Consider the following 539,438-nt stretch of genomic DNA (forward strand, 5'->3'; position numbering starts at 1 on the left):
GGCAGTTGGCGCTATACTGTGTGGGGAACATCTTGTTTAGTATGTATAAGTTAGGAAAGGAGCCGGTTTGCAGTCTACGCCATACTGTGGCCTCCTCCTTGGTTAATGCTTTATGCGGTGGGGGATATTGGATTCTTAGCCCCTTGTATAGGTTTAGTAATTCCGAATAGCTGTCCCCACAAGCGACCTGAGACTCCTCCGGGGTTAACGACGTTCCTGCTCGGCTGGTCATTCCTCGAGCTAGGATGTCTGCCCCTTCATTGCCCCTGATCCCCGCGTGACTTGGTATCCAGACTAAACTTTGCCGTTCCTCGGGGAGCGGGGCTCCACCGCGGATTTTGAGCGCCGTACTGCTAATTCTGCCTCGGATATAGTTCCGGCACGCTTCTTGCGAATCTGTTAAAATGTTAAGGGATTTCCCTGTTTTATATCCTTCTCTAGCTGCCAGGGCAAGAAAATTGCGCAGTAGCTGTCTCATCTCTGTGGACACCAGAACCGCACCATAGGGAAAGAGAACGAGATGGGAGTGAAATGACAGAAAGAAAGAGGTGCCGCAGTGGAGGGCTCCACAATAATTTCGCACACCTGGGGACCTTCGTGCACTAAAATCGAACAGCACACAGGAGTCTGCGAAAAGCACAGAAGAAAAGACACTTTATTCAGAACTATCGCAACTGGCATCGCACGCTTTTTCGACCTGAAGAAAGATTAGTCCATGAGCAGTAGACATTCCTGCCGCGGCATAGACTTCGCCGAATGCAAACACTAATAGATATGTGCAGACGTGGATAAGGTCCCTTGGAGAATTGTCTTGCGACCTGCCAGCAGCGAGTCTACTCTAGATTAAAGGAAATACGACCGGTGAAATTCAGAGAGCGCTCTACGCCCTATAGTCCTGCCTCCACCTTTACGCCGAGTTAAAGCACTGCCTCTTCAAATGCTCCATGCGCCACAAGGCGTTGCATGAGGTCAGGTCTCCAGGCTGACCGCCTAGCGTTAATAGGTAGCTTGGCGCTTAACCTGACGCCGAGAAGGAAATGGCATTCTTCCCATCTCGCGTTCATTAAAACAGCCAAACAGTCCAATCGAAAACGTTTATTATGCGTTAATAACCGGCAATAATTCGCGGCCGAATAGGACGTCTGCACCACCTGAACATCGTCGTCGCCTTTGGCGCCCAACCCCACGGGTTGTGGTGGTCACAGACGTATTCGCGCGTCTGTGTGTCCTCTGCTCGATGAGCCTCGTCGGGCCAACGCAGCGCCAACGTTATTTGGAACCGGAGCAGAGAAGCGGAATGCACTGAGGACCCGAAGTTGAGCTCCTGTCAGTGAAGAACAGGAGCGGGCGACGAAGGCCATCACCCTTGGCGACGCAGCCTCGCACGGCTGCTAAGGGCCTTAGCACCGAGCGCTCCTGCTCCGTAGACGCGGCCCCCGAATGCTGGCTCATTGACGATGTAGCCCTCATGGAAGCGGACAAGCCGGGCAACCACTTCCGGTAACTCCGCTGGAAAAGCATCTGCAGAGGAAATGGCTGGCCGTTGCATGAAGCTCTGGTGTAAGCTGTCGACAGCTCCGGCCAGGCCTCCACGTCACCCTGCCTCCGCTCCTGCGGTTCCCTTAGGTCCGTCGGTGGCTGCGGCGAGTGGTGGCCCTTCTGGCTACGGCTGCACTGGCTCGTGTTGGCAGAGGGGTGCAGACAGGAGGCCATCGCGATGAGATCGACACAAATTTTGTCGCCTGCAGGAAAGACAAAATATTCCGTTATGCTGAACGCCCTTACTCAGGGCGTGGAGCCTGAAATGTATTTCACCGTGCTGTGGCGTCACAGAGCTCATAAGTGGAGGTTGTGCTGCTCCTTCGTTTAACTCTTTCATGTTCGTGCAGTGTTTTATAACAGCTCTAAATTCAGCGTCAGTTACCTGCGTCTTTGAATAAATCAAAGGTCATTGCCTCTATATAAAAGCAGGCACAGCGGAGAAGCATGCATGCTGTTTCATTGAGGACATTGCATAGCATGGCTGGTCGGACGCACATCGGTCGACATCCTTGAGCGTATAATAATAATAAAATAATAATAATAATAATAATAATAATAATAATAATAATAATAATAATAATAATAATAATAATAATAATAATAATAATAATAATAATAATAATAATCACTGGTTTTGGGGAAAAGGAAATGGCGCAGTATCTGTCTCATATCTCGTTGGACACCTGAAGTGCCGTAAGGGAAGGGTTAAAGGAGTGAAAGAAGAAAGGATGCGTATATGAAACAAATCGGAGATTTCTGCAACTACTCTGATTTTTACCAAACATACGCCTCCCCCTCCCTCCTTAGCAACAAACCCCCGGGTAGCCGCTCACTTACACTTGGCAGCTTCGGGCACTGTTAAGCACGCCAAATAAGGGACGCGACTAACATGCTACATACGCTTTGGTTTAGAAGGGTCACGTCAGCAAATTAGTGCATCGAGTAACTATAGAATAAGGAGACGCCAAACGGCACAAACAGCAGTAAAGAATGCACTGTGCGTTCCTAGACGCGCTCACTATATGCACCGCTTGTTCGAGAAAACACGAATGTTAATCCCTACCGTTTCACATAGACGTATACTTGCATACCACGTTGAGCCTTCCTAAGGCGCATATATTGTCTACGAGAACTTGGATGCAAATGATAAAGAAGGCCACCGCTGAAAATGCTGTTCGGAACCAAACCGCGTCCCAAAGGACTGGCCTCTCGAACGCTTACTATTTAAATGCATTCGCTAGAATGTAGCATTAAATGAAAAGCGGCTGTGTTCAACAGTGAAACGCCAACGCAGCAGAGACGTACAACGGCAGCCAGACTTGAGCTGCCAGCAGCGTCTGAGTGGGACGCGAGCGTCTCTGCTTCCGCAGGGCCCAGCAAATCATTTGGCCAAGTATTTAACCTTCAAGGAGCGCGATCGTACGGAAAGCTCAACAACGAAAGACCAAGATTACAAACAAGTAGGCTGATTTAAAACTCGCTTTACAGAAGAGACCGAGAACTTGTATGGCTGAGTGCGACCGTTATAAATTCCATCTTAGGCCTACCGGAACCATGGAGTCAGCCTCCCCTTATAGCTATTTTTAAGTGAAAATAGTGGACAACGGAACTGAGCTCCCGGAAATTTTTGCAGGAGGGACGACGCAAAAGAAAGTGCACACAAAAAATGAAAGCAAACGCCACTTACTCAGAAAGATGTTCCACACAGCAGACTGTAGTACACTGCCAGCAAGGGAAGCAGCTGTCGTTGTGGCACGATCTTGCAGTGGAATGAAAGAAGCACGCGCCGTAAATGCTGTTGTTGCCAGCATGGATATCTAACATGCGTTTGTGTCTCACCTCCTTCAGACCACTGGGAAATCTTTCCTTTTTTTTTTTTTGAAACGGGCGTGAAATTTCAGGGGCTGAATTTCTACCATGAAGAGACAGAAATGTGTTTTTCTGCTTATTTTCCTGTACGGCCGGTCTGAATCTTTTCCCCAGCAAGGAAAAAAAATACCACTCAAGAGAACAGTTGGCGTCAAGGCTGTTTAAAAAAGAGACATTGCCGGGTTCCTCTGCTAAATTTCTGCCTTCACAGATCTGGCCTGGCGGTTCTCCCATTGTGCCCTTTTTGTGCCGAAAATGAGACAATAGATTACGTCCTGCTGTAGGGGGCGCCTTTTGCAAATTCCGTTTCACCAGCTGGCTTTGCCTGTGTCCTCTGCGGTTGTTCTTTCCATTGGCGCTTCTCTGCTTGGACGAAGCGACAGAGTGTGAGCTCTGCAGTGCAAAATTTCGTTCAGGAAACGCAGCGATTCTCATTCTAATTTTTTTCCCACACTCAGCCAGTACGAAATTAAAATTTTACAAGCATTGTATACTATTATCCGCATTAAGCCATTGTCCCATCTTCGATTTCCAAGTTAAGCGGATCCCTGTCTTTGCGTCTTCCAATCTGTCAGCCTATCTACTATTACGCATTTTCCCATCAAAACGGTCCTGTTTGCAGCAATTAACCGCTAGTGCCTTGGCCACTCCACCGTAGTGGGTGTGTGCCAGTTTTATTTCAGGCCAACAATTGGTACCAACCAATTCAATGTTGAAGTTTGCGTTCCCTGCCTGGGTCGGAAGTGCGGCTTGATGATGATGATGGTGAAAAAACAGGATATTTGCAGAGCTGGATAAGGGCCACCTAAGGATTGTCTTGCGTCCTGGCCGCCATGACTTTTTTCTAGATTAAAGAGGACGACCGGTGATCTTTGGAGAGCGCTCCGAGCCCTACAGTCCTGCCTCCACTATTACGCCGCGTTAAAGCACTGCCTCTTCTAATTCTCCATGCACCACATGCCATTGGACGAGGTCAGGTCAACTGGCTTTCCACTCAGCGTTAAGGGGTAGCTCGTAGCGTAATCTGACGCCAAGAAATAAATGGCATTCTTCCTCTCTCTTGTTCATTAACAGAACCACAAAGTCCAATCTAAAACGTTTATTATGCGTTAAAGGACCAGCAATGGTTTGCGGTTCAATCGAACGTATGCACCACCTGAGCGTCGACATCGCCTTCGGCGCTCGCACCACGCGGTGTGCTGGTCACTGGTGGATGTGCGTCCGTGTGTCCTCTGCTGCATGAGCCGCATCGGGTCCTTGCAGCACCAACGTTCACTAGAACCGGCGCCCTAGAGCTATTCCGAATGAGTCGTAGCTGTAGAGGACGGAGGAGCAGGCGACGAAGGCCATCACCCTTGGCGATGGAGCCTCGCACGGTTGTTACGGGGCCTTAACACCAAGAGCTCCTGCTCCGTAGACACGGCCCCCGGAAGCTGGCTCATCGACGATGTAGCCCTCATGGAAACGGACAAGCCGGACAACCACTTCCGGCAACTCCGCAGGAAGGACATCCGCCGGGGAAATGGCTGGCCGTTGCACGAAGCTCTGGTGTAAGCTGTAGACAGCTCCGGCCAGGCCTCCATCGTCACTCTGCCTCCGCACGTGCGGTTCCCTTTGGTCCGTGTGTGGCAGCTGCGACTCGTGGCCCTTCTGGCTACGTCTGCAGTGGCTCGTGGTGGCAAAGGGGTGCTGGCAGGAGGCCATCGCGATGAATCGACACAAATTCTGCCGCCTGCAGGAAAGACAACATATTCCGTTATGCTGAACGCCCTTACTCAGGGCGTGGAGCCTGAAATGTATTTCACCGTGAGTTGGCATGAAAACGCTCCCATCTCGAGGCTGTCCCCCTTAGACCGCGTTGCAGGGTTCATTTTTACGCAGTGTTTCATAACTGCTGCAAATTCATCGTCAGCCTACGGCACCCTATAAATCAAAGGACTCTGCTTTTATAGAAGCAAAGAACAGCAAGCACAACGAAGAAGCATATATTCTGTTTCAGTGCGGATGAATAAATAGCGTAGCCGAACAGGACGCACGTCTGATATCATTGGCCATATATGCGAAATAAATTCACAGCAATTCAAAGTCACAAGGCCCCTGTGGGGGGATGAAATTAGAGAGAGATATGCAGCTACGGTCATGTTTACCGAACCTGCCCCGCCTCCAGAACAATGAACGCCCGGGCAGCCGCCCATTTCGAAACCGTAAAGCCTCTTCCGCATACTCGGAAGCGTCGGGTAAAAAATAAGCCGAAAAAGATTATTTCGGAAGGGCCACGTCAGCAATTTAGTGCAAACTTTTGCTGGAATCCAGGGACCATAGAGCAAGGAGACGCCAAACGGCACGAAAACAGTTCAGAACGATGTGTTCCAAGAGACACTCGCCATATATGCCGCCGCCTGTTCGCTAGAAGCCCGAATGTGAACTTAAACGTCATCTGTTCAGAAAACTACACACATGTCAAAATGAGCCTTCCTAACGCGCATATATTCTCTACGAGACCTTGGATGCAAATGCTAAAGAAGACCACCGCTGAAAATGCTCCTCTGAACCAAGTGGTGCACCGTCGGACACACTTCACGAACACTTACTCTACACAGGCGTCTGAAAGAATGGACAGGAATGGAGAATCGGCTATGTTCGAGTGAAAAGCACACGCAGCAGAGACGGAAGACAGCAGCCTGACTAAGACGCCAGCAGCGCCCGTGCGGGACGCGAGCGTCCCTGCTTCTGCATTCCAGCCAAGCATTTTGACAAGTATTCAATTTGCTAGAGGCGCGAAACATACAGAACGCGCAGTAATGAAAGACCATCATTAGAAACTACTAACCTGATTTGAAACTCACTTTACAGAAGAGATAGCCAGTTGTATGACTGAGTGTGATTTCTATGAATTCCATCCTAGGCCTTAAGTAACCGTCATGTCAACCTCCCGTTAGAGCTATCTGTTAGTGAAAAATGTTGACGATTGCAATGATGTCCCGGAAATTTTTGCCGAAGGGACGATGCTAAAGGGACCACACACACAAAATGGAAGCAAACGCCACTCACTCAGAAAGATGTCGTTCCACTCAGAAGACTGCACACTGCCAACACGGGAAGCAGCTGTCGTTGCGGCACGATATTCCAGTGGAATGAAGGGGACACGCGCCGTCAGTGCTAATGTTGCCAGCATGGATATCTACATAACGGGCATTTATTTTTCGCTTATTTGTATTATGACATCATCGTCCTCCATTCGCACCCTCACTCTCATTTTACTTCCCTTTGCCTCTCCCCAGTGTGGAGTAGCATGCCAGGGCCACCTTACTGCACGACGACCTCTCCACCTTTCTTTTCAGTAAATTACTTTCTCTCCCCCCTCTCTTTCTCTCTTTCGCTTCCTTCAGATAACTGCAGAATAATGCCTTTTTCTTAGCGGGTTTGTTGGTCGGTTATTGAGGAAAAGAAATGGCGCAGTATCTGTGTCACATAATAATAATAATAATAATTGGTTTTTTTGGGGAGGAAAGGAAATGGCGCAGTATCTGTCTCATATATCGTTGAACACCTGAACCGCGCCGTAAGGGAGGGGATAAAGGAGGGAGTGAAAGAAGAAAGGAAGAGATAGGTGCCGTAGTGGAGGGCTCCGGAATAATTTCGACCACCTGGGGATCTTTAACGTGCACTGACATCGCACAGCACACGGGCGCCTTAGCGTTTTTCCTCCATAAAAACGCAGCCGCCGCGGTCGGGTTCGAACCCGGGAACTCCGGATCAGCAGTCGTGGTGACTCCTGAAATAAAGGAGGGACTGAGAGAAGAAAGGAAGAAATAAAACATTTTGCTGGGCGAGTTGGTTCATATTGCTCGAGGGGATGCTTGTAGCGCGACAAAAAAACACAAGAGACAGAGACGAACGGGACAAGCGCCAAAGAAGAAGGGCCCACTGTACTAGAAATGAAGTTCAATAAAACATTTTGCTGGGCGAGTTGGTTCATATTGCTCGAGGGGATGCTTGTAGCGCGACAAAAAAACACAAGAGACAGAGACGAGACGTCCCGTTCGTCTCTGTCTCTTGTGTTTTTTTGTCGCGCTACAAGCATCCCCTCGAGAAAGGAAGAAAAGTGCTGTAGTGGAGGGCTCCGGAAAAATTTGAATATTCAAAATTGGTTTTTGAGCAAAATAAATGGCGCAGTAACTTCCTCACATACCTCTGAGGACACCAGAACCGTGGCCTAAGGGAATTTATAAAGGAGGGACTGAGAGAAGGGAAGAAAGAGGGTACGTAGTGTAGGGCTACAGAATAATTACTCTATTAAATCAATAAATCCATCAGTCAATCCATCAATCAATCAATCCTTAGCGTTATCGCTTTAAAATCCCTTCTCTTACGGCGCGGTTCAGGTGTCCCCCGCGATGCGTCATTTTTCGCTCGCGGCCAATGACGTCGCAGCCGACGACACCGGCTTTTCTGTGACACGAGTTAAAATTAAGTGGCACGTCCGATCAGGCGGCCCTGCTTTAACTACCTGCTCCGTACTGAGCTATATTGCGTCCTATATTATGGGGCACACAAACTTATTCACTTTCTCTTTTAAACAAACTTGTCGCCAACTGATGTCCTCAGGCTTAATGGCGCATAAGCAACTGTTTTCAGGGGTGGGCCTATTTTTATTTCTTGCTGGGAAAAAGACGATGACCTGTGGAACAGGGAATAAGCAAAACTCCGCAAAGTCGGCGCCCAGGTGGGCCGAATGGTTCGCCGCGTTTCCAACAAGCGAGGAGGGTTACTAAGTAAGGATGTGGGGCGGCTCGCCCATGCCTTCGTAACTAGTCGAGTACTGTACTCGACTCTTTACCCCCGCTTACAGAAACATGACGAAGATTGCTTGGAGGCTGTACTCCTCAAAATCTTCAAGAGAGCCCTCGACCTCCCGATCTCCACTTCCAACGCGCGACTGCTCCCGTCGGGGGTGGTGAACACCTATCGGGAACTTCAGGAGGCGCATCTAGTTAATCGATGCACGCGTCTCACCCAGACCGTGTCCGGTCGCCGCCTCTCGGACCGGTTACATTTCAAACATGACCATCATACGATGGAACGGGTTCGAGTCCCCGAACTGTGGAGACGCGCCATCTACGCTCGACCCCTTACGACTAAAAAGAACAAGGAAGACCATAATGACAGGTGCCAGGAACGGGCGGACACCTTGCACCGCCGCTATGGCTCAAGATATTAAACTTATTTTCGCAATATGGCGGAGTTCGTAGCTTAAAGCGCTCTGGCACGGGTCGGCCCGGTATTGCAATGCCTCCGGATTTGTCCCGGGGCATATTTGGGCGGGCCTTTTCTTTCTCTCTTTCCTTTCCTATCCTTTAACTCTTACTTTCAGTACGCGGCAGCGAGCGTGGCTCGGCTTGAGCCAGTAGGCAGGCCCATGAACTTTTCTTTCTTCATATCATCAACAGCAGCAGCAGCGTGAATAGCACACTGCTTGTGACGTAGTGCACGTCATGCACACGCGCCTAGCCGGACAGAAGCAGCCCCCATTTCTGTTATCTAACCGCTTGCCTATATAACCGCTCGCCTTCTTCAATAAAGCGTCATTCATGCACCATGCTTCGTCGTGTCCACATGGTGTCAGAAGTGGCCGGTTAGCGATAGCGCAACGCAACCGGGCAACGTAACCGACGGCAGAAGCACGGCAATCCGGGAGGCCCGGGTAATTTCATCGGACCAGAGCCATGACAGACGCCGAGCAGCACCGCGCCCAGCCTGCCGCCCCCGTCACTTCGCTGCTGCCACCACCGAAGGCCCTGGATACAACGGGAGATGTCTGGCATAGCTGGGAAGCATGGAAGCAAGAGTTCGAGCTCTTCTCAACTGCAACCTACCTGGACCAACAACCGAAAGAGGTACAGGTAGCCACTTTTCTCATCAGTATTGGAGGAGACGCACGCAAAACGTACAGCACTTTCGTATTTGATGCTGGAGAGGATAAAAGCGACATTGCTGTACTGAAGCGAAAGTTTGAAGCGTTCTACAAACCAGCACTAAACCTAGCTTATCACGAGTTTCGATTTGGAAAGCGTGACCAGAAGGAAGACGAACATTTTAACGATTGGTTAACGGAGCTGCGTGTACTAGCAAAAAGCTGTGAATTCGGTGAGCTGGAAGAACGCATGCTAAGAAGCAGAATCATTCTGGGAATGAGAGACAAGAAGCTTCAAGAAACGCTTCTTTCTGAAAATGCTTCCTTGGCCAAAACTGCTGAAATGTGTCGAGCTCGGGAACACGGCAAAGAGCAAAGTGAAGAAATACACTCCATCAAGAACTGTCAAGTGGAGGTCAATGCGGTCCTCCAAATGAAAAGTCGCTGTAACAAATGTGCTCGTGTTCACAACAGTGAAACATGCCCTGCAAAGGGACGCACGTGCTTAAGATGTGGCAAAAGAAATCATTTTGCAGCTTCGTGCAAAACGAAGAGCGCTAACCTCTGCGTGAAAGAGCAAAAAGTGGCGTCACTGGAAGCGAATTCAGACGGACAGGCAGATAGTTTCTGGTTGCAAACTTTATCGCCAAGCAGCAAGAAAGACGACCGCTGGACTGCAATCGTGAAAATAGAAGAAACGCCCGTTGCCTGCAAGCTTGATACAGGAGCCAATTGCTCGGTCATATCACGCAGCCAGCTGCAGAAGATAACTCAAAAGCAACCCGAAAACTGCGCTGTCGTGCTGAACACATTTTTTGGCTTTCAGAAAAAAGCAACGAAACGTAGTCACCTTCATGTGACCAGACCCGAGGGAACACTTGAAACGACATTCTTCGTAATGGAAGACGACATACCCGTGACTCTTAGCGGCTCAGTTGCCGAGCAGCTAGGCTTGATTCGCCGAATTGCTTCACTGGAGCACCAAGAGCTGTACGACGTAGTCAAGCCGTATGAAGACGTCTTCTCCGGATTAGGCGAGCTCAAGGGTGTAGTCTACCACTTGAAGCTCAAGTCAGGTTCCCAAGGAGTGGTCAAAGCAGCACGCCGGATTCCGTTCGCACTCCTGATTTGAACAAAGCGCTGCTGAGGGAACATTATCCTATGCCAACGCTAGAAGACATTGCACCGTCTCTGTGTGGAGCACAATACTTTTCGACTTTGGATGCCACTACGGGATTTTGGCAGATAAAACTGGATGAGGGAAGCTCCAGAATTTGCACAATGAGCACTCCGTACGGTCGTTACAGGTTCCTACGTATGCCTTTCGGCATTTCTTCGGCTCCCGAAATATTTCAGCGCGCCATGCACAAAGTACTAGAAGGTCTCACTGGCACAGCAGTCGTAATGGACGACATTCTAGTCTGGGGTCGCACTAAAGAAGAGCATGACGCAAATCTTGTCAATGTGCTGACAAGATGTCAGGAGCACAACTTGAAATTGAACAAAACAAAGTGTAACTTCTAGCAGGAATCCGTCAAGTACCTCGGCCACGTGTTGACGCGCGACGGGTTGAGCCTGGATCCAGGGAGACTGGAAGATATTTTCCACGTGCAGGCCCCTTGCAACCGGAAAGAGCTACAGACATTCTTGGGTATGGTGAACTTCGTTTCCCGCTTCATTCCTAATATGTCAAACGCTCACAGCATCGCTCTGAGAACTTTTAAAAAAGAATGCTGCATGGGTTTGGGAAGACAGACATCAAAAAAGCTTTGAAGCACTGCGCGAAGCACTAGCAACGGCTCCCATATTGGCATATTACCAGAAGGGCAAACCAATCACCCTATCTGTAGACGCCAGCCAAAACGGAATTGGTGCTGTGATAATGCAGGATGGACACCCCTTAGCTTACTCATCTCGCTCGCTGACAGAAGCACAGCAAAGGTACGCGCAGATAGAGAAAGAGATGCTAGCAATCGTCCACGGCTGTGAAAAATTCAAGGACTACATTTTCGGGCAGCCAGAAGTCATTGTGGAATCTGATCACAAGCCGCTCGAAATGATTTTCAAGAAGCCATTATGCCAGTGCCCTCTCCGCCTGCAGCGTATGCGTCTAAACCTACAAAAATACCACATAAATGTCAAGTATACTCCGGGAAAACAACTGTTCATCGTTGACGCGTTATCACGTTTTCCTAATAAAGCACAGCTCGTAGAACATTGCGCGCATTTTCACGTTAACACTATCGCTTGTCTTCAAGCTTCAGACAGGCGCCTGGAGCAAGTTCTGCGGGAGACGGACCGTGACCCAAGCATGGTGAAACTTCGCCAGTATGCAAGCACAGCGTGGCCCATTGACAAGGCTGACGTCACTACCGAGCTACGCAGCTACTGGAGCTTCCGCGACGAGCTGCATACTGAATCCGGCCTTGTGTTCCGGAGCAATCGCCTTATCATTCCTGCCAGACTGCGCAGTGAGGTACTGGCTTCTCTTCATTCTGCGCACACAGGAGCAGAAAAAATGAAGGCACGCGCCCGAACCGTTGTCTTCTGGCCAAGTATAAACAGCGATATTGAGGAAGTCGCTCAACGCTGTCAAACATGCCAAAAGTACAAATCAAGAAATGCGCGACTACCGCTGTTAAGTCACGAGATACCAACTCTGCCCTGGGAGTCAGTAGGAGCTGATATTTGTCATCACAACGGTGCCGAGTACTTAGTCGTTGTTGACTTCTACTCTTTCTTTTTTGAAATCAGGCTTGTGCAAGCGCCGTCAGCCAACAAGGTTATTGCAGCATGCAATGACATCTTCGCAACACATGGCTTCCCAAGGCGACTTTGCACAGACAACGGACACCCTTCAGTAGCCAACAGTTCAAGGATTACGCCGATAAGATTGGCCTGCAACACGTCCGGTCTAGTCCGTACTATCCCCGCTCGAATGGAATGGCAGAAAGCAGTACAGGAAGCTAAGAAGCTGTTAAGGCGGTTCCGTTTCGGCAGCACTGAGTTTTGTGCCGCATTGCTTGAGTGTCGAAATTCACCTCGGGACTCTTCTCTGAAGTCCCCCTGTGCAGAGGCTCATGGGCCGACAGACAAGAACGCTGCTTCCTGTACCAACCAGCCACCTACAGCCACAAACAGTGCCACCCAAGACCATGCGACGAAGGCTAGAAGACATCAGGAGCAAGCAACGCTGCTTCTACAACAGAGGTACACGGCCTCTTCCAGAGCTTCGCACTGGCTCGACCGCAACTATGTACAATGTGCCCTCAAGATCATGGTTCCCTGTCACGGTCGTACAGCGGGCTGAGACTCCTCGTGCCTACATCGTCAAAACGGAAGAGGGTCAACAGTTTCAGCGCACAAGAGAACACCTCAATCCGGCTCCTCCTCCCTCATCTCCAGACCACAAGACTCCCGCGCCGCTGCCAGCTGTGGGAGTCCCAGACACTACAGGGACATCCGAATCTACACAACTCCGCAGGAGTGAACGGAAGCGCCAACCACCACGAAGATACCCGGCGCCTGAGTTCTGAAACTCTACTTGATTCGACGATTAAAAAAAAAGAGAGAGAGAGGGGAGATGTGACGTAGTGCAAGTCATGCACACGCGCCTAGCCGGACAGAAGCAGCCCCCATTTCTGTTATCTAACCGCTTGCCTATATAACCGCTCGCCTTCTTCAATAAAGCGTCATTCATGCACCATGCTTCGTCGTGTCCACACTGCTGGAGTCATACACGAGGCAAAACAGGTGGACGGCCTATCGTTCGGAGCGCTCAGCTCAACTCATCCGGAGGAGGTACCGATCGCCCTCGCAGCTTCCCATCCCGACTCTAAATTCATCCTCACAGACTCTCGCGGAGCCTGTCGTAACTTCGAGTTCGGTTGGATCACTCCACTTGCTCACCAAGTTCAACACAGTACTCAGGACTGTGATCCAACTCATTGCACAATTATATGGGTCCCGGGCCACAATGGCATGTCAGGTAACGCAGCCGCCCGCGCACTCACATACCGGGCACCAGGTGTTCCTTGGGAGGATCTTAACCCAGATCACAGCCCTCATCTTTCGTTTAAAGATATTACTGAGCGCTATCTTGCCGAACACCGGCGCTACCCGGTTCATATGAAGGGACTGGGTAAAGCTGGCGAACGAACTCTCCTTAGGCTCTTTACATATACCCTGCTGTACCCGGCGGTTCTCCAGCACTTTGACTCTGTTGACGGCTGCTCCTCATTTTGTGGGGAGGTGGCCGACACCTTTCACATGGTTAAGGCATGCAGGCAAAATCCTTTTCGAACCCGACCGCGGCAGCTGCGTTTTTATAGAGGAAAAACGCTAAGGCGCCCGTGTGCTGTGCCATGTCAGTGCACGTTAAAGATCCCCAGGTGGGCGAAAATATTCCGGAGCCCTCCACTACGGCACCTCTTCCTTTCTGCTTTCACTCCCTCCTATATCCCTACCCTTACGGCGCGGTTCAAGTGTCCAACGATATATGGCACAGATACTGCGCCATTTCCTTTCCCTCAAAACCAATTATTATTATTATTATCCCCTCCATCACCCCTTCCCCTATCCGAGAGGACTGAGAGGCGGCTCCGCTTAGCCGGAGTACCAGGGTTCGAACCCGCCCGTGGCGGCCCCGTTTCGATGGAGGTGGAACAGAAAAAGGCGCCCGTGCTCTGTGCAATGTCAACGCACGTTAAAGATCCCCAGGTGGTCGATATTATTCCGGAGCCCTTCACTACGTAAGCTCTTTCTTCCTTTCTCTAAGTCCCTCCTTTATCCCTTCCCTTACGGCGCGGTTCTGATGTCCGCAGAGCTATGTGAGACAGTTACTGGGCCATTTCCTTTCCATAAAAATCAATTCTTAATATTCCAATTTTTCCGGAGCCCTCCACTACGGCTCTTCTTTCTTTCTTCTCTCAGTCCGTCCTTTATTTCGTCCCTTAAGGCGCGGATCAGGGGTCAGCCAAGATGTGACACTGATGCTGCACCATTTCTTTTCCTCAATAACCGACCAACCAACCCGCTAATAAAAATTAATAATAATTGGTTTTTAGGGAAAGTAAATGGCGCAGTATCTGTCTCATATATCGTTGGACGCCTGAACTGCTCCGTAAGGGAAGATATAAAGGAGAGAGTGAAAGAAGAAAGGAAGAAGAGGTGCCATAGTGGAGGGCTCTGGAATAATTTCGACCACCTGGGGATCTTTAACATGCACTGACCGCACAGCACACGGGCCGCCTTAGCGTTTTTCCTTCATAAAAACGCAGCCGCTGCGGTCGGGTTCGTACCCGGGAACTCCGGATCAGTAGTCCAGCGCCCTAACCACTGAGCCACCGCGGCGGGTCAAAACCTACCCGCTGATATGCTTGGGTATCGGGACCGATGTCTTCACCGCATGACGATGAACTCTGCAGACGACGGAGGGAAGCCTTCAGGAGGGTTGGTAAAATTGAAGGTTTATTTACATATTTACAAGAGAAGCCGGGAGACCAAAAGTCAGAGATGAAGTGCTACATATTTACAACAGAAGCAGGGTGACCCAAAAGTCAGATATGAAGTGCCGTTAAACCAGCCAAATCGCGGCTTAAATACAGTGGATATTCCCTAGGCACCTAGCTAGGGGAACCGGTGGCTGGTCAAGCGTCCAATGGGCAGACACCCTCTTCATAGTCTCTTCCCTAACCCCGTGACCGCTCCGCCCCCACAAACACGTGCACAGGCGATAAGGAATCCTGGCGCCTTGAGGTCCTGGAATTGTTTCCGACCGGTTGAGCAAATGCATAAGGTCGTTGGCTTATCAGGCGGTGACCCCCTCCGTGAAAGAGAGGCGTCCTAGAATGTGGTTTCCGACGGGTTGATCATGTGCATAAGGTCGTTGGCTTAGCAGGCTGTGATGCCCTCCGTGGGAAAGAGGCGTCCTGACGGCCCCGGCAATCCAGAGGGTAAGATGAATCAGCCGTGTCCGCCCGCACTTTGTCTGGCCGCACGTGCAAGCGAGCGAGGCGGGTCCGGCGCCTTTGTTCGCGTCTTTCTGCCGGTCCACGTGAGGGCGCAGTTCGGGAGCAATGCCGCATTCCATACTCCGGACGAAGGGATGAGAGGCCTTTCGTCACAGCTCACCGTCGCCAGGAGCCGTTCCTAATCCTCTTCTCAGGACGACAGCACCTTTGGGTCAAACATAGTTCGATGGCGCCTGCCGGGCTCGTCTGTTCCCGCTGTCGGGGCCTCGGATCACAACAATCCGTCCGCCGCCAAGAAGACGCCACGAAGTGGTTGCAGCTGGTCGGTGCACCACGAATGGGCGTCAGAGTCCCAGTCGGCCTCGTAGTAGTCAGTCCACTTGACCTGCACAGCTGGCAAGGGTCCTTAACGGAGCATTAGCGATCCGGTCTGAGCTCAGCCCCTACCTCCGGCTAGGCAGCAGGCGACCAGCCTCAGAACATTGCCAGGTCTTTAATACAGAGCAATATGGCTGCAAATTTTGGATGACTTAACCCTCGCCAACAGCTCACGCCCGGAAGTCTGCTGAACCAAAACTAGTTCCTCTTTGTTTTTCCTTTTTTTTTTGCAAAAGACATGCGTCTGAAATTTGGTAAAAAACTTTTTTTTTCGGCAATGAGGTAGGTACGGAGAAGCAAGAGAAAAAAATACAAAACAAAAACAAAAAATGATACGGTAGCTTTTCTCGAGCATTAGGGCATTTTACGCCAGATTATGCAGGAAAGCTACGACTGAGACCGTCGGCATTCCCGTTTTCCCGCCCTTTTCGGTAGCGGTAGCCCGACTGAGTCACTGGTAGAGGACCGACTACGTCCCCCACCAAACGACGGAAGGGTTCGCTAATCACGGGCACTAGCTTCATCGGAGCCTTCCTTAAATCCCCTGGCTTTCCGACACGCTGACAGGTGTCGCAGGACTTTACAAACTGCTTGACATCCCTGACGCAGCCAGGCCAATAAAACTCCTGTAGAAGCCTAGCATTAGTTTTCTTCACTCCAAGGTGGCAAGACCAACCCCCACCATGGCACAATTTAAGGATGCCTGCGCGGTATTGCTGCGGCACCACGAGCTGATCGAACTGGACCCCCTTTGAGTCCTTGTACTCGGCATTGCATCTGTTCCTGCCGCGAGCCTCTCCGCTCGTCTCAGAAGCATCGCCTCCTGGGTTTGCCCCTGCCCGACCCGTCGTGGGAGAGCCTTCGTTCTTCCTACGATTTACTTCAGCTGCAATCTCGCGAGCCTTCGCACGAGTGAGCGCCTGGACGGTTTGATCGCCGAAACTACGACCCCCTTCTTGGAGCATCTGCTCCGACCGATTTGAAAAGAGGTACGGAAATTTTTCCGGCAGATTCGGTGATACCGCTGCCTCCGTTTCCAGAACGCCAAACGGGCCCTCTATTCTAACTCGTGCGATCGGCAAGCACGCGCTATTCTCTTCGGCCACCTGCCTAATCCCTGCACATTCCCCAGTAAAATCAGCTGCGTTCACGTACGTGGGGTGGATTACGTCCATGGTGGCCGCGGAGCCCCTCAGAACCCGGTACGGTTTTCCATTAACCTGCATGTCTCATGTATGGCTCTAGCAGGCGCATGTTCTCAACGCCCGCCTCCACCAAGGAGAGAACGATTTCCTGCTTCCTGCAAGCGTGGGCGAAGTGACCGGGCTCGTGACAACGGAAACACACTGGTTTCTTTCTGGCTTCAAAAGCCTTATCCCTCTCTTTTTCGATCGCCCCCTTTGTGGGGTTGCTTGATTCTGCTTTGTGGCCCTCGTTCCGCTCCCAGTTGCGGCTTGCTGCCCCTCCTGTCTGGATCCGTGAAAATTTTTTTTCTACTTTGGGGCTTACGGGGGCACGCGCACCCTCTGCTACGCGCTTGGCATAGAACTCTTCGGCCAGCTCTGCTGCGCTTTCTAGGGTTTTATTTCCCGGCCTGTCCTGCACCCACACGCGCATTTCTTCCCTCAAAGAGCCAAAAAACTGCTCCAGGCAGATCACCTCTATTACATTAACGTGAGTTCCATAAGCCTGTTCTCCCTTTAGCCATTCCTTCAGGTCTGCCTTAAGGTTATACGCAAAATCCGGAAATGACTGATTAGGCTGTTTTCTGGCTTCCCTGAAGCGGCGCCGAAAGGCCTCTGCGGACAGGCGATACTTTTTTAGGAGTGCTGCCTTTACTTTAGTATAGTCTGCCGCCTCTACTTTTGCCAGACGAGCGAGTACTTGGGTCGCCTCACATGGAAGAATGGTCAGAAGTTTCTGCGGCCAAGACTCGGTCGGGAACTGGCAACTTTCGCATGCCCGCTCAAAGTTCACGAGAAAGAGCCCTATGTCCTCTCCAAGTTTGTACGGTTGCAAGAGGTCCTTTATTTTTATTTTTGATGCTGCCTGGCTTGCCACTGTGTTCGGCACCTCTAGCCTAGTGCTTTCTGCCTGTGTAGCCTTGGCTATCTGTAAATCGAGCCGTTTTTTCTCGATCTCTGTTTCATGCTCTTCGCGCTTCCTCTCGTGCTCTTCGCGCTTCCTTTCGTGCTCCCTTTCCTGCTCTTCGAGCTTTCTTTCGTGCCATTCGCGCTTCCTTTTTTCTTCATCCTCTCGCTTCTTTTGTTCCCTTTCCTTCTCCAACTCCTCCTTAATTAGCTCCCAACATTCTGCTATCTCCTCCTCGTCCGCACCGGAATCCTCAATTGCCCTAATCAATTCAGGTTTTCTACGGATCAAGCCACAATCAATGCCCAATTCCCCGCATACGAGAACTAGGTCTGGTTTGCGCAGCTTCTTCCAGTCCATGACTATTTAAGCAACGGCAAGTCTCTACTCACGTGGTCAGAGGAGCCCCGGCTGCCTCTTATACCAACCTTCGATTACCTAGGCTAACAATCCTCCAAAGTTGTAAAACCTGGCAATGCTCCAAGAGAAAGACCGCGCACTTACCATACCAGAGTCAGGACCAGGCGCAGACCATCCCACCGCTGCCAACCAGATGATATGCTTTGGTATCGGGACCGAGGTCTTCACCGCATGACGATGAACTCTGCAGACGACGGAGAGAAGCCTTCAGGAGGGTTGGTAAACTTGAAGGTTTATTTACATATTTACAAGAGAAGCAGGGAGACCAATAGTCAGAGATGAAGTGCTACATATTTACAACAGAAGCAGGGAGACCCAAAAGTCAGAGGTGAAGTGCTACATATTTACAGCAGAAGCAGGAAGACCCAAAAGTCAGATATGAAGTGCCGTGAAACCAGCCAAATCGCGGCTTAAATACAGTGGATATTCCCTAGGCACCTAGCTAGGGAAACCGGCGGCTGATCAAGCGTCCAATGGGCAGACACCCTCTTCATAGTCTCTTCACTAACCCCGTGACCGCTCCGCCCCCACAAACACGTGCACAGGCGATAAGGAATCCTGGCGCCTTGAGGTCCTGGAATTGTTTCCGACCGGTTGAGCAGGTGCATAGGGTCGTTGGCTTAGCAGGCGGTGACCCCCTCCGTGGGAAAGAGGCGTCCTGGAATGTGGTTTCCGACGGGTTGATCATGTGCATAAGGTCGTTGGCTTAGCAGGCGGTGATGCCCTCCGCGGGAAAGAGGCGTCCTGACGGCCCCGGGCATTCCAGAGGGTAAGATGAATCAGCCGTGTCCACCCCCCGCTTTGTCTGGCCGCACGTGCAAGCGAGCGAGGCGGGTCCGGCGCTTTGTTCGCGTCTTTCTGCCGGTCCACGTGAGGGCGCAGTTCGGGAGCAATGCCGCATTCCATACTCCGGACGAAGGAATGAGAGGCCTTTCGTCACAGCTCACCGTCGCCAGGAGCCGTTCCTAATCCTCTTCTCAGGACGACAGCACCTTTGGGGTCAAACATAGTTCGATGGCGCCTGCCGGGCTCGTCTGTTCCCGCTATCGGGACCTCCGATCACAACACCGCTAAGAAATAAAATTTTATGGTCCAGTTATCTGAAGGAAGCGAAAAAGAGAGAGAGAGAAAGTAATTTAAAGAAAGGAAAGGTGGAGAGGTCGTCGTGCAGTAAGGTGACCCTGGCCTGCTCCTCCACACTGAGGAAGAGGGAAAGGGAAGTAAAAGGAGAGTGAGGGTGCGAATGGAGGTGGTGGTGGTGGTAGTGGTTTCTTTATTAAAGTAATAGTAAAAAGGAAGGAAAAGATTTTTGCTAGACGCGGCATCTGCCATTGATACTGAAGCACCTGAGCTGGGGCAGCGGAAATAATGGATAACAGGCAGAATGGAGGAATGTAATGAAAGAGGTGAGGGGACAGTCAGAGAGGATAGGGGGATAAGTAGTATATACAAACTATTTACACAATAAGAAATGTGTCCAGGCTGTGCGCGGGATTAGATCATGTTGGAGGAATTAAAACACACGCGCCAAAGCATTGTGTTGGCTACAACTGGAGTGGGGCATCCAGTTATTAATCGTTCAAGGTAGAACTCGCGGAGTATTCGGTCATTGCATGTAACTACCTGACGGACAACGGACGGGACGTCCCAGCCCGTGTGTTCGAGCAATGCACACAGGCTCACCAAGGTTCGCTCACGAGTGCGCGCACTGCCCTGCGGCCACAATAGCGTCTTGAGGGAGTGTGGTAGTATGCCCAGCGTCCTATAGACCGCAAGCATATCGCGACGAGCATCGGCGAACGCGGCACAGTGAAGGAGCAGGTGTTCTAGTGTTTCCACTGCACAGCATCCGTCACACATATCACTCGTCGCGATTCCGTGACGCCCCCGTCGGTCCCCGGGCCACACGCAGCCAATGCGCGCGCGGAGGATCATTACACGTTGCGACCGTGTAAGTGCGCGACAGCCAGTGATACTGTCGATGCGCTCACCTCGTGCGATGCGTGGGTCGGGGTGCTCCTTTCGGAGATTGTCGTGGATGGCCGCACGCACGTCCTCCAGCGCAAGGGGCAGATCACTGGCAGGTAGTTGATGTGCAGCGGTCGCGAGGTCGTCAGTTTCTTCGTTGCCGGCGATGCCGCAGTGACCAGGCACCCACTGTGCACGCGCGGCACATCCTCTCGGCGCGAGGCACTAGATGCGCGAGCGAATTTCCCGCAATACTGGGGTACCGCTGCCGTTAGGTTGAAGGCGGCTGAGGGAGGCGCGGGAGTCGCACAGCAGAGCACTCCTGGGCGGCGGAGGGCCGAGGGTGAGCAGCAGGTCCAGCCCGAGCCAGATCCCCATCAACTCCGCCGTGGCGGAGGAGCCGAGGAAGGTTGCGTGTGGCTGGCTGTGCAGTCGCAGCGTGGGGATGGTAGCCGCCGCTGCAAGGGAGCAGCTGTCGCGGGCCACTGAGCCTCGGTGTACACAAGGAGATGGTCCTGGAGCTCCTCGTGTATGATGGCTCTGGCCAGCTGCGGCACAGCACAGAGGAGTGTGCTCTGCTTTCCCGCGATGCCGACCATCTGCCGCTGTACCTCCGAGGCAGCAGGCTAGGCGCGCAGGAGCCATAAGGGGATGGGCCTTGAGTCAATTGCTCATACTTGAGCACTACCGCCCCCATTCGTGAGCGCGAGTGCGAGTGCATGCGCTGCAGCAACGAGCCGCCGTCCGGTGCGTGGTGAAGCCGGTCGATGTGATTCAGTGCCCTGCGCGTTGCTTGGAGCTCAAGTGGCCCCGCTCCTGACTCGGCCAACGTTGCGGCGCGCTGCGAGTTTTTGGGCAGGCCTATATAGACACACGGGCAGGGACTTGCGGTGCTGGAGCTCGAGTTTCTTCCAGTACGGCTTGTGCACCGTGACAAGCGGCAGCGCATAGAGCACCGCCCCCAATGCTTCGGCATTGTATAGACGCAGCGCGGCTTGCTGGGAGATGCCCTGGCCTCGAGCGGTAAGTTTGTGCACGGTGGCGGTGATCCTCTTCATCTGCAGATAGGCCTTGGTGGCCGCAAGGAGGAAGGAAAGGCGCCAGTCGATGTCCAGGCCTAGGTACCGCACCGATTTACGCCAAGACATCGGAGTCCCGTCAATTGACAGTGGCGCAAGGTTCGCGCGCGAGCGCGAAACGCAGGCCATGGCCACCGATTTGTCCGCGCTCAGCGACAGACCAAGGCCGCGTAAGCTGGCATCGATTGCGGTCAGAGCTCCCTGATGGCACCGCCGCACGCGGAGCGCCGCGCCCGGTGGTCTCCGGCACCACAGAGCTATGTCGTCTGCATACATGGACATATACACATGGTGTCGGCCGCTCGTGGGAAGGGAGGCCGGCACCACCGACATGGCCACATTAAACATAAATGGTGATAAGACACGCCCATGTCCACCGGGCGAGGCTTGGAGAGCTTACCCCCTACTGGTACGCGCATGGTGCGCCCACTCAGGAAGCCGTGAACGTATCGCAAAAGGCGCCCGCTCACACCGGGCCCCTCAAGCACCGCGAGAATAGGCGTGCGCTGAACGTTATCGAAAGCGCCCGAGACGTCCAGTAGCAGCAGCAGCACAGCCTGGCATGCTCCACTGCTGTAACAACGTCCGATATAGAATCAGCCGTGCACCGCATCCCACGGAAACCCGTCTGCCTCTCGTCAAACAAATCAGCCTCCTCAGCCCGCTCGTTCAGACTCTGAACGCCATATGCTCCATGAGCTTATCTGCCACCGATGTTAATGCCACTGGCCGATATCCGCTCATGTCCGTAAGTGGGCGCCCTGTCTTTCGGCTAGGACAAACAATCGCTGTTCGCCAATCCTCCGGTAGCTCCCCGCGTTCCCACACCAGGTAGATCTGCTGCAGGAGGATCTGTAGTAGCTGTGCATCCAGGTTTCGCAGCATCTGGTATGTCATCCCGTCCGGTCCGGGCGCCGAGCGGCGGCGGCAACGCTGCAGCGCATTGTTCAGTTCCGCAGCGGTGATCGGCGCATCACATGAACCTTCCGAGGCGACGGATGAGGGACTGGCGTCGCTTCTGCATGGGGCTCTCCGGAGCAGCTATGTTAGCTGCGTTTTGCGGGGCTGGGAGGCACGAACCGGTCGGCAAACCACTCTGCCAGCTCTTCAAAGCTGAACCCGCTGGAGATTGCGAGGGCGGACAGCGGTTGACGGTTTTCCTGTGGTTCTGTGATGCGCCGCAGGGTGTCAAACAGCTTTCGCGAGATGACATCTTCCTCCATCCTTTGGCATAGTAAAGCCCACTGTCGGCGGTATAGCTCGTTGGCGTGGCGACACCCTGCCGCGTCCAGACGCTTGTAGACAGTCCAGTCGGCGGCTATGTCAAGGTACGAACACACCAGCGGAAAAAACGCGCGGCAGGCCGCTGGCGGCACAGTTCGCGGCGCGAAAGTAACGGCCACACCGGCGGCGAAGGGTGCGCGGGAAAGCGCCGCCGTGGGAAGCTCTTTTCATGCCAAACCCGTCGAAGTCCCTGCTTCCAAAGGAGCGCGCGCGGCTCCACTACAGTGCTCTAGAAACTCTGTTCTAGACCACAGTAGCTCCGCTGCTGCCGCTGGAATGCAACTTTGGTGCGCCAAAAGGTGGAAGCAAAGACGCTCCCCACGTGAACAAGCTGGGCGCTCCTGATTGGTCTCCCCGCTCAGCGGCGCGCGGAAAGCCGCTGAAAATGGCTCCTCGACCCATCCTCCGCGCGGCAGATCAACCCATTGCCGCGGCATGGTTCGCGGCAGGCAGCTTGCCGCCGGCGGCGTGCCGCGCGCGTTTTGCCACTGGTGTGTTCATACCTTCAGTCCGTCGAGCCCGTCGCTCTGCGCGATCTCTCTTCTAGCGCAGATTGAGCAGCTTCATATGAGGTGTGGGCTGCCCTGCCCTTACATCTGCTCGTTGGGTGGCTGCGAGAGCGCTTCGGACTAGACTTGAAATGAAATCTGCGCCAGTGGCCGCCGCCTCGTCGACCGCCCGCCTAAACGCCCTCCAGTTGGAAATGGAGTAGGCACGTTTGGGGCGCGCTTCCAATGCAATGGGTTCGATTAGGATGGAGTAATGATCCGAGTGCCAGAGGGATGGTGATAGGTGCCATGTCGCCTCGATGCCTCTGGATGCGAAGGCAACGTCGATGCAGAGCCGGTTGTTCCGGTTGCCACCGCGGCGGGTTAACATACCTCTTGATCTTGACATCAACCATTAATATAACCCTGACAGGGTGGGCGCGATTGCGTATCCAGTGTGCGGAACGCAACGTTACAGACGAAAAGGAAATAATAATAATAACAATTGGTTTTCCGGGAAAGGAAATGTCGCAGTATGTCATATCTCGGCGGACACCTGAACCGCGCCATTAGGAAATGGATAAAGGAGGGTCTGTAAGAAGAGAGGAATAAAGAGGTGCTGTAGTGGAGGGCTGCGAGAATATTTTCTACCACCCGGGGATCTTTAACGTGCACTGACATCGCACAGCACACATGCGCATTAGCGTTTCGCCTCCATCGAAACGCAGCCCCCGCGGTCGGGTTCGAACCCGGGAACTCCAGATCAGTATACGAGCGCCCTAACCACTGAGACACCGCGGCAGGTAACCGTTACAGACGCCAAGTTTAGCAATAGCTGAACCGCAGCTAATTTTGTAGCGGGTGCTACCATAGGGAGCTACACTAGGCTATAATATATATATATATATATATATATATATATATATATATATATATATATATATATATATATATATATATATATATATATATATATATATATATATATATATATATATATATAATTGTTTTTGGGGGGAAAGGAAATGGCGCAGTATCTGTCTCATATATCGTTGGACACCTGAACCGCGCCGTTAAGGGAAGGAATAAAGGAGGGATTGAAAGAAGAAAGGAATAGGTGCCGTAGTGGAGGGCTCCGGAGTAATTTCGACCACCTGGGGATCTTTAACGTGCACTGACATCGCGCAGCACAGGGGCGGCTTAGAGTTTTTCCTCCATAAAAACGCAGCCGCCGCGGTCGGGTTCGAACCCGGGAACTCCGGATGTAGAGCATTTTGCGGCACAGTCAGGACGCCAGTTGTGCGCATGCGCCTTTACCATGGTACATGTGGGAGACCAGTTGTGCGCATGCGCCGTTACCATCGCAACCGGGGAGGAGGAGTGAGTGCGCCGCGCCTTTCCTCAAAATGAATAATAATAATAATTGTTTTTTTTTTGGGGGGGGGGAAAGGAAATGGCGCAGTATCTGTCTCATATATCCTACTTTCAATTTTCAGTTTTCTCTCTCTTTGCCACCCGCCGCGGTGGCTCAGTGGTTAGGGCGCTAGACTACTGATCAGGAGTTCCCGGGTTCGAACCCGACCGCGGCGGCTGCGTTTTTATGGAGGAAAAACGCTAAGGCGCCCATGTGCTGTGCGATGTCAGTGCACGTTAAAAATCGCCAGGTCGTAGAAATTATTCCGGAGCCCTCCACTACGGCACCTCATTCTTCCTTTCTTTCACTCCCTCCTTTATCCCTTCCCTTACGGCGCGGTTCAGGTGTCCAACGATATGTGAGACAGATACTGCGCCCTTTCGTTTCCACAAAAACCAATTATTATTATTATTATTATTATTATTATTATTATTATTATTATTATTATTATTATTATTATTATTATTATTGTTCTTTCCCTCCCTCCTTTATCCCTTCGTTTACGGCGTGGTTCGGGTGTCCACCGAGATATGTGAGACGGTTACTGTGCTTTGCGCGCTCGCGGCATCATCTGGCATGACGTCACATCGCGCGGCTCGCAGCCGCCGCCGTTTGGTATGATGTCACACCGCGTTCATCACCCGAAACGCGCGTCGTCGCATGCGCAGCATTACGTATAAAAGGCGGAGATGTAATCGGCGGCTGTATTGCAACGCTTGATATGGATGCACAGAAGGAGAGTCCAGCCACTGCTAAACGGCGGTATAGACAAGAGAACATTAATAATAATAATAATTGTTTTTTGGGGGAAAGGAAATGGTGCAGTATCTGTCTCATATATCTTTGGACACCTGAACCGCGCAGTAAGGGAAGGGATATAGGAGGGAGTGAAAGAAGAAAGGAAGAATAGGTGCCGTAGTGGAGGGCTCCGGAATAATTTCGACCACCTGGGGATCTTTAACGTGCACTGACATCGCACAGCACACGGGCGCCTTAGCGTTTTTCCTCCATAAAAACGCAGCCGCCGCGGTCGGGTTCGAACCCGGGAACTCCGGATCAGTTGTCGAGCACCCTAACCACTGAGCCACCGCGGCGAACTCTTCCGATCCTGAGGTTGTAGCCTGGCAGTTGGCTACTCAAAAAAGAGAAAATGGGCGTCACAGGGCGAAGAGAGCAGCGGAGACGCCCAAACAGACAGGAACACCTTGCCAAACGAAGACGCCAAACTGCCAAGCGTAATAGACGGCGCATAGCCGTCGTAGATGGAGCCTATGGAAGGCGTCAGTCAACGTATATTTTCGCTTGTTCCCGTAACAAAAATCGCATCCATTGAATTGATAAAAATTAACAAGAATTTTTCAAGAAAGGGAAGGGTGAAGTAATTATAACGTTTCGGTGGACACCAGAAACGCGCCGTAAGAGAAAGGAGTATGGTAGGTTTGAAAGGAGAGAGAGGGAGAGAAAGGTGTCACAGTGGAGGGTTGCTGAATAATTTTGACCACCTGGTGATCGTGCACTAACAACGCACATCACACGGGCGTCTTTGCGTTTCGCCTTCATCAAAACACGGCCGCCGAGCCGCCGAGGCCGGGATCGAACCTGGAAATCTGGCTCGGTAGCCGAGCTACAAGAATAATAATTGGTTTTTGGGGAAAGGAAATGGCGCAGTATCTGTCTCGTATATCTTTGGACACCTGAACCGCACTGTAAGAGGTCTACGGCACCTATTCTTCCTTTCTTCTTTCACTCCCTCCTTTATCCCTTCCCTTACGGTGCGGTTCAGGTGTCCAAAGATACATCAGACAGATACTGCGCCATTTCCTTTCCCCAAAAACCAATTATTATTATCCTTGTAGCTCGGCTACGGAGCCAACAAGCCGCGGCGGCGTTTAATAAGAAATATTCGGCATTGGGTGGTTGGGCAGCTAGAAAAAGCGCATTATGCAGAACTGTCGCAACTGGCACGACATGGTTTTACGCCCTGAAGGGAAGATCAGTGCATGAGCACTAATGTTGTTGCCGTGCAGTAAACTTCGTCGATTACAAAGTCTAGCAGATATTTGCAGGCGTCGATAAGGACCACTGGAGCATTGCCACCTGGCAGCCGCAAATTGTGTGACCACTGGCATCTTTCGAGGGCGCTTTGAGCCCTACAGTCCTTTCTCCACCATTACGCCTTTAATACACTGCCTCTTCAAATGCAGTGGTTCTGATATGTAGCAGTCTCTTCTTGCTACATATCAGTGTTTTGAAGTTTCTTTTAAAGTTAATGCAACAGTTCAAACTGCCATAGGAAACCAGTATGGAACGCTTTTGAAGGTAGCAATAACGTTAATTGCAGGAAAATAACTTAAGACTGTCGTTGTGAGCCTAGAGTCCTGCCTCCACCATTACGCAGAGTTAAAACATTGCCTCTTCAAATGCCCCGTGCACCGCATGGCTTTGGATGCGGTCAGGTCTACTGGCTGACCAACGAAAACCAAGCGTTAAAAGGTATCTCGGCGCCTAATGTCATGCCGAGAAGGAAATGACATTCTTCCTCTCTCGTGTTTGATAAATAAGCCACAAAGTCCAATCTAAAGCGTTTATTATGCGTTAAGTACCAGCAATAGCTTGAGGTCCACTAGGACGTAAGAATCACCTCAGCTTCGTAATCGTCATCGTCGTATCACCGCTAAGGGTGCGGTGGTCACAGACGTATACGCGCGTCCGTGTGTCCTCTGCTCCATTCGGCTCGTCGGGTCCCCGCAGCGTCGAAGTTTGCTGGGACCTGACGCACTGTGGAGGACGGAGTCTTGTGAGACGAGCGGAAACATCAGACACCGGGGCGTTCAGGTGCCGACATCCAGGAAGAGGAACAACGACAAAGGCCATCGCCCTTGGCGCTAGAGCCTCGCATGGTTGCTACGGGGCCTTTCAACCGAGCGCTCCTGCTCCGTACACGCTTCCCCCAGGATGGTAATCGACGGTACAGACTCCATGGAAGCGGGGAAGCCGTCCTTCCACTATAACACTTCCGGTAAAGGAGATCCGCAGGGGAAATGGCTGGCCGTTGCACGGTGCTCTGGTTTAACCTGTCGACAGCTGCGGCCAAGCCTCCATCGTCACTCTGCCTCCGCACGTGCGGTTCCCTACGGTCCGTCGGTGGCTGCTCCGACTGGTGGCCCTTGTGGCTACGTCTGCACTGGCTGGTGGTGGCAGAGGGGCGCTGGCAGGAAGCCATCGCGATTCGATCAGCACAAACTTTGTCTCCTGCAGGAAAAACGACATATTCTGTTATGACGAACGCCTCGATGCAGGGCGCGGAACCTGTAATGTATTTAGGCGTGCGGTGGCGTGGCAACGCTCACAACTGGAGGTGGTGCCCCGTAGAGAGCGTTGCAGGGTTCATTCTCACGCAGTGTCACATAACTGCTGCAAATTCAGCCTAAGTTCCTCCATCAAACAGATGCGTATGGTACGGTATAAATAAAAGGACACTGGTTCTTAAAAACAGCAAGCACAACGCGGAAGCATATAAACTGTTTCGACGAGAACGCATTGCATAGCTGGTCAGGACGCACATCGATCGGCGTCCCTGGGCATATGAAAGAAATTGGTGATTTTTGGAAGTACTCTGATTTTTACCAAGCTTACCTTCCCCTGTTCCCCGCATAGCAACAAAGGCCTGTGTAGCCGTCCACTTCGTAACATAAAAACTAATTCCCTTAAAGTCTGAATCGTTCAGCGCAACTAAGCACGTCTAATATTGGACGCGACTGACGTGCTACATACGCTTTGGTTTAGAGGAGTCACGTCAGCAAATTAGTTCATCGAGTCACTGTAGAGCAAGGAGACGGCAAACGACACAAACAGCACTAAAGGATGAGTGGTGCGTTCCAAGAGGAACTCACTATATGCACTGCTTCATCGCCAAAACACGAATGTTAAGCCTGTCCGTTTCACATAGATGTATACTTACGTTCCACGTTGAGCCTTCCTAACGCGCATATATTGTCTACGAGAACTTCGATGCAAATGATAAAGAAGGCCACCGCTGAAAATGCTGTCCGGAACCATACAGCGTCCCAACAGACGGGCCTCGCGAACGCTTACTGTTTTAAGGTGTTCGCTGGAATGCAGCATCAGAGGAAAAGCAGCTGTGTCCAAGAGTGCAACGCCAACGCAGCAGAGACGTGCAACGGCAACCAGACTTGAGCCGCCAGCAGCATCTGTGCCGGACGAGAGCGTCTCTCCTTCTGCAGCGGCCCTGCCAAGCATTTGGCAAAGTATTTAAACTGAAAGGAGCATGATCATACGGAAAGCTCAATAACTAAAGACCAATATTACAAAGAACTAGCCCATTCTGAAGCCCTCTCAGCAGAAGAAAAGGCCAGCTTGTTCACCTAACACCGATCGTTATAAATTCTCTCCTAAGCCTAAGTTAACTATCACGTCAACCTCTCCTTAGAGCTGTCTGATAGTGAAAATAGAAGACAACAGAACTGAAGTCCCGGAACTTTTTGCCAAAGGGGTGATGCAAAAGAAAGCGCATGCACAAAAGGAAATCAAACGACACTTACTCAGAAATATGTCGTTCCGATTCAGCAGACTGTAGTAGTCTTCCAGCACGGGAAGCAGCTGTCGTTGTGGCACGATTTTGCAGTGGAATGAAAGAAGCACGCGCAGTCAATGCTAATGTTGCCAGCATGTATATCTAACATGCGTTTATTTTTCGGTTCCTTCCGATCATTGCGAAATGTTTCCTTTTTTTAAAAACGGGCGTGAAATTTCGAGGCTGAATTTCTACCAAGAAGAGACACGAATGTGTTTTCCTGCTAATTTTTCTGTACGGCTGTTCTCAAACTTTTTCTCAGCAAGGAAAAAAAAACGATCACCCATGAAAACAGTTGTCGTCAAGGTTTAAAAAAGTCATTGCCGGGTTACTCTGCTAAATTTCTGCCTTCACAGATCTGGCCTTGCGGTTTTCCCATTGAGCCCCTTTTGTTCCGAACCTGTGACAATAGATTACTTCTTGCTGTACGAGGCGCCCTTTGCAAATTCCGTTTCAGCAGCTGGGTTTGCCTGTTCCCTCTGCGGTTGTTCTTTCCATTGGCGCATCTTTGCTTGGGCGAAGCGACATTAGTGTGATCTCTGCTGTGCAAAATTTCGTTCAGGAAACGCAGCGATTATGATGCTCATTTTTTTCCCGCGCACAGTCAGTACGAAATTAAAACATCACACGCATTGTATACTATTATGTGCATTAAGCAACTGTCCCTTCTTCGATTTCCAAGTTAACAGCACCCCTGTACCCGCCGCGGTGACTCTGTGGTTAAGGCGCTCGGCTACTGATCCGGAGTTCCCGGGTTCGAACCCGACCGCGGCGGCTGCGTTTTTATGGAGGAAAAACGCTAAGGCGCCCGTGTGCTGTGCGATGTCAGTGCACGTTAAAGATCCCCAGGTGGTTGAAATTATTCCGGAGCCCTCCACTACGGCACCCCTTTCTTCCTTTCTTCTTTCACTCCCTCCCTTATCCCTTCCCTTACGTCGCGGTTCAGGTGTCCAACGATATATGAGACAGATACTGCGCCATTTCCTTTCCCCAAAAAACCAATTATTATCACTAACAGCACCCCTGTCATTGCATCTTCCAATCTGTCTGCCTATATTTTATTACACATTTTCCCATAAAAAAACGTTCCTGTTTGCAGCAATTAACCTCTAGTGCCTTGGCCACTCCCTGTAGTGGGTATGTGGCAGTTTTATTTGAGGCCAACAATTGGTACCAACCAGTTCAATGTTGAAGTTTGCGTTCCCTGCCTGGGTCGGAAGTGCGGCTTGATGATGATGATGGTGAAAAAACAGGATATTTGCAGAGCTGGATAAGGGCCACCTTAGGATTGTCTTGCGTGCTGGCCGCCACGACTTTTTTCTAGATTAAATAGAGACGACCGGTGATCTTTGAAGAGCGCTCCGAGCCCTACAGTCCTGCCCTCACTACTACGCCGCGTTAAATCACTGCCTCTTCTAATGCTCCATGCACCACATGCCATTGGATGAGGTCAGGTCAACAGGCTTTCCACACAGCGTTAAGGGGTAGCTCGTAGCGTAATCTGACGCCGAGAAGTATATGGCATTCTTCCTCTCTCGTGTTCAATAAAACAGCCACAAAGTTCAATCTAAAGCGTTTATTATGCGTTAAAGTACCAGCAATAATTTGCGGTCCACTAGGACGTATGCACCACCCGAGCGTCGCCATCGCCATTGGCGCCCCACCCCACGGGGTCTGCTGATCACTGGTGGACGTGCGTCCGTGTGTCCTCTGCTCGAAGAGCCGCGTCGGGTCCCAGCAGCACCAACGTTTGCTGGAACCGGCACCCTACGATTATTCCCTATGCGTCGTAGCTGCGAGGACCGGGTCTTGAGAGCCAAGAGGAAACCTCAGACACCGGGGCGTCGAGGTCCCGACAGCGAGGCACAGGAGCGGGCGACGCAGGCCATCACCCTTGGCGCTGGAGCCACGTATGTTGCTACGGGGCCTTAGCACCGAACGCTCCTGCTCCGTAGACGCTTCCCCAGGATGCTGGCTCATCGACGATGTAGCCTCCATGGAAACAAAGAAGTCACCGCACTCAGCACTATACTTCCGGTAACTCCGGACATCCGCAGAGGAGAAGGCTGGCCGGTGCAGGAAGCTCTGGTGTAAACTATCAACAGCTCCGGCCAGGCCTCCACCGTCACTCGGCCTCCGCACGTGCGGTTCCCTTCGGTCCGTCTGTGGCTGCTGCGACTGGCGGCCCTTGTGGCTACGTCTGCACTGGCTCGTGGTGACATAGGGGTTCTGGCAGGAGGCCATCGTGATGCGATCAACACAAACTCTGCCACCTGCAGGAAAGGAAAATTTTCTGTTATGCCGAACGCCCCGGTATAGGGCGCAGAGATTGCAATGTATTTCACCATTCAGTGGCAGGACAACGCACACAGCTGGAGGTGGCACCCCATAGACATCAGTGCAGGGTTGATTCTCACGTAGTGTTCCATCACTGCTGTAAATTGAGCGTCAGGTCTTGATTCATACAAATGCGTATACGCCTCCATATAAATCAAAGCAGAGTGCTTCTAAAAAATGGCAAGCACAACGCGGAAGCATAGATGCTGTTTCGATGAGAACGCATAGCATAGCTGGTAAGGACGCACATCTGTCGACATCCTTGGGCATGTGAAAGAAATTGGAGATTTCTGCAACTACTCTGATTTTTACCAAAATTACCTTTTCCCCCTCCCCCTCCCATCATAGCAACAAACGCCCGAGTAGCCGCAAACTTTGAAGAGTCTAGCGCAATTAAGCACGCCTAATAATGGAAGCGACTAACGTGCTACATACGCTTTTGTTTGGAAGTGTCACGTCAGCAAATCAGTGCATCGAGTGGCTGTAGCCAATGAGACGCCAAAGGGCAATGACAACAGTAAAGAATGAACGGTGCTTTCCAAGCTCGCTACATACCGCCGCTTGTTCGCGATAAACACAAATCTTAAACGTCACCGTTTCACGAAAATGGATTCTTACATGCCACATTCGGCCTTCCTAATGCGCATCCAATGTCTACGAAAACTTGAATGCAAATGATAAATACGACGACACCGCTGAAAATGCTGTCCGGAACCAAACAGCGTCCCGTCGGACAAGCATCACTTAAAGTTTGTTGACCTTTGCTGGGAAGGCGTTTGAAAGCATGCAGCATCAGAGGAAAAGCGGCTGTGTTCAAGTTTTAAACGCTAACGCAGCAGAGACGTGCAATGGCAGTCAGACTTAGCCGCCAGCAGAGTTGGTGCCGGACGCGAGCGTCTCTGCTTCTGCAGCGGCCAAGCTAAGCATTTGGACAAGTATTTAAATTGCTAGGACCGCGAAAAGTAAAGACGCCGATTAAAGAAAGACCACGATTACAAAGAACTAGCCCATTCTGAAACCATCCCTGCAGAAGGAAGCGCTAGCCTGTTCAGCTGACACCGATCTTTATGAATTCCAACTTAGGACTAAGTTAATGCGTCAACCTCCCCTTAAACCTGTCTGCTAGTGAAAATAGTGTACAACTGCAGTGAGGACGCGGAACTTTTTGCAGGAGGGACGATGCAACAGAGAGCATACATAAAAAATGAAAATAAACTTTACTTACTCAGAAAGGTGTCGATCCACTCGGGAGACAGTAGTACACCGCCAGCACGGGAACCATCACTCGTCGTGGCACGATCCTCGAGTGGAATGAAAGAAGCACGCACCGTCAACGCTGTATATGATGTTGCCAGCATTGATATCTAACACCAGTTTTGGTTGGTTGGTTTTTAGGGAAAGGAAATGGCGCAGTATCTGTCTCCTCTGTCGGCGGAACCGCGCCGTAAGGGGAGCGATAAACGAAGAAATGAAAGAAGAAAGAGGTGGGGGGCCGTGGTGGAGGCCTCCGGAATAATTTCGACCACCTGGGGATCTTTAAAGTGCACTCACATCGCACTGCACACGGGCGCCTTAGCGTTTCGCCTCCATCGAAACGCAGCCGCCGCGGTCGAGTTCGAACCCGGGAACTCCGGATCAGTAGCCGAGCGCGCTAACCACTGAGCCACCGCGGCGGGTCAATTTTTCGCTTCCTTCAGATCACTGCGGAATAAAGTTTTTTTTTTTCTAACGGGCGCGAAGTTTTTGGGCCTGAAATTTTACCAAGAAGAGAGACAAATGTGTTTTCCCGCTTATTCTCCTTTACGGCCGGCCTTAATATTTTCCCAGCAAGGAAAAGAAAATGACCACCTACGAAAACAGCTGGCGCCAAGGTTGTTTAAAAAAGAAAGTGATTTATTTAGTGTTGGATTTTGCGTGAACCATAATATAGCACTTAAAAATTACGATGTTGTGCTTAAGGGAAGGGATAAAGGAGGGATTGAAAGAAGAAAGAGGCGGCCGCAGTGGAGGGCTCCGGAATAATTTCGACCACCTGGGGATCTTTAACATGCACTAATATATGTCACAGCACGCGGGTGCCTGTTGCGCAGCAAAGAAAGGCTTTACCTTATTCGGTATTAACTTGTGGCCGTCTGTATTTCCGCTTCCTTCCGCAATAAAAATACATATCTGGAATTCTGTAACAGGAAAAATGATTCCTCAGGAATGAATGAATGAAAGCTTATTATTGATTCTCTTAGGGGGGTGGTAGCGGTGGAGGACGAAGTCTTCATCTTGAAGCTTGGGTCATCCTTGGCCGTGGCTGGGCCCCTATTCCAGGGCTCCACTGAGTCGGGCCACCTCGCTTGCGTGCGCTACTAGGGCCCTTTGGACCCCGAGCTCGCAGCTGGTGAGCCGGCTCTCCCATTGCTCCGCACATGATGTTTTGTGTTTGTGGAATGCATGATTTCTTTCGCACTCCCACGTGATATGGTGTAATGTCGGTCGTGCTCCGCACCAAGGGCAGTTGGCGCTATACTGTGTGGGGAACATCTTGTTTAGTATGTCTAAGTTAGGAAAGGAGCCGGTTTGCAGTCTACGCCATACTGTGGCCTCCTCCTTGGTTAATGCTTTATGCGGTGGGGGATATTGGATTCTTAGCCCCTTGTATAGGTTTAGTAATTCCGAATAGCTGTCCCCACAAGCGACCTGAGACTCCTCCGGGGTTACCGACGTTCCTGCTCGGCTGGTCATTCCTCGTGCTAGGTTGTCTGCCCCTTCATTGCCCCTGATCCCCGCGTGACTTGGTATCCAGATTAAACTTTGCCGTTCCTCGGGGAGCGGGGCTCCACCGCGGCTTTTGAGCGCCGTACTGCTAATTCTGCCTCGGATATAGTTCCGGCACGCTTCTTGCGAATCTGTTAAAATGTTAAGGGATTTCCCTGTTTTATATCCTTCTCTAGCTGCCAGGGCAAGAAAATTGCGCAGTAGCTGTCTCATCTCTGTGGACACCAGAACCGCACCATAGAGAAAGGGAACAAGATGGGAGTGAAATGACAGAGAGAAAGAGGTTCCGCAGTGGAGGGCTCCACAATAATTTCGCACACCTGGGGACCTTCGTGCACTAAAATCGAACAGCACACAGGACTCTGCGAAAAGCACAGAAGAAAAAATACTTTATTCAGAACTATCGCAACTGGCATCGCACGCTTTTTCGACCTGAAGAAAGATTAGTCCATGAGCAGTAGACATTCCTGCCGCGGCATAGACTTCGCCAAATGCAAACACTAATAGATACGTGCAGACGTGGATAAGGTCCCTTGGAGAATTGTCTTGCGACCTGCCAGTAACGAGTCTACTCTAGATTAAAGGAAATACGACCGGTGAAATTCAGAGAGCGCTCCACGCCCTATAGTCCTGCCTCCACCTTTACGCCGAGTTAAAACACTGCCTCTTCAAATGCTAAATGCGCCACAAGGCGTTGCATGAGGTCAGGTCTCCAGGCTGACCGCCTAGCGTTAATAGGTAGCTTGGCGCTTAACCTGACGCCGAGAAGGAAATGGCATTCTTCCCCTCTCGTATTCATTAAAACAGCCAAACAGTCCAATCGAAAACGTTTATTATGCGTTAATAACCGGCAATAATTCGCGGTCGAATAGGACGTCTCCACCACCTGAACATCGTCGTCGCCTTTGGCGCCCAACCCCACGGGTTGTGGTGGTCACAGACGTATTCGCGCGTCCGTGTGTCCTCTGCTCGATGAGCCTCGTCGGGTCCCCGCAGCGCCGACGTTATTTGGAACCCGAGCAGAGAAGCGGAATGCACGGAGGACGGGCAGTTGAGCTCCCGTCAGCGAAGAACAGGAGCGGGCGACGAAGGCCATCACCCTTGGCGATGGAGCCTCGCACGGCTGCTAAGGGCCTTAGCACCGAGCGCTCCTGCTCCGTAGAAGCGGCCCCCGAATGCTGGCTCATTGACGATGCAGCCCTCATGGAAGCGGACAAGCTGGGCAACCAATTCCGGTAACTCCGCTGGAAAAGCATCTGCAGGGGAAATGGCTGGCCGTTGCATGAAGCTCTGGTGTAAGCTGTCGACAGCTCCGGCCAGGCCTCCACGTCACTCTGCCTCCGCTCCTGCGGTTCCCTTAGGACCGTGTGTGGCTGCGGCGACTGGTGGCCCTTCTGGCTACGGCTGCACTGGCTCATGGTGGCATATGGGTGCAGACAGGAGGCCATCGCGATGAGATCGACACAAATTTTGTCGCCTGCAGGAAAGACAAAATATTCCGTTATGCTGAACGCCCTTACTCAGGGCGTGGAGCCTGAAATGTATTTCACCGTGCGGTGGCGTCACAACGCTCACAAGTGGAGGTTGTGCTGCTCCTTCGTTTAACTCTTTCTTGATCGTGCAGTGTTTTATAACAGCTCTAAATTCAGCGTCAGTTACCTGCGTCTTTAAATAAATCAAAGGTCATTGCCTCTATACAAAAGCACGCACAGCGGAGAAGCATGCATGCTGTTTCATTGAGGACATTGCATAGCATAGCTGGTCGGACGCACATCGGTCGACATCCTTGAGCGTATAATAATAATAATAATAATAATAATAATAATAATAATAATAATAATAATAATAATAATAATAATAATAATAATAATAATAATAATAATAATAATAACAATAATAACTGGTTATGGGGAAAAGGAAATGGCGCAGTAGCGCCGTAAGGGAAGGGTTAAAGGAGTGAAAGAAGAAAGGATGCGTATATGAAACAAATTGGAGATTTCTGCAACTACTCTGATTTTTACCAAACATACGCCTCCCCCTCCCTCCTTAGCAACAAACCCCCGGGTAGCCGCTCACTTGGCAGCTTCGGGCACTGTTAAGCACGCCAAATAAGGGACGCGACTAACATGCTACATACGCTTTGGTTTAGAAGGGTCACGTCAGCAAATTAGTGCATCGAGTGACTATAGAATAAGGAGACGCCAAACGGCACAAACAGCAGTAAAGAATGCACTGTGCGTTCCTAGACGCGCTCACTATATGCACTGCTTGTTCGCGAAAACACGAATGTTAATCCTTACCGTTTCACATAGATGTATATTTGCATACCACGTTGAGCCTTCCTAAGGCGCATATATTGTCTACGAGGACTTGGATGCAAATGATAAAGAAGGCCACCGCTGAAAATGCTGTTCGGAACCAAACCGCGTCCCAAAGGACTGGCCTCGCGAACGCTTACTATTTAAAGGCGTTCGCTAGAATGTAGCATTAAATGAAAAGCGGCTGTGTTCAAGAGTGAAACGCCAACGCAGCAGAGACGTACAGCGGCAACCAGACTTGAGCTGCCAGCAGCGTCTGAGCGGGACGCGAGCGTCTCTGCTTCCGCCGGGGCCCAGCAAATCATTTGGCGAAGTATTTAAACTTCAAGGAGCGCGATCGTACGGAAAGCTCAACAACGAAAGACCAAGATTACAAACAAGTAGGCTGATTTAAAACTCGCTTTACAGAAGAGACAGACAACTTGTATGGCTGAGTGCGACCGTTATAAATTCCATCTTAGGCCTACCGGAACCATGGAGTCAGCCTCCCCTTATAGCTATTTTTTAGTGAAAATAGTGGACAACGCAACTGAGCTCCCGGAAATTTTTGCCGGAGGGACGACGCAAAAGAAAGCGCACACAAAAAATGAAAGCAAACGCCACTTACTCAGAAAGATGTTCCACTCAGCAGACTGTAGTACACTGCCAGCAAGGGAAGCAGCTGTCGTGGCACGATCTTGCAGTGGAATGAAAGAAGCACGCGCCGTAAATCCTGTTGTTGCCAGCATGGATATCTAACATGCGTTTGTGTCTCACTTCCTTCAGATCACGGCGAAATCTTTCCCTTTTTTTTTTTTGGAAACCGGCGTGAAATTTCAGGGGCTGAATTTCTACCAACAAGAGACAGATATGTGTTTTTCTGCTTATTTTCCTGTACGGCCGGTCTGAATCTTCCCCAGCAAGGAAAAAAAATACCACTCATGAGAACAGTTGGCGTCAAGGCTGTTTAAAAAAGAGACATTGCCGGGTTCCTCTGCTAAATTTGTCTTCACAGATCTGGCCTGGCGGTTCTCCCATTGTGCCCTTTTTGTGCCGAAAATGAGACAATAGATTACTTCCTGCTGTAGGAGGCGCCTTTTTCAAATTCAGTTTCACCAGCTGGGTTTGCCTGTGTCCTCTGCGGTTGTTCTTTCGATTGGCGCTTCTCTGCTTGGACGAAGCAACAGAGTGTGAGCTCTGCAGTGCGAAATTTCGTTCAAGAAACGCAGCGATTCTCATTCGAATTTTTTCCCACACTCAGCCAGTGCGAAATTAAAATTTTACAATCACTGTATACTATTATGCGCATTAAGCTATTGTCCCGTCTTCAATTTCCAATTTAAGAGGACCCCTGTCTTTGCGTCTTCCAATCTGTCAGCCTATCTACTATTACACATTTTCCCATCAAAACGGTCCTGTTTGCAGCAATTAACCGCCAGTGTCTTGGCCACTCCCCCGTAGTGGGTATGTGCCAGTTTTATTTGAGGCCAACAATTGGTACGAACCAATTCAGTGTTGAAGTTTGCGTTCCCTGCCTGGATAGGAAGTGCGGCTTGATGATTATGAAAAAAAAAACTGGATATTTTCTGGGCTGGATAAGGACCACTGGAGGTTTGTCTTGCGACCTGGCAGCCGCGAGTCTTGTCTAGATTAGAGAGAGGACGGGTTGTCTTTGGAGAGCGCTCTGAGCCCTACAGTCCTGCCCCCACCATAACCCGGCGCTAAAACACTGCCTCTACAAATGCTCCTTGCACCACATGGCGTTGGATGAGGTCAGGTCAACTGCCTTTCCACCCAGAGTTAAGGGGTAGCTCGTATTGTAATCTAACGCCGAGAAGTATATGGCATTCTTCCTCTCTCTTCTTCAGTAACAGAACCACAAAGTTCAATCTAAAACGTTTATTATGCGTTAAAGAACCAGCAATGATTTGCGGTTCAATAAAACGTATGCACCACCTGAGCGTCGACATCGCCTTCGGCGCTCGCACCACGCGATGTGCTGGTCACTGATGGATGTGCGTCCGTGTGTCCTCTGCTGCATGAGCCGCATCGGGTCCTTGCAGCACCAACGTTCACTAGAACCAGCGCCCTAGAGTTATTCCGAATGAGTCGTAGCTGTAGAGAACGGAGGAGCGGGCGACGAAGGCCATCACCCTTGGCGATGGAGCCTCGCATGCACGGTTGTTACGGGGCCTTAACACCGAGAGCTCCTGCTCCGTAGACGTGGCCCCCGGATGCTGGTTCATCGACGATGTAGCCCTCATGGAAACGGACAAGCCGGACAACCACTTCCGGAAACTCCGCAGGAAGGGCATCCGCCGGGGAAATGGCTGGCCGTTGCACGAAGCTCTGGTGTAAGCTGTAGACAGCTCCGCCCAGGCCTCCATCGTCACTCTGCCTCCGCACGTGCGGTTCCCTTTGGTACGTGTGTGGCAGCTGCGACTGGTGGCCCTTCTGGCTACGTCTGCAGTGGCTCGTGGTGGCAGAGGGGTGCTGGCAGGAGGCCATCGCGATGAATTGACACAAATTCTGCCGCCTGCAGGAAAGACAACATATTCCGTTATGCTGAACGCCCTTACTCAGGGCGTGGAGCCTGAAATGTACTTCACCGTGAGTTGGCATGAAAACGCTCCCATCTCGAGGCTGTCCCCCTTAGACAGCGCTGCAGGGTTCATTTTCACGCAGTGTTTCATAACTGCTGCAAATTCATCGTCAGCATACGGCACCCTATAAATCAAAGGACTCTGCTTCTATAGAAGCAAAGAACAGCAAGCACAACAGAGAAGCATATATTCTGTTTCAGTGCGGATGAATAAATAGCGTAGCCGAACAGGACGCACGTTCGATATCATTGGCCATATATACGAAATAAATTCACAGAAATTCAAAGTCACAAGGCCCCTGTGGGGGGATGAAATTAGAGAGAGATATGCAGCTACGGTCATGTTTACCGAACCTGCCCTGCCTCCAAAACAATGAACGCCCGGGCAGCCGCCCATTTCGTAACCGTAAAGCCTCTTCCGTATACTCGGAAGCGTCAGGTAAAAAATAAGCCGAAAAAGATTATTTCGGAAGGGCCACGTCAGCAATTTAGTGCAAACTTTTGCTGGAATCCAGGGACCATAGAGCAAGGAGACGCCAAACGGCACGAAAACAGTTCAGAACGATGTGTTCCAAGAGACACTCGCCATATATGCCGCCGCCTGTTCGCTAGAAGCCCGAATGTGAACTTAAACGTCATCTGTTCACAAAACTACACACATGTCTAGATGAGCCTTCCTAACGCGCATGTATTGTCTACGAGACCTTGGATGCAAATTCTTAAGAAGACCACCGCTGAAAATGCTCCTCTGAACCAAGTGGTGCACCGTCGGACACACTTCACAAACACTTACTCTACACAGGCGTCTGAAAGAATGGACAGGAATGGAGAATCGGCTATGTTCGAGTGAAAAGCCAACGCAGCAGAGACGGAAGAGAGCAGCCTAAGACGCCAGCAGCGCCCGTGCTGGACGCGAGCGTCCCTGCTTCTGCATTCCAGCCAAGCATTTTGACAAGTATTCAATTTGCTAGAGGCGCGAAACATACAGAACGCGCAGTAATGAAAGACCATCATTAGAAACTACTAACCTGATTTGAAAGTCACTTTACAGAAGAGATAGCCAGTTGTATGACTGAGTGTGACTTCTATGAATTCCATCATAGGCCTAAAGTAACCGTCATGTCAACCTCCCCTTAGAGCTATCTGTTAGTGAAAAATGTTGACAATTGAAATGATGTCCCGGAAATTTTTGCCGAAGGGACGATGCTAAAGGGACCACACACACACAAAATGGAAGCAAACGCCACTCACTCAGAAAGATGTTCCACTCAGAAGACTGCACACTGCCAACACGGGAAGCAGCTGTCGTTGCGGCACGATATTCCAGTGGAATGAGGGGGACACGCGCCGTCAGTGCTAATGTTGCCAGCATGGATATCTACATAACGGGCATTTATTTTTCGCTTATTTGTATTATGACATCATCGTCCTCCATTCGCACCCTCACTCTCATTTTACTTCTCTTTGCCTCTCCCCAGTGTGGAGTAGCATGCCAGGGTCACCTTACTGCAGGACGACCTCTGCACCTTTCCTTTGAATAAATTACTTTCTCTCTCTCTCTCTCTCTTTCGCTTCCTTCAGATAACTGCAGAATAATGCTTTTTTCTTAGCGGGTTTGTTGGTCGGTTATTGAGGAAAAGAAATGGCGCAGTATCTGTGTCACATCTCTGGTGACTCCTGAAATAAAGGAGGGACTGAGAGAAGAAAGGAAGAAAAGTGCTGTAGTGGAGGGCTCCGGAAAAATTTGAATATTCAAAATTGGTTTTTGAGCAAAATAAATGGCGCAGTAACTTCCTCACATACCTCTGAGGACACCAGAACCGTGGCCTAAGGGAATGTATAAAGGAGCTAGGGACTGAGAGAAGGGAAGAATGAGGGTACGTAGTGTAGGGCTCCAGAATAATTACTCTATTAATCAATAAATCCATCAGTCAATTCATCAATCAATCAATCAATCCTTAGCGTTATCGCTTTAAAATCCCTTCTCTTACGGCGCGGTTCAGGTGTCCCCCGCGATGCGTCATTTTTCGCTCGCGGCCAATGACGCCGCAGCCGACGACACCGGCTTTTCTGTGACACGAGTTAAAATTAAGCCGCACGTCTGATCAGGCGGCCCTGCTTTAACTACCTGCTCCGAACTGAGCTATAATGCGTCCTATATTGTGGGGCACACAAACTTATTCACTCTCTTTTTAAACAACCTTGTCGCCAACTGATGTCCTCAGGCTTAATGGCGCATAAGCAACTGTTTTCAGGGGTGGGCCTATTTTTATTCCTTGCTGGGAAAAAGACGAGGACCTGTGGGACAGGGAATAAGCAAAACTCCGCAAAGTCGGCGCCCAGGTGGGCCGAATGGTTCGCCGCGTTTCCAACAAGCGAGGAGGGTTTCTAAGTAAGGATGTGGGGCGGCTCGCCCATCCCTTCGTAACTAGTCGAGTACTGTACTCGACTCCTTACCTCCGCTTACAGAAACATGACGAAGATTGCTTGGAGGCTATACTCCTCAAAATCTTCAAGAGAGCCCTCGACCTCCCGATCTCCACGTCCAACGCGCGACTGCTCCCGTCGGGGGTGGTGAACACCTATCGGGAACTTCGCGAGGCGCATCTAGTTAATCGATGCACGCGTCTCACCCAGACCGTGTCCGGTCGCCGCCTCTCGGACCGGTTACATTTCAAACATGACCATCATACGATGGTACGGGTTCGAGTCCCCGAACTGTGGAGACGCGCCATCTACGCTCGACCCCTTACGACTTAAAAGAACAAGGAAGACCATAATGACAGGTGCCAGGAACGGGCGGACACCTTGCACCGCCGCTATGGCTCAAGATATTAAACTTATTTTCGCAATATGGCGGAGTTCGTAGCTTGAAGCGCTCTGGCACGGGTCGGCCCGGTATTGCAATGCCTCCGGATTTGGCCCGGGGCATATTTGGGCGGGCCTTTTCTTTCTCTCTTTCCTTTCCTATCCTTTAACTCTTACTTTCAGTACGCGGCAGCGAGCGTGGCTCGGCTTGAGCCAGTAGGTAGGCCCATGAACTTTACCTTTCTTTCTTCATATCATCAACAGCAGCAGCAGCGGGAATAGCACACTGCTGGAGTCATACACGAGGCAAAACAGGTGGAGGGCCTATCGTTCGGAGCGCCCAGCTCAACTCATCCGGAGGAGGTACCGATCGCCCTCGCAGCTTCCCATCCCGACTCTAAATTCATCCTCACAGACTCTCGCGGAGCCTGTCGTAACTTCGAGTTCGGTTGGATCACTCCACTTGCTCACCAAGTTCAACACAGTACTCGGGACTGTGATCCAACTCATTGCACAATTATATGGGTCCCGGGCCACCATGGCATGTCAGGTAACGAAGCCGCCCGCGCAATCACATACCGGGCACCAGGTGTTCCTTGGGAGGATCTTAACCCAGATCACAGCCCTCATCTTTCGTTTAAAGATATTACTGAGCGCTATCTTGCCGAACACCGGCGCAACCTGGTTCATATGAAGGGACTGGGTAAAGCTGGCGAACGAACTCTCCTTAGGCTCTTTACATATACCCTGCTGTACCCGGCGGTTCTCCAGCACTTTGACTCTGTTGACGGCTGCTAATCATTTTCCGGGGAGGTGGCCGACACCTTTCACATGGTTAGGGCATGCAGGCAAAATCCTTTTCGAACCCGACCGCGGCGGCTGCGTTTTCATGGAGGAAAAACGCTAAGGCGCCCGTGTTCTGTGCGATGTCAGTGTACGTTAATAATAATAATAATTGTTTTTTTGGGGGAAAGGAAATGGCGCAGTATCTGTCTCATATATCGTTGGACACCTGAACCGCGCCGTAAGGGAAGGGATAAGAGAGGGAGTGAAAGAAGAAAGGAAGAATTAGGTGCCGTAGTGGAGGGCTCCGGAATAATTTCGACCACCTGGGGATCTTTAACGTGCGCTGACATCGCACAGCACGCGGGCGCCTTAGCGTTTTTGCTCCATAAAACGCAGCCGCCTCAGTGCACGTTAAAGATCCCCAGGTGGTCGAAATTATTCCGGAGCCCTCCACTACGGCACCTTATTTTCCTTTCTTTCACTCTCTCCTTTATCCCTTCCCTTACGGCGCGGTTCAGGTGTCCAACAATATATGAGACAGATACTGCGCCATTTCCTTTCCCCAAAAACCAATTATTATTATTATTATTTCTTTGCCGTATTCCGCATTCCGGAGCCCTTCACTACGGCACCTCTTTTTCCTTTCTTCTTTCACTGCCTCCTTTATCCTTTCCCTTACGGCGCCGTTCACGTGTCCAACGATATATGAGACAGATACTGCGCCCTTTCCTTTCCACAAAAACATATTATTATTATTATTATTATTATTATTATTATTATTATTATTATTATTATTATTATTATTATTATTATTATTATTATTATATTTATTCTTTCCCTCCCTCCTTTATGCCTTCGTTTACGGCGTGGTTCGGGTGTCCACCGAGATATGTGAGACGGTTACTGTGCTTTGTGCGCTCGCGGCTCCATCTGGCATGGCGTCACACCGCGCGGCTCGCAGCCGCCACCGTTTGGTATTATGTCACACCGCGTTCATCACCCGAAATGCGCGTCGTCGCATGCGCAGCATTACGTATAAAAGGCGGAGATGTAATCGGTGGCTGTATTGCAACGCTTGATATGAATGCACTGAAGGAGAGTCCAGCCGCTGCTAAACGGCGGTATAGACAAGAGAACATTAACTCTTCCGATCCTGAGGTTGTCGCCTGGCAGTGGGTTACTCAACAAATAGAAAATGGGCGTCAGAAGGCGAAGAGAGCAGCGGAGACGCCCGAACAGACAGGAACACCTTGCCGAACGGAGACGCCAAACTGCCAAGCGTAATAGACGCCGCATAGCAGCCGAGATGGAGCCTTTGGAAGGCATCAGTCAACGTATATTTTCCGTAACAAAAATCGCATCCCTTGAATTGATAAAAATTAAAAGGGATTTTTCGAGAAAGGGAAGGGTGAAGTAATTATTTCGTTTCGGTGGACACCAGAAACGCGCCGTAAGGGAAAGGAGTATGGTGGGTTTGAAAGGAGAGAGAGGGAGAGAAAGGTGCCACAGTGGAGGGTTGCTGAATAATTTTGACCACCTGGTGATCGTGCACTAACAACGCACATCACACGGGCGTCTTTGCGTTTCGCCTTCATCGAAACACGGCCGCCGAGCCGCCGAGGCCGGGTTCGAACCTGGAACTCTGGCTCGGGAGCCGAGCTACAAGCCGCGACGGCGTTTAATAATATTCCGTAGTGGGTGGTTGGGCAGCTAGAAAAAGCGCATTATGCAGAACTGTCGCAACTGGCACGACATGGTATTTCGCCCTGAAGGAAAGATCAGTGCATGAGCAATAATGTTGTTGCCGTGTAGTAATCTTCGTCGATTACAAAGACTAGCAGATATTTGCAGGCGTCGATAAGGACCACTGGAGCATTGTCTTGCGACCTGGCAGCCGCAAATCGTGTGACCACTGACATCTTTCGAGGGCGCTTTGAGCCCTACAGTCCTTCCTCCACCATTACGCCGTTAAAACACTGCCTCTTCAAATGCAGTGGTTCTGATATGTAGCAGTCTCTTCTTGCTACACATCAGTGTTTTCAAGTTTCTTTTAAAGTGAATGCAACAGTTCAAACTGCCATATGAAACCAGTATGGAACGCTTTTGAAGGTAGCAATAACGTTAATAGCAGAAAAATAACTTGACTGCCGTTGTGAGCCTACAGTCCTGCCTCCACCATTACGCAGAGTAAAGCATTGCCTCTTCAATTGCCCCGTGCACCGCATGGCTTTGGATGCGGTCAGGTCTACTGGCTGACCACCGAACACCAAGCGTTAAAAAGTATCTCGGCGCCTAATGACATGCCGAGAAGGAAATGGCATTCTTCCTCTCTCGTGTTTGATAAATAAGCCACAAAGTCCAATCTAAAGCGTTTATTAAGCGTTAAGTACCAGCAATAGCTTGAGGTCCACTAGGACGTAAGGACCACCTCCGCTTCGTAATCGTCATCGGCGTGTCACCGCTAAGGATGCGGTGGTCACAGACGTATACGCGCGTCCGTGTGTCCTCTGCTCCATGCGCCTCGTCGGGTCCCCGCAGCGTCGATGTTTGCTGGGACCTGACGCACTGTGGAGGACGGAGTCTTGTGAGACGATCGGAAACATCAGACACCGGGGCGTTCAGGTGCCGACATCCAGGAAGAGGAACAACGACAAAGGCCATCACCCTTGGCGCTAGAGCCTCGCATGGTTGCTACGGGGCCTTTCAACCGAGCGCTCCTGCTCCGTACACGCTTCCCCCAGGATGGTATTCGACGATATAGCCTCCATGGAAGTGGGGAAGCCGTGCTTCCACTATAACACTTCCGGTAAAGGAGATCCGCAGGGGAAATGGCTGGCCGTTGCACGGAGCTCTGGTTTAAACTGTCGACAGCTCCGGCCAGGCCTCCATCGTCACTCTGCCTCCGCACGTGCGGTTCCCTACGGTCCGTCGGTGGCTGCTGCGACCGGTGGCCCTTGTGGCTACTTCTGCACTGGCTGGTGGTGGCAGAGGGGCGCTGGGAGGAGGCCATCGCGATGCGATCAGCACAAACTTTGTCTCCTGCAGGAAAAACGACATATTCTGTTATGACGAACGCCTCGATGCAGGGCGCGGAACCTGTAATGTATTTAGGCGTGCGGTGGCGTGGCAACGCTCACAACTGGAGGTGGTGCCCCGTAGAGAGCGTTGCAGGGTTCATTCTCACGCAGTGTCACATAACTGCTGCAAATTCAGCCTAAGTTCCTCCATCAAACAGATGCGTATGGTACGGTATAAATAAAAGGACACTGGTTCTTAAAAACAGCAAGCACAACGCGGAAGCATATAAACTGTTTCGACGAGAACGCATTGCATAGCTGGTCAGGACGCACATCGATCGGCGTCCCTGGGCATATGAAAGAAATTGGTGATTTTTGGAAGTACTCTGATTTTTACCAAGCTTACCTTCCCCTGTTCCCCGCATAGCAACAAAGGCCTGTGTAGCCGTCCACTTCGTAACATAAAAACTAATTCCCTTATAGTCTGAATCGTCCAGCGCAACTAAGCACGTCTAATATTGGACGCGACTGACATGCTACATACGCTTTGGTTTAGAAGAGTCACGTCAGCAAATTAGTGCATCGAGTCACTGTAGAGCAAGGAGACGCCAAACGGCACAAACAGCAGTAAAGAATGAACGGTGCGTTCCAAGACTCGCTCACTACATTCACCGCTTGTTCGCGAAAACACGAATGTTAAGCCTCACCGTTTCATGTAGATGTATACTTACATGCCACGCTGAGCCTTCCTAACGCGCATATATTGTCTACGAGAACTTTGATGCAAATGATAAAGAAGGCCACCGCTGAAAGTGCTGTTCGGAACCACACAGCATCCCAACAGACGGGCCTCGCGAACGCTTACTGTTTTAAGGCGTTCGCTGGAATGCAGCATCAGAGGAAAAGCAGCTGTGTTCAAGAGTGCAACGCCAACGCAGCAGAGACGTGCAACGGCAACCAGACTTAAGCCGCCAGCAGCGTCTGTGCCGGACGAGAGCGTCTCTCCTTCCGCAGCGACCCAGCCAAGCATTTGGCAAAGTATTTAAACTGAAAGGAGCGTGATCATACGGAATGCTCAATAACTAAAGACCAATATTACAAAGAACTCGCCCATTCTGAAGCCCTCTGAGCAGAAGAAAAGACCAGCTTGTTCACCTGACTTCGATCGTTATAAATTCTTGCCGGAGGGGTGATGCAAAAGAAAGCGCATACACAAAAGGAAATCAAACGACACTTACTCAGAAATATGTCGTTCCAATTCAGCAGACTGTAGTAGTCTTCCAGCACGGGAAGCAGCTGTCGTTCTGGCACGATTTTGCAGTGTAATGAAAGAAGCTCGCGCAGTCGATGCTAATGTTGCCAGCATGGATATCTAACATGCGTTTATTTTTCGGTTCCTTCCGATCACTGCAAAATGTTTCCTTTTTTTAAAACGGGCGTGAAATTTCTGAGTCTAAATTTCTACCAAGAAGAGACACGAATGTCTTTTCCTGCTAATTTTCTGTACGGCTGTTCTCAAACTTTTTCTCAGCAAGGAAAAAAAACCGATCACCCATGAAAACAGCTGGCGTCAATGTTGTTTAAAAAAGTCATTGCCGGGTTACTCTACTAAATTTCTGTCTTCACAGATCAGGCCGGGCGGTTTTCCCATTGAGCCCCTTTTGTGCCAAACCTGAGACAATAGATTACTTCCCGCTGTACGAGGCGCCCTTTGCGAATTCGGTTTCACGAGCTGGGTTTGACTATGCCCTCTGCGGTTGTTCTTTCCATCGGCGCTTCTTTGCTTGGAAGAAGCGACAGGAGTGTAATCTCTGCTGTGCGAAATTCCGTTCAGGAAACGCAATGATTCTCACGCAGTGATTCTCAACGCGGAAGCATACATGCTGTTTCGATGAGAACGCATAGCATAGCTGGTCAGGACGCACATCGGTCGACATCCTTGAGCATGTGAAAGAAACTGGCGAATTCTGCAACTATAATTTTTACCAAACTTATCCGTCCCCGCTCCCACCATAGCAACAAACGCCCGGGTAGCCGCTCACTTCGTAGCCGCTCACGTTGAGGCGTACGGCGCAATTAAGCACGCCTAATAAGGGAAGCGACTAACGTGCTACATACACTTTCGTTTGGAAGAGTCACGTCAGCAAATCAGTGCATCGAGTGGCTATAGACCAATGATATGCCAAACGGCAATAACAGCGGTAAAGAATGAACGGTGCGTTCCAAGCTCGCTACATGCCACCGCTTGTTCGCGATAAACACAAATCTTAGTCACATTTTCACGTAGATGTATACTTACATGCCACGTTCGGCCTTCCTTATGCGCATCCACTTTCTACGAAAACTTGGATGCAAATGATAAAGACGACGACACCGCTGAAAATGCTGTTTAGAACCAAACAGCGTCCCGTCGGACAGGCATCGCTTACTGTTTGCTGACGTTTGCTGGGTAGGCGTTTGAAAGCATGCAGCATCAGAGGAAAAACGGCTGTGTTCAAGTGTGAAACGCCAACGCAGCAGAGACGTGCAACGGCAGTCAGACTTAGCCGACAGCAGCGTCTGTGCCGGACGCGAGCGTCTCTGCTTCTGCAGCGGCCGAGCTAAGCATTTGGACAAGTATTTAAATTGCTAGGACCTCGAAACGTAAAGACGCGCAATGATATAAGACCACGATTACAAAGAACTAGCCCATTCTGAAACTCTCTCTGCAGAAGGAAAGGCCAGCTTATTCAGCTGACTCCGATCTTTATGAATACCATCTTAGGACTAAGTTAACGCGTCAACCTCCCCTTAGAGCTGTCTGTTAGTGAAAATAGTGCACAACCGTAGTGAGGTCCCGGGAATTCTTGCCAGAGGGACGATGGCACAGAAATCGGACACAAAAAAATGAAAACAAACACCACTTACTCAGAAAGATGTAGATCCACTCGGGAGACTGTAGTACACCGCCAGCACGGGAACCATCAGTCGTCGTGGCACGATCCTCGAGTGGAATGAAAGAAGCACGCACCGTCAACGCTGTATATGATGTTGCCAGCATTGATATCTAACACCAGTTTTGGTTGGTTTGTTTTTAGGGAAAGGAAACGGCGCAGTATCTGTCTCACATATCGGCAGACACGTGAACCGCGCCGTAAAGGAAGGGATGAATGAGGAAATGAAAGAAGAAAGAGGTGGGGGCCGTGGTGGAGGGCTCCGGAGTAATTTCAACCGCCTGGGGATCTTTAACATGCACTCACATCGCACTGCACACGGGCGCCTTAGCGTTTCGCCTCCATCAAAACGCAGCCGCCGCGGTCGAGTTCGAACCCAGGAGCTCCGGATCAGTAGCCGAGTGCCCTAACTAACTGATCCATCGCGGCGGGTCAATTTTTCGCTTGCCTCAGATCCCTACGGAATAAAGTTTTTTTTTTAAAGGGCGCGAAATTTCGCGGGCTGAATTTCTACCAAGAGAGAGAAATGTGTTTCCTGGTTATTTTCCTGTACGGCCGGTCTTAATCGTTTCCCAGCAAGCAAAAGAAAATGGCCGCGTATGAAAACAGCTGGCGGCAGGGTTGTTTAAAAAATAAAGTTATTTATTTAGTGTTGGAGTTTGCGTGCATAATAATATAGCACGCAAAAATTACAAGATTGTGCTTAAGGGAAGGGATAAAGGAGGGAGTGAAAGAAGAGGCGGCCCCAGTGGAGGGCTCCGGAATAATTTCGACAACCTGGGGATCTTTAACGTGCACTAAGATATATCACAGCATGCGGGTGCCCGTTGCTTAATTTTTACATTCTTGATTTATTTATCACACCACTTCCCTCGAGGCCACTAATGAGCCAAGAAAGGCTTTCACCTTATCGGGTATTATCTTGTGCCCGTCTGTTTTATAGCTTCCTTCCGCAACAAAAAAAAAATACATATCTGGAACCCTTTAAAATGAAAAATGCTTCTTCAGGAAAGAAAATGGCGCAGTAACTGTCTCATCTCTGTGGACACCAGTAGTAGTAGTAGTAGTAGAAAACATTTATTCCAAAAAGGTAGGATAGAGAGGCGAAAATACAGATTTTGGGTGGAGTCCTTATTTCAGGACCCCAATGTCCACCGCAGTTGCTCTTGCTTGGGATATCAGCTTTAGCTGCGTCGCCAAGTCAGAGCTGAGCAGGGCAGACTCCCACTGTTCCTCGGAGTGATGTTTGTCTAGTTCGGGGGGCTTGGGACCGGAGCAGCCCCATATTACATGATATGTTGTTGGAATTCCGCCACACCAGGGGCAGATGCTGTCATATCTGTCGGGGAAGATTATGTGGTACTTTTGTAGGTTATGAAAGGTGTTCGTCTGTAGTTGTCGCCATTCCCTCGCCTCTGCCGCCGTTAGCTTACGGTATGGTGGGGGATAGACTTGTCTTTGTGTTCGGAGAAGGAGGAGGCGCTCGCCGTACGTAGAGGGGAGAGCGGTGAGGTCTGGGAGGTGAGTCGCTCGGTTAGTATATCCTCGAGCTAGACCGCGGCCTCGTTTCCCTCGAGCCCCTCGTGCCCAGGAGTCCAAGTGATTTGGTGCTTGCATGTGGAATTTTGAACTTGTGGGGTAGTCAGAATGGGAGCGACGGAGTGTGGAAGTCTGCCAGAGAGGAAGAGGCGACACGCGGACTGGGAGTCGGTAATAATTTTTAAGTCATTTCCCGTAGCATCGCCGTGCTGGATTGCGAGGGCAATTGCAGCAGTTTCTGCTACTGTGGAAGAGCAGTTTCAAAGAGAGGCGCTGGCGATTTCCTTGAAATTGGTGTCCAAGACGACCGCCACCGCTTTTGTTGAATCGGGGTACATGACTGAGTCGACGTATACAGCATTTTGTGCTTGTCGATGTGTGCGGCGCAGATAGTCCACTCGCGCCTTTCGTCGTCACTTTTGTGAGTCCGCACCATAGAACCATAGAACCGCACCATAGGGAAAGGGAAGAAGATGGGAGTGAAATGAGAGAGAGATAGAGGTGCCGCAGTGGAGGGTTCCGCAATAATTTCGACCACCTGGGGATCTTCGTGCACTAAAATCGAACAGTACACAGGAGTCTGCGAAAAGCACAGGAGAAAAAGCGCTTTATGCAGAACTATCGCAACTGGCATCGATCGCTTTTTCGTCCTGTAGATAGATAAGTGCAGAAGCAGTGAACGTTCCTGCCATGGCATAGACCGTCGAATGCGAACACTAATGGATATGTGCAGACGTGGATAAGGCCCATTGGAGAATTGTCTTGCGACCTGCCAGCCGCAAGTCTGATCTAGATTAAAGAAAAGACGACCGGTGATGTTCAGAGAGCGCTCTGCGCCCTATAGTCCTGCCTCCACCATTACGCCCAGTTAAAACACTTCCTCTTCAAATTCTCCATGCACCACATGGATTTGGATGGGGTCAGATCTCCTGACTGACCACCTAGCGTTAATAGGTAGCTTGGGGGCTAATCTGACGCCGAGAAGTAAATGGCATTCTTCCTCTCTCGTGTTCATTAAAAGAGCCACACAGTCCAATCGAAAACGTTTATTATGCGTTAATCAGCGGCAATAATTCGCCGTCCACTAGGACGTCTGCACCACCTGAGCATCGTCATCGCCTTTAGCGCCCAACCCCACGGGTTGTGGTGGTCACAGACGTATTCGCGCGTCCGTGTGTCCTCTGCTCGATGAGCCTCGTCGGGTCCCCGCAGCGCCGACGTTATTTGGAACCCGAGCAGAGAAGCTGAATGCACGGAGGACGGGCAGTTGAGCTCCCGTCAGCGAAGAACAGGAGCGGGCGACGAAGGCCATCACCCTTGGCGATGGAGCCTCGCACGGTTGTTACGGGGCCTTAGCACCGAGCGCTCCTGCTCCGTATACGCGGCCCCCGAATGCTGGCTCATTGACGACGTAGCCCTCATGGAAGCGGACAAGCCGGGCAACCACTTCCGGTAACTCCGCTGGAAGGATATCCGCAGGGGAAATAGCTGGCCGTTGCAATAAGCTCTGGTGTAAGCTGTCGACAGCTCCGGCCAGACTTCCATCGTCACTCTGCCTCCACTCCTGCGGTTCCCTTAGGTCCGTGTGTGGCTGCGGCGACTGGTGGCCATTCTGGATGCGGCTGCACTGTCTCATGGTGGCATAGGGGTGCAGACAGGAGGCCATCGCGATGAGATCGACACAAATTCTGCCGCCTGCAGGAAAGACAAAATATTCCGTTATGCTGAACGCCCTTACTCAGGGCGTGGAGCCTGCAATGTATTTCACCGTGCGGTGGCGTCACAACACTCACAAGTGGAGGTTGTGCTGCTCCTTCGTTTAACTCTTTCATGGTCGTGCAGTGTTTTATAACAGCTGTAAATTCAGCGTCAGTTACCTGCGTCTTTGAATAAATCAAAGGTCATTGCCTCTATACAAAAGCAGGCACAGGGGAGAAGCATGCATGCTGTTTCATTGAGGACATTGCATAGTAAAGCTGGTCGGACGCACGTCGGTCGACATCCTTGAGCGTGTAATAATAATAATAATAATAATAATAATAATAATAATAATAATAATAATAATAATAATAATAATAATAATAATAATAATAATAATAATAACTGGGTTTTGGGGAAATGAAATGACGCAGTATCTGTCTCATATCTCGTTGGACACCTGAAGCGCCGTAAGGGAAGGGATAAAGGAGTGAAAGAAGAAAGGAAGCGTATATGAAACAAATTGGAGATTTCTGCAGCTACTCTGATTTTTACCAAACATACGCCTCCCCCTCCCTCCTTCGAAACAAACCCTCGGGTAGCCGCTCACTTATACTTGGCAGCTTCGGGCACTGTTACGCACGCCAAATAAGGGACGCCACTAACATGCTACATACGCTTTGGTTTAGAAGGGTCACGTCAGCAAATTAGTGCATCGAGTGACTGTAGAATAAGGAGACGCCAAACGGCACAAACAGCAGTAAAGAATGAATGGCGCGTTCCTAGAGGCGCTCACTATATGCACCGCTTGTTCGCGAAAACACGAATGTTAATCCTAATAATAATAATTTTTGGTTTTTGGGGGGAAAGGAAATGGCGCAGTATCTGTCTCATATATCGTTGGACACCTGAACCGCGCCGTAAGGAAAAGGTAAAGGAGGGAGTGAAAGAAGAAAGGAAGAGAGAGGTGCCGTAGTGGAGGGCTCCGGAATAATTTCGACCACCTGAGGATCTCTAACGTGCACTGACATCGCACAGCACACGGGCGCCTTAGCGTTTTTCCTCCATAAAAACGCAGCAGCCGCGGTCGGGTTCGAACCCGGGAATTCCGGATCAGTAGTCCAGCGCCCTAACCACTGAGCCACCGCGGCGGGGCTGTTACTCACCGTTTCACATACATGTATACTTGCATACCACGTTGAGCCTTCCTAAGGCGCATATATTGTCTACGAGAACTTGGATGCAAATGATAAAGAAGGCCACCGCTGAAAATGCTGTTCGGAACCATACAGCGTCCCAAAGGACTGGCCTCGCGAACGCTTACTATTTAAATGCATTCGCTAGAATGTAGCATTAAATGAAAAGCGGCTGTGTTCAAGAGTGAAACGCCAACGCAGCAGAGACGTACAGCGGCAGCCAGACTTGAGCTGCCAGCAGCGTCTGAGTGGGACGCGAGCGTCTCTGCTTCCGCAGGGGCCCAGCCAAGCATTTGGCAAAGTATTTAAAATTCAAGGAGCGCGATCGTACGGAAAGCTCAACAACGAAAGACCAAGATTACAAACAAGTAGGCTGATTTAAAACTCGCTTTACAGAAGAGACAGACAACTTGTATGGCTGAGTGCGTCCATTATGAATTACATCTTAGGCCTACCGGAACCATGGAGTCAACCTCCATTTATAGCTATTTTTTAATGAAAATAATGGAGAGCGGAACTGAGCTCCCGGAAATTTTTGCCGGAGGGACGACGCAAAAGAAACCGCACACAAAAAATAAAAGCAAACGCCACTTACTCAGAAAGATGTTCCACACAGCAGACTGTAGTACACTGCCAGCAAGGGAAGCAGCTGTCGTTGTGGCACGATCTTGCAGTGGAATGAAAGAAGCACGCGCCGTAAATGCTGTTGTTGCCAGCATGGATATCTAACATGCGTTTGTTCCTCACTTCCTTCAGATCACCGCGCAATCTTTCCTTTTTTTTAAACGGGTGTGAAATTTCAGGAGCTGAATTTCTACCAAGAGACAGAAATGTGTTTTTCTGATTATTTTCCTGTACGGCCGGTCTGAATCTTTTCCCCAGCAAGGAAAAAAAGTACCACCCATAAAAACAGTTGGCGTCAAGGACGTTTAAAAAAGATTGCCGGGTTCCTCTGCTAAATTCCTGCTTTCACAGATCTAGCCTGGCGGTTCTCCCATTGTGCCCTTTTTGTGCCGAAAATGAGACAATAGATTACTTCCTGCTGTAGGAGGCGCCTTTTGCAAATTCTGTTTCACCAGCTGGGTTTGCCTGTGTCATCTGCGGTTTTTCTTTGGATTGGCGCTTCTCTGCTTGGACGAAGCGACAGAGTGTGAGCTCTGCAGTGCAAAATTTCGTTCAAGAAACGCAGCGAATCTCATTCTAACTTTTTTCGCACACTCAGCCAGTACGAAATTAAAATTTTACAAGCATTGTATACTATTATGCGCATTAAGCCATTGTCCCGTCTTCGATTTCCAATTTACAGGACCCCTGTCTTTGCGTCTTCCAATCTGTCAGCCTATTTACTATTACACATTTTCCCACCAAAACAGTCCTGTTTGCAGCAATTAACCGCCAGTGTCTTGGCCACTCCCCCCTAGTGGGCATGTGCCAGTTTTGTTTGAGGCCAACAATTGGTACCAACCAATTCAGTGTTGAAGTTTGCGTTCCCTGCCTGGATACGAAGTGCGGCTTGATGATGATGAAAAAAACTGGATATTTTCAGTGCTGAATAAGGACCACTGGAGGTTTGTCTTGCGACCTGGCAGCCGCGAGTCTTGTCTAGATTAGAGAGAGGACGGGTGGTCTTTGGAGAGCGCTCCGAGCCCTACAGTCCTGCCCCCACCATAACCCGGCGCTAAAACACTGCCTCTACAAATGCTCCATGCACCACATGGCGTTGGATGAGGTCAGGTCTACAGCCTTTCCACCCAGAGTTAAGGGGTAGCTCGTATTGTAATCTAACGCCGAGAAGTATATGGCATTCTTCCTCTCTCTTCTTCAGTAACAGAGCCACAAAGTTCAATCTAAGACGTTTATTATGCGTTAAAGGACCAGCAATGATTTGCGGTTCAATAGAATGTATGCACCACCTGAGCGTCGACATCGCCTTCGGCGCTCGCACCACGCGGTGTGCTGGTCACTGGTGGATGTGCGTCCGTGTGTCCTCTGCTGCATGAGGCGCATAGGGTCCTTGCAGCACCAACGTTCACTAGAACCGGCGCCCTAGAGCTATTCCGAATGAGTCGTAGCTGTAGAGGACGGAGGAGCGGGCGACAAAGGCCATCACCCTTGGCCATGGAGCCTCGCACGGTTGTTACGGGGCCTTAACACCCAGAGCTCCTGCTCCGTAGACTCGTCCCCCGGATGATGGCTCATCGACGATGTAGCCCTCATGGAAGCGGACAAGCCGGGCAACAACTTCCGGTAACTCCGCTGGAAGGACATCCGCAGGGGAAATGGCTGGACGTTGCCCAAGGCTCTGGTGTAAGCTGTCGACAGCTCCGGCCAGGCCTCGATCGTCACTCTGCCTCTGCACGTGCGGTTCCCTTTGGTCCGTGTTTGGCTGCTGCGAATGGTGGCCCTTCTGGCTACGTATGCACTGGCTTGTGGTGGCAGAGGGCTGAGCCACCGCGGCGGGTGTTCCTCAAAATGCCACTTTCAATTTTCAGTTTTTCTCTTTCTTTGCCACCCGCCGCGGTGGCTCAGTGGTTAGGGCGCTCGACTACTGATCAGGAGTTCCCGGGTTCGAACCCGACCGCGGCGGCTGCGTTTTTATGGAGGAAAAACGCTAAGACGCCCGTGTGCTGTGCGATGTCAGTGCACGTTAAAGATCCCCAGGTGGTCGAAATTATTCCGGAGCCCTTCACTACGGCACCTCATTTTTCCTTTCTTTCACTCCCTCCTTTATCCCTTCAATTACGGCGCGGTTCAGGTGTCCAACGATATATGAGACAGATACTGCGCCATTTCCTTTCTCCAAAAACCAATTATTATTATTATTTCTTTGCCGTATTCCGTATTCCGGATCCCTTCACAACCCCCCCCCCCCCCCCCCGCGGTGGCTCAGTGGTTAGGGCGCTCGACTACTGATCCGGAGTTCCCGGGTTCGAACCCGACCGCGGCGGCTGCGTTTTTATGGAGGAAAAACGCTAAGGCGCCCGTGTGCTGCGCGATGTCAATGCACATTAAAGATCCCCAGGTGGTCGAAATTATTCCGGAGCCCTCCACTACGGCACCTATTCTTCCTTTCTTCTTTCACTCCCTCCTTTATCCCTTCCCTTACTGCGCGGTTCAGGTGTCCAACGATATATGAGACAGATACTGCGTCATTTCCTTTCCCCAAAAAACCAATTATTATTATTAGCCTTTCACTACGGCACCTCTTTTTTCCTTTCTTCTTTCACTGCCTCCTTTACCTTTCCCTTACGGCGCCGTTCACGTGTCCAACGATATATGAGACAGATACTGCGCCCTTTCCTTTCCACAAAACATATTATTATTATTATTATTATTATTATTATTATTATTATTATTATTATTATTATTAATATTATTATTATTATTATTGTTGTTGTTGTTGTTGTTGTTGTTGTTGTTGTTGTTGTTGTTGTTGTTGTTGTTGTTGTTGTTGTTGTTGTTGTTGTTCTTCTTCTTCTTCTTCTTCTTTCTTCCCTGCCTCCTTTATCCCTTCGTTTACGGCGTTATTCGGGTGTCCACCGAGATATGTGAGACGGTTACTGTGCTTTGCGCGCTCGCGGCGCCATCTCGCATGTCGTCACACCGCGCGGCTCGCAGCCGCCGCCGTTTGGTATGATGTCACACCGCGTTCATCACCCGAAACGCGCGTCGTCGCATGCGCCGCATTACGTATAAAAGGCGGAGATGTAATCGGCGGCTGTATTGCAACGCTTGATATGGATGCACAGAAGGAGAGTCCAGCCGCTGCTAAACGGCGGTATAGACAAGAGAACATTAACTCTTCCGATCCTGAGGTTGTCTCCTGGCAGTTGGCTACTCAACAAAGAGAAAATGGGCGTCAGAAGGCGAAGGGAGCAGCGGAGACGACCGAACAGACAGGAACACCTTGCCAAACGAAGACGCCAAACTGCCAAGCGTAATAGACGGCGCATAGCAGCCGAGATGGAGCCTATGGAAGGCATCAGTCAACGTATATTTTCGCTTGTTTCCGTAACAAAAACCGCATCCGTTGAATTGATAAAAATTAAAACGTTTATTTTCGCTTGTTTCCGTAACAAAATCGCATCCCTTGATTTGAAAAAAATTAAAAAGGATTTTTCGAGAAAGGGAAGGGTGAAGTAATTATCTCGTTTCGGTGGACACCAGAAACGCGCCGTAAGGGAAAGGAGTATGGTAGGTTTGAAAGGAGAGAGAGGGAGAGAAAGGTGCCACAGTGGAGGGTTGCTGAATAATTTTGACCACCTGGTGATCGTGCACTAACAACGCACATCACACGGGCGTCTTTGCGTTTCGCCTTCATCGAAACACGGCCGCCGAGCCGCCGAGGCCGGGTTCGAAGCTGGAACTCTGGCTCGGCAGCCGAGCTACAAGCCGCGGCGGCGTTTAATAAGTAATATTCGTCAGTGGGTGGTTGGGCAGCTAGAAAAAGCGCATTATGCAGAACTGTCGCAACTGGCACGACATGGATTTTCGCCCTGAAGGAAAGATCAGTGCATGAGCACTATTGTAGTTGCCGTGCAGTAATCTTCGTCGATTACAAAGACTAGCAGATATTTGCAGGCGTCGATAAGGACCACTGTAGCATTGTCTTGCGACCTGGCAGCCGCAAATCGTGTGACCACTGACATCTTTGTAGGGCACTTTGAGCCCTACAGTCCATCCTCCACCATTACGCCGTTAAAACACTGCCTCTTCAAATGCAGTGGTTCTTCTGATATGTAGTAGTCTCTTCTTGCTACATATTAGTGTTTTCAAGTTTCTTTTAAAGTGAATGCAACACTTCAAACTGCCATACGAAACCAGTATGGAACGCTTTTGAAGGTAGCAATAACGTTAATAGCAGAAAAATAACTTAAGACTGCCGTTGTGAGCCTACAGTCCTGCCTCCACCATTACGCAGAGTTAAAACATTGCCTCTTCAAATGCCCCGTGCACCGCATGGCTTTGGATGCGGTCAGGTCTACTGGCTGACCACCGAACACCAAGCGTTAAAAGGTATCTCGGCGCCTTATCTCACGCCGAGAAGGAAATGGCATTTTTCCTCTCTCTTGTTTGATGAATAAGCCACAAAGTCCAATCTAAAGCGTTTATTATGCGTTAAGTACCAGCAATAGCTTGAGGTCCACTAGGACGTAAGGACCACCTCAGCTTCGTAATCGTCATCGGCGTATCACCGCTAAGGGTGCGGTGGTCACAGACGTATACGCGCGTCCGTGTGTCCCCTGCTCCATTCGCCTCGTCGGGTCCCCGCAGCGTCGATGTTTGCTGGGACCTGACGCAGTGTGGAGGACGGAGTCTTGTGAGACGAGCGGAAACATCAGACACCGGGGCGTTCAGGTGCCGACATCCAAAAAGAGGAACAACGACAAAGGCCATCACCCTTGGCGCTAGAGCCTCGCATGGTTGCTACGGGGCCTTTCAACCGAGCGCTCCTGCTCCGTACACGCTTCCCCCAGGATGGTAATCGACGATATAGCCTCCATGGAAGTGGGGAAGCCGTGCTTCCACTATAACACTTCCGGTAAAGGAGATCCGCAGGGGAAATGGCTGGCCGTTGCACGGTGCTCTGGTTTAACCTGTCGACAGCTCCGGCCAAGCCTCCATCGTCACTCTGCCTCCGCACGTGCGGTTCCCTACGGTCCGTCGGTGGCTGCTGCGACTGGTGGCCCTTGTGGCTACGTCTGCACTGGCTGGTGGTGGCAGAGGGGCGCTGGGAGGAGGCCATCGCGATGCGATCAGCACAAACTTTGTCTCCTGCAGGAAAAACGACATATGCTGTTATGACGAACGCCTGGATGCAGGGCGCGGAACCTGAAATGTATTTAGCCGTGCGGTGGCGTGGCAACGCTCACAACTGGAGGTGGTGCCCCGTAGAGAGCGTTGCAGGGTTCATTCTCACGCAGTGTCACATAACTGCTGCAAATTCAGCCTAAGTTCCTCCATCAAACAGATGCGTATGGTACGGTATAAATAAAAGGACACTTGTTCTTAAAAACAGCAAGCACAACTCGGAAGCATATAAACTGTTTCGACGAGAACGCATTTCATAGCTGGTCAGGACGCACATCAATCGACATCCTTGGGCATATGAAAGAAATTGGTGATTTTTGGAAGTACCCTGATTTTTACCAAACTTACCTTCCCCTGTTCCCCGCATAGCAACAAAGGCCTGTATAGCCGTCCACTTCGTAACATAAAAACTAATTCCCTTATAGTCTGAATCGTCCAGCGCAACTAAGCACGTCTAATATTGGACGCGACTGACGTGCTACATACGCTTTGGTTTAGAAGAGTCACGTCAGCAAATCAGTGCATCGAGTCACTGTAGAGCAAGGAGACGCCAAACGGCAGAAACAGCAGTAAAGAATGAACGGTGCGTTCCAAGACTCGCTCACTACATTCACCGCTTGTTCGCGAAAACACGAATGTTAATCCTCACCGTTTCAGGTAGATGTATACTTACATGCCACGCTGAGCCTTCCTAACGCGCATATATTGTCTACGAGAACTTTGATGCAAATGATAAAGAAGGCCACCGCTGAAAGTGCTGTTCGGATCCACACAGCATCCCAACAGACGGGCCTCGCGAACGCTTACTGTTTTAAGGCGTTCGCTGGAATGCAGCATCAGAGGAAAAGCAGCTGTGTTCAAGAGTGCAACGCCAACGCAGCAGAGACGTGCAACGGCAACCAGACTTGAGCCGCTAGCAGCGTCTGTGCCGGACGAGAGCGTCTCTCCTTCCGCAGCGGCCCAGCCAAGCATTTGGCAAAGTATTTAAACTGAAAGGAGCATGATCATACGGAAAGCTCAATAACTAAAGACCAATATTACAAAGAACTCGCCCATTCTGAAGCCCTCTGAGCAGAAGAAAAGGCCAGCTTGTTCACCTGACACCGATCGTTATAAATTCTTGCCGGAGGGGTGATGCAAAAGAAAGCGCATACACAAAAGGAAATCAAACGCCACTTACTCAGAGAGATGTCGTTCCAATTCCGCAGACTGTAGTACTCTTTAAGCACGGGAAGCAGCTGTCGCTGTGGCACGATTTTGCAGTGGAATGAAAGAAGCTCGCGCAGTCGATGCTAATGTTGCCAGCATGGATATCTAACATGCGTTTATTTTTCGTTTCCTTCCGATCACTGCGAAATGTTTCCTTTTTTTAAAACAGCCGTGAAATTTCCGAGGCTGAATTCCTACCAAGAAGAGACACTAATGTGTTTTCCTGCTAATTTTCTGTACGGCTGTTCTCAAACTTTTTCTCAGCAAGGAAAAAAAAAAACGATCACCCATGAATGCAGTTGGCGTCAAGGTTGTTCAAAAAAGTCATTGCCGGGTTACTCAACTAAATTTCTGCCTTCACAGATCAGGCCTGGCGGTTTTCCCATTGAGCCCCTTTTGTGCCAAACCTGAGACAATAGATTACTTCCCGCTGTACGAGGCGCCCTTTGCGAATTCCGTTTCACCAGCTGGGTTTGCCTATGCCCTCTGCGGTTGTTCTTTCCATCGGCGCTTCTTTGCTTGGAAGAAGCGACAGGAGTGTAATCTCTGCTGTGCGAAATTCCGTTCAGGAAACGCAGTGATTCTCACTCTAATTTTTTTTCCGCACTCAGTCAGTACGAAATTAAAACATTACACGCATTGTGTACTATTATGCGCATTAAGCCATTGTCAATTCTTCGATTTCCAAGTTAACAGGACCCCTGTCTTTGCGTCTTCCAATCTGTCAGCCTATATTTTATTGCACATTTTCCCATCAAAACGTTCCTGTTTGCAGCAATTAACCGCTAGTGCCTTGGCCACTCCCCCGTAGTGGGTATGTGGCAGTTTTATTTGAGGCCAACAATTGGTACCAACGAATTCAATGTTGAAGTTTGCGTTCCCTGCCTGGGTCAGAACTGCGGCTTGATGATGATGAAACAAAGCTGGATGTTTTCAGAGCTGGATAAGGCCCACTGGAGGATTGTCTTGCGACATGGCAGCCGCGAGTCTTGTCTAGATTTAAGAGAGACGACCGGTGGTCTTTGGAGAGCGCTCCAAGCCCTACAGTCCTGCTCCCACCATTACCCCGCGTTAAAGCACTGCCTCTTCAAATGCTCCATGCACCACATGCCGTTGGATGAGGTCAGGTCAACTGGCTTTCCACCCAGCGTTAAGGGGTAGCTCGGTAATCTGACGCCGAGAACTATATGGCATTCTTCCTCTCTCGTGTTCAATAAAACAGCCACAAAGTTCAATCTAAAGCGTTTATTATGCGTGACAGGACCAGCAATAATTTGCGGTCCACTAGGACGTACGCATCACCCGAGCGTCGCCATCGCCTTTGGCGCCCAACCCCACGGGGTTTGCTGATCACTGGTGGACGTGCGTCCGTGTGTCCTCTGCTCGAAGAGCCGCGTCGGGTCCCAGCAGCACCAACGTTCGCTGGAACCGGCACCCTACAGCTATTCCCTATGCGTTGAAGCTGTGAGCCAAGAGGAAACCTCAGACACCGGGGCGTCGAGGTCCCGACAGCGAGGCACAGGAGCTGGCGACACAGGCCATCACCCTTGGTGCTGTAGCCTCGTAAACTTGCTACGGGGCCTTAGCACCGAGCGCTCCTGCTCCGTAGACGCTTCCCCAGGATGCTGGCTCATTGACGATGTAGCTTCCATGGACGCGAAGAAGTCGGCCCACTCAGCACAATACTTCCGGTAACTCCGGAGATCCGCAGAAGAAAAGGCTGGCCGGTGCAGGAAGCACTGCTGCAAACTGTCGACAGCTCCGGCCAGGCCTCCATCGTCACTGTGGCTCCGCTCGTGCGGTTCCCTTTCGTCCGTCTCTGGTTGCTGCGAATGGTGGCCTTTGTGGCTACGGCTGCACTGGCTGGTGGCTGCAAAGGGGTTCTGGCAGGAGGCCATCGTGATGCGATGAACACAAACTCTGTCACCTGCAGGAAAAGAAAATTTTCCGTTATGACGAACGCCCCGGTATAGGGCGCGGAGGATGAAATGTATTTCACCATGCGGTGGCAGGACAACGCTTACAACTGGAGGTGGCGCCCCGTTGACAGCGTTGCAGGGTTGATTCTCACGCAGTGTTAAATAACTGCTGTAAATTCAGCGTCAGTATAAATCAAAGGACACTGCTTCTAAAAAATGGCAAGCACAACGCGGAAGCATACATGCTCGCCGTGCTGGATTGCGAGGGCAATTGCAGCAGTTTCTGCTACTGTGGAAGAGCAGTTTCAAAGGGAGGCGCTGGCGATTTCCTTGAAATTGGTGTCCAAGACGACCGCCACCGCTTTTGTTGAATCGGGGTACATGACTGAGTCGACGTATACAGCATTTTGTGCTTGTCGATGTGTGCGGCGCAGATAGTCCACTCGCGCCTTTCGTCGTCCCTTTTGTGAGTCCGCACCATAGAACCATAGAACCGCACCATAGGGAAAGGGAAGAAGATGGGAGTGAAATGAGAGAGAGATAGAGGTGCCGTAGTGGAGGGCTCCGCAATAATTTCGACCACCTGGGGATCTTCGTGCACTAAAATCGAACAGTACACAGGAGTCTGCGAAAAGCACAGGAGAAAAAGCGCTTTATGCAGAACTATCGCAACTGGCATCGATCGCTTTTTCGTCCTGTAGATAAGTGCATGAGCAGTGAACGTTCCTGCCATGGCATAGACCGTCGAATGCGGACACTAATGGATATGTGCAGACGTGGATAAGGCCCATTGGAGAATTGTCTTGTGACCTGCCAGCCGCAAGTCTGATCTAGATTAAAGAAAAGACGACCGGTGATATTCAGAGAGCGCTCTGCGGCCTATAGTCCTGCCTCCACCATTACGCCCAGTTAAAACACTTCTTCTTCAAATTCTCCATGCACCACATGGATTTGGATGGGGTCAGATCTCCTGACTGACCACCTAGCGTTAATAGGTAGCTTGGGGGCTAATCTGACGCCGAGAAGTAAATGGCATTCTTCCTCTCTCGTGTTCATTAATAGAGCCACACAGTCCAATCGAAAACGTTGATTATGCGTTAATCAGCGGCAATAATTCGCCGTCCACTAGGACATCTGCACCACCTGAGCATCGTTATCGCCTTTGGCGCCCAACCCCACGGGTTGTGGTGGTCACAGACGTATTCGCGCGTCCGTGTGTCCTCTGCTCGATGAGCCTCGTCGGGTCCCCGCAGCGCCGACGTTATTTGGAACCCGAGCAGAGAAGCTGAATGCACGGAGGACGGGCAGTTGAGCTCCCGTCAGTGAAGAACAGGAGCGGGCGACGAAGGCCATCACCCTTGGCGATGGAGCCTCGCACGGTTGTTACGGGGCCTTAACACCGAGCGCTCCTGCTCCGTAGACGCGGCCCCCGAATGCTGGCGTATTGACGATGTAGACCTTATGGAAGCGGACAAGCCGGGCCACCGCTTCCGGTAACTCCGCTGGAAGGACATCCGCAGGGGAAATGGCTGGCCGTTGCATGAAGCCCTGGTGTAAGCTGTCGACTGCTCCGGCCAGGCCTCCATCGTCACTCTGCCTCCGCTCCTGCGGTTGCCTTAGGACCGCGTGTGGCTGCTGCGACCGGTGGCCCTTCTGGCTACGTCTGCACTGGCTGGTGGTGGCAGAGGGGTGCAGACAGGAGGCCATCGTGATGATGTCGAAACCAATTCTGTCGCCTGCAGGAAAGACAAAATATTCCGCTATGCTGAACGCAATTACTCAGGGCGCGGAGCCTGAAATTTATTCCACCGTGCGGTGGCGTGACAACACTCACAACTCAAGATTGTGCTCCTCTTTTGCTGAAGTGTTTCATGTTCACGCAGTGTTTTTATAACAGCTGTAAATTCAGCGTCAGTTACATGCGTCATTGTATAAATCCATGGACATTGCGTCTAAACAACAAGCACAGCGGAAAAATATGCATGCTGTTTTATTGAAAACATTGCACAGCATAGCTGGTCAGGACGCACATCGGTCGACATCCTTGCGCGTATATGAAATAAATTTGAGATTTCTGCAACTACTCTGATTTTTACCAAACTTACCCCTCCCCCCTCCCTCCTTAGCAACAAACGCTTGGGTAGCCGCTCACTTTGTAGCCGCTCACTTATACTTGGCAGCTTCGGGCGCAGTTAAGCACGCCAAATAGGGGACGCCACTAACGTGCTACATACGCTTTGCTTTAGAAGGGTCACGTCAGAAAATTAGTGCATCGAGCGACTATAGAGCAAGGAGACGCCAGACGGCACGAACAGCAATAAGAGAAAAAACGCAGCGTTCCTAGAGACTCTGGCAACATTCCAACGCTTGTTCGCTGGAAAAACGAATCATAAATGCCACCATTTCACGTAGCTATACCTGCATGCCACGTTGATCCTTCCTAACGCGCATATATTGTCTACGAGTACTTGGACGCAAATGCCAAAGAAGACCACAGCTGAAAATGCTGTTCTGAACCATACAGCGTCCCAGCAGACAGTCCTCGCGAACGCTTACTATCTTAAGGCGTTCGAAAGAATGCACCATCAGATTACAAGCGGCTATGTTCAAGAGTGAAACGCCAAGGCAGCAGAGACGTGCCTACAACGGCAGCCAGACTTAAGCCGCCAGCAGCGTTTGTGTGGTACGCGAGCGTCTCTGCTTCCGCAGAAGCTCGGCTAAGCATTTGGCCAATTTAAATTGCAAGAATTGCGAGCGTAAAGAAAGCCCAATAATGAAAGACCATGATTATAAACTAGCCCGATTTGAAACGCTCTTTACAGAAGAAACAGCCAGCTATTTCGCCTCAGTGCGAGCTTAATGAAATCCACCTAGGCCTGATCGCGGCAACCTCCCCTTAGAGCTGTCGGTTAGAGAAAATAGTGGACAGTAGAACTGAGGCCCCGGTAATTTCTTCCGGTGTAGCGGTGTTAAAGTGAGCGCTCACACACAAAAAAATAAAACGCCACTTACTCAGAAGATATTGTTCCACTCAGGAGAATGTAGCACACTTCCAGCACGGGATGCAGCTGTCGTTGTGGCACTATCTTCCAGTGGAATGAAAGAAGAACACGCCGTCAGTGCTAATGTTGCCAGCATGGATATCGAATTAGCGCTTACTTTTTGCTTCCTTCAGATCACTACTGAATAATACTTCTTTTTTAAAACGGGTGCAAAATTTCTGATGCTCAATTTCTGCAATGGGGCATAAATATGTTTTCCTGCTTAATTTTTTGTCCGAGCGGCGTTCATCGTTCTCCAGGAAAAAAAAAAGAAAACAACAACCCATGAACCGGTTGGCGCAAAGAAAATTTAAAGAAAGGAACTGTGCGCCAAGGGATATGTCCTAAAATCAGTGTGCGATTATCTGCATAATTTCATCATTGCGTCAGGGAGACGTTAGTTATAATTCACCTTTTTTAGCACAAAATTTAACCTCGACTTCTTAAATGAGTCGATGTTTCACAATAGTTTGTACAAGACACCCTGGCGAATCCCCCACAGTGAATATGTGCGTGCCACTCCGACAGAAGACAGCAATAATTTTGTGAAGTAAAAAACAACAACAGCTGTTTTTAAATTAGTCTTAGAGTTGGGCGTCCCGATAGCGCAGTTTTAAGGAGCAACTTGGAGTACGGCCGCTTGGATCGGCGGTGCGGCTTATTTTTTTTAAACCTCCTTTGCTGGTGCTGTATTTGCAGACTGACGAGGTTTTTTGGAAACCTCACTGGGAGCTGGGTTAAGTAAAAATAATAACGTAACGCTCCACTCCGCAAAAAAAAAAAGGCGTTCGAATTCACTATCTAAACTCAAATCGCTCCCTGCATATAGGCGCCGCTGACTGGCGATTTCCCCTCCGCATTTCTCCAACCACTGCCGCCCGTATCGAACGAGTGGCGACCGGCCGTACGTCCGATCTAGGCAGCCGTGCTTCAACCTTCTCCTTCAAGCCGCACGCATGCAATATTACATGGTGCGCAAAATTAAGCAGTATAGTATTACAGGGGCCGGTCGGATGCGATTCCTGGTCCAGTGCTGAGGCTATATATACTCATCCTATTTGCATATTTTTGTGTGAGTGCATCGATTCGCACAAAACCCCGAATATACAACACACACAACCGCCACCAAAACCGCCCCCTCTTGGGAGAGCTATAGCTCGTACTGCTAGCATATCACTTTATTAAGGCCAGCACTAAGGCCCAGTGAAGAAGAGCGCTTGCACCGCCAGGGCCCGCTGATGATCTGCCGAGCCTGAGTAAAGCCAAGCACTCCAGTAAGGAGGGGGAGGGTAATACAAATAAGGAGAGGTAATCGCAGTGTTATATGAGGGCAGAATGAGCTCTGTGTCTACGCCGATCTCTGGACAGTTGGGACAGGGAGCTGTGTCAAGCCATCCGAAGTTGTAGAGCATTAGTGGAGTTAGGACAGTGTTTGAACATTGCTAAGGAAGTGCGCTTGTTCAGTGTTCAGGGACGGGTGAGGTTAGGGTAAAATTGTGCAACCTTTCCTGGTGTTCTTGTAGTGTTCAGATATTTGCTCTTTGTACGCTGCGGTGTCTTCCACTCACGTTGGATTTCGTCAGGGGATCGAAGGCGCTTTGATGTTGATTTCGCGGGCCCGTTGGTAAACCAACTCATTTCCCTCGATCGCAGCATGACCAGGCATCCAACGCAGGGTGACCTTAATGTTCGGATTGCTGTGTTAGGATTCTACAAGAATGTCTTGTAGGTTGGTTTTCTGTAGTCTGCGCTGTATATTGCAGATGACTTTGCTGGAGTCTGAAGCTTAGAATACTCCAATTAGTATGTCCATAACAGAACCTTACAATATTCGACAGCTGCCTCACAATTATAAAGCGCACTTCATTAGTTTTCTATGGCAGCCTTAACTACTCTGTCCGAGCGCAGTATAAACTAATTTTTGCTAGGCATTGGAAGGTTGGATCATTCCCATCAGTATGTTAGTAAAAATATCTAACAGTATTGCACCGTTGCCTAGCAATCAACGATGGCGTCCTAGAAAGCTGGACGTCCAAGCTGGTGTCCAAGAAAGCTGCTTATTAAAGAACCGATTTGCTTTAAATGTCACAAATTCCATTAAAGCCATTTACACTTCATTCACAGACACAAGCAAAAATATGCTCTTTTTTGCTGTGCCGCTCATGTGGACATGAGGTGTGATTTATTGATCTCAAACAACGTGACCCTGGTTTTAGCAGTCCAGTTCATCAGGGCTAATTTTCGTAGTTACGTACTCGTATAGTCAGGTTCACCTGAAATGCCGCACAGTGCCATTTCGCCTTAAGGCCAGAACTTGGTTTTCCTGTAGAACAGCTGATGCTTCACTTATACTTTTGAAAAGCCTCAGTATAAAGAACACTCAGACAGCACAGTTCTGGCTCAGCAGGTCACATGTGTTTGGCCCAAACAAACAAACTTCAGGATGGCCGGAAACCAGTGATGGTAGCCTCGACCACAATTTGTAGACGCACTGATTCGCAGGGCTTGCTTGCTATTTCATCTGCTTTCACGCTTCACACCACTGTCGTTGATAATTTTGGCAACTCAGTCACTTGGGCGTCCCATTGCCTTGACAGTTGGGCTTCACCTCTCTGCGCTGATGTGCACATAACAATTTTGTACGTCTTGCCAATCTAAACAGATGAAATACCGTTAGCACGACAAGACGGTATTTTTTGTTGTCATTTCCTGCCTAAACGCCAGCTGTGTGCAGGCTTAAGGCAGAGTTAGGCGGCCACGTCTGTCGAACCCCGCTCTCTGGCTGCCGTTTCTGACGATGAATCCGTCCGAGTTGGCACAAATCCTCTTTGAACCCGTCCTGACAAAGAAGAATTTGCGCGGATCGGAGCTCAGCGCAATCTTGACGAGCGGAGTGGTCACGGATACACTTCCTGCTGTTGGCGAGGTCCAGATGACGCGCCTGCCTGAATCGCGGGACACTTGGACGTCACCCCAAGGAGTCTGCTTGATGCGGACGCCGCCCAAATTCCAGATCTCGTCCCCATTTCGAGTGGTTCTGCGCCTCGCCTGGCTGACAATCTCGAAGCACTCGTTGAAAGAATCCATGTCCGGTTCCACTTCGATGTTGAGCATACTCAACGGCAAATCATACCCCAGGTCGTGGAACCTCTCTGTCGTCGACTTGGTCCCAGAAGCGTCCACAAGGTACACGAGCCCATGGTTGAGAGCCGTGAATGTAATGCCGCGGCTGGAGATCTTGCCGAGGCGGTTGCCCGTAGACATGTGCACGTCGCTGCCTTCTTGGAGCACACGACCGCACGGGTGGCACGCGCAGCATCGGGTGCCCGAGCTGCTGAAGGCTGCGGTGCAGTGCATGGCAAAGTTTACGACCCGTACCGCCCGGTCAACCGAGATGTCGACGCGTACGTTTTGCCTCAGGAAAACGGACACCGTGCCGTAGCTTGACACCATGGGACCATAGTAAGGGCCCTGCAGGCCTTCCCACGGGTTCTGCTCGAGTGCCACGTCCCCGCGGCCCTCGGTCCTCAACCCGTGCGGCGGCCAGTCGTCGGGGTCGTCGTCGGCGTACAGCCCTCCAAAGCCCTCATCATCTCTTTCGTACCCATAGGCTCCTCGAGGTGGTGGGGGCTGTGGCAACATGGCGTACCTCATATCCTGGAAGAACTCCGAGTCGTAATCATAATAGCCGGTTCCTTCAAGCGGCTCAAAATCGCTTCTGTCGTCAGGCTCGACCGAAGGTTCGCGGTCCAATTCTTCGCCCTCTTCAGTGCCACCGTGCAGGCCGAATGGAAAGATCAGGTCCTGAAAGCCTGGCGGAGGTGGAGGAACGTAGAAGAAGGGCGGCACTATGGCCGGCCATGGCACGAGGCCGGCGTCGGTGGGGGGCTCGATCTCCTCGTGGTCATTTTGTTCGCCGTCCCCTCGGCCGTCTCTGCGCAGTGCCCCTTGCTCCGCGCGTTGCTGCGGCGCCTGCTGCTGCTGCTGCTGCTGCTGCTGCTGGCGTTGTCTGCCAGGCCCAACGGTGGCAGTGTGGCGCTGGCGAGTCGCCATTGCAGTGCAGTCACCACACGTCCCCGTCGCCTGTCGCAGAGACAAATGATTTCATTGAAGGGATAATTAAGCTGAACTAGGAGCAACTGAGAAATCGCTGGAATTGCACTTACACTGAGTGATTACGCATCTTGCAAGTTGCCTAATTGGTGACGAAAGTTGGTGACAGTCTTTATTTCTAGGATTTTTGTTTCTTGCGGATGGCTTTTTGAGGATTTCGACGCTTTTCAAGCACGGCCAATGAGTAGCAGCAAAATGCATGCTAAATTGAAGCATGAAGCCAAATGTGCACCTTAGGCCAAGCAGCTTCGGGCTCGCGCGCGTGGTACTGCTGCTCGAAAGCGGCAGTGAAAGCAGTGTAGTGTGCTTCAATAACGTATGTTGCTGGGCTAGTTGGTTTTGCATTTTTAAAAAGGACAGGCGTCTCCTCCTTTTTTTTTGTGCGTGTACTTGTAGCGCCATGTCTTTTTCAGAAAAGCAGTATAGGGTGATTGTGGGTCATTCCATGCCAAACGTCCCCGGCGTTGCGCTCGACCATCTCCAATTTGTTCAAAAATATTCATAGAAACTTATCGTAATGTGTGTAATGGAAGCCTGAAATATTTTTGCCGAAAAAAATTTATTCGTGAGGTGAGGACAGTTTGAATATTTAGAAAAGGCGAGAAACCAGGCACTGCTCAATAATTAATAAGTTCAAATTTTAGAAAGCAGTTCAAAAATTTTTATATTCACATTTGCAGAGATTCTGTCTTTGGATATAATTCAGAGCATGCAGCTCTACCCGGCATAAATATTTTTTTAAAAATAAAAATTATGAAAATGTATCATTTTTGACGTTTTTTTGTTTTATATATCAACTTGCTCTTGGAAATTTTGAAATAGCCGTTTTTTTCCTCTATATGTCTAGTACCTATAATAAATCTTACAGGTGATGAAACTACGTACACAGAAGTAAAAAATACTAAAGTTGCAAAAAGTGCATTCTGAGCCAAAAACACTCGTTAATTTCACCCCGAGCTGGTCCAAGTAAAAATGCAAACAATAGCGGGTTACGTATAATGGTTTATTGTCTTTCATTTCTGGAATTTCTATCAAGAAAATTTTTGTTTAAAGCGAGAAAAGAATTTCTGAATTTGAGCTCTCGGGCCGCAAGTTGCGTCGTCTCTTAACGCTTCCTATTACCGTTAAACATGCCCTTTGATAAGGTTATATGCAAGTGCTTCGAATTGCAGCCTCATAAAGCTGGCGTTGTCGTCTCCATTCATCAATCCAAACCCACACAAATTAAACGCCAGGTGTCTAACCCATGTCATTAAACGAAAATAGCACTTCCGCGTGGCACATCGCGTAAAGAGGGTCAACAAATACCCAGTCTTGCCAACCGAAAGGCAGCCAGCGCCGAAGAGCGTGAAATACGCTGTTTTGCGACCAACTGTGGGTTGTTACTGCGTAGTGCGACCAGCAATCATGGGTAACTTCTTCTGAAGGTGCCTCACGAATAATTTTCGTAGCATGGGCTCGCTTTGTAACTTACAATCTCTCTTAGGTAAACACGTCATAAATGTCACTGCCTGTCCATCCGGGGCCTATATGTTAGGGGTCGCTATTCCACTTTTTTACAGCCTAATTTAGGCGTTCCATTCCTTTGGAAAGTGTCTGAGGTCATCAGCTATGGTACATTGAACCCCCCCCCCCCCCCCAAAAAAAAAAGAAAAAATAACGTATCACCTTTTGGAAAGGAATGACCTGATGTGTCTATCCCAGCAAGTGCTACTTCGATAGTTAGGCGCATGATAGCTTGTCACATGGGCGCGTTTCATTGCGTTTAAGTTCGTACAGATCGAACTTGGCAAATGTCGAGCTCTATGCTGCTACGTGATCACTTCCAAACGAGCTTGACATCGATCCCGTCCAACTCGAGCTCTCTTCACAAATCGCGCTGGAGATTTTCCGATGCGATCGGAGCCATCCGCCGACTCTTTTGAGCCGAGAGAGGACGTAAGTTAAGTGCATTAAAACCGCTCTTCTGTCCATAATGAAGTTTAAAGTGCTAAACGAGACAAGCACAGAAGAGAGAACATGAGTCACATATGAGTGTCTTTCTTATGTGCGAGTCCTCATTGGGCTCTAAGCTTCCTGACACTTCCCAACCAACAAGCACACCAAAACGCACTTGTGCTTTTTGCTAAGAACTGGGAATCAGCAATGATCTTGTGAGTATAGAGATTTTATACAGCAAACGAGGTTAGCGAACGCGCAGTAGAGGCTGCGGAGTTCGGCTTTCTAGAGTACGCAAGCGTTCTTCTATTGTTGCACTAAGCGCAAGCATTCGCTGCCTGCAGTGTGCACAAGCCAAGTCGTTCACATTCGAAAACTACAGCAGAGTCCTTCAGACGAATTCAGCTATACGACTGTTGCTAGTGTAAACTCAACCACAACTTGGAGCGTATACAAGGAAAGGAGGTCCGAACACACTCTCTCTCTTTTTGGAAACAAAGTTCGTCTCACCTCGAGCCCTTCCCGAAAACAGCTTATGGTTACGTGTCTGACCCCATCAGAAAGGTATTGAGTTGACCCATATGGCACCAGGGCCTTGCTTCGACTGTGCTCGAGTGATTCCAAAAGATCGGATTTGACGTTTATGTGAAGCGACCCGTTACATGCGCATCAGACTCGAACGCTTAAGACTTGAGATGTGTGCAGTAACGTGTCGAGATGGCATGGTCTACGCGCCTCCTCTATGGCTGGCTTCTGGCACAAGTAACGTCACAGCAGCCGCCACGCATAAGTGGTTTTGTGACACTGACTTCGGGTGCACGGATTCGAGACAAAATTCGAAAACAAAAGCGCTTCTCTCTTTCCGGAAAAGACAACGTGGTGATGAATAACTGAAGGGCGAAAAAAACATCAGAATGTGAAGCGAAATGCAAGTTCTGTCGTTCGAACTCAACGTGCCGCCGCCGTCCGTAGCTGCGGAGTCATACGTCACATATGGTAACTCAGGGCACAGGGGAACATCTGTGCCCTCCAAACACGCCCACTATTACCTGAGGGAGCGCTCATTGAGTGACGCCTGGCAGGATATCAGCGAGTCGACTCGCACATAAAAGAGCAGTGAGTATCATGTTCCTGTCTGGACAAATATGCAATGCTACTGATAAAAATAAGCGATGAATGCAGCAATCTTTCCGGGAGCGTTCAAGCATAACCCGTAGCACACACTGCAGGCCTAACTGGAATCAGCGTCACGTTCATGATACCCATGACGTAATGAAAGGCGAAAATATCGGCACCCCGCTAAGCACGGCCTCGGAAATGATTCCCTGGTAAGCGATGACAAAGCAAACGCGACTCATAAGAGGCCCACTTACTCGGCAAAGCAGGGGTCCGCGGAGAAGCCTGAACAGGCAGCAATGGAGCGAGCTATGCTTCTAGCAGGAGCTTCCCGCGTGCCGATACAAGTTCACGCGCCATCGTTTCTCGGGCTCGGAAATGATCGTGCCTAATATGATGTCACTGATGTCAATCGTATAGCTCAACGATGTTTCTTAATAGGGTGCTCAATTTTGCGAATCACTAGCTTTACCAAGCGCCGAGAAAGTTGAAGCAAAAAAAAAAACACTTTTCTTCTGACACATTTTTTTTTGTTTTGCTTGTGGAGATTATGGGTAAAGAAAACGAAAAAGACAGAGCATGGGAGGAATGGAGGAAGGAATGAACAGGAAAATTTGTTGCTCTCGGCAGCTTGAAGTATCACTGACGAGGCTACGCTGCCGCATCCCCCCTCTAAATTTCTATTTACACAAGTCGGGTTTGGCGCTCTCTCCCCTTTGTGCATTTTGCCGTGAGCCAGAATCTATTGAACATTTTTGGCTGTATTGTCGCCGATTCAACTCACTGAGAAAAAGGTTGCTGGAGGAGCCCTTGCAGCATCTTGGCCTTAGTTTGAGCAGCCCGCTCTTGCTATCATTTGGCGCCACCACATTTGGGTTCAGCCACAGATCTGTTTGCACCGCTGTTCAAAATTTCCTGATAGAATCTCACCGACTGCCTTGCTAAGTGTTTCAACCTTTTCTTTTCTATCAATTATTACATTTTGACTAAATCATTAATATTTAATCACTCTCTTTATTATTATTCTTAAAATTTTAAAATCAAAACACTCATCCCTTTTTTGTTCATGACGAAAAATTCATCGGTGTTATGCTCCCACGTGCTTTTCCTTTTTGTTAACTGCGTTCAGGTGAATAGCCACCCGATTCTTGGCCGATCCCCCAGTGTGGGTATGTGCCATGTTTTGATAGGCTAACAACAACAACAACAACAGTCCAAGACCCCAGTGTCTCTGGTCGACGCCGTGGAGATAGCGATGAGCGCCTCCTGGTCTTATAGGGTGGCGCTGGTAAGCCGTTCCTTCCTTGTGGTGTGGGTTCTACGATACGACGTACTACGTCAACCAGGAGCTGTGAAAAAAGCCATTTACTACCCGAGATAACTAGCCCTAGTCTAGAGCAGTGGGAGGCCATCCTGGCTGACTCCGACCCGAGCACACAGCTTTTGCTGGTGACGAAGGCTAAGGCGGCGGCGTAGTCCAACGGGATCCTGGAATAGGAAAGACCGACCACTGAAGCTCTAAGCCTATCTCTCCCCCAACCCCTACGTATTACCTCTTCTCTTTCGAACTAAATGTTTTCACTACTACTACTCCCACTCCTCCAAAGCCGCACTGGACGGCTTTACGGGCGGCTCTTAGACATGCGCTTCTTATTAGAATAGAATTCACTCTCAGTCAAAAGTACGAACATTGGCTTCAATGAAATGCGAGATCACACGCTTGCTGATGAGTTTTCGGTGCTCAGGCGGCGTTGCGGGCTGGAAAAAATGCCCCGACCGTGAATCCCATTGCACCCTAACTTTTCCTTTCTGACGCTGTATTCCAGAATCACACTTGGTCCTGTTTGCGTTTTCCGCAACTCCCTCATCAAGGTACAAAAAACTACGACAACGCCCAGCTGACACAACGAGCAGTAAGTTCCGCATTGCATAGTGCGACGACAGGCAGTCGAGAAGGAAGACATTCGGAGTCCGACTCGACAGACAGAAACTGCAGACAGAAACTGACTGACAGAAACTGACTGACAGAAACAAGTCGCGGAATGTCTCGATGACTGTCGCTTTCGGCCGCCTTAATTGTAGAGGTGGTGACGAAGAACTTTCTAAATAATGCGCCTGTAACACCTACGGCAATCTCGAACATCGCAGGAGCGGATGCTCACAGCTACAATCATTCGAGATTAATATGGTCTTCTCTCGCGTGACCACAGAACACGAAAAAACATGCATTGCTTCGCAGCAGTATAACTTATTTGTTTAAATCATGGTGTGGCCTAGTTGGTTATACATCATGAAAATTTAAGGCAGTGTGGAAATTCGAGGGCAGCGAAGACAAGCACGCATAAACAACGCGAATGACACTGTTAGTTTATTAGCGCAACATGATATCGTTTAACAAGAGCTAGGATCATCACTTTTTCCCATGAACCCACTGATAACAGAGTTACCTTTGGTATGGCACCCTCAACAAGGTAGTTTTTCATTTGCAGTACAAATTCTTTATTTGCCATAATAAGCTTTTTTGATCGTATCGCACTATACTGCGGAAGAGCCAGTATTTATTTTTTTTATTTTTAAATGTTTGGTGCTAAGGTAGCGAGATTTAAATGTTGATTTCGACGCTTGAATTCTTTGCACCTGGCAGAGTAAAGAGGATCTGCTTTCATGATTTTCCTTCCGTATGGCAGCTTCATCGACAACAACCAGGTGGACACTAAGCGTTAATTGCAATCTGCCAATACGCATAAGTATTAGAAAAATCATGAATAGCCTAACCATGTTGTAGGCTAACTACACTTACCTTCGCGTTTATAGTGAAGTTCTGCCGCGCTGTCACGTGTAAAGGGGGTCGAGGGCCTCTCAAGCTGCACTGTAGCAGCTTTTATCTCGGCCTCCTCCATTATTTAAAATGGAAATCAAAAAACGAAAGAAAAAAAGAAAGAAAGAAAGAAAAAGTTCTGGAAGCTTAATCCTCACGCGTAGCAGTGGCGCCGTTATTCACGCGTTTCAAAGTGCGCGAGTAACCGGCATCTGTTCTGGAGGCTGAAACAACGTCTTCTTTCGGCCTATCTAGTGTGAAAAAAACGAAAAAAACGTCGACATCGAGTGCTTAGTCTTCGATGAAAGCTTGCTGCAACATGGAATATACAAAATTCCGCAAGTGCGCTTTCTCACATAACTATATTGGCAAAAACTAGATGGCCGACTTGTCTGTAAAAAACTGGGGGGTTACAGAGCAAGCGCTAAGGGTATGGATATACTGCAAGAAACGTATTTTGGAAGAACTTTGGAAGAACCAAACAAAAACTTGCCCTACTTGCTTTGTTTCAGCTGGAAATGCATGGTCGGCCATCTTGTCTAGGTATACCGGTGTGCGGGAAAGCGCACTTGCGAAATTTTGAATATTCCATGTTGCATGCAGCACAGAATCTACATTTTCTCACCTTCAGGTTCTAACAGGTTATTCAAAGTCTGACAGCAGCAAATACTCAGCAGAATGCTTTGCCGAAGTGCATTGTAATCGGCGTTAAAGCTTCGCGTTCTCAGGATGAAATCTTTATTAAATATAGTCTGCATGATCGGTTAGTAGCGATAAAAGTTCTGCCTTCTTTTTTTTCTTTTTTACAAAATCAAAGTAACCGGGTTAAGTGCAGAAGCCACAGTTATTGAGAGCCGTTCCTCTACAGCAGCAGAGGAGTCCCGATGAAGCAAACACTTTGTCCTGTATGCTCAGCTGCGGGTAACGGCATGGGTCCGCTCCGACCAGCGCCCCGCGCACCAGAAGCCTAGCTCACTGTTTTCCTTCCCGTTACAGCTCTACTTGGAGAAAGCTTCGCAGTCCAGGAGACACAAGTCAGTGGGCAGGTTCATTGCAATGTCCCGTTTTCGACCGGCCCGTTCTCTTTCCTCGCCACTTTCGTCGGAAGCGAGTCTTCGAGTTTCCGCCTCCAAAGGCGAGAGAAGAGGCAGTTGGTACACGCATAGTGTTCTTTGCCCCGACAGGCGCAAACTTCCTTCGACTACGCCAACAGTGCGTGCCTGCCCCCTGCGGGAAGGAAGCAGAGGTTCCCCATACTCGGTGGTGCGCGCGTACACATCTGTGCAGCCGTTTCCTTGCGCGGGCTCTGCGCGGCTTTCTGCTGCGGCACCTTTGGCTGCCGTGCGTGTAGGAGGAAGAAGAAGCGCTACCTGCCGGCGGAGACGCTTGAGGAAGAAACGCCTTGTGGGTCGCAATAATGGAAGAATGCGGCTTCTGGACCATGACGTGCAGCGGCGCGGCAGCGGCGGCGGCAAGCATTGCACGCGACGGTTGAGCTAGCACTGCCGCGGCGTCATGAAGCAGTATACGGGCCGCTTGCTAAGCTTGATGAATCGACCCAAAAAAATAGCTTGAAGATTAATGCTGATAAAACTAAAGCAGTTTTGTATCATACTAGGAACAAAAACATAGACACACAAAACACAATTACACTACGGTCAACTCCTGTAGAGATTGTGTCTAGTTTTAAAACTCTGGGTGTCATTTTTCAAAACACAATGTCATGGGATGCCCACATAGATTATATTACAAAAAAACTATCACAAATAGTAGGCATTGTTTCGCGAAATCGCCATGTATTCCCTCGCCACATTCTGATGCTGATTTATAATGGTCTTTTCTCCCCTAGACTTAATTATTGTCACTTGGTGTGGGCATCGACTACTAAATCTAATATAGACAGAGTGCTCATTCTCCAAAAAAAGTTTTTAAGAGCTGTCGAAAACGTACCAATGCACTACCACACACATGAATTATTTAAAAAATACAATGTAATTTCAGTAACAAAATCCTATGACTACCGGCTTTGCAAGTTGTTCAAACAAGAAACTAAATGTAACAATTGTACTACTAAGAACATAGCTCAGCTAGAAAATAATGTAGATTCATACCAGACGCGTCATTTTGAACCATGGAAGGTTAACACAAGTAGAACTACATGCGGTCTACAAATGCTGCAAAACAAGTTACCCCGATTACTAAACAGTTTGCAAGCTAAAAATATCCAACTCGACAATATAACTTTCAAAGCACTGCGCGATCTTTTCAAAACGAAGTAAAACGAGATTTTGTGTCTATAATATTTCCCCATCAATGTATTAAAAATGTGAGCACGTGTTACACTGAAATGTGGTAACAGTATATATGTTTTAGCGTTTTTCTTGTAATATGTTGTATTTTTCACTTTTGTGATGTTGTGATAAAATATGCTGTGTATAAACTTTTTTTTACGACATTCCGCTAACTGCCAATGAAAGGGGGCCTGCGGCCCTGTCAAGCTGGCTTCTGGCAGCTTTTTCTGCAGGCTTCCTGCATCATGTAATGTTATGTGAATAAACTTCTTCTTCTTCTTCTTACGAGCGCCAAGAATGCAGCTTCAGTGCATGGTTTACGCCCTCTTTTGCGGGATTTGGACCCCCCCTGAACACTGAGCATTTTCCTCTTGATATAAGTTGCCCGGTGTTCGCACCTTGTCTTTGCATTCTAATCTTATTCTTTTTAGATATTAATACAGTTGTTTCACTCATACTACTACTGCTACTACTACTACCACCACCACTAGCACGGCCACGGCCCATTGCCACCATTGTTACTATTGTTACCACATCTACTTTACTTCATCTGTAGCTATGCCTCTAAAACTATAAATACTACTACTACTACCACTACTACTACTACTACTACCACTACTACTACTACTACTACTACTACTACTACTACTACTACTACTACTACTACTACTACTACTACTATTAATGCTCTATTACCACTACAACAGCTACTACTACTACTACTGCTCATACTACCACTGCCACCACCACCACTACTACTACTACGGCTACTACACTAGTCGCAAGCCTTAAACGCTAAACTAGAAAGCGCTGTTTAAATGGCAAATCGAGCAAGCAGCGAAAAGATGACTTGCTCTCGCGCTGTATTGCCAGCCGGTCGAGTTGCACGGCACCTGGCTCACGATGTTTCAGGCTATACAATATCGCCCCAGGAGCTTGATATGCATGCCAGGTTCTTGTCACTTCGCGCGCATGTGGACAACCACATGTGCGCCTGCACATTTTGTAACAATTCACACTCCCAGGCAGTTTTCGCGATTTGTGTTTTATCCTCCCCATTCATTCTCACCCCCCTTCTTATGTTGTTACTTTTGCTTCCTTCGGTTTCCCTTCGGATTTCGCAACTTCAGCCTTGCTTCAACTTGCTTTCTTCGTACAGATGGGGGAATATAATTTATATAAGTATAGAATTGCATGGTTCCGGGATTGTTTGTTCTATTGCATTTGTGTGTACGCGATGGGGGCGGGTGGGGTGGGGGGAGGCGCCCTGAACGATTAGACGCTGACAGCGAAGAGAGCACAAAAGGACATGGTACTGATTACAAAATTAATGAAGCTGTAAGACAGTTGTGACGTCATAAATGTTGTAAGTCAGCCGCGTGTCCTGTCCCGCTCCACAGGCTGTCCGTGCCTAATCGATAAAGATCCCCTGCCCACCCCACCTCCGAATGAAATTATTTCTAAATCTCAGCATTTTTAAGTGGCGTTCTTCGATTGGCGGGCTTCAAAGCGTGACGTATACTCGCGTCCCATCGATGCGGTGAGCAAGGGCGTCGAAGCACGATGAGCGCGCTCAGCTGCCACAGCAGCTGCATCGCCTTCTAGGCCGAACGCGAAAGGCGAAGCGAAATAAATATAACTAGCCGGCATTCCTCTCAGCGGATCAAGTTCTGTAGGTGCGCGCGTGCATTCCTGCAACGACACCGCGCTTTTACACGCTCTCATTCTCACCGTCCTGCCCGCGGCGGTGGACCTTTTTCTGGAAGGCGGATGGGATGAAATGATGGGTTGGCAGGAGCTCGCTGTCTTCCGTTTCCGACCGCTTCTGCGCAGGGCAGTTTCAAACTCGACTGCGTGTACACGCCAGCGCACGATTCTGTATATACTGCTGGAGGGAGAACAGGACGGCACAGGCGAGTTAGTGTGAGCCAGCAAATGTGGAAGCCAAATCAGACGGCCTACTTGCGAGTGTGTCTGGCAAATCCCGTCAGAGAAGCACTCTGCTTAGAAACGGAGCGGTCCGCTCCACGAAGTGGCAGGACTTGGTACAGCAGAAATGGGTATGGTACATCAAGATGAGTTAAAAGAGACAAAGTTAGTTTTAGTCAGTCACTTAGTTAGTTGTTATTTATTTATTTAGTTAGTTAGTTAGCTAGCTTGTTAGTTAGTTAGTTAGTCAGTTCGTTAGTTAGTTAGTTAGTTAGTTAGTTAGTTAGTTAGTTAGTTAGTTAGTTAGTTAGTTAGTTAGTTAGTTAGTTAGTTAGTTAGTTAGTTAGTTAGTTAGTTAGTTAGTTAGTTAGTTAGTTAGTTAGTTAGTTAGTTAGTTAGTTAGTTAGTTAGTTAGTTAGTTAGTTAGTTAGTTAGTTAGTTAGTTAGTTAGTTAGTTAGTTAGTTAGTTAGTTGCTCGTCGAGTTAGGTGTCGATCATTGTTGCTCGATGAGAGTCAAGTCCTTGCAGTCTCAATCCGACTCACATCGTTTCTTGCGAAGGCTGCTACTCGTTCCGCCCCCTTCTGCAGCGAGCTTAAAACCACCAGCCAAATCTATTTACGAACGCATCCGCCGATGGCAGCGAAGATAGGCAAGGGGAAACATTCTTTTTTCTTCTTTCCCGCGGGATTTCTCTGCTCGGGGTTTACCCAACAATGAAAAATTTGCGCGAATTTCACGATAGCCACTAACACAGACTAGGAAGTTACGAAGTTTTAACTAGATACTACGCACTGCGCTGCTGCATCGTCGCTACTGTAATGTACGGTTTAGATTCTAAGGTTGGGGCATGTATCCTTTGGGTGAAGTATACCCATTCTTCGGGTGAATGTCGTCATGATTCTTCTGACATATCAGTCTACGTGTTGACCCACACCGACCCACACCTTTTTGGTTTGGTGTGGGTCAACATAGTGCTCAAGTCCCTAGTTAGCCCAAAAAGGCTAGTTTGCAGTTTAGTTGGAACCCGTGCTAAACACGTCAACGTCCTGTTCTTTCCACACCTCTAAAGCTGCTTCGCGCAATCGAGACTGCTGGCACAGCAGGCATTATTTCAGCGCTGTCCTCGCCTGTAGGCCAAGAACATTGCCCAGGCCACCAAGGTCCGTCGACGTGACGTCATCCTTGGCCGCGCCCCCGGCCGCCACCGGTCGGAAAGTACGCGGCCAACGTCTCGCTCTGGCGGCCGTGAACTAACGGTCTGTCCGCGTTACCCAGAAGCAGGCCTTAGTTTTCCCGTCACGTCCTGCATGGCGTGCGTTCGCGGTGGAATAAGGGCCGGCCGAGAGAGAGCCCCGAACCTTGCACGTAGGCACCTGTACCTCCCCGCAAGCGGCAAGTACAGGTGCGAGCAATACGAAATAAAATAAGAAAAGGAAACGAGCAGCAATATGAAAAGAGAACGCAAGGGAGAGAATATGAAGAGGGAAGGGCGACGATGTCTGCCTTCAATTTTAAAGGAGCGCAGACACCAAGTTTCGGTTGCGTGTTTTCCTTGTAATTATGCGTAAGACATTAATATCCACATGGTTCACCTGGTAGTGTCCGCCTAGGACCGCTAAATAATTTACAATTGAATTTCTTCTCGCAGTTCCGAAACCGGAACCAGTGAGAAAAAAATACAATTACAAAATATTTAGCGGTCATAGGCGAATACTATACTGTGCGACGGTCGTGTAGAGTAATGGCTTTCGCAATTACAAAGAATAAAACACGCAACAAAAATTAAGTATCTGTACTCTATTAAGAGCATGCAGCAACGATTATATGAACAGCACTTCCAACTGCGCTTGTGTGTTGTTTTTTCGTTCCCCCGTGTGTGTCCCCTTTTGTTGCGCGCAGTATTTCACCGTATACTTCCAACTTCCTTAACGGCGGTATGAACGTCACGGCTGTATACAGGTACCCCGGTGGCACTTTCTGAAGCTGATAACCTGCAAGAGCGGCGGGGAGTGCCTCCGATATTTGGAACAGCCACAAGCATGCGCATCTAGAGCCGCATCTTACCTAGATACTCTAGGTGACGTTGTTCTCACTCACTTTGTGCTACACATGAGCCTGAGTCATAATGTCGCCTGCAAACTCGTGTATCTTTATTGGCGTCAGGCGAGGCGTGATCGAATTACGCTTACTGTTTCTTTTTTTAAAAATCATGTCAAACTTCACCAACCTCTTTCCCGCCAACAGGGCGGGGAAAAGAGAGCTCTGCAGAGCCGCGATATGTTCTGCTCTGGTCGCAATCAAGCGGACTTAACCCATTGGCTTCCGCGCCGTCCGCGGCGTTTCCTGCCTGGTATACCGCGCGGAAATAGCGACGCGCGGCCGCTCTTTAAAAAAAAAGCGATAAATTCCGCTGCACACCTCGTAGAAATACAAAATTTACTTTATTCTGTTCGGAAGGGCTTGCTGCATCATCCTGCCTAATGTGACTTGCGTGTATGGAAAGCTTTGAAGCACACAGGCATGTGCAGTGCAACTTCACATTTTTCACATTCCCACTGGCTCTCCGACTTTTTCCCGTGTGTCTTGCAGACTAAGCATAGCCTTGATGGATTCTGCTTGATTTTTTTTTTGTGGGATATGACGAGGAAACTGAGCCCACTCGGAAGCCTGCGTAGCCGCGACAGGCGGTTTACGTCGGCCATGGTACTGGGGCAAAACGGCCGCTTCGAGAATCTCCTCTGCGAGGTTCACTTTCCAGTCTGTGTAGTGAAGCCCCTTGCCTGATGCTTTGGCAGATAAGACGTAGCTGTTATAAACGGCGATGTCCATAATATAAAAGAAGATTTTCTTGTAGCCTTTGGCGTATCTTCGCCTAATTGGAAAGGAAGCCAGTTGTTGGTCCTCGCGATCCACTCCGCCCATGCCTCGGTTGTAATCGATTACAACTTGCGGCTTCAGAACTGACAGGCCATCCTTGCGACCCTTTTTTCCGGTATCAGTGAGATCAGTTGAACTGTGGCAGGTTGACAGCATTGTGACCTGCTTTTTGTCCTGTCAAGTGAGGGTCATGATGCCTCGCGCAAAGAGGGACTTGCATTCGCCTTTTTTCAGCTTCGCCTTGAAATCCTTCGGCATGTTATTTTGGTTAAGGCGGACTGTGCCGGCAGCATTCGAACCAGCTTCCTTTAGGTGGCGAAATAGCAATGGCGAAGAATACCAGTTGTCCATAAACACTGTGTGGCCATTGGGCAGACGTTCTTCTAGAAGGTCGATTACAACCGCCTCACTGCACAACAATCCAGCGGTAACTGGAGTCTTCTCACTTTTTCCTGGAAACGGCTAGAATGACATGATGCATTTTTGCTTGTTTCGATACTCATCATGGGATTTAAACAAGTAACAGCAATTTTCTCTTATTCTACAAAACGCCCCGTCATTCACTCACTGCGTCTCAGTGACATAATGAGAGAGAGGCAGCCGCTGTGGCCGTACGGGACTGCGAAGCTTTATTGATGGACAGCTCGTTCATTACCAGCGAACTATACATGACACCTGCCAACCGCCCTGCCAAGCGACATCGAGTGAACAGCTGGTGATCCCTGCGCCAAACGCCTAGAGCCCAATTCTCGATCGTCGCACCACTCTGGAATACCGGTTACTCAAGCTAATCGCCCATGACGTTGCGCAGCCGGTTATGAATACGGCCAGGACGGCGCCAGTGTAAGTATACGTCCCTGACTTTCTACATTACGTCATTGACACACCATGGGCATTTCATGTGCAAGGATAATCCCCGCTGAGCCGGTGCCACCTAATGGTAAAGTAAAATACTCAACCACATAGATTGTTGTAAGTACGCCATATCTCTGCTCATATAACCATCGTCCAGTTTTAGCAGCATAGCGGTTAGTTTGCAATAGTCAGCGGCTTCTGAAAAGTGCCGAGACCTCCGATTTTATCCGCGGGCTAAAAAATAAATGGCAGACAAAAAAAAGGCTCATTATACGGCGAACGTCGCGTCGCACGGGGTTTTCCTTTTGCGCCATCTTACTGTTTATATTTCCGCGTAACGCCGTCGTGTCTGCATGAGATCGACACGTAACGAGCACGCCACGAGGAGCCCTTTATATATATATATATATATATGTATGTGTGTGTGTGTGTGTGTGTGTGTGTGTGTGTGTGTGTGTGTGTGTGTGTGTGTGTGTGTGTGTGTGTGTGTGTGTGTGTGTGTGTGTGTGTGTGTGTGTGTGTGTGTGTGTGTGTGTGTGTGTGTGTGTGTGTGTGTGTGTGTGTGTGTGTGTGTGTGTGTGTGTGTGTGTGTGTGTGTGTGTGTCTACATCAAGTAAAAACGCTTTTTGAGCAGGAGGTTTATCAAGTCCAAAGGTCCCCACAGTCTGCCCCTTCCGTCTTGGTAGTTAGTTGTCTGCGAACTTTTTGTTTCTGCTGTCATTTCAGGCGTATGCAAAGTCGCATACCGTTTCTTTCTTCCCCCTATGGACAAGTTCTTTTGTGACTCTCAAGGCTTCAAAACAGAGAGAACAAAGACGAAAGAAAAGGCACATAAACAAAAAGAATAAAGTGCAGAAAACCGAGTCTGGATAATACTCTACTTTTTTTTTTTCCTTCCCGGGAACGTCTGAGTCGAGTCTGGAGACTCCAATTTTCCTCCGCACCACTCTCCCATGCTGTCACCGCACAAAGCGAAAGAGCGACCTCTTTTCCTCGACGAGTGGCCGATTGCGGTGACGCCATCCAAAGAGCGAGGCCATGTTCTCGCCGAGTCGGGATATCGCGTGCATAAATGCTTTTCACAATAACGACTTCCCTTCCCTCTCTTTTATTTTATCTTTTAATCTCGGACGTTTCCTGCATGGGCGATGCAAGACAAAAATAAGGCTCGGCGTTCTCTCCCTTTGCTTTCTTTTTCTGTTTCCCCCCCTTCTTTTAGTCACGCGGTTGTTATTCACGAAGATCCAAATAGAATGACCCGCCCGCGAAACACGCCTCCTGTGTGCGTACGGGACGCGGAAATTCCCCTCACAGCAGCGGCAAGTCGGCACGGGCCGCTGGTGCTGCTGCGACAGTTGCGGAAAGAACTTCACCCAGGTTTTTCTTTGGGGCACACTTAGCTGACTTGCCTTTTCTTCGTTCCTTTTTTTTTTTTCCTCTTTCTTCTGGCTTTCATTTTTCTTCTTGGAGGGCTGTGTCTGTAGCACAGCGGTGTAAGCCAATGAAGATATGTAAAACTACAAACAAGTACGAATGTCTTAACACGATACGCAATGCATGCCGTCCAAAAACGATGCACTGTAATGGAGTGGCGCGATGGTTACAGGCATAACAGACATATGACCTTGATGTTACTCATTCCGCATCGTCTTACTTAAGCTTACCGAACCACAGTGAATCTTAATGGCTGCGACATTTCTCCCAGGCAGCCGTTTGACGTCATCGCAGTCATATATACGAAGGCTGTACGTAACGTAAATGGAAAACCAATGGCGGGTAAGGCATTTACCTTCCTGACCAAGCCGCTGCATTTTTTCTCTCATTTTATGCAGCGTAGCAGCCAGCCGTGCAAGCGTGGGTGTAGACAGCCCACAACAGTGTCATTGCACAATCAATGAATGAAAAACTTATTACTCAGTAGTGGTCTTGGCGAGCTTGGTGGGTTGAGCCCGTAGTACAGGGCCTCTGCGGCTGCTGCGGCGATCAGTTTGGCTTGATCTTCCAGGTGCTCTCTAGGAAGCGCTGCCTTCCATTGCTCCGTTGTGGCGTTTGGGTTTGGTGTGAGGGACTGACGCTATGTGTTGGCAGCCGCATGTTATGTGATAACGGGTTGGTCGATCCCCACACCAAGAGCAAATGTCCCGGTAGCGGGTGGGATGAATTTGTGTAAAACAGATTGACGAGATGTCCTGCTGTTTATATCGACTTTCATGCCTTTTTTTTTTACCGATAAAAAAGAAGGAAAAAAAAACAGTGGAATGTTGTTCACTGTGATTCGGATAAGTAAATAAAGTGGCGTTACAGAAACAGTGGCCGTGCTTGTAACTCGCAGGAGAACTTCAACACACTCTATTAACGGCACCACGAACACAGTCCAGCCCGAAATTAGATTTTCTTCCACAAGAACAAGCTACTTAGAGGCTCAGATGTCCTTCTTGATTCTTTCTACGCGGACACATTATTTCATGGCTGATATGAATGGCGTTGAATATGTTTTGTTTGCTTAGAAATAATGAGAAGTTAAAACTCTTCTCGCGTGTGGTAAATTCGCGCACATAAAGGATAAATCTCCATCTATGCCTCAAAATTAAAAAGGGGAATTGTTCATGATGACAGTCATGAGATTATTGTCATTATATCGCATATGTTATCTCAAATCAAATTTTATTGAATTTCATGCCATGCAAAGAGTTCAAAATCACTACCTTTCATCTGCTGGGCATTCACTGTTCTTGCTTAGAACAGGAAGGGACGATCTAAACGATCTAACGCATGTTTACCGCTTGTTTGAATGCCGTCTCCTGCGAAACATGCTCCAAAGCGCACGAATGGAGGAATCGGAAATCCAGAGTATCCATTATTCTTCAAGCTAGTGTTTGGCAGTATCGTAGATGAACCAACAGAACAAAATGTCCGCACGAGTTGCTGCGAAGATCAGACTTCTATAAACCTTACTGCAACTCCTAAAGCACCAGCCCAAAGCAGTCTAAGGTGTGAATAAATATTTTAATATTGTGTCGTTTTTCCGGTTTCAACGGTAATTTGCTCGTAACAGAAGGAAAAAACAACAAGAAAAGGTACCTTCCTACTTCATGTCGCTATTTCGCATTTCGTGTGATTTAATGTCGAAGGCGTTCCAAGAACTTCGAACGCTCACCGAATCTGAAAATCTTGGAAAATGTTCAAGGTCTCCTATACGTAAAATGGGCATTTGCGTCATTCACTAAAATAAATCGCCTTATATCATATGGCGCTAACCTTTGGTCAGGAAAACCAGACCTCGGAAGGGCAGGAAGTCAGAGCAGGAAAAATAATAATTGCGTGACCATGAATCCATTCAAGCTAGCGTTTGCGTAGCTCTCCCGCACTTACTCCCGTGAGCCGAGAGGAAGCGTGTACGTATTAGAGGAAATACCTGCCAATTAACTGCGCGCACGTGTTACACAAACATATGCAGCGTCCAAGAAGTGCTAGTTTTCAGAACTACAGGACGATGCTTCGTGATGTTCAGATGAATGCGATGTGCAGAGCAGAACCGCATTTTATATTAAAAAAATACATGCGCCTTTTTTGGGCTGCACTTAAAGCGCACGATATAATTTGTTGGCTTAAGTATGGTTTTTGTTGCCGTTGGTGCTCAAACTACTTATTATTGTCAGTGTTCATGGAAACGATCACTGGATATTGAGGCAAGCATGTCTCATCGTCATCGATCCCGTCTTGTATAAAGACATCAACTTGCTTGATGAGTTGTTTTTTTTTTACATGTTAACTTGAATCAATTGCGTGTGACTAGCAGGAAGACGTAGAAGCATGTAAATAGCGAACTGAATTTGCCTTAATTCAAACCGAAATCAAATGAACAATTGACAGGGTTACCAAGAACGAATCAAAACCAAAGCACATGCTGCGCGTGGATATCGTGCCTTCAGTGTCGGTGGCCAACACGCACTTACGTGCTTACATAAGGTGCTGGAATCTGGAGGGAATGGACAAGCAATCGCTGCCTCAAAAAGTCGATGAGGACTCAGATTTGGTACGCTTGCAGCGCCGGAGCTGTACAAGATCACCTCGTAATGACATCACCAGTTTCCGCCGTGACGCTTTCACTTAAAGTGTGTGCTGCTGAAGTGCGCTCTCGTATTGAACAGCTATGCAGGACACGAAGCGATGCAAAGGACACCGTAAGGTGTTGTAGTCTTCAGACTAATTTAGACCACGCTATAATGTCCACAATATTTTATCCCAGAACACCGTCATCTGAGCATTTTACCCCATAGAAATGAGACCACTACGGGAGGGAATCGCGTATGCGAACCTTGTTATGAAAAACAAGATATTATGTGAGTTCGAATAAATTCATTACAAAACAAGGCGCTACAAACAGGCGAGCTAAAAATGAACGGACAAGAAGGAAGCACTCGTCCACGTTCGCCCCTTTATTTTTTGCGAGCGCACTGCTTTACGCTGCAGTGGCTGTATTCTATAAGCTGTCCATTTTCCATTGTCCATTTCGCGTCCATTTGGTCCTCTGTCATTGGTCACTCAGATATACCCACAGCTTTCAAGCGCCCGTGGGAAACGACCCGGCCATTGGGCGATAGGCTACCAGACCTCACCATTGGCTGTGTACCTCACAGCGGGCGACCGGACCTGACCACTGGCTGTCATTGGCTGCGATCCCCCCAATGGCCGGGTCGCTTCTCCCAGACCCTTGAAAGCCGCGAGTATATCTGAGTGACCAATGCCACAGGTTCAAACAGACGATAAATGGGCAATTGAAAATGCGCGGCTTATAAAATACGGCCCCAGTTCCATACTCAGCCTGAGGTAGAACGTCTTAACCATATGACCAGGAACGTTTTAACTCTACATGACCGGTATAACGGGAGTAATATTTGCGTTCTGGTTCATGGCAGTGTGCTATTAACTTCCCAATTCATTTGTATTGCACATCGTTAATCGCAAAATAGTTAAAGAGGACAATGCTCACCCATCACCGATATCTTCCTAAAGCAAACTGTTTTTTTTTTCCCCCACTTGAAGTGCTTCTCTCGCCTACCTACCACCCACGTAGGAATTAGCGCATATACTTAGTCGTTTATTTGACGTATTGGCTGACGCGGCATCAGTCCGACGACCGTTAACGGACGCACCCACTGACCCGAGCCTTACTCCTTTTCACCAAGCAAATGGATTATCACTCATGGAGACGTTGAGAGAACGAGGGATCACGGTGCCATCACTCCACAGACACAGTGAAAGGGCAACAAGAAGAGACGGCCGTACAGGACTTCGTGGCGAAGGCCGGAGAGATGGAAGCAACAAACGCCGCGAACTTTATTTGTCTTCAGCAGTTTTGGAGTGAGCTTCATCGAGGACATGCGGAGCACTGAGCTGCGCAGCTCGGTGAGCTCCTGTATATTCCTATCGCAGTTGCGCATCAGCCACAGAGAGCCGCTCGAGGCCCAGCTTGTCCTCAGATACGATCATTGGGCGACACACAATAGTAGAGAGGCTCAATTTCCTCGCGGGCAGAAACTGCGCTCGCCATTCAGGCTCGTTTGGCGCTGGCACGGAAAGCAATTTCGCTTGGTCGTACAGGGTCTAGAGGAGTGGCCGTGAGCTGGAAATGAGTCACGGTTCGATGGCGCGTACGTTCGAATGAGATTTGCGGCCTGGTTGCACAGCGTTGATCATCGACATAAACTATACTGTCGCTCTGTTTAAGTGCGCAGCTTCCGACAAACCTGTTCTGGGGCCGCAAGAGTGCCGTTACGTCAGATGTTGCAACAGATTTGCTGATTTTGCTGTGGATTGCAATAACGACGTCGGCGTTTTACTGCAGGGTGGTGCAGACAAGTTGTTTAATACGAGCTGTTACCAAGCGTTAAGCGCATTCTCCGGCACGCATTACAAAGAAATCGTGAATGTAAATCATACTGGCATTTTGTTGAAACACTACATTAATCTCCGTTAGACCCGCTATAGGTATCTGAACAAATAAAAAGAGCATCTTACAAACCCTCCAAAGACGAATTAAACTCCATGCGCATCCTCATTTGCTTGATCCTGAGTTCTACTACAGTAGAGAGAGAGAGAGTGTGTGTGCGTGCGTGTGTGTGTGGTGGGGGGGGGGGGGGGTTGAATGGGTTGTTTGCAGTCAGGACGACATTGGGAAGGACATGTCGACACCTCGCAGTAAGGAACGCACCATTTATTGATTGTCAAAGGGTAGAATTTACTTTTTCCTCGCGTAATGAACGCACCCCCTCTTTAGGCGCTCAGTGTGCGGGTAATGATATAGAATACTAGCAGGCATCCAATTTCGGGCGCTGAAGCGAGTATGCAGTGCTATAAAGCGCCATCTGTCCAATGTTAAGACTGATATACCTCTCTCCGCATGGGCCATGGGACGAACAAGCAGTAACAATGTTCTGCAATGTGTCCGAGAACCGGTTAATAGAACCACGTCTGTTCGCAAAATGTTTCTTTTCGATCTGCCATATTAAGAATTTTAGCAGCTTGTGAGTTGGGTATACAGTGAACTGGTACACTCTAGTTGCTGTGCTGTGCTGTCATGCTGTGAGGTTTGCGAAAGTGAACTATAAGTTGGGCTCTCTTTAAACAGCATAATATGCTGCTGCGCGAGTTATAGGGAAGTTCAAGATAAATATTCTTGATTGTGCTTTCAACCATCGAAGTCATGCTATTTGAATAGTGCTCTTCTTGTTTTATTTACACGGTGGGTCGTACCGAATGAAGTTATTCCATCAGTCCACGTTTTCTCCCGTTTTACACCGCTTCAATTTTTTTAACCTTTTACCCCGTGCAATTACCCCCCCCCCCCCGCCCCCAAATGTTCATATTTAGGGAATAAAGTGCGTCCAATATGCGAGTAAGTACAGTATTTCAGGTCATACGCCAGTGGCAGTGCACTTCACAACAAAACCACACATTTACTGAGGTTACAGGGTATGTATTTACATCATCAATTTGGCATGGAGACCTGTGCTGGTAAACACTTCAAACTGTGCTTACGTGTGTTCCAATTTTATTGTATATTGGATTCTTACCGACCACTTATAGGAACACTTATGTTGAGGGCGTCAATGCACTAGTGGATTTAGGTGGTTAGAGCGAGCGGGTGGGTCCGGAGGAAGTGCACCCATTTCTCAGCGGGCAAAAAGTGACGAGAGGAGACGGAAAGGCGTGAAAGCGCTGAAATTCTGATTTTGACTACAGGTAACTCGTGAAGCTTCTAACAAGCACATTAAAAAATTATTAAGTATATACCGGAACTTTATTGCGAAACTCTTTCAAAGCGATTTTAATATCTATGCGGACATCCAAATCGCCGGAGCCGAAATAAAAGATAAATAGTTAAGGAGGATGCTAAAGCGCGCGGATATTTAACTCTCTGACACCATCCACAAGATTCTGGCTCGCCTCAGGGTTGCAACGCGACTTTACATATATTAGGGTGGCCTATCCTAGAAAAAGTTTGTTTAGTTTATGGGGGTTTAACGTCCCAAGGCGACTCAGGCTATAAGGGACGCCGTAGTGAAGGGCTTCGGAAATTTCGATCATCTGGGGTTCTTTAACGTGTACTGACATCGGAAAGTACACGGGCCTCTAGAATTTCGCCTCCATCGAAATTCAAACGCCGTGGCCGGGATCGAACCCGAGTATTTCGGGTCAGCTGCTCTTAGAATTTCGTCCGCTTCCTTCTTACTATGAACCAATAGGCCAACCCGCACAACTCAGTATACGCTTCTGAGATTCTGACTCTAAAGCTGCATTGCAGTCAGAATCTCGGAAGCATATAGCGAGCTGGGTAGGCAGCTTATGGATTGGCACTGGTTCATAGTACGTATGCTGCGGACGAAACACTGAGAACAGATAGGTGCCGAATAAGGGAGAAGGGAACGAAACGCAGCGTAAACGACAGAAGACAGTAGAGAGAAGAGTTTTATTGAAAATTATTTCAACAGTTACTCATCAGATTTATTTTGCGAATATTCCTAGGCTCATTCAATATTTTTATATTCTATCACTGTTATTAAAACTTTCTCTGAGCGCAGCAGTGCAGCGTCACTGCCCCAACATGTGGCTGGCCCGGCGGGTGAGCCGGGCAAGAGCGGCGGCAAAAGTCAATGGGCTCCTGGAATGAGCCAAGATCTATTTTGCTCAATAAACGTTTTCCAACCAACCAACCCATTACAACCAACTGATGTTCCGTCAATCATGGCTTCTCGAAGTTCTGTTTTCCTTTTCTTCATTTCACATCTCGAAGACCAGTTTTCCGTACTGTTTTTTAGAAGGTTTAGAAACTAGAAATGATGTGCTACTAGTGTCGTGCAACTCGGAGTGGTCGCAGCTGATATATTTCGTAACTTCGCATTGTGAAATTCGGGAAAACGGTTAGTAGCCTCTGCATATAGCGTATGAGCACTATTTAAACTAAGTTATATGCCACGAAATATTACTTATGCAATCGTATTTAATAAAAAACCAACGCTGCTCAAGCCCATAGAGCCTTCACCTCAACCCGTTAACGTATAATTTCCCAAAAGCCTGCTTGTAAATTTCCGCTCTATCGTGTTTAGAGCATTTACCTTCTTCCCACACTTGTCTAGGTTTGAGGTTCGAAACCTTATTAGCCGGCGGTTACAACAAACGGGTGATGTCGGTCCTCCCACAGTCCCGTAGGTTATTGAAAACAGGCTTCTTAACCCAGTTTACGGCCACAAGATCAGTGATCGAGTTCACAAAACTTCTCTGACACATTCGAGATAGACGCATGCGTGGTTTTACACTGAACGAGCGCTGGCTGCTTGGGGCGCAGCCCAACGACAGGATAGCCTAGTCATGGCAGCCAAAGGGAACGACATTACTACGCCGGCCACCCTCAAACTTTAATTACGTAGGAGGTTTATTTTGTAATTGAAATTGGCTTTTGAGGAAAGGAAATGACGCAGTAACTGTCACACATATCCCGGTGGACACCCAAACTGCGCCGTATGGAAAGGGATAAAGGAGGGAGGGAAAGAAGAAAGGAACAAAGAGATACCGTAGTGGTGGTCTCCGGAATAATTTCGACCACCTGGGGATCTTTAACGTGCATTGACATCTTACAGCACACGGGCGCCTTTTGCGCATCGTCTCCATCGAAACGCGGCCGCCGCGGCCGGGTTCGAACCCGGGTACTCCGGATCAGTAGCCGAGCGCAATAACCCATGAGCCACCGAGGCGGGGTTTTTTTCCGGGAAGATTTTCAACGGAATTAATAGATTTTTGACGCATGCCTTCATTGTGGCGAGTTTATGTGTAAACGATAAGCCTGACACTGTTTCCAATGCTTGTTTGTTTTGCTTGTTGATGCTCATTTTTCTACTTGCAGCTTGGTGCAAAGCAGAATGCTGCTGAAGGTGCGCCAAGTCAGAATTTCGAAGAATACTGCACAAGTTTCTCGAAGATATGACCGTTTCAGTTGTCCTGATCTGTATGCTGCCGTTGTCACATTCTACACAATCTTTTTCCGCCATAAAGCAATATGCATGTTCTGGAGGTGCTGGCAACAAAGGTTATCTTCGAATAAATTAATAAATGTACTGGTGATCGCGCTTCGCACTTTACATTTTCACGTAAGGGGATTATTGCTCATGTCCATTTTTTGCCGATATCGTACCAGAATATCACAGCGGATCGTGAATAGTTATGCGTGGTGCAATCTAATAGTGAAGGTGTCTATCCTGGGGATGACACCGATTAGCTCTTGCGCTGTCTTTCGTAAGCACTCCTATCAAAGTTAGCAAAGAGGCGAAATTTCGTCGAGCGGCGCAAAGAGGTAAAACCGTTTACAAGCTGGATGATGGGAGAATTCATTTGGGGTTGCACCGGATGGAAAAATCTAAAGAAGCGTATGTGCTCTGCGTATCCGCTTCGTTTCGAGTGCGGCCAAAGGCAAGTGCTTCTACGAAACTAAAGAAATATTTTGCGGACACTTGACATTTATTTTGTCACATGCTAGTTCACAACTGTAGGCCTGATGCATGGACTATTTCTGTCGTTTGATAGCTGCTAAATTACTCTTCTGCGGCGCTGAGTTTAATGCACTATGTTTTGCAGCATTGATTGTAAAACATTTTATTCGCCGGGAAGAGCTTGGCAAGAGGTCGCGTTAAGTGGTCGAGAGTACATAGCCCTCGACGACTTTGTCAGCCCACTCCACCGCCAAAACTTGCGTTCTGGGGTCAGAGCTAGCCAGCACGGTCTCCCACCGCTCGAGAGAAGGAGCTGTAACTAGATCACCCGGAGGTGGCTCTATTTTGCAGTCCCACAGGATGTGATCGTAGGTAGCACGTTGGCCACAGTGTTTGCAGTTTGGATTGTAAAGATCTGGATAAATGTGCGCGAGGAGTGATGGGGTGCGTATCGATCTCGTCTGTAGACGACGCCACGTAACCTCTTGTTCTTTAGTAAGTCTTTTGTCTGGAGGGGGGAAAATTCTCCTCTCTAGTTTAAAATGATTGGTGAGATCATGATATGTGATCATTGAGTCCTTCGTGAAATTCAGGGAGCCAGACTCATCCACTGCCATTTGTTTGCAGCATGTGTGCGATCAAGTCGGTCGTTCGAAGGGCCCGCCAATTCCCTCCATGACCTCGACTGTGCCGCCATCGATTGCCACGAGGACAAGGCTTTAAGCGCGCACTAATAAAACCACGAAATAGCTGTTATGATAAGAAATTTGAACTAAATTAAATTTATATAGCATATATGCACGTATTATGCTGCTAACAATGCCAAATTGTGTTGAAAATTTTGTTGAAAAATTGTGTTGAAAAACACGGGAGCCAGCAGTCTCGGAGCACACATTTTTTTAAGGAGGTAAAAAAAAATATGAAGTGGTTATATTTCTTTGGGCGTAAGATGCACTTTTGCTAATAAAGACTAAATTATATGCCATACGACAACAAAAACGCCAAAAACGCAAAAAAAAGATTATGAACAATTATTTTCAAGACTGGTGTCGCCATCTAACGTTTGATGCGAAAAGCTCTTTCAATCTAGCGCGCCCAATGAATGTGGTTTGTCAACGGTTCTCGGTCTTTCCTCATTGCGATTGAGTGGAAGCAGTAAATTCTTCGACCGCAGCGGTGCCCAAGCGGTTGAGCATCCACCTCGCAATCGGGAGGTGCGGGGTTCGATCCTCAGTGCCGCTGGGTACCACGGTGCCGCCCCGGTGATACAATGGGTACAAACTTTTCCCTGGTCTGGTGCTCGGCTTAATTAAGGCGAAATGCTTGGGAAATGGGTCTTTGCACCCCACCTTGAGAATTCGAAAATACTTTGTGCCATGGCGCTCTTTGGCCATAGATGCCCTTGCGCCATAGAAATCCATCATCACCATCGTCATCATGTAGATTCTTCGTTGGCTTGTCTTGATTACATTAATAGAGGATGTGCCTTTGGTGCCCGCAAAGAGAACAGACGGGCCGGTGGAGGCCGCGCTGCGCAGCTCGGACTCGAGGGTTCAACTCCGAGTCACGCTGCGGGCCGAAGAGGTCGTCGAACGACGTCGTCGGTCGGCCACCTGGCGTCCGGCGGGAGGGAAACACCTGCTCCAGCACGCGCATAAAACCTCTTCTTAAATAAAGTTCTCCTTCCCCTCGCGGTACCCGCAGTGCGGTTGATAAAGTTATTTGCATTTCGTGGCCTCGTGGACCAGCTAATATAAGCGCTTCACTCAAGGGCGTAACATGGATACCATAATGAAAATAACCGCTCAGTTTTGTGATGGTGCGAAAATGTGTGTAAAGTAAATTTCGAGGTCTGAATTCAATATTTGAAAGTTTATATTCCCGCTGTCTCTTTCTTGCAACCTAACCTAACCTTGCAAAAGGCAATCATATTACATGTCGCATAATCAACTAATCGCAGTTCAGATTCAAAATAACCGTAAGAAAAAAACTCGATTCACAAACTGTTCCATTTGTTTGCACTAATCCTATGCCACACGTACGTAGTAATGCTGCTCTCACGTGATCTGACCAGAAAGCTGCGAGCTTGATCGCCAAGAATGTAAAAATGCTTTCAAGTACATGATATGAAATCGCGCATCAACATTAGCATGTCGTAAGCCACACCCATGCAGAAGAAAATTGTGCTTGTCAGACTGTTATAACACTAAACTCGCACTATGCGAAAGCTCGGAAGGGGGGTGGGGGGCGGGGGCAGTTGCCATGCTGTAGGTGACGCAGATTTATAATTAACTGTGATGAAATCAGGAAAGTATTACATCATCCAAGCTTGGTATTGAAAAAACAAGACTGCTGTATGCTATCTCTACGTAAAACTCCAGCACGAATAAGTGAGTAGTTTAACTGAGAGAAGCCTACTATGGTGCGTGTTTAGCATTGAAACAGTCTATAGTGCCATGTTCAAATCTGGGTTGAACACAAGGTTTTTTACAACTAACTGACCTGAGTAACTCTCATAAAATTTTGTTTTTAAACCAACACATGATACATACAGATTAAATGAGTTTTGGTGGAATATATAGAGTGGTGAGCATTAATTTCAGTCAGGCACTTCTGTGTTATTATGCTGTGAATGTTGTTTGGAAACATCAAAGGGATACATATGGCATGTGTTGACATCGTCTTTGCTTTCCTTCTTAGACTCACTGTTGTTATGTGTTGCAGGGAAGTTAATTGCACTCTGGCCTTTGAGAATTTTCCAGTTCTTTTGCTATAAGGTGCTCAGCAAAAGCAAATTGAAGCTGCTGAATATAAAAGTATTCCACAATGACTTTGTGTCGAAATCTTCCGAAATGAAAAGGGACTGCTGAAACATAGTCGACTTTAGATAATTCAGTTTTGAAGAGGCCTGAAAACTTCCTCGAATTAGAGCGAGTCTTTCGAAGGGACCTGATCTTGACAAAGCCAAATCATCAGTTTGAGTGAACTGGCTGTTTAAATTATAATCAAGCATGAATTAATGAGAATCCACTGTAAGTGGTGTATCTTTAATTCATTGTGAATTGTTGCATGTGCTATTATTTGTGATCAGCCTTTCTGCACTTAAGATGAAAACAGAAGGAGTGCAAAAGCTTGTTTTGCTTAATTAACATAGGTGTCTCATTTCATAGTGTGAAAACATTAACAACTATGTGTTAATGTAGCAACAATCAGAAATATCTCAGGAATACACATATGTAATCACAAGAATAATATTTTTTGTGCTACACGTGGCTGAGTACACTACCACTCATACAAATTTCACTTGGTTCAGCGAGAGCCTCACCTGTGCAGATTAGTGCAAAACCAATGGCACAGTTCTTATCAGCCTCAGGTTTTCATCCTAACAAGAAAAAATGATCTTTTAAGCATTGAAAGGCCCTTTGTGGTTTATCACCAATGCAAGTGCTTTTATTTTCATTGAATACTGCACTCTTCATGAGATCCTGCCAAAAGCACAATAGTTTCAACTAGCTGACTGACTACCGACCGACCAACCAGCCGACTGACTGACTGAGTGAGCGAGCGAGTGAGTGAGTGAGTGAGATTTCTCATCAGAGCAAGAGGAGACTGTGTCTAACTCACAGCAGAGGCACTATTCTTCAGTTTATTGTAGAAGGCTTCCAGTAAAAATCTGCCTTGCTTCGTTGCTATCATTGGTGCAGGGATCTAAGCTTCCTTAGTACTATGAAGAGTAGGCTGACTGACTGACTGACTGACCGACCGACCGACCGACCGACCGACCGACCGACCGACCGACCGACCGACCGACCGACCGACCGACCGACCGAGTGAGTGAGTGAGTGAGTGAGTGAGTGAGATTTCTCATCAGAGCAAGAGGAGACTGTGTCTAACTCACAGCAGAGGCACTATTCTTCAGTTTATTGTAGAAGGCTTCCAGTAAAAATCTGCCTTGCTTCGTTGCTATCATTGGTGCAGGGATCTAAGCTTCCTTAGTACTATGAAGAGTAGATCGAACTGTCATGTGGCTGTGGCAGTGTGATATGAGATTCACATTTCTGTTTGTGTTTAATTTTTTTGGCATGCTGTCTCATGTTGTTGTTCAGTACTTGGCTGGTATGCTTTATGCTGTTCACATAAAAAGGAAATTTCTTAGCTCACCTGTTCAGCACAATGCACATACAGCAGGTAGTGATTCTTGCGGCAAGCTTAAATGAGTGTTATAACCTTGATATGTGGGGAGAGTTGGGCAAGCCAGTTTGTAGATGAGAAGGCACTTAAGACAGGCCTGTTGACTAGTTAGTTTCCGCAGATTGTGGCTGAGGATGTGAGTGTGTGCCACCATGTACTTCAAGGCATGTCCATTATCATCTCTGTCATGCTGTTAGGCATTTCATACTTAACCTCTTTGAAAACAAAGGACTGTAGGCACTGCAAATAGAATGGAATGAAAATTATCCTGCCTTAAGCAATGTATGCCAGATTGATTACTGATACTAGCCTTTGTTAACTTCACATTCACGTGATCTTTGAACCAAAGACTTATGACAGAATGTCAAATTTTATTGCTTAAAGTTTTATACTGATAACATGCACGCACATAATTCGTGTAATCCAAACTGAATGGAGACTGAAAATTTGTTTGGATGGTCGCCATCATCATCAGCCTGACTACACCCATTAGAGGGCAAAAGCCTTTCCCATGTCTCTCCAATTAACCCTGTCCTTTGCCAGCTGTGGCCACTGTATCCCCTCAAACTTCTTTATCCCATCCGCCCACCTATCCTGCTGCCGCCCCCTGCTGCGTTTGCCTTCTCTTGGAATCCACTCACTTACCCTCAAGGACCAGTGGTTATCTTGCCTCCGTATTACATGCACTGCCCAAGTCCATTTCTTCCTCTTGATTTCGACTAGGATGTCATTAACCCGCGTTTGTTCCCTCACCCACTCTGCCCACTTCCTATCATTTTTCTTTCCATGGCTTGCTGCATTGTCCTTAGCTTAAGCTGAACCCTTATTTTTAGCCTCCAAATTTCTGCCCGATAGGTGAGTACCGGGAAGGTACAGCTAGCCGTTGTATACTTTTCTCTTGCGGGATATTGGTAAATTGCCATCCGTGATCTGAGAGAAGATGCTATATGAGCTCCACCCCATTCTTATTCTTCTAGTTATTTCCCTCTCATGATCCGGATCAGTGGTCACCAGCTGCCCTAAGTAGACGTAGTCCCTTTACCACTTCCGGCACCTGGCTACCAATTGTGAACTGCTGTTTCCTTGCTAGACTGTTGAACATTACTTTTGTTTTCGGCATGCCAATTTTCAGACCTACCGTTCTGCTCTGCTTTTCTAACTTATTGATCATGCTTTACAGTTCATCTCTTAGGTGATCGAGCGACTCCGCAAGGCAATGTCATCAGTGAATCGCAGATTATTTAGGTATTCTCTATTAACTTGTACCCGCAACTGTTCCCAATTCAGGCCTCGGAATACCTCCTGTAAACAGGCCGTGAATAGCATTGGTGAGATCGTGTCTACCTGACTGACGCCCTTCCTTATTGGAATTCTATTGCTGACTTTATGGAGGGCTATGGTAGTTGTGCAGTTCTTATAGATATCGTCCAGTATTTTCACATAAGGCTCTTCTGCACCCTGATTCCATAATTCCTGCATGACTGCTGAGGTTTCTACTGAGTCAAATGCTTTCTCATAATCAATGAAGGCTATATATAGGGGTTGTTTATATATTCTGCGCATTTCTCTATCACCTGATTGATAGTGTGAATATGCTCTGTTGTGGAATATCCTTTACGAAAGCCTGCCTGATCATGAAAATTGAATTAAGGGGAGCCTTTTCTGTTAACATGATGTTGACAGATCTAGAGCATCAAAAACCTAAGGTTAAAATTAAGCAAGTTTACATTAATGAGATTCTCCTACAAAGGTCAGAATCACTACATTGCTATGGCTCATTGAGTGTTGAGCAATACTGTAAGACACCTGCACGTCTGGACAATGTTTAAACATGACTGCTGCTCGAGAACACACTTGATCTGAGATATAAGAAGGTCACACGAGATGGGGGTCACATATCCCTATTTTATAAAATGTCATTTGCTGAAGTTCATAAAAATGTGCTGAAGATATGCTTCTAACACACATCTCACAGTGCATTGCTATTACTGCATATGTGATTAATGCTTCACAGAGGCAAGGAATCATTACAAGTAGAAGACAAACTAAATGAGTACATGTGAAATGTGCTGTAAGCATTCCACAGGAAAGGAAAAAAACAATGCACATGTTCTCCACATTTTCGTTGCCATGCATATCCATCAAAAGGTTCCTTTTTTTTTTTTTGAACTGTCACTTTTGCTAATAACTGCATTTTTCAGATTTGGCAACTATAGGTGAAGTGCATACACTGTTCTTTCTTTGATCTAGCTGTTACTGCATTCATAAACAGCTGGTGCATGGTAGCACACAGTTCCACTTTTTTCCCTCTAATGTTGCCTCCCTTGAACCTAAGAAGGTAGCTTCCAGCATGAACCAGCCTGCCCAGCAATAAGATGTAAAGTGCTACCAGACAACAGAAGATCCATAGTTACAACTTCCTACTCTCCAAAAGTTACCTGGCTGGTTGCGACACATGATTGCTGAAGATGTGCTGGTTATACTGAGGTGTGAAACACTGCATGCAAAATGAAAACTTATTAAATGTCTATTTTAAAATTTTGCTGGACTAACTTTGCATCATTACACGTACTGCATACTCTAGTATTAGTAGTGTTAGTAGTAGTGTAGTAGTAGTAGTCGACACATTAACCTGGAAAGATGAATTTCAGCAGTGTCATTGGCACTAGCAGTTATGATGCTGTGCTCTTTATTGTCATGCACAAAAAACAAGTGCCTTGATGTACAGGGCACATTGTACTCAAGTTGCATGTTACACTATACTGCTTAACTCTGCGTGTACTGGAACTAAAACAGACCAGCATATTGCATGTCAAGTAGTCCTTTGAACACGAATGTTGACTGCGATTTCTTAATGGCTACAAAAAATGTAGACTCTTTTCTCAAAATGCAGATGATGTTGCATTAAACTGTTAACACTAGTTGAAATATGCAGTTAAAATCTATTACAAAATGAGGTGAAGGTAAAGTGATGACAAGTCCACAGTCACCCTTTTCAGATTCCAGTGCTATAAGCTGAATGAAAGTGTTTTCAATAATAAATACTGCACTGACACTGCATTTACTTGTCATCACAAGCCATTTTATCTTACTACTTCTGTTCCATGCACCTATTGTGTGGGAAACCTTGATGTGCACTTCTCTAAATGTCAACTTGGGATGAAAAGTCTGGTGCTTTTCTTGATAGGAAAGTTTACCCGTTGTGAACCCAGGCACAGATTTTCTCTAGGTGGCTGAGCTTATCATGCAAGTGTGCCTTTGTGTTTTCTACAAAGAATGAACATTCGTAACGATGGATTGACTGCAGACAATGCAAGACGGGGGAAGTTGGAAAGCACTATGAGGAGCTTTTGCCCCACAATAGAATCTGAGAGGTTGATGGTGTTGTGGTGGAGTTTTAACTTAGACCCTGGTTTAGTTACAGTGCCTAGATATAGGTTAACACCTATTTGAGCACTTAAGGTTAAATTTAACAGAAACCTCTAACCTTGGAAAATCTGTTGTGCTTCCGAAATTGTCTTCGAATTATCACCCGAGCAATCTGTAACAACTCATGTGGGGTTTAACTTCCTGAAGGCTTTGAGAAGTGCCACAACTAGTAGAGGTTTGTAGATTTATTTCAACCACCTGTGCTTCTTCAATATGCACCGGCGCATGCATCAAGTAGCCATTTTTGCATTTTGCCGCCACCAAATGGGATCGCCATGGTCGGTATTTGATGCCACGGCCTCGTGCTCAGCGACAAGATGATTTAGCCACTGTGCCACCGCACAGCTTCAACCAACATGTGCCAGTTGTCTCAGTGAGCAGGAGAGAAGCTCTTCACCATAAGAAGCCTTGTGGGCCACTAATGCCTTATTGCGAGCTTTTCAATACTTAAAGAGATGCCGTCAGCTTTGCAGCCTTGCCTTTCACTAAGTCTGCAGGCATGAGCTTCAAGAGTCGTAAATTGAGGTGGCTTCCATTGCTAGCAGTTGTGCAGCATGCCCGTTACATGTGAGGAATGGTGTTTTAAACGACAGAGCTTTATATTCATGTCAGCAGTGGAACTCTTCGTTGACTCCATAGGTGACAATCTATGAAGGCAACTGCCCCAAAATTTGGACGCTAGCACCTTGTTGCACCACATGCAGCAGCGAGCACAGAACTGCTCAAAGCACTCTTGAAGAAGAGTTGCAAGGCACTGCCATTATCTGCAGTGAGAGCCCACAGGCAACATATTAATCTGCTTGGCAGTCAGACTTTAAGGCATAATTCATTCTAAAGGTTGCACATTAACATGATTGTGACAGATTTTTCAGACATTTATGTGCCAGCTGCAATAAAGTGAGCACTTCAAAATTAGCAGAAGACCAAGCAAAGAATAAGAATGTTCTGTACAGTCTGCGATAATGACAATACCTACTTTTCTTTATTTTTCTTGTCCAACATGTGCACGGCAAAAAAAGACAAAGAGGGCTCATTGCTCTCGCACAGCATTCTATCATTTGGTTCATTTAAAGTTAAAATTGCAGCATATGCAAAAAAGTACTTTTATGAAATGCTTAATATTACATGCAAGCACTGAAATGACTTGAAAGTTCTGTATATGCAGCACATATGCCTGTTTGCAGCCCTTGATGATGTAAATAAACTGCAGGATTTGTCCAGATATGAAATATGTTATCGATTTTCGCTGGTGATTATGCAAAACCAAATTATGTCGCCTACATGTAAATCAAGTAAACTTCATACTTATGTGCAACATAGTGAATGCAGTGAAAATGCTTGTCTTGCTTCTATGGGAAGTATAGTCGTGCCCTCTTATAATGGACAATATGGTTCCTGAGCAAAACAATGCACAAAGCGAGCCATCCATATTAATGAATCATGAAGAATAAATGCAAAAACTCTTAAGCAAAAATACTTTACGATTAAGGTATGGATCCGTGCATACCGGCCATCAGTTAAGTGGAAATTACACTTTCCTTAGGAGCTCCAAGTGCATTATCCTACTTGTCATTATCTTTTGATAATGTGGTGGAGTGTGGAGCACGTCGTGGCCCACGAGACGCATGATGGCGGCTCATATGGCCTGATGGCGGATCTTCTGCTATGATTTTCCACACCCCGTGCAGTGCTAGAACATATCTGTACTGAGTCATCCCTCAGAGTAGCACAAGCTGCAGAGAGCATATTTTTGACAGCCTTTATGCAATACGACAGAGCGTAATGCGCGTCATCCGGTCATGTTAGCAGTATAAAGCGTGAAACCACAAAATGAATAGGCTCTTACTCAGGCATTTGGCCTTCGCAGTGCCTCTCACTGATGTCCTGCACTCAAAAAGACAAGAAACGAAATGTCTGGTCAGGGCAGACGAGGTTTGTTGTCATGACTGTCCATATTAACTCAACAAAAATAATTGGGTCCAAGCAGGCTCTGTGCATTTCTACCCTGTCCGTTGTCCGGACAGCAAGTTTCCATAGTAACGAGGCGGAAATGCATTAAAAAAGTTTGGTCCCCAGGAAAATAGTTCATAATTCAAATCCTCCATATTAATTTGGGTCATATTAATGAGGAACGACAGTAAATGTTTTAGTTGCTAGCAACCTCCAGTGCCAAAATATTATTTGGTACAATAAATGTTAACCTTATTTCCTGCTGTTCTAGAGTTTGCCTTGTCACCAGAACATTGTGAGCATGCTTTATCATAGCCCAACATTTTTTTTGGCCAGAGGTCATGCTGGATCTTCAGTAAGCAACTGAGCACATCATTACCACAAAGCCTCTAGCTCTCAAAGAATATAGTGTATGAAACTAAATATGAACAAATATGCAGGCATAACAATGCTCCTTGCAGAAGTCTTTTTGCTGCTCTGGCAAGATTGCATCACACAACTATCAACCTCTGATAAACATACCGTTAAAGTAATGGACAGCAGTCACACACCCACCAAGTCCTTCTTTGTTACCTCAACCTGCCTTGTACACATATATTGCGACACACTGCCTATTTTTTAAATGCATGATGTCTAAGTCCAGTACCGCTTGAAATACAGGACCCAGTTTAGTGTTTTCACCCCGGTGTGACCCCCCAACCAACCTCATGATCGTGTTCAATCACTACTTGGAACCTTTGCCCTTTTTAACGCGTCATGCTGGCTCAGTGGCTTTGGCATTTAGCTGCTGATCGCTTAGTCGCGCTTTTGATCCCAGCCATGGTGGCCTCATTCAGTGGAGGAGAAATACAGAAATTCCCATGTGCCATGCAATGTCAGCATAAGTTAAAGAACTTCAGGTGGTTCAAAATAACCTGGAGCCCTCCCGTATGGTGTCCCTCATTGGGTGCTAAACACCATAATTTGCATTTTTTTTTTAATTTTCCCTTTCCTGAAGCTTTTCATAAGCATTACAAAAAGCCAAGGCATGCCGGATAAGATCAATAAACAATCTGTAGTTTCGCGAGCACACAATCTGCAACATTACCGGTGAAAAGAAATGTTTCTCAAGGCTTACTTTAATTGCACTTCGCCGCCTGGAATTTTTATGCCTCCCAGCAAGCAGCAGTATCCGAGATTTGTAAATTTCCTTTGACAACAAGAATAATAAAACTTCTCCCTCAGTATGCACTGGAAAAAGTTGGAACACTGATTTTCATGTTTAGAATGCAGCCCTGAGCACCAGTTTCTTGTTGAATTTATTTTTGTGCCAACCCATCCTGTTCAGGGATGTGATGACTGGTGGCATGCATCAGCTATCTTGCTTCACTTCCTGCTGGCAAGAAAATATGCTTAAGTGTGCAGTCAATAAGGAAAGAAAAAGTTGCACTGTGCCATCTGGCTGTGGTGAATAAATCTGCAGCAGTTACGCATTTAAAGGTGCTGTGAGGACAACTCCAACTTTTGTTCTTAGTAAAAATTGACTCCATGGCTCCATCTGGCCATGTTCATGCATGTGCGACTACAAAAGCGCATTTGTTGCCAAGAAAATTGTGTTTTAAAATTTTCCCACCACTCAGTTCAAAACGGTGCTTTCAAGACCGAGTACCCCATGGCCACCATATGGAAGTGAATGGCTGTATAGACTAGCCTCAGGGATCCGTGTAAAAATGTCTTGATGCACCACAGTTCTTTCGAAAAATGAATGATGACAATAACTGTATTGCATTTTTTAGCTTTTCTAGCTTATATTCAGTAAAAGTAGTGTCTTGTTGATGATTATGGATTTTTATGGCGCAAAGGCATCTAAGGCCAAAGAGCGCCATGACACAAGGTATTTTTCTTTTTCTCAAGGTGGGGTCAAAGACCCGTTTTCCAAGCATTTCGCCGTAAATTAGCCGAGCACCAGACCAGGGGAAAGCTTGTACCCATTGTATCACCGGTGGGTACCCGGCGGCACTGGGGATCGAACCCCGCACCTCCCGCATGCGAGGCGGATGCTCAACCACTTGGCCACCGCTGCGGTAAAGTAGTGTCTTGTGTCATTAGAACACCACAATAGGTAGATATCGGCTAACTTCCTTTCGGCCAGAGTCTCCCTTTAAGGTGCAACATGCGAGACTTCTTCAATGTACCACTCCCTGCACCTACTCCTAGCCCCCCCTGGACCACATGGGGCAAAGTACTCTCTTCAGAGTGCTACAGCTGATTACACATACCTAACCACGAGCCAACTGAGTGCTGCAGTTGTGGGCAAAAGACTGCACAAATTTAGATGACAAGAATGAGTGCATAAAATTCTGTGCAGGAGTATCTATCCATAGAACTTAGCAGATAAGAAATGCGTCATTGCAGCTGTTGAAGACATACCTTCCCGTAAAGGGGCGCCAAGGACAAAGTGAAGCTGGCCTGTACTGAGCTTTTATACACTACAAAAGGCCAAAAATTGAAATATAGATATTGCCGCCCCTGGTTTTTTTCATAGGACAACTATGGTGACGTCAAGACCAATTTTTGTACATAGGTCCCCGAAGTTAGGAAACACTGTCATTCAATTCCAAATGACGATCACAGAGTCCCTTTCAGTCTTGACTTCAGGAGTTTTAACACAGTGCTGGGAAAAGCTTTCCATTTTAAATTGAAATTTCATAGCAATAAATGTTTTGTTTTTTTGACACGATAGCATTAAGGGTCCCGCTCTGCAAAAAATCAGGCACCGTCGGCGTCGAGCGCGAAAAATCCCCGGATAAGCAACCTAGGCCACATGACTTTGTGGCATCATCACAATCTGCCCATCAGATTGTGAGCAAGCTGACCAGCGTGGCAGGTAACAGTTAAATTAATGATTGGTCGCGAGATGTTGCTTAGCAAGAGCAACATGGGTCGCACAATCTTTACCGGTGGCAGCACCTGCCATCGCAGGGCAGTGGCGCATCGCTTAACCGCTAGCACCACTGTGGTGTGAAGAGTCCCACAGATCTATAAATGTAAAGTCGTGAATGACCAATTCTGCACCTATGTGCATCACCCCAGTAACACTATCGCATCATGCCCTCAAAGGGGCTATGAAAGGGGCCCTAATAAAATTGCGGTATGCCTGGGACGTTAAAGGGCGCCACTTCACTAATATTGCCCAGCAAGAATTTTTTTCATGCAATTTGTAGATGCTCAGTAATCTGTAGTCAAAATTTCAATTTCAGCATCTTCACGCCTTTCCCTTTCCTCTCGTCAGCCTACTGTTGGGAGCGGAGCTTCCCGACCCACCGGAGCTACGTGCCTTACTGGCCGCGGCAATCCTAGCTGCCCGTCTGAAAGAATTTAACCAACAGCCATCTCTGAACTGGTATACGCAGGTGCGAGCATTAAAAAGTCACCGAAAAGAGCTCGCTAACTTCCGCATGTGACTGTGGGTCCTCTGTTACGTGTAGAAGTGTATTACTTGGCTCAGGTGTTCATGACAACACAATCCAGTGATTGAACAAGTTGATGTGCTCTCTTTAGAGGGTGTCTCAAAGCCCCTTTAAGGCGGAGCTGAAGTGTCCCCCCTCCGATTATTTTGCTGCCAAACAAACATGGCCAGAAAGGTCCATACAATAGATTCTTGTCAAGAACAAAAGTTATATGTAGTCATCTACAGTGTAGTCGTCTTTCGGGTTTGACAGCTTTTCAGCCATTTTGGTAATGAACTGAAAAGTTGAAGGCATCTCAGCAGACAAGGGAATGGAAAGAGGTATTCATTATGACATATATGGCTTTCGTCATGCAACACAATTCTGACTACCCCACGACACTTACCCCCATAATCTATGCCAAGGGTCGATATCCGCAACAGCGGCAGAGGCTGTGGCAGTCCATTTGTAGTAAAATGTAAATGCACATTGTCTGCACTCATTTCTTCGTGCTGAAGATAGACTGGAACATGCTGCCCTTTGGCACATTAAATGCCACTATGACACGTTCCAACAGCTTCATGTGAGCTCCTGTGTTGATGAATGAGAACCACAGTGAGAATGCGCTTGTTGCCACCAGCTCTGGCTTGCACCGGGAAGCCATGCAAGGTTAACCCCCCACAGCGCTCATGATGTCATGTATGCATGGCTCTGAGGACACTTCATGTAGCCAAGACATGAATGAGGAGCAGCAGTTTTGGAAAAGGTTGGTTCAGTTTTTTTATTATGTTTGTGTGCAATGGAAGATTTATATGATGATAATTTTCAAACTTTATAAACAGATTAAAAACACATCTGCAATCAATCCTGTACAAGCTGTGATTAGCAACTTTGTGAAGCAGTATGAAGGCATAGAAATTTAAGTAAAACTTATAATTGTTGAGAAACAGATAACAATGCAAGTAATCAAATAAAGTAATGCAGTATTGCAGTAGTACCGCCAGCCCAAAATTACTCCAACAACAAAAGCAAAGGCCTGTTTCGATAATATATCCACAGAAGTGCTGCACTGAAGACAAAGAAAGGCAGCGCAGTAGGCCACAAAACGAACAACTAGATGTGATTTTACAAAATGTGTATGGCAGTGGCAATGTCACAGGTGACAATGCTAGGAAAGAAGACAGTTTCATCCCATTTCATTCACTGATAAACCTCTCATGATAAAGTTGTCCCTTTTCTCACCAAGTCCCAGCACACACAAATGGAGATAAGACTATTATTGAAGCGCAAACCCAAAAGGAGCAGGTCATTCGTACAGAGCTATTACTGAAGTTCAAATCCAAAAGGATCAGTTCCTTCGTACAGAAGAACCTTTGAAGCTGTTCTGCTTTTCTGCAAAAGTGTTCTTAGTTCCTCCCTTCCAAACTCCTTATACAACTCCTGCTTCTCTGATGCAACAGTAGCCACCACTTCAGCAACATCCGCGGCTAGACCAGACTTTTCCAGTGTTTCCATGACGAGAAACGTTAGCTGCGGAATGCACAGCCTGCGTAGTGCTGACATCTGACGGCCTCGTGGTGATGAGGCATCACTGGTGGCAGTCTTCCTTTGATCTGCCATCCAGCCACCATCAATGAAGAGTAGAACGTCAAAAACATCTCTCTTCACCTCTCGAGCCAGATTTGACACCATCTGCTTCCATTGTTCCAGCTCCACTGTGTAGCCTTTCAGCTGGTGCTGGTGGGCCACCTTTTCTGGGAAACGAGCATCCGGTGCAAGTTCTTCAGGAGGTGTGGGCTTCCTCCGGTGGAACTGGTTGAACCACTCTTGGAAACTCATATGCACGTTCAGGAGAGTTTCAAAGCAAAGGAACTCTCGCACTGCATTCTCATCCTCAGCTGAAAGCTCTCCATCATGCCCTGCGGAACGACGCCAATGATCTACTGCTACCTTTACAGAGTCACTGGGCAGTTTGCGGTATGTCTCACGAGCGGCACCAATCTTGCCTAAGCACACAAAACCACGCATGAGTGCGTTAGCTTGTTTGATGGCCTCGCCCCTTGTAGATGTGTCGAAGAGGAGCCACTCCAGTGATGCTACCTTTTCTCGATCTTCGGCCGTGGTTTCCAAAGAAGGCACAGTTGGAGCAGCATGAAGCTCTACGGGTTCGCCTCCGGAAACACGCACCTGCTCAACCAAAGTTCGAGTTATGACGGCAACATCAAGTCCCGCTGACCGAGCGAGTTGCAGGCACAGCTCTTGCTCTTCAGGGTCCTTAGTTTGCAGGCCACGCAAAAGGCGCGTGTACCTGCTGACCTGGTCAGCCGGGGGGAGCGCAGCTGCGTAAGTGGCAACCAGAGGAACATGACCCTCTTCAATGAGCAGGTCGACATAGGCTCGAAGAATGGCATTACCTGCCTCTGCACTGGTATGGCAGCCAACCTGCCGCAAGAGGAGCACCACATGAGCCAAAAATCGCATGGTTTGCAGTGGCGGCTGTGTGGCATAACCAGCTGTCCACTGGTGCATCTCTTCAACCATGGAGATGGCATCATCCAGCACTACACACCGCTGTAAGATGTGCGTTATGGCGAGGCCGCGGTAAGCTTCCGTGCTTGCTGAAGCTTGCAGCTCCCCGAAGACAGCCTCGAAGGAGCCTCGGTTGCTGGGGTATCCCGTGGGCAGAGGCTCGAGGCTTCTGGCTTGCTGCGTAGCCGTGCGAAGCTCCTGCTCTACGCACACATCCACCAGACCGCGCATGCGCGCCCACAGCTGATCCTCCCAGGTGTTGCAGACGGGCAGTACAGCCTGGACATTGCCGCTCAAAGCACCGAGGACGGCGCGCTCGTAAGCCGGGCACGCGGGGTTCGAAGCGGCGTCCCAGCAGTTCCGCTTCCAGAGGTCCCTGTAGAGGTTGCCTTCCGCTGGCAAAGTGGAAGCGGCATTGGCGCCGCCAGCGAGGTTCGGGTCGTGGTGGGGCCGCCACCCTTCGAGCGCGGCGGCCAGCCAGTGGTGGCCGTTGTCGGCCGCCAGCTTCTGCGCCTGCTGCAGCTGGCCAGCCCGCACGTGGAAGAAGACACTGCGGAAGAGGCGGCCCTCGTCGTCCTTGTCCAGGTCGTGGATCGCTTGGCGCAGCCGCGACGACGCGTCCGGATCCAACTCGCGCACGTAAGACGACGGTGCGTTATCGGCGGAACGCGACTGCAAGTGGTGCAGCGTATTTTCCCAGGCACAGCCACCGTCAGAGAAGTATTGGAGCCGCTCGCGGTCGCCCGTGCCGTACTGCTGCGCTGCGCAGCTCTCCAGCCAGTCGACCACCAGCTGCGCTTGGCGCGCAAACGCGTCCCTCGCCATGAGCGCGTCCACGAGCTCCCTGTCGCTGGATTCGCGCGTGCCGTCAAGCATATCGTCGTCGCGTTCGTCGCTCTCTGCCATCTTCAGCCGGTCGCGAAGGAGCACTTCAGTTAGCTTCCATGTGTTGCGTTCTTCAGTGAGCAAGGTTAGGCAAGACATTGCCTCATTCCAGACGGGTTCACCTTTGCGAGCGGCCATTCGCTCCGTCACTTTTCTCACCTTGGCCAAGTATTTGTCACAGATAGACTCGTACTTCTCCAGCAGAGTGAGAACTTCCTGACTGCCTCTGTAAGCACGGTAAGCCTCCATGAACTCCGAATAGATCTCAACCATAACCACGACCGCCGGATGCTCCGTTGCGAGCGCCGAAGCACTGAACGCGGTCATGTCGGCGGCTTCGAAGTTCGCGCTGACATTGCCAGGCCGGGAGAGCCGACCGCTTGGCGTTGTAAAGTCTGAAAAGGAGCCTCCCGTAACAGCGCCAGCATTCCTACTCATCTGCGAGATCGTGCCGCTGTAAGCGGACGCAGGGGTGGCGAATTCTTGGCGTTGCTGCGAAAACGATGCACTTCTACTGCTGAAGCGACTTCGCGACTGTTTGTCAGCTACCGGCGTGGCGAGGTTGCTCAGGGAGTACACAGACGAGGCAACTTCACGTCGATCCATTTTCGGCTGCTTCTCGGGTCGTCAAGTTTGCGCTACACAAATTTCAGAAACGCGAGACATAACCGCACATTCATATTTGAACCCAAGAACTACCGCCGCATTTCTAGGGTTAGCTCAAAAACCGCGTAAAGGATCACATGCTTTGTGTAACGCAGCAAGCGCCCCCACAAGCACGGCAAAAAATGCAAGGCTTTTTCGGCTTTAAAAAAATAAAAACTGATACAAAAATATAACATTCTTTTTAAGAGTAGGAGCAGATGAGATAAATTGTGTTTAATACTGCAAGTCTTCAGCAGAAAACATTTTGGATGAATATATAGTTCCGCCAGGAGCCGACAGTGTCGCCGGCATCGCCTGCGCCTTTTTTCGTCTTCGTCTGCTTTTAACGTTTCGTTGCTAGCCGCCGCAGTCGGTGGTTCGTTACGTGTTCTCCGTGTGCATCATGTGAAGTTCGCTTCGTCGTGTTTCGCCTACTACAAATGCCAGCGCAGCGGTGGGAGCCGTCTTCTGCTATATTGTGATACCCAAAAAATCCAGGTAAATGCATTTCGTCATATTCTCCTCTTTTTCTTCTGCAGCCTGTCACGCCGCTACCTCCGGCTGGCGGCCTCATTGATCCACTTGCTCTTGCAGCACTGCGCATAAGATCTGAAGCCTCCACTGGTTCCGTTTGCTCTGTACTTTGTTGTTGGGAGATGCGCTTTGCTCCCTCGATGCAGCGGTAAACGGACAGAACCTTTGGTTTCACCTCTGCATAGCGTTTCCCATCCAGCAGCGAAGCGATGGAGTCCCTTTACGTTCGCGCTACTGTGTTACGTAGTGGTCAACTAGCATCTTTCCGCATCCCTCTGACGTTGAGTAACCTGCCATGATGTCTCGCAAAACTTTCATGTTTATTCTTTGTCGGAGTTCGAGGGCTTTTTTTTCTTTAATATATATACAACGACAAGTAGTGTACTGTGCGAGAACGATAGCAAAATGCAGCGATTTGAGGTCGTATGCGCTACGGGCTTTCTGCGCGGGCTCACTTTGCGACAGCGATGGGAGGTCGCGCGCTCCGCAGGTTTCATTTAACCCGTTCAGAGCAGCTGCAGGTTTTCATTACACGGCGAGCCCAGCTGTTCTTTGTTTGTATGGGCTGGAACGCGTCTTCCTACGTTTGCACTGCTCTTCGCATCGATATAAAGAAGCGGCTTTCCCCTTTTCTGTGAACAAAAGCTAATTTTGCCTGAACCTTGCTGCCTCGATAAATATTCAATTATATACGCTATCTTATTGCATTGTTATCGCATTGTTGAAAATTGAAGGCTTTGAGTGAGAACGTTATCGGGCCCAACCATGTGCGGCTTGGGTTGTTTCTGAGCTCTGATGGTTTCTGCCAGATCCTAGCGCTTTTAACGACTTGGTACTGCTTAAAATACACTCTTGTGGAGCACGTCGGCTTTTGTGATAATATCCATACCTCGGCATTTCAGTAAGCCTTCTTGCCTCCCCGCACGCACACACATGTCCTTTTGTTTTTGCGCATGTTTTGTTGTGCACATGTTTTTTGTCCTTTGACTAATGTATGTATTCGTTTCGAACTTGGAGACACTGCACTGTCTGAGTGTGATATGTTCCATATAATTACTATCGGCGTTGCGGAAGAACAGGCTGTGATTGCGGACACCTCTTTCCTTATCTCACTTATCACAGGGCAAAATCTGGTGCATTTCTGTACCGCCGGATCTCCTTTCGAACGTCGCATGCTCGCGCACTTTCTCTTCGTCGTTGCTTCCTCCTCGCGAAACTTTTCCATGTCGCGTAGCGCACCACTACAGTGTTCGTCTCGTTTATTATGGTGTCCTTCCTTCTTTACAATGATAGCGCCGCTCCCGTTCATTCACTTTGTTTCTACGCATATTAATATGGTCTCGGTGTCAAAAACAAAGATGGGGGTGGGGCTGCAAAATTATGCCGCGAATGCGGCCATGTTTTACCAAGTTATTTACTATTCACAAGCCTTCATTGCATTTCACCAGTGATGACGAAAGCAAAGCAACGGGTTGCAGGATGAGTGCACCGAGCGACTCACGTAATTCGAGCTAACTTCCGGTTTGTTGCAACTGTCGCCTTGGTCCCGTCAACATCCGACGCATGAAAAAAGCTCCCCCAACAGAATACTCCAGCCACTTATCGTGTCGGGCAGTTTAGAAGCAGCGCTACATTTTTCTTCATCTTCCCGTTTATAAGCTCAATGACTGGTTTTCTCAGAACGGACCGGAATTCCTAATACTTACTTAATTCCGTGAATTTTTTTTTTAAACTCTGATTGCTGCGCGGAGTAGGAGAGCTGATTCGTTGAAGTTATTTAGGTACCTCGTGTGTTTTTGTAAGACCAGGAGTCTGGAAGAGGTGCTGAAAATTCAAAGCGATGGTGTGCGACAGTACCGTCTTAGGACGTGGAGCGATGCACATAGAAAACTTCCGCTAGTTGACCGGATTTTCTGACTGCGCGTGGCGTCCCACTATGTGTCCAAGTGGCTGCTATTTGATACCACCGAAAACACTCGTAGCAATAGTAGCATTTATTGGCCGCAGCAATAGTAGCATTTATTGGCCGCAGCAATAGTAGCATTTATTGCCCCACTGGCTGAAAGGTGCACTTTCACGCAGTTTAGGTTGGCCTTGTCCTTCCGTAGACGACTTCGGAAGTCCAGTTACCGTGAAGTCAGGCCCGAATTAACCAACCTATAGACGCGACCAGCAAGGCTCACTGCCGCTTCCCGACCGTGCTGCGTCTTCTGCTGGCTGGTCCTGGCTACTGCAAAGATTGGGCGAAACAAAAATGACAGAAGCGGCTCAAGTTATGTATGTACTCCTCCGTCTCGCTACTTGTGCACAGTGCAGTTGAAGCAACGAGTCATTCCACGGCCAGCCTCCTTGCACAAATGTGCCCTTCTTACGCGCACGCTGGGCAATTGCTAGTGGCTTTCACTCCGCTGAGAACTGCTGGTGATAAATTAATAATAGCAGTATGTTAAGTGGCTGTAAAAGAATGAAGACCAAAGAGGGCACGGGCCTGGGATTGCTCGCTGCCACGTGCAGATCATCTTCTACAGCGTAACTCGTCCACTGCAAGACAGAGGCCTCTCCGATTGCCGCCGAGTTAATCCTTTCCTGAGCCAGCTGCAACCACTTTAGCCCCCCCCCCCCCCCCACACACACACACACACACAAACTTCCAATCTCATCCGCCCACTTGACCGTCAGCCGCCTCCTGCTGCACTTGCCTTCTCTTTGAATCCCCTCCGTTACGCTAAGAAACCATCGGTTATCTCTTGCCTTGGCATGTCATGCTCTGTCCACGCCCAACCCTTCTTGATTTGATTAACTCTAGTTCGTTCCCTGACCCGCTGTGCTTTCTTCTTGTATCTTAACGTTACACCTCTATCATTTTCATTTCCGTAGCTCGCTGCGCTGTCCTCAATTTAATTTCAAGCCTAAATTTCATTCGCCTTCAAGTTTCTGCTCCACATGTCATTGCTGCCAGATGCAACTATTATACTCTTACCTCTTGTGGGGTATTGATAAGCTATCCATGACCTGAGAATACCTGCAAGATGCACTCCATCCTAGTTTAGTTATCCGAGCCTGTTTCACTTTCGTAATTCGAATCTGTCCACCTGGTAGATGTATTTCCTTACCATTTCCACTGCTTTGCTGCATGTTTCCTTCTCAGAATGTGCATGCAAAGAGTGGAGTAAAAAGTCAAGAACAAAAAAAAGCTTAAAAACAGACGCGCGACGGAGCTCAGGTTATAGGACGGCCCCCACTCGTGCTTGTCTCCACCCACACTTTTGTTTTCTTTTTATTGCGTTAGCATCAAGCGCCTCGCTGGCCAACGAGCTGTCTTATCTGGGGATGAAGCCTCGGAGCACAACACTAAAATAATACACTTTACAGACTCGAGAACCTGTGGCGGCGCGTACAGATTCGCTTTGTTGGGCACTGCATTAGACCACCACGCCATCTCCGCGATGCGACTCGGGCGCGGTATATACCTCTTGACTATCGCCGTAGCCGAACATCCCGCGTGCTAAACTCAAAGCCTCTCGCGTTGTGCTTTGCACGTCGTCGTCTTCATCAACTTACATCAGTACGCGCTGGATCCAAAGTCCGAAGCACATGTGAACAATGAAGTGCTTGCGCACCGAATTCGCATTGGGACTAAGTACCTCGATAGAAACCGTCTGGTCTGGGGGTTAGCGGAAGAGCCGCCTGCCGCAGTTGGCAAAATAGAGACGGAAGTCTCCCCTTTGGTCTCGTAGAGAAGAGGTGGGAGAGGCAAAAGTCTCAGATATAGCGATACGCCCGGATATAACGAAATACCTGAATATAACGAAAGTCTTTGATGTGTTCCTCATTTCTACTTAAGCGAGGTGAAAGGACGCATGCTTTCGCATTTCCTCCTCATCAATAAAACTGATCACCCTAAATTTAACCCCGGCAGCACAATCACCAAGATTAACGTAGGTACACAAAGTTAAGCAAAGTGAATAAATATGCTAGCGCACCTACATCGCATCTATCTTAACGAACTAAGCCGGGGGGGGGTCTTTTTTTATTGGTTTCGAATGTCAGTTTTTTTTTTCTTATACGACCGTGTTTCGCCCAGTAGAATAGTGCATCACAACATTAACGGGAGTGATGTTCGAGGTGTGTTCAAAATATCTTGCCTGCTGGTCTGTAACTTATTTATTAACTGATAAAAGTGAGAGATATTGCAATCATAGGAAAGTTTGATGTTCCCGCGTTTGGTGGATGTTTTCATTTAGCGGATGACACCACTGGTATCGAAGCAATCACAACCAAAATTGCGGCCTACATGGGTTGCGGTTAAAACAAGGCTTCGTAATCAAATTTCTGACGGCAGAAGATGTTCCACCTATCGGTATCCACTGTGTCGAATGAGTGGAGCGTGGTGCAACTGTCCACTAAGTACGCTACGTGCAGACACCGAAGAATTTGCGTGCACGTCTGCGTAGATGGTTTATGGTTTATGGGAGCCTAACGTCCCAAAGTGAGTCGGGCTATGAGGGACGCCGTAGTGAATGGCTCCGGAAATTTCGACCCGCTGGGGTTCTTTAACGTGAATTAACATTGGCATCGTACAGTACACGGGCCTCTAGAATTTCGCAGGTCATCCGCTAAAAAAATGTGATCATTGAACATGAAAATGCTTGGCAATGCACAAGTCGGGAAACGACCGCTCCGGAGCGTTCGAGAGGCATGCAGTTTCGGATCTTCCGCCTCATCAACCTATATGTAGTCCAGACCAAGCGCCATGTGACTTATGGCTCATCCCGAAGCAAAAGGATCATCTAGAGGACATGCGCTTTGCGCCTGACGAAGAGGTCGCCAATGCAGTGCGTAGTTGGTGTCGTCAGCAACCGGCCCAATTCTTCTTTGACGGCAAGCAAACATCTATGGCGGAAGTGCATCAACGTCGGTGGGGACTCTGACGAAAATTGAATTACTCCTCAAAAGCAGACGCTTCAAACTTTCCATTGCAACATCATTAATTTTTATCAATTCATAAATACTTACAGACCGGGAGGCAAAATATATTGAACACACACCGTATGTGCATGTTATTTTTTTTAATTGTTTTTTTGCGGAAAGGAAATGGCGCAGTATCTGTCTCATATATCGTTGGACACCTGAACCGCGCCGTAAGGGAAGGGATGAATGCCGTATCAGAATTTGACGTGTTAGCGTCTGAGAACTGCTTCGTACTTCCTTCGGACGGGCTTTTCGTTTGTTGCCGTTTGTATACACTTCATGGTGTGCTTGAGCGTACGTGCTTATGCTATAGACCTTTTCATAAACAGGCCTAACAACATGCACACTCTGTCATGCGTTGGCAGCCGACATTCACGAAGTTAATCTGTCCCGCAAATATTCGCAGTTATTTTGCTGGACGCGAACTTACGGGCCCAGGCCAGTTCCTGACCGTGACTGTCGCTTTTCTTTTAAGTGCACGGTTTGGGCATAGGCGAAATGTGATTGCAGTCGGACCGCCGGGACGACCAGCGGGCCCTTATCCGCCAAGCTGCGAAAGTCTTCCGGGCGCTTAATTTGCACCCTGAAATGAAGTCTATATACTCTGTTTCTCCCAACATATCGTCTAAGAACCCGTCTGCGTTCGCAGCTCGCTCTGTTCTGCACCATCTGCTGCGGCGGACATTTAGGTTCTGGTTATTGCTTCATTTGAGACGTAAAAAGAAACGTTAAGTTCGGCTCTGCTGTTTCTGTTCCGTGCATTGATACCACTAACACTCTGGTGCACGCGTGTCGCAGCTCTAAGCTACACCAGACATTCGCGGCTTATCCTGAAGCATCCTTGCAGGTCCAGGGTAGCCCGTCTCCTTCACGGAATAATATAAAAAAAAGTGTGACTAATCCTTTTACACTGTATTGCTCGACTATGACTCGATCCAACAACGCCGTCTCGCTGTGGCGGCTTTGCGCGCAACGTCTTGCCTTCGCGGGCTTGCTCTCTGCGAGTGACTCACTTCTGACCGCCGCATCAGCGCCGATCGCCTTGAAGCGCAATTTTCAGCGCTCGCGTGACTCGCGCGCCCGCGCTCTTTTGTCGTGTCTCCGCTGTGCTTGGTTCTTCCAGCGGGGCCGTGCAGCCGCGAGTGTGCGCTTAAACATAACGGCGGGCTGCGGTGCTCCTCTGGGGGAAAAAAGATATAGAAATGATGCACGGTTCCTTCACAGGCGAGCGTTATGCGATATGACATAACGCCTTCACAGTTCACGCGGCGGCCGCCTGATGACGCGGGAAAGGAGCACAGTTGGGTTTCTTAGGGACAGGGGCGGCCCTTTCTCTTTCGTGAAAAATGGTGGCGTGCGCTTCCTCGCGCTACTCGGTCGGTTTGTTTTCCCTCTTCAGCCCGCTTCAGCGGGGACGTTTACGATGGCTGCGCTGTGGCCAGCGTGCACTCGGGACGTTGCGCGCGCTTAGTCGGCCGCGGAATGAAGGATCCCGCGTTGTTGTAGTGGCCGTCTTCGAACACACGTAAGGTTTGGAAGAGATAAAAATAAAGAAGACAGCAAGAAACGAGTGGCTGTGGGCAGTGGGCGCGCTTTCGCGCGGACGTGGCTGATCTCGTTGCTGCCGTGTGGGTCCGCGTAAGAAAGCTTGCGTGCTCGATGCGACCAGCCGCTGCTGAACGGGCCGCGGTGTGTGCGTGGCCGGTCGGTGCACGGACGAGTGCGCCGCCGTCAAAGCCGTTCTCTTGTGGGCCAAGCCTCGTTTGCTGCTGTCCTTAGAGGAGGGGAGTTTTGTTGATCCTGCCGCCCTTCGCGCGCCACGGCATTCTTCGGCGTCCTATATAGAGGTGTATAAATCGCTGCGTTGTCTAGCCTCGCATCAGAGACGGTTGACTAGTCTAGCGTGTAGTAAGTCGGCAGCATTTTTGTTCACCATCCTTCCAGGCGCAAACGAGTGTGTGGCTGGGCGAAGTTATCTATGTGGGCGTCGCCGTCCGTTATGCAGCCACGTTTGATTCGGAATCGTGTTTATTTTTAACGCGGTGACCTGACGTTGCGCACGTGATATTGGCGTGGCATGACATTTTTGCATGCAGAAGGAGAGAGGGAACACGGTGCCTGGGAACGGGCAACGCAAGTGCCTACATTATGGCTCCGTACACGACGTCGACGCTACTGTTCGAACGGAAATGCTTAGTGCTCCCAATAAAACATACACGAGCAAATGTATAGGTCCACGCGGCAATGTGTGTCGCCTGTGCAGATCTGCCCTATTCGTTTGAGGTAATTGCACTGACTCTGTCCCGACATCACAGAAGGGAGAGGAGCTTCTTTTAAAGGCGCTACTGTTCAAACGGTTGGACGAGGTGGCATCGCAGAGCGCACCCAATTTGCTGAAAGCTATTTAATTGACTCCAAAAGGCAAGCAGACAGTACACCCGCGGCGGCCAGTTAGCCGTTAACTTCGTTGGCTCGCAGACATGAACAGGATAGCTTTCAGTGGCCCCTCGCTTACATGCCCGATTAGAAAGTACGCTGAAAATGAAAAGAAAAAAAAAAATAAAACGAGGAAGACTGGGGAAAAGTTTGAGGCTGCTGCGCATCTTGATGCTACTCTCGGGCGCCGTGGCGTGGGGCGTAAAGACAAGAAGAAACGAAAGTAGATCACTTGGTCGCGTCGAGATATGTGGCAGCCGCAGTGGCGCCGGCGCAGACTCGAGGCGACATCGAAGTCGGGCGACGAGCACTTTTAGCGACTCCCGGGGCAGCTCAGCCTCGCAGTGGATAAGCTTTCGTTGGTGGCGCGGGGTGAACGACCTTTCTTTTTTCTACTTTCTCCCACTCCGCAACGGCTGCTGCGTACTACACGTCGGGTTGTCATCGCCGTCTTTTTGCTCGCGCGGTTGAAAATAGGGGGGGGGGGGGGGGGGGGGAGGGGGAGGACCAGCAAGGCTCGAGGCCCGCGTGTGTGGGCACGGTGGCGGCGGCGGCGGCCCTTGTGTGCATACCTATAATGAGAAGGACGCCGGGCCGAAAGCTGCCGCGGGTTGAGAAGGGAGAGGGAGCTTCCGTTTCGGTGCAGCCTCATTTGTACACGCTCCATCTTCTCGCTTTGGGAATTCGCCCAAACTTCTCTCCGCCCCCCCCCCCCCCTCTTCTTCACCCATTTGGCAACTCTCTTGCGTGTAATAATACCTTTCTTGAATGCTGCGCTTATTTTCTAGCGACAGCCGACTTTCTTTCTGACGTCTGTCTGGGAGTCTTTTTGTGTGTGTTGTCACCGCAAACGTAACCACGTGATGCAGGTGTGCCTTTCCCGTGCCTGCATTTTTCGCAGTACCTTTTTGTCTTGTTTTTATGGGTTTGTAAGGGCCCTGTCACACTAGCCCGACACGCCGCCGACGCCGACCCGACAAAGACACCAAAGATCGGCCAACCCTGTCGGCCGACCTTGTCTGTGGCAGACCAAGCTGTCACACTAGGCCGACAACGACACCAACTCGTCCGACGACCAGATGTCTTCGTAGTGTGACATGCTCTGACGCCCGCGACGCCGACAAAACCGGTCTGCCGACCGTGTCGTCGCGAGATCGGTCGCTGAGCAAAAACATTCACGAGACACGAACACGATTTCGCTATAGTACTGTTTGTTTATGTTCATAACAAGCTCTGGGATAGATGATGTCCAAAAAGGTATCATTACTGAGGATCGTTGGCCAATGCCAAGGTGCTGGTTGAAGTGATAACTACGATACAAGCAAATTTCATCCTATAGCCGCCTGCTGCTGCTGCTGCTGCTTCGTGCGGCTCGCCTGACGTCTGCTAGATCCGCTGCTGAAGCCGTCGCGGAAATCGAGCATAACTTTATTTTATTATCGGACAGGTTGGTGTGACTAGAGGAGTTCCTTTATTACTGCGCTGGCTAGTTCCAAAGCTCCCTGAGCTGCGGCATCGATGCGAAACCAGCTAGGCTTAGCTACGAGTACGGCAGCCGGGAAGCAGCGCAGTTCGTCGCCCTGGCGCTCCCGCAGGCGTCGTCGTTGCCGAAAGCGCGGCTGTTGCGCAGGCATGGTGTCGTTGCTCGAATATGGCATGCGGCCTTTCTGATAGCATGGCTGTTTCGTTTTTTTTTTTCTTGTGCGAACGTGAAGTAAACCGAGCCTGCTCGCCGGCAGGCCAGCATGGATCCCGTCCGCCGCCGTTATAAAAATCAGCTTAAGATTGTTTTTGACGTAAGCAATAAACGCTGAGACTGGAAAATGTGACAAATGTATCATTTCTGAGGATCGTTGATCAACACCGAGTTGCTGGTAAAAGCAACAACTTTGATAAGAGCAAAATTTCTCGCCAGAATCGCACCGCAAGCTGCCGCTGGCCCGCCGTTGTGGTCCGGCTCGCCTGTCGCCCGCAGCGGTCCGCTAGCTCCGCAGCCGAAGGTGTCGCGGAAATTGACCATAATTTTAGTTCATGATGCGATTATACTGTTAACAGCCAAGCGATATTAAGAAATATAGCGCAGGCTACTTGCGAAGCGGCGTCCGCTGCGCCAGGCAGCAGCACAGTTCGTCGCCTGGCGGGACCGCGGGCGGTGCCGTTGCCGAAAGCTCGCTACTAGCGCAAGCATGCTTTGTCGCTGCTCGTGTATAGCAGGCGGTCTTTCTGATAATATGGCTATTTTGTCTTTGCTGGTGAGAACTTCAACACCAAGCCAAGCAGTAATCGGACCGCTGCGGGTGGCAAAGCGTACACATTGAGCTCGAGTGCTTGAGTCGAGCGGCGCAACGATGCTTGCTGCTCCGTGTGTCCCTGCTTGCAGTGGGGCTGCAATGCGCAAGCAGCGACCGGTGCATCGCGCCGGCCGAGTTTTCGCACATGGGTCGCCGGCTTTACTTCTGTCGCGAGTGTAACACTGCGGAGTGCTTCTTATCAGCACCACTGAAGGAGGGAAATTGCTCTGTTCTCCATGGCGTCGTGGGTATGGCAGTAGCTTCGCATTCCAGAGGTTCCGAGATCGAATCCGACTGGCCGGAATTTTTTCTTTTTATTATTTTAGCCTTAAATAATCTCTCCCGTCCTGTTTACCCGCGAGCGACTGGATTTTTTTTTTTTCGAGCCATGCCTTTCTGACCCAGAAATAAGTGCCACTCAGTACTGGGCTGCACTCAATCTATATGTTCATAATCACGATTGTTAAAGAGTGCTTTACTATGGTGGGATTTATTTAAAAGAGTTAGAAATGAAGCGTCCCGGCCCATGAATTTCGCATAGCAGGAAATGACAAAAGAGTGAGAACGAGAAAGGGCCAAGTCGGCGGGAGGTCTCGCACGCTGTCTCGCTAGTGTGACATGGGAGTTGGCGGACCATCGGCCAACTGCCGTCTTGTGGGAGACATGGCGCCGACGCCGACAGTCGGCCGACTGTTTTCGTCGGCGCAGTGTGACATAGAGCCAGACATCACGACGACATGGTTTTGGCAGACCGAGTCGGCCGACTGTTGGCCTAGTGTGACAGGCCCATAAGCGCACCATCCAGCTTACCGTTCGCCCTGTGGAAAAACGTAAAACTGCGCGACCTTTCTTTCCTCGCCACGTTGTCCTTGTTATTTGAGCGACGAGCCCAGTGAGGCTGTAGTAGTCAGAACGAGTGAATGGATTAGCTAAGTCGCTTTGTGAGCGGCGCTGCGCCGACTCTTCCAAAACGAACGAAATGCGATACTCGGTAGTCTGCCTGAAGCAAGAGCTAACTCGCAACGACAAGCGTGCGCAACTGGTACTGCGGCCTGCGATCTTTTCAGCTTGTCAGTTTCTACCGGGAACCGAATATAAAGCGCAGGATTTCGTAACGTCGAGTGACAGCGAAGCTTCTTTTCGTTACGAAACGAGTGTAGAGATCTACTTATCCCGCGCTAACCGCAGTATCGCATATTGAGTATCGCGTCGCATGGCTCGTTTTGAAACGCTGGATTGTGTGCTGGTTACGTAAAAACTGCGAGCTCCGTATAGGTGCCGTTGAGCTGCACAGCATACTTCGGAGATAACTGATCACATCTCAACTCGGTTGTGCAGAGGGCACAACTCCCTGCGTTGCGCTTACGCAAACAAGAGAGCAGTGGCCTTGGAGCCTGCACCTCTGCCCCCTATCAACCGCGCGATCAACGTGCTGCTGCAACGGATACACTCGGTTGAACGTCCTCGCGCTCTACTAGTCTGATCCTAACAAGTCTCGATCGAGGGAGTGTGCGTTTGTGTCCCCGATGCTCGGGGCGTAACTGTTTGATCTCTTCGATCTCTTTCTTTGACTCGGGTTGAACAAACCACGGCCGCTCTTCTCTCTGCTGCCATACACCATCGGCATGGGCCTGACCCCGATTCGCACACCACGTTGCTGCTTGCTCCGCCGTCTCGTCCCTGCCCTCTGTCGTGAAACTGCCGGGAGGCTTGACAACGGCTGCGTCTTTCCTCTTCCTCCCCCCCCCCCTTCTCCTGTCTTTCTTTTCCACGTGCGTCGCTCGGAGGCTGCACCATCGACCTGCTGCTCGCTGGCTTGCTTGTCCGCCCGCTGCTGCGGCTTCCCGTTGCCCCCGAGCCGCTGCTTCTGCGGCCGCTTGTCTCGCACAGGCTCGGCCTCGCTGTCGCGCGTGTTCTTCTTCTACGCGCGCATGTTCGCGTTGCATGCCGGCTACTTTCTCTGTTTACTTGGCCGCGCTGCTCCTCCCGCTGCTGGGGCGGCGGCCGCCATCTTGGCGGAGCCGGCGCCGATCGATCTGACGGAATGGCGCCCCGAGTCGGTGTCAGCTGAGCAGCGCGCCGGCGTAGCTCCGAGCGTTTTGGCCGATGCGGAACAGCAGCTTCCTTCCTGGGAACACTGCCTCCCTCCCCCTCCTCCTTTTTTCCTCTTCGCGTGGCTCTGACCGTGCCCTTTGGGTAGAGTCCCGGTGGCCCCTGTCCGCGGCGCTAGCGGCAGGGCTGCTGCTGACGGCTTTCCATGGAAGCGCCCGGCTTTTATTTCGTCTCTCCCCGCAGCTCCATCCGGAGGTGGGATGAGGAGCCGTCCCATCTGTCTGCCGCGGACAGATGAGGGCGTTTGGGCTGCGAGTTGCGCGCATGCAGTGAGGAAAGAGAGGGAGGCTTTGGCGAGTTAAGGCTGTCAGGTCGTCTTATCTTTCGAGCGTGCCGTCTCTTTGGCAGCGAGACGCATTCTTATTGGTGTGAGGGGTAGGCTACAACCTTGCATGCTTTCACGCGCAGTCCTCGTGCATACTCGTTTGCTCGCTGAAAATTGATTCGTGGCCCAACAGTGAAGAACGAAAAAGAAGGAAGGTATGTTTTTTTTCCCCCTTTTAATGCGTGGGGATAATTTGTTCTGCAGCTTTCAATGTCAGACGCCGTCGTGTCGTTCTTGGGAACCGTTAGCGTTAATATATATATATATATATATATATATATATATATATATATATATATATATATATATATATATATATATATATATATATATAGTGAGCGAAAAGTTAGACAATGAATAAATGGACCCCTGTACTAAGCCTCGCTGGATATGATCGCACGGCTTATGGGAATTTTGATGCCTTAGTTTAGCGCATGCCGCTCCAGGCACCGTTTGTGGAAAGTTCAGAAATGGCACAGAATAATAATTGGTTTTGGGGGAGGGTTTTAATTTTTTTCCCTGCACGCTGAAACTGCGCGTCTGTATGTATATGCACCACAGTAGTTTCTGTTGATGGGTGCGGCCATCTTTGAAAAGCGCTAGACTGTGAATATATACTTATACTACATGTGGAGCTGTCAAGGGTAAGGAAATGAGGTGCTCGTTAATGGCATACGTATAAAGGAAGCTAACAGTTATCGAAACCAAAGAATGCGCGGGGAATTTTTTTTTATTTATGCTGTTCACCAATGTGGAATTAATAGTAATTATTTCATGGCTGAAAGATAATTAAAAAATTTGGAGGACGCTTAAGCTTCGTCTTTTGAAGTGAGACGCGACAGCGTGTTGAAGCGTTGCCAAGGGGTGCGCGGAGCGCCATCGCCCGTTCGGCGCGTCGCGTGGCCCGTTGGACAATTTAAGGAAAGGACGGCTGTCTCACATATCTCGGTGGACACCCGAACCGAACCGGGCCGTAAGGGGAAAAAAATGAAATGAAAATTGGTTTGAAGGAAAGGAAATGACGCCTGTCTCACAATTCTCGCTGGACACCCGTACCGCGCCGTAAGGGATGCAAAATCCCTTCCCTTGCTGCGTGGTTCAGGTGTCCGTACCGCGCCGTAAGGGATGCAAAATCCCTTCCCTTGCTGCGCGGTTCAGGTGTCCACCTAGATGCGTCATTTTTCGCTCACGGCCAACGCCGCCGACGCCGACGACACGGACTTTTCTGCGATACGAGCTCGGCTACTGATACGAAGTTCCTGGGTTCGAACCTGACGGCGGCGGCTGCGTTTTTATGGAGGCAAAACGCTAAGGCGCCCGTGTGCTGTGCGATGTCTGTGCACATTAAAGAACCCCAGGGAGTCGAATTTTTTCCGGCGCCCTCCACTACGGCACCTCTTTTTTCTTTCACTCCCTCCTTTATCCCTTCCCTTACGGCGTGGTTCAGGTGTCCAACAATATATGAGACAGATACTGCGCAATTTCCTTTTCCCCCAAACCAATTATTATTATTATTATTATTACGAGCTCCTCAACGATGTCGCGTTAAAAGAGGATAACAACCACATGCCGCTGGTGGGATCCGAACCCACGACCTCTGAATTTTTCGGCAGCGACTGTTTATAGTGTTCTGCTTTTAGGGGCATTTATGTCGCGTGTAGCCCAACCTTAAGAGTGCTCACCAGCACCACCCTTGTCCGTAGCGGTGAGCGTAGTATGTCCTGCATTACCGCGAGTATCGCGTAGAACGTGATCGAAAGGGGAGGGCGGGAGCTGTGCGAGAACACTGCGAGAACACTCTCAAAGTTAGGTTACACGCAACATAAATACCCCCGAAAGCAGAATATTGGACCTAGCTCTATTGGTAAAGCACTGTACGCGAAATTCGGAGGTCGTGGATTCGGATCCCACTGGCGGCATGTCGTTGATTTTCCTCTACTCTCAAATCAGTTGTCTTTCAGCCATGAAATAATCGCGCTTATTTATTAAGTCCCCAGTGATGAACTCCACAAATAAAAAAAAAATATTGCCCTATGCATTATTTCGTTTCGATGTCTGCTGGCTTCCTTTATGCATGTACACATAGATATGCTTATTGCTGACTTTTTTCGCACTAACTCGACGCGGTCGACCGCGACCCAGTCCATTTGGTATACGAGGATATCGTGAGCTCATAATAGATATGCCGATCGGTGCTCCATACCCCGTTGATTCTTGAACACCAAGAACACGCGTCTTGTCGTGAGAGCTGCTTTCGCGTGTGCAATGTGTATGCTTGTGTGTCGATTCGTGTTCCTACGGATTTCGTTGTATGCTTGCTTTCTCGCACGCTTAACGTTACAGTTCTGTGCATAGTCGTTTCGGTTGGCTGGCCCTGCTCTTCTCCGCGGTCGTTTCTATTTCCAGCAACGATTTGAGACTTTGCCAAGGGATGGACTTCGTATATAGTCTTTTTTTTTTATACCGGGGCAGAAAGGGGTGGGGGTGGGGGGTGCTTAACAGATGCGCGCTAGGAGTATGGTTTGAGATGGACGAGAGTACGAAAGTTTCCTGGCTAGGACTTGGCTGTCTCAGATTTTCTTTTTTTTTTCGTTTTGAGTGCCCGTGTATATACACTGTAGTGGCGGTCTTGCTTTCCTATCCCACGCAGCCTCTGCTGCCCTGCTTTGCTTCTCTCTGAGCAGGAGGAAGAGGCGCGACTCAAGTGTTCGTAGAGGTTCACGCTTGCCTGGGCTTCCGCAACACCTTTCCTTTTGGTTCCTGTCGCCTTCTGTTCTTCCAATGCTGTTTATTTCCAGGTGCTCTGGCTTTTCCATTTGCCGTTGCCCTGCCGCTGGCGTTAAACGCGGTGGCGTGGATAACATGCTTTCGCTCCTAGCTGCAGCAGTGGGCTACGTGCATATATACTCTCTCGAAAGCGTGCATCGCGTCCGTATTGAGGTCGCGATGAGGCTTTGCCGTTTCCTTTAACAGGGGATCGGTGAACATTAGATTCTTTATTCTTCGCCGCAACGATCCTTAACCTCCTCTCGCTCCAGCGCTGTATACCGTTGTTGCGAATGGAGTCACGTAAAGTGTGGAGAGTTTTTTTTTTTTTTTTATGCCTCTGGCGTGTCTTTCTGAGATGATGACCAGCCTTGCTGGGAATTTTGTTAGGCAGAGTGCTGACGAGAAAAAAAAAATTAATAGCGACATTTCATGAAGTGGAGTGGGTAACGGGTTAGAATGTTTTCTTCAGCACAGAACAGCAGTGGAAAGCGATCGTTGAGTTATACTAGCGGGGTTGTCACTGCGGGATTTTGAGGCATTTATTTGCAGCGTGTAATCACCTTCTGGGCGCAGCTCTGCCGGCTATTTCACGCAAGTCAAAACGCTTGCATGCACACGTATACCAGGGGTGGGTAACAGCTGTCGAAGTGAACTCAACCCGTCCATCTGGGCTGGTTCATTCGCGCCTTCATTATACAGCCTGACTGCTGCCAACGAATCGCGCTTCTTGGGCGCGTCAGCTCGTTGCCTGGCTATAGTGTCCGTCCTCTCATCAGGCTGCCGTTTCGTCGCGGTCTGCTGACCTGCGCGTGCGTGCATTTGTTGCCGTAGAGGTTCGTTCGCGGTCGCCGTGCTCAGACGTATATATGAGTGCGCGCGCACGGCAACGTCCTCCGTAGGAGCCATTCGTGATCGTCCGCGCACGCACACACCCAGCACGCACGTGGCTCCGGGCCTCTCCTCCTGGCTGTGCATTCGACCCTGCAGCGATTCTGCCGACTGCATGCGTCCGCGCAGTCGTGACCCAGGCGAGGACAGCTGTCGCACGACCAGCGATGCAGCGAATGACGCGGCCTGCTATAGGTATATCCCCTGGCCGCATCGTGAGGTCCGTTCTTTAATTTAGAAGCGCACTCACGGGCGGCGCCACTGTCCGTACCGCCCGGCGGCGACGACCGCAATGTGGGCTGCGTCGCGCGTGTTGAGTTTTTTAACGGGCAGACGCCTGTCTTCTCCTTTGACCACTGCTCTCTCGGGCCCCCTGAACGGAGGTATAGCAGCGGTCACGCTGCGCCCAGGAGTGACAGGCTGTCGACAGCAGGTCCGCCACGTAGAATCTTGAGGGGCGTGCGTTGCTGCAGGGAACGAAAGCTCGGTGCCTTGAATGCGGCCTTGTGTGAGGCTCCGTGACTTACTCGAGCGCGGAGGTTACGCAGCGCGCGCGGTGTTTTATTATTATTATTATTATTATTATTATTATTATTATTATTATTATTATTATTATTATTATTATTATTATTATTATTATTATTATTATTATTATTTATGCTCAACCAGCGGCCAGTTTCATGCGAGTGTTTTGCTACAGTTGTTTCCAGTTGTGAAACACTTGGTACAGCTTATAAGTCGGACCTCGTTATAACGAAATCGTTCATAACGAAATAAGGGATATAACGAGGGAATGACGATTCTCCTTGGGAAATCGGTGAAGACGGGCTATTACGAAGCCTTCGGCTATAACGTAGTAATCGCCGGACGCCTTCAACCTCGTCATAGGAAGGTTCAACTGTACCAGCTTTTCTCTTTCTTTTTTTTTCGCGTTAGCCTTCGTCGGTTGTTCTCCTGTAGACTCGTCGACCGAGTGCGTGCTTCCGCTTTGTTGCCTTGAGAACTGCGAGAAAAAAACAGTGAAAGGTGATTTTGCAGCTGTATGTTACCCTTGAGGCCTGCTATCCCCGGCAAGGGATGTTTGACGACTGCGCACCCGCCGCACGTATATGCCTTGAAATCGCACGCTTCCACGCATCTGCATCCTGCCCGTAAAAAAAAAAAAAATGGTAAGGAAGCGTTGACTGCTTGGAGCGTTAGTTGCGAGAAGGCTGTTATGCAGACGCGGCGTGGTCACCTCCAGCAACAGGAAATCGTAAAGTTGGCTGCAGGTGCGCAACCTTCGTGCGACGGCAGGTTAGCAACAAACGCGGTGATGCGCGTTGCAAGAATTCCGGACGTGTACGGATCACACAAGCGCCTCATGTGGTCCCCGTGATGGTCGCGCGGAAACACTCGCGTTTTTACGTTTTTATTTTTGCGTTCAGTTTTTCATATTGTTCGTTCGTGCCCCTCTGAGAGGTGGTAAACCGGCCTGTGCTCACGTATAATTATTGAACGCTGCTCTTTGAAAGGTTCATTCTATTTAACATTCGTCTTGGTTGCCGCGTGCACCGTCTGTCAGAAGCTGCAAACGCGCTTATACATATGCCGCGTTTACATGAATACGACAGTGGCATATCGTATTTCCTGGCGTACCTCGCGGAGCAGACACGCCACTGTTTGCACATCAAGTCGTCGGGACGGTTACCCCTCGCCCAGTGCACGCGACGGAGAGTCCAGCTACCCCCATCTTGAACGCAGTCTGCTTTGTTATCTGGCTGAGTGTGTAGTGTGTAGGTAAAGCCAGCGCAGGGAGGAGGAGAGGCGTCTTCAAACGTGTTTCCGTTCACCGCGAAAGGTCGACTTGCTCTTCTGGATCTACCCGTGCCTGGCGAATTAGCTCGACGCTTTTATTCTCCCCGTTTACATGAGTTCGACGCGCTATAAAGTCGATACGACGCGCTCCTGTCGCATGCATGTAAACGCTGCTATAGTCTGCCTGCATTTTACGGCCCCGTTCCGTAGCCTTCCCCGTCTGCCTTATAAGGCGAACGTGGCACTGCCCTCTCCCGCAGGGTCGCGGTACATGCTCGGCGCTTAAATCGTACACGTGTTCTAGGTACACGTCGGTGTGTCGTTGCACTCTATACATGCGTGTGCTTATACCTCGCCCTCCTTAAGCGGCTGTTGTGTCCGCGCTGACTGGAGCGTGTCGTAGCAACACCACCTAGATGTCGTAGCCGAAAGGAGTCGGGGACACGGAGTGCTTGGCGCGGAACCAGTTTGGTCCTCTTCGTTTCCGCGCTTCGTTGTCGGCCGTCACGCTCTTGCGGCGTCGACGACGACGCTGCGGCGTCTGTAATTTTACGAGAGCGCTCAGGGCGCGTGTACACTGTCATGACGCGCGCCGCGAGCGTTTTTTACCGTGTATTTTGGGCTCGTCGTTCGCTTGCGTGGCTTGCGTGGATAATGGGTGTTATCCTCGGAGAATACTGTTTTGCCGCTGTAGCGTCGGTTGGGAGAGCTGCCCCAGATCAGCTGCTGGCGCCAGTGCTTAGCGCGGGAGCCGCGTATTCTGTCTCCTGACAACCGCTTTCTTTTTCTTGCTGATTTGCTTGCTTAGCGCGAGGTACATTATAATATGCTGAGGCTATTATTATTGCGCCAGCGGTGCTTATACGTTCAGTTCCGCAGGTCAACGCCACTTCCATTTTGAATGTGCGGAAGTCGTATTATTTTATCAGCGCAAGTCAAGTCTCTCTGTCCATCGCTTGATGTTGGGGATCAGTATTACATAACAAGTGAAGCCTTCATTTTGTCTGCGGACCCGATCGTGTTATAGCTTTTCTTTCGAAGCACGTCCGGTGGTGCAACTTTGAAGTGGAAACAATAATGTTATTCTTTTTTTTTTGGTTGCCTATTTTGACTGCTAACTTACAAACTACGAGACTAGAAGTTAAGCATTTTTCATTAGTGGTGGTGTTCGGCGTCTTGGATTTTCCAGTTTTGAGTGATTCGTGCGCAGTCTCTCGTAGTCTCTTTTGCATGTTATCCTTGCTTGGCCTGAAGTATGTGGACAAGGCTTGGAAGGTTTATAAAGAGCTTTACATTTGCTCACTACATGTATTGCTAGTGCGTTGGATCGCTATCTGTTAGGTGTGCTAACAAGTCTCCCTTTGTGGCTGCCCGCGAATTGGACTTCAGAAGTTTCGTAAGCTCTGACCCTCAAGGTGACGTCATCATATCGGACTCGCAGGCTTCCTTTCTTGTTTATTGTTTTTCTCGCACTCTAGTGGTATTAATAAAGAGTGAAATTGGACACGCGTTAATCACTCGTATTGTTTCACGTGCTTGTGTGAACAGACGAGGGAGAGGGCAGCGCGCCACGGATTCGGTTTAGCCGGTGACGCAAAGGCCAACGACGACGCAAGAAATGACGCACCACTTTAGTATAACGAGCGCCATGTCGCCCGCGTGAGCCGCGTGAACCAGAAGAGTTCGTCGTTTCCGGCATGCGGCCTTATGTTTTGTTTTCGTTGCATAGCGCGGCGCCTCTCGCGTTCCCCGGCATGAAGCCTGTGTTTCGTTTCGCTGCAGCCGCCTTAGTTTTATTCTTTGTACATTTAGATTTTTTTCTCTCTTAGCGCAGAAACAAGTTTAATAGATCGCACTCGGCTAAAGGCGACCCGCTGGGCGTCCTGCGCGAATGGCTCCGTGACGCCTCCTCCCGTAGGAGCAATAACGGCTCTGCCGACCCGGAAAAGACACAGCTGCAGCGCCCTTTGGGACTGCGCAATTACCCGCGTGTGTGTGTGCGGCGGGCTGCCGGCGCAGCGGTGGGAGGCTCTGTTGTACGTGTGGCATTGTGCTTGGCGAGGCATTGTTCCGCGCGTCCGTGCGTGAAAAGGAAGCTCAGCTCTCCGTGATTCACGTCACCCGGTCGTGTGACTCCGCACCCCGCTGCTCTTTTATTTTGTTTGTTTCTTCCTGAGTGGCTCGTGTATGTACTATATGCGCCACCCTGTGCCTGGTCTCCTCCCCTGTGCAGTGGCGTGAAGATGAACGCGTACGTTTAGATTGGCCGGGCGAGGACTGTGGACCAAGTGGGGTGTGTTTACACGTGTGTACTGCGCTGCCGTTTAATTGAAGTTCTCGCGGAGCTGAGAACGGTGAAGGGCAGTTGGATGCGCTGTACAGTGGAACCTAGTTGTAAGGAAACGGACTATAAGGGAATAATGGATATAGCGAAAAAATGACTATTCCCTTCCGTAGCTCGGTCAACATCGGCTATAAGTTATAACGAAGTAATCGCCGGGCCCCTCCAACTTCGTTATAACGAGGTTCAACATTATACCTTCCTGCACTGTGTCCTGTCCGCGCCTGCTACAACGGGTGGGGCGATGAGTTAATCGGCCTTACGGTTTGCCCGAACTTTTTCGATCCTGCTCGCGTCTCTGCCTGCTAGTCAGCTCGGCTTGTCTCTCGAGCGTATTTATTCGTCCGTTTTGTCGGAGAGCCTTTGTGTACCGGTTCTGTCCGTGCGTATTTTTCATTTTTCTTTATACCTATACTTCGCTTTCGTAGCTGGGGTAAGCTTAATAAGCTGAAGAATAAAAGTTAATTTCTACGCGTGCATACTGTGTGTAAAAAATCCGAACAGGACGTCGCGAATGCTTGCGCATTCGCATCGGCATTGTTCGGAAGAGTATCCAGTAAGTTTTTCTCTCTGAGCCGTAACTTTGTCGTATCGATTTGAATAATAATAATAATAATAATAATAATAATAATAATAATAATAATAATAATAATAATAATAATAATTGAATTTGGGGAAAAGGAAATCGCGCAGTATCATTCTCATATATCATTGGAAACCTGAACCGTTCCGTAAGGGAAGGGATAAAGAAGAGACTGAGAGAAGAAAGGAAGAAAGAGGTGCCGTAGTGGAGGGCTCCGGAATAATTTCGACCACCTGGGGATCTTTAACGTGCACTGACACCGCACAGCACACGATCGATTTAAGTATCGGTTTGAAAGATGTGACTTTCGAATGAAAGTCAAGAGTGGCCTTTTTCTCCACGACGGCACGCAGAGAGGCTAGCGCGCCGGTGACAGAAGTGCGTAAAGGCGATATGCTCCTGCGAAAGAGGTGATGCCAGACTTACATTTGAATGCGGGAGCCTTCAATTCCATAACTTGTTTGCCCTAGGAGAAAAATACAGAAGGCAGAACTTGTTGAACACTTCTCGAACTCTGACTGAATGCACTGACACGCCCGAGCACGTGCTTTTATTTATTTTCGCCTTTTCCGTGTCGGGGTTTGTTGTTAATTATCAGGGCATGATTGAAATAAAAACAAAAAAAAAACATCCGCACGTGTGGGCGGTTTTGCGGAGTGCTTCGTCTCAGTTCCTGTTGCCCGGAATAGCGTCCTCGTTCGTGGAAACGGCAGCGTGAGGAGCCTCGAGACAGTTCCGACCGCAGAAATTGTTTTCGTTTTGTGTTGGGCGTTTGAAAGACTCCGTTTCCTTCAACGCTCCAATTTCCTCCGGAAATTGAAGCCGTTTGCAACAAATCTGTGCGCTGGGGTTACTTTTGCATAGTGCATTTAAGACTTATAAGTTGACCTCGTGCCCTTTAGGTCCCTTAAAGTATATTTAACGCAAGGAAGATATCTATCATTCAGGACAAGTAGGCTACTTTCTCTCTCTCACACACTTTCCTGAAGGACCAGCCACGTGACGAAGCGACGGGAAAATGATGTGTAATCTGTAGCTTCAGCCGTGCACGATTTCATTTGACCGCAGCGCAAGTGCCTGTCTAAATATCAGCATTTCATCTTATGCTTCGGCTCGCATCGGAAAGATTTCAAGTTAATTCGAAGTTTCCACGTTGCGTTTCTGCTTTCCTAGTCATGGTCATCTAAAAGCATCCACATTTGTTTACTGTGTATATTAAGATTTATGCTTCTTATATGACCGTGCACAGTGTAATTTTGAAAGCAGCAGCTCATAGGCTTAGGCAGTTTTAAAGATACGTTAAATTGTCGCAAACTGCCGCCATCTGGCGTGGGAAAATTACTGTAATGTTGTTGGAAGCCGATATCAAATGCACTTCGTCGACGTGGTCAACGTGCATTTTACTTTTCGAAGTACTAATTAGCTTCTCATTTACCGAATCCCTAGTGGCCGACGCGGCTACAGCAACGCGGTCACATATTTGCCGTCTCCGCTCGTCCGCATGCTGCATTCGAGTCGCGTGCTGTGGGCGCATCCGAATAGATGGCCGTATTCAAATCAGCCCGGTTCGCGATGCGCTTTTGATGCTCGTTCCGCGAGGCAGCAAGAGCAGAAAGAGGGCCGGGTGAAGGCGGGGGGTCGTCGCTGGCGCGCCGCGCTAAAATTACGCCTTCCTCTCACGGCGCGCGTCCTCGGTCGCCTTCACTCCACAACCACCGTCTCCTCTCCTTGTCCTTCTCCTCCCTCCTCCTCCTCCTCCTCCTGCAGGAGACATGAGAGCCAGCCCGTGCCTTTTTTTTTTTTTTTCCTGCACGTTGCTCTGGTCTTGCATCGTGTGATGTGCGTTACTGCGGCGCCGTCAGAGCCGCGAAATGGGTCCTGACTGCGACCCCCCTGCCCGTTTCTGCCGAGGGCCAATGTCTCATCTCCCGTGGGCTATTATCGCACGGCCAGCTGATAGGCTGTTGTGAGAACGGGGCTGAAACTGGGCTAGCTGGATCGTTACTGCGCTTATAGTGCTAGGTCAAACATGGGTGCCATTGAAGGGAAATAACGTCGCTCGGTGTCATACACGTGGAGTGTATATTTAGTCCATCAGAAGCGCAAGTGACACTGCGGTTCTGCGTTGCGCGACGTTTTGTTTTTGTCAGCTGATGTTATTGTATTTCGTTTTTCGTCATTACGGCATGCTGACTATCCGGATTGCGAGGGTGCGGAATATATCTGTAGTGCGAAGCCGCCGTAGTTATTCTGCTCGGCTGCTGACCCGAAAGATTCGATTTCGGTCGTGGTGGTCTCATCTCGATGGAGGCGAAATTCTAGAGGCCGGTGTACTGTGTGATGTCAGCGCAGGTTAAAGAACCCCCATGGAGGTGGTCGAAATTGTCGGGATCGAGCTCTCCACTATGCGGTATCCCTCATAGCCCGAGTCGCTTTGCTAAACCCCATGTACAACGCTGAAAAGAATGTATCTAGTGCGCGCTGATCCACCTGGATGACGGCCGTCAATGTGGGGTCGTTCATATAATAACCCCTTGCACTGAAAAGACCAAGTAAAGGAGAATTTTCATACAGGTACGCCTAGTCTCTATTCGGTACTTCCATTCGAATCTTAATAGATTAGACAGTGGTGCCCACGCAGTTCCCATGGACCTATATAGGACCCATGTGGGCAATTTTCGTATACGCGCCGGAAGGAAAGCTTGTGTGCCTTATCCCTTCTGTTTATGATGCAGCGACTTCGCTCACCTTGTCTCACCTTGCCGAAAGCGAGATGGCGGGTGGGCAGCCATGGATCCGCTGTGTCGAATGTTTTAGTTGTTAGATTTATTTGAACGCTGGCTGGCAAAGGATTGCAGTTGGACAACGTAAGGTGACATTCGATGGGAACTGTTTGGCTGACAGCTCGATTAAATAAACGAGAAACTGGCTCAATTAGCTGCATTTGCGCGTGCATGGGCCAGCCCTCGTGAGCAAAACTTCGCTGCGTGAAAAACCGTAGAGTGACTCCCAATATCACTTCCTTCACGTACGTTCGCCATGTGCGCTTCGCTTGATATTTATTTTGGACTGCAGTCGCATTTAGTCGTTGCTTGCGCCGGTGAAGAGCTGCATCACCCGGAGAAATAACGTCAAGTGCTTGTGAGACTGACTTTTTTTTTTCTATGGGCCGCTTGGTGCCTCAGTGTTTATGGTGCTCAGCTGCTGACCCGAAATACGCGGGTTCGAACCCGGCCGTGGCTGTCGAATTTCGATGGAGGCGAAGTTCTAGAGGCCCGTGTACTGTGCGATGTCAGTGCACTTAAAGAACCCCGGGTGGTCGAAATTTCCGGAGCCCTTCACTATGGCGTCCCTCATAGCCTGAGTCGTTTTGGGACGTTAAACCGCCACAAACCATTTCTTTTTGCAAACCACCCGTGTCTCTCTAACGCTCGGCTGCTGAGCCAAGTACGCGGGTTCGATCGCCGCCGCCGTCGCGGCGGATGAAGTCCAGAGGATCTAAATTAATCTACGGCGTAGTTCATAGCCCTTAGTTCTGCTCTGACACGAAAAATATGCGTCAAATGCTTCTTTTTGTAGTTTCGTGCTTCAACGAATCGAAAACAAGTTTTTTCTTGCCCAATGCTTCACTTGCGAGCGTAGCATTGGATGAGTTTTGTTATCGGGTGCCCAAGTGGCTATGAATGAATGAGAATGAACACGCTTCGTGTGACTGTGCAGTATGCGTTGCAATGCCCTGTCCACGTTGCGCTGCTTTGGTGTGGTCCCCGTCAGTTTGAATATACATAATTAAAAATGATGTTCGCGCCAGACGCCGAAGGTGCTACGGCTCATGGATCTACGAGAGAAGCAAACGGTCGTGGAAACCAAGAAAAGCATAAGGGAATGGTAATTGTTTTTATCAAAGTGTTGATCACAGGGAAAAATTAATTTCTTAGTCATGCTATAGCTAGGGCAATTTTACAGCGAGTAGAACAGACAGTAGTCTCGGGATAGACTATGCATCATACAGATAGTTCATTGGAAAATAGCAGCGTGGACAGCCGCCACAGCTCACTTGGTAGAGTACTGAACGCGACATGCTTAGGACTCGATATGCTCAGTACAAGTCGTCGGTTGGCGTTCAACAGGCGCCACGGGGTTGTCTTTTACTTTCTGTAAAATTATCTGCTACCTGAACTGATTCCTCTAACCAGCATGTCTACGAAAGTAACGCTTTCCTATGAGTTCCTTGCTTGCTGTGACTGTTAGCTTCTTTCGTATGCATATACCAAAGCGCCCCTCCATATATTCATATATCCTTGTATGTTCAGTGATTTACGGTGCTGGCATCCTTGGTGGTCACCGAATAGGCTCCTGTGTGATCGTCACGCCGTGTTGCTAATAATATAAGGACGGAGCTTCACATTCTCACCAGGCATCGCGTGCTGGTCCTTGCCAGGGCTACACGCGCCTTGTGCCACTGCATTTCGGCTTCTCCGCATTTCAGTGGAGCCGTCTCGCGCTTCTCCCCAAGCGCGATCAAGCGGGAACCGGGGCTGACGCGCGTGGGCTGCGCAGAGCAGCGCGTCGCATCGATCAGCAGCAGGGCGTGAATCGCCTGCCGGGCTCAGCTGATTCACGCCTGCGCGTCCGCCGACGGCCTTGATGCTCACGCCTGACGGCGGGTCGTGGCCTTGTCGCCGGCGGGATATGGGAGGGCGCGTCGGTCGCCTCGCCTTGTTCGGTGACCATCGGGGCTTGTATCGACAACATTCCGCTGTAAGTAACTTGTGACCTGGCGGATTGAGTTGGGACCAGCTGTGGGGTTCTGGCTGTTTCTGGACCCTGCATGGTATCTCGCATTTCAGATTGTCGGCGTGTGTATGCCGGTGTTGTGCCTTTACGAAGGAGGCCAGAAAAGGGTCATTGAGTAAAAAGCTTTATACGCCACACCCGCGAAATGTTGGGGGCAGTTGCTGTGTAGGGATGCCTTGTCAGCGATTGTGATTGCTGATCGTCTGCTGCCTGTTTTTCCTTCATCCTCTTCATTTAAGCTCGGCTGCTGGCCCGAAAGACGCGGGTTCGATCCCGGCCGCGGGGGTGAAATTTCGACGGAGGCGAAATTCTAGAGGTCCGTGTGCTGTGCGATGTCAGTGCACGTTAAAGAACCCCAGGTGGTCGAAATGATCCGGAGCCCTTCACTACGGCGTCTCTCATAGCCTGCGTCGCTTTGGGACGTTAAACCCCCATAAACCAACGTCCACCTGCATGAGGCACACACTGTAGCCTGTCTTCATCCGTCGATGTATTTACATGAGCCGATATGCGCAAGGATTTTCGTCATTGAAGAGGTCGGCGTCACTGATGCTATTCGGTAAACGAAAATAACAAGGGTATCCACAAGTCACATTAACAGTGGAATGCAATCACATTTGATTTCACATTTGTCGCAGCTTTTGTTGCAACTTCTGCGTGTGTTTGCGTCTATTTCCTTGCAATTGTCGGTCCATTAACCGCCATATTCGGACCGCTAGCTACAGCAGCAGGTATCCGCTATGCTGTGACGACATTTGCATTGTATAACTTTTTTGTGATTTTTTATTTCGATTATTAATCTAGGCTGTTGGTCAGAAACTAGGTTGCTTACAACCCGGTGGGCGGGTTGTGGTGACATAACAAGGTCACGTGAACTCTCTGGACCAATCGGTGAATTTCGTGACAACGGACATCGGCGGGATTTTCATGTGACAACTGCAATGTAATGATATCGCATTAACAATATGAAAGGGGGTGGGGGGTGGAACGTGTTTTTGTCTCTTTCTAGTAATTATTGGTTCGTGGCTAATAATAACCATGCGGTAGCTGACGCGGGTGTTCAGGGTGCTTTACCTGATCCCCCCCCCCCCCCTTTCCGCGGTGACCTTTCGGAGGAGAACGCTGCTTTGCGCTAGTAGTGTATGCAAGCAGGTCCTTTGGAAACGAGAGCCAGGAAGGGTCACGTGCAACCCGGTTATGCCCGCATGCGCATGCGTGCGTGTGCCGACGAACTATGACGTTGCGCCGTCACCGCTGAACGAGAGATGAATGGCAAAGGAACGTGGACCGCGCAATCTGTTGTAAACCCGTGTCTCGCACGCATTCAGGCCACGGTCAGCCTTATCTCGTCCGCGCGTCGTGTTTCGCCCCTTTGTCGTCGGCCCTGCGATTCTTCGATGCGTGGCCGCCGTAAACATCGCGCATTGCACCGTGACTGTTTTGTTGTTCATTTGTCGAGGATGTAAAGAGGCTCCTAAACTGCCGTCGCACCTACCCATGGAGACTGACTGCGTGAAGTGCCGTGAGCGCTCGACCTGCACGCCATCAGGCCGTCTGCGATTCGGAGCCTGCGCAGCGTCCCACGCTTGATGTGCGATTAAATCGACACGTGGAATGGAAACATCTTTTCGGCGTGCCCGTAGGCAGGAAAAGTGAGGACAGCTTAATAAGGAAACGCTCTTCGTACCAGGAGTAAGTTATATGGTTTGGAAAGTGGACCGCTTTCTCTCTCTCACTCCATCAATAGGCGATGAGCCTCTGTGGATCAGCCCTGCGACAATGCACGCGTGTCTGTCGTGTGGTGAAAAGGGAACGTGACACCTTTAGCGAATATCGCTGCCACCTTTTGCCATTGCGTTCCATAGCCTTCCAACTCAGTTTGCAGAATCCTGTATGGAATGCGTATACGTGGTCGGCATCATCGCCTGTTTTCATGGTTCACCTTGGGCATCTCGCAAATCTTGACGTCTCTTAAGTGTCGCTTTGTACCCCTTGCGTGCGTTGTCGCGGCGAGGGTCGCCTGTTACCCATTATCCACGGGTAAAACTTCCTCGTCGCATTCTCTTTCACAAGTGGTCTTTTAAGGCATTTGGTTTCGCTGCGCATTATGGAGTCCTCATTGCGTGATCGGCGGTTAGTTACAGAGGTGGACGTCTTGAACTTCTACGGTATTTTGCCAACTTCAGCGAAGTATACTGCGTGCGCTTTTAACGGCTCATCGAGTGCCTCTTTGCGATCTTCGGGCACTGCCTTCAGTATATCGTATCCCCATAGTAGGCGCTTCGGAGAGCAAACTTAATTCTAACCTCTGTCAAGCGGCAGGGTAACCAGTGGGTAATTCTGCCTGGGTTGCTTGACGGCGGTCCCTCTCGCTCTGCTTGTAAGTTCATCCTATATAGTGAGCCAATCAAGCTGCGCTCTGCAAATGTATTCGCACTCGTCTATACAAGCATCGAAACAGAGAGTTCTAAGAGACAGTCGTTGTCCATTCTAAAACCAGTACGCATGCTCGGCGCGGAGCGCGAAAGCGAGGCACTTTGCCAAGAAGGCGCGAAAGGCCACAAAGTCATCCTGCAAGCCAGGTGCCGCCCTCATGTTTCGTTCTTTCTGTGGCTTTCTCCCTGCAGCATTTGGCTATGCCGTGTACGCAGAAGAGGAAGCGATAAAAATGGGTTATAAACATGTCGATGCATGCTCTAAGGCGACGTGACGAGACGCTCATCATAGCCCATCGCACTCGGAGCCGCGTGCCCCGGCATATGCGTCGGTGCTGAATTATGGTCTCGTGCAGGTGGACCACACAGCTGTCGCCTTCTAGTCCGTTGCCATGCACGGCACTGATCTCGCTCAAAGGCGGCTTTCAACGACACCCTCCGTTCGAGGCTGTGTGCAAGAATGGACACATTTAACAAAGTTCAATACGTGGGTTCGCTCACTGTGTGTATGCATGCATGCATGCATGCATTGCTGGAAAGCACGGTTCCCGGCGCGGTGTTCCTCAAGCCATTTTACCTATATGCGTGAGGTAACAGGCTGTGGGTCGGCGTGTCGTATTAGTTTTCGTAACGGAGCAGCTATGCCTGCGTGCCGTCTTCGTGCCCCACATCTACTACTTGCCTCCATATGTGTATTTGTCTAGTACGTGCTCGAGTGCATAAATGCGGGCGTCGTTCGGTTCATCGGCGAAAGGGCATCGAAGATCGTGAACCGAGAGGAAAGTATCCGCAGCACTCGATCAAAATTTGTTCCATAAACTCCGTGTGTGCGCTAGATGTAGGTCGCGCCCCGAGCCGATATACACGCCGGCCCGCTGTGTGCGCGCGCTAAATGAAAGAAAAATCTGTTTTCTGCGTGAAGATTGAACGTAAAGAAACTCGAGGGAAGAGTGGTGGATAAAAAAAATGAAAGATAAAGGGTTCATCGCCCGGCTCCCCCTTGCCTCACCCCGATTCGCGGCGTGGAAAGCGTAGCAGGAGGGCCCCGTTAAGGTCCTATTGGCTGCACTGTGTCTTGAAGACGTGCGCGCACTGCGTTGTAAAAACAGTGGCGTGCGCTCATGTAGGGTATACACGCAGCCCTGTCACGTCCATCGGCGACGTAACGGGACCGCGCGCATCAGATCGCCGAAGCTCCCCGCCGCGTTCGCCCCCTTTCTTCATTTTGCCCTTTCGCTGAACTCGGCGACGCCGCGTTTGGAGGTCGGGCTGTGTGTTCGTTGTTTTTTTTGTTTTTTTTTTCCCAGCAGCTGCGGAGAAACGTGAGGTCAGCCTCGCCGCTGTTCGGCGACGTGCATATATGCGCGCATCGGCGGGAGAGGGGCGTATGACGTTTCTGTCTTACGCTTTATTATTACGCCTACGCGAACGCCTGACGTCCTGTGGAGAGGCTGTTTTGAAGGCTTATGCCCATGTTAGCCGCCTTCCTTGTGCGGGCTCGCGTAACGGGACCATCGTGCTGCTGCTGTCTTGCAAATAATCAGGAGCATGTCACGGGCGTGTTTTCAGGCCGCGTATACTCGCTGGCTGTCAAGCGAGGCATCACGACAGCGTTGCTAACTGCGTAGCTGTGCGCTGCCCCTGGTGGTGGGAGGGGCTGATTTAAAATTATGGCGTAGGTCGTATTGCTTATTGGACGGTCTGTGCTATGCTGAGACGTGTCTAATATCAGAGCGGGGACTACGTACTCCTGAGAGAGTGCGTACGACCGTGAATGTGCATAATGAACGTCGTGGGTGTCAATTAAAACGATCTGCCGTACTCCGAGCGCTGATCCTATAGGAAGACGTCCTCCTAGCTGTACGAGCACCGGTGTCCGATGCTCTGCTGCTACTCGGTAAGCACGCTCTTAATTTACTAGGCGTATAAATAGCCAGTAGGCGTATTCGTGGCTGCAAACGCACAGTCTCCTCAGTCAGGGTGCGTGTGATCGTGAATGTATGTTGGAAGAGCACCACCGCTATAGTTTTGGGCTGCACGAAACGATATAGATGCAACACTTGACCTTGCGACGGAGAAGCGAGGAAGGTTTTTTTTTTTGTGTGTGTGGAGGAGATATTATTACTGCGAAAACAAATTAGATGACTCATCGATGCGAAAACCCGGCATCGCCCAAAAGGTGGCGGTGTTACAACACTTGCGATTGGTCGAAGCGGTGTAACGTCATCAAAGGCTGGAAAATACGAAATGCTAATGAGTAATTGTCAGTACCTGTACTTACAACTCCACCATGTATCTACAAAGGAATAGAATAGAATTGGAAGAGAACTGCAATGATTTCGTATTACTCGCACGTAAGTTCCTTAATGTCCCCCCCCCCTTTTTTTTTGCATGTGTTGTCTAACTCGCCAATAAGAGGACAGGTGTGGACCGTCGCGAGGGACACATAAAGGATTCCGTCATTTTAATAGTTTCCTAATTCTGCGTATAAGATTTAACGAAATCGTACGTAAGCGTCGACGGCGGCCGAGACTGCAAAGCGCGGCTGCGCGCACATAGCAACAGTGGCTCGGCAGCACCCTTCTGTGTGCTGCGCCATGCATAAAGGTCAGCGGTTCAAGAGCGCGATCCGCTATGTTGCACTCAATTCAGCTGTGCGCGCTGCGTGCCGTCCGCACTGTGTGCTTGCTCTTTTTTGCTGCTGGAACAAAACCGGCGCAGTTCGGCTACAGTAAACGGTCGCCTTCGGTGCCTTTTATCCTCGTGCTTTTCTAGTGGATGCGCAAGGAGCAAGACTTTTTTGTTCTACGTGTGTGAAACATTATGCTCTTTATTTAACCCATTTGTTGCGCGGCGGGACCCTTGACACGCGAACGCCACGTCACTTTCCGGCGGGGAAATTTCATTTCCCGTCCTCTCCGTTCTCGCTATCTCGTCTTTTGTGTTTGCTCTTTTGCGACCCACGACAGTTGAGTGTCCACGCTTACGCGGTTCATACCCGCAGAGGCGGCAGAGACCCATTGTGTATGCGCGAATGAGCGAATTGATGCCGTCGTGACCGCGGTATGCAGCGGCGTATATATACGCCCGTCGCATTAGCGCTTTCGCCCGGCGATATTCATCTGGCGTTATATAAGCGCTGCCGGGAGGGAGGGGCAAGCTTTAACCCTTTCGCGCATAAGTGTACACACTTCGGCGGCGCCGCCTTGTCTCTTTTTTGCTGTTCGCAATGCGGCGCTTTCGAACGGAACGTAACGGAGCAGCGCATAGGCCGACATCAGCGGCGGCGAATAATGGGTCATTGTGTTGGCCAGAGCGTGCACCTTGGGGCACTCTCGCCGGCCTTGGCTTCTTGCCGCGCTGATGGATGGCGTCCGCCTGACGCGCGGCCGTGCCCTCTGCCGCACCTGCGGTGGCTTTCTTTTCTTTTTTGAGCGGTGGCCGAAATCGCTTTCGACAACTCTCACGTGGCCTGCCTTCGCTACCTGCACAGCTTCTGAGGTATAGAAGCACTTCCGCTGCAGCACCCTTGGAAGGCAGGAGGACACACTTTCGCTGGCTGCTGCCGCGCCGCAGTTGCGACGTGCGGTGTGCGACACATGCGCACTGAGGGCAGAATGCATCTGCGCCGCGGTGTGCGGCGGGGTGTGACCGAGCACTGCGGGAGGCGCTGCATGCGTGCTTCTGGGAACGGAGGGGCCGCTAGTTGCTACGCTCGCTCACAGCGTGCAGCCCCTCCCCAGTTCTTTCGCGGATGTCGTTGAAAGCTCCGCGGTGTGTACGCGTTTTGAAAGTGGCATACGGACGCAGCCGCTGCGTTGCGGCACTACACGATTTAACTGCCGATATTGTGTGTTGGGCCCCATCTATATATATATAAAAAAAAGCAGTATGTTGGGTTTCCAGTAGCGCCCCGCTGGTGTTGCTGCTATGCTCGAGCGCTGACTGATTTTGATGTGACAGCAGCAATGTATCGAATGGAGCAAAGAAAGGAAGCACTCCTGTTACCTTACGACTTGAACGAAAGATTGCAAGAGTGCTTTGAAGCAACGTCGCCCCGTGCTAAGCGATCGTCATTACGCATAGCTCGGTTTCATTCCTCATTGAAGTGCAGTAAGAGATTTGAGTTAATTTTATGGGACTCGTTTTTTTTCTGTTTGCGACTTAACTGCAATGGTTACATTTAGGAGCGACTCAGTCGTGGGTGTAGTGGTATATTTCTGGACTAGCCTGGAGAAGAGTCAGAAGTTTGGGTCGGTTGAACGCGTTCATCACCAGCGTCAGCGTATCTATGTCTATTGCAGGAAAAACCTCATTCCATCAAACTTCCTAGTTTCATCTGCCCACCTGATTATGTGCTTCCTCCTGCTACGTTTGCGTTCTGTTCGAACCTATTCCGTGAGATATACCATCGGTTATCTTGGCTTCGCATATCTCGTGTTATAGCGTTACATCATCGGTATTTCATTTTCTGTAAAACAAATGATGAAAATTAGTTTCTGGTCTAGTTCAGCAGGGAGCTATACTTGCTCACTGGGTCGAGACGCGGAGACTAAACTGCGTCGTTGTGTAATCATACCGTGTTGCCAGTCGCTTTTTTTTTTCTTTTGCGCTTGCAGAATCGTCTGCGTGTGGAAAACCGTTTCAGATGTTACGTTTGCCTTTCTCGAAACTCAAGTAAATTCTTGGAAGTAAATTCTTTCACATATAAATTGATACCGGCTATTGGTGCGCTTCCGATCATGCTGCGCGCCACATAAACGCGCTTTTAGCAAGTGAAACAAAGTTCAGGACGCAGACAGGCACACAGGACGACGCGTCCTTCCGCTGGTTTTATTCGTTCGAAATATGTACACCAACTCGCCCAGCTGTCCACTCTACTGAAGCGTGGTTTGAGGATCGCACGCTTGTGTTGCTGGCACGAGTTTGGGAGTTGCGCAGACGTCACGTGCGTTGGAGCGACCATACAGCTGCCCCGTATCGCCCTTTATCTCTCCTCACACCCTTATCGCCCAACGACTGCCAGCATACAGGTGCGGGCGCCTTGCCCGTCGGCGCCTCTCCCGTCGTGTCGCAATCGTGGTTATCGGCCGGAACGACCGATATTTCTCGCCCGATAGTTTGTGTCTGCATGCGCGTTTCACGCGACATCCCCGTATATCCGCGGTCTTGCTATCCGTCATGCTGGGAAAAACTCAGGTGAGTTGCTTACTTATGCTGCAATGTATACAGCCTTTGTCAGAAGCAGAGCACAAGGGGTTTGCTTCAGTGTCATGTAGGGGGGCTCCTCTAGGATTCATAGAAATCCTATACTATATCAGAGGGGGCAGGACGAAAAACCTTACCTTCAAGTGATTTGCAATGCTGGGGATGCATTACGAGCCTACACGGTGCGGCTTGTGCTTCCTCTGAAGCACACATTCGCATTTCACAACATAATCTTGCTTTAAATTGTGATAGATAGGTCCTGTTATCTTTTTTTTTACCCTTGTTGATCTTAACGAACCTCTTGATTGCTTGTCGTGCATTTTGGATGATCCCGGCAACTTCCATGGTTGATGCAAAAATGCTCCTATAGCAACCTTGGCTGACACAACAGTACGCCATTCAGCAGATTTATTGGAAACATGCACTCTTACTATAAAAGTGCCTGGAACTTCTGCACCAGTTTTCGGGAAGTGGAAAGAGCGAAGGCATACATTCGGGCGCTGTGCAAATTATTATATTCTTGGTCACCTGCTGCGACCCTTCTCTGCGCCGTGCATGTTACCACTGCATATAATTGGGGCACCCTACAAGTCTGTGAACTGAGGTGCCGCCTCGCGAGGGAGTAATATTTCCTACAGTTAAAAGCGCAACGAAAACTATAGCGATTGTAGTGGTGTGGGCTGTATTTTGGATTCAGACCGCGTCACAGCTTGTAGCTGTGTACTGAAGTCCGCACTATGGTACAAGCCACGATGTGTATACGGAAATGAAATTAATGCGCTTCGTGCTGCACAGCTTGTGTTAGTCGAGCTTTCGTGTTGCTTTTTGTGGAGGATTGCTTTGTATACCGTTTTAGCCGGCGTGCATATATTTTCGATACTCGTGCCTAAGAAGTTTTGTTTTGATGAGTACTTTGTTTCAATCTATGGGGAGCATTTAGTCGCGATCTTTTTCTGCTCAGTCTGTTAAACACGGCTGTATTTTGCTGTTGGATGTGACGTTAAGAGTGCCTTCAGTCGGTTCATGGATTTTAGTCGGAACAGTGATGACTTCCATGGATTTTCAGTGTTAAGCATTCATGGCACTGCACTAAGTTGGTTGCAGAAGGGTTCCGTACTTGTTGGACCGCGCTGTACAGCTAAAGAAAGCGGTCTGACCACCAGTCGCACTTCTTCCAGCTCTTGCAGTTCCTTCAACCACTTTAGCACGAATTTAGAGACTGTATGCAGCTCTTCGATCTATGTCGCATTCTGCTGTCCCATTCTATATAGCGAGGTGAGAAAACGAGCTTGCAACACACTTTGTCCGTTTCATAATCGCCCGATGTCACCTACGTTGCAGTGAGTAGGTGGTGGCAACGAAAGAGCCGACGAGTGTTCTGGAAAGAAAAAAGAGACAAGGTAAATATTCCTCGCAGAGATTGCTTGGAGCTGATTGCGAGAGAAACGGCGGGCCACTTGGCATATTGCAGTCAACAGTAAACTCCACCAGGTAAATCCGATTCTCGGCGAATGGAAATCATGTCAACACAAACGCTTTAAGTTGCCTTGTGCCGCCTGCGCATCGGACATATGCGTACTTGTCTCATATTGTCCTCATGAAACAAGGAACTCCTCTTTGTCAGCTATGTACCGAAGTGGTCACAGTAGACCACGTTTATATTCAGGCACAGCACTGAAGAAACTGAGAAAAAGGCATTTCGCAGTTGATGAAGCTCACTGGTCACTCATCATGGTAAATAAATAAAAAATGACGTTTCAGGAGTGCTATGGCTCCCTTGTTCACGCTGGCACAACCGGCTGGACGCATCCATGTTTTGCAGCACTTGTCCGGTAGTCTCAGGGCCTCAGTGTGAAGGGATCCGTAGCGCTCCCGAAGCCTCATTTCTTTTTTGACCATGGTCAGTGACCAGTGAACTTAGTCAGCCATAACTCCAGACAAGACTGTACGCCGTCAAACCATCGACTGGATTTCACAGTACTTCACAGCGAACACATTTCTTTCCACCCCGACTTAGTTTTAGGAGAGAATGCAATCGTAATCTGGTCAGCAGAACAGTATTTTTTAAACTCCGTGCTTGGCGCATGATAGCCTTAGTTGCTTATGCGCCATAAAAGCCCTACCTCTAAGAGACACACTTTGTGGACCTGATATCGTCCTTCGGTAACGCAGCGTATAGACAAAGGAGCGTTATATATGCGTCGACGGCTGGGCGACGCCTTGTCGCTTTCCTGTTCATCCCTGGCTGACTCGCGAGGCGTCGGCGACGCGCGCCGTGATCCGCAAATGGAAATCGAACCAACGAAAAGCATGACCGGCTCCACGTTAGGCTTATCCGATCCACGGTGCCCAGGCAGCGAGCCCCGCTGAGACGCCGAGCGCGGTCGTTTGTCTTGCTTCGTCGCGCCGCGGGTTAGCGGTCTATGTACCGTGGACCGCTGCGAGCAGGAAGGCCCTTTCTTTTTCCGTGTTCACTCAGGGTTTTGTCGGCTCGGCGCGCTGCAGCGATGCGCGCTTCTTCGCAGTTGTCTTGCAGCTGGCGCCCCCTGCGTCGAATGTGCCGATGCGCTTCACTGGCGCTGCAGTGCGGTGATCCCCGCGCCAGCCTCTGTCCCCTTTTAGCGCCTCGCTTTAAAGAAAGCTCTTTATTACCGACACCTCTTGCCAGGAACGGCTGGTCGGCGCTGGCGGTTAACTGCGCCGCTGTCGCTGGAGGACACGCGAAGGCATTAGCCACCTGCAGTGCGCCTTATGGTTGTTTGATTCGTGTAGCGGGTGCCCGGCGAGTTATTCAACGGCTTACTGATCGACGCGTGTCTTGTGGTATAGTTCTAGGCGCTGACTCTCTTGTTAGGGCCATATGCAGCGGCGAATTAAGGGGATTCTCCCTAATTGTGATCGATTTCGCTTGAGAGAGTTGTCGTCCACATGATTGCAGTCATACGACTGTACAGGGGCAGGCTGCATGGCTTTCTCACGGCCACTCGCTTCGCCTGTATGGCCTTCTAGGCTCACAAGTATATGTACTCGGCGCTTTACAGCTCAGCGGTTGAGACGAAGTCTGTGCCTACCGTCTCTATTTCACTGCTTCAAATGCGAACCCTGCAGAGCTAAGTGCGCGCTGCTGGAGGCACGCTGACCAAGAATCGCACCCCTGGTGCATAGAGGGACCCGCGAAGACGCTGCCGCTCCAGTCGAAACTCGTTTCGTATAGCTATTTCCACTCGTGTGCCAGTGTACCACATGTGTGTGGATGTGGCGCCACCGAGTGCGCGCGAGGCACTGGCACCGTCGCCTGTCTCGGCCGACAGGGCTGTCTAGCTGCGACGGGGGTGGGGGGCAGCTGCTGCTGCTGCTGCCGCCGGTGTCACTGCAGCCCGAAACACGAGGAGCGACGACGACGGAACGCGTATGCATTACGAGACAGACGTGCGCGCCCTTCTACGCCCGTCGTCAGTGCGCTTGTCTCGCGGCCTTTGTGCACGCGGCGCGGGTTCTCTTTGCGTTTATTTCTTTGTTGTTTGCGTGATCGCTGTTCAGCGACGGCGTTCACCGCTCGTTGGTGCACAGGTCGGCGCCTGCCTCGTCCTTGCTGACAGCACCGATGACCGCAGAGAGACAGCCGTGAGACTCGAGTGCCTGTCTCTGAGGCGTCTTCCCGCCTGGGTGTGTGCGCCTACCTGTTGGCTTGCAGCGGTCAACAAGTGCGGACCCCTTTGCATAAGGACAGAAAGTCGAAAACATCAACTGCCTTCGCGCAACAGTCCGTGTCAGTTATCTTCTACGACTTTATTTTAGGGTTCAAGGAACGGTTACTAATCAGATACTATCAACCAGAAAATGTAGGAAGGGCCGAGTTTTACTAACTTGAAAAAAAAAATTGAAAATTGGTTTTGGGGGAAGGAAATGGCGCAGTATGTCTCACATATCGGCCGACACCTGAACCGCGTCGTGAGGGAAGGGATAAAGGAGGGAGTGAAAGAAGAAAGGGAGAACGAAGTACCGAAGTGGAGGACTCCGAAATAAATTCGACCACCTGGGGATCTTTAACGTGCACACACATTGCACAACACACGGGCGCCTTAGCGTTTCGCCTTTATCAAAACGCAGCCGCCGCGGTCGAGAACTCCGGATCAGTATAGCCGAGCGCCTTAACCACTGAGCCACCGAGGCGGGTACTAACTTGGTTGAAGAAAGAAAAGCGTCGGGTGGCTGGAGGGAGGGCGAGGTTCCGCTTGGATGACGACGTCTAGCTCTCTGCAGCGAAGGATTTGACGGCCGTGACACGAGGAATCCGCAGAGGCAGGCTTTATATAGGTTTTGGACCAATTTTGGATCATATTAAGAAAGCGGACGGGTAGCTCTTAAGCCGGTCGGCTTCGATTATTTCCGGCCGCAATATGTGGGCGGGCGAAGCTTCGTGCAATTAACCGCCCGCGGGTGCTTTATTTTCCGGAGTATGGGAACAGAGGTTGAAGAGAAAACGAATGGCAGCTTATTTTTAGCGACGACTTGTCTAGTGCCGTCGTATAATCAGAGCCCCATTTAAGAATCTGCGTACATAAAGGAAGGGGTGCTTTGGGGACTCTGTTTGAAAACAAGAGCGACGTAATTAATTCTGCTCGCTGCCTGCTTTCCCATGCTGGCGGCGCCTCGCGTCGTCGGCTTGTTCTCGCTCATGTCTTGCAGATTTTCTCCGAAGTCTGTGCAAAAAAACGAGAGAAGAAAACAGATGAGGAGAAGGGAAGAATGAAGAGGAAGGGAAAAAATGCAAATAGACCGGCTCCTCTGCTCCCCAGCCCCATTTGCATGCTACTCACCTTTGTAGGTAGTGTCGTATAGGCCGCAGCTGGTTCGTTGGGCCATTCTACTCTACGCTTTCGGGGTTATCGCATATATGAGAGAGACCAAGCAAAATCTTCTCTCCTGCTCGCCGTATGGCAAGGAAACGCGCGTTGGAGCTCCGTGGGCTCATCACCCTTTGTTTCATAACGGGCGAGCCAGCTCTCGTCGGCCCCTTCGTGGCGCGGGCGTAAAGAGCAAGATGCGCTTGCGGGGCTGCCGTGGCGTATATCCCCCCCCCCCCCCCTCCGCTTTTTTTTTTTTTTTCTCAATGGTCCATTGCGTCCTCTCGTACGTACGCTTGAGGCTGGTACCTCTCCACGCGTGCTTTGCGGGTTATGTGCACGGTTTGCTATAGTGGGGGTATTTGCATATTGGTTTGGCATGTGCTGCGCTTTGCTCCAATCTGCCATTGTCTGGTGCCCTTATGGCGTCTGGGCACGGGGCGCATAGATGCGTGTGTGGCCAACCCGTTTGCATCGTTTGGGCATGCAGCCGCTCGATGATACAAAGCTGGAGATTGATGGGAATAGTCTGATGATGGTAAATACTTCCCGAACGAGCTCGCGAGGCTGTTTGCTGTGGAAAGCGTTCTTTTTTATTATTTGTTTGCGTCTTGCGCTGGAAGTCACAGACGGTGTGCAAAGAGGACGACACAGTTGTATACCAGTGACGAAAACCCTCAGGCCGGTCTCGTCGCTATAAAAACTGCCGCCTGCTGCACGGGTGCACCTTTCTCCTCAACTGATAAAGTTGATCGTATGCGTGTTTTCAGGAATGTCGTGGCTGCTGTCGGAGAATGTCGTGCGTTGGTTCATTGACTTCTCCGTAGCCTCGCGTATAAGATAAGCGCTTTATCGCCATCTTGTGGAACGCCGTACAGGGAAGGGGGGGGGGGGGGAGAGAAAGGTGAGAACACTTAAGTATACAGGGTCGCCCTTGTGTCCGTAGCACACGGTTCCTGAGATTAACAGCCTCGTTTACTCGTCTCAGCGAATAGGGCCCGGAGAACCGAAGAACTACGGATAAAAGTGAGTTGAGCCGCTTCGGCTTGTTACCGGCGCAGATAATTCGTGGCGCTTCGTCGTAACCCATTTTCTCTTGTCTGTCGAGGAGATAGATGCACACGCGAAAAGCGCTGAATATAGGTTCCTCCGTTGTAAACACTTCAGCAGGAAGCCCGATCGAGTCTTGTTCACTCGCTGAGTACTCGTGGTCTTTGACGGTAGGTTGTTCGGAGTTTTCCGCTTTCCTCTGCAGGCCGCATTCTGCGAACTCTGTATTTGTACGCCTCATTTTTTGTTATCCGTCCAACCGCAGCAGTGACCTACTTTGAAACTTTCCTCAGCTTTTTCGCCACAATTTGAAAGAAAGGCGTGAAGGTTAAACGGAATGAAAGCGAAAGGCGGTTAACCGCGCTCGCGGCCTGAGTACGCTCTATTTAGCTCCAGCGCTGCGAAGGCGAGCGGTAGCGTTGGCTAGTCGCTCGCGATCATTCTTTTTTTCTCCGTCTTTCGCTCTTGATAAGCGCGGCATTATATTTAGCTACGAGATTGCAGTTCGCGGTAGAGACCCGCCCTTAAAGCAAATAGGCGTGTGTCTGGGTGAAGCGCGTGACCAGTTTTTTTTTTGTCTTTTTTTTCTTGCACGCACACGGAGACTGTGCTGTGTGTACTTTTCGTCGTTGCTAGCTGTATATGCCAGCCGTTGAGGATGAGTGCACGCTCGACCTCGGTGGCGTGCGTATCAGCGGACCAGCCGAGTGAAGCAGTGGTCGTCGTGATCTGTCGATCGACGGCATCTGTATCACCCGTAGACGGCTCATGATGGCAGAGAGAGAGAGAAAAACAAAAACACTCGCTGCTGACTGGAGGCACCACGGCCGGAGAAGGGAGAAAATGCCGATCGCTGGAGGACGGCTGTCGGACGGCCCTGCCGAGAGAAAGGGAGCCGCCGCCGGCCTGTGTGACCTGGTTCCAGTCCTTACCGCCGCGCGACTGTGTGTGTGTATGCGTGTGTCTTTATAGTTGAGCAGAAGCAAGTAGCTGCTTTGTGCAGTGAGCGACCACGCTCTGCCTCTCTCCCCCTCTTTCAGACTCTCTCTTAGTAAGCGAGAGAGAGAGAGAGTAGGCTGAGTTGATGTGCAAGGGCTCTCTCTCTCTTTCTCCTCCTCCCCCGCTCTCCGGAGAGGGTCCTCCCCCAGAAAGCAAGGGGAGGAAGACGCCGCGCGATAGATATAGCCTTCTGATACACGTGCGCGAGCGGCGGCGATCGTTGGCTGGCGCTAGCGCGGGGCACTCGCACAACACTCTCGGCCCAACCGTCGGCCGGCGCCGTCCTTTGTTGGAATTCCTTTCTCCGTCGGCGCAGCCGTCTTCGCGTCATTATTGTTCCGCTGCCGTGCGCATCGAACTGCTGCCGTTGCTGATCTTCGCGGCCCGTGCCGACGTCGTTGTGCATCGACCGTGATCGGGGCCGCCGGCGTGCCTGTGCTTTCGCAGTGTGCGTTTTCTTTTCTTCTCTTTCTCCTCCGTGTTCGTTCGATTCCCGAATGTTTGTGGAGTGTAGCGCTGGGCCTCTGCGTGTGCGCGATATGCCCGACCGTGACGTCTCGTCGTGACGCATTGGCCAGCCTGCTGGCAGTGCCGGAGAAGTGGGCGACGGCAGCGCGCACTCGTCGTCATCCAACGATTGCGCAGGTGAGGTTGGCTGAGGTGTGGACGCGGAAAACATGCCACCGGTGTAGCGCGGAAGCGATTTTAGTTGCCGCCGAGGGATGTCGCCTTTGCAGTGAGCAGAGTTATTTCGATGCCGGCCTGGTTAGCATTCGCGATGCTGCCCAGCACGCCGGTCCTGAGTAGATTTCGTGGTTCGCAAAATTTGCAACACTAAACCAATTTAAGCTGAGGGTGCGTTCAAAGAACATTGGAGTGCCCGTGTTGAAGGAACTTAGGTACCTGTCTGCACGCGTGTAGAAGGCTACTTACGGCATAACCTTCTTTCTGGTCGCCCTGTATCTACATCACCTGTAATTTGCAGCAGTCAAAGTGGCCTCCTTAGCTGTGTGTTATTTGCGCATGCTTCTTGATCTGCGCAGCAATGCCAGGGCGTCGGTGTGCAAGTTACGTGTAGGTTGTCACGACTAGCTGCTAGCTACCATCTTGGCGGATCGCTGCAGGCCAGTATGTCGAACCCGGATATGTTTCTGCTTTTGTGCATTGTGTTATTTCGCGTCACGTGATCCAGGGTAGTCTTCATTCCCGTACCTGAACGTTTGGAGCATCTTCGACGACGGAACTTGCCTCTCCCTGCAGCTGTCAGTGTGTGCGCCTTGTGCAGCCAGTATTCGAATGCACTGAGAGGCTGCAGAATGCAGGGCCCCATATCCGTGGCAAACAAACGTCACAGCGCCAATACGACCCTCCATCGTCGCAGCGCACGCATGTATACGGTGTCTTCCCTTAACGCCGCGTGTGGAACGAAGAGGTGTACGCGTGAAAAGTGGGCATCGCCCTTTGTGCGAGGAGCCTTGACGCGTTTGTCACGTTTTCGGAGCTGCTGAGCACACACGTAACTTCTTCCGTTAAACGCGCACCAACTCCGCCCCGTCACGATATTCGTGACCCGCTGCCGTAATGCCTGCAGCCATAGTAGCTTCCCCGCCATGTGTCCTGTCTCTTCTACGTTCAGAGTTGTCGGTGCCACAGGACGGTGCGCGACGAAGACATCTTTCGTTCGCCGTTTTTCCCACCCCCGTTCATTGTTCTGTTGCGTTCCATTTTCCTTTCGTCCGCGGACTTGACGACGTGATGACTCTGACCCACCCTTCCTCCCCGCTGTTCCCAGCGCAAGTGTGACGGCATCCCGCTGGTATTCGCTCATCGGCGCTCAGTACTTCGCTCGAATCGTTCTGCGTGATGCACGCGGTGGGGTGACACGGTCCGTATCCGCGAAGATACGGACTTCGTACGCGGACTGCAGGAAGCGAGCAATGCCGCGTGGAGGCCTTGCTCGGCCGGCGGCAGCGCTTGGAGGTCCCTTCGCGTTGAGTTTCATCCCTGTGCGCATGTGTAGCCACTTGGTTCGCGTGCGGGCGACGAGGGGCGGCTCGATTTGTGGGTCGCACAGGTCTGACTGGTTTCGCTTCTGGGATGTGCGGGCCTTTAACTATACACTACCTCGTCTGTCGCTTTAGTATACTGCTGTGCGCGTTTGCCGTTATCCTGTTTGCCGAAGGTGTCCCACTTAGCACGGGCCGCGCCTTATATGTAGGACGGGCCGCTTACGGCGATCAAAACGTACGTAGTATATGTAGCACGCCTACAGCGGTGTCTCTGCGTTTCCCGCTAAAAGTAGATGATTCGCTCTTTCAGTGGCAGGTTTCTTCACGGTTCTGCGATATTCTCGCTAAATATCGCGGCCCAAAGTTAGTCAAGCTGTTATAAGTCAGCTAATTTTCCCTCGCCGCTTTCATGTCCGATGTTAACTAAAGGCATATATAGTCATTCTGAGTTTCCCGTGCGCAAAAAACTACGCCGTCCGTCCACAGGTGGTTGCGTGAGCGGGGCTGCTTGCAGAAAGCGAGCCGTCGGAACCAGTTGGGGTCAGTCACTGTGCGCTTTGCTTCTGCTGCTGCAGTGCCCGCTGTCCAGGCGAAGACTGACGGCCGCGAAGGACTGCAGCCTGCCACGCCCCCCTCCCTTGTCCACTCCTTGCGCGCGTGCTCGGCTTTTCCAATGGCTCGCGCCCCCTTTCTTGCCCACCGTGACCTCGTGCCCCGCGACTGACGGCGGCCTGTCGTGCGGCGCCGAACTCTTTGCTGCCCGTGCATGCGTCGCCGGTGACCACCGTGCCCGATTGATTGGCACGCAGCGCTGGTGCTGCCGTTGCGAGGCGAATGCATGCCTTGTTCGGGCGGTGGTGTGCATGCGGTTCGCTTTCACTGTTATCGTGATCTCTTTCTTTCTTTCTTGCGCCTGTGAAACCTGTAATTCGCTTCTGCGAACCGCTCGCCGGCGTGTCTATATACTTCTCGGAGCTGTCGCGTTCGAAAATTGGGATCACTTTCTTTTTTCTCGCAAGGGTTGTTGGTCGCGTGTACTGTAACACGACGCGGAAGAAAAGAAAATAAGGAAATCGGATTTTTTTTTCCCGCCCGTGAGCTGCACACTTTGCTTGACCTTTTTCCCCATATTCGGTTTCTAAATATCTTCTGCAATTTTCCTTAAATTTACGATCCTCAAAGTTTCAAGCTGCAACGATTTTGTGCTGTTCCAGTTACTAGCAAGCCAAATCGGAAGAGCTAATCTGCGCTGAACAAAAATAATAGCACTCACTCGCGTCTCGGTTATCCCGCCTTCCGGGGTTATCCTTTCATTTCTGTCTGTTTTGTTATGGCCGGCCGCAGCGTCACTTCACGCGTAGCGTTTCTTTGATTTTTTGTTCGTCGGTATTCCGCGGCGAATACAGACTCAGAAATCCACTTGCCCGTACCTCTCAGGCGTCTCAGTCGCCGCACGTCGAAACGATTGGACTTGAGTGAAAGAGGGGGGGGGGGGGGGGGGGGGGTTGCAGAGAAGGGGTAGTACGTACTCGAGTGCACTCCATTACAAGGTCTCCGCGCTTGGCGTGATAAACGCACTCCATTTAAGTTTGCCCAGCTCGGCGCGCTGCTGCAGCGCCGCGGAACCGACGAGGCAGGGTAAAACGCAGTCCTCTTCATCTGGACCAAATAAAATAGGGGAAAGCGCGAATCAATAGGTGGATGCGCTGCTTTTTTTTTTTCCTCCCCCGGCTTTTGACTGGCATCTGGATGAACATTTGTCCGGTGCTGTAGGATGACTGTACGAAATCCAAGCTTTCTTGTTGTTGTGTGTTTATAGTTTTTTACCCCCCCCCCCCCCCCCCCTCTCTCGTCTCGTGCTGCAAATTTGTTTCAGCGCTGTATATATAGCAAGTCTGGCAATAGCGCAGTCAGCGCGCGCTGTTCCCAGACAGCCTCAAATTCGTGTAGTGGAGGTACATGCTCTATAGTACAAATGGATTTCATATGACGTCACGGCCGCCATCTTTGGGTACTGATGCTCGCTTCCACAGTGTCCGCGGCAATCAGTTGGCGATGCGCGGATTAGCAATACGCTCAGGGTTTCGCTGCGCTTTCTGGTCCCAAAGATGGCAGCGTCTGTGACGTCGGTGCAAACTGTGTATACCGACCAATCACGACGTCCTACGAGGCGATAAGGCCTCGGCCAATATCCAAGCTGATCTTGCGCCTATACGGACGCCTGCGGAACTCTCTGCGAATCTGGAAACCGGCACGATTTCCGGTCGCTTGGTCTGACGTTTGTTTCAGCATTAGCGTGGTTTTGCTACGCGCCTTCTCAGCGCGTCGTTGTGTCCTTGGCTTTAACCGCGGTACGCTCGGACACCACTCCCGTCTCGTCTCCGTGAATCTCGACCTTGCGTCAGGTGCGCTGCACGCAGACAGGACGGTTCCAGCCAGGCTCATTGTGTTCCAGGAGCGCTCGCTTTTCAAGGTCTATAGCCATGACGATTCTCGGGGAAAAAAAAAACGAGGCATGCTGGGCACGGACCAGTCTGCCTCCAGCTCCGCATTGTTTTCTACCAAGTGCTTGCTCGTTTTATGGGTTCCCTTTTCTTTTCGGAAAGCGAGCGCGGCATCGGACCAAAAGAGAGACCGGCTGTCCCCCGCGCAGCGCAAGTTCAAGGAGGACCTTTGTTTCGGCGCGCCCATCCTGGTTCCCCGTGTTTTCCCACCTGCCTTTCTCTCTCTCTCTCTGTTATCAAATGGCGCCACAAGTGCCCCGTCGGCTTTTCTTCCGGTTGAGCCGGGCTGCAGCGGAATGAATGAGCGCGTCACTTTGCCTGGCCGGCTACTGCGCCTTGCGGCCTCTCGTCTCCTGCTCTTCTTCCAAAGCCCGGTGGATGACAGCGCTTCCGCTGCTGCCGGCGGAGAGGAGGTCGTGAGAACCACTTTAAATGCGGGGACTCGCGCCGGTGTACCGTATACGCTGCTCGCACGGACGGGCTCTCCTCCGCGTAACCGCGCGCGGTGGGAGAAAACGACGCCGCGGCTACCGCCCGCCGAAAAGACTCTGCTGTCTTTGTGGGCGAGAAGGTGCGCAGCAGCGAGGGACGGGCACGATTGCACCAGTGAAGAGGGGGTTCAACTAACCAGATGTAATTCATTGTTAGCTCTTGGTAGTTAGGTAGAAGCAGCTAGTGCACTCAATCAGTACATTGTTTATTTATGGTGGGGACGGCGCCGGCGATATATATGCGCGTCCCTGCCTTTCTGCGCAAGATTCACGCTTTGCTTATTGATTGTAATTACGTATTTGCATCGTTTTCGAGCACATTTAGGGATCTTTGAGACACGTACCGAGCAAGTTGGGTGCAGTGTATTGTGTAATGGTGACGTCTTTGTCGAAAAACTTTTTTTTTATAGGTCTCACAGTGAACTTTGTTCTCTCATATGCAGTACGCCGGAGATGTGCTCCTTCTTTCACTCTTCCCTGACGCTCGAGATTTCTGAAGCCTGCACACGACCACCGTAGAAAAGCGCCTTCATATTGTGTGCGGCCGTTTTTATTTCTGTTTATCGCAGCACTGCACTCTAGAAATGCAATAGTAACTTTATTTAGAGATATCATACATAATGTAGAAACAGCCGAAACACAAGGCCTCGAAATTAAGTCCTGCTGGGTACTCATAGCCACATAGGGATCAGCGGAAACTAGAGAGCTGATACATCTACCGCAGCAGCCCGTAATTCAAGAATGCAACAAGTAAATATAACACATAAAGATGTCATGGAATTTGTACAGGGAAGACTGAAAGCAGAATGGCAAGCGTAGTGGGATAGCGAAGTAACAAACGACGCCTAGTGAAGCCGATCATTGAGGCATGGAAATCGCGTGGTCACCAAGAATGCTTCATCGAACTAATTTTATGTCGGCTGCGCATCGGACACACATCTGACACATAACTTCATTCTCATGAAACAAGAACCAAGATATGAAGGAAGTGGAGACGAGCTCACAATAAACCCCATCTTACTGTCATGTACAAAACTCGAGAAGTTATAAAGTAAAACTTTACTCAGTTTTGCACCGAACGAATCCCTTTTCACCCCAGCTTGGTCCTTGGAGAAAAGGCATTTGTCGAAATCTCCGGTGTTTATTGCTTCTCTTAAAAAAAAGCAGGGTTCGAAAATAAGTTATAATATCTTAAAAAGCTTTTCGCACCTCCCGCAAGCAGAAATATTCAACCTTGCGTTTGGCGCATGATTGCCTTAGTTGCCTGTATGTGCCATAAAACAACGCAGCTGCGGCACGCGGTCATATATAAGAGCAGCGTTTGACGTCGAAACGTGCTGACCTTCGACCTCCACCGACCGGGGTCGGAGTTCATTCCGCCCAGAGCGCTTGCTTCATGATGCAAGAAGTCACGGCGGCCGTACACGTGCTCCATACCTGACCTCGCGCCGCCACTTCGTTCTTGCTCTACAGAGAACGAGTAATGTTCTCGAAAGCGAAACTATAATTTACCCCAAAATCAGACCCGTTTTTTTTTTAATGAAAATTCTGAAACTCGTTGCGGAAGTCGCCTTGAGCCGAACCGGTAAATTTCTTCGGCTGCTGTGAATTGTGCACTCACCCGCGCAGATCTGCTTGAAGTGAGCAAATTTGCGGCCGTTTAGCCGAAGCGGAAACCACGCTGTGGGATTCGGTTGGCGACATCACTCATGCGTCCTAATGAGCGCGCGGTCAGCGCGATGCGCTTTCTGGCTTCCGCCGCGCCGTTCCCGGGAAGCGCAAGTGTGGAAAGTGCGCTGAACTGTGCGCGCATGCTGTGTCCCTGTTGCCGGAAGTTTATTAATACGGCGACCGGGGGCGTCGGCTCGAACGGGCGCGGCTTTCGCTCTCTGAAAAAAACCGTGGCACGGACCGCAGCTTCATTTGCGGCTTCGTGCCAGCTGAGCCGGCTGTTTGTAAGCCCAGCTGGCGGTGAAGTTTGGGCGAATTAGGCTTCGCGCGGCCGCGTTAGCAAGTCTGTGATGTCTGTGTGGGGCTTATTTTTCAAGTGGCGTTGCTGCGCGGTTATAGTGTGATGTAAGGCGATTTCTGCACAACCTGATTAACTCTCTTAATACGCAACTTTTTTTTAATTGTCAGTATTATTAACCGCCGGGGTGGCTCAGTGGTTATGGTGCTAGGCTGCTGACCCGGAATACGCGGGTTCGATCCCGGCCTCATTTCGCATTTCGATGAAGGCGAAATGCTAGAGGCCGTGTACTGTGCGATGTCAGTGCACGTTAATAATAATTGGTTTTTAAGGAAAGGAAATGGCGCAGTATCTGTCTCATATATCGTCGGACACCTGAACCGCGCCGTAAGGGAAGGGATAAAGGAGGGAGTGAAAGAAGAAAGGAAGAAGAGGTGCCGTAGTGAAGGGCTCCGGAATAATTTCGACCACCTGGGGATCTTTAACGTGCACTGACATCGCACAGCACACGGGCGCCTTAGCATTTTTCCTCCATAAAAACGCAGCCGCCGCGGTCGGGTTCGAACCCGGGAACTCCGGATCAGTAGTAGAGCGCCCTAACCACTGAGCCACCGCGGCCCACCCCAGGCGGTCGAGATTTTCCGGAGCCCTCCACTATGGCGTCCCTCATAGCGGGAGTCGCTTTGGGACGTTAAACCCCCTTAAAAAACAAACAAAACACAAACCAATCCTCCAGTATTAGTTTTAAACTACGGTGACATTTACTTAACCGCAACTGTCGAATGCGGTTGCCTCCTCTCCGTAGCCAGCTGTGCCGGAAATTCCGCTTACTTAGACTGATAACATAAAGTTCACTACCTTTAAGACGCTTCGATTTTTTTTCTTTTACATTTTTTCTTCTAAGGCACTAAGGGATCTCAGATATCGCCTACCGAATTTTGCTTGTTTTTCCCCTGGGAAGATTTTTTTTTTTCCCCATTTAACTGGTTGCTTACTGTTGGCATACGTCGCGTCTAGAAACAGCAATTCGCATTTCAAATGAAGCGAAGCAGTTTCGTTACTGCGGCACCGAGTTTCCTGGACGAGCACGTTCCTGCTCGCTTCGTTTTGACGTCACCATCGATTTCCCCTGGCGCCCGCTCTGTCTGCCTTCCAATCGCACGAGAATTCCCAAATGCGCAGAGTTTTCGATATATATCGCGCCGCATGCGACAAGAAAGGGAAAGACGCATCGATTCCGGGAGACGGCGATTCGAAGCGGCGCATGGCGAATTCCCGTGAAATTCGATATGTGCAGAGCACAGCCGCGTTCGCCTGTCTTCCTCGTGTGTCATCTGTCCCCCCCCCCCCCCCCCCCCCTTCTTTTTTATGTCCCTTCTCACAGGAACATGCGCTCGAGAACTCGATACCCTGGCAAAGATATTGCCGCATTCTAGCGCGTCCGTCATTTCTTCGTTACTGTATACCTCTCGCATACCCCGTTCTGTTTGAGCAGGATACGTCGGAGTAAACATCTCGCTTGGTGCGAATTCCGTGTAGTGCCGCGCCGAAGGACAAAGTGTCAAGCTTTTAAAGGGAAAGTTCGAGCGCCTATACTCCATTATGTTTGGGAGCTGCTCTTTGTTCCTTATGTTTGCCCGCGGACTTAAGATGGATGGCCCTTTGGAGGGTTTGCTGCGTTGTTGAGTGGTCGGTGTGTTTGCACAATGCGCCATTCTCTTGCGTGCGTGCGTGCGTGCGTGCGTGCGAGAGAGCTTAGAATTCTTTTTTGTCTTTTTTTTTTCGCGCGATGGAGCGCTGCCAGTTTGGATTCTAGTTTCGCGTTTCCAGACGCCCAATTTGTTCAAAGCTGATGCTTGTTTGCGCAGTGTCGCTGACGCAACTGTAGCCACGCGATTTTTCATAGGCCGCTCGTTGTTTAGTTTGGTTTGGATGTTTTGTTCTTGGTACACGTGCGCTTCGATACTTTCCAGCCAGCTTGTTACATTACATGTTACATTGTTCTCCTAAATATTTAATTTCTAACCTATGGCAGTCTGCGGAAAACTGTGAACAAATTGTTGGCACCATATATATGTAGAGGAGTGATTTTGCGTTTTTCTTGCATTGCGGTTTCTGCAGGGCGGAAATTTTGTAGTTGCGAAGGAGAAAAAAAAAAGGAGACGGGGGTAGGTACAATAGGGAAGCCATTGTAACCTCTCACTTTGTTCGGAAATTTTTCTCTTGGTACGAAACATATTGCCTTAGTCAGTATAGCTGCGTAAAGTTTTTAAGTTCGATTTGTTGTGTGAATTCCGCTTCATCACTACGATCGCGACTTACTTCGAGCCTCTAATTATGCGGTCTATTCCTTACAAAGCGTCCTTCTGTGGCAGCAGACGTGTCGGGAGTTCAAAATTCCGTATTTTACATCCTTCTCCCCCTTTACCATTTTTTTTGTTTCGCAGAAACAAGGCGTCCGCATAAACTGCTTCAACGGATTCGCAGCCCGTGTATTGCGAAATCATTGCGTTGTGGATGGAGTGCTCCCTTTTATCATTCTGCAACTTTCTGACAGTTTTCACGTACCTGCATGCGGCGGTTACAGTTACTGTCAATTAGCCATGTCACATTTATCTTCTATATGCCTTTGTTTCGTCCTGGTAGAAGACTCATCTGTCACTCACAATGAGAAGTGTAAGGGCATTATTACTAATCAACCGAAATCTTAAGCTGCCGCGCACCCGCTCAAAGGAGTTGTACAGGTGACGTTTGTCGATATATACTAAATAAACGCGAGAGTAATTAGTGGTTGTTGCGTGTGGTGTGCATTGAAGATCGCCTTGGTACACATCGAGTGATCCTAGTATATCCGTTTCGATTGCGCGGATAGTGCGAGGAATGCGGACAATTTCAAGCCCCTGTACACAACCGACAGAATGCGCTGCCAACAGAAATTTCGTTGCAGGGATGGTCGTCATATCAGCGGTTGTGTTGCTTCTTCGGTGGCTCTCTCGGCGGCGGCAATACTTCGTTTTCTTATTGGCTTAGGCGATTCTCTAATGCATTTGAGGAAAATCCAAATTTTTCGGCATGGGAGACGGATAAGGATGATTGCTGTTCAGCGCACGCGGCGCGGTCATTGACCCGCATCGCGCCGCACTCTTGCTGCTCACTGCAGGGCATTCGTGTATAGAACCGAGATGGACGGACTCGCCATCGCTGCTTCATCGAGAGATAGGCTGCGGAGCAAATACTGGCGGAGGCCTATTTTTCGATGACATTGATTGAGGCTCCCCTGCGCGCTGAGCGGGCGACTATAAATGCCGCACTCGGCGCGATGCAAGACGGTAAACGAGGGGGGTGGTCTGATCGAACCTTGTGCCTCCGCCTTACTCTGCAGGTGCACAGACTTTGATTTGACGTGAGCGTCGTTGTCTCGGGGAAGGTGCTTTTTTTTCTTTGTAAGTTTCGTTTTTGCTGCGTGTTGACGTCATCATCATGGGCGCGGCAGCAGTAGTAAGAGGCACGTGCTTGTCCCAGTGATGTTTTAATTAGCCCTTCCTTAATTGCGCCAGACACGGGTGTGATATGTCCCTACGAATTTCCTGCCCTCATCGCTCCACCTGATTATTTGCGGACGTCGGTCATGTAGGTGCGTTGCCCTTCGCTACCTTAGTATACGCCGCTGCAATTTTCTCGCTCCGGTTGGTAGTTTTCTGCCCATTACATGTGTTGTCAAAGTTCCTTCTTTTTCTAATTGTCCTCTTCTGTTTACTCCGTCTGGTCTATGCTTCCCTCTTTCTTTATCGTGAATTTTACCTATCATTCTATTGCTTGCTGTGTTTTCCTCAGTCTCTCGTCAACGTCCAAGTTTTTCAAGTGGGTGCTGGCTGAATACATTGAATACATACACTTCCTCTTTATGGGACGTGGGCAAGGTCTTTATCCTGATCATAACTTTCAAATGTGTGTAAACGTTCTCATTCTCCTGACAATTTCTCTTCATCAACTGAAATAAACAAGGGTGTGCTGGTCACTGCTTAGCTTAAACTTTTGCTAGGCCTTCGACACTTTTGAACATTACCTTTGTTTTTAATTAAGTCTGCGTACTGGTTTAATTTGCCTACTTGTGTGTCCAGTTAGTCGCTGTGGTTCATGTCCCAACACACTAGCGTTGCTACTATGGACGATTTACATTCGTTGTAATCAGCGCTCCGGTCCTACATTCAATCTCGAGACGTTTTAAATTTTTTTTTTGCATTCACTGATTCGTGAGGAGTTGTCTTGTAGTTGTTTCTCGTTTGTTTTTTTTTAATGATCGATACCTCAAGAAAAGCTCGTTCCACCAAATGCTCTTGTTCAGTGTACTAAATTGTACTGGAATATTTTTTTACCGCACTATCGGTGTTTTTGCACTGTATCTTGCCTTCCAAATTTTGGTGTTATTTTGTGGCTTTTTTTTAATTGTCATAGTTCTGTATTACAAGCAATTAACCACCAGTTCTTATATAATGCCCTCCGGGGCTCTTAGGGTATGTAAATAGAAATAAAATGAAAAAGACAGCGAGCAAAGCGCTCTTGCTTTTGTGGTGAAATGCTGATTTCCGGGTGCACACGACTGGGCCAGCAAAACGAAATGCTTCTGCACGAGAGCGATAAGCGTGCGAAAATGCGCATTGTTTCGTTTTGCAAGTATCCCAACGGGATGTCTTACATTAGCCGTTATTCAAGGATGCCTTCGGGTGTCGTGTGCGTCGGAGACTGTGCTCCCATCTTAACCGGTTCATGCCATCTTCTTGCGTTCAGGCATCCACTCTCAGAGAAACTTGTCGTCTTCATTGTGGCTCGTAGGCCGCGTGAGCATTCACCCGCCCGTGCTTGTCGGTTTCGCAACACCCGTCTAACCCCCCCCCCCCCCCCCCCCCCCCCCCTAACCCGGATCTATCCCGCTCGCATGCACTTGCTTCGTGGTGTAGCGGCCGTGGGAACGCTCGAGCGTGCATGGCTTGGGTCCATCCGGTCGGCTCAACTCGCTAGCACACCGGTGCTTTGGTGAAATTGAGCCACCGTGGCGTAATGAGCGAGCACTTCGCACGTGGGCACGTTGCTTTCGAGATAGAGAAGCGGCTTCATTGTTTCCGCTCGAATGCGGCGCTATTCAGAGAGGGCTGCTGCCAGGGCCTGTAGACGAACTGCTAAGTGCTGCATAACCTGCACTCAGCGCAAACCGTCGGGGTGAGAGCCGCCATTTGCAATAAAGGCGGTGTAATGTACTACTGGTAAGCATCACTGTGCTCGGCATGCGCGCTACTATATAACTGACGTGGCCGTCTTTCCTGTGCCTTATAAGTGTCGTCCGTACACCGTGGTCCCTGTGTTGTGGGGATATATTTGACCGCCGTGGTTACTCTTGCGCTTTCGTTATTAGCAATCTAATAGGCGGTACTCTTTCGCGTTCAGTTGTAGACGCACACTGTAGAGCGGATTCGTCCCCGTGTGATGCGTGTTGAGCCTGCATCTTTATTCTATATATACCGTATCAAAACCAATGGCGTGCATCCGGATCGCCTCTTCGCTCTTCTGTCGTGGCTTCTGCCGTGAACCTCTTGTATGTGACCATGCTCTACTAGACATCTCACCTTTTCCAACAAATAACTACTTCATCTTCCTCATTATACGGGTGATCCTATAAGTGATCCACGCGATGACTGAAGTGCACGTATGCGGGGTGTTCTTGCATGACGTATATGCGCCCTCATTCCGTCGGAAATGCCTCCTGTTATAGTCGAACTATGCTCCGTACAGTGCGCGCATTTAGTCGGTGCCCGCGCTATTCCGTTTATGATCAACTTTTTTTATTAATTTCTTCTCTTCCTTCGTTTCTTTTGCCGCACATTTGAGCAGTGCACGTGCGTCGGTGCCGTTCTGCACTGCATTCGCTGCTTCAACGGGTTACGTGTACGCTTATTCCCCCCGGCGAGTTTGCAAGAAAAGCCGCATCCTCCTGCAGCGTGCTCTCAACTCCGTAATAAGCTTTCGTGACTTCGTTCTAGACGTCTCGGCCGGTTGCGCGATCCGGTTATAGCGGGCCAAGCGCGCGGGCGCCGGATGGGATTCCTCGCGTGTATGTATACGCGGGAGGGCGAACATATAGGATGCGTTGTACTCGCTACACGCGGTCAAGCGGGCGCTGGCTGCGCACGCTCGTACTGCGAAAAATGCGGGCCAGGAAGGAACTGGCCGCAATCAGGTCTCGCGCGCGCGTGTTTTCTTCCTCTTGCTCGGGAGTGCCGAGAAGCACGAACGTCGCTGCAGGTGTGCGGCGGCAGCAGAACACATGGGGTGAGGCTGTATAGTGGCGGGCGGCCGTGCGCACGAGCGATATAAATGAAACGAGAACGGCGTCTAGCCCTTTGCCTATGTTTTCTCTTTTACCTGCTTTCGAGAAGACGCGTATATACGACTGCTGTTTGCCCGGAAATGAGCTGCGGCAGCCGCGAGTCCCAGCTGTGGGGGAGCAGGAATCGAGTTGGCGGTGCTTTTCCGGACACGAATTGGTTAGGGATCCCCGCACGCTTTCTCGCAGCGCGCGGTTGATTCAGTCCTGCCGCTGTGGTGTACGCGTGACGAGGCGGTTAGTTATGCGGCCTGCCCGGAGGGAACATGCATGCTGGACCCGCCGTGACACGGTCCCTCTTGATAGTGAGGTGAGACGGGATAATTACGATGCCCCAGTGATCCGTGATGCAGGGTAGCTGCATTGCTACGAGCGAAGACGCTCCTTAGTTACCGCATGGAAGTATATGCATGCAGGAATTGTTAGTAATTCGTTCTTTTGCGAACATGTCAGAACAGTTTGTTACGAAGGGTAATTTGTTGACTTTGGTCCTGATTAGCAAAATTGTATGCGTACGATTGTTTCTACCTTACCCCTTACTATAGAAGTGTGTCCGGGTGTCGGAGTTAACTAGCGACCTCGAGCCTATATGGCACCAGAACGCCGTGGCACGTGCCGCGACTTGGCTCCGCAGGGCCATGTATACCGTGCTTGGTTCGCTGTTTTCCTGCGATGAGATGGATGAGGCATTCCATATGCTTGTAGCCACGTACTGGGTCGCGCGGCTGCGTCGCGATCAACGCAGGGGGAGGGATCTTACAAGGCCAAGTGGTGGCCGCTGGCAATGCGCGCAAAGTGGGGCAGCAGCAGCAGCCTGACGAAGGCCGGTCCGGTCATTAGAGCAGTGCCGTTGTGGATGGCGCGCTTGCACCTGCATTCGGCTAAGGTCAAGACGGAAGAGGCCATATAATGCATGACCACATAATATTACCGACGTCCCGATGGCACGCGCAACGCTCGCGGGCGTCCTTGTTCCAGCGGTCCCTGTTCATGGGTCGGTAATGCATGCCTCTTACGCACATTGTGTTCATTCTCGTGGATTACATTTTCTGACGTATTATAGCGGCCGGCAGTAACGGAGTCTAGCCCCGGAACAGTCTAATCTGTTTTTGCGGGTAGACGCCCTGCAGTGGCCCGGGAGGTTTATAGTTTTCCCTTTGGAAGGACCTGCACACGCGAACGATAATGCAAAAGCGTAGACACTTGGAATCCTCCGCTGGACGCAGAAAACTCGAAAGAAGGAATCTGAGTGAGTGAGCGAGCTAATTTGTTCACGACCGAGCTTTATTGAACAATACCCTTCAGTGCAGGCCATCGCTTGGAGCGTACGTATACCCGTCTGAGCCACTGAAAGTATACTAAGAAGTACTCTACAAGGAGATGGAAAAGAAGGAAAGGCGAATCGCCCAGAGGGGATGTGAAAGATCGGGAGTTAAGGATATTGATCTCTGCGGCGGAAGGGGGAAGGCGGGTGGGGGTGGAGGCGTTAGCGGCCAGAGTGAAATTCCGTCCTGGATCTAATTTCGCCCCCATTGAAATGAAAATGCGCACCTTACGAAACGCGTAACTAAACCGCGTAAAAGGAACTGTTTTTGACAGCTCAGGCTCGTCCCATTACTTCGGGCCTCGAGGACCTAGCCGAAGGGCAATAACATCGTGTACGGTGAGCTTTTACAGGAGATACAAATTGAGGCGGTTGTAGCTTGGCAGCCAACGGCGCAGGGAATATTGGAAACGAGATAACGAGGTGCCCAACAAAAGGCTAAGATTGCCGCACCCTTCTTGACGGCCCGAAGAGGAAAACACGCGAACGAAATAAGAATATAGGTTGCGAGAGATAAGCTTGAGAGAGCCGCTCAACTTTCCGAGTATAGGGGGAAGTTATATATCGAAGAGCGCCTGCGGGCGTCAAAGGAACGCGGGCAGTGGCAGCGTGGATTTAATAGGATCACGGAGAACAGGTGCCGGTAAAAGAAACTGGGTTTATATAAATGCGTTAAAGAAAGAAAAGGGGAAAGAGTGAGGACAAGGGGGGATGTCGAGCGTCGTCCAGCAGTCGCTCGACTCCGAGGCTGCTCGAGATCGAAAATGTGCCGCGCAGAAAAACTGGGATCGACGCGAATTCGTTGCGGGCATGAGTATTGGAAACGGCGCGGTGACACAAAAGATGCGGAAAACGACGGACTTCAAGCATGAGAGAGGTTGCGTGGCATTTCTTCGTGTTCGCGCGATGTCGTCGGCGAGGCTTTTGAAGTATAGTTTGACTGGTGTTTCGTATACGGTAAGAGATGTGACGAACTGAAAGAAGCGTGCACGCGGAAGTCGGGCTTTGAACGACTGCGGTTTTGTATGCGGAAGAAAAAAAAAATGTTCTCAAGAAGCAGCCCCTGACGAAATTCCACTGCGTGACGAAATCTCGCACTAAGGTCGGAAATACAGAAGGAAGCAGAATGACTCAATTTTGTAAACCGCTAAGACTTTTCTGTCATCCACATATACGCTGTGCTCCTAATTAAGGAAAGCGGGCAGCAGGAGGAGTAGATCGAGGAAGGCCATGCCGAGAATTCGACTCGCGACGGAGGTCCTCAAACGCTGACGAGAGCTGCAAATGTACGAGGTAATGCTGTGAATGCTGGAGGCCCGCGAAGGCCATATACTGGAGAGACACCGCGCAGGTAGTTGAATGCGAGCTTCCGGCACATAAAAAAGGTTACGAGAAAATGCAGCTTGTTTTGCTTTAAGTGGATATGGGCTGAAAGCAAAACATGTTGCGTTATGCAGTAATCTGAAAAATGTATGCGAAATGCATGCTTTGCATTTTTCATTGCTTTGCATGGAAATGCTTATGTTTTTGCGCGTAAGGTATATATATTCGCACAGGGTGGGCTGCCTGACACGATGGAACGGTAATGAGTGACCGAGAACCTGCAACGGAAAGACGGGTATGATATGACAAAGGACGAAGATGCTGTTGTGTAAGCTTCGCTAAAGACTTGCGCGCCTATAATGTACCATTCAACCCATGCTGATGCTTGTAAACAACACAGGCTGAGAATACAAAGGCTGCGTGTGAATTGGTAAATGGCAAAGATGGGCAGTATTTTAGCGCATGGAGCAGTTCAAGTGGGCGAACTGGTTGTCTTAATGCCTTATGAACACCAACACCGACAGTGTAGGCTGCTGCCTTGGCCATCAGCGTGACAAGGAGGGCAGATGTTTTGGGCCACTCCACACCCGGAGTCGTCGGCGGTTTTAAGAGCGGCAGAGAAGTCTCATCGCACGAGCGCGCGTTGTGCGTGTGAACGCTGCAGGTGAACAACCCGTCCGGGAGGAAGTCGGCGGTTGGCTGCGGATGCGCCATATAGCCACAAGCGGTGCAGATGGCGTGCGCGGGTCCTTTCACCGGGCCCGCCCGGCTATGCGTGCCGTGACGACCCTGCTCGTCGTCTATTACGCGGACCCCCTCGCCGCCGCTCCAAGTGCCGCGCGCATATCAACGTCGTCGCTCCATTCTTTCGCGCCGCCTCTCCGGAAGAGCGGACGCAATATGTATATGTATACGTATATGTATACGTGCACCGGCGTTTCCTGCGAGTCGGCGGTGTCAGTCCGTCGCCTGTCCTCTGGAACGCGGCTCATAAGAGCTAAGGAGTTCGGACGGTCGTCCGTTGGGCAGGATGGCGCGCTGAGAAGCTTTTAGGACATTATCCCTTGCTTCGCTGTTTGTTTTTGAGACTTTGAAGACAGTATGCTTTATTGGACCAAATTCTAATTGGCCCTGAAGGTCTAAACGTCGCGGAGCGTCCAGCTCGGCGATCGGACTATATAAGTTATTATGCGACGAATACGTGGCCAGCGGCACTGCTTATGTGGGCAGGCACGTACCTTCATCCTGTTGTTTCTTTCTGTATATCTTTTTTTTTCTTGTGCTGTCGTCGTTTCACTTTCACAAGGGGATAAAAGTAAAATGAATGTCGCAAGGGAACGCAGTAACTGGCCTCATCTCTCGAACTCTTTGTGCTTGGAATGCGCGAGTTTGTTAACGTTCCGTAGGAAGGAGCTGTTCTCAGAGGTTAACAGCAAAATTAGAGAAGGGAGAACGGCTTCCGTTTGCGAAATAGACTCGCGGAGAAGTTTAGACGAAGCTTCAAGTTCGCAGTGATAAGAGAGAAGGCGTGAACGTTGCCTGCGGTCAACCGAGACGGTGCATGCATGTTTTGAGTGCAAAGAGGAATAGCCACTCTCAAATTCTTGCAGGTGACTACAGCGACGTGGCATTTCTCAAAAAAATGATACCTTATCGCTTTCTCTCGAGTGGTTCTCTTGCAGGTGATGCGCACTGCTCACCGCCGTGCGATTTCAAGCGCCGCTGTAATGCGCTGGCGTTTTATATGCTAGCTTACATGTTAAGATTTCGTAACACGTATTAATGTTCGTATTACAGGTGCGCGCAGCCTCTTCCACTGTTTTTCGCGGTGGCTGAGTGTCAGTATCATTAGGCTGCTGAGCGCGAGTCTGCGCAGACCCTCGCCATGTCTCATATATTTTTGGCGCGTAAAAAAAAAGACGCTAACTATTAGCCATTAACCTGTGTAGAAAATGCACGCTTTTCTCAGCTGCAGCTGTCACTTCTCGGGAAAAAGGTGGAGCTCGACGGCACGCACTGCCGTCAAATGCAAGACGAGAAGGAAGGAAGGAAAAGAAAAAAAACACGGAAAAAGGAACCCGCAGGCTGTGTGGCAGCTTAGGCGCGGCATTTAGGACCTGCTTCCGCGACATGACTGCTTGCGACACTAACAGCAGCAGCAACAACAACAACGGCTAAGGCGACCTCTCCTGGGCTAGACCGAGGCCATTTACACTTTGCTTATTTAAGTGGGCAGCAGCGGGTATTTTTTCGCGATTACTTGCGACCCGACCTGCCTGCTCGCGCGCGGGGGCTGCGAATGTAAGAACGGCGCTAGTGCCCTTGCGTGCGAACGCCGCGTTGGCCCGGTGATTCCGCCTCCCGGTGAGTTAAAGGTCCCCTCGGCGGCGGCAGTCTCCCGCGTGCGCGAGACAACGGGACAAGGTCGCCTTCCGGCCACTCCTCTGCTTCCGTCACGACGAGGCGTCAAAATGGACGGCGGACTGCCGTATGGGTGCGCCAGACGTGCAACTGTGGTGCAATCTTTATCCGACTTCCCGCCCTGTTATTGCGCGAGTTAAGGTCATTCGTTGCTGTGTAGTTTAAACGCTGTGACCACGACGTTAGCGTGTCGTTACGGATGGACAAAAGCCTACAAGTTTGTACACTCTGACGTGTGGGCTGACTTGGCGTGTACTGTATAGGTTGCCAGTTATAGGTCATGACTGCTGGCGGAAAAGTCAGGTTCGCGAAGCTCAGCTGCGCTCAGGGCCCCGACTAAACGGGATTGGCGAGGTGATGGTCTTCTCCGTGTGACCTCTCTTCGTGGAACTGGTTGACCGCACACGCTCTCTCTCTCCCGTTTAGCGCAGACTTTGTTTCTTTTTTTTTTTTGTCCGGCGCGTGCAACTGTGCACGCAAAACTGCGTGCATATTTGTGATGATGGAGTGCCTTAATGTATGCAACGTCCTTTGTTTGCGACCGAATCGCCCAGTGCATTCTTTGGTGATTGTACGATGGTCGGTCGACCGACGAAGCCTTACCAAACCTCTCCGGTGTGGTATGTTCTAGCAAGGTTATCGGTAATCACGCCAGCTTTGTTTTGAATACCCGTCTCGTGGCACAACTTTCTCCGTGGAACTAGCAGTACTGATCTAGCTCCCGCGCTGACAGTGCGAGGCTGTACTTAAACCGACACCTGTGGCTCCTACGTCACTACCCCCCAGTGCCATCCACAATTACCCCGAACCTCCGATTTGGCTGTCTACGATGACTCCCAAACGGCCTTCGCCATATCCAAGATGGAGTAATAAAATATCTCGAAGGTGCCCTATTACCTTTCTGTTCAGCCATCACTTAAGGTCAGTGGGTCCCTGTCCAGTTACGGATTGTCGGAAGCTTTGGGGTATGTATACGCACTGAAAGCAACATACGGTGCCAGCTCTGTCACGGAGTCAGGAGAAGGCGAAAAACATGTTCGCTTTCTTTTTCTTTCTCTCGCCGACTTCGATTTCATCGCGACCTTTCTAGTAGAAGGGTAGCGGATCGGGCTAGTTGGTGCAGATTTGACATTTTCAGAAGCGCTAAAACACCGAGGACGCAGAGGGAACAGACAGGGAAGTAGCGCTCGTCCCTGTCTGTTCCCTCTGCGTCCTCGGTGTTTTAGCGCTTCTGAAAATGTCAATTCTAGTAGAAGTGCTTTCGGCAAGCGTATGTCTCTCTTTGCTACGTGACTGCTATTCCGGGATCTGAGAGACTCGTCAGAGGAGGCCGCTCCGCTCGAATTCGAGCACCAGACGGCCTGGTCCGCGTCCTGTAGCGGCCTTTATTTCCGGAACAAGTTAGAGCTCTCTTTTTTCCGTGGCTACAATATATAACCCGTTCCTCGCAGAAATTTCGTTCGTTGGGCCACTTCATCGGGTTGCCCCTGGCTTCCTCCCCAAACGCTGCCAAATTGCGTCACCGTCAGTCCCGCAGCTAGGAAGCGAAAGAAGTCGCTCAGTCAGCACGGTCGGAAGGCGCCAAGCGAGAGTGGCTCCTCTTCCTTCGCTGGGGTGCGTCGAAGAGGTTGGAGGGGGGCGCGCCAAATCGATGGTGGCTCCCCGTACCCGTGGCCCGGCCGGCGCTTCCATTCGCGTTTTGCCCTTTCTCGGGGTCCCCCTCTTTTGTGTCGGCGCGGTCGTTCGTGCCGGTCGTTCTTCCGACTTGCGGGTCCCCCCCCCACCCCACCCACTCCGCCTCAACGCCGTGTGCACGGCCGCCGTGAACGCTGCTGCTACGTTGTTGTGCGTCTTTCTTTTCCTTCTCGGGGTCGGCCTGCTCTGGCACGGGAGAAAGGACGGAAAAAAAAGGGGTGAACAATGAAGGATGTCGCTTTCACTGTCCATTTCTTTTTTTCTATTTTCGAAAAGAGGGAGGAGAGGCTCTCCGTGTTTCAGTTCCTGTTTGCTGCCGTTGTTCCCTTCAATGCTGCCGTTTTGTTCCCTTCCACCACGCCCTTCGTCACCCATTGAGTGTAGTAAAAGGCGCACATTCTTTCGGTTCGCTGCCTGCCTCCTTTATCGGCTCTCTTCGGAACGATGCACGTGCGCTCTAGCGCAGTAGTACGTCGTTGTTGTAGTAGCTGTAGGTACCTGTGCCCAGAGTGGGAGGAGCCGCTGAACGAGGTTCCAAGTGGCTTTTCGCGGGAAGCCCCACACAGTACGAAGGACGGAGGAACGCGGCAAACAGTCGACGGTGGTTCAGGCGCGAACAGCGCAACGCGTGGGTTTTCGCCCTAGTGCGCGGCTGCGCATAGTCGATTACGGTTGGTGGGTGCGAAGGTGTGATGCGCACCGTTATCGGGTTCATCGCATCTTTGAGCGCATTTACGTCTCCCCATGACTTGCGCAGGTTGGCGCATTTATTAACCCGCCGTTGCAGCTGCGAGGGTGGGCTCGTCATTGAAAAAGGACACAACGCCATTCTTCCACTTTCCATGCCGCGTATGCTTCTGCGCGAATTCCAGATTAGCGCTCTTTCTTGTTTGCTGTGTGGACAGTAGTATTTTCCTTCAAGGATTACTGATATACTCGGATACGACTCGTGAACGAAGTCGACAAGTGCCCCTGAAAGCAGGCCCTATAAACAATGGCACCGACGAGTTCTCACGACGTCGCGGTTAATCCCTTTGCTCCTAGTAGCGTGACATCGCTGGGGGTTGGCAGGTGCTAGGCGCACTCAACCATGGATTAACGGATTAACCACGACGTCATGACCGTCGGTCGACGCCATTGGCTAGGCGGCCTCCTTCAAAGAGGTGTTTGCCGCCTCGTTCTTGAGTTGTGTTGGTGCCCGCTTCCCGTCAATGCTTTGTGTGGCTGACCATCTTTTTATTTTCTTTGCGATTTGAGAGCAGCCTTCTCGCATTGCAATCGACCGTATCGTCCAGGTGTTTCCCCTTCTCCCACTGTTGATGGGCGCCCGCCCGAATCACCCCTGGCATCTGAGCCCCGCGCAGCCGCGTACAACCCTTTCTTTCTTCGTGCCTGCCGCTGCTTTGTTTTTCTGCTTGCACTAAGCGCTTCTACGGTGTCGTGGGAGGATCATGCATGACTGAGTTATTAGCCTCCGGTTTCGCGTTGAACGACCCGGTGCAGCATTGAATAGTGCCTATAAAACTGCAGGAAACGAGGGACCTCGCTGGCTGCACTGCAGAGCGTTGTTTCATGTCGCGAGATTGCTCTCGGTGCGGCCGTAAAGTTGTACTGCCTCAAAAAAGGAAAAGAGTAAAGAAATGGCATTTTTCTGGGCCAGTTGGTATGAATCCATGATTTAGGCCAGCATGAACTTTGGGACACAAACGAAGAGAGACACGTGGAACACGGAACACACTGCTGTGGAAATATATACAGTGGTAAAGGTGGAGAGAAGGATGGAGAGAAGGCAAAGGGCATGGCGAAAGAAGGCCGCACCAAAAGCAAATGTAACAACAGTCCTTAGAACAGATGACGAAACAGCCGTTACCGGGAAAGCGAAATCACTGAGCCCCCTCACAATCTTAGGCCGCTTTGCATAACTGTGCGCACGTGATGGGAACCAAAGCATGATCGAGAATCAGTCCGAAGAGTAGTCACAGGATAAGATCTGGGCCACATCAACGACAGTGAAAGAGCAAAAGCCGCGTCATAAAAACAAAACACGAAACAACTGAAAGAATATATGAATGAAAACACGCCAAGAAATCACGCCAAAACAAAGCTAGAGGTTTAACATGAAGATGGACATGAGGCTGCGAAATCATGAAAAGCTCCTTCGCCTTCAGGTGAGACGAGAGGTGAATAAAAACCAAAAAATGCCAACACTAACACGGCTAAAACAGGGCTAAAAACCTAAAGTTAAATTAAAACCAAAATGCCAACAATAACAGGACTAGAACAGGGCTAAAAACCTAAAACATGATGTGGGAGATAAAACCAACAAAAAGCACAAACACGGTGCCGAACAGGACGGGCGTATAATTTGGCCGGTTCATGGGACAGGGCAAACATCATGGAGGAACGTTTTTTATTTGGTTGAAAGAGCAATTGACGGGGTGCTTACGCTCATATTACTCATATTCTGCACTGTTCGCCGTGAGCTAGAAGAAAGTGGGATCTAAAGATTCGAGCGCTTTGGAGTGACCTCACCCGGCTGGACACCGTGCGCAGCTAAACTCGAAATCAAGAGTACACCCACTCAGTCGACGCATGCGCTCACACGCCAACGCGTAATTGCGTGACGTCTGAGGCACTTCGCCAACACGCCCAAGCTTCCGATGTCCTCAGCTCAAGCGAAACAGCTATGGAACTACGATAACCAAAAAAAAAAAAAGAGTGGGTCGGTCCTGCATGCAATCACTGTATAGCCACGCACTGGAAGCGGTCGCGAGAGTAATCCAGCAGTTGAGATAACGAGTTATTTACGGGGTAGTATTCGGGTTAGCCCGTGAAAAGGCACTACAACGAGAAAATAGCTGGGAAGGCTGTATGCGGCCTTGTATAGCCTTTGTATAGCCTATAGCTCCCGTGTTCGCCATAAATGACAATTTGGATTCGTTGGACTTGGTTCCCCCATATTTCCGGGCTCCGGCGTTCACCGGTGAACCACGACTTTTGCACCTCCTATGCTGCACGCGTTTCTCTTTTTTTTTTTCTGTTTTCGTTGCAGAAGCGTAACGCGTCACGCCTCGTTTGTCCGTCCATACATTTTGTGGCGACATTGGCGGGACGCCGGTGTAACCTCTGTCACGACCGCGAAAGCGCGCTAACGTCGTGAGAGCCCGTTGGTCGGAACTGGGACCCCGCCGTGAAGCGTATATATCAGCAGCGACTCTGGCGCCTGGGAACACGTGTTCTGGCTGCGGTTCCGACTCCGCATCACGCGCTTCCCAGACACAGCTGTCGGCGCCGCAACGAGCTCAGTTGGTCCGCTCGCAATTGTACAATGCTTTATTTATATGGCGTGCGTGATTTTCATCCCCGCGGAAACTAATATGTAACGAGCGGCGAGCGTGCGTGCTGCCGCATCGAGACGACCGGCACATAGTGCATATACATCCGTGCGCGGCGAGGCGGTACGGCGCCCGCCGAACCTGTGTGCGGCGGCCGGCGCCGCGCCGGGCCGCCAGAATCGATGGCTCCACACACGTCGTGCAGCGGCTGATTCATGCGACGTGCGCTTCCCCGGTAGCAGCAGCCGCAACGGTCGTTCCTCGTACGCCCCGAGGGCGACGCCGCTGTTCCGTGCTGCTGCGGACCGCGTTCCCAGAACGGCCGGCTTGGAGAAAAATGCTGTCGCCGCGGGCGTGTGTCACAAGCTGCGCGCGGCTATGCTGAGCTGTGCTATTCCCCTCGACCGGCCTTTGGACGCCGCGGCGCAGCCTGTTTGATCAAAGCTGCGCTTCTTTCGTTTTCTTTTTTTTTTTCCCCGCGCACTAAAAAGCTGGCGTGTTGAGAAAGCGATCTGTATTGGCCTGTGCGCGCTGCGCACCACAAGCGGTGTCCGACCGTAGATGCTGGTGCAGACACTACGAGTTGTAGACCGCTGATCTCGGTGTATATCGCTCCGAAGCAATACAGCTTAAATCTGCGGTAAAGCTCCGCCCACATTTAGCACTGCCTCACAGATTTCCTCCACGACAAAAGTGTATAGTCCTTTGTTAAAACTTTTCTTTTTACCTAAACAAGAGCCTGATAACAAGAAAATAATTATAAGCTTTAGAATTGTTATTCTCGACTTGTTTAATATAGTCAAACATTAAAAAGCTGATTTTGTTCACTGTCTTTAATGGCCAGAGGAGTAATACAGGATGGCGCGCGGACCGTCGTCCAGTGTCGCCAACTGCTGTTTTTTTTTAAATGTTTTTTCAAAGCTGGATCCTACTGTAGAAGCAGCCGCTGCGTTCAAGACCAACGTTTGCGCTAACGCATAGCCGCGTGGACCTTTGCAAGCTATAGTTTCGCTTTTCATAACCTGGCGCGCTGTTTGAGCATGTGACGCACAGGCGCAACATGAAAAGACCGCTGGGTTCGCGTTGAAGAACCGCAATTCTCCTTGCTCTGTCGAAACTGAAAAAGTGTTATCGGGGTCACGCGCCTTCTGGGAAACTATGTAGTTAAAAGAAAGGAAAAAGTACGAACCTCACTCGTATACTTACGGAGTAATCGTTGGTCGAATGCAGTGATTGTGTTCCCTTCCGTATGATTCGAAGCTGCCCAGACACGAGCTCGTTCGCTGCGCTCGCGCTCGCACGGAATGCTAAGCTCGTGTATGCCTGACTGCAATTGGTGTTACATCTCGTCACTTTCACTCTGCTCGACCGTTAATTAGCGGCCGCTCACTTATATTTTGCTGCGTATCCGCGCGCGAGAACATCCCTGTTGCGCGCTGCGTGGCAACCGTGCTTCACGGATGGTGGCGCAAACGGTTTCCTCTCCACCATCTGCTGCGATTAGCATGCGGCGGTTATTATCCACCGGGTACAGTAAAAGCGTGCTTCGGCGCGTTGCCTAACGAGACTTCGAGCGTATCCGTGGACCGAGCGCTCGACGCGGTGTACCTTGAATCGCGCCGCCTTAGTCACGGCGGACGAGCGGATGGTGCGTTCGCGCGTGTTGCCGCAGTTCCATCGCGTGAATTTGTGTAGTTTCGCATGTCTGTAGAGAAAGAAAAAAAGAACGGAGAGAGAGAGAGAGAAAGAAAATGCGCGCCCAGGGTCGAAGCGAGCGATGGCACAACCCGTTTTCCGCAATCGCACTGGTTCCATCGCATCATCGAAGCGAGCGAGCGAGCGACTGCGTCTCGCGCGCCCCGACATATAAGCATTTGCGTCAGCCGAAAGCTTGGTGGGTGGGCGCTCTCGCGAAGGATCTGCGCTTCTCACATTGCGTTTCTCTGAGCCGCGCGGATACAATCCGCATACACACGCAAAGCGCTGCCCCGCGGGCGACTGCGCGTAAGCACGTGCTTCCTGCATACGAGACGAAACAAAGCGCGCGGCGCGGCACCGTCTCGGCGCCGTGCTTCCTGGTCGCGGAGCAGCAGCACCAAGCGCTATTACCGCGATGATCGACCCGCATTTCGTGCGCGTGCATTCTTCCCGCGCGTCCTGCCTCGATCGCTTCTTCATCCGTGCGGAACAGTGTGATTTGTGCCCCTATGCACTGCACGGGGATCGGGGCTGGTGTGGCTCCGCCGTTTTTTTTTTCCTTCCCTCTCGCTTAGGTGCTGCGGGTCATTTTCGTTTTTTTTTTTGTGACGCTTCCCTTTTCCTTTCTTTGCATTTTCTTCGTCGATATGTCATATTTGTTGACGCTCATACACGCTTTGAAGCGGGGCACTCGGGCTTTGCGAACGGTTCTCTATATATGATTCCGGTCCGGCCGGATAGCTTTGTTGTTTGCTGCAATCAATCGATGCGTGGAGAAGTAGTCGAGGATGAGTGGACTCCGGGTGCACCTCAGTGGCCTCATTCGGCTAAAGCTCTGAACAGCCGCTTACCGAACGCAGCGGGGCGTGGAATTCCCGCGTGACGTATGTGGTGCTAGGCACCAGAGCGCTGCGGCACTTCGGACTACTCTTGAAATGTTGTGTGCCATCCTCGCGCCTAAAGCGAACGCTTCAATTCTGCGAGGGCGCTTCCCCCGTCGCTATATAGCATATAGCGGCGACGACTCGAACTGCCTGTGTGAGCCGCGCAGCTCCACGATCTGTTCCGCGGAGGAGGAGGCGGCGTGAAGACGGGAAGAACGCAATTTGTTGCGTCTTACACGCTTGTTACGTGTTGCGTCTATATAGATCGTGTGTTGCGTAGAGAAAGACATGCATATGAAGGAAGCCACCATTCGCCGTTCGCTTCCTTCGTATGCCTGTCATAACGAGCCCCTCATTCCTCTTCCCGTGTCCGCTTAATATCTGTTTGAGAAAGGCGGTTGTTTATACGCGAGTGCACCAGTCCATGGCGTTTGCTAGCGTAAATATTAACCACCTCCAGTTTCGCTAGGTAAGCCGTGAGCTAGATCGCCGAAGCGTGTTCCGTACACATTGCACGCATGGCCCAGTGGGCTGTTATGTGGGTCCAACCCAGTTATGCTGTGGACCGGTGTCGCAACTCACCGCACAACACCTGCGCACTGCAGACCTGCAGGCTGTTCGCCCTGCGGATATAAAAACGCACACGTCTGCCAACATTCGCTACTGCTGCACGAGGCCCAAAGTTTTCTTGCGTAAATTGGCTCATCGGTAGATAGTTCGCATGACGCGGACATCCTTTCTTCGGTATACGCTCACAAGACGGGGAGATTTATATACGTGCCTATTGTTAGCGCTGGAGAGACGCGGCCTTTTCGTTCTGGGCATTTCTTTTTTATTTCGTTTTTCAGCCTTCTGTAACGTATGTCCCGTTTGTGCAGGACATATGTTCTGGTTGGTCGGTTACAAAAGGAAAGAAAAGAAAAGAAAAATGAGCAAAGAGAGAAAAAATTTGCATTGCATCTATAGCTCTTAGAAACGGAGCCTATTTTGTTTTCCTTTTTTTTTTCGGTTTGCTTCCAGCTCGCTCTTAACAACTGCACCCTTTGTTCGGTCCGAGCAGGGAGCCAGCCAAGCGAAACGTTCTGCCGGCCGGCTATAGCCCGCCCGCGTCTCGAAAACGAGCCCGTGCGTGCATGGATCCCGAGATCCACGGCGCCGATAGACGCATGTACCCGCGAGCGGCGCTCATTTTCTGATGGTTTGGCGGGCAAGGGCAGGCCGTGCACCCCGTCTTCTCTGTTTTACCTCGCCGATCGTATCGGCCGGATCCGGCCGCACACTTGGCGGGCCGCGCCCGCGCGGAGACAACGCAACCGACGACGTCGCCCGAGGGCGCATATATCAACGCTTGTTTTTCAGTGTCCGGAAAAGGTGTGCCAGCCGTAGATTCCCCCCCCCCCCCCCCCCCTTTCCGTTCCTCGAAGTGCCGGCAGCGCGAGCTCGTTCGGCATGGAGATCACGTAGGCGGCTAATCCGACTCGAGTGCGCGCGCTTCCGCGTAAAAGGAAGGGAACGAGAACACAAACGTTTAATTGGCGAACGTTTGCGTAGCGCGCTATAGCCTGTGTTTTCTCGGATAGCGAGCACGTATGCATATATACAGCTGGTCATGCGGCAGTGTTCTCACGTGACGCGTGTAACTCAATCCGCCCTGAGAAGCTGCATTTGTTTGGAGCGCTTCGTGGATTGGCCGTCTTGCGTTGGCTGCTACGCAACCATGAGCTCTTCAGTATACGTGCAGGCAACAGTGTATATCAGTATTGCGTGCTACCCTAAACAGAAAGGAGTCAAGACGGAGTAAGCTGGTCTCCAATATAGGCGTATTCGTGATTAGAACGTGCTTCGTTTCGGGGCGAGATATAGCTGTCCTTCGCGTTGCTTTCTTGGCACAAAAAGCGTGGCCATTTAGTGCGAGAAAAAAAAAAGGGGGGGGGGCGAAGAAAAATAGAGTTCCTGGCGCTAATTGATTGACGCCCTATATCGAGGCCACGCATGCCTCGATGGGGCTCGATATATACGTATATCGCAAGAGCGGAAAGTGGCTTTGTAAATTTCGCGGAACTTTCCGTCCCCGTTCGCTCGGTTGCCTCGGCGCGGCCTTTTTTTTTTTTATCGGCGTATATTATCGAACGCCACGATCGACCCTCTTTCTCTCGGCTTCCGTTCGCGCCTCCTGGAAATGCGCCGCGTTGCAGCCACCGACGCTTTGCCTTCGATTTCACCTCCCCATTCATTGCTCTTTTTGCAACTCGGAATGCGCGTAGCCTGTAACAAAACGAACAAAAAAAATGATCTGCACTCCGGTCACGTCCAGTGGGAACCCTTTCGACTTCCTTTCGGTCGCTTCGGCCGATAGATGTTTCATCCCTCCTCGTTTCCACTATTCTTTCTTTCCCATCTATACGGACCGTGCGAGTCTGCAGTGCGTCCCCGCGCGGCAGGCAGCGTGTGCGACCTAATGCCGCGTGACGGCGCAACACGAGTGCGCCGGTTGTCTCTGCCGCGTATCGCGTGTATTATTTCGCTTAGTCTGGCCGAGCCCCTCCCGAGAGGGAAGCACACTCTGGTGCGGCAGTGAGCGCATATCTCATGCTTCCTCGCCGCAGACTTCGTCGACGGAGAGATTACGCGTGTACGCTCCGTGGGATGTGTTGTCTTCGCCACTGTGCCGTTCGCACAAGCGAGCGTGCGAACAGCAGCAGCCGCATATACGTGAAGCGGCATCATCATCGGCAGCGCTGGCTGGTCGGGGTGTCATCTCTGGGCGACCTCGCGGGGAAGGTAGTCGCCCTCGTCTCACAGGCAGAGAGGGACATCGTTGTGCCGAGAACAATGGGGAACGGTGCGCTACAGGGCGCGCTCTATATATCACCTTGACTGCTCTGCGCGACACACGGAGAAAACCAAATACCATTTTCGCTGCTGCGCCATACAGGCACACTCGCGGCAAACAAAGGCAGTCGGGTAAGAAACAGGACACACTCATGCGGAGTATAAAGTGTCAGCTCTGTATCAGCAGCAACGGTTTTCGCATAATATCCGCGAGCGTGCGATCAAGGGGGATAGTGGGCCTCGTATGCACGAATATCGCGATGCAGCGGCCCAGCTGCCCAGTTTCGCGGAACCGACGAGGTGCTCGTGGTCTGCCGTCTCTCTCTCTGTCGGGCCGATCGGATGATGGCTTCAGTGCACGGCCTCGGTTTCTTCCCGGCCCGCGCGCTCTGTTGCCATCGATCGCGCGTTGCTGCGCGGGGCCCGCTCGTTCCTTGCGAAACAGCAATCGAGGAAGTGGGCAGCTGCAGCGCGCTGTCATTGGTCGCGCCTTTTGTTTTCTTTTCCGCAGGGTGAATGTTGGATTATCGCGAGGCCACGTGTGCGGCGGTTATATGGACGGCAAGTATGAACGCCCTTCCATAGACACTAGCCCCTGGGTGTGTCCTATCGCGTTCGGCACTGCGTTGGAGTCTGAAATCGATGTCGATTAACACTGCAGGAAGGGCTGGCGTCGATACACGGCGTTGCCGCCAAGTGCACCGGTGTTTGCCGTGGCCGGCCGTGAGTGGGATCTAACGAGCCTGGTTTCCTCTATACAGCTGCCCGAACGCGAACGACTGTGTGGTTTTGAGCGGGCACGAACAAATCGTGGTCAATATTTTGCCTTCTTTTAATTTTTCTTTTCATCCATCGCGGATCCCGCTGGCTGCGTGTTAGTGTAAAGAAAATTAAGCCGTAGCAGAGGTCAGGGTGGCCTTGGCTGCATGCAGTCCCGGGCACTCGGAGCGCACAATACGCCTGCCTCGTTTTACACTGCTGCAAAGATACTCTGTGCCGACGGCGGTGCTTAGCATATGCCCGAGGTGAACCACTGCCGGACCAGTCGTGTATATTTACACATCAGTGCGCTCTCCACTGTACGCCTGATGGCAGTCGTGTGCAGACGCTTTGCATTCGCTCTTGCCGCTCCGCTTGGCGGCTCCAAAAGTGCTGCTGATGTCCATCGCTTATGCGCCCCCCCCCCCCGCCTTCGAGAGCAACGTGGCGCGACAAATGGCCCAGTCGCCTGCAGCGCTGGCAAAAACGCAAAACGCCTGTAATAAGGATGAATCGAAATCCTCTCTCTCGAGACTCCACTCGTCTTCGTGCAGATGGCAGGGGGGTCTGGTCGTGGCGACGGAGCCCCACTGTGTGACTGCTGCTTTTGTAGACGTCGTCCATTCGCATGCAGAGTTCTGATAGTGTGCACTCGTGCTGCAGTCAGTGACCATCGCTGGGAGCGGCAGCGGGCTGTCGAGGGCAGAGGGGAAGCGTGGGAGCCGCCTCGGTGTTCCTTTTTGCGTCCGATACGCGTGCGTTACGTAACCAAAGGCGTCCCGTTTCGCTCGGCGCAGTAGTTATGCAGGCTGATTCCCACTGTGTACTCAGTCTGCCTGTGTCAAACCGTCGTCTTGACTCGGTCTTCACTAGAGTGCCATCCCGGGAAGTAAAGTAATGAGACAGAACCAGTATAGGGCCCGAGGTTCCGGCGTACACGAAGCTGGTCTTTAATTAAACGGGGTCTGTTCCTTTCTTGCCGAGACTCTCGGTTCGCTGCCTGTGGACTGTGCGAATCGTACTGTATACCGTGAAGCCTTATAACGCGGATGTACTACTGTATTTAGCGCAGGTGTTGCGGTGCGGTTGAACGCTTGTGCATTCACGGGTTGATATCGCTGCGTTAACGGAAAAACAATTAAAATATAATTATAAAAACCGTGTAGACACTTCGGTAAACTAAACCGCCACCTAAGCGATCTTGAGCCTATGGGCGCTGCTCAGGAGATGATAGAAAAGCAAGGTAAAATCCCATCAAAAGAACAGATGGAGGGGTACAGTGAAGCAGGGACAGTCGTTCTCATAATGCGCCGGAAAAAGATAAGAAAATCTTCACAACCACTTCTTCTAGAACTCTGCGGCAGCTGAGCACGGCAGCCAAATGCGAAGACCACTCTAGACAAATTCGACCGCCTGTACAGAGCTCCGCTACTATGTATACACTGCTCCAGAAGAAGGGGGGAAAAGAAAAGAAGCCTGCCTCGCCATACAGCGCACTCGTCAAAAAACCTGTGCCGGAGCGGTGCATGCGACGTGAATGTGCAAGCAGCCGACGGCTCTGACCGCGTAATTGAATTCACAGCATCAATTGCGGGGCGGGACAGGGGGTGCACCGTGCGTATGCGGTGGTGCGGCTTCGCACCGGGTTCGACCACCGCCACAAGCACCGCTGCGGCGGCGGCGACGGGCCGTCGACGCGTCGACGTGATCGGCGCCCCGATGACGGCCGTGGCGGGGCTGAGTGGGGCTTCGCTCTCGCCCGGCGACGGCCCTAAGTGGCCTTCGCGTCGGCGCGCTTCCCTTTTCTCTCTGCCTGCTTCGCTTTGATTTTTTTCTTTTGTGCCTTTCTATTTCTCTCTTTACTCCTCTTTCCTGCAGCGTTCGCACGCCTTCTCTGACTGTCGCAGTCAATTATGGGCGTCATTTGTCCGTAATGCGTACCTCTTCCTCTTGCATGTCTTATTCTTTTTGTTTTGTGGTGCTTCTCCACAGAGCTCGGCTGCAATGCGGAGAAAAAGTGCGCGCAGTGTGACGTGGCGTTTGTGCGTAATGCTGTCGTAGTCGCCATCTGGTCGCAGTTTTCAGCCAGAACACTGTTCCACCGGGGCGTTTGTTTCTCTTCGTTGGCGTTCCCAGAACATGCAGTGCGAGGTTGTTTCGATGGAAACTAGGTCTAACGGAGACCTAGCAAATATGGTAGCGCTTTGGCGGACGTGCTGCCGCGTGGGTGGTCTCGAAATATTCCGGAGCGTACCCAAAACGGCGCCAGTTGCGATCCGTATAGGTGGTCCCTGGAGAAATATTCGCGCGGATAGGCTTTGCGATTTGATTATTCGTTGCATTCTTTTTCCCTCTCCTGCATACATATTACGCCTAAGCAGCGCGTCGGCCGGTTTACTACAGACGGCGGGCACCGCAAGCTGGAGAAATCCGCCCTAACTTTTTGGCGTTTGCCAGAGCTGCAAGCCCGTGCGTCTTGAAGTCGTGCCATCTATTTTTTACGACTCTTTCTGCTGCGTCAGCATTCGTCCTGCGCACGAACGCTATATAAAGTGCGTTTACTGGCACGGCCTTCCATTTAGACACTGGCGTTGCCATTCCGACGCTTTTGGGCTGATTCGGAGTGTATTGCATCAACGCCTTTTTTTTTTTCTTTTACGCTCGACGTCTGCATGCGGACGTGCGCTTGTGTAGGATATGAGGTCCTTGTCCTTGATGTTTCGCCACTGTCCGTCCTTACCCACGTGCATTCTGTGAGGCTCACCTTTGCGGGAGAACTTCCGCTCTAGAAGTGATCGCGTTGACATATGTGCTTCGGGGATATGTTCGCTTCAGTATAGCATAGGTGTAAATGGGGACATTTTGCGAGACCGCGACGGACCTTGACGCGTTCTTATTGCGAGGTCGTACGGGCTCACGGCCTCTCGCGTCCACGTTGCGAAGTACGAGTCTCTCCTCACTGAAGGTGCTTGTCGTGTATAGGCTGACGTGTGCGTGGCCCGTTCCTGCAAGTGAACAAACGCTCGAGAACCAAGCGGAGATTGAATTAGGAGGGAAAAATAAAAACGGACCGAGCGACGTCTCAAGTACTTGCGCGGTCGGCGGCAGCTGGAGTCGCGGCGACCGCGGCGTCGGAAAAAGGAAGCAAGGCGAGGAGGGGGGGGGGGGGGGGGGGGGGGGGGGAACCGTCCGTTTGTCGCGGAGCGGGGCGGGGCCTTGCGAAACCCGATCGGGCCAAAATGTTGGGAAAGCTTAAACGCGTGCGACCGTTTGCGCACCCGCCGCCGACGCCGCGTCGCGCGCGCAGCCTGTCTTTTCTCACAGCGTGGCACGGGAGAGAGACGCCGTGAGCAACCGGAGCGGTAGCACCGGCGTTTGCACACCGTCAGTTGAGCGCGTATGTGGGCGCGGAATTGTAAGGAAAAGATTCACGTGTTACACGCGCACTATAGCTTTGCGTGGAGGTGGGCAGAGACTGTGGAAGAAATGCGCATCGCTTGCAAGTTATCCAGATACTTTGGGTCGACGCCCTGCTGTACACCTTCGCCTGCATCAGGCAGATGAAGGTGCGGAAGGAAAAATCCCCTCTCTCTTCATAGCCCCCCCCCCCCCCCCCCCTTATGTGCAGGGATAAATAATCCCTGTGCAAGAGAGTGCATGCACAGCGAGACAAGCCGCGTTCTTACGTACACTCGGGGGCAAAAGTCTGCGGGACGTGTGAGCCGCAAACGAAGACGGAAAGCTCAGCTGCCGGATCGAGACGTACTTGTGGAGGTGAAAGTAAACTGGCGTTCTTTAATTTATGACAGTAAAATGACACGATAGGTGACAAAGGCGGCGTCTATATGAGCCTATACATCGCTTTCCGACCGTCCTGTAACGACTTTTGTCCATGATAATATACATTCGCCTGCACATCACGCACACGTCGATGTCGGCGGCACGTTCCACACCGTACCGCGCTACTTCTGGCCCGGTGAAAAGTGCGCGAGAAACGTCTCCTCCGCTCTCCCATCAGCCGCCGCCGACGGCATCTACCGGGCCTTTGCGGCGGCTGCCTGGTGCTCCTGCTCTGCTTCCCCGCCGTCCTCCTGAGCGTTATCTTTGGTGCTTCCTCTGCTGCCGAACGAGAGGCGCGCACGAAGGAGGGGTTCGGGTATACGAGGCCGGGGGGAGTTTATCCCTGGAGTTCGGGTTCGCGTCAAGACTGCTGCCGACTCTCGTTTCTTCCGGCCGCCGGTGCTGTGCGCGCGCACGTAGCCGTGACGGATCGCAAAGCCCCCGCCCCCTCTTCCGCCACAACTGTTTCATTTGCGCTGTGTGCGAAGACGATTAGATTGTAACGGTCTGCTCGGTCCTTCCGTCTCGCGCACCCCTTTCTCTCACCGTTGTGGATGTCGTGTTCGCATGTCCTCTGCGAGTCTGGGTGCAGTGCCACTGACGACCGAAAGGGGGGAGGGGGAAGTGACTGAGAAGTTAAAGAAGGGTTGTTGAAGGTCACTTCTTTTGCTCTGTTGCGTAACATGGCGCTCGTTTCGCCCGGAAGTTTGCTCAGCAAAACATTGAACTTTTGAAGAAGAACACATACATATCTGCACGAATGCCAAGAGGGCGTTAGCGCGCACGTGTCGCTTCCAGAACAGCGAAAAAGGCCCTGGCGTTTAGACTTTGTTCCATGTGGTTGTGGGAACGGCGTGCGCCTTGCATAGAGCTTTTGTTTTTGTTGCTGTTTAATTGCCTAAGCATACCTTGCTTAGCAGCGATGACCTTTACTGGTTTGATCATACGCCTCGTATGCGAGAGGTGCTGGGTTCAATACCCAGTGCTGCCGGTTACCGATTCATTTCCTGTCCTGGTACTCTGCTTTCTGTGGGGTGCAATTCATAGGAATACTTCTTGCGAGTAAATAATAAGTTGATTATATCCAAAGGGCCCAACGGTCGTATTGATGCCAGAACAACTCCGGGTCACTGCAGGGCTCGAATTGTGAATGTCGTTAGTGGGACACCTACCGGAGGTGTAGCGTCTGGCCATACGCTTTAAGTTATCTTGATTTCTAATAAAAAATATCATCCGTTACTTTTTCCACTTAATCCGGAACAAAGAAATGACAGTGATACCCTACTCCCTCGCCTAAACCATGTGATCAAAAATTGCACTTTCTCGATATCAGCCACTCTGCGCTGTCCACATGTTTCTGGCGGCCCGCGGGCCCTTCTGGGCACTCCGTAAATTCCTTAAATGTGTGCTGTGATGAAGGCGAAAACTAGACGGGGCACATAATGAAAAACAGATAAAACTTTCACCAGCGCTTTAAAGAAGGGCCCTTTGTACACCAGCGTGCTGCCGGGCTATATAGTTGGTGCTTCATGTTGTGAAAAGGTCAGCGCCAGACGTTTCATCTAGTTTTCGCGCTGCCTTCTTTACAGCGTGCAGCACCAACCAGCCCTGCAGCACTGCTCTCATGTCCTCAAGTGTAGTTTTATTAAGTGGAGACTGGAATTCTTCGTACTCTCCTTGGTTTTAACCGTCGGTTTACTATATCGTCAGTCGCGGTGTTTTTCAATCGGCGGGCGAGGCAGCCGCGGGTCTGGAGAGTTCTCGCTGGCTCGTTTGCGCGAAGCAGTCGTTGACCCGCTTTACGAGCGGCACTCGTCTTGAGCAGCGCGTATATACGGGGCGAGGCGCGACGCGGTTGGCGACGTCTCCCGCCCGACGGCAGTGCGCACGCACCGCCCCGGCTTGTCTCAGCGGGGAGAAGAAAAGGACGCCGTCGACGCCCCGCTGGAGGAGGAGGAGAGAGAAAAAAGGGTTGAGCTCGCAACGCGAAACTCGCTCGTTCGCCGCCGGGGACACACGTGCACGCCTGACGCGCCGCGAGCTGTGTCGCGCATACTTGGGTTTCTTTTGTGCGTCTTTTCCCTTTGTTCGTTCTTGGGGCCGTTCTAAAGTTTCGGGCTGTGTCCGAAACCCAACCTCCGCTCGCACTATGCGGGCGCGTGCTTGCTAACTTTTCTTCCTCTCTTTTTCTTCTTTCTTTTTTTTTTTCTGTGTTCTTCGTGTTTATTGCAAGCGCACAGCTCCCTTTACGGTCGGAGAGAGTTCCGTCCTTCGCAACGCGCCGGATAAGTGTGCAGGGAGCGATTAAAGCGCGTATAGTTCCATGAATCTAGCAGAGAAAAGTGAAGCGCGTGGGACAAATACCAGACTGGATTTTATTTTTTATTTTCATGTATTTGTTTAACGGATGGTCATGTAGCAATCGGCAACCTCTTGCGTTCCCCCCTAGTCATTTTCGAGACTCCTTCGGAGCTTTCGAGGTTACAGTTTGACTTATGACATTTCTCTCTGGTTTGTTCCGACACTTCTGAGTGGCTTCATTCGCTTTTCTCATTTACTGGTGAGCGAGCCCTGCCCCATTTCGACGCGAGTGCTTGCGCCTGCTAGGCTGGCTTCTCCTTGAGAACACTTGCTGGTAGGAGAAGCCGACTGTTTGGGAATGAGGAGGCGGTCGGCGTTGATCGTCTCCATGTGCGTAAGCGCAGGCAAAGTTTTCCTTTTATTGCACAGCGCAAGGGGCTCGGAGTCCTTCTCCTCACAGAGTCGCGCAAGTTCCTAGCTTCACTATGTGAGCGAAAGTAGTGTTCCGCTTCAATGCACGAGGTCGGAGTACTTCGATGAACGGCTATTACTGCACGAAACTAAGTGTCCGTGCTTGTATACTGGAACGGATTTATCGGCAACTTTTGGAGGAAAAGGTGCACCCCCTCCTCCTCTTTAATCGCATACTTACTCCACCTCCACCCCTGCTTGGATCTCCTCTTCGCGGGTTTCCTTGGGTCATCTCATCCGCACTAGAAAACCGCATAGATGGCGCCAATTCAGTCTGCCGTCATTACATCCACCTGCGACGTTGCAGCGACATTCTTTTGACTGAATTAACCGCCGCTTTCGTTTGTCGCATTCGAACGCAAGCCCAGCTGCTCGGCACCCGTCACGCAGCTTACCCGGTGATGGATAGCACGCACATGCTTCGCGCACATATTTTACCTGTAACCCAAATGCTTCCAACGAGCGTAAATGCACGCCCGGATATTTTGCGCATTGGACACGACTGTCGTGTGGCCTATCACTGCAGGCATCTGGCGTGAGCAAATCGTGTGTATTGTTACGTCTCGCATACGACGCGCGGTATAGCCGGCGCGGATGCAACGGACGCCGCGGCTTCGTTCTTCGCTGCCGCAACGCCTCCCGCCAAGCGCGTCCAGGCAGGTTTCAGTGCCACGTGTCGTCGTGCGTGCGTGTGTGTGTGTGTGTGCATGTTTTGCCCACGCTTGTCAAAGCGCGGCAGCCGGGGAGAGGAGCTCCCCAACTGGGAGGCGAGGAGGTCTGACCGGCGCCGGCCTGGCGGACGCGCCCGTCACGTCTGGACATGTCGAAGCGACGCCGTATCGGATGACCCTTCCCAAGCCGTTCCTTCTTGCCCTCGACTCCGAGGGTATATAAAGAGAGCTGCCCCGGACGCCAACGAGAGACTTCGATTTCTTCCTGCGAGTAACGTGGTCGCCCTGACCGGCTGCTCTTTTGCGATGCCAGAATAAACAAGTTGTTCTGTTGCCAGTCGACTCATCCTTTGCCGGGACCTTCGGATGTTTCCAGCTTTGCCCCAGGCCGCCAGGCCAACGCTACCCTTGGGGCTTGCAACCCAAATGCAACAACTGGTTGCCAGCGGTGAGATCCCGACAACGGAGGCCAGCAGCGAAGATATGCGGTCAACTGTATGCTGAGCAGCTCAACGACCATCCGGGAGCAGTGCAACGAGCCCTGTGTGATGACTGGTTGCCTGCAGCGGAACGACTGCGCTGAATTCTTGGCTGCGAGGTTTGGTGAGTGCGGGACTTTCTTCTTCTGAGTTTTGCCAGGCTTTTGTTAGTGTCAGAAACAGAGCTGGTAATTGTGTTGTCGTTGCTGCCGGGTTAGTTTGCGGCAAGACAATAGTAGGCAGTAGAGAAAGCAGCATTCGGAGCAGCCATGGATTTGAAGTCGTTGCGCAAACCGAAATTGCTGGAGCTTGCAAGAGAGTTGGGTCTTGATGTCTCAGACAAACTCAGAAAACCAGAACTGCTAAGGGCGATTCTTGAGTTGGAGGCTGAGGATGACGAGCTGTCGGAATGCCTTGAGACCATTGAGGAGAGGGAACAAAAAGAAAAAGACGAGCGCGAACGTAAAGAACAAAAAGAGAAAGAGGAGCGCGAACGTAAAGAACAAAAAGAGAAAGAGGAGCGCGAACGTAAAGAGCAAAAAGAGAAAGAAGAGCGCGCTTTGGAAATGAAGCGTCTCGAGGTAGAGATGGAACGCGCTCGTAATGGAAGTCAGGCACACGGTGCAGGAGAACGAGTATCGTTCAAAATGACTGACCTGATGCGGCCGTTTAAGCTTGGAGAGGACATTGGTTTGTTCCTGGTTAACTTTGAGCGAACGTGCGAGAAGCAGGGGTTCTCTCGGGAAACGTGGCCACAGCGCTTGCTCACTTTGTTACCCGGCGAGGCGGCCGACGTAGTCGCTCGCTTGAAGAGAGAGGAGGCAGAGGATTTCGACAAAGTGAAATCGAGTCTGCTAAAAAAGTACAGGCTGTCAGCGGAGGCGTTCCGTCGGAAGTTTCGGGAAAATGAAAAAGGCAGAAATGAGTCATATACAGAGTTTGCCTACAGGCTTATGTCAAACATGCAGGAGTGGCTCAAAGAAGAGAAAGCGTTTGGTGACCACGAGAAAATTCTGCAGTGTTTCGGGCTGGAACAGTTTTATAGTCGGTTACCTGAGAACGTGCGGTACTGGGTCTTGGATAGGCCAGACGTTAGTACAGTGGCTAAAGCCGCCGAGCTAGCCGAGGAGTTTGTGACGCGTCGGGCTCGCGGAGCTAAGGACGGTCAAAAGGGTGAATTTGGCTCCAAGTCTGAGAGGCCGAAGTTCACACCCATGAGAGCAAGGGGGGACACGCGTAGTGCGGATGCGAGTGAAAGCAGTCCGACGGAACGTAAGGAGACGGCGGCAGCCGAAGCCGAACGCAGAAAGCGGTTCGAGGCGAGGCAAGCGCGCGTGTGTTATACGTGCCAGAAGCCGGGTCACTTTTCGGCGCAGTGTCCAGAAACAAAAAGAGAAGTCGTGTGTTTGTCATTATGTAGCACTGACGAGAACATGAAGCTTCTCGAGCCTTACATGCGAGACTTCCTCGTGAACGGGAAAGAGTGCCGAGTGCTTCGTGATTCCGCAGCTACAATGGATGTAGTTCACCCCTCTTACGTAGAACCCGATATGTTCACGGGCGAGTGCGCATGGATCAAGCAAGCAGTGGAAGCTCACAGCGTGTGTCTGCCCGTAGCAAAAGTGCTTATTGAAGGACCTTTCGGAGCACTTGAGACGGAGGCCGTAGTGTCATCTAGGCTGCCCCCCCAGTACCCGTACCTATTTTCGAACAGGTCCGATCACCTCCTGCGCGAGAAGGGGCTTTTGTTTGGTGAGGCTAGCGTTCAGGCCTTAACCAGATCGAGAGTTCGGGAGCTCGCTGCAAAGGCGGTAGTTGCGGGGCCGACGTTGTCGAACAATGAGAAAGGGTCGGAGGCGCAGCAAGCTGATATTCCGAGCACGTCAGAACTGGATAAAATTGAGCCTGTAGCGTTGAAGGCACCAGGTACTGGAGAGGAAATGCCCGACAAGGGAAAGTTAGAAGAGCTTCCGGTCGAGCTTCCGGGACTAAGCTCAGTGACGAACAGGGAAGACACTGATCAGGTCATTAGTGACTTAATCATTAAAGCACCGCTGTCGCCTGAGCAGAAAACCGAACTACACCAACTCTTACAAGAGTTTCAAGGTCAGTTCTCTGAGAGGCCTGGTAGGACTTCTGTCCTTACTCATGATATAGAACTTACCTCCCCAGAGCCAGTACGATCCAAGGCGTACCGGGTGTCACCCCGCCAGCGCGATATTATGGAGGCTGAGGTAAAGAAAATGCTACAGCTCGGTGTTATTGAGGCGGGTGAGAGTGATTATACCTCCCCCTTGATTTTAGTTGAGGTACCGGGCAAGGAACCTCGTCCTTGCGTCGACTACCGCAGGCTTAATTCCATTACTAAGGATCAAATTTATCCGATCCCTAACATCAAGGAGCGCCTTGAGAAAGTTAGTAGCGCTCAGTTTATTTCCACCCTAGATCTTGTCAGGGGTTATTGGCAGGTTCCACTTACAGAAGAGGCTAGTAGGTATGCGGCGTTCATTTCACCAATGGGAACATTCCGTCCTAAAGTTTTGAGTTTTGGTTTGAAGAACGCGCCATACTGCTTTTCAAGCCTCATGGACAAAGTGTTGCGGGGACAGGAAGAATTCGCTTTACCGTATTTAGACGACGTAGCGATATTCTCTGCATCCTGGTCTGAGCATATGGCACACTTGCGGGCAGTGCTAACCCGCCTGCGCGAAGCGGGCTTGACAATCAAGGCTCCCAAGTGCCAATTAGCACAGGCCGAGGTTGTCTACCTCGGTCACGTGATTGGACAGGGTCGTCGCCGCCCCTCTGAAATAAAGGTGGCCGCTGTGCGAGACTTCCCGCAACCGCGCACGAAGACCGATATTCGGTCGTTCTTAGGTGTCGCCGGCTACTATCAGAGGTACATCCCCAGGTACTCCGATATCGCGGCTCCCCTGACGGATGCTCTAAGAAAAACAGAGCCCCAAACAGTCGTCTGGAGCGAGACAAAGGAAAGAGCTTTTAGCGCCCTAAAGAGCGCCCTAACAAGCCAGCCTGTGCTACGATCGCCAGACTATACCAAAGGGTTCGTTGTTCAGTGCGATGCTAGTGAGCGAGGCATGGGCGTTGTACTGTGCCAAAGGGACAATGGAGAAGTGGAACACCCCGTCCTGTATGCTAGTCGTAAGCTGACCTGTCGTGAGCAGGCGTACAGCGCCACCGAGAAAGAGTGTGCGTGTCTCGTGTGGGCCGTTCAGAAATTGTCATGCTACCTAGCCGGCTCGAGGTTTATCATTGAGACGGATCACTGCCCTCTCCAATGGCTGCAGACCATCTCTCCCAAAAATGGCCGCCTCCTGCGCTGGAGCCTCGCTTTGCAACAATATTCCTTTGAGGTGCGTTACAAAAAGGGGAGTCTCAACGGTAACGCCGATGGCTTAAGTCGAAGCCCCTAACGTAGGAATCCGCCTCAAAGTTGTTGGTTACTGATGTTTTCTTCCTGAGGCAGGATTTTTAACATATTGCTTTTGTTTAGTGTTTCAAAGTGATTATGTGCTTTCTTGTGCAATTTTCCAATTTGTGGACGCGTTCTGAGTGCTGCTTGACTACTGTAAGGAACTAGGCAGTAGTATAAAAGGGGAAAGAGCCTGGCAGAGCTTAGTGAGGGTTGTCTCGTGCTTGCTGACTGAGTGGTTGCGTTTCGGCGTAGTTCTAACGCTTGCTGGGAACGAGCACAAAAATGGCAACTCTCCTGAAGTGACTTTGCAGTGTCCTATGTGATCCTGAACCCGAGAACGAGGCCTTCTCTGTGCGCTGCGCTCAAGCAACGTCGAGGGACGATCGGTTTCGATTACGAGCATCATCGAGCGACATCCCTCTGGACAGCGGATGCAGTCCCCTGACCATCGGGATCTCCTTCTCCCGGCGGGGCGGTCTGTTACGTCTCGCATACGACGCGCGGTATAGCCGGCGCGGATGCAACGGACGCCGCGGCTTCGTTCTTCGCTGCCGCAACGCCTCCCGCCAAGCGCGTCCAGGCAGGTTTCAGTGCCACGTGTCGTCGTGCGTGCGTGTGTGTGTGTGTGTGCATGTTTTGCCCACGCTTGTCAAAGCGCGGCAGCCGGGGAGAGGAGCTCCCCAACTGGGAGGCGAGGAGGTCTGACCGGCGCCGGCCTGGCGGACGCGCCCGTCACGTCTGGACATGTCGAAGCGACGCCGTATCGGATGACCCTTCCCAAGCCGTTCCTTCTTGCCCTCGACTCCGAGGGTATATAAAGAGAGCTGCCCCGGACGCCAACGAGAGACTTCGATTTCTTCCTGCGAGTAACGTGGTCGCCCTGACCGGCTGCTCTTTTGCGATGCCAGAATAAACAAGTTGTTCTGTTGCCAGTCGACTCATCCTTTGCCGGGACCTTCGGATGTTTCCAGCTTTGCCCCAGGCCGCCAGGCCAACGCTACCCTTGGGGCTTGCAACCCAAATGCAACAGTATACTGATGATAGTTTTTGCGTACGTATACGCGGTCTAGTGAATCAGCATGCGCAGCGGTTTCGGCCGCACGTGCTTCCGGCGTGTAAGCCCTTCTTCTGTTTAGCTCTCTGTTCTATCTAGCCTCTTAATAAGCTAATCAGTTGCTCTGAGTTTGACGTTTGCTGTAGTGCAGCCTTATGCTTCGATCTGCATTTTTTTGTTGTTGGCTGCAGTGTCTCACTTCAATGTTCTTATTTCTCTGTGCAGGCATCGGGGCCTCCGGAGCAGGCATGATCCTTGCCTGCTACGAGCCCGCACCTACGAGCTTTTGAGCAAGCTTGATCCACCTATCAGCGTTGCTACCAATCTACTCTGTGCCAAAGCTGCATCCTCATAGCAGGTGTGTACTGGCAAGCTCCACCAAAAGGACTCCTTTTGCCTAGCAGTAATTGTTGCTTAATATCACAAGTCGTTAGTAACTGGTGTAACAAAGAGCCCGACGTAAACGTATAGGGTGAAATGAGAATACTGCATTGAGACGCGAGTTCTAGATAGCTGTTACATGCTTTTTTTTTATTATAGCAGTGTGCCATGAGGCATAAGTTGAGAAAGGGGTAATGGAATACTGGGGATAGAAAGTCAAAAGAAGCAGTGAAGTTCAGCTTCACTGAGGTAGTCGCTTGCTTACTAATTCCTTTGTTCGTGTATATTAATGTAACTTTAAGCTTCACGCCTATTTTTTGATAGACCTCACTGTGCTAGCGTTTTCATTTGCGGCCACCCACAGTGAGTGTTTTCGCTATAGGCGCAGAGTTTTCAATCTGCCACGGGGTGCTGGGGCCCAATTATAGCACCCTCTTTTTGACAATCGTTCCCCCGCCCCCACCCCCGACATGCTCCTTCGCAAGACATTACACAGGTGGAGAGGCTATCAGTTTTATTTGTCTCTAGTCGAGTGAATACGCTAAAAAGAACGATCCCATGGTTCTTAAGGTACCAAATAAATAAATGTGCAAAAGAAACTGAAAAATATGTAAACTCTTCGCACACATTAGTAATGTCCTTAGTCAAAGTGAGAGAAAACAATGGGCAACACAACAACTTTCACAAGCTAACAATTAAAACATTGCAAACTCATTGCAAACTGTTTGTTTGTAGTGTAAAAACCACTGGGAAATACAAACATTTCCACAATAAGCTAAAAATTGAAAAATTAAAAAGATTTAAACCCTTTGCATCTAAGAAGCACTGGGCAATGCAAATATTTCCATAACAAGCTAATGGTAAAAAATTTAAAGCTGGTTATAAATTCTTCATTTTTCAGGAATGTAAACGAACACTACCGGTGGCACTCTGCATTTGTTCAGATTTGAGCACGATTTGTTCAATGCCGTGGATTTTGTTATGGAGCTCAGACTCCCATTCTTTTTGCTATAAACATTTTATTTGTTTTTGCAAGGATGATGTACACATCGTCCTTGGCTGGGATGATATTGATATCAACTGCTCTATTCACTCAGGCACTAGCGGCTCAGGGAGCCGCCGCGGTGGCTGAGTGGTTATGGCGCTCGGCTGCTGGCCCGAAAGACGCGGGTTCGATCCCGGCCGCGGCAGACGAATTTCGATGGAGGTGAAATTCTAGAGGCCCGTGTACTGTGCGATGTCAGTGCACGTTAAAGAACCCCAGGTGGTCGAAATTTCCGGAGCCCAACACTACGGCGTCCCTCATAGCCTGAGTCGCTTTGGGACGTTAAACCCCCATAAACCAAATCAATCCATACCAGCGGCTCAGTTGACCTCCTCGTTATCGGCTATTCGAATGTGCTGAGAACCCAACAAAATACAATGACTAGGGTACCTTTCTGGGCATGAATAATCTATCTACAGAACAAGGTTACAAGCGAGTGCTTCCAAGAAGTGACGTAGTTCAGAGCAAACACAGGACTGAGCGAGTCAATAAACACAACTGATTTTCTGTATTTATGTTGGACTATGTGATTTACAGTTGTTAGGTTGCCTAATCAGCATATAGCTTATGGGCATCCACTTGAATTCAACTAATAAAAGCTTTATAAATGGAAAACAGCAAAATATAGGTGGGGTGTTGGGTAGTTACATCAAGAAAATATTGTTGCCTTGTGCAAATAGGGGAGTTCATCTATTGGTGAGTTCATCTATTGGTGTTGTTTAATCGGTTCAATTTTTAAAACCAAAATGAATGATGCAGACAAAGTTTTCTCACAAAAGTGTGCCATGAAAGAAGACCTCTGTCAGCAATTTTAATAATGTTCTATCACCATGGATTGCATACTTCTTTTGCACTCTGAAAAATCCGTTCTTGCACAATAAGACAAAGGACAAAACACATACAACATGTACATGTATGTGTCATATGTGTACAGGCCATGCAATAATATTAATTTTGTATTTGGTGGCCAGGGAGTTAAGTACTTAGCGCCAAATGGTTAATGAATGTATGTGAACACCTCCTACTAACCGTGCGTGGCTGCCATTGGTAATATTCTCTCAGCGCCTTTCCCACACAGTGCACTCTTTTATGAATCCTCATTCCATTTAATTAGGCATTCATGTTTGTAATGAGAATAGCCGAGCTTTGTTGAGCTGCAGCCGATTATAGGTGTAATAAATCAGGCATCTCCATTGGTTTTGTTTTGCAATTTTTGTTATGCTAGCATGTAAGCTAAGAATGAGGACACATGAAAAAGAGTAAGTCTGCACTTGGAGAGTGAAATATAAGCGTAATCATTACTTCCTAGACCAAAAAGAGCTATTTTACACATTGCATAGAAGCAGGATTTAAATGAGCACTTATACAAGTTCTAGAAAAACATAAGCAAGTGGAGGTTTGGGTTTGCTGGGACTGTTGTTCATAAACATATGAGGCACCTTTGTTTTCCTTTTCTTGCTTAATTCTGCATGTTTGAGATCGCATGTCTCACTCCTGACATGCACATCATTTGAAGACGCTCATGATTTGGAAGAATGAAAGAAAATAGAAACATTGAATGCAGTTTAATTAAGAGCTCGTGATGCGCTGATGGATGCCTTCCCTTGTTCCAGTGCCCCTTCAGCATAGCGATGCAGGACCAATTCTTCGACCACGGGCGAGATGCAAACTCGTCTGAAATTTTGGACTGCGAGGAATTCTCCTTTGACTACGACATTCCGCTTGCCATCCTGTGTGGCATGTTCATGGTATTTGGTGTTGTCTACACGCTGTATGGTGAGTTTTTCCTGCGTACTCTGCTGTGTGTTTCACCTTTTGCCTGATTAGGATGCTTAAACTTCAGGTGACTTCAACCAAGAAAAAAGATTGGCAAAAAAAAAACCTTGGTTCCTGTGTATCCTCTGTTACAATTGCATTACCTGACAGTTATATTTATTAAGCTTGCGGGAACTTTCCAAGTGAAACATTACCTCATGTTTAAGGGCATTGGTAATAGGGAATGTATATCAATGAATTAATTGTTTTTGATTTGTGAGTGAGTATTGGTGTTTAAATGAGACCCTTTGCTTTTTACCTGATTCTCGCACCCTAAGCAGATTTCCTAAGAGCCACGTTAAGCCCGAATTCTACCCAAAAATTACCTTCTACACAACACATATCATTCCTGTGCACAAAGCTAAACACATCGCATGAAAATTACCAAATATTTACTGGATTTTGACGTTAATTTAATGCTTCTTATTCACGAAGTGGCTAAATTTGAGGTCAAGTTCTAAAAGCAGGTTTTAGAAGTGAGGCCAACCCACACTAACAACATTCTACTTCAGGACTCTTGTGGTTCTAAATTCGTCGCTCTGATAGAGTTAACGTTTTTGCAATGTACAAACAAAAACAGACAGGTCTTGACCAAACACGTAAGTGCTCCATAGGAGATAATTTATGCAACAAAATAATTTTGATAAACGAGAATAAAAAATTTGATTTGGTAAACAGCTTTTAGTGCACCTTTCATTTTTAAATCCAGAACAATTTATGTCCCACAAAAAATCGAGCGCTAATAGTAAGTTGTCTGCTTTTGCAAAAAATTATTTGAAAAAAAAAAGGCCTGAAGGCACTCACATGCATGCATGCATTCAGGTTCACAAAGAAAGAGGCGCTCGGTGAAAGAGAGGCAAAGTGGAGAGGATAGCTTTCTGGGTAGCCATGCATGCTGTTCATGTACTTGGATTAAGGGAGGATGGGGATCTTAATTAAAAACTAGATTTTTATTTCTCATCATAACTTGCTGAAACTTGGCAAGCAGGTGTATCATAGAATGCTGATTTCAAATATTATTTATTTTTTCAAATATCTCACCTGGAAGGAAATATAGGAAAAAATAACATCCCAATTAGACCATTTTTTACAGGCCTTTACAATAATTTCTCACTTAAAGAAGCATGTTTTTTAAAAAAATATGTAGTCATTTTCAAAGGTTTCACTGCACATCCTAAAGCTTTCCTTTTTCCTTTAAACATGAGAGATTAGCAGTTAGGTTAAGTGTGGGCTAATTACTGCATATATATTGCTTTTTCTCTCAGACTTTATTTGTGATCAACAAAATGACTTTGAAGGTCTTTTTTTTTTTAGCTTTAGGATGTGTGGTGGACCTTGGAAAATGTCTGCTTATTTCTAAAAAGCATTTTTAACTCAGAAATTATCATAAAGGCCTATAAGAAATGACCTAGTTATGTTATTTTGCCATATATGTTTCCTTCCAGGTGAAATATTTGAAATCTAATGCATATTCGAAATAAGCATTTACGTTTTGTGAAATTAGTGTAGGGCTTATTGCAAAAAGCCGTGGCACTCACATGCTACTTTACTGTGCAGGATGCCTAATTGCTTTACTGTAATTTCTCAATCAAAGCAGTGTTTAAAGAGCTCAACATGCTTCCCTACTAATACGTGCCAGTGTTTGGCATTAAATGTCCACTTGACGTAGGCTGGCCAGCCATAATATAGTCACTTATCTGCATTCTTACACTTATAATAGTGCATCACACTTTCTTATTGCTTTTCCTCTATCTTTTAAGGAACATAAGCTGTTTAATAAGTTTTTGCTCCGTGAACTTGCCGTTATGCATTCTGGTTGTGCCACTCCATACTTATGCTGTTGCTGTTATTTGTTGCTGTTATGCCTCAGTGCTGAGGGAAATACATGTAATCTATGGTGCTAGCAAAGGTGCATCTGATTTGTCCTGATATTGAAAGACAAGCAGTGGCCCTACATGTTGTTCTAGATGTAACACTAGGTCGTGCAGAATAAGAGAGGCTGCTGCTGTCACCTTGCACTAGATAAAATCCAGCTGCAGACAACACCTCTTTGCTTGCCCAGGATACCGCTGCTTCAAGGCTGTCATGTTCCTGACGGGCTTCCTCTTTGGCGCCTTTGTGGTGTTCAAGATCTGCACTGTGGAAAGCCTGCTGCCAACGGCGGGAAATGCTGGCGTCTCGCTCGGTGCAGGCCTGCTCTTTGGCCTGATCACAATGCTCGTGCAGCATGCGGGCCTTTTCCTGACCGGCTTCCACACGGGACTTTTTGCTGGCTTTGGTGGCATAGCACTGATGAGGCTCTGGTACACGCCATCCACAGTCTGGCTCACTGTGGGCATCCTGCTAGCATGCAGCATCTTGGGGGCTGTGCTCAACCTTTTCTGGCAAAAAGGTGCCTTTCTTGTAGGGCCGTGTGAACATTTTTAATGTACCACATGCTCTGTATTTATTTGTCCGGGATGTAAAAAAATTCTGTGCAAACTACTGGCCCATTTGAGCCCAACCACTGACCACAAGGTAGCTCATGATAGTCTGCCTTTTTTGATAAGTAATTTGGCATTGGAACTTGCCTGGATTGTCTAGACTAAGCGAGAAACTGCAGTCGGCTGCAGCAGAATTTTCGTTGCAGCGAGCAGAGCAGCTGAGTTGAGAAGCTATGCCATCTTGAGATCTGCGAGGTACTGTGAGACCCACCCCAGCTCTGTGCAGATATTAGTTGTCTTGGAGTGCGCCAGATGGTGCAGCCTTTCAAATGAGCTGCTCCGCTCACCGTGACGCCGTGACATTAAATTACTTATTGAAAAATGCAGACTATCATAAACTACCTTGTGGTCGATGGTTGAACCAAAATATTAGTTTGCACAGGAGAATTTTTTACAACTCAGACAGATCAATATGGAACACGCAATAGAATTACTGAATGATGATATGCTTGTTTTGGTCTTTGAATTGAGGGGTAGCATAATTCAGTAGCTTCCAACACATTTATTTTCATAAATATACAAGTGAAACAATATTCCCATAAAACAATTTAAGAAGTCTTTCTCAGTCAGAGGTAACAGCTGTTTTTATGTACCTTGATGCTGGAAGCAGTGATATTTGAACCCAATAGCAATCCAACACCAGCAAAATTAAGGCAGTGAAAACACACTGAACCACTATATATCAAGAAGGTAATCTTGCATTTGATTGTAGTCTTATTGACATGCATTTCGTGTATACTTGCAGACATGTCGACATGCTTTTGGGATTGTTCTTTATTACTTTCTTTGTTCATTTGTACATTCATTTACATATGCCTACATACAAAAGCACTAATATCTCTGTGCTGCGAGGGCTACTACTGCTTTGCCAGTTCACTTGTTGACTTAAAGCCGCCTTGGTGGCTCAGTGGTTATGGTGCTCGGCTCCTGACCCGAAAGACGCGGGTTCGATCCCGGCCGCGGCGGTCGAATTTCGATGGAGGCAAAATTCTAGAGTCCGGTGTACTGTGTTATGTCAGTTAGTGCATGTTAAAGAACCCCAGGTGGTCGAAATTTCTGGAGCCCTTCACTGCGGCGTCCCTCATAGCCTGAGTCGCTTTGCGACATTGAACCTCCATAAATCCTAAACTTGTTTACTTAAAGGCAGTGCCACATTTCAGCACGAGCTTTCTTTTACATTAGGTATAGAGAGTGCAAATGCTAATAAATTATAGCAGAGTTCTCAAAAGCAGAGCCCTGATGCATGTAATAACATCTGTAGGCAATGTTGGTGGTGTATTGCAAGATACACTGGTGTTTCACCGCAGAATGTCACTTCATCTTTTTTGTGCAATTATCAGTGCTGAATCAATTTTTTTTAGGCAGCAATACCATGCCTGATTTCATCATGAGCACACTCTCATAACATATATTGAACAGTTGTTATTCTATAGCAGACAGAAATGCAAAATGAAAAGCAGCACATATGAGCACAAAAGACAAGACACAACACTCGTGTACCATGTTAACTGTTGTTGGTTCCTTCAGTTTGAGTAGATGCCTGACTGTCTTTTGCAAAAATTACAGTTTGCAAAGCTGCAAGAACTTACCTTTTCCGGTGCTGTTTTGTGAAGATTGAATGTAAACGCATTTGCAGTAGTTGCCAAGTTTCACTTCTCTGCCAGCCTCTGTTTTAAATGTTAACGTGGTTGTACGCATTTTTTCTGTACACTTCAATGGTACTTGAATGGTACTAATAGCATTGTAGTGTCTAGTTGTTCATTTCATTCATGAAATATACTTGTAACAGTAGCTTTTGCTTTGTTTAGAAGTAATTCTAGTGTTCCTACAAAACTTAATTTTCTTATTTTGCTGCTGTAGGAGACTAATCAGGGGGGCGTGGTGTTCAGGCTGGTGTCAAGATTGTGTTCTCTTATCAACAAGAACTCAGAATATTCTTCTTGTCTTTTACGTAAAGCCTGTCTCAGCTTAGTTTAGCTGAATGCAAATTATTTTGCTAAGGAGCAGAAGCATATGCTGTGCACTGCCCTGTAGAACATTAGCTGCAACACTTTGGCAACACTTGTGCACGCTGTGCCTCATGCAGCCCTGACAATTTTGGGGACAGCTGTCTACGGAGGCTTCATGATGGTGGTGGGCTCAGACTACTTCGTAAGCCGGTCACGCCTCACCGACTGGGCACTCGGCGTGATCCTGCTCAAGTCCCCGCTGCCACTGTGCTGGTTCTCCTGGCTCATCTTGGCTCTGTGGCCGCTGCTCATTGTCTTTGGGGTTATCGTCCAGTGGCGGCTCACTGGCCGTGGCACTTACCATTCGGACAGTGAGTGCGAGAGGATGGCAAGCTTGTGCTTTTTTTGGTGCTATGCCAGGAAGCTTTATCTCATGCTTATCTCCAGTTTTTACAGCTGCTCCCATTTGAACTAATTTTGCTGCACTTGAGAAGAGGTTGAATTCCAGTAATTGATCGAAGCAGCATTTTTATTTGAACAGTGTTGCCAGAAAACATGGGGACTTGAGTATCTTGGATTATGACTTTTACAACTCAGCTGTGTTTAAGAAAATCGAATATTCAAATTCTGTAACTTGCATGTGTTGAAATGTTTAAATGAGACAGAAGTTGAATATTATATTACGCTGTATGTAAAAAATATTGCATCAGTCATCAGACTTTAGCAACTTTCTTAATTACAAAGTAATAGCACCAAAAGATGTCAGATGTAGTGTACTATATATTATTGTTCATGAAGTTCAATTACTGATGGATGGAGTTAGAGAACTCCAGTATCTGTTTCTGTAAAATTTTGTTTGTAAAACTAAAGTTTAAGAGCACCGAAGTCCCTCTAAGAGTTGTTAAAATAGTTTTACTGATTCTGCAAATTTTATGGAATTATGTGAATTAAGTTGAATGAATTTCGCTCAAATGGATTTTGTTGCTTTAACATGAACCTGGTTCAACACAACTGCTTTTCTGCTGCTTGTATTGCCAAACTTCGAAGCTTGAGATTTAAGTTTTATGTTTGCTTCCCTGGTTATTGCTATCAAAGAACATAGTGCACTGCACTATAGTCAGATACAACTTAAGTCTGCAGTGAAGCTCCGCCCACATTCACGACTGCCTCACAGATTTCCTTCACGACAAAAAAGTAGACCATTGTTAAAACTTTTCCTGTTGCCTAAACAAAAAACTAATGACAAGAAAAAAATTATAGGAGCTAGAATTTTGATACATGGCTTGTTTAGTATAGTAAAAAGTTGATGTTGTTTACTATTACGATGGGCCAGCGGAGTAATACAGTACGCCACGGACCGTGGCCCAGTGTTAGCAACTGCTGTTTTTTTTTAAGTTGTGTCCTACTATAGTGCATGCTAATGAACTTGGCAAATTGCCTCAGATATTTAGTTTCTGCTGTTGGCTCGGTTACTTTCCTAAGTTACTCAGCTTCCTCTGCTATTTTGGCTCATTAGTTCTGCAACATCAATTTCAGAGATTAAGCTGCAGATTAGAACACTTTTTTAGCATTTAGCACTTGCATTATCCATACTTATGTAATCTTAAGTTCACTACAACATGCAACAGTGCTTTGCAAGTTGCATGCTGATACTTGTTCCTGAAGATTGCAATCTTCCCACTCAGTTTTTTGTTTGTGCAAGTAACGGACTTTTCCAGATATGTTGAGCATGACTAAATAATTAGACTACAGAAGCCTTTTTCTTCTTCAGAGCCCTTCTTTTTGCATTTTTTCATTGCAATTTCTTATTGAAAGCAGGACTTTCATTTTAACTCCCCTGACACCGTCTGTGAACTGTTTTTTTTCTTCACTGTGTCTGCAGTGGGGCCATCACGAAGGTCTCGTCAGCTCAACCTGCAGAGAATAAGGCAGGAGGAGTCGCGAGCAGAGCAACGGCAGCGCAAGTACCGATACCTGTACCAGGTTCGGACAGCCCACGGAGACGTCATCTCTCAGGTGAGCTGGAGAATAGTCGTGGTACTGCAGTGCAGTGACCTGTATGGTCAGGAGCAACAGTTTGGATGCTGCGAGAGCTGTGAAGATGTCTATTATTCCTCAGAGGCCTCTGTGTCGTCAGGCTAGAATTTGGTTCCAGGCTACTTGGAAATGCAGTGTTTACCCTAAAGTTTTGCTCGCAACGTTATAAAGTCAAGCTTTCCCTTATAGTCTTCATGTCATGTGTCATGCCAACTAGCCACTGGCTAAGGTAGACATCTTATGCCATGCTGTAGTCTTCATTGTGACTGGTAAATTACAAGCTGCTCGCAGTCTCTGGTAATTGACTAAAGATTATGAGCATGCTAGCTTTCCTATTGTGCTCGGGTGCCAGTGCACCAGTCGTCACAAAATGCTACAAGTTATGCTTATCTGTAGCTTGTGAACTCTTTTTACCAATAGTTGTCTGGCAGTCTTATGCTGCAGCATGTCAGATTCATAGAGTCTATGTGTTGCCCAGGCTTCTTTTTTGTTCAAAACTTCCATGACTTCAGAAAAAAACATTTCTGCATGTACATGTAATGTACAAAAGATTAAAACGTGGGAGCATTGGGCTATGTCATCACTTCTCCAGTTTTTAGTTTTATCTTGCCTCGAGCTGCAGGCTTTAAAAATCGTGCACCAAATTTGCGTCGTGCATTCAGTGTTCACCAAACTCTGCCCAGTTGTGACCTAGGCTTGTTATTAGTAAGCTCAGTAGGTCAATATTATTAGGGGGGGGTACAAAACCTGGGTACTTTTATTTGTCGTTTCAAGTGTAACACACTGCAACATCCTAGCAGGATGTATTCTGCAAACATTGCTCTTCATTCAACTACATTGGTTGTGGGCCTTTCCAACCCTGGGGTCTCTCGCTGCATGCAGTAGCCTACCTCTGCAGGCATCTTCTTCCTCCATGGCATACCTTAACAATTCTGCTTGAAGGAACCTGTGCACAAGCATGTGCTTCAATGCTAAAGATGTTTCTTTCACAACAACCTGCATGGGCTGTTAGCAATGCTTGGGCCTGTTGCGTGTCCTCTCTTTGGTTATTGCCAGCCTTCATATGTGCACACCCGCCAGCTTACATGCACACTTTGGAGTGATCTGCTCTGTGCCCCTGAACAATGGCACACCTTGTTCTCTGGATGCTTTTGTTTGTGGCTGGATCTGTAAATGAAGGTTTAATGTGTGCAGCTGCCATGAACGAATCAGCTTGCAAGGTAGGAATGATAGGAAACGCTGGGCAAATGTGGGCCTTGCAGATATTTCGTTGCAGTTTTAGATGTGCGAGACTGTTGTTTTGTGGCATGTAGGGAATGTTCAGCCTCCAATTTAAATTTGCAAGCGTACACATATTTACCATAGTTCACGTGGGAACACCGCTGGCATTGCATGTTGTTTCAGTTCTAGGCAAAGAGCTATTCTAAATCACTCTTTGCACTTAGGGTGGAAGCTTTGCTGCCCTGCGTATGATGGCAGGGCCTCTTTCCCAGCATACTAACAACACAAGTCGAGATCTCCCTTGGTTCAACAAACACCAACTACCCCCCCGACCTCCCCTTGTTTTGAGTTCTCCCGCTTTCCGTACCCTCTGCACCTGCAAAACCGTGGCCTGCCTGTGGAATGGCTGCGCAGAGCTACATCCAGAGCCTGCAGAAGAAGGTGTGCCCACCGCCCTGATGACAGTCTGTCGATGCTGCATTCCGACCTGACGCACCTCACGATGCTCAACCCATCGGAAAGTACAGCCACCACGTTGAGCCAGTGACCTGAAAAGCACCTTGTCTCCTTGACGACCTGCAAAGAAAGTGAGCCAAGCAGTGGAAGCAGAGTTGCAGTCCCGGAAGGACATGAAGCCAACGTTTTCTCTTTTTCCAGCCACCATGGTGTTCGTATCACATACTGCACTCGTTGGCCTCGGTTAAGGTAAATAACCCCAAGGTCTCAAGTCAAAGGACACCTCCAACAGTGCATTGAAAGGACAGGCGACACTGCTCCAGTGTTGTGTGATGAGAGAGAGATTTTGATGGCGCCACAATTTTTTGGAGCAAGTTGAGATGGCTATCACGAGCTGTTCTCTTTAAAAAACAATGCTTTTCAGCGAGGGATCCGATGCTGAATGCTGTGTGGAAAGGAAGTGGTGCTGAGTGCTGAATGCATGCTAGCAGTGCAGCTGCACTCTTCTTCGTCAGTTTCTCTGAATGTGTGGTAACAAGCAAGAAACTGTTACACGAATGGCCTTTTGAGAGTTTCTAGGTGAATATAGACAAAGAAGTCAGGAGGTACAATTCTGGAATGAGCAGGTCATAGGAAAAGCTTGCTTGGCGCAAAGTATTTCTCATCTATCACATGACCTTTTAGACAGAGTGTATAAGAATGAGGAATTTCTCATGCTCAAGAGCTTAGTGCAGCACCGATGCTGTCGGGTTGACGTTTTTCGGAACAGTGTGTAATGAAAGAATTGTTTGGTGTACATATGGTGTGAACAGAGACTAACGGAATATGTTTCACATGATACGTGAGAGAAAGAACAAGTACACATTTATTCTACTTTCATAGAAGCCGTAGTGCGAGGCACACCTTGTAGTATTCAGTGAACTCCAAACTACACAGACTAAAAAACCAGTATTGTGTACTCTCAGATAACAGAACACTAAATGCTGCGTCAGCGCATCAGAAGGCATGGGTGTGTAACAATAGGTAGACATTCTTTCCTTCACCTGAGTGTTGTACTCAGCCCTGGAGAGGGACTCATTGTGTGCACATTCAACAACGTCCAATTTTTCTTTCCATTGTTGTTACTGTATTCCATTGTACATATCACATATTGCAGGGACATTAAAAATACTTGTTTATGACCACTCACTCCATGACGTGATACAGGACCACTACTTGCTTCATGCATGTCCTTTAAAGTGTGGCGCCAATATTTAGCTAAGCCGCCACTTCACATCAGAGCAGCACTGCTCACTGAAGCATATAAGCTGCATGCAGCATACAAGACAGTATACAATGTGTTTTACTGATCATTTATTTTATTCAAATAATGCCCGCAACCAGTACACAGGCATTACCACTGTGAGGAACTAATGCCTCTTTAAATACTTCACTGCCTGTTCTCATGTAGAATGTTATGTAAAAAAAAAATTGCTGTTTTATTACACAATTCTTTATAACCTCCATACGCATACGCCATGACGTTTTCCTTGTTCCCTGATACTGTTAGTTATACACTGCAAAGGGAAAAAGGAAGTACATTTTTTGCAATGCTAGTCATACCTATCAACTAACATTCAGTTTCATCTTCATTACTGCTCTTAATTGCCTAGTTTTTTCAACACTACCTACAAGACTAAGTTTGACAAGCCTTAGAGCGGATGCCTTAAAGACATGTCTTTTTTTTCTCTGTCTTATACTCAAGGTAGACTGCACTGTCTGCACCAGACATAGAACTCATGTTCCCAGTTCTTCTTGACATCTGTGAAAGAAAAAAGTGCAGTCTTGTAAACAATCCCTGCAAAAGATGCCATTAAATCTACAACAGCAATACAAGAACACCAGTGAATATGAATACAACATAGGTGGAACAATGGCTGTGACTATGATAGCAGCTATCAGATGTACACAGACAAAAGACTTGCTTTTAATTTTTTGGTTATTACGGACACCCATTATAAGTGGTGCTGCTCAGCAATGACATGTTTTTCAACTACCAGAGCAAAACAGAAGCAACATGAAATGCCTAAATTATACCTACTTAGAGTGACACTGCATGCTGTGAAGTGTACAGCAAGCACTGAAATGGTAACCTCAAACTGCATCTGTAAGCAGCATGTTCAGACGTGGCAAATCAAGGCATGGGTTTTGTTGCAAGCACCAGTGATGGCCCTCTATGCACCAGTAATCAAAATAGGATGCTGCAAATGGTGCCACTATGACAGCAGCAGGGCGGGAGTTTTATTGCTTCCATTTAGACAAATGAGTACCACAATCATAGCCTTACTCGCCCCTTCTCAAATAGCTTGGCCACACCTTTTTTACTAACGAGCGTAGCTGTGAAGTAAAAGAGCTAAGCCAGACCTGAACACGGTGGCCCGTTGGACCGGTCTCACCAGCCACCCGCTCCTCCTCTGCGTCAGCGTCATTGGCAGCAAGCACCTGCTGCAGCAAATTGGTCTGCTCATCCTTCGTGCGATAAGCAAGGTCCTCCTGCACAAAGGAGCAATGCAAAGACAGACCTTCAAAGAACTGTAACAGTCTTTTACTCATAGTACCCATCTTTTTATGCCAAAGGATGAAAATTCCTATAGTCAACTACAACTCAAGAATGAAGCGGTGAATGCCCCCTCCGTACAGCCAATGACATCGTCCAGTTCTGGCTCTGCAGCAGAGGCTAGGCAGGAAAGAGACTGGAACCCCTTCACACCTCTAGCCCAAACAATGAACTGCCCATGGCACGAGGACAAAGGCCCTTCTCCTTCCCTTTCTTACCTAGTCTCTGCCTTATGAAAACCGGTTGACCCAGTGGAGGGCCTTCTTTGATGGGCATTCGCTGCTGCATTCTTTATACATACTATGATACTAAGCCGCTGCCTAAATGCTTTGGGCAACAAAAGTGTGTGTGTGCCTAATGAATCTTGTCATAGCCCCAGTTTTAACAAATGGTTCAAAGAACCATTAAATGATTTTGCGAAGTGTGGCACCAGAAACCTATACTTGCAAGAGGTTTTTATGATGCACATCTCATGAAGCAATAATGAAGATGACATGGACACACATCCAAAGTTAATGACACGTTAATGTCAAACGATACAAATCAGGGTATTGTGCCCCACAAATCAAGCCAGATACAAAATCAAGGGTCAATTCTGCTAGCTCACAAATGATGGTGCCCAAGATCGACTTTACAACAAATCAAAAAGTTCAGTAAGTGTGCTATACCTGATTAAGAATATTTATAGGCTAGTCCCAAGACTGCTGACAGTGCAGTTTGTTTGAGTGGGCACACCTCAAAAAGGTTGCACGTGCAGCCAACCGCAATACGCATGCAACTTCCATGAGCATTTCACTGGTGGGGACTACATCAAAAGAGTTGCAGCGGTGGCTCAGTGGTTATGGGGCTCTGCTGGTCTGCCACTACACAGTTTGATCGATCCTGAGCCGCAGCACTGTCGCATTTCATGTGCTACATTTTAAGACCCCAGACTGCGTGGTCAAGTATCCCCCCACCGCGGTCACAATATGACCCGCAGCCTCCACTACGGAGTCTCATAGTCCGAGTCACTTTTGGATGTTAAACCCCATAAACCAAACCAAACCACATCAAAAGTGATGTGCTCTTAGAAGTAAGAACATTCCAAACTTTCGTTTGAATTTAACAACTTTGAATTTTCGTACTGCTGAAAAGTCCAAGACGTGTTCACAGTTGGAACAGCAGCAGCTCACCTCATCCATGCCTTCCAACTTGGTAATGACCTTGTAGCTATACCCTTGGTTCACCAGGAAGCGCTGTCGCTTGCGCGAGTAGTGCATCTCCATGGTGTCCTCCGACACCAGCGAATAGAAGAAGGCATTGTACTCCTCCGCAATTGCGCCTGTATGAAGACGAGCACAAAACTCACATTGAGCTACTTTATATTTCCCCCCCCCCCCTGACAGCACACCCAAGCCATATACATAAGAAATGCAAGCACACTAAACACAGAAAACTGACAAGGAAGCCCCGTGACTTTCAGAAGGTACTGAGGAACCATGCGCCTTGGCTTCCTGACACGCAAGCCAAAAAGAGCACACGAATGCATGGCCTCTATTCCCAAATTCAATTATTAATGACCGGCTGTACAGTAAAAGCTTGTTAATAAGAATTTCAAGAGACTGGAAAAAATGCTCGGATTATTGAATGATCCTGAAAAAACTGACATGAACCACTCGCATCATGGTAAATTTATTTGGTAGAAGTAAGCAGTGGTCGCCAGCATTTTGATATGAGAACAGCACGACAATGATTGAACTGTTCCAAAATGCTAAAGGTCTCCCCGGCATCTTTCACAGTGCCACGCAATAGCGGTGCAGCCCGCTTGCAGGCGGCTGCGTCATGTGTGAGGAGGTTTACTGCACAAAGAGCGAACAGCATGTGAACGAGCACACAGTTTTTTGCCACAATGGAAGATCCATGCCGGTGGAAGCGCTGTCGCTTGCGCGAGTAGTGCATCTCCATGGTGTCCTCTGAGTAGTGCATCTCCATGGTGTCCTCTGACACCAGAGAATAGAAGGCATTGTACTCCTACGCAATTGCGCCTGTATGAAGACAAGCACAAAACTCACATAGAGCTACTTTATATTTTTTCCCCCTGTGGCCGATAACAGCCTCGTTGCAGGCTTGCACAAAGCTGAGAAAAGCGAAACCAAAACTAAGCGGTCAAACTATTCTCGGAGACTGAGCCGTTTGTTTTTCGTCATGCCTGCTGTTGCTTGCACGTCAGATCGAGACTACTCTCCCGCAAGCAGTTCAGGTTTGAGTAAGGCTATTTTGAAAATCGCTTGCTGCGACGGTCAATTTCTGGATACAGCCTCCCTTTGGGAGCCCGTTCAAATTAAGTGGCACGACGCTTTAGTGTCTGTATTTGCGAGTGTCTAACACCACAGACTTACATGGGCCGCGCCGGCAGTTCGAATTATCCAGATCTCTGAATTAATGGCGGTCGAATTAACAAGATTTACTGTGTATGAAACAGTCTGGTGCCAGCAATAACACTATGATGAGTCCCCAATTAAAGCAGATGAAGGCGATCACTGAAGTATGCATGGATTATAGTGCTCAGGGAACCCAAAAAGCACTCCAAGGAAACAAAGGGTTTGAGAACCCCTGCTCCAAGCCAAGCTCTGGGACAATAATGAGCAGTGGGGAGGTGCAGAATTACTACCTTTCTTGGCTCTGAGAATGCGACCCAATCGCTGGGCCTCCTGTCTCCTGGAGCCACCATGCGCAGACACCTGGATAAGCACGTTTGCCTCTGGCAAATCAAAGGAGGTGTCGGCCACCTTAGACACAAAGATGGTGTTCACTTTGGGATTGTACTTGAAGTTCTGCAGGATCTGCATCCGCTCTTGCTGGGATGTGGGGCCATAGATGTACGGCCTGCCGGAAGATGTTGCCACAAATCACCACTTTGAGAAGCAAGGTAAGCAAAACGAATGCAGCCAATTTAGCATCAGTCGGGTACACCATGCAGTGCTTCAAAGCACCTAATGGGATTAGGTCGCAGCAATTGTGCACATCTTCAGAAGCAGCCTGTGAATTTCAATGTTCAGTGCAAAGTGGTATAGTATATACAATTCTCTAAGCATAAGAACTAACAACAGCACTGTACACCATGGAAGCAAATTACACACAGACATGCACACACACACACACACCCATGACAGTGACAAAAAACACACTTTATACTGCCCTGGATTACAATTTTTAATTGTCTATGATGTGCAAATAGATGCATTGGCACAAAACGGTGACATCTGCCTCAGACTACTGACCAGTCCTTCATTCTATTCACACGGCTAAAAAGACTCCACCAAGCTCAGAGCAGCACTAACAACAAAACATAGTCAAACCTGAATATATTGAACTCGAAGGGAATCGTAAAATAGTTCAATATATAAAAATGGCAATAGATAATATGCTTATCTGTAACTTAGAAGCAAGAATACATTGCAGTGACGTGCCACCTGCCGGCATGCTGGCAGTGCACTGAACGCTAGGCATTTACATAGGCCTAAGCTGCTTCACGTCGAAACCACAGTGGGCAATTTTTTGGAACCAGCCACTACGTATCAAGACGTCAAACCCTGCCACCAGTATACTATAAATAAAAAATAGGACCTTAAAATAAAAGCAATGTTGATTTCTGCAATGCCTCTGCCAGCGAAGCACACCGGACGAGGGCTGCCGCCAAGGCTCTAATTCAGCTGGCTTCATTGCATGACACCAATGTGGCGTGGAAAACGAGTACATGAGGTTGAAGTCCGCCCTCAAGCACACCTCACGGTCACCTCTTCACAAGGTTTCACAGCGCTAGCATTGTCAGCAGGTGCCCAAGCCATGCAGTTGACCAGTTGACCTGACTTCAAGCTTGAAAAATGGTCGAAAGCACTGCTAGAAGTGCCACTTGCAGGATTACAGCGTGCAGTTCAATATATTGAATGACTGCCGAAATTGTAGTTCGATACACTGTGCAACTTTCCTATACTCTTACATAGGATTTTCAAGGGGATAATCTGCGTGTTCAATATACCCAGGTTGTACATATCCGGTCTTGACTGTATCACTTTTGATAACTCGGGAAAAAACATTCACAGAACTGTCACCATCAATTTATCAGGACATCTCAAAAATACAATTTATTTTCCTTTTGTTCTCTGAGTTTCTCTTTGCCCCCCTGCCTCCCACTAACACTTCTCAGCACTCAAAACTGCAGTTGCGCACTTCGCTGTCGCACAGCACCACTACGGTTGACAGTAGCTGTAACAGTTAACACACCACGGGCACAGACGGCAGCAAACGTCTGCAGGATTTGAGTGTTCGGGAAAAATTTTTTCAACATTGTCACAGAGGTCAGCAGCTTGAAATATATCAGCAAGTATGATGGGACGGCTTGTTCCACCTGCAGGTGCCAATACCAGGTGACTGGTTCGCATGTCAAGTGTAAAATAAATTTTTCACCGAGCACATGCATCCTGTAAACTTCTGCTGTTGACTGTGAATGCAGGTAACAGTTTGGCTAATATATTGCATTTTCGCATCTCAAAGAACCAAGTCTGCACACTACCCATCAATCTCATGCAGCACAACCTCTTTTAGAACACAAAGTGGACCAAAATTAGTTTTACCATTCAGCATAAAATATGTTAAGGGCACACACACAAACAACTTAAAAGACGCAGTTAAAGTAAGGATTACAGACTGGACGCATTAAAGAACCTCATTAAACAATATGATGAGATGAGCTATGAACTGCCATTAAGCACTTCTGCTGAGAAAATGTTATTCACATTGTGTAAAAGGACTATCATGCAGCAAAAACAGCATGACAGCACCAGTCTGTGCCAAGATGTTTCAAGCAGCATCATTCTGTTATCCACACAAATTCACCTGTTCATCTTGATGGCGTAGTGCTTCAAGGCAAACACATTGTCTGAAAACACGATGATTTTGTCATTTCGCCTCTCATGAAATTTGATGAGGAATTGGCAGGCTCTGAACTTGTTCGGATTCATGACGAACAGCAGCTGAAAAAAGTGCATGAACGTTTCTGTTTAACTGCACTAAATGCAAAGAAATTTCAAAAAAGTCAGGTTTCTGCTTAGCAGACGGACTGCAGGAAGTATCACCGATAGCAACAACAGGATATTCAGGAACCATGAATTAACAGCTAAAACATCACTTGGTCAGGAGTTGGATTCTTGTATAAAGGTCAATATGATACGTCACAAGGAACAAGCATTAAAAAAGTATCTGCTAAACTGCTACTCGCACATTTGCCAGAGGCTACACACACCACATTTGCAGTAAAAATGAGTATTTCAAGAGTAGGCCTTACAGAACACCTACCAATTAGGTAACAGCACGCCATGCACCCAGTTACACTGAGAAAAGGTTGTCAAGAAGTGTCGCGGTGTAAATATATTTGAATCATACTTCAAAACCAAATCTTCTAAGAAGACAACAGAAAATCTGGCCACAATGCAATGGCTCCAAATGCATGTCTGCTATGAACATGCTTTTGCAAAGAAAAATAAAAATAATAAAAAGAAACAAGTAATTTCCTTACCATTTTCTTACATGCTCTGGCTGAGAGGTACTCTCTGTAGAACTCCGGCGTCATTGGGCACCAAACCTACCAAAAAGCAAATGCATGTCAAATTGGTACACAATGTGAATATCTCGGGCCCAGGATTTTTTTTTCTTTATCTCCTTTTCCAAAATGCACGGTGGTAACAATCTGGCTCAGTTTGCTCTAAAACGATGTTTCTCATTGTTTTAAGCACAAATACACGCTTAGAAGTTGAAAATCATATACAAATCAGGTTTTTCAGGAGACTATTACACAACTGGGGCTTTTTGGGCCATCCCCAATGATAGAAAAAAAAAGGAGAGTTGTTTTGTTGTGGCACATAAGGTACCACATATTTGCAAACAAATGGCAGGGTATCCACACAAAAGAAATTCTTACTAAAACAAATTTTTCTTCTCATACTGCATTTCTTTCTATTCACTCATAACACACATTTACCGTTTGCATCTATAGAAGCTCTACACCCATCTGCCCATCCTTACACATACCCCCCGTCAACAATGTCACAGCTGCCATATGAAATGTACAACCATGTTAAAGCAGCATGCTTTTAATGTGTGATTAGTGCCTTATCAACACTGCCAAAAAATTGGGCCAGTAGCTTTGTTAAAGAGCCTGGCATCAAACAGGAACTTTTCAAGTTTGTTCTGAAATGAGGCGACATGCATCGGACAATTGCACACAACAGTCTGCAAATAAGAGACATCATAAAGCCTACGATAAACTGCTGGGACTTGTTGAGATGCCAACAGAAGATATGCTGCACAGCTTGGGAGACTGTCGCTGGCACTGCAGACAGTAGCCGCTTACCTCAGCACACTGCACTTTGGCAATGTAGCCATTGTTCTGAAGCTCCAGCCAATTGGCCTCGTATAGCTTTGGGCCGATGAGGAAGTTGAGGTCCTGGATCTTGTCATCTTCTCGAACCAGCGTGGCTGTGAGCCCCAACTTGCAGTGGGCTTGCACTATTGTCAGCACCCGCCTGAACATCTTCGCCGGAATGGTGTGCACCTCTGCAGAGCACCGTTTGCACGAGAATATGAGACAACTGAGAACAACCAGTGGAGCAAGGTGCCATGCATATTCAAGTTCAAAAACCTTTTACATCACTTAAAGTGCACAATAGTACAAGAGTAAAGTGTAAATGCATGTGCTCAGTATTTTCTCTTTCTTTCTTGATTTCCATCTCAATGAATTTGTCCAAACTTGAAAAGTTACACGACTGGCAAGAATCACACAATTAAACATTATACACATTTGATGACATGTTCAGAAGTTGGTATGACAAGCTGATATGAGAACGTACAGTCCCGGCCATAATAATGAGGAGCATGCTTCCACAATCAAACACCCCTAACGAATTACCTAGCAAAAAATTAGGAGGTTCTTTTTACATATGTTAGCACATTCTACTGAAGCGCTTGCCCATAAACCCAAGAAACTACAAATCTTCCAAATGGAATCTGTAAATAAATTTAAAATGCGAAAGTATGCTCTGTGTTATTATGGCTGCACATGTGCATTTTGGCACGGTGTGCTAGGCTCAAAATTTTGAAGCTGCACATAAGTCTATAAGGGATAACAAGTTGTGTCTCTAGGCCATTTCGACTGCCTGAGGCCTGCACTGAAACTGCAAAGCACACAAGTGTGTTTGCATTTCACCTCCATCAAAATGCCACTGCCATGGCCAGGACAGCCAAATGTCGCAACCAATGAGCCATCACAGACTGTCATTTAGAAGCTATGCTGGTGCCAAAGTAAAAATCAGCAAGCAAAGCTTCATAGCTAACTACTATGTGAACAACATGTGACCAAAACAATGGTGCTCTTACGGAATTTCGCTGCTAGAAAACAAAGACAAACAAACTTCTGAACACAAACCTCCAAATGTTTCATGAATTGCCACCAGTACCAAAAGCACACAGCAGTATTATTAAAAAGTGTGAATTATAAAAAGAAAAAAAAAAAGCTGATTTAACAAACTTGTCATCAATCCTGCCCTTTCGTTTTTTTGTCACAAAGTTCATGCCTGCCCTGTCCAGCTTTGACCTTTGTTTCCCAGAAACATGTCGCGGAGCAGTGTCGACGACTTTTTCCCCCTCCCCCGCGGGGGAATGGCATTCTCACCATAGCGCTGGAGGGGTCACTCAAAACTACTCCCCCCCCCCCCTCCTAGCATTGTTGCCATACAGGTGGCAAGTGCTTGCACGTGTTGGGAACAGCAGAAGCGGATTGAATGCCCCGGCACTGTTCGCGGCCCCAATGACTCCTCGTGGGATTAAGGCATTGTGCCGAATTCTTTCGACATTCCTTCATGTGTTCTTTTTTTTCTTTTTGGGAGCTGCATTCCTCTGTGCGTGGCTCCTGAAGAGTCTTTTTTTTTCCTTGTGTTGTTTTTTTTTCATTCTTTGCCATGTGAAGGGGGCGACGGGAACGCCGCGCGCTGGCAGTTGGTCTAGAGATTTCGGTGCGTGCGGTCGTGAGTGAGGTCAGCCAGGGAAGTGGTCGGCAAGGAGCCTAGGCAGAGATCTGACGCGTAGAGCGCGGCGACGGTGGTCCCGAAGACGCGAGGCCCAAGTTCGCCCGTATCCGCAAGCCCCTATCAGCCCCGCGACGCGCAACCGCAGCCCGACGCTCCCTGCGACCGGACCTTGCCACTCCGCAGCTAAGCCATCGTTTCTCACCACTCACTTCAACTCTTTTATCTTTGTATTTTTACTTTCTGTGTTTCTCGTTGTAATCCTTTGTACTGTATTTCCGTCTCGTAACATTTTTGTATAGCAATCGCCCTGATGTTTCTTTCTTTGTGTTAATTGTTGTGTTAACGTGTTCAATTGGTGCTTGTGCTATTTGCGTTACGTCAGGGTACGGCGCTACCTTGTCGGGCATATTGTAATACTCGGTTGTTGTTTGCCTAATTAAATTAATTCGCTACGGAACTTGCCTACGCCTCATGCCTCCGGTCAACGACTAATCAGGCGTGGCCCCTATCGCCGGTCAGCAGTCGAATCACAATCTTTCGCACGCGGGGTGGAGAAGTTTGTCGCTCCTCCCCCTCCGAACTTACGGAGAGTGCAGTGGTGGGCAGGTTGGCCCGATTAATTGTAACTTCGGCGCCGACCAACACCACAGCCGCCCACGATATCTTGACAAACTACTATAGAGCTGTTGAAGACGTGGATGTGCAATCGCAATGTAGATGCCACTGCCATAAATAATAAATAAGCAGCTAAAATATCCCCTAGAAATGATTTTCAAATGATGCCTTGCAGAATTTTTAACAGCAGTTACTTGATCTTGTGACCACAAACTCAAAAATCATGAGAATACCAATGTGGGCACAAAGTATTGCAGTTTAGTCCAGCAGTATGAAATTGGAACGCTCTGCACTGACCACAGGCATTGTGCCTCATATTTTTGAATTCTCAGTCATATGTTTGGCTTCCTAGGCTCACTATGTCAGTGTAGTCAGCCCTCACATACAGTTATGTTTGGATCTAACTTTTTCATCCTAGGTAGTCAGTCCACACCTTTTAAGCGTTCCCCCCAGAGCTGGTTAGGCATAGGAGAGCATATACGCTGGAAAATGCTATATAAAAACGCCAGAGTACTCCTCCAGGCTAACTATAAAGAGGCACACATGCACTTGCCATCAAGCAGCATGAGTCCCCATTCTTGCTCTTTCAGCCAGGCCATGACCTGCTCAGCCTCCCAGGAGCGCCTTTGTGTGTGGGTGATCATGGAGTAGGTGGTAATGCAGATTCCACAACCTGAAAATAACGAGAGACATGACTTTACCTGCTGTGATGACCAAGTGCACTGCACACAGGTTGTCAGCAACAGGATGCTGAAAGATCGCTATCCAACTCCAACTACCTGGCATCCCTTCACACGAATTAGACTCAGTGTGCAGATACTCTAGCAGTTTAGGTTCATCCCAATGTGCTTGTTGCGTTCAGACATTGTTTGCCGTCGCTGCTCAGTAATCAAGCATTTTAGCTTCAAGGGCACATGAAAACACCTATAAATAAATGTGTGGCTGGGATACAACCCTAAAGATCAACAAATACACTATGCACTGCAAGGAAGACAAAGCATTTTCAACATTCACGTCCCAGTAAAACAAAGCTACATGTTCTCTTGCTAACTAGTAAGTACTAATAATGTCCTTTTGCGTACTATTATAACTACTGTAGCATTTTTCACATTATGGGTGACAGCTGCTGTCAACAAAAATACTGTTTTACATAATACAACTTTCAAAGGTGCATATACATGTAAAATTTCCAAATTGTAACATGACTCTGACAACCATGTCAGTCCATAGATAAGAAAAATAATGTCATTAAGACACTTCAGAACACAGCAACAATGAAAAACTGTTTAGATTCCAACGCTGAGGTCGTACAATACAAGAATGAATTTAGGCCACTCTGACTGCCTATCACCTCCCAACTTTTCTTCGATCACTAACATCACAAATAGAGATCCGCTATGATGTGTCCTTGCTGCAACCAGTAACACCAATGCGGAAAAGCTAACAGACAGTGCCCCAAGACAGTGCTTAGTGAATCATGGGCCTTGCTATCGAGTCAGGAGAGCACTTCCTTTTTACATGCGTGTCTGTATTCATGAGGAGAAAACCTTCCACATTCCCCTAATGTGAAACTGGCTGCAATGACAACCTTCCAAAAAAAGTTGATTAAAACATATCTGTGCCTTGGTGTTGTAAAGGTGCATCTAAGTTTTGCACCTGTTAACACAGGACTTTGCATGTCAGGCATAAAAAATTGAAAAAAAAAAAAAAAACCTGTGGGTACAACAATGTAATTAGCTATGGTATTAACCATTAACTAAAAACAAAGCAGGCAATACACGTGTAAACCCAAAAGTTAAAAAAGATGGGGGTAAGAGTAAACCAGGTGTAGTACCATGAACAGACGAGTGAAAAGCCAATGTGTTCATCTGAGGTCTACAGGAGTGGTCACTACTACCTTGCTGCAAATTTGCAACGTAAACAGAAAGGTACAGAAAAGGGTGACACAGCAGTTAGACAGTGGCAGTAATGACCAGCAAATTTTTTAAAAGAGTTGAGCATGCGAAGTCCAGAACTCAAGAGGTCAGAAAGTTTAGCCCACCATCGTGTAAATGTCCCAGTTCTATTTAAGCACAGAAGTCCAGCAGTTTTCGATACGACCACCGGGGCACTGTCAAGACACTGCCTTCAAGTACAGTTTATATTGAGAGCATGTGTGAATACTATCACCCCTCATGTAATTAAGTTCTTCTCAGGTTGCAATGATATTCTGGTGTGGTGCTCTTAATTTTAAGGAGTCTTGCATCAGCTGGTGCAATGACTTGGGATGAGCTGGGCTTCACAATCATCGATCAACAAAACTGTCCCAATAGCAAGGTATTCAGCACCTCTGAACGAAGTAGAGCATCCTCTCCTAGGCTTCCTCCTAAAACCTCAGTTAAGGTGGTACACAGATGTTCTGATGGCCTTTCTGTTGCTGACAAAGGCAAGAACTGTTTTGGTTTATGGTTTAAGAGTGACTCGGGCTATGACGCACGCTGTAGTGGAGGGTTCCTGATAATTTTTACTACCTGGGATTCTTTAACAAGCACTGACATCGCACAGTACATGGGCATCTAGCATTTCGTTTCTATCGAAGTGCGATCGCCGTGGATGGGATCGAACCGGCATCTTCAGCAGCCAAGGAACACAACCGCTGAGCCATTGTGATGGCTACAAGAGCGATTCTGATTTACAAGATTTCCAACAAACAATTTCAGTTGCTACAACACCCTTTACAAGGCTGCTTGTTTCATATGACATAACATAAGCCTTATCTTGACACATAAAAAAAATCCAAATTGAACTCATGCGACTAGTGCACTGAACTTCGGTAATTTTCTTCTCTCTAACATGTGCGCTCTTCTCTAAAAAGTTTTCAAGGAGTTGATATTCTTTTCACTACAGGGACGCCGTAGTGAAAGGTCCGGAAATTTCGACCACCTGGGGTTCTTTAATGTGCACCGACATTGCACAGTACACGGGTCTCTAGAATTTCACCTCCATCGAAATTCGACCGCCGCGGCCGGGGTCGAACCCGCGTCTTTCGGGTCAGCAGCCGAGCGCCATAACCACTGAGCCACCGCAGCGGCAGAGACCTTGAAGAGACCTTGTACTTCTTCACATGCACGTTTACAGATGAGGGAGCATTATTCCATCCTTTCTTTTTGCTTAGGTCACAAAGTCCATTGGTGGACACTTTAGAGGTGAGGCAATACCTAGGTGTTCTTGCAACATTAAAGGGGCCCTGCGACACTTCCTTCACACCAGGCTATTGTGCTTCAAAGGGTTCCTCATGCACTGTGAAGGTAAGGACAAAAGAAATTACAAAAAGATCAGTGCATGATATGTCATAAGATTATTATTACACCCATGAAATTCAAAATATGAGCAGCTATAACTATCACAGTTCCATCATCCAGTGAGAAACCTGGCTGCTACCAATCAGTACAGCTATTCTAGCTACACTCCTACAGCATCTTCCATACAAACACCAGTCACTTGCATGCCATGGCTGTCCTGCTATGGCTGCCCGCAGCTGATGCCACTGCTGCACATGCTGATAATGTTGTCATTCAAATGCACAGCCAGTGGCAGTAGATGAGGTGTGGAAGCAATGGGGATTCACCACCTTTGCTCATAAGCCTCAGTGAGTGAGTGAATTGGAAAGCCTTCCATCAGTTTTCTTTTATACCCCCACCGCCTTATACAAATTTTTACTTTTGGCAGTGCAGTCGGTTGACTAGCATTCTTACCTATGTTCATATGCCTTCAGATATACTGCACTGCTCCCCTCCACAAAAGCTTGAAAGAATGTGACAAATGACAACCCTTGCACTGTTTGTAGCACTTTTAGCTTATTCGCAGTGCTTCTTTAAAGTTGATTTTTCTAAATGAGAAACACTATAACTTGCAGGTTTCTTTTTTTAGCTTGTTTCCTTTGGCAAGTAGAAATGAGTCAAGTGCAAGCCAAATGCCCACTCAAACACTGAAGCAGTAGCCTACGTTGTTTCTTAGGTCATACAAACTATCAAAAATTGCTGTTGCGCTACAACTCCTCTAGCCCAGAATGAATATTTCTGAAACAGATTAAAATCATAAAGGCCACGACTTCGAAGTTCTCATGGGTAGTGAGGCATCATCACATTTCATAAGCTGCAAACAAAGAATAAACACTGCATGCTACCTGCGTGTCACAGGACTCCTTTAAAGTCGGCCAATAAGTGCAATGTGAACTTCTGTTTTCTTGTGCCTGGGAAGAATTTCTTAAATACAGCTTCTTTCCAACTTTGTTGTCTCCAAGACTTCAAGGTAAGGCACAACATTCTGACCACTTTTTAGTTTATGCTGCACCAACACATAACCGTAACTACAAGCATATGCAATGAAAAGACAGTAATAAGTTTCAAACCTCTTTTTCCATGCATATATCAGGTTATTACAAATCAAGGTGCAAAAACATTGCAGACCAGGGCAGCGTGATAGAGAAGTGGCAAGCAACAAAGCAACTTATACAGCTAATCTCCCATGAGACTACAGATGTCAAGAGAAAGAGTGTAGGAAAAAGATCCAGAGGAGAGAGAGAGAGGGGGGGGGGGGTACCAAATGCTTTCCAGAGCCCATGAAAACTCACACTGGGCAGGTTTCACAAACAAGTAGATTAAATAGTGATGGAAGGACCAGAATAATCTGTCTGCCCCTTGCCACATCTTTGTACACAGCCTGTAACATTCAAGCATTCACAAAAACTGCAGCATGATAAAATGCAGATTGTGCACCAAAGTCATCGCACACACACTGTTAAAGGAAAAAAAGAAAGCCCTCTTTTGGAGCTAACCACCACACAGTAATAGTAAGCGACCAGCATTCAAAGGCCTTAACATCTGTGAACACCCTTTACAGCTGTGCAGCTTGACCTAAACAAAAATAAATGCAGGAGGATAATTTATTTACTTAACTACTCACTTTCTCCCAAGTATAGCCACCTCTCACTTCATAATGCACTTATTTCTGTCAATCTGACGAAAACATGTGCCACATCTTGATGCTTACGCAAACCAAGGGTGAATGATGAAATTCAGTACAGGGCTCCACACAATATGTTATAAACTGAGAGAGTAATATAAATACCCACTCATCAGCCAAAGGTAAGCAACCAATCTCACTCACCCATAGGCTTGTCCTTGGCCTCCGATGTGAACCTGCAAATGACACTGTCGTCTGCTGTTGACCACATCTTGAACTGGAATAGCCAAGGCCCACATCACCATAAAGTCTGACCAATGACTCGCAACAATCCTGATGCGCACTTAACTGTCATGACAAGAGAAAAACTAAGAATGAAAACTTGCAGTCATATCTATGCCGATGTCAAACTAGACTGTCACAGACGCCGACTGCAAGATACTGACTCACTTCGCAGCTAATGGATCCATGTCTTAAGAGTAACCACTTGTTCGCCTAGATCCGTTTGCGTTCTTGTTCACTACATCTGCCTTGTTTGTCTACCTACTCCTCCTCTTATTTGTGTACAGTGTATGCTTATGAAGACATGAGTGCTCTTCGTTTCCTGATAAACTGGATATATGACTGCCATTGTGCTCAGATATAAAACCACAAACGTGAGGATGCAGGAGAAGACAGGCGTCAAATGTTTTCCTGCTTTACAAATATACAAGGAAATGAGATGGCTAACCTGCGCCTTCCACTGTTCCACAGACACACCGGAGTTGCACAGCACAAGGCATCGCTTCCTTACTGTGCAACATGCTGTGACTCCCACCAGTGATTTTCCAGCACCTGCACACAAGTAAACTGCTTGCTAATACCAGAAACGGACTGAATACAGCCTTATAAATACCAATGCCTGTACATGCATCGCATGTAAAACCATGTTTAAACTCTCCCCAATTTCAGAGCAATCCACGAGTTTCATAATCCCAGATGTACAGTACAGTCCACACTTAAAGTGAATGCCAAATTTGTATCAAAGCTTTTCTCAACACTGCTTCCAATTTATTGTGAAAAAAAGTGGCCATTATGACATGCATCCAGATGCACGTGCAACATGCACACACACACAAGGAAAAAGCAGCCTTCAGGACTTTACACTGAATGCTCAAAAATGAGACTAATCAGGTGCTCCCATTAAGTGAGGATCATATAGTACACAAAGCACACAATACTAATGACTGACAGCAAGGAATAAAGACTCAACCGTAAATAAGCTTTATGCAAACTTAAGCTTCATCATGCAGCACTATATTTAATGCAACTCAATTTGATCGTGATGATCTGTACCAAATATACCTTGGACCAATACACTAATCAGCCCAAGTGCAAAACTACTATACACACATAACATCATTTTGTTCATGAGGCCTGCATATCAAGATATGACACCATAATTAACTTTTTCCTTATTTCAGTGACGCTTTATACAAACTGCCTGCCTGAATAGCACTGAAACAGTGCAGTTTAGCAGAATAAATATCCTTATTAAAGGAACACTCGGGACAAACTTTATCAATAAAATATGTACTACATTCTAACAACAAAGACACTACTTTAACTGAAAATAAAGCTTTCATAAGCTAGAAAGGGTAAAAAAATAAAATACAGGTGCCAACATCACTGGCTGATTTTGCAAGTGAGTACCAGAGTAAACTGCATGCGTTGACAAAACTTTTTTGTGCAGATCCCAGAGTTTAGGCTACGCCGTCATTCATTGCAATACAGTGATTACTGAATCCATTCGGTGTTAGATGTCACAAATTTTAAACATGCAGCGGGAGAATTTAAAAGCAATTTTCTCAGCTGTAAATACATCTTTCCCTGCCGGAAGAGCATCAACATACCCAGAAAGAGCCACACAATTGATTTTTACTATGAACAAAACTTGGATGGAGCTCTCCTCTGTGTCACTTTAAGAAGCCATCACAAGTAATGTCACATAAATGTTTGTATTAAAAACTCACGTGAAATGGCAATTAACAGGTGATGCTCACCAGAAATCCAGTGAAATTTTCATTAAAAAAAAAACTTCCCCTCAATGCAACAAAAGCAGTGCTCAGGAGGTCCATAAAATGAGAATACTCATAATGAGAACAATGAGAAGACACTCACTGCAGCAATAAAACTAAGCTTTCAGTAAGGTCGAAAAGTAAGCACAGCATACCACACTTATTTCAGCCTAACTTGTATCACTTACTTAAGACTTATTTCAACTTACCGCATGGGAGCACAATGACTCCTGACCTTCCTCGTCCATTTCCAAACATCTTTCTCAAACTTTTCTCCTGATAAGGTCGGAGTATGGCAGAAGGCTTCAGATCAACGCTGCACGTGAGAGAAGTACCAGTAGTTCACGAGGTATGCTCAAGGGCAAGAATCAACAGTTCATGATGTACAAAAAGTGCTCACTGGATGTCAGGGTTCACAGTGTCATTCTTGAAATCATATTCTGCCAGCAGAGGATACTCAAGTTCTATGCACCTGAGGAAGAAAAAGCATTTTTAAGAATTTTCTTCTTAATTGTCATAACTTAAAAATCTATGGTGCACTCACACCAGAACTCAATTTATAACACACAAGAAACTAAGGACCAGAAGAAACACAGCAGCCATTATCACAAGAAGAAAAACACTATCGTACCGTGATAGCTGTCACAGGTATTAAAGATGCAACATGCACGCAAGTACTATTAGCATAGCATCTTCAATTTCTACTTGACAGCACTATGTTGTATAGAATTCAGATTTTGAAAGTGACACTATGCGAGAAATCTGCAATAGAAAGTAGCATTTTAAGTGCAGCGTATGGATTTGGAGCGCCACATCACTAAGTGAAATTTTACCTCTTTTGAAGCTTTTCTATGTAGTCTTGGTTGACTTCAAATGAAACTGTTTCAGAGTCTTCAACATCGTCTTCATCCTTCTCCATCTTCTCGTAGAAGGCAGTGATATCGTCTGGGACATTTCCCATTTGACTTTTGTCGTCAGCCTTGTCCTCTGTTGCAGTTTGGGTTCTAATTGGCTAGAATCAATCCAGAACGGAGAAACAATTAATACGCAGAAACTTCACTTAGTGGATCAGCTGCATATTAAGCTTCTGCTGAGTAAGGAAAAACAAAAATATTTTCCAGGTTTCTTTCGATGTCTCCCATTGCCTACTAGCAGGAGCTTCTTGCTTTACTTTCAAGTATATATTTCTTTGTTATGTCATCAAAACTGCAGAGCTTGGCAAAACACACGGCGAGAAATAATGAGATGAGCTTCAATAGAAAATGCCAAATATACAAATGCGATCCATGCAGTCTAGCTTAACTCATTTCATGTGATCTCCTTATTGAGTTGTTTGTGGAAGCTACAGAAAAATGGTCATAATAAAAAATAAGTAAAAAGTGCTGTGCCATCAGTGAAGATGGCTATCAAACTAATCAGGGATATTCACACCAACTTATAGTAAATAAAGCCTGAAGACTTCTAATTCACTATAATTAGCTTTAAAATATCAGTAGGACATAAACACTTCCTTGATATGGATCCAAAATAAAATGCATCAACCTGAAAGTTTATAAGCAACTTAGCATGAAAACAGAATCTTTCACATCAGTAATTTTAATTGCGTGTTCTACGGTAAAGAACCCACTACACACACTGGTATGCTGCTGCTGCTCTGCTCAATGTTGTTCCAACTTACAAGTGTGGCGTTGAGAACATCCCTAGTGACCACACTCAGATCTGTGTCATTTTCTGCATCCCGTCTCAAGCGGCACTGCTGTATGACAGAATCCTTCAGAAGCTTCTGGAGAACATCCTGAAATGTTCAACCATAAACTAATTATATTTAAAGCAGTCACCAAACTCCAGGTGAATTACTTTTACAATGAAAAATAAACTCACTGGGAAAGGGCTCTCCACAAAGTATCGGTTGTGCTTCAAGACAAGTTTTACCTTCCCATAGCTGACAGTGCAGAGCTGGAAAGGATATTTTTCGGCAGAGATCAAGTACCCTATTACTCAAGATGGCCGCACCATCAAAATTAAACAGGTGAAAAAAAAAAAAACAGATTGTTGTTAAGGGCACTATACCTTTATAAATTCAACAATACCATCTGGAATGCTAGTCTTGCTAAGTCGCCTTAAGTATTCTATGATGTCTTGCGTCTGAAGCCCAACAGACACTGCTGCGTACAAGGAATATGACGTCAGCTTGTATTCGTGAATGTGCTGTGGCCTGCAGACCGGCTGCAAAATGAAAGTGGAGTTAACTCAGACTGGTTGGCATAAACCAGTTGCATCCAAGTTCTTTAGCCAGCAAGTTACACAACATAAACTTTTTCAGTAGCAGAGTTAGCTAAACACTTAGCTGAAATTAGCTAACGTGCAATTTTTGAAATATTTTTTTGTTTTTTTGATAATTTGGGGACTGAGCCACAACTGTGTCAACAGTTTACGATCACATAAGCTACACTGTTCTCGGATATGCCAAGATAAATGGAAACAAAGCACACACCTTAAGATTTCAATAACATGTATCTTATCCCATAATCAGACAGGGAGCGATCACTGGTGTCCTATGCCAGTTAAATGGTGCTTAGAAATATAGCATTTATTGCCAGACTGTCCTTAGTTTTGATTCTTCCCCATGACATCAAGGTTAGTTTAGTCAGCTCAACCACAGCCTTGAAAAATTATCATATGAAGCGCTGCTTAAACTGCCTGTACAGCAAAACTCTGTGGCAACAGTACTGCATTGGCAGCCACAAATGAAAACTTTTGAAAACTTGACTTACCTCAGATATTGCTATCAAAAAATCGTGTGCATGTTTATACACTGGTGAAAATGCCTCCAAAAAGACGTGACCATCGGCAGCCTGCAATTATAATAAAAAAGACACTGAATTAATGTACCGTATTTTCGCGATTCTAAGCACCCCCCGAATCTAAGCACCCCCCCTATTTTCGAGAAGTAAAAGTGAAGACGACAGGTTACGAGAAGCAACTTGTCACTGTGATGCTATGCGTAACAGCCGACGGCCACAAACTGCCGCCGTATATCATCTTGAAAAGAAAAAGCCTGCCGAAGAATGAGCTTTTTCCTAAAGATGTCATCGTACGAACCCAAGAGAAAGGGTGGATGACAGCAGAACTGATGTCCGACTGGATTCGAGTCGTGTGGCAGCAGCGCCCGGGAGCATTGCTCGGCGCATATGCAGGCACACGGTCAATGCTTCTGTTGGACGCGTTTCGTTGTCATCTCACCCCCCAGGTAAAAACAAAGCTCCAAAACAGCAATTGCGACCTGGTTGTTATTCCAGGCGGCATGACGCCAGTGCTGCAACCTCTCGACGTATCGGTAAACAAGCCCTTTAAAGCTAATCTTCGGCAGGAGTATGAAGAATGGGTGCGGAACCCCGACCGGAAGAAAACGCCGACGGGAAAGCTGCAGAAAGCACCCCCGTCAACCATCGCAAGGTGGATTTCGGAGGCGTGGAAGCGGGTGCAAGTTGATGTTGTGGTGAAATCATTTAAGAAGTGTTCCATTACAAATAACTTCGACGGAACAGAAGACGACCTGCTCTGGGATACTGAGAGCGGCTGCTCGAGCGGTGCGACGGACTCGAGTGGCAGTGAGAGTGACGAGTAGCAGATAGCGGTGCGTTCACTGTCTGCAGCTATTTTTCTTTTGAATGTTTCCTAAATAAAATGTTTTTTCTCGCGCCCGTTTCATCGAGATTTCGCCGCGAAAAGAGGGGCCCGGGGGGGGGGGGGGGGGGGGGGTCTAGATTTTTCGAATCTAAGCACCCCCTCTCACTTTGGGCATCGCGATCGTGAAAAAAAGGGGGTGCTTAGAATCGAGTAAATACGGTAATTATGGTCGACGCATGAAAAACACAGGCTGGTCATTTCTCTACTGGGAGAGAACCTAAGCACTGGCAGCAACGGTAATTTCAGGAAAGCCGAAAGTGCACTCCTTTCTAACCGTCAGAAACACCTGCAGCCACTTACCACCCAGAGGGGACGAGATGCGTGATCAGGTCTCAGTTCCATTTGTGCACGATAGTCCTTGGCCCCGAATTCGTCTTCCACCGACGCAGTGCTGAGTTTCTGGCTAGCAGCTGCAGGAACCCCTTCTACGAATAACAGAGAAACAAACCGACACGCATGACGAAGCGCACTGGGCGACAAAAGGGTTTAACCGTGCCGAGAGCAAAACTGGCAAGTTACCTCCATTTCCATCGTCGTCGTCGCACAGATCTTCTTGTGTGTTTTCCTCAAACTCCTGCCTTTTCTTCCAGCGTTTCGTTCCTGAAAATCCGGAGGCAAAGTGTCAACAATCGCCAAAGTTAAGGCTGTGATCCAATTGAAAGCAAAGCCACAGATCCTGAAAACATATATGGGTGACAGGAACAGGGGTTTTCTTTTTTATTTCCTGCTTAAATTAGCTCGAAAACACTGACCTTTCGTTTTCCCCATGGTCACAAAGCTCAAACGCAAGCAACGATTAAACAGCCATGCCGGGGAAAACTGGGTACGATGTTCACGGTGCACCCGCGTGTCAGTACAAGCACGGCAAGAACAGACGCAGCCCACCAAGCGCGGACCGACTACGACTGATGTTGAATGATGGAAATCGCAGGGCCAGGCTGGCCAGGCTCACGACTTCAAGCTTGTCCACATTTAGTATCTGTTGCACCGTGTGTACGCTAGAGGCGCGACGTTCCACTCATGCCTGCATCGAAGAAACTGGTTGATGCTTTCTTTCAGAATGGCATAAAGCGCTCCTCTTTAGTGTGGCGAGATATTAAAGCTTAATGCAGTGAATAAGAAAAAAGAAACCAGAACTAAGTTTTTAAAAATGTAGCAAAATAATCAAAACCTTCACATAAAAAAGTATCTTTGCTTACATAATTATTCTGCATAAAACTTTGCAAAGATTGCACGCTAGAAAATGCACCAAGGAGAGAAAAAAGAAAGGCAGGCGCAGAGGGCGCCACCAGCCATTTTCAAGTCCGTGGCTCCGTGGGTTGGACCCGACTTTTCTTTTGTAGTCTCGAGTTCTGCACGTGTTGTGTTTATTTAATAGAAAATATACTTATAAGGACAAGTGAAACATGGAGTCCACGGGTAAGGCTTTCCTCTGTGCCTCGACTTCAGGCAGTGCGCTGGAAGCTTTCCTTCACCGCGCGAGTTGCGAGGCAAAGCGTCACGGTTCACTGTGACATGAAAAAAAAAAAAAAGTGCGTCGTGTATTTATTGTAACATAGCCGCTAGGGCATTCATATCCTGCTTTCACTACTCCTGTTATTTTCTTCTGGTGGCCGCTGACCCATAAGACTCATTAAACTGTCGCGTGGTTAACGGTAACCCGGAGATGAACCCATGCATGCAAATACCGGTAGGCCACACTCCGCTTAGCTTGCAGCCTTTCTTTAGCCCTGAGCGCACTGCGTTTCCAGAAATAGTGGGAAAGTGCGAAGAGTTTTGCATAACCTTCGTTTGCCTTTGCACAAACGACTCGTGCTGATGCGCACGGATACAGTGCCAGGTTTTGCAGTCTTCCGCGGTTGCAGTGTCGGATTCAAGCTACTTCCTGAAAGCGTCGCAGATCGTTAGCTGTGGAGGATGGAGTTCCGATGCGCTGTCGTCTCCATGTATAGGATGGCAAAGTTGCCGCTACCTGAAAATGTCTGCGGCAGTGTGCTTTTCGTCGACTCTTGTTTGGCTCGATAGCATCATGGTGCGTGAATTTTGGCGTAAGCCGCGAGCAGTTGTCACTTGACCGGCACAAACGAGGAATAACGTCGGTAGTGCACGACCGTCTGATATGACCTTTCAGAGAATTCATTTTAAGCGGCGATTCGTTATTCCGGCAAGAGCAGGCATTTCTGTCGCGTATTGCCGTGTTCTAGGTTTTGTCCGTTGCATCGGCGCGCTCACGCTTGCTTTCATGGGCGGCTGGTTTTTGGCATTGTAAAAGAACCATGTTACTTTGAAAGACTTTTTCGTAATTTTATAACAATATGAGTGTAACGTGTTATTTAGTTAAGTGCCTGTATGTAGCGTGTTAATCTGATTTGAAATTTTATGGAAAATGTTTTGGAAGTTTTTGCTGTACTTCACAGGTTACTTGCTGCTTGTAAAATTATGTTTTGGCGAACTGTTTCTAGTAGTGACTCCTTAGGACCTCTATTATTTGACTGCTGTTTGTTACCATAGCATTGGTCAATGAGTTGTAGCTAATGACTTTCATTGTCGTCATCATTTTATTTCAACAAATAGAAAATATACATGCAGGCTGTCATAGGGCCAGTAGCCAAATCTAGTTTAGGCACATTTTACAAATATAATCAGCATAAAGTAGTTTGGGCAAATAAAGAAATAAAATCATTGCTCAGCCTGCGCCACCTAAGGCACAGCGGGCTAGATGTAATCAACATAAAGTAGTTTGGGCACATAAATAGAAACAACAATAATATTGCCCAGTGAGAATGTGCATGAAAAGGACTCGTGAAATATACGACAAACTGCAAAATTTGCTGAATAATTGCCGAAGCTTATCTGCTCCTGCTAGTTTAAGTTAGTGTGGTCTTGTATAAGGCTTCATTTTTCAGTTTCTGCAGTGATCAAATGCATTCCATTAGAGCTGTCCATTCATGCTTTGTATTATTATAGTCGGATACAACTTAAATCTGCAGTGAAGCTCTGCCAACATTCAGGACTGCTGCACAAAATTCTTCCATGACAAAAACGTAGTCAGTTAAAGCTTTTCTTGTTGCCTAAACAAGAAGCTAATCACACGAAAAAAATTTTGAACTCTAGAATTTTGATGCCTGCATGGTTTACTATAGTTAACCATTAAAAAGCTGATTTCACTTACTCTTGTGATTGGCCAACAGAGTGATACAGGACACTGCAGAATATGGGCCATCATTACCAACTGCTGCTTTCTTTTTTAAGTTTTTATCTTACTGTAAGTGTGCACAGGAAGAAGGCTAGCAGTCGCTGAATCCTAAGGAAGTGTGAGGGAATGTTGTTATCTTAATTTGTGGTGTTGGTCAGTGGAAAAGTACTAGTGTAACCATTTTTTATCTGAAAAGTACTTGATTAGATACTAGAAGATAAACTTTTAATCATCATTATGATCGTCTTTCAGGTAAAAAAAATGATCACACTACTAATTTTTCATTGATCAGCACCACAAATAAAAAAATATTTGGTTTCAGTGACTGTTGATCTTCTTCGTCAGTGTATCATAACAATTTCCCTAACCTTGAGTAAAGCAGAAATTTGGGTGAGTTGGTATGCATTCATTGTAGGGGAACAGTGCAAAAGCGGTGTAACAGCGGCGGGACATAGACAATGAATGCACACCAAGTCACCCAAATTTCTGCTTTATTCAGTATGATTTCTAGTACACAGGGCTCTAATATGTGCAGCATGTGTCCCGCTGCTGTTGCACTGTTAGCAGTGTAATGAAACTGCTCTTATAACTATATCTGTGGTAATCATCTAGTGGAACATCTGATACAACCATTTTTGAGCCAGCTGCATTGTGCAAAACCTGATTGGCTCATTTAGCTGAGAGGCACCTTTTTTCCTTGTGCTAAAGACAGCAAATTAGTTATTCATTTTAGTATTATATGGATAGATATAAAAGCATTAGCCTTGACTATATATTTGCAAAGCAGCATACAATAGTATGCTGGTAATATAAATAGGTAAAACCTCTTCAAATGATCCACATGGATACGGGTCCGGACACACTTAAGCCATTTGCTGGCTTGTGTGGGAACACCCAATGTCTGCAGCAGGGCTTCAGCAGCAGTAGAAAGAACAGAGCAAGAACACTGAGACATGTTTGATTAGTGCATATGATAATATTGTGCACAGTGTTCAAAAGAATGGGCATGTAATCTGTTCATTCAACAGTCTTCATGGTGTAGAATGGCTGCTCTAAGCAGCCCTCAACTTAAGAAAAATAATTTATTTGGCAGCGCACTAGAAATTGCTAGAGTATACCACAGTCATACTGCGTTTCCTAAACATGTAAGAATACCTTGTTGTGTGTAGTGAGAAATTTCCCGTAAAGGTATACATTTAATGGTTTGCTTCTAATAGTCTTTCCAGTGAAAAAAATAATTGCAACCAGTTGGGGTACCCAAAAGCTATCAATTGGAGGAATTGAGTTTCCAGCTGGAATAGTTGCTCAAATTGGACAGTCCAGTTAGGCTTTCAGGTGAACATAGTGGTAGTCTAATTGGTAGGGCATGTTCCTATTGGACTCTCAGTTGGATAAATCATTGCCAAGTGGTGAACCCAGTTGTTCTAGTTGGTCTGCCCAACTGCACCCACTGTCTCTGTGTGAACATTTGTGAATTCTAGAAACAAGGCAAAACTAATATTGTTATAAGAGCTATCAGCAGCTTAATCTGCTAAATTGTGTATATCATTTGCACTATCTTTGCAGTTATTTATTTTATCTGCACTCAACTGGCAAGCACCACTAGGCCCAGCATAAGTGGCCCATATATGTGGTGCATAATTGGGAGCAGAAGAGTGTTATGTGGATATGTGTTTGGTTTATGTTAGCAGTGTCTGACTACACTGTTCCTTAAGTGTGATGCGTGCTTGTTTGCTTGGCTTGATTTCAGCAAAAGCTTGTATAGTTGTTCTTATCAAATTTGTTTGTAGTGTCTCCCAGCAGTCCTCACAAATCTGTTTTCTTTTGCATCTTTGTGGATGTGAATGCAATAATTGCCTGCATGGGACCTAATGGGTGCTCTTAGGCAAGTTCCAGTTGTCTTCAGTGGGTCCAATTGTGTTCTAATTTACGATTGGAAAATTTAATTTGGTTCCATTTGGAAATTACTTGTTGGAAACAATGGTTTCTATTGACTGTGTTTTTAAAAGTGCTTTTAGACAATGTACCGATGGAATGAATATCGAAAAAGAAAGACCTGCTGTTTGAATGGAACAAATTAGTTTCCGTTTCCTGGTATTATAGAGTGCACTTGTGGCTTTGATGAGGAAAATGACTGGCTCAACTTTTTAAGTAATAACATTTGAAGAAGCAATGCATTCTTTACCTTAGGATATGGTACCCAATGCATGGGCCAGCTTTTTTCCACTCGCAGCACAAAAGGTTTTCAGACTTTGAAGTAGGCACCCAGTTCATAGCTTCTTAGACATGTACCATCAGTGTCAAATGGAACATGAACAGGACAACTAAAATGTTCATAAAAGAACGCAAACATTTCAGCCACTGGAGAACAGATATAAACGAGGCTGTTAGCACTTCCATGCATCAGTGTTGGTGCCATATAAGTGAAGATCAAGTCTGTTAGTATACGGTTGTCTCCCTGGACTGAAATCTGGTTTTGTTGTTCCTGTTTCAGCTGTCTTGTTAGTGTCTCATTTGACACAGGACAGTACACAATGTGCTCTGTCTGCAAAAGATTATCATCGGCATGAATCGCAAGTTATCTAACGTATGTAATGCATGTTGTAGGGCAGCATGAACAAGGTATTCACTTGAATGCATGCAGAATGAAGCTTGGAAGATTTCGAGCCTGGCTGCTTTAATGAGTGATTTATGTGAAACCATGGGTGGTAGTGTCTTTCCTATATCTGTCATTGGCTTTTGGCACATTTAAGAAATTCCTGGGATTTAGCTATTTGGGAACTTCTCAACTCATTCCACAGCTGTAACGTTTTGTCCTAGGAGCTGGCATTTGTTGTCATTTGATAGGCTACTTTGCGGATCTTAGAAGGTTGCAAGAGTATGTTCGTTCATTACTGTTTTAACTATCTGTTATGGGTCTGTTCAAGGTGTTCACAGGCTTGGGTGCACCATGCAGTTTCACTTCTTTCCTTGTTCCCTGTGCTTGGTGCAGCAGCTGCATCTGTGAACCAAAAGACTCCCATCAGCATCCTCCAGGAGCTATGCGCTCGTAACTGTCTCACTCCGGAATACAAGCTTCTGTCGGTAGAAGGGGCTGTGCATGCGCCTACTTTCATGTACAGGTGAGTGGGTGCCATCTCCCTGGACATGTTACTCATGAATTTGCATTTAGTTTTCTTCGGAGGAGCCGCATTGACAGTAAACTCCTTGATGATGCTTTATTTAGGAGTGGTGGACAAAAAGGTGTTGGTGCTAGTGATTGCATTTTATGAAACACAAACTACATTGATGCCGAGTAAAAGTGATGCACAGGTCGTTTAATCCTTCATAAGATAGTGGGACATACACATTCCACAAAATGTCTCCTATCTTTACAAGGGAATAAAGCAGCAGACAAGTGAGAAGCATAGTTAAAGAATAAGACTGACATGGGCAGAAGTGTGACCTAGTGGTTTTGTTACTACTGTAAAACTAAGTGCAAAGGGGATGGGACAGAAAATTTCATGGTGTAGCCTGATCTTCCCGTCATCGCGAATTGCATTTTAATTTAAGCAACAAGCAGCAAGCTTTTTCCTTATTGTGCACGAAGTCCTCAGCTTAATGCCATATTTCGACAGTCAATTTAGGCAGGGCTTGTAGCTGCGCCTGAGAGAGTATATATTTCGTCAGATGCATTCAAGATTGTATTGAATCAGAGCACTAGCTTGCTTTGAGTCAACTTGTAAAACTTTGACGTTTTAATGAAATAATCCCTATTAATATGTGCGCTGACCTGTGAGTAAAGTAAAAAGAGGCTACAGTGAATGACCAGTGTAATGGCAAAATGGCTTCTGAGGCTGTTGGGCGCTGTGCAATATAATTGGAATACAGGAACACCAGCAGACATGGTCAGTGTTGCTCTGTATAGTATACTTGGGTAATGTTTTTGTGGCTGCGTACTGCACACGGAATGCTAGCTTAGTTACCTTAATGCTGGAGAGCTGTTTCAGAGAATGTTGGAAATCATGACTCTTGTCCACTTTGTATGTAAACCATTACAGTAGCTAACTTTCTTTTGTACCTTTGTTAGAAAGGCTTGGAAATTGTGTACCCAGATGGTGGTTCTCTAATAATCACACCTTTCATTTTTTTTAACCTTTTGCTGATTATTGGCTGCCTTGTTTGACAGGGTGCAGGTGGGGGACGTGGTTGCCAATGCTACCGGCCAGAGCAAGAAGAAATCAAAGCATGCAGCTGCCAGGGCCATCCTTGAGAAGCTACTTGCCGATGACGGCCCCTTTGCCAAGTACCGAGCAGCAGTCATGGAGGACCTTCCCTCCATGGAGCCAACAGAGACTGTGTCGTCCACGGCTGTGTAAGCTTCCCCATTCTGTGCCCATCCAGTCTTGACTGACTTTCCTGCCACTACATTTGTCATTGCTCAAAGGCTGCTTGCAACTTTGGGACATTAAACGTCACATATCGTACCATACCATACCGCAATTATTTAAGGGAGGAGACTGCTCTTGAAAAAACATATTTATTAATGTAGTCACAATTATGAAATCTTCAGGGAACATGCATTTGCATGCCGATTATAAATATATTATTGAATTTCATGTAAAACAAATCTTGATCACTTATGTTTAAGGGTTGGACTTTTTGGCTTTTTTTTTTTTAAATTCAGTTGACTCTTTTCGGTTTTTATTTCAGGACACTACTTTTTTTTTTTTGACAAATGAAATACTGATTTTTTTTTTCAGTGAATTAATGTACCAATTCTATGTGGTCAAAAGTCATTTAAAGTCACATCTCTCTACATCTGTCATCCTGAACAATTTATTTACCAGTAATTAAGTTGCAAATGGTACTATACTTGGAGCTGTGCATGCAGAAAAAATTGCTACCCTCAATAAAAGAGTAACTGAAGTTAAAAGAATGCAAAACGGAAGTGGAAGTTTACTTCTAAGAACTAGGCTGACATGTTATGGTTGGGTTGTCATGATGAGTTGTGCGCGAGGGCGGGGCATCACGTGGTCTGTGTGTTGATGACAGCGATGGAACTGCCACTAAATCGTCGTGGTAGCCAAAACATACTGATCCCAATCAGCCCGAGCAGTTCTGCAGCATGTAGCGGCTACCACACTTGGTCCACACACAGCGTATGTTGTTTTTTTTCACAGGTGCACATGACAGAACTCTTCCGGTTTCTTTCATAAATGACAGAGAATGGTTGTTGTCTGCTTATACATGCTAGAATTTTCTTTCAGTCCTCTACCACACTGCCACTGTGACTCACTGGCTGGTTGTCACGAGCAGAGTGTCATTCAAAATGGCCGATTGGGCGAGCTGGGGGGACATGATTCGAAATGACCAGCACGGAAACAGACAGGAACACGAGAAGAAAAAACACTGACGTCAGTGTTTTTTTTTTTTTCTCGTGTCCCCGTCTGTTTCTGCGCTGGTCATTTCGAATCAGAGTGTCATCCTCTGAAGTGCAAATTGAGGGAAATGAATGGGAGGAAGTATTGAAGAAGCGTAGCTTGTTGGGCCAGTTGGTGCATGGTATGTGGGAAACCAGCGAAAAGGACGCATTCACAAGGAGGAGAAGTTCCAGCGTTGTCCTGTGTACTTCTCCTCCTTGTGAATGGGAGGAAGCATCAGTTAAAGGAAATGCCATAAACTAGATTGCACCTCTACTTCTCCAATACTATGCAAGGCTAAGGAGGACTTGCTTTGGAGCATACATTTCATAAGCACCTTGCTAATTCCAGGGCATATGGAATAGACCACTGCTGTTACGTTTTCATGGGACTGCAAAAAAGTACCAGCCGGGAAACTTAGTAACTGGGAAACAGCAATCGGGAAATGTAGCAGCCGGGAAAGCGCATGTGGACCGGTGTGCATCGTTGCCTACCCCTTTTTTTTTTTGTACTTCCAGTAAGGGCAACATGCTTCTCTGGAATTTGCAAGACTTTGTGGCTCTTGCGACTGTTTTGCATGCACAAGATGTCCTAAGCACCCTGCGATGACTCTCCAACTGCCTGAGTAGATGCGGGTGGAAGGGAGACACCAACAGAAAAGAGGGCCGGCGCATAGAGCGAGTGAAGTTTGGGGCAGCCGCTTTAATCTAATGCGATCCTCATATATATTGGAACCTAGAATTTACATTTTTACGCAGCGAATCCTTTAAGTACATAATGCTTAGGAAGTTTGGATGATAGGACATGCACTCGATGACCGGCACGAAAAAACCGCAGAGAGTAAAACAGGTTGCTAGATATGTTTAGTGGCAAACGCTACACAGTTTCAAGTTAAGGTCAAGATTCTCTAAAGATTGGTGCTCGACTTACTGATGGTTCGGAGTGGTGCATCATGTGTGCAACCACCGGCCATCAGTTTGAGGTGGCGTTCTCCTGGTCTGCTTCTCCGTGCGCTTCACGGACGAAGGCCTAGTGGAAATCAGTTATATGTTCATTACAATGTGAGGTTATTGTGTGATGGTAAACTGGTAACAAGGTTAGACCTTTTATAGTAAACAGTGACTAGATTCAAAGCACTTTCGCTGCAGGTTCAATGCGAAACACCCTAGGCTTAGCGACACCGGGCAGTGCTTTCTGCAAGGAAACGTGCCGCTAGTGCAGGTACTCACCATTAAAGTTTTTTTAATCATTATAATGTTTTGTCCTTTCTGGTGTGAATGCCAAGCACATAAGGCGAGTTAGCAGCGCTTAGGCACCGCATGTTAATTCACTGTTCCAGGCAGAGTCCGATGCGCAGGACATGTGTGTGGTCATACCGAGTGTTGCAGGAAGATATCATCTGTCAGCTCCCAGCATAACGTACCATGGGGTCAAAGCTATGTATACATGAAGAAATTCTTTTGGCTGACTTTTTCTTTTTCTTTTTTTTCCCCGAATTATCGGCTGCCAAGTTGTGGGCGCGATTCTTACACGAGTTTATGCGATATTCCAGTCTACAAAACGATGTAGGCTTGCAGGACAATTTGCTTCTCAGAGAGGACGAAAATGCACAGACCTTACCAAGAAAGGTTGTCGTGTAAACTATTCTCAGCATATACCAATATAACAAGCGGTTCAGTCTTCTTGTAGGGTCAGCATCACAGCAATCATTTAGTATGAGTGCTGGCTGTTCAAGCTTGTCTCATGCCAAAAGGCCAGTATTTTTTTACAGTGGCCTATGCAGTTGCAGTCAGTGCCGCACTACAATGCAAACACTATCTTCTTGAATAAAGCATGTTGGTAGTTAATGCTTCTGTGCACCGTCTATGTTGCAGCCTGTGATATGCATGTGATTGTGTGTGAATGCAGGGGCGAGATGGCATCTAGCAACAATGGTTTGTCGGGTACCACCCCACTGGGCCCCCTGGGAAGCACTGGAACTGGAACGGGTTCGGCGGCATCGGAGGAGGACGGCATCGTGGGCAACCCCGTAGGGGAGCTGCAGGAGCTGTGCATGAAGCTTCGCTGGCGACCCCCTTTCTACGAGACTGTCATCGAGGACGGCCTGCCCCATGAACGCACCTTTGGCATCTCTTGCCTCGTCAACAACCTCAACGAAATGGGTAAGTCTTTCTGTTGCAGTTGCACACTTGTTCACGGGCACTCACACTGACACTCTTTAGCTGGATCATAATAGTTGTACTAAACTGTGAGCTTCAATGAGCGTGCCACAGGTGCTCAGCGTGCTGGCAGTGTAACATTTTAATTGAACATTGAATGGCATCTGTGGTTGGAATCATTTAGTTTGCCAATTTATGGACTCTCACTGTCTCTTGCTCCGCATGTGCAGATATGAGGTAGAAAGAAATGGAGCTGATAAAGCGGTGTCTTTAGAACACCGCTAAAGAAAACTAAAAAAAAAATGGGATGTTGCTGTGCTGGCTGCTTAGTGGAGCTTCTGTACACTTATAAGGCGATGGTGAATATTGCTGTTACTATACTATCACTGCTGCTGAAACTTAGGCCCACACAGCAGCCATGGTGAAATCAATTTATTGAGCAAATTTAAGTTTGGACTAGGCATGTGCGCACAATGGCTTTTTGGTTTGGAGCGGATACGTCAAACACTTCTGGCACACAAAAATGTTGAACGGCACAATATGAATTTTCAAAATCATGTATTTTTCAAACAGGCTAGGTTATTTCTTGAAAAAAAAAAAAAAAAACGAGTTCATTGAAGCTTAGTCGCACTCATTGGAGCTGTGTCGATGTCCTCCAAAAATGGCCATCACAAATTGGAGAAGTTGAACTACATGCTGAGCCGACATATTTGTGAGGTGTGAGACCTTTCTACAAGACCCCCAACTACTGGTGTTAAAGGGCCACAGAAAGGGGTGCTAGAGCTTGGCTTTAAAATGCTTGCATTAAGTAGAGTAAAGGCCACCGAGCGTCCATGCCACGTTCGAGACCTCAAAAGCGAGCGGGAAATTTACCATAAATTTTTAAAAATTCCCGCTTTCGTACCTCGCGGCAACGCGTGGTGCCGGGCTTTTGCGCTAAAACCTGGCATACGACGTCATGTCGTGCAAATGACGTCAGCAGCCGGTGAGTTATCATTGGTTCACAGCGCCAAATTCTTTCAGACGTCACGCGTGGAGCGGCCGCTCCGCGCGCACTGCAGCCGGCGGAGTTAGGGGAGGGGCCGAGTGAGTGGGGACGGCGGAGCAGCATCGCCGTTTTGGCGTGCGAGAGGAGAGGGAAAGGCACGAAGACGCGGAAGTTCAAATTTTGTTTGTATATAACTCAGCTTCCACAAAACGGATTATAATAATTCTTGCCGGGGAATAATTATGAACCGTCGTCTTTTAACATCCCAGACATATCGCACCTTTATTGAGACCTCCTTTCTGGGTCCCTTTAATTGCGATTGCGTCGTTGCGCAGTTATTGGTTTTAAGCGACGATTCCATGAAACTTGCGAGGTACTTACTGCAAGCCTGCGCGGCGAGCACCACCCCACATCAGGCATCTCGAAGATGCACCCATCTCTGCCTCCCATGCTTGCACCGTCGCGCTTGATGATTAGCGAATTTCACACAGAGAAGAGCGGCTGCAGCAGCTGCACTCAGTCTGTACTCGTCCCGTGGAAGTCAAGGCAGCCGCATGTCCTCCGATAAGAGAGTTTTAGCATGGCACAATCCGCTACCATGAGGGGCAGATCGACCTGAGGCCGGTACAGGGCGCCAGGTGTTGGCCAGCTGTTTGCGTACCTGCCCTGTCGTGACCAGTCAACATGTGTGCACTGCCGGCATCGGAAACGGATTGCACTTGCTAAATATCTCTATTGACGCACGCCATCGTGCCGGTTCCGGCGCATGCGCTTTGCAGATAGTGCAGCCGCGGACAGGTACAGATGCAAGTACAGTAAAACCTCGTTAATTCGGAAATTCGGATAATTCGAAATCCCCACTCCCTCCCTTCAAAAATGTACATAGCCCTATGGCAGCAAACCTTCGTTAGTTCGGCGCAAAATTGCGCGCACACCGGTTAAATCGGACTGGAGGCGGGCCAAGAACGGCGCTGGTATCCATTCTAATCCAAGCCAAGCCAGCGTACGAAAGGTGGCGCTGCTATACGTTCAGGTCATCATCATCATCATCATCATCATGCAAGGATCATCGGCATTACTGGAAACGGCTGACACCGCTCTCCATTCCGGAAATGCATCGCTACTGCAGTCACTTCTCAGTTGACAACAGATGAGAACGATCAGAGCGGCCATTTTGTGTTTTCTTTACGAGGTGTGGTGCGTTGTGTCGGTGCGTGTGGTCGTGGTGCTCTTTATTACGATGGCAGCACCGGCAAAGCGCGCGAAGTATGCGACCAAGAACTTATCAACCAAAGTGAAGATCCTCAAGGCACTGAAAGACGGCGCTTCCAGAGAAGAAGTTATGCGCCAGTTCGACGTGAAAAGAAGCACGCTATCGACATATCAAGAATGAGGCTCAAATAGTGGAAGCCTTTGAGGGCGAGAAATTTCATGCCGCTCGGAAGCGTCTACGAACTGCAGCCCACCCAGCCCTGGAGGAAGCATTGTTGCGGGAGATTGCCGCTGCCCGTGATTCGAAGCTGCCGTTGAGTGGACCACTCATATGCGCGCAAGCAGAAACCTATGCCCTCCGAATGAATATCGATTCATTCAAGGCGTCAGAGGGTTGGTTTGCCCGTTTTAAAGACCGGCATGGACTTGTTTTTAAGACCGTGTGCGGGGAGAGGGGTGAGGTGGATGAAGAAGTCGTAAAAGATTGGCAAAACGTCCACCTTAAAGAGCAGGTGGCAGCCTGCGACCCAAACGACGTCTTTAATGCAGACGAAACGGCACCCTTCTTCAAAGCGCTGCCAGATAAAGCGATAGCGTTCAAGGGGGACCCGTGCACTGGCGGTAAAAGGAGTAAGGAGCGGGTGACAGTGCTGTCGGCAGCAAACATGACGGGCACGGAGCGGAGCGCCTTCCAATTCTCGTCATCGGGAAGGCTCTGAAACCGAGATGTTTTAACAACATCAAGCGACTTCCCGTCGAGTACCGTGCAAACCGAAAAGCATGGATGACGTCGGAGATATTTTGTTCCTGGTTGCAGGAGCTGGATCGACGCTTCAGTGCCAAGGAACGCAAGGTGCTTTTGATCGTGGACAATTGCACCGCACACTGCAACGTTGCAAATTTGAAGGCGATCCGGCTAGTGTTCCTACCTCCCAACACTACCGCTGCTCTTCAACCGATGGACCAGGGAGTGATCCAGTACGCTAAGAAAAGGTACCGCAAGCAAGTGCTGGAACGAATGCTTCTCTGCATGGAGCGGAAGCAGCAGTACGACATCACGCTTCTGAGTGCGATAAATATTTTGGCGCACGTGTGGGCGAACACGCCGCCAGAAATGGAGTCGAACTGTTTTAGGCACAGTGGATTTGTGTGGCCCGAGAGATCCCAGAGCCTGGAGTCTGCAACGCCAGAAGAAGATGACGACGGGGCATTCGTTGGCCTGCTCCCCACCGAAGTTCCGCTCGCCGACTACGTTGCCATCGACGATGGCGTTGTCGTCGCCGGCCAGTTGAGCGATGACGAGGTAATCAGCGATGCTCTCGGTGTGGCAGGTGAGTCTCCTGATGAAGACGACCCGTGCGACGTACTCCCGGTGCACCGTACTGCAAAAGAAGCCGCAGATGCTCTCGCTGTTTTAGAGGAGTTTTGCTATGGTGCTCCATGCAACACGCTTGCACTGGACGGATTGTCGCACGTACGGAAGCTAGTTCTTTCCGCCCAGCTATCCGCGAAAAAAACAAACGACCATCACCGACTTCTTCTCAAAGTGAAGGTATGCAATAAAAGAATTGTAAATGTGCCATTTTTGTTGTTCATTCGATAATTCGACATTCGGATAATTCGGACAATTTTTTTACTCCCGTGAGATCAGAATTAACGAGGTTTTACTGTACAGGCACAGATCTTCTAGCGTCGTGCTTCCGCCTTCTCGCGTCTGCTGTTATGAGCATGTACACCCTGTGAAATCTTTAACTGGCGTGATTTTTCCATCCCTAATTTCACCTTGTGCCATATGTCAGCGGCTAAACCTCTGGCACATTCATACTGTAATTTGACGCGTGTGGTGGCATTCAGTGGCCCCCTTTTTTTTTTCATATTATGCTTCAATGGAGTACTTGCCTGATTCGATCAAAATTATTAGTAATCCGCATCGTCTGCAGCCACAAAGAGCCAAAACAAGCGGCACACGCAGCAATGGTTCTGGTTCATCTCGCTTCCTCCTCTGGGTAAACTACCACTCCTCCCATGCTAGACAAGTCATTCACCCTGAGTGAGCGCAATTTCACCACCAGAACCATTGTTAGGTATCCCCCTTGTTTTGGCTCCTCGTAGCCGCAGTCCATGAAGATTACTAATATTTCTAAATTAATTAGGTAGTTGCTCCACTCAAGCATAATAGGAAAAAAACAAAACGGATCACTAAATGCCACCACACGCGTCAAATTACAGCATGAATATGCCAGCGTTTTAGCTGAAACAAGCCTCTTACAAGGTGCAATTAGGGATGCAAAAATCACTGGTTAAACGATTTGGCCGGGTGTACGCATCAGCTCAGGCATATGTACGGAAGCTCCGGCATGCTGCGCGGAGTCGCGGCTTTTGTTGCACGTGCGCAAGGTGCCAGTCCAGAGGAAGTACGCTGAACTGAAACCACCGCAGCAAGAGTTCCAGAAACGTTATTCACTCAAGACAAATACTTCAAGATGTCCCCCCCTCTTGGTGTGCTCAGTAATCATTGCCCTGGGAAATGGACTACGTTGTCACCATGTGCCTCCATTACAGTCGAGCCTGCTTATAGCGACATGAGCGTCACGCGGCGTCTGTTCGTTATATCTCGAAGTTCGTAGTGAGTGGACCACACACAGACAGTTGCTTGTCAAAGCACAAAATTTTTTCTTTGCGAAAAAGTCCGTGATGGGTGGCTGTTTCTGCAGCGCAGATCCGATGAGGGAGGTTTCCAGTTTGTTTAAAGCAGAAGCGTGCTATCGCCGAGGCCCTTGATATAGACAAGCTGTCTGAGGCTCTCTATGTAGCTCATTGCTACAGGCGCTTATGGGTGCTGGCTCCGAAGTTTCATCCTCATCTGATTCCTCCGCATTGCTCTCGTCCCGCACTTCAGAAACGATGCCCTCGTTCGTGCACGGTTCCGTGGTGTTGGCATCGTCATCGACAGAAATAAAATCATTCCAACCAATGTCATGACCCCCCATGTTGGAGCCGACGACGTGCTGCTACAAATCACCGCCGGGCTGGTCATCTTCCGAAGCATCAAGCTCGGCATCAGACACTGTGTCGACGAAGCCGGCCTTGCGGAACCAGTTCCGCTCGCCAGTGGCCGTCACATCCGCCCAAGCCGCTTTCATCATCTCTACTGCTGAATACAATGGAAATGGGCACGGTGTTCCTGTCCGCCATCCCGAATTACAACCAGGGCCCGAGAATTGAATGAAGCCATCGAAACGTCCGCACCGCAACAAGAATGACAAAAGCGCACATTGGGTAGACGTGCAACGTGCACAGGCGGCAATCAAGCCAATCAAGTGAAAGATACAGACGCGCAGCGCCAGCGGAGAGACCAATGAGAGGCGTCCGTGAGCTTCAGTGCAGCCACCTCCTGGCTCCCACGGAAGGCCTGCTTCACGGAGCGTGGCCTCCGCGATTGGCACCGGCGCGGTTGATTGCGGAGGCCACGCGCGGATTTGCAAGAGAGTGAGGAGAGGGGAGCAGAGTTATGAGGAGGGGCGGGAGGGTGATGTTGGAAGGCGCGTCGGCGTTGAAGGGTAGCTTGCTCGAGAGCGGCGCGAAACGGGGCGGACAGAGTGCCTGCAATGAGCTTCGGGAAAACATGCCGCATGCTGGGTGCACAAAGGGGTCGGAGGCAGGTTATCTCGCATCGCGGCGCCGGGTTTACGCCGTTCGTTCGCTGTAACCGATCAGCAGGGCATAATGACGTTCGTTACACATGTGATTTTGTGCCATTGAAACAATCTATATTTTGACGGTCGGGCAGGTCTTGTTCATTACAAACGAAAGTTCGTCTTAAGTCGGGCCGTTATATGTGGGCTCGACTGTAAATTCTCCCTACTCTCAGCACGTGTTGGCTATCCTCGCCAAAATTCGGCAAAGGCTGTAAAGTGGCGGTGAGGCGCGTGGAGTGTGGCACGCTATTGTGTGCTGCACTGACTTAATCATTGGTTCGAGTTGTTAATCATTGTTCGTGTTTCCCTGCGAAAAACTTTTGAGATTAGATGCAGACAAACATAAAATACCTAGAGCTCATTGGGTATCATGAGAAAACTTTGCACCTGAACACTATTTTGAGCTGGGATGTGCAAATATTAGAAATTTCAAATAGTTTGCAAATAGTATTTGCTATTTGATGATTCAGTTGTTTGCACTGCACTTTAACTGTTCGAAGTAGTCGAACTTCTTAAACATTCATCAATTTAGAAATTTTCTGTTTATCTGAACTGAAAGCCAAACATTGCGGAGTTTTCAAATGGCATTGACTAGTTACACCTCCTCACACTTGTCATATCAATTAACCTGTTTCTTCCTTGTCGAACCGATGCTAGCACACAGCACACCCGTGTTAATGCTAGGCCTTGCATAAAACCAATGTGCTGACAGGCTGTGGTAGCCACCCGATGGTTGGCACGCTGAGCTACCAGGCACTTCACTATGTTGTGCCACGGCCCACTCTACAGCTGGCTGTGAACACATTGGCAAATGAAGCAAACGGGAGCCATTGCTTTTATTGTTTTTGATCACTTCGATAAAAGACATGGTACACACGGAAATGGGGCTTAGAATAAGAACAGGTGAAGCCACGGCTTGCGTGTGCTTTTCATAGTGACGGTTTCATCCTATAAAATTTTAATACATTGGAACGTAGACACTGTTTATTTTAAGCATACAACAGGAACAGATGCCTCTTAATCAGCCTAAGCTACTGAATCTCGCCTGACGTCGCCCACATGCTTTCCTTCGCGACATTGTTTCATTTTCATGCCTTTGGTTTTCTGTGGCATTTGGGCCTGTAATGTAATGTAGGCATTTGGGCCTGCAATGCTGGTTTCACCAGCATACTAGTTCTAAGCAGGCTACATCTCGTCAAGAACGCTCCGTTTTGTGGCGTCGCCTGGGCACATGAAAAGGTTATTCCTGCTCACATTGTAACGCAAGCTGCCACTCTTTGTCCGCTTGCTGATCCTTCTTTTGTTTCGCTATCGACGAGGTGTGCCATGCCCCTCTGATAGCAACCTCTGATGTCACTCTGCCAGCAGAGAGACATCTGGAGACTTCCCCTCCCAGCCTCATGTTCTTTTTTTTCTTTTTGTGGGTGACAAGAAGCTGCACACTAGGAAAGGCCTAGTTTGTCACTGGCAGTGGGCATTCAGTGTGTAGTTGCAAATAATCTTTCTTCTCTTTTGTTTTCAGGCAAAGGCAAGTCAAAGCGTCTGGCAAAACGTCAGGCAGCCAAAAAAATGATTGAGCTTATCAAGAATGTTCAAAATGGTCTCCTGAATGGCGAGGACGTGAGTGTCATCTTAATTTTTTGTTATTGATAAGTGTTTGAGCCGCCGCAGTGGCTGAGTGGTTATGGCACTCGGCTGCTGGCCCGAAAGACGTGGGTTCGATCCTGGCCACGGCTGTCGAATTTTGATGGAGGCGAAATTCTAGAGGCCTGTGTGCTGTGCGATGTCAGTGCACGTTAAAAAACCCCAGGTGGTTGAAATTTGTGGAGCCCTTCACTACAGCGTCTCTCATAGCCTTAGTCGCTTTGGGACGTTAAACCCCTATAAACAATAAGTGTTTGATAAATGGTTTGTAGCAGCATCATGTTTCTATGACAGCCTGTACAATATGAGTTCCAATAATTAATCTTCATCTCATTTTTATCTGGGATGCTTGGGCAACATATCAGTCAATGATCATTACATCTTACAATTCTCACAATCAGGCAAGGCAGCTCTACATTTCTGCATATTTGATGGTTGACAGTCACATCAACACTCCTTGTCTAGTGTGGGACTTTCAGCTTGGTTCCACTTTTTTCTTTTTAACTGTCAGACCAAAGAAGCGCTATTCTCTGTAGAACAATCTCAATGTTACGTTGCATCTCAGTGTTATGTTACCTCTAGGCATACCTCGCACCATGAGAGGTGGCTCAGTCACACTCATAGTCACTCGCACTCACATCAACTCAGTCACACTCACACTTATGTCCACTCACTCATAACCACTCCTCACATTCACACTCATGACCACTCGCACTTGCACTCATGCCCACTCACACTCAGAACCACTCACACTCATGACCACTCACAGTCACAGCAACTCACTCGCACTCATGACCACTCACTCGCACTCAAAACCACTCACTCACACTCATGAGTTAAAACCATTCACTCACGCTCATGTCCACTTGCTCACATTCACTCACTGTGTCCTTGTTTGCTGACAAGGGAGGGGATGAGAGATTTAATGCCGCAGCTGACATCATTCGTGGCTTCCCTGGCACAGCCTTGGTTACACCGAAGTGATGGTGAGCCAAAGGTTGCACCGAAGTGGTGATGAGCCATGCGGGGCTCTGTCGGACTCTTTAGCCAACTTTCACAGTTTCGATGCTCTAAGGAAGTGGTAACTTCTCTCATCTTCCATGGCCCACGAATGTTACGCACGTATGCTCCCGCTCTTGCTGCTGACCCACGAATGTTACGCACTTATGCTCCCGCTCTTGCTGCTGAAACGATGAGTGCTTGTTTTACTTCAACCAAAATGCTTAGACGCGTTTTTCAACGGCCGGTGTCTAAGTAACAATAATGATTATGCTTGACAGTGGTATTGGACGGTGTCGAAGTACCAATATTGGGTTTTCCTTGACAGTGACTTGTCTGTGAGTCTGTATGAACACATTGGAGGCAAGTGGCAACTATGGATGCTTTTCGTGAGGTGGGAAATGGATAGTGTTTTTTAAAGGGTTCAGTGAGGTCGTCACCAAAAGGGAAATGGCTGGAATGGGCAACAAGTCCAGCTCTGTCCTGCACAAAAAGGATCCAAAGGGGAGTGGCCGTTATGAATCCCTTTACAACTGCCTCTTGGGCTTACTTTGAGGCGTAGTTAAGAGCAGGACAGGGCTGGCTTCGTCTAGCCAGAGCAGGTATGCGTGACAGATCTGTAGACATGTCTTCCGTGCAGTATGTTGTCTGCGCTGCACATAATCCCTATCTGAAGGAGGGTTTAGGAAACACCATGGTGTTTTCGCCCTAGGGGGTGCTAACACTACACCTAAGTATTGTCTCGTATTCCGCCGCTTTGTTGGTCGATGAAACATCGTTTGTGGAAGAATGCATATGCAGGTAAGTTTTGAGCCAATTTTCAGTGCATGCCCTGCTGAAATGATGGAAAGTTACTGGAAAAAAGCCTCATACAACAGTTTTTAGAGGAAATCGTAGTATCCGGTTCAAAGGGTACCTCATGCTGTCCAGATATCAGTGCGGGTAGAATTGATGAAATCGGAGTGTGCAATCAGAAGTTAGTCCACTAACAGTATTAAAAACGCAAGGATGAAAAATCGCATTTCACAAGCCCATTTCACTCGCCCAGTGCCGAAGATTGGGCCTCACAAATCAGAACCACGCCTTGCACACATGCAGCGGAAGCTTGCATGCAGTTGTTGACTTGCCAGGGCAGCCTCCAGAAGCCCATATTGCCGGCGGCGTGCTAGTTCCGCGTACATGATGCTGACGGGAGCCTCTTCAAAAACAGTTTTTTTTGGACTCTGAGAAGATTTTGGGAGACTTAAACCTCAACTCTTTCCTGTTCCATGAGCACAGTCCAGTGTCAAAACACGCTGACACCCTTAGACCTGTTTATGAAAAGCTCCTTTCCACCTCACCTCCCCACCCTCACCGCCCTCCACCTTCAGTCTTCTGTTCTCTTTTCGTCACAGTTTTCCGTATGATGTCCATAGGACGGTTTTTTTCTTCGCTGCCTTCTCGGTATCGGCAGTTTGAAGAGCAGCATGTGCTTGCACAATAATTTTAGGCGAAACAAAAACTGTCGCCCCTATCTTGATTCTTTTCGCTTGTACTACTCTTCTTTTGTAGTTTTTCTCGAGCGAAAAGGCGGCAATACTCAGAAACATTATACCGTATTTACATGATTGTAAGTCGACCTATTTTTCAAAGTTTGAAAATCCGAAGGGGGGGGGGGGGGGGGGGTCAACTTAAAATCAAAACCAAAGCATCTCGCCATAAATAAAGGCGAGACAAATGAGATATCAGGCATGCTACAGCGTGGTTGGATTTTTGCTGCACGGCTCAGTCACATCGCTCTTCGTGCTGGCCTTGAGCAGCTGCTGAGTCAACGCCCAGAACCGGCATCCCCACCCCGCGTGAGGCGGCCGATGGTAACTGTCGATAAGCAGCAAACCAGCACCAGCCCATTCCCACACGTGGCCGCAGATTTCGTCTGCTGATAAGCGGCGGTGGCCCGATAACGCAGGTAACGCATTCACTTTCTACTCTTAACACGCGTCGTCCACGTTTTTCTTTTTTTTTAATTTCAACAGTGCACTCGGCGCTCAAGGGAGCGCCGATAATTGATGGAAGGGCTGCTGTTCCGATGGCGGCGGCACCTCACTCGGAAATGCAGCGGCGCCGGGGAGTGTCGGTAGCCGACGGAAGAGCCGATGCCGCTCACGCGTAGTTTCTCTTTGGCTCTGACACATTTGACTACTGCCGGCCGCGTTTCACAAGTTTTTAATGTAGTGCTTCGTCATTCGTTATTTGTGCTCCAGGTCCGGTAAGCGACCGGCGCTCGTTCACAACTGCATCCGAGATGGCTGTCATTCTTTACGCCGAAGAAATGAACAACTGAGCGCCGGGCCGCAAGTTCGATGTTCGCATTGGGTGATCAGGTGCGGCAGCTGCAGCGAGGCAAAATTTTCAGGTGTTCCACGCGCTGTCGTGATGTGGCTGTTTGCGAAGTGGGGGATTTCGCTGCACGACAATGTTAGTACGACGAGCTGTGGGATCGCAGCAGCGATCTCGACGGCAGCGCTAGTGAGGACGACGGCGTAGTCCAGTGACTAATACATTTTCGTTTTGGAATGTGCCCATGGGCACTGCCACGCGCTGCAGCCGATAGAGGCTGGTGATAAGCGGAGGCCACAGGGTAGTGCTATCGCGTTCTGTTATTAAAGGCCAAGCGTAAACAACCTCCAAGTTTTTTTTTTTTTTTTTTTCAGAGATGTGAAGTGGGGGGGTCGACTTACAATCGTGTAAATACGGTATTTATTTTAGACCCCTTTCTCTAGTATAGAAAATTTAACTCCGAACTGTACGTCCAACCAATCAAAAAGGGTGCAGCCAATTTGGTTGCACCTTATATCCACTGCCGAAAATCTCCGGCACGTTTCGTCACCATCGGTGCGAAACGATCATTTCTAGAGCAGATGAAAACGTTAAATTTTATTACCACTTCGGCTACCTCCTTTCGGTCAATGCATCACCATGACTAATGTTTTGAATACAAAAAATAAAACCACATGCTCAGTGATTTGCGACGTGGGGCTTTTAAACTAAATGATAGCCTCTGGTGTTACCGAAAACCGCGCTTGGTTTTCATGTTGTTTCCGGGCTGAGCCGAGCTTGTGCAGTTCAAGAGCTGGGCCAAGTGGATCGGGTTCTCCTTGTGGGTCCGGTCCAATCAGAAATTTACGGCTAGAGCAGAGCTGTACAATGCACACACTCGAGCACAGAAAAAAAACCTAAGCGTCCATTGCAGTACTCGAGATCCCACCTTAAGCTAGTTATAGCAGCAAGCTTTGGAACTCTGTAGATATGAGCTCGAACCTTGTAAGAGGCGTGATGAGAGACATCTACCTTTCTAGCAGTGGCGATTAAAAATTAAATCGAAGGTTCTGACAACTCGTCATGATGTTTCATGCTGCCTCGAGCCACTGGGCAGTGAATATTTGCTTCCCTCGGCTGTCAGCAAAATTAAAATAGGTAAGCGGATGCCGTCGTTGCGAAACGCACGCGACAAACTTCGCTGCCGCGTCCAATCCCTACTCATCCACTCGCCATTCACATTTACTCATAACCACTCACAACCACCCACATCTATTCATATCCACTTGCACCCGCTCCAACCCACTCATCACTCATATCCTCTCACCACTCACTCGCACTCACACTCATCTCCACTCACACTCACTCACACTTATGACCACCTGCGCTCACATCCACTCACACTTACTCACACTCACATCCACTCCCTCGCACTCACACTCACAGACGTGAGTGCACTCATGAGTGAGTGTGCCGACCTATGCCTCTAGGCGTGTAATGAGATCTTTCATAGGGCACAAGGATGCTGTTGCCTCTGACTCTCGCAGGATAAGTTTGGGGAGCTTGGCTCCGGGCCCGGTGGGCTGGGCCCATGCAGCACAGTGCTTCAGGAAGCCAAGTGCTACATGGGGCTCAAAGAGCAGAACATCAGTGCACTGACTCCACGGCACAGCCAGCAGGTGGGGCAGTTGCTGCGGCAGCTGCAGGCCTCGGATGGAATCCGGCTGGCCGGCCTGCAAGGCACCTCTCTCAGCACGGCGGGGCTTGACTATGTCGGCCTGCTGCGTGAGATCGCCGACGAGCAGAGCTTTGAGGTCACCTACGTGCCCATCGACGAGCTAAGTCCCGACGGTGAGGGCTGACGTGCTGTATTCAAGCCTTCTCTTCTTTCTCTTGCTTTATTTTTCATTACTGATTTATGCATGAAGTAAAATAACTATTTTCAGTTGCTGTTAGCACTGTAAAGTCGTTATGCTAATATGAAGGGGAACTTGTGAAGGCAAGGCATCTAGAAGTGCAGCGCAGGTGCTCAAATGCATCATCAGGGTTACCGGTTATTAATAAAATTTTCAAGTTATGTTGTTCAATATAGGAGTCTTGCATGTTGTATTTAAAGGGACCACTAAACGATATTTACCGAGGTTAGGAAAAGTACAAGCGCAATCGGTATTGTATCACTTGTCACCACCCTGAAAAAATTTTTAAGCTAGTTTAAGGGGAGAAGAGGGTCTTAGAAAAAAAATTTGATTAATGAAGTTATGTAATCTTCAGGGAATATGTGTAATTCATGTTTTTTTGCACGCCGATTCCAAATATGTAATTTACTTTATGTAAAACAAGTCCTTGAGCACTCATATTATATGTTATGCAACTTCTTTTCGCGAGCTTTCAAGAAATTATGCTGCGAGGAAGTTGCCAGATTGCACGCCATTGGTTTCTCTTGACATGAAGCTATTCAATAAGGGTAAAATTATCATCCTGCCTGTCATAGAAGTTGAGTTATAGGATTTTGAAGTTTTCACTTCAGAAACAGGAATATAAATTTTTCTTCCCGTTTCTGAAGTGGCAACTTCATAACGCTGTAATTCAGCTTTATGATAGGCAAGGTAATAATTTTACCCTTATTGCATAGCTTGACGTCAACAGAAGCCAAAGGCTTGCATTCTAGCAAGGTCCGTTCTAGCAATTCTAGCCGTAAGCATTCATGCTGTCAGCACCTAAACCATTTCATATATGGCGTACGCATCAAACGTCAAAGGACGTTTATTGTGCCGAACTTGCTTGATGTGGTTTTGCAGTTCTGCTCATGAACCACACCTCTGTCATCTTTTGTGTTTCGATGCAGGCAAGCACCAGTGCCTGGTCCAGCTGACGTCGCTGCCGCTGGCCGTGTGCTTTGGCACAGCAGACACGCCTGACCAGGCCCAGGTGGCTGCAGCACGCAGTGCATTGCAGTACCTCAAGATCATGACCAAGAAGTGAGGCAGGCAGGGTACCTGGCTCAGCAGCATGCTGGTCAACCTGGATTGAACAGAGGAGTTCTGCCTCACGGCAGGAAACCCTAGCATTTTGATGTTCAAGGTACCTTGTTCGAAAAACCCGTCTCTAGTCAGATACAGCCTGCACACCGGCCTTTGGCTGTTCCCTCCTCTTCGTTCACCCGCGTCCTTAATCCGACCTTGGGGCAGTGTTGCGTTCATCCAATTGTCCCGCCCGTGGGACGGCCAGGGCTGGCCCTCTTTGGCGAGCATAGCTACGAGGGTGGGGCAAGTTTCTGCCCTTTCGGCCGCCACACAGAGTGCGGGCTGGCCCATCAACGTCTTCCCATTTTTGCCATTGGTTTTTCTTTCTCTCATTCTCACCAGTCACCTTCTGGCGCCTCTCTGCTCAAGACGCCTTTGATACATGTTTCGTTTTACTACTCGTCTGCATTTTACTTTTGGACAGGTCTGAATAAATGACTTAATAATTCTTGTTCAATCTAAGGTGGTTGATGATTCATGTAATGATGCCATTTTTGCCATAATTCAGCGCTCGTGTTTGATGTTGTTTCAAGTGAAGACACCGTCTGTGATCCTAGTTGAAGAGAAACAGAGAATGACCACAACTGCTACTTCCTCGGTCATTTCTCTTGCAGCCATAACACTGTAGTGGTGTACAATAGGACAACTGAAAACAGTATGTAAGCTTCATAATTACTGACATTGGAAGTTCTCAAAAATTTACAGGGGCATATGATAAGACGTATTCTGAACAAGTTTAAGGGGTTGACAGGCAGTGATGGTTTTAGGATCACAGGCATCCCATTCAATGACATGGCCCAGGGTTACAGTAGTCCCAGTAGCGCTGCATCCTCCATGGACAGTGGCACCTCCAACTGTCAGAAACTTGGCAAGGACAAGTTGGGTAGTAGTAGCCCCTATAGCTAAGCCCAGAATGGCCGCTAAGGATGCTGTCAACCCTGAGAATGAGGTGCTCCAACAGCAGTCGCACTTCACCACCTGAGCCTACCCGGCCATTCTTACTTATGCTTCTAAATATGCACATGATTGCTTTATTTTGCTGTTCTTTTGCCATCCTTGCATAATCACTGCCTGCAGACAATCCTCTTTACAACAGTGCTGGGAGAAAACATGCAAAAAAATGGGAGTTGGGGACCCAAACCATTATCCGAGGCACTAGATTCATTCATTTGTTTTTACTATTGGCACTGAGGATGACCTTTTGGTCTGACGGATACGTTGAGCTCAGAATCTTGGCATGTTTCATCAACCACCTGACAGACAACATGATAAAACAGACTTTGTGCATTGCATTGTGTGACATAGTTAAAAAGATTTAGATTCTTAAATGTCTTCCTTAGTCATGTAGTAGAACAGTATGCAGTAGAACCTCACCACTGCTTGCTGATGCTGAGACTGCCGAAAAATTACTCAGGAATGCTCAGGAAGTTGTTTTATGTGCACCTGCTGCCAAATATTAGGCTATGCTGCAAGCAGGTATGTAGCGCCCCAGGTCACTGAAATGCCAGAGATCAGTCTTTGTCACATGCAGTAACGACATAATTATGCAGTGGTGTTGCACAGTGAAGCTGGAGAGAGGGCACATGTACTGCGTGTCTGTTATCATCCTATTGTGTGTATGGAAAGAACGTACAGTGGAAGTGCAGGATGTCTCATATAACTTGAGCGAAGGTTTAAATGTATAGTTTTACCTAATATAAGGACGCAGCTTAAAGCACTTTTCTGGCCTGTCTGTTGTAAAGTAAGTTAGGTTTTTTCCTCTATTTTGCATAATTCATTCATTTTAATTTATTTTTCTTACCTTGACTCGCAGACAACTGTCAGAATTTCAATTATAAAGGTACAGTTTCTGGAAAACAGGCAACTTGCCAGGCCTCTAGCTAGCTAGAAGCAGGATCCAATCTTGAACTTTTTTTTTTTAGGTGCTAAAATTGTTTCAGGCAAGCAGGTAATCATGTAAGTTTTTTTGTCCATATTTTTTAGGCATGTCTGTTTCATCATTTCATTTCTGAAATGCTAATCTGTTATCATCTGGCAAGATGAAACTTTAAAAAATGTTTTTCATTTAGTTTAGTTTATGGGGTTTAACTTTTAGTTTATGGGGTTTATGGTACGACTTTATGGGGTTTAACTAAACGAAACGAAAAACGTTTTTCAAGTTTCATTTGCGGTTACATTTTAGTGGAGGGGACATGCTAGAGGCCTGTGTACTGCGCGATGTCAATGCACGTTAAAGAGCCCCAGGTGGTCTAGTGGTCTAAATTAATCCGGAGCCTTCCACTACGGCGTCCCTCATAGCTTGAGTCGCTTTGAGGCGTTGAACTGCTTAAACCAAACCTTGGTTCACATGACGTGGGACACCTTGCATAAGCAGTACAAGCATGCACACTTTGTCATTGCTTTTTTTATTGTTAGATTAGGTTAGGTTATGTTTTGTTGTTTAATTGTTGTGCCAGAGTTGTGACATGTGCTCAGTGGTATTGCAGAGACCGAAAGGGGTTAATCTTGTATAACATTTGGCTGGGTAACGGTGGCAGTTGCGTCTAGCACCTAAGTATGAGTTGTCAGCTCAGGGTGTTCTCACAAACATTGGCAGCGAATAAGCAAGTTGCTGTAGCTGCAAAGCATTCCGCAAGTGTGCAGGGAAGAAGTGCAAATAGGAATTGGATGCAAGGGGAGACAGAGCAGGGGCCTTGATCTTTGAAACTGTGCAGGGGTGTTTTCCCTCATTAAAGAATCAAAAGCGAGAGGGCCTCCATGACAGCATTTGGGGAGGGGGGGCTGAATTCCCTCCACCCCCATAGCCATCTATGTACAATGCATCTGGTCTATGCAGGGTTATTCCCACAACATGGGGTGTGTGTGCACATCAGTATGAAGTGTGGTGGCCCTTCAGTTGCTGGGAACTGGCTAGTGTTTTTGCTAGTTCAGAGGTCTGGCAATGCAGGGGTGTACCAGTGGGGTTCTACTGCAATTTTTTAAAACAGGCATTTGAAACAGTACATCTTGTGAGGCTATACATGTTTGTTTTCCAAGAACAGTTGAGCAGAGTATTAGCAATTAAAAAAAAAAGGAAATCTTGATTTTTGTAGTGCTAACAGCTTGCACGTGCACAAACTGTTTCCGGAGGTCTTATTTTCTTTCTTCTTGAACGGACGCTACAAAGGAGGGATGAAGAGCGTGGCCTGTTTTTTCACACTAAGCAAAGAGCCAAAATTGTGAACGAAGATGGGGGAACAGCCAGCAATTCTAGCTGCAGAAAGAGTTTTTCTCACATTCCGAGCAACTGACGAGAATCGGGCATCCATCGATCTGAAAGTCTGGAGATTGGGAGGGAGGACAGCCACACCGTCTTAGGTATCCGAAGCATTGTGTAACCATTTTTTTTTTTCGTTTGTTATTCTTTGTGCAACAGAATTTCCTGTGCCCATGCTTGTAGTACTGTGACACAGGAGCCAGTTCTTTATTTTCGCAAAGATTATGGAACAAGGTTTTAGCAATTTGAGTTTTCATACGTAAAGTAATTCACCAGGCCATAGTCTGAATGTTACTGTTTCTGGGCAGTTTTGGACTATGTGCCGTGTTTTGAACGTGGCTGTTTGTTTGACGTACTTTACCTTTTGTTTTTATATTTTGCCTTTATTTTTTGCTGTGTCTTGCAAATGTTTTGCCACGCTTATGACTACATGGTAGTGGATTGTGTTTGCAGACCATTTATATTGTCACTGGTGTGTGATGACAAGTTGGGTGGAACTGAAGGCTGACGAGGGGAGCATTAATGTAACCGGTCATGTAGGTGGGATTTTTCTCTGGTTAATCTATTTCAAGCATGTAGGCTAGCTTTTTTCCCAATTTCCAACCTTTCATCTGAGAGTGACGAAATAAAGGATAATCTACAAAACACTTGTGTTGTGTCAAGTGACTGCAAGCACACTTTATGACATGCTCCTATTGCATTACTAATGTATTGCTTTATGGATTATTACAAGTGGGAGGTAGCGAGAGGGTGGAAGATTTAGAAGATTTTTGCACATTTTTTCTGTAGTTATAACCGGCCAGAATATAATTGATGCATCGAAAAGCAAAACACATTTTATGAGCTTTTGTATAATCTTGAATGTGCTGCAGTGGAATAGAAATTCACTTTATCATTTTGAAGTTGGACTATCAGTTCATTGGTTCAGCACTTTTCCCTGATGCAGGAAGAAACTTATCTTGCCAGGACATCTTTGTTTTGAAGAACGGTAGAAATGAAACTACTTGTGGATACAAACACCCAAAAAACACAGCATGAAGTCTGAAAGAAAAAAGTCCAAGTTGAAGATTATCACCGTCATCAGCTTAACTGCATCCGCTGCAAGACTTCGGGCTCTTGCATTGACCTCCAATCTACCCTATTCTGTGCCAGCTGTGGCCACCTTCCTAACCTCATTCAACCATCTGACACCCTGTTGACTCTTGGTAATCATTCTGTTACCCTGAGGGGCCAACGGTTTTCTCGTCACATTACATGACCTGCCCATGCCCATTTACACTTTATTTCGGCAAGGATATTATTAATTCCTGTTCTTTTCCACACCCACTATGCCCTATTCCTTTTCCTTAACCTATCATTTTCCTTTCTGTAGCTTACTGTGCTGTCATCATTTTGATTTAAATTTTCGTTAGCCTTTTCTGTCCCGTAGATAACCTGCGCTGAAGCTTGACGTGTCGATTGCAGCTCTGTAACACACCACCTGGCAAGAGCGGCACACAGTTGTTGATGCACCTGTAGTGCTTTCTCATACCGTCTGGCTGCACTTATTGACATGAGCATTCACGCTCTGCAAAGCCGCACGTGGCGCGCGTCGGCTAACTGGGCCACACGGAGAAAAGCTAGCCAAGTAATGTTATCCAAACATGCACCTCTAATGGTTCTGAATATGGTCTCTGGTTTTTAGCGGCCCAAGCGGCTGACAGCAGCAGTTTTTAGACGTCAAGCGGAACAATTTCATCGCTGCCTGGGCACTGCAGGTTGCCTATAGGTGAGTACTGGAAAGATGCAACTATTATATAGTTGCCTCCTGAAGGATACTGGTGACCTGCTATTCATGACCTGAGAGTATACCTGCCAGATACACTGCACCCCATATTTATTCTCTGTGGTCGCTGCCTGCACTAGATCGATCTATTCTCTAACGACTTCCAATGCTTCCTGCAGATTGTAAACTATTGTTCCATTCCCTGTTTGTTTAATTTTAATACTTTAATCTTCATTTTAATTTTTAGCCCCGTTGAAAGATTTCGAAGGCAACATGATGGAATTGATGCCAAGTAGTTCATCGAATTGGTACTTCTGAAGAATTTCTGCCACATTTGAAATGAAGTAGACGGGTATAAACTTTACTGTAAAGTACCTTTAAGCACGGTGTTCATTGTAAAAAGTAAAGTTCCTGTTTGTTTCATGAGGGAATTTTTTAATATGCTAAGGTAATGCTGTTATTGTGGGCACATGGAAGCATTGAAGTACATGCATTGAAGTGCTGTCTGTTACAGCGTACTCGCGTGACTATTTGATGCTACTCCTGGTAGTGCAAGGACTGAAAAGATTGAGATGTTGCCCCAACTATACCACATGCAACTGCTTTTCTTGCATGGTGCAGAGCTTTATGTTCAGCTGTAGGTTATGCACCAAACTTGTGCAGCCATGTCATCTTAAAATCCCGAAGGCAACAGGGGTATTTTCTTGAGTGTACAGTAGTGTGTGAGAGTATACTAGTCTTGGCTGAGGTATAATTTGACTGAAAAAGATGTGCATGGCAGTCATGACTTTAAAACGTGCATAAGCTTTTGCTTCATGCTCGATATGGCCAGTGTCTTTAGCACTCGCTGATTATTAGCTTATTACTTGTGCCTATGTCGTAGGAGAGCAGCTAATCGCCTCACAATAGACGCACCTTTTCTGATGTTGTGAAGGTAGTGACAGTCAACTTTCTTGTGACAGTAATGCTATTGTATAATTCTGTTGTCAACTGCAGTTGCTAGCCTGCATCAAGTGCTCATGTAGTTCTTCAAGTACTGGATTATAAAAAATTCATCTCTGGCTAGAGGGCAGGGCTGTACGATGATAACTTGCATTCTTACCAGGCTTATTGAAGGCACATTTGTCTTGCATTTTGAGAGGGAATTCATGAAGCACCGAGTTTGAGCATGAGAAGGCTCCACTTGAACAAGATGTAGAGGATTTCTGAAACGTATTGTGGCCATTTCTTGAGCGCCAGAACAGCTGCTGAAGTGTGTGATGTGGCTTCTGTTGTGCTGTTGGTGCTCTAGGTGCTGTAGCCCTTGTGAAAATTCTCATGCAAGAATGTATTGAGCCGCCGCGGGGGCTCGGTAGTTATGGCGCTCGGCTGCTGACCTGAAAGACGCGGGTTCGATCCCGGCCGCGACAGTTGAATTTCGATGAAGGCGAAATTCTAGAGGCCCGTGTACTGTGTGATGTCAGTGCACGTTAAAGAACCCCAGGTGGTCGAAATTTCTAGAGCCCTTCACTACGGCGTCCCTCATAGCCTGAGTCGCTTTGGGATGCTAAACCCCCATAAACCATAAACCAAGAATGTATTGGGCTAATATAGGCCTGCATTTTCATATGTCCTCTATTAGTCTGATACGGGTTTGAATTGGTCTAAGAGGGAGCAGCATGCACTGCTTGAAACAGGAACAGTGCTAATTTCTTCAACATTGGTAATTATTGTGGTCTTCAATGAGCAGCATGTCATAGGCAAACCTACTTGGGTTTACATGACGTATAACGAATGCCGTCATCAGCCTGGCCATGCTTACTGCAGGACAAAATATGGCTACACTGTCTGGAAGGGCTATAAAAGTTCATTGAATGCTACTTATTTATATATGGTAAGCGTGGAGAGTTTATGCCCTGCATGACATTATGATGTTGCTGTGTTCCAAATGGCATTACTGTAAGTGTGATTCAAATGGAGACCTCTGTCATGATGATAGCCTTGCAAATGCTGCTTCCCACTTTGAGGGAATTTAATAGCCTGATACATGATGCAGTTCATATTATAGTAATTGCCTATTATTTGTCAATGAGCAGATTGTCTGTTCTGCTATTAAAATTTGCGCTAGAAAGGCCATGGAGACAACCGTCTCCACTTTGTACAGAACCATCTAGAGTACCAGGAGAGCTGCTGGGACCTCTCCGCCTATTTCGCCGGCGATTTCTGTCGCAAGTTTAATGGCTTGGGAACGTGCGAAAAGTACACGGGAACAGAGCATTACTGCATATATATTTTTGTATTCTTGGAGAACGTTCCCCGTCTTTTCGTCTCTCAATTTCCCGCGAACGTGATCGCCGACTACCGAGTGTTGCTGCTATCGCAGGCGTCAGAAAGGCAACATTATTCATATAAGAAGTCCCAACCGTTGTGTCCACATTCCCGAACGCGTTTTTCGGCATGCCAAAACACTCGAGTTTTTCATGAGGGCTTCTCGCGCGCCTTGAAGTGCTTCAGAACTTTTGAGCGCAGTGTACAGATGGCGCGGCGTAGCCTGCCTAGCGCGTACTGCCGCGAAAAAATGCTTTCCCCGCGGCGGCTCCACGCGGTTCATTCTTCGGTTACGCTGGCTATGCGCTGGTTTACGGAAGAAACGTCGCCCCTTCTGTAAGGTCCTTAGACCTGCCGGACGAGTTTTGGATCTTTACTTGAGCGCGCAGCATTTTTCTTGTTCTCCCGGTCCCGCTCTTGCGGCGGCGCGCAATTTGCCCCCGACGCTCTCCTCCGGGCCCCCCCTCCGGAGGCCGGCCAATCGCCGGCTGCGCCTCGGGTCACGTGACGGCGCCGTTTTTGCTGCTCTTTGCTTGAACGAAGCGTGAGCGCGCTTTGGCGGCTGGAAAGCGTGCTGGTCGCGAGAGACTTGGGAAAAAGTCCGGCGGTGTTGTCTGTGGCAGTCGTGCGCGCGCGGATAACGGTGTCTTCCCCTGCGACGCATACCATCACCAGCGCCGTCGACGACGACATCCCGGTGACTGCCCCCATTCTGTCGGATTTTCTGCACTGCTCTGACTTCCGCGCCAACGGTGGAGAATGGCATCCAAGTGAGTTGCGGGAGTTTGAGCAACATGTGCATGTCCGCGCGCGCTGTTCGAGTCGGTCGTGTCGCAGCCCGCTGCTGGCTGCTCTTCGTTGTACGCCGACGACCGATCGCGTCAAAAAGGAGCTGATTGAGTTGGCGCTCGACGAACGGTTCGGGAACGTCTTCCTCAACTGATGCAATATCGCGCAGTTCGCAACCTGGTGGGATTGCGTGTTTCGAAAACCAAACTGATGAGATACCTCGGGAGACTGCAGAAGTAAATTTCATTTTAGTTTACCACTCGATAATTGCCGCTCACCGTGCTATATATTAGAGTCATTTCATAGTATGTACGGAAAAGAAAAGTACCGGTTTGAGCTGGTAGCTTTTCACTTTGGATCTCACCATAACGAATGTGTGCTTTGCAGTGAAGCGGGGCTTTTGAAACGCGCGCGTTATTACACCCTCCCTATGATGTTCATCGGCCCCTCTTCAGCTTTCTCTTATTAGAGAAAATAGACATTCGTAATTGTGGGTACAGTTGCTTTGCAGAGAAGCTGCAAGGTTTTTTTTTTGCTTCTACTTGTTACAAAGGAGAACTAGATCAAACTATACATTTTTCAGCTGCTGCGTCTTTTCCTCGCATGACGATATAGGGTTGTTTTATGGGGTAGCCTCGGCTTGCGCATTGTTGCGACAAATCTGTTTTCTGGCAGTAATTTCGTCGTAAGAGAGCACCATGTACGCTGTGTGCCGTTCATAGAGAATTAGGGATGTGTTAGGAATCGTCAGATGACAAGTTCATCTTGTTTCCGGCACCACATATTTCCAGTCCGCTTTATCGGAGCTGTGAAAAACTTATTTTTGAGATGTGACGTAGGGTGTGCTGCTCGCTGTGTCAAACATGCCCTACTTTCTTGTAATTTTTTCGGTGAAACACAGATAAGCGTTCGCTGCTACGCGGCTTGCAACGCGGCCTATACGAGTTTTGCGTCGGATTATGCTCTTCGGTCTATTGTAGTCTGATTGCTCATTACCGCATTGAGGCATGCATACCATGCCAAAGATGTAAATATTTGGGAGGTTGCCTCCAGTTTTGAAATACGCAACCGTAATGTATAATGACAAATAAAATTATTTCAACCGCTGTGACAGCTTCTTCCAGACTATATATGATGTTGATATAGAGAATGAAAGTACGTCAGAAACTCTGGCAGTCCGACAAGGCCGCCCGTCGCCCTGGTTGTTAGTTCTTCCAAGTTGTGGAGGAAGCTGCAGATAAGTGGAGAATTAAGTGAGATTGCCACACCTACCGCGTTGATAACGGCCGCGGCTTTACTGTTCCTTCGCGAAGCTGGGCTACATCGTGGCTACCACCAAATGTCCGTGCCTCCAAACGCGCGATATGAAGTCAGATCTACTTGCTAAGAGTTGCCTATTTATTTTTCACTCTCTGGGCAGCTGACCGAATTACGAAATTACTTTGTACAGTCGAGCCTCGTGACAACGGAACTGTTTATAACGACATAATTGATATAACGAAGGAATGACGATTCCCCTTGGAAGCTCGGCCAACACGGGCTATAACGAACTTACGGCTATAACGAAGTAATCGCCGGACCCCTTCAACCTCGTTGCAACGAAACTGTTTATAACGAAATAATTGATATAACGAAGGAATGACGATTCCCCTTGAAAGCTCGGCCAACACGGGCTATGACGAACTTACGGCTATAACGAAGTAATCGCCGGACCCCTTCAACCTCGTTGCAACGAAACTGTTTATAACGAAATAATTGATATAACGAAGGAATGACGATTCCCCTTGGAAGCTCGGCCAACACGGGCTATGACGAACTTACGGCTATAACGAAGTAATCGCCGGACCCCTTCAACCTCGTTATAACGAGGTTCAACTAATTCAAAACTGAGAAACCTGAGCGTTTGCCGTTTCTTAAAAGCGAGCACGTTCATGGACAACTGAGTGGACGAAAAGTGTTGTCGAGTGGTAAGGGATGTCATTTGTTGGTAAACTCATACATGTTTTCACTAGCATAAAGTGAAAATCGTAAACATTTATATATCTCATTCTGCGATGTTTTCAACCGCCTTAATTTTCGTTATGTCACAGCCTTGCTGTGCTGTTCTGGAAATGATTGGAAATGTAACCTGAACGTAAAAAAATGGATAACGGGCTCTCACAAATTTATCCGCAGAGGTTTCTGTTCTTATTGAAAGAAAATCCGCTGAGACTGTTCACTTGCCGGTAGCAGTTATTCTAAAGGTACAGAGCAACAAATGCAACAACCCGTTTGATGTCCGAGTACGCGTCCCCTTGGCCAAAGTACGTACTACAGGAGCACATACATGTCAAAGATGACGTCCGATAGACGCCGGATTTCGCATCGTTTGTTCAATGATGTGCACGGCGCTCAAGTCCCAACAGCGGATAGTCTAGTACGTGTTTCTTTTGTCGGCGAATACCGAGCGTATACGTGCATCATTCAGGTTGAATGGGAGTCTTCAATGTGTTCACGTACAACTAGGCCATGTGCGAAGAACACGTGGAATTGTCGCGATTATAGGCGTATTACTCACCTTGCACTGGTTAAACTGCACCTTTCATCAGTTCTGCTGGTGACTGAATTAGTAATGTCGTCACCGGGGCGTAACATTTTGTACACATGAAACGCAAGACATTCATTATACGGTGTTGAAGTATCTGCGCACATGTGAATGTGAAATCGCTGGGCTTTCAATGCACACGCTGTTTGCCTGGTTATGCAACTCCTCCTCCTGCGAATCCTCCTCCTCCAATGGAGCGTCTCTCCGCGAATACAAAGAGTACGGAGCCCGGCACCGTGCCAAGTCGGTACGGGCCTGATCCCGCTGTCGATTCAGCTGGGAGAAGAGGGGATAGGAATTCGCGTAAATGTAGCTCATCCTCCGATAGGGTAACGTGACCGCAGGGTCACGCCCTCCTCCTAATGCTCGTGGTGTAATGACCCGGTACGACGACGCGCGTGCACCTCGGCAAGTAGGCGACCACCCCCCGTCTGCAGGCTAATGGCGGCCTTTGCTTTTTTTTCCCCTTCGCTGTCCTCTAATTGCAGAGGCCCAGGAGACACTCTTCGGCTGGCATCGGCGGTACACGTGCCCCGCGATCTTTTGCGTTTTGCTGTCGAAGTCTTTAGTCCGAGCATCGGCCGGCGGCTGCTCTGATTTCGGGTTGCCGGTCGGAACTACAGCTGTCTCTGCGAACAATGCGGGCGGCGACCTCTTACGGTGGCGTCCTTCTTCTCCTTCGCCCGCCTCCCTTGGCTGCTGCTGCCGCATAGGCAGCGAAACACGCGGATGTGAATCACCCCTTTGAGAAATTTACAATGGGCCGGCGGCGCGGAGGCCTTGGGCAGCCGCGACCGCGGTCGCTTCCGGAGTTTAGGGTTTGCGTGCCTGGCTTTGGAAGTTGTGGATCGGCGTGACAATGGACCGAATCCATCACCGGTCGGCGAGCTGGATCGTTTGTACTTCTGGCTGGGGGTGGGTGCCCGTGAAACGTTATGGCCTCTGCGGCCGCCTCGGGGTCACTCTTATGTGGTGTCCTGGCGCTACGTCTTCCTTGAACGTTTTCATTTGATGACGGGCCGTCTGATGAAGACGCCATGCTGGATGGTGTGCCTTGCCTCCAGAGCGCAGTGCGCTACGGGTTTGTTTTACGCATACGTTCGGTTGAAATGTCCGGATGAACGTCATCCGTCCTTCCTACGGGCACTTGAATCACCCGCTGCTCAAATTAGTTATGACGTCATCTTAAGTCATTTTGCAGTGGGTCTAGTGAAGGGACACGTTTCGTGACCGCGAAAGGAGCCCTTCCATTTGTGTGCCCCACACATGCATGCTTTCACCCCAAAGCCGACTCTTTGCCAGTACGGGACCAACGGGACTGTGGCGTCTCCTGTCGAAAAAAAAAACAGCAGGAAATTTTCTGTCGTCACGAAATATTTTCTGTAGTAATTTTGGCCATGAACTTGTACCAAAATAAATTTTTATAATAACACGAGAAGTTTCTGTAGCATTGCGCTGTTCCTTGTCGTAGCGACAAAGGTACAGAAAAACCTATCTTTACGACAAAACATTCTGTCGTATTTTAGGCAAGGTTCTGTCGCTTTTTTCGATTGGGCTCGTTTCAGAAACACGGCCTGTTCATCCTTGGCAGGCGTCCGGCAGCTGCTTGTTGTGTTTCTCACAACCTTTCGACTCCTCCTGTGACGAAGCTGAGTGCATTGTCATCGCGATTATGAACGACGGCCGTTTATTTCTCAGCCGTTTTCGGCAGGGGACCCTCCAGCTTGCTCCGGCGCGCACGTTGCCGAGTCCCACCAGTGTTCGGGCATGCGCCCTATACTCAGTCAGCGCAGCCGTAGTTTCCTTCGTCTTGTCTGCAGAAGAGTTTTGCCATGCGGAGGGAAGGTGTCACGTCCACGATGGAGTGTAAAACGACACCGGCGCGCCCCGCTTGAGTGATGGAGCCAAGCGACGTGTGACGGCGACGCTCCATTGGACATCAAGGCCTCGTGCACAGACGCGGCTTCGAAGAACACTCGCGTGGTGTCACCATGCTGGGCGCAAGTCGCGACGGGCGACTACATGGGCGCTTAACCTTGACAGGAGTCCGGCCACTCGGCTGTTATATACACTTTTTTCTTTTTTTGGTATCGAGCTTCTAGTGCGGGTGCTTTCAGAACTTTGCACCAAAATGCACTTGTTCAGGATTTATGGGTACGATTTTGTTTGGCGTATACATACGATTCGTGATTAACGAACGTATATGGTGCATCGGCCCATCATGACAACCAAATATTATGATTGGCCGGTGCACCATATGCGTTGGTTAATCACGAATCGTATGTACGCAAAACAAAATCGTACCCATAAATTCTGAACAAGCGCGTTTTTCAATGGGAAGTTGTTTATGAACGCAGTTTTTTCGCATGTCGTAAGATTGCACCATTACAATCAATATATCCGCAGGTCCGTCCCTCTTCGGAAAGCTTGTAGTTTTCTACTATTTCGATGTCAGAAACGCACCCCATTTGTTTTCCATGGTAGTCTCAACTAGTTACTCGGTGCAAGTTCAGGATTAACTACAAAGCAAGATTTCCATACGCATCGGAAATTAGGCCGTTCTTATCAATGTGCACATACCACTATTAAAAATATCCTCAGTTGCTTCAGAATTACAGATGGTGTCCAAGAAAGCTGGACGTGTGTTGCCACTACGGCCCCTACTTCTTTCTGCGATGGCGAAGTTTCTCTCACAGTTTTGCTCAGATAAATCGGAGGCGAGGGTAGCTATATAATTCTGGCATGTTGATTGGATGAAAGTGCGCATTTAAGTGCAGCGCTCGCCCAAGCATAGTTTTGTGCTTTTTAACGCAGTCGGAAGCTGTGGCAGATGCTGTGCCGTATTCACCGCACCTGTTTAAATCGACGATATCTCGCCACTGAGCACTGGCAGTACGACTGCACGTTCGTCAGGTTCGCTTATGTCAGGTTCTTTGACCCCGCCGCGATTTTGAGCAGACAAGGAAGGGAAAATGAGGGGCTCGTTACGAAGTGCTTGCATGTGAAGGAAGCCAACAGTCAGTGAGATAATTGACTAGATATGAGACGAAGAAACAACCACATGCCGACCGTGAAATCCGAACCCATGACCTCCGAATTTCGCGTCCGGTGCGAAATTCGGAGGTCATGGGTTTTGATCCCACCGGCGGCATGTGGTTGTTTTTCTACTTTCTGATCAATTATCTCTCAGCGATCAAATAGTTAAACTACTAATTTCCCTTTGAAACTACTAATTTCCCTTTGCTAAACACAATAAATACATAAATATATAGAAAAATCCCCGTATGCTCCTTGGCTTCGTTGACTGTTGGCTTCCTTCATATTCCCATCATGATATGTTACACGTGCGTAAATGTGAATAAACCGTCTGAGATCGCTGCGAGCTGTGCCAGAACAGAGGTCGTAGCCATTCGATAAGGTTGATCCACGTTGGCAAATCGCCCCAGTACTGCTCAAGATCGACGAATCTTCTGCTTCGCTTCCCCTTTGAGCCGAAGGGTTCAGCACATAGTTATAACTCAGTGTATCCTCATAACAGACCGTATCTGACTGGAGCAAACGTTTTTGACACAGACCAGCACTGGTTGGGCTACATTCAGCGGGTCACCTAAAGGCGCGGAGCCTGATGTCGAGACCCGAGGCATTCTGTGCATAAACATGCGCGTGCGCTTCGTCACGCACCAAGCAGCGCACAAAGTCCGTTCGCCCAACACCCAAATGCGAATAATGTGGTCGCACAGCTGGAATTATTGGAGCGTTCGGTCAAGAGCATCGTGGTTGGTCAGGTGGAACAGCTGGCGCCCCCGAATGCAACTGCGATCGCGAGCTGCGAAGGGACGACAAAGCGCAACAGGTCCCTCTTTCGCCTCGCGCTATACTACAGGGTCAGTGAATCGGGTCTGCTTGTCGTGGGTACGTGATAAGAAAAAAAAGAATGGTTCTGGAGAAAGCAAAACAAGCAGCAGCATGTTCTGGTCGGTGAAAAGAAGAGAGAATGGATACGGGGAACCACTTCTCTTCGTCAGGAGGCGAAGAAGTCGCTCAGCGTGTGCTTTCGACGCCGCTTCGCCTTGCTCGGGTTGCTGCCGGTCGCGGTCTGCTGGCTTCCTCCGCTCGCTGCATGGTCGGCGGCGCGTTGTCGCACGCCTTCACTGTGTGGTGCATTGGATACTGGGGCCGTTTGGTTGTGTGTCGCTCGCTTTTTCTTTCACCAGCGCGGAGAGCGGCGGCGCGTTTCGCGTGCCGCACGTGTGTAGCGATGTAACGTTGGCTTCGCGCAGCCTGTGGACAGATTCACGCATGCTTGGGCTCGACGAGGCGACCCGCCAGGAGGGGGGTGTGTGCGTTCTGTCGCGCGCGGGGGGAAAGCGGCTGGAGTCGTTTACACTGGCGCCATGTAGTACAATGAGAGTCGTGTATACACCGTGTCAAACGGTGTCGCGGCGCGCGAGCAGCTCGTGGCGTGTGTTTAGGGCGGGGTGTGCCAGATGGTGGTTACAAGGAAAGGAGCGACAATTGTCTCACTTTCGGTGGACACCTCGATCGCATAAAAGGAGGTAGAGAGATCGGGGGGTGGAGGGTTCCGGATTACCCTCTAGAGGGTGTCGATTAATTCTGACCACACCTGGTGAGCGTTTTGAGCCGTAGCACCCGGTTTCAAACCCGACCAGCGGCGGCCGAGTTTCGATGGGGGCGAAACACAAAAGGCGTTCGTGCGCTGTGCGATGTCAGTGCACGTTAAAGATCCACTGCGTGGGGGGGTCGAAATTATTCCCGGAGCCCTCCACTACGGCGCCTCTTTCTCTCTTCCTCTTCTTTCCCTCAAGGCACGGTTGAGGTGTCCAGCAAGACGGTTACTGCGCCATTTCCTTTCCCCCGAAACCATGCACTAAACTAAAACAGCGCATAGCCGTCACCTCGTACTCGTGGCTTCTGCTCAGTTGACGCAGGAAGTTGTCCGCAATAAGTGTAAGAACAAAGAGGTTGACATGACTCGCCGGGCAGACGTCTGTTGAATACAGGCTCGCATTTTGCATCAGTTGTTTGCTGGTAGCTTGTAGTGTGCATCTCAAGCTCTGCTGTCGAACGCAGTGGTGACCAGCAGGACATAGACGAAGGAATAAAACTGGAAAATAATATTTTCAAGATACGGCCGTGGGTTGTAGCACCTGGGCTCTAACAGCGATTGAATGCTAATTCTAGCTAAGCGCCATCACTACCTGGAGGAAACGTAAGCACAAAATGCAATGAAAAGAAAAAAAGAAAGGTCATCAACCTTTTGAACCAATGTCTTTTTTTTTTACAGCCAGAAATGTCGAAAGGTCTGTTGAATTGGTGTACAAAATCTTCATGCTCGCCTTTCTGTTCATGTTGGCTCATCTCGTCACTGGAATTGCCGCACTGACTTGTAGTGAACATAGTGCAGCGACTAAAACTTCGGCGGTGCTGCACGATAGTGGTCTTATCAGGGCACTGAAGTAATTTCCGCGGTAAACACGCCTCTTTCTACCTAGTGTATGCGCAACATCTGTGCTAAAGAGGGGCCCTTTGGCAGCTGTGAGTCCTTAAATTAGGGTGCACGGTGGTAGGAAGTTGGGGGGGAAGGGGGGGTTACTCTGTTGCGTAATAACCTCTTGTGAAGTTCCACGCTGCGTAGGAGAATGTATGTGTGGTTCAAGGACATGATCGTGGTGAAACGAATGCGGCGCGTAGCGACTCGCTGGCTTCTTTGTAGCTAAGCTGATATCAGAAATCGACGCGGCTACGCGACGATTGCGCTCCAAGAATGTTATTCATTTCGTTTAGATTTTTTAAAAAGGGACCAGTCTCAAAGAAACCTGAATTGAGCTACCGCTGTACGTATGCTAATAGCCATTAGCGCTTCTAGCTTCTTGCACGTACGGAGTTCAGATATGCTGCAGTTGTTATTCCCCCCGTTTGTCAGTTTATTTAATTAATTCATTTTTATTGATTTTTTCTTGAAGGAAAGAAAATGTGGACACCCGAACCGCGCTGTAAGGGGAGGGCGGAAGGTGGGAGTGAAAGAAGAAATATAGGTGCCGTAGTGCCGGAGTGATTTCGGCCACCTGGAGATCTTTAACGTGCAATATGACATCGCACAGCACACGGGCGCATTTGCGTTTCGCCTCCATCCAAACGCGGCCGCAAATAACCCATTTATAAACATTGGGGATGTACCTCGCTCGAGCATATTTTTCGACTCTCACGAGCACCTGTCCGGACGTTCGCAAAGGTGACACTGCGTAAATGCCAATTTAAGCACGTTGCCTGCCTGTTGACTCAGTAGATCCTGTTGGCTCCCCTCATGCACGGGTGTCCTGAATCATTTCTTGGTTTGGCAGTGGACTCATGATACCTTGCACTTCGCCAAGAGCTGGATCAGCGACAAGTGGAGCTGAAGCGACGTTCAGCGCTCACGGCGTTCAAGGCTGCGACGAGCGATTATATGTACTACGCGTCGGCACATTTCTTTCTTCGCATTTATTTATACGTTTATTATTTCGGCGTTCCCCCCCGGCATGACTTGGAGGACGGAGCGACCCTTTCTCTCGGAAGTGTTTATCGGGTAATGGGCCCTGCTTCGTGCATGCATGCAGCGTGCGTTTCTCGTGGTGACTGCGCTGCTCCGGGCGTAACAATCCATAACGACGTTTGATGTGCGGGGCGTTGTGCTTATGCGGCGAACTAATTTTCGCTGCTTGGTCGTTTCGTTGTCGTGAGCCACGGCCAGCTTGGTTTTAGGCGAACTTGCGGTCATTGTTCTTTTCCTCGCAACTGCTAGCAACTCCTACGTGGCATCGAGGTCACGGGTAATTCGGTCCCTGGTTTACGGAGTCGCGAACGAAGAACAAAATTCGTGAAGGAGAATAAAGATGATATCGATTAAGAGCGTTGAAGTTTGGTACGTCATTAGTTTCTGTGTTTTGTTGTTGTTTGCCGTGCGTTTTTTTTTTGTACACATTTTCCGAAGGTAGATCAATTTATTTTTGTCGCGATGCCGCAGATTTTTTCGAGGACGTCCTGCATGAAAAAAAAAAAAGAACAAAGCATCGCTGAGCTCTTTTCTCGGAAATGTCAGTAAGGACAAGCGCTCTACCTCAGTCAGCACCTTCGATTAACCGAAGTTCAGGTACAGTCGTGAGCAATGTGAAAGGGAACAAACTTTTTTCACAAAACTGCCTATTCTCCGGTTATTTCTCCCCTATATTTGAGAATGACTTTTGCATATCATGCGCCCAGAGGAAAGCTGGTTAGAAAGCAAAAAAAAACTGTGCTTGTCACGCGTAATTACGGAGCAATCAAGAGATTAATGCTCAAACTTTGTTCCCTGTCATATTGCTCACGATGTACAACACTGAACTAGTTTTGCGAGTCCCCGCGGAGCAATTGCCCTTGAGCTCATGAAGCTCGATTTTTCTTAAGCAGGAGCTAATTGGCCATTCCCATTTCGCAAACTTTTTGGATCTCAAAAATTTCGAGACCACAATTCCGCATTACTGTAAGACGGCTCTGCAGTTTGCACTTCTTTTTCCCCTTTGTTGTCATAAAGTTCTCACTCTGTTTTCTTGGCGCTGTGTTTATGTGGAACAGGCCGTTCGTGCTTATTTATTAACCCGGTGCTGTGGCTTGATGGTCGCGGCGTTCAGCTGCTGAAACCATGGTCGCCGGATCGAATCCTTGCCGTGGCGGCAGAATTTCGATGGAGGCGAAATTCAAAACAGGCCCGTGTGCTGTGCGATGTCGGTGCACGTTAAAGAGCCCCAGGTGGTCGAAATTAATCCGGAGCAGTCCACTATGCGGCGCCTCTCACATTCGACGTACGACTTCGGCACGTTAAACTTCGTACCCACCTACCTTTCGTTTTTGTGCGATGGGGATCGGAGTTGGATAGGAGTCGTAGTTTGAACTTCAACAAAAGAAAAATACGGTCATATATGCCTTTCGAGCCGCCGCCATACTGCGTTTCTTGCACGCATTGTCCAACCCTGTGTATTTTTGGCGCACTCTTCCTTTCAGCCAGATTGTCGAATCGTACGCTCGTGTACACCTGGCCTTCGTCCATGTTGGCAAGACCGCGTGCGACAAATACCCGAGTCTGTTACGTTCTCACCCGCAGTCGTGGCGTCGCGATGCTTGGATTACGAACGGTATGAAAATTACTACTCTGTGCTGGAAGAACGAAGCGCAAACAGCAGTTATGAATTATCATGCACTAACGAAGCTGCCGTTGTACGTAACGATTAGTTTAGGAGGTTTGTACGTAACAGTTGCGGCGTCTTGAGGTAGCTGGGGGTAGCTGCTTCATCACCATACTTGTATGCACACGCTGGCATGGATCGCGCGCACCGCATGTTGCTCGCGTCCTCTTCAGTTCATCAATTTCTCGTTCTTTCCTTTCACGTTTAAATACCTATATACCAGGTGTTTACAAAGAAGACATTCAAAAATTTTCAAAAATACGCTTTTTGGAGTACAAATATGGCTTTTGCGGCATAGCATTACCAGTGTTGGGGAACACCGGAAAGCCGGCGAATTGACTTAAGTAGTAAGCTGGTTAATTAATTTCTGATAACTTTTTAACTATCACAGATAGGCAACCGGTTGCAGTTAGAGATTTGTAGCCGCTCGTTAGTAACAGCCATGTCAGTTTTTAGAATTCCGAAAACGCGGTTACCCTCGCCGCTGTGGTTCTACAAAATTTGGCTGCATCGTGTCGGATTACATGCGCTTTTGAAAAGCATGCATGCAAAGCAACCTTTCCAGTGCACGTAACTAGTCAAAAAAGCCAAATTTTATCGTGCCGCAGCGCCATGGGCAATAGCGTTTTCTAAATTCTGAAAACTGATGCGGCTGTTACTAACGAGCGGCTCCAAATCTCTTTTTTCAACTAGGCGTCTAGCTCCAATGCTTAAAAAGTTAATCATAAAAATTAGATATCCAGCTTACTACTTAAAACGATCCGCCGGTTTCCTGGTGTCATCCGGAGTTCCCGGGTTCGAACCCGACCGCGGCGGCTGCGTTTTTATGGAGGAAAAACGCTAAAGCGCCCGTGTGCTGTGCGATGTCAGTGCACGTTAAAGATCCCCAGGTGGTCGAAATTATTCCGGAGCCCTCCTCCACTACGGCACCTCTTCTTCCTTTCTTCTTTCATTCCCTCCTTTATCCCATCCCTTACGGCGCGGTTCAGGTGTCCAACGATATATGAGACAGATACTGCGCGATTTCCTTTCCCCAAAAACCAATTATTATTATTATTATTATTATTATTATTATTATTATTATTATTATTATTATTATTATTATTATTATTCCTGGTGTCCGCCAACACTGGTAGTACTATGCTTAAAAAACAATATTTTTCACCTCAAAAAGCCTATTTTTGAGAGTTACTGAAACTCTTCACACCTGGTAACGCACTGCAGGGGCCCAAATCGACACCTACGTCTTTCTTTGTTAATGAATTCTTTATTTCTGTACACTGCGACTGGCATTGCGTATAGGCGATGCTCTGACCGCTTCTAAGCGGTATACGGTCCCACGTTCACCGTACACGGCACTGCGGCCGGCGTCGAGAGCTCTTGCAAGAGCACATACCCGCGTGCAGCACGGCCGCATAGCGCGCCGGGCGCCCCGGAGCTGTTCCGGTCCATTAACGCGCCCGCGGTTGATGCCGCTGCAGCCGGTCGAAGAGCCGATTGTTTTTCCGGAGGCGAGACGAGGAATGTCCGCGTCGAATCGCGGCGCCGATATCTAAGCGCTTGCGAAACGAGAGCGCTCCGTGCGAGCGTGGGCTCACTTGATGCCTCTGGGTTTGGCCAGGCCCGTACCCTTGGCAGTATACTCGCTATGTTGCCCGGTATACGTGTGGCTTTACACTGGGTAGACTTTTTTTCTCTATCTCTTTCTGGCGCAGGTCTAACTTACTTGCAACCCGCGGCAGGCGGAGAAAAATGGGTCCTGCGCGCAGTGTTGTCTTCTGCTTTGAGTGTAGAGAACGATCTTGCTGGTCGCGGCCGCATGGGCTGCCTAAACGCTATTGGCTTTCATGCGACCATCAATTAGGACAGGCACGAAGAGCAGACGGGCCCTCGTTACAGGGCCTCAACGAGCTTAATCGTTTCTCTTTTCGACCACTAAGTGGAAGGTACACGGTATGCGAAAAAAAAAAAAAAAAGAAAGACAGCGGGATGTGGCCATTTTCACTGAGGTCATGGCTTCCAGCGCGTGCTGAATGGCATTGACCATGAAGATAACTGACTGTGCACATTCCTGAGCATTATTACTCGTTGCACAGTGCGTGGAAATGCCGCAGGCATTCTAGGCGCAATATTAGTATTACTCGACTCTTGCGCTTCTTCTTGTATTGCTGCAAGTGAACCAAGTAGTCCAGGTTTCCCGTTTCAACCGGTAGTGTCGAGTTCTTAAGTCTACAATTCTATCATCAATGTTTTTCCTACACGCGACATTCTTTCACTAGAAATTTCCCAGTCACTGGTCCCTGCGACCACTGATATATCGGGTGTGACGGGTGCGTCCTACAGCTCCGACCTCTTTTTTTTTTTCGGTGCTGCTCACAAAGCGCAGGGCGCGCTAAACGTCTAAATTAATTTTTTCGGCAGCCAGCGAATGCTTATACTCACACCTACAACGGGAGGACAAAAACTCGCTGACGTGAGTTGTAAATTCCCGCTGTCTCATCGATTCTCAAGTCGCATCGGGCCTCGAAGATAAAGCGCACATCTTTTGAGCGCACTGCGCGGCCCGCCCAGTCTCCCCAACAGTTACCTGCGCGAAGGGCAGCACCTGAAGCGCCTCAGTGCTAGCGCAGTGCATGCTTTCCATCCGCTCTCAGTATCGACTAAAGAGAAAAGGCTGCCGAGAACACAATCGGGCCGAAGAATGGGCGATTAGCATAAAGGATGTCGGCGTCGATTAGAGGCGCTCTTCGCGGCGTCGTCGCAACGTTGCTGCGCAGCTTTGAAATCATTCGGATACTTGGGTGGTTGCGACACCTTTGTCTCGTCGGTCTGCAGCAGGGCCGCCTTCCTCGCTTCCCCTGCCCTCTTCCCACAGCTCTTGGCGTCAACATGTGCGTCCTATTTCACCGCTGCGGTAGCGAAGTGCGCTCGGCGGCGACAGGTGCGCCGACACGAGACCGAGGGAGAGGAGGAGTAGACAGAGGCGAGACAGGTGCGTGTTGCGGCACATTGCAGGGCGAATTTGAGCCGGTTCAATAAGCCGAGGGAAAAAATAAAAGTGCTGACTTAGATCAGGAAGTAGAAGTATACAGTGCTGCAGCCAGGCAAAAATCGAGGGTATTGCCCCCGCGGCGTATTTTAATTTCTTTTTTTTACGTGAATAATTTAATAACTTATTTATCCTTCGCGCAGAGGGATGGAACGAGTAACTAGGCGACGCAAATGCGTCTGGGTGTGCACACACAGAAGCTTTGTAGTATAGTCACTCTTGCGTGCTAGTATGCAGCCTCTTGGAGGTTTCATGCAGCGTATTCATACATAATGGACCTGTAAAGACATGCAAATTCCATGCGTGACTACAACGTGAGAAGAAAAATCCTCCGCATTCTGCAGGTTCTCTCCAGGCTTTCGTGTATTACGAATGTACCTCAACTTTGGGTAGACTGTGGTCAACGAACTCTCGCTCATGAGGCACTTGAAGTTGCGGTATGAGGCGTGATGTGAGCGCGCGTGCTGGATACTATGGCGCGCAAGCGGCTTAGCGCTAAACTCAAGGCTAAATATGTCTGTTTCTTCGCTGAAGAAGCTCAGAGGTTTAAAATGTTATAATTCGTTTAAAACATATTCGCTTTTTTTTTTAACAAAGCGTCGGATTCTGTCGCTTTCGCCGTACTAATTACCAGATCGATTTTTTCTCATTATTGTCACATAAGGCAGCTTTTAATGACTGAAAAGTAATGCTAAATGAACTCACTCATAGTTTTTTTTTTTGTTTAACAGCACGATAGTTTTCCTGCCTTGAGCATGTATATAGCACGCTGCCTTGAGCATGTATATAAACACAATTATAAGCATTCCCCACAAGCTTTATTCCAATAAAGATGTTTCAAACAACTATACAGCAAAACTTAAAACAGGATCCGAGCCGCCCGAAGTCCGAAGAAGCTTGTTCACAAATTATGTGACACAAATCACGCGTGCTATGTTGCATTAAGCGACAAGCCACGGAGGCATCACATTCCGCGGCACAGTGTAGGCGCAGCTACATTTTTCAGCGGTGGTTATTCATACCGCTCCCATGGTGAAGACCACCGTCCAAATGATACTGACGGGTGTTCCGATGAAACCAGTGTACCTCTTCTACGCTCAACACGTTGCTGTCGATACCGAGGTTGCGTAAGGGGAACCCCCAATACAACATGGCACACCGCAACAGCAAGTCTGCCGAGTACCCGAGTCTGCAGTTTTATTCGCCAGGCCCCTTGAGATTAGCTCGGTGCGCCAGATCGTCGTAAGCCGCCGAACGGAGCGGGAGTGTATTACACAGTTTCGAACTTTTGAAGAGAAAAAAAAGATGAAAAAGAATTGGCAAAGAGGAAGAAAGAATGCACTTGGGCGAGACAGTACTACGCACCGAGTAATCGACTGTGCTTGCAATTGGCCCGAGGCGTCTTTCCGCCACACCGCGCGCTGCTTGAGCGGTCGTGTGCGGAATGCGATATTTTGCTTCAACGCCGTACTTGCGCGGAGAAAAGCTGGTCCGAGATCGGGATCCGGATCTGCTCGTGTCGACGAGCCGCATTTCAAGCAGCGTCTGCGGCGCCTTTTTTTTTTTTTTGCTTTTCCTGGTGACAATATCTCTTTTCCCCGAGCGTCGATACATCCGAGCGGGGACCACTCGGGATCTTCTGCCGCTTTGTCGAAAGCGGTGCCGTCATAGGACCACTGCGCAGAGCGTTCCTGATCCGACCCCGCTGGTGAACTGGCATTGGAAGAAGTGCGGATTCCCGTTCTTACGTAATCTCTCCTCGTGTACACACACACGCCCTCGCGAGCGCGCTCAGTAGTAGCAGGCACTAGGCGACTGATACTCGGTTTCTCTTTCGCGCCGCGTCTCTCTCCGTCTGTGCTGTGCTTCGCGTGCATGTTTTTTTTTTTAATTTATTCTACGTTCCGCTTTAAATAATTCCGCAGCGGACTCCCCTTCCTGTTCAGTGGGTCGCGTCCTTGCGTTCTTCGCGATTAGGCGTCGTCTTCTCCGATGATCGCGCGCGCGGAGGGGACGTGGTGTGCGTGCAGGAAGCGGGGAGGCGCGGCGCCTTTCAGAGGCTGAGGAGCTGCCCGAGGTTATTACGTAAGGGCGATGCGCACAAAACGTCTCCAGGCCAATTATTGCGCGCACCAGCTCGAGTTCGCGTGGCCTTGGGCGCGACGCGTAGGTTCAGACGTGCACGTGATGGTCTCTGTGGCAGCTTGTGTTTGTTTATTTCTCCTAGATGGGGACGCGGTGCTTGCGCAGCATTGATTTCGTTGTTTCTTCTGCGGCGTCTCTCCAGTGTATGTCGGCTGTTTACTTAGCGGGTTCGCTTGTTAAGGCTAGTAAATGGACATAAATAACACGGCGACAAAAGAACAAAAAAAGGAAGCGAACGGTGACATTTAGGAGTGTGACAAGGACTTCTATAGTAAAGATGGTGAACGAAATGCCAGCAGCAATATGACGGCCCCGCAGTGTATACGTGCTGCAAAAATTACATATAAGGGGAAATGCCAGCAGAAGTTTTAAATGACGCTGTGTGCAGGCAAATTCAGCTTGCTAAAGTGTAGAGGAAGTAAAAAGTCCACGACGTGCAAACCTACCGCGCGTAGGAAACGGTTAGGCTGGTCCATGCGATTAACCAGCGACCTTTTCCTTGATTTCTTTAGTGTGCGTCATGGTGTAGTTTGGTCTAAGTTTGGTCTATTATGGACTCTCCACTCCAGCTGTAGTGTACATAGTGTTGTGCGCGTGTTTTTATCCATTTTTCATGAGCATGTCACGCGTGCAACCTGTATAATATGTTTATTATTGTGTAAATATTTTTTGTGTACATCACCCCCGCCCCTATCCTCTCTTCCTGTCCCCTCACCTCTTTCATTTCATTTCTCCATTCTGCCTGCTATCCTTTACTTCCGCTGCCCCAGCTCAGGTACTTCAGTATCGATGGCAGATGACGAGGCTAGCAAAAGTCTTTTCCTTCCTTGTTTGTTATTATTTTCAATAAAACCGCTTACTACTTACTTGATCCATTAAATAGACAGTGCGGTACCCTCGAAAGAGCCGCCGCTGCGCTGAATGAAACATCACTCGCTGGGCCTGTTTATATATACGACGAGAGCCACGGATGAGCCTCCGCATCAAATCGCCGAGCAGCTCGCATCGTCCCACGAGTGAATGCGCGCCTGCCCGAAGGGCGGCATTCAGCGAGCCTGGGGATTCAGGTGACGAGCGAAGAGAGAGTTGCATCCGCGTCCGGACAGCGAGTCAAGGGATCCGCGGCGCGAATCGAGACGTCGGCGAGTGGGCGATGCGGTGACTGCAAGGATGCCGAGTCTACTCGGGGGCGAACCTTGAATCTGCTGTTTGGAGACCGCGTTCAAAACCACCGAGCATGTGTGCCGCCGCCATCTGGCCGGCCGAACAAACAGACGGGGGCCCGTCAAGTTTGCACACCCCGGCCGTGAAACGGGACCGAAGCGGAAGGTGAGGCTTGTTTGCGCTGGCACCGGTCCGCGTGAACGAAAAGCTGACGTGCAGTGTCTGTCTGCGCTTATTGAGCTGCACATGGACTGTGTTGCGGTGGTTTGACTGTTTTCGCCTCTTTCCCTGTTTGCGTTTGAGCGAGCTTTCGAAAAAATAAGTAGCTGAAATGAGGAAAGAGCAACAAACTTTGTTGCTGCTGCTGCGTGTGCCGTCAGCAATCGTCCCGCTTGTATACGCCGCGCTCACTAGAAGGCGGCAGCCGGTCATCGCGCATTGTCTGGCGCGGACGGGAATAGTACTGTCTCGTGCAATGACTGCAGTTGCCTGCTATTTGTTTTGGGGCGCCGGATGAGATCTCCCGCGCCTCCTGATTAGTGGTACATCAACGCCTTTAACGAGCGCGCTTTGACGATTTCGGTCAAGCTGTCAGTACACGGTCCAGTGACTGAAGTCATCTCGTTATCGCAGTTTGCGGCAGCCGTAAATCTGACTCGCTGTAAATCAGTATGGGTTTGCATTTTCCATTTGCTCTTTCCCTTCTTCTTTTTTTTACAGCGCTGCGTACATTCTCACTTAAAATTGGGAAGACTTTAACGACCTTAACTGTCTCGGCGCATGTCGTAAATTGCTAGATACAGAACCGGGTCATACATCAACTGACATAGAGATTAAGCATGGGCTTTGGAAAAGAAGGTATCTTGGCATACAGTCCCGTGTAACTGTTAAACGGCTGCTTCGTATACTACTTGCCAGAGAGGCCTGTTTAAGCCATTTAGACGGCTGCTTCGAGTCGGTTATATACTTCAGGGGCCTTCGTTTTTAAGTGTTTTATTTTTCCGGAATTCGGGTTGCCAATCGGGTTATTCGGAAAAGAATTTCCGTTGCAGCACAGGACAGTTAACTACGACATTTCGTTTTTGTATTGGATATAAAATGCCCTGGCTCATTGTTTTGCAAACTCCATATACAGAAATCGCGGGTTCAACTAAAAAAATGTTTACCAATTAGCATGTTTTACCTAATCGGCTATAAATATTTCATCGCGTTAGTTGCCAATCGCGTACGGCGCTCCCCGACGTCTGAGCAAGGCCGATCTGCCTTTATTTGCTCAGTGCGAAAACATTCATCATCACAGCGACCATTTTAAACGCGCAAGGCTCTTGGATCAGGGTGTCGTTTGGGGGGGGGGGGGGGGGGGGTATAGCGCTTAATATACAGTGATTCCAGTGATTTCCTCATGGAAAGGTATGTACTATACCTCTCTGAAAGTACGGATGTGCTATGAAGTTAGCGTGCACTGCCAACTATTGAAAAGTGAATGTCCAAAGTAACAGCAAGGAATCAGTTTCATTGAATTTTACAACTGCATGGTCAGTCCACTCAGATAGTTGAAGTGCACGAGATCGTCACGACGCGTGTTTGCAATTCCGTAAATACCAGTCCAGAATTCCCACGCACTCACGGGAAGGTTCTGCGAACTATATATTCTTATTATAGTGAAAAGAAAAAAGAAGATACATAGTGTTATTACAGTCCTTAAATGGTGTTCAGTAAACGTTAGGTTTAGTGTCTCAGTCCACTTCTTTGAGCTGGCAATTAATATCGACATTAATAAAAAGAGATATCAAAAGGCGGCTTCGCTTTGGCGTTGAGTGCCCCGACCGGAAGACCGTGTTCAGTGATATGCCCCTCATGATTCATGCGCGTCTGTGGAAGATGACAGACTTGACATGAGACGACGTCAGTTCCCGCGTTCGTCATAAGGCACTGGCCTCTCGTCTTGATAGAGAGCCCCCATGAATCACTGGGCGATCGCCCGCTTACAAGGATACGTCAGCTCTTTGTTGCGAGTCAGGCGGCCTGCCCGATGATGAACGAGGCCAGAAGCAAACACAGACCTCCTGCACTCATTAGCTCACTTCCGTCGGTGGTGCGCGTGCCTCAGTGATACCGCGCAGCTGTATGGAAACCACGCCAACCACGATCAAGCTGGCGTCGGTTAATCGGAGGGTGCCTGAATTCACTATCCTCAGTCGCGCGCCTATACTAACAAGGATCGGGATTGGCCTGTACCCAGATGCGCTGGTTAATGGTGAACCATTTTTACGTTCGAGGGCTCCCAATTAGGTGACTGACGTCAGCTGCACAGCTTCCGCAGCGTTGCACGCTTCTCGGCGGGCCGGGGTATCCACCCAATCATCGAGGCGTGCCTGGTTGCGAGGGGGCACCTCGCGCAGCTAATGAACACATCGCGCTCGTGCGTTCGTGAGGAGCGTTCGACCGAACGTCCGCCCGGCACGCGGGGGCCCGAGGTCCTCGCCCCGGCGGAAAGCGCGCGGGCCGGGGTCCCGAAAAAGGAGCAGCGACGGACCCGGCCCGTCTAAACAAGGCCCTCGATTTGTGCGTTGGGGCCGCGCGTGGCGGCCGCTTGATGTAGTATGCGTCCCTCGCGTCTTTTTTTGCTTTTTATTTTGCTTCGCTTTTTTATCGTCGCTGCTTAGGTTATCCCGCGCTCCTCCTCGCAACTTAATATTCTTTCTGCTAGCGCCTGGCAGCCGCGACGGGGGGAGCGAAGCCAGGGGTTCGTAGTTGGGGCTGCAGGTCTGGACGGTGCACAGGATGTCTCCCAAAATGGAATGGCGAGGAGCCCCGTCTCCTGAGCTTTCATGCGAAGGAAGTCCGTCCCTGTGCACGTCAACGGAACGCGCGCGCGCTGGATCTCGCAGATGTGCGCATTACACTCCGAACGGCAGGCGTGCAGCTTATATAGACCCTCCTGCCTGCCTCACTCACGTCTGGTCTCGGAGTCCGGGCCTCGACCGTTGCTCACTCCGGTATATTTATTTTATTCTACTGCTCTCTCTCTCCTGCCAGTCGGTTTTTCCCTCAAAGCTCGGCAGCTATAGAGAGTTTCATCTCGGAAAGCTTCCCGTCGGCGTATTTATTTTCACGTTCAGCCGATTGGTAATATATACGCGTTCGTGTATTTGCGTTCTACTTCCGGTAACTCAGTCCGTATATGTAGTATATGGCGTTACCGGAGTGCTATAGCTGTGCTGTCTGCACGAATGGTAGTATATACTACGCCGTGTTCGCGTACAGCGCCGGTTACAAGGGGGCGACAGGCTATCGAGAGAGGCCATATTCCAGAGCCCGTCTATGGTGTGTTTTTTTACACCGGGGAAGGACGAGGCCCCCTCTGCGGGGGCTCCTGTACACCGAAGGCCCGTCGCATGCAACCAAGCAGCCTGCCCTTCGCGGCTGGCACGAAGGACGATGCACGTGCTGTTCCGGGAACATGTTGCTCGCGGAGTGTTTTCTTTTGGTGCGCCATGCCGGGCCAGTTTCTCACTCCGCCGTGAAGCACAGTGCGTGTGTGCTTCTCGCTGTACACGTCCATTCGTTGTCGATACGCTTCCTGTTTTTCTAGCACGCTGCGTGTACGTATTACTAGATACTGCTCTGTTTTCACGTATCCTCTGCCGTGGTCTTCTGCCTGCTCGATGTGCGCGGTTATTCCCCTCTAGCGAGTTATTCCCTTCGTGAGAGGACGAGGTGAGCGGAAGCGGTTGGCCATTTTCTTTATGCACCCTAACACAAAGGGTTTTTTTTTTTTCTTCTCACTGCATTAAGTTACACTTACAGGTCCTTGTAAGAGTACCTTTGACGTGCATTTTATTTTGCTCGGTCACATCGAACAAAGCATGCTATTGGAGCACAATACAACAGCTCGTTATCAGTCACGCAGCACCAGATAATGTGTTTCCTGCTATAGCACAGTTGCTGCGTGTAGATGGTTCCAGTAAGGTATGCTCCCTTTCCGCACCGTGAGGGTTGCTTGCTCGTGTTTACGGGATTATTTGTGGGATTCAACATAGCTGACAACTTCTAACCTGGATGCCTATATACCGCGCATGCGCATTGGTAGGTACGCGCCTGAACTTTGCTCCTCGGGACAGCGGATAGGAGTGGCGAAGAGTTAACCGTATACGGCCATCCGACTGTGCTGTAACTGTCTATTAATCCCGTGCACAGTTGTGGCCTGTCTGCGCCTTCAACAGATAGCGTCCGGTCGGTAGCGGCGTAATGCTCATGAAAGAAGGAAGCCTTTGTATGCGGTGTTTCCGGTTTCCTGTATGAGTGGTCACTCGGCAGACAGCGGTGCATGAGAGCGTGCACCATTATCGAATTCAGTCGAAGGAGTTCACCGATCCGATCGGCAGCGCCTAACGAAACGCAAGAACTCCAAGATGGTCCCGCACTGACGTTTGCGAGGTGTACAGGAAGCAATTGAGACTTTCTAAAATCATCCAGGGACGTCTTCAATCTGACCTCCTCACGGCGTCTTTGACGATCCCTGCCGGGCCGGCTGCAGCGATCCCAAGCGGTAGCTAAATATCCCTGCGGATGATGCGGTGATTACGTAGGAGTGAGAGCCGAGATCGTACAGATTAGAAAACCAGCGGCGGTGTAATATACGCAGCACGAAGAAGGGCCACTGGCGTTTTTTTTTTTCTTCGATCCTCTCATGTACTGCACGGAGCGTTCGTTGATCACGCGCCCTGGTGAGCGTCGTATAAAGCGCGCCGATCATCACGGCCCCGCTCATGAGCCCAATCGGCCCCGTGAGCACGCGGGAGCTGAGCCGAAGAAACCAGTCCCGCCCCAGTATCCAGGAACAATAGGAAAGCCGCAGCAGGCGAACGGGCCCCTGCAATCGTGAAGCGCGGCGGGCAGACTGCGCATGCATTCGGGCCGACGAGCTCACGCACACACTTGCTCGCCTTCGAGTGGCTGACTACCTCCGATTTCAGAGGGGCACACGGAGGGAGGAATAAAGCAAGGTCTCTTCCTGTGTAGCCACTGTTCACGGATCGAGCTATCGCAGCCTGCGAGCTTAACTATGCACAAAACTACACAAAATAAAAAAATCACAATGGTTTGCAGGTGTACTGCGCCGTCGTGGGACATTGAATACAAATTCATTGCGTGCTTGAATTCATGAATTATGAGCGAGCGTGAATGATTTGCTAATCGCGGTGCAGCAATTGTTAAAAAAAAAATGGCAGACGATTACGGCAGACACGCCATCTGCCACCGCTGGCAGGTAGCATGTTACGCCTTCTATAGCCTCTATAGCTTAAGCAGGAAATTGCCAACGAAAATATCTACGATAATTGTAGGGGAAGCTCTTTGTTGTTCGAGGCCAGGACGGGAGCTTTGCGGAATAAGACATATAGAGTCAGGCACCGCGAGATAGACACGTTATGCGGTGCGTGTGGAGAGGAGGAGGTAACGGCTGAACACGTGATACTTTTCAGTAAAGGGCTTCACCCTACAGTGGATGGTGGTGGTAGTGGTTTTATTAAAAATAATAGCAAAAGGAAAACATTTTTGCTAGCCCCGGCATCTGCCATCGATACTGAAGCACCTGAGCTGGGGCAGCGGAAATAAAGGATAGCAGGCAGAATGGAGAAATGAAATTAAAGAGGTGAGGGGACAGGAAAAGAGGATAGGTGGAGAGGTAACATGCACAAAAACTGTTTACACAATAAGAAATGTGTCCAGGTTGTGCGCGTGATAAACAGCGGGGCTTAAGGACAGTGAAGGAAAAATAGATTTTAAGCGGTAGAAGTAACCATGCAAAGGTTATCTGATTGGTGGCTAAAATCAAGATGAGTGAAATTTCACGAGTCGTGGCTAGGTGGCTTGAGCCACCGCCCGATTTAAAGGGTTTAGTCTTAAAGCGTTCAGATTTAAAGGGTTCAGGAAGTATAGTCGCTTTCAGTCTCGCGGCAGATAAAAGTTTTCGTTGCGTTCTCACAAGGACGTGGTCACAGTTACAAGACTTTTTATCGGGTGCTTATAGGGAATAGATCATCGAGGAGTGTTTCTGCAAATTTTCTCTATTAAACAGTTTACACCAACACTTTCTTTGCGTCGGTGCCGCGGGCGAGCAGAGCCAAAATTGACAAAAATGAATGAAGTGTCTCTCGTACCGCATTGCGTATACGTTTTTAATAAACTCTCGTAGCCCACATGTAGTCAACGGCTGGAAGGCGGGTCGGGTATACGTAATGCTTTTTTGGAGGCATAACTTCACCAGCGAAAGTACGAGACACCAAGAGAAGAACACATGACAACGCGGGACTAACAACTGAAGTTTAATCGAGAAACGGCCAACCTAGGTCACCAGAACATGCATTCATATCAGACACACTAAAAAAAAAAAAAACACGTGGCGATTCACCAAGGAGTGGATACACGGTCAATATCCGGAAAACAACAAAGGTCACCTACTTTGCCTATCAAACTTGCACGCGCACACTTGTGCTTGGGAAATTAAATTCTTTGTTAGTGAGATGCAAAGACGGTGCACTGACGCATGTGTCACTGCCTTGCAACCTAATATGGTAGGCCTCCAGGATTTCCCTCTCCTCCCTGTTTTCACGTTTTCCAATGACTGAAATGTTGTTAAAACCCGGAACACTGTTTTCACAACTCCTGCAGAGACGTGGGAGATTATTTTGATCAGACAGATTTTTCAGGGAATTATGTTCGCGTGGCCGGTCATTAACACGTCTACAGCCGGTTTGGCCCGTGCACACCCTACCACATACATGACAGGGGTAACTTGTAAACGACACGAGTCGAACAAGCAACGAACTTGTTGGCATGCTTCACAGTGCAGCTCTTGGACTTCTTCCGCTCACTTCCTTTCGCGATTCGTGAACATAAACCAGACAGCTTACAAGGTGCAGACAAGACTGCCGTCACGCCGCGCCGTTGTGGCATTTTCTTCAGGCTATGCGAGACACCGTGAAGGTGGTGAAGTTATGTCGGAAATACACCAACTAGCTCACGTGGTTGCCTTGTTACAGTTTGTTTAGTTTTTTTTTTTTTAGGAATTCACAGCAAAAAGTGAACTCTGGTGCGGTATTGGCGCCAGCATGTGTGGGTGAGCCCGCACGACGCCTCGTTCTGCAGTGCCAACGCACGAACTTATCGCCGAGAATCGTCGACCACGCCGCACACGTGAGCGCGCTCGAATTTAGTTGTATACGTACGGCTCTGCACGCACCGGCGCTTCTTCATTGGCGTCAGCTGCGGGGATCTGATCTGGCTGGCCGCGCCTACGTTTCACCTTGTTTCCTTTCTTGTAAAAGCACGGTGCGGAAAGGGCGTGACCGCCCATGCTCGCACACCCTCTGCGCACACTACGCTGATAGGAGCGGACGGACCACTCTATACATTACCCCACTGCAGCCTGCATGCGCTCTCTCTCGCACATTTCGTGCGCAGAACAGAAGGGCATTGATTCTCTCGTTTATTTTTCTCTTCTTCTGTATTCTGCTCGCTCGGATCGCAACTGTGTAACACGTTACGACGGAATTCTATCCGCTAGACCGCGACAAACGAAGATAACAAAAAAAAAAGAGACAAGGCGGCGGGGGAACAAAGAGGTCGGCGAGGCCGCGTCCCCGGCCGATTTATATACGCGAAGGAGTGCGCGCTACGCCCGATCTGTATCAGTGGAACACATTTCGGCAGACGCGGCAGGAAAGTCGGTGACCCGCAGTCGCGCATCGAGCAGCCCCTGTTGCGTTAGCGCTTCTGCGCGCACACGCACGCACGCACCGCTCCCGGGAGGCGGCAGCTGCTGCGGATGGGCTTCTTTCGTCACTGCGCACTGACGTTCCTCCGCGCTGTTCCTCCTTCCTGCTGCTGCTGCAGCGGCCCGTGGAAGATGCGGTCGGGAGCGGAGCACGTGCGTCGAATGCCGCGCGCACGTTTGTGCGCGCTGCTGCGCGGTTCATGGTTGCGCGTACACGCAACGCGTAGCGCACCTCGTGTCCTTCACGGTGTCTCCGTTCCGACCTGCCCCGCCGCCGCCCGATCAAGATGTAACGTTGACCCTAGGGGCGCCAGGGATCGCGAGTACGTACTACACACACCGTCTGTCGTATACATACCGCGCTTCGAGATACGGGCATCACCCGCGGCCTGAACGGTGTTTGTTTCATTTTTTATTCGTTTTTTTCTCTCTCTCTATCTGCGATACAACGTGAGTCTCCCTACACATGCTTCCCTGAGTAGTTCTTGTGCGTGGCTTTCTCTCCCCCCCCCCCCCTCCCCACCCCTACCTGGGCATGACCCGGAGGTTGGCGGCGCCTCGCCTTTTAGCGAGGCTTGCACAGTGTATGTAAATGCGTGCCTTCCTGCGTGCGCTGCGCGGAAAGAAATGGAAATGTTGTCGCGGCAGGCAGGTTCGCGCCTTCTGTAGCTGTCGCGCGAGGAAATACGGCGCTCTGTGTATATATAGGATGTGGCTCAGCTTCGTGCTATGTGTCTCTTCCCTCATGGTATGGGTGTAGAAAGCCGGAACTTTTCATCGGCCTGCATCAGTTCAGGCTGCGGCTTGATACGCTTCGCTAATTCGTGGAAACTTTTAGAAGGCAGTTTTGCGAGGAAAGCCGCTTCTGTTGGGTTCACTGGAAATCGCTTAGCTCCTGTATACGTTGACCCCGTTTATATATATATATATATATATATATATATATATATATATATATATATATATATATATTTAAGACTTGCCTTACGAAGAAGCACCGCGTCCCAGAGAGCTCTTTGTGCCTCGTTTCTATGCTTCATCTCAGATTCTCTACAGCTGCGTAAACGGCTAACAAAGACCGGGAACGGCGTACATTTATCTTTTTTCGCCATATACTTCAACGCCACGGTGCAGTTTTGAGGCTGAAAGGGTTCGCTGTAATCTTTTTAACCGTGGTCGCATTGCCGTCCATTTTAAAACGGGGAGCAAAACCAAGAAAAACGCTGTCGCCGAGCGTTGCTATGTATACGCGTTCGCTAAACAGCACGAAAAAAGCAATGCCTGGCGCTACTTTCCTCTTCAGCTTTAGTGCATAACAGTTTGGTTATTCAGGCATTAGAAAAATGGGTGTGTTGTTCCGAAGTGCACTATTGTCCGCAACAGTCTGCACATAGCATGGCTAAATAACCAGCCGTGTCCTGCCAGTGCATGCAGGCTTGCCGCCGAGGCAATGACTGCTTGAAGAACAACACAAGGCACTGCAGGTTGACAGCTAGCGTAATGTTCGAGAGCTAGCTGTAGGAAATACTAAAGCTTTTTTTTTAAAGCACATGAATTGAAATACCGGATCCCTGTGGCTATGCCGACGATACCGCGTGCACGCATTCTGCCATCTTACTATACCCCCCCCCCCTCTCTCTCTCCCACACATGCACGCCTTTTTGCAGGGTAATAGATTGGTTGCAGTACTTCTAGTCTGTGCTATAGCTGCGCAAACCAAGTGTCAAAGCGATAGTGGGGAAAAAAAAAGAACAAGCCATGCAAAAATATGCCATGGCCGGCTATAGGTAATTGATCTAAATAGCTACGCCCTTTGCGATGGCTGTCTTTAGCTGTAATTTCAAGCAGATATACTTTTATATAAACAGCTGAAAGCAGTTGTATGATTCCGAAACTATAGTTTTATTGGGTAGATTTTTCACTAGCTGCAGCACTTCTTTTTGTATGCATTGATGATCACAGAAGGCCATAGACGGGCCTTACCAAAAGTTTTTCCATAGACGCCCAAAGGCCATTCTTGTATAGGACTGCTTACCCAGGGCAGCTCTGCTATAAATTTGACAGCGTGCAAAGCCATACATCTCCGCAAAGCACCAACAAAGTTTAGTTTCACGGCGATGGCTTTTTGGATGTTCGCTAACTCAGACTGGAAAGCTTGTCTTGCTGACGCCGCTGACTGAGGCGAGATACTGAAACATGAAGCTGAGCAAACGTGGGCATTGCACAGTGTATAGGAGACGCCCAGCTTTCGACTATGTTCTCCCTCCCTGACTGGCGGGCAGGCCACAGCCGCACATTCAGCGGGAATTGCTGATGACCCCTTGTGTAGCTTTCAGACGCAGAGGTCGTGTAAGGACTTCTAAAACAGCGCTCTCGCCCACAACAGCGCCCCTTCAAAATAATAATCACTTCTTCGCCTTTGCGGGCACAATGGCGCCACATTCCTTCCCCCCGCGCACGCCGTGGATACATGCCTCGCGTGCCCGCAGCGAAGAGAGAAGCGATTTCCCACTCATTTATATCCCTTCCTCCTTTCACTCTTGTGCTATAGTGACGTTTAAGGCCCGCGCTGGGCCGCGCGCGCCGGCGTTTCTATTCTCCGTCCTTTGTACTGAAGAGGCTTTTGTGTCCGAAGAACACTTCAGAGAGTGAAAAAAAAAAAAAAACTCGAAGAAACCAAAGATACACCGGGGAACGCCTCGCGGTAAGGCTAACGCGTTTGTGATGAGCTCACCGCTTCTGCAAAGCGTGGACGCTGTAGCGTATATACAAACGCATGCTCGCGGCCATGCGGCACCGCGCAACGCACTTTTATTGTTTTGTTCTGCTGATTACCGGTGTTCGCCGCCTTCGAGACTCTCGTAGGGCTCGCGCGGCGACAACGAGGGGGCCAAAGTGTGTCAAGGTGCGCCCAACTGCGGCTGCAGCCGCCGAAAACAAAGCGTGCTCGCGCGCGTGGCGTTTTGCTTTGCGGTCCGAGGGTTCCGAAGGCGAAGGCGCTAATCACGGTGGCGCGCACGTGAGACCGGCCACCTAGCTGTTTCTCCGCCTTGGCGGTTGTGCTCGACCGAGCGAGCCCGTCGTCTCGTGACAGGTATGTCACGCTCGGCGTAAGCTGCGCACTCGGGAGAACGGAAGCTAAACGGCTAGCTTCGATGAGGGCGGTGTTGTTTTTGCCAGCCTTGTGTTCGATAGCTTTGCGAGTGGATCCGGGGGACCTGTTTGGCGCCTCATGGCACCGTGCCGCGGCTGAAGAACAGTCGACCGTTTTAGCACTTGTTGAGGGTCGCTTGCAAGAACTTGTTAATAGTACGCATTAGAGGCTATTTTTTAAGGCGATAGCCTTTAATGGCTCATACTGGCGATGACCGTCCGTCCGTTACATCGCCACCTTGGTCACGTGGCTCTACGCTCGCGCCAGCTGCTATTTTCCTCTGTCGTGAAATGAATTCACGCGCGGAAAATTCAAATCAGTGCAGTGAGTCGCAAACGGCTTTCGCCTTCCCGCATTTAAGAGATATCTTAGTGCCTCCAACGAATTTTTCTTAACTTTTTTTGCTCTATTAAAGTCAACGTACAACGAGGGAAGTAGTGTGTCTGTTGCTGCAAATGTACGACCACGCGTACAGTTAACGCTTGGAAGCATCTTATCACACCTCACCTGGAAATGTTCGAAGCTACTTGTCACTAATTGGCGTTTGAAAGTGCGTATGTAGTCGTCATAGTGGGGCCGGGAAAAGTGTGTGTAGGGAGGGGAGTGGGGGGTGTAATACGTTTTCATGAACATTCTGCTTCCTACCGAAGCATGGCTTTAGGATGACCAATTCGCGTTTCACGCTTACGCAGTATGGTGGAAGCACTCGAGGTGGATTTTGAAAACGTATACCTCATTGATTTCGTCATAGAGTATTCAGCGAAGCTGGTACTGAAAGAAGCTGCGGGCACCGCCATAAACGCCAGGATTCCTGGGCAGGAGGCTACACAGCACACGCCATAAGAACACCCTCACGGAATCTTGAACTCGCCGATAAGCGACTGATAAACACGCTAGAAGCCCCCGAGACTCAAGTTCACGCTTGCGCGATCGTTTTATATGTCTCAGAAAAAAAAAAAAAAGCGCTGATAAAGTGGTTGCTGTTCGTGCTAAGTGCCAGGGGGACTGTACCGTCTGTCGCTTATTCCTGGCACATAATAAGGCAGTCAACGACTCAAGACGCTCTCGGAGGTGGAAGGCAGCTTTTTTGGAGCTCGACAATTTCGCGTCACGCTCGGGGGACGACGGTGAACGACTTCCGTTCAGATGAGATCTCCGAGTGTGCTCCAGCAGCGCTATGTGCCGAAGCAGTCCTCTTATATTTTACAGTTCACTTCCGTAATTCCGTTCTTTCGTGATAAGAGCGATACGCTATAATTGACTCTGAGCGCTTCACTCGGCTGCGCGCTGACCCCGTGTCGCAAGCGAGTGGCGTGTCTGTGTGTGACCGCAATGCACCAAGACGGCAGCAAAACAAACGGAAGGGGGTCTGGCTGCATCGCTGCAAGTTGACCCGCTTCACGTCAGCGGCGGGGCGGAAGGCAGCGACCCCTGTCGTCGCCTTCCCCCTTTTCCGCGACTGCTTCGTTGCCTGCGGTCGCTTCCCGCGCGCACAGTCGTTGAGAGACGGTGTAGTATGTGTGTGTGTGTGTGGTAGGGTTGTGGAAGAGCCGGAGCGCCGATTGACCGTTGACGCGTGGCAAAGCGTTTACACGCGTCTCACGCAACGTTGGGGAGGCTTCCCTCCCCGAAGTGCAAGAAGCGCCGGCGCTACGCAGCCTGAAGCCGTGCCGCTTCTCACGCTGCGCGCCGAGCGAACAGTGCACGCTTTCCTGCGCGCTCGCCTGAGCTTCCCGGAGCACTGCGCTCACGTATCGTTCGCGCACAAAGATTCCTGCTTATTTTCTCTTTTAATTCCACGCAGTCCTCCTTCGCTGCTGGGTCGTTAGGTCCGTTGTTTGCTTCTTGTGGCGGCTACCGACTTCGTGCGCATTTTGTTGCCCTTCGCGGGCCTCGCGAAACGATGCGGTTTCATTTCTCTTACTTTTGCCCCCGTCCGTTTATGTTCCGCGTGACTGCGTAAAGTTTGCAGTTAGGTACCCGCGTTCTGTGAATGGTTCTGCATGCAATGGACGGGCGGATTCGGTTAGGATGTTGCCGCTTGCATGCGATGCAGTCTCGTTGTTTATGTGCGGTATATCGGATAATATCAGTAATGAAATCCTGTGTATAGCGAACTCGCTGTACGCGGAAGAGAAGAGAACGTCGAGTTCCCGCGTGCGTTGTCTTCCTGTCTCGGCGCCAAATTAAATACCCAATCCGCAAGCGGCCTTAGCGTTTTTTTTTTTTTTTTGCCGAATGGACGCATGTTTTGACTGTGTGCACTCATGCATGCTGATGTCGCAGCGGCTCCGGGGATATCGGACTCGCGACCTCGTTCTGTCTGCTCCCCGTATGTTGCCGGTATAGAATCGAAGTCTCCCGTGCCACAATGGCCGGTGCGTCCTCTGTAGTTTCGTTCCGCGAGGCTTTAGAGTGAGGTGCTGGTGTGTCGCGGCCGCCAAAATGGGTCGCGCCCATTTTCTTTTTCTCTCCTTCGTTCGTGGCACGAGCAGCAGGTGCAGTACTATACGTCGCGTCCGCGGGCAATTTCGTCTTCCTTCGCCGTAGCCTTGGAAGGAATTCGCGCGTCATGTCCTCTCCTCGCGGCAGGGTGACACGCCGCAGGAACTGCGCGCCCCCTTCACGGCGCCCCAGGAAACGGGAGGCTCGGCGAATTAAAACCAACAAGGGAAAAAATAAAAACAGAGACGACAAACAAAGAACCGCGAGCGTTAAAAAAAAAAAGCAAGCGCACCAAACTGCTCTTCTTCAAGATGGCGTCGCGCGGAAGAGGGAGAGTCAGGCGGTGAGGGGCGACGCGCTTGGACGGAGCCAGCTGCGATTACGGCTCCGATGGTGGACCTCCTCCTCCTCCTCTGGCCGCGTAATGACAGGCAGGGGCTCGCCGCCGGCGAGGCTGCCCCGCCGAACGTGCGTGCACGAGAGGGAGGCTATAAATACGCGCACGGATGCTGCTGGCCGCCCCTGCTGCTGCCGTACAGCGCTACTACCACTACACTCCTCTCGGTCCTCCGAATTCTTCATTCCCTCGGTTTGCCGCCCCTCCATGTGTGTGCCCCCCGGTGTTTTCTTCTTTCGCGTTCGTGTTCGCTCGGGTCCGGCCGCCGAGTATCGGTTCTCTCGCTTGGAAGGGTGCCTGCCTCGCTCTCGTTGGTCGGCCGATCTTCATTCGTGCCGCTTCACCCCTCCGCAGCTGAGCCGCGGATCAACGAACCTGCTGCTCCGGCATCCTCCTCCCTGGTCGGCTTCCTCTCCTCGGGAGCTTCTTCGCCGTGGGCTGCGCCTTCGCGCTTTTCAATTTATTCTCTTATTTTGTTGTTTTTTTTTGCCTCGCCGGGTTTCCTTGTGACGCTGGTATAGTTGAAACCACGCCGCGGATCCGAATGTGATGACGGCTGTCCTTGCCGCCTGTTTCCTCTGCAGTGCTCATCACAGCGGCGGCGAGCCATTCTATTGTGTTTCGTATGACGCCGTCGTGGAATAAATGAGAAAAAAAAATTCCCGTTCCGCGCAGCAGATACGAGTGAGCTTGCAGCGGTAACGAGTTTCCCTCGTCCAAGTCTGCGCTTTATTAAAGCACTGTGTATTACGTCCCATCTCGTATGCGAGGGAGGATTCATATCGTCAGAATGGTCGCCGACCGTGGCTGTGGCGTGTGCCCGTATGAGATCTGCTCGGAGGGCAGCGGGCCTTGAATCTTTAAAGCGTCTCGCCTTGAGAAGTCTGCCTGTCGCGGCATCCGTCCGTTGAGTGTCAGGTGGTGTGCTTCTACACCCTCAGGGGTTGATTTATGGAGGGGGGTGCTGTCCCCGCTACCCCTCTTCCGCCAAGCGAGAAATTTTACATAAGAAAACGATGGTAACCCTCCCCCCCCCCCCTTTTTTTTTGGGGCCAAGAGCTCCAAGAAATACATGGTTGAAATGGGACCGCCACCCCATCTCTCCCAGCCACCCCCGCCAAGAGTGGCCCCTAATCCGCCACTGACGTACCTGTCCATACGAAAATATTCATTGTGGGTGAACAGCGCAACACCCATCTCTCCCAGCCACCCCCGCCAAGAGTGGCCCCTAAATCCGCCACTGACGTACCTGTCCATACGAAAATATTCATTGTGGGTGAACAGCGCAACAAAGGGGTGGACAAAGGCAAGGCAAGAGCTTGTCTTGCCTTGGTCCCCCCTATGTATAGCTGTTCACTCGCAATTAATGCTTACCAACTCGCCCAAATCTCAGTTTTATTGAAACGGAAAAAGCAACCGTAACAGCAACTCACAAACGGATGAAATCATAGCGATAGCTCGTGTTGTGATAAGTTAATTACGGCATAGATACCTTAACTTACTTCCACACGGTGCCCGGAAGTTAACCGCAATAACTTTCCAGTTGACATCCCTGCTTTTCATTTTCCCCTTCTCTTCGGACACACCTTCGTCGTTTTATCATGATTCCTTGGTTGCATTCTGTCCTCTTCTTAAATGTTATAATAGTTATACTGACGGCAAAGCGGTGTCGTCACACGCGCACAGTGGAGGTGAGTGCGCCTGCGAAGCCTCGGCAGCATCCTTCATTGGCGTGCTCAGTTCGGCGACAATATTAACTACCAGAGCGCAAGCTGTGCAGAGGAACTGCGGTAAGCGAGAAGCGCATAAAAATACTCTCGAGCTACACGAATGGCAACAGCGTGTATAGCATACGTGGGGACGCATATCGTGATCGTGAGTTCCGCCGGCGTTTGTTGCAGTGCGCAGTTACCTGCTGGCTAGCCCGGCTTCTGTCTCGTTCTTGCCCTCTTTCTGTTCCTTGTCTCCCTCTCATCTCTTGTCTGGCCGCGTTTTGACCTGCAAGCTTACAAATGACGACAATGCCCGAGACTGCAGTTTAAATGAGTAAGATAAGCAGCGTCCCAATTGGCCGACACACACTCATGTGACTCCGCGTTTCGTAAATACCGATAAGCACGCCACACACGCGCCACTGGCTGGCTGGCAAGCACCCACGCCATCCCAGCTTGCCAGTCGAGTCGCGCGCACGAGAGGCCTAGCCGCGATGCCGCCTCCCTTCCTCGCTGTCTCGTCCTTTGCCCTCCTTTCTCTTACGACATGCTTCGGGCATTTATTTCACACAGACCCGGAGGCGCGAATGCTTCGCAGTTCGTTTCTTTTTTTCCTTGAGTGGCCGTTCTTTCTTTGTTTTTTTTTTGTTCCTCGTCTTTCCCGTTTTCTTGTCCCTTTTCCTTCGCGGTCCTAATTCCCGAGCGGAGCCCCCTCTGTCTACCACCTCGGCGTGGAAGAAGAAAAAAATGTCGTGTCAGGCCTCCGTGGATGCGCTCGGAGCTGTTTGCCACACACAAACACGCGAGCACGCACATAAACAACGACCACATACGCCGCGAGGTGTCGAGCGCTGGTCGCACCACCGCCACCACGGGTGGAGAGCCCGACGAATGAATCTGCGCCGCTATAGGCGACTCGCGCTGCGCTGTGCGTGTCGCGTCCGCGCGCGGTTCTTTCTGCGTGCTTCGCGCTAACCCGCACATGGAGGCGCGAGCGTGCGTGGGCGTTTGTGTGCGTTGCTCATAACCCGCGCTGTTTCGCCGTTTTCGCGGTGTCGTACCCGCTCGCTCGCCGTATGCGGGCAGGGTTCAACGATCCGCGCTCGTGGTAATGGCTGGCAGCAGAAGGCGAAAGCTTGGCTTGTATACGCGGCAACGGCGATTCCTGTCTGGGGTGGGCGCCTGCTTTGAGTCCCGCTCTGGTCACTGCCGCGCTTAGACCCGCGGATTCTAAAGAGAAAATGTATGTCACAACCGCTTTCATTTTGTCAAATGGTCTGTGCGGAAGTCTTAAGCGGTGTGCTACTAATTGTCCCACGTATCTTCCTTGACAACTTTTTACCGGTAGCCTCGAGTGTGGTGTGTTTTATGCGACACAAATGAAGGCATTGCTAAAAAAAAACATGTGAATAAATGCACCCTGAAATGTCCTCCTAAAACATCGATCTACCCATTGTTTTCGGAACATTATGCAAAGAAACTCCATTTGTCTGGTCGTCTTGGTTGCAACTTCATTGCGATCTGGGTACAGCTACACCATGACCCACAGGTTCTGCCTAAGAACATGGCCCACACAAGATGGCAGGGTTGGTAGAAGGCTCCAGGGCGGGCATAAAAGCCTCCAGGTGAACTGAGGATCATTCCTTGCTTATCTTCGACGCTTCTACGCGGATTTCATTCTTCTCGATTCATCAGTTCTGCTTGAGATGGGAACTGTACCAGGCAAACGATTGGCGATGAAGAATGTGTTGAATGTGTGTCAGGGTGTCCATCTCCAGGAAAAATAGCAGAGTGGCCCATAGTGCTTTCCCGTCTCAGACCGTGGCAGTGATGCGACGAATGGCCCGACCGGCCACGTCGGCCGCAGTTCACATACGATTTGTTCCCCGCTTCCTGCAGCTACACCAGGCGTCACAATGATGGTAGTCGGAGAACCAGAAACTATAAGTTGTTATGTTGTTTGAGCGTGGTTCCCGGTTTAAGATTAGCCGGAGCATTCACGCTTTAATTCTCTCTCCACTCTTCTGCCCCGCATGGCTTATAGGTCAAAATATGCAAATGACTGCCTGTTCACGATTCGCATAATATTTCCATTTTTCATCATTTGCCCACCAAGAGGCGCGAGCTTCAAGCGTGTCCACTCTCTTCACCTTTTTTCCTCTGTGCGGCATTCAAGTCATGAATCAACAAGCAGTGCGCTAGCTCTCGCCTTTGCAGCCGCCTTTCCTCATTAAGCGAGAGTAATGCGGCTAAGGTGCTCTAGCAGGCCGCCAAGGAGCAGCACGTGAAGCGCGTACGGACGATTCTCGAGTGCACACGCGGTGACCGGCCTTTTCGACTCTTCCTTAATTAATTCGGCGACCCGACCTCTAATTCTTTTCTTCCTTCAAGCCGCGCGCCCTTCGGGCTCTGCGCGAGCGCCCATGGAGGAGAAAGCGCGATTGCTATTTCAGACACCCGCGCACTCGCTTTGTGTGTGTCCGTGTTGGCTGCACGCGCGCGCACGCACAAACGGCAAGCAAACGCGCGCAGTTGGCGTAAATCACTCGGCGCGCCGCCGGCCTAGGGGGAGGGGGGCCTCGTGGGAGCGCGGCGATCGGCGGCGCGGCAGCGTATAGTGGTGACCCATTGGCCCCGTGGCACTCCCGAACCGGCCCCCCACTCACGCTCGCGGTAGGGGCCCCGTCCTTCGGCACGCCGGTACGGCACACTCCTTTAGTTTCCGCGCAGTTCATCTTGCGGCTGTTTGCCGAGCTACATACGGCATGGCTGGCGCTTTCCTCCTAGCGAACGATGCATTTCTACTTTTGGTCGGAAAGAAGGGGAAGCAAAGAAAAGTGCTTAGGTCAGGTTTCGGTACAGTAATTTTTGTGTGAAACTGTCGGTGCATCTGTAACGGATGCAGCTTTCTATCTCCATATCCAATATGAGATCTCACTCCGACTTCGACTTTCTGCCGGTGTGCGTGATGATGGAACCAGCAGTCATATTCCATAGCAGCAACGAGCAGTGCAGGCTCCAGTACAGTACAGTACAGTACAGGCTCAAGCAGGCTTGTCTGCAGTACTGGAGCAGTGTGCTGTGGAACGAATGAAGTGAAATATTCGCCCAGCTGCTGTGTAACCCTTCTCGGGCTTTTATCGCTCATATTTCTGTGCTGCTTTTCTTAGTGCCAGCATTGTGTCCGAAATCGAGTACCTGCTTAGGAATTTTTTTTTCCTTTCCTTTGCAGAGGGTCTCTCGGGCGTTCTAGGCAAGCATGTTGACCTCTGTATACTTCGAACTGGAGACTATCGTCGCGAATATACTTATTTAATTAGCAGCAGGACTAGTAATAGTAATGTGAGTAATACCCAAAATAATCGAGGATGGAGCAAAACAACCTTTTTTTGACAATTAAATGCTTGCTTGCTGGTAGCCTCCCGCCGGTGGCGGCGTGCCCGCTCCACTGAAGCGTTCATGTGCTTGCGGCTCACATCTCCGGTTCTGCATGTACGACCATCAAGCTCAAGTGCGCAGGGTCCGGCCTAAATGCTCGAGAAAAAAAAAAAGTGGGTTACAAATTTCCTCGTCCAGCACAAATGACGTCCGACTGCGTCCGTCATGCTGTCATAGGCAGGACATACTTTGCAAGTTTGTAGATTAATCGCGAGTGTGTGCGCTTTAGTCCACCTTATCTTTATGCTCCCGAGAAAGGACATTAACCTCGATGACGTGGACCGTACACGCTTCGCTCGGTCATGCCGCATCGTACGCAGTACGCGAACTCCCGGACTGTGCGAACCGCCACGGTCGCTCAGTGGTTAGGGCGCTCGGCTACTGATCCGGAGTTCCCGGGTTCGAACCCGACCGCGGCGGCTGCGTTTTTATGGAGGCAAAACGCTAAGGCGCCCGTGTGCTGTGCGATGTCAGCGCACGTTAAAGATCCCCGGGTGGTCGAAATTACTCCGGAGCTCTCCACTACGGCGCCTCTTTCTTCCTTTCTTCTTTCACTCCCCCCTTTATCCCTTCCCGTACGGCGCGGTTCAGGTGTCCGCCGATATATGAGACAGATACTGCGCTATTTCCTTTCCGAAAAAAACAATCATTATTATTGACTGCGCGAGACAGACGGTAGAGAGGGAAGAGAACAAGTAGTGGAGGGAAGGTCGCTTGTGTTTGGCTGCCTGGTTCGCTCTGCTTAGAACGAAGAGCTTGTGACACACCGCGGGGAAGTCTGCTATAGCTGTTGGCGCGAAAGTTAGCGCATCACCACGTGCCTCCTACAAAACAGAGTCCCGGATGAGCGCCGCCAAAAGTGGCGTTGCCGCTGCCGTCTCAGCCACCATGCAGCGATGTTCTCCGGCCACCCTCCTTATAGTCGCTGAACCGGATTCTCTGCGATGCATCACAACCTCCCAGTGGAAAGAGGCGCCACATTCTCTCTCAGTGCGGGCAGCTTGGCCTGCCGTCACTCGAGATACCAGCTCCCTGGCCGGAACGATAATGTATTTGACGTTTCGCCCACGTTCTCTTGTATACAGTATAGTGCGGCGTGCATGCGCAGTGCGCCGCAAAATGGCCTTTGCGTTAAGTGCGGTCATGTGAGCTTCCACGTGGTGTTACTATTAAACGTTTGTGTCGTGCTCGGAGCCGCGGTGTCTGTCTTCCATCGTCGATAGCCGCCGGTGAAATATCAGCTGAGGTGCAGCAACGAGGGTCTTTGCCCCGGGTCTGCGCGCACCCTTTCGGGCCGGTGATTCACCTTCCTGCGGCGCTAAAAATATATTTCCGCACCGTCACCGTTCGATGGCCTCCTGCACGATCGCTTCCTTTTAAAACAGGGGTTCCTCTAGATTTACAGGAGTTTTCTCCGTGTTTACACACTAGTATAATAGTAGGTCGTCACAGCCCGCCACTAGCTACGGCATCCATCATAGCCTACTGTGTTGCTTCGGTAATCGAATATGTTACAGCCATCTTCAGATGTAGCTCTCGTCTCGCGACGTGACACAGCGACGCGAGCAGCGGGCGTTGTGTCGCGTCACCAGAACAGCCGAGCAGACGGCGCTGGAACTGGCAAGCACCCTGTGCGCATGCGCGTACTCTCTCCGTTTCGCCACTGCGGTTTTGCAAATATAGGACTCCTGAACGACCCTCTGGTCGACGCTCCCGTGATAATACTAAAAAATTGGTGAGCTGTACTACTTACTTTGCCTGACTAGGAAAGTGGATATTTTGTTCAGCCTCTTTCTTCCTTTCTTCTTTCACTCCCTCCGCGTTCTGTAGCTTTTCTAAAGGGCACAGCGGACAATGCCGAAACGCGCCTCTCGCGGTACGTACGCCATGCTTCCATTTCTGCTGTCTGCCCACCCGCTTCGTCCATTGAATTCGCGTTGACCTCGAGAATACTCTTTTTTCGCATTTCTTTTTATCCTCCGAAGAGTGCTTGAAGATGTATTCGTTTAAGCATCTGCCCGTCAGGTGCATGCCGAAAGAACTCACAGAGCTCGTGCCCACTCGCCCGCGAGCTCCCATTCCTCTGACGAAAACTCTCGGACTATTTTAGTGCCACGCTGACCCGTACCCGTCAAAAGGTTATTTGTGTCTCCGGTTGAATGCCTATAATTTTGTCTGTTTAGTCGGTGAAACAAATGATTTGGCGTGGGATTACACTCTCAGTGTCTTTATACACGGCTGGGGTGAAGAAGTTTTCATCTAATGTAACTCCGCAGACGGTACTTTCATACGCTCTGAGAACCTCACGCGTGAAGTTCTGTACTTACTTTGTGACCGCCTAGTCCGAGGACCGAAGGAATTTCGCGACGCGTAACGTTCGCCGAACCCTCGTGTGTTCGACGACCACCTCCGACGGGGAGCCTTCATGCACGTAAACGGACGGTGTCTTGCACACAGCCGACTCAAAAAACTAGCGGGGAAGTTGAGTGGTAATACCACCGCGACTGTCGAATGAGGCTCTAAGCTGCTCATGCAAGTGAACATAGAAAAAATTCGCCAGAGACACGTCTCTCACTGCTTACGTGTGAGAATGCGGAGGCATTACAGTGCTGAGTCATGCTGTGTTGCAGAATAATTATGAGTCATGACTGTGTTACGTGTCATACGCATACTTTCTGGAAACTCTATGCACCTGATGATGATGATGCTGGCTAACCCTTTGCATCGGGAGATCAACGGCACCAAAGCCGGATCAACCTTCCCTTCCCCAGTGCAGGGTAGCCAACCAGAACACCCTTCTGGTTAAAATCACTGCCTTCCCTCTTCCTCTCTCATCTATCTATCTATACACCTTATATTACGTTACTTGCAAAGTGCTGAGTCATCATGCGTGGAAGAATGACTGGGTCATGACTGTATATGACTACGAGTAATGACTTTCATAGGTCATATACATTAGGTTTTATCATTCATGACGATACATGTTCGTTTACATGTGTTATGACAATCTAAATTCCGTGCCATGAACGGCAGGAAATGGCTTTTGGGCTAACGGGACATGTAATTGGCATGGACACGTAAGAAAACCGTTACAGAGCAGAGCAACAGATGTGCAGAGTATTCTACTGATTCATCATCATCATGATCAGCCTGACTGCACCCACTGCAGGGCAAATACCTCTCCCATGTGTCTCCAATTAACCGTGTCCTTTGCCAGCTGCGCCCACCCTATGCCTGCAAACTTCTTAATCTCATCCGCTCACATAACCTCGTGCCGCTCCCTGCTACGCTTGCCTTTGGATAAACATGCAAAGAATGGGCATTTTATGCACAGAACAGGTGACAAACACATGGGCAGAGGATCCAGTGGAGCATGCATTGTGGGGGCACGGATGGGGAAAAGAATGGTCAAGGCAGGCCGGGACGAGGCTTCGAGAGGATTAGAAGGATCCTTCATTCCGGGGCGGACGCGGCATCATTGTTGTTTTTTGGATAATTCCAACTGTCGAAATCTAATCAAAAGGGAGCCCTATAGCTGCAGAAAGAAGGTTGCCTGGTCATATAGGTCTCGCACCATACTCGAAGTCGCGGATGTTGCATGGTTGGCCCGCATAGACAACGGTAAAGGCGTGAATGCACTGGAGTGCGGAAGCAGCCTTCATCGGCCGACACAGTAGCGGCAGCAGTAGCACACAGGCACGCCGACTGGCCATCGGTCGTCGAGCAGCGCTCCTGGACTGAAGTAGCTGCAGGCCTGCAGCAGGGTAAGGTGGGTTCCCCTCTCCGCGCCCTGGGCAACGCCGGTGGGGTACAGGGGGTGTGTTCGGTGGCCCCAGTGTTTCTCTCCCCTTCCCCCCTTCGGAATTCCGCGCCCACACTCTCTCCGCTCGGTGCGAGGACGTATGAACGATCGCGAGCTGCCCGATCGGCCGGCGAGGTCCGAGCTCACGCACAGAGGCTGCCTGCCCGCCGGGTGGCGCGGTGCCCCCGGAAAGTCGGGTTTTCTCCTGCCTGCGTCATCTTCCCTTTCTCGATCGGACTCTTTCAACTGAATGACGCCTCGGGTCAGGCTCGACCTTCGACTCTCTCTCTTCTCTCCCCTTCCTCACCGGCCAGGCGTGAATCGAGAGCGCCAGCGGCCTCCCGTCACCTCGTGCACACCTTGCGCCAAGACGGACGCTCTGCCTTGCACGTCTCGCGCTGAAACGTACCTACCGGGTGCGCGAAAGCAGAAAAAAAAAAACGATAGAGCAGCAAAAACGGAACGAAGAGAGAAAAAAAAATGATGGGAGGCGCGCCTCGCGTCCCCTATCGTACATACGTAGGCGGATCAAATGGACCGTTTTACGGCGTCTCGTGACGGACAGACGAGATCCCGTTTCTTCGCCTTTCGCGCGCCGCTTTATTTGCAGATATTTTGTTGGTTCGGTTCTTGGGAGATTGAATCCGATCCCCGAAGCCTTTCGCGCGGACCTGGCTTTCACCGTGCGCTCGCAGCGCGGCGGGGCTGCTAAGGAGGGCGCAACTCTTTTCCTCCCCGTCCTGGTTTTACCGCTTAAGGCCGGCTTTCATGGGCCGTTGCTCCCCGTTATTCCGCCACATTTTCCAACGTCGTTGTGCGCGGAATCAGTCGTAACGTCCCGTATAATCTTCTGAAAGTGAATCGTTTTCTTTTTTAAATTTTTATTCAACCCAGGTCGTTATTTTGTAAGGCGTCGTTTCATTTTCGTTTCTTTTGCGCCCATCTGCCATTGGTGCCGGTCCCTGCTGGCCACTTTCCTCGTCTCCACTGCTCGTCGCAGCAAACCGTCTTCTCACTGCACGGGCTGTTTCATTATAACCGAACAGGAGAATGGCGATACCACTCACGGCCGCATGCGTATACTACAACGCTCGCATTTTGCCGCTTGCCGAGCCTACAGGCCCTTGCACTGAGCGCATGCTCAACGCCTTGAACGTGCACGTGCGCTTACAGTCGCGATAAGAGAGTTCGACTCCTCGTCTCTCTGGCGTTATCGCTCTCCGAGGCATTCGCTTAATGGATAACCAATGAAAGAGAGAGTTTGGTAAGGCGCGTCGGAGTTCCCTTTAGCCCGCGGTTTCCGTTAGTCGACTTTGGCTCTGCCCAGAACGTCGATACAATCGGCGCTGCTGCGCCTGAGCGTATACGCGTAAGGTGCGAACGGAGCGGCGGGGCTGATTTTCCACCGATCGGTTATCGATTGCGCAATCGAAGCGTCAGCGCGTTGCCGCAACCGCCGCCTCTAGACTGGAGTATTCGAGATAAGAGGCCGATCTGTACACCATTCTGCGGAAGGCGATGCGTGCCTTGTGTTCTGTATACGAAAGCGAAGGGTTCTCAGGTTGTTGTTTTTTTCTCCTTTTTGTAAACGACCCGCCTATAGCGTACATATGTTGTCGAATGCCGTGGCGCTGTAGTCCTTGCGTGTTTGTACTATACACGGAGCGGATAAAAATCGGCGGGAATTCGAGGAATCGGGTGTAAAGGCGTGTGATGATAAGAATGTCGCTCGCTGATCTTCAACGAAATTTCCCGCATTCCTGCAGGATTTATCAGTTTTTGTAGTCCTCGCACGAATCTATATAAGCCTCGTGGGCATTCACCAGTAAGAAGAAAGAAGTCTTTGTGACGCGCTGCAGGACAAAAGAATCCATATTTTCCTTTTTTTATTTTGAGGCACTTCGCGATTCCTTGCCGTCGTGACGCCACTTTTTAGTCCCTCCCTTCTCACGTGCTTCGCTCTTCAGATGGTAGCAGCCCTGCACGTAACGGTTATTGCTGCAACATTAACGCTTATTTCCTCCTGTTTCATTGGTCGTTCCGTCTATAGTCTGTTTCGTTGCCAACGTTGCATGCTATAAACCTGGGCGTGGCGTACACGCTCAATAATAGCACGAACGACGAATGTCTCTGTACATAAACATCGCTTACGAATGTTATGCGCGAGGACGCGTGTTCAAGGACCCACTTTGTAAACAATGAGTGCTCAGCACGCCTGAGTGACCGCATCGACTTAAACAGCGCAGGAACACCAGAAAGAAGCGGCGCACGCTGTGGTGTCCTCCTTACTGCGTATTGCGGTTTACGCCGTTTCTGATACGAAGTGCGCATCCAGTGTGAGCAAGATATCAGTTCATATTTTTCCAATTATATTTTTGTAACGCCACTATGCGGCAGTTCCGATTTCCTGCGGTAATTACGCACTGAAGGCGTTGTTTTTCTTTACACGCAGGTACCGAAGTATGACTGAACGTGATTAATACTGGTTGAAGCATGGTTTGTACAGTTCACTGAAGTGCATAAATGCAGGTGAATTACATGTTTATTTACCTTTTTTTTAGGCGACATTGTTGGCAATGAGGTGCGCAGTAGTAATTCATTTTTATTTCGCCTCCATCGAAGTGCAGCCGGCGCGGCCTGGTTCGAACCCGCGTCGTCGTGGCTTCAGGAAGTTTCAAATTCGCAAGTGTATACGCCGCGGTGGCCCAATGTGTTTCGGTTCTGGACTAAGGCCTCCACCCTCTGGATGGTTATATAACCCGGGACGAAATAAAGCTTTTCATTCATTCATTCATTCATTCATTCATTCATTCATTCATTCATTCATTCATTCATTCATTCATTCATTCATTCTGGGCGGTGTCAGTGCACGTTAAAGAACCCCAAGGGGTCGAAATTTCCGGAGCCCTTCACTACGACGTCCCTCATAGCCTGAGTCGCTTTGGGACGTTAAACCCACATAAACGAAAATTCATTCGTTCATTCATTCATTCATTCGATTGCTGGGACCAAGGTCGCGGATTCAAAATCCGGCCATGCCGGCCGCACTTCGGTGGAAAAAAATTGATGCTATAACGTCCATGCGCTGCGAGATGTCAACACACGTGAAGGAACCCCATTTGGTCGAAATTAATCCGGAGTCCTCCACTACGACGTCCATCATAGGCCACACGCATGGGCGTTCAACGTCACAAACCATAATGTACTACGCGACAGACAGGTGGCAGGAATTTTTCGCTGCGGCACAGTACACTCCACCAGCGAAGCTGCCATTACGAAGCGTATGCTCTGTACTGCGGCGGTGGCCCACGCTCCAGCCTTTGTCTCTCGTTCGCCGTTACGCGTTCCTTTTGTCTGAGCCAGCGACGGCCTCTCCCTTTTCTCCTTACGATCCACTGCTGCTGCTGCTGCTGCAATTCGGTCCTCGCGAGGCTTATACACCGCCACCGTTATGCCGTTGCCGTTGTCCGCTGCGGATGACGTAATCGCGGCGCTGCAGTAAGTACTTTCGCCCCTTGCCGTGTCTTCTCCGCGCCCATCGCCTTTCTACGAGTATTGTTCGTGAGAATGCGCTCGCGTCTCTTCTCTAATGACGGGGCGGACATGGACATCATTACGACGGACAGATGTTCCAAATTTTCGAGACGGGGATCGACGTCACAGTGACTCCTCTCTTTGTACGTGACGTCATCACCCCGACTGCAGTTCCTTTGGCTCTTGGGCGTGCGTGGACTTCACTTGCGTTTGTATCCCTCTCCTCGATTTTTGTTCTGTTTTCACGGCCATCCGCCGACCCACCGCGGTGGCTCAGTGGTTAGCGCGCTCGGGTGCTGAGCCGGAGTAGCCAGGCTCGAACCAGACCGCGGTGGCAAAGGGCGCCCCTGTACTGTGCGATTTCAGTGCACATTAAACATCGTGGTCGAAATTATTCCGGAGCCCTCCACTACGACACCTCTTTCACTCTTTCCTCCTTTCCCCCACCGCGCGGTTGAGGTGTCCACTGAGAAGTGAGGAAGCTACTGCGCCCTCAATTTCCTTACCTCAACCCGCCGCGGTGGCTCAGTGGTTAGGGCGCTCGGCTACTGATCCAGAGTTCCCGAGTTCGAACCCAACTGCGGCGGCTGCGTTTCGATGGAGGCAAAACGCTAAGGCGTCCGTGTGCTGTGCGATGTCAGTGCACGTTAAAGATCCCCAGGTCTTTCTTCCTTTCTTCTTTCACTCCCTAATTTATCCCTTCCCTTGCAGCACGGTTCAGGTGTCCAACGATATATGAGACAGATACTGCGCCATTTCCTTTCCCCCCCAAAAAACAATTAAAATATCCTTACCTGAACAACGCATGAGAGCGGCATGCTTGAGGAGAATGTGGACACCAAGTTACTTCACTGCTGACCGAGTTTGCGTTCCGGACACTGACAGCATCTGCGGCGTACTTCGACCTGTCTTAACTGAGCATACTTTTTTATGCGCTCTCTTGAATGGAGCACAGAAGAAAAAAATGAACTAAGAGTGACCATTCCAGGAGCTCGTGTCTTGCGCAAAAATGTATATCGCAGTAGAAAACTTCGAACCAGGTCTCTGTCCTGACTTGACTCTCGAGTTGTTGGGGCTGAAACATGCTAGTGGAAGGCTGCTCGCAAACGCCTATGAGATTGGAGAAAGCCCTTGTGCCCTTGTTTTTAGAGGCTTTCTTGTCCCCTCATACCGAAGTCTCGCTGCGCAGCTCGAACGGCCATAGTACTGAGCATTCGTAGAAGAGCAATCTGCAGCTAAGAAATGTCATGAAATATATACGTGTGCAGGTAACTTAAGGATACCATGAAAGGACTATCCAATACTTTTGATTTATTCTATAGCCAAAACTGCCCCGTAGCACGCCGAGTTCCTGTTATCCGCGGTTGATTGATTCGTCTTCAGTGAGCGCATAGTCCGGAAGTCTCCCGCCGTGTGCTTCCCTCCCCCGCCTGCCTCTCAAGCGCAGCGCACGTCGGGAAATCCTGTGGAGTGGAACAGCTCGATGCGCGCACTGCAATTCGGCAGAATGCCGCCGACTCTTCAGCCTGACGAGCAGTCGAGACACAAAAGAGTGATTGTCCGCCACACGTCTACCCTGAGGGACACTCTCATCCTCCGGGGCGTCGGGTTTCAGGTGCTTGATGTGCGTATACGTACACACAGGCTGGCCCTCACACTGCGACGATGCGCGATACAGCCGCACGATACGAGGAACGTCTTCTGTCTGGCGGACGGGGTAAGTAAGCGCGTGCAGCGGCGTCGGTTTGTTACAACGTGGGTGGCCCGAGTCGTGAACTCGCTTCCTGGTGAGACAGACCGCGAGGGTCGACCGAGCGTGTCGCTCCGTATCTGTCCGGCGCTTGCTTGCTGAGTGCAGATTGTCGCCCAGAGAGGACTGGGAATCCCCGTTTATATCAGTGCCTCTGCAGGGTGTCGCTTTGATATACAAAAGGGTTAGGGGGCGCACAAAAGCAAGTGCCTACTGAATTCATCCTAGGCGTGAATGCTTGTCGCTGTGCTTGGGTCTGACATTGGACATGAGCCAGGCAATGGGTGTACAGCGAAAACAGATACGCCGTGCATGCAAATGTAACGCAGCGCAATGTTTGTGCAAAAAGAAAAAAAGAAGGTCTGCGCAAGCAGTGCATTGAAGTAATATATCACGTAAGTACGTAGAGTATATATAGGCGAAGCGGTGTCTGTTTTGTTTTCTTTTTGTAGTCGTTATTCGGTTGTACGATTGAATATCAGTTGTCAGTGGTTCTGCATTTTCTAGACTCGAGATTGGTAACCACGTTTGATTTGTTGATAATTTGGTCATCGTCATCAGCCTAATTGCGTCCACTGCAGGGCAAATGCTTTTCCCATATCCCTCATATCAACCCCGTCCTGTGCCGTCAATAGCCACGTTATCCCCGAAAACCTTTTAATCTCATCCGCCCACCTATAGCTTTCTGTGTCCTCCTGAGTTTTCCCCCTTTTTAGGGATCCACTCTGTTGCCCGAATCGTTTGGTGATACAGCGTAAAACGTAAAAGAAAGAACGCGCTAGAACTTGTATGCGCGCGTATAGCTGACGTAAAAACAAGTTCTGCAGACGGCTCAGCGTGTCTCGGGTGTCGGGATTTCGCTACACTTTGTCACTGGCCAGATCGCCCCGCGGTGAAGCGGGCGCATCGCCGACCTTGTATATCTTCTGCGGGCGAAGGTCTCTGTCAAGACGCCGTTGCGCCTTGCCCGAGACCAAAATAAAAAGAAGGGCATAACAGCGGCCAAACAACACGCGGCAGTATTGCATAAAAATAAAAAGGGGCCCCTCCGCTGGTAAAGAGAGGTGAACACCGGCATGCATGCCGGTTCGAGGCGATTTATGCCGACGCGTTCGGCGCGCGCTGGCTCGCCCGCGTCTCTGCACCTTCGGTAGGCCTACACGGAGGTAATCGCCGAATCCTGGACGCAGTGCGCTTGCCGGCCGGGCGCGTGAGACGACACGTCCGATCGCGCATGCATAAAGATGTGGCCAGGCGCGTCTAACGGCACACTTCGAGATGCGTGGCGCGAGGGTGAAGAAGCGTGGTGGAGGGAACGATCAGGATGCGGCGAAGGTCGCGCTCGTCCCAGTACGCCGACTATTGCCACCTCTCGCCTCCTTTCTATGTATGTGTTTCGCAGCGAATACCAGCGCTCGTGCACGCGGGTCGAGCAAACGCAACCTTGGTTCGGAATAGAGAAGAGGGCGCTCTGGAAACCCAGTGAACGGATCACGATCGCGCGTTCGTTTCTCTGACCAACCGGCTTGCATGCATGCGCCGGCTGTGTCGGCGTCAGCCGCTCCCCGCTCTGTGTTGATCGGCGCGGGTTGCCGGGCTGCTATTGCTGTCTTTGGTCTGGCTGCTCTGCCTTTTGTCTCTGCTTGATGACCGCCGTGTACAGCTGTAGGGGACGTGCATGCGTGCGGATCACGCGGGCGCAGCGTGTTCTCTGCACTGCCGCGCACTGACAGGTTCGTCTCCCCTGCCGGTGCAGTTGTAGAGTCGTCGGCGGCACTGTGTGCCGTGCCTTCCCTCGTCTCAGGGTGGAGTGCGGTATGCGTGCTGAGCCCCGTCCGCATTGTGCGGCGTCACGACGAGAGGGTCCGCACACAGCACTGCGGCTGTCTGGGTCACGTGTGTACTCTGAAATAAGTAGGCGCGTAATAGACGAAGACAAAGGCAGAACAGGAACGACGGGACTGGGGCGCAGCTTCCAACTTTGTCTTGCCTCTGTCTTCGGCTATTAAGCGCCCACTTGTTTCAAAGGTCACGAACCAACTAGCCCGTGGAAAAGTCTTAGTTTGTAGTTTTCACCTGCAGCATGCACAGTTGGAGAGCTTACAAACAAGGCGCGCGACTTAAGGGATCGGATTGTGACGGTGTCAAAGGCCTTGGCTGGGGTAGTTGACTTTCCCCGAATAAAGACAAAACAGAAGAAAAGAAACGGAGGAAGAGAAAGGCGGTGTTGGAGAAAGAAATTGAGAGACAAGAGACAGGGCCTTATACGTATAGAAAAAAGAGCGCCATCGTTTGCAGCCGGTTCACAATTCATTGAAGAGCAGCGGAGGAAGTATCGCGAAGGAGGAAAATTGCACCTAACAATGTTGCTGCGTCATTTAAAAAGAGATCCGTTTAGCTCGTGTAATGCTTTGGAAGCAGCTTGAGATAATTTCGCAAATGTGCCACGAATCAAAGGTTGGAGCATAGTCTAATAAGGACTGACATCTGCGATCGCAATTTACTCTCCTCCTGTGCGGTGCCTATTTTTTTCGATGGCAAGCAGTAAAAACCATTGTTTGCCGAATTTCAGTGCAACTTTGCATTCTCACCTTCGCTGTGGTCTATAGTTGCGAGAATGCGAACGCAGTAGTTTTGTTGGGAGCCTAAAGGCGCCCCAACTGTTGCGCTCTCGGTGAACAACCTCAACCGCTCCTCGAGGGCAGGGACGAAGGAGAGAGTGAAGAAGAGTAATAGAGAAAGAGGCACCGTAGTACAGTGGAGGGCTCCGGATTAATTTCGACCATCTGGTTCTACTATTATTAGTTTTTAATGCGCTGGCATCTTGTAGCACATCGCCGTTTTTTCTTTTTCGTTTCTCCTCCATTCGATGCCGTGGCCAGGATTCGATCCCGCGACCTCATAAATGCAGGAAATAACCACAACGCGCAGTATCGAAATCTTTTGAACACGACACGCTTGAGAGCATCCTGTGCGTGATCTATCCAGTGGCAAGACACACTGGGGCCATCAGCGGCACTTTTACCGTTAAGTAATTCTAGATTAGGGAAATAACTCACTCTCTTAACACTATCTCGTCCTCGAGCTTCGCGCATGGTCCGCCGTTTGATGTGGATCAGCGCGCGTTTATTTTGGTCCACAGACAAGAAGAGCGCCCTAGTCGTCTTCCAGGTAAAGGACTCAGTATACGGTCTGCTTGAATCCGCTGTCGCGAAGGCGCTGACTGCGTTATGAATGCATTGAATTGAATGCACTTTCATGAGCGATCATCAAGCCGTTAGCTTTTACTTTTTGGACCCGCGCGGCCGCACGAAGTGCGGATCAGACGGGGTGCTTTATGCTGCGCGTGAGGGAGATAGCCCTCTTGCACGGACTTAGTGCTTTTCAGAGATGAATGAACGGTCTTTAGGTACCTTTAAGAGAAAGCGCAATCATAGGGACGCTATCGCATATTATGTTTCTTAATGTAGTATTAGCCCTGTCCTCTGGATGGGCCTGCATTTTCTTTCTCTCGTTCTTTTTTAGTCACTAACCGCTCTTCAAGGAACAATCGGTTTTATTTTTCAAAGATAAAAAAAGAAGCAGCGCAGATAGCTGCCTCTTCTCACGCGCGTGTTACGGCGCACGAGTGCTGAGCACCAACAAAATTATGCGTCGGGAAAGACCCACTAGCATCAAGTGCATTGTGGCCATACCTCCTCTAATGAGGTCATAAATGCTTGCAGTGGTTTTTAAATGCGTAACCAGATTTTTGGGCCTCGGTGTTGCCCAGGATCAGGCGAACTGAAGGAGGTGTCGCTGTAATACATATCTGTCGGTAGGTTAGCCGCAACACTGCAACATGGGTGGCACCGTATAATTGTGCGCCGCTGCCATGGAGAACAACCCTATCAAGTTCGTTGATGGGTGTAGTGCACAAACAGGTTCTATCGTATATTCGGCTGTGCTCATATGTTCTGTACATGTGCCGCCGCGGTGGCTGATTGGTTACGGCGTTCGGCTGCCGGCCCGAAAGACGCGGGTTCGATCCCGGCCGCGGCGGTCGAATTTCGATGCAGGCGAAATTCTAGAGGCCCGTGTACTGTGCGATGTCAGTGCACGTTAAAGAACCCCAGGTGGTCGAAATTTCCGGAGCCCTTCACTACGGCGTCCCTCGTAGCCTGAGTCGCTTTGGGACGTTAAACCCCCATAAACCAAACCTGTTCTGTACGTACTGCTCATGGAACCTATTGCCTGCTTGCAATATGACATCCTTGTTATTCTTTTGAACACGCAAAGCTTATATGCTTCGCACATAAATAAATTTTGCATTCCACTTGTACGTAGCTCCTTTAACTAACTTTTATTTGAATTGTGTTCACATGCGTGCTATAGGTTGTAGAGAGCAGCTCGCAACTGTTGGTTGCGCGGGCGGGCGGCTTCCACAAATGTAATGTTCTGACGCGCTTACGAGCCACCCATACAGGACTGGAAACTGGCGGGTCATACCTTGTACTGCAGGGCCACAGAAAGTTGTCAAAGTGGAGTGTGTAGCGGGTGTGCTTCACATTGCATAGTTTGGTCCGTGGACTGAAATATTTCTCTTTAAATAAAATTGAGCGTCCGTATCATCCCGTTATTCCACTTTTACTGAGGAACTTACTGTTATTGCATGCTATCCCCATGCGTTATACCTCCGTGAAGTACGTATATATCATTAAACCTTAAACTATTTTTCATCGATCGTCCTCACGTATATTGTCTGGAGTTCGCGTGTGGTCACTCGATCGCATGAGGCGATTCCATTGGCTGCAGGGTTTCTTTGAGGTCGGTTTGGCTTCGACCGTGGCTACTCCTGGCGTGATCTTGAGTGTCCGACGCTTCCTTTTCCAGTCCAGAGGCACCCCCGGTCATCATGATGACGGTGGGGGTCTTGCGTTGACCACTGTTGCTTGTTTCCGGTTCTTCTCTTCAATTTCTCAGGCGCGCTATATACCTCTGTGGCGTCAAAAGCCTTTAGCGAGGTGTCTTCATAACGGTCATTACCACCTCAACGATACAAAATGATACTTGTTGCATTCGCAGCTCGCGCGTGAAGTCAAGCAGGAAAAAAAAAAGGTAATTGTTGCGGTGGTGACGCATCCACGCTTGCTTCTGCTGTCTCCAGTTCAGGACAGCGCTAAAGCTATCAATCCAACGGCCTGGGTTACTTCGTTTCGTTTTTGCGAAATACATGGCCGAAGTGCAGTGCAATGTGCCGTGGCTGCTCTTTACGGTTCAGTGACGGACAGCCCTGGCTATTTGATCTAACAGCGGAGGGCGATTCCGCTCCCCCCTCCGTCACCACTTAAGTCAAAGAGCATATACTAGGGACCAAGAGAACCATCTGCATATGGCTGCGTCGCCTGTATACTTAGCGAACACTGCTTGCCACAATTTCGCCTCTACCACTGTTCTTTTGCCCGGCATTTTGAATCGACGCTGTGCACTTCGATGCAAGCTATTTCCCTTCACCCCTCTCTTTAGTTCTCTCTTGCTATGTGTGCGGTCGGGTGCTACAAAAGTTGCAAATGCCGGCTACGTAAAGGGTGGCTAGGAAGCCGGTATCAGGCGCCCGTCAGCGCCACTCGATGACAGGGATTGCATCGAGGCAAGCTAACGGTTTCCACAAATGCCCGTAGGCGAAGTGCGCGGCGCCCCGGCGCTGCAATTCAGGCCGCGCGGCCGCTTGCCTCTTGTGTAACGGTTCTAGGGAAACGAGCTTGCAGCAACACCTGGCCAAATAAGTTGTTGTTGTTGTTGTTGTTGTTGTTGTTGTCGTCGTCGTCGTCGTCGTTGTTTTTGTTGTTCCCTTGGAAAAGTGCTGGTTGCAAGGGCGCTCAGTTTTGTTACATATTTTTCTGAAAGGCGGCAAAAAGACACGTGTCTGCCGCAGGCGCGTACGTGTCTACAGCGAAAAGAATAAACTGTAGTGTTAACTGTGCAATTTGAAAAGTGAAACGAAATAAACCAGGCTGTTATTATTCCCGTGTTAATGTACATATAAAAAAGGATACCAACGTTTGGAATTCAGTAGCCATCGTGTACCTCGAGTAACCTTGTTTGTTTGCTTTCATTTTTTTTTTACCTCGCGGTCATGTGGGGAACTTTGTAGCACAGTGCACATATATACGGACAGGGGAAAAGAATTGCATGCTCTCGAAAAAAAAAAGAAGAAAAATTCACGCCCTAGAGTGAGGTGTCCAACGTTTGTAAGTAAAATAGCACTTAATTAGCAGAGGGAAGGACCTGCCAAAGAAGGTGAAACCGAAGACAGAAGAGATGGGTTCAATCCCGAGAGAACTATGGGTCCCGTTTTACGCATATGGCTTCCGAGTTTTTCTCCGAATTTAATTGTGAAGTGTAAACATTGGGATTTCACGTCCCGAAGCGACACATTGGCTCTGAGGGACGCAGTGGTCGAGGGCTCCGTATTAATTCAGAACACCTGGGGTTTCAAACGTGCTCCGATTTTGCACAGCACACGGGCTTTTTGTATTTAACCTCCGTGAAAATACGACCGCGAGTTATTCTGTAGTCACGAGAATAGTCTCTGAACATCTGTTGCGGACGAAAAGAGATGTAAGAGGCAAAAAATTTGATAGCAACATCCTCCCTCTGGTAAGGCCCATAGCGTCTCAAAGACTGTTCCGTGTACGTGGACAAGACGCGCCTACGGCAGTGTCGTATCTGTGTACAAGCGCGCATTGACTAAAGCGTGTGCAGGTCGTAGACGACTGCGGGTAATCCTATAGCTCTGTCAGCGCTATGGGCCGCCAGCCACGCCCCGACGATCTGACTCGCGGAATATTTGCCGAGCGTCTGCGCTATATATTCTCGCACGTACAAGGCGCGCGCTCTCTTTGAATTCGTCGTGTGATTTATCCGAGCGCTCGCATCTGCTGCGCTAGATGAATGGAGTCAGATATGGAGCGCGAGTATAGGGATTAGGAACCCCGCCTAGCTGCGCCCCCTGGCGCTCGTTCCTGCCTGGCTTAATGCGCCGCCATCCAGAGCTTTCTGTTGACGTGCGTCGTTTGTCATAGCGATATCCAGGACGGTCATAAAATAGCGATAACATGGAATTTCGTGGATGGTTTACCTTGCTGACGGGATATTATTTCAGAGTGTTATGACTACGCATATACAGAAGTTCAGGCTGCGCGGGTGGTCTCTGACAGCTTGAATAGGACTTCTTTGGTGTTTCCTTTTTTCATCTTTGTTTCATGTGGAAAATCTACGCATAATCCTCTGCTCTAGTATTTTCTATGCCATAAGGTCACAAAGTAAGCTCTGCTGTATAACCCTACTTTTTATTCTAAAACATTTGCTTGAACCTCCGCAATAGATGTTGCTTCTAACGGCAGTCACGATGATGATGCTTTTTAATTTTTTTTATTCGTTCCCCTTCTCCCACTTTCTTTTTTTGAAGGCGAAACCTGCTTCAGATAGATAGAGGAACAAGGTTAAAAGCCGTGGTTCTGTTTTTAGTAGAAGACTAATGATTCCCCCACTCTTACCAGAGGGGAAGAGACATGCATTTGTTCTATCTTGGTTATTTTTGCACACGGCTCACGCGTACCCGAAATTAAAAAAAAAATCGAGAGCCGCTTTTCAGCACGTGCATGCTTTGCTTTTGCATGTTACTTCTTTGGGCTGCGGGGCTATTCGCATGCGTATCGCTTGCTCGCCATAACTAATCACTCGCCTTGTTCGCGGAACCTATTTGGGGCGTTTATTTCCTGTTACACGGGGGGCCTATTCTACTACCCGGCTTCTTCCTTTTCTTACACAGAGGCGCTTCCTTGGCACACGCAGGCAGGCAGCAGGGGGTCAACTGTCATCTTTACCCACTTCCGGTTGCTTCACTGCCTTACCGCGGCCTGGGGTTTTATTTTTCTCCCGGCGATCAATATTAGCCCGTGCCTATTTATACGCTTACACGAACCGGTATGGGACGGACGGCACGCGCTTCGTGACCGGCGCGTTCCCATTCTTGGGCGAGCGTCACACGAGCGCGCACGTTATTCCCGTCTCATATTGGCGGGCGCTCCGGGGACCGCTGTCGTCGTACTCTTCTTATTCTTCCAGCCGTCTGCTCGGATGCGTGGCGCGCGCCAAACAGGGGGATTAGACGACTAGGCGGCCGGAAATGCGATTGCGTAAAAAGGATGTCGGAAAGGAGCACGCGGAATGAGGATGGCACATCCTTAACTGAGGAAACAGCAGGAGGCGACAGAGTCGTCTTTCCGTTAACGCGGCAAACCATGCAGCGGCGGTGTCCGAGCTGAATGAGCGTGGACAAACTACCACATTTGTCAACCCTGATGAGCGACAATAAATCGTCGCGCGTGCGCTTGTGTAAGTACGGTAGCGGGCGCTATAGCGAAAACGGTCGGGCACGCACAGCCTTCAGACGGCGCTGTCCTGTTCTTTCGTTTTTCTTCGTCGCGCACCCTTTAGGCGTGTATGTACGGATCTGTCATTCAAGCGGAGGACCCCGTCGAATGCAAACTGCGTCTCGCGACGGGCTTCCAGGAGGGAATGGGCAACGCGGTCGGGTTTGAGCGAGGGCGACGATCCAAAACGAGGTATTCGTTCACCGCGGCGTGCCGATTAGACGCGGCGTCGTGGGAGTGTCGCTCTTCCTCCGCGCGACACAAGGCACACTAGCAAGGTATACCAGGTGTGTACCAACAGCAAGGCAAAGCGTGGAAGCAGGAAGAGGCAGCGGTGCCGGCAGTCGCCGCTATGCCGAGGTATGTCAAGGAGAGGGGAGAGCCGAGTGCGATTAGTGGCCTCTTCGGGGTCACCGCGTCGATGCATCGGATCTTGGCGCCGCCGCGAGTGTACATAAATAACGCGGCTCTCTCTGGCTGCAGCGTGGATTCCGGCATAGCTACGCGCTGTCGTGTCACTGCTGCTGGCGCTACAAGGCCCTTTCAGAAGTGCGAAGCTTCCGCTGTGAGCGTGCGAGGATTCTCAAGATAGCTGTGGTGGTATATTCCGACACTCGTGCGGCGCTTACAGTTCATATAGCGCTGAGGAAGGTTATTACGCGTTCGTGTAAGCGTCCGTACTACGAGTGCTGATGAGGTCACGCGTTGTAATATGGACGCACTGGCCGCTACGTCGCTTTTTAGGGGTGTTGAGGTGGTGGCAGTGGTGATGGACGGGAAAGTTACGCCTGGGCACCTGAGATTCGGGCCTTTTTTGTCCAACGATACGATTCATCCATTCATTCGTGAATTCGCTCTCGTTCGTTCGTTCCCTCCTTCCCACATTAATCTATGTTTGTCCAAAACACTCATCCGCGCTCGTAAAACAAGTGCTGTCGTCAAGTGTATTATCGGATAATTGCTCGGCTTGCAATTTGTTTCACCGGGGGCGCGGCCATTAAGCCGAGATATGCATCTAACGTTATATCTGCGGTACGCAATCGGCTCGCGCAAGTTGTGTACGCAACACTGAGTGCAAACGCGCGCACACAATGGCGAAAGCACTGGAAAGAGGGGCGAGAGAAGGGATAGGTTCGCTGAGCACAAAAGCGATGGCTATCAACCAGCCACGGGTGGCAGCATGCGAGAGTGCGCGCGTGCCCCACTGGGAGGAGATACGGTCCTCGACAAAAGCGACGAGACACCGGCGGCGGAAGAAGAGAGTCTTGCTTTCGCTCTCGGCGTTCTTCGTCGTCTTTTCTTTTGCTCTCTTTCATTCCCATCGCGTCTCTTTCTGCCCCGCGGAAAGACCAGTATCGCGCGTGATTGCGGCGAAGATGAAGCGAAGCTGGCTGTGCCACGCGGGAGCAACTTGGGACAGAAAGCAAAAGGGTTGCTGTGGTGGCCCCTTCCCTGAGGGCTGCATTCGCTTCTTCCGCAGGTCGTCGTTGACTCGTTGTCAGCGGAGAAAGAAAGAAAGAAAGAAAGAAAGAAAGAAAGAAAGAAAGAAAGAAAGAAAGGTTGTGGGGACTGCCGCGCTGCCGTCGCTCTGTAGAAAACAGGGAGGGTATAGGCATAAGAACGAGGTGTTGCCGCAGCCATCTTTTCTTTTTTACAAAGACTGAGCGGAATGACTGCGCAGTGTGTGCGGTCAGAAAGAAAAGAAGAGAGAACGAAAGGAAAATAAAGGGAAGAAGAAAAGGAAAGTGGGATGACACCTTCTCTCCATTTCTCTCTCTCTCTCGGCAGCGGCAGGAGTAACGTGGAAGATGCTCGGTTCTTTCGGCCGGCGCGACTCAAAAGAAGAGGGGCACGCCGCCGAAACGAAAAGGATCACCGCGGAAGAGAAGCGAGGACGCCGGGGATCGGAGAGGGGAAGAGCGAGAGAAGCACGCCGCGACGGCTGCGCGAACAGTGAACGATGCTAACGATGCGGCGCGGAGGTCGTCCCGCCAAAAGCAACGGTGGAAGAAGAAAACCGTTGGCACGCGGCTGCGCTGCGGTTGACCCGATTTCTGGGGCTGAAAATGCCGCCCGGTGACTCCGCGGCCGACCCGATGGCTTTCGCATCCCCCCCTGACAATTACGGTGGCCCTCTTAATATGCCGCGCAGAAGTGAGCGCCGGGTCTCGCGACCTGTGCGGCGGCTCGCACCGTCGCCTCCGCCAAGAAAATGTGCGCGGCGGAATGCAGTGGGGCTTCCGTAAGCGCTGCTGGCTCGCGTGACGTGGGAGGAGAGCTGTGCGCGCGTGTCTGCGGTGGTCAAGGGGAAACGAGGGAGATTAACTAAGCGAACTGGCCGCGAGCCGTATATAGTCGCGCGCCATCCTCGGTGGAACTGGAATGGTTTCAAAGTCGTTCCTGTTATTCTGTTATTCGTTCTCGGTATTCTGAGAGAAGCAAAGCCGGAGCCTTTGCAGAAGTGGACTCTGTGAGCTGCTGCAGCTACGTGAGGTCGCCGGCGTCGGTGTAATTGAAATGATTCCAAATTTTTTTGTGTGCGTGTGCGGTTGCTGTTGTTTTTCTTGCTCTTTAGTCTCAGAACTTCGTCGGAAATGAATCTAAAGCGTTTGCAGTGAGAACGACTCAGGAAAGAGGATGTATGGATGGCTTTAATTAGTGTTAAAGTACTGAGGAGGGAGCTTACCTGGTAAGCCTTGGATATGGCGTTGGCATGGATAAACTTGCGTAGGAAGTAAAAGAAAGAAAAGTCATTTTAAACCATTTACGAGCACTTTCTGGATTTCACTTGCGCACGCTATAAAAAGTCGCATCAAGGTGTACATGGGGGGCAAGTGGCTTCAAATCTTTACCTACCACCTGACTTATAGCGCTTTGTCATTAAGAAACGCACAGACAGCAAGCCCTGCGAAGACAGAATGGAAGCCTGAGGTGCAACCGTGGAGTCAAAGGCAAGATTGGGAAGTGATTTAATGTGTCAGGGTTTTTGATTATATATATGGTTGGTTTATGGGGTTTAACGTCCCAAAGCGACTCAGGCTATGAGAGACGCCGTAGTGAAGGGCTCCGGAAATTTCGACCACCTGGGGTTCTTTAACGTGCACTGACATCGCACAGTACACGGGCCTCTAGAATTTCGCCTCCATCGAAATTCGACCGCCGCGGCCGGGATCGAACCCGCGTCTTTCGGGCCGGCAGCCGAGCGCCGTAACCACTCAGCCACCGCGGCGGCTGCTGATTATATATATATATATATATATATATATATATATATATATATATATATATATATATATATATATATATATATATATATATATATATATATATATATATATATATATATATATATGCGCGTCATGTGTTCAGACGTTCAGTATATGCTTTTCCGTGTCCATTGGGATAGCTTTTTCATTTTTCTCCCAGTTTGAACTGTTTTATGCTTCACCACCGCGCAACACCTCGAGAAAGACATTTTGAGTTATATACACGACTACTGATCCGGAGTTCCCGGGTTCGAGCCCGACCGCGGCGGCTGCGTTCTTATGGAGGAAAAACGCTAAGGCGCCCGTGAGCTGTGCGATGTCAGTGCACGTTAAAGATCCCCAGGCGGTCCAAATTATTCCGGAGCCCTCCACTACGGTACCCCTTTCTTCCTTTCGTCTTTCACTCCCTCCCTTATCCCTTTTCTTACGGCGCGGTTCAGGTGTCCAACGATATATGAGACAGATGCTGCGCCATTTTCTTTCCCCCAAAAACCAATTATTATTATTATTATTATTATTATTATTATTATTATTATTATTATTATTATTATTATTATTATTATTATTACACGTGATACGAGATGCTAACGATCAAAGCGCGTTCCGGTTGTGCCCTCCCTGCAGCCTCTTACGCGACCAGCCATGTGTTATGCGTGTATGGCACGCAGTATTCCAGGTTGTGCCGTAAATTTCGTATTCCAAGCCACGATGCCGGCAGCCAAGCGTCGTCCCGGCACAAGGGAGCCACTCATCTTGCAAACTGATGATCTGCCCGATAATCTGGTCGGGGGGAGACCTCTTCTTAACTATTCAGGAAGTGGTCTGCATTTGCAATCACCTTTGTCATTGTCCCGGAGGAAGGCGTTGGGGTAGGTAGGTAGCCCCGCGGTGTCTTCGTGAGTGTGCAAAGGGATCGCTGTGCTCTCCAGGTCACCCGAGCACATACGAAGCTCGGCCCTATTCTTGAAGCAAGAGCAGCTGCATAGGTCATCGCTTCCTCGACGCGAAATGGCTATTCTGTGCACGGCATGGACACTGTCCCGTGCAGAGAATTGCTGAGGTAACTGCTAACAGAATCGCAGCAATGTTCGACTTCAAGCGAGGCAGGGCACACAGTAACCAGGAGGGGGGGGAGGGGGGGGCATCCCCCTGCGCACCTAGCCGATAAGGTTACCCTATTCTAAAATCTTCTAATAGATCACATTCGCGCCCTCAGTCATGTGAGAGAAATGTGCCGAATATAACGAGTCCTTATGTGTTACCTTCATTGATCTCGAAAAAATGCAAAAATAAAAGATAAAAATGCACAGGCGATCGACCATACGATGTGGTGCGACAATTTCGCTTTGACTCTGATACTCGGAAGCAATCTCTCTATAGTTATACTGTGCTGCATGGCTCCAAAAACTGTTCTGAACATTGGATTGGATTGCGGGTTCGATCCCGAGTGCTGCCGGGACCCACCGGTTTTCAAACGGTACAACCTTTCCACTCGCCTGGTGCTCGGCTTCTTTGGGGTGAGATGCTTGGAAAATGGGTGTCTGACCCCGCCCTGTGAATAACGAAAAAAAAAGGGGGGGGGGGGGGCATATTCGGCTTTACCGCACTGACGTTAATTGTGATCAAAAATCTGCTAGAGAAAGGCAGCGCATATAATGCGCAGGACAGATAACCTGTCATATCTTATGTGGTGACACAGATAGGGGACACTGAGGGAAAAGAAAGCGTATAGCAGAGGGAAGCATAGGTCCAGGCGCAGCGATGAGGTTACCGATTTGCCGGAATAAACTTGCCGCGACTGGCCAGTTGAGTGTAGTCCTACAATGGATTTCGCTTGACAGATGATGTTGAGGAAGATCATACCGACTATTCTTTGACGTATGAGAAGGATCTGTCGTCAGCACAAGACAGCCAACCATTTCCAATTTAGTAATCGTGCATTACAAAGAAGAAGATGATCAGCAGTTGCAGCCGCAGCGCCGGCGCACAACGCGAAACGAGAGCACGAAATGTTCGAGCCCGAACCTGTGATCTCCTGCTCTGCCCAACCTTTGCACTCGACCTTCTCCTGCCAGTCAAGCTCGCTTTAGCATGAAAAATTAAGCAAAATAAATCCAACTGTTACCATCTGCGATAAGTTTTTTTCGCCACCTCCTCTTTGCCATTTTCGGCCCGTAACTGTCCGTGTCCAGTTTTGTGTTGTTGTTGTTGTTGTTGTCGTCGTCGTTGTTGTCGTCGTCGTCGTCGTCGTCGTCGTTGTTGTTGTTGTTGTTGTTGTTGTTGTTGTTGTTGTTGTTGTTGTTGTTGTTGTGTTTTCTCTGTCTCTGCGAATATCCGTGCGGGCCGCATGTGAAATAAGTGGCATGGTTTTAACGTAGTTAAACCGAGTAGACGTGCGAAAGCATGTGTTTAGCATGTGGTTAGCTCATGGGTAATACTTTGCTGGGTCATGGGAACGTCTGGCGACGATATTAGACTCAGGTTAAACACTGATTGAGGTTAAGCTGATCTGATTTGTTCGGGCCGCAATGGAACTTGATGGAGACGAAGATGTGCAGTGCACAGCGCGAGAGTGTGTTGCAGTTTTACACGAGGCGTGACCGGCTGCGGGGAGCAAATGCTGCCCTGGAAGAGCCGCCTAGCTGGCTCCCTTGTCTGAATGCATGTGTGTGCCTCCCAGACTTTTGATGTTTCGGAAGGAGGGGTCATGCAGGGGTAAGGTGGCGTGGTGTTTTGTGGCGTAAGCATGCTTAGACTTTTCTTTTCGGCACTATTTCCATGCAATAGAGAAAAAAAACAACTGCGGCGATAGCTTATAGTGCTTTCGTGCAATAGCCAGTGAAGCTGATCTCTTCCCACCGCCGCGGGCTCCAAACCCAGTCATGGCAATATTTATATTATTTCTGCACCCTCAAGGTCAAGGACGTCACAAGATTCTTGGTTGTGTTTGACCCCGTGAAGAAGTGCTCTCGCACTCGAACATCGAAAATCCGCGCACTGTGAACTGAGAATCCGAGTCACGTCTGCTATTCATGAATGGCTCAACCTCTCTACACCAGCCCAATTCGATTCATTGCGTGCTCGTATACGTTATTCTTAGTGTAAAGGGATTAAATGTCCGGCTATGTCGCAAACTTTCAAAAGTTTCAAACGTATTGTACACGTACAATCCTGCTCATAAAGTAGCAGGCGGTTGCACTTCACATATGCGTGCGCAAACAACATATATGTGCTTAGAGCAAACATCTTTCCCCTAGGCTCAGCGTGGAAACCGGATACGACGGTGCGTCACGGTTTCACCTACGTGACTGTACAGCAAACTATTAATTCATCTAACCAACTGGATTTCCGCTCCGCAAGCTTCAGTATATAGGTCGACGATTTCCCGGGACAATTGCCGCAACACGACGGACCTGGGAAGCACGAATCAGGGCAAGAAAACCGAAAGCAAATAAGACCCGACGCTCAAGCTGCGGCAGGACGCGTCAGGCCACGGACTATGACTGCATAGAAGCGAGCTGCCCGAAAAAATAGCCAATGGTATACATGCCTCCGGTTCAGCATTGAACGAATGCATTCGCAGCTGCTGTTATAATTTAACGTTGTATAAGCGGCAGTTTTGAAACCACGCCGTCGCCTTTTTTTTCTTCGTCACAATGGCCGCGTATAGTGGATTTAACCGCGCGGCCGGTCCGCGAAGAACACAAAATAAAATAACGGCCGCGCCGCATTGTTATTTCACGGTCTGATCTCGTCGACATTTCAGGCCGGCCGATCGCCGCGCGTGCCCACCACTTTGAAAGAGGTAGGGGGGGGGGGGGAGTGTGGCGCCTTATATAGCAGAGAGGGCCGCGATAGGCATATTCGGTCCGTTAACGCGTTGAAGGCCCGCTCAAGCGGACCTGAACGGCGCTGTGTTGCCACTGCCACGCTTTTCACGCGATACACGCCCGCAATCCGAGCTCACGTCATGCCCGTCTGGGGAATATGTACACACTGAACGAGAACAGTGCTGTTTCTTCTTCATCTTCTCTATACCGCGAAAGGCCGTCCTTCGGCGCACGACAGCCTCGGCGCGTGGCACACATATAGTGAGCCGCTCCTTCTGCGGCCACAATGCACTCGGTGCGCAGCAGACACTCGGAGCGAGTAAAAGCACGCCTAAGCAAACAGCACGCACCGGGACAGCGTTGCCGCATGAAAAGCAAGAAGCGTGGGATATATCGGCGGCAGGCAAACACTCCCGGCTCCTTTTCCGAGGCCTGCGTTCGTGCGTGTGTGTGCGGCATAGTATACGCAGCTCAGGGAGTATACGCCAACAGCAGCAGCAGCAGCGCATTTTGCGGCAGGCGTCGGCCGACTCTCGGCCTGTCAGTCGTCGGCAGCGACTGCTCCACTTGTCAAATGGGACGGACCTGGCGGCACCGGTGCGGCTCGGCCCGATCCGAGTTTCGCCCCCTCTCCCCCCTGCCTTCCCCTCTTTCCGATCCTTATTCTGCCCCTCCAAGTTATCCGCGCTACAAGGAGCACCCCCTCCGCATGCTCTGCGCGTTACGTGAAGCCGTGCAGTGCGAAAATTAGTACAGTCGTAGCTCGTTATAACGGAACAGTTTATAACGAAATAATGGATATAACGAATGAATGACGCTTCTTCATGGGAGCTCGGCCAAACAATGGCTATAACGAAGCTACGGCTATAACGAAATAATCGCCGGGCCCATTCAACTTCCTTATAACGTGATTCAACTGTGTTTTCGTGCGCCCAAAATGCTCCCGGCTCGAAGTGTTCTTCAGCGGTTTCCCGAGCGCTGGAAGTGAACTTCTAACTTCTGTGTGGACAGATGTACGAAATGAGTCCAATCAAATGGGGTCCCCTCAACACATGTTGTAATATTCACGCGAATGTGTGCAATACGCACGAGTTCGCAGCACTCGAGGGGTTCTCTCTGTGTAACAGTCACTTGCGCGAGCGTATAGCTGTCCCCAGCGGCTATTCCTTTGCCGCCTAAGTAGCTGGGTTACACACCGTGTTCAATGGCGGCGCTTCTCTGTTATGAACAGACGGAACGATCGTCATGTGCTTGCTTGCGTATGTCTGGTATATATACAAGCTGTACAGACCTTTGCAAAAGGTGCTCTCTGAGCGTCGCCGTAACGCCATCTGGACTGTCGTGTGCATTTGACGCTAGCACTGTATAGAAGCGACGCCGAAACCGGTTGCCGACAGACCAGACAGGAGGCATTTCGATAACTCCGTCGCCCGATGCAAAGGTCTATATGAGCTCCTGTTCAGTAGTCCTGCGGTAGTCGGTGGCTTGCAGGCGCACATCCTGCCTCGGGGCCATTTTATCCAAGAAATGAAGAGAGCGTAATTATCAGCATACGAAAATCGCCATCGTCATGTCCTAGCACATCTGCTCATATTGCTGTTTGCAAGACGACAGCAGCAGCGTACACGCTGCGCATGCCTATGTGGGCGCACACAGTTCGTGTCGTTGCTGGCGTCCAATACGCGAGCAAACGCGGTGCGCTCCTTTGTCTCAGCGGCGTGCCAAGCAACCGCCGAGGAGGAAAAAGGCAGCTCGATTCTGTGGCGCATTCCGCTGTCTCCGTGATCAAATAAAACGCTCCACGAACGTAGCGGAACGGGCCGCAACGCTTCGGGCGAGCCCCACATGCCGACGATGCGTTGCGGATTCCGTGCGTTTCTGGGTGAATTCGCGTCACGGAAGCAGCCCTGTCTCTCTCTCTCGTCTCTGTCGTTTTCTCTGTTTTTCTTTTTTCTTTCTTCGGCTTTGAGCGCTTTATTGCGAACCGGAAGTATAAACCTCGGCGCGGTTCCGTGCTCATGCGTGCGGAGGTTCACACGCGGTTGTTCACGCCATCTCGTGTTTGGAGAATCGCTGCGATTATATGTGTGTGTGTGTGTGTGTGTGTGTGTGTGTGTGTGTGTGTGTGTGTGTGTGTGTGTGTGTGTGTGTGTGTGTGTGTGTGTGTGTGTGTGTGTGTGTGTGTGTGTGTGTGTGTGTGTGTGTGTGTGTGTGTGTGTGTGTGTGTGTGTGTGTGTGTGTGCGTGCGTGCGTGCGTGCGTGCGTGCGTGCGTGCGTGCGTGCGTGCGTGCGTGCGTGCGTGCGTGCGTGCGTGCGTGCGTGCGTGCGTGCGTGCGCGCGCGCGCGCGTCAAATACTGCCGGCCGCATTTCAGTGACTGAAGAAGGAGGTAGTTGAGTGATTCAAAGCCTAGTCAGTTGCTCTGCAAAGGACAAGAAATGTGAAGAGAGGAGAAAAAGTGCGGGACAGAGAGCCAAGGACGTATACGTCCATTACTTTCCTTGGGCTGAAATCTGACTTAATCCTCGAACCGTGTTTTTGTAGTCGTTTCTTTGCCTCTTGTACTTTTTGCGCAGTCTTATTTACCTATATTTTACTTAACCTGATGTAGGCGGACAACTAGACCTTGATGACAAACCTTGAAGGGATCTTTTCGATCCTCACAGAGTGAATTAAGAGGTAAGATGATGCATAAACGGAACCTACCGTCAAAGGAACTGCAGTAGCTTTAGCGCCTTTTGATTATCTGATTAATGTGGTACATTTGCAGAATTAAGCCCGATATAAATGTGTTTCCGTTTACGGAAGGAGTAGCCGGCGGGCATTTTGATGACTTGATCGTTAGCTAATGCGAAATAGGGCCACGCAAGGACAGCGGAGTTGACGAGGCGAACGTAGCACCTTCTTGTTTTTGCCCTGAATTTGGTACCATTGGTTGCCTGTGGTGCTGCTGTCTATATCTCATCTGATTTACACAAACTCCATCTATGCTTCACGTAGTGTCGAAGTGCGAACATCACGTATATATTTCGTGTAAGAAGAATATAGGTAAACAATTGTTATGCTTCACAGCGTTCAGTTTGTAACCGATTTCTTGTAAGCGAGAGTACACTCAGTGGCATAAGTTTACGGGACGCGCCCGTTCGGGAACAGATTGACTGCAGCGCCGCCTCGCGACCCCGTCGCCTGGACTGCGGTGAAGCACAACTTCCTTTCGCACACAAGTGTTTCCTGCGGTTGGCTTTCGTGACTGAGACAAAATAATTATTTTTTTTTCGCGCACATCCGCATCTCGTAAACTTTCGCTGCCTGCGCGTCACGTTGTCACTTGCGCCACCGTCACCTGCATAGCTCGCGCGAAACGAAGCAGCGGCCTCGCACTTTTCGTCACTGTCACCGGCCGTATTGATAAAGAGATACGCGTCGGCGGCAACGGCGGCGATAGAATCGGCGCTATTACGGCTTGTCGCGGAGCGTTACCCCCACTCGTTTGTGGCTCTGCAGAGAGCCGTCGCGGCGGGGCAGCAATTTGCGCGTCACTTCTCGACTCGAGGCCGCCGCCAGCGGAGTGGTGCTCTTATGCAAAGATCAGCTGTCACTGCCGAGCAGCGCGCAAGGACGAACTGGGCCATGAAGCGAGCAGCTTTTCAAGTGCACGCTCTCTTCTCGCGTTGCCGAGGCAGACTACGTCGTCGTCGGTCTTGCCATTGCTGCGACGACTGGCCACATCTGGTCGTCTTCTGCAAGGCGGCGCTGCGACGGTGGGAGAGGGTAAGCCGCCGAAGAAGGGGGACCCTCGTCAGCTTCTCTTCTTCGCCCACTGTTGAAGTTCGTTGTGCGGTGTTTTGTTTCTGGCGGTTTCGCCTCATCGTTCGCGGTTGTTCGATGGGAAAGCCTTCCCCCCCCTCTTCTTGTCTTCAAAGCGAAGGAAGAGGGAGAGGGAGGCGCGGTTGATCGTTCCCAGACGCCACGGAGTTCGAGCCGTGCGTTTTTGCTAGCTCTGGGGACCGCCTGGATGGCTGGGACCGCGGTCGCGCATCGGGTGCGTCGCTGAACGCCGCCGCACCCTGCCGCCAGCCGTCCCGAACGTCTCTCTCTTCAGGGACTTGAGTAGACTGCTGTCCTCGAACGGTTCTTGTTCCGAGAAGCGGCAGCAACAGTTTTCTCTCTCTTTCTCCTCCTCCTCCTCTTCCCCGCGCGTCCTCATATTGGTATCCGATGACAGACCCAGGCGGCGGCGTTGCGGCCGTTATCCCCGCGGGACGGAAGTAACAATCCGGCGAACACGGAACAAAGAAGGCGCTGATGACTGGTCGGCTCTCGCCGGAAGAAGCTGTTTATGCCGCCCGGTCCAAAGATCCGCGTTGAGTGGGAAACGATTTGGGCGACTTGAGATGAAGTTGGTCGACACCCGCTGGGTTTTTTGGTCGACTGCAGAGATGGCGATATCGCGGCCCTCGTGTTAAGTATAACAGGAAGCGAGGATGTCCCGTTTGTTTTCACTTGTCTTCTCATTTCACCAGAATAAATCTGATTGTTCGAATAATATGGTCGCGCGCTGCTGGGAATAAAGAAGTACCCTGGTCTCAAGCGGAGGTCACCGCCGTGAAAACGTGTTCAATAGTTATTCACATTGTTACTGGCGTTTGCTTGGTGAATGTCCTTTCTATTTTTCATGCGCAGGTTTAAAAATGTTTTAATTTCATTCGAGAATGAGAGTTCACGAATAAGAGTTCATAAATAGAACTCCCCGCGGGATACTTTTTTTTTTTATTGACATGGACACAAAAGAAGATGGTGATTGTGGCGCCGGCTACTCCTTTTCACCTAATGGAAGAAAAACACGAACTGGCGACGTAACTCTAAATAAAGCGCAGCTATACAACACAGGCAATTCACATTACAAATAACACAATGGACACGGCAGAAATGGTGACATAAAATATATAAAAAAAACTGAGTAATGACATTAGCTAATGACATAAAATGAGGACATACTATAAACAATGATATGTCCTAATCACAGCCAACGGTATAAGTACCACAAACGCAAGAAATGGAAGAGAAACAGTGCACAGCAACAATAGCATTATAGATACATCGGATATATATGCATGGTACAAACACACATAAATGATTGCCAGAACACTGGAGATCACGAGCCGAGGCGAGCAATCACAGAATTCCACTGCAAATAAGTTACAGCGGACTCGTTAATTCTACCTGGCTTAATTCGGACTGTCGGTTTATTCGCATTTCGAACTGACGCTTTGCTCCCTGTCAGCTTGGAACATCGCATGATTCGATAACATTTCCGGTCCCCTTCGGGTTCGAATTAACAAAGTCGATTTATAAAGCTCGATTTACAACTTCCGACCGGTTCCTTCTGGACTTCAAACACGCCTGAAAAAACTTCGAACACGGGTTACTGCGCCGCTCATCCGTGCGCGCACCGCTCGTGCTGAGACCGCGCACTTCAGGTAGCGCGGCACGGAAACTGCGCTTCCGCGCGGCGCCGTGCTCTCCGCGGGGCTACCTTTTCGCAACACAGGCGCAATCAGCGCTTCGTTCCGCAGCGAATGTTCCACCCCTGTGACGAAACTGACGACCGTCGGGACCCCACAGTGAACCGGCGCCGCCAAGGAGGCTGTTCGATTCCGCCTAATTATCGCATCGACTGGCTCCCCTCCGGGTGTAGTCGATGCGCCGGCTGAGCACGGTCACGCGAGGCCCGCTTGTGTCTCCGGCGCTGCTGACGAGTGCGTGTCTTCTTCCCCGGTCACGGGATCGCGACACTGCCCCGAGCCGCGTGACCCACTGCCTGCTGCTGTGCCTGTCACGAGTTTTCGTGCAGCGGTCGACCGCCGCCGCAACAGGGATGGGATGCGCCGGTCGATGATGGAGCGCCCTGCACGCGTGTGTCAGGCTGGCGGGATTTTATTTGTGCAGCCGTCCGCTGACTTAACCTGAACAAGCACGGAGCACTGCGCTGGCGGCCTTGTCTGCCGGATGCGGGCTGCGGAGAAGCAAAGCATAGCCGTTCTTGGAGTGGAGGCAGTTGCTGTGTGCACGTGCAGGTGCGTGACACTCGTGGTCTGCGACAAACTGGAGCTCTGAGAATGGTATACATGAAGAGAAGTTTCAGATCGATATATCTGCCATATATCATTTTTTCGAGTCGATATTGAAACACTCGCACTGTTGCGGGCTGGCCGCTCAGGCCAGTTCTGAAAGCTCGATCTCATACGATGCCATGCAGAACGATTACGACCATTGACACCACATGTGTCTTGGAAAATGCGTGATTTCAGAGGACAAGAAAAATTTCCCCTCGTTTTTTTTTTGTTATAAATGCAATAGCATTATAGTTGTCGTCACACCGAAACCCCGACGATGTCCGCTGTCACAAACTTTGATGATTGGTCGAGATAGGTCACGTGGCCTTGTGACGTCATCACAACCGTGACAGGTGGCAACCTGGCCACCGCATTGTGAGCGACCTGCATACTGTGGCAGCTAGCAATTAATGACTGGTCGAGAGAGGTCATGTGACCTTGTGACGTCATCAGAACCTATCTACCGGGTTTTGAGCAACCTATAGTTTCTAGACAGTAGCCTAGACAGAGAACCTAAAAAAAATCAGAAAAAAAATGGGTTGTACGTACGTGAATTTAGCACCGTCACAGCATAGCGGATACCTGCTACTGTAGCTAGCGGTCCGAATATGGCGGTTGATGGACCGACAATTGCAGAGAAATAGACGCAAACACACTCAGAACGTTCAACCCACATAAACATAAACCAAACCAGTTTTAGTGTGCTGTCACTAGAGCTTCCACTCAGCCGCTTAGCCGTTGTCTGTGCGGTCCCTCTTTGGGGGCTGGTTGTAATGACGTCACACCGCGTGGCCTAGCTGGCCCACCTGCCACCTAGGATGCCTCTCTGGGGATTTATTGCGCTAGCACTTGAGCCCCCTCTCGCCGATGTTTGTCCGGACCCTCTGCGACATTGAGAGCTGAAGCTGAGTGGCTGGGTGCCACCCGCTTGGGTCGCAGGTCACGTGACCTTCTGACGTCATAACAACCTGCCCACTGGATTGTGAGCTCTCCACTTGTAGAGGAGAGGAGGGAGGTGCCGAACTAAGAATGACTGAGCAAATACGAAAATTACTGAGAAGAAAATTACTCGGACAACAGCAGCAGGCCTACGTGCAAAATAGACAGCGTTCTGAAGAACTATCTGCGCGAAAATAAGGCTTGCGGGAGCTATTCCCTCTCTCATCGGTGAGTGTGCTTGAAACAGCCACCTGCCAGTGCTGTAGTGCATCGCTTAAACTCAGCGCCACTGTGCCGGTAGTGGTATATGAGGACTCTCTGCGATCTACGACACATTTTGCGTAGCTTTCTTGTCGGAATTGGAATATAGAATCAGAATTGGGATAGATTGGTGAACGAAAGGCAGTGAACGCCGAATTGGAATTGGATCAGAGCTGGACTAGGTTGACGAGTGAAAGGGGCACGCTATCGCATTTCCTCCGCAGCAGACTAATTCATCGCCCCTAAATTGCGTGCGTGCGTGTTATTTTTCTTTTTATTTTCTTTCTGGCTTTCCTGCAGTTAGGGCGTCTTTGCCGAGAAGCCAGCTTGCTTTCTGCTTCAGTTTTTCGAGGACAGCCGGTTCTTGATTCTTAGATCGAGAGATAACGTCACTTGCTTTTACTAATGGGCGCTGAATAAAATATGTCAGTTACTCACAGAATGGCATATTGTTTTATTGTTTTTTTATGTGCTGCGTAACGCCGATAAAGGAAGTTTTATTACTCTCGGACATGGTCGCGCGAAATCAGTTCTTCTGGCAAGCTTCAAGCGGATGTCTTCGATCACTTCTCGTCACTATCGGCATAATCTGTCACCATCGTGCATGTACAAGAAGGCGAGGGTACAAAAAAAAAGCTGCTAGACATACGCACATTGCTTTTGCCGAGAGCAAACGATGGGATTAATGTATCCAACTTTCCGTTTCTTTTCATTCTCGTAGGTGCACCGCAGTGTTGGAGGGAGTGGGCAGTTAAGTGCAAAAAGTGCTCCTTTCTCTGAGTGTTGGCAGTGTATATAGTGACATACCTAAGACCTCTGTGGGCACTAGAAAAAGACCACTGCAGAAGCACATTAGTCATGCTACACGCGCTTAGAGAGGCAGCAGAAGAAAGCACAATGACGTAACTCATCCGCATCTCGCGTCTGCCACGGTGCAAAACAGACCTGCCGATATACGGCCAGTGCATTATACCATTCCCGTTCCCACTGTTCCCGCGAACGTTTCTCGGAGTTGAGGCTGCAAAGCACGTCTTTTCGTGCCGTTCCGCCGCGCACGCGGACGCACACCGCAATCCCGCGCAGATCCGCGCCCGGCCAACGAGTGTCGTAACTCTCACACGCAGCGACTCGCCAGATTTCACCGCGCTATCAAACGCGGCCGCTTTTTTATTCCGCCCGGTGAGGCATTTTTTCCCCCTTTCCTCCCCCTTCGTCGCAACCGGGCCGTCCCCGTTAACTTAACAGAGCGCTGCAGCGTAGAGAGCTGGGGAGGGCGAGGAGATGAATTGAGGAGGGAAAGAGAGAGGGTTGTGTTGTGTTGTCGCGCGAATGTGCAGCGCGGGGTTGCAGCGACTGCGGAGTGCAGCTGAACGGCTGCTTGGCTCGGGCAGTGCCCTTATCGGGCCCCTCGCTCGGAACCAGCGCCTCGGGCTGCTGCCTTGCAAGGCCGCTTGCTCCATTGGGCATCGATTGCGCAACGAGCAGTGCACTTAGGACCGGAAAACTGCTCCCAAAGCGAGACGCAGTGAGGGCGAGGCGGCTGGCAGGCGGTCGCTCGCGTGGAAAACATTCGTTGGCCCCGTTATAAAACGGGAAACCCTCTCTCCGGCGTTGTTTTCCCTCTGTTCTTCTTGTTATTCTCTCGGTACACTCCATTCAACGGCCGTGAGGTCCAGTGCGCTGTTCGTGTAAAAGTTGGCGGCTCTTGTTTCGTGTGCTCCAAAAACGGCCCGCGAACACGAAGTCGTGCTGCTATCAGCTCGGCTGGTGCGTAAGGCGTTCGCTTAATACAGTCCTTGCTCTGCCAGGTCGAGTTCGTGAACTGCTGACGGCCCCCTTGATTCCAGCTTGTTCTTTTGCAAAGCGACGCGACCCCTCGAGACAATGGCTAGAGCGCCCATTATTCGGCGAGACTTGGAGCGCGCGTGCAAATGCCGAGTGCAGATGCGTCCGGTGCTTGGAAGTCATGCTGAGTCGTCGTCGTCGACTCTGCGATCAAGTACGACCCCTTCATTTCTGTCTCGAGGCAACAGCTGCTGAGTGAAGGAGTGTCAGAGACAAAAGACAGACTTCGGAAGAGGCTTGACAAGCACTCGGAACATCGCGGCGCGGTTCGGGAACGCTCCGCGGAGAGGCGTGGGCACATAAGTGGAGCGTGGGTTGTATACACACTCGATTCTCCACGTCGCGTGGAAGTTGACAGAACGCGGTCTCCAGCTTAGGCCTAGCAGCCAATGGCAAATAGGGCTCGGAAATTTCGGGAGAGGAAAAGCGCACGAGGGGCTGTATTTTGTTGCGATTATATCCGTGATGTCATTCTGTCTTCCTTCATCATCGGTATAGTGGCTGTAGCTACCGATGACAGTCGCCGGCTCTGGTACATTCAAGGCAGGGCTAACAACAGCCGGGCTAACAACAAGGCAGGGCTAACAACAACATGGGGCCTTCGTAACCTTAAATAAGAAAATGCGATAGCATTTGTAAGTTGACCCACCCCCCAAATATTCCATAGTGCCCTCCAAATGTTGAAAGTAGGCCCACCCGAGAAAACGAAATAAAGTGAGGAATATAATGGGCGAATAAGGTGGGCTAGTGGGTGTTATTAGATGGATTAAGATGGTTTCATGGTGGTCAGTAGGTGAATTAAGTAGGATTGATGATTGGGTGAATTAGGGTGGGGGAGTGGGTCGGGTTAGTATAATCCCTTGTGATAATCCGATGGAAGGTACTCGAGCATTGCAGTCCTCAGGTTTTCAAATTTGGCGGTTCTGTCGACGTCACAACACTCTTGACCAGTCAGGGAATTTCGTTACGGAGAAACCGGGCGGTTTTTGCGAGACGACAACCTAACTGCTATCGCATGAAAATAGCGAAAAAAAGAGTAACGTCAAAATGCATTGTTATCAGAGGCCCATTCGCAGCAGTGCAGCAGAAGCGGGCAATTTTCTGACAGCATTTCCGTCGCTTTTCCCTCGTACTACATAGAATAACGCGTGAGACACTTGTGGCAGGTGCGATAAACCTAACTGCTATATTACGACATTTTACACATAAATATATTCACCGAAGAAACGGGCGTGTACGCAGTAGTGAGATAAAACGCCACGGCGAGATGAATACCTATACTGATGTTCGCCTATACCCCTGTGTAGAGCGCTCGAACGGTGATGTTCGGTGGTACCATCACGTGTGGCTGCATGTTGAGCTCGGCATAGCTTTTCGAGACTTGACAAGTCCGTACGCACTTTCGTACAGAATAAAATAAAGTTTCGAGGCCTATGGCAGTGTTTAATGAAGTACACCTCACCGGGCGCTGTTCCCGCAGTGTTATGTGGATCACTGCACTGCATAACTGCGCGAATTTTATCCCGCAACAAATGTATGGCGCACAGTGCTTTACTAAAAAAAAAAACCCCGCCAGGAGAGGAGGAGAGTGAAGCGTGCTGCGTGCGAGGGTACTTCGTTTACTGGGACGGATGGCTGTAAGTAACCATACCAACCTAACGAGCACGCAGCTTGCGTCCGTCGTCGCATCCCTCATCCGCTCAAAAAGCTTCCTCCATCGCCCAACAGACCGCGTTCTCCAATGCGATTGCCTTCCCATTCCGCTTGCGAGCCCATTCCTTCCGCCTCGGCAGCCATGCACACGCCGTCGTTCGCCCGTGCAGCACGTGACATCCGCAGACAACCCGCGCCGTCGTCCCTTGTCTTCGGCACGAGCCCCTAATTGCCGCACGAGGAAGGAAGATTCCGGCAGCAGGCGTAATAGCCTGCGTGTGTGTGTGTGTTGTTCCTGAATAGCACCTTGTTTAGAGTCGGCGTCAGCGAAGCGTTGAATAATAGACTGCCGGGCACACGCGTACGCGCGTGTTGTGAGCGCGAGTCACAAGAGACAGCGCTGCGCGCGGCGACGCAGGAAGGGGTTGGTCTCTTCTCCTCTTCGGCATCCTCCTCCTCTCCATCGTCGCTCACGACGTGGCCCCGACCCTTCGCGGGACCCGCAGTGCTTTCATCTTGGGCGCCCAATATAGCCTGGGGTCGTCCCAGGCCAACCCGTCTATGCGCCGCCGAACGCTTCTTCGCGCCGCTGCCGCGCAGGCTGGTTTCGCAGCTTCGTGGCCGCTGCGTGTCTAATTCTTCCTCTCGCCTTCTCCTCCTGGCGCAGGCGTCGTTTGTCGTGTTCGCTTCATTTTCATCGGCTACGCAGTTTGCAGCCGTGCGCCTACGGCGGCGGCTGTGCCACACCAGGCGCATCCGAAGGAGCACGTGTGGCGAGAGTTGTCGTTCCGCTGTCATTCTCGCTTTGTGTCTTTAGATTTTTTTTTTTCGAAGGGGATGAATAGGAAGAGAGTTGGTGTAGCAGGGAGAAAACCCTAGTACGCTGGGCCTGCATGCTCAGAGTCGAAAACGCGAGCGAGGGGGACACCTCCACCCTATCCTCCTCCTCCGCCCATCTGCGCTTCGATTATGCCAAATATAGAAGTATATAATCGACAACCTCGTGGCGTGCGATCGTTGTTTGTATTCAGCGGTGCATTTTGTTTTCGGTGTCATCACTCAACGGTGCCTAAAATTAAGATCATGCGCACAAGGGCATTGTGCCTTTGAACGTCTCCGAACTGACTTTAAAGTGGCCCAAGATCCTATCGATCCGGCTACGCAAGGAGCTATAGCTTTATTGCGTCCAAGTCCAAGCGCAGCTTTTATTTCGTCGTGTTTTGTTTCGAATTAGCTATTCCCTTCTAGTAAATAAGCCTGATAACAGGAAAGCATTGCCAACGCCACAGTTTAATTTGATTAGCGAATGCTCCGAAGAATTATTAGCATCGAAATTGAAGCCCAGCGCCCCTGTCCAAAAGAAACTATAATGTGCGAAATTTGCTCATTCTCTCCGCATCCTGTTACTAGGAATTACACGGACGTCTATGTTACCAGAAAAAAGAATCATCATCATTAGTACGATCGCTCTATGTGAAACCGTACTGCGTTCTTGTGCGTACCTCTCCGCAGATATAGTCCGCGCCAACCCTACGCAGGCTCTGACCGTGTTGATAGACGCCTGCTCCTATAATGAGCGACAAACCGGCCGCGTAAGCAGTCTGCTCGTAATCTTTAGTCATAGAACGTGTAGGTAGGTATGAGTCAGTAAGGTGTAGCTTTGGCCGGTGCTTGTGAGGCAAAACGAAAAAAAAAGCAAGCGCAAGAAACAACGGGGGACCTGGAATAACGGGTTACGCCAAAGTGATACGGGGGTTGCACTTGCCCTCCTCCTGCACTGACCGAGCCGCAGCACGGAGTACTGCACGGAGTGCGGGGTATAATTATCCCGTGTCCAATTTCCTCCCCTATGCCGGTATACCTGCCCTTGCACCCTGCATGCACTGCCCCTGAACCGAGGCAGACTCGAGTGCGTGCCTCGCAGTTCTCGTTGGAGAAAGAAGATGAGGCGCGCGTCTTATCGGCCAAGTTTACGGCCGGGACAATATAACGGTGCCGTTCTGATTGTATTCCATTTTGGTCATTTGCTTCCTTAATTCGTCACTGGATTTAGAGATGACACACCTCCACTGTACCGGTGGGATCTTCCATTCGACGAGGTGAATAAGAAGAATAGAATAGAATCGAAGGTAAATTGTCGTAATCCTCCCGAGACACTGAGCGTAAATTATGTCACTAGTTACTAAACTGTGTCGCCGATTTGTTCAAATGTTTAAGATAAGCGTATATGTGATTATGTGCTTATGTGCGGTTGCACTGTTACGAGTGATAATAAGGTGCTTAAAATAAGAGGGTTTAACCCCCCCTCCCCTCCTTCCTCCGTCATTTTCAGTGTTTCTGACGACCCCTGACGTCACCGTTTTTTGTCAAACACAGCAGCCCGTTATAGGTTTTTCTGAGGTGGGATATAGTCATATGAGGTACTAGGCGACCCCCCCCCCCCCCTCCTCGGAAGCTGAAAAAAAATTCTCAGGGACACCTAATTACATTGTATTGTCAATGTAATAGCATTAGATGCCGTTGATGCATTTACGGGAAGTGACGTCACGTCATGTCCCGTTACATCACATCCCTCCATCCAATGAGAATTATCTGGTCTGTGACGTCACTCCCCTCGAGACAATGGCCATATTTAATGACCAACCACAGCTTTTTTTTCCTATAACACAAATCAGAAAGCTTGCCAGCGAGATTTTCACTATACTTGTATCAGTGTGATCATTTTCGCTGCAAGCTACATTCTTACAAACTATGCGCTCTTCTTTCTGAGCGGAGTATCCCCCTTCCTCTCTCCATTCCTTTTTTTTTTTTTTGAGGCGCGTAGTATGACAGCGATCAGCCTTAATGCAACCTATTCCTGCCATAAACGGGACGTTTGTACCGTGCAGGCTTCGTTCCGAACTGCGGTAAACAGTGTTACCGCCGTGAGCGAAGAAAAACACCACGAGATTAATTTTATTTTAGAGCATTTCCAACCTTGTTAGCTGTGAACGGGGGGTCGCTTCGGTGAAGCGCTGACAAAGATCCGAGAGCACGCTCAACGAGTGCGACAAGCGAGCTGTTCAAAAAGCCCGCCATAACCGGGACGTGTTCGAGAGGAGCTGATGAGGAGCGCGCTCCCTGCGCCCTCTGTGCGCCGCGCCGAAAGGCTCGCGCCGGCCGGCTCATCGCGCCACAAATTTGAAACGCGAACACGTCGCCGCTCGTTTGCGTGGCCCGACTTATCCAATACTTGCGTATCAGTAATGCACCTTTGTTCCATAGAAGAGCGAATAGGTAGGTTTCATCGAAAAACTTTGCTAATTTCGTTGTTTGATATTTTTAGTTCACTTTTTTAGGTATTCATGGTGGAAATGCGTACGGGGCTTCATGCGGTTAGTATACTATTTAAACTGTTCATCCAACGAAGCGGTCTTCGCGTGTTGCATAGATATGTACTTTTACGTTTAACACTGGGCTTCCGGTTTCATCTTTCGCTGCAGTTGGCTGGCGTAATTAAGCTTCACTGGAGTTGTTCCGTTGGATAGCGTACAAGAATCTCTCCCGCCCTTTGCGTGTACATAGGCTCTGCGACGACGGGCCTTTTGGGAGACGGATGTGCACATAAATCTGTGTCTGCGTGCTTTTTTTTTTTTTGCCTTATGCAATACATCACCCTCTGGGTTCACTCTGTGGTATAATCGTATAATCGAGGCCACTTTTTATTTTTATTTTCTTTAGAATAGGAGGACGAGGCTTGTCACGGAGAAGATAAAATGCAAGATAGGAAAAAGGGAGAGGTCAGGCGGGGAGAAAGAAAATGGGGAGGATCATGGAAAAGTCATCAGTCTAAAATGGCTGCTGTAACGCCTTATCATCTTCTTCTCTCTGTCCGAGAATAGTCTCCTCCAGGCCAGGGTTCTCTGCGAGAGCTGATGGATATACTTTTTTTCAGTTGGATAGGATAGGACATCAGGCACATGAGCAACTAGTGGAATCCCCAGACTTGATGTAAAAAGCGAGTGCACGACCGCCATCACATTTTGGCGCTCTTCGAGACGCCCGGTCCTCGAGGCCGGTGATTGACGCCTCAGCTGTGTGAAGCCTGACGCCAAGGAAATTATTTAGAAGTTCTAGTACATAGCCTCCTTGCCAGGGGCGTTACCCGCCGTGGATGGTTCAGTGGCTGTGACATTAGAGTGCTCAGCCCATAGTCACGGGTTCGATGCCTGTTCAGGCTGACAACCTTAGGCGGTCGAGTTGAATCTGGAGCGCTCCTCTGCACCGTGTATCAGAGCCCAGTATGTTGCCCTCGGCACTTAACAGTCAGTGCCTAGGACAATGAGGCCGCAGATAGAACTGCTCGTCTAGTATTATCAAGGCAAGGGCTCTACTGCGCTGGAGAAATCAAGGTAGTGGAAGCGGAACACTATACGCCAAGGGAGAAGATGGCCAAGCAAAGGGAGGACAGAAGAAGGCTGCCCATTCCAGACAGGAAGGGGATAAGCTACAGAGAGTGCAAGATATTAAGAAGACCTCAAGCGGGAAACTACCCCTCCGCAAGATGGAGGGCATGGATCAAGCCTAAAAAGAAAGAAGAAAAGACCCTAAGTCAAGAAGAGAAATGCATATTTTGTGGAGGAGTGGCCGGCATGGACCACATCATCAGAACATGCGAAGAAGCTCCAGGAAAAAGCAGATATGAAGACGATGAAATTTGGAATGGAGTATTAAGAAGCCCAGACTCTAGTGTGCAAAAGGAACTGACCCAACTTGCAGCTGCAGCATCACTTAAATTTAAGTGATAGTCGTGTAGTGAGTAAACCCTCTACTCTTCTCGCGGAGGCCTGCGTGCCGTGCCGGAGAGGGTAGGTAGGGAGGGGGGTTCAAACATTAAATGTTATTCTGAATCTGAATCTGACGTTGAACCGCTGCAGCGCCGGAATCTTTCAGAGGCTGCGCTGCGTCCACATGTCATAAATTGCACTAATACTGGGTTATTCTCCTTTTGAACGCGGTTCAGGTTTCTAGGCAATTTTTGGGAAGAACTCAAAAGGCTCGTCTATCTTGATTTTGTCATTGTGTATTAACGAAGAAAAGCAAATGAAAGCCAACTGCAGGAATTTGTGATCGCTTGATTATTTGTTGTTCTGTTGGTAATTGTTTCACCAACTGTACTTATTCGAAAAAATGAATGCGCTCGCTCATGCGTCCTCAGTGAAAAAAAAAATCAGATTAAATAATTCTAGCTTGTTCGGATGCTCAAAGCGTCTTCCTAACTCGTCAAATGCAGTACTTCGGGATCTCGCTGGACCGACCTGAAGCTCGACGGGTTTAGTTATTGTTGTTGTTGTTTTAGGTCGCAGTATATTCGTTTCATTAGGTATTCGGGCTAAGATCAGGCGGTGACTGCTTCATGTACACCTGCGAATTCGCCTCATTCGCGAATTACGCCAGAAGCACATCGGCGGTAGCAGCTGTTCTACTTCGAACTTCCATTTCAGTAAAAGGTTCAAAGAAACCTTTCAACACATTTTGAATGGAAGGCATATTTCTTTCCATAGCAAGGGCAGGTTCTTTCTTCGTAGCTCAAGGTTTCGTTGTTGTCGTTTTAAAGCTAGCTATGTGGTTTGTCACTTTGGTCAACAAATATAGTTAATGTGTTCCCTGGAGAAAGTTCGCCTTGTAAAGAAGAAATGGCCTTCCTTACGCGGTTCGTTTCGTAAACGCGGTTACCAGTAGAAATGATTCTTCATATGGCTGCGAGTCTTTTTTTTTTTGTTGTTAGATACGCTCTCACTGAAAAAGCATTTGAGTGCGTTGAATGTGTAAATAGAGAGTTGAAGAGTGACAGGCATCAGCCGAAGTTTCAATTACTGATGTTGCGAAGGTCCGCGTTAATGGCAGAAACGATACCCAGCTGAACTGGAGCGTGTTTCTGGGTGGATATATTTTTTTTTAGGAAATGCTCGAGACAGCAAGCATTGGCCAACAGTCAGCTGCTTTTAAAAGCACAGTCCAGAAACGAAACGAGCGAAAACGCTCCTGAACTGTTCTCCGATGTCAACGTCAGATGCTCAGTTGCAGAACATCAGTGCGCGGCAGTGAAGTTACATTGGGAGAACGATGAAAAGGGGGAACGAGCTTATTGGTGGCGGCGCTTGTATAAAAAGGAAAAATGAAATAGTGAGGGGGGACCAGATGTGGGAGTAAAAGAAAATTTTAATAAAGTTGATTTCCTCGTGTGAGCCCCGCATTTCACGGATGGCTGTTTTGGCAAATGCAAAACACGAAGCAGAACCGAGTGCAAACGCGACACGTGACAAACTTTACACTGTGCTCTAAATGGGACCTGTTTTTATTTTTATTTTATTTGAAGTCCCTCAACGGGGGGCCCATTGCCGGCAGTAATTGCAAGTATGAAAGGACGGGAGGTTAAACGGAGGGGGATTTTGATTTGCCACTCTGCTCTGGGAGAGCGGTAGGAAGGGATAAAAAACGGGAAATAAGGAAAAAGACAAGACCGGAATAAGACTGAAGCGAGCAGTCTGTGGCGCCGCCACAGCCTGGGGGTAAGTGCACGCACTAAAGATCGCACTAACTCACTAAAATTACAGAGAGCGAGGCAGACAAGGGTAGGGTAGGGGCTCGTTATGACACACAGTGAAGGAAAGTCAACAGGCACAGAAACCTTGAAAGCATAGCGGATTGTTTCTATTTGTTTTTTTTTTTCAATAACTAGTGGGTAAGCGTGCAAGACACATAGTTTTTGCAATCCTATGCGGTTTCCTGCGGCATATGTCTTTCTCTAATTAGTGAATAGATGCTAATTTTGATGCATATTTCACCCGTACGCGCTCCCCTCCCTGCTGGGAGGGGAGAGCGCGCGGATGGGTGGTGGGAAGGATCTTTTAATTAGTCCCTGCTCCGAGCAATGAAAACATGCCTGTTTGTATCGTATGGTGGTCGTTTCTTTATGTATCACGGACGATATGTAGAAACTGGCTCTTGCTGAACATGTATTTGAGTACAGTGTTGACGAGTAGCCGAACCCTCGTGCGTGAGCCAACACGTCCCGTGGCTCATTTATTAAACGAGAAAAAAAAAGAGCGCCGACTTTCATTAATTATGTGTCCGTTTCTTTTGGCGTACCGAATAGCTCAGCAACGAGTTCACTGCCGTATTTTCTTTCTCCCACCCCTTCGCCTGCCGCTCCGCGCTGTTGCGTGACTCTCCTGACTCAGCTCCCCTGGATTTCAACGGCGTCTGGCACGGTCGACGCTGTTTTCAAACACACAGGGAGTAAAAGCATACCTCTAGCACCCAAAGCGCCATACATGCTGGAGAATAAAAAAAAATAAAAAGTAACAGGGAAAAAGTAAGAGGGTTCGCCTTCGCGCGGGAGAGTTGTTACGTAATATTGTTCACAATGCGCTCCAGCTAACGGTAGCTAGATCGCCCTTCGTTTATCTCCGCAAGAAAGTCAACGACGCGAGACCCCTCCCCTTCTTGCACACCCCTCAAAACGGGGGCCTCCTTTCTGTCTCCTCGACCCAAGCGCGCCGCGGCGTGTCGCGTTGTTGCCACGTCGGGCGCGACTCGGATAGAAGAGGGGTGTCCGTCTTGCGCACCCCTGCTTGCTTCCCCCCTCTCTCTCTTTTCTCCTCTGTTTCAGCCACCCCAAGTAAGCGCTAACCTGGATTCCTGAGGGCGCTCGCACCCGGCGGCGGCGGAAACGGCCGCGCAGCTGTTCTGCCCTGACGCGCGCACGCTCGCAAGCACCTCCGTGGTGATGGGGCAACGGCAGCGCGGGCCGATTTTCAGTCGCGAAAGCGCGCCGGGCCCGGCACACACGCACGCACGCACAGAACCGTTCGTGCGCCCCCTGCGCGTGTGCCCCGAGCGTGCGTGCGTGGGACAATGAGGAGCCGCGCGCGTGGGCCCTGTCGCCGGGACCGCCCTACGGCTGTTTCTGCCTCCCAATCGAGACGACATCGTCACCGCAGTAGCGGCAGCTGCTCCGTCGCTTCCTCCGTCTCGTCGGAAGCGGTTCCTAGAAGAGGACGCCCCCTCATATTTTGATGCGCTCACGTGGTTTGTGTGGCAGCTCGCTCGCTGCAGCCAGTTGTGGGTCGCATGTGTTTGTGAACCCGCGCTCAAACGCGAGCTGTCACGCGCCGCGCGTCGAGCGTGAATGTGAGTAATGGGGAAACTGTCGCCACACTGCTACACGATACGTGGAATTCTAAAAGCGAGGTTCTCCACCGGGCACAACCCTGTTTATGTAGGGCGACATCTGGCTTGCGGAGAAGCTCACTTGCGAAATTTTGTCGGAATGATTTCTTCACTTCCCAATAACTTCTTGTCTGTTTAGCGACTTAGGAAGCTTTCAATAGGACACAAAGATCTAATTGTTTGGTCATTATATATATCTACAGAAAGTATGTAGTTTTTGTTCTTATTGTTTCAATTACACTGTTAAAGTCGATGTGAGCTGTCTCATCGCGCAAGACACCATCATGCCAATGCTGTTATGCTCTGCGGAGAAGCTCGCTGTTTCGCGAACGAAGCAGCTAAGGGATGTGGAAATGAGCAAGGTAACGCGATTATAGTATGTGGTCCAGAAAATCACCGCTTAAATTTGCTGATCACTCAAACCGTACGCATCCCATTACGATGTGCATTGGTGCCCCGGGCAGTGCACCGGGAACCATTGGGAGCACCGGGCAGAGGGGCTTTCCGCGATTGCGTATAATTCCGTTAATCGCGTTGGAATGACGGCGAGTAACGCATTAGCCGGTTCAAAAATATGCCCCCTGTGAATTACTCCCACATTTTTAATGCAGGTCTATACTCTTTAATGTTCTTTTTCATGTGCGCTACCAGTGAGGTGTGCATGTATATACGCAATGTCAGCACTATTATGCAGGTTGTTTTTCTTCATTTTTACCTCTATACTATATAAAAGCTGACCCGACCTTTCCAACTTCCATTACAATCCCCATTAAAAGTCCCCTTCGAACGGATGGCGGCGTGCCGCATCAGTTTAACTGTGTGCGAAATTCGCTTTGCCGCAATTTACCACTTGCTAGACCTGTAAACATGTTAAAGATCACTACCGGCGCTCCTAAAAAACTGATCCCTTAATAATCGTTCCTCGCGTTGCACGATGCTTTACTTCTGTAATGCAATTCCGAAACTATATGTGTGAGAGAAAATGTTATTGAGCAACGTTTGAAAATTTGTACTGCAGTGCTCACAAAGGCGTGTGTAACATCAGCATTGAATTACTGAGAAGGCGCCAGGGTGAGCTAAGTTGCTATCGTGCTAGCAAAATAAACTTACTTTTGCAAATTAAACATTTAATTTGTTGTTATGTTTATACGGGTTACTTCATGCACGGCCAATGGCTTCAAGCTAGTCAACTTAAGTTCTAGATCGCCAGTTGCATTCTTAACACGAAAGGAGTAAAAAGGGTAGTAAACAGTCCTCTAGCGCACCCCCTTCAAGGGGCAGAATATGTTGCCAGAACCCTGGAATAGATCTCCATCACTAAATATGCGGAATACTTACGCTAGGCAACGGAAACAAATTCCCTGCCCCTAGAAAGGAGTGTGCTACAGGACGGCTCACTTCCCTTTTATATCCATGTAGGCTTATTCAAGTTTAAAATGTACCAAGCGTCCGCAGTGTATTTCGGGAACGCATAGGCTACGCAGAATTGTTTCTTTTCCTAATTCAAGCTGTGGCGGTAGAATATATTTTAACTGAGTCCAAAATTGCGGCAGAGCTATAGGCGGAATTCCTGCTTCCCACGGTGCTCGCATTAGCGGCACGAATCACCAGACGCCCATAGGGAAGAGTGCGTTTCGTGTAGGAAGCTGAGCAGACAATTGTAACGCTGCCTATAGACAAAGTGTCGGTGATGACTTCCGCTACCCTGTCTCGCCGCGCTCGCGGCCGGCGTGGGAGAAAGCCGTGACACACGGGGGCGGAGTAGGCCGCGCACAATGTTAGGCTGTCCCGGCTACTAGGCCTGCGGGACAATTGTGACAGCTGGGCAAGTCGAGGCGGCGGGCGTGCGCCCTTCATGGACACACTCTCCTCCACGCGTTCCTCGACAGCCTATGCCAGAGAGCTGCGCCGGCGGCGGGTACTGTCCGTTGCAGAATTTAAAAATGCGAATCGGGAAAGGTTCGAAAGTGTACACGGAGCAGCATAGCTGTGCACGACGACGTGTTGCTGCACACTCAGCTGATGTGCTTCTCCGCGATAAGTCTTTCTTTCGGAGCCGTGCTATGCTCATATTGTAACCATCGATAAAGGGAGCAAAGTTATAGGTTTAGGGACGCAGTTTCGATTAGTTGCAGGCGAGCATCCACTGCGGCTGGTGCGTGACGTTCGAACGTGATGGCGTATTTTATGATAATGATGATGATAATTTTTTTTGTGACACAAGGACAACTTTGGCCGAAGAACACCACGGCAAAATATACGCCGGTCTACTCAATGTGTGGTCATACGACCAATTTCCCAAGCATTTTACCACAGATAAGCCGGACACCAGGCTTGGAAAGTTTGTACCCATTTTACTACCGGCGTGTACCCGGCGACACTGGGTATCGAACCCCGCACCTACCGCCTGCGAGGTGGAGATGCACTCAGCCACCGCTGCTGTCGATTGAGGATTTGATCGGTGGCAAAGGGAGACGTTGTTATAAGTACAGGTGAGGTGTGCACCACAGACAAGCTGACTTGTTTGGTTTTGAGCCCTGTAGGTTGAGGAAAATAGAAGACAAAAGCCATGTCCATAAAATAGTGCAAAGTTTTGTGCCACTGCCACCGTTATGGAAAATTTTGCAATGGTTACAGGCAAGAGGTTGTAAGGTGCCTGTTGACGTTGACTACTGGACCAAAAATGAGTCTTGCAAAGTGTCATCGATTAAACGGCGAGTTGATCGCCCTGCTCTGTAAGTCTCCTTACGAGCTGTGATGTTACTAGGAAACATGGAGACGGAAAGTTGACTGAAGTGGACGCTTGGGGAGCTTGTTTGACACTGATGAAACAGGGCACGGACGCTGAATACAGAAATAAAAAGCGCCCTGTTTGTATGTTTCTTATTTCGCTCATGTCTCTGGGCTGTTTCGTAAAAAAAGGTTATTTATTTATTTATTTATTTATTTATTTATTTAACTATTTACCCTAACGGTCCAGAACCGTGCATTACATTGGGGGGGGGGGGGGGGGTAAAAGTTTGGCATAAGAAAAGATTCAAGCAGCGTGAAAGCACGTTGGTACACAAAACAAGCTCAGGCATTCTTCGGCATAGCACAGGAACAACAGAACATAAGCGAAACAAAACGGTGCCGGCAAAATGTAACGGCATTGATAACTCACACTGGAGTCAAGCACTGTATGATGCATTTTCTGCGTTCAATAATATTAGTAAAGCTGCTTGAAAAGTCATTCAGTATGGATGACTATGCTGGATGGCAGTGCGGTCCATTCATTTATTGCCAACACCAGCGTTGACTTGTGACATTTTAGTGTGCGAGCGAAGATCGGGCGCACTTTATGCGCATGATCCAGGCGAGCTGAGCATTGGGGCGCAGGAAAGATATGATTTCGGGAGAATGGTTGGTCGCTATGGTAAAACGCGTGATAGAATGACAGCCGAGTAAACTTTCTGCGCGTAATAAGAAGTTACTTATTTACAGTGCAGACGGAATCGGTACAAGCAGGAGAGGGTACATTCATTTGTTAAGAAGCACTTTGCGTTAGAATCAGCGACAGCAGTTACAAACAAATTTACACGAGAAGTGCATTAATTCAAATAAACAGATCTATAAAACAAGGTGCACAGTGCAGAAATACAAGCCGCGAAGCCGCGTTTATATGGCACAGCCATACAAACAAAGAAGCACAATATGGCGCTGCCGATTAATAATTATCATTTTTAATCATAGCTGACGATATTACCGTGATCATACTGTGATTACTGCGATATTACTTTAATAACGCTGTTTACAAAAGATGGTTTTATCGTTTCTGTTGGTTCGCAAAATGTAAATACGGTATTGGGCGCCCTGAGTTGCTAAACAAGCCATTCAGCAAGAGCTTGTGTATAATTCAAGCATTGTCCATATCTCTTTTTCTTTTTTGTCGCGTATTCTTGTACTCGTGTTTGATTCTATACATTTTCATTGTCCTTGGTAAAAATATTTTCTGTGCAATTTTAGCGTCGGATTGGCTGATTCCCTCAGGTGGGACCAACCCCTTGATTTTGCCTATTTCTCTCGTGAATGAGCTGCAGTCGCATACTTATCGAGCCTGCTAATAAATTATTGATTTTTTTGTAGCGTAAATCGAGCCTCTTATTCGTGTTTGCGAACGCTGCTGTGCTTACGACACAACCGATTATTTCAGCTGGTGACGCTTTGCGTTTCGCCGGTTACGAAACTCTGAACAGACCCTTGCATAGCTGGAGAGTTTCGCCACAATTTGCCTTGATGGATGAATAATGTGCCCCAGAGAGCTCCCACGACCGAGCCCTCCAAGCAAGCTATACGAGCCACGTCATATGCATGAGTTTCAGCCAGAGATATAAAAAGGCACTGAGACACCAACACGTGCCCCAAGACAGAGAGCTTCGACGCTGGCGACGCCTATAGCTGCAGACCGGTCGTCGGAAAGGAAGAAATGTCTGTTCAGCAGAGACAAACCAGCTGCGTGCTTTCCCTTTCGGGGGCAACATCCTGTTGTCGTCCGTGCTTGAACAGTTGTGGTGGCTGATTAAAAGCCCCGCACGAGGGAGTCCCGTCGGCGTCTTGCAAAATTCACGGGACGTGCGCGCGTCTTTCTTCGGCGTCGCAAGGGCGCTTTTGTCGGGCCTGTTATGCGGTCGCCGCTGCAGCGCTTTCAGCTGAGCCGTCAATGAAGTCCTCACTCAGCGCCGACAGTTCTCGCTCGGAGGAAACCAGCGACGGCCCCTTGGACGTCTATCTGACGTCATGGGCACCATTTGATGGGATTTCTAGTCGTTGCTATCTCGACAGACTGCTTCGGTAGAAAATGTTTTGAAGGATATAGTATCACGAGGTCGTGTAGAGAAGAAGCGAAGAAATGTTGTTCTTATGATTTCCTTGAGTATACTATTATACACTATTATACTATTATAATTGCCATGAAAATTCGTGCCAGCTATTGTATAGCTACTCAGTCTTGGAAGACAGAAAAGGATGCAGAAAATAACGGATCTTTACTTTTCGTTAACCGGCAGCGTAAATGTCTGCTACATGAACAGCAGTCCCATCTTTGTTTGAGGCGTTCAGTTCGACATGTTGCGTATAAACTACAGCGTTAACGGCTTGCGCGATAAAACGCGATTCATTTGTAAGACGACAAAGTTAATGAATCGAGCGGCTGTCTCAACGAGAAAATCCGTAAGAACTTTGACGCCACACATTCGGCGGACTTCCGTCGTCAGGCCACATCATCGTCCAGGCAAGCGGCTGACTCATATCTCCCGCCTTGGTCTCGCGGAGGTCGCATTTGCTGTCGATTGATCACCCTTGTAGAGCGCACTCACTAACTTGCCCGCTCACTGAGGACAGTCTCCCGTTACGCGGGAAAGCGGATTGGGCATCAGCAGATTACGTGAGGTTTTCGACGCGGCAAATCGAACCCTTCAGTTCTGCGCTCACTGCGAACACCCCTTCGGCGTTAGCGTTTGCAAGTACAGCGCATCACTCGCGATCTCCGCGGCGCCGCAGGTGGGACGAGGAATGCGCGGAAGAGCGCAAATAATTTCGCGGCACGTTGCCACCTCTCTGCGGGATGGCGACGCGGTGATATATATGTGCGCAGCCGTCTTTTTGGCACCCGTCTTCTCCTCACAGAGAGGAGAGTGGCGTGCGGCGGATAAGCTGCGCGCGATGCCGGAACCGGCCGCGCGTCGGCACTACCTGCTTCTGCCCCCATCCTCAACGGCCCTCTCTTCCTCGTTCCCGGCCGGGGTAGGTATTCCCCCTGCTGTCGGCGAGACTGTCGGTGTTGGCGGATGCTGTTGGGTGACGCCGCCACGCCCGCACCGCGAGCGACTATTGTGTACACTGCTGGGCGTAGCTGGAGAGCCGGAGGCCTCTGCTGGCTGTTGTTTACGTGGCGTTTCTCCACTCTTCAGAGAGACGTCACTCCAGCGATGGCTTTGCGACCTAGCTCATTCTCCTCTTTGACGAGGACGAGATGAGTGGAGAATATTAGACGTTTTTAGCATACCGGAGACGTACTACCGGAGACGTATGCCGGTGTACCGGACCCCTCTTGCGCACGCGCAGTGGCTCCCTCTCACCACAACAATGCCAGTGCGCATGCGCAAGAGGGGTCCGGTAAACCAGCATACGTCTCCGGTATGCTAAAAACGTCTATTATGTCTGTGTTTTCCTTTTATGAAGGTCTGGGACGGTCTCTGAGACCCTTGTCAACCTGTTCTCTCTAGGCTGCTGCTACACTGTGTGCCTTGCACCGATTGATTGAATCCTTTTTGAGAGCTGCGCAGTGGTGCGGTTTTTGCGCTTCATTTGATATTTGCTGATGCTTTGCATTGTTTCGCTGAGCCAGTGATTCACAGTGTAACTCTCATGACTCTAGCAAATGAGTCTGTCGAGATCTGTGTGCAGCTGAGACCTTTCTTTTTTTCGCGGTGTTGAAGCCGCACAGCGCGTGCGCACAGCTCGGCGTCACATTTGACGGTCGCGTACAGTCACCGGCTCCACTCCTGGACGGAGTAACCGCATTTGACGAAGGTGGAAAGCCTTTTGAGCCAGCCCTTTCACCTGACCGTGCGCAAACCATGACCGAAATTGGTACACGTTATTGCAAAGCAGCCGTTTCTTACAACTTTGCGGGCTCTCGTCTCAAGCGTCAGCTCCCGTAGACTATCTTCTTCTCCTCTAGCTTCATCTTCTTCTGCTACATATGTGACACGATCCACAACAGCGATAACTGCGCTATTTCTACTACTGCCGCTACTACCACCACCACTGCTGCTGCTACTACTACTACTACTACTACTACTACTACTACTACTACTACTACTACTACTACTACTACTACTACTACTATACTGCATTTCATTTCTTCAGCACCAACAACTAGTCAACTATTGCCACTACTACTACTACTATAACTATACTACTCTACCTCTGTACCTCCTCATTTTCCTTCAGCACCAACAACTGGTCAGCTATTGCCACTAATACTCCTACTACTATGCTACTACTACATCTGCACCTCCTCATTTTTCTTCAGCACCAACAATGGTCAACTATTGCTACTACTACTACTACTACTATACTACTACTACCTCTGCACCTCCTCATTTTTCTTCAGCACCAACTGGTCAACTATTGCCACTACTATTACTGCAACTACTATTAATTAGTACTGCCACTACTACTGCTACTACTATTATACTACTACTACCTTTGCACCTCCTGATTTTACTTCAGCACCAACATCTAGCCTATTACTGCAACTACTAATGCCATTACTTCTATACTAGTACCTCTGCGCCTCCTCATTTTTCTTCAGAATCCACAACTAGCCAATTAATGCCACAACTACTACTTCTATACTAGTACCTCTGCGCCTCCTCATTTTTCTTCAGAATCCACAATTAGCCAATTACTGCCACAAGTACTACGACAACAAAAACTGCTACTAATACTACTACTGCCACCATCACCACCACCACTACTACTACTACTACTACTACTACTACTACTACTACTACTGCACTGCCTCTACTGCTACTAGTGCTGCTGCTACTATTTCCGCACCTCCTTCTTTTCCTGGAGGAGCAGCGAAGATAGCAGCAACAACTAGACAACTACTACCACGTTTCGAAGAGGAGGCTGCGTGGCAGACGGGCACCACCTTTGGCGCCCTCGCTCCCAGCAGAGTAGCTCTTCGCTCTCTTCCGGTCTCCCCGTCGGCAGCGGCGGGAGCCGTGTCATTCGGCCTCCCTCTCTCCCCTCGGTCGTGGCGAGAAGGGGGCCACCTCCGCCAAGAGAGGAGCATCGCCAGCGCCTCCGCGACGACGGCCACTCTGTTCCCAGGGCTCGGCGCTCGCGCACCCGTCGACGCGCGGCAAGTTCGTGACCGCGCGCGCCGCCACCCCTGGCTGAGAGAGGAGTTAGTTGCCGCTCCTGTGTTGTTGCCGCCAGCGCACCGACGGTCTGCCCGAAAAACGAGGGGACACGCGCGCTGTTCTCAACGCCTCTCCTCCGCTGTCGGCGTTGTTGGCGTCTCGGCCGCATCCTTCTTCGGGAGGGCTCCGGTGCGTAGCACTCCGACGGCGTCGAGGCTCGCAAGCTTGCGCATCACCCCGAGCGAGGGACGGACTTCTCGGACGCCTCCGACGGGGCTGTATAGGAAAAAAAGTGTGCCCTTGAGATCTGTTTGTTCGCGGCTGGGTTGCGCGGCCAGCGGCGGCCAGGGACGGGGCTTTTCCGCCTGCCCCCTCTAAATATACCCGCGACGTGGTGCTGGTGGTGCGTGCGCGTGGCTACTCGTCCCGAGTGATCGACAGCGGGCCCCCCTGTCAGCAGATGCGAGCTTGAGGTGAGTTACGAATCAGTTTGTCGAGGTGTTTCCACCGTGCGTGGCGAAGAAAACTATTTTCGTGCCGTAAATCGAGATGTGGAGGCATGCTGGATCTCGCACCTTGTTTTTGGCAAGTGACTAGCTCTGGAGAACGCGTCGAGACCGGTCACTGGTTACGTAAGAATGGAAACGTTGGTAAGAACCGCTACTTATTCGTTTGGATTTTTAGAATAAATATTGTATAACTGATCTGAATGTATGTGGTTATGAGAAACTAATGCTGCGCATGAAGTGAAGCGGCTTTGGGACGAAATGGTTCGCACCACTCTTGAAGGACGACTCCTAAGGACGAGAAATAAATCCCTGCGTGCGTCACTCTCTTCATATCGCAGGAAATTGGAGGCGACATAAAAGACTGGGTTCCCGGGGTATTTCTTTATCTCGCTGTGCCTCCTCCGATTTCCTGGCCGCCCAGGACATGTATAAATCAAAGCGCAGGACGCGATAGCGTCTTGTCTCTTAGCAGCTGCTTGACGAGTCTTGCTGTGCGGTGAAGCACGCCTCTAGCTCAACACGTGTCGCTGTGCAAGCGTTCCTGTTGTGCAGGAAATTCAGTTATTGGCAGACAGCTGCTGAGACAGCCGCGCGTAGGTAAGAAAACATGTTTCCCCACTTTCCGGTTTTGTTCATAGCACTGGAATGTTGCATTGAAAGGTAGCCTTTAGTGTGGCACTTTCAAGGAACACAGCTTCAGTAGGAACAACAGTTATGCTTGACAGCAGGTTTTGCTTTTAGAGAGCAGATACGTTCACATATGAAGAGCACTGTAAGTAAAGACGTGCGCGCAAATAGTGCCAAAAATGCAGGGCGAAGGTAAAACAAGTTCAAAGCACTGTGGAATTAAACCGATTCTCCTTCAGCGAGCCGTGAGACACTTTTCAAAGAACTTTTATTATGACTCGGTGATACACGAGGTGAGTCAGCCTTCCGGCGAGGATTCGAACTGCTGCGTTCGTGCCAGGCCCCGTTCGCTATATATAATTTACACGCTCCAGCTTTTCAAACAGCCAGACCCCCGCCCCCTTTCCGCTTATCAAACATCTCGCGAATTCTCCGGGTTTCTTGGCGAGTGGTTTGCATCACGGGATAAAAATACTCTCGATGTTCCTGCGCTCCGAGTATTAAGAAGATTGTGTACCTCGAAATTACGAGAGGTGTGCGTGCTGCGCGCGTTTTCAGAGTGCCGTGATGTATTATGCGACGCGAAATTACGGCGTGAGGAAATCGAAAAACAGCAGCTAAAATGGGGTGCTTCTCGTAGCAGATTTTCCCGTGCAAGATCGATCGGCACACGTGGCCAAACTCGAGCAAGAGGTGCCGAGGAGTCGCGATTGGTGGTCGTGCTTCTTTCTCTCTTCCGCGACGAGGAGAGGAGATACTTTCGAGGTCAAATTTAAAGTCAGGTGCTATAAGCAACAAATGATGAGGTCGATGATAAATGCTTGTGGCGCAAGGTGTTTTCGACTACTCAAGGTCGGATCAGAGACGCATTTCCCAAGCGTTTCATCCCAAAGAAGCCGAGCACCAGGCGAGGGTAAAGCTTGTACTACACCTATTCTATCACTGGTGTGTAAGTGACGACACTGGGGATCGAATCCCGCAGCTCCCGCTTGAGAGGCGGGTGCTCAAAACACTAGGCCATCGCTGAGGTCTATCAGCAACATATGAAATGCCGACACAAGAGCATGTACAGACGAAATAAAAGCGAGGTTGATTAACACTTCTAAAGGAGTCTACGCGCGTTTGAAGTGAATTAGCCTGCACTGGTAGTAGAGCTTCCCTCGGCTAAGATCTCATTTTGTTACTCGCGTTTCATTTGTTGTTGTTAGTAACTTCCGATTAGAACATAAGCACCGCCTTTGATGTAAGCGGCCATTAACTTTGCAGACTTATTGATCCACCTTTAAAAAACACAGTGAGAATTTGTGCATGTGTCTTCTGTCTTCGACTTAGCATTAGCCGCCTTCGAGTACGTGTGGAGGATAGAAAGTGTAGTATAGTTTTGGAAGGCAGCAAGGGAATCCCAGTGCGCACAATTCTTGCGTTTTCTGCGAGCCAGGCGCTCTGGCCGCAGGTATACGGCTGTGGTGGAGGCATCTTTCAGCAGCACTGCTTTGAACACGGGTTGTCAAAAGTGGTGACATGCACGCTTCTATGTCGCAGTGACAGACGGACGCGTGTAAAATGAGGGGTAGTCCGACGTGAGGATGGATGTGGGGAGCACCGTCCGAAGCACACGCGTCTGCATTTATTTTCGGCTCTCCGCCACATTTTCTCGCCTCCCACGCGCTCCCATCCCCTTGTCCAGCTGTTCCCAGCAGGCGGGCGTCCCAGCAAAGTCGCCGCCGCATTTTCTTTTTTGTTTCGCGATTTAATCTCCTCCTCCGTCCATCTATCTATCTCCCATCAGTCGCACTAAAATAGCGGAACACTGGTTCGCTGCCAACTGGCCCACTTTCTCAATGAAGACGGCCGCAGTGCAGCCGCCTAGCTAGCTGTCTGGAGAACATGACAGTGCTTAGCACACGACAGCAGTATCTGACGCCTCTTGCGCAACTGGCCGTCGTTGTGGGCTCTTGTCTTCGACACCCGACAGCCTGCCTGTCTGCCTACCCCGTGGGTCTGGCCTGCGCTGGTCACGCCTGATCGACGACGCGGCCTGCTTTAGTTGCGTGCCCCGTCCGTGCCGCTCCAGCAACCGCGCGCACTTTGGCGCACACGTGGGCTGCCGATGCTCCGCGGCGCTGTTTGTTGCGGCCGAGTCAGGGCATTTTTTATACGAGACTTCCTTATCCGCCCGGTTCTGAGTCTCGCCCCCTATCTGTGGCTTGCTTATTTTGTCTCCACTGACGCCGTTAGAGTCATCGTTGCAACTTGCAGAGCTAAAGTGTTCTCTTGCTGCCGAATATGGTCAACAAACGAGGATAGGGAGAAGAGGGACTCGTTCGAATATGAATAAACTCTAAATAAGCCAATTGTTTTGCAACAGTTGATGCCGCAATCTCCTTCACCCGTGACGGAAAGAAAGGCACCAAAACTTGCGTATTTAAGTCATCCGATGCAGTTAAGCAGTCCTTCATCTGAGCTTGGCCCTTCCTTTTCTGACGAATATCTTCTGTATGCCGGCAGGTTGGTAAAAATTGCGATAAGAATCAGAGCCAACTTTTCGCGTTCAAGGCCAATTAGCGATTTGTTGTTATGAAGGGCCCCATGAAGTGGACGTGTTTCGCGTTAGTTTCGGATGTCCCTACAGGTGCGTAATGTGCTGAGAGAGGAGGTTATCTCTCTCCCTCTTAGGCGTTTTGTACGCGGTCGGCAGCTGACGTAGCTAAATCAGTATCTGCACTGCAACGCTTTGACCTGTTAAAACAAGCGTAGCAAGCGAGTTTCGTACGGTGCGGCACACGCATAATAGCGCAGGTCGAGGAATCTACGGTTTCTTGCGCAGAAGCAAGTTACGAGCCGAAAAATAGAAATGAACCGTGCTTGGCACTTACAACTTTCTACGGCGCATGTTTTCCATTTGTTCTTTATGGACTCTTCGTACCGCTTACCGACATAGACAGGCAGATTATGCGCAAATGAATGGTGTTTGTAGTAAGCAACATCGCATGCATTGTTTTGTTGCATGCACGCAATCCAGGTTATCCGAAGCACTTCATTTTGCATTCACCGCGAGAGCGCGCATCGGTCACTGGGCGCTTCCACTCGCTGGAGTGCAGAAGCCATCCGCTAGAGGGACGCTGAAGAAAAGGCTCCGTGCGTATGATTTGTCACACTTAATCTCGTATGCTTTTTTTCTTCTTCGCGAGCGAACGGTGGTGTTTCAGGTTACCCCGCCAAATCGCACCCTCGAAGCAGCAGACCGTGTCAGCGCAAAGTTGAGGAAGCGATTACGCAAGACAAAAGATGCATTTTATTTCATTACTTTTTTTCCGCGACTAGTCCGTGCACGCAGTGGCCAGTGGCTGACCTTGCAGTCACTGCTGGCCGCTTCCTTGATGCCACGCGGCGGGCTCAGGGCGAAACGAAGCGCGGACACCTGTTAAGTGGCTGAGTGGACGGCAGCCGTGCCCCCTCCCCGCCCTCGGTCAAGCAGTGGACTCCACGGGGTCGCGCGCATGCGCGGAGACAATGTGCCGTGTGGCCCGTAGCTCGGCGCCGTCGTCAATGCGCGGGTCGGTGGGGACGGGAACGCGGACGGCTTCGTGCTCCATTTGCCTGGAATGCACGTCGCCGCTTGCTCCTACCGCTGCTCTTTGCACTGAAGAAGCGCCTGCAGCATAGAAGAGTTCGAAGAACTTTGAAGAGACAATCGGCTTGCTTGACGCTGGCTGTCTCTCCCGAAGGACAATGGAAATGGGGGAAAGCAAAATTGCGAAAGAAATCGGATGCACGCGAAGGCGGCAACGAGAGTGTACGTGCACCCTTTGTCAGAAGTACAGAGACTGAGGGGAGGATTTCATTCAGGTCCGCGCTGTGCGGCTCGTTATGCGTAACCAGCGCTGCAAACCTCTTGAACTCTCCTGCTCACCCCTCCGAAACTTATATAGACCTTCCACGGATGCTAAACGATCCCCAAGGACTACACGGCTTGTAAGCAAACCCCTACGGGCTGTATTATTTCTGATGTTGGTTATGTGTGGTTGAACATCCCGAAGCGATACCAGGTACGCTGTAGTGGGTGGTTCCGAATTAATTTAGACCGCTTGGGGTTCTTTAACGTGCGCTGATATCGCACAGCAAACATCCGCCTTTTTGCCTCAAGGGCGGATTTGGGGAAGGGGGGGGGGGGGGTTACGGTTACGGTGTCCTCCCCCCCCCCCCCCCCTGCCCGCTTTCTTTTCCCAAGCGAGAAGATTTTCTCCATGCTGAACCTCATTTTTTTTAAATGAAAAAACTCGGAAGAGATGCATGGTTTTAATGGAGAACGTGAAGAAACTTGTTCTTCTATGGCACGTATCGCGATGTTTTAAAAATGTATCGCCTTTTAAATGAAGTTTCATACTTTCGCAATCTGTTCTATATATATATAGGATGCACTGGGCTTTTATTTACGAAAGGATGACATCATAGGTGCACTGTGAAAACAGAAAACTCGTTTGAAAACTTTTATTTACATGTTTTCTATATGGAGCATACGTAGCCTCTGCTTTTACTCCGAGCCAGCAACAGCAGAGCCGCCTCATGTTTTTAAGTCATATATTGGTGTTGACCTATAAGCTGCGGGGAGCCAGAAATAAAAATAAATGGGCACAAAAAAAAGGCCGCTTGTAAGCTATACGGCACAGCGCGATAAATAGAAATGGCCAATATGACGCTGCATTTCGCTTCTTTGCACGGGCGAAGACGGGAGCCTTTGTCGCGTGACCGCCTTTATCTGTACTTTATATAGTCGGTATCGATCATCCATCCCTCTGCGTGCGCATGTTTATCACGCGAGGGGACTGCGGACGCAGAACAATAAAGCAGACCCGTTGTTAAGCTCTTGCAATATGTTGCACGCTTTCGGCGCAGTTGGCCCAAAATAACTATTGCGGGCACGCATGCGGAAACACTGGTAAGAAAGTATTTCTCGATTCACCTAGAAAGCTTTATGCTTCCGCGCTACGTGATCTTAACTGTGTGCACTAAAACCAGGGAGCGGAGTTTCAAAAAACACTGCGGCACCTGAGCACCTGAACTTGACCGTCGGTCGGTAGTGCTGTGCATAATAAGTCCGCGAAAGCGAATGCCGGAAGTCATTTCCCCGCGCGTTCCCACGGGCGAGACCTGTTGGACCTCCCGTGTCTCGCGTTTCTTGTTCTCACCTGGGGGAGTCTTGCTGGAGCAGACAGCGCTCTTGTAAAGAACATTCACCTGTGCCCGAGAATACATTCCCGCGTGGCGAGTGGTGGTTGTGGTGCATTGACAATCGGAGTGTCGCGCACCTGTTTAAAGCAACTTTTGAGTTGCTTTACATGCGTCGTCATTTGCAAAGCACCGTAGTTGCTTGCATAAGTCAGTGCGTACTGTTAGTATAGAGTACTGCTGTCTTCAGAGTACCATTTAATAGTTCGCATGCAGTATCGATATCACGTGGAACTTGACGAAGCTACTCAATGTTGCCGTTCGTCAACTGCGTCTAGTTGCTAGCGACGAGCAGAGTTAGCAGGTCTGTGCATGTCTATAGAATAAGCTGAGAGCATTAAAGCGCCGTTTCCCTAAGCATGCATGGATTCGTGGCACCACATTGCCGACGCCATTTCACTTACAGCGTGTAAGCTATAACACAAAACTTGCGAATCTAGATTTGGTGTTATCAGGAAGAATGTTTGCTAAGTTAATTTTTTTCTTTCTTTCTTTGTGTGTGTGTGGGGGGGGGGGGGGGGGGGTATTACGGCACTAGATGAGTGGAAAGCAGAAACCGCAAGGACATCCTATCGTCATGAGAATTCAAAAATGCAAGCAATTACAGAGATTCGTTTGTGCAAGATAAAAAAGCGACGGGGTAAAAAGAACGAGGCTAAGTGTCCACAAGAGAGAGAGAAAGGGGGAGAAGTTTACTAAGTGGAAATTATACACGCGTATCCGAATACCGCACATATTCACGACGCGCAAAGTGAGTTTGTATACGCGTACGGTACACACTCACAAACACACACACATGGGGAGGACCCGGCAAACATACGTATGCGGGGCACGCAGATTTAATGAAGCCGTCATCCTAGACTCTTGCAAGCGATAACTCGTGCGTCCACCCAAGGATCCTCGTCGAGTCGTCCTTGTGGAGGGAAACCGCACGCCGTGCCGCTCGTCCCAGATGCCAGGCGCTCTCATATGGGGACCTCCTGCGGCACGTCTTTAAGAAGCGCGCGCTCTGTCCCTTTGACGACGCAGAGGCTGTATACGCGTCATGCGAAGCGTATACGTACCCAAACTGGAATCGTGGCGATAAACTTTGTCTTTGCTTGTGATCCCTACATCCTCTGTATAATGCACAGAATGAAGTGTTTCTTCGTGATGTTCAGGACGCTATCTCCACTACAAAGTGAAATTGCGGTATATGTTTCTTTATATAACTGGACATGTGTCCCGCCGTGGTGGCTTAGTGGCTTTGACGTTCGGCTACTTAACACAAGGTCGCGAGATCGAATCCTGCCCCTCAAGGCCGCATTTCGATGGAGGCGAAATGCAGAAACGTTCACGTACGATGTGAGCGCACGTGAAAGGAACCCCAAGGGGTCGAACTCCATCCGGAGGCCTCCACTACGTCGTCCTGTACAGCCTATGCAGTATGAGGTTATCGTGCGGTTATTGTGGGCTCCACACAAGGAGGAAGGCATTAGCAATCTAAACTGAATTAAAGTGTTTTCCTTCTTTCCTTAAAGCTCACATGTAGCAGCCATAAGCAGAAATTCCAGCGTTTTCACCCGCTATCTAAGCTATACTTCATCAGTATTTGCCGAGGTGTTACAAACCTGTGAGAAGATTTAAGCTCTTTTTTTTCATAACAGGAAGTAAAAAAAAGAAAAATATTTGATGTAGATGGAGGACGCATGCGTAGAGACGTAGCATACTAAAGACTTTGTTAACGCCTTGTTATTCCGATTTGTGCCGTCAATATCTTCGTTCTCTTTCTCTTTAACTGCCTGACGAGCTAACGCTGAACAAAATGTAAAAGGTATGAACTCTCCCACGGTGTTTACAGCGCCTACGTTTTTTACATAGACATATATATAAAAGCACGTTTTTGTACGTTAATTGTTATATGCTGATCTCAGCTGTTCCAAATGTTCGATGTATGGTCGTCAGGCACATGTACCGCTGTCCGCTGCACTGTTCGTGCAAGGCGAAATTTTGTGAACCTTAGGCGCTGCATGTAGCTCACGACTCGGGATGAGCTTGTTGACAATACACTCTAAACAGGATTATGCCTAATGGGAGTAATAAGGGGAGTAAGCTGTTCTCTAGCGTACTCCCTTTTATGAAAGGGTGTGCGCTATAGAGGACAGCTTACTCCCCTTTTTACTCCTTTCGGTTGAGAATATCACATATAAGAACCGAGATGCCAGCATCTATAACTTAATCTTTTTTTGTACGCCTTGCAACACGCAGTGTCTTAACGTCGACGGGCGTTGTGCACGTAAGCAAGAAAAAAAAGCTACATGCCCTCGACCTTGCAGCGCTCTCTGAAATTGAGAGGTACAGTCTTGGTCAAAAGTCTTAAGGCCAAGGGATTTCCGCTTCAGCCGTATAGCAGAGCCATTACGGCACTATTAAAGACCGAATGACCTTGAAATGCCAGCAGAAGGTTTCTTCTCGCGGTAGAGAAGCTTCCTGCTTGACTTGTGTCTTGAATGATCCGCTACACGCAATATTCCAGGAACATTCATTTCGCTGCAGCTGAACGCTGTGGCCTTAAGACTTCTGACCAAGATTGTACATGTACACATCGCTGACCGCGCACGCAGCTGCGTATCGCACCTTTCTATTATTATTATTATTATTATTATTATTATTATTATTATTATTATTATTATTATTATTATTATTATTATTATTATTATTACTATAGGACGCATGTGTACGGAGAGAAGCAGTGTATTTTTGTTTTGCGGCCTCCTATATGCCTGTGATCTTTTTTTCACCCTAGATCGCATCAGGTCCGTGGTACCGCATACCGGTGCAGTTCCGCGTATATTACAGGGTCAGGCGTTTGACGCGTGCTTGCATGCGCGTTGATCGGATGACGACCTGGCCGCTGTTACTACCTGTCGGCGACCTCTTCTCTTCTGTACGTGCTATCGGGGAAACAGGAATCGAAGCTTCCTTTGTGGGAGAGCGTTGCAGGCTAAAGAAGAGAAAGACAAGAGGACTCGCCGCGCAGTTTCTAAACCTGCGCGGAATCTGCTGAAACGCCCCGGAAGAGTTGCGCTGCTCATCGTGGGATGTAACATCGGCAGTCACGATCTCCGTGAGGAGAGAAGGGGGAAGTAACTTCTAGTTTCGTTGCACAAAAATAAAAACTGTAAAAAGAATGTTCAGAAAAAAAAAATGAGGAAGCGAATGCAGGGCTGCACAGGGCCACGCATGCGCCGTCGTGTAGTTCGCGTGAAGCCGTAGAGAGAAGCTAACACGAAAGATGATGGGTTTAACGACCCCTCACTTTTCAAAAGCGAAAACTCGAGACGAGCCTGCTTCTCGCTCCGTGTTTCCTCTGCGTTCGCCGCGTGGTCAGGCGCGTGTCCCAGCTCGCTGCAGCGTTTGAATCCGAGAGTGCGGAACTATGTGCGCAATAACGGCTCGTGCGCCGCCGAGGGTTGTTCGCCAAAGGAAAGTTCTCGTGATCACAGTTGTCAACGAAGAATGTCGCGCTGTACATCGCTAAAAGAAAGAAAGCTGTAACAGAGAGCTTTATCAGACTGCGAAAAAAAGAGACTCGCAGTCTTTTAGAGCGCGTGCCAAGTCATTGTGCGTGCGGTGTGTGTGTGTGTGTGCGTGGGGAGGGGGGGTGCTTGCGTGTGTGTGTGTGAAGTTGCCAGATCCACATCCGTGAATTTGTGCACAGTATTATGCAGTATAGTGGAGGGGACAACACAGATTAAAGGTATTCACTCGATACATCTGATTGCGGAGGCCAGGTTAAACGTGTTCTACAGCTCATATTTCTTTCAGCCGCAAAGTTTCAAAGCCATAACTGTCAGCTTGCTCACCAAATCTGTTTGATGCGGTGACATAAAACAAAGTAATCGCTCCTTTAAATAGGGATGCAGTTCGCAGTCTTAGTGCGCCCAGAACTGTGTAACGTGAAATGTTAGGAGAGGACGTGTTCGTATTGCGCGAGAGATGGTAGGCTCTGCTCTCTATTTGTTTAATGACTGGAATGTTGCAATCCTACGGCTGCAAAATTTATTACTATTTTCGCAGTCACCGGCTTCAGATGGCGTCTTATATTTCCTTTATAGAGGCATATTACAAAAATAATGCGTCATGAAGAAATGGCCGCGTGTCTTGTAGAAATCTGTACAACACAAACACGCCTAATCCAAGACTTCAGGGCTGTGGCCATTGTTAACGCAGTGTGCAGTATAGTTTGATAATCGCAAGGAGTCTATACCCACGGGCAACATCACCGCGTAAGCGTTGGCACCGATCTTCACCACTTATAGAGAGAACGCATTCCATGCCGACGACCGTTAAGAAACGCTCACACAAACCAATACTTTATTCTAAGCCCAACGTTTCGCCTATCATTCACCCCTTAAGAAGGAACCGAGTTGGACTCAAAATATTGGGCTCAGAATGGATTACTGGCTAGTGTGAATATTTCTCAATTTTTATTTCAAACCCAACCGGACGGACTTCGGTGAAAGATGTCCTCGTTCAAACCATATTACTGCCTTCATGTGTTGCCAAGGTATATCGCGGCATGTGTGCTGCTGTTAATTTTCTTTATGGAGTTATTTATGATTACGTACCCCCTCCTCGCGATAGCTAAAATGCGATCCGAACGCTTTATTATTTGTGGCTCTAATAGTCTACTACCATCATCGACTGCAGCAAAATCGGAACACCGCTATCGTCGCCAATTCTGAGAGTATGACGCAGCGACCCAGAAAACGTATATATTCCAAAAAATCCATCAACGCAATCGGGCGCAGTCGCTTGGAGTTGACTTTGGACATTCGCCCAATGGTTGGTGTCGTAGGCATGCGCCGTGGTCGCCTGATCCAAGAAAAAACGGGGCGTTTGGTCATTTTTTACTCGTGTTGCCTCAAGCGGCGTTTCTCGTATACTCACTTCGAGCTCACACTATATGCGAACTCGTTTCGAGTGAAATGAATAAATCAACGCTGTATACTTGGCGCACTGCACGGCCGGCTCATGGTGGTCTGGATTTTTGAATGGGAAAACTTTAATAATGGGTTTGAGTTACAAGCGGGTTAGTTGACCATGCTGGGTGGCCGTCAGATGGAGTCTGGCTGCGACCTCTTGCGCTGTTGTCACCACCTGTACTTGGGTTTCCAGGTCGGAGCTGAGCAACAAGGTCTCCCACGGGCCTGGCTGCGCGAGCCTCCGAAGCCATATTGGTGGGGGATCTGTCGCACAGTCCCAGAAGATGTGGTCTACGGTGGCTTTAAAAAAATACACACGTGGAAACAGATAATGCAACAACGGCTATATTCGTACGGTTGGCAGCTTTCCATCTTTTGCAACGCGACTTGAGGGCACGTGCTCATGATAAAAAAAACAAAAACAGTTCTGCGCTTTGCGGTCTAATTTTTTTTTTTTTCCTGCATGCGTGCTATCAGTCGCGCTGTCACTCTGGACGCAGTGTGTAATGAGCTGACACGTGGCGCCGCGGTGCGGGCTGTGCAACCACCCTGTTGACTGACAGTTTCGTTATGCTGACAAAATGAAGCCTTCTGCGACCCCCTTAGTAGCCGACAGTGTTAGCATAATCTCTCAACGTGCGTGTTGGGCCTTCACAGGTACTAAACGTGCATTCCGAAGGCGAAAGAGACCGGCTCTTTGAAAGGTCGGTGCAAGGCTTCTCAGCAAAACGCCACGATCGTTGTCGCACACTGCTACCCTGCGCAAACACACAGAAGTAGCTTTGTGTAAGTGCGATTTTTTCCATAAGTAACGCAAAGATGCTTTCAAACGTTTTTTTCTTTGAAGCCTCATCTCGGATCGCTGTCGCGGAATGTGCCTGTCTAAGTTTAACCCTCTTCTCTGAAACGTCAGTGTTTACTTTTCGCAACGTAAAGCCTGCAGCGTAAAGCCGCTGAAAACGTGCTTTCCACGTTCCGGTAAAATGCAAGCTAAGGCTTTGCTTACATCTTCAGGTTGCGCTCGCGCCCAAATCCCCGTTTTGTGAGCGAATACGCGGAGAGCTAGAGCGACCGCCTTGAACTCGAAGGTTTTCGTGGTGCAGAGCGAGCGAGCCCTAAATCATGCGCACATGGCTCGATGCCCCCTCCCCTCTTATCGGTGATAAATCCTGTATCGGCACGGGCGTCGCTGGCGCGCAGCATGGAGACGCTGCCTGCCGTAGTCGTGATTTAGCACCACTCTCGCACCCACGGCTCCGTCCGTCCCCGCCCCTCCGAAAGGAAGCGCGTCAGCTGTGCTTCGCGGCAGGCCGTGTGTGGGCAACGGTTGTGGATACGTGTGTGCGTGGTGTGGTGTGGAATTCTCATTTCCCGCCGAAAAACAAATATAACGAAGAAATTCCCGGGAAGAATGGCATCTGAAACGCTGTGGGTGTCGGAATTTAGGCCCGTGCGACCGCTCGGCGAGACGTGAGTATGCCGCCCGTGGTTCTATAGCTGTGTTTCTTTTACACCTTCGGCCTCTGCTGCATAGAATTTGTTCGTGTTTTCTGTGGCCCCGTACGTCACGCGTGCACCTCTTGTGTGCTGCGGATGTGGTCGCACCGCTGAACGGTGGTCCATTTTGTCTGAGGCCACGGATTTGTTCAAACAGAATGTGTGTGAGTGATAATTTTATCGAGAGCTTCCGTGACGCAATGGGGCAGCGCTCATATTTCATCCAGCCGCCTTGATTGGTGACACTGCTGGTTTGGTAAGAGTGTGCTACAAGATGGCACCACTGAGTTGTCGATCCGCGTTGTCTACCTATAGTACTCAGGTTTAATCTGTTCCCTCCCCCAGCACACACACTCGCACACACAAAAAGCTGTCAGTAGTTTCCGGAACGGCCCTCCATTTCTTTTCGAGTCGCATGTGGCGCTAGCAAGCGATCTGTTCAAAGATGGCAGAGAGCCGCTTGAAACATGAGCACTTTATTCCTTGCTGTACAGCAACGCATATCACTGTCAAGTTCGCGCGTCTTTTTCCCACCGGAGCTCCAGATATCGTGCACGCGTTCCAAAGATAAGCGGCCGAATACGCGGTCTGAGCCTTGGCATAGTGTCCCTGTTCTTTTCCCGCGCTTTCGCGTTACGTCACACATATTACCATCTCCTCGCCGCGTGGGATTCACTTAGCACGGCGGTATCCATCCCACTCGATGTTACGTCGAGCGTGGAGGAAGCGAAACGTCCGTGCATTGCGCAAGCGCCTTTTCTAAGCCGTTGCAACACGTAATGAAGGAGGGCGGCGATTTCTGCGAGCCGCGACAATTATCTGAAATTCGCGCACCGCCAGTTACACGAGACACCTCGTATGGATCGACTTGACGGCAACGAACGGGGTGTCCGCGATATACGAGAAAAGAATCACTGCACAAGTCGCAGGCTGGACACTAGCGTCGCTACAAAAGGCTACAAAAGGGCACAACATAAATAATGTTTGCACTCTCTGGGTTGCCTTGACAACAATTTGTTTCTCGGTAGCACGCCCATCCGGTGAAGGCGTTAATAGGGCTCTAGAGCTTTAGTGGCCTTCGCCGAGATGAATGATTGAGCACAGAGGTCGATGAGTTGGTAAACAAGAACTGACGGCTTGCCCCCTTGTGCTAACCGCGTTGCTCTCGCCTGAGAGCAACCCGTTGCTTCCTATATGCGCGGACGACGGCTCAGAACATAGCTCACCGATGCCTTTTTGTGTGCAGAATAGGGAGATTGTATCAATCATGCTATAACATGTAGTTTAGGGTCCTGGACTCGATAGGGCGACCCCCGTATCTCTCCCAAGCAACATGCTTCTTCTATATATTTCACCGACCGAGTTCTGCAGTCTTTTTTCCGCAAATTACAATGACTCAACCCGTTTCTATCTCCTGAAACATGCTTCCCTCTTTTATAGATTGGAATTGCGCATGTTGTCTTTTCCCAGCAACTGAGAAAAAAAAAAGCCTTGGCTGTAATAATTCATGGCATTCAAGGGAAATTCTTTTTTTAGCGTGACACATAAACGAGACAAGACAGGCGCTAAAAAGGAATTTCCCTTGGAATAAACATGAACCAACTAGCCCCCAAGCAAACGCTGCTAATTCATGGCAGTTTTTGTTTCTTTAAACAATGTATTAATATATGTTTTAATGTTTCAAGCCCGAGTTTGCTTCTCTTTACTCGGAAGATCTCTCACAGCTTCTGGATCTGCTATTAATTGAGCCAGCTTCCCTTTGCGAAAGGTTTGGGAAATAGTCGAAAATTATTTTTTTGTACACAAAGCTTGGACAGAGAGCATGAAGTAAAGTAAAGTAAACACTTTCCTGGAGCACGAAAGTTGCGATTTTCTCAGTTGAGAAGTAAGTTTTATTACATTATATATGAAGCCATGTTTACTGCAACTTCATTAGTGGTGATATGGAGTCGAATCTCGTTACAGCGAAACGGTTTAATACTAACTAGTGGATATAACGAAGGAATGACGATTCCCCTTTGAAGCTCGGACAACACGGGCTATAACGAAGCTACGGCTTTAACGAAGTAATCGCCGGGCCCCTTCAACTTCGTTATAACGAGGTTCAACTGTACTTTTCCCAGCTTTAGAATATTAGGCTGACATTATATAAGTTCCTTTGTAAATTAATTTTGCCATCACTGGTATTGGAACGCTGGTTTGTCACATGGTGTGAAATAATTTTTTTTCTACTCCGTGGTGAAGGGTCAAAAGGCGTCTCATTTACAAGGCTGCACATTGTTGACGTAGAAAGCAACACCAGAGGGAAAATATATAAAGCGTTGTGCGTGCACCCCGCTTACGGATCCATTATCATTGGTCTGCAGGCTTGAGAGATTGGCGGTGTACTCTGTCACCTCTGCGCTGATGGCGGTCGTCAACAGCGTCTGAGAGCCATTGACGGTTGTCCAGCCTGCCTCCCGTGCGAAAAGGGTCACTTTCACTTAGGCGAGTACAGTTGGTTTAGGGTTGTCCACTTGTCTCGTGGAATCCAACCTACATCACGGACGGAGCTATCGGCAAAAAACTGGCCAGGAACGGCCAAGGCTGCTTGAAGACGGTAGATGACTCCTTCAAGTCACTGAAGTGTGCTCTGCGTTGTGCGTTGTATATGATTGTTCGGACGTGTGTAAGACGGAGAATCCGTTTGTTGACTTAACGCTGTTTCTACAAGCGGTGTGAGTGAATATAGCTTGCTACGAGAGAGGCGGAGTGAGAAGGCGTTCTTCCCGGCCGTCGTACTGCGGCTCTTCCCTGTCGGGGTGCATTCTCGTCGCTCGCAACGAACGCTGCTGCTGCATGGCCCCGCAGGCTTTGAGTCTCCGCTTCCCAGCTTCATCGCTTCGCACTCAGCCGAGCGTGAACTTCGGCTGCCCGTTTTCTTGTCTGCTTGTTTTTCCGGGTAATTGCATTTCCGGTCTTGTGGACGTGTAGTGACTCAGACGCCAACGGCGCGGCGGAAGATTATGGGTCCTGTCCACGTTTCCGCCTGGCTGCCGCGTGTGTGTGTGTGTGTAAGCGTGCCCCGTGTTTTTCTGCTCGCTGCCGTGGCCGAACTGGACACAGTGGTGCGACAAGAACGGCAGCACGAACTCGAGCGCTCCATCCTCCATTTGCTGTGTTAATTGTCTCTGTACAGCTTGTTGATGGCATCCGACAAGCCGTTCACTCCTGATGCGCGGGTAAAGTCGAGCTGCAGCCTTGCTGGAAGAGTATAGCGCACATCCGACAACAGCTTTCTCTCGCTGCGTGTCGCTGGCGGATACCACTGGGTAGGTCCTGAGAAGACAACGCCTTGCAAGGAGGGACTGAGCCTGTCGGTGTGAACGACTCACGCAAGGAAGCAGCTGACGCGGTGGCGGCGATCTGATTTCTGGGAAACGTTTCAGCCGCTGCATTGTTGCACTTGCATTGTTCGTGGCGAGGCTCTCTTGTTTCAAGAATTGTGACATAATGGCCGCCGCGGTGGCTGAGTGGTTGTGGCGCTCGGCTGCCGGCCTGAAAGATGCGGGTTCGATCCCGGCCGCGGCGGTCGAATTTCAATGGAGGCGAAATTGTTGAGGCCCGTGTACTGTGCGATGTCAGTGCACGTTAAAGAACCCCAGCGGGTCGAAATTTCCGGAGCCCTTCACTACGGCGTCCCTCATAGCCTGAGTCGCTTTGGGACGTTAAACCCCCATAAACCAAACCAAACCAGTTGTGACATAATGGAGTGCATAAATGGGGGACGAGGGGGGAAGAGGGGGACACGAAGAAAGTGTAGATATGCTAAGTGCTGGAAGGGCGAAATGGTCGTGTGTTGGCGGTCGTGTGATCAGATGGTAAGCTGGACGAACTTGTATACACCCTGTACAACAATATATTTATCTCCCAATGTGTGCAACTTGGGTGCGCTCAGATGTCACAAGTAAATGTGTGCTCGTGCGCTGTGGTATCTCGTATACCACTTCGGATTCATGCGGTCGCGGAATGCCTTTCTGGGTTAGCGCCCCAACACGCATCGGGTATATGCGGTCTTTGTGCCGACGTTGAACCATAGTGCCGCTTACACAACGCTTTGTGCCGGCTTATCATGGCTTATCTGCCGAGGGCGAAAGCCCATAGCAAGGTTTCGGCACCGCGGCAACCTGAATGCACACACGGGCTTTAAAACCAGGACATGCTCTGCTGTTGCGACATGCTCCTGCCTTCTTGCGCGTTCATGGCGTATAGCTTGTTGATCATACGAGCGTGCCCTTGACATGCGCAACAACTGCCGTTATCTGCTTCGCTTTTGTCTTCTCGCTTGAAGTGAGAGCATGACAGCATTGGCAGACCAAATGAAACAGAAAGGGGGAGGGGGGGCTACTGGGCGTGTTCCACTTTTCACACGTCCTACAGCAGGGGCAACGTGAGGGCATGCGGCTCCCGTGTTGGCGCGGTTTATGCAGTTGTTGCTCGGGGAACGGCGTTGCGTGCGAGCGGGCCTCTGCCGAGCGCGGCGGCGTCGGCGTGTTTGCAGTTGGCAACCTTGGCCCCATGGCCTTTTCCCTGGCATGCCGCGCGGACCTTTGGCCGCCGCGGCCCGTGCGTATGAGGTCACTGAGCCGGCTGCTGCCGTTGCCTTCCAGGCAGTTGCCATAGCCGGACGAACTTGTCCGGTGCGCAGACGCAGATCGACGCGCCACTTCGTGACCTCCCGATTGTTTTTGCCCCTCCTTCTCTTTTGTTCTCCGCGCTATGGAAATGGGTGATTAGGGGACGTCGTTCTCTCCGCGGAAATATTCCTGGTTCATTTCGCCCGTGCTCTTCCTCTCGGGATAACAAAGGAACTGACTGCTTTTCTCTGTGATTGCCTTCGCGATGCTGTCGGTTCACGGTTGTTGCGTGCTGGTGCACTCCGGGTATGTCTGCATGATGATTGAGTTTGTTTAGTCCGTGTATTCGTGCTTGTATGCGGTTTCCTTCCTTGCAAAAATAAAATGCGTGCCCCTTTTCCTCCGGAAGCATGTGTGGTGGGCCAACTGCGCAGTTTTGGTTTGCCTGCTGCTGCCGTGCTGCGGGTTACTTATCCACATCGGCTTTGTTGACATCAGCGCACTCAGGGCCGGCAGTAAAATTTGCTTAATATTTCTCCTTTTAATGACGGAGATCCACGACCAGTAGGTGGTATAGAAGGCGAATGCCCGCATCCTTCCATGACGGAAGCAAATAGCCAGCGAAACCAAGGAGCATAAGGGATGTCTTTCTTTAATTTGTGGTTGTGCATCTATTGGAGATTAATCAAAGATGTAGTTTTTCATCAGTGGGAGATTAATAAAAACGATCGTTTTATTAATCTCCCATTGATGAAAAACTACAAATTAAGAAAAAATCATGCTCTATGATCCTTGGTTTTGATTGCTGTTGGCCTCCGTCATGCATGCCATAACGAGCACTTCATTTCACTCCACATCCTTCCTAGGCATTTACGTCGGAATAGATGTCATTACGCTTTACGAAGGATTAGCGTGCGAAGAAATTATCGGGCGCACTTAAGGAACTTACTTGCGAGTAATGCGAGAGCATTGCAATGCTATTCAAATTCGGTTTCATTTCTATTTCAATAATATCATGCTGTTCTATTTCTTTATAGTTGGTGCAGTTGTAAGCGCTATTACTAATTAACATTTCGCATTTTCCCGCTTTGGTGACGTCACACCGTTTCGACCAATCGCGAGCTCGTAATGTCACCGCTTTTTTGGCGACGCCGAGTTTTCATGTCGATGAGACATCTGTTGTTCTTGCATTAGAAAGGAACAAAGTTGCACTGAAACTCTGGTCCGGAGTTAGGAGCTCGTGTTGTGCTCATTTGGCGTCGTCTAATTAGGCCGGATAATCTAATAACCAACTTTCCTAATAACCAACTAGGACCATTTTCTAGCCCACGAGTTTTTCGGTGCGTCTTCTGGTAATGGCTCAGCTTCCTTTATGGTGAGTGCCTCGAGTGTCTATAGGAAAATGTATTTCACCGTCCGGCCTTAATTAGCGCCAGTCCCTACTGCGCCTGTGTGCTTTCTTTTGACGGCTCATATCTCGTGTGGTGCATCACAGACTCGTCAACGACTACTTTTTTGTAATCTGAGTGAGGGTGTGGTGCAAGCGCTGATGCAAGTGTTGGGATCAAGTTCTGAAGACGAGGCATTCCCGGCAGCATTAGCGAGTACCAGAACGCTGCCTTTAATTCGCTCATGCCATTTTGATTTGGCTCCGGGGACAAATTAAACAGACTGTACTCGGAGCGCTGCTCGCGCGCTCGGTTCCAGCGGGACGCTACAACAGCGGAGCGCTGAGCGCATGCGTGCAGTGTCAGGTTATAAAAGCCAGCGCAATCGCGCATAATTCCTCCGCTCTGCAAGAACAAAGCCCAGAAATGCGCCTTATTCTTCTCGTCAAGCATTCTCTCGTTTCATTCCTTTCCGCCCACCAAGCCTTTAATATTACGTCCTTTTTATGGAGTTTTTCTCGCCCATTACTCCCAAACTTTTCTGTCCCAATTCTATTTTCTTTCTCTCCTCCTCCCAGACTGTGCCGGTGCTGCTCTGACGTGCGCTTAATGAGTCCCAGGGATAATGAGGCCGACGTTTAGCGCTCGTAAATTTCGCTGTTCCCTCCGCCTCCGCTTCAGGGGACACTCCTCCTCCTCCATCCGGCTTGCGCGACTCTTCCGTGTCCCCGGTTCCGCGGTCGATAAGGGGGCGGCGGCCGTTGCGTGAGGTGTAACACCGGGCGCTGGCTTAATTGAACCGATAACGTGGCTCACGTGTGCGCTACCTGCAGGTGCCCGCGTTTGTCTCCGCGGATGGGCGCGCTTGCTGGGGGCGCACGCTGGAGCAGGCGATCTGTTGGCCGCACTCGGCGTATACACTGCAGATTGCGGGAGCGTGTTTTGGGCGGGGAAGTGGGGAATGTCAGTTGACGGAATTGTTGGGCTGTTGATTTTGAATTGGCGATTTCGGCTTGCAGATTTGGGCCTGTCTTTTGTGGCTTCTCGGTTTTTCGCTTGTCGGTTCATCGGTTGTTGGTTCATCGGTTGTTGGTTCATAGGCTGATGGTTCATAGGCTGTTGTTTCATAGGCTGTTGTTTCATAGGCTGTTGTTTCATAGGCTGATGGTTCGTAGGCTGATGGTTCGTAGGCTGATGGTTCGTAGGCTGATGGTTCGTAGGCTGATGGTTCGTAGGCTGATTGTTCGTAGGCTGATTGTTCGTAGGCTGATTGTTCGTAGGCTGATTGTTCGTAGGCTGATTGTTCGTAGGCTGATTGTTCGTAGGCTGATTGTTCGTAGGCTGATTGTTCGTAGGCTGATGGTTCGTAGGTTGGTGGTTCATAGGTTGATGGTTCATGATTTGATGGTTCATGGGGAACTTGCGCTGAAGTTTGCGGTGCCGATTGCAGCTCCATAACGTACTGCCTAGCGAGAAGAGCAAGCAGTTTTGGGTAGTACTATTAGTACTCTTCCGCGCCACCTTCACACGCTTATTGGCGTGAGCCTCCGCGCTCTGTCGAAGGCGCACGTGCCGTGCGTCAGCTATCTGGGCTACGCCGAGAGAAGCTAGGCAATGAATGCTGTCAGCCAAACGCGGCTATCTAATCGCGCAGAATGTGTTCTCGCGTATGCAGCGGCCCAAGCGGCTGACAAAAGCAGTTTTGAGTCACTGAATGGAACAATTGCAGTGCCACCTTGGCAGCGCAGGTTCCCCATAGGGTGATGGTTCATAGGCTGATGGTTCATAGGTTGATGGTTCATGGGTTGATGGTTCATGGGTTGATGGTTCATGGGTTGATGGTTCATGGGTTGATGGTTCATGGGTTGATGGCTCATCGGGCTTCGTTATCGGTTTTGGGTGGTTGGCGTTGTTTTTGCTTATTTCGCGAATTTCTGCGGTGTTCAAGACAGTAACACAAGTCTTTGAATCAGCTGTGACGCTGCACAAAGATCGCGCGCGGACGCCCCGCGTTCCGCGCAGGCGCTCAGGCTTTTACTTTCGCGCCCGTCCGGTCTCCCCTGGACCGTGCTGCCGACCGCGTCAAGAAGAGGCCGCTCGGTGGGCAGCAGCTCGTCACGTGTGTGGCCCACATACCCGCCTGCGCCCATCCATACCGGTCGGCGAGGCTGAACGCACGGTCGCGGTGCCCGTCTCCTTTTTCCCACACTTGGCTCGTCGACGACGATGGGGCGCTCCTCTGCCGGAGCGGCGCTGCTGCGTTCGGCGGCGAATTAGCATTGTGCGAGTGCGTCCTGCCGCCTTCGTGACCTTCGCCCGCTTCGAATTCCTGGCACGGAGGACTGCAGCGCCGAGTGCTCTCTGATATAATGCGCAGCTAACCCACTCTCGTGCGCCATCGTAAGTGCGCCTGCCCACTCGGGGGAGTTGCACTCGGTAGTGTACGACGTTCGCAAGTAGCAAAATGCAGTCAGTAAGTCCTTCCTCCATGGCTACAAAGTTATGCAAGCAGGATCGCCACTGCATGCGCACTTTTCATTGTTTCTTATCCCATGAGACGCTTCGCTTAGGTACAGTTGACCTAGACCACACAAATGATGCCAAACTCGCCTGGCTTCTTTTTTTTACAGGTGCGAATATGTATAATCAGCATCGCTAAATGGTGCTCGAAGGAAACTTGGCTCGCTGTACAGAGAAAAAAAAAATAATTGTCGCGCTGAAAGTCATGATGCTGCAACGACGAAATTACACCTATGGAGTGAAACCTCATGCCTCAGCGAAAAGTTTATGCCAAGTCGTCATCGCTTCGTTACACTTATCGAAGGGCCGCTGAGGAGGACAGCGAGTCAGGGATTCCGGAACTTTATTTAGTGTGTGCGTTTGTGTGTGCTGGGGGGGGGGGGGGGGGGAGTATGGGCTCTGTTCCGGTGTCCCTGCAGCGAGATATTCCTTGTACGGCCTGTTATTTTCACGACGCTACTTCAGATGGCCGGAATCGCCGTTCACATCGTTTCAGCAGCGGTGTTCTTTACCGCGTATGCGGTGCCATCCCCCCAGACGGTTTTCACTTGGTTCGCTGTGCACAATGGACAGTGGATAACTTAATAATAATGCATTTGTTTCGTCGGGCATAGTTCGTGTTTCGGCAGCACGCGTCGTCACGTGTCAGCCAGAAAATTTGGCTCGCGTAATTCGCTTCTCTTCCTGTACGCTAGTCTATACGCCGTATAGATGTCAAGCGAAGGGGAGGCAGATATTGGCATATACGTGCGAGGCACTTGCAGAGCGGAAGACAATCGCGTCGGAATGTTCCGGTGCGGACTCTGCGGTGCAACGCTTCCGGTGCTGATGCGAGGAACGTTGTTTGACGAAAGGCGACATCACAATGGCCGTTACGAATTATGGCCCCCTCCATTCGTTGCCCCATTATACCTTGGGGGGCATATGCGTACAGCCGGCCCTCCGCGGCTTTCATGATAGAGGGCGGTGCCGTTATGCCGCACCGCGCGGGTTATGTCCTTGGTCAGCTCCTATATATAGATCCCGCTGTGGTTAATAAAGAGCTTGAATGCTTTTAACTGCAGCCAATCTTTAGATGTATTTGAGCTTCTTTGACCGATCGACCGTCCGACCGACCGCGTACTTATGTGAGGTGCCCGTAAAATTATTGTGCGTTTAATGACGTTTCACGGTGAACGGTGCCGACAAACAAGGATAAACCCTTTCTTGTCCTAAGCCAACCGCTGTTCGCTTCGTTAAGACGCGCAAGGTAAGCGACCAGTAAACACTTCATTGTGTAGCTTAAGCTTGAAAACACGGTCCCCTTGTCGACCTGTGTGTCATGCAGCATAGCAGGTATACCGCTTGTTGCAGTTGTGCAACCAAGCTCCGGCTCAAGGTAGACTACAAAACCCCGTATATATGTGCATACGGCTGCGTACATTTCGCATATGAGCGAGTAACTTCCTCCTGACGAGTAACGCGTGTCTGGCTGAATGTGTTGACCTTATCCGCGTACACAGTTCAGCTGTCGTGGTTGCTGTCCATCGCAACTGCAAGCGCAGCTGCCAAACGCGCGATAGGTTGACACAATCGCAGCACAGAGATCGCAAAGCGAACGGCGAAGGCCTGGGGCACTTTTCATTTGGCAAGATTGTCGAGCGCAGGGCACGCCGCGGCGCAACTTAGCTGCCTGTTTACTAACTTGTGTCAAGTGTGGACCTAACGCGAAGCGTTACGATATGCGAGCTGGTGCCCTTGGCGACATATGCACATTCGACTAGTCTCAACTGTGAACGCAAAGAAGGAGCAGATAGCATTGAAGGACGATGGATGCTCTGACTGGTTGGCAATTATTTATCTGCGAGAAACTGCGAGAAGCCTAAGCTTGAAGATGGAAATAGCGGTAGCCCCTCCCTTTTTCTCTTCATTCTTCGTTTTAACGCAAGGGCATTAAAAGTCTCATCGATGAAAAAAAAGTGTCGTCGGTCATCTGCGAGAAACTGTGAGAAGCCTAAGCTTGAAGATGGAAATAACGGTAGGCCCCTCCCTTTTTCTCTTCATTCTTCGTTTTAACGCAAGGGCATTAAAAGTCTCATCGATGAAAAAGTGTCGTCGGTCATCTGCGAGAAACTGTGAGAAGCCTAAGCTTGAAGATGGAAATAACGGTAGGCCCCTCCCTTTTTCTCTTCATTCTTCGTTTTAACGCAAGGGCATTAAAAGTCTCATCGATGAAAAAATGTGTCGTCGGTCATAAAATTCGCCGATTGGCTGAAGTGACGTCACCAGACGGGGAGAAGTGACGTCATCAGACCGGATAATTTCCATTGACTGGAGGAAAATGACGTCACCAGACCGAAAACTCCCGGTATAGGCATCAACCACGTCTAATGCTATCGTATTGCCAGCACATACTGTAATTAGGTCTGCCTGTGATTTTCTTTTTGTCATGTTGCATTCATTCTCGAAAGCGAGTCGGGACGCTTTTTGAGAGCTCATTAAGTATGCGCTAACGTAATCTGTCTGCAAGCAGAGTACTGCCTGTCATTGCCGTAGTCGCATCAGGCACTCTGCCTGTATCTAAACGGCTGTTTTGTCCTCGTTATATAAACCGCTAGAATACTGTCACTGATGGAAAAACCCGCATAAATATATGATAAACTGCAAATGGCCTCGACTGTCTCGCGTGCGGCGTACCGTGAAAGTACTGCAGTGAATGACGCCGCATGCGCTTTTTTTCACTCATAGCTGAGCCTCTTCTTGGTGCCGCAACTCCCACTCTGAAAGCTCCGCAGCAGAGGCAGCGCCGGCCCGCTTCGTCCTTCGTGCGTAGAAAAGGCGACCAATGCGTGCATTTGGCATTGGACTTATGCGGAAGCCGCCAAGGCCGCCTCTGCCGCGAGCTTGAACTTGGGCGTCCGCAAAAAGAAAGAAAATACATACCCCCTCCTTCCTATTCGGTCTCTTCCTCCTCTGTCTGCCTCGCCCCAACGTGGGTCGCAGGACGACGTGAGTGCTATATGGGCGTACTCTACGTACAGCGAGCATGTCGGCGGCGTCCGTGTGGTATATATGTATACTACACGGTCACGCGTAGCGCATCTGGGCGACCGGCCACCGGTGGGCCGTAAAACACAACCGCTGTCTCGGACCGTATGTATGTACTACCACGCGTCTCGAACACGCAGCGCGCAGTGTAAGTACATACTCTGCAGCGCTTTCGCTGTCGTGAGGGCCTTTCTTTCCTGCAGCCACCGGCGGACGCGTCTTCATCGTGTATAGCGTACAAAGCACAGCGCTCTTCCCTCTCGGCGGTTGCCCGCCTCGAGCTTCTCTGGCTTCTGCGTGTGCGCGAGAGACGTACGAGCGATGAGTGTGGTTTCCAGTTTTTCTCCATAAAACCAGTCCCGCTCGCGTATGTGCGTGTGTGTGCATCCGCGCCGGCAGCTTTCGCCTCCCCTAGGCCTGCTGGCTGCCCTCTTGGCTGCTGACCGTTTCTTCCGTTAACGCGCCTTCGGGGAGTCGTGGAGGTCTCCTTGCAATGGACAAGAATGCGGCAGTCGGCCCCTCGGGTGCAGCGGCCGCTGAAAGGGACTCCCCCCCTCCTTTCTTCACTGCTTTACGCGGCAGTGCATTGAGTGGTTTTGATATATCGCGTTGTTGCGCCTCCGAGCACCGCTGGGCTTATTTCGTACTTCTTTCCCAGTATGCGAGGGATGCTGACAGTGCGGGTCAGAGACAATCCCTATTGATCGCCGGTCGCTCGTGTTTGGTGTACTGTTTTTGGACCTTCGAGCGTGATTCCTGCGAACTGGGCACAGAGCAAGGATTATGCTCGTTGTACATAAAATATTACCATACAGTGGGAATGTATGATGACTGACGCTCGAATGATTACATTAGACAACACCGCGCCACGATGATGGTGAGGATGATGAAGACGTTTACTGAAAACCAAAAAGGCTCGGACTGCGGGAAGACTGATCGCGCCACGAAAAATATTTTTCTTGAGAACTAATTCCTGGAAATATGTAACGATGTAACGTATATATATATACTGCTGCCAGAACCTTTTCGAGATTAAACTCTTTGATATGCTTATGCGCCTGCATAATACCTGCGTTGTAATTTGATTGCTGCAGCGCCGTGAATTGATTGTGTAATTACCACGTACTTTCCAGTCCCGAGACGTCACAACATTAGGGGCGCGCTGGCCGACCATTCCAGCGATGCTATGCGGGACATTTTATCGTTCAAAAAGCCGTCATTGTGGCTGCTGCGGTTCCCGAAACAAGGTTGTCAATTCATAAGCTGACGTCTTCATGAGCCCAACAATATGACTGCGCGCGCGCTCGCAGACGGGAGTGAAGCGGCGTGTGCTAATGAACGGTCCGCCAAAAGAGACCTGCTCGCCCGGGCGACCGTTCTTTGGGCGCGTTGCAGCACACGAGGCGCTTGTGCATAATGCAGGCCAGCTGCAGCGCCATTGTAATGCAATGACGAGCCGGCTCCTCCTCCATCTTTATCAGCCGCTTCTACCTGCCTACGGTACACTGCGGCCGCAGTTGGTCCCACTTATTCTGTTCCGCAAGTCGAAAAGGCGCGCCTTCTCTTATGCGCGCTAGAAGAAAAGTATAGTACAAATGACTACACGTCCCTCCTGGGACTCCGTGACGGTTCCTTCTGAGCTAAAAGGAAAGAGAGGGAGGGGAATTCGTACAAAAGTAACGTGGTGAAAGAATGTGGAGTGACGAAGGGTTTCTCGTGAAGTGTCTGTTCCCCAGTACGGGGCTGCAGGTATGTAGCCAGCTTCGCTGCAAAATTCAGGCCCGCAAATATTGACGAACGGCCACTAGCACTCTGAACTGCAAGGATCCGCCGAAATGAGGACTGGATCGTCCCGGAAGTGACGCTCACGACGCAGCGCGTATTTACGCACCCTGGTTGAATGTTTCTTTGTGAAAGCGACAGCCGCAGACGGAGGGTCTAGCTGGCGTCCCTTACAAATTTCTTTGGACAGCCTATAGACTGTCCATGGGCTTTTGTCTATAAAGTCTATAGCCACTCTGTAGACAGACACTAGACAAGGCTATATGCAATACAAAGTCTATAGACAATCTATAGATTTATGGCATTACACTTTTAGCAGACTTTTGTCTTTAGAGCGTCTATAGACTATGAATATTCAAAAAGAAATATCTATAGGAAGACAATAGTCTATTAGGAGTCCATAGACTGTCTCCATTTTTATAAGGAGTCGTAGCGCACCAGGTGCACCGAACACTTTATGCCGCTCTGCGAGCGGCGAGGCTTCCCTGATGCGCATGCGCGTGCCGATGTGCGACAATCTATGCCACAGCAGTGAGGCTGTATACTTGCGAAGAGCCCGCGTGGCCTTCCCGGGGAGTATTGTGTATGTGCGACGGGCCCAGCGCATCGCGCTCCGCGTCACGACGCGAGGAAGTAATTAAGACGACTGCTAGCTTATGGCATTCGTGCTGCTTGGTGGTTGGCGGCGCTTTGTGTGCAGAAGGACTCGAGAGGTGTTTTCTTTCGTCCGCTTTGTATTCCGGACGCACAACGTGGCGAGGCTCGGGCACTTGCGAGGGACGAACGCGGCGGAAGGGTTTGTTTTCGCAGTTGCGTCAGTTTGTTTTGCGTGGCAGTTGCTCCTCGGATAGCTTTGACTCCTAAGTACGCAATTAATATTAGCCGACGATGCGTTGGGCTCTAGAGGTGATTAAGTCGGGGCGTGTCGTATACATGGGCGCGGTGCAAGGCGAGGCACTCCAAGACGGTGCGAAGCACTTTGCTTCTGCTCATTGTGCGAGGGAGGTTAATGATTCCGGATCCATTCATTGACGCCCGTATAGCGCCAGTTTCTCTGCAGTGCGTACTACACGGCGATGGTATGTAGAAATGTGTTGTTTCATGTCTCTGCATGGTTGAGTGTTTTTTTTCTTCCTTGAATCCACGGGTTGTGACGCTGAATTGCACGCTACGGTTTTATGTTAAATTTCTGAGACGCACTTCTCTCTGGTACAGTAGTATACCACATAAGACTTCAGTGTTTGACGAAAGTGTAAATTATTGCTCTTTTCCAGAAAGGAAAGATTGCTACGGTGCACACATAGCTGCATAACTGCACAACGTATGGTCAAGTGTTCAATTTTTTTTTGTTCTTGCACGACTGGGAAGCGTATATTGTCCCAACCTGCCTTTTTGCTTTGTTTCGATCAAAGGATAATTGTTCGTAGGATCAAAGGCGATTCTGGATGGTTGGAGGCTTTTGTGCTTCCACAAAAGGCTTAGCGAGAGCCTGTAGCAAAAAGGTAAACGAGAGCGGCAGGCTGCAACGCACACACACTTATATATACATGCATGCATGCATAGAGGCATTGTTCGTGCTAAATTCAGAAATGGCTGACGTTGTCAATTCCATGAACGCTTAAACTGTGGCGTCTAACACAACACTATATTGATGGGTGCGGCCGCAGCCAGCTTTGGAAAGCGCGCTAGACTGTGCGTGCGCGCGCGCGCGTGTCATCTGGCGGTCACCGTCAAAAGCACTATCGCGAGTGCAAATACACAGCAGGCGCCAGCAGTTCGTTCGTTCTAGAGAGCTGTTTCACTTGCCTTTCATTCTCGTTTGTAGCGCATACTGCGTGTATACGGCTCACTCGTATTTCTTTCCATTGACCCTGACCACGTCAAGCAGTCTCTGCAAAGAGAGAGTGACTGACTGCGCTATACAACGTCTTCCTGCCAGGCAGGCGCCTCGCGCACACAAGGGGTAAAAACAACCGAGCAGAAGTAGCAGCCAGCGGTGTGGCTCCGGCCGCTTCTCGGAGGAGCAGGAAGCCTCGCCGCAGCCAAAAAGTTCGCGACGCGAGGAACGTGGCGGTGTCAAGGGCGTGAAGGCCCTGTCGTCCGCCGCGGCTAGAAAAGAAAAATAGTCGGGAGGTCTCCTCGTGGCTGGCGTCCTTCCAGCGCCTCGCCCGCTTTCTCTTTAGCGCGACGCGCAGCGTCATCGCTTGCCCGGCGCCGCTTGGCCAACGCTTGCTGCTGCCGGCGCTTCAACAGGAGGCGAGGCGCGGTTTATTATCTTAAGAGTCGGTGCTGTACCTTCTTAGTGCCGTCTGCAAGTACTACGACCGACTGTTTTTCCTGTCCTCTGCACTGCAGTGCCACCCCCGAACAATTTTTTTTCGCGCCGTATCGGAGCGGTAACGGTGGGAGCAGCTACAGGGGAGGCAGGAGAGGCTACAGAGAAATCGCAGCTACGGCAGGAGAGGCTACACAGGGATCGCAGCTACGGCAGGAGGGGCTACACAGGGACTGCAGCTACGTCAGGAGAGGCTGCAGAGGAAGCACAGCTACACGCACAGAGGAAGCGCAGCAGCTACACGCACACACAGCGTTTACATGAATGCGACAGATGTCGACTCCAGCCCACTTGTTGAGGGGAAGTCACGCCTTTCCTTCTCAAAACCGGCTCCTTCCCTCAAAAAGGGGACTGGAGTAGACTTCTGTCGCATTCATGTAAACGCGGCTACAGAGGAAGCGGAAACGGCAGGAGCGGCTCCAGGGAAGCAGCAGCTTGCGTATAGAAAGAAACCGTACGTAACGGGAACAACCGCCACACCTCCGATGCTGGGCCAATTCCATCTCCCGCGCCACATGTTGCTGTCGCCGCGGATTCGACGGTGCACATCGTATCTCGGCTTCTTCTTCTTCTTCTCCTCAAGTAAATGGCACATATAATATGGCATCTCGGCTCCATCTTGCACGTCGTCTTCTTCGCAACCCCTGCTTGCCTCCTTGCCATAGGGAGCAAAAGGCGTGTCTCCGAACGTTTGTTTCTTGGGGTGCAACGGGCTTCGTTCCTTTAGTCGCTCGTTCCGGAGTTCCTGGATTCCACGGAAGATGACGTTTGCGAGTAGCCCATGGCATAGAAGGCACGCTTGCGAGCTGTCATCGTGGCCCTCGAACTTGAAATTTGCCGTTCGGCTCCGAAGCTGCCAAGTATAGTCATCCGTGTTAGACGTGGTAGGAACTGAAATGCCGACACTGAGGATCCCGGAAAACTTCACGCGTGGCCTGCTAAGCGATGCGTGACGGATATTGCTCCGATCAGTTCGTGCCACTTCCAAGTCGCCACGTTTACTTGATCGAAGCTGCAGCCGTGATGTAGCGATGCGCCCTGGGACAGGCTGTTACGTGACATTGGCCTTGATTGCCATAGTTTTTTTTTGTTTAATTGCTCAAAACATCCGCAATATATATAGCAGCTGACGCATTCTCCTCAAGCTCACGAGGTAAAGAGCAGCTGTGTTAAAATGCGAAGTCAGAGGCTTTGAACCTGGCTAAATTGGCGTCCGGCGGTTAAAAAAGAATCAAAAATCTAGGTCAACTTAAGACCTCAAGGGCGCGCTGAAAAACGGGACAGGGAAGATCGTGTGCATGGTTTAGTGTGTTCTTTCCTCTCATACAGAATATCAATGCGAAGCTGTACTTCGCGACTATATGCGTAACTGTAGAATTTGATCTGTGATGGCGACAGAGCACAAAAAGCGTACTTCGCAAGCGAGGTCACGTATACACGATTCGCGTGGCAACGAGTGCAGTCTGCGTACATGTGCGCCTCGTGTGACTGAAATACGAGGGTTCCCGTGACGCTGCGCTGTCTGAATTCCACACGCCTGTCATTCGCTGTGTGCCGTCCCTAAATCGCATGCTGCCTGGTGACGGAGGTGTATATACCGTTGCGTCGACTCCTAAAAAGAAGAGGGTGAAGGAGGGGTGCGCATTTGGCCAACGTGGTGCCTACATTCCATAAGCGCGTGATAGTGTGAAGGAAATCGCCCATGTTGCGGCACAGAAGCATGGACCTGCAAATGCGGCCACTCGAAACGGTCCACTATCGCCCCGCTTCGGAACTAGACGAATGGTTTCAGGGCAGGTGAGCTGAACTGCTTCCGCCTTTGGGTGAACTGACTTCTCAAATTATATGGTTGTACGTAACGTGGAATTTGAGCACGCGCGTTTGAATGTGTGTGCTTCAATGCGGCGGTAAATGCTTGAGGTAAATAGTGACCAAATTAAGAAACGGGAGGTGAAAAGGAGCGTGACTGACCGGTGCAGGTAAGAGGATTTATTTAAAGTTAGTGCTTATTTCAGTATCGGTAGCTGTGCTAAAAATAAGGATAATGCATGGGGGCAATTGAGGAAAGGCAAGCACGATAAAGCAAAAAAATGGGAGGAGGGGGAGGGGGGGGGGGGGGGCTTAGCAACAAGTGCGTAATACGTCTCGTCTATTTGAGGCATATCCAGCGATTTTGGACAAAAAATTTTGAAAATTGGAAAATTGTTAGACACTGTTATAGAAATACTGAATGTAATGGTCAATTATTCTGATATGTATACAAAAATATTTCTTTTATAGTGCTTCCATCGATCGCATCGAACAGTTTAGACTGCCATATATAGGAAACCAATGGGGAGCGCTTTTGACGATAGCAAAAACAAAAGTTTGGAGGACGCTTAAGCTTCGTCTTTAAAGGGAAAGTGAAGAGGTTACAGAACTTTAAGATACTTGACATTAATCATGTTATCATATCACATTTTACGTCTGTGAAGTTTTTTACGCGATTTTCCACGCAGAAATTACAAAATGCTCGAATAAAGTTCTCTTGATGCTCCGCCTCCCGCAACGCGCAGAACGCGAAGGAAGTCGGGAGAGCCAAGTGGAAGCGACCAGAATCGACGTCATCGTTGCCTTGCAATGAGCCCGGCCCATTTCCTCCCCGTGCCTTTGCTGCGACCAGCCGACCAGCGCCGCTGAGAAGACATCACCCGCGCGTTTTTTTTTTTTTTTTCGTATCTGCATTCGAGTGTATGTGATAAGTTTGCTTGCAACAAGTGGCCAAGGCAGGGTAAAAAAGCTTAGCGCTCAGCATGCCGTTTTTCTGCGCGGCGTACGGCTGCAGCAACAGAAGTGGCCGTGGCGAAGTTGCATTCCACCACTTCCCTAAAGACAAGGCGCTTGCTAAACGGCGGATAGCAGCTGTCAAAAGGAAGAACTTCATGCCCTCAAGGAACAGCATGCTTCGCTCAGATCACTTTCGTGGCACGGATTACCACCGGAACCTGTCACTGACACGGGCGATGGGCATCACAGTGAAATCTGCTTGGTTCAAGCCTGGCGTCGTTCCTTCGGTGTTCGCGCACAGACGCGCGTCGCCGCCACTAACAGCAGCTTTCGTCGGCCTGAGCACTTCGAACGCCACCTCGACGCCGGCTGCTGGAACCACGCAACGCTGCATCAGCACCGAACCGTGAGCACGAACGCCGGCCGCTAAGAGTAGAACGCTAGTAGCAGTGTTCCCGGGTCGTGTGTATTGATAGTCCTTGTGTAAGTTTTGCGTGCTAGTGTTTGTGTCACGTGGGGTGTATTAAATGTGCGTCTGCGTGGGTACACCTGTCGCCTAGTACATTCTTTCGGCCCGAGCGTTCTCCGGGGATCCGGGATGATGACGCACTCCAAGTTTTTCAACAATGCGTAATATATTATTTTGCTTTCGTTTGTTCATTTACACGCCGGTGTACGCTTACAAGAAAGAAATAACTACGTACCAGTCGGTGCTTCCCACGCGAGAAAAAGTTGCCACCTCACTTCGCCTACCAGTCGAGTCCGAGCTGTCATTTTTCCGTCGTTTGTCACTTCTGCGTGGAAGCTGGGGGCTCGAACACATACGGAGAAGCGCAAATATCTTTCGGAGAGCACAGAGATTCCATAATCACGAACATCTGTCGATAAATAAACTGTACAGCTGCGAAAAGCCGCCGCTTCTCCCAGCACGTGAAACGACAACAGCCGAGATGGCAACGATGACGTCAATAAGCTTTCGACCAATCACGAGCGGAGACTGCCCGTTTGAAATTGCCTGCGGCGATTGCTGCTTATTTCTTGAAAATAAATGTCCATGTCATTGTTTTCGGGCGATTTAAATGCCATATTCGAATTGACAGGGCACAAATCTATAGAATATCGCCCGAAACTCATTAAAAAAAAACCACTTCACCTTAAGAGCGGGACGCGACAGCGCGCTGCAGCGTTGCCAAGGGGTACACGGAACGCCAACGCCCGTTCGGCGCGACGCGTGGCCCGTTGGACAATTTAAGGAAAGGACGCCTGTCTCACATATCTCGCTGGACACCCGTACCGCGCCGTAATGGAAGGAAAATCCCTTCCCTTATGGCGCGGTTCGGGTGTCCACCGACATGCGCCATTTTTCGCTCACGGCCAACGCCGCCGACGACACCTGCTTTTCTGCGACACGAGCTTCTTAACGCTGTCGCGTTAATAGAAAGAAAATACAACACCGCCGTCGGGTGATTTCCGCATATATTTATTGTTACAGTGAAATCTTACATTATATGAAGAAAAATCGCGTTCATAATAGGTTTCCCGCTAAATAATGCTTTTGTACAAAATTGCTGGGTTTGTATCGAGGCAACCACGGAACACCGTTCCCGGCTTATCTTTTGGAGTTAAGAACGCTATTTCAATGCGACCATAGGAATTTGCATGGTGGAACTGAGAATTTTGCCTTTTCGCCGGCCAGAGCGATAGAATTGCGGTAGCCATAATCGATGTGGTGCGTTAGAAAAGACAATAGTTTGGAGTAAAAGGTTCTGACGGCGCCTCTGATTATGCTAGGCGAAACGCCCTCCGTTGTTCCATGCGCGCGTATAGTTCGGCGTACTTTGTGGGTTAGCCCCCAATGTGTCCTCATTTGCGTCAGTGAGAATTAAATGCCAATTGTCCTATTGACATCAAAAGGATGACATGGACATGGGCAGGGTGTGTATAGTGCGCAGCACACACAATCGATGGTCCCTTCGGGTAACGGAGTGGGTTCGGAGAGAAGGCACACGTAGGAGTGGACGGCAGACAATCAGGCAGGCGGACGAGACTAGGAGGTTTGCGGGGATTATGGGTGACCGCAGCTGGCACAGGATGGGGGTAATTGAAGCCACCGCGGTGGCTCAACATTTGTCGTGCTCGGCTGCTGACCCGAAAGACGCTGGTTCGATCCCGGCCGCGGCGGTCGCATTTCGCTGGAGGCGAAATGCTATAGAGGCGTGTATTGTACGATGTCAGTGCACGTTAAAAAAAAAATCATGGCGGTCGAAATTATTCATATCCTTTTACTACTGCGTTACTCATAGCATGAGCCGCTTTGGGACGATTAATCCTCAAGAACCAAACCAAATAGGAGCATCTGGAGACCAATGGGAGAGAGCTTCGTCCTGCAGTGGACGTAGTCAGGGTCATGTCCGGTTTCCATAGAGGAGAAATCGTGGTCTTGCGTAAGGAAAAAATTCGGGCAGGCCCGGCTGAGCATGCTCAACTCAAGCAATCATTGGTCAGTCATGAAGCCATGTGCTACATTCTTATGTTATTTTTATATTTTTACGTTAAAAAAACAGCACGCTATATAGGAGCACGGAGAGCAGAGGGAAAGCCAAAAAAGGCCCTGTACGTAAATATTGTTCAGCCCTATTTCGAGGCCGCTTTAAAGTTAAGTTCGCAGCTAGGATCCCGCAATGAATAGTCGTGGATTCTAGGTGCATTTTACGTATCATCGTTTTTATAGACTGGCCTGAAGGTGCCTACAAGTTTGACCTAAATAAACACGCTTGTTTGGGCAGTGCTGCACACTGATGCTAACTGCGAAACGCCTCTGCTAACTAGACTTCAGCGAAAACGCTCTCCATAGATCAGTGTTCTCATCAGAAGCTACAAGAAGCACGGAAGCAAGAGAGAAAGTGACCGCGCGTGCGCGGGAGCTCCAGTCACACTGCCTCGGGCTTCGCGAGCGTCTAAACCGATGGTGTTTCAATCATACTTCGCACTGGAGCCATGCCGTAGAGTTCTCGGTACTATAAATAGGCAAGCTTCCACCTTGATCATTTGCGGCACGTGGTGCCCTCGCGTGGCTGAAACGTTAGATGCGCGAAGGAGGCTAATGTGAACATTAGTGCAAACAGGCGATATGTGCTGTGTATACCGTTTGTCGCAAAGAACGCGGAAATCGGTTTTTGTGTCCGCATTTGCCTGTAAGCACCAGAGCAAACTGTTTCAGGCTAATGAAGTCACCTGTTAGAAACTGACACTGAGGAACGCTGCACAGGCTGTCAGTGTGGCTGCTTCCCGCAGGTGTTACGCTGTCCAGTCATGCGTTCGTTCCGTGCGTCAGCTCTCTTTTCCTTTTTTGATGCCACATTGACAGATTCCCACATTCCACATGTGCGCACGATGTTAGTCAGGCCCCTCTGAATGCCGCGGCGCCGGTACGGTATACCTATACATATATGTTCAAAGTCGGTTGCGAGCGAAATTTTCCACTATAACGCTACTTCTTCATGAATGCCATACGAACGATGGTAAGAGTGTAATAATGTTTGTCTGTGTGCTCAACAGGGAGAACTTGATGTCAGAACGTTACGAGCACTGTAAGCTTTCAATGTACAAATGCATGGAGTTTGGCTGGATAGCCACTCGCGGCAAATACGGTCTCACTGGAGCAATAATCGTGCGGGGAAGCGGGGGTTTGCGTCGCCGAAGCGGTGCCCAAGAACTCAAGGCGGCCAGTCTAGAGATAAGGCGCGGTTCGAATTTCTTCGCAGACGTCGCGGCACGAAACACTGCTTGCTTTGACGCAGCCCAGGAGGTCGAAATTGATCCGGAGCCAATCTGCTACGGCGAGACTTTCATTCTCCCCCCTTTCGCGCCCTCCCTCATCCCTTCTGTCGTGTACTGCGCGGTTCGGGTGGCTGCCCCGAATCACAGTTACCGCGTTTCGGTGGAGGGAAACGCAAAAGGCGCCGCGTGCTGTGCGATGTCAGTGCACGTTAAAGATCGCCAGGTGGTCGAAATCATTCGGAAGACCTCCACTATGCGGCACCTCTCTCTTCCTTTCTTCTTTAACTCCCTCCTTTATCCCTTCCCTTACGGCGCGGTTCAGGTGCCCGCCGAGATGTGGCAGTTACTGCGCCATTGATTTCCTGATAACCACTCTGGAGCTGAGTTTGCTAGGAGGGGCCGCGTGACCTTGCATGGCTGCACTCGGCCATGCGTTTGGCAGCATACACAGTGCGAAGCAGTTTTCGTCTTCAATCAAGTCCAGCTTTCCTGGACATCACCAGCTGGCGCCTCTGTCGGCCGCCAATAACGAACACCGCCAATAACGAACACCGGCTTATAAAATGCTTCCTGCACTCGCACCGCAGAGTTTTGACGGCCATAGGGACACAATGGGGTGCTCCAAAGATTCGAATTTCCCGCGGTAATTTTTCGCGCTCAGCGCTTTGCAACACGTTGTGGCTGCCGCACAAACTAGAAGTGCTGTGCAGATTTCCTGGGCTTTACTGACTGTTCGAATTTCCTCGCGAATTCTCACCTTGTCTTTCTTCTTTCTTTTTCATTTTGACGCGCTCATGTCGCCGTTTGCGAAGCTGATGTATATCGATACCGTTGTTTTACCGACCTCCGCTTCTTCGTATAGGCTCGACTTCCGTGAAATATGAGAATCTGTTTTTCGACATCAGCTACGGACTGTGGTCGTAACTTTATAGTAGCACCCATGGGTAGTAGCGTCACCTGAGCTGATTTGAAAACAGGAGCCTAACAATCCTCTCCCTGATCCCAACCAGCCGCTCCCTGCCCGAAATAAAAGCTCACTCATTCATGTTAGTCAACGGAGCAAAGTATACGTAACTAAAAATGTCGTGCAAACTGACGGGAATGCTTGCAATACCCTCGAGCGCTGAAAAACCGCCAAGCACGGTAAGAAAGGCAGCTCAAGTCGTTCTTTGCGATAGGATATAGTAAAGCAAAGGTGGTGTGGCGTTACGGTTAACTTCATTCATTTCTTTCAAATTCTGGTCACAGAAAGTCTATATATACTGTTTCAGAACGGCATGCAACTATAGTAGATAACTATAGTTATGGTCTGTCTACTGTTATATTAGATTCGTTCTTACGGTGCACTGGAATTATTGTTTATTGTTGCCCCCCCCCCCCCCCCCGAAACAAAGATGGTGGATGCTTCCGGTACGTCTCATGGCTTAGCGTCTTCCACGCTTCCGCGCAACTCGTCGTCCAAATAGGGCTTGAAAACCAGTGTTTAGACTCTTAGGTTTCATCGATAAAATTTTATTTTGGGAAACGAAATTTTGCGAATCATTTCTGCGTCTTTCGCTCGAGACAGTCGGTCGCCATTTCTACGTTTCTTTTATTTACAAATACTGCAGCCCCTTTTCGAATGGATTTTACAGAAAATAAACAGACATCAGAGTCACAGCAGCGCAGGGATATGCTGGAATGTGTGGAACAGTGCTTTCGACTGAAGCGAAAAGACAATGAAATTAAGTTTTGTGTACATTGTATTTCTGACGCGAACAATGACGTTGGCATTGTGTTTCTGTTAACCATTCAGCACGTGTCGGCCATGTCTTTTCTAAAAGTGTAGGGAGGACAGAGAGCGCATTGTGCGACGCGCGCGTCATCCCTTCCCGGCGTCCAATTTAAAACCGCGGGCTTTCAAGGTCACTCTTCCAATTTAGCGGGGAAAGATGACTCGAGGGACGTTGTTCTGTCGACATTGATGGCTCGATTTCTTTGTTGTTGTTTTTTTTATCTGAACGCGGCATCTGGGATGCTGGCTTTTTTTTTTCCTTGTTTCCTGTCGGGAGATTACGCAGAGTGTCAAGAAGCATTACCAGAGGATGCCACCTTCGCATATAACCCAACGGGCACTTTAAGTCTCTTGGACGTCCCATGGACTTCCCAAACATCCACAGGACATCCAATGGAGTTTCAGTGCCCATTGGGATAATGTTCCCAAGTAATTTTAGGTCGGTTTAAATCGCTGATCGTGTCAGCGCGCAATGCCAGTAAGTACCGTGCGATCAGTCAGAAGCCGCATGACACGCGTCGCCGCATCGTGGTATGACGATGGTCGCTGCGGTCGCTCTTTGGGGGGAAAAAGCCACACAAAAACAAAACAAAACACGACCAACGCGGTTTTTGTCGACACGCGTCATGGAGCATTTGTTATAAAATTTACAAACTGAAAAGCTCGATTAATTGTCCACACGTCGCAGCTTGTCCCAAGAGAAAACGGTGCCCCGCTTACTTCGTATTGTCCAAGGACATGCGGTTCTCGGGAGTTGCCTCGTTACGCGTACAGGTATAGTGCAAAGGCTCACCGACCGCGTGCCTACTAAAAAGACGACCAGCGTATATCGACCACTCACTCACTCGGCTGTGGCCCCCGTGTATAGGCGCAGGGACGCCCACCACCGACTGCACATCCGCAAGTGTGTAACGGCGGTAGCGGTGGACGCACTCGCTCTGACCCCCCTCTTTTCCGACCCCTTGACGTCACGCGCGCGCCGTGGCGGACAGGGTAGATGCGGCGGTCACCGAATACGGATGCGTCGATCAGAGCGCGCGCGCGGGACGGCGACAGCGCTGTCGCGCCCCCTGCACCCGAGACAACAACCAGGCGACGATGACTCTGCTATCGTAAGAGCGTCCGTGCGTGCGCGCCCGGAGGAGGCGAGACAACCGCAGACGGCCGGCCGGCGCGAAGAAAGACACTGTCGCCCGGGTGCCGCCTGTAATCGGCTGTCTGGCCGCGCAGCGCTGCTTGTGCCGCGACGCCGCTGTGAGCGAACAAGCATGCGGCCGAGAAACGCGGAAGCACACACCAAGCTGGTGCACGTGCTAGACCGCATTTACGAGACGCCCGAGCGAGTGTACTACCACCGGCCCGGGTGAGTCTCTGTCCTCATCGTTCCTTAATTGGCGCCCATCCCGTGCCGCGTCTTTGTTTCGGGGTTTGTCCGTCGGTTTTCATGTCGCAGTGCTCGTGAAACAACCAGGTTAAATACGTATGCGTGCGCGCTTTGTTAATGTGCTTCATTTAAACCGGATGGACGCTGGAACACTGCGTATTGGTAGAGCTGTATTCGAGAAGTCCGCCCAAGCGTTGGCTAACAAGTTTTGTTTCCTTCAGTTTTTTGTCGCGTTAATGACGCGGTATATCCATTGCGTGAAGATCACGAGTTGAAATACCGTTGCGAAAGTCGCCATCGTACGCCAGCCACCGCTTTTCGACGGTCGGAGTCGCAGGATTATCAGGTAATGTCTGTCGTTTAACGTTCCACGAATATGGCTTCGCGATGACAGCCTGCGAGGGAAGAACCTTGTTCTGACGGACCATTCTGGATTGGAAGTTTGATGCATATGCTGTATTGCGAATACTGCGCGTACAGTGGCGTAGCCAGAAATTTTGTTCGGAGGGGCTATGTTGCAGCGCGGCCTCCTCGTAGAATTAGTGGAAGTATCAAACGCAACAATAACTGCATTGCCATTGACAACGCCATCGTGTATTAGATAACGCTACGCACTGTCTAGACAAGTGGAATATGTATTTTTAAAAATAAAATAATGTATTCGTATGTCTTAAAAATCGTGCCAGACATGCTTACAAAACATAAAACTGAGCAGGGGACAAGACACAGGAGAGAAGCAAACAGGACGAGCTCGTCCTTTTTGCTTCTCTAATGTGTCTTGTCCTCTGCTCAGTTTTATGTCTTGTAATCATGTCATACCAGCTATCCCCTTATCGTTCACTCGTGGCAGACATAACTGACACCAATGCTTCCATGTTTTTGCGTATTAAGTAAATAAAATATCACACGAAGCCTAGAACTATATCGGTCCGGAACCAGCAAAGCAGTGCATGCCGCTGATATGAAAAACGTAAAGGCCGCGAAATTAGCAATTAGAGGACAAATATTTTAATGAATGTTTGTCGTTCAAGAAACTACATTTTTGTACATATGCAACGGCCAGGGAAAAACATCAATGACGATGTCCTTCGTTCCAGCGTACTGCTCAGCAGCAGCTGTCACCGTTCATGTATTGCGAGTAATCGCACCGAAATTTTAGTCAACATCGAGCCATCAATAGGCCCTTAAAGGTTTGTGCTGGGATAGGGCCCCTTGCGTTACATGACTCCAGGTGCATGGTAGTTGCCACGAAATCCAACACGACTTAGCAATGTTCCCGTCAAAATGTCTTTTCTAGTCTGAAAAAGGCACTGTAGGTGGCAAAATCTAGAATGACTTCCGGCGCCGGTGGTTGTTTTGGTCAGCGGTGCGTGACAGTTCGAAAAAATTTCAGGAAGGGGGGGGGGGGCTATGGGGCTGAAGCCTCATAGCCCCCCCCCCCCCCCCCCCCCCCCACCTGGCTACGCCCCTGTGCGCGTATGTTCAGATGTGTAAAGCGTTTTCTTCATTGCGTGCGTGTGCTCTGAGCAGTCTTGCTATGTATACCTCACAAAATTCTATTCACTATCTAGAATGAAACAATAGAATTGCGTAATGCGCTCCGTTTGAAATTTCGACGCACGTTAAGAGGGTCACGAAATTTGTTTGGGAAAAGCTGCGCCTCGAAGCCTGAAGGGGCAGTTACGACTATCGGGGCGCTAAGTGACCCTCATATATAAAAATTCGTATTTGTCAGCCGGAATGCCACTAAACACAAATGGTATCGTGTCGCGACTACGATCGACACCTATGTATGGCTCGCGCGTCATTGTGCTCGCCTTATCGTGGAATATATGCAACTGATTGCTGGGCTGGGCGAAACTATTATCTGATCGTTGCCGTCAATCCAGTGTGTCGTGTGCAGCTGTGTGGGACAGAGTCCTGACTATACCTGGCTCGCTGTTTGTGTCGTTCCAGGCACAGTCGGCACGAGTATCGCGCGAGGTGAGTACACTCCCTACGCCACCAATGGCACATATGTGTGTGCTATCCTTTCCTCCTTCATTTGGCTCGTTTGGTGTATGCACTCCGCCTTTTAAGTTTCTTCGGCACTCATACTTCGCTGTTCTCTTCGGTTCATCACTGACGTTCTTCTCACCACGTGGGCATGCGATACGTTCGAGGCGCTCTGACTTCCAACACTTGTGTTCTTTCGGTTCGGTTATTTTTCCCCTTTCTTGTATATACGCTTTGCTCGGCCCCTGATATTATTTCACCGTTATGCTCCTTGCTCCTTCGTTCTTCTTAATAGTTGCTGCCATATCTTTTATTTTTCTTTTGTGTGCCGTCGTTTCACTAGAACTACGAATTTGACATCCTGTTTTTGAGTGTTTTATAGCATATGCATGTGTGTGCACATGTGGCCATTTTGTCAAATTTCCGGCACCGAGCACATGTAGCCGGAGCCGGCTACAGCCTCCGGCTTGCGAAGCTGCGCCGGGCGGGTTTATCGGCACCGATGTGCAGGAAAAGGTTTTCCGGATATTTGCTTTTCCCCTCACGCCCCCGTCTAGAAACTGATAAAAAGTTATCGGCGGCAAACGTGGTGGTGCGTCGTTCGCTACACTGGACTCGATTCTGTGCCGCTGATCTTTAAGGTTCGAAGCAGGCCTGTAATCGAGAAAGCACACGTTCGCTTCGGTGCTAACACCCAGCTCCGAGCGGACGATCGGCTCTGAGTCAAACTTGTACCGTCACCATTCGCCCGTGCTGGCTCCTAATCGCATGGAGTCAGTCAGCCGGACCCGCTTTCTTGCCGAGTGCTTGCGATCACCTGCACTGCGTCTTTTTGTTGTGGCGAGGGAATAAGCAGGTCAAGAGATAAAGGCTACTCTAAAGCTTCCGGGTTCGTCAGCATGTGTTGACGGAGGAACATCTATTTGGCCGTTAATTTGAGAATGACAGTCTCCTTTGAAGTATTTAAGCGAGTCTGCCACATTGCACAAACAATACAGCTATATGCATTGCCGAGTGCAAGCACTCGGCCGAGCCTTCCGAATCTTGGCCAAGAGCCGCGCTGTGGTCGCGCTACAAAGAATTGAAACATGTATGGCGCTGCTCAAGACTGATGAATGCGTCCGCAGCTGCGATTGCACTCGAGGTGCTTCGTTTCGAAGCCTTTCGATGCGCCTGTACCCGATCCTACTTTATACAGCGATGTCACTTCACCGAAGGAATCTCGAGTATTTATTTGGTGCCCTTGGCGGCTTGTCCTGAAGCTTCAAGCAAAACGATGGGTGCCCTCGCTGTTTATTTTACCTTTACACTACACGAGAAGAATCATGCAAGTTTTTTCGTTTTTTTTTTTTTTGTGGCGCAACTTTTTCAAGGTCACAGATGTGGGTTGCAACTATAGGGGCGCGAATAGTTTTTTCAAACCCTAATCGAATACGAATAGTGTTGCTTTGCTGTCGAATCGAATACAGATCAAATATTTTTACGAATATTCTCCATTTGTGCGAATGTTCCTACCAAAGAGCTATAGCGGCGGAACTGCAGTCCAGCGCTGTAACTTGTGGAGTTGGAGCCATAACTGTCGGATGGAGCACGATGTCACTATATCACATCTATGAACGTCATGTTTTATGCGTAGAAAGCTTCCTTTAGCTACTGGTGATGACAGCGAGTAAACGAGCTCCACGTGTCTATAGATCAGACGGGGCGAAATACGTATGAGCCATGGCCTCTGAGATCGGGCAACAAGGCAGGGTCTGCTGAGCCTATACGCGAGCCATGCCGCGTCGTCAGATCTGGAGCCCATGTATGAACAATACGAGCGCCGCCACACGAATGGATTGCGTCGGTGTAGGGTCCCGTTGGAACAGTCGTCGAAGAAAACTACGATGGGCCTTATACCAACTCCGCGCCAATCATTATAACAATAATCGAAAAGTCTAGAACGTATTCGGCCCAGGTCGAATGGTTTCGAACATCCCCTATTTGATTCGTTTAAGGTATCGAAGGTTATTCGGTTCGCTATTCGAAAATTTCGAATGTTCGCGCACCCTGCGGCAGTTTCAACTTTAGCCTCTATGTCGATGATTCCCCTGCATCAATAATCCGACGCTTGAAAACATCTTCGCCGTAACTATTCGCCATCCATTCACGGGACCCTTGAAGGCCGAGCTAAGATTGTTGTAAGCTACTGGTGGGATTAGCCTTGCCTGGAAGGCCAAGTAAGGGCAACTTTCATCTAGAATTCAGCAATTACTGATCCGGAGTTCCCGGGTTCGAACCCGACCGCGGCGGCTGCGTTTTTATGGAGGCAAAACGCTAAGGCGCCCGTGTGCTGTGCGATGTCATTGCACGTTAAAGATCCCCAGGTGGTCGAAATTATTCCGGAGCCCTCCACTACCGCACCTCTCTCTTCCTCTCTTCTTTCACTTCCTCCTTTGTCTCTTCCCTTACGGCGCGGTTCAGGTGTCCAACGATAAATGAGACAGATACTACGCCATATCCTTTCCCCAAAAACCAATTATTATTATTGTTGTTGTTGTTGTTGTTGTTTTTGTCGTGAACGGGTAGGTCTCCGGGACGCGCAGATCTGGGCAATGTTTGCCAACGATCGCCCGGTTTCACTAGCACACCAGAAGCCAAGTCAAAATTTCACCTCCAAGTGTTTTCGAACTACCGAACAATAAGCTATGCGCCTAGGTCGCCGCTCGCGAGTCTTAAACTTGTCACCGATAGTACCTATTCAAGGTTTATATGACCGCCAGCAGCGGGTCTTATTTCAGGCTGCACCTTACTAAACTCTGATAACTACGCCAGTTCGAATGACCCTGAGGTACACGACCTGCTAACGGGTCGAGGTCAGTCCATGTTACGGCGTACGTAAAGGTCGCATTGAGCGACCTCAGGAGAGCATGCACAACACAAAAGCCAGTGTTGCCCATTTTCTAGCTTCTCTTAATGCGAAGAACGCACATGCAAAAGTCCGCATCTCTCCGTCTAAAACTGAAAATCATCATAGCTCACACCCATTTTCTATTTCCTCCCCAGCAGGTCTTGACCTGAGCATTCCGTATTCCTATTGTGAAGCCTCGGAGGAGAAGCCAGTTCCGCGTGCATTGAAAGCGGGCGCGGCTGCGAACATGACGCTGTTGTACTCGCTCAAGGCCGCAGCTCAGTGAGCGGCGAGCGAAGCCGGCCTCCTGGCGCGACGTAAAAAAAAAAATAATGAAAGGCATCGGGGCGTCTTCGGGACGCACGCGAAAGGGCGAATCAGAGCGACTCGTGTATCCGATTGTCCGCCTCGTGCAGCACCCGGTTGTAGCGGCTGCCTGCGCGTTGCTAAGCGGCCCGACCTTGTTTTCCGTTCGCGTAGGCTCTGAGCAATGGCCACATGCGCTGCCGATTCTTCCTCACTTGGCTTCCACGCCCCCCCCCCCCCCCCCCCCTCCCCCCCCCAACAGTTCTTCCACCGCGCGCGCGCGCTTTTCAAGCGAAACTAGGAAATTGCTTCGCGGGTGCAGTCAGCGAGGCATACCGACGGTGCGCCCTGATGATGCAATTGTTGTGCGGCCTTGGAATAAACATGCTTGCTAGCGCGGATGCTCCAGATACGGCAGGGGTTTCGGCTGGACGCACTGATTTTTTGTTGTTGTAGTTACTTAAGGCATATCAGCCACGCGAAGCTGCCCTGTGCTCCGGCTTTTCTCCGTTTATTTCGTCTCACCCGCAATGCAGCCACAACTTCCGGAGGGACGGATGGCCGCCGTGGTGGCTAAGTGGTTATGGCGCTCGGTTGCTGACCCGAAAGTCGCTGTTTCGATCCCGGCCGCGGCGGTCGGATTTCGATGGAGGCGAAAGGTCCGTGACCTGTGCGACGTCAGTGTACGTTAAGGATCCCCAGGTGGTCGAAATTTCCGGAGCCCCTCACTAGGGCGTCCCTCATAGCCTGATCGAGTCGCCTTGGGATGTTAAGCCCCCATAAACCAAAACCGGACGTATGGAGCGGTGTCTAATACCAAACCCTGGCGGAATTTTACAGGCATATTTATCAACACCGCAACTTTAGGAGTTGTTGCCCCGGTGCTAATCCTCTTACCTGCCTGATATCGCAGGAGCTCGCCGATATCGGTGCTGGTGCAGTTTGCGTAAACGCCGTGTTTGTTTTGTCATAACCTCCACTTATGTAACTGTTTACGTAACCTTGACGCAAAATACAGGCTGACGTCTGATAAAGTAGTTTCTCTTGGTGCGACTTATTGTAAATACCGTATGTATAGTCTAAGAGCCGCACTTTTTTTTTTCGCGGTTTTGGTGGGGTGCGGTCCTTACACGGAAGCAGCCGTTTTGAGTTAAATTTCGCAAATGTATTCTGGGGGAACAACTTTATTGTTACCGTACAGACCGGCGTTATATCTGGCGCTTAGTTTCGGATACCTTTAAGATTAATCGCTGTCGCCGCTGCTCTGCCCCGGCTCCTCACCACTCCGCGTAAATGAATTCGTCTGCGGAGCCCTCCACTACTGCCCCTATTTCTTCCTTTCTTCTTTCACTCCCTCCCTTATCACTTCCCATACGGCGCGGTTCAGGTGTCCAATGATATATGAGACAGATACTGCACCATTTCCTTTCCCCCAAAACCAATTACATATATCTTCGGTTCGAATCGACTGCTCGATAGGGGGAGTGACCCATACACGAACGTGGCCCTTTGTCGAGTGGATACGGTATATATTTACCTACTCTTTTTTATGGCGGTCGGAACGCCAAACAAGACTACATTGCTTTTTAGTGCGGTAGCACTGCTATGAGTACTTTCTGATTTCGGGCATACTTACGTCCCTTAACCACCGGGTTGTGGGCAACCTGGCAGGCCATGTGAAGGGTACACCTGGGCGAAGGCCTTCATGGCAAATGCCTTCCGGGTAAAGCCCTTTAGGTCAAAGGATACTTTCGCATTCACAGCACATAAGGACCTTAAGTGGCCACCGTAACTATGTAGTGCTACTGCGCGATATTTCGTGCTTAGCCACGCTAAACTGTCTGCTATTGTTTTTGTAGTTGGATACTCGTATTCGACAGTTTCGAATAGCGAATCGAATATCCTCCGATACGCGATTATTGAATCAAGTAGTGTATCTTCAAATTTATTCGAAACTAATCGAATATGTCCTGAATCTTTCAAATAATTGGCGCGCGGTTCGGCGGAGGTAGGGAAGGGGCCGAGTGAGCGGGGCCGGCGGAGGAGCGCCGCCGGTTTGGCGTGCGAGAGGAGAGGGAAAGGCGCGAAGACGCGGAAGTTCAAATTTTGTCTGCATACAACTCGGCTTCCACAAAATGCATTAAAATAATTCTTGCTGGGGGATAATTATGAATCGTCGTCTTTTAACATCCCAGACATATCGCACCTTTATTGAGACCTCCTTTCTGGGTCTCTTTGATGGAGATTAGTGTTGCGTCTAGTTATAGCACCGAACCGCAACGCACCGCACCGTAGCGCCGCCGCTGGCACTTCAGTGCTTCGCACGACTGCTCGTTTTGTACGAGTATTCGCAGAAGTAGCGAATATTAGTACAAGTGTTCGATTCGCGTCCGACTAGGTTTGAAAAAAAAAAATGCTACTGACACACCCCTGCTCCTTTCATAGCGGCGTTCAGGCCATATCTTATTTCTCAAGTTCCACTGAAATCACACGAAGCTTCACTGCGGAATATTATACGCAAGCTGCAAAGAAGCCACGAGTATAGCTGTCACGGCATAACTGTCACAGCTGTCACTGCACACAGCGATGCTGTTCCCGCTTTGGCGAGTTCATTTGCGTCTTTAAAAGAAAATGGTAAAAAATCAGACGAACCGCGTCTGTACAAAGATGCCACCCATATGAACTAGTCTGGACAGCTGTCACTTCTAGCTTTGCTTGAACTATCTATAGCTATGCGTGCGATCTAATAGGAAATTGAATAGGAACATTACACCAAATTTTTGGCCGCGAACTGATGGACGGTTGATACTGTAGTCGGCGCCTTCGGACGTTTTGAAAATATGAACTTACGTTTGGGGTACACGCACTGTCCTGAGAGGGCTTCACGACATGGAATTCCAGGACGTCTCTGCCATCCTCCTCCGTGCGTGCGTTGGTGTGAAGTTGCATGACGCCGTGGCGCGTATTTCGTCCGTCTGAACTACAAAATAGCCCAACCACAGACAACGACATCAACAGGAAGCGACACGCATCAACGCCTGTCACGCTGCATGCCATCGTGTTTGGGTAATCGTCTGTTGTTGCGCTATTAGTTTAAAAGCGTGCGGAACCAACTAGCCCCTGCAGCACCATGCTCGATTGTATAGTCCATCCCTCCATCTTTCATTGTGGATAAAGCAATGGCGCATCGGGCTTAGATAAACTGGGCTGCACGCGTGTAAATGAGATGGAGCACATTTCTCTGATAGCTTGCACGCAGTGCCACTCGTGCGGCTCCTCTGAAGGGTATTTTCCCACCGCGCGGGAGAAACCCTGCCGCTGCCGATAAGTTGCCGAATTCGTTCGGATGTAGTCCGGTGACTAACGGAGTGTGCGCGTCCTGCCTCGCTTCGCAGAAAGCAGCAGCAGCAGTCGGCCAGCAACGGTCAGCGTAGCGGCGGCGGCGGCGAGGCCGGAGGTGCTGGCGCGGCGGCCTCCAAGGCTGCCACGGAGTCTGCGGCCATGAAGGCGCTCTTCTACCTGCTGCTCTTCCTGGCCGAGGTGCTGCTGTTCGGCACCATCACGCTGCTCATCTACTGGGTCTTCAACTACCAGGGCGGCGTCGCGTGGGCCAACGACATCAAGAAGCAGTTCAACCTGCACTACATCCTCATGACTGGAGGCTTCATCTTCCTCAACGGACATGGTGCGTACTGCACATTAAATTGGTTGACTACGGCAAGGGAAGCTAACCTGCCTAGGCAACAGGGCGGAGCCTTACAAGCCCCTCATACAGCCATCGCTTTAATGAGCGACAACATGTAACTTCATACGGTCCTTTGTCGAGTGTACAGTTCATCAAGGCTCCCAGCCCAGCTCACTGCTAGTATACCAGTCCTTGTTGCTGGTATACTAGCAGAAGCTATGGGACGCCAAGTCTGCCTCATACCTTTACTCTGTCGGACCTGTCCCGTTGTTGTTTAAAGTACACGGTTATGGCCATGCAGGTTTTTCTGACAATACTAAAAACTGGTCAATGATATTTTGTATATGTTGCAATTCCATCACATGGAAATAATTTTTTTTTCGCCGCGTCTTGACCGTAGGAACCTCGGTGGGAGGGGGAAGGTAGGGTGCTGTGGTGAAACTTGGCTCCCCCTAATTGAGAACCCTTCGCACGCCTATGGTAGGGAGCCCGCATTTTTCGCCGCCATTGCGACTTGTCAGCATGGCGCCATTCTTGCGGGAGTATGCCGGTCCTCCACGCTTCTCCTCATCGGTAGCCCTAGAACGCTCTGTCTTCTGGCCGCTCCCGGCCCACTTGCCGGTCTGTTTTGGTGCGGTAGCACTAAGGCCTCCACTCACCGGTTTCGCCACTGCTCAGGTGGCAGCTGGGCCACCTAAGTCACGTGACCGTGTGACGTCATCCCAACCTTCCCACCGGATTGTACGCAAACTGTGCATCGTGACAGTTGGCAATTAAATTAATGATCAGTCACGAGAGGTTGCTCAGGAAGAGCAGCCTGGGTCTCTCAACCCTCACCGGTGCATGGCATATGCCATCGCAGGGAAGTGGCGCATCGCTCATGAGCTGCACCAGGAGTGGTGTGAGGACTCCCAGCGACCTACGAATGTGACCAATTCCGCACACATGGGTATTAGCCCGTTAACGCTATCGCGTCATACCCTCAAGGCTGAGTTTGAGTGTCCCCTCCAGTTTCCCAGTTTCAGTGCACTAGCACCGATCCTTGCCCGAAGCCTGCTTGCCCTTGAAAGCCAAGCATCGAGCTGAAACCGAAAAGAAGTGAAAACCAAAGTGCTAGCGCGCCTAACTTGCATTTGGCCTAACTAGGCTAAATCGTCCGTCATTTTTTTTCTCCTCACTCATTGCTCGTACTGGGACTTCATATCTCCGCAACGATGACAGGTGACGCGTCGACTTAATCGTGACAGCGAGGAGAGTGTTTGAAAATAGTAACCATGCAAGAAAGGCGCGTCGGCGAGAATAGAGCGGATGCAGCACGGGGAAACGGAGCGCTTGACGTCAGCATGAAATTATCGCTGCGTATCGAATGCTCGAGTCTGCGCTTCTGTATCTAAAACTCCGTTAAGCATAGTACCCGCCTATAGGTTTCATGCATCAAGGGCTTAAGCGGACTGCGCCGTCACGTGCGTCATGACTATAGTTTGACACTTCATTTGTACCTTGTCGATGTTTAGGTTCATCGGGCTTATGCGCTTATGCCTGCGCCGTGAAATTATCTTTTACACACAGCCACGGGTCAGTTTCAGCAGGTGGCGTTTTCTGTTTCTGCAGCGATGCTGGTGTACCGCAGCTTTACATGCTGCAAGAAGATCTACAACAAGCTTCTGCACACAATCTTCTTCGTGCTGTCCATATCGGCCATCACAATCGGCATAGTGTCCGCCTTCATGGCGCATAACTCCAATGCCGACCCCAAGCACTTCTACAGCTTGCACTCGTGGATTGGCCTCGGAACCATGGGACTCTTCGCGTTGCAGGTAATGCGCCCGGTAGTATAAATAAGGCAGTTCTTTAACTAGCGAAATAGGGTTAACATACTATATTGCTACGCTCTCTGCAGATAAGCTGGCATGTAAGCTCATTTCATTTTATGTGTAATAATATTGTGCACACCTTTCACTACGCTACAAGGCGAGCACAAGCACAAGTACAAGTAGGCACATACTTGGCTTAAACTGCATTGTGTGAAGGTGCCAATATGTCAGCAACGAGTGTTCGAAAGGCGATGGTCGGCAGTTTTGACGACCAGAACCGAAATAAGTGCTCTTTTAGGTATGCACTCCACATGCTTGCCAGCGAAAAGTGGGTGTGTGTTCGGTTTACACCGAAAACACTCGTATACATCTTTTAGGTCGGCACTTTTTTTCTCAAGATTTTCACCTAGTGCGGCCCGGATTCCAGACTCGAAGTAGATCACAAAATAGTTCAAAGTACCGATAATTTAAAATCTAAACAATGACAGTACACAAGCTCATGTGTAACCTTGAAGCAGGAACACATTGCAACCACGTTAGTGACGCGCTTATTGCAGCGACATGCCGCCCGCCGGCGTGCTGACAGCGCTGCGCTCATTAGGCATTGCTAGGCCCAACCTGCTTCACATTGAATACGCAGCGGACGGTTATTAAAACAAACCGCCGTCCATCTTAAGATGTCTAATCCTGCTACCAGTACACTATCTATAAATAGAATAATCTCTCATTAAATTAAGGTACAGTTGGTTTCCGCAACAAATCCGGCGGTGAAGTGAGCGAAGCATTCCAGACTATAGGCTTTAGTTAGGTTGGCTTCGGAGCATGACAGCGATGTGGCGTGGAGAATGACTAGAAGAGGTCGAAAGCCACCCTCAAGCACACCCCACGGTTTCACAGCGCTAGCGTTGACAGCAGGTGCCCAAGACCGTGCAGCCGACCTGTCCCCGCTTCGCGAAAAGTGATCGAAGAGGGCCTATAGTAGAAGCGCCACTTGCAGTGGTGACCAGAAAAATTGTATTTCGATGTAGTGCGTGATTTTTTTACTTTTCAAGGGGATGATCTGTGTTCGATATAGCCATTAATTCGAAATACCCGAGTTCGACATATCCGGGCTCGACTGAATCTGAATCAGAATTAAGGCGGATTTGTGCGCAGGGCGATGCGATTCAGCGCTAGACCGTAAAGGCGGTTCGGCCGACAGCTCAGAACAGCGCTTCATGCGTGTGCGACCCGCGGCTGTCGGTGCGAGGCGGCTGTCGCCTGGCCTGCTTTTTCGCTCGTTTTGCTGCCGAATGCGTTGCGGAAACATTTTAATGAGGTTATGGTGTTGTCGGTAACAATGATTAGGCCTTGTACAATGAACGGCGGCTAGCTCCAAAGCACCTTTTGCTGCAGTTTCGTTTCGATGCGAAGCACGCCAAGCCTAGAGACCGAGCGCGAGCGGTGCTCCAGCGGGAGGTGCGTGGCTGGCAGGAGTGTGCCACTTGCATGAGTGCATCTCGTCCGGGCTTTAGTGCGACAGGCGAATGCTTTAGCATTTTTTTTTTGCTCTCGTGCGAACTCCTAGCACACAAGACAATTTGGTCTAAACTCGAATTAGGTTGTATGCGAGCAAGAAGAGAGTAAGAGGGTATGCTGCCCAAGTCCACAGGTAGATGTTCATCAACAAAAACACAGAATGCTTACAGTTGGCGACGGAAATGAATTCTCTTCAAAACACGCGAAGTTCTGGCAGTTACGAAGATTTCAAACCAAGGTTTCAGTCTCTAACTGCTAACCCCAGGACCTCTGGCTCCACGTTTAAAAGCCTCCTTCCATTGCAAACTCCACCAAGTCTTACCACTCTGCTCTCCAAAAGGCGCTTCTGATTGCTATGCTGTGTAGTGGGAATATGTCTCCATTGCGAAGATTAAGGATTCCGTATATTTAGGGATCAAAATCTACCGCGAGACTTGGAAAGCATACTCTGCACCTAGACGGGAGTTGCCTAGAGGACAGTTTACTCCCTTTTTACTCCTATATAGGCTAATTAACGTTTAGTGTGTAGCAGCACTGAGGCATTGCTGCGTAGTGGCGAAGTCTTTGTATGATAGCGATCTTAGGCGTAGTCTGAACTGAACGACGCATCGTCGGCATGGTCGTATCGTGTACCACAGGCAACTGTCGCAGTCTGATAGCTCTCCGCTGAATGTACCACACTAGGAAGGTTATGCACACGCAAGACGTGTAATTACTTTGCCGACCTTTTTTTATTCTCAAATTATTGGCTACCTAGCTGGGGTAGGTGGCCCTTACGTGAGTGCATTTCGTGCTGTATCCGAAGTAACTGCACACCCAGTAGGTAATGCACCCCAGTGTGTGGAAGCTGCGACTGCTTGGGTCTTCGTATACCGTTTCAGTTCATCGTGGGGTTCGTGTCGTTCCTGGTGCTGCTGTGCTGCGACAAGGCCACCGTGACCTACCGGCAACGTCTGGTGCCGATCCACACCAACTTTGGCCTCATCATTTTCAGCACGGCGGCAGCTGCCTGCGTCACGGGCCTCATGCAGACAGCCAAGAGCCGATTCAAGTGAGTGCACTGCATAGGCCAGTATACCCCCCCCCCATGGCCTAACTACGTGTCCAACATGGTGTTTCTTGTCGGTCTTCTTTACCCTGACACACGTAAATTTGTGACTGCAGCCTAACTACAGCGAATGCGCTTGCAATTCCGCACAATGTCGGAGGCCTCCCCTCCCCTCATTTGCTCCATACTCGAAACAACGGAGTGTGAGAAAGCTACATAGCCCCAGGATATTAGCTTGCTATAACCAGGCAATGACTGAAAGAGCATTCTGCAAAATTTTTCATGATTGGCGGGAGCCTTATCCGACATCAGTAATCAGCGCACAGCTTCCAGCCAGCCAAGAACGGTATAGCCGACCATACTTGCGGAGGGCGCTTCTTATGAGGTTACCCGAGACAAGATGATGTAGACTGGGCAAGCAAGCTCTACGTGGTCCCCATCAGCGGAGTAATACAGGATGCTGCAGACCGCGGCTCAGTGTTATTAATTGCTGTTTTTTTAAGTTGTATTCTACTATAGCCTTCCCAATCATAGCAGGATGACAAATGCTGGTGTCGCTTTACAGCGAGGCCAGGGTTTTGGGAAAATGGGCTCAAATTTATGTTCTAGCTATTTGCAGAATGTATTTGTTAATTTCAGCCGAGTTTCGAAACAACCACTTTTCTAGAGCTGAAAGATGTATTCTCTGCGACACGGACGCACCACTCATATGCCTTCTTTGGTGCGCAAAACATACCTGAACCATGTCAACATAATTTTCAGCAGGAAATCAAAGAATAAAAGTTATAATCAAAGAATAAAAGTTATTCTTGAACTCTGCATCCAGTATCATGTATTATATTCAGGGGAAGTTCTGTATCTGCTCGAAAATCTATGGTGCAGGCAGATATTTTCTGCTCTCTGCAGACAACTGCACAGTGCCCTTATTTTTATTGTGAGAGAAATCATAAATGTATGTGGGGTTTCTCTGGGGTATTCTCAAAGCAGTGGCCAATTTTTTCCCTCTGATCTAAACTTTCACAGCGCAGCTGAATGGTCAAGTCAGCATTTTTGCTGTGACCCAGCACAGTGCAGCTACAGTATCTGTTCATACAATTAAAGTACTAATTGATGGCTTTTACACTACTAGTTAATTGTTTCTTATGTCTGTGGCCCACACAGCTGCTGACTTTCTCTAAATTTTTATTCCAGTGGTGTTAATGGTGCACCGAACTACCCAGACCTCCCTGAGGAAGGAATCTTTGTCAACACTATTGCCATTGCCATCATTGCACTGACGATCCTGCTTCCATTGCTGGTCAGAAACAACCTGCGTGGTGGACAGACTGTGCTCTCCATCAACTAGAGCAGCAGAGTGGTGCCTCATGTCTGCTGCAAAAGTGTTTAGCGACTCTGCTGGAAAATGATCTTTTTTTTCTTTTTTTGTGAGGCTTCTGAGAGGGTAACTATGCGGACCAAGATGGCCGTAGAGCAGTGACTGTCTGTCACTATCTCGAGCACAACAAAACAGACGTACACCCTCAGGCCTCCCAGGAACAAAACAGTGTCAGGTGCAAGAAAGATCAGTTTTTAGCACTATTGTCGCAGGTACGACAGAGCAATTCCTTTTTTTATTTCTACGTCTGGGAGTCCGGGGTGGGGGAAATAGTTGTGCAGCTGTACTTTACTTGTGCATGTTTTGCTTGGAACAGACTTCCACGTCTTATGTTCGATATTTGTCCACTGTGGTCGTGGCTTGTTCAGGTTTTTTTCTTTTCTTTGACATACTCAGAGCATCATGGGGTGGGAGGGGTTTTTGCCTGTCAGTGCCGTTCTTCCAATATGTTTTCACTTTCAGTACCATAAACTAAATTTAGACCAAACTGCATTTCGGCCACTTTATAGGTCAGAGTTAAATTAGCGCTTTACAGAGAGTCCACATAAACTGCCATCAGGGAAATTTGACTTTTCCTGACTTGCCCGCTGATTGCTATGAACACCCAGCTGCCACCTTTATTTTTTTTTTTTACTCACTTCATATGTGTAAACATGCTCTCATAATGCTCATCTTACCGTAGTAATAAGACGCAGAAGTATCAGTGGTGAGACCTGCATTTGGGGCAGGCATGCAATGGCATGGTACTACATGTTGGTTTCTATATCAGCTAAGAATTGCAGTGTCCGCTGGAAGCAGAAATATTAGCTACGCTACCAACTTGGAGCTCTTATGCTGGCAGCAGGTGTGATTCAGCTGACTCAAATGCAGGACCATGTCTAACCACCCCAAACACAGGTCTCTTCTTTTTTACCTTTTGTCATGATGTAGCAGTATTTGGTTCTGATATCATGAAACCATCCACACTGCATTTGCTGAAACCTAAAAACATATCCCCGTCTAGGGAATCTTTGCTTAATGCAAGGCTGTTCTCCTGGGCACCTGTTTGTTTGAACCAAGTGCAAGAAACGAATAAACAGACTTGAATACAAAATTGAAACAGATATGTACTTTTCTCAAGAACTCCTTGGCTCCCAACAGCAGGTGCACTCCCAACGATAACGCTTGCACAAAGGCACATGAGAAAAATTTGAGCTTGCAAAAAAAACTGCAACCTTTGTAATGTGTGTAGCCCACAGGGTTCGCTGTTGATCCATACAGTGGAATACTTCAGGCACTCCTGAAGTTTAGGAGTCCTGGGGGGGGGGGTGACAGCATGAGGTCTCGCAGCCTTCAAAGAGCTGGGGCTGCAGGGTTTCATGGGCTGAACAGCGTACCCCATGGGACAGACACTCCTGAGAACGACTGCACTTATTCTTGGTGCCTTCACAACATACACAATCTCTGTAGCTTGCACAGTTCATTTTTAGGTATTTTTGCGTAGCTTCAGATTGCTTGTGCCTTGCAACTACAATTTTTTTGTACATACTACTTCAACAGTCCTGTTTTTTCAGAGCACAGATATGATTGCATGACATTTTGTGTATGTACATATCACACTTTGCAAGATAAGGCTAGCGTGTAGTTCTTTACAATGCAAGTATTTGAGCATTTCATACCCTTTGCCAGCATGACTTGTCGTAAGAACTGAGGCCACTAGCAGGAACAGCCGCCTTTTCGTCCCAACAGATCATTGCAATTTATTATAATTACACCCAAAAGTCCTCTTGCTTGGCATTCAAGACCGATGTGGGATGTTGTAGACTCTCACCATGTGGTCATCGCCACAGCTTGCCAGCTGAAAGGCAGTCCCCGCATCACGATCTGATCTAGGGCAAAACTTCAACCTTTTCACTGTCAAATGGTGTGCAAAGCTGATTGTTAGCAAGTCAAGGATTTTGCACCACTGTTTTCAGCATAACCAGACACACAACTGTCATTAGGACAAATCCTATGCCATGCTGAACAAGGTTGGAACAATTGATTCGTTTCCTGAAAGGACTAGATTTTGTATGCTTATCTTCTGGTCATCCACAAGTGCAGCAGTGATGCATAATGCACTGACTGCTAGTTAACAAGTTCTTGGTGGTAAATCCTTAAAGGAAGGAGTTTTGCCTGACACATGTGTTTTATGGTAATTTCAAATTTTCCCTAGCAAGGGCAATATACAAAACTGCAGAATGAGTACAGGTACATATGATAGATTTTAATGGCAAGCTTTAAGGTATACAGCGCCAGAAAATGAAGGAAAAATTTGTGCCATGAAATACTATATATTGCAAGAAAGGTGCGCTTTCTGTGTAGCAATACTTTGCATGCACATCAGCACCATACAATCATGTTCAGCAGATTCAAAGTGTTCGCACTTTACCATGGGGAAGTTGGTGTACATGGCTTTGAAGGTGCATTGTGAATAAACCAACAGTGAAAAATGACAACAAACATTTCCTTTTCTTGAGTCCATACCCATGTTTGCATTTTTTTTTTCCACCTGCTTGAAGCAGCCTCAATACAAGTGTATTCTTGCATTTCACAGGTACATGCACCATGTGGCCTAGAATAAAAATAGACCGTGTAAATTTCCTTATCAAATGCCAAAGTTGAAACTGAATTGAAGTTAAAATTTAGCCAGCTGGATATCAATCCACCAGCTGTTGGGCAACTCTGAAGGCTGAAATTGTCCAAATGAAGCTCAATTTTTCATTTCCAGGAGCAAAAAACTTGCATTATAGTATGTAGTAGAAGTGAAATATACTGTTTCGTCTTTAAATACAGTTCCATTGGTTTGCAGGCCAACCGAATGGAAAATGCAGTACTTCCCACTTTTTGCAAGTAGATTAAACGCTGGGGCACTTTCGATAAAGGATACTTTTGCTGCAGTGTTTCACGGAGGGCCCAGCCGAGTTCCAAGTTCCATTCATAGATGTGGACAATTCCTTTCTCAAGTCCTATGGCAACGAGGTACCTGGATTTGCAATGCACCACACTGTTACATGATCCACATCTCGCAGGCCTGCATTTGTGCCCACCTGTCGTCACTGCAAATACCAGGTGCGAAGGTGACTGCTGTGGCTGAGTCTTCCACAGTCAACTCTGCCTTGCTCTCAAAAGGTCCCAGACACGCTTCTGCAGCTTTGTCTACTGTTCTCCATCCCCAGATCACAACCTGAGCATTGGTGTAACGACAAATGAGAAATGACAGTCGCACTGGAAACGTCGACCCAAGGTTTTGTGCACAATAAGATTGCTTGATGTCCTTCATGCAGCCTACAGTGGAATAAATTAACCCTCAGATATTAACATCGTATTAACTGGCAGAGAAAGTAATTCAACACGAAAATGAGTCAATGGTACATATATTGACAAAAATGCAGAATGAGTACAGATACATTTGATAGATTTTAATGGCAAGCTTTAAGGTATACAGCACCAGGTTAGCACCAAGCAAATAGGTCTGTAAGTAAATCCTAGTTGACAGCTCACATTAAGTATACAAAGTGGTAATTAAGTTATACACGATCTCTTATTCTGGATACTGGTTCATGTAATTGTAGTCAGTTGTTCTTGTAACAGCATTTGCAGCAATTTAACTACAGCATATCAGAAGCAGTGACTACTGACAATTTTCAATCTTTGACACAAAAAGAACAGAATCTGACAGAATGCAGCTGTACCACTACCCATATGATGCCCTGTGCAAAGGAGCTGTCGGCTAGTAGGTATGTACTAGTTTGTGGTACTCTCTTTAAAATGCAGCAGTTTCTGCATTTGCTGAAAGTGCCTACTTGTATCTTTCTTTGACTTGTTCTGCACCTACAACACTGTGACCACAAAGGGAGCTTGGGGCCATTATTACTAGAGATTACCTTTTTGTCTCTTGATGCAGTTGCAAAATACAGGCCATCATGGGACCAGGCACAGCTCCAAATAATCCTCTGGTGGATAGCAGCTTTCTTCTCAGCAAATGCGATTCTGTTTAACACATTCCCTGAACAAAAAGGGCCCACAAAAAACAATTATTTAGGTTCAATAATGTGCTTACTCTTTGACCACAGGCATCACATGCCCAGCATTGACATCGTATATACAGATGCATGCGCAAAAAAAATTGCAAGCATTGCTTTTTTGGTTTGGTTTATGGTTGGTTTATGGGGGTTTAACGTCCCAAAGCAACTCAGGCTATGAGAGACGCCGTAGTGAAGGGCTCCGGAAATTTCGACCACCTGGGGTTCTTTAACGGGCCGGGATCGAACCCGCGTCTTTCGGGCCAGCAGCCAAGCTCCATAACCACACAGCCACCGCGACGGCTAAATTGCTTTTTTCCATTTACCTGATTAGGTGCATAAAAATGTGCCTAATGGTGGGTAGTAACCTAAAAGAAAACTATCAACCTTGACCAAGGGTTGCAATTTCGTGCGGTGAAAAACCTGTCTGACGATGTTGCTGGCATGCCTATAAAGCTCCACATTTGCAACACAAAGCGCTGACATTCGAAATCTAGTACAACTGTGTTCTAACCAAGGCAACAGCCGCCATATATATTTGGTTGCACTAGTAAAGCAAGTGCATTTCAAAACAAGCGTTTGGCTCCAGTAGAGCTAACTGTCTCAAGACAGTAAAAGCAAAACTTTTTTTTTTTTTAATGCGCTTCAGTATTCTTGCAATGGACACATAGTTCCGCAATTTAACAAGACATTTCCTGGACTCACCGTCAACATTGATCTCGTGTATGCACCACGACCTGTCTCTTGAGACACTGAGAAGGTAACGGTCATCGGGAGAGAACTCCATTTGCGTGATGGTAAGGTTGTGGAACACGAGCTCCCCAACCTGCTTCCACGTAGCCGTGTCCCAGAGAAGTATGGCCGCATGCTGCTGTGTGCTTGCCTGAGCTCATCATTACAGTTGTAACGACAAAGAAGAAAACGTGACACATGAGGATGCTGACAACCTGCAGCAGCCCTCTGCTACGCATGCAAGTTAACCCTATAATGCCAAAGTAATGAAAACTCTGGGTAAAGCCTGTGAGCTTTCAGGATTTTGTCGCTAATGGTTGCTGCACTGCAAAAATGTAAAGCATGGCAGATTTTTTACAGAAAGCAAATTACAATTATTTTTGTGGGGGTCAAAGAATGCAAAACTTGGCCATAAATACTCAGATGCATACACTAAACAACTAGCAAAATTCAAAGCTGCTTCATCAGTTCCCACTGCAGCAGTACAACCACAGAAATTTTACGGAGTTTTGCCATTAGGTTCAGCTTTCGCAGAGAGCGATATTCCAAAAGGTCTCTTACATCTTTGGTGGCTTGCACTTTGACACGGCTTTAATAAATATATACGTTTGAAAGGCGGTATCTAGTACAATATTGTGAAGAACTGGTAAATATTTGCAAGCATAAATGAGATCTATTCACATTTTTTGCAGTGTGTATCGTATGTGATGCACTGGGCACTGCAGTTTTGAGGCCTTGCACAAGCACACCGATGCTAAGCCATGACATGAAGGAGTGTTGCAAAAATATTGGAACTACTGTACCTTACAGGCAGAGGCAATAAGTTTGCCACTATGGGAGGCTGCCAGTGTAAACAGCTCGTAGCCGTGTCCATAAAGCTTCCTCACTTCGGACCAAAGGGTGTTCTGCAGAAGGTCTTCCTCTGTGGGTGGCTCTGGGGTAAGTGGATGGGCAACAGCCATTAATGGCCTTTAGCATTTCGCACTTCAAAAGAGAAAAGGAGACTGCAACATAGTTTCTGGCATTAAGCAGGCAGCGAGCTACCACATTTATATCGATAACATGACTCATTGAGAGGGGACATCCAGCCATGTGTAAATATTATAATTCTAATCTGTAATCCGGATCATTCTGTAAATCAGCAACAGCAGATGGCTACATTCCTCAACACCTACAAGCATGGCAAGAATCTGTGGCATCAGTTGCATTTTTTTATGTTAAAAAAAAATCTCACATATACTTTGTCACAAACTTATCCTGAAGCTTATTAAAAAGGTGGCATGACAGTCACCATTAATTGCTGCTCTGTATTAGTGGCTGCATGTGATGTGCAGATTCTAGATCAATAAAATTCCTTCTCCTAAAAATGACCAGAGTGTATGCAAAATTCGCCAGTGAGGATTAATACCTTACTCATGGTGCATACTTTGCTGCGTAAGGCATTTACTAATACCTTACACGTCAATAAATGTGCAATGAAAAATCTGGTGTTTATACTTCCTCAATGTGCAACCATCCTCTACAGCATCCCTTGCAAAGCTTGTGGTGCTCTGGGAAGTAAAAATTAGTTTAGTTTTTTTGCATGTGTGAATGATTCTGAACATCTACTGGGCCTAAGCAGCCTTGACGCTATGAGTGTAACTAGCATAAACGGCCTTTGAGAGGATGCTCACATTAGCTGGTTTTGGTTTTCCTGTGGCAAAAGCTTTTTTTACAATAACCAGATAGCTAAGCAAGCACTTCACTTCAGCAAAACATAGGAATACAGCGTGCCAAATGCATGCTGTAATAATGGGATAAAATCAGGCACCTGTCAGCACAACAGGAGTGAAGTAAAACTCGGGGAACTGGTTCTTTGGATGCCGTTCCTCGTCAGTAATGCTGCGAGTCAGGTCATTCTCATAGACAGCCTTATTGGACAGGCCTAGGGAAGGCACGCTGGCACCTTCAGCGAGTTCCTGAGGGAAGAAAAAAAAAAGCTTGTTTTGAATATCAGCATTGCACACGAGCCCGGGTCATTTCATGCATTAACAGAATAGGGTGCGAACTCATTCAAGTGGCCACCTAGTCTGCTTTTCAGAGTCACACCACTGAAATGAAACGAACAATATACTATACATGGAACACGGGGCCGTGAGTGAAAACTGGGACACATAGCAACAATACTTTCACAAAAGACACACTGCTTTCTGCCTGGGTTTCAGCTGCACCGAAGCCAAATTACTGATAGTAGGGACAGTATCATACTTATATACAACAAGCAAAGATGGGCATCTCGGACTACTGTGTACACGGAACATTATGAAGGTCTGACTTTTAATGACAAAAAGGCAGCTTGGCCAAAGAGCGCCATGGCTAATGTGTTTGGTCTGATTGAGGAAGCCTCAAAGACCTCAACTTGTCCAAGCATTTCACCTGAGAGAGGCCGAGCACAAGGCAAAATGTTTGCACTCATCAGAAAACTGGTGAGTACCAGTTTGAAAACTCAGAGGAGTGAAAAGCTGCGCCATACACCTCCAACAAAGCAAGACGAAGCACAAATCAGAAGTTCCTACATTTCAGCTAAGAATGGGCACTGGATGTCCCAGCATTCACTGTGTCTTTTTAATAAGGCCCAGCCCCCAAACAGACATCAAGCCAGTGTAGCCAAAAATATTAGCACATGTAGTGAATAAGGTCTGGAGAAACCTTGATGGCTTTTTTCACACTAGACGGTGTAAAGCTGCCAATCTTTGGCCTTCCCATTAATAACCTTCAGTTATTTGTATTTATTTAAGCACACTTTTTCTGCCCTTTGCACTAGTATCCGGCAGGGCTGCGCGGATATTCGACATTTTGAATAACTTACAATTAGTATTGCACCGCGTTTTTACTACTCAATGCATTCAAAATTTCTGAACATTCATAAATTGCTCGTTTTCATGCTTATCCGAAATCACTGCCAAACATCATAGCATTTCCAAACGGCAGTCACTAGTTCCAGCATTTCGCACTAGCTAATTAATATAACTAGTTCTTCCCTCAGAGAATCAACTGTCAGCACACAGCAAATGCGCATGCATGTTAAAGCTAGGTGATTGGGCCTTGCTGAAACCAATGCACTGACTACATCAATAGCGCCACCGTGATGGTGCCAGTGCGTGCTCACGAACCAGGAAATGGCACACAATAGATGACTAATGAAACGGTGAAGGGGATGAGCACTAGTGGACCTATCGTTTTCGATTGCTACAATAAGAGGCCCAACGTGCACAGAAACGAGACTTGCGGAGGATAGCAGATTGGGCGAAAATGCGGCATGTGTGCGCTCCTGTTGTTGTTTCACAGCGACCATTTTCACCCCACACAATTCTCGGCTATTAAAATCTAGGAACCACATCCTTTATGACACAGGGGAGAGGAAAAAAGTGGACGACGGAAACCTGAAATAAAAGCCTCGAACGCAGCCCATGCAGCTACACTGCGTGCAACATGGCTTGCGTGCAGTGTCTCGCAGTTTAGTTTCATTTTCGCGCCTTTGGTTTGTGACAGCAATGGGTCCATCGTGGATGTACAATACGACAAAACCAATACACAAGGTTTAGGGGGGGCTACACACCCCACGGAGAGTGCCGTGCTTCAGGTGGCATTTCACAGCTGGCCCTTCTCCAGGCATTGCGATCAAGCACGATTGATATGGTTCCGCCTAGGTTGTATATGTAGCCCAAGCTGCCGTCCATTTGTCGAGCTGCCTTGCATTTCGCCAGCAATGTGCTGTGTTGCGCCCCTCTGATAGCAACCTCTGACATCACTCCTCACTGGCGGAGACATCACTCCTTACTGGCCACCTTGGAATGCTTCATGACAACATCCAGTAAACTCCCTTGTCATGTGAACATAAAATCAAACTGCCCTACGACTTTTTCCCTTGAACGCAGCAGTGTCATTCTACGAATAGTACCAACGCTATTACACATTATTACCCTGCAAAGTCAAGTTTATTATACTATTACGACTACTACAACCCTCCCTCCCCCGTTAATTCCTGAAAGGAATTATGGGCACAATAAATTATGAAAATGATGAGTAAAATAAAGTATGAAGCTGACGAGTAAAATAAAATTTATGTGCAATATATCTATCCCATTCCGCAGCTATGTTTTCTGAAAAGTGCTTCTTTTTTAATTCAAACTATCTGTGTTCATATTCAAAAAGTGCATAGTGTAATTGCATATCTTTTTTTCACAACAATCTTGCAGCCCCTCTTAGCTGCAGCAATTTGCAACGAGTTTTATTATTTGCATTTGTTTTGCATTTGACACTTTCATGCATCTACACTCTTTACTGAAGAATCACTGAAAATTCTTGTTTCACCTACAAATATGGGGAGTGAAATGTTGAGCAGAGGGCATGCTCACCTTAATGCCAGAGTGTAACAAAAGATCGATACCACACAGTCGCTTAAAGTTGTCAACGAAATTCCTGGTTCCTTCAAATGCACGCAGCACTTTTTCCTCAGCACCGGAGACAAACTGGAGCCTTCCTGTTGATGCAATGCATCCAAGGTCGTGGCCATGCACCTGCGGCCTGGCAATCTCTTTCCAGGACTGAAAATAAAAAAGGAAAGGACACAATTTATGCCAAACGTTAAATAAAACAATAAATTTTCAGATATATGAGCAGGTTTCCACTGCCACTTAAAGGTGAAAAGTACATAGTGCAATTGCATATCTTTTTTTCACAACATTCTTGCAGCCCCTCTTAGCTGCAGCACACTGGGTGCAATGTTGCTGTAGCACCTGCAAATGTGCAAATGAAAAGCATGCATAAGCGCATCACACTGGAAGTGGGGACTCTAGTAGGGAGTGGAGGCTCTACATGCTAATGGCAACAAACTCAGGTCATCAATGCATTTCCTTTCATGGCCCTAGTGCGCATGCTGCACATTTGCTGCACACACTTCTACAAGTGCCACGCACACACTTATACTTCTTTCTCATAAATGTTCCTCCACATCAAAGGCGAATTTGAGCAACCCTTTACCCAAAGTTAAAAATTTTCCATCGAATTCATTTTTACTATGAAGTTCATGAAATGCATTGTGAAATAAGATCTCGCCTCCCTAACCACCCCACCATAAATATTTCCCGGGTTCACATTAATCATTAATCACTAGTTAGCAAATAAATCATGCAGACCACTTGTGCATAAGGGTACACTTCTACCAACTGGATGCTAATGCTGCTGCTTAGCTTTAAATTGGCGAAAAACAGCTGTCACTTGAATGAAAAAAAATTCACTAAGTAAGCCCTACTCGTAGTGCCATCCGCAACATTATTCCCATCCATCTTTCTTCCCTCCCCCATCAGATGGCAACACAAGTTCACTCAGTCAATGGGGCTATTCCTGCTGCTGCAGCAAGCACATCTGAGTTTTTCTTTGACTATGAACGTCATCAAGGGCAGTTTCAGAACAACGGCCTTGCTTGCAATTGCAAGAAAAGACCAGCGCGTGAAAAGTCAGCAGTTGCCAATAAATTGTTTAAGCAGCATTTATGAGAAACGTGTGAATCACAGCAGACATGCCACACAAACTCCACAGTAAAAATCTGCGTAACTTTTCTAAGCAACAGCTGCACAAAGTGCATCATGTTTGCATGAGCGTGCAAAGTAAACTTTAAAAAAGCATGCACTCCATGAGAACTTGTGTTCAAGATTTATGCAGGAAGAAAAGATTTCTCAACAAGGGATTTCAGTCTTTCAAAATGCATGCACATGGTGAGTGTACACAGAAACCCCAAAACTTTCGAGACTACAGAAAAATAAAACTTGAGCTCACTGTGCCTCCAGGCGTGACCCAAGGAGCGTGCAGCCGTGTTGTCTGATCGGAACTGCAGCTCAACAAATACTCTCCACCAGCAGCCCAAGCAATGTCACCCACTTTGTCGAAGTGACCACCCAGAGACACACTCGTCTGCCAAAGGTTGTCGCCACTACCCTGGCAGGGAAAGAAAAATTTTTTAAATTGGTCTGAAATAAGGGCTGTAGCTCGGTTGGCTTTGGAGAAGCTGAAAACGAACTGAATGCATTACGATGCAAAAAAAGTTATAGAAATTAACAAAAACAAAGAAGAAAAGAAGGTTTAGCTGTACATACATATAGTTCAAGCACTTCACAGAACTGCTTGTGTGGCTTAACTAATCCTAACTTTTTCCACAGGACCATGAGAAACGATCTGAGTAACAAGTAAGTACCAGACAGACACAGTTTATCTCTGTGATTAACTGTCATGCATAGAAATAAAGTAGGTGAACCAGAGTCCAATGTGCGTGGCACAGTACATGAGACACATTAGAGCACAAACCTTCTGGTTAAGAAAGAAACAGGTACAATACAAGCTGTTTGAATTTGCTCCTAAAAATGGTAGTCAGCTCAGCAAGCACTTTGATAAGACGTGCAGTAATGCAATAAACACTCTGAAAACAAGCAGCACACCTCTTTCCTCCTCCACATGTGAAATGAGCCATGGAAGCCCTGACCCAGAATGCTCTTCCCATCAGGACCAAACACTGCCCCCAGGAAGCCTAAAGTGTTACCTCCTATGTCACCAAACCGAGCCTGCAGAAAACAGGGAAATAAAGAATTATTGGACATCACAACAGTCTGCTGGAACAAAGATTCAACACGAAACCCAATCTTTGTTGCAAGGCTACAAGGAGGCGTTCCAGCTACTTGCCTGGCTCTTGGGGGATTTCATCATTTTTATTCTTGGCAAATGTACTTGTATTTAAGGGGGATGAGAGCCTTAAAAACTTCTCTTATTTGTCAACATATCTTGTTGAAACATAGCACGTAGATATACCACAGAGTGCTGATTACAGATATGCATTTAGATTTCAAATATCACACCTGGAAGAAAATATATGGCAAAATAACTTATCCTATTTAGGTCATTTCTTAAGGAGATTCATTCTGCCTCGTAGCAATGAATCTATAGAAACTATAGCCCAAGTAGCCGTTCTTACGGGCATTTATGGTAATGTCTCAGTTAAAAAAAAAAAAACCTTTTTTAAGAATGTGCAGATATTTGCAAATGCCAACAGCACATCCTGAAGCTAAGAAAATGCCTATAAAATAACTTCATCGATCATAAATAAATAACAAAATTGGAAAGAAAAAAAATGACAGTAATTAGCCCACCCTTTACCTATTTGCTAATCTTTCATGCTAAAGGGCAAAAAGGAAACCTTTAGGATGTGTCATGGACCTTTGGAAATGTCCACATATATTCTTTAGAAAGCTTTTTTAGATAGAAACTACCATAAAGGCCTCTAATAAAGGACCTAATTATGATGTTATTTTGCCATATATTTTCTTCCGGTGAGATATTTGAAATCTAGATGCATATTTGAAATCAGCACTCTATGATATACCTGCTTGCTAAGTTTCAGCAAGACGTGCATAAAAAACAAGTTTTGAAGACCCTCCTCCCCTCTCAAGCTTCAAAGACAATAACCAAGGCAGCACATAACTGATGACGATTATGATCATGTAAAGCATCTAATGTGCCTTTTCCCCCGTAACCTTTAGAAAATGTGTCAGTGAGGTTTCACTGCAAATGCTGTTGTGCAAAGACTCACCTTGTCAAGCCAAAGACCCGATAAAGTGTCCGGTTCCCACACGACCACAGTTTTGTCCATGGATGCCGAGAGAAGGCTGTGTAGCTCACATCCATCTTCACCTGGAGTCACCCACAAAATATGACAAGCATGATGTTATGGCTAGCACAAACATACATTTACAGATGTTTATTTTTCTGTATACCATGGAACTGCCAGTGTCACTCGTAAAGTAAGCGTGGAGTAAGCCATCCTGTGCCTTCTTAAAAACTAAATCATCCTAAGTTGTCTGGTGTCGACTCCCACAGTGCCACCTGAGGGCAGATGCAGCTTAACACACTACAATCTTGTCAACCCACAACTCCACAACTTTACCACACATTTCAGTCGATACCTCCTGAAGTTGGGCACTTCCAAAAAAAATTTTCAATGGCCAAACCGTCTTTTGAACCTTCTGTTTTAACAGAACAACACAGATAACCAATACAAGACCACTAAGCAGCTTCTATATGCTGGTTTTGGCATCCCTAATTCTGAACCGCACACCTGCTTTGTGATAAAACTTCATGCTATGAGACCGCACCCACCACCTCAGGAGAAGAACTTATGGTATGATCCTAGTACGCTGTTCACAAGCTTAATGCTTCTAGGACATTTTGTAAAGGAACAGATGCTCAGTAAACTAAACCTGCGGAGAAATACAAACAGACCAGCTTCTAAAACACCAATGCAAAAGACAAGTTGCTCACACAGCTAAGTTAAAAAATGTGTTGTAGCTACAATTTTTTTTTTCTCAGTCATGAATGGCTACATGTATAACTTTACAAAAAGAGGGTTTATCATTGTTATTAATAAAGTCCATGTAAAAAACATGTAACTGAAGACACAATAAATCTTCCTCACAGGTTCACAGTCCCTTTCCTGCCCCACATCAGGTAGCTTCCTTTCAATAAGCCAAACCAAGACAGTTTCTTTGCAATGAGCCAAACAAAGCTTTAGTGCGTTAGTACTAAGACCCCCACTCACCAATTTTGCCACTGTCTGTCTGGTTAACCCGCAAACCTGCAACCCGCTCACCATGGCAGGTGGCAGTTCACTTAATGACTGGTTGCGAAATATTGCTCCAGAAGAGCAACCTGGGTCGCAGAAGCCCCACAGCTGGGTGGCAGCATCTGTCATCGCAGGGCAGTGGCGCATCGCTTCACTGCTGCACCGCTGCATCAGGAGTGGAATGAGGACTCCCGGTGATGTATGAATGTAAAGCAGAGAATGATGAATTCTGCTTATGTGGGCATCAACCCATTGATGCTATTGCGTCATACACTTAAGGCGCAGCTTAAGTCCGATTTCGCCAATCTTTGTCTGAAGCCCGCTTAACCTTGAAAATTGAGCGTCAAACCGAAACCAAAGTGAAAAACCAAAGTGCTAGCGTACTTAATTCGCAATTGGCCTAACCACACCAAATCATCTGTCATTTTTTTTCTTACCTTGAGATGTCACAGGGCACCAGCTTATGCTGTAAACCCAGCCCTCGTGGCCAGAAAGAACTGTCTCTAAGCCAACAGCAAAGGTCTGTGGGCTTCCTGTGAAACAGAACCCACACAAACGGAAGCAAAAATCAGTGGTGGTCAACCAGCAGGTGTTGATAAATGCAGCCGGTAATGAATGCGGATGTACACCTGCCACACAGTGACAGGATCAAACAGCGGGAGCTGCCATTGATCTACAAGGTCAATGGCAGCACAGACTAAGTGTGCCACGGGACTGTGCTTTTGTCAAATACAGGAAGAGAGGCACAGTAAAAGTAGAATGGAAGAAAAAATACAGGCCTCTGTAGCTATACAAAAAACATGCAACAACTTAGCATGATCAGATGCCTTTCACTTTCCTTGGATCACTGAGTTTGAAACTTTATTCTACATTACTTTCCACTACTTATAATTTGTGGGGATTGTGCCTCTTGTGTATGTGACCGCTGCTACTGCTGCTGGCCCCTTCTGTGGGGTCTGAAAGCGGAAAGCGGGTGGTGGTGCTGTTTATCTCGATCCAAGCTCTTTCGAGAGACAGTTTAAATGACCCTCCTTTCCTCCGTTCATTCCTGCCTCGTGTCCCTATTGGGTCAGTTCGAGTGAAGTTGGTAACGTTGTTTCGGGGAGAGGTCGCGAGTGGGAAATGAACCAGGGGACCACCGCTGACTCGGGAAGCAAAAAAGTGAGAAGTGTTCGACTCCCAGCGCCACGGTCTTTGCCAGGGGAGCAAGAACGCAGGTGGCTTAATGCACACACCTAGTATGTATGTTCAAGTTCAGGCCTCAATGGAGTCCTGCTACCCGCCTGTGTGGTGCTGATGCTCCAGATTCGGGAGGGCCTGATTTGACTGGTTCTTTGTCACTGCCGGCCATTTCCAGTGGCGACGTGCAAGGAGCCATTGATGTGTGACCTCTGTCGTCTGGATGATTTCCACACTCCCATCCTCACTTGTGTTGTGTCGCATGTAATATAACCCTTTGTTTGGCTGCGCGGCCCGCGATCGCCCTTAACTGTATTGTCACACCTGTGTAGTCCTTTCTCTGCGCACGCAGCGGTGCAGGCCCGCTTTCGGGCAATGCGGCTGGGCCATGGGTTGTACTGCAGTCTCGGGATTAGTGCAGTGTTCTGTAATGCAGCTACTGTGTAATAAACACTTGAGCTCTCAAATAACTGTGCCTTACTTCCGTCAGAGCGAGAGTACAGGCGCGCGTTGAACGCAAGGATGCACCCTCAGCTTGCTCTGGCCCAAACCCGCATTACGAAGGTGAACTGCCTTATCACTGGTAACACAACTTCTACATAAACAGCATCCAAAGAACAGCTCACCATCAACTGTAGCAGTGAAGGTAGCCTCCTGAAGCTTGATCTCATCAGCTATGCTATCACCAGTAACAGACTCATTCTCACTGTTTGGCAATATCTTCCAAATTCGTATCACAGAGTCTTGACTACATGAAGCAATAAAGATGCTGTTGTCAGCTGGAAGAAAACGAGAACACTATTATACAAACCAGAAAAGACAACATGCAACTTCAACATTATGCCAGGAGTAAGAAAAAAAACAAGAGTAACTGTTTTATCTTGATAACCAAACATCTGCATTGCTTTTCTGTTCTTTTTTTTTTGCAGAAAATGTGTTGCTCCTAATGTACACAGCAATACTAACTGCCACCCCAACACTATTGCTTTTTAATAAATCAGTACTATAAAGCAAAGTAGAAAACTGCTTGGTTGGGCTAGCTCGATCAATTGGCAGCGAACCAATCAGTTCAAAACTAAGCCCTTTTGTAGAAAACCATGACACACTGTTTTTCTACACTGTATTCCCATGTGCTTGTGTTCTATACAGCTACAGCAGAATGGTAGGTAAAATAAAAAGCACAATTTAACAAGAAAATTTAAACGAATGAGAGCATTTCTTTATGTTTTCTGACAACAGTGACCACAGTTACTTCTTTTGCTACCACAGGGAAGTCGTAGTCACCATCATGGCAGGTTGTACTAATATAGTCAGTAACATGCTCAGTTTGTCATGGTTTTACATCCTTTTCACAGAGAACTGGTGGTGAGTCACGTTGGCTTCATTAAAGTTCTTGACAATTATGATGGTAGGTGCTCCTGCTTTCTGACTGCTTGGTTGCTTTTTAGTTCACCTTTGCTGTAGTGTGGCCTTGGCTTCAAGAAAATTGGCTGCCTGTTTGCCATATGTCAACAACAATGCGTAAAAAAAGAAGTTTTCAACTTCTCGCTCATTGGAACAATGTGGTGTGGAGCTCTGTTCAGAAACCAAGGGAGAAATATTGTTTTAAGGCAAGGTTCTGAGAGCACTAAAGAAAGAGCCGCACTTCTAGATGCTATCCGTGAGTGGCCCCGCGATGTCTAATCCCCTACTTGCAATGCCATGTTTCTCATTCTGTTATGCTGCAGGGATAATAAATATGGGTAGTTAACACCGACAACACTGTGGAGCAGTTTTAACCCTTTCTTTTTTATTCCTGTGAAGCAGCCAGTTACACAGATGTCAGAGACCTGTTTTATGTCGCGCTAAATAGTCAAACTACCGTTGCGTTATTACGTAAGCTTAACCAATAAGGAAGGTTCACTAGATTGAAGAAATGCTTTTGTTAGTATAGAAAAGAATTCTCAGCAAGCTGTAGAAAGTTTGACCACAATCAGCACGCTTTTGGTAATTTTTACCAGCAGGTAAAGAGATAAGTATTTAGGTATTAAGTATAAAGAATATTTTACATATCATGTTTTCAAGAATAATAGACCGGGTGTTTCACCTAAGATGTTTTGCAATTTTTAAAAATAGTGCTTTTTTCAGCAGAGCATTGTCGGTGCTATAGTACACCACGATACAGATCAGAGGTGCTGACTAGTAAGCTGGTTTAATACTGAGTAGTTAACTTTTAAACTATTACTGTAAGCCACATTATTTATTAAGAGGCGTGTAGACCACTGAAAATGATACCCATATAAGTATTTATAATTTCGAAAATGCAGTTACCCTCGGCGCTATGGCCTAACAAATTTTGCCGCTTATAATGAGTTACATGCAATGGAGGGTTTGCTTTGCCTGCAAGCTTCTCGAAAGTGCATGTATTTTGGCATGATGTAGCCAGAATTTGTTGGACCACAGCACCGAGGGTAACTGCGTTTTCGAAATTCTAAAAACTGATATGCATATTACTTATGGTGGGCTACACACCTCTCAATAAATAAAAAGACTAACAGTAGTAGTTAAAAAGTTAACAACTCAACATTAGTTAACCAGCCTACTAGTTAGCATGTCATAGCTGTATTCTGATGCGCTGCACTGCTGACAATGCTAGGCCAAAAAAACTGCTCTTCCAAATAAAAAAAAACCTGTTTTTAAAAATTGCAGAACATCATAGGTAAAACACCCTGTACATAAACTACAACAGGTGCTTAAGAAAGTGCGGTTTAATTTGGTCTCATGAAAGAGGTGTGAGCACGAGATGCCTCAGAAGTTGGCAGCTCAGTGCTGTCTGTCATTATTCACAAAAACCTTACAGTGGCTAGCTTAGTACCGTGTGGCAAAATTAATGGATATTTACGTGCCACAGCTACACCTCTGCTATTGTGAAGCATGCTGGAGAAAGATATTGCATACTGATTATGACCACAAGGGGTCTTGCAATGCGTACCACAATCTCGGTACATGGGACCTCTTGCATCTTGCTTCCATCATGATGCTGTCGCCAGGCATATGGCCCGTGAACTCTTGCACAGCAGTTTAACACAACAACCACTGAGGCCAGCATTACAAGCACCGCCATTTGGTGCTACACAAACATACTTTGAATGTTACACCAGACACTATTTGTGGAGAACTATCACGGGCTCCACCATGTGTACTCCTTTGTTGTCCAAGCATCTAATGCATTTAGATATCACTATGCAGTCCAACACTTTGATCCCTGCAGTCAGAACCTTCTTCACCATGGAATAAAGAATTTTCCAGTTCTGCAGGAAAGATCACTTTCATTCTATTATGTTTTCTTTCTGAAGCCTTGCAAATGTTAACTGCACACATTACACATTCAATAGTATTTGTGAAACGAGAATAAGAATTTCTTGTACCACATGTCTCAAAGGCAATGCCCCGCACCCAATCCTCATGGCCATGTAGAGTATGACACTTGAGGAAGCCCGCTGTTGAATCTCTGTAGTAGCAGTGGATCATCATGTCATTCCCTCCATAAGCCAGCAACGGAACTGAAAGAAAATATTCACAATAACATCAAGTTAAATACAAACACCATCAAGCAACACCACACTGTTTACTTTGGACAGAAGAAAACAACAATATAAATTCAGAGCAACAACACTAATTCCACCATAGGAGGTATTCACTCAAGCCATAGAGCCATAGTGGTCACCATTTTGGCATCCATGTAGTGCGTTGAAAGCCTGCAGTGCATGTCTAAATGGGCTTACCCCACCCCCCAGCCTACACCTCTGAAGCTGGGCGCTGAACACCAAAATGGCGCCTGTGACGTCACGTGAATACCTCCTATACATGCATTGCATGTGATTCCATGGTTTTCCCCACACTTCTGGCCTCAACCATAGCAGCTGCGATGATGCTAGTGCAACCCATGTATAAACAAAACAATCTATGTTACCAATGAAAATTAGTGTCAGTGTGAAAAAACAGCTGCACGTTATTTTATTAAATACAGGTCTCACAAATGCTTGAGTACAAAATAGCCAGCTAAATGCTGTTTGAGATAACTTTTCAAAACTGAAGTTCGCTCGTCAGTTGTGTAACATGAGTAGTTTTTGAGTAGCTGCAAATCACTAGCATAAACACTACTTTGCCACAGCCTTTTTATTTTGTTTCATAAATTGCCTTTTCCCCCACTCATTTAAATGAGACACTTCGGCACACCCGAGTAACATGGCCAGCTTTGCAACATGCAGCTTGTAAATTATATATATCCTGTAAGGGAGATTAGTGCGAAATAATGTAAAGATCAGATGTTCAAAATGGTTGTATTGCAAATGAATGACACACGTACAGTTCAAATCTTGGTGACCATGCAAGCCACTCCCCCATAGGCATCAAGTTTTAAGAGACCAGTGCTTTTTGTTCTGTTTTGGTCACATTTCCTCATACCAATGTTGGGAATTTTCCATGGTGGATTACAACATGATATGGAGCTACCTGCTATTTTCATGTACCTAACAAATGCATGGAGTCATGAGACTCACATTCCCATTTTACACAGATTGCGGCAGCTGTGAGTTTGCATGTGCAAAGTACACAGCAGAAAAAGTCAGCTCTTCATCAAGATAACAGTTGCATTCTCTTTATCTCACTTACTGCTCCCCCCTTAAAGTAACAAGCACACAGTTACTTTAAGACTTCAAATCTCAGTGCTAAAACATTTCATAGCCTTTCCTGGACATGAAAACTACGATACTGCTCTGTGTAAAATGACACAAAACACAGAAAAATGATTAAAAGTTAAAATACGTACCAGAAGAAGATGGCAAGAAACACATCCTGACATCCATTGCAAAGTTTCCTTTCAGGTTGATCTCTTGCACACATCTCGTCGTGAATCCTGCACAGATACGTCGTTAATCTAAAGCCAGCTTCTCGGAGACTGTTTCAGTGTTATTCGTCGCACATTAAAATTAGTACCTGCGTCAACCTCCCATATCCTGATGAAGAAGTCCCCACCAGCGCTAGCTACGATCATCGAGGCATCTGCTGCGGGTAGCGTGTACAGAGCATCTGCAGTCGTCACAGCACTCTCATGTCCGACAAGCTTTGCACCTGGAACGAACTTTTAGACAGAATTCACAGTGTTAAGTTCACTGTCACTACCCGCGCAGCCCAAACTTTTTGGATCTCGTTTGACTACACTTACGCGCTTGCCTTCCTTGGTCCATATAGTCACTGTTTTATCGACAGATGTGCTGAGCAAGGTCGTTTCCGCACCTGTGAAAGACGATTCAGCAAGGAGAACGAGGTCCAGCACTCTTAGGTACGATTACCGTAGCCTGGACATGATGATCGGATGTTTGTTTCAAGGAGCGACGTGACAGAACTCACTGCTTTTTCTACGGACCCATCGGACACAGTTGACCCTGGCGCTGTGGTTGACAAGCGTGTGAATGACAGCACCAGAACCGCCGTTCGCCTACGCAAACACATAATTCCAGCTTCTACAAACACCGTCGCTACCACACAAAAGCATAAAATACCTTGGGATCATATAAGACGACAGCATTGCAGGCTCCATAGGCTATGATGTTGTTCTGGCCCCAGTCCAGCGCCTGAGGGCTGCGATTGCAGGCGGAACTTGTGTATTCTACGCTCACTGCCATTTAAAATTCACGTGGTTGGCACTCGAAACAAGACAATCGCACGGCCTGCTCACAAAACATGTGCACAGCGCGCGCACACTGCAAACAGAAACCGCGCTCGGTCCCTCGCTACTGATCAGTTGCTCTTTCCTGGTGCGACTCCAGAGCCCTCACCCGTGTAATGTAGTGAGCGCCGTGCTGCGATGAGAAGAATCCTTCCAGGAAAAGTAAAAGTGCAAAAATCTCTCGCATTCTTGAGTCAGTGAAACTAGCAGTAATCGGGGTACAAATGCATAACTATTACTTTGCTACTCGTCGTTTGGTCTTGGCCAATGTTTGAATGTGTTAACTTTATTTTATTAATACAGAAGGTTCGAAATCGTTCGTTGTCTGTGCTGCTTGCGCGCTAATGCTTATCACACATTTAAATCAATTCTACACGGAATGCGTATTCGTCCTATTACTGTTCACACTTAACACAAAGTTTCCAAAGTCCCCAAATGCAACATCACGGGTGTTCACGGGTTTTGCTTGAGTTTTGTTCTGATTTTCGATCAGTTCTGCCAGGCGGGCGTAACAAGATGGTGGACATCTAACGCGAGTGGTGCTCGGTGCAGACAATTTGTTATGATTGTGATCCAAGTCTTGTGTTAGGATTCTCGTGCAAGGTAAGGATCTGCATTTTGTTTGTATGAGTTGAACGCTAGCTGAAGTTGCTGCGTTTTCTTCCGGGCGATCTGTATTAAACGCTTATTGTGTTGAAATATTGCCAGCTTCCTATAGACTAAGCCTAACGTTTTGTACCAATTTCCATCTCTCCCTGGCCTTATTTAACTTGTCGGTTGTCATATTGTACAGAAAACGATGTGCATGCCATCCGAGAGCCACTGAGTGCAGTCGTAGACTGGTGAACCATGCTGACTGCCCCGAGCGCTTTCCCTTTCGTGTCATACCTGCTTGTCAGCAGTATGCGCTTGCATCTTAGCCCACCCGACCTCCAAAAGCTGCCGAAATTCCTCGGTTCTGAAGACCATAAGCGTTCTCCAGCGCTGGTTACTAGCGCGCGTTCCACTTGTATTCATCTTGGTGCTAAATATTTCTCTTGCTGTGCAGAAGCCCGAGTTTGTTGTGTATACACTTATCCGTGCGAAACTTGTTCGTGTTAGCAAATACTTCCGTCGGAAGTTTAGTGCGCTCGTAATCCGCGAATTTTGACAGTTGCGGCTCTGACTTCCCTTCTTCACGCGTTACGGGACCACTTTGTGTTGTTCAGGAGCACCTTAATGAAAGGCAAGGATGTAGAAATGCCGCGTTACCTCTGATCAGGCCATACTTTTTCCCATACCCGAGCGAATGCTGACTGCAATATATTATTGCTGGTGTAGCGAAAACGTCGGGCGGCGTGAGTGCTTCACTACTTAACAGGCCTGTCAAGGGTTGCGAAAGAAGCCACTCGCGCGGTTAGTCATCTTAGCTACGGTTTTCCGAGATCTGTGTCACGACCGGGCCACTCCGTATCGAGCACATATGGTATTGCTTAACTTCATGCTCGCTTACGCGGTTGTTTCAGCTTGAGCAGCGTACTGTGGCGGCTCTCGCTCCTTCCCGCGGTAGCTTGTCATTTCTGTTGTCGCTTTTTGCGTTAGATCACTCTCATGCGTCTCTAAAGGGCTGAGAGCTTTCCTACAGCTGACGGCACGCATGTCTTGGATCTTTGGATGGAGTACAAGTTGCGCTTGTTTCCATGTTAATGGTTAGATCTTGAAGATATCTGTCAATGCTGTTCAGTGTGATCGCAATGTGATGCGTGCTGCATACTACATTTGATGAAAGACTGCTCGGCTCGAGAGCGTAGTTCTGTAGTACGGAGGCCATGTTACTACCTCCATTGAGTACAGCGCATTCAGGTAATGAGACTAGTTTAACGATTTGGCGCAGCAGCAGGCGTCAGTGGAGAAAAGTTCGTGCGCTTTGAGAGCTGTGTTTCCTCTCGTTGTGGTGCGGCTAGCTTTGCCGGGACGTCCAGGCGCACGTGTATTTGCTGACCTGAGTCGCGTCAGATTGTCTCGTCGACGGCTGGCCACGTGTCGGCGTCACCGGCAGCTCCTGATTGCCCAACGCGCTTTGACGCCACTCCTTTGGGCTGTGCCTGTGTCCTGTTTGCTGCCCGGTCCCGCAATTTCCGTCGCGCCACTAATAAGTTCCGCACACAGCCGTGGATCCTTTCTGGTGCAGTCAATCGGCTGTGCTGCCGAAATTGCCGCTGATCCCTCGATCGTAAAGCTTTTGTGACTGCCGCTCGACCTTGACGGCGCGAGAATTGCCGCTTTTATTTTGCATTTACGGTCTGCGCCCCCTCGTCTCGGTAGAAGGGCCTTTCCTTTGCTAAGGCCGTCTCTTCCGCGTGTTTGAGCGGTCACGGCCGTCGCTCGCCCCGTGTTTACGCTGCGCGTACGCGCTCTGAAAGGAAAAGCCCTGCTGATCTGTCTTCTGTTCGTCGCCGAAGCCTGCGACGATTTTTCTTTTCCCTGTGCCGCTCTGGTTAGTTCTCTCTTTGTCCCGAACCTTTTGTATCTTTTCTCTTTGCTATTTTTGTTCAAGTTGGTGTCGCTTGCACACACTGCTGTCGCTCTTTTTCGCGCGGTGGCTCCCCGCCGTCTTGAGTTGCGCGTTCGGGTGAAAAGGTCCGCTTCACATCCTCTTGTAACGCGAGTCGCGAGACCAGCTTCCTGCAGCACATTTTTTTTTTTTTTACGACTTCTTGGTCTCCATTTCTCTTCAAACGAGGATCTCTGAAGGTCGCTCGAGCGAGCTCGGCTTCGCCGCTTGTGGACGACGTGGGATGGTGTCTAATCGGTGTTGTGGCCCGTCGTAGCGGCGCTTGTCCGATCGGCCCTGGGCAAAAGCGCGTGGGAGAGAGAGAGAAACGAGGCTGAGATATAGCTGGCTGAGTTTGCGGTTCGAGGTGTAGGTGCGTGCTTTGTTGCTTTGTCTCCCGTTGCCCCGTCAAATAAGGTGGTGCCCTTTACGCGCCAGTCGCTTTGGGAGCCGCTTTGTTCTGCCGCCTCACGACCTGATGTGTGCAGCCGGTTGTGCGCCCCTTCGAGTTTGTTGACCGTGCACCGCGTTGTAGAAGGACTTTCTCTTTAACTCGACGGTTTCTTGCGCGTTGTCTGTGCAGTCTTCGATCTTGATAAGGAGTTTTCGCAGTGGGTAAGTTGCCGAGAGTGTGGTGAATGGGCTGAGAGCCGCCAGGTATATCCGAAGACCGCGTACTTGTAAACTGGTGCCTATATCTCAGTGTGTTGTACCGTTTGCAGCGTTTGAGCGTCGCGACTCGCGATCACCGTATTACATAAGTCGTTGCATTTCGAAGACCGCGTACTTGTAAACTGGTGCCTATATCTCAGTGTGTTGTACCGTTTGCAGCGTTTGAGCGTCGCGACTCGCGATCACCGTATTACATAAGTCGTTGCATTTGGAGCGCACTCAGATGCGAGAATGAGTTAACAGAAGTAACAAGCTCTGTGTCGTTAATAATTTCGCAGCTGATTAGTGTTCGTACTACGTCAATACGGCTTGGACGTGTTCTTTCATTTGGTAGTCTGATGCATGTTGTATACCTTTAAAATAGCGTTTTTAGTCGCCGACAATTTTATTTTGCTGAAAACATGCATCTGGCTTATTTTGAAGCTGTGTGTTGTGGGCTTCCCCGAGATGATGCTGCTCTTCTGCCCTTACAGCGCTGTCCAGGACCTCAAAGCATTGCTGTTGTGTTTCATAACTTGAATCTACGTCACGATCTTAGAAGACCGCTTTCGTCTTTGGTGTTCGTCTGTGCGTTTTGCCGAAGAGCTCGTGCCGACTGCACCCCAACTACCGTTATCTAATATGATAATAAACTTTGGTAGCGGTGACTGAAACATTCTGAAGCTGGCACATTGCTTGCATCGCGAACTTCGTCGAGTTTTCAAAGTTCCAGTTCCTTGCGTTAACTGGCGGTCTAATCCTGTTTTTGAAGATTGAAAACACAGCGGCCTCTTGTCCATCTGAACAGCATACGCTGCGTCATTAGTTCTCTCATCTCTGCCTTGATTTTGAACATGAACCATTCCTTCGCTCTGTCGCTCCTATGAGGTCTTTCAGTGCTACCTGAGGCGAGCTGCTGTCGCGGCCCTAGTTTCTCGATTCCTCCAGCACGTCTTTGCAGGGTTTTGATTTGATTTCAGTTTCGAACAAACTAGGTTCGAGGTGAGGTGTCGGCTCGATACCGTTCGTTCGCAAGGCTTCGTTCTGCACGTTCCCGGGCGCGGTACCCGTAACCTTGCGCTTAGCTGCATAAATCACTGGCATGGTGTTTTCCACGCACTGCAGGCTCCGTTTTGACGCTTGCACAAGCAGCAGCTGCATAAGCGCGAAACCTCGGGCATATGCAGCCTTACTTGGGGCGAGGTCGCCGCCGCATGAGCAAACCATGCACACGTCAGCACCGCCGCCCCTGACGTGGGGTGGTTGGGCCACCGCGTTTGCACGGCTGGCTGGCCGGACTAGGGTTCTCCGCGCTCGTGCGGGAGATTCCTTTTGGAGCGGAGGTGGGGCAAGGGTGCGTTGGCGCGTACGCGTTATGGGGACCAGTGACCATACGGACGCATGCCACGTGTCAAAACGCACGGTCCACCGCCGCAAAGTGGCCTGTGCATTCAGGATATCAGTCGCGATGATGTAAGGAGTCCAGCGGCGCGGCGAAGCGTAACGTTCTCGTGGGAGTCGCCTTAGCCCACTTACAGGTGCGAGCAGCGCGAAAGGGAACGGTTAATGCGTCCTCACAGATGAAGTTTATTTTTGCTTGCGCGTGCTTCTCGCTCACACTATTTGGGAGTAGTCCTTGACTGCATGGTGATGAAGTGCCATTCCCATAATGTCTCGACCTGCGCGTCAATCACCGTGGCTTCCTCCGGAGCGTTTCTAGCCCATTCGGCGCGCATTCCGAAAGCGATCTGTGTATTTCATTCCTCGTGCTGGCCTGCTTGGCAGCGGGGGCCCCCCATCGCTGCCGGAAGGCAGTCAGCGGCATCCCCGGCGGAAGCGCGGCTCGCTTCAAACGGCGCACTCATTCCTGACACGTTCCTGCCCCATATTTTGCATTCGTATCCTGTGCGGGCCGCCCTGATCCTCCTGAAAAGGACGGGTTTTGCATTGAAAGAGATTTCTTCCCTCCCCGCCGTTTGTCGCGCTACCGGTATTTCGCGGCGCGCCTTTTCGCCTTCCCCCGGGCGAGGTTGTAGCGTCGTTCAGGCTGCTGCTGATGCGGCGGAGCTTTCTTTTTTTTCACTGCGAGCGAAAGTCGAAACCGCCAGCGCAGCAGCCGCCCTTGGTCAGCGCTCGTGGCGTCTCGCTTGCATTTCACAGTGTTTGCGTTGTTACATGACCCTGGCCTCATCACGCGACTGCACAAACTGGGGGTCATCGAATGTCTTCAGTGAGCGAATCTCTGAGAAAAGGCGCGAAGTGCCTCGCTGCTTTGCGACTAGCGTCCACACAGTAATCGAGCCTACTTTCCGGACTGAGCAAACAAAGCGAGGGCAGGGTTTACATTCCGGTTGCGGATTCGGTTACTTGCTGTAGCGCTGCTGCGGTTGTCATTATACGGCATTGAAACGCAGAGCTGCGTGCTCGCTGACGGAGCGTGTGCGTTGGGAAATTTGTGGCATTGCCATAGGTCTAGCCACCGTACCATAGGTTCCCGCCCCGGACGTCATTATCCTGTCTCGCGCCCGCGTAGTGTTTGTCGTCCGATTGCTGATCTACCGTGGCAAGCAGCGAGCTTGGCCGCGCTGCGCAAAGTGCAGTCACTTTTGGCTTGTCTTTCACAAAGAATAGCTGCCCGTCGCGTTGCACAATAAGCTGGTGACACGCAACTGCACAGAAGGCCTTCACAGAGAGCTTGAGCGCCGACGCGACTTGTCGATAGTGGGTTATGGCAGCGACGCCTTCATTTTGCTGGGAGGCGCGCGTTCATAGAACCAGGCAGCCCTAGGGACGAGGCAAGAAGCTTCTGCACGTAGTTGCCACAGTCCGATGGTTACGTGTCTCGAGTACGGCTATGCAGTGCGAGCTACGAGCACGGGGCGGCGGCTTTCAGGCCTGCGTTGTTGGCTCGTGGTGATAATAATAATAATAATAATAATTGCTCTTTGGGGAAATGAAACAGCGCAGTGTCTGTCTCATATATCGTTGGGCACCTGACCCGCGCCGTAAGGGAAGGGATAAGGAGGGACTGAAAGAAGAACAACGCAGTGTCTGTCTCATATATCGTTGGGCACCTGACCCGCGCCGTAAGGGAAGGGATAAGGAGGGACTGAAAGAAGAAAGGAAGAAAGAGGTGCCGTAGTGGAGGGCTCCGGAATAATTTCGACCACCTGGGGATCTTTAACGTGCACTGACATCGCGCAGCACACGGGCGCCTTAGTGTTTCGCCTCCATCGAAACGCGGCCGCCGCGGTCGGGTTCGAACCCGGAAACTCCGCTCGTGGCGGGACAGCCCGGTGTGATGACCGTCGCCTCGCGCTCGTAGGTCCTACTGTGTGGCCACTTTCTGGTGCGCCACGGCACAGCTTGTAGCACGGCAGCAGTAGTATTGACACTGTACCCCATCTTTGGGCGCGCAGCTCCTCCTCCGGCCCCGGCCGGCGCCGTCGCCCGAGGCCATGCGGGTGGTCGGCGGGGCGCGGGGGGCATGATCGCCAGCCCTCCCGTGCACGGGCTGCGGCTGGGCGCGCAGCAGCAGCCGCCCGTGCCGCGGCGGCGCAGCTCGTCGCCGCCGCCGCCGCCGGCGCCCGCCGAGGCCCCCGGCGTGCCCCCGCGGCGGCTGCCGGCGCTGCAGGGCCGCTCCTCGCTGAGCGTGTCGCGCACGCGCTACGTGCTCGCGCCCGGCGAGCCCCCGCTGCTGGTCAGCTGGGACGTGCGCGAGGAGGTGTCGCCCGACGACTGGATCGGCCTCTACCGCACCGACGAGACGGACCCGCTGCGCTTCCTCGAGCACAAGAACAAGCGCTGCCCCCCCAGCAACACTGCCAAGGGGCAGGTCCTCTGGAGCATCGACTGCAAGGACGCGTTCGTCGAAGGTGGGCCCCCCATTCGATTACCGTTCTCAGTAAAAACTCATCCCCAGGCTATGCTGGTGTTTGTGCGACAGCAAAAGGCGCATATATCGGTCAGAAAATTTGACTCAGTCGATTCAAACTTGTGACGTCCTTACCGAAAAGAGCGGGTTGCTACATGAAGTGAATGGCGGTTTAACATAGCCTGGAGGACCCACACCAATAGATGGAAGTCGTTGCAGTCATTTTACTTGCGAAATCAGCCACTGGTGGCAACACCTGTATTATTTTTTTCCAATCTTTTGTAGATTATAAAAGCTCCATTTTCGATGAGAGTGGTCCTCCTGTGATTACAATTCAGTACCCTATTGATACAGGTCAACTTCAGATTGTCTTCAGTGTCCCTTTAAAAGCTGAATACAACTTAGTCGTGCATAATGTATGTGAGGGGCGCCTCAAACACGTAGCCAACAAGCCACGTGTTGCCTGTTGGACCTTGTCGTACAATACAATACAGTACAATTATTTAAATTTCAGCCGTTGTTCTGGAGGCACTGTGGCATGGTTTGTTCTTCCTTGTCGCACCTCTTTAACTGTTTTGGTTTGGAACCAGCCAGTTACTCACCGTGCCTTGTAAGTAAGGCACATCCAGACCCGTATGTGAAGATGGGTGTGCAGCCTGGCTTGGTAGATGGTGTCGCTGCTGCTCCTGCACCATGGTTTGAAACTAGGCATACTTTACATCTGTAGGTACCAATCTCCTGCCATAGAATACTGCGGTCTCTAACAGAAGAAACAGCAGTATTTATAACTACATAAATATCTTGGGCTCAGGGTCACAACTTTCATAAAATGACATCTGAGGCAACAGAACAATTAGCCATTGACTGTTGAACTCGTTGCACTTAAGTACTGCAAAATGCCTTGGACAGAAGCCAAATAGCTTGCACAAGAGCTTTGGTCATTGGCAGCGTGTAGGATCCGTGACCTTTCCCCTCCTCTGCCCTTTTCGAAAGTTTGTCACTGCGGCCTGCGTGGCAAAATGTATTCGGCCCCTGATGCATCTGTGTATCACAGGGAGGGCATGCAAGCTACAGCCCGTAAGTCACCATAAAATAACTGTCACCAGTAATTAATTCTCTAGCTCTCATGCATAGCCAATCTCTTCAGCAGTGATCCATGACACTGGAAACATGCTCTTGTTGCAGAGACGACAAATGTGTGCTTTCGCTACTACCATGGAACGAGTGGCGCACTCAGAGCCGTGAGCCCAGTGGTGACCATCTGCAGGTCGGCTGACACCACAGGAATTATGGTAAAGCAGCTTGTTTTGCTTAAGTGATGGAAATGTGTGAAATGTTGTTGTTGTTTTTTTTTGCACTAATTTTTTTGCACTCTAGTGACTTTTTGCCATGGACACATTAGTGGTGAAGCACTTGCACCTCTCTGCAGAATATAAATCGGCTGATATCCGTCACAATGGACTTTCTGCAGCTCTTATATTTTTATTTTTGCCCTGTAGAACTCTGTTTCCCTTAGCACAAAAAAGGATCAATGACGTTAAAGGGAAGCTGAACCAGTTTTTGAGAATTGTACTATTGTACTAGGTTCAGCGGTTCAAATATATGAAGCCTGTAGATAAAGAAAGCATGCTAAGTTTTTTTGTGTAGCATCTAAAATAGTGACATAATCACAGATTAAAAGTTTTGGTTTCTCTCTATAATGGGGGAGCAGCGCAGAAAAGCTTGGTGGCGACATCATGGGTGGTTAGATTTCAAATTCATGCTGCTTTCGACCACATCCTGCTGTGCGTCATCGAATGCTGCCAAGCAATGCTCCACAGGCTTTACCTTGAGTGGCTTTAGTTTTCTTCGTTCAAAGCAAGCATTTCTGCATTGGAAATGGACCACCCCCACAGATGATGTCACCATGCCCCCCCCCACCAAACCTGCGCTGGGCGCTGCAGAGAAGCCTGAGAGCTGTTGCCGCTTCACGCAGAGAGTAGAATGTGCAAGAAAAAAAAAAAATTTACAGTCTGCACTGGCGCCACTTTATACAGCGCTTACGTTACTACTTCAAATGCTAAGACAAAGACTGTGCATGCTTTACTTGGAAGTTTCACATATTCTACCCCTCCACTTGCTCTTTTACTCTTTCTTTTTTTTAACTCAGTGTAGCCTCGTTGCATTTAGAGAGAAACGTCACCTGTTGTTCTCACATCCTTGTGAAACTGCAGCACAGTGTGTGGTCTGATGTTTTTGGTCCCTGGCTTTTCTTTTTAAAGAGTGTTGCTCCGAAAACCCTTTAATTGGCAGCAATTCTTATGAAATTTTTTCAGAATGGCCATGGCTCCGACGTACTGGTGGGCTACTCTTCGCAACAGATACCAATGGAAATGGTCAAGTTTTATTTGACCAGTAAGTACATTCACACCAGGAGTTCTGATGTGGACTGATTAGGGTGATGGCAGTATCCATGTAGTTGCTGAGGAATAGAATGACACTTTTATTGCTGTTCTAAAAGAGGGTATCGCTACAATACATATGGGTCCACCCTTCACTTCAGGCATGCATACTGTATGGTATCATTCTGTTCCTTGGGCTGTCTATCCAACGTTTGCATGTGTGTTCAGCACACATTGCAGTTGCACATGGTGCAACTTATTGGCCTAGCGTCATGCCAGAGCTTGGGTATGGGTTGTTTAAAGCCAGTAATGCATGAGGAATTTTTTGTGCTAGAAAGCATATCACATGTAATGCTTGGACAACGCTGAGCCAGGGGCAATGAATGGGCAAAGCAGTGCGAGAAGTAGGTGAAGTATGTAGCATACATTTGGTTACCACTGTTCCCCACTTGATGGTGAAGGCAGAAATAGGCTACCACATGCAATATGGCATTCTTGGTATTTTTAGCTTTGCATGAGGATGTTGTGACTGTTGTCATTCATGGCCAGCAGCAGGCCTGAAAGCCCACATAGTCCTACCAAAATCAATTGGGAGCACCTCTTTTGGGATTTGTGGTAATGGGAATATGCCTCAGTGTGAATACCTGCATAGTCAATTCCAGTGTTTTTCTGGCACGATTCCGCAAATTTCAAGTGATCACTGAAGCATGCACAAATTTGCACGAAAACCATGTCATAAAGCAGCTTAGTGTGGCACAGTGTTTGATGAAATGTGGGTGAATGAAATGTGTTGGAAATATCAAAGTGTATATGCTCGCAATTGGTGTAGAACACTATTAGAAACTGCCATTCGGTGTAAGCAGGTTTGACTTTATTAGCCATGCAAATCTGCATGGCTGTCATCTATTACGCGCATAATGTTAGTTGTTTTGCTTTGTCACTCACAGGCACAATCTATCCTTGGTTGTCCAAGGCGTACAAGTTTAATGCTTTTGTTTGCTGCTGCTTTGTTGCATGCAGACCTCCATGCAAGAAACCTGAAGAAAGGGATGTTCTTCAACCCTGACCCATATGTGAAGATGGGTGTCCAGCCTGGTTTGGGAGACGGTGTGTTGCTGCTTCCGCACCATGGCCAGATCTGCCGCACTGGCGCTGCGGAGTCCACGGTGCACCCCTCATGGCCAGGCCAGTACGAGTTCATCGGTTACCCTTCCGACGTGCTGGAGTTCGAGGTGAAGGACAAGTTTGCCCGCAGCAGGCCAATCATTGGCCGCTTCTTGGGTCGTCTTGCTGTTCGCGTCTGGGATCTGCTGGACCGGTGCACTAGGTGAGTGTGGTAACGCACCTTGTAGGTGTCGCCACTTTGTCCTGTTTCCTGCTTAGATTTCCTGATAAGTTATTGATCATGACACGTGACATAAGGAGACTTTGCCAGTTAGTTTTTAAAACATTTGCATTTTAGGACACTTATTACTTTTTCAGCCTGTGTGCTTACTTCATGACTTAAAGAGTGGGCTGCTGTATAGTAGTGTTACAATTTGTCTGTTTATTTTATATCTTTCTCTTCTCTTCGCACCCAGTGGCGTTCCTGTAGAGATGAGCTTCAGCCTTTCCAGCAAGACGCCCTCAGATCATGTGACGGGGGAGCTGTTCTTCACATTTGTGCTGGAGCATGGCCCAGGTGAGTTGGGGGGGCCTATACTCAGAGTGACAGTGACGTTCCCACTTCAGTTCCTCATTCTCGCTGTCCTCTTTTCACTGCAGTAGACCCTTGGACCCACATTCGGCAGGTCCACAACCCAATATATGTGTCAGATGTGCCTCCCGAACCATGCCCTTCGAGCCCACCAGCTTTGTCTGAGGCGCCTCCACCACCTGCCTCCACACCACACCATCCTCCTTTGACAGCCAGGACCACCTCGCTACCAAACGGAAGTGGCAGTGTGCCACCGCCTCCCAGCTCATCGTCATCCTCTTCAACATCTTCTGCGGGGGATCCAGAGCCAACTCCAAGAAGAGACTCGGCCCAGCCTGCAGCGCGTCGCAGTGTCCGCTCAAACAGCGAACATGGCCTGCATTCTCCAGCAGCTGCCACTGCACCTCAGGCAGTGACGAGGCGCCTCTCCCAGACCCCTCGACCACCGCCCACTGCCTCTGGGGCAGCAGCCCCCACTGCCTCCTTTGCCGCCAACATGGAGTACATGATGCAACAGGAGGCTGCTCCGAGGCTCGCGTCCTCCATTGACCAGCCACCCCCACTGCCTCCCAAGCAGAAGGGCCCCAAGCGCCACCACCACCACAGGCCTTTGGAACGCTCGCGGGCCTTGGACGTTGTTGCGAGAGCAGAGGAGATGACCTCTTCATCATGGAAGCATGCCAGACACCGAGAAGAAGTTGCCAGCCTCGCCGCAGATGTCGAAGAAGGACCAGCAGACTCTGACGAGAGCTCAACAAGCCTGGCCTCTTCGAGCGCTACCTCGTTGACCGCAGGTGACACAAGCCCGCCCCCAACACTGCCAAGAAGGACGCGCCCAGCTGTCCTCCCGACAGCATGTGAGGTGTCTGGTGCACCGGCGTCAAGGGCTGCACCTCTGGCAACACCGGAGCAAGACTCATCTCTTCAAGAAGGGGGTGCCCCCTCCTCTCTTGAAAACCTGAGTGGTGTTCTGGACACGCTGGACTCTGACGAGGAGGGGCCAGCTCCGGCAGACGAGCTTTCTGCATGTGACTTTGATCGTGCCAACAGCGAGCCAGCCAACCTGGAGTTCGACGCGGGTGGTATGGTGTCATCCTCGACTGCGGAAGACAGTCCCTCACCGGCACCCGAGGCTAGCAGGGGTGCATCGCCAGCTCCATCGTCCTTGGGCGATTCTTCCGCAGAAGCTTCATCTTCGCAGACGCTGAGTGCTAGTGAGGAGGAAGGAGCACCTGAAACCAACAACGTGGAAAGTGAGTTCTGTTTCTCCAGCCTTTGATAGCATTGTTTGTGTACAGTGTTTGTGTAAGTGACGCATTCTGAAAGAGAATTCAGTGCAGTGCAGGTAGTACATATATGCGAGTAGAGGGGACAAGCATCAACTAACATCGTTTCAGTTTAGGAAGAATGTATATGCTTAGATATGTATTTTTTCTTTAGCATGCGGAAACAAAAACAAGTGTGCTGTCTTGCAGATAAGGAAATCCTCCAGTAGCTTACGTGCGTTGCCAGAGTTTGTGTCCAAAATTTTTAATGCGAAAGCATTACTTGGTTATGCCAGTGGTTTCATGTTCTCAAAATGTGTCCGCAGCCCTTGTGTCGTTCGAGGAAGAGTTAGGAGCAAAAGAATGATTGTATGTGATAAAGGATGATAAAATGTCGCTGCGCATCAAATTTGGTTGCTGTGGAGTAATTAATTAATTAGAGGCAAAAAATTGGCGGTGGTTTAGCTCTGGTGAAACCAGGAGTGACGCGATAGCTACAGCTGGACGGGGGGAACTTGCTCAGTTGAATTGCAAAGTTAGTCTTTCGCCACTCCGTTTCACTGGGCGTTCCTTCTTCATCTTCGTCCCACTTGCCACGGCGCATGCGCACAGCTTTTGCAGCTCGGTTTCGCCGGCGCGTCACACCTCCAGCAGCAGCAGCTGCTCTGCACCACGTGGCTGGTCACGTGGCCAACCACGTGATCAGCCACGGCGCCACACTGCCGACAGCTGCTCTGCACCACGTGACAGCGTGGCGGGGCCGCCATGCTGAAGGCTCAAAATGCTATTGTAATGTAGCTATCGCTACAAAAGGTCAATTAGACGTCGCAATAATCCTGTGGGTGGGTGTAGAAATAGTGGGAAAATATGTAACCAAGCGGAATGAAGGTTTGAAATAGATTAAAAAGTGATTAATAAATGTTAATTAAGGAAATAAAGAAGGTTTGGGTGATGTGGACTAATTAGAGGCGTGTAAAACTACGGACGTCCATGTAGCGGGAGGACATAAAAACAGCTTCGTACGTCGAAATAGTATAAACTAAAAAAAGAAAAGATGTTTAAAAAGGAGTAAAATGGGTAAAAATGGGCAACAAAAGAGTTAATTGATGTAAATATAAAAACGAAAATGAGTAGTAACGGAAAAATACTGAAAAAAACGATGCGTCTGACAAAAAAGTAGACGTCAAAATAGGTTTGGACGTCTATAACGAGAAGACGAAAAAATAGTACAGAAAAAAAAAAAACAGAATAGTAAAAACCAGCTAAAACACATTGAAAAATGTCAATGAACATAAAATATTCATTAGAAACCATTAATTAGTGTACCGGAAAAAAAGTGATACAATGACTGTAAACGCGGGGGCGGAGAACCAACGCGGCTGTAGTGGTAACACATGCTTTCGCATTCCTCCACATAAGCAGTCTTAAGTGTCCTCAGAATTTTTATATATTTTTAAACATACCTGGCTTGCTATCATGCACATTGCAGTGCTTCAGCAAGTACGAGTTCACTTCGTTCTTTTCAGGTAAATCATATACTTGGCCCATCATTTAGCCACCTCCCAGTCTGTTCAATATGCATGTCTTCCAACTCTCCCGAATTTATACCGGCCCTCTCAGTTGTGCAGACACTCTTATTCCTCCTGAAAATTGGCCTCAACATTTTTCGGAATACATTGTTTTGAAGAAAAGAAAAAAAACTCTGCGTGCAATATAGGTGAACCATATTTAGCACGTGCGTGTTACCTGGCCGAGGCCAATGTGACTGGAGCTACAGTCGACCCCGTATATATTGAACCCGGATATTTTGAATTATTGGCTGCATCGAACACACAGATTATCCCCATGAAAATCATGTGTGAATGTACAGAAAAGTGCCGTCGTTTATCAGGTTTTAATTTCGCTGGTCGTTCGGTATATTGAACCATTGCTCTGCAAGTGGCACTTCTAATGGCTCTCTTTGATTACTTTCTGCATGCGGAGATGGGTCGGCTGCATGGCCTTGGATACCTACTGATGGTGCTAGTACTGTAAAACTGCATCGGCTGTGGTTGAGGATAGCCTTCTGTCTCTAGTACTCAATTTTCCATGCAACATCATAGCATCTTGCAGTGACTGTCGCGTGGCATGCTTCACTGCCGAACTGTTGCGGAAACCAACTTGTGTAGTTAAATTTCTAAATTGCATTCTAAGTGCATTCTAAATTTGGATTTCCTAAATACATAAATGTTGGCTAGCATTGGTTCTTCTCACGAACATTTTGAACATTTGCAGTAAGCGTGTCTTGTTGCAAAATTAATGCTTGACTTTCCTTTCGCTAGCAGGTGCATGAAAAAATGAAACATTTAACCGATTTAAACGCTGCGCTATGGAGCAATGTTTAAAAGACTGAAATTTCTATTGACAATTCACATATGTTTTTTAAAATAATCGGGGGGGGGGGGGGGGGGGGGGGGGGATTTAGCTGCATTTACAATGACTAGGCATGATTTTTATGATCTTTACAATCTGGGCAGTGCAAATTTCTTTTTATTTTTGCTATCTGAAGACAACCTTAATAGCAGCCTGAAATGTCTTTGCAAATTATTGGGAGAAAATTATAGCGAAAACCACTAAGCTTGAATTTCTTCTTCCACAATGTGAGCTGTATTGCATTTAGCACTTCAGAAGCTGTGGGAGGCAGGAAAGCATTATTTTAGCAATGGATTGTACAGAACTATGAATGATGACTGGCCCATAGCTCCATTCCATGATCATGTGAGCACCCCTGGTTGTGCCTGCGCTACCTTCATTGTTTTCAGGCCGGTGGGGTGGGGGGGCTAGGGAGAAATGGGGGGTGCGTGATCACACTCTGCATGCACACCACCTTTTCTCGCTTCCTCGCTTCGTGCAAGCCTTGCTGTCATCAGGCGGAATGCATGGTCGTAAAGATGCCCCAAATGTATCGAAACGCATCTCGGGCCCCACACATTACTGGGAGGTGAGAGCCCAAAGACATGCGGTGGGGCTAACATACATAGCATGCGCATGGAACTCTATCCACGAACACCCTGATAGCATCAACAAATCATTGCCCACACATTTTATGGACAAAATGGGACAGCGTTTATGGCACACACAGGAGCATGGAATTGAAGCAGAAAGCATAAAACAAAAAAAGAGGGACTGAAAAATTCTCATTACTTCATTACTTGCAGTTTCAGTTGTATATCTCTCTTGTATATCTCTCCAGCCCATGCAGAGATTTTTTACTGAAAAATTCTCATTACTTCATTACTTGCTGTTTCACTTGTATATCTCCCTTGTATATCTCTCTAGCCCATGCAGAGATTTTTGTTTGCAAATTGTGAAAATAGATCTAGAGCCTAGTTCGTGGTTTGTTTCAAAACCATATGCTGAGGCTAACAGGGAATGTTTCATGTGAGCCACTACCTGTTACATTAGCAAGGATCTCCCCCTACTCAATTGTTTTTTTTTTCCTCATCAGCACTCCTTTCTGGGACATGATCTCTACGCATAGCAACACTCTTTACTCCCCTGGCTCCAACTTGCTGCATGCATAGTGGTTTCCCATCTGATGCACAAGCCGATGTCCTTTAAAAACCTTTACGATGCCTCTTATGCGCATGCCTTATGACTCCTGGCAGCATCACAGGCAGTTGACCCAGAGCAAGGGTTTTCAGTCTTTTTAGCCTTGTGGAACGGTTTTCTGAAGATGCTGAGGAATTCTGATCGACTTGGCTTCCATTCTTTCCAGCCCAACATGCATGCAGAAAGGAGCATGCGGCACATTGCACCTTATTAGATGCAGAAATACAATTAAACATTACTGGATGTATAGTGAAGCAGTCTGTAGTGAACAATTACAGTGTGATTAGTCCCACAATAAGTTGAGTAAAGGAAAGTTAAGGGAGAAGGCGTGTGTGGTTTTAGCTACAAGGGAACCCCCCAAGAAGCACTCCAAGGAACTTTGGGATTCCTCGGAACCCAGAGTGTGGTTTTAGCTACAGGGGAACCCCAAAAAGCACTCCAAAGCTTTGGGATTCCGCGGAACCCAGATTGGGAACCCCTGATCTAGGGCACTGAAATCAAGCACACAAGTTTTGTTTGCTGCTTTGGTAGAGCAGTTATTGTAACTATGCTAGCCTTCTAGTGCCTATTGGCCCTGCATTGTACCTGTCAGTCACGGATACCTGCCACTAGCACCGCTCATGAAGCTTAAAGTTTGCCCTCAGCTTCTGCAAGGGAAGGACAGGTGTGCTAGATGCTTCCTGGTGCAATTTCCAAGGGCTTAAGGGAAGCAGTAACTCAGTAATGTGTGAAAAGTGCTAGAGGAATTCTGGAGTGTGAATTGCAATGCTTACAGTATTGTCTCCTTATAGCTAATGGCATTATTGGCAAGGTTACACTCGTGCACAGCTCAAGGAAAGCACTACGGATAAACTGCATGCACATCCATCTTTTCAGTGAAAAAAAAAAAAGAGGCAGTTTCACTGGTGGATGTAGAAGCTGTTGGCCTCATGTCTTAAAAATTTGAGACTTCAAACCCTTTCTCTGTACAAAACAGTGACAGGGAAAGGAGTACTGTTAAAGCACTTTTAACATGCGAGTGTCTAACTTGATCATTTTCTGGTCTTGAAATTGAAGTACCCTCCAGATGTCTGTTTAGCTACTTTTAGGCATGGGAGGCATATTCTGTACCTAATACTTTTACTAAGAAAACCAGAATGTCTTCTTGGTTCATGCTAGGCCACCAAAATTTTTGAACTTGTTTTAATTAACCAGGAATAAGAATTATTCCTCTTTGAATCAATGCAGACTTGGTCTGCATGGCCTGTGTCACTTGTCACTTTCTGCCAACAATTCTTTCATCTTTTCTTTCTTTCCATATGTTCTTTAAACGGTAGTTTCCTAATGTCTGCTTAGTAGTTTTGGTGCATGAAGCCAGTGAGGCTTCACGTCCTTCTGTCCTTACTTGCTCTCATCATTGTCGGTAAGGAAGCATCACAAGGGTTACTACTGTTTCAAGTCAGGCTGTGGGTTTTTCCCACAAACACAACCATCCTTGCTTGGCATCTTTTGAGGAAATGTTTGAAAACGTTTGCATCTGCTTTGTGCACCTGCAGCTGGTCAGGAGGCATCCCAGCGCCGGAGGCGGCTCATCCACCCTCCACAGAGATGCCACTCAGACTCTGAGTGCTCCTTCCCGAGACCTCGAAGACAACACAACAGACACAGCCACCATCAGGCTCATCGCAGGTGCGTCCCACCGTCATGACGTCAGCAGACATAGTTTCCTGGGCACACTGTCGCGAGTTCTTCTTCCAGGCAATTTTAGAAGAAGTGGTAGCTGCCATTCACATCATAGTGATGGTATCTGCGGTGCCGATCTGGTGCATACTTTGACTTCATGAAAACTTTCCGCTTTAAACCTGTTTTCTGTCATGAAATAGACGGCACGTTTTCGACAGCCGTACAAGCAGTTGCTGTCGCGCATGTCCTTCTCATGATTGATCTAGTTCGAGTCCAAGCCTGTGCCTTTTAAAGAGAGAGAGTGCTAGCATTCTCCTGTTTCCTGTGTAGTGGTGGGGTTTGTCATTCTATATTACAGTGGCATATTGGCTTTTCTTGCAGGCGCCATATGCCTGAGCAGAGATTGGGACCTGGACTAACGGGCTCTGGCCTCCTGCCGTATAGCCACAGTGACCACAGCAGCCTGGCACTGAGTGAGGCCACCCGAGTGGCAGTGCTGAGCCATCGGGAGGGCGATTATGGCCGGCCCTGTCTCCTGCCTGGCAATGAGGGGCCAGCAGTCCTACATGCAAGGTTTGCCACACATGTGCACATGTTGTGTTGTTCTCTAGAAATGGACTCTCCACTTTCTGCATTGCATCTACTGTAAAAACCGGACTATAGGTCGGACCGGAATATAGGTCGACCCCCTAACTAGTCAATTCTAAAAATGAAAAAAAAATCTTTTTCAATGGAAAAAGTACCGAAAGATACCCTTACCTTGAAACAAATGCGACTCGACAGGTTGCACAATGGTGACAGTATTTATTTTCACACAATGGTGACAGTATTTATTTTCATTTAAAGGCTGCTCGTATGTACACCCGGCCAATTTTTTAACATTATCGCGCACCCATCGACCCGCGTGTTTGTTTCTGGCACACGCAAGTACGGCGCCGTAGAGCAAAGCCCTTCCTCTTCATGAATCACCGCATCCAGGATGGCGAGCCTTTGAATCGCGCCTTCATGAGTCTAGATGCAAGCACGATCTCTATCGCTTTCACGCGGATGCGTTCGGCAGTCACAGGCAGCGATCTTGCACGCAGCGCAACCTTTCCTTTCAATTCTGGATATGCTGCGGTCCGCCCACGAAATGATGTTTTCTTCTGGTTGCTGCAAGTTGCAATACGCAGCTTCTGCCTCCGCCAGCACTGAATTCTCTTTTCGGATACTCTAAATTCGCGCTGTGCAGCCAGGTTGCCATGAGCTTCCGCATACTCAATCGTGTTTTTCTTGAAGGCGACGGTAAATTGCCGTCGGCTTTTCCTTTGCACCGACGGAAACGCAGAATGGCGGCACTGCTGCTGATGGCGATGGTGATAGGGGCTGTTGACTTCAGCTGCCCATTGTTGTTAGACTTCGTAGTTTTTCCGCCAGTGACCGGTATATAAGACGGGGGTCGACTTTTCACCATGGTTTCTTTTTAAAAAAGTTAGGCCTATATTCCGGTTTTTACGGTAGGTGTGAAATAAGGCTGAGGTAATTTTTAAAGCTTGGGCAGTCTTTAGTTTTTGCAGTATTTTTTTTTCCTGCCACTTGTCGTTTTTTGACTACCTTGAGCAGATTTGATCTTTCTTTCCATCCTCTCACGGAGTTCCTTTTGCTTGTGGCTAATGTAATCTTTATTGCTGACAGAAATGTAGCGCTAGAAATGTTCTTTTAATTCTTTCACATAGGTTTCATGCTTTTGGGACAGCACAACACGTGTCCCACTTGCTTCAAGTGCCGGCAAATGGAAAATGGTGCCCCTACGTGGCGTATTTTTGCGTGCTGAATACTACTCAACTATCAAGCAAACCATTCAGTGTGTTTCAGTCTTTCTCTAAAAGGCCTCCTTGGTGTTGTTTGTGATTTTGCAAGCGCGGGTGTTCAGTTCGACGGCGCCCAGTTTTGGCAGGAAAAATATAGTTTGAAAAATAGTTGAGCATTTGAGCCTTTTCCGTCAGTCAACTGCCTCGTAATACTTCTCGAAGCAATTTTCAACTCTAAAGCAACCTGTCTTATACAGTAGAACCCCGCTATAGTAAACTCGGCTATAGTATAAACTTGGATACAGTAAAGTGAAGATGCGGTCCCATTTTGCCTTCCATAGGCAACTGTAAATTTTTTTTTTTTTTGCTTATAGTAAAGATTGGGGTGGGGGGGGGGGGGGTGGGGGGTGGGGGGGGGACGGCATAGTAAAGAGCATTTGGCCTTGGCGATGTACTTGCCGTGTAATGGTGACATCGTGGCACACGCGAAGTGTAGAATCGCGAGGCAAATAGATAACGAATACGATAAAACAGTTCTCTTTGAGGTGGCTTCATTACCAAGCTCAGGGCCGAGATGAGAAGCCAACTTTTTGACCAGGAGGTTGTGAGGCAGAGCACGCGGCATGCACGGAAAAAGTAAAGCTGGCTATGAACATAGAAAGAAGGCGGAACAGGTAGCTGAGAAAGGAAAGCCAGTAGAAGTGCAGCGAGGAGTAGAAAAGGGGGAAAAAATATGTATTTTCAGTGCATGGCAGTGCGAGGCACGGGGAAGAAGCGGCAAAAAGCAGATGTTTGACGGCACTGTGTAGGTGGTTTTGCCGCGCTTGACTGTTTGCGGGCGTTTCTTAACTACCAAGCCTTGAGTGACACAGAGGCCACAGAAGATAACGCCGCAATCGTTTAGGGGCGGTAAGAGCAGGATGTAAGGTATTTCTGAGTGTTTCTTTCATAAACCAACACTTCGTGCTTAGTAAACAGGCAGAGAGCATAGCCAGAGCCATGCCATTACTAACAACTGATATAGTAAAGATCCTGATATAGTAAAGATTTTTGCTGGTCCGAGCTACTTTACTATAGAGGGGTTCTACTGTACGCCCGAAATACTGAGGTACGGATAGGTACCATAATTGAGACATGGGTACAACTGCATACTTTTTTTTTGTACAAATGCACTGGTGTAAACGGATTAAAGGTGATGTCATTTAATTTCTAGAGTCATCCTAAGTACAATTTATTGTTTGTATCATGTGAGACTTGCATACAGCTCACACCTTATAAAGGGTTAATTGTGCCATTACAACTAGGCATACCTTAAGATATCTAATTCACATAGCTTAATTTCAGAGTAGCTGCTGTAGCTTGTTCTTTATTCCTTCTTGAAAATTTTTGTGAGGCGTTCACACCTTAAAATGCACTACACCCTTACATAAGAATGGTCCAGGTCTTTATGGCTTTCCATAGCAGTGTGTGTACATAGCTCGTTGAGGGAAGATAACAGCTCCACTTATGACTGCGTGTGCTGCTCGTGCATGCAGTGTGGCAAGCAGCAGAACTTCTACTGTGGAGCCATCTCCAGCAACGTCAGCTGCAGCTGCCTTGGCGGCCAGTGCCGCACAGTCACAGCAGCAGCAACAGCAGCAGCACAACGCCACCACCCGTCTGCCTTCTATTCCTGAGCGCACTATTCGGTACCAGCGTGTGGAGCTAGAGGAACCGCTGCCCCCACGTAAGCAGTTGTCTATATGAATGCGACCTTGTCATTACTGACATAAATGAGAAGAGTCTTCATTTTACCTGTTCGCACTGCATTGTGTTTTTAGCTTGAACTGCATACATGCTGTTAGAACCGTACGGTGATTGTGTTCCTGTTAAGGAATCCCACGCAGAAAACTAGCGGTACAAGCAAGTTTTCATATTTTATTCATTGAGGCAAATAGCACAACTGTGTGTGTATCCTGTTTCTGTGATTTTAGCATAGTGGGATATATATATATATATATATATATATATATATATATATATATATATATATATATATATATATATATATATATATATATATACACACACACACACACCGTATTTATACGATTGTAAGTCGACTCGAATGTTAGTCGACCCCCCAAATCGCATGTCCGAAAAAAAAAAAAAACACCGTTGGAGCGCTTCAAAAACGAAAATTTATTGCATAGATGGGCTATTCATCCTCACTTGAGTCATCTTCAGTGGTACTGCTGTCGTTGTCGTCGTCGCCGCCGCTGCGATCCCACAGCACATCGTCATCCATGGAAAGCCCGCACTTCCTAAATGACCGCACCACGACATCACGTGGAACGGCCGCCCAAGCGGAAATCACCCACCCGCACACAGCCGCCAGGGAGGCTCTCTTCACGCGCCTCGTTGGCGTAAGTTCCCACCCTTCTGCCGCCAGCCACTCGTTGTACTCACGCCAGAGCAAGTCCTTGAATGGCTTGTTAATGCCAACGTCTAGCGGCTGCAGCTGCCCCTTCAGACCGCCGGGAATCACCAGCATATCTGTATCTTCTTTTTGGAGCTCTGCGTTCACTTTCGCGGTAAGGTGGCCGCGAAACGAGTCCAGCACGAGGAGGTTCGGATTGCGATTTTTGAGGGATGCCCCTGGCCTCAAAAGCCACGCCCGACGGTACCAATCAATAACTAAGTCGTCCGTCATAAAGCCTTTTTCGTTCACTCGCACAATCACACCTTTCGGGAACATTTCCTTTGGCATAGTTTTTCTTTTGAAGACGATGTACGTTTGGAGCTTTGTGCCATCTGCCAAGCATGATAGCATAACAGTGAACCGAAGTTTCTCGTTTCCTGTCGTGAGAAGCTTAACCTCGCGAGCTCCCCTCACGCTCACTGTTCTGTTGCTCGTCATGTCGAAGTAGACGGGAGTCTGGTCCGCATTGCCGATTTGGCCGAGCAGGTATCGCCGCGAGCCGCGGAGCTTGAGGTAGTGCCTATGGAAGGCGAGAACTTTCTCCTCGTAAGCAACAGGCAGCTTCTGGCATACACTAGTACGCAGACGAAGGGAGAAGCCAGCCCTCTTCATAAATTTCGAAGCCCAAGCCCTGCTGGCTTTGAAGTCTGTTCGGAGTATTCCAGCTTCTGCAGCAAAGACCCGGGCTTGTTGCGTGATCATTTCGCATGTCACTGAAAGGGACCGATCATGTGTTTCGGTGACATACGCTGCAAGCTTGACCTCCAGCTCCAGAAAGCGTCCAGACTTCGGCCCACGGAAACCTCTTCGCTTGGAGTCGCAATCGAAAATTTTGTCTCGCTGCTTCCGCCACTCCCGCACCAACCATTCAGAAACGTCGAACTTGCGGCCCGCCGCACAATTGTTGGTTTCTTCGGCGTAAATGATGGCCTCCCTCTTGAACGCTGCAGTGGACGAGCATCGAATGCTTTTCGAACCTGGAGAGCTCATGGCGAAGCACACGGCCGGCAGTCGAGTCAAAAGCACCAACTCCAAGCACCACCAAACAAAGAGTGATCGGTGTCGGGGCGTTGGCTCTTCCAGAAAACATCGGCATTCCCCAGAAGCGCCGCTGTTACGTATTGCGCAACCAACTGAAATAGCGGCTCTTCCATCAGCTAGCGACACTCCCGGGCGCTGGCGCAGACTCCGCGATTGGAACAGCGGCACAGCAGCCCTTCCCGCGAGTGAAATGAAGTGAAATTGGTTTTGGGGGAAAGGAAGTGGCGCAGTATTTGTCTCAAATATCGGCGGAAACCCATTTGTAAGGGAAGAGATAAAGGAGGGAGTGAAAGAAGAAAGGAAGAACGAGGTGCCGTAGTGAAGGGCTCCCAAATAATTTCGACCACCTGGGGATCTTTAACCTGCTGTACTGTGTGGGGACCTGCCCTGCAGCCCCCTGAGTTTGCTTTCCCGCGAGGCACCGTGCAGCAGCAGTCGTACCCCGAGGATGAGCGCGTTCCCTTGCCAGTTACATTAACTGGCAAGAGAGGGCGCCAGCGTCGCTGCGGGGGAGACTGCTGAAGCCTGCCCGCGGGAGATGGGCTCTCTGGGGCCGGGATAATCGCCGCGATCGGACGCGTCGCTCGCTGCTCCGCTCTTCGCCGACGGGGCGAAGAAGCGACGGGGAGACAGGCTCCCGTACTCGTCCCGTCCGGCCTGCGGAGTTTATATCCCTTGCCCTTGCGCGGGCGAACATTCGCTCGGAACCCTGCTGGTGAGTCGGACGCCCTCGATTCATTAGCGTACCTTGTTGCTAGCTGGCGTTATTGTTTCTGTAGCAATAAATGCCTGTTTGTGTCAGCCAATGTGTCGTTCCTTTGTTCCCCCAGAGCAAGGCCCGCCGTGGTCGGCGTGCGCTCGGTAGCGTACGCGACCACGGGGTGGGGGTCCGGGCGGCTTTGAACCGTGTCAGCCGCGATTGAGTGGGGAGAAAGTACTTATCTCCCCAAGTCAAACCCCACATCTGGCGCCCAACGTGGGGCCTGCTCTTGGAACATTGGACGACTGTCGGTTCGGTTCGAGGAACGCTCTTTGTCCGGACTTGACAAGTGCTAGGCCTAGAGTGAATTTTGATCGCTAGGACCTGCGGCATGCTTTCTTGAGTGCGAGGTGTATTGCGCTGCAGCATGTTTGAACTTTTCGACATGCTCAGCACATTTTTTTTCCCTGGAGTTTCTTCGGGAGAATGACTTGGTCCGCATCGAGGGAGCGCGAGGCCTAGCGCCCGCGGAGTCGCCGAGCCCGAAGCGAGTGAGTACGGAAGCCGCGTGGGTGGTCCGAGTTTCTGTATATATTTTCTCTACTATCTCTTTTTCGACTCTGGGAGTCGCGGCTCCGGGAGCCGGGTGGCCTGGGGCCACGGGTGCCGCTACGAGCTCGCTGGTATTGCAGCTCGGCACCGGGCGCTCCGACACCGTCCGATACGGTGGGCGCCGACCGCTCAGAAGCTGCTTTGTGCAGTGAGCGGGGTAGGACCACCCCACAAAGCTGATGTCTCCTCGCGGCTGCGCGCACAAAACCCGTTTCGGGTCTTTCTTGTGGTCACGGTCGTTGTCGGAGTGGTCGTTAGGCCTGAGGCTTTTCGGAGCTGCCTGCACCACATTAAAAGAGACATGACCACCGGACCGTGACGTTGAGAGGGGGCGCACTTTGCTGCCCGTCCGTTTTTTTTGTAACCTCGCACGAACTGAGCAGTCTCGTTCAACTCAAGAAAGGGCTTTGTTCACTCGAACTTTGCGTTTGCACAGCCGCCGACACGTTTTGCTAGCGAGTTAGGCATTGTGCCACGAGGCCCTTGCGGATGCCGTTTCCCCTCCCGTGACCTACGTTAAAGGCACGCCGAGAGCGTTTCGACAATTTTGCAGATCCGGTGGAGCCACCCAGGCTTGCTGACCGGTGCACATCGTCTCGCTGCCACCTGCTGCGACGGAGCGGCCTGTATCCTGTTCGCCGCATCCATCCGGGGCAGCTGTGGCGAGACCAGTCAGCAGTCACCTCCGGCTGCTGCTGCCCTGGCGACTACTGCAGGATCCTGGCCTGCAGTTTTCCCACCGGCCTTCGATTCGCGGGCCTGCGGACACGGTAGTCCGCGGGCCATACGAGTCATCCCAGCGGAGACCGTCACGCCGCCTTCGGAATACCGCGGAAGTCTGCGTGGACGCTGTCGGCGTGACCTCCGCTGCAAGACGTGCCTCAAAGACATGAAGACCAGGAGACTCCTCCATAGCATGTACTTTCAGGCGCGTGGGTCTATTTAAGGTTGGGGGGATGTGGGGACCTGCCCTGCAGCCCCCTGAGTTTGCTTTCCCGCGAGGCACCGTGCAGCAGCAGTCGTACCCCGAGGATGAGCGCGTTCCCTTGCCAGTTACATTAACTGGCAAGAGAGGGCGCCAGCGTCGCTGCGGGGGAGACTGCTGAAGCCTGCCCGCGGGAGATGGGCTCTCTGGGGCCGGGATAATCGCCGCGATCGGACGCGTCGCTCGCTGCTCCGCTCTTCGCCGACGGGGCGAAGAAGCGACGGGGAGACAGGCTCCCGTACTCGTCCCGTCCGGCCTGCGGAGTTTATATCCCTTGCCCTTGCGCGGGCGAACATTCGCTCGGAACCCTGCTGGTGAGTCGGACGCCCTCGATTCATTAGCGTACCTTGTTGCTAGCTGGCGTTATTGTTTCTGTAGCAATAAATGCCTGTTTGTGTCAGCCAATGTGTCGTTCCTTTGTTCCCCCAGAGCAAGGCCCGCCGTGGTCGGCGTGCGCTCGGTAGCGTACGCGACCACGGGGTGGGGGTCCGGGCGGCTTTGAACCGTGTCAGCCGCGATTGAGTGGGGAGAAAGTACTTATCTCCCCAAGTCAAACCCCACAACTGACATCGCACAGCACACGGGCGCCTTTGCGTTTCGCTTCCATCGAAACGCTGCCGCCGCGGTCGGGTTCTAACCCGGGTATCCTGTTCAGTAGCACTGAACCATCGCGGTGGGTAATGGTGTGCGTAGTAAAAATAAAAAATGAAAAATCCTGGCCAAAAAGCCCGCGGAATACCTGAATGTTACGCTTGGAGCCGTAGAGCAAACAAAAACTTCCAACATCGCAGTAGCGTCCCTGATAGATTGTTTTTCTTGCTTTTAATGGCAGTTCAAGGTTTCGTTTCGATTGTAAGTCGACCCCCCCACTTCGGAATTTTTAAATTTAAAAAAAAGGGTCGACTTACAATCGTGTAAATACGGGATATAAGCGATAGAGTATATTACTATATCTCAGCGCAGTTAGTTGGCCTGCACAGTCTTCACGTCCTTTGTTGGGGACCCAAACATAATGTCACCCTCAGGTCTTCGTGTCCTGGAACCATAACTGAACCGCCAGAGTAGAAATCATGTCAGTTCTGCGGATGTATCGAATTATTGTTTATATATCAAACAGTTAACATTGCCCTGAAAATCCCTTGCAGAAACATAGCACTACTGTTCGTGTTTATCGAACTCCCGTTCAGCGGTGCGTTGGATATATCAAAATGCGCATCATGCCCTTGCCAGTAGCGCTTCTCCTAATGGCCCTCCCACGATCACTTTTCACGCACTTTACCTGTTTACGCAGCACAGCCTTGGACACGTACTGGCAGTGCTTGCCATGTAAATACTTTGTAAATCTGCTTGGCGAGGAGAATGGAGGGTGTGGTTATTGATAGCCTTTGATCCGGCTCACTTAGTGTCAGTGCGACATTATTGTTGTATGGGGAAGCCGGCATTCTGCGTACCGGTTGTCGAGTGGCGAAACCAGCCTAGTTGACTGAAGGCTTGTGGCATCTCTCGCTGGGCCTGCTTTGCTGCTGAAGGTGCTGCAGAAATAAACTGTGCCGTAAATTTAACAAAGTATATTGTTTAGAGTGTACTGGTAAAAGGATTACATCTCTTATGATAGGCAATGGTTAGTTCCAAAGCACCATCCATTGTGGCTTCGATGTGCGCACTAGGCCTAGCAACACCAGCGATCAGCACGCTTCCTGTCGTAGCTGGAGGCTGTGTTCCAGTACGCCGGTGGGTGGAACGTCGCTGCTGGAAGTGCGCTAACAGCATGGGTGCGCAATATTCGTGCTTCTATGTTACGCATAAGCTTATCCACTGCCATGTTTTACATATCGATATATCGAATCTTTTTGCAGTCCCCTTTGAGTTTGATATATATGGGATCAACAGTATAATGTTAATGTTTGGCTGATAATGGCTACCTGCCATTAGGAGGGAGTGGACTGGTGCTAGTAATTGGGCAGTTGTTAGCAAGGGAAGCACTTAACACCACTGTAAAAAAAGAAAAAGAAAACTCCAGTGCTCGTAAGAAGAGTTCTGGAAGCTTTCCATTCCATCTTGCAGATTGGGAGGCACGAATTGACAGTCATGGGCGCATCTTCTACATTGACCACCTAAACCGTACCACCACTTGGAACAGACCATCACTGTCACAACCGGCTGGCGTAGCTGCAACTTGCAATGAACTCCAGAGGCAACAGTTTGATCGCAGGTTGGTTCTTTCTTTCTGGTCCTGTGTAGCTATTTACAAGAGCCTTGTCCCAACTTGCATGGCGCCATTTGCCAAGTATAGAATACGGGCCAGCTAGCAGTTGGTTAGTGATTTTTGTTATGGCTGCAGCTGGCACCAACAATGGAAAAGCAAAGCACAAATACCGTATTTACTCGCATAATGCTCGCACCCCCCCACATTGGCTATCAAAAATTCAAAAAAAATTTTTCCCCGCATATTCATTGCGCCCCCAAAATTACTGCCGCAAGTCGGCTGTTTGTCGTAGCGAGCACCATCTATTGACCGCGGCCACAACTAATAACCATGGTTGGGCGCGCGTGCTACTAGGCGGCGGTACTGTGCTATGAGAAGTCTCATGCAAAGACGCACTCGACTGTTGCAACCAACTGCGCCTCTATTGCGCTCAGAGAAACCTCAGCAAGCAAGCGCTCAAGTTCTTCGCTGTTTTTGAAGGTGACGCCTTTAGCAACGCAGTTCAATCGTAGTGCCAGACTAAAATAACGTCGTTCTTTCATTTATTATGATGCTTCGACAAAAAGATCAAATAAACTTCTTTGTTACTGTGATTGCAGTGTTGTGCGTCTGATGCGTTGTCAGTTGCACTTTGAAAGGTAGGCTGGCCGTTCTGAAAACACGAATGCATGGAAAAACTATGTTTTGGCTACAGTGCAGTACCGCTTATAATGCGGATTTTCCCGACTCCCGCGGTATGCGTTATAAGTGGTCTATGCTGCACTGCAATAACCAGTGCAATAGGGCAACACTGCCCCTCGTTACCCTGGCTTAAAAACTCGTCACAGGTTGAAAAGGCTACCTTTCAGTGATTTTTGGGTGGAGGTAGACTTTGTGATGTGTCACAGTGGCAGTCAGCTTTGCACGCAGCACCTTCTATGAAATAAATATTTGTAGCAGGGAAGTGCAACGACCTTGCAACTTTTTGTTTATGAGGTTCAGGCAAAGTTTGTTTATTGTTTAAGTGCAGAGTGCGCTGAAAGTAGGTTATGGCACCATTTGCAGCTTGACCCACAGTGACTGATTACTTTTCTCTGCACCAGGTACCAGAGCATACGGCGCACCATGACACCTCGTATGACAGCTGCCGCAGCTGCAGCCTCAGCTGCAGCCTCAGCTGCACCTCTGAGTGTGGCAACAGCAACACAACCGACTGCAACCGCAGCTGCCGTCCCGTGTGGTGGCCCCGCCCCATCCCCAGTGCCCACGGTCGAAGAAGTGGTCAGTGTGACGCCTTCAGCGCCTCCCGCACCTGTGGTTTCCAGCCCCGACAGTCAGCGTGCGCTGCTGAGATCTCCAGCCGTTCGCTTCACGACACGGTCGGACTTTTTCAATGTGCTGCACATGAACGACGTAAGTGGCTGTCGTTGTGAGGTGCTGCCGCATGGCACGTGCCCTTGTTTGTGCATTGCTTGGTTCTTATGGTCGAAACGACCAAAGAGATCAATGTTGCAACTAGTTGTGAGCTTGACAAGTCACGGATTCTCATTCATCCCCTTTTTATATATGTTCTTGCAGTAACCCGCGAGGAAGACAAAGATATTAAGAGACACGTTTAGCTCGAGCTAAGCTTCAGCATTTGTACATGGGCCACGTGGAACTTCAATTCTGCTGCGCTGCTTTAAATGAAATTTTGTTGCTCACACAAAGTGCATAATAATTAGTGATGCTTCGAAGCAGGTCTTTGGTTAGGCCTCTCCAATGACATCGCTACCATCTCATGCCCATCCACATTCGCCGAAGCTGTTACCAACCATTTTTCAACATAACACTTGTTCATTTGACTGTATGTACCCACCCCTTATGTAATACCCCCAGTGGGTCTTTAAGGTATTAAAATGAAATGAAACGAAGCATCGAGTGTTTTGTGAGCACTTGTTCCAGCACTTTAAAGCGAACAAAATGGACATATATAAATGGCAGCGTATGTGAAAATGTGTCAAATTCTTGGGATTGTAGAAATCCTATTTATCAAATATTAATATTGCACAAAACCAAAATTTTCAGTTTGTATGCTGTAAATGCTCTAACAAGTGTACTCTGTGGAATTTTAATGTCTAGCTTTATTATGGAGCGAAATAATTGTAAGAACGACAAAATCGCATAACCATTTTAGAAGGGAAGAAGATATTCTCTACTCAAACCGCATTACAATGAACGCCGCTATGAAGAAGTACTGTTTCCAATTCCCAACCAGCGAACCACATACATATAGTAATGCAGTTAAATAAGTATAAGCAATATATTTTTGTTTGTGTGTTTTCTTTCAAATGATGCATTAGCATACATGTATCACCCTGTGCTATTCCTCTATGGTCACTAAATAATTTGTAATTTACTTTCTTCTTGCCGTTATTTCAGTTCCAGTTTCAATTACTGAATGATTGCTGTGGTGTGTAAGGTGCGTTAGGTCATTGAGGCACAAAAGAAACTGTGACATAATTGTTTATTTACAGTTTTAATTCACTATAGCGCATAAGCCAGCCTGCTTCAACAGCTGGTACGACAACAAGCGACATATCAGCAGTTTTATTGCTGTTTTACTCATGCCTCTTGTGACCACACCTTACCCGAAACATCATCAGAGATTCGAAGTCATAGGCAAATGTCACGGGGTGATCCATCTATTCTGATGTCTTATGTATCATTGTAAAAAAGGAAGCATGCAGCTAAAATTAGGTGTCTGCAGTCTCTTAATCTCCCCCCACAACAAACCTTCTTCAGTACAGCGTTCCAATGTGGAAGGAAAAAAGGTCTACAGTTAGTTTATTTTCATGCATCCAAGGATGCCTGCTGAGTTTGATATCCTGTATCCTATTTGTCCAGGTGTGTAGTTAAGGGTCACTTTTGGAGGGGGCCCCTGGTTGGGAGAAGCTGGGGAGGGTGGGTATTTGAACTATCTTTCTTTTATTTTTGTCGAAAAAATGGGGTTCAACATGGTTTTTCTGTGCAGAATGCCTCGCTTGAGGGGCCCTAGTAAATCCGCTCCTGCATTTGGTTTTACCAAGAATCAAATGCCCACTGAAGTCAGTACGCACTTCAGGTGGTGCCAGTTACAATCTCTATGGATCGGCATATGGTGACTAAATTGTGCACCGCACGTGAATACATGATTGAATTGTTTCTGCATGCCCTGTTCAGCACGATCTAGGTTCAAGGAACTTGTCCAGGTTGAAATTTCCTTCCTAACACACTAAAAGAATGCAGCCAAGTGTGTGGTAGGCTTGGCTTAGACTAGACCATGAATGGATGAAAATGACGTAGCTCCATGAAGTGAGGGCTGCAAAAATGGAAAGAAATTCTTCATAGCCCTGACTCATTGCCAGTGCTAACTGGCATTTCTCTTCTCGTAATCTTATCTGAGTCCCAAAGTGAAAAGTTTATGGGCCTCCAGTTTCAAGTCCCAGCTTAACACCCCATAACCCTCATTATGACTGCAAAAGCGGCAGGGCGCTTGTCCTGAGTACTTTAGCTGCTCTGCCTCCTTATCTTTTTCTCAGTCTTTGCCTTCCCTTTTTGGGCCCTCTATTCGTTGGCTGCTGCTTCCAACCTGGCTTTGTCTGATAGCGTGCTCTCATTGACAACTGTACGGTGGTACAGCTGTCAAGCACTGCACACATGAAAGCATCTGCCATACTGTGGCTTGTGTACGGTGGTACAGCGTTGGCATGACGATGGCCGATGTCTGGAGCAACGTGATTGTGTAGAAGCATGAAAATGTGCAGAAAACTGTCGAGCACTTCTTCCAGTTGCTTGGAAATTGCGATCAAGTAAAGAGCTTTTTTTTTTTTGTTCATTCTCTGGCACTTAAACTCCCAGTAAGGCCGAGAGATCATCAATAGGGCACAATGGATCATTCAGCGATACGTTAGTATGGCGAGGTCACAGTGTATTGGGAGTACTGACGTTAAAATGGCAAAATCTCTCAAAGCTGGCTAATGTACGGACATACACATTGTTCAAGAACTATTTAGTCTGATCTATTTCTGCTCAAGGCTGATTTCGCAAGAACAAATTTTGCACTTAAACAAAATTTTTGTTGGGTGGTTTTGTGAATTTCGGTTCGACTATACACACACCTTTTCATGGAACAGACTACATTGTTTCCACATTGAGGGAAGCATGGCAGGTGTTGTCATGGTTATTAGTCTCAGTTTCTGAAACTACTGCATAATTGCCCACATAATACCAGTTGCTGTTATGCTATGACCAGTTTTGAAGTTACCGTGCCTTTATGTACTTAAGTGTATCTTTGTGGTTCTCTGCTTTAGGATGCATTGGCTGCTTACAATAGAAGCTCTTCCTTGAAACACATGATTGCGAAGATCCGGCGAGACCCTGCCAACTTTGAAAGGTGAGATTTGTTTCTAGTTTGTTAGCCCAATATCCTTCGCATGGATGCTGTGCATCATTTTAAACTTAAAGCGGTTTTTTTTTTGGTTGTTGCTGTTGTTGTTGTTGTTGTTGCCACTAATGCCTTGTTTGCATAAATATAACGTGCCCACGAATATATGACTGAGGTGGGGAGTTTAAATCTTCCGGAAAATGAAAGTCTGTATGTGTGTGTGAGAGAGAGAGAGAGGGGGGGGGGGGGGGGTGTTATAGCTCAACTCCGGAGCATTGAGGCCAGCCATAGTGTTATTCGAGAGGATTTACTTCAGAAGCACTCGCAGCAGAATCTATCACAGCAAAGCCTTCCATGTGTTAGCACATGCAACATTGCACTCAGCAGACCCTTTTCCCATTCTCTCTCAAGGCGCTTTCGATACTCAGTGCCGCCTGATGCTCGGCTGCTTTAGTGTGAGAAATGGCCCTTAAACCCCACCTTGAGTGTGTGGAAATACGGGGGAAACAAAGCCTTTCGCCCCGCCCGCACTCCCACTCCGCGGATGCAGCGTTCCCGCTCGCTAACCGCGGAGGGGTTCGTGCTCGAGGGACAAAGGGAAGGGACGACACAGCGTTAACACTCATATGCTATTTATTACACTTGCAATCAATACACAGAGCGGGCCAGCTAGCTACAAAACATACACGAGGCATTCCTCGGAAATAGAAGGCTACGTAAGAAGGACTTCCGACTTACCGGCTGGGGAAGGGGCGCGACTTCGGAGGTATCGGCGGCGAACGTTTGTATGCGCCGATAATGGCGGCCGGGTTCTCCCGTGCGCCGCATTCTTGAGGCAAAGCCTTTCCCTAGCATTTGCCGGGGAAGGCGACCAGAGCGCGCGTTTGCTGCGCTCGCTTCGCTGCCTGGAACCAGAAGTCCAGCGGCAAGGCACAACGGATCCCCGTGCACCTGCCGTGGAAGGTGACGGGAGCGTGCGGCTCCAACCGCTCACGGCGCTGGCCGGATCCCGAAGGGCCTCTCTCCGGTTCCGCAGAATTCCGCGTAACCTACGAGGTGGCGCTCCCGTCGCCGTTCCCTTTCCCCCATTAGGGAGACTTCCCTCCTCGCCCAGCCGGGGGCTGTCCGTCCCGACGGCCGACGATGAAGATGGGCCGCATCGAAACGGAGGGGGGAAACAGGTTCTCCACAAGTGTACGAAAACACATTGCGGCTTGGGACTTTTTGGCCTCAGGTGCCCTTGCACTATAAGAATTCTTCTTCCTCTGCGGCCTGTGCTGCCTTCTTTCCACGTTTGTAGCAACTCTTTTTCTCACTAGTGTGTGCCATATACTTTGCCTCGATGACCAAGCTCGTCAAGTACCGTAAAAACCGGAATATACGTCTTATCTTTTTTTTCTCAAAGAACCATGGCGAAAAGTAGGCCCCCGTCTTGTATACCAGTCATTGGCGGACAACAACAGAAGTCTTGCAACAATGGGCGGGTGAAGTGAACAGCCTCCATCACCATCGCCATCAGCAGCAGCGCGCCGTGGCGACGTTGTGGCACCTCCATTTTGCGTTTCCATTGTTGCCAAGCTATTTTGGTTAAAGACTGCTTTTTCATGTTTTGTTTCAAAATGAGCGGAACCCGACGGCAATTCACCATCGCCTTCAAGAAAAACGCAACTGGGTACACGGAAGCTGGCGGCACAGCGCAAATTTGGAGTATCTGAAAAGAGCATTCGGTACTGGCAGAGGCAGAAGCTGTGTATTACAACTTGCAGCAACCAGAAGAAAACATCATTCCGCTGGCAGTCCGCAGCGTATCCAGAATTGGAAGGAAAGGTTGCGGAGTTAGTCAGGGAGCTGCGTGCAAGATCACTGCCTGTGACTGCCAAATCCATCCGTGTGAAAGCGGTACAGATCACGGTGTGGAGCAGCGAAAGAAGCGAGAGTAAGCGCATGTGTGCACATGTGCACACCTTGTTTGTTTTCGCTGCTCCGTGCCGTGATAAGGTGCTGACAAACACGCGGGTCGATGGGCGCGCGATACTGTTAAAAAATTGATCGGGTGTACATATGAGCAGCATTTAAATGAAAAAAGATACTTTCACCATTGTGCAACCTGTTGAGTCGCATTTGTTTCAAGGTAAGGGTGACTTTCGGTACTTTTTCCATTGGAAAATATTTTTTTTTTTTTCATTTTTAGAATTGGTTAATTTGGGGTTCAACCTAATTCCGGTCCGACCTATAGTCCGGTTTTTACGATAGTTGGCTTTTTCTTATAGCTCATGAGCCTGGTGGGTTAGCTCACTGTGAATATCTCAAAGAAAGCAAAAAAATATGCATTGCATTTGTAGCTTAGCAAGCATAACACAAGGTGTGTTCTGAAGCAGATCATTAGAGAAGACCAACTCACGTTATGTTCTTGTGAATATGGTAATACTATTGGTCACAAAGGGTGCTGGTACTGTTACTCTTCCCATATTGAGTGTGTTGCTGCCAGAGCCAAATCCAGAACTTCATTCCTTACTGCATTCTACCTTTCAAGAGTATTCATGCAAATAAATAATGTGCACAAACATAATTTCATTTAAAAAAAGGGGGAGAGAGGATGTGGCTGCTAACGTACAGTTCTGTGAAAAATGCAAAAAGCCACAATTTTTCTCGGAAAACTGAGCACTTTAGATATGGCTGATGTAAAGGTCTTTAACTGGCATGCTCAGTATTGAAGGTGCACCTTTTGAGATTTTTGCCGGGGACAGATGGGAAATAAATTTTGTCTGCTTGTTATGGAAAGTTTGACTTGACTGATATTAGTGCTTTAGATATTGTATCAGGGTAATGTACCATAGTACTACAATGCGTAAAATGTGAGTGTGGTGTTGTGCTTATCTCACAGGTAACACGGAAGCACTCTGTTCTCTGAGACAGTTCATGTTTTTACATTCCTAGCAGGGGTGTGCAAATAGGGAAATTTTCAAATACAAATCGAATACAAATACAAAGAAAAATTGTATTCGTAAATTGAATTGAACATCGAGTATCTGTTCAGTACGAAATACTTCAAAAACAAAGGAACTTTTTTTTTTTTTCTAAATAGTATATGGCCTTGCAACCGAAATAAACGAAACTAGGCTGACTCAGCACCATATTTGAAAACATGACATGCACAGAAATATATACCGCTCAATTAAACAATATGCTGCTAGTGAGGTGGTCATGCAAAATGAATAACATAATGAAAGCAATGAATTGACATGTGACTGGAAACGGAGTAACATGATGGGTAGTAAGACCTCATTAATTTGAACTTCAAAGGCCATAAGAAGTGCCCAAATTATCCAACAAGGATGAGTTAATTGATCTCCTCTCCTCCTTTTCCTCCCACATTCAGAAAAAAACATTAACGCAGAAACCATCAAAGATTATTACTTAATTGGGCAAGTAACTTCCTTGACCTGCTGAATTAGTTCGTGAACATTGACGGGTTACTGAAGTCCAGTGCACATGCCAGCGAGACTAGCATTGGCATGCTTGCTCAGTGCATGAATGGCAGAAAAAGATGCTTTGGTGGCTTTTTAGGATAAGTTTTCATTTACTACAGCGGACACCAGCACACTCGTTCCCGGCAAGTAGTGCACCCTACCAATGCTGTGGATCAGACGGGAGAAGTCACACATTTGTTCCTGCTCACTCTCCGCTGAAACATGTGACCTTGCTCGCTCCTCTGACTCTGCTTCTCACCGTGACCCTTTCCTCTCTCAGCACTCTCCTGTGCCTCTTGGGGACGTCATTCGGTCGTATGAAGAAAATTGCTGCGGTGGCCAAAGGAAGCTATCCGCTTTTTTAAAAAATGTGAAAATGCAATGAAGCCTTTCGGGAGGCTCTGTTGCCCAAATAGTGAAATTGACTAGCGCACTGTTTCGGTGTGCTCAAAGAACTACACAGACATAAACTAGGGGGTTGTGCATTGGCGTCAGAACAGCAAGACTGCCTCTAAAAAGAAGTGACCAGCAACGAGCGAATGCAACGAAGCACGGAAACCGAAACTACGCAGCCAGGCTCTTTTTTAGCCTTGCAAGAGGGGTCCTCCTATCGCGTCGTCACACATGCCATTACACTCATGTCAGAGGTGCGTGACACTGCACCCAGTTCACGAACACGTGCCCTGCTGGTGGTACATCGACTCGGCCACCCAGCAGCCGCGTGCAAAATTCCGCAAGTGAGCTTTCCCGCATATCAGAGTAAACCAAAACCAGACTGCGGAGTTCATGCTATAAGCTCTAAGAAGGCAAGAGGACGAATGCCATGGGTGTAGGCGTTTATTTTGTAGCGCATTATAGAATGGTCAAACAAGAAGCCTCACACTTGGTGCCTCAGTGGTTATGGCGCTCTGCTGACCCGAAAGACGCAGGTTCGATCCCGGCAACAGCGGTTGAATTTTGATGGAGGAGAATTCTAGAGGCTCGTGTACTGTGCGATGTCAGTGCACGTTAAAGAACCCCAGGTGGTCAAAATTTCCGGAGACCTTCACTACGGCGTCCCTCGTAGCCCGAGTCGCTTTGGAACGTTAAACCCCTAAACCATAAACCATAAGCCTCACACTTTTGCTTTGTGATTGCTCGAAGCAAGTGGTCTGCCATCTTGTTCTCATCACATGTGACGTAGAAAAGCCCTCTTGCGGAATGTCGCACGGGATACAAATCTAGCAGCATCGAAAAGTGATTAGTCCACACGATAAACGACGAAGCACGCGGAGAGGGTACCTCTGTACTGTTTTTCTGACATTTTGAACTCAGTTTGCAGATAATTTATTCTGGTATTGTGGTTTTGCAAAGGTCTGATTTATATCAATTTCTCGAATCTGATATAAACTGATTAACAAACATATTCGATTCGTGTTTGAAATTTCAAATATTCACACACCCGTGCTTTTTAGTCGATTATTGAAGTGCCCTTGTAAGTCCTTACAGTTGTATTTTCTGCAGCTTGTTCCTTAACTTTTTTAACCTGTGCACATTTATTTGCAGATACCAGCATAACCGGGATTTGGTGAGCCTGCTAAACAAGTTTGCCGACAAGACCAGGGAGCTCCCTAGAGGCTGGGAGACAAAGCTTGATCGCTCAGGAAAGGTGAGGCCACCGTGTGCTCTACTTCTGTATGAATCGGCGATGGTTTAGTTTATGCTATCTAAAATTATGACTGAAAGGGAGACATTAGTGGCCGGTCAGAAAAAAATTATTGTAGCAGGTAATTTCAGCTGTTTTACTCACCGCGGTTGCTCAATGGCTTCAGCATTCACCTGCTGATCCCAGGTGCATAGGTCTGATCCCGGCTGTAGTATCTGTATTTTGACTGTAAAACAGATGTACTGTACAATGTTGGCACCCCCCCATATGTCACTTCAGGAGAAAAAAAAAACAACCCACAATCCACTTTTCAACATTACCAGAGCCGCTATATTTTTTTTTTAACTCTTTCCCTACCATGGGTAAAATGACCCTTTTTAGGGGGTCTCAGCAGTTGTTTTTTTTTGCAAAACCTATGGGACCTAAAATTCTGCACAATACACTAAAAGAAAGGTGAATGAATGCTCTTCTTAGGCACATAATTTTTAACAACGAGTTCTCTGTTGCAACACAAAATTTATTTTGCCAAACATGAAAATTTTGAAAAAAATTCACCAAAACTCGTAAAGATACACTTGTACCGGAAAGAAAAAAAATGCTAAAATTTTTTCAAAATATACAAATTAGTTGCCATTATATTGGCAACCATCAGTAAAAAAATTGAAGTTCTAAGTGAAAAATTATTCTAGTTAGAAAAGAATAACTCGAAGCCCTACAGTTGGGCGTGCCATGCGGCAAAGCAGTTCCTGGTCGTAAAGCACAAAGGAACGTTGCAAGTTTTGCAGAACACTCTTGTTTTCTGCTGGATTTTGGTCTCGTTGTAGCATTTCTTGCAGTTTCTGTACGTTTCCATTTTTTCTGGCTGGTGCTGAATGCCTTGAGCTGGTGGTGGAGCCCGAACTCTTGGTACATCTTCAAGTTCGAGGAGTTGCTTCACTAGTTCTATTCTGAATGCTAGCTGATCATACCGGGCGATTCTGGCAAGCTCTGCAACCTCGGGATGCATCCGCCTTTGTTCTTGAAAAATTATAAAACTATTTACACAAGCAATGTCAATGCAGTGAAAAAATAAAGTCTTCCACCACCGCACGCACTTTTGAAGAACATTATAGGATGCAATCAACTGGTCGGATTTATCAACACCGAGCATGCCCGCGTTGTAGGCGTCAATAAGCTGTGGTTTCTTTATTGAAATCTGCTGCCATTTGCCGTCTTTTTTTTCCCTTCTTTTGGCGAGGACATGTTTGTTTGCTGTGTGCGCAGTTGACATCATGTGGACGACGCGTCGATCTTTCCACTGAAGGTAGAGAACGTCTTTGTCCCGGAGCCAGCGCACATCACCTCGCTTCGCCTTTTTTTCCCAGCTCGTTTCTTTTAGTTCCTTTGGAAATCCGTGGCGGTCTTTCCGGGTTGTGCCACAAGCCAATGTCCTCCTTTCAAGCAAGCTCCGAAATAGTTTGGTTGATGTGTAGAAATTATCCATATATACACAATAGCCCTGGTCCAAATAGTGATCGCACAGGCGGGTTACAACATCATACGCTAAGCCATGGGCACTTGGCTTTTCTCGCTTGCCTGTGTAAACTATGAACTGTATGGTGTATCCCGTTCGTGGGTCTGCGAGAACCCACAATTTGTAGCCCCACTTGACTACCTTGTCTCGAATGTATTGCCGAATTCCGGAGCGGCCTTTCGACTTTACCATCCTTTCATCAACAGAAAGTTCGCGGTGCGGTTGGAAAAAACTGGCCGAACGTTCATTGACGTGCTGCAGCAGCCACGAAACTCGGTCTAATTTTGATGTAATTTCTAAATCAGGGTCGGACACGTGCAGCATTCCTAAGAGAGCACAGAAACGCTTTCGGGGCATGACCTGTGGTGGAACCATTCCAGAAAACATTCTTGTTGTGTTCCAATAAAGATGGAGCCGCGGTAATTCAACAATCCCCATGTACAGGAGAAGACCGATGAACGTTGTCATCTCAGCTGGCGTGACCTCTTTCCACGACCCATCCGCTTCACTGTAGGTTGGCTTCTCTAGTATCATCAACCAGGCGTATTTGTTTGTGTTTTCACATATCTTTGCAATGACTTCCGTGGTAAAAAACAGGCGGAAAACATCAATAGCCCGGAGCAGTTGACGAGGGCCGCTGCGGAGCGTCAATCCAAAGTGTATACCTGGTTCTCTTCTTGGGCAGAATGTCACTCTCTGCTGCGCAGGAGGCAAAGAATCTTGCCCAAATGACGTGGACACCCTGAGAATTAGATAAATTGCATAGACAACAGAAATAAAACATCCGGAGAAAATGCAGAGACACGCAAAACGGGCCACACAAAGAAAACCGAAACTAACCGGAGCGAAGGTGCCGATGTTCCAGGTCGGTTTGCATCGTCGTCGCTGTCGGAACTAAATTCTGACGAAAATGCAGCATCTTCAGACTCACTGCTACTTGTGTCGTCAATAACATCAACCTCAGACAAAGCAGAGTCGCGAGACTTGCGGCGTTTTGGACCGCGCGACGTGCTTGCGGGGGCATCCATTCTCGCTTCCGACAGCCGACGCTGCCCCGTTTTCGAAGCTTGTCAAAAAATAGCCACCTCGTGGTAAAAAAAGAAAGCTCATTGAAAACGAAACTCTAGTTGTTAAACTTCAAGACAGATGGCGCAGCGTGCCCGTAAACAACGCGGAGCAGTCCGAAATCGGCGCGTGCATTCATCGTTAGCGGGCTAACGATGCTCTATGGGCGCGGTAGGGAAAGAGTTAATGTGACCAATGAGTAAAATACAAAGGCATACAATCTTCTTTTTTTTCCTTTTTATTATTTTTTTCCCTGCCCACAACTCTGATTCAATGCACTGCATGTCTGTCATTCACACGTTGATCCTGCAAGAAGCCGATATTTGTGTGGATGCTGCATTGAAAAAAACATTTGGGCACTTACCGTGTTCTTCCCTCTTGTCAGCAATTTTTCATCGACCACACGTCCCGGAGCACAACGTTTATCGACCCCCGGCTGCCCATAGATGTGCCTTACTTGAACCCGAGCAAGCTGGTAGTTCCCCTGGCTCGGAGACGCAGCCGCAGTGCTGGTGAAGACGATGGGCAGCGAGCAGAGGCCGCATCAAGGGTAAGCAATTTTCTTCTTATGTAATTGTGAAAAACCTTGTGCAGGTCTCAGTAAGTCTCACCACAGTAAAACAAACATAGTTTATCATATTTTTAGTGTTGGCACACTGGGGTGCATCAGTGTGACTTCGTACACCAGTCTCCTCCAATGGTTCCTGAGTTATGGTTCCTTTTTTCTGTTTTTCTGCCTTCAAGATATCAAGCAAACCACTTGTTTGAAAACACCCTGCAGTGAAAGAGCCTCATATTTGGAGTTTTCTGTTTCATTAATATGTACTTATTTGATTTGATTTGATGAGTAATTCAAACTGACATTTAGATTCCATACAAGTAGTGTCAGATTTGATTTGGCAAAATGCCCCAGTGATTCACACTAGACTAGCTATTGGAGCACACTGTTTCTTAACAAAAACATTGTGACAAAATCAAATTCAACATGTCATTTCCAGCCAATGTTATGTACTGTTCTAGCGTTAAGTGTTTTGGCATGCCGCAGTTGCCGGCATTCCGAAAGGGTACCACACCCTGCATATTCCATTTCCTCAAAGCAAGTGTACCTTTGTGAAATGCGCATGAACATACAAAGTCTTGCTAACCTGTCCTGAAAACCAAAAGTGTGCGACCAGCGGCAACCAGCAGGAAGTTGGATCAGGAGGCATCATGCGTGCACTCAAGTTATGTAAAAGTACCGTATTTACTTGCGTAATCCTCGCAATTTTTTTCCCTGAAAATCAACGCGAAGTTTGGGGGTGCGATAATTATGCGGGGAAAATTTTCAAGCAAATGTTTCGGAGTGTAAAATGCAAAGATGAATGGGTGCAAGATCAGGATTGTCAGTTCTGCAATTGTAAATATAACGAAAACATTACTTTCAAGCGTAACTTACCTTCGTTATGAAAGTACAGGGTGAACGTAAGCTCAAGCTGCTAAAGCACTTTATTTGCCGCGCGCAACCTCCCCGTCACTACTCGTGTTGCGTGCGTCCTGCAGGCAATTCTACTCTTCATCAGAGTCCGTGTCGACACTGGAATCGATGGTTTCTTCATCTTCCGATGCTTCTTCGTCGTCCCACACCAGGTGGTCCTCGGTCGCAACCAGGGCGTTCGAAATTCCTGTTTTCTTGAAGCTTTTGGCCACCATGTTTACATCAATCATCCCCCATGCCTCTGATACCCAGCTGCACAGCAGCTCCACGGACGGTCTTTTGATCTTGCCGCCCGGCGTCAGAGCATGTTCACCTTCGGCCATCCATTCTGCGTAGAGCCTCCGGACGTTATCTTTAAATGGCTTGTTCAAAGATACGTCAAGAGGCTGTAGCATTGATGTGAGGCTGCCGGGTATAACAGCCAGGTCCGTGCGCAGTTCCTTGAACTTCGCCCAAACCGACTCTTGAAGATGGCCCCGAAAGCTATGAAGCACGAGGAGCGACGGAAAAAGAAGCGCTCCCGGTCGCCGCCCCCACACAGTCTTCACCCAGTCCACCATAAGGTCCGCGGTCATCCACCCCTTTTCTTGTACGTGCACGTGCATACCAGGGGGGAGCTTTCCTTTCGGGAGGGTCTTCCACTTGAAAATGACGTACGGTGGGAGCTTCCACTCGTCCGCCGTCACGCCTAGCATGACCGTGCACCTCTGTTTTTCGGCACCTGTAGTCCTGACGTGCACAGTCCGAGCGCCTGTCTGTTCGACTGTCCTGCTGCTGGGCATATCGAAATTCAGCGGAGTTTGGTCCGCGTTCCCTATCTGGGAGAGCAAGAAGTTTTTCTCCTGCCGGATCCTGATAACGAATCGATGGAAGTCCACTATTTTCTCTTCATAGGCTGCGGGTAGGCGCTGGCAAAGCGTCATTCGCCTCCTGAGTGAGAGTCCATTGCGCTGCATAAATCGTGTGGCCCACCCGTTACTAGCGCGGAAGTCTTGCACCAGGATGCCCTCCTTTCTTGCGATTACGAGCGCCTGGTTCCGTATCAAATCAATTGACACAGCACACCCATCCGCTCGTCGAGTTTTGATATATTCCAGTAAAGAGGATTCGACGGCAGGAAATTTCCCAGTGTTCGGTCCACGGAAGGCCCGGCCCGGCGCGTCTTACCAGTCATCTTGAGTTCATCGTGCTGCCGTCTCAAATAGCGGACGCGAAACTCGTTGACGCCGAAGTGTCTGCTGGCGGCACGGTTGCCATGTTCCAACGCATACTCATTAGCTTTTAGCTTAAAAGCAGCTGTGTAGCTTGCATAGCGTCCCATGGCGAAGCGGCACAAAGAGCACGGTGCAACATGCAAACAAGGCAGACGAGGCCTACAAGACACCGGAGAGCTGGAGACACCTTTGCAAAATGGCGTAGCGGTGGTGAGTGGATGAGCGGTAGTGGTGGTGGCAGCGGATGATAGCACAGTACCGCCGCTTAGTAGCACGCGCGCTCAACCATGGCAGGTAGTCGTGGCCGCAGTCATTAGATGGCGGTCGCTACGACAAGCAGTTGGCTCGCGGCAGTAATTTTGGGGGTGCGATGATTATGCGGGGAAAAAAAAATTTTCCAATTTTTGATAGCCAATGTGGGGGGTGCGAGCATTACGCGAGTGCGAGCATTATGCGAGTAAATACAGTAGTCTATGAAATACTATAAGACACCACAAGGTGAAGTGTCTAACTGAAATATATGAGCAGAAAAAAAGAGTCGGCACAATTGAACTAAACACTCCGCTGGCAGAGGCGATCCTTGGCATGGCATTGGAGATTCCGTATTCCTTTTCCTTTATTCCAAACAGCTTTCTCCACTTAAAATTCTGCTTTAATTTAATATATTCTCTCTCCCTTTAGGCTTCAGATAATTAGAAAAGGTGCACCGCATTCTCGCCCAGTGCTTCATTTTCATGATGTGACTTGAAGGAAATCTGTACACCTTTTGGTGTGGCCCAATGCAGAGTGGCGGCACGAACAGTGGGCCTGTGCCACCACCTCGTCCTCCGGGCAGCACGGCGGGAGCAACAGCGTCTGGCCTGCCAGGTGCTGCCAGCAGTGTGCCCACGGCATACAACGACAAGGTCGTGGCCTTCCTCAGGCAGCCCAACATCCTGGACATCTTGCGCGAGCGCCACCCAGCAATGGCGTCCAACACGGCCCTACGTGACCGTGTGCATGCTATTCGAGCTGAAGGAACTGCCGCGTTGGGGCGCCTCTCACACGACCTTGACCTCACCATCCTGCTCAGGTGCCTACTCACTGTGCATAATTCGAAGTTATGGCTTATTGAAAGTGACAATTTTATCTTGTCAATGTCTAGTGCGTTTAAGAGGCTCCACTACCTAAATCGAAGTCCACATAGTAAACAAATTTTTGGCCCTTTTTGAGATGGAACAACAATTTGCTAATAATATAGCCTTGCGTGCTTGAATAATCTAATCCGAAATGTGTTAAAGGGATTTGATAGAGGGCAGCATTTTGGGCTGCATTTGGTTTAATATGTTAGCCTCTAGCGCTACCTGCTTCTCTTTGAACAAATTTCAAGCATTCTCACAAAAGAGTAACTCAAGGCCCAAAAACCTGCGGAGTTCTCTGCTGTGAAAGCAGCAGTTTCTAGGGGACAGATTGACACCGTTACCAGTTGCTGCTTTGTAGGCATGATGTTGGCACATGCAACAGTGTACAGTGTTTGTTTCCTCCTAATTCATGGTGTGTACTCTTGGTGATTTGGTGAGAGCAATTTATATGGTTTACTAGCCACAGTGGCATTATTTGCTGGTGTCAAGTGCAGCACCGACTGCGCTGTAGCTATGCCTGTCAGTTGTCAAGTGTGGGATATTCCGCCAGTAGATGCACTTTGAAGGAGTGCACTTGATACGGTTACATCAGATCCTTTTGTAGCCGCAAAGGGACTAGGAATACAGTAGAATCTCGATCATACAAATCTCACGATGTCATGAAAAATATTCGTATCATCCAAAAATTAGTGTGCAGAGTTTACGCATATCTATTTTTGGCTCACGGGATTCATTTACGGCCTCGCGCCATCGCCGACTTTTGACGATGGCGATGTAGGATGGTGCATTACCAGCCACTGCTCGACATGCGTATGTACGGGCGGCAGGTATTTGGTGCTTGAGGGTGCAGTCACGGCTCGCACGTTCGTATCATTCGCAGTGGGGTAGGGAATTGTTCATAACATACGAACTTCTGCCCATTGCATACAGTTCAGTCTGAGCAGGGATTTTTATGAATTCGTATCAACCAGGATCGTATCGTCGAGATTCTACTGTAGTTGAGACACAACACATTACTACACATTGACCGTTCATAAGTTTAAGGAAACAAATTTATGAGCGTCTGGCTACGCGAGGGTGAAGACTAGAAGAACTGAGTGATCTTGTTGTGCAGTGTAGGTGTTCCATGCAGTTAACATAGCTCCCACTTTAGAGAGCGCCAAAAGTGCAAAGGTGTGGATGACAAGGAAGATAAAGAACAGAACACATGACATGCCTGTGCCAAGTGCTCTGTGCTTCTGGCATGCGTGACAAAAGAATGGTTGGAAAAGTGGGCCTGTCACTTCAGTGCTCCACAACATGCTTATTTCTTGCTTCTTGCTCTTGTGTTGTTTGCAGCCTGTTTGAGCAGGAGATAATGTCATACATTCCGGCCCAGTACTCTACTGGAAGCACATCTAGTCATCGTTCTCCACGGGATTCTCCCCAACCATCTCCACAGGCCTCTCCAGGTGGGTGACAGAGGACACAGACAATGTTTCATTGTTGATTCTAGATCGTGATACCTTATGAAATTTGTAGCTTAGTGCACTGAAAGTAGCCTAGCGTTTTTGATATCTCTATCACCATGTCCTTATTACAGGTCTACAAAGAGCTAACCTTAGAGCCCCAGCACCTTATCGGAGAGATTTCGAAGCCAAACTTAGGAATTTCTACCGCAAACTAGAGTCCAAAGGGTACGGTCAAGGACCAAGCAAATTAAAGTAAGTGTTGCTTTTCCTAGTTCTCCTTTTCATCCTGTGTTCATTTTAAAAACAGTGTTATTTGTTGCCTCTTGCAAGCCAAGATGGTAGGTTATTTTACTCACTAATAGTTCTAAGCCATTTTTGCTCAGAAAGCAGGAGCACTTAGTGTTCTGTTCTACCTAGCACTTTTTTAATTGAATATACAAGCATATGGCTTAATATATGTCCAGTAAAAGCTCGGCGATTCGACCCCCGTTAATTTGAATATTGGGATAATTCGAACTGTTGGCTCAGTGCCGGCCAACATCCATGTAAGTCGACGACATAGTATGCTCGTTAATTCAGACGCTATGGGTCTCACGCCGGTTAATTTGAACGGACTCCCGAGGGGAGGCAGTGTCGAGTATGACCAGCAGGGCAAGAGATTGTCGAAACAGCCCTACTCAAAACCTCATTTCCATGCTGCAGAATTTTTCGTGGCCCGAGCACCTTTGACAACGGCGTACAACAGCATACATAACGAAGGATGGATGGCCCCTTACCGCTTAGTTTCAGTTTCACTTTTCTGAGCATCATGCAAACCTACCTACGTTTCGGACACTGATTGGTGCATGAATGATGTTTTCTCTCTCTTACCCCGCCGTATATTTTTTTCTTCAACCCGCTTCAGCGCTGCTGAGCGTTTCGTTTGCCTCCAACCACATGGTACATTCTTCGAGCGCGCTGAAACTGCTTGCGCGTCACATGCCATTCACAGTTTGTGCGATGAAGCTTCCACACACGCGACGGTGCTGCTTGTGAGGGGGTGTGATGCAGTAGTGGCGGAGCTCCACCGCATCACATCGTGCAGGATGCCAGGGAGGTCCTTAACGATTCTGGAGCAGTTCTGTTTCGGCGCTTCTGACAGTATGCGTGCAATAAAGCATTGATGCTAACGTAAAAAGCAGGCTCCCATTGCCCCATCTTTCACCAATAAATTTACTGTCATGCAAGCAGTTCTTGATATTTGTTTTTCAGGGTCATTCAATAAATGTAACAGTTTTTCTTTTCGGTCCCCTGAAGTTCAAATTAACGAGGTTTTATTGCATTACCATACATACTCTTGTAAGGGCCACACTTCTTTTCACGGTTTTGATGGTTAGCGGCCCTTACTCAGGACCGGCATTTTTCCATAAATTTTTTCTGCTTACAGTGGAGCCCCTATTACGTGACCCCCTTTTATGCTGCTACATGCATTTTTATGACAAATTAGCACAGATTTCGGGATTCCTTTTAAATACATAATGTATTAAAAGTATAGATAGGAGACGCGCCAAACAACTGGCAAATTAACCGCTCAAAGCAAGACAGGCTGCTAGATCAGTTTACTGCCGAACATCACGTGAGCCAAAGTTAAGATTCCCCGAAGATCCAGCACTCAAATGACAGTAGTGATGCCTTGGCTGACAGTTCTGACCGGCACTTCACGCTTGCGATCCACAGCCATTGGTGTAAGGTGGCCTTTGCCTCGCCTGCTTTTCTACGTGCTTCGCAGTTGAAGGCCTTGCGGAAATCAATTACACATTCATTTTTATGTGAGGTTATAATGTGATGGTAAACTGGTAGCAAAATTAGACCTTTGTGATAAACAGTGACTAGATTCAAAGCATTTTCGCTGCGGCTTCGGTGTGAAGCACATTAGGCCTAGCAGCACTGTGCGAACGATGCACAGTTGCCATAGCCTGGCCGGTGGCGTGTCGCTGCATTGTGCCTAGTTTGACAATTCCAGGCGAGGTCCGGCACGCAGGACAACGCGTTCGTGGCTGTACTGAGTGTCACAGGCAGTTTTCATCTTCTGTTAGCTCCCATCAGAACATACCACAAGGGCAAATTATGCACATTAGAAAAAATTCTTTTGGCTGACTTTTTGAATTACCGACTACCAATTTGGGGTGTGGCCCTTACACAGGGGCAGCCCTTACAGGAGTATATTCAGTATTTTTGGACTGGCCAATCTTAATGCATGTCAAAGAACACCTGCGTTCTGTAAAAGCATTTATCTAGGGCTTTCTGGAAAAGGGTTGACCTTGCCTTTGCTGGGCTCAGACTTGCTACTGCACAGGTCATCAACCTTCTACTGTGGGAATGTGTCTGGGTTGGTATTGTCGCATTCGAGTCAGAGTTTCAACATGGACGGTCATTGTTCATAGAGTTTTGTCATGTCATCCTGTAAGCTGCCATTTTATAAGCAAGCATTACGCAAAGTAATGTCACTCCAGTTTGTGTCTTTAATGTCAGTCTCTGTTTGCCACCTGCCTACTGTTGTCTTCATTAGCTATTTCATAAGGCCCTGTATTAGGATTGAACTAGATTTGCTTGACATCACAGGCAAAGCTCAAACATTAAATATTATTTGATTTACACCTTTTGTATTCTTCTTTTTGTACAAAATCATGGCAATCTTGGCATTTTTCTTTTTCTCCTTGCTTCACTTAGATTGAACATCCGTCGAGACCACCTGCTGGAGGATGCTTTTACAAAGATAATGGCTGCATCCAAGAAAGATCTCCAGAAATCCCGACTCTACATAGGATTCGCTGGTGAAGAAGGGTAGGGCTGAGTCATTGTACCATTGCACTTGCTTCTTTGTATTTGCTTGAATTAGAGCTTTGTTAGCTGTTGTGAACTGCAGGAAAGGGGTCATTTGAGTAGGCAGGTAGCAGCAGCTGCTTTTGGGTAGTTTTTGTTTTCAAAAAGATCCTCGCTCGACACGTTGGTCATAAAGAGGGAGCGCACACAGCTACGTGCGCACACTTGCTATAAGAAAGGTCGGAGAAAGTGCAGATTTGATGCCCCCTTCATGCCATAACTTGTATACAGCGGTCCATGGAAAGAAAGAGGAGGAAGTGGTGTAACCACTGTAAAAGAAGTAAGGAATGTTGAATTGATGATTGCACAGGCTGGACTATGGAGGGCCCTCGCGGGAGTTCTTCTTCCTGCTGTCGAGGGAACTGTTCAACCCGTACTATGGCCTGTTTGAGTACTCGGCCAACGACACGTACACGGTGCAAGTGAGCCCCATGGCAGCCTTTGTGGACAACCAGCACGAGTGGTTCCGCTTCAGCGGCCGCGTCCTCGGCCTGGCACTGGTGCACCAGCACCTGCTGGACGCCTTCTTCACCCGGCCCTTCTACAAGGCCCTGCTAAGGCTGTGAGTGGGGATCCATGCGTGCCTCGACACCCTCCCCTCTTCACTTTTCCATTTCATTTTGGGACTGATCTTTGTATTATATTGCATAGCAGACTGTTACACTACACAGTCAGCCTTCATTTATTGAATTTGAAGGTGAGAGGAACTTTCGGAGGGCTTCCACAGATGCTGTTAGGGCCCGATTCACAGCTTAAGAGCAAACTCTGTGGCTCTTTACTTCTTTCAGGTGCTGTAACTTGACCCGGGCCACAGTTGACGATGTTTTGGAAGGTCCAGCTGTAGGCCGAGTTTTTGGTTGGTCTAAAATAAACAGGAAGGAAGCAGTGTGGGTTAGGTAACAAACACAAGTTAATATCCTAGCTGAAATCAGGAAGAGGGAGTGGACATGAGTGGGACGTTACATGGGGAACAATTAACTGATGATCCATTAGTCCAGTACAGTGAGAGGGAGTGAGGTAAAGTGGAAGAGGGAAGGCAGGGTAGTAGAGTGGATTCCAAGAGAACAGTAGGGCAGATGAAATAGGAAATTTGCAAGGCCAAGTTGGTCACAGCTGGCACAAGTCAGGACTAATTGGCAGTCGATGGGAGAGGCTTTTGCCCTGCAGTGGACGCAGATGGGATGACAATGAAGCCAGCGCGCGTTCTGTGCCCTGGAGCATAAAAGCAGCCTGACCACAGCACACGCTTCATGTTCACTGCAGGCCGTGCTCGCTGAGCGACCTGGAGTACCTCGATGCAGAGTTCCATCAGTCACTGGTGTGGCTTAAGGAGAACGACATTAGTGACATGGGCCTCGAGCTGAGCTTTTCGGTGGTGGAGGAGGTGGCTGGTCATGTGCTTGAGCGTGAACTCAAGCCCGGTGGTCGTTCTGTGCCTGTCTCGGAGCGCAACAAGAAGGAGTACATCGAGCGTATGCTCAAGTGGCGCCTGGAGCGGGGTGTCGCCCAGCAGACCGAGTGCCTTGTCCGGGGATTCTACGAGGTTGGAGGCACCTCCCCTTTTGTTCCTTCCTGGGCTGCAGAACTTGTGTAGTGCTGGCATTGTTCATATTCAGCAGATGACGAGAAGCACTTTTCTCAAGCATTATGCCTCTGTAGGAGGCCTAGTATGGGGCTCGGCTGTTGGGGTGGAGATATTATTCTTAGTGTTCAGGAAATGGATGGGTTCCCAGCATCACATGGATTTTAACTCTGTACCTCACACATACACAATGGCTGCTTTGATGCTTCACTTTCACTTTGCTGCTTTCAGTTAATGAGTGGCTGAAATGTAACTGATAAAAAAATAGTCCACTTTGCTGGGACGTGGTTACAAGCTTTCATTAAGCTCTCAGCCAGGATGCTGCTGTAGATTGAAGGACATGCCTGAGCATAAGGTGCTTGGATGTGGTGTTTCGTTTGCCCCATGCTATGCCTGTATTCTGCAAAAGAAGCGTTTGTTTGAAACGATGCTTTCTTTTCTGGGAAAGGTGGTGGACTCTCGCCTCGTGTCGGTCTTTGATGCCCGAGAACTGGAGCTGGTGATTGCAGGCACAGCTGAAATAGACATTGCTGACTGGAGAAAGAACACAGAATATCGATCAGGTAAGCATAATCTCTGGCAATATATGAACTCAATGCTAAATTATAGAAGACGGTTATAAGGGCTATATTTAAGTGTTCCATATTAACAAGTGTCGTTAGATTGGTTCTTTCACATACTGCTCCTGGTAAAAGCAAAATCCTCTGAGATTCCTTACTCAGGCAGTCTTTTAAAGACTGCTTTGATGGCTGAACTTTCTATAATTTTGTCGCTATTATGGCTTTGCTTTTGGTGGTGCAAGAAAAAAGATGCATGAAACAGCAAAGCTTTCATCACAGTAGTTGTGTGTTCCTCCAAACAGTGTTTGTTGTGGCAGCTTCAGTTGCCTTGGGCTCAAGGACTATAAATTGCTGTTGAGCCTTTTGAATAGATCTGAATTAAGGGGGGAGACTGCTCTTAAAGAAAAGATTTTTGTTTCTGCACCAAATTTAGTCAAATTACACACCCTTGACTACTTTTTCGCGCTGATTCCAAAAATGTCATTGGTTGCATGATAGGCTGATTAGTCCCTGAGATACACTTAATTAATACCCTTTATTAATAAGTACAATTAAGAGAAAAAGCACATTAAAAAAGTTAATAAATTGCACTTTGTTAGGTTCTACAAACCGAAAGGGATGAAATGTTGGAAACAGTTTTTTGATTTCACCGTCATAAGTAATTTCTAAAGACATTGAAACTCAAGGTACAAATAGTGCCTAACTTGCAATCGAGAAATAGGGCAAATTAGAAAATTTCTGAACTTCAATTACAAATTCTGCTCCCAACATTGCCTAGTGTACACATATGGCTACGTGCTAAAAAAAAGAATTGTGGTTCTATCTGCCATATATGCTGAGATATGCTAATTTGGGATTTGCTACGAGTCCAAAATTTTCATTTTGAGAAAAACAGCAAAAACAAACGAAGTGTTGTTTATGGCAAAGTACTTCAAATTTATACACATACTGGCATTAGCAGACACCTAATAGCCTCCTGGGACGTAGTCTGTCTGACCAGAGTGATTGGAATGGCGCTTTTTCAGTGTGCGCTGAAGATTGTGTAAACTTCCCGAACTGATCGCGCGCAGTCAGAAGTCAACTTCTGAGCCGCACGGTCCACCGCGGGCGTCAACTTTTTCTTGACGTATTTCTGCCAAGTTTTTGAATGCAGACCGCAGTGGGAAATATTCATCACCGAAAATATGCCATTCAACGCGGCACGCTGGTTTCCCGTTGACTGCATCGCGCGCGCGGCGAGGATGTTCACCACGAACGGGCTAACTGGCTGGTTGGTCTCCACACGCGGCGAACTCCATCGAGATGAAATGTCGCCCCAGGTCACACATGTCAGGGTCAGTTTGGCGGCGAGGCCGTACTCTCTGTCGGATTTTTCAATCGCCACGTCGCCGTTGCATACTTTGCACTTCACTGACGCGAGCATCTCGTTCACCAAACGCAAGCTGACGATGGAGAAGGTATCGCTGGGTGGGGCACTTGCGGAGTCTCCCATTCCACCGAAGAACGCTGCCTTGCGCTCTGTTGCTGCCGCTGATGCCATCTGCTGAAGTTTCTCCTGAGCTTTCTTGTCCACTTCTTCGATCTCACAAGCTTGCAGCATTCGGGTGTCATGACGAACACGACCGCTGCCCGATGAGGCTTCCGCGACCGGCGCCGCAGTTAGGCCTAGCTCGGACGGCACCTCCCGATCTGCTGGCCGAGTCGTATCCACGGCGCTTGAGGTGTCCGCAGTGCTCGAGGTGACCGTGACGCTCTTCTTCCGGTTGTTAATAAGCGATTTTTTCCTCTTTTTTCCATATCTGTGAGTCGTGCGGAACTTTGGTGCCGGCGTTGACATCGTCGCGAGATGCACCAGCGAACACACCTTGACAAGATGGCTACCGCCTGCGCTCAACAGACGCTTCCAGCAGACGACACGAGACCCTTCAGCCAATTAGATAGCAACTTTCAGTCACGTGCACCGACTAGCGAATAGCATCGCGCGTTGCGACTGCTTTTTGGCGGCATTTTCTCCCTCATCCAATAAGCATAAAAGAGCAGCAACTGCGCGAAATTCAAAACGAAAAGCCGCTCTTCCGAATGAAACCAAGATGGCCGCGATCGCTGCTGTGAAACGATGATAGGATGTCGCGGAAAAAGCCCCGTTATTGCGCGAAAATCTGCCGAGAGAGCTCGGATCGAAGTTTTATCCTCATTTTACAGCTCAAATATTGGCTCTGGAGATTAGAAAACTCACAGGCTGGTAGAGAAACAGCTGCAGATTTCGAAAATTCCATTTTTGAAAAATCGATTTTTCGCGATTTTTTAGCCTCCAAGAGAGTGAAAGTGTACAACACAGTTGCATCCGAGGTGGTCATTGATGCAGGACTGACTGAATTTTTTGGTTGCAGTGGCTGGGGTTGCTTACTTAGGAGTGACCAGCATTGCACAGGACAAAACTGTGGCTTGCGTTTAGTGACTTAGTAAATGCCGGTACATTGAAGGCACTGTTTTGCCCAGTCGCCAGAACCTCAGTCGCACCAGTTTAAACATCCACACACTGTATTGGCGCATCTTTGATGCTCTAATGGCCAGCAAAGCTTATTGCCTCTTGTCTGCCAGTGTTAACCCCCAGGTAGCAGATGCAGCTCAGGGTGCAGCACTGCTTGTGTAGTGATGCACACTTGTCCTGGAACAGAACGCAGCAATGATTGGCCTTGCTGTGTGTTACTCCATTTTCTTCCTTGTCCACCACTTCACTGACTGTTAGTTGGCAGCTGGCCGATGGCCTTTTTTGGTTGACGTACTCGTGATGTCAGAATGATTGTCGAGATATTGAACAGCTACGAGAAAAGACACGCTACTTTTCAGGTCATATGGTGTCACCACTTGGCGCACTTTTGCGTGTGCTCCCAGACACCCTTAGAGCGTGTGGGGGTAGCGGTCTTGGTCACGAAGGAGATGCACTCGACTCAGCGTGGCAAGCTCAGCCGGAGACCATCTACCAAGTGACACGGGGATTGGTCGTTTGGTGCCCGGCTTTCGCCAGTCGCAAGCCAGAGAATGGGTCGGAGCCAAAGGTTCACAAGACAAAACAAAGTTTATACAGCTAAGAGACTATACAGAGGAAGTTACAGTCACTCGTACGAGCACATACAAAGTGATTCACAAATACAATGCAACTCATGCAAGGTCACAATAGAGAGATACAATTCAACAAAATCTTTGCACCTAAAGTGCACTAACACAGAGAGACAAATAAACAAAACACAGTTTGTTCACCGGGCACTGCGACAGTCCAACGACCTGAGGAGCACGACGGGGCTGATCCGCAGTCTGGCGCACGTTGCCTCGCTGGTCCTTCCTTGGCTGGTCGAGTGGTGTTCTCCCGGGAGTCGAGCGGGCGCGCTTCTCGGAAGCTTAAACGGCGGCTCGGGCTGACCGACAACGGTTGCAGCCCCTCATTTATAGGCGCAGTCCACGTCTGTTTGTTCTTCGCGCCAGGGCAGGCGTGCACATACACGCAGATTCAACTGCACAAACTCCTTCTCCTTCTTGCGCCGGGCGCGTGACCACATTGATCGAGCACGGAAACCACCTTCTAGAACAATCTAGGTCATTCACGGCACGCTGAGTCATCGGCGCCGGAGCGAAAGGGGGAGGGTATCACTTTGGCGCGCACGAGGTTACCTCCTTTCCGTCGGAAACAAGCAAAAACTTCTCCAACATTCGAGAAAAATCGACACCGCGCACGGCCATGCCCCCCGCGGCGCCGCGCCGGCGAGCTGAGTGGAAAGTTACGCAACCCCCGGGGTTCCTTCCCCGCTGTATTTTTTTCTGTTTTATTTTACCGCACGTGGGCACGATTGCTTACGCGCAGCACCGGGTTTTTCGAAGATGCTCCGAATTTTGTGACACTGCCCCTTCCTTTAAGAATATTGTGCAACAATATTCACAAAAACACAAAATTCGCGCGCACGTGCTTGCGCTCACAATCAATATGGTGGACGCCAGAATACATGCATTCAATCATGTTCTTACATACATGTCACTCGACAATAATCACAATGTACTTCAACACAAACCGCAACTCGGCAACACATTAACACAACACAAACGGGGCATTCAAGTTCAAGGCATGCTTGCGCCTATACTTCCAGATACATTTCCTACTTGTGCTTCCGTAATGCGCGCGTGAGGACCTTAACAGTTCACAAGAGTCTCTTCGACTCGACGGTCTTTTTCTCGGTCAACATGGGCTTCTGTTTCGCCCAACCTGAACCCTCCAGTTAAATTTTCCAACTCGGAAAAGGATTGTGCGCTAAGGTATGCACACACAAACAAGATTATCAATGGATTCCAGGGTACCTGCGTCAAAGCACACAGGCTCACAATATTGACCAGTGTGAATACCCTATTGGTCACCTTCCAGAATTTTCCTGTGTGATCGAAAGGCAGCTCAAGTAATGTGCACAACAGCACGATGAACCTGTCCGCAACCTGCGCTAAGCTGAGCCTAGCCGGAGTTTCAAACACCTTGTCCTCTTGAGCTGTCTTTCTTTTGCATTTCGCTGCTTCCTTGTGACCATTCCGCGGCCTTTCTTTCGGCTTCACACAGCTTTCTGCAGTAGTGCCTGACCATTCCTGCGGAAATGTATTTTCTTCCTCGGAATGTCCCTCCGCGAGACTCTTCCGTTCTTCATGCTTGACTGTCTGCTTCACTGCTCCTTTGCTTGAGCTAGCATGCTCGCGCTTCCTTCGCCACTTATTTTTCGCTTGGCATTCACTGCGCCGTTCCGAAGAGCAGGATTCGGATTTCTCTGTCTCGTGGCTACTTTGTGGGCACTTTGGAAATTTTGCCCCCTTTATATTTCCCAATATGAGGTCGTATATGGGGCGCTCCATGCACAGTGCAGTTAGTTTCCCGCTGTAGTAGGGAGTCCGCACATGTACTTCAGCTTCCGGCAAGCGCTGAAACGAGCCGTCCACTAGCCGCAAAAGGCTCTTAGTTCCAGTGAGATCTTTATCTCTCACTAATTTTCGTTCTGTGATTACAGCTCTGCTTCCCGTGTCTCGCAACACTGCAATTATTTTTTCTCCTACCTTCCCTTTCAGGACAGGCATTCTGTTCATTTCGGCTTCCGGTAGCGCGTTCACTACGGCGTTCATGACTGGTACCTTCTTGTCGTTCTTTAGTTCTACAAAGCCATTTTCATCTTCTTCCTCCAGGTGGTGACCTGAGGAGGCCCGTACGCACGATGCCTGGGGAATAGGCTTGCTTGGGTTCGGACAAACCGCGGCTCTGTGCCCCTTCTGGCCGCACTTAAAACAAGCTGTTGGGCTACTGTTTGTAGCGCTTTTGCGGCAATTAGATGCGTAATGGCCTAGCTTGTTGCACAGGTAGCACTTTGGTGGAGCCTTTGGGCTAAATCGGGCATCACGGCTGTCGGTTTTTCCCGCGCTCTCCGAATTCGTATTCTTAATCTTGGTCAGATTCGTTCCTCTTTGAGCTTCTAGAAATTGATCGGCAAGATCGGGGAGAGTCTTGGCTCTTCTTTCCTTCATGTACAGCGACAAGCTCGGGTGACAGCTACTCAGGAATTGTTCCTTGATGAGTAGCTCACGAAGTTCACTGTATTCCTGTGCAATTTCTGAAAGTTTCATCCACCGATCAAAGTAGTGGCTTAATCTTGTCGCATACTGGGTTGCCGTTTCGCCATCTGTGGGCTTCCCTGTTCTGAATTTATCTTGGAATCCCTCGGTGGTGAGTCGGAATCGCTAAAGCAAGGCTGCCTTTACCTTGCTGTAGCTTGCAGCATCGTCCGGAGAAAGTTGCCCGAATACGCTTAGAGCTTCCCCGCTGAGACATGTGCTAAAAACGGTAGCACATTCACTGTCTGACCAATTATGACTTCCCGCGATCCCTTCGAATTGCCTAAGGAATGCGTCGAGATCATCCCTTTATTCATCTAACCTGGGAAGTAATCTGCTGACATCTATCCGCAGGCCGCTGCCTTCTTCTCTAGTGCTATGAACTTCCGCTGAGTGGTTCTCAGGAAGTTGGAGCTCAAGCTTCATGGCAAGCAGTTGTTTTTCGCGTTCAAAATCTCTCTCTCTTTCTTTCTCAGCTTCTTCTCGAGCTTTCTGTCTCTCCTTTTCAACCCTCTCTCTCTCTCCTTTTCGGCTGCTTCTCGAGCACTCTGTCTCTCCTTTTCAGCCTTCTCTCTCTCCTGGTTCACCCATTTCCGTAGTTCAGCCCCGGACATCCCCATCTGGGTGCCGACCTCAACTAGTTCCTTCAAGCTCATATTTGGAGAACGAACTCCTCAAGACAAAGACTACCTCTATGCGGTGAATCTCAATAACCGCTTCAGCACGGCGCCTCACAATATTACTCTGCTGTTAAACACTCGTTTACGACCTCTTCGTAAACTCCTTCCGACTCTTCCTCCATTCTCTGAGCCCACAAAGCACCAAACGTCCTGTCGCGGACGCCAGAATATGTCACCACTTCGCGCACTTTTGCGTGCGCTCCCAGACACCCTTAGAGCGTGTGGGGGTAGCGGTCTCGGTCACGAAGGAGATGCCCTCGACTCAGCGTGGCAAGCTCAGCCGGAGACCAGCTACCAAGTGACGGGGGGTTGGTAGTTTGGTGCCCGACTTTCGCCAGTTGCAAGCCAGAGAATGGGTCGGAGCCAAAGGTTCACAAGACAAAACAAAGTTTATACAGCTAAGAGACGATACAGAGGAAGTTACAGTCACTCGTACGAGCACATACAAAGTGATTCACAAATACAATGCAACTCATGCAAGGTCACAATAGAGAGAGATACAATTCAACAAAATCTTTGCACCTAAAGTGCACTAACACAGAGAGAGACAAATAAACAAAACACAATTTGTTCACCGGGCACTGCGACAGTCCGACGACCTGAGGAGCACGACGGGACTGATCCGCAGACTGGCGCACGTTGCCTCTCTGGTCCGTCCTTGGCTGGTCGAGTGGTGTTCTCCCGGGAGTCGAGCGGGCGCGCTTCTCAGAAGCTTAAACGGCAACTCGGGCTGACCAACAACGGTTGCAGCCCCTCGTTTATAGGCGCAGTCCACGTCTGTTTCTTCTTTGCGTCAAGGCAGGCGCGCACATACACGCAGCTTCAACCGCACAAACTCCTTCTCCTTCTTGCGCCAGGCGCGCGACCTCATTGGTCGAGCGCGGAAACCACCTTCTAGAACAATCTAGGTCATTCGCGGCATGCTGAGTCATCGGCGCCGGAGCGAAGGGGGGAGGATATCACTTTGGCGCGCACAAGGTTACCCCCTTTTCGTCGAAAACAAGCAAAAACTTCCCCAACATTCGAGAAAAATCGACGCCGCGCGCAGCCATGCCCCTCGCGGCGCCGCGCTGGCGAGCTGAGTGGAAAGTTACGCAACCCCCAGGGTTCCTTCCCCGCTGTTTTTTTTTTTTTGTTTGTTTGTTTTATTTTACCGAGCATGGGCGCGATTGCTTTCGTGCAGCACCAGGTTTTTCGAAGATGCGCCGAATTTTCTGACATATGGTATGCTCTCTGCTGTACATCGCAGTGCAGTCAGCCAGTTCTTCATGCTCTAGTTATTCGAACTTGTGCAATATTTTGGACTTCACCAAGAAACCAGCAAGCACCATATGGGAATGTGTTCTTGTCTGCAACTAGTATATCGGACCTTAAGGAGTACACAGTTTGGTTCTTGAACTAAAATAGATTCCAGCAAGACACTGTGGAGTCTGAAAGTTATTTTGCAAGCTAACGAAGACGCAAGTGAGCATTGCTGCCACAACCAGTTGGCTCTCCGCCACTGTGCAATGCACCTTGGATCCAAACATATTTAGTCGGATGGACCGGCTTGGATAGGCTAAGCAATTCCTGTTCCTCATTATTTCCTCCTGAGTTAACGGTACGCCCCGCTTGCTCGCAGAGGTGGCCTACAAAAGGGCTTGCAATCGCATGGGGGAAAAAAGTAACAGCAGCATCTGCCACAGCTCGGACAATTCCAGCTTCGGTGCGGGTGTGATGAGGGGTAAGCATGGGAAAGGGAATCATGAGGTGCTCACATTTTCCAGTGGTTTTTATGACCATTGTCTCTGCCTTTTGCCCTTACCTCTCATTATTTGCATCACGCAGCAAGGGATCCACATTGTAGCATGATGGCGCAGAACTATTTTGTTGCATGGTTCGTGATCTGAGCCGTTACCGCGTCACATATTTTGGTATCAGTAACGCGAGGTGTGCTGCAGACATGACAAAACCATGGCTGCTAATATTATCGCTTGTAAGCAAAACATAATTAGTGACGAAATTCATGAATTTTCAAGAGGACTTTTCTCTGGAAGGGGGTATTTTTTAAGTTTATGAATTCTTCAGACTTCAGTTGATTGGACCATTCTTTGGATCCTTTCGAAGTCCGAAAAAAAATGTGTCAGCGGTTGCATTTGCCTCCAGTGTCCGGGAAAGCTTAATTTAAAAAATGGGAAATTTTGTTAGGCACTCTAAGTTTTAGGGACCCTTAAGGTGGTGACCTGTTTTATGGTGTCTTGGTGCAGGCTACCATGACGGCCACCCTGTGATCCAGTGGTTCTGGATGGCCATTGAGAAGTTTGACAATGAGCGGCGGCTCAGGCTGCTTCAGTTTGTCACAGGCACCTCCAGCATCCCATATGAGGGCTTCGCTGCTCTGCGCGGAAGCAATGGGCCACGCAAGTTCTGCATTGAGAAGTGGGGCAAGCCAACCAGCCTGCCAAGGTGAGAATGGGACCAGTGGCCTCGGCTGTCATCCACATGCTCCACTATCACGCCATCATGCTTACCCTTGCTTCTAGAGTTTTCAAAGTGCAGGTGCTGTGAAACGTCTGAATTGTTTCACAAGTGACATTCGCTTTTTTTACAGCAACAGCTGTTAAGTGCTCGTTCCTGGGTTTCGCATTGTAATAGTATGTCGTCTGTTGTAGTCGGCATCACCAGTGGGTGCGCTGCCATGAGAACCACTCGGAGGGCGGTAAATCTTCAGCCGGAGGGTAGTTACCCTGGAGGGACGAGGAGTGTCACCATGGATGGAGGCTTTCATAGGAAGGCAAAAACAGAAGGTGGTTTCCGTGGAAGGAGGAGGGTGTGGCGAGAGCATGAGAAGGCCATGGGAACCAACCGGAGGGTAGTTACCCTAGAAGGAGAAGAAGGGTTGCCATGGAAGGAGGGTGCGGCAAGAGGAGGAGCTGATAGATATGCGCAAAAGATTAGACAAACCACGAACACGAGAGAAACACGTGTACATGGTATGTAATCTTTTGCGGAGATCAATCATCTTTAGTATTGTATCGAAGAGAAATTCGAAGCGCGATCGCCGCGTGCCGACAACGACGCTGCTGCTGGCGGACCTGCCTGCTTTTGTGCTCCTGCTATCACCTGTGCTTGCCGCCGGCCTCTACGTCAAGCTACCCGTGACAGTATTATCATGCACCAATTAGCCCAACAGAAGTGTTATTCAAGAGGAGGAGGTTATAGCGAAGTGTAGGAAGGAGAACCAAAGTAACCATCCAGGACGTGGTTACCGTGACAGTGGGAGGAAGGGTATGGCGAGAGCGGAGGAATGTAGCGCGGTCCATTTGTGACAGCTTCTGTGAAACGCGCTGCCCAAGGAGAAGATCATCGATAGCACTGCGCTTCCAGAGCGGTGGTTTCTAGAGCAGACCTAGTTGAAAAAAGTCTGTGTGTGGAAAACTAAAATGAGCGCCCCAGAACTATATAGATGTGAGGTCTTTATGTTCTCTACCACAGCATATTGTAAAGTATGAATACATTAGCAGCTGTCGCTGAATCTCGCGCTAACTAATGGTAACCGTCCTGTCAATTTTTTTTCTCTTCTCTCTCTAGCACTGGTAGGCCTTCGATATTGATTTAATTTTTAAACCATAATGCAAGTACTGTTTCTTTTCAACTACAAATAGGCGTCTGGAAAAAAGCTCTTGAAGACGGAAAATATATGTGTTTGTTTTGTGGGTCATATTTTGGGAGTGTCCATCATCATCATCGTCATAATTTATTTACCCTTAAAGGCCCTTGGGTTAGGGCATTACATCCAACGTCCGTCCATCGCACACTATCACAGGACAGCTGTAAAAACTTGAAAGTCGCAGGTCGTTGGTTCAACAACGCTGCTTTAAGGGGAGACGCGGGTCTTAGAACAGTCAAAAATGGTCAAAAAATCGATTTTGAGCAAAACTCATTTTCGGAACGTTTGACCCTTCGAGCACCCATTCTCAAATCATTGACGCTAAATTTGGTCGGGAAATGCGATAAAATATGCTTTCAATGTACCACGCAGCCACAAAATACCCCCAAAAAGGCGAAATTTGTTCGAACTTCCCGCGCGCGCCACGGACGCTGCAGTTGGTCGATCGCCGCCATCTTAAGCTTGGTTTGAAGCTGTTTTCTTTGTGCTTAATTCACGATATCTCAAAATGGCGTCACTCAAGCAAAACGACTGCCCTGGCCGGTTTTCCGTAGACCGTTTCCGGGTCGCTGATTGGCTCGCGCTGATTGAAAAGCGCGCCGTTCCGCGCCTGCCATTTGCTGGTGTGACCGGCGCGTCATTTTTTTTTCTTTCTCTTTTGCATTCACCAGCGTCGCTGCCGCTACGTGCGCGTCTGCTTTTGCGCTTGTTTTTTCTCGACGCGCCGTGTTTCTGCTTTGTGCCGGGAGTTTTTCCATGCGATCAAGATGACGGGAGAGAGTCGACTTAAACCGTGCACGCAACAAGCTTTTGGAAGCCGTAAGAAACGGGCGTGGAACAAAAAGCCAAAGGCGTCGGCCACAAGCGCGCTGTGGGGACCTTCGTTAGAGCCGGTGCTGTACTCGCTGGATCTGCCGGGAACGTCAACCACACTGCTCGCTGACGACACTGCGGGACCGAGTTCCAGCACAAATTGCATCCCGGATCACGGTACAGTTCGTGTTGATGCCGTATACTACTCTGCGGCGGAGCAGGCGCAGCTTGTTGAGCGATCGACGCACACGAAGTCCGCTCTGTCGGAAAAGTCAGCGACCCAGCGCAAGTTTGAACTTCTTGGCATCAGCGCGGAGTGCCAGACCGGTGATGCTGGTACCGAGTTCATGATTGTGGACATGAAAGTTTTAAACAACTTTTTTGCGCAAGCGAAGTGCGGAACCTGTGGCACAGGAAGTCTGACTTTGAGCAAGGCAACAGACAAGGAGTATGGCTTAGCTGTAAAGCTCAAGCTCGTCTGCGGCAGGTTCAACTTCGAGAGGAAGCAATTTTCTTCCCCGCGAGTAAGTGGAACTACGAACATAACTTTCTTCGAGGTCAACATGAGGGCCATGAAGGGAATACAGACGATAGGCAAAGGCGTGACTGCCCCTGCAGACTTTTGCGCCTGTATGAACCTGTCACACCGAGGTCTGCACCACAAGACCTTTCAGGGACACCTGAAAACTTTTGTGAAAGCTTGCGAGAGCACAGCGACCGCAAGCGAAGCTGCCAGTGTGGCAGTCATCAAGGATCTCTATAGAGACTTCTTGAATCCAGTTGGGAACACAGATGTTATTTTTGATGGTTCGTGGGTGACCCGAGGTCGTAGCTCGTGTGGGCTGCATTGTTGAGCTGTACACTGGTCTTGTGATCGACCACATTGTTTACTGGAAATTTTGTCTCGGATGTGCCTTGGGACTACAGCCACAAGATGAAGGCTACAGTGACTGGCTTGCCACCCACGAGTGCCAGCGAAACATCGATTGTAACTCTGGCCGCATGGAAGTGGAGGCTGCGCTGATCATGTTTCAGAGGTCTCTGGCCAAGTATGGTCTGCGCTACACAACTGTCCTCTCTGATGGAGACAGCCGGACTTTTCATGCTTTGTCAGAAGCAAGAGTGTACGGATTCATAAAGATAGACAAGAAGGATTGCATCAACCACGTTCATAAGCGAATGGGGACTGCTCTGCGGAACCTGGTTGATAGAAAGAAGGCTCAAGGTGAATTTCTTGGCGGAAGAGGCGAGCTGACGCAGGAAAAGTTTAAGGAGATCACCAACTACTGCGGCTATGCCCTGAGGAGCAACAGTAGCGGCGTTCCAGGCATGAAGAAGGCAGTGGAAGCTACACTCCTGCACATGACTTCTACAGATGATGTCCCGAACCACTCCAAGTGCCCTGAGGGTGCTGACTCTTGGTGCAAGTTCAGCAGAGCCTTGGCCAATGGTGAACATCCACCTCCACTTAAGAGTGCCCTCCCGGCTTGTGTTGGGGCTGCTCTGGAGCCTGTGTTTGCAAGGCTCAGCGATGAGGACCTGTTGGCACGGTGCAGTGAAGGAAAGACTCAGAATGCGAGTGAGAGCCTACACTCTCTCATTTGGACGCAAGCTTCAAAGAATGGGAATGCTTCTTTGGAAAGTGTGAAGCGGGCTGCTGCTGAGGCTGTTGCCATCTACAACCAAGGAAGGAGGGCAACTAATGAATCCATCACTGCAAGTCTGGGCTATGCTGCTGGTGGCTGCCTTGTTCGCCAAAGCCTAGAAAAAGACGCCCTGCGTTTGCACTAGGCAAATGGAGCTCAACTAAAGAGCACTAATGCGAAAGAGAGACTGACAAGGCGGCACAAAATGGGAGCAACTGAAGATTACAGTCCTGGACTGCTATGAAGACGTTCTCCAGCAGCACAGGGCAGCGTGCTGCCTAACATGCAGGCGGTTCTTTTCAAAGACAGAGTAGGAGACGTGTCAAGCGTTGCACCCAACGGTCCTTTTCAGGACCACCCAACTGCTTTCCATGGTGGGGGCTCGGATCTCCTTGGCTCCGGACCGCTACGTCTCTCAAAAAATAGTTTTCAGGATTCAAAATATTGTCTTTAGAGCTCAACACCCTTGCCCTGCACTCCATTGTCACGAAAAAAATGTACCGATAACTTCATCAGAAATCATTTTTCTTACAACTTCATCACACTTACACCTTCGACATTTTCTTTATTAATGTTTCCTTGGATGGAATAAGACACTTTTTTGTTTTGCTTTGTAGGGAAACAGATCTAAATAATATCCGTTGTTGAAGATTCCTCCCAAAGTTTTCTGTTGTCAGCGTCAAAACTTTAAATGCGATTTTCTCAGCTTCATGTTTTTTGCCGACGTCACTAGCCTTACGGAACTTTTCATTATGTTTCTGTGGTGCAATTTTAATAAATTTTACACCGTTGAATTCAGAAAGAATTGAACTGTGGAGCTATGCTATTTTTATGTGCCTAAGTTGAACATATCAAATTTTGTGAACAATAATACCAGCTAATTATATTCCAGAATTGTGATGCATCGACATAATTGAACATTTTTATATTATGATGTACCTTAATAACAATATAAATAGCATAGCTCCGCATGGCACTTCCTTGGCTACGGCTACATTTTAATCGGAACCAAAAAATGTTGAGGGAATGTGTCTTAATGACCCGTAAGAAATTACCTAATTAGGCTTCAGTTATTTTTCCTTAAGTATAGAACTAATTGAGATAAGCTGAAACTAATTACATTTTTGGAAACAGGAGTAAGAAATACATGTGGCATACTTAATTTCATTACAATATCTCTAATAATAAAAATTTTCGTTTTAAGACCAGTGTCTCCCCTTAATATGACCCTCTTTCCCATGGTCATTAATCTATTAATCCAGCTGCTTTCAAGGCCAAATGGCCTAATTTGCATTTGTGTGTACAACCAGCGGGAGGTGCCTATCAGTTTTATTCCATGAGGAAGTTCATGTTTTCAATGGTTCTGTTCTGTACTTCTGTTTTGTCTACTGTTGGCTCTCTCCAGAACTGAAAGTGGTGCCTCTCTTTTCTTTCTGTCATACAGGGCTCACACCTGTTTCAACAGGCTAGACTTGCCCCCATATTCCTCGTTCGACATGCTTCATGAGAAGCTGCTCCTTGCCGTCGAAGAGTCCAGCACCTTTGGCATCGAGTGATCTGACTGCATCTGCAAGCTGATGTGACTGTTGTCGTCGTCACTAGCAGTCTGCCCATTGTTCGTGACTGGTGACAGAGCCTGCCACATCTGCTCTCTCCGTCTGTCCCGTGGCAAGTGCCTGCCGTTTCTGCTGCCAGTTCTTCAGGAAAACCCATCCACAGTGACAATCCCCGAGGAGTGACAATGCTGCTGGCCTGCCTTCCATGCCCGGCTGCAAGGATAGCCTGCGGTCCCTGCAGAGCATACTGGGAAGATTTTCTTTCGTAAGCAACTTTTCTGCTGAAGCAGGCCTGCAGGCACTGCTGATGACGAAGAATGGGGCATCTGATATGCATTCCACGGGCACGAGTCCTCCCTTTTTCTTTCACTGTCTTCCTTCTCCCTCTTATTCTTTTCACCATCACAGCTCTGGAACATTATTGGAAATGACCTTATTCTGCGACGCAGGCCATTTTAATTTCGACCGGTGAGGACACACAGCCTGAACCGTCAAGGCAGAAATTTTTCTGCTTCGCCATGCGGTGCACGGTATTACTTCCAACCTTCATAAAGTGAACATGTACCGTGGTCTTGTTTGACCTGCGCTAATGCATCAAGTTGGGAAGTTTGTTCTCAATGTGGCTGTGCCATCGACCAAAACTAAAATGGCCTACAGGCATGAAGGCAGTGCCTTAGGTATTGAAAAAAATCAAGTGCGGCAAGCTTGTTGAATGCCTTTGGGCACTGGGGAAGCTGTTGTCAATGGAGCCACTGTCGGAGTGTGAAACGGTGAACGCAAAGTGACCTACCTCGACCGAACTGCTCTGCGACTTATTTACTGTGTGACGGAGAAATAGCACCGCTTCTACAGTTGTATAGCAACTCATTGGCCAGTGAGATTGGGTCAGCCTGTCCTGCTTCATTTGCGCTGAATATCTTCTCAAGGACAGGCTCTGTCCAAAACGTCGACTCAGGCCATGAACAATTTTTATATCTTCATGTGGTCAGGCCATGTGGTCAGGCCTGTGTGCATTTGGAACATGAAAGCTGCTGGGAAGACGTCACAAACCTTGTTTTTACATGCCGTTCCAGTAGATGAGGGCATTGAGTGGAAGGTCGTATGATGCTTAGTTCTATTTGCTGGCACAGTGCAAGCTCATGCTGAAAGTGGAAACAGGAACTAGAGCCGTGTGTCGGAAAACTTCTAATATGAGTGGATTGTGTTGTTTAACTGGTCTGTACGCTGGGCATTGCCTGCAAAGCCACCAAATAACTTGACAACTTGTGGCCGTTGTAGATGTCACCGTGCAGATACAGCTAAGAAGTTCCTGGGGGATGGGGGGATGCTGCCACCATATTGCGAAGTGTGTGTAAAGTTGACTTTATATTTAGCACCTAGAAAGTGTTGGTTTTATTTATTTTTGTCACATTCTCAGGGCACCATTGGGTGGAGTGTTTGTAATTAACAAGTTCTTTCAGCACAATCTATAAAAACTTATGCCAATGCCCAATGAGGCTGAAATTATACATATATACATATATATATATATATTTTTTTTTCCTCATTTTTTGTATAGTATCAATGTGTTCTGTCTGTCTTGTTATGAGCACTTGTTATTTTATAGGGCTCACTTGACCCTTCAAGGGGCCTCTCAGCTAACAATTTATCCAACTAATCATTGTTTTAGGAATATGTGTTTTATTATTATTATTATGAGTATTTTATATTGTGCCGTTTTGTAAAATTACGACTGCAAAGTGGAGCGTTTGTGTGTTTATATGTGGCTCTGCATTTTCTTAGTATTATTATTGTATTGCACACATTGTGATAGGTCTCTTGTAGTGTGGTTAGAACTGTAATGATAATTTCTAACCCCGCTTTTCATTCCAACAATTGTTGTGTGTAGACTCATTTGGACTGCCCTACCTTAGGCTTGTGCCTTTGTTTTCTTGAATGGTGTCACTTTCTCGCTCCTTCCAGCCATCTCTTATTTTTGTGCTGTTGATTTCAGCAGCAGCCAGTACAAGAACAGCGCCTTATTTTGTGCTGTGCATAGGTTATTTTAATTATATGTTGCGAAATTGGATGAATTTTGCCTGCCGGTGACTTGGGGTCGGGCTAGGCTGCAAAATGCGGAACAGAGCAGACCTGTTGGGGACGCTGCTACAGTGACGTACTTTCTCAAGAAGTTTCTCAAAATGGTGTTCTCGGGCCTCTATGATCTTGAATGTTGTAACATTATTGTGCCACTTGTTAGAGGAGCATGCTAAATAAGGCCATAGTGCTGTGAGAAAAAAAAATCACGTGCCCCCCCTTTTTTTTAACATTATTGGCTGTTCGATACGGGGCACTGGTGTTTCACACCAATTGCACAGTAGTGGGTCTGATGTCGTGCCATGGATGGTGTTCAAGCTGGTCAACTACAGCATGTTAGCCGCTTTTCATTTATTTTTTATTTTGTGGTAAGGTGTCACAAACCTGTTGTGTGTTGTGCTCTTCGGTGATTATTGTTGCCTCACAGTGTTGAACACATCACAGCGGCATACGTGGTGTGTTCCAGGTAAATGAATTTTTGTGTGTGCTGTGGCAGCAGGAAAGTGGAGCTTGCGAATTTGGGCCTAGTGAAGGCATCTTAGTAAGAAGCTTGTAACATGCGGCAAGTTGGTAGTGAATGAAGTTGGAGCAGCCTTGTGCATTCTTTATTGTTTCTTGGTGTTTGTGCACAAATGTAGCTTACTCTGCTCTGGCAATGTACGGAACACTTATATAGGCACTGCTTCATGCATTGTTGAAAAATTGTTTTTAAGAACAAATGCTTTTTTTATTTATTTTTTAGCATGATGTAGGTTTTTTATTCAGATCTGTCATGCCTTTAAATTTTATTTGTGCTTTTAGCTGTGTCCTTTTCACGCATTTGGTTCAGGCACTCATTCTTTCTCACGCTCCACTATGGACCGTTGTCAGCTGTACTGGTTTCATCTCACAAAGCATAACCTAGCCCTTGTTTTTATCTTAGGGAGTGCACTTTTCTGGGCTTTATCTTAGGGAGTGCACTTTTCTGGGCTTTGTGGCAGCCTCATTGAGTTACCAAAACATGTCACTCTCACACCCAGCACATTATTGTGATTCAAAACATATCTTTGCTGTTTGCACTTTGTTTTTCCTTCTCCCTTGCTCAAGACACTGTGCAAACTTTGAGTTGAGGCCTGTGGTTCATTGTTAACCAACTAAAGAGCTTTCATTTCAGTTCCCTTTGTTTTTTATACAGTAGTTGGCAGAGGCTGAAGATATTTGAGCTGAGCTACTTGACACTGTTGATTAGCCTTCTTCATTTCCATAACCAGTAGGCTTGCAGATTTAGTTTCACGTTTTATTTACATGGCAGCAACGCTAAAAATGCTCTTAGTTTCCAAATCAATAGAAGCTAGCTCATTCTTGTAACTGCCCTGCTCACTATTAGTGTGTCGAACGAGACTGGGGATCTGGTGCTGGTATACAATGCACTGTGCAGACTGTACTGGCATGTATGCACACAGCCAGCTGGCAGACTTCGTGCACGTGTAGTGGCCCTGAGTCCGTTTCCGGTCACCATACCAGTATCCAGCTTTTTTTTATGTAACTTGTGTTTCTGTGGAACTAGGTGGCTCCCGCCATAGCAGGTCACCTCCTGAACTGTTCAGAAGATGACACTGTCACGTCCTTGAGTGCTGTGCATTGATTGCTTGGCTGTCCTCTGAACCGCCATTCACGTGTGGGTAGGGGCACAGACTGCTTTTGCGAATGTTCATGAGCTGCTTGTCGGTTTTACAGGACTGATATGTGACCAAGAAGATGATAGCATTGTATAGGTGTATGTGTGTGCATGTGTATGTTTGGTATGTGGTGGTCGTGCTTTGCTCTCGCATTCTGAGAGTTACGAACCAGGAGAAGGGAGAAATTGTACAAAGTATAAAAAAAAAGCTGGGTATTCGACCCCGCACCGCCTGTGGTCGGAGACGTTCGCTTTTTGTACAGCTGCTGGTAAGTGTCCGCTGTGCACACTGCCCGTCACCACATGGTGATAAGCGCGCGCTGTCCCTCTCAAACCCTTGCAAAAAAGAGAGGCCGGACGTCCCCTTCGCGGTTCTGGCTTTGCTGCCAGTGGCGCTTGCCTCGACTATTTTGGTATACGCTGCAGTATATAGTAGTGGGGGGCGCGCAGGCGTGTCCAGCGGGCCCGCCCCTTTGGTGCCTGGTGCTTTCTGTGTGCTAGGCCTGCCTGCGAGCTGCCGGTAGGCTCACCTGCCGCCCCTGTTCTTTTTTGTACGGACCCCCAAATATTCCTCCTTCGAGTCCCTCCGCCGCTGCCACAACAACCATCGCTGCTGCCGCCGCTGTGTGCGCATGCGCATCATTGTACAGTATGTATATGTAAACGAGAACTCTCGATGCAGCGCTCCTGTGTATTATAGAGCAATAAAAAAAGGTAACTTCTGCTGGATTTTGGAAGCATTGATCTCTTCTGACTTGCACCTTCGCCATATTTATGCTGCTTTAAAGCACATTCGCTCTGGCAAGCCGCAAACATTACGCGACCGTGGTTGAAAACCGACGGCGATTTTCCAGCCCTTCGACCGGAGGTCTGGAGCACCGAGTTCCACCAACGCTGGCGCAGAGTAACTTTGAGGCGGCCAGGTTGTTTTTGAATCTGCCGGCGTGCAGTTGAGTAAAAACCCTATAAAAGTTCGTGGTTATCGTTGTTTTCGGTTTTAAGGCTATCGAGGGCTTTGTCGACTGTTCTCATCCGCTGATACTGCTTCAGGACTCTATTTTAGCTGCATTAGATTCAGAGCTGGCTCACGGCACTAAACCTGAAAAAGTGCTGCATTACCCAGAAAATCCGGCGTCAGCGTTGTGAGCGAAAAAGTCATGAGCATTACTTTGGCAGGTGGTGCTCGCAGAGCAATCTATAGGATGTAGGTGGGCCACCTGTACTCCGTTCCATACATGAGGTGCAACGCTGTGAAAGGTGCAAAAGTAGTCCGCACGGAAAAATAAAGGAAGCCGTGTTGCTCCGTGCTTGTTCTGTAGACGAGTGGCCTAAGCCACGAGAAAGTGACAGCGTGTCGTCAGCACTAAGAGTGCATGTAATCAGGCTCATAACAAATGTGTCATGCAATAAGTCTGCAGGCAAAGTATTTACTGTGTTTCGTTCACAAGCAACGCACTACTTCTTGGTCATGGATGCAGGCAGCGCAAACAAGAGCGCTAGCTTTTACAGCGTTGCACCTGACGTATGAAACACAGTATAGGTCATGTGAACCGTGCGGAGTCATCACAACCTGCCCACTTTGACGGGTGGCAGTTAATGATTGGTCGTTCGGGAAGAGCAACGTAGGCCGCGCAAGGCCGACCGCTGGGAGCACCTGCCATTGCAGGGCAGTGATGCTTGACCACTGCGCCAGGAGGGTATGAGGACCCTCAGGGATCTGTGAACATAAAGTAGAGAATGACCTTTCACGTATATGGCAGTTACCCCATTACGATACCGCGTCGTATACACTTACGGCGGAGCTCCCTCCAATTTTTTTTTTTTTTCTGCATGGTCGTTTTTATATCGAAGAGACGAGTCTGCAATGGACGACAATGACATCACATAGCTCCTTATCATGGAGTTCCCTTCGACAGCGAAGATTAGGAAAGCGACGTTGTGCTGTCTGTCGCCACAACTCTTTTGGTTCGGACAAACCGCAGTCGAATTCCGAAGTACTCTGAAAGCGTGGTTGCGAGATGCTTCAATTTCGAATTCATGAGGCTCATCAGACACACTAGAGAGACGTTTGAAGAGCTTTTGGCGGGCTTCAGGTCCTCTGCATATTGTCTAACTCCTCGGGGAGGGCATCCATAAATCCCCGCCAAGAACCCGCCTCGCTCATTTAGTTTTTAATAATAGTGATTAAAATTCAACGGCTGAACCTAGTAAAACGACTGAAAGCTGTATTAAACATGGTTATACATGGTTAAGCAACTTAGTCAACATGATTCACTTGTATTCTGGATGTCTGCCAGCACTGGCATTACCGCATGCAGTGGAAGTCATCTTTATATCCTCGAAAGCCTAATTACAGTTTGCAGTTTGGCTAGTTGGCGATAAGGAAACGTAACAAACAATAGTAAAAAGTAGTGGATGGCTTCTCTGAAACACCTGGTATGTTGTCATATCTTCGAAACTGTTGACGGGATGTTCTATAGATGTTTCACAACTGTTGTCAATGTTTAACAAGTGTCTTTAAGCCAATACATATCGTAGATGTCTAACAGATGTAGTTGCGTACAGTGGACTGGATCCTTGGGACGTGTTGTTGACAATTCTAGATATATCGAAGAGACATTATCAGTCTCTGAAATGCAGCCTTCTGTGGGTGTACAAGTAATATGCATGAATTTTTTCAGGACAGCGATGTATGCTCAAAAACTGCCAAGTGGTACTGCTGAGAGGTGTAAGAAAAAGGGTAGGGGTAAGGGAGGTTGCTGTTCTCGGGTGCTCGCGATCCAACCGCACAAATCTGGCAACAGCCGCGGCCCCGCCCTCAGAGTTATGTGCTCCACAGGGAGCAAGTTTTGAGGCAGACAGAGAGAGAGAAATTTTTAAAAAAAACTCGGCGGTTTGCATTCGCTTTCAAAATGCGGCCATTCCGGCACTCGTGGAATCGCCTGTGACCTCGTATCGTCGTGCTCGGCCGCCAAATGCCACATCCACTCCCTGCCGTGCCTGATGGTGCAGAAGCCAAGGTGCCTTTGTTTCAGGCAGCGTACAAGAGCAACAGCCGGGGCAGATAAAGAAAATTAAGAACTACTCTTCATTTTTGTGACCTCGTCTGGAGCCCTCGTACAGATGCGAGACGCGGTTCTCGAAAGGATTGGAATAACTGACTCCAAAATAGAGCTTGTGATATTCTGGCTCCTTGATTATAGGTACGAGGGGCGTTCAATAAAGATTTCCCCTTACCCACTTCCTTTGGATGGAGAGCAACGAAACTTGGCAGATTTATTAGTCCTCTGCATAGGGGCCACCCAGGGACGCACACTTCTCCCATATTTTTATGCAACTTTAAACAGCTCGCTTGTAGAAGTCGACAGGTTGCTCCAAAAGCCATGTTGTGACTTCAGAAATCAGTCTCATCATCTGGAAAATGCCCTTCAAATATATGACTTCATTGTTGGAAAGAGGTGCAATTCCGATGGCGCGAGGTCAGGTGAATAAGGGGGACGCGGTAGAATTTCAAAGCCGCAGCAGCGTGCTTCCATCTGGGCTACATGTGTGTTGTAAACTGGGGCATTGTCTTGCAGAAGGCGGACACCTTTGGTTAGCATGCCACGTCTCTTGCTTTTGATGGCCTCCCGCAGTTTCCACAGCAGTGAAGCATAGTATATGGCATACTATCACGGGGGCATACTAAGTATGCCCCAGTGATCGTGGCACCCTTTGCTAGGAAATCCATCAAGACTACTCTGTGCTGGCTCCAAAAGACTGTGAGCATGACCTTGCCCGCCGAGGGCTGGGCGCGTGCCTTCTTTGGAGGCGTTGAGTCCAAGTGCTTCCATTGCATCGACTGGACTTTAGACTCCGGATCATAGTGATGGACCCAGCTTTCACCCTGTGTAATCAGTCTGTTGAAAAGTCCTGGTTTCCATGGCGCATGGTCAAAAGAGCTTGTGAGCATTCGACTCGTTCCTGCTTTTTGAAAAGTGTGAGCAGCCGGGGAACCCAGCGAGCGGATACCCTATGCATATGAGGATGGTCCTGAATGATTTTTTCCACGGACCCCACACTAATCTTGACATTTTGGGCTAGGTCTTGAACGCGGCGATATTTCAAAATGGCGGCCTCCACTTGCTGGATGGTGTGTTCATCGATAGCGGAGTGGGGTCGCCCAGCACCGAAGTCCGACCACATTTTAATGGACGATGCCAGTTCTTCACTACATCATATCATGGGGAATCCTCCCCATAAACCTCTTATCTCATTGAACGTCTCCCTTGGAGTGCGGCCTTTCAAGTACAGGAACTTGATGGCTGCTCTGTATTCCACCGCATCCATTATCACACCTCTCACCACTTCAGCACCTGTAAAAGATAGACCGTTATTAGTTCAGAGTTGCACATTGGCAGGTGACCTATAGTGACTTAAGTCATTACACATGCGCAGTTTCCGCATCCTGCAATAAATATGAGTCAAGGGAAATCTTTATTGAATGCCCCTCGTATATATGCGTGATTGAGGCGACAAAAGGTGCTCTATTGTTTTGGCTTCTCTCCGTTCGTCTCTCCTCGGAGCAAGTATGATTCCTTTGAAGTCGGTGCATGTTCGCGCCCGTTTCTATTTGCTAGTTCATGGTCTCGGAGCTTTATTTCCTTTTTAAGGCCCCGCGAACCCTCTGAAGTAAAGGTCATGGGCAAACCGTCATCACGAAAACACTTCCATGGTGAGTAAGAAAGAGCGGCTGTAAGAATGTGGGGAAGCAGAGACGTCTCTCTCTGAATAAAAACCTCTGAATAAAAAAATTAATGCGGATCAGCTCAGCTAATCCAGGATATACAAAGCGAAAGATGTCGGCGTTCACTGTGTTCGTTGGCGTTGGCGTTGAAAATGTTCTAGGCGGCGATGGCTTTGAGAAAAGGAAGGGCGCATAACTGGCTCCCTGGATATGCGGACGCCTCACTCGTGCTTTGATACATGCGGCGGTGGTGAGAGAGAGATGCGGCCTGAATGCATTAGCGCTGACATGCGTCACTACAGCAATAGCTATAGGCCGCAGCGTTCATTTGGTGATCAATCTCTCGCGATCAACCATTAACTGCATGCCACCTCCCAGGGTGGCAGGGAGGGTGCGCTGCCTATCCAGTGTGCGGAACGCAATCAAAGCTGGCTTTTGCAGTTGGACACCACGCCATGTACATGAAAGCGAGATTGAGGTTTCCACTGACCCACGGAGCCGGTTGTGCGCCTTTCGTGAAAATTAACGGCCTTTGCAAAGTTGTCAACGCCAATGAACTCTATGAACGCCATCGGCTCACTTGTTTTGTTTGGTTTTTGAGGAAAGGAAATGGCACAGCAACCGTCTCGCATATCTCGGTGGACACCCGAACCGCGCCGCAAAGGAAGAGATAAAGGAGGGAGGAAAGTAGAAAGAGAAAATTGAAAGTTGGATTTTGAGGAAAGGCGCGGCGCTGCGCAGCGGCGGAACACCTGTGGCTCGGTGCTACTAGTGGCGCATGCGCAGTAGTGACTAGAGAGAGAGATATCCGCGGCAAGGCGCGCGTTGAGACGTCGTGTGCCTCCTCGGAGTACCGCCACGGCGAAATCGCAAGTTCGTGGCCAGTAAAGCTTTCGCTTTAAAAATCCTCACTTGCGAATAAGCGCTGTTTTTTTCTTCCGTCTGCTAACACATGAAGTATTCCACGTGCAAGTCTGAGCAGGTTGCGATAAGCTAACTAGATTAATAAAGAAAAGGTAGGGCTGCGTTAATAAGACGGGACAGGAGAGGATACATAAAAACACACCACAGGCGCTGTACTACCTACCTTCTGTGTTTTTCGTTTCGATATCCCCTCTCCTGTCTTATTCGCGCAGTCCTAACTTTTGTTTAAATGAACCGCCTAGCCTGCAAGAACGTTCAGATTAGATTAACGCGCTGTTTTTGGACCTTGCTCCTGGTCTTCAACATGGCGGACGTTATGACGACGCTGCCACTCATCTGTGCGTCAACGCGAGCGGAGCTATGCACAGGAGCTTGGATTACAATCTAATAATGACTAACACATTTTCGCGTGCCGAAGCCGAGCGAGCGGACATACATGGTACGTTAAGGCTCCGTCTTAGATATGACTATCTGCGGGGTTCTTCAACATGCACTGAAACGTGAGTGAGAGTGCTTTTGCTACTCGCCGCCGCTGAAATGCGACTGCCACGACCGGTTCCGAATGCAAAACCTTGTGGACGCGGACTCTAATTCTCCAACGGCAACGGCGTGCAACTCGATAGCAGAACTTCATAGCTATTAATCCAGCGGTTAGGGACTATACTATTTAATCTTTCGGTCATGGTGCATGCCCCGGCATTTCACTTCTTACAGACGGGTAATAAACGCATGTCTTTCGAATATATAACTGAAAGTGATCTGGAGCATTCCGCCACTTAATAACACGCACTGAGCGGCACAGAGATGCGAGGCGCAAACGTGAAAAGTTCTCTTATGGCATCAGATTCGCATTTCTCTCGTTTTCCCCTCCACCGGCCCCATTTCTTGGTTTGTTTTCTATTTCGCATTCACCAATTCGCTCCATGTTGTTATCGTCAGCTTTATCCGCGTGCCTTTGTTATCCCAATGCTCTTACATTGTCTTTTTTCGTCTGGTGCCTCTTGGACATTCAGGGAATTCGGCTAGCGCCGCTGTCCAGTCTCCCCCTTCCGTTTCACATTCTCTGATAAAACACCTTCCGCGGTGGCTATTTGTGGTTCCGCTGCCCTGCTGCGTAGTCCAAGCTTGCGAGATCGTACCCCTGCCTCGGCGACCGCATTTTGTTGGACGCGAAATAGGAGAGACGCCAGTGTGTTTTGCGGTGTCAGAAGACGTTAAAGAACCTCAAGTGACAGTAATTATTCTGGAGCCCTCCACTATGTATACACAGTGCACCCTTCATAACCCACGTGCAGCTTCTCGCCGTTGAAGGGGACACAATGCCATTCAATTTTGTTCTTGGTAAAAGTCAATTCTATAGCGTTTCCTGGTTATGTTGATGTTTATCCGGCAGCATCTATTCTTTGAAAATTGGGTTTAAAATTTTAAAAAATTATTTACACAATGCAATTCAATTTTGTTCTTGGTAAAAGTCAACTCTATAGCGTTTCCTGGTTATGTTGATGTTTATCCGGCAGCATCTATTCTTTGAAAATTGGGTTTAAAGGTAAAACATTTATTTTCTCAGTCACTTGATTCAAATGGGATCAAAACTACGTGATCAAAACGGGTTCTGTCATCACCGTTTGGAAGTGGACGGCTGTGTAGAATATCCTCACTGATCTGCGCGAAAAAAGAACACAAAAAACTTCGATGCATGGCTGCATGCTTGCTTGTGAAAATGGCTAATGATGCCATTTCCAATAATGCCAATGCCTGTATATAATTTTTAACTTTTTCTACGTTTTCGGTGAAAGTACCGTAATTGCCATTAGAACGCTCGGTATTCAGTCGATACGGGCCAACTTAGTTCGTCTTAACTTTTCTTTGAGCCCAGTGTCCATGCGATATGCGCCATTACATACTTCTGCGTAGTAAAACGACTCGGTGGCTTCACGAAAAACGTCCGCAAAGATCCGCGCGGAGCTGTCTATGACATAACGGTAAACGTGGGCTTAATACATTAAAACTTTAACATTAAAACTCTCCTGTTCTTCCGGGCAACGACTTTCAGCGTAACTTTCTCCAATAGCGGATAAATCGTACTTGTAGCAGTACTCGACAAAGTGCAAGCCGTCCTCTTTCAAGACGTCACAGCTTTCTCTCCGCCCCCCAGATTTAAATTTATTTTTCTTTATTGCAGCTCATCTTACCCTTTCCTTATCAGTCTCATATTCGTTGTGGTTCCTATGCAGGCCTCCACTGCAGCTTTGAAGGTATGGAATCTCGTTAACTCGCTTAATTCGAACTTCCGGTTTATTCGAACCGACGCTTTCGCTCCCGTCGAGAATACTAAACACGCTCCCCTTAATTCGAACAACTTTCAGTGCTCTTCAAGTTCTACTTGCGGAGAGTTGACTGTAGACTCGTCTCACGGACGGGCTCATGCGTATGAGAAGCTCGTGCGGAGGGTGTGAGGTTGCGAGCTTCGAAGACACCTACAGCAGCTCCGGCGCCCTGTAAATGCGCGCGCCACGCCCGGAATGCAAACAGCCAGACGGCGGTGGGATTAGCGCGGTGCCGAGGGGCGCGCCGGGCAATTGCGCAGGGCCCCAGGAGCGCGCCTCGCGCAACTTTTACTTCTCCCACGTACAGATCGCAGATCGAAGGCGCGGTTCCGGTCGCTGTCTGGTCGGCGCCCGAAAGCACTTGCCCGTCCACTGCTACTGCCCAATGGATGCATGAGCACTTGTGGGCAAGTGTGCCAGTGAGTACACTTGGCCCGACATTAAAGGTGTCATTGTAAGAAGCCGGCCCGACCACTCTCTCAGTCTAGTACTGCGTCTTGCGATGTGGTGTCGGAGTCAACGAACGTTTTAGCAAGCAGCTATAGGGGAAGCGGAGGAACAAGCGACCTTGAGAACATGCGAGGCAATGCCGACGGACAGGCGCTTGTGAAATCGGCGCAGCGAAGTGCAGGCGCGCCGTTTGAGCTCTGTGGACTTAGCAAACACCTTAAGATTATAAACACAAGTGGGGAGTAATCAGTGCATATAGGACAATCCCGATCTCGCCGTGGCACTAGAGTATATACTCTCTCATTTCTACGCTAGTCCAAACGAGGTTCAGTGTTTTTGTTTCTTTCGTTGTTTTTTCTGCGTTTGAAAATCATGTCTATTTGTAGAGCACGGGTAGTTAAAAGTTGTGGTTATAGCATTGGTAGTACGGAATGAACAGTATTTTTGAGTATTGTGCCGTACTCACTTATCATACATTGCCCTGTATGTACATGTGTGTGTGTGTGTGTGGGGGGGGGGGGGGGGGGATTAGTGTCTACGCCAAATTACGCGTGAACCACGTCGGACAGCTTCATGTTTAAAACCACGTGTCCCGCTCGAATGTGTCCCGGAATCTTAGTACGCGGGTGTTTCGCAATCCATCGCAAATGCTGCCAGAGCACATAGCTACACCTTTCGCCTCCAGTCCGCGGTATGCGAACCCATTTGCATAAGGAGAAAAGCAAAGGGCGTGCCCTGAAATGAGCGAGGTTCGCTCACTCGCTCAAGCAACAACATATCCATTCGCGACCGCGTCGCTGCTGGCAGCGGGGCGCCCGTACACCCGTTGAACCCCCGTGGTCCCGACTCCTTGGCGTCCTTGAACTCGCAGTAATCGACCCCCTCTGAGAAAACCCAGCCGGTTGGGTGAAAGCGCACGCGTTCTCCCGATGATCAAACCGCGTCGAGAATGTGGCGCGCGTCATGGCTTGGACACTGCCGACAGCTGTATCGCCGAGTCCGGGACGTTTTGTTTGCGCAGCCGCCGGGGGAGCGAGGCAGGCCAACACCCTCTCAATGCTAAGGCCTCTCCACCGGCCGCGTGACGTCACGCCAAGGGACCGTGCAGGCCCCGCGCTCCGCGATTTCAGCGCGCCGCGCCCGTCTGCACTATTCGGGTACTGCCGTACGTAGCTGCCTTATAAGTGATTCCTTCATTTTCATTTTTGTCGTTGCTGCAGAAAAGAAATTCGCTAGTTTGTGCGCGCCTTAGGCTATCATTTTATCTGCTTTATATATTTTTTTTATTGCAGAACACCTTATTGTCAAGAAAGTTCGAGCTGCTAATACAGTTTTTTATAATAAACAATTTAGCATACGGCCGCCAATTTCGCATTATTGGTCATTATAATAAAAAATTGATTAGTTAATTTCAATTAATCATCTAATTATTAGGTTCTATCACGTACATGATGTCTGCCGTGCGGTAAAATCCATCCGCACAGACCGCACATGCGTATATCTAGTTGTTAAAGTAGAAGTTCGTGAACATTGAAAAAAAAAACACCGTCTACTGCGCATTGTGTTAGTTTTATTCTGTATTGTGTTTTGCTTAAAGCTTTCACACACAGCAATAATGACACTCACAATAATGTTGCGCTGTTGAGTATTTGTACAGCTAATCTGACCCTTACAATAAAAAACGACGAGACACCAGCAATGAAGTGTGCGCAAAGCATTTTTATTGCTTGGGAATAAAACTTACTTCTTCTTAAGCGTTGCTGCTTTCCGGGCTGCGGCCTTCTGCTGCGCATTGTCTTGTATGGCATCATTTCTTAGTTTGCAAAAGTTGTTTAGAACAACGTTGGTTGCAACGCGTACTACCAAGCGCAGGAGAGTTTGTGCAGTGTGGCCATTTTCACATGTCTCAATGTCGTGTTCGTCCAGGAGGGAAATCGTCTGTGAAATCACGACACCACGTTGATTTCTACAGGAGAGAAAATCTTCCGCGGTTGCTCCAAAAGACAACTTCTCTGCAACTAGTTTAGTCATCAGTACCATGTGAACTGTGCATGGCTGGGGAAACTTCAGCCCTCCTCTCGACAGGTTAGCTATCATGGCAGTATTTTCCGCTTCGATCTCTCGATTTTCAATCACCAATGTGCTGAAGCAATCAGAACATGAAAGCTTCTTTAAAGCAGCATGAGCAGCGTATCCTGCAATGTAGACAATAGCATCCATGTCAGAGTGGGCGTGTGTAATATCGTCGTCGCTGACAGCCACAGAAAAGTTGCATGGGACAAGATCCTCACTTACGTCTTCAAACTCTGTTTCCTCGCGTGGAAATGTCAAAAGTTTTTGAAGACGAAGCTTCTTCTCACATTCGTAGAGCTGACGCACGGAAATGTGGTACTGTGATCCTGCCAGCTGGCGGTAACGGCCGAACCGGTCTTCTAGCGCATCCGTCTGAAATTTGCCCAGCAGTACGTACTTGAAGTGAAGTTCTTCTAAGCAGTAGCGCGAGAGTTCTACCAGAGAATAGCATGTCAGTCGCAAAGCACTGTGAGTCTCTTTCGTCAGCGAGCCACTGGTGATGTTTATTCTTGCCCAAGCGTCCAACCAGTCCACAACGCCGCTCAGGAAAGCTAACTGTGTGTCATCAACAGACCTTACAGGGTCTTGCATGCTGTCCCTTAGCCTCTGGCCTTTGCAAGGGGTCTTAACATTGACTATTTGCCACCATGTGAGGATAACGTCAATGAAAAGAGCAGTCGACTCAGCTTGAGGAATCTTGAACGCGGAACCATGTGTCCTGAGGGCATTTGAAACAAACTGATTAATGACGTCGAGAGCGAGCTTTACATTTTGCCGCTCCATTGAGGTTGGATTCACGGCTTTTGCGTTCAGTCTGTAAGCAGCCTTCACAAGCGACGTCTTCTCTGAAGAATAAAGCTGCCGCACAGCTGCGAAAGAAGCAGCTTTCATACGAGGAGGCCCTTCGGGCATTGCTCCACTCAAGTCCATTTCAGGGAAATAGAGGCATGTTCCAGGGTTTTTCTGGTTAATCCAATTGTTCCTAATGCACTTCAAGAGATGCACAGGATCGACCACGTAGAAAAGAGGGCGAGCGTTATCGGCTGGATGGGGATAGACAATGCTCACCTGAGGACTTGTAGCAAATAACGACATCATCTTGCGGTTCAGAGCATTGTTGTCCGTTATCACAGCGATAATTTTGAGCCCCATTTTCTCAACATTAATGATTATGTTCTTAGCATGCTCGTGCAAAATTTCTGCGCTCAGTTTGCTCACAGGTAATATGTGAATGACGTCCTTGTTTGCAGAAAGGAGTGATTGTACCATGAACACATGGGCTGTTGTTGCTGGTTCCGTTGAATGAACCGACGATCCTACTATTGTGCCCCCTTTGTAGTCGAAGTATGGTTTTATGTGGATCTCATCGATCATCAGGGTCACTGTCTTCTCGTGGTCTTTCATTGATTTGACTCGTTCTCGGATGTAGGAGAGACAGTGCGGTTGATTTTGCTCCACAAGAGGGTCAGCTTTGTAATTTGAGCAAACACGGCGCAGTGTGGAAGGATGGGGCAGAATGATTCTTGATGCAGCTCTTGTGAAGTGATATGCGTGAGGAGAAATTGAATTCAAAATACTGGCGAATACCAGCAGCTCTGCGCTATACACATGCTGTTTCGCGAGGAGAAGCTCTATCTGCTCAACCAGAAATTTCAGCAAAGAAGACTGTTCTTTCGTCGTATCACTGTCCTCAATGAGGTCTGCAAGCAGTGAACCGACAAACTGCAATACTTTAGTATGTTTCGACTCTTTCGTCACCTCAGGTATATTATGCAAGCCTATCTCGAGTTCTTCTAGCAGCAAGGACAGGCTGGAGGTGTCGCATACTTGAGCTGGCAGAATCCTGCCTGAAGGAAGCGACAGAAGCTTCACTCCATTCAAGAAAACAGAAAGTGACAGATCAGGGAGAACTACCAAGGCGCATTTCACATTAGGTGAAGGATCATTCTCGATGAGAAGGAACCTAACGCACTGCTCATCGACAGAAACGGTCCAGAATTTCGTGTTGCAGATTCCAGGCAACTTAGATTTGAACTCCTCGTAAGATGAAACTTTGTTTCTTTTCTGTTCAAGCTCATTAGACTGAAGTGACTTCCTCATAGCCTCCTGCAAAGCAGCGTTTTCCCTTCTTGCTTTTTTCGTCTCTGGCGATTCACTCCGTCCAGGCGTTGAGGACAAGTATTTTGGGCAGTTTGGAAAAACAGAAGGCGCAGCATCAATCTTCAACTGTAGCCTGTCACGCTTCACCTCTATTATTTTCCCTGTCAGTTCATCTTGGTGTGACAACGTCGTAATGAAGTCGCCTGCGTGGAAGTGCAGTTCACACACCTGCACGAGAAAATGAAGCAAGGCCATTCGCCATGACTCTCCATTGCCTAAAACACTAAGTAAAAAGAGTCTGAATAGTGAACAGCTTTTACATATTTACACAGCTTTTACACAAGCCTTATGCACATCCACAGAACTAAATGCTTCCTGGACAATTCATACATAAGTGTAAGAAGTGATATCATTGCCTACAAAGACAGCATGCCTTTCCGGGAGCGACAGCTCACAACTAAGATAATTACCAGCGCCTATTAAGCAATATTTCAGAGTCTTACCCTCGAATGCTCTGTAGGTGTGAAATCCTTCCGTGGAATGGCTCGCAACCAGGCTTTTCTTCGTACTTCGTCTCTTGGGAAGCAATAAACACGTACTTTGGGACCATTCTGGTAGTTCCCGCGGCACCCGGGAACACAGCACCGGCCCATGTTTCACGAAGTTGCACTCGCTACACGGCAGGCAATCAGTTTCCCATTCGTGCGCTAGCACAGGTACGCACGCCACACAAGAAACGGCCACACGAAACAGACACAGCCGTGCGAGGAGCGAACGGAAATGCACCCAACGCCAGGCTGAAAGACTCAAGCAGCAGCTAGACGCTCACTGCAAGACTGCGTTCGTGTCTGTGCTTGCCCGGGCAAGCGCGAGCACATCGAGGGAGACAACCGAGCGGAGCGGAGCCGCGCTTGGTGAGCAGCCTGACCGGACACTTGGCGTGACGTAGCGCGTGTGGAAAGGAGGGCCTGGAGAGGCTTGAAGAAAGTATTTAGAGGGTGTTGGGCAGGCTCTCAGGCGCGCACCGTATACGATTGATTGGGCACGCGTGTGCGAGAGAGCGTGGAGAAATCAGCGCGAGCTTGCGTATGCGCGCAGATATGCGCGTGTTTAAGTGCGTATACGTCGCCCACACGACGCCATCAATGCGGATGACTGCTCGCACCACGGTTGGCGAAGTTGATGTGCTCCCTTTCAAGCTATAGGCAGGAGTATACTAACGGAGGATCGAAAGTGTGCGGCTATACAGCTATAGGGTCAGTACGAGATTTAGGATAAGGACTGAAAAAAAAAAAGTGATGTGAAAGTGGTTTCGAGTATGCGAATTATTCACATACCTCTGCAGCACTGGAAGAAGCAGGAAACTGCGCAAACAAATGCGTTTGTTTCACTAATGGTTTGTACAAAAAAGATGAGCTTATTCTGTGCTCACTTTTTAAGTTATTATGCTTGTATAAAGTATTCATACACTCTCTGTAGATTTTTAAGATGAAAATGCACTTGAATTATTTTGGTTGTGACCATTATATAGCACGAAAATAATAGAAATTACGGTAGTTCACGCGCACATTTCAGAAATGGCGCTGTGGCTGACTAGCATTATCTAGGTTTCAATCACTGAAGCTGGTCTCTAGTATTCGTCTCGAGCACAGGTAAAACAAGCTATATCTAACTAAGGAGCATGCTCCTTAGAAGAAAATGTTGTTCCCGCTGTTCACTGTATACAACCGCATATCGCGGGATGCAGGCAGCCTAGCCAGCAGCTTTGGAAGTGCGGCCCACTATTCGGCCGCCTTGCGGTTCCCGAAAACTCTGTACGTGACTTTCAGGGAAGAGAAAACCGTCGCAAGAGTGTTCAATTCAGACTGGCCATTCAGGAAGTCGCATGCACAGGAATCAATGCAAGCCCGTGCGCAGTTTCGAGGGATGCCCGGCCGCTACGCGAGCGACTCGCGCGTGTTCCCGATCCACCAGCTGACCAACTTAGCAGAGCGACGCCCTCTGCACCAGTCGATTCGGATCGTAAGTATATGTATCCAAGAGCCGACGCACAGCTGCGCTACACGCGTGCCGGGCGACACATCAATGGGCGAAAAGCGTTCCCGGTCAACCTCGTCATTACGCTCTCTCCACTGGGAAGTAGCGAGACCAACCGGGAACAACGAGGAGATCGAGTGAGCGCGGAAAGTGTGTACTACTACAGCTACGCGCAGTCCACGCGTCGCTCAAAGCGAAGCAGGTGCGCGCACTTAGCGCCTCATGAAGGAAACAAACTGGTCGCGCTCGTGATGGAGGGGGATCGATTTTCGGCCCAGGACGTTCGCAGGGAAACGACACTCCCCTCCACTGCAACGATTTCCATAGGCGCGCACGCAGCAGCAGCAGCAGAGGGCGTTGTGTACACACACTTCCTCCGCCGAATCGGGAGCTGCGGGGGGGGGGGCGTGTGTCAATAGATGCCGGACCCGCGCGTCGATGCCGTCCTTCCTTCCTCCATGGAACAAAAAGCGCGGAATCATCAGTCAGCGGGGCGTTCCCGCGCCAACCGTCGCTCCCGCATTGTGAGGAATGGAGAAAGCGGGAAGCCGTTTAGCTGGGTCCACTTCATTCCCTCCCCTTCTCTACCTCTCCTCTGCCGCTGCTATCCCGCGTAGGAGAAAAAAAAATAAACAAATAAAACTCTTTCGCCGCCTCTGCTGCTGTTGCCGCGGCAGTTGTTCTTGCTGTCGTTGCCGCGTGGTTTTCACTCTGGAGGCCGCGCGCGAGGACATGCGCGAACACGCGAGCGGCGTCGGCACGAGTCTATTTGCAGTAGTGGCGGACACATTCCGAGCGTGGCGGCGGCGCGGTAACCGTGACGATTCCTTCCTGAAGTCGGGATGCATCGTGTGCTGCCGCTGCTCGCTCGCCGGACGGGAGCGCGCTGCTTCTGCTCGGCAGCATCTGCTACGACTCCTGAACGCGCACGCGGCGAGACACCGTTTTTCCGCGTATCTGGGCGTCTAAGTGCGCGCACCGACTCTAGCGTTTATTATTGTATTTTTTTTCTTTCTCCGAGAGCGTGAAGTGAAACGTGCGAACGTTTGCTGTTGGTGCTGGAAACGGTGAAAGAGCGTATAAGGACGCGACCACCTGACCCGCGAATGACGCGTGGCTCACTACTCAAGCGCTATGGGTGTCAGGCTGGAATGGCCTCACATATATGCGACACCCAGTGTACCTGCGCACTTTGGGCTGCCGCGTTGCAGACAGCTGGGAATGACACGCATATGGGTTTGCGCAGAATATCAAATCCAGTAGGGTGAGAACAGTGCAGTCGTTGCCATGTTTTACCGTCAATGAGAGCTCTGCGGCATTATAACAGCCTCGGAGCTCCAAACTGCGCTGTCTGTCTGAACCGCAAGGGTTTCGACTCGCACTAGAGGATGTTGAAAATGAACGAAACACGGATGCTTTCCGCACACCTGGCCAGAGGCTTGCCTAAGAGCTCCCGATGCGAGGCACTAGTTGCGGCTCAAACAAATCAGCCTTCAGCAGTGTTGGGCGAGTTGGCCGTCCTTCGTCGCATTGGAACAATACGAAGAAATGTGTATTCCAGCAGCTACTGGGCTGTATGCACTGTACGTGCTTGACGTGGCCCGTAGACGCTTACACGACTGCACTGGCTCACTAGCATTGTTCTTGAACGCAGAGGACAGAGGATGAGCTGGCGCCTTCTTTTCTCCCGATAACTAATCTCTGGAAAGACCTTAGCAACAACTGGTTCCTGCGCCTCGTCGCCATATTGCTACCTGCACGGATCGCTATGGAACACTAACATTGTCCTGCACGTGGTCACGACAGCCCAGACATGACGTGTTTTGACTGCTCTTGATGATCAATGCAAAGGTGTGCGGCTCTGAGGCCGAGCCTGCCGCGGCTTCTGCGAATAAGTTCGTGCCAGCCTTGTTTCAGTGCACGAGCATTTCGGCCGCAATAATGTCAGATCAATGTTCAAAAATTGTTTGCGGCAAATTATCCCGTTGAGTATCGAAATCAGTAATAAAGGTCGACTTACGTGCGTAACTTCGGTTCCCCCCAATTTTCTCGACAAAAGTTTACTTGAAATGTCTTCGCATAAGACTTGGATCAGTGCGTTTATACACACAGGCCGCGCAGGATGTTTACGCATTAAGAAGAGAGAGAGATTTGTGTTCCTTTTCGTGTGCATTGTCTTTTTTAAAACTCGGGTGCGCACTGCTCAACCACTGCTGCGCAGCAGACACCAAATAGCGTAGCCTTCTCAGTATTATTCCAAAATAAAATGCATGGTAAGTAGGATGGTTTGTTTGTCTTCGGTCGTTGAAATTTAAAAGTCATACGCCATAACAGGCTCAAGACAGCCTTTGCACTTTGTCATGGAGCAAACGGTATCAGTTCGTTTATGTATGGTGCACTGCTTCGCTCAAGCGCACCATGAATTTTCATGCATGCGGTGAATCTATAACGAGGGCCGAAACGTCGTAGGAATCATTCATATTTGGTATACCCTGTTCACATCATTTAGTTCTTCAACTGGACGCACGACAGCATTCACTTGTAGGAGGGCTTGGCTCCGGGACAGATTTCCCCGCAAAAAAAAAAAGAAATAATAATAATAATAATAATAATAATAATAATAATAATAATAATAATAATAATAATAATAATAATAATAATAATAATAATAATAATAATAATAGGCCCCTGTAGATGTGGCTCCGGAAGAAATGGGTTAGTTTGAAAAATAGAGGAAAATGACCTCATAGGTTCCAAGACATCACGGCCATTGGTTCTGATCTAGCCATCGGAACCAAGGGTTCCAGCCTAGGCAACTCCGATTGCTACCCATTGCATCTGGATTTGGCAATCTAGTTACGGCTCCACTATGGCTGGTTCCATGGCTGGCGATTTTTTTCCGATTTCTGGAGTTGCAGGCGTCGAAAGCCATTTATGAAATCAAAAAGTAGAAGCGTGGAAATTGGCGGCTCCAAACGCAACTCCGATTGCTACCCATTGCATCTGGATTTGGCAATCTAGTTACGGCTCCACTATGGCTGGTTCCATGGCTGGCGATTTTTTTCCGATTTCTGGAGTTGCAGGCGTCGAAAGCCATTTATGAAATCAAAAAGTAGAAGCGTGGAAATTGGCGGCTCCAAACGTCAAGTGACGACAGCCCCAATCAAACGTACCGTCAAGCGAAGGACACTTGTGAGTGTTACTGAGTGCAGTGCGCCGGTTGTAGTGCGACAGTTGCTAACCTCTAGTTGCAACTTCTGGAAATAACTTTGCGGTATTTTAAGCGGTCGCCTCTGGGACACTGCCTCGTGATTGATTTTTGGATGATTTTAATCTATTGAAAAGACTACTACCAGCAGTTGCACGAGATATATAGTAGGGTATTATGATTCAACATTGTCTTCAGGTAGGCATAGTCGACTGAACTGTGCGAGCCACGGTAGCAACTTCCCGGCGAACTCCCCTCATCTACCCCCTAAGGCTTGGTGGGTCCACTCGGACACTGTAGCTTGAGCTCACAAGACAAACAGTCATTCCGAAGACAAGATCAGGAGGCTCGGAAGAATAGCCCCTCACGACCACCCAACAGTGTGATCGGTCATCGACTTCTCACATCCCTAAGTATCCGAAGTAACCGCGACTGCGAAGATGGCTCAAGACCCAGTCGGCGCACCGCCGCCTTGCAAAGTCGTCTCCGCGACTTTAGCGCATGTTACGCGCCCGGCACATTTTCTGCTTACTGTTGAACATACAATGCGGTTTTAATTCTCTTGTACAAAACTGTTCGAGAGTCGTTTTCACTCTTGTGGCCATTGTTTCCGACAGGTCATTTCCTTCAGGGCCTTTTTTTCCGAGGCCATTTTGCCCTGCGCCCAGGACGACTAGCCGCAAGACATCAGCTGGCTTTTCCGACAGTGCTAGATGGCCGCAAACATTCGAAAGACGTAAATATAAAGGCGGGTTCACAATGGCGAGTCGCAAACGTCGCGCGACCGATTTCGTTCAATTAGTTACGCGGTTTCCGAAGCATCTGCAGGGAAGCGGGAAGAGAGCGTAGCAAATCGATTTAAACTATCGCGCGACCTCCGCGACTCGCCAGTGTGAATCCGCCCTAACGTCGACGCTTCGTCTCGCTACGTTCGGCGCACAAAGGAAGAATCGGGACTCGCGTCCGAGCACAACACTGGGTTCCTGCGTAGCGTTTGCGCTGAAGTGAGTCGTTACTGTTTTAGCTCACAGATTTAGCGCACAGATTCCTCTTTGCCGCTATTACCTGCATCGGATGCGTAGTCGGGCTGCCTTCTACGTTAGGTGGTCGCAGAGTGAGCGTACAATTGTACGATAACCAGATCCGTCACGTACGGGGAGGACACCTGTCACATAAATCATCCAAACGCCAGCCGTAGCCGGAGGCCGCAGGTGCTGCTGAGGGAGCTTGAGGATGGACGATGACAGCCAAGGAAAGAACACTGGCTCGGGAGGCCTGGGGATTCAAGGGAGAGAGGAAGAATGACGTCAACGGCCCGCGGAAGCCCCTGCCCCGCCCACGTGCGCTGGCCCATGACGGAGTCACGAGGGGGCCCCCGCTGCCGCAGCTGGGTTCAATTATCTTATCTACTCCACCTGCAGTTGTCGGGAGCGGCAAGCTTGGACATGTCTGCAACTCTTTTGTGTTGGCGTTCTGCTCGTGGTTACCTTGAAATCGCTGATGCGCGTCACCCAGAGTTCACGTACTACCTTTCGTTTTAGTCTGGCTACAAGTGCTGACCTGTGTGCTGAGGTGTGTTTCGGGCAGGGAAACGGCGTTTTGGCGCACTTTCTTCGCGGGAGAGAGAGCGTTACTTTGCTCTCTCGTTTGTTCCCCTGGAACGAGTGAAGACCGCATCGCGGACAGAAAGTCATTGACTTTGCCTCATGGACAAAGACGGGACAGAACGCGTGGTTCGATGGCCTGGAAGCGACAAATCATCGCTGGAAATGACAAGCTTCTAGTCGCAGCAGCTTGTGGTCTGTGGTGCGTCATGGTAGCTCAGTTGGCGGGGCACTGAACCCGAAGTCCACCTTTCCCCACCTTCGGGAGCGCTTTCCTGTTCACTATATTTAAAAATCTTTTCCTTTCAGACGTTTTAAGAAATTTTACATTTTCGCTGGCGCTCTTGTTCTCGTTCCTGGTTGTTAGTTTCTTTCCAACCCATTTCATCTGATTTTCTGTTTGCCAACTATCGGAGAGGTTCCTCCTATCTGTACAGATTTACAGCGAAGGTGCATGCGGTATCTGCTATGCCTCATTCACATATGTATTAGTATACAGTACCCCCACCCCCAACCTTTAGAGAAAAAAAGATGTTCTGGCTACGTGCCTGGCCAGCGCCGTGAATAAGTATTAAACGAAGGTTCCATTGCGTCTCTTGCAATCTGGCGGGATTTATAACAACCTATGATGGCTGGCGAGACGTATTTTAGATGGGTCTTGCACCGACAAGGCCTAATTATGCGTGAAAGAGGGTAGTGAAAAGGAGAACAGAAGGTCAGTTATCTGGTGTCGAGTCTTTGACTGCTGGAGCCTTTATTTCAGACGTATGCTTTGAATCGCTGAGGAGAAAGGAAAAAAAGAAAGAAACAATACAGAGGCGAAATACATCAGCGCACAGAGCACAAAGTTTCGACACGGATGACAGACAGCACCTCCGCCGTCCAACGTATAAAAAAGTGAAATTTAATTTGATCTCGTATGTAAAGCTTACCTGTATCTACAAAACAATATGTATTCAGCAAAACAAAACGTCAAACGTGATTCTTGTACTTAGTCTAAACGAATTTCTGCGCCAATAGAAACTAACATACAGTACGCGCGTCGGTTCTCAAACGAAACAATGCAACACATGGTAAGCAAACAAGAACTAAAAGCACTAAAAGAAAACTGATGTCAGAGAAATAATTTTTGATGTGTTTGTAGATAAACGAACGACACCAATAATCGGTTATTGCGAGTCGGTTGGGTAGGGTAGGCAAAGCATAATTTATTGTTTAAAAACCATATGCCCGTGTGTGTGGCGACCAGTAAGGTGGCAGTGTGTATTCTTGCGCAGATCAATAATTTCATTCAAGAACAGTGCTCGCCGCGTTTCGTTAGAAGTTGTACAGTGGAAGAAGTGGAAATCTTGATTGAAAGGAGCTGACTCTCATTTCGCATTATTTGAAATATAAAGGACTAGATTAAGACACTATGGTAGGCACTTATGCTACCGCTTCTGGCGCCCCCCCCCCCCCCTCTTTTTTTTTTCAGCACTCAAAATTTATTGTTATTGGTTATGCAGTGCTACCCGAGGCCCAGCCATGGTATTTGATTTATGATTCAAATAACGCGAAATATACAAGAATATTGGTCCTTGCAGTTAGCATACGTTCAAATTTTCTCAGGATTTTGAACTGTCGACTCGAATTATCTCGTAATATGATTTATTATATCCTTCTTTTTCTAGCATTAGAGTATGTATCTGTAGAGCAGATATTCCACTAAAAGATCATGCCGGTGTAAGTGCATTAGATGTCTGCTGCAGCTTAATATGTAATTAGCTATGACAGAGCCTGGATCCATTGGCATGGCTGCAAGAATTACCTAAAAAAATTGGCAGGTGTGCCGCGCTTGTCTAGACGCTTTTCCAATGAATTGTGATAGTTGCATCCCGCCAGAAGCCACGTCGAGCATCATTGTCGTTGGTGTTTGAACTGACCATAATTGTGATAACGGTCGCAGTTTGCTAAAAACATTTTTAACACGTTGCCGCCCAATTCACTGTATTGAGCACAATTTTAAGGCTTCACATTACCTTCCTTCAATAATCCTGGATGAGTTCGGTAGCATGAACAAGCGAATAAATGAAGTTTGTACCGATTCCGCTGTTTTCAAAGTTACCTGAAAAGCGCGCCATTTATTAGGGAATGTCAGATTCTGCGTCCAATGAGTGCAATAACCACCTTAAAAAAAATCCCAGTACCAATTTCAGAACGTTTTTTTTTTATTTTTTGCAGTTGGGCGCCAGTATTTAGTAGCTATCGCGTATGTGTGAATTTTTTACTGAGCGTCCTAGTTCATTCCATGAAGTTTTGGTGAAGCTAAGAGGACTCGTAAAAAAGCAAGTCATGTACATCTCTCGCTGACAGTATGTGTAAATGTTTCGTTGCAGCGCACTCTAATATAACGATCGCCTCCCCGATTCGACGACACGATTTGATTTAATCTTGTTGCTAACCCGATGGTTGAAACAAGAGGGGAAATTCACACCGAGGACGCGCGGAATTTCTCCTCGCTAGGCATCACTGATCAGATTATGTTCAGTCTATGTTCATAACTGACGCGAGTTCAGCATTAACGGTGACGTTACAGCGATGAGGAAGCAGAAAGCTTGTTCGTAATTTCTTTCAGAGTTGTCTGCTGTTTGTCGACGGAGCCAGTATAAGGAAAAGCTATAAAGCCCGTCGGAACTCGCGCTCTGTATGTGCAGGGACGCTTCTTAGCTCAGTATTCGTTGCGTGCGCAGCAGTGATATGACAGCATACGTCCGTTTGCCTTGTTAGACACCTTCATGACCGACAATAATAAAAATAATAATAATAATAATTGTTTTTTTTGGGGGGGGGAAGGAAATGGCGCAGTATCTGTCTCATATATCGTTGGACACCTGAACCGCGCCGTAAGGGAAGGGATAAAGGAGGGAGTGAAAGAAGAAAGGAAGAAGAGGTGCCGTAGTGGAGGGCTCCAGAATAATTTCGACCACCGGTGGATCTTTAACCTGCACTGACATCGCACAGCACACGGGCGCTTTAGCGTTTTTCCTCCATAAAAACGCAGCCACCGCGGTCGGATTCGAACCCGGGTCACGACCGACAAAGAATGGCAATTCTGTATAGTGCTTGTCGAGATAAAATGCTCCTTAAAACGGTTCACTTAGGGTCTGTACTTACGAAAGTTACAGGCTACTAAGTGTTGTAAACAATTCCTCTTTACATTTGTTGAATTCTCGACTCGCAAACGCAAATACTTCCACGCGTTGCTGTATTGTTTGCTCATTGTCCGAATTAGCTTACAGCTCTAATAAATAAAATGAAAGGAAATGTTTATTTTCCAAAAGTGATCATCTGGTCGAAGGTATCAGGCAACAAGAAGGAAGGAGCCAGGACATCAAGTGCTTATTCTTTCCTCGGCTGTCGATCAAAGACTGAGAGAAGTGATGGTCATATGATGAGCACGCGGATGAATTAACATGAAAATGTGACACAGTGAATATTGCTGTGCGTAATTTCATATTCCCTGCCTTGAACGAAGAGGGTAGACGAAGCGCTGGGGGCACGAGTGAAGATCTGGACTTTGACCGCAGGAGGTATCCATCAGGCACTAATCTGTTATCGTTTATCAGCTTGTACAGGAGGAATCTGCAAGACGGCTTTCATTTTGCACACCCTGCATGGGCCACTGGAGAGGCTGGAGTCCCAAGTTGTAGGAGGGAACACATCTCTTCCTGTCCATTATGTGGACTACTGTCTTTGGCGCTTTTTCTTTGGACTGACACTACAGTCGCTTACAAATAACTTCAAAACAACTTCAAGCCTCAGGACCGCAGCCTTATAGCGATGTAAGCTTTTGTTATCCCATGCAACTGGGAAAAACTACTATGTAACCAGCTCTTCGAGAAGTAGCCGCAGAGTAGGCCCGGAGCACGACTCCAAAGAAACAAAATAAAAAAAAAATCGGTGCCGGCCAGCTGGTTGTTCTTTATTTCGCCGCGCTCTTCATAGATGGCGGAGCGAGCGGCGGCGCGCAGCGGTTGCGGGCGGTCTCGCTGCACTCACGCGCGTCCCTTGCGATCGTGGCCTCGCGGAGAGGAAGAAAAACCTGAACGGGCCGGCGGCTCTATTATTCCTGTCTGAGCCAGCGAGCAGTCGTGGCAGGCGCTGTACGCCGTTCACTCGCCGTGGACCCTTCTTCTGGAACGTTTCTGCAGCGCTGTCATGGCTGTGCAGCTGATGCGGTTGTCCCGTGATCACTGAGCGACGGTCTCCTACGTGGGACAGTGTGTGCCGGCACTGGCAGTGTTGTCGTTTGCGTGCGTTTCCTGTTCGTGATTCGGAGGGTACCCTGTGCCGACCAGACAACGAGCTCGCCCGTGTGTCCACCGCTGCATTCGCACGCCGCCGGCAGAGCCTGTGTTCACGCACTCGACTTGGATTTCCGAGCCCGACTGGAGTAATTCTTGTGTGCACCGCCACCTGAAAGCAACAACGTCAGCTCTCCGTCTGTGTCTGGCTTTCGCGAATTTGCAGGTAAGAGCGTCATGTAAAAGTGCTTGCTGCTTGCAGTTCTGAGGATGTTTCAGTGTGCTTGGTGCGACATGGACGGCAGATACATGTGCATGTGCCGCGGTTGTCGAGGGGCGTGAACCTTAGCTAAAGCAAAAGCAGAGCTAGCCTAGCGTTACCTGTCCCGTGCGGTCAGTAGAGCGGCCATACGGCTGGCGTGGTGATGTCGATAACAATGGCGGAACTTTAAACCTTCCCGGCGGTTTTGAAAACCACGTACGCGCCCGGACTTGTTCGGTTGGCCAGCATAGGTGACTGTTGTCGTGTATAAGTGGTGAAATCTCGCTAAGACAATATATTGGCATTATTTGTGTGGGGTTACTAACCGCTGCTAGTAATTTAAATCGCCAACCGTTTCCCGTTAACTGACTTGAACGGCGAAATACCTTGTGGCATTCAGTACTGTTCCTAAAACACCACCCGCGTCTTGCTACAGTACCTTATGACCAGCCTTTTCAATATTCCTGTGGCCGCATTTATGTTTTAGTTCAAATGGCAAAAGCAACCACTCACACTTTGGAGGGTGTGCAGCGGCCTGGGCCTGAACGATGCTAATGCGTGTAAAGGTGCACAGTCAACGGCTACTCTGGGATGTGGACATCGGGACCGTTGCCGCAACGACCACAGTTACGATCACTCTGACGGTCAAAGCTGGAGAGTAAGAGGATACGTTTTTCGTCATATGATCATGCTTAGTAAATGTTATTGATGTTGGCTAGTGCTTTCTTCTTATGGCCGCGTCAGGCACAGCTGAACTGCTAATTTATTAGTTGCGTGCGGCCTCTACGGCATTCCGTACGCCCCCCCCCCCCCCTTATTTTTCTTTTTAGGTAATAATGGTACAAAAAAGTGCTGTACTAGCATCTGCTCGTTGATTTACTGCTTCTTCGGATTGCCATCCTAGCTCGTGAGCGTGCAGATAAGCAGGTAATCGGTCCTTGACCAACCGTTTTGTGCTGGGCCGACTGACGTTCCCCAACGGTGTGCATTTCACTCGAAGGCACGCGCCGTTGCCGAGTTCACCTTCGCCCCCCCCCCCACCCCCCCCACCCCTTTTTTTAGTTTTCCTTTTTTTTTTACTGATCCTAGGAGTCAAGTCGCCGGCTGTTTTGCGTGAAGAGACTGCATAGCCCGTAAAATATCACCACGCTGCAAATATACAGCTCGGGAGAGAGCACTGGTCAGGGTACTACTCTCTAGCTGACTATGACTCATGTCAGCTTGTCTCCATCCGTTTGCGCTCGCGGGGGCCGTTGTGCCGATGTCTGCTGCTACGCACGTCGCCGGGCGAAGTTTACGACCAGCTGGTCCTTGCCGCCGCCGCCGGGTTTTGTTTTTGTCGAGCCGCGCTGTGTTGCGTATTCACTGCGCTCTGTAGTCCTCTGGTTCTTATTGCGTTGGTCCTAAGCAGCTGCTGCTGCGGCGGCGCCAGCGATGTCTCGGAACTTTTCCCCGTGTATGAGGGAGCACTCATCTAGCGTTGCTGCTGTTGCTGCCGCCTCGACGACTGCATACCTTGGCTGGCTGCCGCCGACCTCAATTCATGCCGCTTGGCTTCTTTCCTTTTTTCTTTCTTTCCTCGAGGCGTCCAGTGAATTTCAATACTGAGCCACTGCCGCCGCCAGCGGTATATGTGTGTACGGTCGTCCATATCTCGCCATCCGTGTTTTTGGATCTTTCTTTTTATCGGCCTGGGAAAATACTGGTTCCCTCTGAGCGCAGTCTTTCAGGCTGGCGCATGTAACGTATTGCTCAACGCTCACCTCTTCAGTCTCATCATCCCCTTTTATTGGTTCCCCGCCGCACTCGTTGATCGGGATCGCTGCTTGTTTTCGCTTTGTCTTCACTTTACCTTTTCTCTATTTTTGTTAATTCCTCTTTGAACTCGAGAGGCCTGCCGACGGCCTACAATTATTTTCGGAAACTTTTCGGGCGTCAGCGATTGAAGATAAAATGAACCGCTCCCACACCGCAGGACTTGTCCGTGGTAATCAGTCCAGTGGTGTAGAGAAAACCCATCACTGTGGCGTTGAATTCAAATGAGGGGAACATTACCGTTGGCACTCGCGTGAACGTAAGCACAGCTACAAATGGAGCCTTTTCTTTGTTCTGCGTACCCGCGTGGCTGCTGCGTTCAAGTGAATACTAACGATAATTATTCCCCCTATTTTTTTTTCTTTCTTTCTCTCTGCTAATGGCTCCGTTTCTTTCCCTCGCTTTTTGTCTTCTTAGTGTTCAAGAGTGAACAAAATTTGGGGCCGTCTGATATTCTCTCTGTATTCGGTGTAGGTGTGTAGTGCGACAGTGAGTACGAAAGCCATAGTTTCAAAGCCGTTTTTCGTTTGTTGCTCTGCGCTGTTATTTTTAAAAGATCACGGTCGCTGTCACGTACGTCCACCTAAGTAATGTGAACCCCTTGACAGTAACTTCTGTTGAAAAGCGTTCTGGGCCCATGCATGCCGGCCTGCCAGGCTAGCTTCGTAGTGTGGCAAGCCGCACAATAGCGTGCTAGTTTACGATGCAGTTGCACGGAATCCTTGTGCCGCTTCCTCTTGCCTCTTGCTTAGTTATTGGTGGAGGTTATCCGTTGTTACAACTGCCTCATCCATTATAAAAAAACTCACAACAGCTGCAAGCAATGCCACTTGTTTACTCTTGGCGCTGCTTGGAAATAAAAGCTTACGTTGTTGCCATACGTGTTTACGGAGCTGCAGCTGTTCCAGCAAAACCCACAACAGGCTTGCATGACGTGCCTGTGTGAGCCGAGGTGCACCTACAAACAGATACAATACGACATGCTCCTTTTTTTTTTTCCGACAGGCATGAATCGTTTAAAAAGCTTACGGTCCGTCATGCTATGTGTGCACGAGTTGCAGCTGCCATGACTGGTATCAGGTGTGCAGATTTGCCCGCGCTACCCATGGTATGAAAATCGTGGTACACCGCGATGCAGGTTAGTAAGGCGATAGTTAGAACCTGCCGTTCTCATCTAAGAAAAACGTGGTGTTAGGCAAGTGCACCCACGGTTGAAAGGCAGCGTTGGTGGATAATGCCAACGTAACTATACGCTCCTTGGGTTCACGTAGGACGGTTTATGCAGTAGGGAACTCTTGTGTGGGTTTCATGCTGGGGAGTTATCGAAAGTTGTCATTCAGCTAAACAAGAGGTGTAATCGGGCAGCTTTATAGAGTGAACGTCACGCTGGTTTCGTGCTGACGTTATTTTGATCTGTGATTAGCACTTCCCAAGCGGCAGATCCGTCTGAAGGCACCAAAACAGACGGCGACGCCAAGCAACGCGATCAGTTCTGGTCGTGCTTGTTTCCTCGTTTAGTTGCTCAGAATAAGAGAACAGCAGCTGACTCAGTGGGGTCAAAGAAAGGAACACAATAGACAGCAGCTGAAGAGCAGGCACGTGTCTTGCTCGTTAGGTTGACATTTCCGAGCACTAAGAGCAGACAAACCCGCAATAGCAGTAAACAAAATGCTTTATCGTAACGAAAATGACACCCATACACAAGACTGGTACGTTTGTCGATACATTCGCTGACAGCACACACGGCCAGCGACGTGTTTGACAATAGGGAACATTCACTGACGTCACAGCGACCGCCATTTTGTTGTCTGTGAAACAGTGAGAAAGACCTTCGGTGTGTCTAAAAGAAATTATCGCCTCCTGCTCTGGCTTGCACTGTAATGAAGCTACGCGCTGGACAACAAGATGGCGCCCGTGACGTCACGTGAATTCCTCTTATTGTGCGCACAGTGCGGACATGAGTGCAACCTTTCAGTCGCAATGGTATATTTGCGTACTTGTACCTATAACCCAGGCGTATGCGTATGCCGAAATTTTCCTCTTGCACCTCTTTTCCATTTCTCTTCTTTTTTTTATTTTTGTGGAAAAACCCTCAAAGTTACACGCTTGTTTGGCCAAATCGAGGCTGGCGGGCAGCCACGGTCTAAGAATATTTTCGTGCAGCGAAGTATTTCTTCTGCTGTGCTGTTTGTATTTTTCTTTTTCTTGAGGGGTCGACTTACCTCCCGCGTTCCGAAACGGGCTTCTGCATTCACGCAGTTTCCGCTGCGGGTTATCTCACCGGAAGGCTCCTTCCTTGCTGGCGCCTTCGCTATCGGTCGCGCTGCTGTCCATCGTCAGTGTGCAAGCAAGAGCGTAGAGAGCTTGGCCGTTTGACTCCAGCTTTAGACAGAACGCGTCGACTGACCGCGAAATCTGTTTCGAAACGACTCGTTTTGCAGCAGGCGCTCGTTATTATTCTGATCCTTGAACATCTTTCCATCTAAGTGTATGTCCGTGTTCCGAGAATGCCATTTCGTTAGCTTTCCCATGCAAAACGCACAACGGTTGAAAACCGACTTCCAAATGCCAGGATTTGTAAAAAACCCAAAAAGGATCGTGGAATGACGTTCAGTTTCGAAGGTGCACAAGAGGGTAGAAGTTCAGGAAAAGATCTTGTTATTACCGTTGGCAGAACCTGCCTGCATGAAAATGACCGAGGACTTGCTACTGCGCTCACTGTTCTGTGAAACATTATTTACTGGCAGAAAGAAAACTCCCTATTTGCAATAAAGGGTGCTCAATTCACGTGAAACAAAGGAGTCGCTGCTACGCATAGCAAACTCTCGAAAAAAGCTGCGAGTTCGCTTTGTAGACGATCGTGTAGTGCCTTATCGGGTTAACTTGTTTACAGTCCGCAATGATCAGAGGGAGGGATATCGTACCATTAACGCAAACGACCGTAAAGACCCCGCATACCTGCCCTTTTCGTGGTGATAAACGTGATCACGGTCTTGCAAGAGAAAAAAAAAATATCAGCACGTACGTATCGCGAGTAAACGTAGAAGTTGATTGGTTATTGTGATTTTTTAAGGCGCTAGGGCATCTGGGACCACAGTGCGCCATGGCACAAGGTATTTTTCTTCTCAACGTGGTATCAGAGGCCAATTTCTCGGGCATTTCACCCTAAAGAAGCCGAGAACCAGGCAAGGGGAAAGCTTGCACCCATTGTGTCACCGGTGGGTACCCGGCGGTACTGGAGATCGAACCCCGCACCTCCCGCATGCGATAAACGTAGAAGTTACTCGCAGCTGCAGTTTAGCTGTGAGGTAACGTGTCCCACTCATTGAATTTTTGAATTCTGCAGCTCGACTTTCCAACACGTCCTGGACTAACTTTTAAATACAAGTGCGGCGTATGTATTGTCTACTGTATGAAAGCGGTCAGTGACGATCGTCAATTGCACGTAGTGGTAATCTATGGATCCACTGATCTCTTGAGGTTTTTTGTAACTGGTTTACTTCGTCACAGCTGCAATTTGTGGAAAGCTCGTGGTGCAGATTCTGGAACACTGGTGCTACATTGGTGGTCGGTCTTTCATGCCTGGGAATAAGAAGAGAATGCGCCGCCGGAGAGACATAGAGGTAGCGTTCGCAAGTGGTCGAGGCTTTTTGTGGCTCTTTCCCAGGCTCTTCTCGAAAAGAAAGCCTGGAACAATGATTGAACGCTCTCGCAAAGTTCGCCCATTTTTGTTTTCCTTTGACCAGCTCCTCGCCGAAATCCGAACACTTAACTATGGGGCGAATTGATTAGTGGACCCGCTGCTAATGACGCGCCGGTATTTGCGTTCGACCTACGCCAACCAACAAGAGCAAAAGGGGGCACAAAACGCTCTTTCGCGCAGCTGCCTATGCAGAATGGGCCGGCGTTCTATAATTGAAGCTTGCCCCCGCGTCCCGAAGGACACGCCGATACGCCAGAGTCCTGCTGCTGTTCCCAGTGCGTGTCCGCTAGCGACTCGAGCGTGCTGCACGCAGGGTGACCCACTTTTTCCGTGCTGACGTGTGTACTCTCCCACGCGGGGAAATTCAATCGAGGAGGAGAGATAGAGAGAACACGCGGGTCCGTGCGACGGATGGCCCGGCGAGCAAACAGAGAACGCGCTGGGCGAAGAAGACGAGAGGAGGGGGAGGGCCGGTGGTAACGGTGGCCCAGTGATGAGTGTCCCGCCACCGCAACGAAGAACAGCGGGAGAGCCGATTTCGTCGCTTCCGTTTCTCTTTTTTTTTGCAAGTGGCTCCTCCGATCGGGTCGTTTACGCGGGGTGCATGCCAGGGGGTCAGTCGTTTTCTTTCGCCTTTTTACACATTCGGATTTGAGGTGGACCAAGGTGGACTCGAGTAGGGAGAGGGAGCTTGTCGAATCCGAGTTTATATACTTGAGGACGATCATCATCAAGGGCTGCTGCTGTTGGTTGGTTGCTCGTTGCGGGGCGCGCTCTCTTGCGTGCCCAGCCGGGAGTGTGTAGTACAACTGGCGGTCGCGGGTAGGCCGCCGTCGCCGCCGCTGCTCCCGCTGCCCTGCTCTCGTGGGGGGCCATTGTCTTGTGACCCCTGCGAGGTCGTTTGCCGCCCCCTCGGTGGCGTGGGTCTCTCTCCCTGGCGTGTGGAGCGGCGATGGGGCTTTGGTTCGGGACGCCTGTGAGGATGACGAGCTGCTGCTGGCTGCGGAATTGTTCCGCGTCACTGTGCCCGCTGTCTCGAGCCGCGTGGTGATGCGGACAAGGAGGAGGAGGAGGTTGGGGGCTTTCCTTCTACCGAGGAGAGACAAGCCCCCGTGACTCTGCATAAACACGCAAGCCATCGGAGATGGGAAAAAATTATTACAGGGAAGGTACCGTTCTTAACAGAGTGGTTATCGGACCTGTGCTTAACGCGGGCCACCTCTGCGTGAGGTCATGTTTCGTGGTGGTCGGAGCAAGGAAATTTTCTTTGTTAATGTCGTTCTAATCGACAGTGTCCGAAAAAAGAGTATACAGTGGAGCTCCATTCTTCAAGTCGTTCTGTGCGGTTTTCAGTCCCCGAAAGATCAGTCTCAGTTCAGTGCGTGGTTTCGTCTTCTTAAAGGTGCTCTGAAACACATCCCGAGGAGAGCACATCAGCTCGCTCAATCACTGCATTGCGTTGTCATGAAAACCTGACCCAAGTAATACACCTCTACACGCAGCAGAGAACCCACAATCATGCATGCGCGAAAGTTGGCGAGCCCTACCCGGCGACTTTTTTGTGGCACCCTCCTCCGTCGCTCGCACCTGCGTATACAAGTTGATAGATGGCTATTGGTTAGATTCTTTCACACGACAGGCAGCTACCATGGCCGCGGCCAATAAGTCGCGTAGCTCCGGCGGGTCAGGAAGCTCCGCCCCCAGAAGTGGGGCCGGCGGAGGAGCGCCGACCATCCGGCGTGCAAAAAGTGAGGAGAGGGAAAGGCGCGAAGACGCTGAAATTCAAATTTTGGCTGCAGATAACTCAGCTTCTACAAAGCGCATAAAAAAAATATTCTAGCTGGACAATATCCGTGAAGCGGCATGCTTTACCATCCCAGGCATACCGAAACGTTATTAGAGCCCTTTTCAGAGCCCCTTTAAGAAGGCGTGCAGTCGCCATCGATCGGCGAGAGTTTCTATACCTACTTCAGCTTTACATCGATGCTTGATTGCTTGGAGCAAGTCATTTGCGTGCTTAATTCATGTCAGCAACCGCGCTGGATCTATTCTTGCTGCTGTTCCCTTTCATAAGACTTCGGGCTGTAATCCTCGGTAAAGACGACCGGCGTTTTCTCGCCGGAGGGCGCGGCTCATTGTCGACGTAGTAAGCACCCCCCCTTGTTTGTGGCAGTCCATCCGGACGTGCTGCCTTTGCCTGCGAGGAAGCGGCGCCTATCCGCCGGAGGAGTAGCAGCGAACTGGGCCAGCGGGCCACCACCTAGCAGCCCGCGGCGACCACCCGGTGCTTCGCGCGGTCCCCGCCGGTGATCTGCTTTTGTTCGCCGCCCGCTTTGTAGGCGCGCGCTGCAATTAAGGCCGCCAACTCGGTCGGACCGCCCACTATCGGCGATTTTCGGGCGGGCCTACACCGATTCCCTTGGCTCCCCAGCGTGCAACATGCCTCCGCTGTGGCGGGTATACGTGCCCTGTTTTCTTGTCCGCAGCTATAGGCCTTCAAGTGTACGCGAGCTGAATTGTGAGCAGGAAATATTTCTCATATGTGACCATGCTGCCTGACGAATCGTCAGTACCGACAACGACAGCAAATGACTTGGTGACAAAAGCGTTCTACCTTGCCTTCTAGTGTAACATGGATGGCATTGTGCCTGGCAAAGAGGTAGGTGCCTACGCCAGACGGTGGGAGGTGTCGAGGTCGACCCGCTGCGACCCGCGAGATTGGGTCATTCTGAGGAAGGGTTGCTAATGGGCTGTGAGCAGCTCTCCAATCGTGCAGGTGCAGGAAATGCCTACGAGCTAATAAATTCCGTTGTCGCCTCGACAGCAGCTTATTGCTCTGGCGAACGCCTTGCGCGTAACATTTGCGACTATCAGACACTTCCTTTGGCGCATTGCTGTCAAAGAGATAACGTGAGCGGGCTCGGTAGAACCTGTCCTCCGTCCTTGAGGACATTGGGCTCACTGTAGTTGTCTTTCACGAGTGCTGAGTTATAGTACGATCTGTGTGGGCCTCGCGGACGGCGCGGGTATCGCTGGCGGCGGGGTAGAGGATGGCCGCCTTGGAACGAGCCATTTGCGCCGCGCCCGATCGCGCCTCGGTTTTATAGACGCTGCGGAGGAAACATAAGGACTTCGATTGACGCGTCTTGCTTCTTGCACCCTCTGGCTGCCGTGATTTCTTTTCTTTCTCTCTTTTTCACGCGCCACTAGCTCTTCCTCACTAGGCGGCTGTCTATTTCGCGCCGTCGACTGTGCCGCTTCGTCGGTCCGACCAAGCAGCCCCTGGCGATCGACCGGCGGAACTGAATGACCTTCGCGAGGCCGTTCGGCTGGCTTGATGGACGACTGCGTGCCGATATGTGCGCTGGCCCTAACAATACCGGGATGCCGGCGCTGCGCTGCACTTATTCCTTCGCCCTTGCGAACACACGAGAGGGAGAGCCCGTGTCATTGTTGGAACCGAAGGAAGGCGGAAAAGCCTCCCGCTGGCTGCCAGAAAGGGAGGCAGGGAAGGGGGGCGATTGAGGAATGCGCGTTCGACGAGAGCTTCGCTGGCTGCGGCGGCAGCAGCATTGACCGGCGGCCCAAGTGGAGCATGAACGGCCCTTCACTAATTCCCCACATCCTGGCCCCCCGTTGACGCGCGGGCGGGACTTCCCTGTTGCGCGAAAGGCGGTTCGGAGAAGAAGCGGGCCGGCGTCGACGTCGTTCCGCCACGGTGGGCGCTGCGCCGCGTGTCGGAAACTGTCCTGTATGTAGTGAGCGTGTGCTGTGTACATTCGCACTTCTGGCGTTGTTCCGGTTCTTGGTCGGCGTGCCGCTTGGCTTCTTCGGCGAGTCCTTCGTGAAAGACGGGTTTAGCTACACAGTCGAATGTAACTCAAGAACGAAGCGGCAAATGCTGCTCAATGGAGGCCCTCCGGCCAGTGGCGTCGGCCGATTTTCATGACGCCGCAGTCCTTTCATCTGCCACCCCCTGCGATGTCAGCCTAGTAGGTTTAAGGACCGCGACGTCACGAAAATCGGTCGGCGCCTTTGGTTGGACGGCCCGCTTTGGGCAGCATTTGCCGCTTCGTTCTTGAGTTGTACCCGTTGTTAGGCTCCGCTGAACCGCTTTCTTGTGGGCTCCGTAAAACGATTTTGCATGCATTCTTATCGCTCAGAAGTGAGCCTCGAAACGATGCGGGACTACTGAAATGTGCCTTGTAGGCTTGAGAATTTGCGCGCCGCGCCTGGCTTTGTTTACTTGAACATAGGAGCGGTCATCGGAGTCAATTTGTTAAAATTTCGCCGCGTGAACCATTCGTCCTCGTCACGAAAGCCACACGAACTTGAAGCTACTTCCCTACAACCTACATACACCGACGAAGGCAGTCGTTGAGCCATGCATAATGCGCCTGCACAGAGGGTCGGCAAGGATTTCAGCTGGGCTTGGTAATGATGACTGGAATTTAATGGTGCAGGGGTATCTCTGCCAGAGAGCGCCGTGACTTTTTTGGTTTTCACGTGATGGGGTCAGGGATCCATTTTTCGAAACATTGAGCCCCATCGCAGTCGTGCTCCAGGCGAGGGAACAGCTTGTACCCATGCAAAACCGGTGCTACCCGGGCGGCGCTGTGAATCAAAGCCCGCGCTTCCAGCATGGGTGGCAAGTACTCGCACCACAAGGCCGCCTCTGCGGTTATCTAACACTCTTTCACCCTTCCGTTCGGGTAGTGGCCGCAGTGGTACCGGTGACAGTTTTCCGAGCCTGCCTTTCGCGTTATTGCTCAGATTGGAGACTTCGACGAACCCGTATATCGTGCATTACGTTCCGTCTGTCCTAGCCTGTCATTTCACGGTGCCGGTCCCAGCTGCTTGCTGCCAGGCACCTATAGTGGCGGATGCCTCGAACCTGCGCGCTTCTCGGAGCCTCGATTTCGCGCCACCGTGTGCATTTAAGGGCTACGCCCCTCCCGGTTCAGTGAGCTAACCCCCCCCCCCCGATTTTCCCATCTTTGCCGACGGTGCTCGGACGTGGCGTAATTTACGCGTTTCCGAGCCTCAGCGGGCATACAGGGTGCGAAGGTGCACCTATCGCGGTGGTGAAAAAAAACGAAATGCACGTAGAGCTTTCCAGCGCAGCGCAGGGCGAGTGGCGGGAAGGGAGCAAAGATGGACGGTTAACAACAAGATGGCCGCCAGATGTCCGCGCACCGTCTGGCGCACCCCTGCTCTCCCTCCCTCCTTCTCACGCTGTGATGATCGGGCCGCGCCGAGGTCTGCGCCGAAAGCACCGAAATAGCCGACGGTGTGTCTTAACAGTTTCCGGTTTACGAACTTCGCCCCCTGCTGCCGTACGCGGCGGTTGGTGCCTCTTCCCCCCCTTCTTCGCCTTTCCGTGCCCTCTCATTTCTTGAATCCCCCCTTCTTTTTATTGCTCCTGCGGCAAGCGCTTCCTGGCTCTGGCCGGCGTGTTTTTATGATTGCCGCTATCGGGCGTGCATTTACGGCTGCCCTCGCCCGTTGCCTTCTTCTCCCTTTGGGGCATCTCTTCACCCCCCCCCCCCCCCCCCTTCCCGTTTTGTCTTTTTCTTCCACTTTGCTGCGGTTGTTGATGGACCGTGTCTGGTTTCTTTTATTTCTGTGGACATCAGCCCTCCCCTTCCTGCGCCGTCCTTCCACGGTGTGAGGCCTAACGAGCCCTTGCTGGTGGTGACGCGCTTTGACGGGGCTTTCCTTGCTTTCTTGGTTTCTGTGTTTATTTTTGACGTTATCGCTTTTCTTGGCTCAATCGTCGTGGAATATACGCGCTTCAGTGTACGAACTAATGGGTGGCTTCCGAGCTTTACCGGTGAGATGCGCAGGAGTCGACTGGTGAGAGGAGCGTACGCGAGCTGCTAATCTGGGCGGGTAAGGTTGCCGAACGTGGCGAGACTCGTTGTCGGTTAGACCTGGCAGGTAGCGGGCTGTCGCCATATTTGCGGGGATGTATTTCTCAGCTATGATCAAACCTTCCATGATCAAACCAATTAAATTTCTCAGTGCTCTTCCGAGACGTTCTCACGCTCCAGTCAAGGTCGCTGGAGCGAACGCCGCTATCGGGCGGAAACCACTGATAACAAGCTGCGGATATCAGTGGTTCCACCGGAACTTCTTCGTGTTTCAACCTCTATGCCGCCCTGACAGTCGCCTCGTGATAGTAATGAGAAGGATGCGCTCAATAGTTCCACCTGTTGTCTCGCGTGTGCTGAACCTGGCTGGCATGCTTTGATATCACCCGCTTATTTCAGCGGCGTTCGCCACGAGCGTGATGAGCAATGAGGAAAGATACAAAGGACGGAGGGACTCATCTCGTCCGGCTTTTCCAGTAGCACTTGAGGGGGAAGAGAAACAAATGTGACGTACGAGTCCGCCTCCTCCGGCCCCGCCGAAGAAGGAAGGTTCCGTGTCTCGTGCATCCTCCTCTCTCGTCCCCTGACCCTTTCATCCACCTTGCTGCACATTCTCTCCCCCCTGCCCGTTCTGGTTTTCCACTCCGCCCGGGTATCACGCGGGGCTGTGTCGGTTACGTCGCATGAATATCGTCGCCAACGCTGCATGGGTCGCCCCGCGGGTCGCGCTGTGGGAAAAGTGCCGAAGGCGACAGTGACGGCTTCGCTTCCTCCCTCTTACGGCGACGGCGTTATTAGATGTTTATAATTTCTTCATCTTTTGTTGGGTTCGCTTTTTTGGGCTGCCGCTGCATTTGTATGCGCTTCGCTGAGTTTGCTGTGACTGCCGCCTTTTCGGAAAGGTGCGGGAAGATGGAAACGGTAATCCAGGGGCCGGTGGTTTTTCACGGAACCAGTTAATGGTAGTAACGAACGAGAAACCGGCTCCTTAATGGCCTCCCCCGTCCGCCTTTTTTTTTTTCTGCCTCCCATTCACTGCCGTTCATTGACGTGCTGGATGGATACGTTTATCCCTGATCTCGCGCAGGATTTATTGAGCGCTTTCACGACGCCGGTCCTGACGTCATTTCCGGACTCGCATTCTTGCGTCGGTCATCGCCAGCGTCATGTGCACAGCATGGGTCGCACGGGTCCTGTTGCCGAACCGGATAACCTTCTTCAGATTGATGACGCCGTTTTTTTGCTTTTGTTTTTCTGTATGTCAGTTGTGGTGCAATGAAGGTGCGTCGACTACCCCGTATGTCACCGCTGTATTGTGTAATTATGCAATACTTTGCCAGGATAAGCGATTACATTCAGAGGGAAACTCTGGCGACCGGAAGCCGAATGAGGGCTCCGATCGAGACTCTAACGTGGGCGAAGGTTGAAGACGAAGGACTCCTTATTCGGGACACGGAGGATCCGTATACACTACGGAACAGCATGGTGCATACATTAGCGTACACAAGACATTACTATATAGACGGCGAAGAGTCCACAAGTACAGCCTGCACCACCCTTGTAGCGCTGGAGCGGAGCACTTCCCTTCATAAAACTCGATACGTCGTCTCAGCTTCCAGCTTTTAGTACCAACACTTGTGCGGAAGTGGAGGCCCATAGATCTGCAAGTAAGGCGGGCACGAGTGCGTTGCCCGCCGACCACGGGCTGTTTTCTAATTTCAGCTTTTTATTGCGTTGCGCCCACTGCTCAAGCGCTCTACACAAGGGTGACTCAGACAGTACAACAGAAACCCTATAGGATATCTGTGTTCGGCTCAAATTACACACTCCTCCGGACGCAAAACCTTCGTTATACGGAAGATAAATTTAACAGGGGAAAAAGAAAAATAACGAAGCTTGAACAGCGCCTGACAGGAAGTCATGTGTGGCGTCGCAGAGTCGCTGCATGGGGGCGAAGGTTTGTGTCCTCCAGGGATTCACATGGGCAAGAAAAATGCCGGGCCCCCATAGCGGAAGACGGATCAAAGGGCGGAAAAGAGGTGCGGTGGTTAACCAAATCCATCCTATGTATACGGATGCACCGGCGCTTCGAGTCTTGCCTCCCGAGAACGCACGTGGCGACAGGAAGGACGGTGGCTTCCTGTCGGAAACGCTCGATTTGCCGTCAGGATTCTGCGGGGCTGAATCACATTCAAAATTCGTTGCCCAGGAACATGGAACCAATCTCACTCTCACCGCCGGCGGGGTTCATATACGCGGCAGCAAAAGGGACGCTCGGGCGGCAAAGAGTTTCGCTGGCTGTTGCGCCTCCAGGAGCATTCCGGGAGTTACACTGTCGCGACGTTTGCAAATACGGCTGACTCGCGGGAAACTTCTACACGCTCCGCGCGCTTTTCAGTGCCTGCGTGGCTTTTCAACTTCCCCGCCGCACTGCGGGGAATGCGTGCTCCTGTCTGCTGTTACGCGCGCTGCGCTTTCTGCGGGTACACACACAGCCTGTGCACAGCACGATCAAGAAAAGAAGAGCAAACTGAATAACAAACAGCACCGGGTTTCGTAACGCCCAGCGAGCCACGTATATGTATATATGTGGTGGTGGAAGAGATCGCGCATGTAAACGTGCCACTACTGCATTCTGCAACATATGCGCCAGCGTGGGCGCAGCCGAACCTCCTTTTTTTTCTTTTTTTACATTGATATATGTTAAAAGCGTGCCAACGCGGATGTGCCCGCCTGTTCTGCTCCTATCTCTAGTTTTTCTGCCTCGTCGTATATTCCATTTATACACTGCTGGTCTTTAGAAAAAAAAAAAAAACGCGCTTCGCGAAAGCAGCGCATCTCGCTGACGGCGCGCTATCATCTACGACGTCGCGTCCGTTGCTGCCTGTCCATTGGCCGACGCTTGCGGCAGCTCGCGGATTGTGACGGGCGTCATTTTTCTTTTCCTGCCTCGATTAGCGCAACGGGTGTGCCGTCGTTGCTAATAGGGCTGTTGCTAGCTGGACGCGGCTCTAGCGAGGTGTATACACTTTCCTTCTTGCCAAGAATACGTGCAGGTCCCTACAGTGCTTTTTCTTTTTCCTTTTGCCATTGTCGATGTTTTAATTGTCCTTCAGCGTTCATTTGGCGGACGAGTCCGTTATAAATAGGCTCGGCCGCGCGCTCTCGCACGCGTGTGACCGATATACATTCGGGCCGCCTCGCGGAGCTTTCCTTCATCCGCTTCTCGTTTGCGCGCTCGCTCATTCGCGGATGATCGAACGTCCTCATGAATTTGGATGTGTGTACACGGATAGCCTCTTCGTCAAAGGCGAGTGTGATATATCCTGCCTGCTATACAGATGTCTAGCTGTGCCACTTTGGCCCTGTTTTTCCTTCCCGCATGCATATGGCTCCGATGGAGAACTCGTTGCAGGGCGGGCTATGTAGTTCTTGCGAAGTCGCTCATAAAGGAGGCATGCAGTATCATCCGGAACGGAACAATCACCTGGGCTTCGGCGATGGGATGCAAAGCGGAATATAGCTGCAAGCCTTGCTTTCCGTCTACGTAGCAACGAATCTGGCTTTCCTATTAATGTCGAATGTCTCGTTCATCTTGCAGTGTCTTCGCGTGCAGCACTGTGGTTATCGGCGTTATTCTTTCGGAGGCACCAATATTTGCCTAATCCTGACCGAAATGCATCTCGCGAATGCATAGCTGCACTACCCTTCGTCTTATGTCCGAACCTGCGTTTGAGTTGTATCCACACCCGACTTCTATACGTCAGACAGAAGTCTGGTGCGCTCGTCTGGTGCACTCGTCTGGCGAACTGGGCTCGGCTTGTGCGCGCAGGCTGGCTATGCGAACAGGAATATGAGAAAAAAAAAAGATCTTGCTACCCCGCATGGTTCATGTGTCCAGTTCGTGGTATAAGCCTTTCTGCGTGTGGCTTTTGGTGCGTGCATAGGGACGGCAGCCATTTCATGGTCTGAATTATTTTTCTGCTGTTGGGCTTGTTACGGTCGAATGGCGTCTTTCGAAGAGCTGCGCCCTTTTTTTTTTCTGAGCGTTGCGTAATTGCGTGGCGCTTGAAAAAAAAAGCAATATCTGTAGTTGCCTCGTTGCCACGCTTGTCGCTGACCTGCCTGTCGCGTGGATAGGCTCCGTATGGTTCAGGCGAACGCGCCTAATGCCACGTCTGGCAACTGCACTTGATTGCCCAATTCTTCCGCCAGTAATAACTGTAATGAAAGGCCTATGGCGCTCTGTAATTAGGCAGTCGCAATCGGTGTCCCACGCGGCCAGTCCACTTGGGCTCCGCATGGTTTCTTCGCGTTCATACGTATACGACCCCGTTCCGGTCGAGTATCATTTACAGACTTGGTATCAAGTCAGTCGGATTAAGTAACGTTGTCATTCCCGTAGTTGTTGGTGCTCGGCTGCTGACCCGAAAGACGCGGCTTCGATCCCGGCCGCGGAGTCGTCACTTGGATGGCGGCGAAATGCTAGTGGCCCGTGTACTGTGCGATGTCAGTGCACGTTAAAGGGGCTGTGAAGAGGGCTCTAATAAAGTTGCGGCATGCTTGATATATTGAAGCACGCCGCTTCACGATTAGTACCCAGCAAGGATTTTTTAAAATGCGCTTTGTAGAAGCTGAGTTGTGTAGCTAAAATTTGGATTTCAGCGTCTTCGCGCCTTTCCCTCTCCTCTCGTCACTTTTTGCACGCTGGAAGGTAGGCGCTCCTCCGCCGACCCCCATCTGGGAGCGGAGCTTCCCGACCCGCTGGCGCTAAGCGGCTATTGGCCGCGGCCACGGTAGCTGCCTGACGTCTGAAAGAATCTAACCAATGGCCACCTCTTACCTTGTCTACGCAGATGCGGGGCACGGAGGAGGGTGCGAGCATGAAAAAGTCGCCGGGAAGGGCTCGCCAACTTTGACGCGTGATTGTGGGTCGTCTGCTGTGTGTAGAAGAGCATTATTTGGCTCTGGTTTTCATGGCAACACAGTGCAGTGATTAAGTGAGCAAATGTGCTCTCCTGGGAAGGCGTTTCAGAGCCCCTTTAAAGAACCCCAGGTAGTCGGAGTTCCGGATCCCTTCACTACGGCGTCTCTCATTGCCTGAGTATATTTTGGACGTTAAACCCCCATAAACGAAACGAAACCATTCCCGTTTCCGAGTTGAGCGTTGCAGGCAAGCAAGCCTAAAAAAATGAGGCGACGGTACTTTAGTACACATGCCACTGCTGTCTTGTGTATGTGCTGTGCTCTTCGTTGTCTACTCGCTTCTCAGTTTTCGTTTTTGATTTCGATTCGACCAAGTTAAAGAAGTAGCAGTGCTCATTTTATATAACACTGCATTCCAGTCGCATAAACAGTGTAGTTTCTGTCCCCATCTAAGTAACGATCTCCTTCCTCACGTCTCCTGGCTCCCTGTAACTCTCCGGCCTAGTCTGTAAGCCTTGTCCGCTAGATCCACTGGCTAAAACCGGGTAGTCACACGAGGTGTTATAATGCAACATATTATCATTTCAAATACCTTGCACCGTGTGCTTGTATGCGTGTATGTGTCGTCCTCCGCAGCTTTTACCGATAACGCTGTCACGTTGGCCTCGGGGTGTAATTAATCGTGTACGCTGCACTGCGCAGGCCTGTGTCTTCGCACGCCGCTTTTCCTTTCTTCCCCCGTCTCTTTCCTCGAAGGCAGCGGCTCTTTTCTCATTTCCCACCACGTCTCCTCGGCGAGGTTCGTGTCGCGCCGCTCCGAGAAAACCGAGCGCCGCCGACATCGCTTTCGTTTGCGTTTTGCCCGCTCGCACGCTTTTGCTGCTGCTGCTGCATCAACGGGCTTCCTCGGCTGGCTGCTGCTGGAGCTTCTCCGAAGCGCGCGCCTTGCTTGCTCTTCGCGTCTCGCCGTGGTGGCCTTCTCCCCCCTCCCTTACGCTTCCCTGCTTCACCCCCTTCCTTTTCTTGCCGCCGAAGCGCCCGAAGTGCGCGCGCCAGCGGTATACTCCTCATGAATGCGGACCTGCTGCTGCTGCTGCTGCTGCTCGCGCCGCCGGCAACAGCGCTCTTCATTTGTTTGGTGCTCGCGCGAGGGCGCGAGATGTGCATTTAACGTACGGTGCTCCTCTAGTTCGGTGCAGTGCTGCGCGAGCAGACGCGCCTTAACTAACAACTCATCTGTCATTTCCAACCGGAGTCGGCGGAGCTCGCGTAGCAGCCGTCGTTCGAGTAGTTCCCTCTTTTACTTCTTCCGTGTGTGAGTTACGGCTGTCGTGAATATCAAATTCGACGCGTTTAACTCGGCGTAAACCGGGGGTGCCGTAGCCGCCAACCGCCGCGAACGGGGTATGGGACTGCGTTGTAACGTGCGGCTAATTTTCCAATGCGTGCGCGCCACGTTTTCCCCCCCAACTTTTTCCTTCCCCCGACTGAGCGCTCTGCACGGAATTCGTGCGGCGGAGAGCAAACGTGCTCGCTGGCTGCAGTCCTGCTTTCGCTTGCCGCCGCTGTTGCTGGTGCTTTTGTTTCAGCGGGGCGGGCGAGCATCACCTCTCTAGGGAGCTTCTTGGATGGCGTTTTCTTTCCTTGCGCGCAATACTCGTTCGGTCGTGGCATGCTGTGTGCGCGCGGCTGCGTCTTCGTTCGTCCTTGCTAATCGGGCGCGCCTGACCAGCCGGCCAGTCGAGATTTTTTTTTTTTTTTCCCGGCGGTGCGCGCACGGCAGGTCAACAGCGCCCGTTGCGCTACGTTGGATTTTTTTTTTTCCAAAGCCAACATCGGCATTCGCCGTGCGCGTATGCTGAAGCGACCACCTCACCTCACTTGGGAAATCTCCGAAGAAAACAAGGAGAGAGGAGCCGAAGGAAAAGGAATGCGCACTCGAGCGCATAATTTTGTGCATGAGGAATACAATGGAAGTGGTCGACATTGTTCGCCCCCTCCAACCTCTTTCCCCCTCGCTTTTTTTTTCTGCATTTAGCAAGGAAAACCCCTCACTTGCGCTGTGCAGGCCTATCGCCCCACAGGTTGGGCCTTGTACCTTCACCAATGACGAGACCGTTTGGCTTATCATGTTTGAGCTTTTATAGAGCTATAGAATAGGGTGACCTTATCGGTTATGGGGATAGGGGAATAGCGGCGCCAGTGCGCATGCGCAGAATAACGCTCCTCGGGTTATTAGGGACTTTTAGAACATGGTGACCCTGTCGTTTAGGGGCATAGAGGAATAGCGGGGTGCCAGTGCGCATGCGTGCACGACAATAACAGGAGGGGCGCTATTGGCCTGCTCCAGCGCACTGGCACCCGTTACACCCCTATCCCGCTAACCGATAGGTCCCTCCATTCAAAAACTGTCGGCTATCGGAGAGCGTGCTAAGCCTCGCCAGCCGGCTTTGTGTGGTGAGCGCGAACGCTGCGTGCACACACATGCGCGCACACTCGACCGATGCTCGGCAGTATAGCGCACAGCTGGCGGCGAATCAACGCCAGAGGGATTCGCGGATTCTCGCATTCCTCGATGGCAGCTGCTTCCACATCGCGGCGCCATCCGAGCGCGTGCGTCCACTCGTAAATCAGTTGGCCGCTCTCGGTGGTGGTTGCTGCCCTTTTTTGAACTGTCGGCCGGCGCACTAGCTCGCATTCGGACGTGCCTGAAGTTCTTTATGGACGCAGCTGTCCGTCGCCACTAGTTTGATTACGAGATGCCATCGAGGTCATGAGCTCCGCTTTTGTGTTTGTTGAAATGTTGCCATCCGACGTGGATGCATGCTTTTCTTTTTTTTAATGCGCAGAAACGTTACACGCTTTCTTCAAGGGCTGAAAAAAAAAAAAGGGGGGGGGGGGGTAATTCATGTTAAGTGCAGCGCGATACAAAAATATAAAGAACATTGCGTTCTTACGAAATCGAACGTTGCTTTCGAAAGCGTTTCAAGATCCGGCCTATATATGTTGAAAAACAACCGCTGCAAAATATAGTTTTTGCTCGGCTGGTTTCGGGAGTGCGTGAAACGATTAGCGTCTTTTCTTTTTTCTTTTTAACGCACTCTGACGATTTTAGATGACCATTCCATTGGAACCAAACCATTGACCTTGTAGCTCACCGGCTTCAAGGCGACTTAAGGCCACGGTTGGTATTTCCTGCCTATGTCGAATTCGCAGAACACGATTGTCTCTGTTGTCGGGGGCGTGCCTTGTACTACTGAAGACGCCGTTTATACTGGCCGTGAACGGCGGTTGGCGCGTTCTATCAACCTGTCGCGTCATTACACGAGGCCAGCAGTCGAAACCAGCCGTGAACTGGTGTGAGAGAAGACTCTACCCGGTACGCATGTACACGTGGCTTTTGTGAAGGGCACGTTCCCGGTACGCCTGTAAGTTCGGCACCGATGAACTGAAGTGTCAGTCAAGAGCAGAAGGAGCTGTGAGCAGTGGTGCACGCCAGGCTTCCCACCCGGCGGCAACAAAGACGAAGCGTTTGCAACTCTGTTGTCCAATTACGTCCTCCTACTCGGATGACGTCTCCCCCTCCCCTATGGTCCATTGTGTCCTCCTGCTGGTCGACGCGTACGTACATGTCGGCCAGCTGGCTCAGAGATCATGCTGCGCATAGAGCTGCTTTGCTTTCATCGTGATCGCGACCAGGACGACTACCTCGCATGCTGAAAGAAGACAAAAATACTTATTTTTGTTTGTTCAGTGCAGCCGCTGACGGGCCTCACGGGCCGTGCTGCTCCGGGAGGCGGGGGTTTAGATTGCCCCGGAGGGGTGGGCGGGTGGTTGTGCTCGCATGGGCAGCGGAGCAGGGACCGCGAGGCCTCCCTCGTTGGCGATCCTGTTTCCGGCCAGACCGCGCGGCCTTGACTCGTTCGGCTCGGCGAGTGGTGAGTCACCGTCGACACATGCGCCGACCGTTGCAACGGCTGCCGCTGCCTGCGCTTGGAGAGGAGAGAGGCGAGGCTTGAGCGCAGGCATGGCCAACAGCGCAGGTGTTGCGCGGCTGTGTCGACACGCGCGGCTGAGAGGCGCGCCGAGTTTCCACTTGCTTTTTAGAGCGCAGAGAGCTTTATGGAGCGCTGGAAACAAGATTACGGGGCGCGTAAGCGCCCGGAGCCCGTACATGGCTGTTGCTGCCGTTCTCCCGTTTCATCACTGCTGTCTTCTCACCACGGCAGAGTCCATGTGGGAAGATCGGGCAGTCTGATTGCTCCAAAACTGGGGAGTTTTAGCAGTGACTCCCGAGGATAGCAAAGCCTGTGAGAAGATTAGCTTACTGTTGCGCCACACCGCAGCAACAGTCAGCTCTGCTCAAAAGATGCTTATTGCGGGAGACAGAAAAGTTGCCGGCCGCCACCGATGACTGCTTTGCTGCCCCCGCGCGAAGTGGGTACGGGTAACGCCGTGAGGTGGTTTGGTTTCATGGGGTTTAACGAGCCAGAGCGACGCGAGCTACGAGGGGCGCCGTAGTGGAGGGCCCATCTGTGGTTCTCTAACGTGCACTGACAACCCACAGTACACGCTTCTCTAGCGTATGCTTCCTTCGAAATGCGACCGCCGCGGCCAGGGTCAAGCCCGCGTCTTTCGGATCAGCAGCCGAACACCATAACCACTGGGCCACCGCGGAGAGGCTCCGCCGTGAAATGGATTCAGAGTTTCGTAGTCAGTGCGATTAAAGAACCCTGTCGCAAGCGATAACTGAGGAATCCTGTCGTTCCGACTACACATTAGTAAACCTTATGCATTCACAACTGCCTGACTGGAAGTCTTCTTCGCAGCCAGCTTTTACTACAGGTGCTGCAGGACTCTTTTTCTCAACGAGCGCCGATCTGCACGGAGCAAACGTGCTGCCTCTCGCATCTGCGGTGTGCGCTCAATGACCGCGGTGCGCGTCTGCGCGACGGGAAAGCCACATCGAGAATAGTAACAACAAAAAACCCGACCATATTTTAATTAGCGTAGTAGCTTATCGCGGCGTGTAATTTTCGCTTTCTTAACCCCCCAGGCTTTTATTCCACGCAGCACTGAGTTCGCCATCAGAGACGACCCAGATCACGCGCTTCTTTTCCGCATCCTGGCCGGCGTTACATTTCGGCCAAACGTTGATAGAGCCTCACGTGCGATCCGCGCTGCCTCCGTTGTTGTATACCCTCGCGCTGTGTAAGCAAGCCAGCAAGCGTGCCGGAGGCCCGGGGGAAAAAACACAAAAATGACGCGCGCTCCGTCTGGGTCTCACGCGTCCATTTTAGCCGCCGCAGCGGCAACACGGCGGCCTAATTGCGAGTCGGTCCCTTCCGCGCCGTTCGGCGCATCCTGTTGCTCGGTGGACGACGGCTCTCGCGTAACGAGCTCCAGACGGGAACGCAGGCCACTGCCAGCCGACCCGAGGAAGCCAGGGAGGGGGAAGCTCGTTCCGCCGTCCACGGCGAAGATAGTGCGCCGCCTCTTTGCAACAGTGCTCCGTCTCGCCCGATTGTCTGCCCCGTAATGAAAGCCGCGCGGTACACGGCCGATCCGCCAGGGAACTTCATTACAGTGCATCCGCGCCAGTCTGCTTTCGTAACCTTCTCAGCCCCAAGAATAGTCCGAGTCGCGGAAGAGTGCACGGTGCAGTATTAGCTGAGCATCGGCGGTGGTGCATGCAACACCAAAAGACCCACGTTAAGTGCGTCGGGCACGAGACGACGAATGCGAGGCGTCGTGTGGACGCATCGCAGCCATGATTAGCTGCACTGTTTTAAGAGCGGGGAGGGTCGCTATGCGACGGCTGCGGTGCACCGGAAGGGTTGAAGGTGGGGGAGGGGGTCGATGCGATGATGCGCCCGGAGTGAGGACTGCATCATGAGCAGCCCGTTCCATCTTGTTCGTTCGCCCTCTCCCCCACCCTTCCATCATCTTGGATCGTGGACCGCGATCACTTCGTGCGTTGAGAAGGCCGCGGCGCGTCGCCCCGGGTCAAACGCGATCGCCCGATCTGTTCGGTTGCGGCGGCGGGGTGTGCGCTGCCACGCCGACCGGCGACGGCGGCGGCTGAGGGGGAGCGTCTCGAGACAATGGCCGCTTTCTGCGCCACTGGAACCGCCTCCCCTGCGGCTCATGCCTCCACTGACCCGGAATGCCGTCTCCCTCTTCCTCCTCTATTCGCTTCTAATTTCTCCTTTTGTTCTTTGGCGGTTTCTTTCTTGGCCCTGTCTGTCGTGCGCGCTGGACAGTGCCGGGAGTTGGTTCCCCCCGCGGGCGGATGCGCTCCGCCCACCGGCGGATGCCCGGCTGTGATTTAGCGGTCGCGCGGCCTGCGTCAGACGAGCCGCTTCATTGATTGCAATTACTCCGGCGGGCGTGCGTGCTTGCGTGAGCGCGGCGACCGTATCCAGGCCGGCCTCTGCAGCTTCCCGCGGAAATGGCGCTTTGCTCCTGATCGCGTTGTTCATTGTCCTTAATTCACGAGTGGCTATTGTGCGTGTTGCGGGAATTGTTTGGGGGGAGAGAACAAAACAGTCAAGTGTGCTTAAAAAGCTTCCTGTTATCGATTGCGGGGCTTGAGCCTGTTCCGTGAATTCTTCGGATCCCTTTCGTTCTCTTGTTTTCGGTCCGAGGGTTAATGGCTTAAGTGTTGCGGGCTCAGCTGTTGTCTCACTTCTGAGACCGTTCACTGGCCCCGCCGCGAGGGCCAGAGCAGCGGAGGTAATCTCCGACCCGCGAAAGCGACCGCGATTCTGGAACGTGCATCGGCTTGTGCTCGGCGCACCGTGGCATCCAGCTAGATTTCTCGAAGTAGTGCCGATATCGGCGAGGAATTAAGCTCGTCCGAGCGCTCTCTCTAATAGGGCTTACCCCAAGTGCCGCTACCCGCCGCCGCGCGGCCACTGCATCCTCCGCTTTTGTGTCCCGCGGCTCGGTTGTTCGACGGCGCTACGAAGTCACAGTTCATTTACCATCACATTTCCGTGTGTGGAGGTAAACGCGGCGGCGACAGTAACCGGAGCGTGCTGTGGCGTGCGCGTCTAACATGGAGGGTAAAAGAAAATAAAAATGCAATATCGGCGGTGAAGAGGGAAGGTGGGCGGGCCGGCCAGCGCGCCTGTGTCCACTGCTGGCGCACCACAGCCGCCTGCATATAAGTGCCGCGGCACGCTTCGCAAGCAGCTGCGGCGGTCGTCCTCCGCTTTGGGCGCCGAGGGCCAGCGGAGCGTGTCGAGCAGCGGCTGCACGGTCCGCTACCTGCGCGGTGTGTCACGCCGGGCCGGACATATTGTCTCGGTGTTTCCGCGTGGCCGCCGGAGCCCCCATTATTCGGAGTCCGAGGCGGGTCACGTTCGCCCTGGCTCTTATAACGCCCTATGCGACTCGGCCCGTTCGTTCGCTGGCCGACGACGTCGTCGTGGTCGCCGCAGCCAACGCTTTGATTTCCGACGGCAGCATTCATCGTCGCCGGCCCTGCACGCGGCAGCTCCGACGACTTCTCCCCCTTTCTATCCGGCGGTCCAGCCATCTAGCGGGCTTTTGTCACCGCGTTGCCTTCGGCTCGGCCGCCTCTCTTGGGGGCTGGGCCCGTCGACTTGGAGAGTCTTTTTCGTTTGCCCCATCGTCGTGACTTTGGAGAGCGCGCGGGGGATGCTGCTTCTGGCTTCTATTGATAGCTTTCGACACGCCCGCGTCGAGAACTATTCGTGTGTGTGTGTGTGAAAAGTTGGGGAATGACTGTGGACGCGGCCGTCCTGCTTTATCCAGGTCAAGTGCTGTGCGATTCGAGGAAGAAGAAAATTTTTCTTGTTTAGTCAGTAGTTATTTTTACCAACTCTGCGTTTCGCCGGCAATTTCCCCCCGCTGGCCGCTTCCTTTTTCAAGAAATTGCAAATTCGCTCATTCGCTCCGCGCTTTAGCAATGCATCGCCAGAAGACGACGCGCCGCAGAAGGAAACGCAGCTCGCCGGTTTGCCAGGAATGCTGCGCGGGTTATCCCGGCGCGTCTTTCGAGGCGTATACGTGTCCCGAGCGGGAGAGCGCGCCGCATCGTGCGTGGGCCGCACGACCGGCGCCCAGGTCCGGCTGGGGCGCGCATCAAGCCGGGAAGAAAACAAAAGCTCGTCCGCCATCCATCGCGCAGCAACGTATCTGTCGGCGGAACGCTGACGCCGCGAATAGGCATGCGCCGACCACGGCAGTGTATATGCAGTCTGCACACGCACACACACAGAGACGGACGGGCCCCCGCATGAACAGCCCGCATGTATCAACTCTCGTCTTTTTATGTAAATCGTATGTAAGTGACCTTTTGCACTCCCCCCTGTCTCAACTCATCGAGGCTCTCGAGGCGGCTCGTGCCAGGGAAGCACCCCCGTGAGTCAAGCGCGAGAGTAGAGAGGGGAGCGAATCAACGACGGGGGCGGGGATAGGGGGTGGGGGAGGGGAAAAAGTTGGGTTGGCGCACCGTTAAAAGGATTCCCTGGCGCTCGTCTTCACTTTCGCCGACAAGCCTGTCTGCGTTGTTCGCGCTGGCTCGCAGGCCGCCGCAAAAGAGAGTGGTTTTTTCTTGTCACGAACGTCCGCAGCCGCGTGCATTCCAAGTGAACGCACCACATCCTCTACCCGTGCATACCCAGGAAATACGGAAAGGCGACGATGACGTGGAGGGGTGTTCGTCACGCGAGCAAGGTTGCCAGCGGTGGCAGTCGCTGCACACGCCATCAAAACGCGGCAGCTGCCCCAGCATAGGTGGGGGTAACGTTCCCTCGGCGTGAAGGTTAAGGAACTCGGCCCCGCAGCCCTTTCGGCGCCCTGTCGAGTTGTACGACGACGGCCCCCTCGGTGGCGCTGGCGTGCCTCGGAAGCTGCGAAGTGGTGCGGGGTGCGTGCGATCGGCCATTCCGTTTTCGCGGTTGCTGGTCGGAAGAAATTGATTGGCGACGCTCGCTGTTGGGGTGCTTGATCGCGCCGGCGTATGGACGAGATAGAGGGAGGGAGGGGGGGGGGGGAGGGGGGGGTTTCCTCCATCATCTCTGCGGCGTCATTACGTGCGACTTTCGGTGGATCCATCCCTTAGCTTCGTCCGCGCGGCACGATTCGGAGGTGCCTAATGAACCAGTGGCAATCGATTTGTCTTAGCTGACAGCAGCGGCCTCTACTTGGGGAGAAAAGGTAACGCTCAGAAGAGGGTTGAAAATTCTCTTCCGCAGCGGCGGGTCCTCTGTTGTGCAGTGAGGCTACGCGCACGTGCTGCAGTCGTGCCACGTGGCTACTACCAGTGGCACAGTGCTTGTGAATCCAATACCTCGTAATCAAACGATTACTAATTAAGGTTGCCCACAGCTGACCCCCCCAAATTTAGTCGGGGGTGGGGGGAAGGAGGGGAGGAAGAAAAAAAAGCTCGCCTGAGCGTGTCTCGGCCTGAATTTTGTCCCTGCGGCAAAGTGCGCTTCCCCATAGCGTGGCAAAGCTGCAGAGGGAGGCGTGACGCGGTGAAAGCAACGTGACGCATGAAGTGCGTGCGCTTTCACCTCGTCCTGCCTCAAAGAGGTCCCGACGCACTGGGGCGTCGCTTGGCGTTAACCTCCCGACTCGACTTTTTGTACCCCGTTGTTGGCCCAAGCGTCTTTTCAGTGAGACGTGAGTTGCGCTGGCACTTCGTTGCGAGTGCGCGCCTAGTTGTGTTGTTGTTCTAGGCGTCCGTCGAAAATGACTGCCACGGCGAAGATGTCTCTCAGATTCAGATTTATTTCAACAACACTTGGTTGCCGAGGAGGCGAACAAAAAGGCAATCAAAAGTTGCCTGACGAAGCGTCCGCCCCCTTTACACTCTACCACTGAGCAGTGGGCAGGTTTAACCAAAGAAAAACAGATCATAAAACCAAAGAGACATTGCATATAACATTATACAAGAAAACATCAAAAAAGAAAAAACAATAAAAACAGCACATATTCATTTAAGGTACACAATTAAGAAATGCTGTAAAAAGTATATTCGCGAGTCAACATTGTTTCACAGAATTGCACATAAAATACAAATATCGGTGTGACTGAACATAACAAAAGGCAAGAAGAGCTTAACTAGGCCGGCCAAAGTAAGGTTTTTCTTTTCTAGCAAAAACATGGATTTTTCTTTTTTTTTAATATAGGGCAGGTATGTGCAGAAAAAGTAAGCCATTGCTATGTCATAAAAAGAAATGGGTTAACTTTTTGCTAAATGCTTTCGTGGAACGACTGTTGTGAATGGTTTCTATAATACCCGGGTACTTATTTAGAAGATCAGCGATTCGATATTTTAGCGTTTGTGTACCGTAGTTCGTACGCACTAGTTCTTTTCTACAGGTCATATGCCGAAGGTTATGGTCGTGGTCTCTAAAGAAGAAAGTTTGCGAGAACCCAGCCGGGTCCATTCCTCCCGGTTCTCTCGTGCGCAGTCTTCCTTTCCTAGTCTGTTCTCCGCGAGCATCATCCACCCTCTCTTTGCATTCGCTGCTAAGTTAACGCGCCGACTTGCACCTCGACTCTTGTCACCTCTGCAGCTATTGTCGGCGTCTTCGGGCGTTAGATCCCGCTATACATGTGGGGCGCGAACATGCGGCTGTCTTCCACTTTCTACTTTGTTTTCTTCCCGGCTGTCTTCACTGCATCGCTATGCGGCAGTTGCGTGAGATGAGGCGGCGCTTCCAAAACCAGCTCCCCGAGACTGGGTAGTGCAGTCTTTTGATCTTTTCCCGTGCGCGACCGGGCGGGAAAACAATCACAAGGATGGGGGGCGCGAACTCAATGTGCGGCCATTCCTCAGGCTGTCAAGGCGGACGGCCGAGATGAATACGCGCTCGTCCCGGCACGCGCCTCCGGAGCGGAGTCCGCGTATTTTGTGCGCCCTGTGTCACCTATAAATACGGGGCCCTGCTTAGCGCGCCCGTCGCTCACGCCAGCGCGCGCCGACACCGTGTCGCAGCGGGGCCGAGGCGAATCGGCGCTGAATCGCGGCGGGGTCTCCCCTCCCACCGGAACCCAGCGACGCTGTAACGCGACCCGGTAGTGCAGAGCCGCACTGCAACGGCCGCGCAGCGGGTTACGAAGGAGAGAGGTGCTGAACTTATAAGGCACGGAATGTACGGCGTTGAGTTTTCGCGAAGGCGGTCAGCAGGGACGCCCATCGTTACAGAGCGGTTGGTTTGGTAGGCTCGATGGTGTTTTTGCGGTACTTGCTCTTGTAGAATTCCAGAAGAACGCGAGGACGCCTGACCAGTTACGCGTGCGCGACAAAATGCGCGAGGGGTTACTGGGTCGATTTGCAGACCCGCTTACCCGAGAAAGAACAAGTTCGTATAGTTGTCCGTGTGTGCGTGCGCTTACCGTTCTACTCGTGTAGTATGCGCAGGATTGGGTTTATGTGAACAGGTTAGGAATAAAAACAGCAGCCTGTGTAGCGTCCAGTTATGTCCGACCAGCGGCAAGCATTGCGTCGTGCATACTTGTTTCTTAAGCTTTTCAATTTGCGGAAGGTGAGGTCAGTCGCAAAACTAGCCGTCGCACGCGATGCGTTTGCGTGCGCGATTCGTGTGTGTGTGTGTGTGGGGGGGGGGGGGGGGGGGAGGCGGCGGTGGTTGGTCCTACCGTCTGCAGGGTATGCAGTCGTGATCGGCCGGCCGGCCGGCTTCCTGGTGTCGTGCTTTTCTTCCGCTACATGCCGAGAAAAAGTTAGTTGGCCGCCGCGAATGAACAGGGTAAATGATTCCGCGCGCATATATAGGAAAGCCGGAGGACATGCACAGGAAGGACCTTGGACACAGCGTCACGGAAAGCTGCACACCCGCATAGCTAGGCTATCCCCGGTCGGCATTTATTTGTTTTGAAAGGCAGATGTGCGTCTCCGGTTCGCGAAGAGGAGGTAACGGGCTACTTCCGCGAAAGCGAGCTCCTCCAATTCGTTCGCATATAGTGTACACGGCAGGAGCTATAACACACAGGCGCGCTGTACACGCACGCTGACGTGCATGCGTGTATATACGTGCCGGCAAGCAGGCGCTGGTGCATGCGTGTGTTTCGCGTTCCTCGTGCCGCACCACCTTTCGGCGCAGGAGCAGACACTCGGTCAACGCGTACAACACGCTGAGAGCGAGCAGTTTCTATTTGCGGAGCAGGACGTCGTGTGTGGCGTCTATGCTGCGTGTGTGTGTGTGCCGTACCTGAGTGCGCCGCGTCGACCTCCGTCCCTAATTGGCTCTACGCGAAGCCCGGGGGCACGCCGAGGAACATGTTCACGCGACTGCGTCGTCGTGCACGCCTATAGTCTGTACGCCCTCGAGTACAGCGCGGCTTGTTCGCACGAGGCTGGGGTCTCTGACCAGAGGACCTCGTGGTGACGACATATGAGGTGACTACACAGCCGTGTGTAGCGCTAAAGGCGTGTCTAGCCGCCCATCCGGTGAATTTCTACGTCGGGGTTAAACGCTTTGTGCACGGTGTCGTGTAGCGGCGTTCATAAAGAAGATAAAAAAGATAGCGCCTGTAGTTGAAAGGGAAGACTACAAATAG

At 49.2% G+C, this 539,438-nt stretch overlaps 10 protein-coding genes, 1 non-coding gene and 1 pseudogene across 24 annotated transcripts in view; 5 read left to right on the top strand and 7 right to left on the bottom strand.

The window, feature by feature from the left end:
- Positions 1-34,867: 34,867 nt before the first annotated feature.
- Positions 34,868-37,114, bottom strand: LOC144123499 (uncharacterized). The gene is made up of 2 exons (XM_077656315.1): positions 37,042-37,114; positions 34,868-35,593 (listed from the first exon to the last, which is right to left on the bottom strand). The coding sequence occupies exon 2, from the start codon at positions 35,562-35,564 to the stop codon at positions 35,121-35,123; it is 444 nt and encodes a 147-aa protein (XP_077512441.1). The 5' UTR covers positions 35,565-35,593; positions 37,042-37,114; the 3' UTR covers positions 34,868-35,120.
- A 15,761-nt stretch (positions 37,115-52,875) lies between these two features.
- On the bottom strand, positions 52,876-52,947 carry TRNAS-ACU (transfer RNA serine (anticodon ACU)). The gene has a single exon. It is a non-coding gene; the product is annotated as a tRNA-Ser (tRNA).
- A 14,171-nt stretch (positions 52,948-67,118) lies between these two features.
- LOC144123501 (uncharacterized) lies at positions 67,119-72,481 on the bottom strand. Its single transcript, XM_077656316.1, has 2 exons — positions 72,397-72,481; positions 67,119-69,055 (listed from the first exon to the last, which is right to left on the bottom strand). The coding sequence occupies exon 2, from the start codon at positions 69,023-69,025 to the stop codon at positions 67,709-67,711; it is 1,317 nt and encodes a 438-aa protein (XP_077512442.1). The 5' UTR covers positions 69,026-69,055; positions 72,397-72,481; the 3' UTR covers positions 67,119-67,708.
- A 34,173-nt stretch (positions 72,482-106,654) lies between these two features.
- Positions 106,655-110,053, bottom strand: Nup107 (nuclear pore complex protein Nup107). The gene has a single exon (XM_077658981.1). It carries the CDS (start codon positions 109,913-109,915, stop codon positions 107,219-107,221), a length of 2,697 nt encoding a protein of 898 aa, XP_077515107.1. The 5' UTR covers positions 109,916-110,053; the 3' UTR covers positions 106,655-107,218.
- A 237-nt stretch (positions 110,054-110,290) lies between these two features.
- Positions 110,291-204,293, top strand: LOC144125517 (transmembrane protein 198). 2 transcript variants are annotated; one of them, XM_077658982.1, is made up of 7 exons: positions 110,291-110,452; positions 192,438-192,570; positions 195,252-195,414; positions 197,516-197,845; positions 200,023-200,256; positions 201,768-201,901; positions 203,558-204,293. In XM_077658982.1, the coding sequence occupies exons 3-7, from the start codon at positions 195,270-195,272 to the stop codon at positions 203,600-203,602; spliced, it is 888 nt and encodes a 295-aa protein (XP_077515108.1). In that variant the 5' UTR covers positions 110,291-110,452; positions 192,438-192,570; positions 195,252-195,269; the 3' UTR covers positions 203,603-204,293. The 2 variants fall into 2 exon arrangements, with proteins under 2 accessions (XP_077515108.1, XP_077515109.1); XM_077658983.1 differs by lacking the exon at positions 110,291-110,452 and adding an exon at positions 150,533-150,982.
- Positions 204,294-204,940: 647 nt separating this feature from the next.
- Positions 204,941-226,601, bottom strand: hay (ATP-dependent DNA helicase hay). Its single transcript, XM_077658984.1, has 21 exons — positions 226,314-226,601; positions 226,081-226,161; positions 225,862-225,986; positions 224,646-224,726; positions 223,942-224,097; positions 223,753-223,827; positions 223,550-223,666; positions 222,705-222,883; positions 222,272-222,343; positions 222,081-222,187; positions 220,545-220,648; positions 220,019-220,091; positions 215,424-215,543; positions 212,584-212,786; positions 211,750-211,815; positions 211,071-211,207; positions 208,846-209,060; positions 207,368-207,516; positions 206,003-206,131; positions 205,267-205,400; positions 204,941-205,155 (listed from the first exon to the last, which is right to left on the bottom strand). The coding sequence occupies exons 1-20, from the start codon at positions 226,327-226,329 to the stop codon at positions 205,305-205,307; spliced, it is 2,301 nt and encodes a 766-aa protein (XP_077515110.1). The 5' UTR covers positions 226,330-226,601; the 3' UTR covers positions 204,941-205,155; positions 205,267-205,304.
- Positions 226,602-226,847: 246 nt separating this feature from the next.
- On the top strand, positions 226,848-253,941 carry LOC144125519 (protein Loquacious-like). 3 transcript variants are annotated; one of them, XM_077658986.1, is made up of 7 exons: positions 226,848-226,980; positions 231,750-231,879; positions 232,926-233,111; positions 236,068-236,321; positions 243,739-243,836; positions 248,705-249,008; positions 250,003-253,941. In XM_077658986.1, exons 1-7 carry the CDS (start codon positions 226,968-226,970, stop codon positions 250,137-250,139), a joined length of 1,122 nt encoding a protein of 373 aa, XP_077515112.1. In that variant the 5' UTR covers positions 226,848-226,967; the 3' UTR covers positions 250,140-253,941. The 3 variants fall into 3 exon arrangements, with proteins under 3 accessions (XP_077515112.1, XP_077515113.1, XP_077515111.1); XM_077658987.1 differs by having other exon boundaries at positions 226,873-226,980; positions 231,753-231,879; XM_077658985.1 differs by lacking the exon at positions 226,848-226,980 and adding an exon at positions 227,221-227,251.
- A 4,153-nt stretch (positions 253,942-258,094) lies between these two features.
- Positions 258,095-399,857, top strand: nemy (cytochrome b561 family member no extended memory). 9 transcript variants are annotated; one of them, XM_077658996.1, is made up of 6 exons: positions 358,601-358,728; positions 386,084-386,110; positions 392,714-393,003; positions 394,615-394,820; positions 397,217-397,386; positions 398,575-399,857. In XM_077658996.1, exons 1-6 carry the CDS (start codon positions 358,670-358,672, stop codon positions 398,726-398,728), a joined length of 906 nt encoding a protein of 301 aa, XP_077515122.1. In that variant the 5' UTR covers positions 358,601-358,669; the 3' UTR covers positions 398,729-399,857. The 9 variants fall into 9 exon arrangements, with proteins under 9 accessions (XP_077515125.1, XP_077515126.1, XP_077515124.1 ...); XM_077658995.1 differs by lacking the exon at positions 358,601-358,728 and adding an exon at positions 376,097-376,220; XM_077658992.1 differs by lacking the exon at positions 358,601-358,728 and adding an exon at positions 377,201-377,595.
- Positions 399,858-400,471: 614 nt separating this feature from the next.
- On the bottom strand, positions 400,472-419,146 carry Elp2 (elongator complex protein 2). The gene is made up of 19 exons (XM_077658991.1): positions 418,903-419,146; positions 418,751-418,838; positions 418,566-418,636; positions 418,337-418,481; positions 418,170-418,256; positions 416,767-416,901; positions 413,986-414,138; positions 412,618-412,713; positions 411,152-411,252; positions 410,007-410,129; positions 409,351-409,509; positions 407,931-408,119; positions 405,344-405,491; positions 404,337-404,467; positions 403,507-403,684; positions 402,664-402,785; positions 401,827-401,963; positions 401,667-401,762; positions 400,472-400,671 (listed from the first exon to the last, which is right to left on the bottom strand). Exons 1-19 carry the CDS (start codon positions 419,023-419,025, stop codon positions 400,536-400,538), a joined length of 2,418 nt encoding a protein of 805 aa, XP_077515117.1. The 5' UTR covers positions 419,026-419,146; the 3' UTR covers positions 400,472-400,535.
- Positions 419,147-419,546: 400 nt separating this feature from the next.
- LOC144125520 (E3 ubiquitin-protein ligase HECW2-like) lies at positions 419,547-487,295 on the top strand. Of its 3 annotated transcripts, none has more exons than XM_077658988.1 (24): positions 419,547-419,672; positions 425,673-426,128; positions 427,313-427,419; positions 428,443-428,521; positions 429,529-429,835; positions 430,089-430,189; positions 430,273-431,457; positions 436,596-436,728; positions 437,104-437,295; positions 440,048-440,238; positions 446,376-446,523; positions 447,600-447,909; positions 450,828-450,910; positions 455,917-456,019; positions 458,980-459,144; positions 462,068-462,354; positions 463,742-463,854; positions 463,986-464,106; positions 466,564-466,677; positions 467,027-467,278; positions 467,980-468,259; positions 468,747-468,861; positions 477,416-477,614; positions 482,722-487,295. In XM_077658988.1, the coding sequence occupies exons 2-24, from the start codon at positions 425,741-425,743 to the stop codon at positions 482,831-482,833; spliced, it is 5,085 nt and encodes a 1,694-aa protein (XP_077515114.1). In that variant the 5' UTR covers positions 419,547-419,672; positions 425,673-425,740; the 3' UTR covers positions 482,834-487,295. The 3 variants fall into 3 exon arrangements, with proteins under 3 accessions (XP_077515114.1, XP_077515116.1, XP_077515115.1); XM_077658990.1 differs by having other exon boundaries at positions 430,276-431,457; XM_077658989.1 differs by lacking the exon at positions 419,547-419,672 and adding an exon at positions 422,199-422,217.
- On the bottom strand, positions 473,187-474,915 carry LOC144122823 (uncharacterized; annotated as a pseudogene).
- Positions 487,296-510,016: 22,721 nt separating the features above from the next.
- Positions 510,017-539,438, top strand: part of Drak (Death-associated protein kinase related) — a 209,882-nt gene continuing 180,460 nt past the window's right edge. Inside the window, exon 1 of the mRNA XM_077659002.1 lies at positions 510,017-510,524. The gene's annotated coding sequence lies outside the window, so the exon portion shown is untranslated. The remainder of the gene's footprint in view (positions 510,525-539,438) is intronic.

Source organism: Amblyomma americanum, chromosome 3 (assembly GCF_052857255.1).
Source record: "Amblyomma americanum isolate KBUSLIRL-KWMA chromosome 3, ASM5285725v1, whole genome shotgun sequence".
Taxonomy (NCBI): Eukaryota; Metazoa; Arthropoda; class Arachnida; order Ixodida; family Ixodidae; genus Amblyomma; species Amblyomma americanum.

Bases quoted from the DNA above. Each gene is read 5' to 3' on its own strand.
- nemy (XM_077658992.1), top strand. From the start codon at position 377,216: ATGCCGTTTTTCTGCGCGGCGTACGGCTGCAGCAACAGAAGTGGCCGT. The intron at 393,004-394,614 runs GTGCGTACTGCA...CTGTTTCTGCAG, and splicing joins CATCTTCCTCAACGGACATG to CGATGCTGGTGTACCGCAGC. The intron at 397,387-398,574 runs GTGAGTGCACTG...TTTTTATTCCAG, and splicing joins ACAGCCAAGAGCCGATTCAA to TGGTGTTAATGGTGCACCGA.
- LOC144125517 (XM_077658982.1), top strand. From the start codon at position 195,270: ATGCAGGACCAATTCTTCGACCACGGGCGAGATGCAAACTCGTCTGAA. The intron at 200,257-201,767 runs GTGAGTGCGAGA...CTGTGTCTGCAG, and splicing joins TGGCACTTACCATTCGGACA to TGGGGCCATCACGAAGGTCT. The intron at 201,902-203,557 runs GTGAGCTGGAGA...ATGGCTGCGCAG, and splicing joins ACGGAGACGTCATCTCTCAG to AGCTACATCCAGAGCCTGCA.
- LOC144125520 (XM_077658988.1), top strand. From the start codon at position 425,741: ATGATCGCCAGCCCTCCCGTGCACGGGCTGCGGCTGGGCGCGCAGCAG. The intron at 427,420-428,442 runs GTAAAGCAGCTT...AAATTTTTTCAG, and splicing joins CTGACACCACAGGAATTATG to AATGGCCATGGCTCCGACGT. The intron at 468,260-468,746 runs GTTGGAGGCACC...TTTCTGGGAAAG, and splicing joins TTGTCCGGGGATTCTACGAG to GTGGTGGACTCTCGCCTCGT.
- hay (XM_077658984.1), bottom strand. The intron at 222,188-222,271 runs GTGAGCACTTTT...TCTCACGTGCAG, and splicing joins ACTGTGAACCCTGACATCCA to CGTTGATCTGAAGCCTTCTG. The intron at 220,649-222,080 runs GTAAGTTGAAAT...ACTTGTGTGCAG, and splicing joins AGTCATTGTGCTCCCATGCG to GTGCTGGAAAATCACTGGTG.
- Nup107 (XM_077658981.1), bottom strand. From the start codon at position 109,915: ATGGATCGACGTGAAGTTGCCTCGTCTGTGTACTCCCTGAGCAACCTC.
- LOC144125519 (XM_077658985.1), top strand. The intron at 236,322-243,738 runs GTAAGTCTTTCT...TTTTGTTTTCAG, and splicing joins CAACAACCTCAACGAAATGG to GCAAAGGCAAGTCAAAGCGT. The intron at 249,009-250,002 runs GTGAGGGCTGAC...GTTTCGATGCAG, and splicing joins CGACGAGCTAAGTCCCGACG to GCAAGCACCAGTGCCTGGTC.
- LOC144123499 (XM_077656315.1), bottom strand. From the start codon at position 35,564: ATGGCCTCCTGTCTGCACCCATATGCCACCATGAGCCAGTGCAGCCGT.
- Elp2 (XM_077658991.1), bottom strand. From the start codon at position 419,025: ATGGCAGTGAGCGTAGAATACACAAGTTCCGCCTGCAATCGCAGCCCT. The intron at 414,139-416,766 runs GTACAAGAAATT...GTTTTCTTCCAG, and splicing joins CATTGCCTTTGAGACATGTG to CTGACAACAGCATCTTTATT. The intron at 412,714-413,985 runs GTGAGCTGTTCT...TCTGTTTCACAG, and splicing joins CTTCACTGCTACAGTTGATG to GAAGCCCACAGACCTTTGCT.
- LOC144123501 (XM_077656316.1), bottom strand. From the start codon at position 69,025: ATGGCGACTCGCCAGCGCCACACTGCCACCGTTGGGCCTGGCAGACAA.